This window comes from Pararge aegeria, chromosome 2 (assembly GCF_905163445.1).
Source record: "Pararge aegeria chromosome 2, ilParAegt1.1, whole genome shotgun sequence".
Classification (NCBI taxonomy): Eukaryota; Metazoa; Arthropoda; class Insecta; order Lepidoptera; family Nymphalidae; genus Pararge; species Pararge aegeria.
Window position 1 is genome coordinate 5,528,033 of NC_053181.1, and position 499,101 is coordinate 6,027,133.

At 36.1% G+C, this 499,101-nt stretch overlaps 13 protein-coding genes and 3 non-coding genes across 31 annotated transcripts; 9 read left to right on the plus strand and 7 right to left on the minus strand.

The window, feature by feature from the left end:
• The first annotated feature begins 6,844 nt into the window (after window positions 1-6,844).
• LOC120630225 lies at window positions 6,845-7,381 on the plus strand. The gene has a single exon (XM_039899370.1). The coding sequence runs from the start codon at window positions 6,845-6,847 to the stop codon at window positions 7,379-7,381; it is 537 nt and encodes a 178-aa protein (XP_039755304.1).
• Window positions 7,382-18,569: 11,188 nt separating this feature from the next.
• On the plus strand, window positions 18,570-56,460 carry LOC120634435 (PAS domain-containing serine/threonine-protein kinase). Its single transcript, XM_039905001.1, has 22 exons — window positions 18,570-18,674; window positions 18,885-18,987; window positions 19,229-19,317; window positions 21,037-21,188; window positions 21,507-21,652; window positions 22,414-22,587; window positions 23,167-23,286; window positions 24,484-24,667; window positions 26,846-26,973; window positions 27,447-27,675; window positions 38,984-39,712; window positions 40,004-40,177; window positions 41,003-41,172; window positions 43,398-43,509; window positions 44,150-44,325; window positions 45,056-45,196; window positions 46,139-46,338; window positions 47,362-47,495; window positions 47,836-47,973; window positions 48,928-49,023; window positions 49,213-49,361; window positions 50,101-56,460. Exons 1-22 carry the CDS (start codon window positions 18,643-18,645, stop codon window positions 50,251-50,253), a joined length of 3,729 nt encoding a protein of 1,242 aa, XP_039760935.1. The 5' UTR covers window positions 18,570-18,642; the 3' UTR covers window positions 50,254-56,460.
• Window positions 56,461-60,042: 3,582 nt separating this feature from the next.
• LOC120631990 (prolyl endopeptidase) lies at window positions 60,043-88,202 on the plus strand. Of its 2 annotated transcripts, none has more exons than XM_039901722.1 (16): window positions 60,043-60,201; window positions 63,181-63,288; window positions 69,496-69,719; window positions 71,179-71,366; window positions 72,094-72,176; window positions 74,499-74,641; window positions 77,303-77,462; window positions 80,766-80,885; window positions 81,284-81,364; window positions 82,411-82,596; window positions 83,424-83,537; window positions 84,161-84,309; window positions 84,669-84,881; window positions 85,596-85,735; window positions 86,320-86,510; window positions 87,957-88,202. In XM_039901722.1, exons 1-16 carry the CDS (start codon window positions 60,058-60,060, stop codon window positions 88,020-88,022), a joined length of 2,310 nt encoding a protein of 769 aa, XP_039757656.1. In that variant the 5' UTR covers window positions 60,043-60,057; the 3' UTR covers window positions 88,023-88,202. The 2 variants fall into 2 exon arrangements, with proteins under 2 accessions (XP_039757656.1, XP_039757664.1); XM_039901730.1 differs by lacking the exon at window positions 60,043-60,201 and adding an exon at window positions 61,262-61,370.
• Window positions 88,203-89,437: 1,235 nt separating this feature from the next.
• On the minus strand, window positions 89,438-121,703 carry LOC120635231 (double-stranded RNA-binding protein Staufen homolog 2). Of its 4 annotated transcripts, none has more exons than XM_039906196.1 (19): window positions 121,572-121,703; window positions 121,339-121,484; window positions 113,693-113,855; window positions 113,486-113,584; window positions 112,420-112,552; window positions 111,376-111,435; window positions 107,417-107,661; window positions 106,471-106,572; window positions 105,095-105,221; window positions 102,371-102,569; window positions 101,434-101,561; window positions 100,309-100,436; window positions 99,083-99,283; window positions 98,221-98,506; window positions 97,096-97,223; window positions 96,439-96,547; window positions 95,638-95,807; window positions 94,972-95,129; window positions 89,438-94,027 (listed from the first exon to the last, which is right to left on the minus strand). In XM_039906196.1, exons 2-19 carry the CDS (start codon window positions 121,467-121,469, stop codon window positions 93,967-93,969), a joined length of 2,628 nt encoding a protein of 875 aa, XP_039762130.1. In that variant the 5' UTR covers window positions 121,470-121,484; window positions 121,572-121,703; the 3' UTR covers window positions 89,438-93,966. The 4 variants fall into 4 exon arrangements, with proteins under 4 accessions (XP_039762130.1, XP_039762121.1, XP_039762146.1 ...); XM_039906187.1 differs by having other exon boundaries at window positions 121,321-121,484; XM_039906212.1 differs by lacking the exon at window positions 113,486-113,584 and having other exon boundaries at window positions 121,321-121,484.
• A 1,338-nt stretch (window positions 121,704-123,041) lies between these two features.
• LOC120629307 (nucleoporin Nup188) lies at window positions 123,042-140,066 on the minus strand. Its single transcript, XM_039898217.1, has 16 exons — window positions 139,885-140,066; window positions 139,594-139,804; window positions 136,698-137,302; window positions 136,311-136,431; window positions 135,827-135,940; window positions 134,546-134,845; window positions 133,017-133,522; window positions 132,346-132,526; window positions 130,885-131,149; window positions 129,956-130,248; window positions 128,761-129,069; window positions 127,071-128,495; window positions 126,405-126,535; window positions 125,207-125,423; window positions 124,399-124,620; window positions 123,042-123,698 (listed from the first exon to the last, which is right to left on the minus strand). The coding sequence occupies exons 1-16, from the start codon at window positions 139,902-139,904 to the stop codon at window positions 123,099-123,101; spliced, it is 5,520 nt and encodes a 1,839-aa protein (XP_039754151.1). The 5' UTR covers window positions 139,905-140,066; the 3' UTR covers window positions 123,042-123,098.
• A 563-nt stretch (window positions 140,067-140,629) lies between these two features.
• On the plus strand, window positions 140,630-143,629 carry LOC120633743 (adenylate kinase). Its single transcript, XM_039904077.1, has 4 exons — window positions 140,630-140,730; window positions 140,875-140,980; window positions 141,537-141,773; window positions 142,400-143,629. Exons 2-4 carry the CDS (start codon window positions 140,879-140,881, stop codon window positions 142,784-142,786), a joined length of 726 nt encoding a protein of 241 aa, XP_039760011.1. The 5' UTR covers window positions 140,630-140,730; window positions 140,875-140,878; the 3' UTR covers window positions 142,787-143,629.
• Window positions 143,630-149,788: 6,159 nt separating this feature from the next.
• Window positions 149,789-301,229, minus strand: LOC120632070 (guanine nucleotide exchange factor DBS-like). Of its 4 annotated transcripts, none has more exons than XM_039901848.1 (20): window positions 300,836-301,229; window positions 243,751-243,952; window positions 242,719-242,809; window positions 241,857-242,087; window positions 240,705-240,838; window positions 240,203-240,322; window positions 238,537-238,657; window positions 237,294-237,444; window positions 236,834-236,988; window positions 235,914-236,084; window positions 234,923-235,063; window positions 168,274-168,408; window positions 165,792-165,977; window positions 165,056-165,247; window positions 163,955-164,080; window positions 162,705-162,902; window positions 161,412-161,620; window positions 159,872-160,040; window positions 152,878-153,010; window positions 149,789-151,870 (listed from the first exon to the last, which is right to left on the minus strand). In XM_039901848.1, the coding sequence occupies exons 1-20, from the start codon at window positions 301,005-301,007 to the stop codon at window positions 151,773-151,775; spliced, it is 3,135 nt and encodes a 1,044-aa protein (XP_039757782.1). In that variant the 5' UTR covers window positions 301,008-301,229; the 3' UTR covers window positions 149,789-151,772. The 4 variants fall into 4 exon arrangements, 3 of the variants coding, with proteins under 3 accessions (XP_039757782.1, XP_039757800.1, XP_039757790.1); XM_039901866.1 differs by lacking the exon at window positions 300,836-301,229 and adding an exon at window positions 285,294-285,437; XM_039901856.1 differs by lacking the exon at window positions 300,836-301,229 and adding an exon at window positions 271,063-271,395.
• On the plus strand, window positions 237,695-238,535 carry LOC120632100 (E3 ubiquitin-protein ligase CCNB1IP1-like). The gene has a single exon (XM_039901894.1). The coding sequence runs from the start codon at window positions 237,717-237,719 to the stop codon at window positions 238,494-238,496; it is 780 nt and encodes a 259-aa protein (XP_039757828.1). The 5' UTR covers window positions 237,695-237,716; the 3' UTR covers window positions 238,497-238,535.
• Window positions 292,281-296,349, minus strand: LOC120632090. Its single transcript, XM_039901882.1, has 4 exons — window positions 295,779-296,349; window positions 295,202-295,477; window positions 294,373-294,603; window positions 292,281-293,638 (listed from the first exon to the last, which is right to left on the minus strand). The coding sequence occupies exons 2-4, from the start codon at window positions 295,457-295,459 to the stop codon at window positions 292,388-292,390; spliced, it is 1,740 nt and encodes a 579-aa protein (XP_039757816.1). The 5' UTR covers window positions 295,460-295,477; window positions 295,779-296,349; the 3' UTR covers window positions 292,281-292,387.
• A 269-nt stretch (window positions 301,230-301,498) lies between the features above and the next one.
• LOC120632017 (glycogenin-2-like) lies at window positions 301,499-327,199 on the plus strand. 9 transcript variants are annotated; one of them, XM_039901794.1, is made up of 10 exons: window positions 301,501-301,696; window positions 312,164-312,299; window positions 314,512-314,686; window positions 317,566-317,728; window positions 318,547-318,673; window positions 319,646-319,817; window positions 322,820-323,854; window positions 324,189-325,071; window positions 325,364-325,406; window positions 326,367-326,502. In XM_039901794.1, the coding sequence occupies exons 1-9, from the start codon at window positions 301,690-301,692 to the stop codon at window positions 325,396-325,398; spliced, it is 2,733 nt and encodes a 910-aa protein (XP_039757728.1). In that variant the 5' UTR covers window positions 301,501-301,689; the 3' UTR covers window positions 325,399-325,406; window positions 326,367-326,502. The 9 variants fall into 9 exon arrangements, with proteins under 9 accessions (XP_039757736.1, XP_039757728.1, XP_039757720.1 ...); XM_039901786.1 differs by having other exon boundaries at window positions 301,503-301,696; window positions 326,273-326,509; XM_039901819.1 differs by having other exon boundaries at window positions 301,507-301,696; window positions 324,189-324,723.
• Window positions 327,200-328,854: 1,655 nt separating this feature from the next.
• Window positions 328,855-331,669, plus strand: LOC120631460 (protein ALP1-like). Its single transcript, XM_039901067.1, has 2 exons — window positions 328,855-329,214; window positions 330,577-331,669. The coding sequence occupies exons 1-2, from the start codon at window positions 328,889-328,891 to the stop codon at window positions 331,469-331,471; spliced, it is 1,221 nt and encodes a 406-aa protein (XP_039757001.1). The 5' UTR covers window positions 328,855-328,888; the 3' UTR covers window positions 331,472-331,669.
• On the minus strand, window positions 329,209-331,819 carry LOC120631471. The gene is made up of 2 exons (XM_039901080.1): window positions 331,663-331,819; window positions 329,209-330,452 (listed from the first exon to the last, which is right to left on the minus strand). Exons 1-2 carry the CDS (start codon window positions 331,796-331,798, stop codon window positions 329,563-329,565), a joined length of 1,026 nt encoding a protein of 341 aa, XP_039757014.1. The 5' UTR covers window positions 331,799-331,819; the 3' UTR covers window positions 329,209-329,562.
• Window positions 331,820-334,392: 2,573 nt separating this feature from the next.
• Window positions 334,393-334,464, minus strand: Trnad-guc. The gene has a single exon. It is a non-coding gene; the product is annotated as a tRNA-Asp (tRNA).
• A 402-nt stretch (window positions 334,465-334,866) lies between these two features.
• Window positions 334,867-391,366, plus strand: LOC120634411 (tyrosine-protein kinase Drl-like). Its single transcript, XM_039904949.1, has 6 exons — window positions 334,867-335,254; window positions 381,226-381,353; window positions 386,604-387,290; window positions 388,131-388,444; window positions 389,325-389,621; window positions 390,670-391,366. Exons 1-6 carry the CDS (start codon window positions 335,164-335,166, stop codon window positions 390,779-390,781), a joined length of 1,629 nt encoding a protein of 542 aa, XP_039760883.1. The 5' UTR covers window positions 334,867-335,163; the 3' UTR covers window positions 390,782-391,366.
• A 15,166-nt stretch (window positions 391,367-406,532) lies between these two features.
• On the minus strand, window positions 406,533-406,614 carry Trnas-aga. Its single transcript has one exon. It is a non-coding gene; the product is annotated as a tRNA-Ser (tRNA).
• Window positions 406,615-411,555: 4,941 nt separating this feature from the next.
• Trnat-agu lies at window positions 411,556-411,629 on the plus strand. Its single transcript has one exon. It is a non-coding gene; the product is annotated as a tRNA-Thr (tRNA).
• The last annotated feature ends 87,472 nt before the right edge of the window (window positions 411,630-499,101 follow it).

The following is a 499,101-nucleotide window of genomic DNA, read 5'->3' on the forward strand; positions in this document are numbered from 1 at the left end:
CTTTAGTTGTCTACTTATTGAAGTATTGAAACTGACGTCTTAAAATACTTAAGCTATTAAGTAGATTCTACGTTTCAAAACGTAACATAGTTGTTCATGAAATTAATTACCACATAGTATTTACATCAGACCCCGTTATCAAGCAAATAGTAATTAGCAAGAAGTGCAAAAACTGAGCATACATAATTAATCTGTTTAATATACGTTTTCGACCGGAAGAACCCCGCCTTTTTATCCAAGACGGATGCTAACTGCGTTCCAAACAAACGTATATACATTTCCACATAAGTGTAAGACCTTAACACAAGAACGCTTAGGTACCATTTATTTCAAACTCCTGCCCCACATTAGACACATTCAAACATGCTGTTAAAGCCCATTATCTTAAGCAATAAAGACGACTTTATTTAGGGGATTTATTATTACTCTTATATTTAAGTAAGTATAGTATGTTATAGTATATATTAGTTTGTTATTTTTTATATTTATTATTATTAGTATTTTATGTGTCAAATCCGGATAAGTATTAGTGTGTAATTTTTCGTAAGTATGTATATAATAATAATACACCCCACCAATCGGTTTCCCTTGGTTTTCCTAATCCTAAGGTTGCCTGGAAAATATCGCTAAGTACTAAGTGAAAAGGCCGCCTTTTGTATCATACTTTTTAAGTTTCCTCTTGTTGTGTCCTGTGTGTGTGTATATTGTTTTTTTTTTTAAGTTTTGTTATGTACAAATAAAGTGTATTAACAAAATAAAAATAAATATTCGAAAAAGTCTGACGTTTTGAGTTTCAACCTCATTTCAACATTTTTGCTGGTTATCTGAATTATCCTAGTTTTATGCAGCAACGGAATTTTGCCACACACTGCCATAGACTTGACTAAAAATTTACCAACGGAGTTCGACAGTATCACCTACTTCGACGATAAAGTAAACCATCGTGAGGATAACTCCATGTAGGTATTCCCCATAATGTTCTGAAAGGCACACGCCTTTGAGAATTCTGATCACTCAGACATTCTAAATTCTTCTCTTTGAAGTCTAACAATCCGCACTTGCCCATTGTGGCGGACTGCAGCCTAACTTTTTCTCATGTAATAGTTTGCTAATGATAATTATAATAGCAGAAAACTACTAATTCATGCACAAAGTGAGATGTTGATTTTGAAATTTCTTAACCGGACTCAACGCGTCTGGTAACGGTAACGTTTAACTAGATACACCCGGTTATCTCAATATAAAAATGATTAAGCAACGCAACGAAGATTTCAAAGGATTTCGCTAACACCACTCAATTTATGTTACCAACATTTGATAATGCCCTATTCTTTTAGTTAGCTCATAGGCGATACGAAATACTCGCGAATATGGGAAACTGTTGCCTCATACAAAAACCAGTCAAGTGTGAATGAGAATTAACTGATAGTTTCCGTAGCGTTATAGAGCATATCAACAGGTAATTTGTTCCAGTTGACAAATGGTTAAATGTGTCGCAATCGGCAAAATGTATCCAAGTATCCGCCATCTCCACCCAGTGCCTCTTGCCTCGTGCTTAACGTACTCTCCCAGAGGCACGGGGGGTTGATAACACGAGTTTCCTTACTCCAGGCTAGTATTGAGAATGTTGTTTTCGTCCGCGGCCTATTAATGACCCACAGCTGGGCAAAGGCCTCCTCGCTTATAGGAGAGAATGTTTTAGAGCATAAACCAACCACGCTGCTCCAATGCTGGTTAATATACTTCAACGGCTAATGTCACAAGTTAGTGATAATAACCGAGACTGACGGTAAAACGTATTCTCCGAAGCACGGGGGTTGACACTTCCTAACTCTACGCTGGTATTCAAAATAAAAAAAAAAACACAAAACCTCTTCAAATAAGTTGCGCTTCCTATGTTCAAGCGACTCCTTAGAAAACATTTAATTTGTTTATTTCCTTATTTTATTCCTAAATTTTATCGTTAGCGTTCGTCATTTCCCTTTATGTTTTTACTTATTTTAGTGTATTTATTATGTAATATTATGCACGTAAAATACAACAACACGTTACGTTACATAAAATAATACTTTGAATTTATTCTTTTTCTTACTCCTGGCTACTATCCCAATTCATTTGGAGCTAGACCTCCTAGTATTTCTGCGCCACACTGTGCGGTTGTGAGTTAACTTTATTGTGTATATTTGTGTGTATTTGTGGCCAGGTTATTGCTGGTCGTACACTGCCTCTTTTCCTTCCCGTATATTCATAACTCTTAGTAATATGGTCATCATCTCGCCTCATCACATGACTGTGCCAGCGTAAGTACATACATTTTACATTAATTATATATTTTAATACACATTTCTTTTCTTACAAAATTCTGTGTACACCCATACCCTATAATGCAACTATTAACTTGTCCTTTGCTAAGTTGCCTGGCAGCGATCGCTTTTAAGCGATAAGGCCGCCTATTGTACATATTAATAAATAAATAAATAATAAATATACTACGACAATACACACATCGTCATATAGCCCCGTAAAAAAAAGAAAACAGTAAGCGTAGCTTGAGTTATGGGTACTAAGATGACTAATGAATAATTTTAAGAATAATATATATAAATAATTATAAAAAACATATAAACACCCAGACACTGATGAACATTCATGTTCATCATGATTTTCCAGTTGAGGGAATCGAACCTACAGCCTTGGACTCGGAAAGCAGGGTCGCTGCCCACTGCGCCAATCGGCCGTCAAATATTGTACCGAAATATTGGTTAATTCAAATTCTTTTTATCTATTCTATTATATTTGTCGTGTAAAATTATGTGTATTTTCATTTTATTTACTACTCCGTACTTACTAGTAAATTCTATTTTCCTGCAGAACGCCAAATTCATATTGACTTATTAACAAAAGATATCCGCGCAAGGAAGTACAAACAATGGTTAATATCCGTGGTAATAAGAAAACGATTATTGCCGAATTACTACTAGTTTAATATAACGAAATATGGGACTATTACATGCCCTTCATAATCAAGAATGAAATTATTGTTTCCTTTGTAACATTTTGAGATTTTGGCTTAACACTTTATAACCCCAAACACAAAAATAAAGTGTTGAATATTAGACTGCTTTATCTGCCCTCCATATAAGAGTGTCATGTTTCGTTATTGACCTTTTCTATCTTAGAGGTGTTTGATAAGTTCGATTCCCTTTTCTCTGGTCTGGTCTGGTGGGAGGCTTTGGCCGTAGCTAGTTACCCTAAAGATTAGGGACTACCATACTTCCTGACAGATTAGCCCGCTACTCTTAGACTGTATCATCACTTGCTACTAGGTAGGATTGCAATCTAATTTGCAAATAATATTAACAGGATATAATGCGTACTGGCCGTGTGGTAACGGCAGATCAGAATACACTTGTTATCACTCCACTGCTTTCCCGGGTGTCAAATCAGGTGACTGAGGGAATATAACTGAAAACAGGCAGCAGCGTCCTCTATGCTACTTACTGCCATCTATACTGCCATCATCAACCTATCTGCCCAGCGTGGTGATTATCGGACCTTAGAGAGGCCTTTATTCCATCAGTGGACTGTTATATGTCTAGATACACAATGCCGTATGCCTAGATACCAGCGGGGAAAAAAGGACCTCTGAAGGCAAAAGAACAACTGAAACAAAGCGTGACATTGTAAACATGACCTGACATTTGACACAAACAAAAGGACGGGTCAATTAACGGACGCGTGACAACCATTACATGTCACACATAACAATAGGTAACACACGCTAATAACATTATTTAATATTCGACAGAATTTCACAACCCTAGACGAAGGTTGATTGCGACACCCCATTCACACCCCTGACGGATGAATTTGATCATTGATCGTTTGTCAACTGAGGTCTAATTTTCTTGAAATCCAAGCTGGTATCGACCTTTGTATATTAACGATTTGTAGGGTTGCCACCTTAAATATTTTACCGGTTCCTCAACTTCTGATAAGTTTTCCGTACTTGTTGTTTTGCTACTCTACACAAAACGTCTTGTCAAACTCTTACACTTTAACCGCGGTTAATAAGCTCCTCAATTGGGATAAAAAAAAATTGTTCAAAAACGCTACGCAAGTCAAGCATGTTTTAACTACGTATCGCGAGGTGCTGAATATTACTTAGATTGTATAGATTTGTTATATAGATTCTTTGCACCCTAAGAGTTGGCTACTTGTCTGGGTAAGGCACATTGCTCTTGAATAACAGATAATAATGGTACATATCTCGGAGAACCGATGGACGTTGGGGTGCCAAGTTGCTTGAATGGCGACCTCGACGACCTCAAGGTGCACCGTTGTCATCAAGCGAGTCACAGGAAGCCGACTCAAGCTGCACTAGGACGTCGTATTTGAAACTCCCTACAAAAGACCTATGTGTGATCGTGATTATTATGATAACCCACCAACCCACACTGGAGCAGCGTAGAGGTTCTATGCTCTAAAACACTCTCTGATATGACAAATAAGGCCTATATATAACATTTTGATGGTAATAATCTGAAGATGTTGATTTCGTTGACAACCCTACTAACTTGACTTAAATTCTTAGATATTTCGACATATTCAACAAGATACAAGTTCAATGGCGCATCGCTACATTAACAACAGAGGTCGTGAAATTAAACCCTTGCGTATGCTCCGCGTATCCGAATCGTTTCGCAACCACCAAGTCTAGATAAAGCACATTCCTCTTGTATTACAGACAATAATAGTCGTTAAAGCCCACCAAACCGCACTGGAGCAGCGTGGTGGTTGGGTGGTAGGACTGTAAAACCCTCATTCCTATGAGAGAGGATGCCAATGCAAAGCAATGGGACGTCAATAGTATACTTGAAGGTGATGGTTTCGTTGACAACCCTACTTATACCCTCAGATATTTCGACATATTCAACAAAACACAAGTTCAATGGTGCATCGCTACGTTAACAACAGAGGTCGTGAAATAATACCATTGCGTATGCTCCGCATATCCGAATCGTTTCGCAACCACCAAGGTAATTGGAGTATAAAGAACTGGTATAAAATAACTTAAATGAAGTAATATTGCAATGCCATTTTTCTAGAGAAAGGCAAACACGTACGTTACCCTAGAGGCATGCACTTCATACATGCACAAAAGCATTGCCTAAACTAAAAACTAGTTCGGTTTGGTGGACTCCACACACCTTTGACAACGTTATGTAGAACTCTCAGACATGCTGGTTTCCTCACGATGTTTTTCCTCACCGTTAAAGCAAGTTATATTTAAATTTCTTAAAACGCACATAACTTAAAGAAGATAGAGCTGCGTGCTGGGATACGAACTCGGCTGGAAAGTGAAGTCGAGCTCTTACCCAATGCTATAAGCATTATAAAAGATATATATAAATACTAGCGGAACCCAGCGCCATCTGTCGGGCTGATTTGTGAATCTAAGGGTGCCACCCAAAGGCATACCAAATTATTCATATCGGTCCAGCCGTTTAGGAGGAGTTCAGTGACATACACACGCACACAAGAAATATATATATATATATAAGATTTTATTTTCAAAATAAAAATAAATAACTTAGTGGGCTACGATACAAGCATAAATAAAAATATCACACCACATTTACCACAACCTTCAAACACGGTTATAAAATGTCCGAATTATCATGAAAAAAATATTACTGGTACCGAAATTTAGTCAAATCCGGTCCGCGCAAGACAATGCAGCCAATGTCGTTTCTATCACGAGCACATTCGTTGTTTGTGAACAATACCTACTGAACCAGCGTCGCTCAACGACGATTGACGATGGCAAATCGTTTTACCAAACTTCAGAATTACTGCTATCTGCTACTTTGTATGCTCAGAATCTATGTTTTCTGTTAAATAAACTAGTGTAATGCTAACTAAATAATACCGTCTGCGAACGTTACAGAAATAAATTGGGTTGGTAATATAGGAACATTATGCAATTATTGCTAAGATGGCATTGTTTAGATTTACATCAAGATTAATTAGGAAGAAATTTGATGTAAAACTTGTCTATACAATAATATAATAATAATTAAAACATTTATTCGCAGGAATATTAAATAGTGACAGAAATCAAAGCTTAACTTCAAACATACTAATGTTTGGTTGAATCACTGATACCTAAACAGAGTAAAAACTCGTACTTTACATTGTGTGTTCTATCGACTCTATAATGGAGATTGTTCCGAAGAGTTGTTTGCGTTGATACCTCCTTCCCTGTTCTCTGACCGCACCTCACGCCGTAGAAATAAATTCTACCCTCATCATCTGGATGCCTGGTATTCTTCTACTGATCGAAATACCAGATCATTTCTACCGCGCACTTGCAAATTATGGAACAATCTCCCATCTGATGTGTTTCCTCAAAAATACAATCTAGGGTTATTCAAGGGGCGGATAAACAAATTCCTTAAAACAGTGGCAGCGCATCGGTGGCTCCTCTGGTGCTGCAGATGTTTATGGGCGGCGGTGATCACTTATCATCAGGTGACCCACTTGCTCGTTTGCCCGCTATTAAAATTTAAAAAAAAAAATACTAATTTTTGATACTAAAACTTAGGATACGAAAAGTATATTTTAGTTTGGATAAACAAGAGGATTTAAGTTAAACATGCAACATGCTAAAAACGATTGAAGAAAATCAATGCTCAAGGGGGCGATACAATGTCTTACGTCACGGCCCACGGGTGGGGGCATAAATCTCTAGCGTAACGACAAATGTTAAATTAACTTTCAAGCCTATCGAGGGTGTTGTATCTACAACTGATCCTGATCACGTAACCTCCTGTAGCAAGAGATGACAGGGGGTTTTCAGGGTGCCCGCGACGAAGGCAGCATTATCTTTCACGAGATAACATCATTGGAAGAGAATGGTCTTAGAATCAGCCGAGGAAAAACTGAGCACGTGTCCTGCATATTCGATAGTACAACCGACGACACCCAACTTAAATTCTATATTAATAATACTCGTATTCCCACAGTAAAGCAATTCAAATACCTCGGATCGATAATAAGCAACGATGGTAAAATTGAAAATGACGATGACGTGACTTATCGTACTACAGCTGGCTGGAATAAGTGGAGACAGCTTACAGGCGTAATGTGTGACAGAAGAATACCCCTAAAGATCAAAGGGAAACTATACAAAACTGCAATCCGCCCTGCCATACTGTATGGTACGGAATGCTGGGCCGCTACCAAAAAGCACAGCACAAAGTTACACACCACTGAGATGCGCATGTTACGCTGGTCAGCGGGCGTCACCCGCCTCGACAAAATCAAGAACGAGTATGTTAGAGGTAGTTATGGAATCACCCCCATCGTTCATAAATAGCAGGAAAAACGATTGCGCTGGTACGGACACGTTATAAGACGACCCGCAGACCACATGGTACGAGTAGCCCTGGACATACCGACGACGAAGCGTGGGCGCGCAAGACCCCCCGCCACCTGGTTAACGACGGTCCAAAATGCCCTGAAGCTAAATAACATTAACGCGGAAACTGCTCAAAACCGTCTTGAATGGAGGAAACGGTCAAGGAGAGCCGACCCCAGAAGATGGGAAAAGGCGCAGACAGATGATGACTCTATCTTTCACGACTAACAAGACAATAAAATAAAGAAGTAGTGAAACCTTGAAGCTGTGATAGCCTAGTGGCTTCGGATTACCTTTCGTTAAGACCGAGTTCGAGCCCCGGTGAACCATTGACTTTTCGGAGATGTGCGTTTTTAATTTAAGCAATTTATATATCACTTGCTTTAAACTGTAAAGGAAAACACCTTGAGATATCCCGCATGCCTGGGGGATCTCCATAATATTCTTAACAGCGTGTGAAGTCATACCAGTCCGCGTGGTAGACTACGACCTGAAACCTCTTAGAAAGTAGAGCTTTGTGTAACAGAGCTCATCTGGGGTTGGGCCATCCCCATACGTTATTTCTTCCGCCAAGTAGTATTGCTGTATTTCGATCTGAGAGACGTGATTGCCAATGTAATATGCCGATGCCGAGGCTTAAGGTACATCCACTTCTCAGGTTGATGGACACAGTGTGGTACTTTGTAGGTCGCGTTCTTCGCATGCTTTGGGAAGGGTTGATCTGTTAAATACCATTAAAAAAATCGGTTGTCAGTAAAGTCGGTTTACTGATGATAGTTGAACGTGACAACGTCATAAGAAAATACTGATGGAATGGTTGCATTTTTCAAAAGAAAATTTTAATTTAATGAGAGATAGAGAGACAGATGTCGAACGCTGCCGAACGCGGAGGCTGATTGTGCCTCTTTGTCGCTCGTTCCGCGCTCTCGCTTGCACTTCAAGGCTTAAATGGAACGCCTCAGAGCGAGGTAACGCCGCATGAGTCATGTTTTTTCGTGCGTGCAGCCGGCTCCATCGAATTATAAGACGTTGTCAGGTCAAAAAAGGTTCATAATTTTTCGACAAGTCAAGTGCAACAAGTCTCAAGAAGGACGACTGAAATGTGACAGTTTCGCACTTATATCCAACAAAGTTTTGGGAAAAAAATACAATGAAACCAAAATAGAACAGTCATTAAAATATACAAACAACAAAACGCAACAAACGATTGTAGAAGGATTTTCCATAAGTTCGTTGATCAATAGTACGACAAATGCCAGTCAGTCTACCAACTAAGAATAATGGTTATACATTTAAGTCATGGTTCTGCTCTTAATTCGGTTTTGTAATTGAAAAACACCATTAAAGAGATTGATTAAGTAGATACCTTCGTCATTATTATTAGCCATAGACAAAGGAAACTTCTCAAAACGATTTATTATGTTACACACACTACCATTTATTGATTGGGTACTAGCTTTTTCCCGCGTTCTTTGACCAAATTCATTTTATTTATTTATTTATACTCTTTATTTGAACACCACCACAAGTTGAACAAAAGAAGAATAGAAAAACGAACACAGAAGCAGTACACAAAAGGCTGCCTTATCGCTTAGTAGCGTTCTCTGACAGGCAACCTTATGATTAGGAAAAAATGAGGAAAACAGAATGCAGGTGGAGCAAAATTAAAAAAAAAATACACACGAATAACTACATACTAATACTTTATATAATATAATACTATATTAAGCTTTTTGTTCCCGTGTTCCCGTTCATTTTGCTAGGATAAAAAGTAACCAATATACTCTTCCCCCTTAAAACTAATTCTATGACAAAAATCAAGTCGATACGTAACAAACAAACAAAGAAACAAATACACATTCACATTTATAATATTAATATAGACTAGACTAGATTTATTAAACACTACCGATTTATTAATTTACCTTCTATTCGATTATATTTAAATTTCATTTGAATAACTTATATATCATAGCCGATGTGAGTCTGAGTCAGATCGGCTATGTTAGTACCTACTAACTAACTGCAGGTTATATTTTGACGTTTATGCGGAGCGAGGCTAACCGAATAGTTTCAGAATCTCCCCGACCTTTATGCTAAGGTTATGCCACTTATTAAATTAAACTGTATTTCATAATTAAAATAAATTGATATAGTATCGTAATATGTTCTCCGTGGTTTTAGGTGCATTAATATTGCCGATAAGTCATCATCATCGTCTTTAACAACCTATTATCGGCCGTCTCCAGGACACAGGACTCCTCTCAGAAAAAGAAGTGTTTTTGCCGCTGTCCACCACGCTGGCCCAGTACGGATTGGTAGACTTCACATGCATATGAGAACATAATGGATAACTCTCAGACATGCTGGTTTCCTCATTATGATTTCCGTCACTGTCAAAACATGTGATATGAATTGCTTAGAACGCTCATATCTCCTAAAACGCCGGGGATCTAAATAAGTCCCACGAAAAGGGAGGCCAAGTTTTAACCACCGCTTCCATCCCTAGTAATCCATAATTCAATACAAATATTATAAATGCAAAAAGGTTTGTTATAACCTTATAATTTTCATTTTTGCCTGGCTTAAGAGCTTGAAACGGACATAGGATACACTTTATCCCAGCTTCCGGGGGATATTGAAAAACTAAAACAAACACGGTATTAATAATTTTTATTTATTATTATTAACTATACTGTTATTTAGGTACCAGTATAATATTATTTATTATACTGGTACCTAAATAACAACTGTCCTTTATTCTAACCACTTGCCTAACATTAATTTCTTGCGATCTACATAATCGGCATACGTAAGACTTCTCTTACAATACAATGGTAAGAGTGGACACAACACTGTAATATAAGTAACCGCCATTTAACAAAATAGTTATTGATAACAGTTGTTGCGACTTGGGCGAGTCAAAACTCCTTTCATAACTATTGTGTAACGTTTGCAATGCAGAGCACGGGTTGGTTTTGTACGTGCATTAAACAATTGGGTCAGGCGAACATAAAAGGTAGCGCAAATAAAGGCTAGATTGTTGTCACTTGAGATAATGTTCTGATAATAACCTATGATAACTCAAGGGATATAGAGCCCTGGGAACCACATGGGTGGAAAAAAGGGGGCACACCTCTTTTTACATCGATACCCTCAGTTTTCTCTCGCTACGCGCAAAAAATGCCTCGTTAGTCACAGTAGCAAACGTTTTCAAATGCGGAACACGAAGTTCAAGAATTGCCCGTAATTAGAAGTTTGCCTCAGTCCAACCCCGTTCTTTTTATTTAGAGCACTGCACTAGCCCGCATTGGAGTAGCATTTTAGGGCTAATGTGTATTTGTTTCTTAAGAGGATGAAATATCAAACATCTGTTTAGCAAATTACAGCTGTTTTAGCAGCCCTTTAATAGATCAATCTGATTTTTTACACACTAAATGTCAGTCATATAATACAAACATTAAGGATTGTTTTTCCTAAAAAGAGGAAAGTCCTAAGTTTCGTAAGTTTAAAGAATGTGTTAAAAAACTTTTATTACAGCGAGGTTATTATATAATTGATGAATTTCTTAATGACAAGGTTGCTTGGAAGCATCCGGCTCCACTTTCATCTCTCACAAGATAGAAAAATGAATTTTAAAATGTAAATTGTTGATATTGGAAAAGAGCAACTGCTGAGTTTCTTGCCGGCTTCTTCTCTGTTGATTCTGCCTTCCGAACCAGTGTAAGAGTCACTACACACAGACAGACTTGACGTTTCCAAAATGCTTATATTAGGCCTAATTGAAATAAATGAATTTTAATTTTTTTTTTGAGAGGACATTATAATTTGTTATATAATATATACTTATTTTTTTTCATTAAAATTAAACCTTTCGCATGTTGGCTAGAGAAAAAGTTGAGCGGTTTCTTAATTTAGGATATAAAAAAAACAAATCGCTTTATCATATCTCAAAAAATATAATTATTTTAAAATAAAAAGGCTCTTAATTCGCTTTTATAAGTTTTATAATATTATTAAAGTGCCTTCACCTATAAATGCATATAAATAAAATTCCAGCTGGTTCTTTTAACTTTTTATATGCATTTAAAATGAATATATTCGCTGTTTAAAATAAAATATCCGAATGTGTATATCCATTCGCAACTGGATATTATCACAACAAAGATTATATCATATCCCCCGGAAATTTGCCAACAATTTACTCGTAATTTAAGCAAATTCAGCAATCGAATCTCTTTAAACTGAAACTAGGTTAGTGGTCATGGCTAGCGATCATGCATTTTTTGTAACACAACTATTCACTAAATACCGAAATAAACCAGCGTTCCGTAGGTTACGTATCCTCTTTAAACGAAAGTATTTTCTAACTGAGATACCTCGGTTGTTAAAGCCACAAAAATTAAAAAATATATATATATTACGACCAAACTAAGCCTAGCTTGTGTTATGGGTACTAAGATGGCTTGGATGGATTTTTTATGAATATAATACACATAAATACTTATAATATACAGATAAACACCCAGACACTGAAAAACATTCATGTTCATCACACAAACATGTTCAAGTTATGGGTGTCGAACCCACGACCTTGGACTCAGAAAGCAGGGTCGCTGCCCACTGCTCCACTCGGCCGTCGAAATAATATAACTTAGCAGTTATATTCATCATCATATCAACCCATGACAGGCCCGCTATAAAGCACGGGTCACCTCCAGCAATAAGAAGGGTTTAGGCCGTAGTCCACCACGCCAAGTGTGGATTGGTGGACTGCACACGCCTTTGAGCACATTATAACATTATGGAGAACTCTCAGGAATTATTAAACTCTTTATTTGTATACCACAACATTAACATATTTAAAATATAACAAAAACAGAAACATCGAAAGAAATAGTAATACAAAAGGCGGCCTTATCGCTTAATAGCGATCTCTGCCAGGCAACCTTAGAATTAGGAAAAAAAAGAAGAGGAGAATAGACTGCTGGTGGTACAAATATTAAAATACATACATGCGAATAACTACATGCTAATACATAAACTAGTGTACACAAATAGATAAAAAGTAAATAATATAATAAATAAATAAATATAAAAATAAACTAATATATATAATAACAACACTTACATAATTAAATACTTTAACATACAATAAATGAGTAAGTATATAAATACTATTAAAAGTCGTTAACAATATAATGGGCCTTAACTGCTCTTTTAAATATCGCCAACCAGGAATGCAAGTTTCCTCTCAATGTACCTCCTTCACTGTTGAATGAAGTGAATTTTAATTGCTTTAAACGCGCATAACTTAGAAATAACTTCTCGAAGGTAGGTGCTGGGGTTGAACTCTACTCCTCTGAATATGAAGCAGACGGAAAAAATACACTATCACCGTTTTGTTAAAACTAAGAGGAATCGAACATCATTGGAATAGTCCAAATTAGGCTTTCCTATACATTAGGCTAACACGGTAACACCACGTTAATTAAATTGGTTCACCTATTTTATTATTTGTCCGGTGACCCGGAGTGTTATTCAAGTTTACCTTTAATTGTAGTATTGTTAATAATTTTAATACTACCCAAATATTAAATAGATTTAGGTTCCCATTTCAGAAGGTCATTCGTTCGTACATAAATTTTCTTTTTTCGACACACACCCACAGTTGTAAACTGTTTTATTTATAGGTTCGCTCCTATATAGATATATTATTTTTAACCGAATTACAAAGAAGGAGGAGGTTCTCAATTCGGTTGTATTTTTTTATATCAGTTAGCTCAGAAGTCTTTCATTTATAAACCGATTTAAAAAAATATTTTTTCATTCGAGACGGTATACTTCCCGTGTGGTCCCATTTTCATCAGGTCAAATACTGTTTAAGGGATCCTGGCGAAATGTTGAAAGAGTTCCCTTAACTCTTCAAATAAATACCTATTATAGGGACACCAATACTGATTTTAGTGGTAGATAATAAAGACCACAGATGGTCATAGGAACTAAACAATATCTATTACACTGGTTGATTTCAATTATTGCTTTTGGTAGATGGGCAATTAATGCTCGCCGCAATAAAGGAGCTGATGGTGAAGTGCCGGGAAAACTCTTTAAGCATTACACCCCGGCTTCGGGATAAACATTATTTGTTTAAGTTTATGAGCAGTTGACATTTGACTATTATTACTTAGATATGATTGCAAACCTGCTTACTAAAAAGCGAGATTTTTTTTTTTTTGAAAAAAACGCCGACTTTTTTATAAATCTAAAAAGCAAGAATAAATATTCTCTACAACATTTTTAAGTCGACACTAAAATACCAAAAGAATGAGGTATTAAAAAACACTGAAATTTATTAAAAAGACAGTAATTTAAAAACTATAACAAAAAAAAGTAGTGTTTGTATTATGTCTGTTCAGAGAGAGCTTTTTTATAGTAAAGATTTAAGTAGGTAGGTACTTTATAATTTTAATAGAGTTTCCGCTAAAACGTATACCTAAGTATTGCCACGTGAAAATGATTAACGCTCTACGCTTTTTACAGCTAGGTACTCTTTTTCTACATTTCTTTAACGTTTACAAATATGGATTATGGAAATATTGTAAGAGGTTACTTAACTGAAATATTTTAATAATAATTTGTTTAATTATAGCATACTTACTTATATAAGCATAAAGTATACGTATACGTCATTATTAAAAATTCGAAAAAGCGGAAAATATACTCGTGTGTTTTTGCTGTAATACACGTGACAATACATAGCAAAAGGACAAGTATAATAAATAAAACATGAGAAAGTGCCACTACCTTGGGGATACAACCTGGGACCTCCCAATCTTAAAACCACAACGCTTTGGCAACCGCAATTTGGCAATCTAAGTACCCACAGGGCGCCATTTTGACATCGAAGCGAAATCTCTTGAGCTGAATAGCTGAATCAATTCCCGAGTCTTGTTTAAGATTTTTAAGAAGACTTTATATTAAAGAAGATGAGAATGTATCTACACAAAAAGGAAAGAAATATAATTAAGTAATAATTTTCAGCTTAATTTGTGAACAAATTAACTAAGATCAGTTTCAGTCCTTGGATAACAAAAACACAATGGGTGTTACGAACCGTTGAAACAATCCCAAAATATAAAACATACCTTATATGCCTTATTGTAACAAATTTCGTATGGAAATGGTACGTTTATAGTCTTAATCTCACATACAATAAAAACTCAAATCAAAGGTCAAATTCTTTAAGTGTTAGGTATAGTTAGTGGAAATAACATTGTTATATGCTGACAAGGTCTTATCGTTACGAACGTTCAAAGTACTTATGAAAAAATAGTGTTAACTGCCTCGTTGTTCTACTTGCATTGATAGATTAGCATGTTCGAGTTTGAATCAACAAATTCATAGCAGCAACCTGAGTTAGGAAGCTGGCAGATACTTGATAACCGTGCTAGCGATGATAAGCTTCTGCACCTCGAGTAACGTTAACGCAAGGCCAAATCGCGGCGACCAAGTGCGTTCAAGTTTGCGACCAAACACAATAAAGACGTCCGAGTCAGAGTCAGTCTTATGATTCGTCACAAGTAGGACGCAAACTAGAATGTCACTAAGGATATAGTCCTGAACGCCGTGATATGGTCTTGCCTAATGTGATCCGAGACAAAGATTCGCAATCGCCTACTCCGGTTGGTACCTACTGAGAAATTCTTGACAGAAAAGCCCAATACGGAATACTTAACAGTCTTTGGCTGGCAACGCAGATTGTTGTGTTACCGTCGCTTATTATCTTTAACATTTAATAAAGGCACGTCAAATTTAAAATTCAAAATGAAATGCAAATTCAAAATTCATCTGTATCAAGTAGGCCCAGTTTATAAGTCAGTCTGTTTGTAGTGACTCTACCACCGGTTCGGAAGGCAGATTCCACCGAAAAGAGCCGGCAAGAAACTCAGCAGATTGCTCTTTTTTAACACCACTAACAGTTTACAATTTAAAAAAATATATTTTAATTTTTATATCTTGTGAGTGATGAGAGCGGAGCTTGCTTCAAAGCAGCCTTGTCATTGCCGTTAGTGGTAGGCAAAAGGCGGGTACACTAACGTGTAGAAGGCAGGAAGGGTTCTTAATCGGTAGAAGTAGAAAGAAAAAAAGCAGCCTTGTCAACTGTATTCAAGAGGCGTGATGGGTACAAGATCTAATTCCCTCTCTGTTATATTTGTTATAATAGCCTATAGTTAATGATTTTGCTCAGCATCAGCAGTAGCGCATTAAAAGAGTAAGGTGATGATTACAAGTTAAGCCTTTACAAACTAAGGCGGACTATTTTTTGTGTAGGATATAAGTCCAGTATTGCCTTAATAATCATATTCGCCTGGCTGCTTAACCGCTTATCTGTGCGTGCCTGATGTATCAATGCAAACAATAACTGCTATCAAATTTTGATTATGCTTTTTTATCATCCACCAGAACAAAACTCGTCGGGTATCTATGCGAGGGACACGTTCTGCAATGTGCAGCCCTCATCGGTGGAAAGCCTTATGGGCCTTGATTTGCTGTCTTTTTTAGATTGATAACTACTGCTCTTATGACCCCAATTATATTACTGTCTAGTAGGTACTTATCTATTATATTGTATCCCGAATAATTATTCATGAGTATTTCGAAGTCATAGACACTCTAAACTTTATTAACCTATGTATACTAAGAGACTGTACTACGTCCTACGCAATTAAAATTTAGTTTGAAAATTAATTAAGACCCTGTAGGTCGATACTACAATAAAGTTTGACGGCTTAACGCTTTAAGCTCAATTGAAATCCTTCGTACCGTAACCTATTTCTCAATAAAGCCTTGTATCCGTGATCAGTACCGCCTTACAATCGAAATCAATGTCCGTCCACCTCCGTCATTAACAATAATTAATTATATCTATAGATCAACAATATGGACCGTGTACTGTGGACATTATGTAGGGTTGCCAAATCTCTCCAGAAACTAGAGTGGATAAAAATCTATATCTACTCGTAACTTAAAGTACCTGCCGAATAAGTACTTAACGAAAAGGGTGGTAATTCTACTGCATCCTACTACTACCTACGATAAGCGGTGATAGCGGTTAGGCCTTCCTTGATCTTCTCCCATAGCTTTATCAACCCTGAGCAATGGCGTACAAGTGGGCATGGCGCACGAGAAGCTTACCCCCGCTTATTGTTCTCCTGTTCCCTGTTACCGTGTTTTGGCAGGTGAAAACGTAAACATCTTTCCTTGTCAGGGGATATAATCAAGGGATAAAAATTCCTGCCTATGTTAGTGGCTGCTGTAGTGGGCCATTAATGGGAAATACAGTAGGTTGAAAAATTAGCAGTATAATGATAATCCGAATATTAATCTAGGTAATACACTACTGATGATGTATGTACTGATGTATATCTGCTCTACTATAAACCCGTACTGGAGCAACTTGATTAGTCTAAACTCCGTGTCAAAAGTATTGGTTCCTTATTGTTAACTAGCAGTCCACCACGGCTTCGCACGGCTATTTAACAAAAATTTCAACATTAATTATGATTTTATATAACCTATGTCACCCGGGGATAGTGTAACTTAAGAATTTTTCAAATCGGTTCAGTAGTTTCGGAGCCTATTCGATGCAAACAAACAAACAAACAATTAAATCTTTCCTCATTATAATTTAAATATTAAAATAAAATAATAAATAATATAATATATAAATATAATATTATTATTTATTGCTAGTTTTAGATAATTTTTTTTACACTTTGGGTTATATTATCGGAGTTTTATTGAGGATCCCGAATTTTTTTTTAAATATAGCTAGGATAGTGTAGCTTTCCAACAGCGAAAGAATTTTTCAAATCGGTTCAGTAGTTTTGAAGCCCATTCGATGCAAACAAACAAACAAACATCTTTCCATTTTATAATATTAGCATAGATAAATTGAGCGTATATAAGTGTAACACATTTTTATCTATATACTACTGGTGGCAACCCTAAGCACAAGGCATGCGAATTAAAACCGAGAACTAAGCAAGTTAAGGGTCAGTTTGGTATGTTAAGCATAATAACGTAATGAGGTCCACTTACAGTTGGGTGGGGTGTATAGAAAGGACTATGGAAGGACCTTGGTATTTGAAAGTACACCACAACCGGAACATACTCGTAACACACGAGTGAGTGCATTATTCGTTGTAATCTAATGTTATATGGAACGATCTAATTTCTAAAAGAAATATTATGTTCTTCACATACCATATTATAGCTAAACAACGACTCGACTTGTCGAGTACCAGGAGCATATATCACAGGTTTCGCAATCAACCCACGAGTTGTTATTGAAACCGTACATAATTTAATAGCAATATCTTATAATCTAACATTAACTATAGAAATACATAAAATCAATATTCGTAGTTTTGAAGTATTATTTTAAATGTTAACTAGCGGACCCCAGCGCCGAATACCTACAATATGTAGTTTATTATCGAGTTACACTTGCTGGCTCTACAAAAAGTGCAATCATAGGTTTAAGGCCTCACCGACTTTTATACATAATCAGAAATCAGCCAAATTTAAACGTAGGTATCTATCGCAAATCAGACCACAATATCCAGGGCTCCAGTTTTAGATTTAGGTACTTATCAAAATCCAGAGGTCCAAAAGTCGTCATAACTTTAGGTACCTAGGGAAAGGTTCTCATATAACTGAATTTGAACCTAGTTATTGCACTTATTGCAAGGAGGGAGGAGTTACATATACTTTAGTTCCAAGTTCAGATACAGAGAGAATTTATCTAATCAACTCGGAATACTTTACAAACCTTTACTTGAACATATTTAGTTCTGGAAACAGTTCCTAGATGACGCTGAACAAACGAATTCAACACTAACATTCTTTTAAAAAACTTATCTAAATCAAATACAATACATATTGTATCTTATTGATAACTTGTAAATAATAAATTTATGTTTAAAAATGAATAAATACAGCGTTTGAAATAATTATAATATATTCTATACCTATGCCAAGTTTAAAGAAAGCAGCTTCTCAAAGCAGGAACAAAACGTTTGACAGCTGATTGCGGTTTGTTTTTCGTTTGAAAATTGCAATTTTTTCAAGTAACGGCAAATCTTCGAAATAAGCAAATCGCTGCACGAAAACTTACTATAATTTATAAGAAAGTCTTAAAAACGTTCTAAATAATGGAAATAGCTAAGTTTTCAAATCTAAACAGGTACAGCAGTCTGTAAAATAACTTACGAACTGTAGGAAACAAATTTTGAACTTCCGCGCTGTAGCTTATTGATTTTCTTATAAAAATAACTCAGTAGGATGTAAATAAATCATCGAGCTACAACAGTTTATCGCTCACCTTGTTAGCAGGTGTACAATTTAATTAAGTTTGCTGTGAAAAGGTCTAAAATTGTTATTTTTGTGACTACAGAGGTGCTCCAACGAATACTGACGATCTTACTCCTCAAAAACCTAGATTGGGAAGATTTTTAGATATTTATTCTCCAGAACATCTTAATTTAACTCCAAAACCAGTAAGTCTTCTAACTTTATGTCAATTTACAAAAATAAATCCACCATTTATGTAAAATTTACAATATTATTGCAAATACTGTAAATTTTCTTTTATTTTATCTGTTTTATAGTTAATACTATAAACAAGGAAATTAATTAAATTATATGCAGTCCATAAAAAGAAAATACATGCAATGAATAATAATCAACAGACACTATAGAATAGTGAATCTTATTTGAATTATATTATTCTGTTTACAGAAAGACAAGCTTGCTTTCAAAAAATTAACAAATGATAATCCCAATATTCTTACACCAGAACCATACAGCAACACAAATGACAAATGCAGGTAATTTATTAGTTTATCTAATATAAAAAATAAGTTCAAACTGGCCACTCTTTGCTATAATAGGTCATTCTACTATACAAACACTTGAATTTATAATTTCCAGTTAATCCACAGCAACTTTAAATCATCAACTTTGTGAACACAGGTCAAACTGAGCATATTTCTTTATTGTTTATTAATTTTTATGTTTCCTATCTCCATTACTGAAGAAATTATTTTCAGTTTTGCAAACTACTGTTTCTGGAGTCAGCTATAGGGAGGGCAGCTATCCCAGTATAATAGGAACCAGTTCCCTTTTTCTAGGATTACACAGCTTCCCCAATACATATGTCCCAGGAATAGATATATAGAATACTTCTCAGCTGTAACAAACAAATGGTTCCTGTTGGATGTAAACAAAAACAAACTAGTTCTATCTATCTTGTAATGAGGCCCGCTTCAGCGGATGCAGGATGACCCTCCAGGATCTTTTGTGCTCAGCAACAGCTAGCTAGTTGCTAATGAAACTAAACTGACTGCTCCAAAAATAGTGCTATCCTATTCACAGTGTATTCTCTGTTAAAGAAAAGCAATTATTTTAAACATTTGTTATTCTTATCTTTCCAGTTTTTTTTTTTGCTATTTTTACTTAAGTCTTCTTTGTGTACACATAACAATAATAACCTTGTTAAACTCAAGGTTAGACTGGCAGAAAATGCCATCGTCTGCATAATTTTTTTTTCATGTTATTGTGTTAATAAACAATTAAAGCTACACAAAGAAACAAAGTTGTATTCAGAGATGTGTGTGCAACTGAATTCTATAAAGGAATCATCATCATCACATCAACCCACAATGCTGGCCCAGTGCGGATTGGTGGACTCCACACACCTTTGAGAACATTATGTAGAACTCTCAGGCATGCAGTTTTCCTCACGATGTTTTCTTTCACCGTTAAAGCAAGTGATATTAAAGGCACATAACTTAGAAAGAGGTGGCTGCCGGGCCCCTGAAAGTTAGGTCGAGCTACTACTCAATGTGCTATCACCGCTTCCCTAACCAATTTGCAAATGCAATAAGGAATTAGTTAGTGGCACCTAATTAGTCTTTTAATCATTCTTTATGAAATTACAAAGTAGTTATAGGGTTTCACTTGTTCTTACATTCAATTCTGTTTCATAATTTCTATACAAAGGTAGGTAGAGTTACCTTCTGATGTATATCACTCAACTGTGTTAAAGGTGAGCTTGGTTCACTTACAAATAATTGAATTACTGGGGCAGGCTAAACAAGAATGTTGAAAAATGAAATGCCTCCTGATGTAAAAAATGTTGTTTTTAGAGTTATTTTGTATTTTTTATGAAAGGAAAACAAGTGGTTCGCACAGGATTTGTAATAACCATACACATATAATGTATTCATGTGATAATAATAGTCATAGTTAGTATTGACGGCAGAGTGGCACTGGGCAGCAACCCTGCTTTCTGAGTGTAAGGCTGTGGGTTTTGTTCCCACAACTGGACCATGTTTGAGTGATGAGCATGAAAGTATTTATGTATATTATTCATAAAAATATTCATCCGTCACCTTAATACCCATAAAATAAGCTACGCTTACTTTGGGGCTAGTTAGCAATGTGTGTATTATCATAGTTCAAACATAAACATCTGTAGTATCTTCCATCAGACATTATAGGCAACAGGTGTACAAATCATTTAAAATAGAATTATTTTTTTCTAGGACTGTTAAGGTACAGCATTTTAAAAATGCCTGGAGAAATCGGTCATTTGAGGGCAATCAAAGCTTTCCACGTTTGAAACATAAAGTGAGACCTTTAAGAATGGATCTTGAAACGCCAAGTAAAGTGAAGCCTCCTGTTGATTTAGTAAGAGGTAAGTCTGCCAATAAGATATTTTTGACATTTATTTAACAACGATTTTTATATTGGTGAATATTAATAATACAAAATAAAATCATTATGTAAAGCCAAATAATGTAGCAATGCATGTATACGTATAATAATAAAGTTTTACTATTAGACATCATTTTAATTTGTAGTTTTTTGTCGAGTCATGTGCCTGTCATTACACCAGCATTGCGGTAGAAACAAGCATAGCTGTACTTCCTTGGACAAGCTCTGTCACAAGAAGCTCTGCTACTACTAAAACAAAGTAGTTGTGAACTTTGTACACTTAATATAATCTTTTTAGTTGATGGGCCGAATGGATTACGTTTTAATACAACTTTGGCTGCCGGAGATGCGGCAGGAGCACCAACACAGTCACAAACTGACCGTCTCCAGCAATCCATTAACCCTAGCAAAGCTGTCTTTACCATAGAACCTAACACCTCTAAAGTGAGTATATAAACTAAGAGGAATCGAACATTATTTGAACACAGATGGACGCACAAACACATCACACGCACACACACACGCGCACACACGCACGCACATACACGCACACACAAACCATCGTTTTAATGAGCGTGCTTGAAGTTTCTTTTTTCTCAAGAGCACTAGACTGGCAGAAAGCTAGTAATATCTCAATAATTTAGTCAACGTTGGGAAGGCACTGGCCTCTAGTATACAGGACTTTCTAATTTTAGGGGTTCAGGATTCCAAAGATTTATTGTACTTCAAGCTTTTCTAATGAATGTCATGCTTCTGCGTATGCACTTTGATCCTTCAGAATTTTCCTTTTTCCATCCTTAAACTGTTCAGGATCTACAAACCTAATTAATTTAAATAATAAGTTTAAACATTATTAAGGTAAAGACTATACTTCTATTATCATAGATGTCAAATATGTAATGGGTAATGTAATGTTTTTTTATTAATTTAATGTATTTGCTATACATAATATAAAATTTCTTTATATAAATTATTAGCGTGGAAAATTTCATACCGTAAGCAATTTTCGTAGAAAGGGGTTCAAAGTTCTTACTTCATGTATTAATATATAGATAATTGAAATTTTAAGCATAAAAAACATTTATTTATATTTATGTGCCTCCCTACCTTATGCAATTTTTAGCTATCTGATAAAAAGGGGTGGTATTTAAATAAAATTATTACATGAAAATATTTCATCTTTTATATGATTTTTATAATTACAGATACTAATAGTAAATAGCAAGGCATGCTCGCTGCTTGGGTATTCCTCAGGCGAACTCTGTGACCTACGCTTCTCGGACCTTCTGAGAAAGAGAAGCAGTAAAACTTTCAGCTTACATGAGGCAGAAGACGGGGATATTTCTGAAGATGGCACCATTATTTTACTTAGTGGAAAGGTTAGAATATGATTCCTATGAAATATTTATAATATAATTTCGCACTTTAGTTTTTTCCTAATCCGCTGATTACGTCTAATAATAAAGCTTTGTTTCTTCCATCTAAATGTACCAAAATGACTATCCTTACAAACTACTTAAGTAAGTTCGTGGTTGGTGTGATTTTTTAAAATAAATTCTTAAGTTGTTGTTGTTATTGTTAGTTCTTTTGTCCTTATTATAGATGGATCCCATACAGTACCTAAAAGCCCCCATATATTTTCACTTTTCCGGCTTGGGCAGTTTCCATGCACTCTTTTGCAGCGATGTTGATTATATCGACAGCCTATGCTTTCTTAAGTCTACCTACGATTCCTTTTATAAGCTGGTTCACAACTAAAGCTAAAAACACAACATTTCAAAAGTAGCAACCCAAGAGGTTTGTGGATAGGTACTTTTGCAATTAGGAAAAAAACAAAAGTTTCTTGGGAAATTGTTGTATGTTGCTGTATGGTTTATTCTACTGTATAATATATATATATCATTAAATCTTCTCTTTTATTCTACTGTATAATATATCTATATCATTAAATGTTCCAGGTAGTAGAACTTCTATCAAAAAATGGTGGATCAGTACAGGTGTCTCTTTGGATTAGACAATTGGACAATGATGGTCCATGTTTGGTTGTTGCAGAACCAGTCACATGCAAAAATGTTGTGGTAAGGCACTTTTAGTTAAGTTAAATACTTATTTAATGTTAAAAAATAAAGCATTGTTTAGGAGTGACAGTATTTTAGCATATTTTTTCATTTACTATAAAGCTGAATCTTCATGTCAGTACAGTAATTTGCGATGAATTAATGTTCAGTTCTTGTCTAGCTGTATTTTAAATCGGGCTTAAGAAGAAAAATACTAAATCGGGCAGCTAATAGGTTTGATGGATTGGTGTGATTCCTTTTGAACTACAGATAGGCTAGATTTCAAGTAGGCCTAGTTTATGAGCACTTTTGAAACGTTAAGTCAGTCTGTTTGTAGTGACTCTACCACCGGTTCGTAAGGCAGATTCTACCGAGAAGAACCGGCAAGAAACTCAGCAGATTACTCGGTTTCAACATCATTTTACAGTTTACAATCTTCAGACTTGTTCTATCTTGTGAGAGATGAGAGCGAAGCTTCCTGCTTCCAAGTAGCATTGTTATTAAGAGATTCATCAATCGTATTGCAACCACGATTTATTAAATATATTTTAACACATTGTTTGTTAAAATACATTTTCATTGCTTGTTAAAATACATTTAATAAATCATATTTAAACTTATTTATTTAGCACAGCACCCCGTGAAGACATAACAGTTGGCCAATTCGTCTCCCCGAGGCTATTAAAAAAAATTAACAAAAAGTAATAATTATAAAAAATTAATTTAAAAAAATAAAAATAAGCTATATAAAATTAAGCATTGGTCGATCCAGAATTAGCTTAGGAATCATATTATAAAAGCATATACTCAATCCCACAAATGATTTGTGTACCTCTCACAGACTATATAATAATGCATAAGTTTAAAGAATGTTAAAACACATTTATTACAGCGAGGTTATTATACAATTGATGAGTTTCTTAATGACAAGGTTGCTTGGAAGCATCCGCCTCCGCTTTCATCTCTCACATTTTAAAATGAATGTTAAAATGTAAAATGTAAATTTTTGATGTTGGAAAAGAGCAACTGCTGAGTTTCTTGCCGGCTTCTTCTCGGTAGAATCTGCCTTCCGAACCGGTGGTAGAGTCACTACACACGGACAGACTTGACGTTTCAAAAGTGCTTGTATTAGGCCTACTTGAAATAAATGAATTTTGAATTTTTTGAATTTTATAAGGTATGCTAAAACCCATACATATACATTCTTTAATTTTTCAGCTAACAATAGATGCAGACACAGGTGTTATAGTTTCGTGCGAAGGAGATGACGCAGCTTTGTTGTTCCAAGCGGAGTCCCCGGATAAGCTGATAGGATTACCCGTTGCGTCTCTCATACCTTCGTTACAGCTACCTGCTTATGATGCGCCCATACCGAAGAGTGTCTCCAAGCAGAAGGCTACAGGTGAGTTCGCACCATTACTATTATTTATTTAGTAGTTTGGCATGTTTCTGTAGCGGCGATAGCTCAGTGGTTAGGACTTCGGCTTCATTTTCAGGAGGCCAAGTTCGTATCCCAGCTCGCACATCTAAATTTTGCACGCCTCATAAGCGGAGCGTGAGGTGATGCTCTACTCTCGACATGTCAAAAAACCCAGTCGTTCAAAACTTAAATGATATTTTTTTTATTAGTATAACATTTACAGGATAATATGAGTGCACTAACATCAAGTCAAATAATCTGTCTAGCACATATGATATATATTTTATAAGCAATTATTCTTGTTCAATATAGTAAATAATAATAAAACTAATCATTCTTGAACGCCCGTGTGTCTGTGTTTACGGATTCGTGTATGTGGCAGAGAAATTGGACGTAAAAATTATCTTACCGGATTTTTTTTTTTATTATATAAAGTAATGCACTGTGCTGATTGCTAGTTAATATGGAAAATCAAGATTCGCGCATGCGCTATGTAAATTTTGTCTCAGAAAATCGCGTGAGACATAAAGATATTAATATTATTCCATTTTAAAAAACTTGAGTTTTGTTTTAGTATTTTTTTTTTTAAATGTGTATGACCGCTATTTGGCGTGCACTTTTGGATTTTCCAAATTTTTTCTAAATTATGTGCGTTTTAAGCAATTATAGTATGACTTTCTTTAGCGGTGAGGGAAAACATCGTGAGGAACCCTGCATGCCTGAGAGTTCTCCAGAATGTTCTCGAAGGCGTGTGGAAACCACCAATCCGCAATGGGTCAGCGCGGTGGACAACGGTCTTAACCCTATTGTGGGACGTGCACGTGCCTCGTTGTGGGCCGGCCATGGGTTGATATGATTGCATTTTCTAGAGATAAGCGATGTTTAATAACTACGCTTATTTGTGCCGCTGCTTGGTCGCTCGTTTTACATCACCATGTATAGGGAGATAAAAGTACCTAAGCACGTAAGCGACTGATAACCCCCCAAAATGCTAGAGCAAGACAAAAATGTTATTTACCGATTATATCCATTTACAAGGGATAACATTTATTTATCCACTTGACGAACCATAGCAAGACGGGAAAGAAATAATGTACCCCTTTTTTTACAAGTTGGCCCTTGACTGCAATCTCAATGACGGTAGAGGGCAAACCTGTTAGGGAGTATGTCAGTTAAACCCATTCCCATATTCGGTTTCTACGCGATATCGTACCGGAACGCTAAATCGCTTAGCGGCACGTCATTTCGGTAGATTTGGTAACTAGCCCCTGTTGGACATCAAAAGTATATAGTTTGAATATTATTATGCACCAGTGCATTTATCCACCAACCCATGCTCTTGTTTTTTCATGAGACACTAAATCCGGTATATTAGTATATTTATATCATAATCAGTGGCGTGCATAGAGGGTATGTACAGGGTATGCAGATTACATAAAATGATAAAAATCTCCAGTACGAGTTATATAAAACTTCAGGGTAGGTATTGTAAGAGTTATAAAAAGCCCTTAAGTTTTAAAACTCGTACTGGATTAATATAACTCATTTTATATCATCTGCATACGTTGTTCATACCCTCTATGCACGCCACTGATCATAATGTATTGTTTTAGTTTATTTACCTATTAGCTTGTATGTTTATACACTACCTACCTATACTTCAATATCTCTCTAACCTAAGGGTTGTCTGAAAGAGATAGAGATACTATATACGATTTAAGTTTAATATATTTGTCATGATTATATGTTTCTGTGGTGTATAATAAAGTATTTATACGTCTGGCTTTACGGAATATCAGCGCTGGGTCTTAACAGACACTGCGAGAAATTCTAAGACGACCATTTTGGGATCACAACATACCATACCATAATTGTTATGTAGACAACAAGTTGTATTTTAATTCTAGTGTGTGTATATCGAAATAAAAGTTTTTCTCATATATATATATACTTATATATAACTCTTACTTGAGAAAAACTTTATATATTATATCTATACATACATAATCTTGGAACTTGGACTTGGAATCGAACCCACGACAATGTGATCCGTAGTTGAACATACTAAACATGCTAACATGGCAGTTAAAACACCAAAAAAAGAAAGAAAGAAAGATAGCCGCTGATTTGCTGTACCTATGTATTTTATGATATTTTCAGGACGAACCTTAGACGGATGTTCATTTCCACTGTGCCTTTGGATATCCAAACAAAGCAACATCGAGTCTGCACCGTGGACTTCTATAAAGACTAACAAAGATAAACCAGTGTTTACAGTAAATGTCAGGGTAAGTTAATGGTTATTTCATATATACAAAGTAAATTTTGGAACCTTGTCAATTTTTTAAAATTGGAAAACAAAAACATTATAAGGTACGGTCATTCACCGATAAAAGAATCAATCACTGCATATTTCAAATAAGGTTAGAGTAATTAATAAAAAAATTAACAAACCCCCAACTGCCAATATGTACTGCACATTATTCTGCTAGTCAAGCTTTTTTATTTCACACCCATGTTTAGGAAGTTGTGACAAATATATAACATATGTAATCCGCCATTTTGTGGTGGGGGCCATCTTTGATAGATTTTTATCGCAACCCGACGAATTCACTTTTAAAACATAAAAAAACAGAATCGAAATTTGTTGATCCGTTCGGGAGATAAGATGCTACAAACAGGCAGATACACACACAAACTCGTATTATCCCGTCGTTTTTGCTAAAAGGTTAACTTTAACAACACATCGTTTTAACATCAGGTAACTTACAACGTTAGCGGTCTTCTAGTAGTAGACGAGAGCGGTCTGATAACCGCGTGCAACCAACACTTCGCAATGCTGACGTTCGGCAAAGCGCAGTCGGAAGTTATTGGCCACCATATTGAAGACGTCATACAGAACTTCTGCCGAGAATCCGACCTTGTCAATGTGCTGGACAGGAATAGGAATATGACCCTTTCGCCGGTCAACAATGAGAACGACGATTCAGGTATGACAAATCCCACTTCTGCATTAACCTGAATCGAAGGACTTATAAAAAAATATCAAAAAAATCGGTCATAGACATTGGACTTATAACCAAAAATCTATAAAAAATCACTGTTAGACGTTCTAGTCATAAGGTATGGATATAATAACCATTCACACATCATAAGACTAAAACCTTAATAGCGTATTTACACTCCCTTAAACAGATTGAAACTAGACTGACAAAGTCTTGCATGTTGCTTGAGGAAAAGCCTATCCAGCAATAGGCATTCTTCAGCTGAAACCAAGTTGAGAGATTGGTTAAACAAAATGTGAAAGAGCACCATAATTTTTCATCCATTTTACAGGCTTCGCATATTAAAAATTAGGTTAGCAGCCAGATAATAAAATCATTTCTACATTTTCTAGTAGCAATAATACGTCTTGCCACGAGTTTCTAAATATAATACATAAGTTTAAGCAACGCGTTAAAACCAATCTATTACGGTACATTACAATTCATGAATTTCTTAATACTAAATGCGACAAGGTTGCTTCTTCTTCTTCTTCTTCTTCTGTTCCTGGGCCTTTTCCGCACTTGGTTGGTCTGGGACCGTCCGTTGTACGTATGGCCACTGATGCGGCTCCCCGCTGGATCACTCCAGCCAGCCGAGCTCGCTCCAAAAGCTTAGCAGGCCGCCCAGGTCGCCGAGTGCTTCATGGAGTGTTGCTGAGGAGCCAAGGTGTGCTGCGCGTTGTTCTGCTACTCCGTTGCATTGGAGCATTACGTGTATCGGTGTTTCCTCCGCCTCCATGCATGCTCTGCAGAGAGGGCTGTCAGTTATACCTAAAATGGAAAGGTGTTTGTTTAGTGGGCAGTGCCCTGTTATCATACCTACAACTGTCCTTAGTTTAGGTCGATTCAGTTGTAGTAATTTTGTTGTTAGTCGTGGGTTGAGAACTGGTACGGCCTCCTTCGTGTGTTTGCACTCTTTTGTTTTTGACCATAGTACCGAGTGTGATGTTTGCGTCTGGTTGTGGAGCCATGTTTTGTATTCAGTGAAGGGTATGGGTATGATGGGTTCCGGTCCAGCTACCCTTAGTGATGCTGCCTGACACGCTAATTCGTCGGCTGCGTCGTTTCCTCTGTTTCCGTTGTGACCTCGTATCCATTTTAGGGTTACTCTGTTGGATTTTGATAGGGCTTGTAGGTTCTTGTGACAGTCAAGTATGAGTTTTGATGTTGTTGTGTGTTTGGTTAAGGCTTTTAGTACAGCTTGACTGTCACTGTTTATGTTGATGCTGAAGCCTTTTACCTTTCTGTTTAGCATGGCTATGACTGCTGTTGTTATGCCCACGCACTCCGCTTGGAAGACGGAGTTGTTCTTACCAAGCGGCTGGGCAATGTTTATGTTAAGCTCCGGGCAGTATATCCCCGCTCCAGTGCCTGAGTTTGTTTTTGATCCGTCGGTGTAGACCTCTATTACGACGGTGTCAGCTTTGTCTGTTTTTCCTCCTTCAGCGGCTACTTTATAGTGCCTGTCTAGCACATAGTGTTTCCGCGTCTTGTCACATATCCAGTCTAGTTGTGGGCATTTATTAATTTCTTTTGATAGTATCCTTGTATGTCCTATGTTTGTATCCTTCCACAGCCCGTAAGCCCTCAGTCTAAGGGCTGCAAGTGTGGCTTCCTCTTTAATGTGTAGGTGTAGTGGTGGTATGCATAATATAGCTTCCAGCGCAGTGGTTGGCGTTGTGCTCATGCAGCCTGTGATAGCTAGGCACGCTTGACGTTGGAATTTTTGTAGTTCTAGTTGGGTTGTCGCAAGGAGTGTTCTCGGCCACCATATCAGTGAGGCGTAGTTTAGTGAGCTCCTGACGACTGCTAAGTACAACCATTTCATGATGTATGGTTTAAGCCCCCAGGTTTTTCCTGCCATGCGTTTGCATTGGCTGAGGATGATCGTTGATTTTTGGATTTTTGTATCTATATGTGTCTTCCAGTTTAGTTTGGAGTCCATCGTTACTCCGAGGTACTTTACCTCGGTTGATAGTTTTAGGCTTGTTTTAAACAGTGTTGGTGTTTTTGGAAATTGTGGCTTCCTTTTGTTGGTAAATAATACGAGTTCTGTCTTTTTCGGGTTAACCGTAAGTTCATTTTCCCTGCACCACTGTTCTAGCAGTTTCAGTGCGTTTTGCATTATTGAATTCAGGGTGTTTTCTTGCTTTCCACTTATGAGGATAGTGATGTCATCGGCATATCCTATGGTGAGGAAACCGTTTTTGTTCATTTTTGTTATTAGGTCGTCAACTACCAGGTTCCATAGGATGGGGGAAAGGACCCCTCCTTGTGGGCACCCTTTAGCTACAATACCCTTGGTTGTTCCATTAAAGTCCAGTTGGATGACCCTAAATTCTAGTAGGGCTCTAATCCAAGCTCTTAGTGTGTCCGGTACTTTATGTCTCGCAAGAGCTAAGTCTATGCTCTTGAATGTTGTTTTGTCGAAAGCTCCTTCTATGTCTATAAAAGCCCCGAGAGTCGAGAGTTTGTTTTCCAGGTCGTGTTCTATTTTGCTTACAACAGAGTGCAGAGCTGTTTCTGTTGATTTACCCGTGCAGTAAGCGTGTTGATTTTGGTTTATAGGTATGTGCTTCAGTGTTCCGTCCCGGAGGTATCTATCTCCGAGTCTTTCTAGGGTTTTTAGTAGAAAAGATGTTAGGCTAATAGGTCTGAATGATTTGGGTTGTGTGTAGTCGCTTTTACCTGGTTTGGGTAAGAATACTACTTTTACCTCCCTCCATGTTAGCGGTATGTATCTATGTGCTAAGCATGCTCTAAAGATTTCTGCTAGCCATGGTATGAGTTGTTCTTTGCCCCATTGTAGGAGGGCGGGGAAAATGTGATCTGTACCTGCAGATTTGAAAGGGTGAAAGGATTCGATAGCCCAACAGACCCTTTCATATGTCACAATGTTGTTTGCTATTTCCCAGTCTGCTTTTGTTGGTGTCGTGTTGTTTTCTTCCCACACTGGTTTGTCGACAATCTTACAGCCTGGGAAGTGGGTTTCGATAAGTGTCTCACTCACTTCTTTGTCGTTTTTAGTGTAGTTCCCGTCTTGTTTCTTTAAAGATCCGATGGTGCGGATATTGTCCCTTGACAGGATTTTCCTTATGCGGTTTGCATTATCGTAGTTTTCTATGCTCGTGCAGAAATGTTGCCAGGATTTGACAGTTTTCTGTTGCACAAGTTTTTTGTATTGAGATTGAGCCTCTTTGAACTTGTCCCAATCTGCGTCTTTCCTGGTGTTCTTTGCTCTGTTGAATAGGTGCCTTAACCTTTGTCTTTTTCTCTCCAGGTCGGGGCCCCACCAACTGTGTTTTGGTGCATGTTTTGTTTTTTGTATTCTTAGTGGGCATGCTTTTTCGTAGCATGTTGTTATGTGTTTTGTTATTTGTTCTACATTTTGGTCTATTTGCATCGTTCCCTTTATTTTGGGTTTGTTGTTGTACATTGTGTCTCCCTTTATAAGAGTTTTGTATTTCTCTCTGTTTGTTTTTCTGGGATTTCTCCCAGGAGTTTCTTGCGGTTTAATCAGATCCAGTTCAAAGCTTATTCGCCTATGGTCGGAGAGTGTGAGCTCTTCGCACACGTGCCAGTTTTTTATTTGGTCTGATATGTTGTTTGACGCTAGAGTAAGATCAATAATCGTCTGGTATCTACTTGAAACAAAAGTCGGTTCTGAACCTTTGTTAAGAATGTTTAGGTTAGTGGTTAGCAAGTATGAAACTAGTTGCTCACCTCTTTTGTTGTTTGTTTTACTTCCCCATAGGATGTGGTGTGCGTTGCTGTCGACCGAGATAATCAGATCGGTGTCGTCTTCTTCACATTGTTTTATAAGGTCCATCACCTCTTTTGTAGGTATTTCGCCTTCTATGGGTAGGTACAGCGAAGCCAGGACAAGTGGTCTGGCCGCTGCAACTGTCCCTTGTTTTCTTCCGTTCTGTATTCTTACTGCAGTTAGATCTCTGTAACAGTAATGTGTTAGTAGTGTCGCTGTTAAACAGCGAGGTATGTATATACATGTTCTAGGTTGTTCCTGCAGGCTGTTGTAGTACAACTCACCATTACAGCTGCCGAAACCGCATATGTTTTGGGCCCTTACCCACGGCTCTTGGATTAGGGCGATGGTATCGGTCTCAACCTCCAGCTGTCCTCGTAGTGTGGCCGTTGCTAGTTGTTTGTGCTGGAGGTTGGTTTGTATTATTTTTATGTTGTCGTACGTGGTGTATTATAATGGATTGGAGTTGTTAAAGGTCGGCCTCAGGGGCCCATCCTTTTAGCAACTCTTGTATCCTCGCCTCGTTTGCATTCTCGTCATCGTCAGTCTCAGTCTCGGCCACCCCCTCCCATGGTGTCATGTTTGATGGGTGGTTAGTCCCGGTCTCCATTTCTATCGCGTCGATATCCTCGGAGGCGTTTTCAACGGAGGGTCCGGGCGCAGTGGCTTTGAGGTTTGTTGTCGCTGTGTCGTTTTTCGTTTCTGGCTCCGGGGTCTTCTTAGGCGGTACGTCGCTGAGTCCTTCGCCGTCGAAGAACCGGATATAGATAGATCCGGTGGAGTAAGAGACTCTCCTTCCCTTGGCCAGGATGTCTTCGACCTGCTCCGTGGGTATTCCTAGGACTAGAAACACTCCCGGAGGGTTGCTGTTTGTTCTTTTATATGTGTACAGGGTCCACGACGAGACCTTGTACCAGAGGTTTTGGAGGGACAGCATTTGTTGGAGTATTGCTATCTCCTCCGTGAAGTCAGGCACGTATAGTGCTGACCTAATCCGCACTGGTATGTCGGCCTGCCTTATGAGCGTGAGCCCCGTGCCCTCCCTTGGCGACTTCAATCGAGGTACGATTTCTTGGAGCCAAGAGAGGGCTTTGTCGTCGTAACACCACAGTTTCAGCACTCCTTCGTTGAGAAAAGCTTTCCCTACAAAGGATGGGGCATATGGTGTCGTTCCTGGCGCTGGTTTTCTGAGGCAGATAGCGAGGATCTCTTTTTGGATTTGACCCTGGACGCTATTTGCCTCTGGTTGGGTCATGTCGCTTCTGGGCACTAGGGTGACGGCCACACTTAGGTGTGGTTGGGTCACTCTCGCGTAAGAGTCCCTTGTGCGCGTTGGTCTGTCTGTCCGTGGTCTTTTGTATTCTCCCCGGGGCGAGATGGTGTCGTCAAGCCTATCCCTTTTCAGGGACTGGCTTGTCGACGTTCCGGGGTTCCCGCTCATGTCACCGGTCTCACCACTGCTCCGCCCTCTCCAGTACGCATTCGACCGGTGGGCGACAGGGTGTGGCCGGCGTTGAGCAGGAGTGTTGGTCGATGTTTGTTTTTGGGGCAAGTCACGATTGGATTCCGGTCGGGACACGCCCGCAGATGCGTCCGTGCCCTGTCCAGAGACGACAGTCGCCGCGGGTGGTTGACGGCCTTGATGTGGCTGTCTCCCTTCCCCACTTTGTCCGTACAAGCCTCTAGTCTGGTGGTGGACTTCCGCGTGCGTGTTCCTACCGGGTTCCATCGTCTGCTCGCCAGTCTGCTTGCTTGACAAGGTTGCTTTTCGCATTAAGAAAGCTTCCATCACCCACAATATAGAAAAATGCTAACCAAAAACAGACTTACTTGATGTTTTAAAAGTACTTATGGATAAAAAAATTAATTCAAATAAACAAATTTTGAATTTTATGTTCAATGTGCCAATCCTAAGCTTTTTACTGTATTTAAGTGAATATAGTGAATTAATAATAATAATAATAATAATAATAATAAACTTTATTTAGGCCAAAAATAGTTTGTACGCAGAGTTCTAGATTAAGTATATAAAAAAAAAAAACATTGCGTTTATGATTTATAAAGAAACAATACTTCTTAAAACATTAGATTTGGTTGCTGGTGCCTTCATCAGATTTCACAGTTTTATAAGTACCAGCGACCTTTAAACCAAAAATAATACCTGCTTACATAATAAATGAGGTTAGTAATTGAAAATATATAGGAATGTACAAAATGTTTGTAAGACCAGGTTCCAGTTACGCCAACTCCTGTACTAGTTAAAACTGTATCACAGTGAGTTGCCATTCCTCGTGCCCAAGTACTTAGTATAAGTCTATACGTTTTATTCTATATTATGAATAGGTAAACAATATGTGTGCAGTTTTAAGATAATATAATAATAGTAATAGCGGGTAGGTGGCTAAAATCTTATGAGACACGTTTAACCATCCACCCGCCACTTCACTATTGCTTTGGCAGTATATGGCAAAGTTTAAGAATGTAAGTATTGGTTAGTATGTAATTGGTTAATATGATAATCAGTAATTAATGTGATATTTTACAAGTATCAAAGTATTATCATACTACGATAGTTTGTTACAGTTTTTAATAAAAATGAAGTGCATCTAATTATGATATATTATGGATGGTTTTTTTTTTTTTTTTGTGAGAGTGAGTGCTAGTGCGTGTATTATGTGTGTTTAAATGTGTCTGTGTGTTAAAAATTATGAGTGATGGTGCGTGTATTATGTGTGTTTAAATGTGTCAGTGTGTTAAAAATTATATAATTTTTTCAGAAGATCTTCTACTTCGTTATAATTTTGGGTAATAAGGTATTTAATCAGCTCTGTTTTACATTTATAAGTAGTATAATTTTTTAACGTTAAATTTCTGCTGAGTGCATTATATAATTTAGGACCAAGGTAATAAGCAAATTTTTGCGCAAATACTGTAACTTACTGTAACTTGGGTAAGTTAAAAACTAAATCTTTTCTACGTCTCGTCATGAACGAAGGTCGTTTTTTATGTTGCGCAATAACAACTTGTTTTATAAATAATTTCCTGACTGAGAGTACGGCTAGTTCGGAGTATAACTGCTTTGTAGGGTAAGAGTATGTCTTGAATGCCATTACTTTAAGTATAGAGCGCTGTGCTCTTTCAACTGCTAATAGGGTAGTTTTAGAAGTACCTCCCCAGGCATTAATTCCGTACATAATAATAGATTGGCATAGTGCAAAATATGTCGTAAGGAGTAACGAAGGTGAACATATATGCCTTAGGCATTTAAATATATAAATAAGTTTCCTAATCCTACTGCTTAATTTAATTGTGTGCTCTTTCCAGTTTAGATTCTGATCAATCGTAATACCAAGATATTTAAAAAAGCTTGTTTGTTTAATGCAGTAACATGCGCAGTCTATTAAATCATTGCATGTGTGAGGGTTTATAGACATAGACCCATGCTGAGGTTGAGTTTTGTTATGTATACTGAAAGTCATAAATTTTGTTTTATCTAAATTAAGAGTAAGTAAGTTGTTATCCAACCACGTGGTTACCATTGTGAGACCCTTATTTGCCAAATTATTAATTTCTTGCCAAGACTTTCCACTAAACAGCAGCACCGTATCATCAGCAAAAGTAATGATTTTTCCCTTTAGCAAAGTCATGTTGCATAAATCATTGATGTAAATCAAGAACAAGGTAGGACCAAGAACGCTACCCTGAGGGACACCGAATTGAATACATTCTTCCTGGCTCTCATAATCATTGATTTTTACACGCTGCTGTCTATTGGAAAGATAGTCTGTAATCAATTGGAGAGGTAGTCCACGTATACCAATATATTCAAGCTTCCGTATTAGTATGGGGACAGATACGGTGTCGAACGCCTTGGCTAAATCTAAATAAATTCCTAGAGTTTTGTGCCCATTGTCCAATTGCCCTACCACGAAAGAAGTTAATTCATGTAAGGCATTGTCAGTTGATTTGTTTTCCCTGAACCCAAATTGGTTTTGTGAAAGAAGGTTATTTGACTCTAAGAATTTCTTTAGCCTTACATCAATAATTTTTTCTAATATTTTTGCAAGAACAGATATAAGGGAAATTGGTCTATAGTTCGACACCGCATTTTTGTCTCCAGATTTGTATATGGGAATAATAATAGACTTTTTGAGTAGCTCTGGAAATACACCGTCATCTATACATTTGTTACAAATTATGGCAATAGTTTTCGAGAAAATATTTACCCCTTTTTTAATCAAAGATGTAGGAATTCCATCCGAGCCACATGATCTACTAGATTTCAAGTTTAAAATTATGTGTTTAATTTCATTTTCGTCGGTTGGCAGAAGCAAAAATGAATTTACAGGTGAACCTATGGTTTGAATATTTTGCTTTCGAGTAAGTTCTTGTTCACTTTTTTGTAGTCTAGTCAAAATATTATTAGATAAATCATTTTTGCCGATTTGAATAAAATAATTATTCACGTAGTTGAGTGAGCCGTATGTATAGGCTTTATATGTAATAGCTCTGGAGAACTATTTTCTTTATTATTTAAATTGCACATTGCTTTAATAACATCCCATTTATCTTTCAGGGTTTTCTTTTTATTATTTATTTCATCTCTATAGTAGTTATTTTTAAGTGTCTTAAGTAATTTATTACAAGTGTTACGATAACGTTTGTAAGTTATTTGAATTGTATGATTATCAGGATCTTTACGGAGCTTTTTATGAAGATTATCACGATTGCTCATGCATCGGCATAGTCCCGAAGTTATCCAAGGTTTTAAATTGGTCTTACGTCTAGATAATTTTAAAGTAACTGTATATTTATTCATTGTTTCTTTGATAAGTCCTACAAACATGCTTGTCATCGCATTAGAGTCAAGATTAGAAAGAATTTGTGACCAATCTAATTTACTTAAGTCTTCTAATACGATATTAAAATCAGTTTTTGTACGTTTATTAATATGTTTAGTAGTTTTAATGTTTATTTTACGCATTGATGTCAAAACACAATAGTGGTCCGTTAGTGATGTATTACAAACAACAGTAAGAGTGTCACTTCTCGTTCTAATGAAACTATGATCTAAACAATTATTTTGTCTCGTAGGAAAATTGTGAGCTGATATGAGTCCATGCGATGCTAAAAGGTTTACGTATACTGATGGCTCTTTATTAATTAATTGTTGCTCAGATATATTTATATTCAGATCACCCATTAACAGAACACTTTTGTATCTTCTAAGTTGGAAAAGAATTTTGTAAAAGGAGTCTAAAAATGGTTCTAGGTTTTTAAAACAGGGTAGTCTGTATAAGGAAATTATAGCCAGTTCATTATCTATAGTAACAACCAAACAGTTAGCTTCTTTACAATAATTGGGTTCAATAACAGTACAATTTATATTGTTTTTGATGTAAATGACAACCCCATCGTTTTGATTTAGGTAATTTTTAGTAGAATAAGATAAATAATTATTCATTTTTGGTATAACAGAATTTGTAGTTAGCCAACATTCAGTGAGAATAATAATATCATATGAAATATCGAAATGTTTCAGCAGAACCAGTAGTTCGTCATGATTACAAGATAAACTTCTAATGTTTTGAGTCAAAATGTTAAAAGTACCATTAAACTGATCAAATACTTTCCTACATTGCTCTGGCATATCCACAATCACAGCTTTGCCGACATTGATAGTATCATCAATGTCAGCAACTATCTTTTGTATATTAGCCATGGTCAACGTTACAATAATTAAAAGTAATCATGATATGAACGAAATAAGCTGCGATGCCTTTTGAAAAGCAAATTGTGTTTACCAGGATATTAACGAAGTACGATCTGAAAAAATAATATTCAATTTTTATTCGTATGAGCGTGTGTGATGTCTTGTGTAAATGTGGCATATGAGTGCGTGTATTTTGTGTTTGGAGAAAACTATTACAAAAAATAACATAAGTCGCTAGGTTAGTAAAAAAAAGAAAAACATTGAAAAAACACCAATAATATTTAAATTGTCTATAAAGGATACCATTTTCACTATTACTTGCTGGCTGGTTATATCTCGCAAGTCTAATTGGTAGTCACATAACATTATTGTTAAGGCTAGAAGAATTTTTATCTGAGTCACCAGTTACTAGCTGCTCAATTTGTTTTTGAGATTTTATCGGCAACACCGGATATCCTTCCGATTTTCTTAGAAATATTTTACCTCGAGAAATCCAACAGAATTGATATCCACACGTTTTCTTTGCTTGTCTCCCCAAATAGTATAGTTTTCTTCCGCGTGGAGTCAGTGCTTCCGAAATGAAAATTGGACGCTCTTCACCTGGGAACTGGATCAACTTGGTATTCAATTTGCCCGATTTGTTTGATTTATTATATGTTTTAACAGCCCTTATTACTGCCGAACTGGTTTGTTCTGATTTATATTCTACAATTATGAGACTTTTCTGTTTAGTTATTTTTTGGTTTGGATTTCATGAATCGCATCGAACATGACTGGTACGTTAAGAACTTTGTGTATGTTAGTCACTATTGATTTAAGATCATCATGTTTATTAATGGGCATATTAATTTCAATACGTGATGCAAGCTGCCTTTGGAGAACATTTTCCATTTTAATTTCTAATTCTTCAATCCTCTCCTGAGTATCTTTGTGTTCAAGCATAATATTTTCGAACTTTCGGTTTAGGTCGTTATACATAGTCGTAGAAGTTTCCAGCGCACTTCGCAAATGTGAATTTAGTTTAATTAACTCCTCGTTTTGGTTTTTCGAATCTCTTATCATCTCATTAAGTGACTCAAATTTTTCGTTCTGGTCACGTTTCAAGTCTGTGATGAGAGTCTTAATTTCTGTTTGGAGGTTTCTTAATTCTTGCGAGAAATCATCTTTTGGACTGCGTACTTTGCGTTTCCTGCTCGTAAGTAGATCTCGCTCATCACCTGAGCTCGCTTGTGATGATGTCATAGCCACTTCAAGAGATCGGATCATGTTTTCTCCTTTATTCTTGCATATACTGCCACACACTGCCACACACTATTGCACGGTTTGTACGATTGATTTGACGCGTCCGCACGGTTCGCAGCGGAGCGAGGAATCAAAAATTATAAATCATAAGCCGATTTTAATGTATCTAAGGTACATGGGTGCAAATCAAGTACATATGACAGCGGGTTGGCGCAGTGGGTAGCGACCCTGCTTTCTGAGTCCAAAGCCATGGGTTCGATTCCCACAACTGGAAAATATGTGAACATCAATATTTTTCAGTGTCTGGATGTTCATCTGTATATTATATTCATGAAACTTTTAACCAGCCATCTGAGTACCCACAACACAAGCTACGATTACTTTGGGGCTAGATGGCGATAATGATGTATTGTCGCAGTATATTTATTTATTAATTTAAAAAAAAAACATACCCAGATATACCCTCGTAAATTTTCCAACTTTCACTAGTACTTTAATGTGTATTAAAGCTTTGATCTTTTTCCAAAATACAATAGCTTCAGATACAGACGAAGATTCGTGCGGGGCATTCAACGGAAGCCAAAAATCAGCGTGCATGTCGTTAAACGTGCAACAATCCTTATTGTCAACTACACGAGAAAAGTCATCGAGCGCTCTTTGTCTCGACAAATCCTACAGCTTGGTCACCCACACGCCAACACCTACTCAGGATATGGTCTCGAGTTTGAGTACAACTGAACAGAGAAATGACACGTCAGCCCTCCCTGACATCACCTCTGGAATGTCCGGAATATCTATCGACGAAGAGAACTATTGTCAGAGCAGCATATCAAAGTCAAGGTCAGAAAATATTCTGCGTTCTGAACAGAGTAACTCAATAAAACAAACCCCATCAAAACTAATCGAAAAATCTGACTCAATTTACTATACATCGCAACATTCTCAAGAGGTAACACCTACTGGCAGTTCGTCCAGACTAAGATTAAACGATCCATCTTTGAAATTATCGTTTGATGCCAACAAATGTAAAAATATGAAAGCTAACCTCCAGGGGAAAGATGATAAAAGTAGTATTTCATTAGATTTCTGTGATTCCAACGAAACAAGTGCGGATTTTCTTACGCCCATAAATGAATTGCCTCCTTCGGGTTGTGAAATTGAGGATTTGCCGAAACACAATGGTAACGACGAGAGTATTGATAGTTTGAGTAACGATATCGATTTGGAAACTCAAACCGAATCTGCACCAAGAAGGATTTATGATGGTAAGTTTTATGTCAAGTCACTTGTCACAGACAAGATCATATAAGTGATTTATTATCTTTGAAAAATTGTATCCGATAAGTCTTAAATAACCCATAACCCCCAATGCGCTATCACCGCTTCTATTTATTTTATTTTTATCATCATTAGCTTCCTAATGTCCCAACTACAGGACGCAGGCCACTTCTCTTATAGGAGAAAAGTTTAATAGCATTCGATTCAATTATATTCAGTTCAATTATATTTTCTTTCTTGTGAATCCATTCATTTATTGGCGAGTTTTTATTCTCTAGACGATCCTCCCGAAACTCCATGTGCAAACAAACGCTTACTGCGTGCACACGTGACAACTTCAACTCCACAAAAGAGCCGTAACAGCAAATCCGAACAGTGTGATATCAACGACTGTGGATACAAGAACGGCACCTACCGAGGCGTTGCGCTTCATAAAGATGGCACTGAGCTCAGTGAGTATTTTGCAATATCTAGTTGCTTTATTGTAGCCGCCAAATTGCTGTCGCGTAAGACATTCTGTCTAATCTTTTGCATTATTGATTATTTAGCAATTATAGCCCCCAATTTCCTAGCAACTAGCCGCGGACGATCTGACCTAAAACAAAATCTTACTTGCCCCGCCCTAGACCAGGAGCTGGGTACGCCTATGGCTTAGTGCAAAAGATGGGACAGAGCTAAATAATTATCTTGCAATATCTAGGTGAATTTATACCAGCCTCCAAATTACCGTCCCTTGGTGCTCAGGGCAAATCTCAGTGAGTATTTTGCTATATGTACGTAATGAATTATTGTTGCCGTCAAATTGTCATCTTTTAATGCAAAAGATGGGACAGAGCTCTGTGATTAAAAATAACGAAATGCATTATTATAGTATAGTAACTTAGTCAAAAAGATGGGTGTTTTTGGTAATGAGACGAGCAAATTAGCATTGCATGCATTCGCTTGACAGTTGATCACTAAGTTGGCATACTCATGACTTCGAAGTTGTTTTATAATAGCCTCAAAATTGTCGTGTCTGCATTTGTACAAACGGATGCGGTGTTTTTATAATGCACGTACGCCATATAGTTTGATTACCCGCCCATGCCCCTGTGAAACACTGTTCAGTTTTTGATACTTTATAACCGGACAAAGGAATTTATTCATGATCCTTATGATCATGTTGCACATTGTACATTGTCAATGAAGGTGATCTTATTACCTCAGATTTTTAAAACTTTATATTTTCAACGACAGGGTTTAAATCTACAAAATCTAAGTTGCAACTTTCTCCACAGATGTTGTTTACACTGTTTCGAGTATGCAGCTCGGTACTGGACGCACAGTGCGTTGCGTGTGGCTCGGCATACGCCGCGGTGCGCAACCCGACGCACAGCTTGACTTAGCGCCCAGACACACCACTACGGCCTCCAGCCTCGCATCCACCGCTGACAACTCGCTAGTACTCGTGAGTTGGCAAATGTCATTATTTTACTCTTAGTATAACTTACATCATGTTTGGATCACGAGATCCTAGAATCGGATCCTGGGTCAAGCAAATAATAAAAAATAAAATAATAGTTAAGTGTTGAGTTTTTCAGAGTTTGGAAATTGGTGATGTCTCCCATGCCTTGGAGAACACATTAAGCCGTCGGTCTCTGTTATTATCACTAACTGCACTAACCCAATAACCTGCATTGGAGCAGCGTGGTGGGTTGAAGTTATCATTCTCCCTCTCCCAAGAAAGAGGAGGCTTTTGTCCAGCAGTGAGACATTAATAGGCAGGAGATGATAATAGTGATAAAAGCCTGAAATTTGGAGGGACGAAACATTCTTGACGTCAAACTAAAAAAGACCTAATGCTACTAGTTTTAAAGTAGCAAAATATTTACTTCTGGTTTTTCTTCTATAAACCTTTAGCCAAAAGCGCTACTGTAGAAGTGTGAATCACTTTTAGCTTTTCAGCAAAGTAGATATACTCTAATTTACTCTCGTGTTCGGACCCGACAACATTACAAACGAAGCATTAAAAACAGCACACACAATTTTGGCTACACCATTAGCTGAACTATTCAACTTGATACTGCAAAAATCTGAAACGCCTACACAATGGTCTGAATCTAACATCATTTTATTATATAAGAAAGGCGATCCCAAAGACATAGGCAACTACAGACCCATAAGTTTGCTACCGACTCTATACAAGTTGTTCTCCACGATTATAAACGCTAGAATTAGTCCCACAATTGGAGCTAGACAACCTGTAGAGCAGGCAGGATTCAGGAAGGCTTTCTCTACAATCGACCATATACACACCCTTGAGTTAATTATTGAGAAATACCAGGAACATCAAAGACCCCTATATCTCGCATTTATTGATTACCAAAAAGCGTTCGACACTGTAACACACGCAAGTATCTGGGAAAGCTTAAAGAAACAAGAAGTTAGCGAGGTGTATATAGAGGTCATTAGATGCATATACAAAAATAATACGGCTAAAATAAAGTTAGAAAACCTGGGCCCAAGTTTCCCCATAGAGAGGGGTTTAAGACAGGGTGATCCGCTCTCATCTACAATATTTATAACCATTTTAGAAACAATCTTTAGCAAGTTGGACTGGAACAAACTAGGACTCTATATACATGACGCTTTCTTAAGTCATTTGAGGTTTGCAGATGACATAGTGATATTATCCGAGACAAGCTCACAGCTGCAATATATGATAAAATCTTTACAGTTAGCCAGCGCAGATGTAGGTTTGGAAATCAATCTCACAAAGACTATGACGATGACAAACAGTTGCAAGATACCAATATTAATTAACGGAAGCCCACTAGAATACGCAGAAAAATACATATATTTGGGAAAAACAATTAGTTTTGATAAAACAAATAATGACATAGAGATAGGAAGAAGAGTTCAACAAACGTGGAATAAATATTGGAGCCTGAAAGAAATTTTTAAAAGTAACATGCCTGTAAAAATAAAAACAAAGATCATGAACTCTAGCCTCCTACCTTGCCTGACATACGGCTGCCAGACATGGAAATTTACGGCCAAATCAAAACAAAAAATCAACACCTGCCAGCGAGGACTAGAACGCAGCATGCTCAGCATAAAAAAACTTGATAAAATACTCCATACAAAAATAAGATCCATAACAAAAGCAACAAATGCCTTGAGCTATGCATTAAAACTGAAGTGGAAATGGGCAGGTCATATAGCGAGGCTTACAGACCGGAGGTGGACCGTGAGAGCAACTATGTGGAAAGGCCCGGAAGGCAAAAGAGCCAGAGGGAGACCAGTGACACGGTGGAAGGACGAGATCAAAAAAAAAAAATAGCCGGCCCAAATTGGGCTAAAGTAGCAAAGGATAGAGAAAAATGGACATCGTTGGAGGAGGCCTTTACCCAATCTGGGGTTCTTGTAATAAACTAACATTCATAATAATAAATATTAAGTAAACGAAAAATAAAATACTAACTTTAAACTATCTTAGGTATGTCAATGTAAGTTACAGGAAATAAAAGGCTTTTTTATTTTTTTTATACTCTCGTGTTATTGCTCTGAAATCCGTAAATGAAATTTTCGAATTTTCGAGAGATTTTTGATGTTCTAAACACAAACACGGTCGCCTAGTTAGCAGTTAAGCATTGCTTTGCACATTTTCTTTGATTTAATATCTTGTTACAGGGCAACAAGTCTGTCAGCAGCAGACCGCAATCCATGTCTTTGATGAGCCAGTGTGGTGAAGAACAGATCGCAGGAGAGTATAATAAGCATTACGTCACATTAAAACAAATTGGTAAGATCTTTTTTACCTTAATCATACCGTATATATACTGTTTTAAATAACAATTACAAATATGATTATTACTTCCATGCCGACATATGTTTATTTATTTATATAATTTCATGTCTAAACCAATCGGGACGAAAATTAACTCATTCTTAGTTTGCATTTTGAGATTGTATTTTCAGCCTAGCAAGAGTCTTATCGCGCGAAATTTTTAAAAAGGCGAAACTTATTTTTGCTGCAACCAAACATAAGATTGGTAACCGTTCAGCACTATCTTTTTGGAAAATAAAATAAACATAAATCAGATAATCCGATTACTTTATGCAAAAACCAGAATCCTCATTGAGCCATTATTGTATGTAGTGCATTGGTTTCCAAAAACAATGAGAACGACCCGCGCACCCGCGCACGTCTAACTGTAAAGTCCGCCGAATGTTGCTAAAGTACAATTTTTTCCCATTTTATGCTGCACTTAGAACATACAGGTTAAATAATTACTGACAACTACTAAATGACATGCAGTGCCTAACCGTTAGTTCGAGAAAAAACAATCTAAAGTGGAGTGGTATTTCATGCTTCAATATTAGTCAGGTTTTTCTATGTTCATTTTGTGGCAAAAACAAACGATTTTCCTATTTGTTCACAGGCAAAGGTGCATACGGTTGCGTAAAGATGGCATACCGTCGTTCAGACCGTTTGCTGGCCGTAGCGAAGTTTATTCTGAAAGAGAAAGTAGGCGCCGCGTTTTGGACCGAAGCCCCAGATGGCCGCCGGCTACCCTTGGAACTAAGCTTGCTCATGACCTTGGAACATCCTAACATAGTGAGTGTCCTACGTCACATACCTTGATATTAGCCCACTAACATTCCACCAATTGGAGCAGGACTTCTCTATTATAGGGATGTTTTTAAAGCGCAGACCCACTAAGCTGCTCCAATGCGGGTTTTCGGGTTTTAACTATTAAATTCTCATATCAGTGATAATACCCGAGACCGACAGCTTAACGTGCTCTTCGAGGCCCGCGAGTATACATCGCCTATTTCCGGATTCCTGGCTAGTACTGGTACTGTTTTTTTTTTTTCAAAAACGACAGACTGTATTAAGTGATATATTAACAATGTTAGTATTTCTTCAAGTAAAATTGTTTTTTTTTTTTTCTAAAATGGAACAATAAATCAGTTTTTAAGAACTGTGCGTTTGCATATAAATGATAAAGGTAGTAATAACATAACATGTAACATATCCATGTTCCAAAGCCTTCTTCGAGATGTTGGAAAAGAGCAACTACTGAGTTTCTTGCCGGCTCTTCTCGGCAGAATCTGTTTTCCGAACCGGTGGTAGAGTCACGACGTTCATACATACTTGACGTTTCAAAAGTGCTTATAAAGTAGGCCTACTTGAAATAAATGAATTTTAATTTTTTTTTAGAGAGAATCTTTATCTTTTAGGGTATAGTCAAATGAAAACCGATAACAGATAAAAAAAAAACTTTATCTATTTATGGTAATATCGTTTAAATAAATCGTTTCTAGTTATGGAATTTTCTATGCAGGTTAGGGTAATTGACGTGTTCGAGAATGAAAAATACTTTCAAATGGTAATGGAAAAGCATGGTGCTGGAATGGACTTGTTCGAGTTTATAGAGAGGCGTCCGCGGCTCGACGAACCTCTGCTTAGCTATATCTTTAGACAGGTAAATATAACCGTAATATAAAGTAACTTATGTAGTTTGATTTTATAATTTTTATTAGTGCTTTTACCTACACTTGGATGAGTTAATGGGTTAAAGCGCTCAGGCCGCGATTGCCAGAGAATCGCAGGTTCAAATCTTATTACACTAATTGTAAATGTCCGTCAAGTGAATTCGTCCTTTTAACTAGACTCTTTAAATTTAATTAAAAAACCATCTTCTAAGATTATAAGAATAAACGGAAATAGATACACGATTAATTCATGTGGTTACCTTCACTTTCGTTCCCTACCGTCGATGCCGAAATTAGTATATGCAGGTTCAAATCCTGTCGGTTCGGAAATTTTTATATGCATTTTAAATTTATAAAATTGATAATTCCTCTAAATGTAGGTAAAAACGCTAATAAAAATAATATAAAAGCAATGTGTCATCTCTTGTTTCAAACGTGTCTCATTGTAATATGGACCGAAAATGGTAGATCGAAAACTGCAACGTTTCCTACTAGATGACGCTACAGTCGCTCTAAGACTGATGTGAAAGGCATATACTAATTTCGGCATGGACGTTTTCGGCATTCGAGTTTTGTATTGCCTAGCTCATTCTTGAATGACCTATAGTGGTCTTCTTTTTAATTCCGCTACAAGTTAGGCGTGACTGCAATCTCAACCGGTGGGAAGTTTTGATGCAGTCTAACATGTTAACGGGCTAACATGTTACACTGCATGGTTTCCATTATGGTTTCCACTCGACATCGCACCGGAACAATAAATTGCTTGGCGGGACTTCTTTGTCGGTAAGGTGGTAACGAGACAAAAAACAGACACTAGGTAGATACAATTTGTTGGCCTTATCCGTTACTCCGGTGGCCGTTTTTACAATAGTATACAGACTCGCAGTCAAGTAAGCACTTCTAGGATGGTAAATATTTTTTCAAATTTTCAGATAGGTCAAGCCGTGGAGTATCTCCACTGTCATAACATCTTACATCGAGATATAAAGGACGAGAACGTGATAATTGACAACAAATTTCATGTCAAATTAATCGATTTCGGATCTGCGACATACATGAGCAAGGATACTTTGTTTTCCACCTTCTATGGAACCACAGAGTACTGCAGTCCAGAGGTCTTAGCTGGCAACAAGTGAGGATATCCATTAATATATGTTTAAACGAGATACTTATGGGTAACACTTGCTCCACCACTTTTACTCGGAATCCATGTTTTTAGAGGGATAACTGTACTAAGTTTTTTTTAGCAAAATACGCAGTGACAGCCATAATATCATGTGCTTACATCTAGGTTAAATGATCCTAAATGCACTTATAACAGTCCTTATTTTTCGTTCTAACTGAGCAACCAATCGAATTGATTTTGGCAACTAACTCTTAGTTAAAAGGACGGAGAGTGACACAAGTTACTTGTTATCCCAGGAAAAAAAATATATACTACGACAATACACAAATCGCCATCTTGCCCCAAAGTAACCGTAGCTTGTGTTATATGTACTTAGATGGCTGATGAATATTTTTAATGAATTATATATATGCAAATAAACAACCAGACACTGAAAAACATTCATGTTAATCACACAAACATTTTCCAGTTGTAGGAATCGAACCCGCAGCTTTGACTTAGAAAGTCGGGTCGCTGCTCACTGCGCCAATCGGCCGTCAAACAAACTGTTCCTACGGGATTTGTAAAAAACTTTACTAAAAGCACACGAAGAAGAAAAGAAGAAGAAAATTCTAGTAAAATAAATGAATTCAAAATCTTATTAAAGTAATAAATTGATGATGCCACGTTGCCACACCAGTTTCGTATAATTTCCGTATTGTTGTAGCACGTTTAAACTGTAACCCTCTTTTTAATAAATGGTATAATACTGGAGAAGTTACTCAGGATTTGGTCACACACTCATTTGAAAGGTGCTCTCAGTTAGAAGTGTCACAAAACACTGCGTGAGTAACTATACTGAATGTCGCTGCCTGCCAGCTTTTAATAAATTAACTTTACCAGATTTCCATACCAGAGATTACCAAGAAAAAGAATGAAAATCAAAGCTACGCCACGTTTATTAATAAGATGGTGAAATTGCTATTCTTATAATAGCAATTTTACCATCTGGTTTGCTCACACTGTAAAACATTTCACTTAATTTGACAGATACGCGGGTCCCGAGCTAGAGATGTGGTCGATGGGGATAACCTTGTACGTGCTGACGTTCCTCGTTAACCCCTTCTCCGACATCGAAGATATCATACAGGGGCCGCTTACACTGCCGCAGATCGTGTCAGAAGGTAAAAACTTTTTTTTTTAAATTTTATTTGGACAGAGGTAGTTAGTTTAAATCTTTTTAATATTTTATTTATTTGTATTTTTGATTTTAATTAGCATTTAATTTATTACAATAGACAGCTCTACTAGATATTTACGTGGCGTCACCTGGACTAGGGTTTCAGATGAATATCAGGGCTGCATGCTCTAATGCCTGGCAAGGCATGTAGCACAATGTTGAACTGGAGCCTTTTACTAGGTTGTGCCACACATTAAGTACAAGCTTAATCCTAGCGCTTCTATATAATATATAAAAATTATGATGATGATGTTGATATTCTTGAACGCATTAATCTATTTTAGATTTAGATCAACTTCTTCGTTGGATGCTATGCAAGGACCCAATACACAGATGCTCGGTTGCCCAACTGATGGCACATCCCTGGATCAGGCAACCAGTGGCCATCAACAATTACGTATTTCAGGACATTGTGGATTGCGGTGAGTTTTTTGTATCACTTGTCAAGAGCAGGCATTTTCCAATATAGTACTTTTATATCGCGAAGCGACGCGCCCTTCACTTGAGAGTAACCAAACGCTGTAAATATATGTGTAAGCGCAAGAATTCTCACAAAATCCACCCTAGCGATAACAAGAGAAGGTCTAAACAAATACTTCACGGCCTTTAGGATACACATATACAACCTGTACACAGCGTCTCCGCTTTCTAAAGTCATCGAGACGTGGGCTCAATGCACGGTATCGGAGACGTACGGTAATTAGCGTCCGAATGTTCGACATCTGACAATCCCCGTACCTCTTTGATCCCTAGAGCTCAAAATCACCCTTGCAAAATCTCACTTTAGGATTGTGTGTACGCTACAAAAATTCGAAAAAAGTTTTTCTCAGGTCCGAAATACGGACGTTAGGAATTGTTTTTTGCCATGTACCGTGTTTGTTCACTTGTTTACCAAAAGTAAAGCGCTCGTCGCGTCGCGATAAAGATAAAAAATAATTGAGATCCGTACCGTATTATAGTGATTTTGTCTCATCCGTATACTTTAGAGAATTTACAATACAGAATTTTTATTCTCGTGTCATTTTTGTATCTCTAATACAGTACAGTAATTTGTAACTTTAAATAATCAAGGAATTGTTGATATCGATAAATTTAACTTAATATTAGCTAATATGCTTGTCGTACAACCCCTTTTGTAAACGTATTTTTATTATTATTGTCATAAGTAAACTTTTACGCTAAATTCCAGTCACCGTATTCCATTAAACAGACGCTACTTGTACCTATATCCCGATATTTAGCTTAAATAACTAGTCTATAGGCTTTGAATGTGGAATGTGAAATAAAGTGGAATGGTTTATGTATATCCCTAGATACTTAACTTTGAAATTTAGTTGCTATTTGTAGACCATGTAGCGTTGAGATATTTTTTCTAGATCGCCACGAAGCTAACCCGGAAATGTACTTCAGTGGGAGCTTAGGGTCTCCGAGAAGTGGTTCGCTCGTATCTCTTGCGGATCCGCTCGCTAAAGGTAAACTTTAAATTTTATTACTTTCTAGGTGGAACATAAACATAACTATTTAGTATATTGTAGACAGTGTGATTATCTTGTTATGTAGAATATTTACATACAGCAACTGTTATGCAACATTAATTGTTAAAAATAGATTATATAATAATAGTTAAAAATAGTTACTCAGTTTCCAAAAACGTTTTCCAGAACGTTCGAATCCTTCGGAATTAGTGGTACGCTCTGGCGATAAGAACATTTCGCGCGACGAGCCAAAACGCAGCTCCGTCGCTCTGCACGCACTATCGGGCGATCGGGACGCGCATTCGGACAACTACAGCTTGCGCTCCTCGGCTGATGTAAGTTAAACCAAACAAGAAACATATTTTCAATAACTAAAGCTAATCCCACACCTTTTCAGTTAAATCAAGTTTTAGTATTCTTAAGTTTTTTTCTCTACAAGTTAGCTCTCGTCTGCAATGTATGACGTGGTAAGTTATGACGCAGTCTAAGATGGCTGCGAGTAAATCTGATGAAGTATGGTGGTCCTAATTGGTTTCCACGCAGCGTCGGCATCGCTTGGCGGCACAAATTTGTCAGTCGGGTGGTAACTAGTTACTGCTGAAGCTACTCGTACACCCAAGACTTGTCTAAAGGAAGTTCAGAAATAATAGATTCTCTTATTCCCTGCAATCCCCTCGAACCCGGGAACTTCCACCTACAGCAGCACAGTAGATCGCTCACCATTGCGGTCATCGAGGTCTTCAAAAGTATGCCCAAAAACATGTCTATATTATATTTTTTGATGTTAATGTTAACAAAAGCTGACCTGACCTGTTGTCTAGTTACTGTAGTTAAAACAACTTTACTTTCAAAATACTCATTATTAATTTGACTCAATACTGCGCCAGATGGATTATTGCCATAATGCTTTACAGTACTAAAGGTTTTTTTTTAACTCTTTTCGTTTTTGGGCATATTTTGCCGAAACTTTTAAATTTACATTATTTAAATTTAATATTAATTCTGATTAAGTTATTTAAATTTAATATAAATGCGTAGGAGCGGTAGTAACAAATTATATATAACCTTTTTCAGATATTAGATATATCATCAAAACCCGTATCGGAGGCGGCATTAACGGACATAAGTTCGGATGCAACGGGCCACGCCGCCTGCGATATCGATTACGACTGCGATCCGTACGAATGCGATAGCTGGGACGAGTGCGAGCAGGACAGCTTCTCGTAAACCGCTTGCGAAGAGCGAGACACGATTATATAACGATATCCATGCTTGTTGTATTGCCTATCAATGACTTGTGATATAGTGCATAGAGCGTTTATTATGTATTTATAATAATCAAAAGCGCTCGATTAAGTTGATCGCAGATTGTCGTAAAGCTGCGGAAGCTATTCGAACGCATCGCATTTTTTTAACCGAGTCTATCTGATGCGCCAAGGAAATACGTATTGCTTTATATTTGCGACTCTTGAAATTATTACGGCAATGTGCGATCTACTTTATATTTCGTCCATTATACTGTTTTTTATTTGACACATTGATCTATTTATCAAAACTACGTCATACGCTTTCAATTATTGATGTCAATCTAATCTATGCGATCGATTTGTGAACTACATGTCTTTGAAAATGTTACCATCAAAAATGTTCTCAAAGATTAATATAAAGTTTCACAGTATACATTCCACCAATCTTATTATTGATGTGTTAAGATGACTGACAAGATAAAAGTTGTGCACTGTTTCCTTCATAGTAAGGTTTAAGAATACACCTCCAACAATGAGTTTCAGAGATGTATGATGTAGATGAGATGTATGATTCTAGACATTTTTGTAGATATTTTACGCAAGTCAAGTAATACGATCTTCATAAACGTATGATACGTTTATTAAGTGTCAAATAGAAGATAATGTACGTAGCCTATGTATCTTAAGTTAAACCCATTTGCTAAAGGCACATTAAGAAATTTTGTTCCTATTGCTCCACCCTTGATACCAAGTTTTTGGGCATATTTTGCCGAAACTTTTAAATTTACATTATTTAAATTTAATATTAATTCTGATTAAGTTATTTAAATTTAATATAAATGCGTAGGAGCGGTATACATCAATTTTACACAATTTATTTCACAGTGTACCTTTAGCTTACGGAGGCTTTATTGCTTTATGTATAATAAAATAAATTAAAATTAATTGACCAATTCTTTACAATTATCTATATAAGTAGTGAATGGCTATTTTAAAGTATATTTTCGAGGACGTAAGAACATTTTCTGAAACGAAAAATTAATCTTCAATATTTGACAGAAAATTATTAGAAAACAAACTATAAAATGGTCAAGTTAAAGCTGGAATTTGCTCGATTACCTCAAATATTAAATCATGAGTTTTGACATATTTCTCTGTAATTTCTTGAAAAACAATTTCGTACATAAGTAAGTATTTCATTAGTTTCACTAATAAATATTGTGTACCTTTTGTGCAATTTCCGACTAATTATATTTTTATTTGAAAGATAACTATATCTCGCTGGTAAAAGTTAATTAAGATTGTTTTATGTCTAGGTAGTTAAATAAAATCTTGGAAAAAGCTTGCCAACCAAGCATATTATGGAAAATGTTCTTACATCTTTAATACTACACATGACAATTCAGTATTAGTATTTGTAACTTTTTTATTTATTTCTGTATCTTGAGAAATGATCTCATTACAGCATTTACTAGGAATTGATTCTACACCTTGCCTAACACAGCTTTTAGATATACATACCAGTAGTATAGCATAGTAATAAATTAGTAATCTTCGAATAAACCTTTCCTACAACTTTTATACCTTCACACAAACTCGGCTTAAATAGCATCGTCAATCAAATACAATCTTCACATACTTCTTTTCATAATGTAAACGATAGAAGAATTTTCAACTAAACATTTTTACAATATAAAGTATTAGAAACCTCTTTTCCTGCGATCTCAGATAATAAGTTAACATAAACTATAAGTACTAATCTATGACAATAGCAATTTGAAAATATTACAATATTATAAGCTGATCTCTCTTTACACGTTTGTGTACGAAATTAATCTTTAGTTTACTATTTATAAGGGTTATTTTCGCTTGAGATACTGTCTACGTTTTTTATACCAATTGCTAAAGCGCCGGTCGCCGCAATAGTGTCAACATCAAGAAATTGCACAAGGTTCTTCAATTCGATTTCCTTTGGAAAATAAGTTGCATGCGCGACCGACCCATCGATCACACAGACGCGAATGCAATTATTTAAACGAGCTACTTTTAGTCGTGACGTAGCTCAACCGTTAGTAATTAAAATGACCAACAGTTCCGTTGCATAAATATCTCGATAGTAAATTGACAGGTCTATTGACAGCAATGCTATCCATTCTTCTTGTTAACCGTTACCTAACTATTGTGATGACTACTCTATATATGTAGTATTAAACCAACACTAATAGCCGTCAGAAACAGCACACAGAACTTTTTGTGCTCTCCATTTGGTACCCCCTCACACACTCTATACTTTTAAACAATAATTCAATTCTTAATTCACATGTGACATTAAGTAGAGTTCCTTGTGGAACTGTGCCTTTTAGTATTAAAATTTGCATCAGCTCAATCGTAGAGTCCTTTTTGAATATCGAAACACTATAACGTCAAACTGAAACTGCCCTTATACCATTGGTTTAAGGCAAATAAAGCAAATTAGTGGAAACCTGATTTTGATTTTACAAACGTTTTCTCTAGAAGTGTGCGCGAATTTAAGTTTTAGAACGATGTATACAAGTTCCATTTTACTCTGCCGTTACAGGGATTTGAATTTCGAAAACTACTCTAAATCGATCGCGTAAATCTTAAACTAAGGATACTCGAAACTATTAAGTACTATAGACCTATCAATTTAGTTTAAAGCCATTTAACAACCGAATTAGAAATAATGTTTTGCGAGTCTAAAAGCTAAATTCCACTTTTAAGCCGCAACTAATTAGTAATAAGCTTACATTTGATTCTTAGCATTACCATTGGTCGATAGCCAACTTATTCGAAGTGTGGGAAATCTTAAAAAAACCTATTCTAATTTTTACCTTACATCCCACCCTTTGCAGGACCGTTTTCATTGAAGGCTAGGGTAATCTTTCGGAATGCGGGCGATAACTAAAACGTATTTTAATATTAAATGGCATGCTGGTGTTAATACACTTGCAGTGCAGTAAGCAACTAATTTACTAGGCATTAGCCCACTTGCAGAATTGATATGCTTGGTTCAATCTATCTAGGCTATCGATCAAAGAAAATGCGTTGCTTCGGTCTATTCTGACATATCAGGCTCAGTTTTTCTCCGTTAGTATTTTATAAGTCACAATAAATATATAGTTTGCATGTGGCAAGACACACTTGTATTAGTGCTAATTCTGTTGTACACAGATCTACTAAAAGTAGGGATATCACTTTGAAAATGCTCCCCTTAGTAAAGTATAGCCCTATCTTAGAACTCTCAATTTAGTGTACTTAATGGATTTGTGTAAAACAGAAATGGCACCAAGATCAGTTGGGCCTATCTGAACTTTCAATATTCCGGAGCATGCCATATACGACATTGTGTAAACTCTATAGACTTGAGATGACAATTTCCGAGTTATGATTGAACATAGATAACTAACGGATTTAACATTTTCATCTCGCGCTATCCTTAAATGACCTGAATCTTATATGTTGGTATAAACCACAAATCTTAAGAAATTAACTGATGACATTTTAAAATTTTGTACGTAATAAGTATTAAGTAACTATTAAAAGGAATTTCCAAAGATCTATAGTCTATACCTATTTTACAGGATGATTGCTATAGATTTGCAATTTATGTGGGTAATATTATTATTAAATCGTACATAGGAAGTAGTAATGTTTAATATTAAGAACACCTTTATTCTTATGATTAATATCTAGAAGTTCACGCATTAGGGCAATACTTGTGCAAAGTCGGTTGTGCATAAAAACTTAGCATATTCTCACTCCGAACAGCGCAGCAGTGGAATAGGCCAATTAGATTATGGAAAGATGGCGTGATAATATTATCACTATGTTTCTGTAATCCGATTCTACTCCCGTAAAAAGCGTAAAGGCTTTTTTGAATTTTACACACATGGTTACTTTGGCCTAATGCAATACAGTTTGCTAACCAAGGCCGTAAACAGCTGGGGAGTTTTGAGGATTCGAACCTTCCCCGAAATTCCTTTGATCAACGCATTGTTTAATTTGTAGACACACACGTAATTATTTCAGACTCTTTTTTTGGATCTGTCTGAGTTTCCTCATTGGTTGCCACGATTTTCGACTCGAAGAGAATAGAATTTTCTTTAAATATTGGCTGAAATATATTTTGCTCGTTACTTATTTTCCCTGATCCATTGGGGCCCCAGAATCTTTCTGGCTACAGCCTTGACGCTAACATGTGTACTAAACTATTGGTAGGACTAAGAACATACCGTCCTTTTCTTTAACAAACATTTCGAAAAGAACGGCACTACCTTTTAGTCCTGTCATGAACTGAGGTTTTGTTCACAGCCGAATTAGCACCTGTAATGTTTTCTTACACAATAATAGATTTCTAGTAAAGTCTAAAAAGAACCAAATATAAATTTTAGAGTAGAAAATAAACATTGTAAATATCATTGAAATTTAATGTAATGTAAAACATATCTGTCTTCGTTTAATCTTTATAGGATTCCACATTTAAATAATTAAAATCTGCAAGATTAATCTGTGATGTTACCAAGTGTAAAGTTGACTCGGGTTGACTGTTTGTCTCTTAATGAAGACATTCATTTATTAGATTTGCTCGATTTTTGAAGATCGTTATAAGCGTTCAGTCCAAATTCAAATTTCATTTATTTCAAGTAGGCCTAAATTATTAATCACTTTGGGAACGTCAAGTATAGTAAGCTTGTAGTGACGTCGCGTTTAAAATTGAATGTACCACTATGGTTGCGGAAAGCATAGTGCTAGAGATAATATTGTCGCTCGTTAATCATCACCTAAAAAATCTAGCAAATCTTGCAACTTGAAATCAAATAATTGCTATAAAATATAAATTACGATCACCAAAATTCGTGTGATAGGGGAGGTTGATATGTATTTTTGTTGTAACTTCGACCTCCTCATAAAGCTGAAGGAAAGATTCCTTAAAACCGTACTGGGCTCCTTCCTTTATTAATCTAAATATTATTTTTAGTTTAAACCTACAGAAAAATTGTAAAAAAAAAGTAAAAGCATTGAAAATGATTAGAGATTAAAAAAAGCCAAAACTGCTTTACACTTAATGTTAATCTTGTGCAGTATTTAATATTTATGGTATTAGAATAATATTTGTAATTGTATTGCGTAGCCTGAACCAAGAGCTGATGAAAAGATATTTCTTACCATTTGCCAATTTCGCAAAATAAGTCTTCGGGAAAAAAAATTATTTATTAATTTATCATAAAGTAGACCAAACATTTATTTTTTGTTCAATTCAAATTGCTTATTAGACATAGAGAACCGTGTCGTAATTACAGCTAACTGCACGAGCGCACGTACACAATTCTCATTATCTGTTTCGAGTAATGGACACACTATGACGAGACTTAAATGGTTTTCTTTATTTTGAAGCTTTAGGTTGTGGACCCATTAGGCTGATAGTTTGCTTGAGTTATGTTTTATTTTATATGTCGCGCTATAAACAGCTTATTTCGCTGATTGTGGCCTTTTGCGTGCCGCTCATTCCGTCAGCAGACAATTCGCATTACAATTGGCAGCAATATAGTATTGGCGAATCAAATCTATGGGCGGCAGTCGTATCCAATTTGCAGCTCTAGACTCTGCTAGCCGACAGTCAGCTGCCAAACTATTTGATGGATCCGCAGCCTTAGTTTGTCTTTACTTAACGTCCCGCGCTCCTAGCGGAACTTTTGGGTACTCAAAATTAATACGACCTTAAGTCGAGGGACATTTGGTGCAGTTTACATTGTTTTATAATGTCTTGACACTCGGAAGACCACTTCGATTGTTCAAATCTCGAAAGTATTCAATGAGTGGGTGTCACATACATCATAAAGCTGCATCTTCACGAGGGGCTTATATCGCGTTAAATAGTCAAATAATGGTTTCATCTAAAGGGCATATTGCAGATGTGGTTATTTTTTTGCATCAGCCCTAAAAACAGAGTTGGCGCATGACGCTCCTTATTCTTTGTCTGCTCTTGGTTGAGCACTGGAAATATAGAATTATATTTTTGTAGTGATCGATTATGATTTTTATGTAGTAATTATTTTATTGTCCGACGCGTCCGTTTATCAACTAGTGCCTTACGGCGGACGGCGGGTTACGTTGCTCGTATACGACGTACTTATGACCATTCATCGTAATAAAGTAATTAAAAACACTGATTTTTTTCATTTAATCCATCCTGATTCCCGATACCTTTTAGAAACTGCACAAACTCTGCAAGAAACTTTTCCTGTAGAACAGTTTCACTACTTTCACTACTTCCACTATTTCTACTCTCGACTCCTAACTATATTGGCTTCTAAACTTGAACGTCGATAACGTCCAGTGGTCGTATAAACGCTTGTCTTAGCTCGTAGACAATCGAATTGTTCTAAATTTAAGTTTGTTATTTTGTTAATTCATTTGAAATTTTAAAGAAAATCTGACAAGTCTTTGTTCCATTCTCGATCTTGCTCTCCTGACAGATCGATACAAAATTTTAATGTTTGGTGTGATTTTTATTATCATCGACGATATTGACATATTTTGAAAAATTCCGGCCCTAACGCATATAGGGCGCCATCCTAATTTAATACATTCTGACGACACTTTTTCATATACACGGATGATCCTCCTTACCTCTACCCTCCATATTCTATATGCATACTATGGAGGGTAGAGGTAAGGAGAGTCATCTGTGTATATGAAAAAGTGTCGTCAAAATGTATTAAATTAGGATGGCGCCACATTTGCATCAGGGTAACTCTTAAAAGAAGCGCCAAATATAAATATTGTTAGAGTAGGCTTGAAAAATAAACAAGGAATTAAGGTTATATTTACCACAATATTTTGTACAACGTAAGTTGTTGAAATTCTCAATAATTAACTACTTTAGTCGATAATGACATTAAATTTTTTAACTCGGCATACTTCAATTCATCTACGATTGCTACATTCATACCATACCCTGTGCATCCACCAGCGCCATTGTGGAGGATTTTTGAACTGTTATTTAGCGCATACACTGGACACTTTTTCAACTTTTCTCCCATATAAGATGACTCTCCTTACCTCTACCCTCCATAATGCATACCCTGGACAAAAACCCTGTGTAGACCACTTATCTGGGTTAGTCCTGGTAGTGTTGCCGTAAATTTTATTTGTTTCATCACTTCAAACCACCTAACTGAAGACTAAAAATACGAAGTTAGGAAAATTATCGAATGTTTACCGTTATTAAAAGGTCAACAAGTGGCTGACAAGGAACAACGTCCAAGGAGAAGCAGAGTTACCGCAAGCTCGAAGTCCGGGTTGTTGTGCCTGTATAAACTTAAATTCCCTTCGGTAAGATGTAAAAACCTGATCGGGGTAACTTGGCCTTATACTCGGTTTGGCGACAATAAAAGTACTCGGTTACTCGGCAAGACATGTTCTCATCTCATCTCTCTTCACATCTCTACTTCTTATTATCTCACGATTTCTTGATTTACTGATAAATTTCCCAGTAAATTAAAGTTATCAATAAATCAATATACTAGATTCCCATTTAACTGATAAACCGAAGACGACATTGTACGATAGCAACATATAAAATCAATACAAACGATGCATGTCGAGATGAGAATACGATAACATTTTGCAGTAAATGAAAATCGTGTACAGCACCAATAGTATCTTCCTATGATTCAATTCAATTCAATTCTTGTTTATGGCTTTTGTCTGCGCCAACTGGGCACAAGGTATTTCGCCAATGTCTTGTAGATGAAGAAGGCACGAAGGAGATTGATCGGTGAAACTAATGAAAAGTTAATTTTGAATTTGTACCAAGAAATAGTTGTTATTAGCTAGTTAGCTCTTTAACCTAAGGACACAGACAACACATGCATATATATCTTACACGGATATTTTTTGTACATTATACTTTAATTTTATTACTTACTATATATTTACATAAAAATCTACAATAAGGACTGAAAACAAACATTAAAAAACATTTAACACTCAAAGGACGGGGGACTTTGGGAGGAAGAATGGTGGGATTATGAAGGTTAACTCATGTTTCTTGGGACGTAAACTTTTACAGTTCCACTGTAGCAGGGTTATTGGGCCCATTTTGGAGTAGTTTAAAAAGTTGGCTTAAGTTTTTGGCAACGTTGGGCGGTAAGGGAATTTCACTACATGGAGCGACAATACTAAGTAGAAATTCGGAGATAAACTCAAGCATTTTACCTTGGGAGGGAGGGTTCTCAACATTGTTGTTGAGAGCGCATCCATTAGGAAGGGATGAGGAGTAATCACCGACAATAGTCTGAACAGCTTTTTTATCGTAGCCCTTTGCTAGAGGAGCTCGGGGACGAGGAGAGCGGAAAACTGTTTGCCGGTAGGAGGTTTTGGAGGAAGTTACATTAGTAGGAGTAAACATTTCTTTTGTTATCTCAGCATAGGACCTGCGGACAGGAGGAAACTGAGATGATGCTTCAATGTAAGATTTATTATTCTGAGACATGACCATTTTAATAGATTGCTGCCTGGAGAATTCTGGGCAGTCTTTATCAGTAGCAAAATGACTACCAGAGCAGTGTAAACATGTAGATAATTCCTTGATGACCAAACATGAGTCACCTGTATGGGGCTGAGCACATCTGTAGCATCTGGGCTTAGATCTGCAGATTGTTTTAATGTGGCCAAAACGGCAGCAGTTCTGGCACTGTATTGTTGGAAGTTTATATGTTTCAACTGGCAGTGAGGTGTGGTATGAATATACCTTAGCAGGAAGCATTTGCCCCCTGAAGGTTAGGACAACAGATTGGGTAGGCACCCAAGTGATGACACCCTCTGTGACAGATTTTCTGTTCAGTCGCCTTGATTTCAGAACCTCACCACAGCCAGGCGGGAGCTCTAGCGAATCAACAAGCTCGTCCATCGACCAGTCCACGGGAACTCCTTTCACCAGCCCCATTCTGGTTATGTTGTATGTGGGAATTATAGCTCTATATTTGCATAACTTCAAAACTGGACTAACCAGAAAGTTGTTGGCAGCTTGGGCAGAAGTAAACTCTACAGTAATTTTGTTGCGGCCTATATTTTTGACGCCGTCGTGGATAATTGAACCAATTTTGTGTTTGTGCAAGAATTGACCGAAATTTATAGCCCGTAATGACGCTCCAGAGGATGGGTCCTCCACTTCCCGTGAGACTTGGACGATAAAAGGCCCATTATCATCGTCAGAGTATGACTTGGCGCCTTCGGTGAAGGAAGGATGTATGTAAAGGCTTTGAACGGATGGGTTTACCTGAGTAGGATCAGTTATAGTTTTTTTGGCCGCATATACGTTGGTATCCTCTCCTTGTCGTTTGCGAGACGAGGCTGATGCCCCCGGGTCGGGCGGCTCAGGAGGTGTATCTAGATCCATTTTACTGGAAACACTATAACTACAGACACATAATAAATATTTAACCAACACCAAATACGGTTAGATTTATACGAATATCACCAATAACAACTATTTCTGCTGCTGTGTAAATTCACATAAAACACCGAAATTACACCGGAATCTCACTAACACGTGTGCACAAATTGACAGGCCAAGTTACAGTTCAATATAAACAACACCAAATCCTTTTCAAGACGAGTTTACAGTAAAATCAAAGAAAAATTTGAGAAAACCGCGTCCGCCATGTACGAAGTTTCCCGCCGAAAAAAACATCTTCCTATGATAAAGCCAACTTTTTAAGTTTTGACAGATATTTCACGCTAGCAATCAAAAATTCAAATGTCAAATTGCATGGCGGTGCGTCGCTTTTTGGCTAATCATCGCCGATTTTCCGCGAGTTTTATACTATTTACTGCAAAAAATAATAATATATTACCTTATCTAAATAAAGGACATAAGTGCTACTTTAAGAGACTACAATTGGTAAGAAATTTGTTATAAAAATAGTTACTATTTAGCAATTTTTGAAAAGTTTGGTTGAAACAGTATGAAAGTTAGTAAGTTACGCCCATCAGTTTGATAGCTTTTCGTCGTGGCTTATTATACCGCTATAATAAACAGTTCATCTGTGTATGCGACTGAGTTATGGCTTTAATATCAAACATTAAAGCAGAATTATCCCACCTCATAAGTCACTTTCTACCCCCCCCCAGTATAGGTCATAATAATTATCTGGTAGAACAAAGATACTCAATACAAACGTTAAGAAATATTATATAAAAATAAAATACAACATACATATCTGACCCCTGCTAAATATTAAAGACAGAAGAAAAGATTTACTTTTGCTTTATGTGGATTTTAACGTAAGATTTATGAACATTACTTAAATCTGAACTACTGTGAGCAGTTAACTTTTTGACAGTTTAACACCATTATGCTTTATGCACTCTTGTAGTGGTGGCAGAACTTGCTATAGAAGTTTTTCTTCTGTTCCTATACTTGGGGTGTTCCTTAATTACTACTTGCTAACTACATATAAAAGACAACTCTCTGTGGGATGCAGGTCGAGAAAACATGGATGCATCATGTAGTTTAGAGCACTACAACAAGCATTCATTAGTATATCTAGTAAAAGTCTGATAGCACTCAAATTGGCAAATCCCCTGGTAAATTTGTAGAGTTGAAAAAAATCCTTTCCCCGGCGAGATAATTGTCTCCTACCCATGCTATCCGTGCTGAGGCAATTTACCAATTTTTTATTTCTCAATTTTCTCGTCTAATCTGGTGAGAGGAACTAGACATGTTCAATTACCACTCGCTGACAAACTCAGAACGCAAAACTATTTGGTGTTCCGGTATGATGTAGTGTAGAAACTGATTAGGTTTATTGTAGTGTTAGAGTAAAAGAGTTTAATATAACTATACCCCTAATACGTTAGGCCACCTCCATCTTAGACTGCATCATCACTTATTACCAGATGAGATTGCAGTCAAGTGATCGATACCTTTCAGAATTTGCTCAATTATTGGGCCTGCGCCCACTGCTAGCCTTCATAGGAGACAGGGATAAAGAGCTTAGACCCACCATGTTGCTCCAATGCAGTTTGGCGGGTTTAGCGTTCTGCAACTTAATTAACGATTATTATCAGGTGAGCATGATAATGATTTTGAAATCACAGAATAAACCTTTAAGTCCACCACAAATATATAAGTAATAATATTAGTTTAATTCAGGTTAAACTTATCTCAATATACACGTTAAAAAAGTAGTAAAGTATTTTAGAAGATCTAAAAAATAAGAATAGAATACAATCAATTTCTAGATTTAATGAATTATGATAATAACATTATAAATGTGAACGTGTGTCTCAATGACTTTGAAATCACAGAATAAACCTTTATGTCCACCACAAGCCTATTAAAGGTTAAACCCATCTCAATATACACATTAAAAAAGTAGTAAAGTATTTTAGAAGATTTAAAAAATAAGAATAGAATACAATTAAATTCTAGAATTAATGGATTATGATAATAACATTATGAATGTGAAAGTGTATTACAACCACTGTTCTCAACCAGTATAGATCCTCACAAAATTTTGCCCATGTAGCATCCTGGACACGGACGTAGGCCACCATTTATACCCGGGAATAAAACGGTTCCCGAAATTTAAAAAGAAAACGAAACAATCACGGGCCAAGTTGTTTGTATCATTTTTTTTTTAATTCTCACTACAATTTAACCCTCGTCTGCAATCTCACCTGCCTTTGTCCTCCTGCCGGGGATCGATCTCGGGACCTCCACTCATAAGACCACAGCATCTGCGCCATGGAGGTAGTCAAACAAGGTCACCATTCTTGTTCTAACATAGTTTCCATTCCCTAGTCCTACATAACAGCATCAAAGTAGTAAAAAGGAGATATGGTCCTTTTTTTAATTACTCATTAATTTTGAATATGCTAACATGTGCAAGTCATCTGTATGCAAAATGTATACAAGATAGGTTTAGTTCTGAATATGTGCATTGGTTTGGTAAGAATTTTCTTTAACACCGCGGCCAGCGGCCATGTTTCCCGGATGCTGTTCCTGGATTTCCGGTTACTATCCATCTCCAGGATTCAAGCTACATGTAGTAGTAGTAGTAGAGCTCGTCGTTACCTCCAGGGTAGTACTACCATGTTTATGGCTGCCGCTAAGCAGCAATTTTGCAATGCTGTGTTCGGTTGCCGGTGTACTCGTGAGTCGTAACTACAGACGTTGCAGGACGTGTTCCTGTCATGCCCTGCGAAAGGTTGCTCTGTTTATAGGCAATGGTTTTCCACTTACCATCAGGTAGGCTTTCTGCTTAGTCCGTTAATTATTACAGTAAAAAAAGTGTCTAATATTGTCAAGAAATGTACAGTCGGATACAAGCAGGCGTTACTTTGCGGAAATCCATGATAATATATCATGGAGAATCTGTATGGTGTAATTTATAATTTATTCAATCCTTATACTCCACACCAAACAGATCTTCGGCAATGTACCCGCACGTTTCGCTCCGAAACCGGGGCATCCTCAGGAGATGTTGACTTTACAATGAATAATTACTAAGTCACAATTATAAATAACACCATACAGATTCTCCTGCTTTTCGCGGACTATAGCAAATTAAGCTTAATTTTCTTAATATATAAATGTACAGTACCTAGTTGGGAACAAAAAAAACCTCTGCTTTTTTACTTGGCAGCATACAATTTAGTATAAACCTGTCACAGTTGACAAAAGAATAGACGTCTTGAAACATAGAATTTAAACTAACGTTCCTACATCTATTATACTTTGTGTATAAAAAATCTTGTTCGTTCACTGTTTTTGTTCGATATATACACGGTTGCGAGAATCGCGCTAGTCAGTCGTCAAGCGGCGTACACAATGATCGGTCACAATGTTTTATTGTCTGTTTGCGTGTTGTTTCAGTGCGCGCGGTCAACGTATTCCACGCACGTCACCCACGTTAATATGAACTTCGAGTATCCAGAAGTAAGAAGGGACGAGAGCGTGGTCGACGATTACCATGGAACTAAGGTAATTCTATCTTTATTGCATATTTTTTTGCATAGCTTTATTATCAGCATCTCGATTGCCCGATTGATTGGTGAAACAACCATTTTTTCGGGTCGTGTGTCTATAATTTATCTATTTACCTTAGTTAATGGACATATAATAAAGGCGCGACTTTTAAATATCGTGAGTTGGAGACAAATATTAAATTTTAAGGGTTGAATATGATCCTGTCCGACCGATTCTCCGTTCAAAAGTTATCGGTTATGAATTTTTTTTTTTTTTTTCCTAATCTTAACTGGAAATAGCTCTATCTAAATATTAAAAAAAAAAAAACTCTTGTTAACTAAGACTTAACTAGAGATTTTTTCTATTTATTATATTTTTTTAAGGCAAAATTTAAAGTAACTGCGATTTCTCGCATTTCATAAAATACCAAACAAATATTAAATTTATATTTTCTTTTAATGAAGGTGTGGATAGAAATAAAAATAAGATATACTATAACTTAATATATAATAAAATTATCATCAATAGTAGAATGATCTTCTTTGTCTGGATATGCGCCTGACTTTTGTAAGCATAACTAACTATTTAAAATGCGAATGGTGTTAGCAAAAAAGAGTAAGTACCGCATTGGGTGCGTCCAAGAATTGCACGATGACGGCTCATGCCTTACGGCAGTCTGTGATGATTTATTACCTTAGTAAAACATTTACACTCGCAAAAGTGAAGTCGATTTCAAGCATCGACACATTATACCGTAAATGCAAAATAATTCGTATGTCCTGGTTTTAGTGTCGCTTATTCTGTTCTACAGATTTTAATTTTGCAAACGTTGCTATTGTAGAATTGCGTACTAATTTGAGCTTATAGATATAATATCTACAAGATCTATTTAATTTAATGACTTTCTATGATTTCGATATTAGAAACTACTTTAAATTTGACAAGCGAGCACAGTATCTTGCACTAAGGTTACTGAACTCCGTTGTAGTTTGTTACAAGACGTAACAACCTACCTATTTGTAATTATCATCGATATTGCTTCAATGGCTTGTTAGATAAATCGAACTATTACCATAACAGGGCGGAAAAGACTACTAGTTACTTTCAATGGGTTTTCCTGAAGAACAATCAGCAAATAGGTAAAACTATAGCCATTCATCATCTCTATTTCTTTTATTTTTCCAGCAGGTACATTATTTTATCCGTACACTCTTAGAGCTGATTTTCTTTGAAAATATTTGGGTTTATTTTTTTAAACTAGCCAAACCTTATTTGCTCCCATTATGGAAACGTTTTTAATACGGTCGTAGCGTTAAAACCTTGACTCTAAAACGAAATTTCTACACTTCAAGTCGCTTTAAAAGTTATTGTTTTTCGTAAACCAGCCGTTGAATTGTATCTCCCTTTAATACATTATTTGTAAACCTACTAAAAATAAATGGTGTAGGCCAAATTAATAAGTAATTTTGCGTGTTTCTACAAATTGTTTTGCTTGCTTCTACCAAAAGGCTGGGATAGTATATTTGTGTTGAGAACGAACTTATCAGTCTACATTGAACTCGCTGTGTACAGTTCATACGGATAACGAGTATCGTAATTATTACATCCAGTGATTTCTAAGTGTTCAATGCCATGTTATTATGGTATGTTTATTTCCTGCTCGAGATCTTGCCAAGTGTTTGGTATAAGACTTATTGCGAATTTTATACAGTGCAGCAGGGCTAGTATGGGCGGGCTCTCTCTGACATCCCAACCCTCTCATAGTTGCGGCTTCTCTTTACTTACCCATTCTTAGCGCTACTCTCAACATAAATGAATGTGAGGCCTAAAAATATTCTTCAGGAACCTGACTATCAACCTTTACACATTGTATTCGCCAGCGAAGACGAGGTCCCCGAATTTTGGCGTCAGCCGGAGGTGGGCTTACACCACGGCCTCGGAGGCATACGGACTAATCACCGTCCGAAACACCGTCACTTCAATCGTCTCCTGAGCCGAGGTTCGGCCTCACATTTGGCCCCCTTACGCGGACGATCCCTTCGCTTCTTCGAGCCTTAGACCTCAAACTCTTCGTGGCAGAGCTTCATTCCCAAGCAAGCCAACACGTCCGCGTTACGCTGTTAAAACCATTAGGTTAGGGTAAATCAGCTGTCTAAAACTACTACTTGTCATCGATCGAAGTTTATATTTTTTATGTGCGCATATAAAATAGCGTTGTGTGCCGCTAAGCGATTTAGTGTTCCGGTGCGATGTCGCGTAGAAACCTATTAGGGGTATGTCTAGCATACTCCCTAACAGGTTAGCCCGCTACCAGCTTAGACTACATCATCACTTACCCCCAGGTGTGACTTGAGTCAAGGGCTTACTTGTAGTGAAAATATAAGAATATAGCGACTTATAAAAAAATGTTCATATAAATTACCTATTAAAATAAAAACCGCAGTTGCTCACACGCGTAGGTACCTACTGACATATCCTCTTTAATAATAACTTTGAAGTGCACTTACTTCCTATATGCAATGAATGCGAATCTAATGAGTTATGTTCCTTATAGTGTTATTCAAGCTACCTCGTTGGCATGTTCAACTAAGAATGGAGAGATACGGGGTTTTTTTTGTAAAAAAATCTCTGTAGCAGCTACCAAGTTGCCGTAAAAAGATTAGCCGTAACTACCCTAGTGCCTCGGTGAACACGTTAAGTCGTCGCGCGTCAATGCGGGTTATCGACACTAACATGTGATGCGTTAAAGCCCAACAACCCAAGTAACAGAAGCGCGGTGGGCCTGCATCCGCAACAACCGTGATCATCGCATAAATCAATGGTGTCAATTCTTTTGTTTATATAATCTCTTAGGCAACCCGCACACGTGCCAAGCGTTATTGACAATGATCTGAATATTGTGAATATTGCCAGTTGTTGAAGTATTGACAATAATATTGTCTGTGTGCGGGCAGACTATGAGTAAGGTTATTGGTATCCAAGGGCCAATATTAGTTACGTTATGACCCTTATTAAATGCGGGTAAAACTGCGGGAAATAGCTATCTTAAATAACCCTATCAACTCAACCAGCTAGCATTTTTAGTTTACCTATTAAACTTCTTACTTCATCTTTTTATCAGCATAAAAGCTAAATAATTGACGGTCATATTAATGAAGGCATTTATATTCCACCCAAGCAAAACTTGTTGCCTATTCTCGACGTGTTTGTGTCGGGTCGGTACCACGAGGTAAGGGTTAAAGGCACGTTCACACAAAAACTCGAGATTCAAACCGGCCAAAAGGACCGCTACGTTTTTACGAAAACTCGAATTGTAAATTTCTTTATTTCAATATTAGGTATATTGAAATAAAGAAATTTACAAATATAATTATTACAATTTGTAACGCCGTACGTGCTCATTATGTAAATTACATAAGTGCCATTAGACGCTTTCAATCTTATATCTTTAATCAAGCAATTCTTATCTTTATATATATATTTCTTGTGTGCGTGTGTATGTCACTGAACTCCACCTAAACGGCTGGACCGATTTGAATGATTTTTTTAGTATGCGTGGGTGGCACCCTGGATGGTTTAGATTCACAAATCAGCCCGACAGATGGCGCTGGGGTCCGCTAGTATATATATATATATATAATTGGAATCTCGGAATCGGTTCCAACGATTTTCATGAAATTTAGTATAATTGGGGTTTCGGGGGCGATAAATCGATCTAGCTAGGATTCATTTTTAGAAAATGTCATTTTATTCGTGTTTTCCGGTAATGACCGATTTGGTGCAGACGAAGTTGCACGGGTCTTATCTTTATAAAAGCGGACGAAGATCGAGGGCAACGGCTAGTCATATATATCAAAAGCATTGAATCACGGACTCGTATCGCTTTTCTACAGCTTATGGAAAGCTGGCCTTACTTTGTAGCTTGGCGTATCTAATATATATATAAAAGAGAAAGTGTGTGGGTATGTTCCGTATAGGCTCCGAAACGGCTGGACCGATTTCAATGAAACTTTAAGGGAATCTCCGGATTGACCTGGCGAGTAATCCTGTAAAGTTTGGTGACGATCGGAGCACTCCTATTTTTGAACTGGCAAATACAGCTTTTATTTACTATGATGATATTCTATTGTTGGGTGTATATGGGTGTAGATAATGATCTTCACCCGCTCGAAAAGAGAATAGAAAAGAATGAATACGGAGAGAAATAAATGATTTAATATATTATGAGACTTAAATTAAAAATTTAATGATGTAAGTTTATTGTTTAAATAAAATAAAGCAAAATCTAGCCCGGCGAAGCGTGCTGGGTACGCTAGTAATTCATTAAAAAAAAAAAAACAAATTTGTTTATAATCATTCCGAAACGTGTATCTGTGCACTGACCCCTAGTTACTAAGACGTCTATCGCAAAAACTTGTTTTCATTCCAACTTGTGCTATTCAAGTGGAGTCAGGGTTGGTCACTTTATGTAATGAGCAAACGCTTCGATATCAATTTTCAAATCAATTACATGCCTATTAAAGTTGGCATGCTGAGCAAAGGATCACAAGAACCAAGGTTCAATAGTTTTGTAAAAAAAAAACAGTACCGTGTCTCGGAGGGCACGTTAAGCAATGGGTCCCCGGTTTTGATTATTAACATACTTACACTTACAGTAGCTTCTAGCAATATATTTATAACAATTTAATCTTTGTAAAATAAACTATTATTCTATATAAAAAAAGTGGATATAAACAATCGACTCACTAGAAACGATCATAAATTAGTGATATCAGTATATCGTATTAGGAAAGTACAGAAAACCTTTGTGGGGCTGAGTATATGCTTTTATAACATGCTACCGAAAGTAATATTAGATTTACCATTACATAAGTTTTAAGAATGTATAAAAACACATTTAATACATCGAGGTTACTATACTATTGATGAATTTCTTAATGACAAGGTTGCCTGGAAGCAAGCCGCTCCGCTTTCATCTCACACAAGATGGAACGAAGATTGAAGAAGATGTTGGAAAAGAGCAACTGCTGAGTTTTTATGCCGGCTCCTTCTCGGTAGAATCTGCCTTCCGAACCGGTGGTAGAGTCACTACAAACAGACGCACTTGACATTTCAAAAGTGCTTATATTAGGACTACTTGAAATATATATATATTTTTTTTATTTAACATGTGTGACAATGATCGTTAAAGAATTTGACCCACGAACTCGCATTAGAGTTGCGTGGTGGTTCTTTGCTCTGAGCAGGACGCTAATAGGCTAATACTGAATTTGACATGTTACGTGTTTGACAGATTTTGACATGTTATTTGTTATAACCGTGACTAAAGGCTTAACGTATTTTCCGAAGCATGAAGGTGGGAATTATTGGCAATTCCCAACTGGAATAGTTTGATTAGTAATAGAATTTGAAGGTAGTATGCATTTCTCCAGGTTATTTTAAAAATAATTGTTGGACATATGTCTTAGAGAGTTCTCCTTAGGGGCCAACCAATGCAGCGTTTACGGGTCGCCAGTCCAGCACCTTGACTCCAACATTTATCGGTTCTATCGGTACTCCGCCCATTTCCATTTCAGCTATGAAATGGAAATGGGCGGAGTATGTAGTTATTATGAAGTATATTGAACCTTTATTTGACCTATACCACAATTAAATCATCTTACTCACATCCTGGGGTAGCTGGAAGAGATCTCTTATAGAGATAAGCTTTCCTTTGTACACTTCATGTATCTTATGTTCACAATTACAATTTATGGTACATAAATAATAAATAAATAAATAAGCTACCCATGGAGCTATGACGTTAACTCTAGTTCTTCTGCAGATCGCTTCATGTCTCTTTTGAGCACATATAGATACTCCTCGCTCCGTATCTTTTCAAAAATACATCCAACCACAGAAATAAAATCATACAGAAACCGTGTACACGACTTATATTCAAGCATCAAAAAACCTCCCACTTTAGTATGGCTTCTCGAACAAACGGTTAATCACTACATACCATTTAGCAGTTGACAGTAATTATTTTACCTCTTATGCTCCAAACGTTCACCGTTCAATGGGAATAATTTTGTCAGTTAGCAACATTCCGCGGGCTTAGAGTGAGTGAGTTTCACTGTTTTTAGACACGCACAATGCACTGCATACAATAATCACTGAATGAGGATTCTGAATTTTCTTAAATCAATGGCATAGAACTATAAATCCTTGAATGTTCCACAGATAGCAGACCCATACCGCTGGCTTGAAGACCCGGATTCTGAAGAGACGAAAGCGTTCATAGACGCGGAGAACAACATAACCCGTCCGTTCCTCGACTCGTGTCCGGTGAAGGCGCAAATACACGCGCGCTTCACCGAGCTATGGGACTACACCAAATACTCGTGCCCCTTCCGGAGAGGAGACAAATACTTTTTCATGAAGAACACTGGCTTGCAGAACCAAAAGTATGTTCAAATTCAAATTCAAATTCATTTATTTCAAGTAGGCCTACTTTATAAGCACTTTTGAAACGTCAAGTATGCATGTTTGTGTGACTCTACCACCGGTTCGGAAAGCAGATTCTACCGAGAAGAGCCGGCAAGAAACTCAGTAGTTGCTCTTTTCTTTACTGACTTTATCATTGCATGAACTAGTTACTTGTTTCAGCTTTAATTGTTACAATAAATACAGTTTTTACCACCCCTTCTCTTCCCACGGGTGTCTTAAGGAAATATATATATTTTCTTATTCCACTACAAGTTAGCCCTTGACTGCAATCTCACCTGGTGGTCAGTGATGATGCAGTCTAAGATGACAACGGTCTAACCTGTTAAGGAGTAGTATGCTTGCAGTGACGTGCATAGAGGGTATGCAGATTATATAAAATTATAGAAATCTCAGTACGAGTTATAAAAAACTTAAGGATAACTTAAGGATAACTCTTACGACCCTATCCTTATATAGCCTTATATAAGGTCGTAAGAGTCGTAAGAGTTACAAAAAGCCTACTCTTATGTTTTTATAATTCGTTTTGCATGAATATAACTCATTTTATATCAGCATACCATGTGCATACCCTCTATGCACGCCACTGTATCATGTATGGTAGTCATACCCTTATCAGTTTCTACGCTACATCGCACCGGAACACTAAATCGATTAGCGGCACGTCTTTGTCGGTAGAGTAGTAACTAGCCACGGCTAAAGCCTCTCACGAAATATAAATTCCCCAAATGGCCCCTGTCGGAAATCGAAACCGGGACCTTTATATGTGAGAACGGGCAGCAGTGACCCAGTCCACCAGCTACTGCGATCACCACCAGTCTGCCCAGAGTGGTGATTATGGGCAAATGCATGTTCTTCCTTTGGGAGAAGCTTTAAGTCCAGCAGTGTACTATAAGCTATTGATGAAATGCTTGGCACTGTCAGTTGCGTAGCTAGGCTAGGCAAGCTAGGGTCTTAGGGACTGGACCAGTGCCCCAGGCTCTTTAATTCATAGGGCCCCCTAGCCCTGCTCGAAAGAATAAGAGAAAAGTTTGGTTAAAAATAAGTTACGATATTTGTTATAACTCAAAACAGATCAGAAGTGTATATCTAGGTAATGTTAAAAACAGCGTCCAAATCGACGAAGTAAAAGGGTACAATAGTAAATCAGAAATACGATTACGACCCCCTTTTGAGATTTATATCCCAGCTACAAACCTGAACTACAAAAAACCTTATTGTCGTGTATTTTGCAATAAATGATTATAATTATAATATAAGTAATTCAATTTTTAATGCCGAAGACTGAAATCAAATAGACCTACCTATTTACTGGAGTAAACTGGAAGAAAGAAAATGGTAGCAGTACGCATAAACACACAAACAAACAAAAAACCTCTTACGACATGGGTTATTAACGTTAAAATTACGTCTCCTCAGCGTCCTATACATTCAAGATAGCTTAGACGGCGAAGCTCGCGTTTTCCTAGACCCGAACACTTTGTCCGAGGACGGTACCATCGCCCTATCTGGAAGTCGCTTCACGGAAGATGGCTCTACTTTCGCCTACGCACTCTCAGTGAGTGGATCTGACTGGAACACCATACACTTGAAGGACGTAGAAACGGGTACGTGTCTAGTCTACCACAGTTTCCTTTCATTAAGATGTAAAACTAGGTATAGCAAGTTTTATAATAAATTACGCGGTGACAACCATAATATCAGCTGTATACATTAGGGTCAAATGGGGTCACGGATTAGCGTGGCAATAGAAAATTGGCAATTTTTATATTTTTGTAATATCCAAATGTAGTGTCTGATTTGCTGACTGAGTTGAAGGGCGTTAGCTACATAAGATTAAAAAAAACATAAAACCTACTGTGTTATATACAAGCGACTAATCGTTAAATGTATATTTATATTAAAGTGTTCCATTTTTTTTTGTAATAATATTTACCAAGCAGATGATCTATATAAGTGGCAGCCTATAAACAGAGATCACTTCGCAGGGCATGCAAGGAATACGTCCTTCGAATTGCTATCGTCTGTCCATCGACCAGGGCGTAGGTGTTATGCTTCGTATGTCTGCAATAACAATGGCAATCCTGCCATTTAGACCGCAAAACAGCAATGCTGTTTGGCGGCAGATATGTGCATGGTTACAGTACTTCTCCGAACTACTACTACATAAGCTCATTATCGCTGGATACCGAGACAATCTCGATGAGACAAACTCATATATTTTCTTCTAGTTAGGTTATAAGATAAGTTCATAAACTGCAAGGCCTGGTCAGAGCAAATTTACATGGCAAAAATAGAAAAAGGAAATTGATTTACAACGAATAATGTTTTTAGGTAAGGACTACCCGGAGGTGCTAGAGAAGGTCAAGTTCGCGTCAATGTCGTGGACCAAGGATAACAAAGGCCTATTTTATTCGGTAAGCATTTTAATATTTACGGGTTGAGTAGAGCAAATTATCTCTTGCTTTTGGCACGCATTTCGACAAATGCAGTAATCAGTAATTTGTCCGATGTTTAGTATGTAATCATTAATTTCAACACTATCTTAACATAGTACAAAAAAAGTAGCTCACGCTGTTTGTACGCTTAGATGTTTTAAACTTCGCCACGGAATGCAGTTTTAAGCAATCGATGGAGTTCATTCAAGAGCAAGGTTTATAAATAGCAATTTAATAAGCATGTATTATTATGGTAGAAAAAATCTAATAAATTCAAAGATTTGTAATGGGATGTCGTAAAAAAAATATTTTTGTTTGCATACTTTGCAAACGCTGGCTAAACCTTACGAGATTGTTTTATTTATTGTACAACGAGATTTTATTAATCACTCCAGACCCGACCATTAATATTTACATTGCACCCGTGTTAAACAAGGCCGGGTCGCTAGTATGATGTAATAAAATCTCTAGAGTTTAAGATCATTTTACGCAGATGCGCCTGCGCTTGCTTCTATTTTTACGATAAAACGTACGTTTGTAAAGTTAAGTTAGTAATTTTAATGTAAAAAATATTTTGAGTTACTACATTTTTGCGATTCAATCTCATAGTTAAAAATTTACTTGAATTTAAACAAGTTATACGTTTTATATAACAGAATTAAATTCCTGACCTGGGCCTGAGGTGATACCTGCATCAGAATCGGCTATTGAGTTTTTCAGGCAAAATAAAACTGAATTGTTGCAACCACTTTTGCATACTTGTATTACGTGATAACCAGTGCAAATAAAGTGCATTAGAACTGTCTACCCATTTTATCGGCTTGTCTCTGTTATGTCTGACATCTCTTTTTGAGTCTGGGCTATCTAAGTCATTCAACTCAAAACAACCAATTCATAGCCTTGGCTTTTCTGTATAATCAGCGAAAGAATAGACTATTATTAGGAAACAATAACCATAAATCTTTGTTAATAACTAAAACTTCTTTATTGTCTTTTCTATGGCAGAACATAAAATGTACATATTTACGAGTAGGTATTATTTTAAAGACAATGGCTTGTCATATGTGCAAATTAAAACTCTATTTTCAATACAGCTATATTTCTCACTTCAATACGACATGTTTGTAAGCGGATGTTTGAATATTTATATTTTTTATTTTCTACACTTAATAGGACCGACACACCAACCGTTCGGAAGGCAGATTCTACTGAGAAGACTGTAGGAAACTCAGCAGTTGCTCTTTTACAACGTCATCTTTATAACAATAATTATCTTGTCTCGCGAGAGAAGAAAGCGAAACGTCTTCTTAGCAACCTTGCAATTATCAAATTCTTCAGTTTTAAAGTAACCTCGCTCTAATAGATATGTTTTGACACATAGTTTAAACGTATGCATTGGTAGCTGCAAAATTACCTTGGGAAAGTAATAAACATATCTACTCAGCCCCATAAATGACTTTTGTACATTTCGCCGACGATATCATATCGTTTTCAGAATAAGTATAATGTCCTCTATAAAAGTAATTTATATGCGCATACATTTAAAATGGCCTCAGAATAGAGGATAATGGAATCTTGTGACCCTTGTCATAGCAATATGTGATGTGCATTGTTTCAATGGTCTATATATTTACTATTGGCAAAAAAAAGACTATACCCAGTAGTTACCTACTCATATGGGGTTTCACAGCAGAATATAAAAGAAAAGATTTTGCTCGTCCGCCATTTTGTTTTATCGCTATTTATTAATAGGTTGCTTAATACACTACTAATAAGTTTTATGTGAGGCGGTATCTTCTAAAGTATCAGTTTCCCAAGATACATATAGGTATATAAATAAGGCGGTTTTTAAAAAAACAACTAAATTGACTGGTCTGAATATGGTGCTGCCTTTTTCATGAGGAATATTTGTTTTTAATTTAGCTTAGTTTTGAGGTGTATGCAGAACATAACCTAACCTTTACTTAGGTGTACGCCAAGCTCCATACTAAAATATTCAAACTCCTCTAAAAAGCCAATTAAATGAATAAATAAATAATGCTTGTCCGATTTTGGCTTATAACGTCATTCTTACGCAAACACTCGATAAATCAGACTGCGTATTTGTATTTATATTATCTGGCTCGTCGAATTAGGAGTTTGTATGTTCGACCGCGGTTCATGAAGACTTACGTTAAATTCCCGGTGCTACTAATCCCTAAACGTTTTGGAGCTACTAATCCCTATTTCCTATGCCCAGCTGTGGGATTTTAATAGTATGAGAATAGTGGTGCAAATTCTTTATTTAAAAGTATGTTTCAGAGATACCCGGAGCAGACGGGCAAGACAGACGGTTCAGAGACTGAAGTGAACCGCGATCAAAAGCTGTGCTACCATCGCCTCGACACACCCCAAAGCGAGGATGTCATAGTCGTCGAGTTCCCTGAGGAACCTTTATGGAGAATGTAAGTTTATGCAAAGTAATATATATATATATTTTCTTGTATTATAGTTTTTACCTAAACTTGGAGGAAATTTAAAGTAATATAAATTGAAAATGCGTATAAAAATTTTTATACTTTGTGAGCTAAGACACTGGCGGGTTTTATGACATCCATTTAAGTTTCAGTTCTGTGTTATTTAAACTAAAATTAAATTTATTAATTAATTTATTGGCTGTATGGAATTGTTTTTTCTTATTCGATTCAAGATTTAGCTTAAAAGCTTATTTATTGATTCAAAATGTTACATAGTTTAAAGATTGGGTTTAGGGTTGATATTTCTTTTCACGTCACTCTTGAGTAGGGTATTGAAACTAAAATTAAATTTACGCATTGGCTGTAATGATTTGTTTTTTCTTATTCGTAGCAAGATTTACTTTAAAAGCTTATTTATTTTATTTATTGATGCGAAATATAACATAGCTAAAGATTCTAAAGGGGAAGAAAGTACCTATCTAAAAACTTAACTTACGCTAAAAATAGCAAAGTCTAGTCTAGGATAGGATTACCATCAAATATAATTTAGGCCCGATTTGTATATTTTAGCGCTATGAAGCGATATGGTCGCCAAATAGTATCCGTTGTTTTGTTAAACTTTTCTTTTTTATGTACTCTTTGTGGAGTGCAATAAGAGTATATTAATTAATTAATTTAATTTATGATGCTTTAGATTTTTAGTCTCTCATAAAGTACTTAATAGTACGTAATGCTGCCAGCTGTTGGTATTCAAAATAGGTTTAATTTAATGCATGACTAAAATATAAAATTGGCAGACTAGATATATTAGCTTACACCTTATAAATATTAAGATACAGCAAATTAAGGACTATTGACGGTGTAAATAAAGCCTGTTTCTATCAAAAAATCAAAACTACATTGGATATTAACGCACCCTGGTTCAAGAAGAAGCCCACAATATACTTAGCTGGGTAATCTTTATCGACAGAAACGCCAATACACGTATGCGGAGTCAAGACAATTGCGCGTACGTTAATTATTTAGATATTTTCTTTTTTTACAATTAGTTTGTAACTAGAAGAATTTTCATTATTTTCCATTCTGTTTTGTTGTCAATTTTCTTCACGCCACTCTTGAGTAGGGTTGCCAACCGTACTCTAAAAAATAGCATTGTACTCTATTTCATGCAGGTGTACTTTAGAATCTGTAATACTAACAGAATAGTTAATTTTTTACTAACGCAATTTTTACTTTACTGATCCTGACAGATTGATGTACACTGCTGGACATAGGTATTTTGTGAGTCGAGTTATATGAGTTATTAAAAGTAAAGTATTTCTTATATCCCTAAATGTTTACAGTTTACTATTTTTATGTTAATATCTGTATCAGTAACAGTTTCTGAACGCGCAGCAGTTAAGTAGCATTTAAGATTTAGACAGTTAGGACTCATTAAGTTCCTTGGAAAATTATGTAAAATTGTTCTTTTTAAACACATTTATTTTATAAATGTACTATTTTTATAAGTTTACTCTTTAATTACTCTCTCTGAAATAATCTCTATTCTATTTATTTTAGAAGAGTTGGCAACCCTGCTCGTGAATTGCACGTTGGCTTTAAAGTTATATAAAATAGTTATCAATGTGATAATGTGTGATACTTGGAACAAACGTTTTAGTTAGTGTCTTTTAATATTCATTTGCGTATATTATATTAATGAAAAATGTGAATACACTTACTCATCCCGCGGATATGCCTGCGTTTAATCTGTAGTTTCAGTCTTTAGCTGTAGTTCAGTAGGATATAAAACCTTATTTTATTCTTCTAAGACGTACCAACTAGATATCAAGATACAGTTTGTTCCTAGTAGTTAGTGGAGGAACCACAAATTAGCGTAATTGGTTATAGTTTGCAGTTTATTTGATCCACTCTTTTTTTTTAAGTTATACTTCTTTTGGCGCGTTAGGGAAAAATGATAAAAATATTTTTTTACGATGCGCGCGCACCGTCACAAAAAACCGACACCCTGAAGTTAGCTATAAGGTTTGACAGTGGCTCACTTCCATTTGTCAAAATCTGCGGGCGCATTCGGGTGATTCAATTGATTCAATTGTACATAAATCTCATATTATAATGTTGGTTGTCCGACAATGAGTGTAATAGTATTTATTATGTTTATTAAGTCCATTCCTTTAATTATATAGACATTTTTTTTTGTGGCATTTAAATAAACGTTATTTAACTAACTGATATTGCGTTATTATATAAAGTTAAATGTATTAAATAGCTTTTTCTACAAACGTAGAATAAGGCGAAAGATAACATTTTTGAAAAGATTTTAAATTTTTATCTCGTTACGCCGAAGGAGTATAACTTCTAACGCGTGTACATAAGTAAACAGACGTTTTTTTATTACATTTTTAATGCACTTTACGTAAGATATTTAATAATTTAGGTGACAATATTCAAGTGGTAATATTCAAGGAATAAGGTATATTATTTTAAACCCTTTACCTTCTCTTACCATATTTGACTTAAAGCACCTGAACAGATTTTACTCCATTTCTCGCCATAGTGCCTCTTACCAAATAAAGCCAAGTCCGTTAGTACAATAAGATAAAGATAACTTATTTAAATTAACATCTATTGGAAATAATTATATTACAGTGGAGCAGAAGTATCAGACTGTGGTCGCTACCTGCTCGTCTCCCCGGTCAAGGACTGTCGTGACAATCTGCTGTTCTTCGCGGACTTGTCGAAGACTGATCAAGTCGATGGGAAGCTCCCACTTACGCAGATCGTGCACAAGTTCGAGGCTGACTATGAGGTAATGTTCCACATTTCATTAAAATATTGTAAATTCCGTTAATATGGAGTAGAAACCTATTAAGACTAAAACTGTTAGTAGAAAATTCACACCAGTCCGAATGTCATACTAACTACCATGATTTAAAGACCGATTTTTATTCCACAATGTGTCGACCGAGAGCGTTGGTTGTATAACCCATTTGAATTCAAGTTTTAGTACATGAACTTAAGGTTCATTTTACTGTGCTGTTATCTTTCTTTGATACTTGAAAACCATGAACGATGTCGAGTTCTAGAAACACTAAACTAAGGGTACAGTATAGATTATTTTTATTCACTTAAACTACGCAGAATAAACAGTTGTAGTAAGTACTTAGTATTTATAAATAACAATGGCCCTTTTTTAAATATATAAACGCGTTAGAGAGAAAAAACTATTATCAATTTGTAAGAGTTTATATGTTACCGTTGATTAAAAAGAAAGCGGAACCTTAGGTACATATTAATAAACCAATATCGAGCTATCAACAGGTTCTCAAGTTTTCTTAGTCCGAAGTCGAATTATAAATAAGGACTTTAGACCAGCACGCTTTTTGGACCTTAGTAGTTAGCACACTCACCATAGAAGTACAACCCTAGGATGTTATAGGCTAAATAAAATAACAAAATCTCAATAATAAATTTAATGTCGTAAGCGTCGTCCTTGATATGACCAGAGCTTTCGACCTACTTTGTCACAACGGTCTCATAAGTAAACTGGAATAATACGATATATAAGAGGAAATTGCTTAGAATGGCTGGCAAGTTACCTCAATGGAAGGATGCAATGTGTTGTAATTATGCATACAACAAACTTATATTGCAATACCTACCGTTCTGAATATAAACGCCAGTACCCATACGGTGTACCACAAGGCAGCGTTCGGGGTCCATTATTATTCATTCTTTATATAAATGATCTTCCTGATTCCATTAGACATCAATGTATCGTGTATGCAGATGATACGACTATAATAGTTAAGAGTAACGAGAAATTGACGGTTTAAAATGATATAAATGAAACGCTAATGAATGTTGTTTGCTGGCTACAACTTAACAATTTATCAATAAAAGTGCAGCAAACCAAACTTATCCAATTTATGCCCTATAATAATAACTCTCTGAATCTTAATATTAATCACAAAGGTTCAGTTATTGAACAAGTAACATCTACATCTTTTTTAGGCATCAAAGTTTTTGGCCACTGTAATTGGAAAAATCACGTTGAGGAACATTGGATAGGTATGTTTACGTTCTGAGGCCGCTTCATCATACTTCAAATTTAAAAACGGCCTTAACTGCATATCTAGGATATGTTATGGTATCATCATATGGACGATTTCTGCCCTTAGCAACAAAGTATTTATTAAAAAAAAAAAAAAACTGTCTCAGGGCAGTATGCGGACTGCGATCATTAGAGACTTGTAGACCTTTATTTAAAAAGTATAATGTTCTCCCCCTACCTTGCCTTTATATTTATTGAAAATATCCATGTCTATTTAAAAGATACGAAGAGTTAGAAGAGAAGAGAGCTAGGAGGAAAAATAAGCTGATGAATAAGCAATTGCTATTTTTAGTAGTATTAATATTTTCAGAAAACGCATACTCGTTTTTTGAAAATATTAATTATTGCTAAAATAAATGTTATTATGATATTGCAGCATAATTGAATGATGACTTTGAAAATGTAACTATTTATCTATTTAATTATAATAAATTGTTAAGTACTTCCTTAATTTAATCTCATTACTGTACCATTTTTGATATTGTGAAATATTGGTAGCTTGTACTAACTGGTAGAATGTACTGGATTCATTTAATATTATAAAAACTCCATGTACCTACTTTCTTGTGACTAAATTATTATTATTATTCATAACAATGTACAAAATTTCCTTATATATTGTTTATTTAATCAAGAAAGTTTGAAGTTCAACGTAGGTAGAGAACTACCGCTGCTTCTAACGACTATTTAAACTAGAGACCTATTAACGGGCCAAATCAATAATTTTAACACTGAAATTCTCAGCACCGTATCTAAATGACACGTTATTATCACTTACATGTCAAAACACTGGCCCTCGTAGGGGCTCTAAATCCCTCTGTCTCCCTCTCCCTTTATTAGAAGTTGCCTTTACCCAGCAGTGGGATTAGTTAAATAAAGTAACCGGGTGTACTCACGTCTGTTTTTGCGGCTCCAGAGGCGCGTGCGAGCGCGACAACACGCACGCGACGCGACGCTCGCCGCGGGGACGAGGTCGTGATTCAGACGGGTTCCGGACGCGTTCCAAACTTGTCGGGCGTTCCCGCCAAGACCTGACGTGAGTACAGTCGGTTGCTTTACATGTTACAGGTACACAAGTTAGAAGGGGGTGTGGGGAAAGGGGTACTATGCCGAAGGAGGAGGATTTATGTCATGTTTTCCTGATATTAATACTTATAGAGAAATAACTATACAATGTTGTCTGTTTCATAAAAAAATACACTGTGACAACCATAGCATCAGTCGTTTAAGTCAAATGGGGTCACGTATTTGTATGGGAGCTGACAAAACTTTCAATATCTAAAAAAAATCACACATGTTCAAACGCACACATATATACGTATTAATGTGATTTCAAGTAATTACAAATATAATTAGTTCGAAATTTGGTTATTTTAAAATTGAAACGGAAATATTTGGAACTTTATCTAACAATAACTTAACTCATAGTGGTACTTTTTGTTGGCTGTACCTTTGTGCCCTTTTTCCAATATATCTCGATATAGATGGTCATATAGAAAAATAAACGTTATAACTCGAGGCAACTTATACGCTACGTATTTTATTCCATACAAACTACGCTAAGTATTGCGTTCCAAGTCAAGTGAGCTTTGCGTCTTCATAACAATCAACAACCTTAGAAACTTTGTGCATTAATGGTGAGTTAAACCTAACAACTTTTGTTTTACGACTTTTTTTTAACTCAATAGTTTGTGATATATTAAATATTTTATATATATATATATATATATATAGATATACTTGTGACTACTCTGTAAATGTATCATCGACACCGCGAACTACGCATTTATCGTACGGTTTCTAACTCAACTACGCTTAGTTGTCGAATCGCATCTATTTGGCTTCACAGTTTAATGTCACTTTATTAATTTTCCTGTATGAAAATAAATTGTGCATTCTGGAACTACCAAGACCTTGTGGTATTTATTTTTAAATCTGTAATATTAGTAAGATATTGATAAAGAAGTAATAATTTATAACTTCCCTTCTTGTCCACAGTACGTGACTAATACGGGCGCCGTGTGTATATTCCGCACGAACAAAAACGCGCCCAACTACCGTCTTATCACGATCGACCTCAATAACCCCTCTGAGGAGAACTGGGAAACTCTCATACCTGTAAGTTGATGTATCGTTTTTTTTTTCATTCCAATATAAATCGGCCCATGACTGCAAACTAACCTGCTGGTAAGTCATATAGAGTATATGTATCTTATTTTGGCTATGGTTAACGACTAACGTACGTCGGTATATATTATATTACATGAAACTTACTATTTCATATTTCTCACTGCACTCCACAACTTCAGCTTCCAACAATCGGGATTATACGGCAATGCCTTTTGCCTTTTGTAGTATTTTTATTAAATATTAATTGTCTGATATTAGTGTACGATCTAAAATCAACACACAGAAGTGGGATGAAATTCAACATAATGATCTGTGATAGAACATAACATTAATACCTGTGGAGTGTGTACTGTTGAATACAATAAATTCTAAATATATGTTTTCAGGAACATCCCAAAGACGTATTAGACTGGGCGTCCGCAGTTGACAATGATAAGCTAGTTATACACTACGTCAGAGATGTTAAAGTGAGTACCTATTTTACAATATTATATTTACATTTTAAAATATTATATTTACATTTTACAATATTATATTTACATTTTACAATATTATATTTACATGTTACAGTATTATATTTATGACTATTAACTAATGCTATCTTGTGTTTCTTTGATGCGTGAAATGCATATCGCATCATCTATTCTTGCATTTATGTCTATTACTAGCTGTTGGCCGCGTTTATTACGGGTTTTTATAGATCCCGTGGGAAATGTTTATGGGATAAAAAGTAGACTATGTTACTCTCCGTCCTTAGCAAGAAGAATGGACAAACAAACAGCATTTATAAAATAAGTAAGGACAGTTAAAAAATAATAGTTCAAAGAAACTCGCTTGCTATAAAACACTAAACTTTGGTCTACATTTTGGTTTCGTTTATTTACAAAAGCAATTCTTAGTTTTTCCTAAACTGTTATTTTTATTACCGCAAAATTAATCGGAATCAGAGAAAATCGACTATAGATGAAAATTATATCATCATCTCAACCCATTACCGGCCCACTACAGAGCACGGGTCTCCTCCCATAATGAGAAGGGGTTTAGGCCTTAGTCCACCAAGCTGGCCCAGTGCGGATTGGTGGACTTCACACACCTTTGACAATATTATATAGAACTCTCAGGCATTCAAGTTACCTCACGATGTTTTCCTTCACCGTTGAAGCAAGTGATATTTTAATTACTTAAAACGCACATAACTTAGAAAAGTAAAAGATGGAATTCGTACTCCGTCCCCGAAAGTGAAGTCTAAATCCTACCCAATGCGCAATATTAAGTTATTTGAACTACTTGGAAAACTCAAAATTGCTCACTAAAATCCACTTAACTACCTAATCCAAGAAGGTCGATGCACAAAATGGCGCAGCTGAACTAGATTGTTACTACCACAGACTAAAGATTATCTCCACCGCTGCTAACGACCTTTATTATTATCAATGACTACGAAAGAAGAGTCCCTGTTTCTATAAGAACGTAAGACTTGTCCTCTGAAATAAATATCGTTTGCTGTTTTCAGAGTGTTCTCCAACTACACAATATGAACACTGGCGACTTGATGCAGACGTTCGACTTGGACGTGGGCTCCATTGTAGGCTTCTCGGGCAAGAGAAAGCAGAGCGAAATATTCTACCACTTCATGTCATTCCTATCGCCTGGTATTATATACCATGTCGACTTCAAGAAGGAACCCATAACGCCTACTGTAAGTATTTATCATCATATCAACCACAATCCAATAATGGATAGTATTTTTTTATAATTTTTAATAGTATTTTTACCTACACTTGGAGGAATAATCAATTTGACAGGAACCGACAGGATTTGAACCTGTGACTCTCTGGCAATCGCGGCCTGAGCGCTTTCTCCAATTAAGCTACGGCTCTCCTACCATCGATGCCGAAATTAGTATATGCCTTTCACATCAGTCTTATAGCGACTGTAGGAAACGTTGCAGTTTCGATCTACTTTTTCAAAGGTCTATATTACAATGAGACACGTTTGAAACAAGAAATAAAAAAAAGGATTGTAATGTTTTCAGGTTCCATGCATTATACTCAATTGATTCTTGCTATCTAAATTATGTAAACAATCATTTCAAAAATTTTCATTATAAAATTTAATTTAAAAAAAATATTATTGAACAGTGAGACGGCTTATATTTTTTGTAAATATGAATGTTAGTTTATAATTATATTATGTGTTTCCTAATTGGAATTATATCGAGCCGAAAGAATATGAATTTATTGTTAATTCAAAGTTCATTTATTTCAAGGATAACTATGTTATTTTAGTATACTTTTATACAACAGAAATATAAATTGCTTCCTACAACACAATAAAATAAGCTAGAAAAGTAAAGAAGTAAGATTCAATATGGTTTCTGAATGGCGCCATTTTGGAGTCGTCAATAAAGAAGTGTATTTTTCGGAGCTGTATCTATGTATATGTGTGTATTTGTATGAATGAGTAAATGTACTTATGTACGTGAGTTTGTTTATTTTTAAAGTTAAAAATCATCTGTTTTTGCAGATATTTAGAGAAGTAAAAGTGAAAGGATTTGAGGCGTCGCAGTACGAGGCGAAGCAGATATTCTATTCCAGCAAAGATGGCACCAAAGTTCCTATGTTCATTGTTTCCAAAAAGGTAAGTCCAGCAAAAATTATATTACTGAACTGTATGCGATTAAATATGAAAAACATAGAATAAACAATGTATAATAATAAGACAAATCAATATATCTTTCTCATTTAGAGGAATTTATTTTACCTTGTGCTAAGCTAAAATCACCCTAACAGAGTGCATTACCTTTCATATAACTAAATAAGCAAAAGTAAGAAAACCAAACTAAAAACGTAATTTAGGTGTCAACTTTGCATGTTGTCTGGCTTGATAGAGTTCCCCAACTGCACGAAAGGTCTAGGGAAATAGTTATTAATGTATTTTTTTCTAATTTGTCTCAAAACCTAAAAATCTATTAGTTCGACATTTCTATCGATGTTCTTGAACTTTGTTGTTTTTAAAACATAATTAACACCAAAACATTTTAAATAGAAAGTTTAAATTATGAGGCACTTAAATAATATAATATATATCATAAATATTTCACTCTCGCTCGCGCTCTTTAATGCCTATAGGGAGCAATAACGAGAGAGTTTGTCACAATAGTGATGGGACTCAGATGATAAGCTTTTACATAAAGCGCCATAGTGAGTAACGGTGACGGTGGCACTCTAGTTCACTTGATAGAAGTTTTGGTTTTGTTGCAGGATCTTCCGCGCGATGGCTCCAACCCCACCCTGGTTTACGGCTACGGGGGCTTCAACATAAATGTGCAGCCCAGCTTCAGTGTAAGCCGGCTGATCTTCATGCAGCACTTCAACGGAATTATTGCTATACCTAACATACGCGGTGGAGGGTACGATGTTTTTACATTTAATATGTTTACGCTAGGCTTACATTGAATGACATTTAAAAGTCATTTTAATGACATGTACGTAAACAGTATAAATAAATAAATACTCCACACCAAAACAACTTTAACAATTATTCATTGTAAAGTCAACGTCTGAGGATGTACCGGTTTCGGAGCGAAACGTGCGTAGGGGGTACATTGAAAAAGATCGTTTTGGTGTGGAGTATAAGGATTGAAGAAATTATAAATTATGCCATACAGAATCTCCTGCTTTTCGCGGAATATAGCATATTAAGCTTAATTTTCATAATATATCATGGATTTCCGCAAAGTAACGCCTGCTTCTAACCAATATGTTACAGCGAGTACGGTGAGAGGTGGCACAACGCGGGCCGCTTGCTCAACAAACAGAACGTGTTCGACGACTTCCACGCCGCGGCCGAGTACCTCGTCAACGAGAAGTACACTCGGCCCGGCCTTATTACAGCGCAGGGGGGCTCCAACGGTGGACTCCTGGTGGCGGCGTGCATCAACCAGCGGCCCGCGTTATACGGAGCCGCCATCGTGCAGGTCGGGTCAGTAGCCAATGTACACAGTTTTTTTTTTTTTTCTATTTAGACTAGCATTTGTCTACGCAGATGAAAGTAAGTGAATATGCAGCCTAATTCCACAAATAAAGATAGGTATCTTACTTAGCTTTTTTTTATATAACTATAAGTTAGCTCTTTAATGCAATCTCGGCTGATGGCAGTTAGAGTAAAATTAAAGCAAGTGGCTAGAAAATAGGAAATAGTGTCATGGAAATATAATGTCATTGTCAGCTGCAACGCTTTATTTAAGCCACACCCCCTCAACGGTTTCTACGTGTCGTCGAGTTGGAAAGCTGAATCGCTCGGCGGCACGTCTATGTCGGACACGAAGCCTTCCACCAGCTCCTGAGAAAATTGAGAAATTATGAATTCCCAAATTGCCCCTACCGGAATAGAACCCGGGACCTCTAATTTAAAACCACAGCGCTCACCGCTGTGCCAAAGAGGTTGTCAAATGACCTGCCTCGTTCCGGTACGATGTCGCGTAGACACGGATTAGGGGTTTAATATAACTGCCATACTCCCTAACAGGTTAGCCCGCTGCCATCTTATACTGCATCATCACTTTTTTATTAGATTTAATAGAAAAATAGCGATTCGTTATAATTTAGTGCGTAAAGGAAGTACAAACAAATAAACAAACTTTCGCATTTATAATATTAGTAAAGAAGTAAATATTTAATGAATCCCCTATTGCAGAGTGCTTGACATGCTGCGCTTCCAGAAGTTCACGATCGGGCACGCGTGGGTGTCGGACTACGGCAGCTCCGACAACAAGACGCAGTTCCAATATCTGCTCAAGTACTCACCGCTGCACAACATACAGCCACCTGATAATGGTAAACTTTCACCCATTTCTTCGTTCCCTTCAGCCTATTATTATTGTATTTTTGTTTGCAAAGAAAGTTTCGAGATTGGCTGCGATTTATAACAGTGTTTGAAATGTTATTTTTGTAAGGAAAATATCTGGTAAAGGTACAAAATTATAATCAAAGTTTTCCAGTACCGATTTACAATCACTTTTGTTTAGTGCTATTTTTATTGATAAAATTTGACAACAATCTAATTAGTGACAGTAATAATTAATACCTGTGTCCGGGGCGGAATTGAAATATTGATAAAAATATTGTTAATAATATTGAATGTGTGCGGGCGGAATTAAAATATTGTCAATAATATTGACTCTTCTGACTGACTGTGTGCGGGCAGCCTAACATTTATTGAGCTTAAGTCTCCCATAATGTGATAAAATACTCAGGCAAACATAAAAAAAACCGAATTAAGAACCTCCTCCTTTTTTGAAAAATGATTACGTGCTATAATTTATAATAAACAAATTAGGCTACTTTTCCTATGTACAACGTGTTGTTTTTTATGATTTTTCTTTTCTTCATCAAATAGCAAAGAAATATTAATATTTCAGTGAGCCGCGCGGAATACCCAGCGACATTGGTCCTGACGGCCGACCACGACGACCGCGTGGTACCACTACACTCGCTGAAGTTCATCGCCGCCATTCAGCACGCGGTGCGAGGCTCTGTACAGCGCCGTCCGCTGTTGGCCCGCATCGACACCAAGGCGGGCCACGGGGGAGGAAAGCCCACCGCTAAAATCGTGCGTATAAATTAACGTCTTCGTTACATCCTTGAGCCAAAATGGTCCGTTTATTTATTTTCTTGTTAGTAGTACAGCACCACCACAGCACCAGACCACTTACACTAACTAGATAGAACTACATAATTTATGGATAACTAAGTATAAGACGAACAATTGAAAGATGACATTAAACATTAGAATAGAATAGAATAGAAAAACTTTATTGCAACACAATAGGAAAAACACAAGCCTTATCACTAAAAGCGATCTTTCAAAGGCAAACTGAGCGTACGAAGCCGATAAAAAATATGATAAATAATATAAGAGCCGATAAAGAATATAGATACTATGCGAATAGCAGATTGAAGATTGAAGCAGAATAGAAAATTGAAGTAGAGATCATTCACTATTCTCACAGTACCTATCTCAAATATTCACGGAATTGCCGGGAATATAATATGCTGCTGTATTCTTGATTTATGGCAAATACATGTGACAGACATGAAACCAGGGGGGTTGACGGTATCTGTAGCCTACTACAGAGACCGTTTGAGGGTTTGCGAGATTGCCGGAAACCTCTCCTAAGCACGGGGGCCGACACCACCACCATTTCCTGACTCCAAGGTGGTACTGAAAATTTCTAAACAGAAAACTCAACACCTTACAGTTTTAGCCCGGCCTGGGATTCAAACCCAGGACAGATGAGGATTGGTAGTCGTGCGCGTTAACCACTAACCAAGGCAGTTACTACGTCCAATCTAAATCCTACAAAATATACGCTCTAGTAGAATGTAATTATTATTTTCTTAAATCATTAATCGATTAGATTTTCCCTACGCTCCTACATATAAATACGGCTTTAATTACGTGCTGTAGTCCGTATTTTAGAATATTCTAAACTTCAATCATAACAGAAACATAAAGTTAATTTCCAAATTGTTTTTTTTTTATTGATTTGGTGAGTTACAATTTGGTAAACAGCATGATTGCAAATAGATTTTACGTAATACGTTACTATATTGAGTCCATAGTTGCGGTATTCAAGGTGAATGCTTCAGAGTAGAGGGGAATCTAGTTGGGGCTCAGCAAGGGTTCGTATTATATTCATCTTCATCGATCGTTGAAGAATTGAAGTATTGATAAAGTATTAACGGCCGATTGGTGCAGTGGGCAGCAACCGTGCTTTCTGAGTTCTAGGCCGTGGGTTCGATTCCCACAACTGTGTGATGAACATGATTGTCTTTTTATATTTATAAAAAAAAATATTCAACAGCTCTCTTAGTACCCATAAGCGTACCTACGCTTACTTTGGGGCTAGATGGCGATGTGTGTATTGTCGTAGTATATTTATTTATGTTAATTTAATTATATTATATGGTCAATAATATTGACTGTGAGCCTAAGACGTATAAGTATTAGTAGTATTTTTTAACTCTAACTTTTGTTTCTTGTGCTTTTTTTCAGATCGATGAACACACAGACATTCTGTGTTTCATGGCGCAAACGCTCGGCCTGAAGTTTGAGAAATAATCGATTGCCATACAAGTTAAATAGTATTAATTGCATCTTATATGATTAAAATAGTATTATGTAAATATATACAAACCACACACAGTCCAATTACCTCAGGTCTTCGTCAGGAGGCCGGTGATATTGTTATGCATTGCTACTATTTTTTATTGTATAAACTTTGTTTTTATTTTTATTGTATTTATTTGAGTTTTACTTCCCCTACTTGTGAATTTACAGTTAAAAAACAAATTCACACTCACACTTCGGCACCTGAGGCGTGTAAGCGCTGTTTTTAAAAGTGAGAGGTCCCGGGTTCGAACCTTGGCGGTGGCAATTTGGGAGTTATAATTTCTATAATAATAATAATAATTTATTCACAAGAATGTAGGTACAATGACATTTTATAATATTAAATAGAATCCAGTACATTCTACCAGTCAGTGTATGAACATTTCACAATATCAAAAATATACAGTATTTAGATTAAATTAAGGAAGTACTTAACAATTTATTTTAATTGTAATAGATTCATAATTTATATTTTTGGTGGAAGGCATCGGCTGTAGTTACCACCCTACTGACAAAGCCGTGCCACCAAGCGATTTAGCGTTCCGGTAGATGGCGTGTAAAACTGACTATAGTCGAAAAATTGTAATACGCCCGTTTTGACATTTGTGCCAGACCATAGAATGTAACTTGGAACGAAACTGAAAGCAACAATAAAATAAAAATCAATTACAGTGTTTTAAAAAATACGTAAATTTTTTTTGGACGTTAAATATATCGCAAGTATTCTTTTTGCGCTTAATATAGTACGAACTCTGTTTCAACATGTTGAAAAGTGGACGTACAATCAACAGCCAGTCACGCGAATTGGTTGTGAAGTTAAATATATAGTTTCAACGAACGAACACTTTACAATACATTAGTGAAATTTAAAAAAAACTCCCGATCTTAAGTGTTCTGTGACGGAAATGATACACCAATTCCTTAATTTCTCGTTATGCACAAATTTCACATGCCTAAAACTTCTTACGAATTTCATGTTCGAATTACACCTTCATATGCGTAGAAACATGATAAATAAGATACAAACGTCGATCTGTCAGCGTTTGTATCTTATTTAACATTGTTAGAGGGTAAATAGATAGTCCGGAATTACTAAGTTACACTTTATTGTACCCTCACGATTACCTAGGCATAAAAAGATTCTGCACATACTTTTAACTAATGGAGATATAGTGCAACAAACAATACTATTTGTCGCCATGCAAATTAAAAGATATATACCACACAAATAAGAAGACATAATAAGAAGATATTACACACTAGTCTAGAAAAACATTGCCCTTGAAACTCGCTATACTCCACTACAGGCATTTTAAATATTCTGCATTGGCATCGAGAGAATTGTCACGAAAGAAGAGAGGATCTAGAAGTAAAACAAGTTGTAATATTTTATTATTTTTATTGTTATACAATGCTAACAGCATGAAGTTTGTGTTGGGACTTGCTCCGCCCAATATAATAATATAAAATATTAGTTGCTTAAACAAAATAAATAAACACTTCCTTATGCCGTTATGGCGTTTTAAATCCAATAACAATATTTTCATTTCTTTATGCGTTGTTACTTGTGCAACATTCGACATGAAGAAATATCTACCAATGGCCTCGATTTAAAATGGTCTTTAGTAATAACTAAATGTATAGAGCCGTGGTCGACTATTTAGAGACACATTTTAAGCGTGAATTTACATAAGAGCAAGGGCAATCGATTTGACTTGCAAGAAAAACTATTACCACTAAAGTAATAAAAACAGACCCAATACAATGAAATGTACAATCATTTGCGTACAACATACAACTGATCGGGCGTCGGGTCCCACGAAGCACATTATAATTAAACAAAAATAAAACTAAATTATTGAACTAAAAATAAAAATAATGTTTCCGATCAATTGTATTCTGATTTCTTACACATATACAAACGCTTTCTCCTATAATTAGTCGTCAAACTAGTTGTATATATTAAATGGCTACACATAATGATATTATATTATGATACTAAAATAACAAGCAACCTTATCCTAAACACATTAGGAATACAAAACTACTTCTACTAGTACCGTACTATCGAGATGAAAATCCGTATTACCGTTAACGTGTTCTAAAAGTTTTTATCCAAACGCGGGTAATTAATCAGTGAACATTTACACATAGACCGCGTGTGCAGTGTCTTCTCTTCGCGACTACTGCGCTTCTCTAAATGGTGGAACCACGCTGCAGTAATATGCGCTGTTATGCGACTACGCGGTATTCGCAATAATATATGTTATGTGTGCGAACAGCAAACATTCATGTCATCATTTTGTGCCGGTATGCCGTATATGCCAAATAAGTGATGTTTGCCAATCATGACCGTACTACAAGCCAGCATGCTGCAAGTGATCATGTGAGTGATCGAAGTATGAGCAGTCTACAAAACTCGACGAATCTACCAATCACGCGCACGATACGATACTCTGCCGTTGCACCCGCAACGCAGAGTAGATAGAAATTTTGCTGCTCAAGATGTTTGGCAACTTATATTTTATCAATGCAATTGATCAAACGAGAGGCCGAAATGTGGGATGTCTAAGCGCGTATTAAGCGTATTTGTCTCCTTTGATATGTGTCAAAAAACCGACACACTTCACCGAATGCAGACAAATAAGCCGCATAAAGAATAGAGCACAATAACGCAGTTTGGTTCCGCCTGGATTTAGTCCATGTCAAAAAGAACTCGAAGTTCGATAGAATGGATAATCTAGAAGTCAAAATAATGATAATATGTATTTGATACTGAATTTATAGATGATATTGGGATGTATAACGGCTAGTCCACAGCTGGTTATGGATACCCCTCAACGAACACGTAACGGAAATACTCAAATGTGCCTGACTTATTTACTAAAATTCCACATTTCATAGTTTAGGGTCAGGGAAAACTCTTGAACATACATCTAATCTAAGTAATACATGTTAAAAATCGAGGCCACACGTTAATCGCCACATCCCCCGAAGGTCGCGTCGCAGCGAGGCGGGCGCGTGCGCACTGCAGGCCGAGGGCTGAGGCGATCACTATCCGTTCATTTCACATAGCTGTTCCCTTTTGACGTGTCTATAGCATACCACTATAAACTTATTAACAGAGTTAACGTACTATTTTTTTTCTCCCTTTGGCTTTCATGTGTGCCAAACCAGCACTTTGCAAATTTAACGTGCAATGAAAGAGACACAAACTATTTTTTAGCGCTTGCGAAGAGGCGATCACGAAGTATTAAAAGTAAGTATAAAGAACATTAAACATTAATCGTCGTTGCAAAGAATGTCGCGTTCGCCACAACCCTGCGCTAAATAGTAAAACTCCAAACTAACTGTTCGCGGTATTTTGAATGTATTACTGCGCTAAGTTAAGCAAAATCAGGACAAACCATACAACCCGAATTTTGTATGGGCAAAATTGGACGCTAAACCAATTAAAAAATTATGTGACTAATATTTAGGAAGATATAAATCCAATCGACTTGTCGTTTTCGAAAATTACGTATTAACATTTCGATAGCCAATTTTTTATCCAAGTTATTAATTAGCCAAATATTCAAAACAATGTTTCATGAGTCATATTCCATTTGTGAAATTATCGATATTATTATTATGTATAGGATTTAAATGTATGTTGTATACGTACGTTACTATAATAATGTGTGAAAAGGGACAAGCTATTTGAAACGAACTATAGTCACTACTTACCTAAGATGTCACCATGGCCGCATGATGCAACTTCGGACTCGCGGGCGACCCCCGGCGCGCGGAAACTAACTATCGCTATACGTTACTCTATCTCTATGAGCTTACAAATAATCATATATAACCGCCACTCTTATAGAGCTTCGTCACACCAGGGACTTTTTGTTTCACGACTTCCCCTCTGGCTACAGTGCCCTTATTACCGTTCGTGGTCTCAGGACAATTATTGTCTTATTCTATCCGTTTCTCAAACCAATTCTAATTCGATATCGGTAGTACACAAAAACATTTTCTATAAGAGGAAATACTAATTTTTATAAAAATGACATTTTATTACTATACTATTATTATTATTATTTCTAATCCTGCAGTCCTTAATGTTATTTTTGTCTAGGTCTACTGTCATCTTTTGTACGCAATATACATGCACGCAGAGATCGTTACCGAAAATCTAAGTAATCAGAGAAAAATGGACCTAAATTACCTTCACTAAAAGATTAAGATGGTCCAAACTTCTCCAGCCAGTGCTCTTTATTAGCTAATAATGTAAGACTTCTAAAAGAGGAACTTTGAGGTCCAATTTACTTCACATAATATTTCATACTCGAAACTTTAGGTCGCGAGCATGCATATCTTAAAAAACGACGATACTACACTATTATTTAGATAAAATTTAATCTTTGCTCTTTAAAGAAATAGTTTTTGTTTTGATTTAGAAATCATAGCTACTGAGCGCGTAATAAATTTGTGTGACGCAAAATTCGCCACTTCTTCATGCAAGAATTGTCAAACTTGCCAAAAAATTGCAATAACGAGTGGACGATTCCTACATGTCTGACGTCTTTTAGTTATCTTTTGCATGTAATATTTGTTATTTTAAATGCATTTCTATAAAAAATGCAATTTAATATGTTTTAAATAAAAATAAACGCGAACTAGCAATTATAGCAATAATAGAATAAGCAATTAGCAGTGTGTGTAGCTGAGCTATTTTTATCCCATTTTGTCGTGCAACATGTCCCTAGTGCGATCCTACGCTAAAATATTTCATATCGTTACTTATGACGTCATAAGCGCCGGCAGTCGCCGCATCGATATTGACCGTTTTGGTTTGGCTTCACAGCCTCATGTTACGTTACGTTATAACATAACGGTTCTACATAATTTACCGATACTTTTCTACGCGATCACTAGCTAAATAAATAACGAGATAGCTGTATTTCTGGCGTGTAATTTACTTAATTAATCCTACGTATGACTTATATATTACTTTCTTAAAATAGTCGCAGCTTACTTTTTTTTTTATAATAAATACTTCGCACCTAGGTTGTAAATTTGTGTAAATTTATCGTCAGGAGTCGTTTCGTGTTCAATATAAAATACACTACAGATCGCGAACTATAACAAAAAAAATATACATATTTGTATTTCTAAAACAATAGGAATATATTAAAAAAAAAAAACAAAAGAAACTAAACTTGTTGCATGACCCGAGATCAACTAAATGTCATTGTGAATATGTCATAGCTTGCGGTAAGTACGAAATAAAATTATGGATTGTTTCACAGCTGATGGGTACAATGGAGATTACATAGGGCGTAATTTACTAATTAGATCCATCCACTAGATTGGGATGTGTTAAGAAAGAAGTTATTTTTGGGCAGAACCCTATCGAATAAGAATACAAAAAAATAAATATCATTAACTTCGCAATAAAATAATATCGTTGAATTATTCAATGATTAATGCATCATCTATTATTTATTATAGACAACATTTAAAGTTAGTTTTGTCGGCCCGGACCATCTGAAGAATGGTCTAGCGAAAGCCATCGTATAGATTTATTAAATAAGGTCACCGAACACAACTTATCAATCAAGCAATAAATATACTATAACATATAAAGCATCTTGTAATAGACAAAACTGTATAAGTCTTAAACAAATATGTCACATATAAATGTTTTATGATTTAATTAATCAGTATTCATACTTTTTTGCCATTATTCTATCTGGCATGACTCTGTACCCATTAGCTGTGCAACAAACTATAGCAGTCAAGTATAGAAGACGTTTCGATGGATTTATTTCGCGCCGTGAGATATTCACACGTGTTTAATATTGCGAGGGGGGGTAACCGCTACTGCAGGGGTGGGGGTGTGAGGGAAGGCTTAGTCCCCGCTGCCGGTACTAATCGCACCGGGCTTGCCTGGCCCAGGGCTCTGCTTGTTTCTGCAACACAATTAAAATACACATTACTTGTACACCAAACATTTTATCATTTTTTAAATACTGACACGTGCCCCGTCGATATTTTTTACAACCGACGGGATTCAAAACCCTAGCCTTGATTGCCGCAGTTCATTTGAAAGTCTGTGCCGATTTTATTTCAAGTCATAAATGAATAACTACATAAGGCAACTTACAACTATATAAATCTAGTTTAAAATGGGGAACTATACATACAGGAAAGAGATTATCGTGCAGGATTTCTCTTCAACGGCAGGAGACAAAAATTGTCTCCCCCAGTTGTATTCACTGCCAAGTGATCTAAGAAAATGTTACACTATGCACTCAGTTGTGTTTAAATGAATAAACCAACCCATGGAATCAGATTGTCTAGTGCGAGGGTTACATACCGTTTATAACTATATTCTGATTTGAATTAACTGGAGTAAAATGACAGTTGCTAATGACACTTTACAAAATATGTTGTCACATTTAATTTGATAGTGATATTCTGGCTCAGTAGTGAATCAAACCACTTGCACTAAGCCGATGGGAACATACCTAAGATTAATAATAAAAAATCGAAATATAAATTATAGTAAGGTGTCAAAAGGTTTTAATAAATAATTCCTTGCAATGAAGCGGTGATTGATAGCCTAGGGCTTCGACTTGCATGCCTGAGAGTTCTCCATAATGTTCTCAGAGGCATGCGGAATTCACCAATCCGCACTGGCCCAGCATGGTGGATTACTTCCTTAACCCCTTGTCATTGTGAAACCGTGCCCTGTGGTGGGGGCAGTTATATGATAATAATGATGACGATGAACATGATGAACATGATGATGATGATGATGATGATTCCCTAACAGACATCATCATTTACTACCAGGTGAAATCACAGTCAGGGGCTAACTTGTAGTGGGAAAAAACAGAATATTGATCCGTACCCGATGGCGGGCGCCTCGAGACCCATGAGTGCCAGTGCGCGCAATGCCGCGCGTGCACTCTGCTCGTGCGAGTGCGCGGTGGACGCACCGCCGCCGTGGCACATGACCGGCGGCTCCGTAGACAGAGACACCAGCGACAGGTACTCGCCGTGGTTGCGCTGCCAGACAACACAAGACAGTTAGTACATCGATGTCTACCGGTATTAAGTTGCTAGACCGATTGATGCAGACCATAGCAGTGGTCTAGAAGCAACCGATTCGTGGGTATTTATACCGAAATTGTAACCGATCAACCGATATGAATTTTCAAGAATCAAGGTTCATTCTACATACATACATTTTAAGATTTGCATATACTTTAGTAAATTACTTGAATGTTGTAACTATTTATGTGTATTCTGTGTTTTGTATGCCAAAACTCCAGCGGTATATATACCATAAATATAGACACCATGAATTTTACCAATTTATATTTAGACACGGTCCACAGCGAGTTTCTGCAACATGAAGGATTTAGTTGTCCCTCATACATTTTCGAGAATACTCGAGTTAGAGTTAACTAACTTAAATGACTAAATAAAAGTACTTATTTAGTCTTTGATGGTTTGGATGGTTCGTACATAACATGGGTTATCTTTTATTTGTTTTAAAGTATTCAATCTTTACCTTAGGGAAATCGGAGAACTGAACAGTAAAGCCCAGCAGTTGCGACAGGTACATAAGTTGGTCCTTGGCGCCAGGCGAGAGCGTACCGGGGCCCGCGGCAGCAGTGCCGCTCACACCCAAGGCGCCCACAGATGGCGTCACGCCACCCGTAGCACTCGTCTCGCTCACTCCTAGAACGTATGAATTAATGAATGCATACACTTTTATTGTACACGATATCCCAAAACGTAGTAGTGAAACAGAAGTTTTAAACATGTGTCTCCAAACCTAAATACTATTTTAAATCGTCTTAGCTAAAATACCAACATCAGGGGTTAAAGCCGTAGTCCACTACGCTGGCCCAGTGCGCATTGATGGACTCCACACACCTTTGTGATTATTTGTATTATGAAAAACTCTCAGGCATGCAGGTTTTCTCACGATGTTTTCCTTCACCGTTGAAGCAAGTGATATTTTAATTACTTAAAACGCACATAATTTAGAAAAGTTAGTCACATGCTGGGATTCGAACTTAACCCACTGAAAGTGAAGTTGAGCTCATACCCATTGGGTTATAACCGCTTCCTAACAAAACCGTGCATGTCAAATGAGCATAGTTTTTAGGAGATACGATAGACAGCCCACTTATAATTTTATACAAATATCACATGATAAATGTCTCTATAATAGTAAAAAAGAGCAATTATGATAGATCTGAATTCTGACGGGATTTATAAAAGCAATTGTTGACCATATATTGTACTTTTAAGCTAGAATTGCATGAAGGATAAGGTAATTTTTTTTTATAAAATATTGCCTGACCATTAGGTTGAGAGGGTTGTCCGGTACGTTGATGATAGTCCATCATAAGAACGCCAGGGACCGGTTGTCGGACATCGCTATTGGCTAAACCAGAATTTGCCTCGTTTTCCTGAAAATAAATAAATTGTGTTATTTTTATAAAATCCTTGACATCTGTGCATTGAGAGCGTGTTTTGTAGATCTGGGTGGTTTTGCCTATTACATACAAAGTGTAATCGAATTACGAAATAATGTTGAAGGATGCATTATTTCATAAGGAATCACCCTGTAAAAATATGAAATCAAAAGAAGTATATTTATTTTTTCATACAAACGCTTTCAAGACATTTTAAGTGTTTACTTATGGCAATCCAATTGAAAATAAAAGACCGACACACGCATAGTACCTACTCTACGCGACCGCGTACCCAGTAAAGTGATAGGAGTCACATGATATTAATTTTGCATGTGATATTAGGGCTGTATCTGATATGCTTCAGTAAAAGTTATGCCAGTGGTTTACTCAATAACTATTAGGTTTTCGGTTTCCCAGTTAAGCCTCAGAGAAAGTACATAATGTACCTTTGAAGCCTGTGAAGTATTTTACGGCTTTCATTTACGAGTTACAGATTAACCAAAAAACTACTCGTTTTTTTAAAAACAGTCTGATAAAATTACCTTTCGTTTAACATCAATGTTGTTGGTCTTGTTGGCATCTCCCGTTCCGTTGTTGATAACGTCAGCGTTGTTACTTAACGTTGTCTGATCGCTCGAATTGGTGCCCAACTCCATCGCCAGCAAGACATCTAAATCAAAATGTATTGTCAAATATTGGAAACGCCCATTACACGTGAAATTCGCGCTACAGATATAAAAGAAAGGTGAGCCACGCGTCGAAAGATAGCGAGCTGCGGAAATGATTTATAGCTATTCTCATACAGAGCATTTATTAAGTGTTTAATATAACCTCTTATACAATACATTGTGAACAAGTAAAGTACTCAATTTTCCAGGGATACGGGAGTTACCATATCTCTAATCGTACCTTTAAAGTAATTATAAGTTTGTATACATAATACAATGAAAAAATGGAGTAATGTGGAAGCCCTAATAACTCTATCCTATCTCACTCCTAGGCACTGGCACAGAACCGACCAGACATGGCTTTGCGGCTTTATATTTACAGTAGTACATGAGTATAAACTATTCCAGCGTGTAAAAAAATTTTGTATTTATTATATTTGAGATGCAAGAAATAAATCATCAGTGTACAATTTTGGGTGCGACCAATTATAAAGGTGAGATATTTATATGGCACTATTACGCATGCATGCATAGCGATCCGATTGAGACTTGTTGCCGGCTCGGGTCATTTAGACAGCGTGCACGTATAACGACCTCGCTGGCGCCAACGGTGAGCGCTGTGAATTTAAGTAGGAGGTCCCGGGTTCTTTTACCGGCAGGGGCAAATTGGGTATTTATAATTACTGAATTTTCTATGTTCTGGTCTGGTGAGAGGCTTCGTAGAAGTAACTAGGGTGGTAACTGTGACTAGTTACCACCCTAGTTACTTACAAAGACGTGCCGCTAAGCGATTAGATGCGATATCGCGTAGAAACCGATGGGGTATGACTACGACACTCTCTAACAGGTTAATCCGCTACAATCTTAGATTGCATCATCACTTGCCACCAGTTGAGAATGCAGTCAAGGACTAACTTGTAAAAAAAAAAAAAAAAGTATAATTCCAATAGTGATGGTGCAGACTCATCCAGTGGGACACTAATAGGCTGATGTACTCACTGTGCGCAGCGCGTCGCTTGGCCGCCTTCTTATTGGGCCCCAGTCCTGTAGCGCAGTGCGGGGGCGCCTCACATTGAACTAAGAACTCGCGCCGTCTCGCGGCGCCCCTCTCCTCCAGCACGCGGTACTGCGGCGAGCGAGCGCGGGCCGCGTGCCGGGCGACGGCCAGCCGCGATATAGGGTTGTCAGCGCCGCCGCTCGTGCCGTTAGCTACATTTAAACCCATGACTCCTCCTGTACACGATCCGTTGCCCTCGCTGCCCGAACCCGTGCCCGCCCCGCCCTCCTAAAAATCATTAACATCGTATAAATTTTCATGATGCCGTGCGGTAACGACAGATCACTGCCGCGATTGCAAGCTTCCAAGTCTTATAAACTAAGCGTACAGAATAGTGTTATTCGAAATTTATTTATCAATAGCCACGTTACTGTTTGACTAATCGCAACGGGTGGGTTTGCCCATAATCACCAACGAATGACGCTGCTCCTCCTCGCTGCCCATTCTCCGTTACATTCACCATTTATTAAATTTGAGCTTTAAATCGGTAAGTATGAGATCCATTTTACTCTGATGTTCATGTATTTCTTTACGTTTCAAGCAATTAAAAGATCACTTGCTTCAACGGTGAAGGAAAATATCGTGAGGTAACCTACATGCCTGAGAGTTCTCCATAATGTTCGCAAAGGCGTGTGGAATCCACCAATCCGCACTGGGCGGGGCCTTCTCATTGTGGGAGGAGACCCGCGCCCTGTAGTGGGCCAGCAATGGATTGATATTATGATGATGCTAAATTTAAGCTGTTATTTGTATAGCGACTGCCAGTCTAGTGTTAATAATGGAGGTCAGTGGGCGGAAACCAACCTTGATGAGGTTCCTAGGCTTCTTCTTAGTGGGCGCGTGGCGTCGCCGGTCGGCGGGCGGGCGCGCACGTAACAATGCGGGCGGCCAGCGCCGCCGCATCTCTTCTAACATACGCTCCGCCGCGCGACGTTTGGACACTTTCTTGCCATTGCCCTCGCCCTCTGTCTCCATATCGCCCACCGTGCACGCTGTTATGAATACCTGACCGTATAGATGACATGTTAATTGGAATAGAAGCAGGCGTAACTTTGCGTAAAATTTATAATATACTTTTTATAATAAGTGTTTTTACCTACACTTGGAGGATCATATTAAAGTTCGAAAATTGAAATGCCTAGAAATAATTTTTGAAAACGACAGGATTTGACCATGCGACTCTGCCAAACGCAGCCTTTACATACATTGAATATTTTCCTAATTTATTTGCTGTAATCCCGACAGTCGGACAACAAATAGGTGTAAGCATTTAAAAAAACATTTTGTTGCCAATACTGGGTTTCTGTAACAATGTTTTGCCGCAAATCAACATTGTAGTGAGCCCGGAATTAGTCTATTTACTTCGTTTCGGACATATTCCATTGGTCATGTGTGGTGAATAAATGAATGAATACTCTTTTATTGTACATCACATAAAAATAAAGAAAAAATTGTAAGTAAATTTTTTATACAAAGTATACAATTTGGCCGCCTTATAGCGATCTCTTCCAAGAGACCAATGGCGTAAAACGCAGATCAAAAAGGGGTTTGTGGTGCATTAAAATAAACATATACTATAATATATATATTATATTAAACTTAAACACAATATTATATATACATACTCGTAATTATATACCTATACAATGAATATCAATTAGACATAAATAGATACAATATTCATGTGTGTCTGGTGTGTAGCCGATATGAATAGAATTCTGTGTGGTGTGCGCCACAACGCCAGCACACATAATTATTATCGGACTATCAACGGTATGTCTTTTATTTTCCTTTTATTCTAAGTTAGCCCTTGACTACAATCTCACATGTTAGTAATTAATGATGTAGTCTATCTAGGATGGTAGCGGGCTAACCTGTTATGCGGGCTATGACAAAACATAACCCTAATCAATTATTACGCAGCATCGTACCAGATCGCTAAAGCGCTTGGCGGCACGTCTTTGACGGTGAGCCGGAACCCCTTACCAGACATGTCTGCTATCAGATTGGAAAATAAAAGCGAAACTTACCCTCATGTGCGGTGGTCCTCGCTCGGATTTGACTGTGAACTGCACACTAAGATTTCGTTTCAGCGCTAACTCGTGCACCAACGACACCGGCGATTTGACTTCTGAATTTAGTAGGTCCGATCCCGAGTCTGTTGGTAAATGTGACTACTGTAGTTAATGATAACTACAAAATAATATAGTATAGTTTATCTCTTGATAAGTATATCAAGAGATAAACTATACTTAAGAGGTAAATTATACATATTTAAAACTTATGCATTAGGTTAAAGATAAATTAGTATACTAGATGTAGGGAGAAAATTAGTATACGGTTTGTAGGTAAGAGCGATAGTATGGGAATATCAATAAATGTATATGTTATGTATGAAATATGTTGAATCAAAAATTACGGTTGATTGGTACTCCGTAAGTACACTTAACCTTTAACGTTAGAAACCTAAAAATGCTTGAAGTACGTTCCAACAATCCCGTTGTTGTAACCTTACATAGTCACGCGCGGTTATCAACTTTATGCTTAAGTAATAAGATTATATTTAGCAATGGCAAAAACACCTCATTTACCTACTTATGAAGTCATTTCTCATTAGAGATTCCACCAAACATTTGTGATATTGTGTGAGTGAGCCAAGTTCAGCTAAACTTGGCTCGAGATAATAATCATAATATTGTTTTATAAACAAATTATACTTTTTAAAATCTATTATTATGAAATTGATTTAAACGTGATGTGATGTATGAAACGAATTGTAACCGATTTTTTTAATGAATCAATCTTTTTGTTACTTTGATTTTTATATTCAAATTGTTAAGTAAATAATAAAAACACACCTACATAGAGAAAATATCATTCTATTTTGTTTGTTTCAGTTTATTTTATTGCACATATTTTTTTTTTTTTTTTTTAGTCATCATCATAATTATATCCATCCATCAACGGCCCACTACAGGGCACGGGTCTGATCCAACAATGAGAAGGGTTTAGACCGTAATCCACCACCCTTGTCCAGTGCGTATTGGATTTTAAATCATACTTTACGCTAAAAAGTAACGAAAGGATTGTTAACATCAGTCAGGTCATAAAAAATGGAGTAAGGTCATAAAAAAATCGTGCAAGGTGATAAATACCATTATCACTTTCGTTGCCGCTGGAGGGTCGCATGTCCTGTAGGGCGCGCGCCGCCGCGTCGTGTCGCGCGCCCTGCGGAGTCGCACCCTCGCCGACCCACGACCGACCGCCTACACTCAGGCGCACTCTAAAACAACAGCAGTTCAGAACGTTACATGACATAAATTAAATTAGGCATACTTTTATGAGGCACACTTTTTTATAGTTATAATAAAATGGATGGTGGAAAACCATCGCCAAACATCATCCTTGCCAAAAGTGCCACCTTGCATCAACCAAATAGGCAACAACCAACCAACAAAAACAATAATTACAATCAACCTTTATAAGGCACACTTTTTTATAGCAATACTAGAGTTGATGGACCAAACAAATGGTCCAACTGACATTAAAGTGGAAAACCGTGGCATTAAGCCTCAAGTAACGGTAATTACATTGGTTACTTGGTAACCATTCAGACTGGAACACAGCAATTTTGCCTGATGGCAGATATAGGGCAAGGCGGTAGCTTCTTCTGGATGACCTGTGTCACAAAACTCTGTACCTCTACTTTCTGTGTTGTGCCATTCTCTCTTTTATGGGAAAAGAGACCTGCGCCTAGCAACGGGATGTGAATGAGACTGAGGATGAAGATTCTGTCCCCCTTTTAAATAAACGTGGCGTAACATCAGAATTATTGCGCAGTATTTTCCCTACTACAAGTTAGTTTTTGGCAGCAATTTCACCTAGTTTTACATGATGCTGCAGTCTAAAATATAAATTCTCAATTGCCCTTCCGGGGATCGACATTGGGACCTCCTCTCAGTGCTCACCACTGCGCCATGGAGGTCGTCGTTTTCTCTGGCATTTGAACGTTACTTTCGTCAGGTGAAATGTGACAGTAAATTGTTTGTTATGCCACGTTTAAAAGTAAGGGGTAAGGGTACGTTAGCTCACCTGTATAGTAATGAGCCCGGGTCCAAAACCCTTGGCGTGTGGCCCTGCGTTGCGTGTGGGTACGGCGGCACGAAGGGCGCGGGCAGACGGTAAGGTAGTCGTGGACGGGGTCTCGGAACTGCTGGCACAGACGTGTATATAGCAGGTTGGCACAGCTTCATCGCCAACGCGTTGAGTTCTACTGTTGGCATTACAGCACCTGGAACAAATAGACCAAATATATTAACAAATATATATGAACGCTTCATAGGTGCCTGCGAAAAGCATCAGTGGCGTGCATCTCATAGATGCAAATAAGCAGTGCATACCCTGACCTCAGGGCCTCTCAGACCATAAGGACGATTTAAAATTTAAAGATAAAAAAAAAATTAAACAATTAATAGATAACTATAATAAAAGCGCCATCTAGTTAAAACCGGCCGCACTTCTATGTAAATCAATGGACAAGTCCTGTGTCATGGTTTAGAACTAAAATAGACAAACTGCATAATATTTCGACTATATTTTAATTTTGAGTTGTAAACAGTATCCCTAAATAAAAAGTAACGCTTTAAATATAATTTAAATCTCATAAAATTAGCTGGGGTTTTCACGATTCGAAAGTATCAATTGCCGGGCAAATCATTTATTCGTCGCTCGAATTAATGCGCCGCGCCGCCGCAGTCTCCATAGAAGCACGGCGATTGAATGCATCTGTCGTTACTTGTGTGCACCAGCACACAAGGAAGTTCTGGTGTGTAGTGATATAATCGCGTGCGTGCTTACACAATATTTGGCTCTTTCTATGTGTGCGAGTTTTCCAGGTTTCCAGTATAGGGGTTTCGCTTGTGTGCAAATCTTAAAAGCACTGCTTACGGAAATTTGAAATCCAAATGTATGCTTTGTTTTTTTATAAGCACAAGTAATTTGCTTTGTTGGTTATTGTTTTAAACGGCAATAATTCTTTTTTGTAGTTAAAAAATTTATCAATGTATTTTATTACATTCAAGGTCTTTAGAAATTTATAAGTACCTAATTTGTTCAAAAAGTATATTAAAATAACCAAATTAAAAGTTGCCGAATTATGTTAAATAAATTATTAACGTATAGGTACCAGGTTTAATAGCATTTGTGTACTAAGAAAATATTACGGACATATTTTGACTATGATATTCTCATTATCGCTGGCGATCGCTCAGCGCCATTATTGTTTACCTTTTACCTTCTGTCATAACAACTTATATTCACCGAATTAGAATTAATTACTATTTTTTTCGTTTGCTGTACGGTTGTTTGTAAATAGTTACAATTATTATTGTTAACACTAACCTTTGTGACAGTGTACTGTTTGTAAATGATTGTGAGGAATATTCTTAGTGTAAGAAAGTTCTTATATTCGGCGTGTGATCTGATGGTTCAGTGTGCTTGGAAAATGTAGGTAAGTTTAGATCTAATTCTTAACTAACGTTTAATTGAGATTATTCGTAAAGGAAGGAATGCACCTACAAGGAGCGGCACGTAAAAAGAGCTCTGACTGACTTACAGAAACAGGCGAATAGCAGTGATCAATGTTTTGTTTCATTATTTATTTATAATAATACCTATGTTTGTTTATTGTTTACACTAAAAAACATTATTTAATGTAATTGCCGCAATGGCAGACAATTTTAAAAACTCGCTAGTCGGTCGTCTCAGAGCTTACTATACCTACTGGAAATATGAGATGATGAGAAGATCTACATGGGTATCACAAACAATGTTAGGTTAGGTACCTACTCACAAATAAAATTATACAGTAACATCAAAATAGCATGTTCAGTACCTATTTTTTTTTTATGCATACCCTGACCGAAAACCCTATGCACGCCACTGAAAAGCATATACTCGCTAAGAAATAAAAACAATATTTTAGAAGTGAAACTTCTTTATTTTATAGCAATGTAACGATTTTCTGTTACGCGCCATCCTTCTTTTCGAAGTCACAATTTTCCGTTAAATAATAAAATTTGAAATAGTGATGTCATAGAGAAGTTACACTTCTAAGTGTGTACACTAACACAAACACAATTTTTTCTCACAGTGTCTCAGAGCCAAATTCTTTTTATGTAGTAATAATCCACGGACCAAGCAGATGGCCGCATGGACACCGGCGTCCAAGTATTTTTTTTTCATGAAAAGCTCTACTGCTACTTTCATTGTTTTGTAACTCTCTTTTTTTTATAAGAAACGATATTTAAACGAATGAAACGAGGCCTGTGCCCAGCATTGGAATGTTAAAAGGCAGATTATGAATAATAATAAACGAATATTCAGGCTGTGTGTAGTGATTACCACCGGTTCGGTAGATTGCACCGAGAAGAATTCGGCAAGAAACTCAGCATTTGCTCTTTTCAACATCATTATTTTTACAGTAAATATTCTCTCTTGCTAGAGATAAAAGCGGTGTGGTATGCTTCCAAGCAACCTTGTCATTAAGGAATTCATCAATTATAATCTCATAGAAGTAATTATAATATCATATAATAATAGTATCATTCTAAACTTGTAGTAATAAATGGGTTTTCAACCTTATGCATTCGTAAGAACAAATACTTGGCCCCCCAGATGACTTCTGTACTTTTCGAAGTCGATCTCTGGTAAGTCTACTGTTTAATATGATATGAAGACGCTTACCCCCCTATTAATAAACTTGGGGAAACTTCAGAATTTTTACGCAGTGTTAGGCATCGGACGTTGTGTACGCACCTGCGTGTCGGTGGTGCGAGGCGTGGTGCGCGTGTGAGGGCAGCGCGCGGGGCGGCGGGGGAGGGAATCTCGTCCCTCCCAGCGCCGCACTCGCAGCCGCGTGCTGTGCGCGCTTTATCGACGACCCCTGCACGGAATTAAGCTCTGTATTAATATACCAGTCTCTCTTCTGTCTCTATCACAGGTTATATGGGGTCAGCAGAACATATCTACTAACAAGTCTAAAGTTTAAGTTCAATAATTGTTGTTTTGGTTTTGTCGAATTTTTTTCATCTCACTACCTGTCTGACGTCAACCCTCCTTTGAAATCTCTTCAATGAATAATTAATAAATGTAATAAAATAAAAACCCGCAAAGAATACAACCTCAATAACTTAAACAGCTATTTATGCAACTATTACGTAGCAAATTACTAATTATGTATAGTTGCAAAAAAGATTTTTTCTATGACCAGGAATATAAATTGGTATATAAGTAAAATCAGAATAAAATACAATTACCTATGGATTTTGTTAAGAGACTTCGTTCAATATTAATAAAAATGAAAATTGCAAAGTCATCCCAAAATTGCAGAGTAATTAAGTACCTTCTTAAACAGCATGTCCCATAAATAATGGATCAAGCTAATGCGGAAGATACATCACCCAATTTGATCAGTTTTAAAAAAACCGTAAGTTTACCAAGTTTTACGGTTTTTTTTAGTTTGTAAATTTTTTCTACTCTAAATCAGTTTTTTTAACGCAGTAGCTGTAATAAATAATATTTTTTTTAACTGATTTCTGTTGAATATTGCTGATTAGTTTACCAATATATTTCGAAAACCATTTTTGTAAATAATGTTTTAACTGTTTCGGAAAAAAAAATCGAATAAAATAGTTAAAATGTTCACACATTTTAATTTTTTATTAATGTTGATAATACAGCACCTCTCACCTCGGTTTTTTTTTTTAAACTGATCAAATTGGTTTTAGATAATTGGGTGATTTATCTTCCGCATAAGTTTGATCCATTATTTATGGGACACGCTGTATATTAAAAAAAAAAGTATGTAAAGATAGGCAAGGAAATTAAGCTCATACAACGAAGTCTTCCATTATAATTAAATGTATGATTTTTTATTGCTTATGGTACCAGAGAACCTTTACCTTTTAACTTAATATAAAGATATTTCATCCTGCTATCAAAGAAATGCCAACGCGTTCCGCGTAAAAACCAATTAGGGTTAAACAGGTTATCCCGCTACCATCTTGAGACTGCATCATCACTTAATACCAGGTGAGATGGCAAAGCAGATTGCAGGAGGTAATAAAGACATCTAGTGAAGCTAACTTATATTCTTAAACTAACAAATACTGAATACTTAATACAAAGTTTACCTCAGCCGTGTATTCCTCAGTGTCACCCAATCGGAGTGTAACTGTGAATACTTTCTTGTGAGCGGGTCCCGTTTCTGATGTTAGGCGGTATTGATGCTTAATCTGCGTAAACGAGAAATATATAATAATTAATTAAGACTGAAATGAAAGTGTATTTTTATATTTTAAGTTGTACTATCACAATCTTGTATAGTTGTAAAGTTAGATGTTCCCACAAGTAAGTAGATACATAATTGAAACTTGGTTCACATATTTTTTCATACTTTGATAGCGGTTCCTAGAAAGTACCTTCCTTCTAATTTCTTTTAAGTTAATATATATAGTGAATAATGGACAGGAGAAATAAGAGCTCTATTTTTAGTAACTTGATTCAGGATTGTGTGGTCTTATGGCTTCACTCTCACTTCGTTTAATATTGTAAAGCTTATTGTCTAAAGCACTCCAGCAGGGCTAGGTAGGTAGGAGAAAAAAATTATGTTCTCTGAATAGGGATATCCCTTGTCAGGGGACATAATAACGTCAATTATATCCCTTGTCAGTGAGCACCTGCTATTTTTACACGCACGCGAACATGGAATAGAGTAAGTTCACCCCCGTTTATATTATTTGGATATTATTTCCACTTGTGCGTCAGTGTTCTGTGAGTTGACAAAGCTGTGGGAGAAGATACATTTTTAATCCGTTCCCCTCTTATAGAGGATTCATTATTTCAAGTAGGCCCAGTTTTTAAAAGAACTTCTGAAAGGTTAAGTCAGTCTGTTTGTAAGAACTATACCACCTCTCTACTCCACTCTACTCATGTGGATATTATTAGCAACCACATTCGTGTTTTAATACCGCTTATTAAACAGCAGTTGCATAAATAACAATTATCTAATTTTGTAATTTTTATATGTATCAAATACTGAATTTCCTGATATAAAGATTATTATTATCATTGTTATACCTTATTGTACCTGGCCAGCTCGTTGACCAGGCACATAGGGGTCTTCTCTTTACTGTTGGCCGGTGCGGCGGCGCGCGCCTCGCCCTCGCCCGTCGCCGCGTGTTTCTCTTTCTTGTCCTCCACTTCTGTTGCCGCACCCGCTCCCACCCCCGACCCGCTGGGTATTACTGTCCCGCTCTCCTCTTTTGCGTCTAGAGTGTTGTTTGGCGCGGAGTTTATTGTTTTGGGTGGTGCTGGTGCCGTCACTATTGATAGGTAAAATAAATAAATAAATATTCTACGACAATACACACAAATATATAAAGAAATTCGTGAAAGAATGTATAATATGACCCAAGTCTGCTATTACCATTATATCTCGGAGGTTGATTCAGTGTCGGTACCTCGAATAAGCATTAAACTGTTTATAGACGTTTTTTTTTTAATTTCTTCATATGTAACTTTTGTCATTGATCGTACATTGACACATAATTGTAAGAACATACTAGGGTCTCAGGTATAAAAACTATGCAATTGTACCAACTCTATTGTATGCAAATATCTCAACTTATTGTTATGAAATTTTTCAAAAATTGTCATCATAACCCTTTCGACAAAAAACACAATGAAAGGCATTTTCAGTTTTTAATTAGGTTTAGGTATTTTTGCCCAACAGAATTGACACCTATTTCAAATGCATTAGGTACTTCAAGCTACTCCTATAACTGACTGGCTTACAAACGGTAAGACAATACAATTACAATACATAAAACAATTTAAAGAGTAAACTAGAAGATGAAATAAAATTTCTGATTTCGAGTACCATAAATCAAACTTGCAAATGTAAAAGTAGCGTCCGTATACAGGATTTTATATGTTTGTGTGCTGAGCTTTCCAAGATAGACAAATTTATAACAAATGTCAAATACAAATAGTTTTTTTTCCAGAAAAGGTGAAGCAGAAACTAACACTTAGATTTACAAAGAAAACATGCCAATAATTCCCAAATAGCTCCAGAATTCCAAGATATCTAAAATAACTCCCATTTTATTACAGGATTGATGACCACATTTCTTTTAAGAGACAATAGTAACTAATATGTACAGAAGTAAGTACTGATTATACTTGGCGACTAAATGTTGTCATTCAGACGCTATTGTTATCATTCACATGTATTCAGCATTGTAGACAGCTGCGTGCACTTCATACGCGCGCAAAAGCACTGCCTGCCCTTTAATAAAACACGAATAAAAGGATTTTTCTATTTTGAGCAATATTCTTTTTTTATGGTTAAAAATAAACCCCAGAATTACACTAAGATCGTTGACAATCAGCGCTGTAGGCAGCGTTGATGGCAACAATCTTAGTTTCATTCTGGTCTTAATATGGTAAAGTATATAAATATTACAATAAAACATGAATAAATAAATAACTATGTACCCACTAAACTTAAAAACAACAAATCTTCTTTAAAAAAATCTGAACGTATTGTTTTTTCACTCTTTACTAGTTCAAATTACTGTCAATATAATTCGCCGACCGATGACAGTGACAACAAACGTGTTGAAAAAGCGTAAAGAGTATGTCGTAATTTTGATAACCCAAGTAAACAATTAAGCAATACTGAATAAGATAAGGTTACAATAAACGATTAAACACTACAGTGCAGTAATTACACAACCAACTCTGTACAAACAAAATTATACTCGAATAAATTTTACTGACCAAAGTCTGGCTTTAGTTTTGTTGGCACCGTTAGTTTTGGTGACGGTAGCCTGATCAGACCTAGTTGTAAAAAGAAGTTCACAATTAAGTCTTATAAACAGTACTTCATTATATTTTTGTATACCTTCAGCTATAAGTTAACTCTAGTGCTACAACTACTGAATTGCTCTACATAAAATAAGCATCAGGATAAAGTATAAAAAAGTACCAGTGCGTTATGTTATGTGTCTAATAGAAACAAAAGAGCATACAGCACTGATTTTCAAATGTCAACTATCTTAGTTTAATTACAGTCCTTTATATCACGAAATAAAAAAAACGTGTTTGTACTTATGTACACGCGATAGAGGTTACTCCTTTGGCGTAACGGGATGAAAATTTAAAATCTTTTCAAAAATTTCATCCTTCGCCTTATTCTACGTTTGTAGAAAAAGGTCTTTAATACATTGATAGTTTTAATATAACGTAATATCAGTTAGGTTAATAAAGTTTATTTAAATTTGACAAAAAAAAAGTATGTAATTAAAGAAATCGAAATAATAAACATAATTAAATTTGGCAACCAACAATAAAATTTGAGATTTATGTACAATTGAATCAGTTCAATCACCTTAATGCGCCCGCAGACTTTGACAATTCAAAGTATACACTGTGAAACCTTATAGCAAACTTCAGGGTGTCGGTTTTTTGTGACGGTGTGCGCGCGCATCGTAATAATTTACTCTCATCATTTTTCCAAAAGAAGTATAACTTTAATAAAATATATAATTAAATACTAGAAAACTTTATAAGGTTTACCCTGGTGCTACTAGTACTCTAAATTGCAACATGCTACATAAAAGAAGCGTCAGGATAATTTAGAAGGTTCCAGCGCAGCATTATGGTATCTGTCTAATAGAAATAAAAAACTTAATAACGCTTACCCTGGTGATGCTACTACTAAACTGAATTGCTAAACTCAATGCTACATAAAATAAGCGTCAGGATAATTTAGAAGGTTCCAGCGCAGCATTATCGTATCTGTCTAATAGAAACAAAAAACTTAATAACGCTTACCCTGGTGATACTACTACTAAACTGAATTGCTAAACTCAATGCTACATAAAAGAAGCGTCAGGATAATTTAGAAGGTTCCAGCGCAGAATTATGGCATCTGTCTAATGGTAAAAAAGAACACACAGCTCTGATTTTCAACAATCTAAGTGGCATTCCAGTCCTAATATGACGATAAAATATCCCTACTAATATTATAAATGTCAACGTAAGTTTTTTTGTTACGCTTTCACACAAAAACCACTTAACCGATCCTCAAGAAACTTTTTGCACATATTCTTAGAGTTGTTAGAAGTAATATAAGATACTTTTTATCCCAACATTAAGCTCGGTTCCTTTGGGAGAGGGGACGAAAGTGTTTGACGATTACACCATAACTCCGACAAATTATAAACGATTTAAATAATTATTTTTGAACTATAGAGGTTGTAATATGTGTTTAATTTTGCCCAAACTTTGTGTAGATCTGATGGACGTGGTTGGAGATAGAGGACAGAACTCCTCAGCGGATAGCAGCAAACCCCTCATTTAAGGCTTAGCGATACTGAATACTTTAAATTGTTTTAGAACTACAACTAAATTGAATGCCACATCACAAAACCAAATCAAACACAGACGAAGTCGCGGGCAACAGCTAGTAATGAAATAAAATAGATAACTAGGTACGAAAAAACTTAAGTTAAAGCCCTAAATACATATCCACTTCTATAAAAAAAAATATAAAACTATTTATACACACAAAACTAAACTATAATAAGTTTTACTGACCAAAGTCTGGCTTTAGTTTTGTTGGCACCGTTAGTTTTGGTGATGGTGGCCTGATCAGACCTAATAGTAAAAAGAAGTTAACAATGAAGTACTTATTCTTTTAGGCTGATAGGTTTACCCTAACGATTGCTAATGAACAAAATGCTAAATAACAGAAACGTCGGATAATGTTTATATATTTAGTTCACAATATAAAAAAGCATCCAGTACAGCATTATGCTGTATGTTTTATAGAAACAATTTAATATGCAGCACTGATTTTCAATGCTTATAGTTTCATCCCTTTCCTAATATCAACAAAGAATATAAGAATGACAATGAAATTAAATAGAAATCTGTTCAAAAAATTGGGAACAATAATCCTTTTAATACAAATATACTTCTACAATAACTAAGAGAACACACAAAACTAAATTCTAACAACTTTTACTGACCAAAGTCTGGCTTTAGTTTTGTTGGCACCGTGAGTTTTGGTGACGATGGCCTGGTCAGACCTAGTTGTAAAAAGAAGTTCACAATTATGTACTTATCATAACGTGCAAATCTTAAAAAATATATTATTATAGATTTTGACATTGGAGAGCTCTTGAACATAAAAAAACGATGTGTGCCTAGAAAGGGCTTCCCATATAACAACTTATGTCACTTGAAAGACTTCGTAACGGCGGAAACTTTGTGCGAATGTCTGAGCCTAACTTAACTCAAACTTTTTTCAAATTGGTCTAAACATACTTGAACAATTCATGTATATTTCGTCAAGTTTTGCAATATTTTTCTCTTATAGTATCAGAATGAATTTTTGTACATAATGGTTTAATTTGTCTGTTAAATATTTTGCAGTGCCAAAAACCACCAAGGGTTAGCAGTGCTGGTCATAAAAGATTACATCACCTGTTAGTGTCATGTATTTACAGTACTATCTGCAATCTTCTTAGCCGCACTAACCTAAGCGCAAACTGACTTCAGAACGACAAATAAATATGCAGACTACTCTTTTGGCTTTCCAAACTCTTTTCAATTCAGGACGTTGCCTGAATTAAACGCGAATTCAAATCTAAACGGGCAAAAAGTTAAGAGATTACTGTCAAAACTTTATTCCCGAACTGATCTAGGCGTGCTCTATTAGGTACCGGGGTTGACGAAGCCAACTGTCTAACTTTAGCTTAACGATTAGAATCCTTTACAGAATGATTCCTGAATACGCGACATCGTACCGACAAGCTAAATCAGAACGGCCAAATAGTTTAGAGCCTCGTATTCTATAACGTGTCAGTTATTGTTTTATAAAATATGATAGACTTTAGCTTTTAGCTTATTCAACGTGGTTGTCAACGCCAAGTTTCTTACTTCAGCCAAAGAATTTCTTTGCACATTAAAGCCATACAGAAAATTTGTAGCCGGACCCCTGAAAATTTCTTTAAGGATTGAACAAATTTACAAACTATGTTGCCCGACACATATGGCTGGTTGCAACTCACCATTGTGACTCTGTGGCGTGGTGGTCTGCGGCTGCGGCGGAGGCTGCGCGTATGGCGGCGGCATGGCGTTGGGCACCGAGCTGGAGCCGTAGCCTCCGCCGACTGAGTACGGGCGGCGGAGACGGTTCTGTTGCTGGTACGGTCAATGAAACGATATTAAACCCTCACTGAACATACTTTCAGTATATGTATAATTGACAGTCCAAACAAATGGCCAACATGGTAAAAACTATTTCCTATAAACAGAGCAACACTTCAAAGGCCATGAAAGGAACATGACATGCAACGTGCTCAGGCGTTAAGTCTCATGCACCTGTAAATACACCAGCAGCGTCGCCCTTCAGACTATGCTGCAGTGTGATTACGTATCTCACAACAGGTTTGCGACATGACGTTTGCCAGCAATACTAACGCCTGTCGCAAGCCTGTTGTGAGATACGTAATCAGACTGCAGTAGGCTGTATGGCGGTAGTACTTCTTCGGAGCTCGCATACTATAAAAATCAATTTTCACGATACATCAACTGGGGGAGTATCGACCCAAGTCTCTGACGTTGGTCACCATTGCAGCGCAGCAAATGACCTTTGGACACAGTTGTCAGAGTGGTGTAAAATTTTGCTAAACAATTACGGCTCAAGATAAATTCCAATTTTGAAGTATGCTATTTCACTTAAACCTACGAACCTCATAGATTGTGGCGGGCGCGTGATTTGACAGACTTATTTCTGCCGTTAAGCAGCATTGTAGCAATGATGTGCTCAGGTCTGAAGGGCATGGTTGCCAGTGTAATTACAGGCACAGAATATAAAGTTTTAAGGAGCTTTACTATAAAACTATCCTCTATTGTATGAGTTTACCGGCAGCGCGGAGTGACGGTGTGCACGGGCCAGAAAGGGTGATGCGAGGAGTGCAAAGACTCTTAACACGGCGGGACTGGCATACAACACTTGCCGCACATCTGCCCGTGACCGCCCATGCCAGTAACCTGAGAGGGCCAGCAACACGGGCGGTCATAGGGCAAAAGTATGGTTGCTTCTGTGTAAATCAAGGTGTTGTTTTAATTTACCGTCAGCGCAGTTGGTTGTGACGTAGGCGGGTTGCGCAAGAGCCGGTTAGTTAGCGGCGCGCGCTGCGATGAAGCAGAGCCCATGTCGCCCATCTGCCTCTGAAAGCCCATGCCAGTTCCCTGAGAGGGCCACCCTTGTAGGTGGGACATAGGTAGTTTTCAAACACGCTTTCTATATCTAAATCTAGTTACTACTATATATGTTACCGGCGGCACAGAGTGGTGTTGTGATGACGGGTGGTGCATGGGCCGGATAGGGTGCGGTGGGCGCTGCGTGGGCGCGTGGTGCTGCGGGACTGGCATGGTGCCCATGCCGCCCATTTGCCCGTGACCGCCCATGCCGCTGGCCTGAGAGGGACCCATCGGCACCCTGGAATACAATATGTTTTCATACTAAATTCGTTCTGTTTCACTAATACTAACTCGAAAATGTATAATGACTTTAATCTCTAATGTCATAGCTGTCGAGCTTTAAGCTTAAACTCCTACGTTTGACTATAAGGGCCTTAAATAAACATGGAATGACGACGGAATTATCATCATCACATATACCCATTATAGGTCACGGATCTCCTTCAACAATGAGAAGGGGTAAGGCCGTAGTAAACCACACTGGCCCAGTGCGGATTGGTGGACTCTACACACCTTTGAGAACATTATGTAGAACTTCTCGGGCATGCAGGTTTCCTCACGATGTTTTCCTTCATTGTTGAAGCAAGTGATATTTTAAATACTTAAAACGCACATAACTTAGAAAAGTTAGAGGTGCGTGCTGGGACTCGAACTCGGCCCCCCAAAAGTGAAGTCGAGCTCCTACCCAATGTGCTATCATCGCCTAAAAACGACGGAATACGTTTTATATATTACGTACAACAATTTTTTCGAAACTCAACTGAGAGCTACAAATGTCAGAGAATGTGAAAATACTTAATAACTACTACGACTTTATAAATTTGATATTCCCTCCAAGTGTAGGTACAAAAAACATTAAAATTCTTTCTAATATTATAAATGCCAATATGTGTTTGTTTGTCCTTAATTTTCGCCCTAACCAAACGACTTTATTTTTGGCATAGAGTTAGTTAAGAGGACGGAGAGTAACATAGGCTGTTATATCCCAACAAACGGTTCTAGTAAAATTTAGAAATTTTCTGACGTTTTTTGGACCCTAATAATGCTTAATTCTATGAAACCTGGTGCAAGCTTCACTTATTTAGAGGAAAGTTGTTTGCACTTATTTTAGTCATGATTAAAAATTAAAAACTGAAATCAAACTTATCTCAGTAGGTAGCTCTAGAGACTTATTCAACGGTGGATGAAGTTATAAGGTAAGAGGAAAGCTAGTAGGGTGGGTATATGGATCAGTAAATATATCCAAAAATGGATAATACAACTCGAACGCGTGTCGAATTCCTTGCAGTATTTTCTGTTCATGGATCTTTGAAGTACAAAGTCCCACGAGAATTTCTCGTTAATAACCTCACAGGCTTATTTGAACGATAACACAAACACAAAAATGCGTTTTTAAATCTGTTTGTATCTCGGTGGGTTTTTCAGAACTTGGTAGGCATTTTTGCGCGGTATAAAGTATATACCGCGGAAAGCGAAAATTTATGCTAAGCAATTCCCTGGAAAACGCTACTGCCAACAACTATTTAAAAAAATCCTACTGATAGACACACTCCTCTCGGATAGTAGAGGGTTTCTGGAAATCTACCCACCACGCTTTTCTAATGCGGCTTAACGACTATTATGCACGTGTTAGTGATAATTAAAGGACCCGACGGCTTAAATGTTTTAAGAGGCACGGAGGTGAACACTGCCAATTTCTTAATTCCGGGTCCGGGAACAGAATCCAGGATCTCGTACTCCGTGATTGAACTGTGGAGCAACGAAGCAATTACCATCGTCAACTACCAAATTAAAAGCAAACCACATACTCAGCTATAGTTGGTCCGCCCTCGTTATCAGCCATAATTTTCGTAAACGTGCACTATGAAGAACTCGATTAAATTTTTTTGATCCAATTGAGATAATTTGTCCACTTTTATTAAAACAAGATGATTGATTCCACATTTAGGTAAAATATCGCGAAATTTATTTTAATATGGGTACTAATCGAAGATTTTGAGGTAACGTTCACTAAACACAAAAACTCCAAGAGATTAAGTACAATAAAGACATGACAACACAGCACTAAATTTCTCGCAAGGCCACGTGAGAAAATCGAAAGTCTTTCTAGGGGTGCTTTCATCCAACCGCCTGCTGCAATACTGTTATTCCAACTGCCCGTAACTTCAATAGCCTGTGATATATCGGCCTGTGTTAAGAAAACTTCTTATATTCATCAGTAGATAGCCTCGAATCAAAAGTGCCGTCATATGTTCCATTCACGACCAGTTCCAGTAACAAAGGGAGCCGCAAAGAACCCTCGACATATCAACAAATTACACTGCATTTGCATGTCAATGCAGCCGACTCTGTATAGGCGAGCGAGTAAAACACAGACTTTTATCAAATAAGTGTCAATGTTGAGTGGCCATAAGAATATAAGCTGATCATTCACTATTATTATTATATTAGGCACATTATAATTTAGCACATATGTGGTATGTAAGTTTATTAAAACGGTAATAGACTTCGATCTCAATTTCGATCCCAGGCGTAACTTAAAACGCACCTCGAACTTTGTAAAGTTATGTGCGTTTTAAGTAATCAAATATCACTTGCTTTAATTGTGAAGAAAATTTTCGTGAGGAAACCGACATGCCTTAGTTCTATAGAATGTGCGCAACGGCGTGTGAATTCCACCAATCTGCACTTGGCCAGCGTGGTGGACTACAGCCTTAACCCTTCTGAGAATAGACCCGTGCCCCATAGTGTGTCGGTAATGCATTGATAATGATGTGGTATGAATATGCAGAGCTGGATTGATGTCTATTGCTTTTGGGCTTGTCGAAAACAGCTTTGCATTTCTTAGCCCTTAATCGTTTTAATAGGATTTCAAACATCGATAGTCTGTGAAAATAATGAGAGAACCTTCCAGTAGGTACAATGAGGTGATGCAGAATAATAATTCATATTAGAGAAAAATATTTTGACATTATTTATGTCCTACCAACGCCTTAAAAAAGGTAACAAAATTATTATTTTAAAACACTAACCGTTTGTTACCTATGTACCTATGTCTCAATCAAAACACCCAACTTGATGAAAGGCATGTACGTATAAAGCTTGCATCCTTAAAATATGGACATAGGATACACTTTATCTCACAAAATTTGTCTAGAACCATACCCACAGGATTAAAAATACCTTGTTATTTATGCACGAATTACATCACAACTTATTGCTTGGCGAAATTTAGCAAAGAGCTTGTATCCTTCAGTAACTTCAATCATTTCACTCGGGAAAACAACCAGAACCCGCGTTTTAATAAGAGCGAAACTTATGCGAAGTATATCGGCTAGTTATATTAAAAAGCAGAAACATGTAAAGAAGTTAACATTTGACGTAGTTTATTAATGTCTTTTTGCTATTATTGATGCGAAATCGAAAGATACTCCGCGTACGTTTTAGTTTTTTAGAATCCCGTAGAAGCCTTTATTGTTCCCCAAATCATAAAAAGGATCATGTCCATCTCCAGAATGCAAGCTGTCCAAGTGCCGCAAATTTTATTAAGATCAGGGCGGTCATTATAACCAGAAAAATTATGTTGGAAAAGAAGCAATCTGCCGAGTTTCTTGCTGGCTCTTCTCGGCAGAGTCTACCTTCCGAACCGGTGGTAGAATCACCACAAACAGTCTGACTTGAAATTATAATCATAATCATCATATAAACCCATTGCCGGCCCACTATAATGCACGGACCCCCTCCCACAATGAGAGGTGGTTAAGGCCGTAGTCCACCATGCTGGACCAGAGCGGATCGGTGGACTCCACACGCCTTTGAGAACATTATGGAGAACTCCCAGGCATGCATGTTTTCCTTCACCGTTAAAGCAAGTGATATTTTAATTACTAAAAATGCACGTAAGTTGGAAAAGTTAAGAGGCGAGTGCTGGATTCGAACTCGGCCCTTCGATATGTCAATCTACCTACTGAGCATCATTAAACCGCTTATAAACTAGGCGTAGTACTTAAAATAAATGAATTAAGAATTTTTATATTTTTAATACAAATAAATAAGAATGTTTTGACGGTCGAGTGGCGCAGTGGGCAGCGACCCTGCTTTCTGAGTCAGAGATCGTGGGTTCGATTCCCACAACTGGAAAATGTTTGTGTGATGAGCGTGAATGTTTTTCAGTGTCTGGGTGTTTATCTGTATATTGTAAGTATCTATGTGTATTACATTCAGAAAAAAATATTCATCAGCTATCTTAGTTAGTCGTAGTACCCATAACACAAGCTACGCTTACTTTGGGGCTAGATGGCGATGTGTGTATTGTCGTAGTATATTTATTTATTTATTATTTAATGTACACACACTTTGGCATTTATCATATTAGTGTTGATTTTCTGAAAGCTAGATGGGATCGTATAGCGTGCCGAGATCGCGGGCTCCTTTTGTGAATACCCTTTATTCCTACAACGATGAATGCTTCGGACCTAGGCTACCAGACTGGGGCAATTTTATCTGAATTGTCATATCTGAATGGCATTATAATCAGAATTGTCCCTTGAAATGGACACAAAGAATAAAAAAGTTCCTCTAGACATATTGAAACATGTTCAGACTTTGCAAAATAGTTAAACTCGTCCTTGGCACTTGTGAGTTCATTGGCTTCATTCCCCTCTTTTATCGTAGGCCGCCCCCTTTTGTGTCTGACTCGAGTTTTTTCAGAAATTAGATCAACTTTAATACGACGGATTCATTCACATTCACCATACATTCGAATAGGCACCTAATTTATGCGGAGATCTAAGTTTACTTAACATTCCGAAAACGATTTTCGCCCATCCAATGTGGCCCTCAAGTTTTTTCAGATATTATTGTGGGAGGAGACCTGTGTCCTGTACTGGGACGGTAAAGAGTTGATAAAAATCATCGCCATACTGAGATGGTGGTGAAAATGAATGTTTGTCGGTGTCTGGGTGTTTATTTGTATATTATAAGTATTTATGTATATTATGCATAAAAATATTTAACAGTCATCTTAGTACCCATAACACAAGTTACGTTTTCTTGGGGACTACCCAATGGCTGTGTGCATTGTCGTAGTATGTCTATTAATTTATCTTAGGCCACATCTGCACTTTCCATCGTGTGGTCAAACGCTAGTCTATTACAGTTATAAAATTTAAAAAAACTTTATTATGCGTGAAGAGTTAAAAAAGCGATCATACCCTAGTGGGTGAGACTTACGATTCAATTTAGAGATGCTGAGTTCAAACCCCAGCACGCACCCCTAACTTGTCTATGTTATGAGCGTTTTAAGAATTAAATATCACTGGCGGAAAAGTATTGTAAGGAAACCTGCATGCCTGAGGGTTCTCCAAAATGTTCTCAAAGATATGTGAAGTCCACCAAACCTAACTTTTCAGCTACCCTACCCACCACACACCTGGTGACAACTACCCTTCTTATTGTGGGAGACCCGTGACCGTGGTTGATGATAATGATGTGCAAAGAGTTTATAGTGAGTCAATTCTTATAACCAACAGGGTTAAGAAAGGGTGCAGTATGGAGTAGTGCAGGGTGCGGCGGGATTGAGGAATATAGGGTGGAAGGGTGAGTGCTAAGGGTTGCGGGGTTGACGGGTGCAGGATTGAGGAGTGTGGGGTTGAAGAGTGTAAAATATAGGAGTGCACGGTAGCCCACTGCTTACGACGCTAAAATACTCTCAATGACCACCATAGTAAGAAGTTAAGTTGTTATATGCTCATTACAAAAATGACTACAATTTATAGAGCATGTTGAGCCATCTGCCCTTGTTCACTCATAAATTATTATAATCATTTGTCCATCGACTCACTCTTCGGAGCAGTGTTGAAGGTCTGCAAACTAAAACTGTTCTTTCATAAGAGAGAGGAAATCAGCCTGCAGCAGTGGGACATTAATAGGTTGATGGTGATGATACTTAGTATGCTGACTAGTCAATATTTACCATTCTCAACATATTTAACACATGATATAGGCATCCTTTCTATTCAACTCACCTTATCTTATGCATATGTTTTATACCACTTGAGGTTGTACTCTTCTAAAATGGCTCATTTTAACTAAATTTTCTTTATATATATGTATAGGTTAGGTATATTTTATAGTTATGAGAGTAGGTTGTAAAGTACGGATACTTCATATCGCTAGGTCTAAATACCTAGCAATATGAAATGTGCATACTTTCATTGTCATATGGCAGAACAATGTTTGCCAGGTGAGCTGCTCGTAGTATACTAATAAGAATTGTTGTGTCTCCTTTAAACCAATATCAAGCATGTTAAGTGGATTGTATAGATCTTTTGAATAGCAGACATACTTGAATGTGGTGACCTAAATTATTTTTAACCATTGGCTAACACTTGGCCAACAATTTTCTGCTGAGCTAACAATTGCAATTTTTAGAATATCCTTCTTGTTTTTAGCTTATTAAAATCCCACTTCTCTGGCTTTGTCTTGGCTTAGTCCCACCATAAATCGGGTCTGATAAAAATCCAGCCTTCTACAATTCTAATACTCATTAATATTATAAATGCAAAAGTATGTTTGTTTGCATGTTTGTCCTTCCTTCACACCATAACAATTCGAAAAATAATGTGGAATAAGGAATGTGGGAATCAGCTAGTGAAGAAATAAGTACAGATTGTAATATAATATAACCAAAAATTCAGTACTAAATCTGGATGGCCATGGTGATTTAGTAGTGTAGATATTAAGTGACATTCTTACTACACTCAATAAAAAAACTTCCATCCTAAACTGCTTTTTTTCCTTACTATACAAGTACAAAAACTTATGACAAACGTAATATAGACAATTAACTATACAAAATACACAGAGTAAAATTAATGGTGAATTCAACATCTCGCAGTGCATTGCAAATTGGCAGTAAAAAAATAAGGAATCTTACTAGATTAGAGACATCTAAGAATATACTGTGGTAATTATTGATCACTGAACATTGTTAAATACAAAAGATCCAACACACATTAAAGTGGTTTCAGGACATTTTAGGCCTAACATAATAAAAATTTGGTTCAGAAGTAGCGGTGATAGGGTGAACTGATGGTGATAAGTTAGGGCTTTGGCTGCCTTTTCTGGGGAGTACTTTTCTGAGTTACTTGTTTTTTATTAAAGAAATTAAAATAGCAATTGCTTTAACGGTGAGTTAAAACCTGCATACCTTAGAGCTCTCCATAAAGTTCTCAAACAATTTGTAATATACATATCTTACCTGGTGGACTATAACAGCCTAAACTGTCCACATACTGAGAGGAAACCTGTACACTATGTTGGGCCAGTAACAGGTTGATAATTAAACAAATGTGGCATAACATTGCAATAGTTAATGCAGCGTTTTTTCACATCTGTCATAGTTTGTGCTGGCAGATAATTAAAACAAAACACTGTTAACTAATGCAATATTACACAAAAGTTATTTCTGCGGCTCAAAATATCTCAAAATTAACTTTATGTGGGTTGGATCGTCCAACTTAATCTTTAGTGGAAATGCACCCTTACACAAGTCTAGCCTGCATTTGTAAACTTCTACTTGTATATGAATTTGTAAACTGTGCTTTTTCTCTAGTTATCTGTTCGCGTCTCACTATTAATATGTATAAAGGTGCATGTATCTAATAATATAGCAAAAGAAATAGTAAAAAGCCGGACGTTACCTAGTTAGTGTTACATGCCTGTTCTCTCTGTGCATTTGGTGGGGCGGCATCTGGTGATGCGTCGGCATGCCCTGGTGCCCTGACATGTGCTGCGGCGGCGGCGGGTGTCCGGACATCGGCTGATGATGCATGTTCGGGTGATGCATCATCGTAGCGATCGCAGCCTACACCACAAATTGCCCAATGAACAAACACATCAAACCGACGAGAATAACATGTCGAGAACACAAGATTGCAACCCCAGCTCTTACCGTAAATATGCCTCACAAATTATTCAAGTCTTCGGCTTCACAATCGACATAAATCCGCTCACAATACACGCGAATATTGTTTTATTTGGCAAACAGTAAAGAAAATCGTTTCGTTCAACATGCGGCCATGTTGAAAATGTTGCCAGTATATAAATTGAAAACTTAATACGAGTAAGACGTGACCGCAGATACAAAATTTAAATCGTGTCATTTATACAAAAATGCAAAGAGAATATAATCACTACGTTCTGCAAAATAGATCGTAGTAAATATTATTTCATGATTAGTATTTCATAAATATTATTTTTAATTTTCGTATTGATATATATATATATATATATATATATATATCTAATTGGGCACAATCTAAGCGTTGTCTCTTGACGCTAATGTGATGTTTTAAAAATACCGATGTGGATGTTTTTTGGTTGAGCTAAGGCCGGCACGTTTACATTACTCACACATGCGCAATTTGATTATACGGTACATATACGGTACAAAGAATATGTGGTATACCTACATATGCGTGTTTTAAAAGAAATGTCGATAGATCGCCTAATGACCTCTTGATCAAAGCTTTTGCTAACCTTGGTCACTTTTTACCTCGTGTACTGAAAGCAACTCCTACAGATGACGCTAACGTGTTTTTTGCTAGTGCCTCGGATTTCTTTGATGTTGAAGGTCGTAATCGTGATTTTGAAGCTTTTGGCGGCTAATGGTACTTGCTATAGGTATTAAGAAAAATTCGCTGAGCACTTCTTTTAGAAACTTCAGTCGCCATGCATGGAATTTGAAGTAAATCAAGTTACAGGCTATCAATTCAATTTGAAACATTTAATTTTTAATTCTAAAAAGGAAAGTCACTACATCTTCGCTCGGTGTGAATGTTTGAACACGTACCTAATTGTAATTAAAAAAGAATGTTTTCCAGTAATAATAGTAATCTATGTTACTCTCGTTCCTTCAATGTCTATGCCAAAAATTCAGTCGATTAGTTGCTTGGATAGGGCGCGAAGTTACGACAAACAATCAAACGAAAACACTTTCACATTTATAAAATTAATATATAGTTGATGTAGTGCAGTGAAAGTGTGTTCGTAGTTTATTCGCAATAAGAAAATCGTTAATCGATTCGGTCTAGCAACGCAAGATAGTATAGTATCACTTCATACGTGCTCGAAAGCACTGCCTATTAAAAATTTTTATTATAGAAAAGCAGGATTTTTCCATTTCATCTTCTCGCGTTATGCCTACCCTGATCAAAATACAACTGATTATAATGATTAGTTTATTTTTATCCATTAAACTTTACTTTTTCATTGAATAATCTTTACTCCATTTATGTGGTGGAATGTGTGAACATTTTCTTATCGATAAGAACATTTTCTTGCAGATTGACAAATTATATAGTAAAGATTTTTTTTTAAATCAACTAGTAATAGGGATTTCTTCATCCAATAAAAGTGTACATCTGAAAATAGCAAAATGATTTAATTCATTCTTAAACCTATTATTGTATAATGGAACTCACAATTCTGTTTGGCATATGTAAAGGAATACAATCGACATGAAATGAAAGTAATCCTCATCATTATTTATTTGGACGTCTGTCAAATTGGAATACACCGGTTCTATTTCTTCACACGAGCTGTCGAGAATCTCGTCGCTGTCCGTAGTAGTTTCAGCCCACGACACTCTTTTGGAGCTTCTCGATGTTTCTTTCTTCTTGTCCGATGTCGGGGTAGAATGGGAAACGGGGGAGGGCGGTTCTTTTGTAGGTGTTTGCGCGCATTTGTCTAAATAGTGTTTACGGAGCACGTATTCACGCATTGAATCGTGCGAGGATCTTTTTGGTGGCGGCGGAGGTGGTAAAGCTTTGTCGTCGTCTTCAAAGATGCACGGGTTTTTTTCCTTTCTTGCTATCTCTAGTCTCTTGGCTTCTTCTTCGTTGGGTGTAAGCGGCCATGCCCCGAGTTTGTTCCGGATGAGGTGCGGTCGCGAGTGCGCAGCGCATAGGATGCGTTTGCGCACGAAGTCGTGGTACACGGTCAGTTCAGATCCTAGTTCACGGCGTACGAGCTGTTTGTGTCGCGCTGAGACATTCGGGTCGCGGACGGCCAGCAGTGCCTTTATAAAAATAAAGAATGATATAAAAAACTAGATTATCGGTAAGCTCTTCCGTTGGTAGAGGCCTTTAGGCCAGCTGTGGACTATTCATGATGATGATCAAAAACCGGACCCGGCAGACGTCGTCAGTAGCTCTACTGCCTTTTGCAACATACAAATAAAATTTCATCCAAATCGGTGCAGCCGTTTAGGGGATAGGTGTCAACTCACGTAAAGAAGGATTATGTATGTAAAACGACATAAACGCTAAACTCTTCTAACATAGCTTGTCTTACATACATTTGACATACATTTGAACTTTAAAACAGAATGACTAAAACAAATATATTTAATTTACTTCTTATGCATACTAATTTTATGAAACTAATGAGTAATTTTTAATGTAATACAAAAAAAAAGTCATCAAATTATGTATATATTAATTGAAATCTATAATTGTATCAACTATTTATTGAGGAAAGTTATTAGGCTATGAGATTTTAACTTTTTCGAATTCTATGCCTGTGGAATAGTACACCGCTTGTTTTTATAAAAACAGTCTCTGGGACTAGTTATTTAGTGTTTCCACAAATTAAAACTTCACTTGATTGGACACTCGTATTGCAGCGACACACTTACAGCTCCAAAATGTCATCTATCTATTAGTTACAAGAACAAAGTGACAGTAGCCGAATGTTAAAATAAAGGCAAGTGTCTGTACCTGCGAGGCCAGTAGTGTGATGGTAGCTTCTAGCGCGCCGGCTACTAGTCGCTCGTTGGGTGCGGGCAGAGCACTAGCAGCGGACGAAATACTGCCGGCGGACTCGCTGCGGGCCACTCGCCTTGTTTCGACCGGCCCTCCTGGACTGCCGCAAGAGCATGCCCTTCGGCGACCACGCGGCGAACGCCCACCGCCGCCGCTACCTTCCTCTGAGTGATATGTCTGAAAAGAAATTTAACTACTGCAGTGCTAGCACAGGCAGAAGGCAAATATTTTATCCCCTCCTGACAAGGGATATAATTAACTTGTCCACCTGCTAAAGCACGGGAACATGGATTAGGATCCTGCCCCGGGGAGATAAATCTCTCCTGTCCATGCTAGCACGGCTACGGACATATATCTATCTATTCATATATATATATATATATATATTGTTATTTATACGTTTATGCCTATATTTTTTTAGTTATTACGTAAATATAGTATGTATTTTTATGTAAATTTAAGTTCATTTCCGGGGGCCGAGTTCAAGCCCCGGCACTCACCTCTAACTTTAAGTTAAATATCATAACTAACAAATAAAATAAAAGTTATGTGAGTTTAAGCCAATCAAATATCATTTGCTTTTAACAGTGAAGGAAAACGTGACGAAATCTGCATGTTTGAGAGTTTTTCATAATGTTCCCAAAGGTATGTGACGTCTGCAAATACGGGTTTTCCAACCCTTCTTATTCTTAGAGGATACTCGTGCCCTGAAGTGGGCTGGTAACTCGAATGTGAACAATCAAAATGTATTTCATATACTTACGTGATTTAATGATTTTGTCAGCAAACAAATTGCAGACAGTATAGTTCCAAATGTCAGTTGTGGAAACTGTTCGTAAGTAATTTTTGGGGCGCCAAAACTTAGTTCCACAACCGGTTGCCATCGTTCCAAGTCCAATCGAGGATCCGCCAGCAATGATAGCAAGTCTGGACTAAATGAGAGGAGACATAGCGTTGCCATGTGGAGTATTTCTAGAATTCTGAAATGTAATGAAACTTTAAGTTATCTGGAGCAGTTAAGTTTCATTATAAATAATTAGAGCTCAAAAGTTAAAACTAATGGGGCCGGAGCGAGAAACAAATGTAGTTCAATGCTTCACCCAAAATATTCAAAAATGGTGTCATTTGTATAAAACTTAGTATATTTGGCCATTCCTATTGACAATGTATATACGAAACTTTATAAAAATGTAAATAAAAGTTAAAAAGTACTAGATGTAATTTTTCGATAGAAATTAATGAAATGTATGTATCTCATTAAGCTTTAATCCCAATGTTCCCTGTGGATAAGAATAGCACTATTTTTCGTCTAATCAATTTAGTTTAGTTCAGAGATTTCTGTTAAACAGCAAAGACTTCACTGACACTTCAAGCACAAAGTATACAACGTGTAACAGAATTACTAAATAATATTGAAGGATGCATAAGTATATTACATAAGGAACACCGTGTTAAAATATTAAATCAAAACAAACATATTTATTTTTCCATACAAACGAATTCAAAACATTATAAGTGTTTACTTATGACAACCCTATTGAAGATAAAATATCGAAACACGCATAGTACCTACGCTATGCGACGCGTACCTAACAAAGTGACAGGACTCACATGATTTTAATTTTGCATGTGATGTTAGGGCTTTATCTCTTCAATAAACATTATGGCAGTGGTTTACTCAAAAACTATTAGGTTTTCAGTTTCACATATAAGTTCGAGAGAGAGTAGAGATTGTACATAATGTACTTCTAAAGCCTGTGAAGTATTATATCGGTTTTTATTTACACGTTACAATTTAGCGGCCTGATCGCTACATAGCGATCTCTTCCGGGCAACCAATGGCGTAAAAGACACACAGCTGATAGGGCGTGGCAAATTTATTGACAAGTTGTGTAACAAATAACAAAGGTATAGATGTTAAGATACCCAATATTTATTTGGATCATGCTTTATCACCTTACCTATGCAGAACTGCGGGTTGCGTGGGAGCCGGGCCGAGAGCCATATCATCAGCTTGTGGAGTAAGGTCGGGCGAGCGACGCGCACGTAGAATAAGCATTACACACTGATGCAAGCAAGCACTGGTGCTACGCTGTCGATTCAAAAAATATATGTAAGAATATGAATAACGTATTCATCATCACGCGCGTGATAGCCTAGTAGTTTGGACATCAGCTTCGTTTTTGGGGGGCCGTGTTGGCCTAGTGATTAGAGCTTCGGCTTCTTTTTCGGAGGAACGAGTTCGATACCCAGCATGCACCTCTAACTTTCTCTTCTCTTTTATTTGTACACCATTACCCAGTTAGGAAAATAAAGGAAAAACAAACATACACAATGATTGGAGTAAGATACAAAAGACCGCCTAATGGCTTAGTAGCGCTCTCTGCCACGCAACCTTAGAATCAGGACTTAATTGGTATATTTAATTCTTTAATCTGTGTATCGATTGAAGTGAAGATAGATTAAGTAAACTAGTGTACCTAGTTGGTTGACTTTATTAATGCACCAGAAACGGGCAGCTAAGTTACAAATTTATCAAATTATTAAACTAATAAAAAAGTATGCATACTTAATAAATACCGAAGTGGGAAAACACAATATTCTTTTTATATTAAGGATCAACTTACCATTATTCCGACGAGCGAGTTTATATTCTCCATACGCCATCTCGATTCGAACTTGACCAATTGAACAACGAGATTCAAACTCGAAGCGCATAAATTCAATGCATCAATGTTGTAAACCTGACGCGGTAACAGTACAGCTTCTATTAGATGCTCCAAGTGAACACCCACAAAGGTTATCGCATCACCAGCGAAAAACTGCCCATGCTTCATCACCATCATCGAGATAAAATCCAAACTAAAAGCGTAGACCCGCCACCACTCCTGAGGTTTCCATGCCAACGGATTCTTGGTACTCCCATTAGATTGTGCCTCGAATTTCGGCGGCAATAGGTGCAGCCAGAGAAATTGATCCACGTCACTCATTAGCAAGTCTTTTGAAAAGGGCCCTCGTGCATATGCTGTCAAACACCTCAAAGCCGCCAAAGATGTGTCATAATGTTGTCTACTCTGCAAACTGGCTTGCAGGCAACAGAGGACCTTGTTTATGAATTTCGTAGACTGGAACCAGTGTGATAGACCCGAAAACATGTCATCGTATAAGTCCAAACACTGCTCGAGCATTGCCAGTGATAATACTATTGGCGGGATGTCTTCACTATCGTTGGTTTTAACCTTACATTTCTTATCGTCTCTTATTTCGTCCAACAGTTTCTCAAGTTCCAAACTATTTATATTTGTCACAGACCGTATTATGCTTTGAGCTGTGACACTATTCGCTTTTATTTTATAATCCAAAGTGCTTATTGCTACGGTTCCGATAGAAAGAATGGCGCGTATCGCTCTGGGATATAAGCATTCGTAAACGATTGCTGTATTGGTTAGCAAAGTGTCCACTTGCTTGGCACTTTCCTTATCGAAGCAATCGTCTTTCCAATTAGCCAGCATAATAACATAAAGTTCAGCTAAAATAGCGACAAGCCTTCCATCTTTTAAATCATCTAACTCGTTTAGTAAGGCGTTCATACACGGAGCAACAAGTTTCGCCTTGTGAGCAATATTCAGACTTATAGGGAGGTATTTACAAAAGATGGTGATAAAATCTTTCCAAGAAGTAAGTAAGCCCAACCATACAGGCACTTTATCGACTAATTCGTCCTCGTCTTTTCTGTCCTTGAAAGAGAATATGTAATCTATCCACTTATCCAGGTGTTTTTTGTTCGTGTCGAAGAAAAGTTCTAACATCACTTGGAAATTAGGTTCCAGTTTTCCTCGTGATACAAACAGTTCGATGGCGAGAACGTTGAATATTTGACTGTAAGTTCTCAATTCGGGTTGAATGTCACTAAATAATGGGCTGGTCATATATTCCCAAAATTTATTGTGCTCTCGCAACTTTTTGATAAGTATTTGCATGTTATTTTTCCATAACGCGTGGAATAGGGCCATGATACATCCTAGTAATGGACTGTGGAGTAATTTTGCATCCTGGAAAAAAAACCATTTACCTATAGTCCATTTTTTCTTAAGGGTCCTTTACTATGGAAACGATCTCTTTTAGTGTAAAGATTTTTTTTTAAATATTACAAGGGGAAAAAAGCGAAAATATTTTGAAACGTCCTTTACATTAAAATTAATGAAAATATTCTTTAAAATAAAAGACAGGTTAAAAATAATGGACGATAACAACGTGACAACATCATAGTAGAATTCTTTGCCAGATTCATAGAACAAAAAGTGGTCTAGTACTTACGGATTTCACCGTCCCCAGATACTCAGCCATATATCCCAAGATGCCCTCAAAACTATCGTCCGGTTCCTTTTCTTTCTTAACAACTTCGCCGTTTACTTCACCCTTTTCTTCCGCTTGGACCCTTTCGTGGTTCATCATAAAGAATGCCTCAGTTAGGCCGGGTTGTTTACCGATACAAGTTGTAACAAACTCTAGTATCGCGATCTTCAGCTCAATGGTTTCGTGTTCGTCACGCAATCGATCTAGGAACATGACTCGCACTTGGTAAGCTGTCATGTCTAATGATGCAAACAAAGACATTTGGAAACCCTGAAATTAACGAGTTATTTTATGTTTGGCTTTCTGATTGCTTGTATGTTTGTTTTGCAGTAACATTTAAGGTTAGGAATAAAGGCTGATTCGCTATGTTACTCTTTTTATGCAATTGTTTGAGCTAAATCTCAACTGCATCCCAAGTACACTGCGGAACAAAGATTTCTTGTGTTTTTTAATTTCTTACAAGGACTCTTTGGCAGCGCAGTGTCGTGCAGTTTCAGTGCCTTCTCACCGTTTTCACTAATGACAAACTAGGCAATGTATAAATAAGTAACGCTTAATCTAACCAGATTCCAACGAAAACATCAACGGTTCACCAATAGTTATCAACAATTAAGGCGATTTTATTAACCTGTTTAGTTTCACTGAATTCTCATCATCGTTTATTATCTGCGTCGGGTCAAAAATATTTGTATTAATTAATATATCATTGTGAAAAATAGTTGACCATTCTAAATTTTATGAAGACAATTCTGTTTCTAAGAGCTATTGTGTAAAAAGTGCAGAACATTATATATTCTTGTAATACTAGTAATAAAATTAAAATTCATGTAAGAGAAAAGACCTCAAAACCACCTCTGCAAATTTATGCTAGATCTTTAATTCTGTCAAAAAAGTTACAGCATAACCCCGCTGGTGCTGCAGATGTCCATAGGTTGCAGTAATTTAGTAAAATCATATGACCTTGACTGCTTATTTGCTGGCTATATACTTTAAGTGGACTATATTGGTTGGCTGGAAGAAATAGCAATATAGCGATAAGGCCGCTAAATTGTATGCATTGTGTAAACTAGTTATTTACAACTCTCCTTTATTTTAAAAGTGTACAATTCAAGTGTAGTCATTCATTTATACAAGATATAATTGGATGGATACTTACATCTGCAAACCGCTTTAACAGACGGCAACTGAGTACAGATAAACTTTTATTGAACGCATGATTGATGTAGCTCGTAACTTTTGGGACAACTTTTAGTTCATCTATTTGTTTATTTTGTGCGAATATCAGATGTTCCAACGGCGATACTTCGCTACTTTCACCAACTAAGGATTTTTGTCTTAGGGCAAATATTACCATTGCAAGGCATCGTTGTAAAGTGCACGTATATTTGTAACCGGCACCTGATACCCAGTTTGTGTCATCTTGAATTAGGAGTTCTAGGCGTTCGTTTCCTTGAAAAATTAATATCTATTAATTGATTCTTTTGTATTAGAAATTATTTCGACTGGCGCAGTGGGCAGCGACCCTGCTTTCTAAGTCCTATAGCCGAGGGTTCGATTCCCACGACTGGAAAATGTTTGTGTGATGAACATTGAACATGGTTGTTTTTCAGTATCTGGGTTATCTTACGTATACTATACGTATTTATGTGTATTATATTCATAAAAATATTCAACAGCTATCTTAGTACCCATAACACAAGCTCCGCTTTCTTTGGGGCTAGATGGGCTATATTTATTTATAATTTAAATGAAAGGAAGCGGTGGACTATTGTCCACTCACGAGTGTGAAAAAGACTAATTTATTTAAGAGGTGCCATTTTCTCTAAATCAATGTAGTTGGACAAGGAATGAATTTTAAACAATTGCTTTCTGTGTTCTATTTTAGTCGACATATGCACACTTAAAATAGTCTCACAAACTGAAGAAGCAAAGACGAACTAACAAGCCAAAGCTGTAAGTTTTGAAAATGTAGTCTCCAATATCAAAGAGCGGAATAAGCAATGGAAGATAAGAAAAAATGTATATATATAATGGGGTATTTTTCATTACCATATTGAAAATAAAAGACAGGATAAAGGAACTCACCAAATGATATGATCTTCATTAATTCCAAAGCATTTTCCGTGTGCATAAGGCTGTATACGCACGTTTTCTTCAAAAGCATAAGGTTGGGCTTAGTCCCAGTTTGTTGGAGAACTAGAGTTAGGAACCTCGCACATCGCTGTATCAAGTGCCTGCGTTCATTTGTGTTGCTGTAACGCCACCCGCATACATTCGGGAATACCTCGTGCACTATTAGTACCAAACCGGGGAGTATAATTTCAGTTATTATACGATCATCATCTGAGATCTGGAATATCATTTTTTTTTTAATTTACTCACATTACACTATTCGCTGGTATTTGCCCTTGCGCACTAACCTCCTAGTTTATTAATGTCCAAACTGCAGTATTAAACACGACTAACTAGCCTACACAGTTTCACATTATTACAAAATTGGTACGGATTGGTTTTTAGATATAAATATATCGTATATCATTTGAAAATGGTCGCTAACTATGGGCCTCATACAGACAGCTAAGAAGGCTCAGTCACTAAACGGAAGTGTGAGAGAGCTATGCTCGGAGTATTTCTACGTTATCAAATCAGAAATGTGGAGATCCGTAGAAGAACCAGAGTTATTAACGTAGCTCAACGAGTCGCGAAGCTTAAATGGCAATGGGCGGGGAACATAGTTCGCAGAAAGGATGGACGTTGTGGTCCCAAGGTGCATTGGTCGACCCCCAACGAGGTGGGCAGACAACATTAAGCGCGTCACAGGTAGCCGCTGGATCCAAGCGGCACAGAACCGTTGAATTTGGAACTCCCTACAAAAGACCAATGTCCAGCAGTGGACGTCTATCGGTTGATATGGTGATAATGATGATTATTCCAAAGCTAAATTTAATTTAGTCTGAAGTAATAACATAATTTCGCGAAACGATCTATAAACTAGGAACGTAGTATATAAATAACTATTTGTGACAGAGCTCGTCCGGGAAAGTACTACCGCCAAGCTGCGCTGTTGTGTTCCGGTCTAAAGGGTGTGGTAACCGGTGTTATTACAGACACAAGGAGATAAACACTCCCGCCTCAGGTGGATGGATCCAAGGCGGCTCTCTATAGGACGTGTATCTTCCAAACCCTGCAAAGTGTTGCTCTGTTTATAGGCGATAGTACATACGATTGTACATGCGCAGTGGCGTGCACTCCATACATGCACAAAAGCACTGCATACCCTAACATTGATATATAACTCGTATAAGAGGAGTATTTGTGCCGTTTTATGCAATTTTCCTCGTGTATGCATACCCTGGTAAGAAACCCAGTGCACGCCACTGTACATGCGATTACTATTAAAAATAAAAAAAAAACCGTGCATCAGGAATAAAACATACACCGCGTCGCTCTATTCCTCTGTTGCTGTGTTAAAGGGTAAAAAAAAAAAAAAAAATTAATGATTAATAATTATCAGGAATTTTTGACTGTGTCGATAAAAAAAGTTACCTCGTGGAAAGAGCACAGCATATCAATGTAAGCGCCCAAAAAGCCATAGGATCCATTAGGTTGTTCCATGGTGATCAAATAAGATCCCACTGCTGCGGAATCTAGCGACACACCGTGCGCGTACTCCACATGCGTTAGTTGGTGGTTTATTATACGTGGTAGAAGACCTGTGTTTATTAATCTGGAACATTTTAACATTACATAAATCCCCAAATAGCGAACATTTTTAGGTACTAGGGGTTTATAAGGCGTTCTGGATAGTGCATTCGAAAGTACATCTTTAGTTAACTTAGTTAGGTAATTTGTGTAGCGAAACTTCTTGGGCGGCTTTTAGTTGTTTTTAGACGAGAAATTAGTGTTATTTCAAGGTTCTTTAGAACATTTTATTACGTGGAAGAGACGATAGATATAACGTTTTAGAAAGAGAGAATTCTGTTATACACAAATCTCTAAGCTTCACTAAACTGCTATGTTTAATAGTATTTTTTATACACGAAAATTAATTAATTAGGATATAACTAATTTTAGTCTTTTCTTAGTTTAAATAAGAGATTTTTGTACAAAAGAATTATTGGCATAGTTTTCCGAAAATATGTAAAAGATACAACTGTTCAAGAATGAAGAAATCTGATATAAATACAAAAAAAGTTAGAAATGTCAAGTTCACTAACCTCAAATGGACCTCCTTAGGAAAAATGGGTACTAAAGTCGTACATACACTCAGACATTCCACTAACAGCTGCAATGGCGCCGCGTCTGATCTCATAAACCTTACTAAAATATCGAATACACCTTCACTCGGTGCAACTAGAGTTTTAGGAATTTCCTTTTCTCCTACTAAGGCTTTCAACACGCCTTTTAAAACCTTTGTCCCTTCGTAAACTTTCTCTAAAGTCGTGTTTACGTTTTGATAATTTTGTTTGCGATCCAAAGCTTTTTCCACCTCGCTGTTAAAGATAGTCCAATAGGAATACGGTGTACGGAAATGAATCATGGTTCCTTCTTTTCTTTCCATTATTGTTGCTTTTGAACCTGCTTCTATGCGGTACGATTGGTCTCCAAAAGGATAATAATCGCGACCTACAACCGCGTTGTCCGATTGTATTGACATAAGTGGTACTGAGTTGGGATTGTATATTTCTGTGTACACTGGCAGATTCTTCAATTCTGCTATTAGCTGAAATAGATAATATAACTTAGTGTACTATTTCAATGGAATTTCCGAAGTAAAACTTTGCTTCACAATTAAGAATCAATACACAGAACACGGGTCTCCTTTCTGCATCGAGAAGGGTCTAGGGTTTAGGTCACTGTCCAAGTTCGGATTGGTTGACTTTACACGCCTTTAAAAACATTATAGAGAAATCTCAGGTTTCCTCACGATGTTTCCCTTCACCGTTAGAGAAAGTGATATTTAATAGCTTAAAACGCAGATCGATCGTTCGAAATCGATCCCTCCGAAAGTGAAGCCGAAGTCCTAACCATTAGGCTATTACCAACTTTTTATATTTTTAATATTTTGCTTAATGTTACATGACATCAACTCAGCCAATCTGAGCCAACCTAAGCCAGCCAATCCTTGCGAAGCCACCACTCCTTCTACTGATCGCCTTCAGTAGTAGGGGTGAAGCAATAAAATGCTCTGAGAGCACATTTTTGGGGCTTTTTTGACTAAAGAAAACATTGTGAGCCGAAACTCTGTCCAACTGTGTACAATATAAAATATTATTTTATGCCCACTTTTTCATTACTAAGTTTCAATAGTCAAGTAAGCTATTGTATAAAAGATTAGCAAAGAGTGAAAAAGAGTGACGTTGCAAGTGTGCCAACACATTTAAATGACGACTACAACCGCTCTGACAAGAGCAAACCAACCGAGAAGAATTCTTGAATAGCCTATAACACTGCTGGACTCTTTAGTCCATTTCCATTTTTGGAATTTGCCAATAATCACCATGCTAGACAGACACGTTGGGGATCGCAGTAGATGGTTGTAGTAACACAGAGGACGTTGCTGCGCGGTCTCCTTTATATTCCATTGACCTTGTCCCGCGGGAAGAGGATGGACAGATGAAACCTGTATTCTGATCTGCCGTCACCACACGGTTGTTCCGTCACACAACACAGAATATTATAACATAAAATGAAATTGACTAAACATATAAACAATAAACGGACATAAAAATAAGTATTTACTTACGTTTCGAGCACTATCCTTCCCAGCTTCAGCCAAGCCCGCGGAAATAATCGACAATGCACTAAAATTGTATGGATAATACTCCAAAGCTGTGTGCCAAAGTGACACTAAACCGAATTGCTCTTCCATTTGATGGAACAGCCAAAACTGTTGAGCTATAGCTGGTGTTTTGATTAGATCAGCGCATAATGTCATTATTCCTGGTTGCTGGCTCATGGTACCGTCTCCATCAAAACGGTCGCATAGTTCGTTTAAAAGTCGGAACACCCTTTGACGCATTATGAGAGCACATTTTGAATCGTCCTGTAGATAAAATATTACAACTATTTAACTTACAATATTACAAATTATCTCGACACCAAAGGCAATATATTTATTTAAATTGTATTAACATCGTGTCCCAAAAATTGATCCTTACGTCTGGTGACCCAAGAGCTGGCGCTTATTTAGCCCAACGGCTAAGTTTAGCAATTCAAAGGGGCAATAGCGCCAGCATTTTGCGTACCATGCCCATAAGTGAACAGTTAGACAGCTTATATTTATTGTAAACGTTAATTTTAGTTTGTAATTATTAGTTCCCTAGAAAAATATTATACATAAATAATTTAGTTGGTTCAATAATATACATAAATACTTTTTAGTAAAAATTGTTGCCAAGCTAATAATAGATTTTTTGTTATATTTTCAAGGAAAGAAGATTTCAATGTGAAGCTGATCAAGTTGGTTGAAATCTGTGTTCCATTTATTCTGTCTATTTACTATTACTTAATATATAATCCGATCCGAATCTGTAGTTGTTCCGAGTTATGAGATAAAAAAAAGCTGATTATCATTTTTGTTTTTGCCTGGTTTTTACTGCTTAAAAATTGACTAACAAAAACAAAAATAAAAGATTCTGTAATATGTATTTGATTAAATATTCTGATCATTATAACAGATTGAGTGATGCAGATTCAAAAAGGGGTTCTGAAGTTTTGGATTAGCTTTTTAATAAATATACAGATAATATTTTAATAAGGCCAATTCTTGACTTGGACCTTAAAATAAAATGTCATGAATGGCAACATTTTATTTTATTTCATATGGTGGTGATTCGATTTTACTGTAACTTCAAATAAACTAATATTTTTTTCTTTACACAAAATTGCAGTCTCTGTGAAAGTGTAACCTATATGGCTATGCCAGCCAAAGTATGTCATTAATTCAGCCCAGGCTCTTCATGATATAATATTTTTCAGTTTGAATTTATATAACGCTAAACAGTAAAGTTATAAAGTTACTCACCGAATATACAGAACTATTTAACATCTGTTGTATAAACATAAAAACTTTCATCCGCAAAGCTGTTGCCCCATATTGCTGGTACTGACTCTCAAATAACTTAACATGTGATTCACTCTGAAACAAAAAAATTACACTTTGGATATAACTTATGATGATGATAATAATAAATTAAAATTTTGGTAAACTTTATGTTGAATACAAAATAATTAGGTGCAACTTGTATTTTTTTTAATCATATAATTATGAAATAGGCTAAGAAATAGGAAGCATCAAAAAGTAAAACTGATCTCTAAATATTATTTAAATTTATAATTAATTTAGATTTATTATTTGTAATCAACATTTTCTAATATTGGCAAATGACTGCCACCCGAACTTTGATAACATTTTTCTTAGTTAGATCAATAGCTATTTTCTAAGCCTGTGCTGACTTTAAACTGAGTGTTCTAGGCCACCTTCTGCACTAATATGTGAATTAACATACCTGCAAGGTTAACATCATCCAAACAATCAGCATGAGACTGTGTTCAGCGTGAGGTTCCAATTTTGTTAGCTCAGTTTCTACGATTTCTTTTGTTTTATCAATCCAGGCAGGCACATTTTTGCTAGAATTTCCATTAAAAGCTATATAACAATTTAGATATAAAATACATCACAAACCACAAATAAAAATTTTCACATCCCTTCCACAAATTTTAGTAGGGAATGAAAGCAACGTTTTTCACATGCATGAATTTGGTTAAATTTACATATGTATGGCAATTTCTATTGAGGAAAAATTCATTATACCATTATATCAGTACAGATATTTCGTTAGACTATAATAATATATAACATTTATAAATTTACTATTTGTATTTGATGGACTTACATTTTATGGTATTCTAAAATAACTGTGAAGAGACCAACTTCCATGTACATAACTCTTAAACATGCCTCTCTGTGTTGTTCCTCCAAAAAGTCATTATAACCTTGATTCTTTCCAAAATAATGTTTCTTGAATAATGAAAACAAATCCGTAAACTCAGATTCTGTGAAAGTATATTCATTTGCTATCAGCATAAGTGTTTGTAAAATTACCAATTGTTCTTTCAAGTTTGACTCAGCCCATTCCTGCCTTACAGAATCACTACCAAAATCACTTTGAATTTTTCTTGGCGGTGGAGTTGAAAATATTACTTTTTCAAATTGTGTTATAAGGGAAGTTTTTAGGTTTCCTACTCCAATATCATCTATGATTTTAGTAAATTCCTTGGAATATTTATAGTTTACATCATTCTTGAATTCAATGATATACTGTAACAGTTTCAGGAGGAATAATCTCTCAGAATAGTAAAAACTCCAACAATTGGGCAGAAGGAATGCAGGTCTGGTGTCAACAAATGCAACATTTTTCAATGCATTGGCAGGTGTACCATATGATATATCACACAAATAATGCTTCATGATTTCCCATATTTGAAAACAATCTACATCCTGCAATATATAAGTTAGCATTAAGATAATTTGTGATATATAAATCATTATTTTGGTATAAATTGATATAAGTTACATAGTTTTACAAGTAAGCGCAAGACAGCGAGAAGTTCGCTGAGCTGACGGCCAACCTCCAGTAGTGAAGAGGCACAAAAAGAGAAGAGAGAGACATAGTTTTACAATTATATATGAGTTAAGTAATATATAAGTTAGCATTGAGATAAATCCTCTCATAACATCAAGAACTATATATAGGGTCTTTTCGCCTTTTCGCGTCCGACGCCCAATTCGCGTCCGACGCCCAATTCGCGTCCAAACGACGGTACACTGTTTTACAACAGTGAAAAATAACAATACCGACACACCAATCTAAACAAGAGCGCTTCTATTGATGTTCGGACCTATGACAGGTACTCACACACAAACAAAAGATCTGTGCGTGCAACCCAAATTTAATGAAAAATAAACTAATCTTGCGTGTGCAACCAACAAGTGCTGACGCGCGAATCTGTTGTAAAAAAAATAGTGAGCAGCTGTACTTTTCACGGTAAGTATTTAAGGTGTTTATGTGAAATTTAGAATACTTTGTTAGCCCTAGATCTTAATTGTGAACCACACTATAGGAATAACGATGTTTGTGCTTATATTTTTCTACTGACAGTTTTATATAAGGTGGACGCGAACTGGTACATAAAATTTATAAAAAAAAACACTTTGCGTCCGCTGTGGACGCAGATTACTCTAACTATTTCTCAGTAAGATGTTTAATTAAATACGATAACATGGGAAAAACAATATAAACTTCCTATCAATTTTAACAACATTAACATGCATAATATGATGGCCGATTTGCGTCCATATTATTAGAAATATAAAAAAAGATAATGAATGTCAAAAATCAGACTTGGACGCACAGTTTTCCTACATAAGAAACCCTATAACATTTTCCATCTTTTTATCACACGAAAATAATAGAGTAAAATTTATATAATTTTATTTAAATATACTCTTTATAACCTACCTAACCTAATAATATACAATTATTATACGAAAATTATTTTATGTATTTGCCAATATTTGAATTTTATTCCATTTTTAGGGTTCCTCACCCAAAGGGTAAAAACAGGAACCCAGTACTAAGACTTCGCTGTTCGTCTGTCACCAGGCTGTAGCTCATTAATCGTGATAGTAAGACAGTTGAAATTTTCATGGATGATGTATTTCTATTGCTAAAATAAAACACGGAACGCGCGAGTCCGATTCGCACTTGGCCAATTTTAAAGGCTTTGTACCGAAATGGTAAAATAGAATCGTATAAAGCCATCGACATGATATTCGAAATAATAGTGAATCTATTAATGGAGTTAGTTGGAGGAGAAAAAAAAATATCCTGAAGTGCAATTTATGTTAACTTTTATGATATCAGCAATTAGGTATTAAATAAATGTTTTGATTAAAATCACAAGCTTCCCTTTTTATTTCCTATTTCCCTTCCTAATTATTTCTAAACAGGTCGACGCCAATTGGTCCACAGGCGGACGCAATCTGGATTTTGTGGACGCAAAATGGGAAAATCGCCTATTTCAGCTATTTGTACCTGTGTAGAATAAAACATCAGATGCGTTGTCCAAAACTGTGCATTAAACTTGACAAGACTATATAGGGACTACATTACAACCATATTTGATTAAAAACTACCACACGGACATTTTTTTTTCACCTTGAAACCTAACAACTCCACTTTGTGGACGCAAACAGGCGAAATGATCCTATGATTCTTAAAGTGTGAATTGTTATAAATTACTTAGTTTTATTATTATATTAAAAGTAAATCAATATATATAAGTTAGCATTGAGATAAATCTTCTCATATCATAAAGAATTATATTAATTATTCTTTTTGTATGAATTGTTATAAGTAACTTAGTTAAAAGTGATAATATGAGTTTTTAAGGAACCTTTGCTATAAGTTGGCAAATGAACATTACTATGATGCAAAAAATATGTGAACATTAAATATAATCAAATAACTATATATATATATATAAGTATAAAATCTTGTGTATTCAATCCCACAATCATTTTGCCCAGTTTTCAACATCATTCTTACTGTAATGCAATAGAAAAGAGAACTACAATTACAGTTAGTATTTGAGTCAACATTTTAAAAATTTAGATTCGGCATCTGTAACTGCTGTTGTACACAAATCTCAACTGTCTAAAAGTGTTACTTATTATCCTTTACACAATTTAATGATACGACGAACTTTTGTAATTTAATGATAACTCACTAAATAGTGCTGCAAGGTATGCACCACATTCAATAGCTTTGTCTGATCAGGATATTTTGTTTGCAATTGTGCAAACAATTCTGGTGTCTGAGATTTGTAACTAGCTAGTCCTTGGCGAAGTGCATCCACGACACTTTTGTCTAAAACATTCGCCAACTCCTCTTTTGTAAGGCTTTGAGAGGAAACCCAACGCCATAGCCGCTTCCAGTAACTAGAATATTAGAATATAACCTTTAGTGTTCAATGTATTTTATTAGTTAGCCGTAACACAGGTTAGAAAAATAGACTCACGGAGTGCCAATATTGCTCATTGTAACGATTTTTTCTTTGTAACTTAAATGTATTAAAATTATAACAGTTTACCGGGCTAACATTGTCCTTATTAAAAAAGTAATATTGTATGTTAGAATTCAAAAATAAATAAAAAATAAGAGAAGTAAGAACGCGGCTAAGAGAAGCGGCTTCGGTTCAAATTTCTGACAGTTGATTGACACTAACATTGACATCTTGCGTTCGTCTTTTTTTTTTTTCTTTCCCTGGAAAAGACACGTTCAATTTCTACAAAAGCTTTTTTAGAATAATCTTTTTTGTGTGTAAACTGGTACAAAGTAGTGATACTGCTCTTAAAATTATGTGCGATAGCTCATAGGATCCGGAGTGACGCCGAGAAAAATGTGCCAAAAGCGTGTATTAGCACATCAAAAAATGCAAATGTTTTAAAATTTAATTAAAGATAAAAAAAATGGCATTTCGGTCTTTGCCAATATTTCATAAAATATTAACTGAAACATTAACTGAAATATTAACTGAAATTAAAAAAAAAGATTCGGAAAAAGCAGGAAATTTCCAATAAAAGCTCCCAACTCCCGGAACGGAATCTCTATTTTTTATAACTTTAATTTATAATATTATGGCGTGAGAATATTGTTTATGTACTAGATGTTGTTTAAATAAAACATATTTAATATAATGGTGTCTGATTCTAAACCAAAACTAAAAAGCATTGACACTTTGACAGTGACGCATGTGGACGTCATTGACAGATGACAGAGTGCCAAGTACATCAATTGAATTGAATTGTACTTCAAGTTTTGTTGAGGCAGTGAACGCTTACCGCTTTATTAAATTTTAATTTGGGTTAGTATGCACTTTAAATATATTAGATAATAATTTGATTGGTCACGTGATTTTTTACTCGACTGATTGTATCCGGGCGGTTATTCAGTTATATTACTTTGTACATAGGTACGTTTGTAAATATAATTTTGTTGTACAATCCAGAAGCATGGCCCCAGCAGCAACAGTAGCCAAGCCATCCCCGGCTTATGACGCTATCGGCATAAGAGCAGTGTTGTTAGGTCCCCCGGGCTCAGGGAAGGGCACCCAAGTAAGTATACCTAAAGTTTTTAAATTAATACCTAATCTTTTTGACCTCTACACAAACGTATTTATCAATATTATTGCAACTTGTAGGACATAGTAGGTACATTAGTAGGTACTTTTAATTTTGCATGTTTATGTAATCACATTGATAAATTTTAAGGATAGATTCGCTGCTATTTTACTTACAAAGATAACATTACAAAACCGGCCAAGTATGAGTCGTATTCGCGCACCATGGTTTCTGTGCTTTCTAAAGAAAATTATTATTTATTGGTGGTTAAATGATTAATGACACTAACAGACACAACATAACACTGAGAATATTGAACCATTTAACTAAGATTTTTTGTATCCTAGTTAAATGCAGTTTTCTAAAAAAACTATATAAATGAGTGGTTTTATTATGCCTGTAGTATTTACATAAAATCCTTTTTTACAAACTATAAGAGGATGAAAAGGATTCTTTGTTCTTGTTTAGAGATTTGTGTGCAACAGAATTGACATCATGGGTACAAAGAAATTATTTTTATATATTAATAGATAAGAATTGTTTCTTTTAGGCACCACGTCTTAAGGAAAAGTTTTGTGTATGCCACCTTTCAACTGGAGATATGCTGCGGGCCGAAGTGGCATCCGGTTCGGAGTTAGGCCGCCGTCTCAAGAAAGTCATGGATGATGGCAAACTTGTCTCTGATGAGATGGTTGTGGATATGATTGACAAGAACTTGGATCTACCAGAGTGTAAAAACGGTTTCCTGCTGGATGGGTTTCCGAGGACAGTGCCACAGGCTGAAAAGGTAAATAAAACTATGCTGGGGCAACCCTGTACTGTATTCTAACATACTATGTATAGTAGTAGTAGTTGAGGTATAAAGACAGCTATCACAAGGTATATCAACCTTACTGTGAAACTGTGATCATACATCATGTACACAACAACTGTACATGCAAGGCATTGTTTTTTAATTTACCCATAAATTATCTCATAATACTTTATCAAAATTGAAATCCAGCCATAAGACTAGTAAGTAGTAAGTAAGTAATATTATTTTAAATTAAACTTTAATTAAAATTTCATTAGTCCTATATATATTTCATGGGGCTATGGTGTATACAGTATGCACTGTTAGGTGTTGAACTAAACCAACTTTCTAAAAAAGGGAGTTGTTTTTTAAATATGTTTATTTTAATGTTGCATGCTTCTCATAGTGATTTTTATAAATATACAAACTAAAAACTAATAAAGCAAAAGTTGGGTACATATGTACACAATGGAGATAGATACCAATGTTGCAGTAGAGGCACTATCAAATAAGTTTTAGTAAAATTATTATTAACTTCAAAAAATTAAGGCAAATTAAAATGGAAGCTACCTAGCTTGTAATTTATTTTTTAATAATTATCATAATTTATATTTTTCTAGCTGGATGATTTACTAGCAAAAAGGAAAACTGCCCTTGATGCTGTCATTGAATTCAACATTGAGGACAGCTTGCTAGTTCGGAGGATTACCGGAAGATTGATCCACCCTCCTAGCGGGCGCAGCTACCATGAGGAATTCCATCCTCCCCAGAAGCCAATGACTGATGATGTCACCGGAGAACCACTGATCAAGCGATCAGATGACAATGTTGATGCTCTCAAGAAACGTCTTGCTACATATCATAACCAAACTGTACCTCTTGTTGACTATTACATGAGAAAAGGATTGCATTACCGAGTAGATGCGGCGAAAAAAGCTGATGATGTCTTCAGCAGAATCGATAATATCTTCAAAAATAGGATCTTTGCTAGAGAAAGGTCAGCGTGATAAAGTCTGAAATGGTAGAATACTGGAATGCCACTCAATATTTAAGTACAACTCAGTTATTAAGGGGAAAGTTAGCTTTTCATGTAACAACATTGTTGTTACAATCTATTGTTTTAAGTTAAAATTGTGAATCTACAGTATTGTTGTGTGGGATGGATAGCAGTTTCTAGTATCCATCCTACACAACAATACTGTAGATGCAACATTTACAGAGTAAATTGTACCTACTTTAGAGTGTGGGCCATAATGGATATTAACAATTTTCAATCTACTATTAGTCTAGTGGATAACATGTCCACTAATCACATTTTCTTAGGTTCAACTCCTAGATTGGGCCATGAACTGTTTGTGTTTTTCTACAAGTGCTCTATATGGAAAATTATTGGAGTTACAAGAATGGAGATAGCATGTTAAGACATCTGTACCAGTTATTATCCCTAACATACTGTTAAGAGTACCTCAACCTGCATTAGAGCAACAAGGTGGTTCATTGCTTTTAATGCCTCTCTCCTACAAGGAAGGTCTGCACCCAGCAGTGGGACTTTAAAAGTCTGGGTTTTTGTGTGATAGTAATTGTTCCAATGTAGGAAATACAGTCATATATTATGTATCCTTTAAAATATAAGGTGTGTTTATATTGATGCAATTTCAGTATTCAGTGCTAAGCAAAAGTGATTTTATAAAACTACATAGTTACATTTTTTTTATATCAGTAGATTACTGTCTACTATACACTTTACTATATCTATTATATGTAATAATATTTTGGGAGAAAATGCTGTAATAGTTCAGTCTATTTTGATGACTATTTTTTTGGATAAATACAGCAACTAATCATGGAAATATGTTTTTTTTTTACACTCACGAAATACCTTTTAATATAAACTACTGCATGCAAAATATTTGTATACTTACTAGATTTTTTTTCCAAGGTACATTTTGGGCTTTGACTGACTTTGGGTAGGTATATCTCTTGTTATCTCCTCTTCTTACCTCTCGAAATGCTATTTAATACTAATTAGCTATACCATCATACCCAAGCAGGATTACATACATCGTTAATGTAATCCTGCGTGTCTGTTAGTTTGTTACGTAAGTTTGGCTAAATCCTGATGAAATTTAGATACTGGGAACGGACTTGGGTATTTTATAATTCGGAAAAAGACCGGGAAATCATTGTCACCGTTTTTAAAAACCGACGTAGTAGCTAACCGATAAAGCCGATTTAGACAAAATTTCGCATCTTGCTGCACAATTCAGTAACTTTTTCAACAGCGGTGGCCACCTGTTATCCCGGTACAAAATATCCTGTCAACTAATGCGTTTTGTATGAAGACTACAATTTGTTGCAAAAGTAAAGGAATCGGGCAGCAGCTTAGTAACGAAATAAGATAAGTCCTTTTTTCGCGGGGGTAAATTAAAGGGCGGGATTTTTAAAATATCTATTGTTTGATATGATGGACGCAAACATTGATAAAAAATAAAAAAATAAGCCGGTTTTGTTTTATTTATTATCACTATACTATAGATAGGGTACATCAAAATTCAAATTAGTATTCAAGTCTCACCAATGAAGTAGGTAGGTTATCTAAATAGGTAAGCCTTCGATCAAAAATATACTAGATAGTCAGCGAAAAATAAATTCTCACCCACAAATTGGTAGCCCAATTTAGTAAATTTGCTAGCATGAGTCTAAAAGTTAACTGTAACTTGCAAAGTCTCACGCTAGAAACTGATCTTATTTTAAATAATAACATAATATATTATTATTAATTAAAAATTCAAAAATAAGAAAGTTCATAACATTTTTTCATAACTTTTTGTTGGTTACCCATATGGGGCATGTACTTTTAAAAGGTTTGTCTTTTGACGCCCAGATTTTTTATCAGATTTCATATCTAGTACATTATTGACCGAAGAGGTAAGCTCATAAAAGGCAATAGTCAGGAAGTCCCAGTAAACAAAACTTACCATCACACAAAAAATCGTTATTATCTCACATTTCGACTTTCGAAGGAGAATCTCCTCTTGGCTATATTACGCTCGTTACTGTATTTTTTTCTTCTTCTTTAAGAGCCTTCTAACCGTTTTAATTTTATTAATCTTATAGTTCTAGCTAGTAAATTACCCAAGAATGCCGGTTGGCAATAAGATAAAAGGATTTCTGAATATCATTTACTCTAAAATGTGACTTATTTGTAAACATTAAAATTCCTTTAAACAAGTTATATAAGGTTTTTTAAAACTTCTCAGTCATATAGAGAATTCATATAGAGAACAGTCTATTATACAGATTACACAATATTCTTTCCAATAGTAACTAGTGTGTTTATATTTTTGCTAAGTTTAGAAGAAGAGGGTAGGTTAGGTAAGGAAGTGTAATTAATTAATCTATTTCTTCTTTCGATACTAAAATTGTTTCTTCTTATTTCACAGATTCACAGCCGGTCTATCATAATGTGCATTTTAATTACCCACAATTTTTTTTTAAAAGCTTTTAGGTAAAAACAACATCAAATAATTAACATCTTAGTATTATAGGTAGGTACTATTTAAGTTAAAATGAATATGACGTCATCAGATAAAATAAGACAATCTTCCCTTATTCGTTTCACCGAATTGTAAATAAGCGTTTTATCACTTCACTTCACTCATTTGTAATCTATAGTGTCCCTAAAATTTATTTCTCACGTGATTCTATAAAATTTAACAAATGCATAAACCGGATACAATATCATATCAACCCATTACCGGCCCACTACAGGGCACGGGTCTCCTCCCGCAATGAGAAGGGTTTAAGACCGTAGTCCACCACGCTGGCCCAGTGCGGATTGGTGGACTCCACACACCTTTGAGAACATTATGGAGAACTCTCAGGCATACAGGTTTCCTCAGGATGTTTTCCTTCACCTACCACATATCAACAAGATATAATCTATAAATGTTTCTAAATAAATATCCCTACTGCCATACTAATATAATTTATTGATAGTGTCTATTAGTTTATTTTTGATGATTGCATTGCAATTCATTACTAAAGCGCGCATCTGGAACAGGCAAAGCATTCCTACGTACTTCTTAAATACCTTATGTTACACAAAAAGTGATTGTTGTATAAAAACTAATAAAATGAAATCGATAAGAAAATATTGTCTGATTTTGTCCGACAGGACATAATACTTATAGTCAGGAATCAACGATGATGATATTTTACTTAGTTTTTTTAATTTTAGGGATTATTTTATAACACAAAGAAAACATTAAGTATGATCCTGATTTTGATGAATTTTAACTTAAAAAAAAATTGGAAAATGATCCATTTTTACTTGTAATGTGAAAGGAAAAATAAATAAAACACAAACAAAATGGACAAAATGTGTGTAATTCGTGGCCTGATCTATAATGACGTTTATTTATAAAGTCGAACTTATATCGGATGTAAAAAAATAAGGCCGAAAGCATTTCACGGTCAAATTAACTGTACAATTAAACTAGATGAGTTCTTTTTTTACAAAGGTTCATAGATTTTGGTCCGGAAATCGCACCTTTAAAAGGGGCTTCCGTATTCACATACTTTCCTTACAAGTTACAACGTGTTGCGATGTTTAGTTAATTCGATCATAATATGCATGAAACGCCTCCGGAAGGCCGAGAAACGCGACGCGTGTTTACAATCTAATTAAATATTATAATCTCTATAATCAGAAACACTAAAAAGAGTTCGCAGTATTTTCCTGTCTGTAAAAGAAGTACAAAAAATCAATTTGAGTTGACTCAACACGCGTCAAGTTTCTGGAATAGCTTCTTGCCGGAGCTATAATTCTTTGAATGCAAGGCATTGACAGGTACTTAGGTACATGATGCTCACAAAAGTTAATTTATTTAAAGCCAACTGGTTTTCAAAACTACGTAACATAATGATATTAGTTTTATTCACATGAACGTTTGGGATGATATGCAATGAGATGACATTTGTGATATTTAATAGTTATTACATAACGTTACAATGACATGACAACGATAAACATATATACGTATATATATCTTATACGAGGATATAGAAAAATGGCGACTAGTATTTGTTTAATACTTAAGATAGGCAAAAAGCATGCGTAATCCCAGGGCCACGGCTTCTGTACGTGCAGAGTGCCTCTGTCATAGAATAAGTGTACTTAAAACAGTACAGATGATTGCTCTCATGAAAACTTATACTAAAAAGCCACTCATAGCGATGAATACTTTGCTCGCAAACGCGATGCGTCCCTACTGCGTTATGAATACGTTTGTAAGTTAGCAGATTGTGGACACACTGACAACGCGTGAGTGGTTGTTTGGTACAGGCACGTTGCTGGCACTGCGCCACTCTGGTCTTAAACGTTGTTTTTTTATTAATCCAGTACAGGTTAGCTTTTTTCTGCAATTTCACCTGGTATTACGTATATTGCAGTTCTATTAAACATTAGTTTTTACGCAGCATCGTACCGGAACTCACTCCCACTTGGTATAATTTTTGACACCTGTTAGAAGGAGCTGTCGCTTTTACGAAACGTCCGTGGCCCCGGGTATTAATACGCACCAGCGTTTTTTTTATTACATTATATTTCTGTTAAGATCACGCTTAGCACGCATTTATCAGTTGTTTGTAGACACCAAGATATGATAAATTATATGTAATTAAAATTAAGGTGATTAATTGAATACTTGTAGCGTTATTCATAATCCGAAATTATCTGGTTTAAAACGCTAAAACAAGGACAAGACGGGGTATGCAATCAGTATTCAATAATTATGTATGTGAACTGCCAATGTATCCACATTTTTTTTGATAATTTTCTTGTTCTAGATTTTTGTGCGGGACAACTTTGGTTTTTTTTTATTTTAGATATGTATATCAAATCAGGTTAATTATGGTTACAACAGAATTGACAGCATTATTTTACTTCAATATGATGTTAATAATAAATTAACAAATATCATCTTAGCACAATAATTATTTAAGCTGGACCGTCCAGGCCGCTGGACTAACGGAAATCTTCGTATGAATAAGAAGATTCCTTATTAAAGAGCTGGTTCACGTGTTGAGTAGTTAAATGATAATAACCGTGAGTTTAGCTGCTTATTTTATATTTCATTGCGATTATTTATTTGTTTACATCGATAATTTTCGTCAATTTTGTCACAATTTATATTTAGGTATATTGGTGGTTCACATGCTATGCTAAAAACTGTACGGTAAATATACAAAGTGGATATTGAACACAGAAAATGTCATGGAAAATTGAGACGTATTTAGTAATTTAAACCATCAAAAGCACATCTAATGTCGTAATAAATAATTAAAATTAAAGTAAGAATGATATTTACAGGAAAAATATTACACAGTCACGGCTGCTTCAACAATACTCCAAGAGTTGATGGGGAATTTTGAGAAGGTGCCTGATAAAAGTGAATATTGATTACATACTTCGTACCTCTACCTTACTTAAGTATGGGAACTTGAACCTGCCAGCCGGTTGCAAGCTGACAACTTTAAGTTTTTACTCGCATCAAGCTCCTCCTCATAGTTTCCCACTAGCTCTTCGGCTACAACGTCCTACGCCACTATACAATAGCTTTGGATAATCCGAATCGTAACGATAACGATCTATATCTAACACTAATTTACAATAAAGCTTTTTAGAACAACATTTACATACATTTTAACAATGTTATTAACATCTTTTCAGCTGTAAACAAAACTTTGAATTGGTTTGACAGGACTGAAATAAGTCATCTTTTTTGCGAAGAGGCGATGAGGAGAAAGTATAGGTTCAGTATAGCTTTACCACCCATTTTTTAAATCATAAAATACTAAGCGTTCTCACCTCCACAAAGTATGCTCAAGTCGACTTAAATTAAGACGATTTTGAGTTGACTGATTGACCACAACTCTCAGACTACTTTAAGGTTTGCTTGGGGATTTACTGATACAGTAAAAGTCTAATTATATCAGGAACATCTCAAAAAGATAATTCATTCTCTTACATGAATAATCTTCAAATCTAAATATTTTTCCAACTTTGTTTTGAGAAGTCCCTCAAATGAACCTCGATAATAATGATTGCAGGAAACTTTTAGTTACTTTAAGATAATATCGACTAAGCGAAAATGAGCGAGAAAACTATATTGTAAGTAATTTAATAGGGTTTGTCCTTTCAGTAAATGAAAAGTTTTGTTTACATCAGAATTGACGTGTTTTTTTTATACTAACAGTAACGAGTGGGGTGTTTGGGACGCTACATTACTCCTACTACAATAACTCCACACATATAATCCTTATCAACATTGAAAGATTCTTCGCGAGAAAATGGATAAAAAAAATAACGCGGACACACCGTACCTACACTTGATAAAAGTGAAACTTCTAAAACAACGCGACGTATCCGCGACTCTTCTAAAGCCCTAGATACAGTAGAGGACAATTGAAGCGACATGTTGAGCTATATTCTCAACAACTACGAGAAAACTTATTTCGCCGAACATATTGCCGGCCACACTACTGTTCTTAAAAAAATGTGGCTCGAGGAGGTTCTAAAAATAACTGCTGCGTACGCATTCATTTTCCGAAATAACGGGCATTTTGTGCTCACTCCTACACTTCGCGGCAATTACGCGGCATTGTACATGGCATTTTCGAGCCGCGACATTAGTGCCCGCAACATAATATGTAGTTTTTTAGTGACATGTTGCGCAACATAACGTTCCATATGTCTCCTAGTTTAAGGGGCTTTATTCTATTGCGTTGTTTGAGTGCATACGTCGCGCGATACTCTATTTCGCACCAATCCCGTCAGATTTTTATAAATTTTAATGCATATAAAATTTTCGGCACCGGCAGAATTTGAACCTGCGACTCCCTGGCAATCGCGGCCCGAGCGCTTTCACCAATTAAGCTACAGCTCTCCTACCGTCGATGCCGGTAGTATATGCCTTATAGCGACTGTAGCGTCACCTAGTACGAAACGTTGAAGTTTCGATCTACTTTTTCAAAGGTCCATATTACAATGAGACACGTTTGAAACAAGAATATAATCCCGTCAGAGTACGTACTTACAAATAGAACTTACAATTTCCAGCTCTCTTCCGTCTCTTTGTATTGTATGCACCTAGTCTGTATCGAAATGTTCATGCGTACTAGAATTTTCACCGTCTATTCTTGTTCGAAATATTATGAAAACGCCGCTTAAGAAGTTTCACTTAAAAAAACATGTAATAAAGTAGCTGTTTATGTTAAACAAACTGTTTATGGATAGGCTCGAAACTATAGTCACAAATCTATTAGCATCAGACATGACAAATACAAAAATGAGTACCAATATTTAATTTTACGTTGGTACAAATCACTCAATTATACCAACTGTTACTTGAGACCTAAGCTCGTAAGATGTAAATCCAGGGCGCTCAATTGCATAGCTGGTACACCAGACGCGGCACGTGTTTTTCAAACCATACCGTAATGTAGTGAACCTACAGTATGCTTTTTATATGTGTATGTGTGTATGCTACAGTATGCTTTTTATATGCAACATGTCAATCTAGATTTTACTCAAAACCAGTGTTTATTAATTCATTTGTAAGATAAAAAAAATGCTTCTCATGAATTAACGTTGAATAAGTCAGAAAATTACATTCTCGAAAATCCTATGCCTAAAGTGACCACCTTAGGTACCTATAGGATTTAAAAATACTTGTCTAAATCTTTAGTTTCACCAGTTTAGGCTGTGCGTGTTCCAACGGTAAGTCAGTTAGTCACAATATCGATAGTGTTTCATGTAAGTATAGAAGGGTAACCAGAATCAAAACAAAAATCTGATTAGACATCTAAATGGCTGTATTTCGAGTAGAACATACTAAGGTTGCATTTGATAAACACGCGTCGAGTCGAGGGGTATCAGATATCTGTTATCGGCTTAATCACAAGCACCTATGAAAAAAACAACTGCATAATTACTAAAAAATAAACATTCATACAACAACAGACTCATAAACCATAAATTTACAACCCACAATCAAAAGGCCAAAATGCAATCCAAGTAGCGCACAATAAAACATCGATTTCTAAAAATTTTAACATCGAATTTTCTACACCTAACATCCAAATTGCAAATTCTAAGCCTTCATAAGTCTAAACACATCCATCGCAAGCATTAATTCAACTGTTCTTCCGCATTAGTTGAACAGTTCACACGATTTAATATGATCTGGAAGTGTATCCCAGCTAATATGAACAGTTTAATCGAGTAGGTACACGCTTTCGTCATGACAGTTGAAACTAGTGGTTGTCATTTAGGTATTTGAGGTGCGATTCGCGGGACGCTTTAAGCACGCAACTAGTACCCGTATCCGTAGGTACTAACCCGAGCAGGTAGGTTATAATACTGGCGATTTGAGAGCTTGAAATCATTCTTTATATGACCTCCGACTAGGTGGACAGACGTTATCAAACGAGTCGCAGGGATGAGCAAGACTTGCGAAACAAGACTCCGTACAAGAGACCTATGTCCAGCAGTGGACGCCCATTGGTTGATAAAGCATTTGTTAGTCCTCGCTGAGCAAGAGCAGCTAGTTTGACTCGACACTTCGATGTGGACTGTAGAGCACTCGTTCGTGCTCATCTCCGTCATACGCCTAATTAAGGTGCTTGTGCTGGGCAAAAGCCTCTTGTGATAGGACCTCGCTGATCCAATTATCTCTATAATAGCTCATCCATTCAGTTGGAATAGCTTTGCTTAATTCGCTTAAAACAATTGGATGTCGCATCTAGGCCACACTACTTTTGCATTCATGTGTTCATTATTGCCGAAAGTATACAAATCATGTCTCTGGTGATGCACCCAAAAATCGCTAGGTTATAAGATCCTAACAGACCACTTTTCCAACTTTCGCGACGCGTTAAGTATCGAGCGTTGTGCAAGTAGAATAGTCTCTTAGCGCGAGGGTATCGCGTTCAGTGGTCGTGCAGTCGGTCGTGCGATCGACTCGATGACCGGGAAGTTTTGCGCTGGTCCAAATAAGCCGCCGGTGCCCAACCCTCCCCTTGACCACCTGTAACGTAAAGCATAACTTTATTTGGAGTTTTAAACATTATTGTATGGACTGGCCTGTTTTTGCAAAATTTTTTGTTGCGTGGGCTTATACAACGTGTAATTGAAACCCGAAATAATACTTCAGAGGCGGTACATTTTTTACTATTTCTGAGAATCATCTGTGAAACCGAAAGTCTAATTATTTTTGAGTAAACCATTGCCATAGGTTTTAGTGAGTATCAGACTTATCTGATACTCACTAAAACCTAGGCCCTTAGGCCTAACGCCACATGCAAAAGTAAAATTAAGTGACTCCCGTCACTATATTAGGTACGCGTCGCGTAAGCGTAGGTACTATTCACGTGTCGTTCTTTTATCTTAAATAGAGTTGTCATAAGTAAACACTGTTTAAATTCTTTTTGTATGAAAAAATAAATATGCTTCTTTCATTCATATTTTACGGGGTGATTCCTTATAAAATATACTTGTGCATACTTCAAATTTATTTCACACGTTGTATAGTATCGTGGAAAAACACTTTAATCGAAGACTTTTCTTTTAGGGAGAAAAACAGACAATCTTATTTATATTAAAAAAAAAAATTAATATTGGATGAATTCGCCAAAGTAACGCCTGTCTACTTTGGCGAATTTCATGACATGCATTGAATATTAAGCTCAATTTTCTAAAATCCGCGAGCTTATACTCCATACCAAATACATATTCCAAAATGTTGACTATACAATGAAAACATTAAATCTAAAACAATTAATTTTGAAATTTTCTTTCTACATTTACTTATTCGATCGCGTGAAAGTGAATATTAACTTCGATTATAGAGCGCTAGTTAAAATACCGAGAAACTGCACTGCAAATAGATAGCGCTGCTTCAATACCATATAAGTCTTAGATAAGTTTTACGCCATCGAATAAATAGGTAAACTTAGTGGAAAATCTTACACTAGGCAATCTTATGTGATTGCAGTAGTGGAAAAAAAAATATGTACAAAAAGTATGTCTCCTTACCCGCAAGCCGCACATACCACCAGCCGGCGCAGCCCACCTTCAGTAGATCGGCGTGCTGCCCCTCGCGTAACGAGACCTCGCTCGCGCCCACAGCCGTGTAGTCTGACAGTGCCACCAGCGTACATCCCACCGCCTGCACCACAATGGATTACTCAGTATCACTTGCCTCTGTTATTGTCTATGGACAGGCTGCTGTCACTTTATTTTATTCTCCATTTGATTGACGCCATTTTAGTGCTGTAGCAATACGAGTGTCTAAGAAACTAAACCACTTAATTTTAACTCCAGAGACATTCGTATTTCACATATGGCGCTTCAAATGGGGATAAGTTCCAGCTGTTATTTGTATAGATAGGGACATTCAGTCTAGTGTCTGTGTGTTACTGGACTGGCTTCTGTTACTTTCTTTTTGTCTCTAGTTGATTGACGCTATTTTAGCGTTGTAAGTATGAAGCTTTAATACGAGGCACCAACTATAATGAAGAGTTAATAAAAACACTATAAAATGTTATGCCCCCAGACACTCGTATGTCACAATATGTGGCTCTTCAAATTAGGACAAAATTTTAGCTGTTATTTGGATAGGGTCAGCCAGTCCAGTGTGTTAATAATAGAGGACAGTGCACAGTATCTTTCACGTTTATGTCATATTTAGGTAGAGGGTGTTATAAGGTTGATCGAATTGTATGTTTTGGATATAAGCAGGCGTGAAGTCCATTATGAAAGATGCACATTAGAAAATTATTCGCTATAATCTGCAAACACCGGACAAATCTGAGTGGTGATATATTTATATATATATATGATGAGACTTTACGTACCTTAACGATCATAACGGTAATAATAATAAAAAAGTGCACCAATTAAGCTCGTATCTCAACTCAACGCGTAACGTAGATTGATCGGATATAAGATTTAAAAAACCTATCTTCATAATACTAATGAATCTATATACTTACTTCCTATATTAATCTAAGATATCTAGTAAACATTTTGACGATACCATAGACGCTAACGAGATCTTAAATAGATCATATCTTATCTAGGAATCATTACGTCTAACAAAAAAATTGCAAGAGCGGTAAAAGCTGGCGAGGTATTTGTGCCGCGTTGCTTACTGAATGCAACAGTATTTAAACGGAACTAGGTAAAGACCAATCCTCCAAAATACATCTCGACGCACTTTTCACTACGATACCGATGTATTTTCAAGAGATGTTGACTTTACAAGCAAATAAAATGTGTGTAGTGTACACATATAAGGTCTGGTTATCGTGGATCATAACAGATTGAGCTTAAAATTTTACTGCTCATTGTCTGCCTTTCTGTGTACCTATTCGAATTATGAAATTGGTTGATTGCTAAATTAGTGACTGCGATCAATATAATTCTAACTCCTGAATGTATGGACCTCTCGCTTCAATTGGATACATACTACAATTGAGGAATTTGTAGCTCTGCAACATATAAACCGATTTGAATACGGTTGTTCCGATTAACGACGGTACCAAAAATATTTAGTAAATCATAATTGTGCTTCCGTAAAGAGGACGGTCGCGCAACGAATGCTCGCGCAAGTACAAAGCGAAAGCTCCAGGTGAGTAACATCCTTTACGTACGTATCACTTCAGAGTGACAAGTGTGAGATTTCTAGCTTAATTGATCGATCGCGTGGATGTTAAATACGATTGACCTGATATTCAAAGAGCGCCATCTAGTGACAGTGCGGTTTCCCGGTATTATAATTAAATGAGGCTCGTTCAAAATACAGAAATCGTGGTTAACTTTTACGCGGTCGAATAAGAAAACTTTGGTAGAAAATCTTACACTTTGCACTCAGGTCTTGGATCTTAGTTATAAATAGCTACACAGAAAGCTAAGCGCTGCAACCGTGTTTAAATTGTTTTACTTGACTGTGCGATCAACTTTTAACCTCAACTGTTAAAATATATATCTAATCTTTCTTATAATGTCGCTTGAATGTCATAATAATACAGTCAGTTTATTTTAAACAATAAATATTGTAATAGTATTATGTTGGTATCAATTAAGATGTTAAAATATATCTTATGTTTCGTTTCTTATAGGTAAATATTTAGTGTAAATAAATATGACCTTATACGTCATTGCGTGCTCTTATTTGTGTTAGTATAGGGTACTTTGTATCGTAAGCCGGCACGGAAACATATTAACTAGGACTTGAAACCGGTATCCATGTTCACGTGTTTCGTTATTTCAGTTTCGTTCAAATAAATTGATTTGGGAACGGTATATAAGACTGCTCTTTAACCTTATCTTGGACTGTTATACAGTTTCGAAGTAAGGGGATGGATGCGGGAAATAACGCAAACTGGTAGCGAGTTTGCGTTGTTTCTCTCACCAACTCTGTGCTATTGCTGAATTAGAGATCGAAAACGAGCGGTCAATCAACCAAGTCAATTCTAATAAAAGGTAATCTATCATAAGGTTAATATATTTCGTGTCCTGGTGCCGTTATTAAAATTTGTGCCGTTATTAAAATATCAATGAATTAAAGTGAACTCTTTTACGCACGTACGTGTACCGTTCCAAAATAAATTATTTTTGGAACCTAAAATTATCGATTTTCAAGTCCTGATATTAACAACTCCAGCATTAATTACTTTCACTTTTGACACAATGTATGGATTGAAATATGTCTTAAGAGTGTATGTATTTCCTTTCATCAGTATAATAAAATCCTAAACACATGCACACACATCTTCCAAATTCAAAAAGCAAATAATATCCACACCACCTACAGTTTTGTTAGATAGACATCAATATGCACAGAGCTCATGCATGTAGTTGCGATTGATAATCTTAAGGAAATGAGTTTTTGAGACGGGTATGACAGTTGACAGAAACTGTACATATGAATATATTCACAGAAATTGTCGATTTTTAAACGGTCGTAAGCTGAAGATGACTCCCGTCTCAAAAACTCAACCTTTAACAGAACCCATGATAAACAATATATAGTGCCATAAAACGGTTAAGAATAAGAAAGAAAAAAATCAGCAATGAGAATGATCAAATTACCGTTGTAAAATATTTTTTTCGGTAAATTACAATTGAGAAAAATTAAGACAGTTCGTGGGTAGGTAACTCATGTTTATCATTGGTTTTTATCAATGGTCGCACATTAAACCATTCTGATTTGTTGTGAAATTGAACTTATTCCTATAGCATGCTATATCGCAGTTAGTACAGTTTCCGATATATTAAGCTTTCCTTATTTTATGGTTACCATTTCAACCGTAACAGTTAAAATTATTCAGTACACAACATAGAAAGTGAAATTTGGCAGAAGACTAAAGTGCTTGACTAAAATGTCATATTGTCTGGGAGTGTTTATTTCATCGTCTTCATATGAACCCATTACCGGCTCACTGCAGGGCACGGGTCTCCCATACATGAGAAGGGTCTACTCCTTAGTCCACCACGCTAGCTCAGTGCAGATTGGAGAACTTACGCTTTAAAGATGCCCATGTTAAAAGTGTCAGCAAAGTAAAGTCATTCTTCATTGTAATAGACCTATTAAATATGCTTTTGAAAAGTTGATTAATATCTACGATTGTAGTGGCGATCACCATCAAGTTCAAGAATAGGTCTATGGTATTTTATTTAGTTACAGTTAAAATGATAACTCGTAGGATGTAAAATTACGTATATGGTTAGTTTATGTTTAGTTATTGTTAATTCATATTGATAAAATAACACACACATTTTTTTAAACAGTGCATCGGAAAAGTGATGAAGTAGTTCAATATGCCATATATAAGAATATGAGTAGGTATATTAATTCCATAAATAAGTATAGTTTTTAGACTTAATACATAGATGTACTGAAATAACACTTATAACAATAAAGATAGTTGAAAATAGATTCCTAGCAAGAATGTTTTTTAATTGTTATACATATATAATTGCTTTACAAAGAGGTGTAGATAAGTATTTCTATACACTGTATGGTTTCACTTGCGCCAAATATTGCTACATGTGAAAAATGTTAGTAGGAAAGTACAAAAAAAGCTTATTATCAAAATATATAATCTCGCTTGAATGTCATAAGATTAGGATATTATATAATAATACAGTTAAATAGTAGGTTTAATTTTATTTTAAACAATAAATATTGTCATAGTGTTATGTAGGTATCAATTTAGATAGTGTGAAGAGTATAATAATATAGCAGACAGCACGTCGAAAGCCATGAGGTGAGTGGTGGAAGCTGGAATGCTGTGCTCAGATGTGCCGGGGAAACAATACCATCTTCTGTTCAGAATTCTTCGTTACAATATCAATACATTAGAAGTAGATACGTTAAGTCGTTAAATAGCTTGTAAGGCGTTGGATATAAAATAAATGTATGAATACAGATCGATATAAGTATATTAAATTCCAAACATGATGCAACACTTCTAGATATCTATTCATAAAAATACACACAAATATTTAAAAACGATGCCGTCAATAAACTTACATAACACTTATTCAAAGCGAAGCGCATAATATAATAACAGAATCGGAAAGCACACGACAATGAGTGACATAACAAACAAAAAAAAACATGACTTACACGATAGTTAATGTTCAGCGTATACATGTTCAACTGATTTAGATCCACGTTTACGTCGTTGTCTTTGGTTATTTTATAAACTTTGGATATAAAGAAATCAGTCTCTTTTCATTGTATTTACAGTGCCTCTATGGTTTAGCTAGAGGCGTTTCTATCAGTACTGTGAAACGTAAAACGTGGAGTTGGCTTGTGTGGAGCCCGATACTGAAAAGAACTGTACCATTCTGTGTATGGTACCGTTTAGACCCACGGCCTCCGTCACCTGTTGAACAACACAGCTTAGAGCATAGCGGACATTTTGAAAAGATCACGCACGACAAAATGGCGTCCAAATTCGAGCATCAAACGTCGTGACGCAATTCAAAGTTTCTCCCCCCCCCCCCCAAAAGAGACGAAAGATGTGAAAAAGTGCGTTATTTAAATCTAGATTTAATTACAGTAAACTGGTGCTTAATATCTTCAAAGATTGAATTAGGCACATTCGTATTTTAAGCGATGATAAGTGGTTTGCGAAATCAAATAGGCAGTGACGGCTTGTAAACTAAAGGACTGTGGATGTTATTTTTACAAATTTAATATTCTCCAATAGAAAATTCGTAGTCTTGCTAGACCTAATTGCTAGAACTAATTAATAAACAGAAATAAGTACTACGAATTTTCTCACTAGGTATCACATTTATTAAGACCTTTTAATATTATTATTTCGGGAAGCGTTAAGTGCGTTCGGGTTGCCAGCTTATACATGCGCTACCCTGTGACTAGATAGCCCGCATTCCTTTAAAAATGTATTTAAAACTTACATAGAGAGTGGATTTCACTTCACTCACAACTGTAAACCCAAAATTAGTCGCCATTAACTTATGATACAGTGAGAAATGTTAAGTATCCCAAAACAAAGCACCATTTATTTTATAATTGTTAGTACATTCGACGCCACAAAGTAAAATTATGTGAATACATTGCAGTTTTGACTTTAACTAAGTACAGTTGAATGCGTCCTTTACCACCCTTTAGAGAAGATTTTAATATAAAAAGAGCTTTTGCTTTTGGTAACATTAAAATCGTATCTAGAGAGAACAGTAAGTTATAAAGTATGAATAAGTAAATTCCTTGAAAGTTTGTAGAAATTTTACACAAGAAAAAATAGATAAGGTAACACTTATTAAGAAATAGAGACAAAATTATTGAGCGATTTCTCAATGAGCGTTAGATAGGACTTAATTTTAATGAAGTTGCCAACTTAGTATGTAGCTAAAGTAAGTGGCCTTGGTTTGCACAAACCATAAAAAAAACTAAATAAATAAACTATATAACATCTAGTTATGTATTAAAAAGAAGGAGGCTTTCAATTACACCCATAAGTGCTTATTTGTTTCGTTTTTAGATAATCTTTATTAGTAGGTAAATACAAATATATATATTTTTTTTGTATTTACCAAAAATCCTGCTAGGTATATTATATGTACACACACAACTCAATAAAAGAAAATACATACTGCACTTTCACGTACAGAAAAACATTGCGCCACACCCTATAATAGTTCCATAGTTAGCAACTTCAATAAAATGAATATCAGCACGTGGCAAGATGTATCACGTAAAAAGATCATGAACGGACAACGCAGTGGTAGTTTTTTTAAATGTAATATGAGTGTGATTAAATAAGACGGGAAATACTATCAAACAACTCATCCGTTTTTATTTAAATCTTTCGAACCTAAATAATAAACAGTCCAAATTATGTACGTGACCTGACGAAACGCACATTATTGGTAAGAATGAGATATGACGATTATAACGACGACAGTTGTGAGCCAATAAAAATTATTAGAGTATTATGTGTATCCTCAGAGGATATGTTATGGCAGCACTTCAATTGATATAGTCAAACTTCTAAGTTCTGCTTTGAAATAATCGTGTTTCGATTTTCAAAAGCGAATATATTGTATTGCCCCATTATGAACTGAACCGTTTCTTATTTGTTTTATCAATTTATGACACTCGCATTCATTAGAAGTTATATTATATTATGACAAAGCGAGGCAGTTACAACGACTTAGAGGAAAGCAACCATACTATACACGGTTAAGAGTAAATCTTATACTAAGACCACTTCATAATTTATGTAATGAGTATGTAGTAAGTTTGTACTTTGTATACTCATAGAAAGTACTGGAGCGTAAGCAAACCCGAGCCAAGCTACTTCTGGCGTTGTGGGAGTGAAAGGGGAGTATCTGCGCTTGCCACACCGCACGCACTCGTAACTTTATCTTTAAATCTATGTAGATACATATATGGTCACTTATTGTCCCAGACAGACCGTTCGCGTTCTTTTTACGTGATTTATAGGAAGGTAGGATCGGATTGGGTTGGTAAAGGATGGCGGTCACTCACCGGCGCGTGCTCTGGCTCGTCGTCGTCGTCATCGGAGGGGTCAGTGGACCAGCATGGCTCGTCGTGCGCGTCCACGGACGCAGCTCGCGCCGCAGCCACGGCCGCGCCCACACGCGGATTTCCTCCTCCGCCCGGACCCAGGTCCCACGAACTCGCTTGTATTAGTGTTCTGTGAATTATTTAAAGTGTGAAAAAATTTCACCATGGTAGCCCAAATTAATAACACACTGGGTAACGGTTTCTTCAAAATTCTAAATTGACTTATTTCAAGTAGGCCCAGGTTTTATATATTATGAAAATTAAGCTTAAATTGCTATAATCGGCGAAAAGCAGAAGACTCTGTATCGTGTAATATATAATTTCTTCAATCCTTATACTCCACACCACACCGATCTTCGGCGATGTATCCTCTACGCACGTTTCGTTCCGAAACCGGAGCATCCTCAGGAGATTTTGACTTTGAATAAATAATATAACAATTCAACATTTTATTTTCACAATATATCATGGATTTCCGGAAAGTAACAATTGCTTCCATCCAATTAGCACTTTTGAAACGTAAGTCATTCAGCCTGTTTGTAGTGACTACCACCGGTTCGGATGGCAGGTTCCACCGAGAAGAGCCGGAAAAAACTTAGCAGATTGTTTTTTTTTCTAATGCATTTTACAGTTCACAATGAAAAAAATATATATATAATAAATTATCTGACAGAATGGATATGTTGCTTAGACTTTCGCTGCTCTAACACAGCTTTTGGATACTAAAACTAGTATGACATGCCTGCGTGAGAATCGAGACTTTACTGAACATAGTCTGGAACTTATACCAGTCTTCACTTATGACGAACAAGGCAATGCCTAAGTTAGTAACGCCTAATCGAAAAAAGATTCCTAGGCATACTCGTACATTAAACTTCACCAATCGATATCTTAGGCAACTCATATAAACTAACTTGTCTATGATTATTGCCACAAGGTGTGGTTTTGATTTTTGTATTATCATATTTATTATTTTGCGTATGGATTAAACGTTATTGAAGAAATAAACCGTTCTTTTTAATCTGTCAAGAATCAGTTTAAGAAACATTACTTTACTCGTAACTTTAGATGGCGCCTAACGTCGTTTTCATCATTTAATAGTTGGTTTTACATTTCCTAAGTTCAGACACGGGCGAAGTACCTATCTACTCACAGCACCTACGTGTCATCTATTTATATACATGACACGTTTTTCAATTGTATATTCCTTTTTTTAGGATTCTAGTGCAGGTTCGCGTGATTTCTTACTTACTCAGTACACGTATCATATTGCATAGAAGCAAATTAAGCTTAATTTTCATAACACGTATCATAGTCAAATTAGGTCCATATTGTGTCATTATTATTGTGTCTATCGATGGAATAAATTATAAGAAACTTATAAGACATGCTGTAAAATTGGAATCCGACTTTCATATCCAATAGCAATTGAATCACATTATTTTAAAAGAATATCGTGCCCCGAAACAAAGTGAAGAATCAACTCATGTGAATGACTCACCTGTGGTGTTGTGCGCCATACTGCCTCACTCGTTCGCCCTTGAGCTCATTGAGCTGGTCAAGCAATACTCGCTTGATTCTCTCCACCCACGCGCGTTTCACTTCAACGGTGGGTGCGGTTATCGTGTGCACTTCCGACCTGCCCTGCCGCCATACTTCGAACTTGCGAGGGTCCCCTTTCACGGACTCTGTTAGACCGATTTGTGACATCTGGAAAAAGAAAGCAGGAGTGAGAGATTTCGACGTTATTGCTAAGTATTTCATTAATTATTATCGTTGGTTAATAAAAATTGAGGGTTATCTTATGAGTACTGAGAATTGGGTTGGCTTCATGTTGAAATTAATAATGTTTTAATCTGTTGATGGATTAGATTATAGAACCTTTTCAACTGATGTAAGAATAACCTAAATATTTGAAAATCATTGTCGAAACTGGTAGTATAAAATAAATTATATTTTGATTTTTTAGAAAGGAATATCACGTCACTCAAATAAAGTTTAAACTGTCTTTTTATTATTTAATATAAGCTCACGCTTGAATACAATATAACCTTATGGAAAATGTAGATTTGGCCCACGGATTCTCGTGAATGCATGGACAGTCATGCTTAGAAGATAAGTACTGCACGGCTGGCATAAGCTGGAGGGTAAAAATTATAACCCCTGACAAAGTTTTAAATTAACGTTTCTACCTGCCAAAGTACTGCAACGGGGAATAATAGTTTACCCCCGTGAATTACTACACGTACTTATATTATTTCGATATGTGGGCAGCGACCACTTGCTTTCTGAGTTCAAGGCTGTGAGTCCGTTTCCCACCAATATCTGGGTGTTTATCTGCTTATTATTAGTATTTATGTACATTATTTATTAATATTAATCAGTCATCTTAGCACCCATAACACAAGCTACGCTTACGTTGGGGCTAGATGGCGTTGTAGTTATTAATTTTATTTATTTATTTATTTTTACGCTAATGCTCGGAAGGTTTGATACAGCTGAGGGAGAAGATAAAATTTCACCCGTTCTCTGAGGTGAAAAATGTATCCACCCCTTGATAACCTTGCTAAAAAAGACTAACAAAAGTAAATATTGTTGTAAAGCACCAACACCCAGGTTTAAGATCTGATCATATAAAAAAAAAGACGGCTACATTGTCTGTGCGAGATTGTAGTCTACTGACGGAAAATGGGCACAAACCGGTCTTTTATTTTGTAGGGGGGGGTAACAAGATCGAAAATATTCTGAACATAATCATTATCCTTGTTTTCAAATTGGAGATAGTGAAACTTACTTGAAGATCATGTTTGAAATGATAAGTGGCTTTGTTATGGCTATTCTTTGTTGCTGACTTGCAGAACAGCATGGCCTTCTCGTAGAGGAATATATGTCGCCGTCTCGGCCTTATCCTGAGTCGAAGGTCGCGTTTGTTCTCTGATACCACCATGAATGAACTTTGCAGAAGTAGCTCACCCTGTTGATTTAGGTCCACCTGTGAAAGTTAACAAATAGATACATGTCTATCTCACAGAATTGTCTTCCCACTTATTTATTAATTCTTCTCGTGAAAGTTTTTAATGCAACGAATTTGAGTTTGGACTGATTAGATATCCTTGAAAACATTGATAAACTTGGCATAATTTGACATATTTGACATAGTCAGATATTCCTCAATATTCTCCTTAAACTTAAGAGTCTCTCTCTCTTAAGTTTAAGAACTCTTGCCGGTGTAGCCTTTTCTAACCTTCTCATCCATGACCTCTTTTACCTCTTTATAAGTCCCCAACCCAACTTTTCGTTTGATTTGTCCCACGAAAGCCAGTCTCGAACGTCCTCGTCCCCTCTTTCCATCTACTTTTCTCTCGACTATATTTGTTATAAATTTATCATGTTTTAATAGGTTGCCAATCATTTGCCGATTGGCCGATTGGCGCAGTTTGCAGCGACCCTGCTTTCTGAGCCCAAGGCCGTGGATTCGATTCCCACTACTGGAAAATGTCTGTGTGATGAGCATGAATGTTTTTAAGTGTCTGGGTGTTTATATGTATATTCTAAGTATTTATGTATGTTATTAATAAAAAAATATTCATCAGTCATCTTAGTACCCATAACACAAGCTACGCTTACTGTGTGGCTAGATGGCGATGTGTGTATTGTCGTAGTATATTTATTTATTTATTTTCCCTCTTCTGATTTCTATAGCTCTAATTATATTCCTCAATATAATATCAAAGTAAATGATTTGAAGGGTGTTAAAATAACTGAAATTCCGTGGGTATTATGCGAATCTGAAGGATACAATCTAAGAAAAGAACTAGTTCAGAGGTTAAACTTCCGTATGACCTGGGTACAGAACCGGGTGACACCCAGTTCCTTACGATCACGTTAAATGGAAGGGCAAGGTAAAAATCCCACAAAATCCCACATAAACTGAGGTCGCGTATCTTGAAGAATATTTCCTTTCTTTGAAGAGAGCCTAAAATCCGTCATCCAGGTATACAATATAAACTTTTTTGATATTATGACTGTACAGGAGTCACTTACAGGAACGCCTGTAATAGCAATCTGATGCATGGAGTCGTTCACACACTTCAGGACTACCAGCATGCAGTCCAGCGCTTGCTGCAATCCAGTGCTCATCGAACCGCATTCACTGTAGCGCAGCAAATCCTGAAACAATAATATCTGATAATAAACATCTTCAAATGGACACGGTTAATTAAAATATGACTAAATGTTAGTTTAAATAGAAATATGTGAATGATTAACGCCAAATACATAATATTGACCTTTGCCAAGTGTCGGACTGATTGGAATGAATAAAACTCGATAAAACTAAACTTTGATGCTTTTCATAATATTTAATAAACATGATGGCGATGGCCGATTGGCGCAGTGGGCAGCGACCCTGCTATCTGGGTTCAATTCCCACAACTGGAAAACGTTTGTGTGATGAAAATGAATGTTTTTCAGTGTCTGGGGGATTATCTGTGTGAATTGTCATAATATATATTTTTTAAATAACCTAAGTACCATTGCCATTTTGAAAGGCCAAACTAATTCTTTCTTTCTAATAATTTATAAGAAAATAAGTATTACAGATATTATTAAACATTTGAAACTTGAGATATGGTACATATTATACTAAATATATACTAAATTTTAATTGCTGAGGTGCTAGGGGCTTTCGTACGTTTGATTGATTATAAGTTATCCTGACCGATTTAACCACGGTGGTCAACCTCAACAGGAATTTTCCAACTACAGTGGGAGTTAGTATAGGGCACAAGTTTGTGCGCAAACGCAGGTGCTCCCTCTGTTCCCTTACTAGTCACTCTCATAGGCCAATGGGACGGGAGCTCCGACTCAACCGGAAAGAGATCAGGCGCAGGACCGACAGCTCCTGATCCGGGTTGGTACTAATAAATTCTTGATAGAAAAACCTCGTGAGGAAACCTACATGCCTAAGAGCTACCCATGATAATCTCAAAGGCGTGTGGTGTCCACCAATCGGCGTTCCAGTGTTGGTGGACTACAGCCTAAACTCTTTCTACTATGGGAGGAGACCCGTGCCGGTAATGGATTGATATGATGAAGGGATCTCTAAAGCTGTAATAAAGTTAACGAGCAGCTATTTTAACATACCTTTAGCAAAAGCTGATATTTGGTAATCCTCTGCACGGGCTTGAGAAGGTACGCAGCAAGCGGCAGTTTGTGCCCGAGCCTTTGTTGACAAGCTTGCAGGAAGAGATGTGTGTCCACTAACGTTTCACGCAAGCGCTCTGACCGCGGGATGTTTTGACAGTAGTAGCTGTATAGGCGGAAAAAGGTTTCTCTCTGGGAAAAGAAGAAAATAGATTTTATAAGAGCATACTCTAATCTAGATATTAACAAGAGATGAAATAGATGGATTGCGTAAAATAGGATATATATGCGTTTTAAAGGAGTGGATAATGAGAGGACATGTACCGACCCCACTTAGCGTGGGATAAGTACAACAAGAAGAAGATTCTAGTATAGATATTAACAGGTAGTTTGAGAGTTCAGACATTATTGATGAAAAGAAGAACGTGTTTAACTTAGACCATGACCAACTTTGTTCCATAGGATTATGATGATGAAAATTCAAAAATACTATCCACGATATAAATTTAATGATCTAGGAATGTAAAAAGTGCATATTTGATTGCATGATGACAGAAAATTACATCAACGAGTATGCATTCTAGACGCCTTCTAAAGTTACAATGTAATAAAATGATTAATGAAATAGCTCATCCAATCACGCATCGATTTACGTTAGAATGTGTTAATAGAGTGAAAATTAATATACGAGAAAATAATAGTTTTCAAGTTTCAACATAGGTATTAATTAACTTACCTTTTCAACAAAACACAACGCGACTAGTTCGGTGGCCGAAATAGATCTTTCCAAGTCTTTAAGGAATATGTCTTGGTGGAATGTGAAAAGTTCGTGTAGGTTTCCGAATAACACATCGGTTTGTCCCACTAAAGCTGCTGGTAGAACATGTTGATTTTCAGGTTTCTCTAACTCTTCTTTATAGCCCTGCGAACAAACATTGGTTTCTTATAAAACTACGTGGCATAGAAAACTATCACCGAATAAATAAAATACTACTAATGAATATGCAAATACCGAATTTGCGTTAGTCGAATATTGGCTAATAACATCACACCAATGTTGTAATCTTTTATCGTATTCTTCGTAAATAGATTCCAAGCATTCACATTCAGATGGGGTTAAGCTTCCATTGTCTTTTCTAAATAAACGTTTTAGATTTTGTAATGTCGATGTTTTATTGCTAAACTTTTGATTTCTATTTAAACTTTGTGTTTTCCTTGTGTCGTAACTCTGATATCTTTTATAATTTTGAGTAGCGTACGTATATTTATTATAACTTTTGCCGCAATATTTTGAATTACTGTGACGGTTTTTGTAAGATAATGTAGAATGCAGGCTGCGTGTATAGCTTCCAGTATGGGTTTTCGTGCAAAGAGTAGAACTCTTCTTGGAGTGTGATAATGTGGCATAATGTTTTTTGATCGTATTATTCCATTCTTTCATTATCATTTTGTAATCTTTGGCTATCGTTTTCAGAATATCCCCTGAATCCATGCTGTCCATTGTCTTTCTGAGTTCGGTGCAACTGTTAGAAAGCAATTGAGAATCTTTTGTGGCAGTAGAATCAGTGGAGTATTCTGGGGTTAAAATTTGAATATCCGTTTCACGACATCCGAAGAGAGGGTTTTTAACAAATTCTGGCAAATCAACCACTGTGGGTGCAGTCGTTAAAGATTCAACCGTAAGATCTTCCGAAACAGTAACCACATCGGAATCCGGTAAATACGTTAGCTTTTCTTCCGTTTTCTGTATATCATCGTAGCCTGGCAGCGGTTTGCCGTAAAAGAAATTTCCAGTAAACGGTTCCATGTAAACTGGTTTGATGTTTCGAAGACGGCACTTAACACGATTTTTACCGGCATCACTCACAGCCTTCTTGCACTTTTTGTCCTTTGAAGAGTTTTCTTTTTCAAACAGATTGATCTGATTAGTGTAATCACTGAAGAGCGTAGAGTCCGACGCGGCTCTCGTTAGGCGTTTTGGTTTGCTCTTTGTGGAGTTATTCTTTCTGTAATACCACGAATAGGAAGTGCCGACGCTCAGATTCGCTGAAGACTTGTGGAGATCGTATTTTCCGTGTTTCATGGTGCAGAGCTCCACTAGATGCAACACGCGACCGAGAAGCTGTGGCGGCGAACACTTGGCGAATGTGTAAAATGCATTGCGTTCCGCTTGCTGGCTTCGCGTACTAGTTCGCGTGCTACGTATCGAATGCATCTGATGTGTATGGCTGGCGAGATGTCAGATGGTCCGTGACTGACCGCTCGATGTTCTACCACATTTATAATCTACTAGCTGCGCCCCGCGGTGTTACCCGCGGCGAATACGTCATTTGTTTGCTTACGACATGAAGCAAGGACGATATTTGATGTTGAAAATACGAATGTTCCTGTATACCAATCTGGGTAATGTGTCGTTTTTTCAGGATCAAATGTTACAATTCGTCCTTTTAACTAACTCTCCAAATTAAAAGGCCAAAAATCGAGTCGATTGGTTGCTTAGATAGGGCGATAAGGAAGGACAAACAAACACACAAACACACTTTCGCATTTATAATATTATCGATAGTATGGATGCGCCAGTTGCAGTTCTAATGAATTGGCATATTTAATTTTCAGAGCGCATAACTCATGGGGAGATATCGGGCGAAGAAGCCAGTTAATGGAGTATAACGTAGAGCTACTAGTATTTTTAAAGTAGATACATATTATTTACAAGTATAAACAAATAGATGAGCAGCTAAAATAGCGGATTTGTTGAAATTTCGTATTTAAGTATGAGTAAGTATGTTATATCATGGCTCGGGTCCTAAAATGCTGGAATGCCGGCCTAGCACCGGTAAACGTAACGTTGGTAGACCCCCGACGCGACGTGGTGGACAGATGACATCAAACGAGTCGCAGGTAGCCGCTGGATCCAAGCGGTACCAGACCATGGTTTGGTACTCCCTACAAAAGAGTCCAGCAGTGGGCGTCAATCAATTTTAATGATGATGATGCTGTTAGGTAGTATACTTTTATTCCGTAAAACCTATGAATTTAATAAAATGTGAAACTGAGTTTCAGGGTGTCTGTCTTTCGCACATCGAGTTTCTCATTTCTAAAGTTAGTAGGGAATAGAATTTTTTGATTGAGCTTTTTTCTCACTGCATAATCGAATAGTACGTACTGAAAAAGCCAACAAAGGTTGTAAAAAATAGAACAAAGGTTAGGGTACTAACGTTAAGTATGGAGCCAAGTTCTTGCACATACACTCTCTCAGTCTGCAGCAGTTCGGCAAGAACGTGGCCTCTCCGTGACCGCCGCGCCTCTGCGTCTTCACCACCAGAACTCTCTGACCCTCCTGACGTTTCCATCTGAAAACCATCGGATATTTAGATAAGCAAGAAGACATTACATACGCTTATTCATTTTTCAAAACTCCAAATTATTGGCACCTAGTCTCCACCTAGGATCCACATATACTGCTTTAATCAGTACATGTGGATCCTAGGTAGAGGCTAAGTGCCATGTGGTGATGGAAGATAAGAATACAGTTGTCACCATTCCTCCCCTTTCCGCGATTATCGTAGCTATGCGGCTACTAAAGGAATATTCCGATATATTATAAATATTCCGTTAAGAACGCGCTGCAGCGTACTCTGTACTACTACTACAATCTACTGCGATCACCAAACCGTTTGCCCAGCATTTGGGAGAGTCTGTCCAGTACGACACTGTTATAGGCTATTGATATTGATGTTGTCATCTTGCCAACTTTGTCAGCTCACTGTTCTAGATGACCTCAAAGCAGAGCCTAAGCTTATTGTATACATCAAAAAAGGTCAATAGTTTAATGTAAATAGGTACTATTAATAGTGAACATAAAGAGGAACACATTTTAGTGATTCCTAAGTTAAAACTTATTAAATTTAGTGTTTTTCACCACAAAATAATTGGGAAATATAATAATTTTAGGCGAATTTATTGAATTTCTTGCTACAGAAACATAGGTAGAGTTACGAGTAGGTTTTATTAATATATTTTTGAAGATTTTTTGACATTCCTCAATCGTAAACAACGGACGCGTTCAAGTCCAAGGAAGAAGGTTTTTAGTTTCGTCCCTCTCAGTAAGAAGTTTAACTATTCCTTGTTTGGTTTAATTTTATATTATCATAGGTAAGAAAGCCTGTTATTCTTCTTTTTCAATGTACATTTAACTTTCTTTCTCATTTACCTGGTATTGTATAGACTACAATTTGAGAGAAAGCATACGTGTATCGAATTTTAAATCTCTTTATAACGGATGAGTTTTTTTCGAGTTCGAAACATAAATGAACCCTGCAGTGAATTTTATCAAAGTCACAAGTATTAGTTTAGAAGTAAGCAATAACTTTTTTCTACTACAATTATATTTTAATGTATTATCTCAAAGTGGGTATTAGATGTAATCTTTTTGTTCAAACGCAACCAACAGGGTAGTTCTTGCAACTTTTGTTAGGAAATTAGCAAAGTTCCCGTTGTTAACATAAGATATTGTAATCAATACATTACTTATATTTCTCAGAGAATCACCCTGCTGATAACATATCCCATTTCGTTTCTTGTGAGATATTTTCATATTATTTATATTTTTATTACATTACATAATATATGTTTTTAGTTTTTTACTATAGACCAACCAGATGGCCCACCTAATGGTAAGTGGCAAAGCATCGCATATAAAATTCTTATTCTTAAATCCCGTGAAACCCTCTGTGAAAAATTTAAAGAATTAGGTATCCTTACGGTAGCCTCACAATATATTTATAACAATATAGTATTTGTAAGACAACATAGTAGTCTTTATAAACAAAAAGTGGATATAAACAGTTGACTTACAAGAAATGGTCATATATTAGTGACATCTGCATATTGTCTGCGAAAGGTGCAGAAGTCATTTGTGGGATTGAGTATACGTTTTTATAATATGATTCCTAAGGTAATTTTGGACCTACCAATGCATAAGTTTAAAGAATGTGTTAAAACACATTTATTACAGCGAGGTTATTATACCATTGATGAATTTCTTAATGACAAGGTTACTTGGAAGCATCCGGCTCCGCTTTCATCTCTCACAAGATAGAAAAATGAATTTTAAAATGTAAAATGTAAATTGTTGATATTGGAAAAGAGCAACTGCTGAGTTTCTTGCCGGCTTCTTCCCGGTAGAATCTGCCTTCCGAACCGGTGGTAGAGTCACTACACACGGACAGACTTGACGTTTCAAAAGTGCTTGTATTAGGCCTACTTGAAATAAATGAATTTTGAATTTTGAATTTTTTTGAATTTTGATTCCTAAGGTAATTTTGGACCTACCAATGCATAAGTTTAAAGAATGTGTTAAAACACATTTATTACGAGGTTATTATACCATTGATGAATTTCTTAATGACAAGGTTGCTTGGAAGCATCCGGCTCCGCTTTCATCTCTCACAAGATAGAAAAATGAATTTTAAAATGTAAAATGTAAATTGTTGATATTGGAAAAGAGCAACTGCTGAGTTTCTTGCCGGCTTCTTCTCGGTAGAAACTGCCTTCCGAACCGGTGGTAGAGTCACTACACACAGACAGACTTTACGTTTCAAAAGTGCTTATATTAGGCCTACTTGAAATTAAAAAAAATTGAATTTTTTTGAATTTTAAAAGGTTGGGATTCGAACTTTACCCCCTGAAAGTAAAGCCTAAATCCTAACCACTAGACTAAGCCTTATCTGTAATTAGCAACCTTGCCCTTCAGACAGTATCCCAGCATTGCTAAATGCCTCTCGGTGGCAGAATTTAAAGCGGTAGTACTCGAACTTCCGCGGATGAGCTCTGTCACAAAATGCTATACTAAAACTAATATTACTTCAGGTTCGTTAGATAAGAAGATAAGAATATTGACCAACTATTAGATACAATCTTGAATACGACATTAGTAATATAGTCTAAAGTCTACACTGTAATTGATCACATAATAAGTTAAATAGGATATCGTGTCGAATGGAATATACGCATTAAAGCAGTTTCGATAATCTGTTTCGATAAAAAGTGGTTGTAGTTGAGCGAGATTTGAGTATAATTTCCGTTATTTCACCGTAAGGCTGGGATGTCCGTGTTGCTTAACACATTGTATGCACGCAATGTTTAATGTAAACTGTTTACATATTTGTATATATTTGTGAAGCGACAGCTTCGTTGAATAGATACTAAACTATTCACACGCAGGAATATTATTTAAGACTTACTTTATATTATACAGGTATGTAAGTATATAGGAATTACTGAGCAGTGATAGATTCAATTAAGATGTTAGCATGTTTGTTTAATAAGTGACAAATGTATTGAATTGATATTAAATAATTTACACGCACGCTTAACTTTTAAAAATTAATATACGTAATAATAATATAAGATTGATAGATTTGATCACAATAACAATTATTATTGAAACCAACAAATCTAATTGAAAATTATCACGTAAACGACTTTATTGCTCAGAACCTTTTCTTAAAAGTTGTCTAAAAGTTCATAACATTGGACATTGGTTGAGCTTGAAAATCATGAAAGAACTTTAGTGTAAATATACATAACTTATTTTTGATAAAGATAGCGTCTTCATGGAAAGATCCAGTTTGCACTTATTATATAAGCATAAACATAATAACAAAGCATAAAAATAGCTAATAATTAATTAACACCCCCTTATGTTGTACGTGTGAAAAACTGATGCCCAAACTCATTTATACAGTGCACATAGATTTTTTTTATAACTACTACACTCTTAATTTTGCTACTTACGTTTTTATGCGGCTCAGAAAAGTCCTTAACGATTTTGTAACCTGTTTTCAGTACAACATTTATCGTCTCCATTTTCGACTGATTTTTGCCCCTGATAAAACAGCACATATTTCACGCACACACAAAAACGCAAGTTCCAGGCACGCACATAATTTTACAATACGATTTTAAATCACATAGACAATTGGAGTTTATTATTATACGATTTCTACGTGGATAAATTAAGTATTTTAGCGGGAAACGAAAAGTTGTGGGGCTAGAAGCGGAACTCATGCCGCATGTCTCCAGTTGAGTGTAAGAATAAGGAATTGGTGGCTGGGATGCGAAGGGGGCCCGGGAATACGTTGGTGGTATAAAAAAAGTTGTTGCCTCCACTTAACAGCTGTACAACGACACGTAGGATGCTCTACTTTAACACAAGTAAATAAAATTAAATGTCTGTCTGTGATTTTGAAATTACCTACCTCATAATATTGTTGTTTTTTAAGTCCGAGAGCGGAGGAATAAAAAACTTGTATTTAGGCTGACATTTCAGAACATATTTTAATAATAAATTTATTATTACTGTGTACTTGTTATTACTGTGTGAAACAAATCGTAATTAAAATTTACTGCATATTCTTCATATTATAAAAATTGTTAGTTTTAAATTGTTATGGAGATTTTGCACGCCAATCTTGACAGGGTATGTAGATAATGTTTTATGCATAGCATCTATGTTTATGTAACATTTTCAAGCAAAAAACATAATAAGTAAATAAATATTTTTTTGTCTATTAGTCCGAGATTAAAATGGCAAAACTAATATTGAATGGGCTTTCATAGAGGATTGAACCGGGAAAAATATAGGCTAAAGCGATAGAGAGATAAACAAGATTCTGTTCGTGACTTCGTCTATGTGGGATTTCCGTTTTCTAGCCGGGAAAAAATATGGCAGTATTTTTTATGTTTTTATCAATGAAGTGGTTGTATTTGCGTGCCAAATATAATTTGTTTAGCGGTTTTTACGATTTCATAGGTGTTATATTCTTCTGACGTTATTTTACAGTCGATTTAGTAGCGGTACGTCGTGGTCAAAAGGGTGTTAACTAGCCACGATTAATTAAAATAAATAGATTAATTATTATGATAAAGAATATACATTTATATTTCACTCGTGAATAAAGAAACACATTATCATTTATTGCATTAAACGTACAAGTTATTCTGCTTTCATTTTTTTATAATTACGGTCATTTATTTTTATAATAGAGCATCGTTCAAGTCGCATACATAAAGGGCAGGCAGGCAGTTGCACGTTGTCGGTCGTCTTCACATCCAGCACGTTTTATTAATATGCTTGTGTGTGTGTGTGTGTGCGTGTACACGTGTTATAGTAGAGCACACCTGCCGAGTGTTCTGTATATTGTAGTAAGTGGTTACCAGGGAAAAAGTCCCTTCACGCCACAAAGCCACGTTCGGAATCCTCCTTAGTTTTAAGATAGTTAACGAATGTCAGAATAATATGTATGTTTAAATACGTATTGATACAGGAATAACACATTTATGCATTTGAATTAAAACGGACAATATGTATCTCAGATATCTTCCACTGAATCTGAAATAATTTTTTGAAGTTTTATTCTTTCTTCTTTCTTTTGACCTTCATAGTTCATCAGATCTTCATCAGATGAAGACAGTTGTATAGGAATTTAAAAAAAGCAGTTTCTGTATGAAATAAAGATAATATATACACTTCCTTCTTGAAGTTGGTTTAAAATTATCACTTTAGGAACTGCGAGATTCCGGCCATTTAAGTCTATGAGATCAGACAAGAAAGTATGTTATTTTCTTGTCCCAGAGGGCCAGGCGAAACTACAATTTGGGAAGCACTGGCACAGTAAGGATCCCAACTCTCAACGGATGCACAAATCAGTGTACAATGTGCACTTTTTTTTTGAAACATCTGTGACGTTTTTGTTTAGAACAGGCGGTCGTGAGATAAAGCACGTGCTACGCATTGGTGGGACAAATAGGTTGAAAACAAATGACAGGCAATGGGAACGTTGCGCGTCGGTCATCCGTGGAAAAGATTTGTCTTATGAAGTTATCTTTCCCGTAGTTTCAGATAGTATACGTATTAAATGTGATTTAGATCTTCTACAGCAATTCGCTCGTAGTTTATGTATTCCCTGTTACCTAATATGTTGTTATTAATTTACTTTGATGTTAGTATGTCAATTATTGCGGACGGATGTTTTAGAATGTTTATGGAAGTGCGTCAGTAGATTATCACTTTCATAATATGGATGGATGGTTTAAATTTTTTTTGGTTAACATATTATTACCAAAGGAGGCTTTACCAAAGTTATAAAGCTGGAGGTTAAAAAAAAATATTTTAGTCCACAGTTCCTTTTACGTTCGTATACGTACTATGTGAAACTAGGTACGAGTCTTAATTAGGTTTCTTTAAAATATTTCTTTTTTATTTATATTTCAGGTGTGGTGAATATCTACGAGTCTTTAAAATTATCTTTTGATGTTTTTTTACATTTCAGTTATGGTCGTCTCCTCTTTAGACACTTATTTAACCTTTTACACAGATAAATTATTTAGGAAACCATTACCGCTTACAGAACTATGGTAGGTAGTAGTGACGCAACCAAACAAAGAAAAGTAGCAAAATTAATGCAATTTTGAACCTTATGAAAAAAAACCGTTAATTGTTCGTGTTAAAGCGATTTCTAGCTAAAGTTAGTTTGGTACTTTATTTAGGCCAAGAGTAGTGGGACCGGAGACGGCAGATCGTAAGGGTTACAATTTCAGAATGTCAATCTGTGACGTATTACCTGAAAGGGTTCGATGAGAGGAACATACATACAGATAGAGATTTTGTTATAACAAACATTGATTTAACTTATTAATTGTTAATTTTTTTAATTAGTTGAACGTTATATAGCTATTTCTTAGTTTCTTCTTCTGAATTTGAAGATGTGGTAGGTTCACTGTGGAATGCACTCCCAATAAACATACGACAGTCAAGGTCACAAAAATTTTGTTAAAGCCTTTATTGGTTACCAGATTAGGTTATTTATTCTTACTCATATTTTATTAAAAAAGAAGGAACTTAAATGTTTAATCCGGATAAGTATTAGTGTGTAATTATTCGTCATAATGTATGTAATACAATTTGACGATAAAATTAATCGGCTTCTCATTGTTTTCCTAATCTAAAAATAATAAGGTTGCTTGGAAGAGATCGCTACCAAGCTCTTTTTGTATCTTACTTTCAAAGTTTCCTCTTGCACTGTAAATTTTTTCTTTTTGTGGTGTACAAATAAAGTGTATTAATAAATAAATAGGTTTCTTGTAATAAAGACTGTTTTGATTTGATATAGATTTTCGACATAGGTAGATAAAACTGGAGTCGCAAGGCAGTTATTTATTTCTCACGTGCTGTTGTTACGGCACAATAATCCCTGACCCCATCAGATCGGTGCACTTGAACTGATTGACCATATTATAACTCAATTGCGACAAACGGCTGCATCGCCATCCAACTATGGCAATGTATAATTTTATATCAATTTGCGGATCAACAACTGCACCCATCTTGACGAAACTTGGCACAGAGATAGCTTTCATCTCGGAGAAGGACATATAATACTGTCTATCCTATATTGGTAAGGTCTGTTTTTATAATAGGATGATAACAACTCTTAGCTTTGCGTTGCATGACTGGCATTTTATTCAATATCATTTTTTTTTCTTCATGGCTTATGGTAGCTTGCCTAATAGAGATAGTAGATTAGAGCGCTTTTAAGCGATAAGGCCGCCTTTTAAATTGTGTTCGTTATTACTTTACGTGTGGTGTACAATAAAGTTTATTTTCATTAAAATTTTCAAGCATAAGTTTAAAAAAAACTTTGACTAATTGAGGCAACCCTAAGATTTTCAATGATCAGATCCCGCTAAACCAAGTTTATAGGACAAATTGTATTTTGAAAATTCCTTGTGATGAGACTGTTCCGCAATATGCAAATAAAGGCAAATTACGTGACTTGTTACACTGGTTAGTGTAATTGACACAATGGTTGCGATAATAGCATAGCAAGAACATTATTATACCACGACCTATGAACCAAGAGCAAAGAAAGTCTCGCGAACGTGTAACTGAACCAGATCGCAAAAACGGGAGTGCAGCTTGCGCAAGTGCCACGGAATAGGGACAAGCGCCCGTTAAGGACCGTTGCTGTAGGCTTAGTGCAAGATTTGCACGCTCCTAATCGCGGACTCGTTCTCGCATATCAAACTATCCCGTTAAAGTTAAATGGGCCTAAACCCTTTAGTTTTAGAGTCGCAAATCCTGCACTTCCAATCATCATTAGGTGCCATCCTACGGTGATATGCCGTTTTCTTCAATTGCAATTGCTTGTAAAATGACAATCAGAAGTACCTAACTTCTGATTGTCATTTTACAAGCGCTTGCCAAATGCCCTATCCGAAGGATTATAGGCAAATTTGAGCTTTGATTCACTTTCTGATGTTCAAGTTATAACGATACTCGAAAACGACTGCTCGATTACGAGTGGACAAATCTATACTGTGGTTGACGGCCGACTGGCGCAGTGGGCAGCGACCCTGCTTTCTGAGTCCATGGCCGTGGGTTCGATTCCCACAACTGTAACATGCTTGTGTGATGAACATGAATGTTTTTCAGTGTCTGGGTGTTTATCTGTATATTACAAGTATTTATGTGTATTATTCATAAAAATATCAGTCATCTTAGTACCCATAACACAAGCTACGCTTACTTTGGGACTAGATGGCGATGTGTGTATTGTCGTAGTATATTTATATTTATTTATTTATACTAGAGGAGAAGAATGAAGCTATAAAGGAGAATGTGCGAGTAGCAAGCACATGTCAGCGTCATAATGGTGAGAGGGAAAATTTGCTACAGATTCTTGACTGTTATATAAACACAAAAAGCGACGATAGCCAAGTGGTCAGGACTTTGGCTTCACTTTCGGGGGGCACTATTCAAAGTTTTATGCGTTTGAAGCAATTAAATAATACTTGCTTTAAAGGTGCTTGAATGTCTGAAAGTTCTTTATAATGTTCTCAAATGCATGAAGTCCACCAATCCGGACTTGGCCAGCGTGGTGGACGCATGCCCTATAGTTAACTGGTAATGGCAAAAACCACACAGTGGTTCTTTTTATTATCTAAAATCGACAGCCTCTATAATCTATCTTACCTAAAATATCTCTCAGTAATATGAATTTTTGTAGTTTGTAAATTTGGAAGCAGCTCATCAAAAAAAGTAATTATTCGAATTTAAAACGGGTAATTGTGATCTCAAGTCATTGTACCTATAGTTGTTTAAGTCAATTTTTTACGTTAATCTTTGAAATATATATCACTTAAAATGAAAATAATTTTACTAAACCTAGGTATCTTTTTTTAGTAGCGTCTACTTTGTGTAGGTAGTGCCCAAACTACCTTGATATTTTTATTTAAGTCATACTGGTATTATTATAATACTAATATCTACTATAGGCTGCTTTTCCTGTTTTGTTATTATTTATTTATTTATTAGGTTTACTTACACTAATACAACTGTTTTATAAAATTAAACTACATATTATATTTAAGTGTAATGTTTTCTTAAAAGTAAACACAGCATAAAAAAAATATAAAAAGTTACAGTTATATTATAGACAAGTACAGGTATAGATGAGAACAATGTATAATAACACCAAATAATAAAAAGAAAAGGTACTCAGAACGGGAATATAATAATAAAATATCTCGTACATAATAACAACTAAAACTTGGAAACAGCCAGTTAGGCTTTTAGCGTATTTCTTATCTCGCAGTTTAGAAACTGTATTCCTCAAGGCAGGACATTTTATATGCTCGCAAAGTTTCCATTACTGGCAGGCACAGTTGCAATTCCCTGAGGTCAGTTACTTGATGGCTTTATTTATTGCCAATTTGAGTGTGTTGAGGCATTGATGCTATGGCCAATAGCCAAGCGGACAGCCAACTTCCCTCATTCGACTTTTTTGCAGTTGAAGACTTTTATTGTATTTGCATAAGTAGACTTTGGTCAGTGGATGCTTAGAGGGTATGGACAGGGTAAGAGTTATATAAAACTTAAGGGTAGGCATTGTAAGAGTTAAAAAAGCCCACCTTTAAGTTTTTACAACTCGTACTGGATTAATATAACTCATTTTATATCATCTGAATACGTTGCTCATACCCTCTATGCATGCCCTAAGCCCTCCTTATTCTAAGACCAGTGGCTTGTAATGGGACGGTGATGGGTCCATGATGATGATGATGATGATGATGATGATTAAGAGTAAGACAATCTAAAATTTCAAAGTTTAAGGTTAAGGTAGCACCCTATCACACTAGGGTGTAGATACGTATCCTTATCCCATGATAACTAGAAATATATAATGGGATTAGGTGTGGACAAGATCAGCGTTACACGCAAGTGATGAAATATTGATTTTCCGAAGTATTACATATACTTCTGAAAATCAATATTTCATCACTTGCCTTTGTTTTAAAATGATGTAAGTCCAAACAGTTCTAATACAGTGTTTATATAACTCACTAGTCATAGATAAATATTTCAAATGCCCCAAGTAACAAAGTCATCACACAACAATATAAAATATTACAATTATCGTTAACCCAAATAGCACGTACTTAGCTATGTTAGTTACAAGTTAAACACAATTTAGACAAGGGCGTTAGGTAAATTATAACTAGTGTAAATAGAAACTTACGCAACTTAATTTCCAGGACATCTCCTCAAGAACTTGAGCCCATTTCATATTGCAGCTCCCGTGAGTTAAACAGTTTCCGTAAACAGCTTTTCGTTTCTCCGAGTCTCGTGAATTATTTTGAACGTATCGCTTTCCCATTTTGAAAATTAAGCGTTTCCGCCGCACTATACTGTCACTGTCAGATCCAGATGGACCAGGTCCTGAAGTTATCATTGTTTTAAGTCTTTGACACTTTAATTTATAGCATATTAAGTATCACAAATTTCATATATCCAGAGATTTAATAAAACGAACCGTTTGAACACTATCATTATTCATCACGGACCTAATTACAATAATTAATTGTTTGCATAAAATTGTGACAATAGTTCACATAATGATAGAGTTAAATTGAATTTCGTATAGCAGTGGTCTAACGAGGTCGAAGTTTTCCGGCATCATTCAGTAGATAATGATACGAATCAAGTGACTAGGGTTTCTGAATATTTCGAAATACAGTATCTTATTAAGTCATACTGTTCACACAGACAACAGTGCTTTTTGCTAAGTGACAGTGATCATGATAAACCTGTAGCCTTAGTATAACATTTGCTAACTCGCAATCGAGGATTCGTTTTCGGGTATGGAAGTACTTGAACATCGGAGTAAAATCGATCTTATTTTAGAGGAAATAAAGCTCAAATTATTAGCTTGAACTTTTGGCAGAACGTTTGTAAAACAAAAATCAGAAGTACAGTATTTGCGACTGTAAAACATGTCACATTAGGTCCATTCTACATCGACGATTCAAAGTTTGATACGCGAAAACGACTCCTTCCGATTAAGAGCGAGGAGTCGTTTTCGCATATTTAACTCTATGCCGTCGAAGTAAAATGGACCTAATGTCATTCTCGTTTGAGTAGTAAATCGTTTACTTCTGAATTAAAACAACAAAGTTCTGCCAGACCCTTAGCTGAAGACGTGTAGATAAAATTTAACTTTAAATGGGTATTAACCTAGGCCATGCATATCCGGACCGAGACAGCTAGTGTGTTTATAGTGAAACAGGATTACGTAAACGAATGGGGGTCAGCTACTCGGCAAAACGATGATGGTGGATAAATAAAAGTTACCACGGTGATTTACGTCTTCTTTTAAGTCGTTAGAGTTGCAACATACAGACTTTTAAAATCTAAATTTGGCAATACTTAATGCCGTTTGTGTTATTAATCATGAAGGATGGACTATTTAATATTTTATGGTTGTTTGAAATTATGGTTAGCCAGTTACAGACTTAATTTTCAAACCTCGGTAACATTTTAAATTTAGAAAACAGTATAAACGCACGTCTTTGAATATAACAGAAAATTTAAAATTCATTATAAACTCATTACAAACCTCCCCAAAAATTAATATTTATAAAAAAAAGACAACATACTTTCTTTCGATACATTAAGGTATCTAGCTTTGACAATTAATTTTGCATTTTTGTCCACAGTATTATGTCTTGGAATGAAATCAAAAACATGAAAATTATATCCGGATTATGTTTAAGATAGATTGAAACATCTCTGAAAAAAATACAATTTTTCGTAAGAAAAAACCCCGTAAGTATATATCGGACAGAACGAACTAAAATGTATAATGTAATGGTGCAGTATACTTATCCCGGGAAAAACATAAAAATTGAGAGTTTTGTTTAACACGAATAAGTTTAAAGTGCTTAAATTCCGTATACACCTAACTTTTGATGTTTCTATATAATAGGGCACATATATTTAAATTCATATTCAAATTCATTTATTTCAAGTAGGCCTACTTTATAAGCACTTTTGAACGTCAAGTATGTATGTTTGTAGTGACTCTACCACCGGTTCGGAAAGCAGATTCTACCGAGAAGAGCCGGCAAGAAACTCAGTAGTTGCTCTTTTCCAACATCAACATTTACAATCATTTTACTATCTTGCGGGAGATGAGAGCGAGGCTGGCTGCTTCCAATCTACCTTGTCATTGAGGAATTCATCAAATGTATAATAACCTCGCTGTACTAGATGCGTTTTTACACATTTTTTATATGTATGCATTGGTAGGTCAAGTATTTTCTTAGGAATCATGTTGTAAAAGCGTATACTCAACCCCACAAAGGAGTTCTGCACCTTTCGCAGACGATATGCAGATATTACTAATTTATGTCCGTTTCTGGTAAGTCGATTGTTAATTTCAGCTTTTTGTTTATAAAGAGCAATATTTTGTCTCACAAAGACTATATTATTATAGATATATTGCGAAGCTACTGTAAGAATACCTATTTGTTTAAATTTTTCACGTAGTGATTCGCGTGATCCAAGTTTATATATTGATCGTACGGCTCTTTTCTGTATCTGCAGCTTTTCCCCACAGTAAGATCCCATAGGACATAATACTGTGAAAGTATGCGAAATAAACAAGCCTAGCTGTTTCAAATTATGAAAGAATCGTCTATGGATTATGTTTTCATAATTTATGAAAACATAATCCAAAGACGATTCTTAAATCGTCTGTCTATCTGATTGATTTCCGGGCCTAATTTTATCGAACTTAAACCCAAATTCGAGCAAATAAAGCCTCGTTATAAGCGCTTTTAAAACGTCAAGTCAAGTCAGTCTGTTTCTAGTGACTCTACCGCTGTTTGTCTATGCTTTTAGAGCATATACAATCCACACACCCTCTGTCCAATGAGAGAATTTTTTCTATATATTTTATTTTATATACGAAAAATTTTATACGCAATGCCCGCAACGCGAATGGCTACCGCTAGTTATACAATAATTTAATCTTGTCGAAAAAACTAAGCTGAAATCAGAATATTATATGGTTACGCGCTAACGCACGCTTTCATATCCATACTTATTTTTTAAGAACGTCTCTTTTTAGAAAGAAAGTATACTTTATTGTATATACACCAAGCAGTATATACAATAGTATAATAAGCAACCAACGCATATAAATATGAATAATTATTGTATAATTAGATGTTGCCCGCGTTAGTCACAAATCCCGTGGGAACCGTTTGTTTTCCAGGAATAAATGTTGCTCTCCGTCCTTTTATCTAACTCAATGCCACAAACAAACATTTGCATTTTGAAGCACGCACCACGAGAAATGTATATCTAAGTTTTCCACGTTAAAGTATTCCACGTAGAAATAATTAAAATCACTAAAAAAATCTTTTGTAAAATCATTCAAAAATACAAAAAAAAATTTAAGTAGGTATCAGAATATTCATCCACACAAAGTATCTGGCAACTGCTGGTTTTATTATAAAACACATTATGATGTCAGAAATAATAATTCACTTTTATAAGCACACATTAAAACCACTCTACTTTCTTGTTGATGTTTGGAGACTTTGTTTAGGCTTAATAAAATTTAAATTCACTTTCACCGCGAATATGTTACTGGTTTATGGATTCAAACTTGATATCACATCATATGGTACCAGTGGGTATCTTTAATTTAAATACCGGCTATGTTTTCTGTAGTCTTTATCATAGACCATAGAAATCTTAATAATATTGCAGGTTATCATAATAATCACACAATATAATGTACCTACCAAAAAATTATGATAATGTACCTACCTTTTTGTTTTTCTTTTTTTTATAGTAATAATTGACAGATGGTAATAGGGTAAAACCATATCGCCTATAAACGAAGCAAAACTTCACAGGGCATGCAGGGAGCACGTCCTGCAACATGCCGCCCTGTGACCATCAATTTGAAACGTAGGTGTTAACCTCATGTGCCTGTAATTACGCCGGCACAGCCCTTCAGACTAGAACACAGCATTGCAAAAATGCTGCTGGAGAAATAAGCATGGCGATAGCACTTCCCCGGACGAACTCTGTCACAAAAAGTGTACTACGACTACTTACTAGAAAGGAATGATTGATTCTTGGAATAGATTTTTTAAGCATACTAAAATTAGTTTTGTAATAATACTTAACCGATTTTTATAATTATACTCATACGAGTATTATTATAAAAATCGTTAAATTGGACCCATTCGAACAAACTAACAATGAAATCAAGAATTAAAGCCGGTGCATTTTTTAAATTCTCGATGAATATAATCGATTACGAATTATAATACTATCGGTCACGCCTATGAATATGACGATGAATTTAAAGCATCTAACAGTTTTCTGGTAACTGATTAATACAATGATGATTTTAATCGGCAAAACGGAAGAGAACATATCGGTTCCGAATAACCGAGAATTAATTACTTTGACCCGGATCATTGTAGTTACAACTGGTAGAGACCGCACCGTTTCGCGACGAATTCAACATCGCAACGCCCCTATCTAAATAACCGGTCTGAGTTAGTCAGGAAGTGGGCCAGTAGAAACTTGGAACCCACGTAGGTACTTTATAAGCGACCTTCGAAACAAAGTACCTACTCACAAACAAGTCGCCTGGATTTCGAAACAGACCGAAAATCAATACAATACCCTGTCGCGTTACTTAAGTTAGACTAATAAAATACTGAAACGAATAGATAAGCGGTCCTAATAGCTCAGTGGTAAGGCCTACCTTTCAGAGTTATATGCGATTTACCGTTGTAGATTCTTGGAAATTACCACACTTCAGCGATAATACGTCAGGGGCACAGAGGTGCAACGCCTAGAAATTTCCTAACACGTAAAGCTAGCTAGAAAATGTATGTACACAGAAAAGCTCAATGCATTTTTGGCCGAACCCAGGAAATGAGAACGGTACATCCGGTCATCATCCGTAATCGTAATGTTATCTTTATTATTACGAGGCAAGTTATTAAGACTTACGAGGTATATAACAAATGGATTTGACAATTAGTGTCTAGGTAGGTACTTCCAAATTTACTACAAAACTACTATCTTTTAAGTTGTGAAATGAAGCTCACACACTCTTTATCGAAAGCAATTAGTAGCAATAGTGCAAGGACATTAGAGACGAACAGTTAAAAGGCGCGATAACTTAAAATCAATCAACTCGTTAGGAGCATATCAACTTCACCCGCTGAAGTCATTACAGTGTCCATTACATCATACTGACTGATATGTGTTACTACCACAATTAAAATTACCATAAAATCAACCGTCCGTATAATTACTAATTAGTCTTTATATAACAGTGAAGATAGAGATAATGGATAGAAGTAGGCGTTACTTCGTGGAATTCCATGATAAACAACGAACATTAAGAGTTATTTGCTATACTCCTAGTAAAGCAGGAGAATCTGCACGGGCAATTTATAATTTCTTCAATCTTTATAATCCACACAAAACAACCATCCGCAGTGTACTTTCTACGCACCTTTTGCTCTGACACCGGAGATGTTGACTTTACAGTAATTAATTTCTAAGTTAGCATTGTATTATAATATAGAGGTAGTGTAGGCAATGAGACGGTATTTAGACAATAACTACAATCGTACAGTGGAATTATAGTGGCATAGTTGCCATTATGACAAATCATGTTAAATAGCCTTGGGGCACAGTAAAGGCGATCTTTGTAAGTCACGAGTGGTTGTAATAGTTTTTAGGAATTCAATGGTGAACATTGTACATGCGTAAAAGTCTACGAGGGTCAACTCCTAGCCGTCCAAGTACCACGTGTTGAATCTTGTGATTTTTTGAGTATTGCACTCTTGCTGACTGCAAACAAGTTGCAGGACAATCCAACGTCAAAAGATGAAAAGAGGACGTCAAGGATGAAAAGAGGACGTCAAGGACACTTTATGCTGTAGGTACATATTATTATATAAACTATTTTTTCTAACTTGCCTTATGTAAACAATCATTTCATTACTTTTTAGGAAAAAATGCGTCAAAATAAATATAAACAAATAAAATAAGACGAGATATTCTTTAGGAATGTACCCCTACTACCTATGTTTTTGTTAATATCTAATACTTTAAAATTGATCTTAAAACTAAAAAGTAATTGAAAGATTGTTTACATATTAAGACATGTAAGAAAAAAATGAATGTACAAACAATTATAGTCGCTAGATTTAATACTATTTGAATTACTAACATCACTTTAATATTAGACTTCCACAGGCATTCGTCTGTTATATTTGGAATTTTAAATGGAGCCATTTAAGTTGTTATTTGTGCCACGGAACGACCTCAGGTGTGACATCTTTAAAACACTTTCTCTAGCCAATAGGTCTTTTGTTTACATTGAATTAGCAATTTTGTACCTATGTAACAGATCATTACTATGCAAATATTAATGTTCTGCAAATATAAAAGAGCAGAGTTTATGTGGTTACACAATTAATTATTCAGACTGTATGTATATATTATGTCTGAGTAGACATTATACAATTTTTGGAGTATTGCTACTATCTTAATGGTAAATATTGCTTTTGAGCATTAGTGCGTACTGAGGAAGCTCTGGTATTAGAAAGAAATGTCAGAGAGCGTATTTAAAAAAAATGTGTCGTAGTGTGTAACACAGAAATAGTTGGCTTTGTATTATTAGTTATAAAGCCGTGTTTAGGCAGCCTTTACTACCAAAGACGGCTAGGTCGATCTTCGTTTGTGAACGTTACTCTACTATCGTTTCAGAGATAAAAAGTATTCTGCATCCATCTCTATTATATAAACTATAAATTTTTCAAATCTAATTAAGATCGGTGCAATAGTTGAGCTGAATATAGGTAACAAAAAACAGACATACTTTCACATTAATTATATTTTTAAGTAGGGAAAAATTCATAGGCAACTAAGAAAAGTTTAAATAATACGAAAATACGCTCTGTTCATATTCCATACTAATATTTTAAATTCGAAAGGGTGTCTGTTTTTTTCTTTGTTTGCTTGGTCGTCTGTTTGGCTAAGCCCTTGTACCAATTTTGATGAAATTTGGCACACAATTCAAAACCCGGAGGAAAGTTTGGATTACGACCCAGTAACTAACTAAAATCAAAAGATTTTAAAAATTAACAATGGACACGGATTACAAGAGAATGCAGTTCTAAGAATGACGGCTACAATAAGATCCAATTTTTATGAGGAATGGAGTGATAACATCGCCTCCCACGGTGTAATATTTCATTTTATGGACTGAAGCGCAATCAGAGCAATTTACTACAAAACCGGAACAACTTTTTGCAACAAAAAGTTACTTTTAAGTCTTAATGCGACTAATATAATATGTAATAATCTAATTTGTTTTTTTTATAAGAGACTAGCTATTCCTCGTAGTTTCATTTGCCTTGACTATGGGTCATAACGAAATGTTGTATTGAAGCATATTATTATGAGCTGAGCAAGTACCTTACTTATAGTAAACTCCCCTCACGCGATTCTATGAAAATTAATTTTACATTATCTCCTAACTATGTGTCCTCGCTCTAAAGGGCGAACTTAGTAAATACTTCTTTTTTCATAAGGAATATAGGTACAAAAAATGACGAATGAAAATCAACTTTATCGTTAAAATCGTTTTACTCCGTTATTAGTAAGAGTAAAGTTCCTATTTTATTAGTTTTAGCCACTGTGTACTTCCATGATCACTTTCTATTTTTAACTTTTGGTATCTAGTAGATGCCAGCATTTTTAGTCATGGACTCCACTTGAATACGTTGCAACCATATGTCCTCAGAAAACGTGACCAGCCAACTGTCACTTCTGATAGATTCATCGGTAACGTCGGTTCTTAAGCAAATATCTTTGTTCCGGATTGAATACGTTACGGAAATTTAAAATATTAATTATTAGATGCAACTTGTAATTATTTCGAAGAGAGTAATTTAAGCTCAACCCCTTTGTTTACAAAATACTCCAAAGTTACCCACGGTAGTTACAAAAGTCTGTTCAAAAATGTATGAACCAACTTTTCTCTTCAAAACAAGAGTGCACACACTTTCCGCTTACAAGATACCTACATCAATCACACTACCGCCTTAACTTAGCCCTCTTCCCGTATTTATTTATTCACGACGCGAGGCCAATATTGTTACTGTCAGAGGCCTGATGGATCTTAATAAATATTATAGTGAGGCCGAGCCATGATTCATATCAACGACGAGATGTAATGGATTCCAGATTATGTGAAATATTTGAACACTTAAACAAGATTAGAGGTCTGATTAATGTTATACCTGCTTTCTCATTTTCTACACACTTCCAAAAGGAGGTTATAATAAAGGTGGTACGAGGTATTTTTAGTTAGATTATGATAAAAAAAATGTCAAAACAGCAATGAGTACGTAATAAATTTAAGTTAGTTTTGCTCAATGTTGCCACCTCAGATTAATACCTATTTGGCCTTAGCTGCACACCTTCCTAAGAATAATATCACCATCAATGCGGTAATTAACAATATTATATAAGCAACGACAAAACGCTGAATATCCCCAATAAAAACTTCTACCAGATTTATGAGAACAATTGGTTTTGTGAAATCTAGAATTTAATTAAAGTTGTGAATTAAGTTTACCAAATCTTTTAAAAATTGACTAGAGTACGCCAACTTCGGCGTAGTATTTACTATTTATTGCCATTACTCAATAGAAATCCGGAGGTAACTAGTTTGTCCAAAGTAGCCCTAAATATTGAATTTTTCGCATCTTTTAATTATCAAAGTTGTAGGATATTAATATTTACTGCCTACTTTGTCGCAACTAGATCACGCCACTGCAGTAACGGCTTTGGTACGAGCAGGAGTAAACATTGTAAACCAAATACCGTGAGATCCTCTGTTTAACTTGAAGTAATTAGACACATGTATTGCGTAACGCTTACACATCTCATATTTATTCATTCCTTACATATAATAGCCGAAGAGTTTCTGGGAAATTTTGATGAGGTATTTGATAAAACAGCAAATAACAGATTCCAGATATGTTGCATAAAATACTCCATCTATTGGAAGTAGAAATAATATGGGTTTTTGAATGGTTTTGCAATTAAAAAAATAAAATTTAAACATCCCCTCTTAGTAGAAATACTACTATGTCAACTAAAAGTCAATGTCGTGTCTTTTATGCGTTAATAATGCATGACATGCTATAATGAGCTGAACATCCGGAGCATCAGCCATCAATCTGGAGTCGACGGACATAATTCATCTACATTAAGAGCGTACGACGAATTTGCGGCTCGTGACAACAAAATAGAATATAGGTAATAGGTATACATTCTCCTTCTCTTATACCTTTTGTCCGAATGGTTATGGCGTATATAAATAAAGTTCTCAACACCCCTTCTCTGCCCGCGGGTGTCGTACGAGGCGACTAAGGGAATATAACGCAGCAGCGTCCTCTGTGCTACTAATAACATCTACTGCGATCGCCAATCCGTCTGTCCAGCGTGGTGATTATGGGCAAACTGATATGATGACATATGCTTTGGATGATATATTTTGAGATATTCATGTGCCCCCTTGTCTATCAATATCCAAGCTTAGTTTGAATACCGTTATCGTTGTGTGATTTATATTTTTTTTAATTTAATTTGTAAATAAGCAGTACAATTACTGCTTTCTCGTTGAAAGCTGTAATTTATTTGTCGTTTCCTAGTACTTATTAATTATTAACTAGGCACAATAATAGTACCCACGACTCAAAAACGACGGCGTTTTATAAGTTTCCGTGTGTGTATCTGTCTGTCCCATCATTTTTTCCGAAGGGATGAATTTTGACTATTTTGATATTCTTTTTGTTTGACAAGTGATTAAGTCGGGAGCGTGCTTAGCTGTTTGATGTAAATCGGTCCAACATGGCCGCAACCACAAAATGTGATTTTTTTTCAGAACTCCCTCAACATCGGTATGAAATAACATACATATCATGAAAAAGTACATTACATGGCGTGATACTGATAGTAATATCCAAAATTCAATAAATTTTGAAGGTATATAGTATTGCGACAGTACCTACTTAACACGCAAATCATCAAGTACCTTTGTAATTTCAAAACCAACTCTTGGACTACAAGAAGCATGTTTTGTTGTGTGCTAAGGTGGTATGGTACTCCGAGACATACGCAGGAAAACAATTTAACTTTGCATTAACACAATAGGTAACGGTGCAGTCCTCTGCGCGGTGAACCACAAGCTTTTAGTCCTATTGTTTACGACACGTCACTGTTCGTACGTTGTGAAAGACACGCTCCAATAGACATGCCTTTGTACATGAACTTCCTATAGTAAATAGTGGACGTGGGTAGGACCTCTAAGCGGTGGTTTAAGACGACTTCCCTTGCGCAACTGTGCGCTGTGGTTTTAAGTGGGAGGTCCCGGATTCGATCCCGGGCAGGGTCAATTAAACCTTCCACTAAATAACACAGCATTTCACAGTGATACCCGTCTCAGGAAGTAAATTCCGTCTGGTTGCATTTCTTATGGTAAGATTAAAAATACAGGAAGTAAATCGTTGAAACGATACTCGTACGTTCATTCGAAACTTGCCTATAAGGGAAAAGACAACATCAAAAATGTTAAGGAAAAATAGTAAATGAAAGAAACATGTAACGATATACTTTTAGAAGGCATCAACTTTGTTTAGTGAGGCAGCGCAAAATTGATGAAGGAATTATAATTCTAGCTAGCTAACCACACACAGCGGTTTCTAGCATTTATTAAGGGAAATTTCTTATACTTTCTTTCTTCTCTTTTTTAACATTTTCTCATCTCTCTCTCTTAATTTCTTATTTTCAATATGCAGCATATACTGAAATTAGTTCGTTCAGCATACAAACAAACTTAAATTTTATAATATTACTGCAGTGATAGCGCAGTGGGTAAGAGCTTGACTTTACTTTCGGGGGCAGAGTTCGAATCCCAGCACGCACCTCTAACTTTTCTAAGTTATGTGCGTTTGAAGTAATTAAAGATATCACTTGCTTTAACGGTGAAGGAAAACATCGTTAGGAAACTGCCACCAACCATGCCTGAGAGTTCTACATAATGTTCTCAAAGGTATGTGGAGTCCACCAATCCGCACTGGGCCAGCATGGCGGAATACGGCCTTAACCGCTTCTCATTGTGGGAGGAGACCCGTGCCCTGTAGTGGGCCGGTAATGGGTCGATGTGATGACTGTAGATAAATCATTTAAAATCGATCGGAATGCAGATGCCAGTTCTGCCTAACTAGACGAAAAACACGTACATAATATTCAAACATTCCACTAATTATTTAATATTCTTTATATTAATAGGTATGAAAGGAATAGTACGTCCTACAAAGTGCCGCCCTGTGTCCTTCAACCTGAGGCGTAGGTGTTAAGCCTCATGTGCGTAACATAACATAACATAACTTAACATAACTTAACTTTACCGGCAAACGTAGCCTTGAAAAATTAGAGAAATGCTGCTTAGCGGCAGAAGTAAACATGGCGGCAGTACTTTCCCGGATGGGCTCTGTCACGTAAAGCTCTTCTTCTGCCAATCTTTATTTTTCTCTTCCAATCTCTATATTATAATACCCATAGTTCTTGATCTCGTAATGTTGAAAACGTTGCCGATTAGTGCCAAAATTCCTACGCGATAGTGTACATCCTTACTGATATTAAAAATGCGAAAGTGTGTTTGTTTGTTTGTCCTTCCTTCACGCCCTAACTTAGCAACCAATTTGTTAACTATTTAGTAATTACAAATGGTTTTAAATAAAAGACTATCAAAATAAAACAAATGATTTCCACGCTTTTTGCCTTGCTAAGCTACCGATCGACTTGATGTTTGACATAGTGTTAGTTATGAGAACGGAGAGTAAGTAACAGGCTACTTTTTACCCTAGTAAAAAGGAATAGTTTCCACGGGATTTGTTAAAAAACCGTAATAAACGCGAAAGATCACGGGCATCAGCTAATCCAACTAACCCTACTACTATTATTAATGTGAAAGTGTGGATGTTTGTAACTCAATCACGCAAAAACGGATGAACGGATTTGGATAAAATTTGGCCTGCATGCAGCTTTTGACATGGAAAAACAAAGGCTACCTTTTATCCCGAAATTGAAAATTGTTTACGAGCTAAACCGCGGGCAGACAGCTGTGAAATTTGGTAAGCATGTCACCTATGCTATGGAAAAGGACATGTACTTTCTATACCGATCTCTCAAATAGTTCCCGTATTAAGATTAAAAAAAATTTAACGAACGAAGCTTTAGACCCAATACTAAAGCCCACGCAGACGATGTCGCGGGCAGAAACTAGTAAACTATAGGTAGAAATGCCCTGCGTACCGGATGTTCGATCTTAATATCCAATCGATTACTGCGAAGTTTGAACTTTCCTGTCTAGAACACAAATAGATATCCATTCATCTGTACTTTGAGTACACACCCTAATACGAATTTTAAAAGAGTTTCAGAACGAGATTTGGAATCGATTTCTTTTATATATCCATGCAGAACTCGTAATATGTGCTGTTATCGAGTATTTTACAATTTAAAAAAATAATGAAATAACGTTTTTTTTTTAATTTCTGTTCTCGTTCTCTAGTATATTTCTTTTAGAGGAATCTTTTCTTTTTTAAAATTAGGTAATGTCTACAAATGTATCACGGATTTTATTCTACTACAAATTAACCCTTGACTGCAAGCACCTATACCTTGGTAAGTGATGATGCTGGCTATGATGGTCTTTTTTTTTTAAGTTAGCTCGTGACTGACTACAGATACTACACCATAATTTATGTCATAATTATGATGTAGTTTATTAAACCTATAGGGGTATTACCCTAATCGGTTTCTACCTGACATCGAAACGGAACGCTAAGACATAATTTCGTTCAAACTTTGTAGATATATCGAGGACCGATTACAAATGACAATACACTTATTTGATAAGAGTATTCCATTTTTCAATTTGCAAAATATTATTTTCATCTATAGTCGATAAAGCAGGAATGATGTTAATTTTAATTTCCAGCCATTATCTTCAGCCGATTTCTCTAATATTAACTAATTTTATGGTGAATGTGTTAGGTACCGATTAATTTAGCTCTAATAGAAATAATAGTTTAAGAAAAACTAAGAAAACAAAATTTTATGAATAAACTAAGCCAAAAGGTAGAAATTAGTTTAGTTTTTTATACCAAGCGTGTTTTTTATTTATTACTCTGACGGTATATTATGCCGCGACTCACGAATACCATAGTTTTCGAGATACGTAAGCTCGTACTAGGTGTACCTACTTACTTGTTTATTCGGGCAGAGTCGAGAATGTAGAAAAGCTTTCACTGTGTAGGAGTGTACCTATACCTTATAAAGGTCGCTAGTTCAAAGGAAACTGGCTTTAACCTTTTAGTTTTATGTATCTTAAATAAGCTGTTGTAAATGTTGGAATTTTTGCGAAAAGCTGAGAAAACCACTAATGATCGTTTAAACTTTATAAACGAGTAATTCATGTTTGATTATATTATATTATGTTTTTAAACACACGAGTAATTCATGATTGGTTATATTATATTATGTTTTTAAACACACGAGTAATTCATGATTGGTTATATTATATGCTATGTTATGTGAGCCGGAATTATATAAAATTCAATATAGACGAAAGCTCTCTTGTATAGGATAGGAATTCGAGGAAACTAAAAAGGTCATAGAAATAATGCATAAAGGAAGGTCCCTGATCATCAACCCATTAACGGCCCACTACAGAGCACGGGTCTCCTCCCACAATGAGAAGGGGTTAAGGCCTTAGTTCAACACGCTGGCCCAGTGCGGATTGGTGGACTCCACACACCTTTGAGAACATTATGTAGAACTCTCAGGCATGCACGTTTCCACACGATGTTTTCCTTCATCGTTGAAGCAAGTGATATTTAAATTACTTAAAACGCACATAACTTCGAAAAATTAGAGGTGCGTGCTGGGCTTAGAACTCGGCCCCCGGAAAGTGCAGTCGAGATCCTACCCAATGCGCTACTTCTAAGTTAAATCAACCAGAAACGGCCGTTTATGCATACTTTGACACTAGCAGGGGAATCAAAACTTATGGGTGGTTAAATCGCAATTTCTTTATAAAAAAAAAGAAAGGCAAAAATTTTTAATACGGCGGGTCAGATTCGCACTTCGTCGTGCGCCCTCCAATAATCGTTTTATGAGGTATTTTATTTGAAATCAATTAATCTAATTCAAATTTTAGTGACACTAACTTAAAATATGCAATTGCATTGGACAAAAAGACGACAATGGTCTCGTACGAAGAATGATATGAGCCAGCTCTTCGTTATCCCAAGACAGGCGGGCATTTTAATTTATTTGTTTAGATACAGAGAGAAAGTAACTTGAATTTGAAGTTTCAGAATGGAGTAAATTTCACCGGCCACTTGTTATATAAACCATGCATATGTCAGGTTCAATCTGGCACCTTGCTGATGATCTCGGGGTTTTAAAACATCGTTAGCACAGGTCACTGCCCTACACCTAACATGATTACTACCCGCCTCCCACCTCCCGCCTATCTTAGGCGCAACTTGTTTTAAGACTCAAGTGCCTAGAACATAAACTTATACTGCGGATGTGGTTATAAAGGATGTGGTTACAACATTGGATTTTTTACTACATTTTACATGAGAACTTTAGCGGAGATTCTTACTGAGAAACGCCTTAAAATCGATCTAGTCCTTAATATTTGGATGGCTTTTTCTACTCGTCCGTGTAGGTTAGGTTACAACTACTTAATTTTATCTACCATCAAGTATAAGTTATTTTTACTCTATTTTTTTTAAGGAACCCAAACCGAAAAAAAAAAATTAAAACAAACAAATAAAAACCAGATTAACAATGTTAAATGGACTTTACACTTAACGTTGTAACGAAGAGTTTATTTAAATGTAAGAATAAACAGACTTTAGATATGTCATTTAGCTAATCTAGGCCCTATTCTCTTTGATATAATATTAACAAAGTACGTATGAAAATGCTTTCCGTGACGCAAATTTTTGCATTACTTTATACTTCACAGATTGGTATTTTTAATGTTATAGAGAATAAGGTGATTCGATTATAAAATTGACATATATTCGAATAAACACAAACATAACGATTTGAAATCAATGAATCTAATTCAATTCTATACAGATGAGATGGATAAAACTGTTTAACTACCCAGGATAAAACGTGCTCTACAAAAAGTAGAACAGCGGTCCCCGACTAAACGGGATAAGGCTGAGGCAAGAGTGAGCGGCATTCTAGGGTGAAGTGGGTGGCGTGACTGCTCGAGTGTCGGAGGGGAGGAAGCTAACACCTGTACGGCTGACGACGAGACGTCCGGAAACCAGCACGAAGAAAAAAGGGAAAGTTTTCAAGTGAGCCGGTATGGCCGGTTTATATAAAGCTTACTAAATATTCACACGCTTTGTAAACAAAAACAATAAAAGCGTCGTGTTTTTTATTTTAAGCGTCGTTTCTTAGTTTGATCAAAATAGTCTAGATTTTCTACCGTTGTCACAAGCTTATTCAATACTAGCTGACCGGCGCAACTTCGTCTGCATCAAATCGGTTATTATCGGATTTAATGTATTTTAGCACGTAAATCGTAGGTCCAATTTGAATAACTTAAAGAGGAATTTGCAGGTACATAATCAATTTTAACTATAAAACTATTTATTTGGATAAGGATCTGATACGAACGTCACCATCTAAAGATTGTACCCGTGTTTTGATTGACAAATTATAACAAAAAGCGGTTATTGTGTCTTAACAGTTAGACATTTAGCCTCCCGGACTTTTTGTAGGTAATAATGATTACTTTATCCATGTCCATCCATCCATACATACACCCATCCACTTATACATCCATACTCACAAACTTTCGCATTTATAATATAAGTAGGATGGTACGCATGCATTCGATCGTTGTCCCAGATGCCTTGCGACTCGCTGTTATCTATGATGAATTATGTCCTTTATCTCCGACAATATTTACCAGATCTTCATTAAAATTTCACAATACATGCTTGATAGTATACACTTTCAAATAAAAAAGAATTATTAAAATCGGTTCAAATTTAATGGAGCTATAAAGTTAAATTGATATTTTTTTTATCTCATTTCCCGGGAGAAGCTTATTGTAGATGCCCGGACAGACAGACAGACGGACAAAAATTAAATAAAAAATCTGTTTTGGACTCAGTATCGATTATAAAGCATCCCCCGGTAAAAAAATTCAAAAATATTAAATGTACAGAAATGTAAAGAAAGTGGATTTAGCTGTTTTGTTTATTATGTAGACACAGTGTTTATATTAAAGTGATAAAGGTCTTCACTCCATTAAAATAATATGGTGAAAAAAGGTCTACGTCTAAGCTTACTTTAAAAAATGTTTTTTTAATTATTTAAAATTAGTGGTATACCATTTGATACGAGTGGATACTCTCTCTACCTAGGTTTTTTAAAAGAGAGGCCTATGAAATCACCAACTTTAAGTTTAACTGAAATACAAATGTCGTTTCTTTAAAGTAGGTATCCTTTGCAGGCTCTTTAAAGCTACATGACTGTCTGTAGCAGATGTACCAATTGATTTCAAATGGAGAAACCGACAAGATGACGGTAAGAAACTCAGCAGTTACCTACGCTTTTATAAAATTTACTACTTACCTATAGAATCTAACTTGTGTGCAGATGAAAGCGAAGCCGACTTCCATCGTCTTTGTCATTTACTACTTAAGTAGATAGGTATCTCGGGATAGAGGTCGGAGTAAAAGTTCACAATAATTAGCAAGAACATTTCGCAATGAGATACGTAAATTCTAAATGTTTTCATGACATTTATACATAGAAAGCGGATGTATTAAGACTGCATTGAAGAGGGACTACAAGCTAGAGTTTAACTTTACATGCTGAAGTTTTATATAGTCAATTTCCTTTTATTTATTTTAATAGATATTGATTTATATATGCGTCTATTCCTTGAAATAAGTTAATGAACAGATACGTAAATTATCGTCATCCTCATTACATAACAACCCATCGGCCCGCATCGGTCGGCAGTACCGTATTAGACTACGATCTTAACACTTCTCATTCTGAGCCACGCTATCCAAGTGTGGTAAAAGCGCTCCTCAACACCGAGGGTCAGCGATATTACAAATGACAAAACGTAAACATGACTTTTTCACTAACGAAAGCCAAAAGCTTTTTCAGCCAACAAAAACAAACACATCATACCCCAAACGTATCGTATCGATGTTAATAATAAACAAAGAATTACAAAAGTAAATGACATTTTAATTAACCTTGACCTACCCGAAGTTGTAATTTCGCGCCTGTGATTATAGAGTGCTAGCACACCTCGGCTTCAAAAACCGCAGCGAAGCAGCTGAAGTTCTGCCACGAAATAATATTACATGCGAAATTGAAGCTAAACTGGTTTTTTTTAACACGAATTAGACTATTTCAAAGTCAAAGTCAAAAATATTTTAATTTAAGTATGCCATTAGATGGCACTTTGATGCGTACATAACATGAGAAATGGGTTACACGGTAATGTGATGATGGCTATAACCATATTCGTAAACTCAAAACTAAAGCTACGAGGGTGCTAAACGCGGCCTGGTCTAAGAAGAAGCCCACAACAAACATAACTTATTTTTTGTTATAACCATCTCACATTGTCATTTAAAATTAATAGAAGAGCAACCTGGTTAGAGCAATATTCCACTTGAATTCAAAATTTGTAGTACGATAGGAATTGTCATTATTTGAAAAGTAGGGTAGCCCTGTGATTTGTTGATGTATCGCTGCGATTTTTGATGCCCATTGGCCAAATGATCGCTGCGTTTCATCGGACGACCTCTGAGATGGTCTTTAATTTATGCGCTAGTAAGCAAAATACGCGTACATTATTGAAACAAAGAATGCTCACAGTTTTGGTTACCATTGTTTTGTAGGAAGTGGCAATGTATCACCATTATCGCTGTGTTAATAGGTGTGTTCACAAAAATGCGGTTAGCACCTCAGCGCAGTGGTTCACCTTTATTTGTCTAGAATCTTCCCATTTCGCTTATGGTGTTTTTGACGGGCGTTACATTTTTAAATGACTCTAAGAATCTTACTAAGAGTTTAAAAATTTTACTCTGATATATTAAAAAAACATGATTATACTTATAATGTATACCACAAAAAGTACTTAGGTTAGACTTAAAGAAGTAATATGGTTAAGCAATGTAATATCGTGTTTATCGTAACAAAAATGTTCATCATGAAAACGTATTTTTTTCTCATCCGCTACAGACTAATTATTGTTTTAGCAATATGTGCATATTTCATAATTAAATACTACCGAGATAAGAAGAATTAAGGTCATTGATTTTAATCACGTTCATAAATAGTAATAATAACATCCTGAAACCAGTGATTGGAAAAGGAGCGCAAAGAGTAACTTTGGGTATGGGCAGATGACATAAAATGGAAAATATAATAAAGGTAGTTATGACATTACAACTATCTTTAAACCTTTAATTATTTCCAACATACCTTGTCAACACACCTTAGTCATTACAGTCTTTAAACAAAATGAATGTTTAGGGAAGTCAAATAGGTATTTTTTTTATTTCTACCGTCGCATAAAGCTTCATAGGCACGCATATTTAATGCGGTAACCTAGGAAACTACATGCTCATGCAACGACTACAACAAAAGATAATACATATCAATGTGCAAAGACAACTAGGCAAGACACTATATCGTTTCTACGTCAAAATTCGTAAATCAAAATTATGCAAATATTTATAGATCGGTTTTCAAAGGTATTAAAGGGAAAACAAATGAGTTGATGGTTCTTAAAAGTGGAACAACATGACATAAGGTAAAAATAATTTAAGTTTAGAATTCAATGTCGAATTACAGATATTCCAGTTCGAAGTATCTGATGAGTATCTTCATTAATTTTATGCAGCATTGTCGAATATGTGAATCACAAAAGGCCAATACGGCTGCATACCTCTGAGCTAAATACCACAAAACAAAGTGAAGGTCAATGATTGTAATCACAGCTGGTAATAATTATATACTCGTATATGCTGATTTTATTAAATAACGCGGATATTACGTCACCCTTCACTGCACCAACATAATAAACTCAACAAATGAAAACGATTAAAAAAAGGTAAACAAAATTATCTAATGTAATAAATTAGGGCTGGAATTATGTTGGTTTATGATACCGAATACGATGTAATAATATAAAATATCTAGGCACGACTGCCTAGATAGAAAATGAGGACAACTGGTATATCTCAACTAGCAAACAGTTTTTTAATTTTCGAAGAAATTGGTAAAGTGCCACACGCTGATATGCGAAAGGTTGTTTATAATGAAACTTATTTGATAACCGAACAAATGTTTAACTTGGATTTTAAGGATTAAATTTAAACAGTTTATAAAAGATTGATACCACAAAGCATTGCAAAATAACTGCAATAACTGACGGTATGAAACTGATATTCTCGAGTTCTCGACCCAATTTTGCGGTTTTATAACAATTTCGGATTGTGACATCTCTAAACTTAGTAATCCTTTGAAAAGCTCTAAAGGATGCTTTACCTAGCAATGCTATAGCCTAAACCTATGTGATAAATAAACTTTGCTTTTGAGTCTTTAAAACGAAGTGACACCTACACAGCAAGAGCGTTTTTGCTACTAGATACAATCCTAGAAACATCACTTCTTAAAAAAAAGTTTTATAAAAAAGCCTTTGGATCACTGTCACATAAAGAACTAAATACTTTTACACGCGAAAAAAGGCACTGGAGAATATGCATATAACATAAATCACATCACAGAAAATGATTTTGAGAACATAACATTATATTAACATACGCGCACAACATACGCCAGATCGAGGAAAACTAATGCATAATTATTTATTATTTAAAATATCCAAATCAGCACATTTGCTTTCCTCGTTTTATTTTTGCTTGGCATGACTAATGAAATATCAAGGTAGAGGCTCCTCTAAAAATCATGGTATTTCTGAAATTCTTACAAAGTTGATAACAAAACACACTTGGCCATTTGAAAAATGGGTCAAATGGACTCTATAAATAATAATAACTTCACAATAGTTTTCATCTAAAAGTAGCACACATTATTGTTTTTTCGCGATACTTATATTTATGATCCGCATACAAAAGAGTGAAATTATATGACTATTATCTCATTACGATGATAATGATACTGACTGATAAGTTATTTGATGTTTTTCCATTAAGTTATACTTTAATTTGATAATCTGTACGCAAATTAATGTGAGTTATCCAATCCAACAGTGTGAAAGGCCGGACGACTTATGGTAATATGGTTGTTAGAAATCAAACCATCTCAGCTTTGATTTGAAAGAAATTCTTAAGATTAAGAACATAGTCACTTTAATGAGATGAGGCCTGTTTAATGGGACTTTCGGAACGTCCAGTTTGGGACCCATCCAATGCTTCTAATAACACTAAGCGAGAAAGATACTCGGAAATAGCTTTATTTTGTAAATCACCGTTTTGTTTTTTAACCGTCATTATTTCTGATTGCTTCATAGCAAACTAAACTGTTTCTCAAAACAATTGTCACGTGCTAATAAGTAGCGATATATTATAAAAAATGAAACAAGGAAGCTTTGAATTCAATTAAGAACAAGCCATGTTTGCAAGAGTCAGTCTACCTACGTAATAGGGATATCGATCGCCTCGCCTTTTTTATACGGAGGGGTTAAAAAATAATGAAACTTATAATTGAATGCTAAATGCTTTCTTCCCCCAATCCCCTTTCCAGTCTAGCACTTAATAGCAATTTATAAATTAAAAATGTGCAATTCCAACGATCGACGGCGAAAAAATCAGGGAGTCAAATTGGGTAGTTCTTAGTGGTGGTTTTGGAACTTTCCATCTATTTTAGAAACAGATTATTATGTTGTTATGTCATTTAAATATTCATCGAAATCAGTCTAACAAGCCCAGATTCCATGGGTCCATCGACTGACTCCATCTTCTCCATAAATGCGGTCATCATAGGTGGAGTGGAAGTTAAGGCTAGATTTAAGAGCTAGCCTTAACTTCCACTCCACCTATGATGAACTTAAAGAAGAACTACTAATACATGAACTTAAAGAAGACTATATTATAAGCGAAATAAAAGAAATACGAAAACCTACTTGAAAAATTTATCACAAATTAAGAATAGAAAAGCCATTCAGACAAAAAAGGTATAATAAAAGCTGTAAAAAAATATTTTCGTGGTTATTATTTGATTAGTGATTCAATGAAATATTATCAGTCAATTATTGTTTCCTTTACTACAAAATGTAGAATAAAAGGAAGCACTGAACAGATTGATAACGATCCGTTAAACTAAAGGTCCAACCGTTACGGTCTAGATATCTGAAATTTTGGAGGTTGCTCACCTGAAGATAAAATATATGTACTTTACAAGTTTTGAATTCCATGCAATTATTCTTTGAATTAATTGCCAAGGTGAGGCCTACCTTTTAGAGAGAGATATTTCTACGATTTATACACCTTTACAAGAACAGCATGACTCTAGCTTCAACTAATAAATCTAAATAATTTAACGTTTTCATCGGTTTATTTAATGTATATGATTTAAATAGATCTATTTTAATGTTTTATTTTTTAAATGGATTAACAGCATTAACACATTGGATAAAATGCTGAGACATAATGTTACTGTCGTTGCAAATTGTAATAATCCATGATGTGACTAACACAATTCCCGATTCAACTTCACGTAAACCAACATGTGTTAAGAAAGTAAGAAGACCTATCTACACATTATTTCGTGTAAGTGCGTGCGCATTTTGCTCCAGATTACATTATAGAAAATTTTCAAGGTGGGGTTGAATTATGTTGTTATAAATTATGGAGCATAGTTAAAATAACTTTAGAGTAAACAAACCAATAATAGGTAGTTACGTAGGTTTTTCTAGAGTGAAAGCTCCAACATTATATCAATAAGTTAAAAGAGGGTCGTTATGAGTGATGAGCTCATTGATCTATAAACAATATGACACAAAAGTCTTTCCCATAAGAGATGCGGGTAGAAATTCCGTCGTTACCGGCTTTCAGACAAAGCCGTCGACTAAAGTAAGAAAAAACCCCGTATAAGTTTCACTTTCATTGTGAAACGAGCACTATTGTGTGCGATGCTACATAAAGCGGATGAGGCTAGACGCCATTTTGTGGAGGCTTCCATTTAGGGCGAAAGGGTTGTTCCAAAAACGCAAGGTAACAAAAGTGTGACGATTCTTCCGGAGTTATAGTTTTTTTTTATATCCTGAGTGAGTGAATATCCTGAGCTAAGTGTAAGCGTTAACTCTTATATCAAAAAAATATTTTAAATTCTAGAAAATTGGCACGCTTTTGTTCTACTTTGAGTTTTAGAAACAATGAGAATACCCATGTACTTATCGGAACCAGAAAACTATCCTATAATAATCGCCGAATAATAATAATCTACTACTCTAGATGGTAGGTCGAAATTATAGGAGCATCGCACATCGATAAGCCTCCTATAATGTTTATGGATAAAACCCATATTCGGCTATCTATACTAGAAGACCTAAATAATATTCGTCAGTCGTCTGTCGTCAGTAGTCTGTAATAATCACGTGTCAGTTATAATAATAGTTTTCAGCGAACTAGAGGCTCAAGTGTAGGGAGTTTTATGAATCGATTTTTTTTATTATTATTCATTTTGATACACTCTGCAACAACTTTGTCATTATTTAAAACTAATTAAACTATTAATTTTAACAAAACCTTGCACAGTTGTTGATGTTGAGGTACTTACTTTAAATAATAAACGTTAACTTCAAAATGTTTTTGTAATGTGTTTTGAATTTTTACGAAACTACTCCGTTAATCATTAAAAAATTGAATTAATTTATTCCTAAACTATATTCGTCGTAACCGGAAACATTGCCAAACTACTGTTTTTGTGTGCCATTTCATTGTGGGCAAAGGTATGAAGTAGTGAAAAGAGTAAAAAACTCAAAAGTCCACGTCAAAATTGATAGAAATACAAAATTCTGGGAAACTTTCCAGGTAACCAAAAGCACCAAATTACAGTTAGCAAGTAATCATGTAACATGGCGTGGCTTACATCGATCACTTTTTTTTAACTAAAGCATCACGATTCGAAACTTTCTATTAATTTTACGACATAAACCAACTTACACCGAAGGACACGGAGGCAATGAATGTTTCACGGAGTTTTACAAATGATGCTAAAGTTACGCTATATAATATTTATTTTTGACGTGACAACGTCTTATAAATTGGTTTGCCGGGTGACACTTCAAGAAACTGCGTTACGCTCCGCTCACGTTATGCGCTCACAATGAGAGCGAGTGAGAGGCACGCGTCCCTTCCACTCGGGCATGGTTAGCCCGCCTAAGAGCGAGAGAGACAGACATAAAAAGTGAAAGGCACGCGTCCCTTTGTAGTAAACGCTGTTTCATTGTACGCAAATGTATTGCAAGTTATTGTATGTATATTTGTATATAAATACGTATGTATGTGTAAAGGTAAAAATAAAATTTTGTTAATATGAAATTCAGTGCGAGATTCTTTGTATAAATTAATGTTTTAAATATAATTCTTTGTATAAATAAATGTTTTAAATTGTTACTATTATTTCATCCTTCTTCCTACTATACGAATGAATATTCACATTAAAATTATTTTACCACTCAAAGTCGTTGTCACGTAAAACTTTCGCCCGTATACCGACTTTACAGGCAACCAATTTAAGTCATTTTATTTAATATAATAGTGACCTTTCGCAACTACAGTGGTCACTGAAACAGTATATGACCTTAATCATTTTTAAGACTTTTTAAATGAAGCATTTTTATGATTAACTTACAAAAATATATACCGACCTAACTTTTATATTTCAATATCAAAAAATAAAAAGGCTGGTATTCAATTTATATGATTGCTATTATGCGGCTAACATTGATGGCATTGATTCTAGTCTATAATATTAATTGCTGATTTAATTTTACCACAAACAAGAATGTTTGAGTTTAATTTAAAACCAATCTTAAATAAACTCAATCAACTCATAAAGAATATTCGTATAGAGAGATATTGTATCAAGCCTATACATCTATGATCTAGGGCAAGATTACTTCGGTATCTTACGAACGTGCGGATTTGAGAACCCTGGGAGAGTTCGTGTTTAAGAGCCGTCTTTGACGAAGGGGGAGACACCTATATGTAAAGGTATAACTACAGAAGAAGGACCCCTGAGAAGCTCTGACTAGATGCCCTCAGGGCTTTAGCCTTAGGTATAAAATAAGGCGCTGCGCAAACTTTAGCTTAAGACATATTAAAAAGACAATAAGCAGTGATTATTTTATTCTCACCTACGACGAAACTACGGTATAATATTATGTGTCTGGTCTGTCGTTAAAGGTTACAATCCAAATAAATATTGCTTTTCCTAAATAGGCATATTTTGAACTCCAATGAATTGTTTATACTTTTCAGTGATGTGATTTGAAATCGATTTGAAAAACTTGTGGGTTGATTTAATACGGATTTTAAAATTGTGTTCACGCCAGATTCCTCTTTAGGCAAGACATCTCTACAGGCATGGGTGCAAAACTTTTTTTTTATGAGACACTACTAGGTCAATTTGGATCACGTACCTACACTGTTAACATCTCAAGAGAAATATTTCTTAGAATATATGTTTTTAATAAAACGGAATTACGAAATACTGTTGAAGTGTGCATAAGTTTATTACATTAGGAATCACCCTGTGAAAATATTAAATCCAAAGCAGCATATTTATTTTTCCAAACGAACTAATTCAAAACATTCCAAGTGTTAACTTATGACAATCTATTGAAAATAAAATACCGACACGTGCATAGTACCTACGCTACGCGACGCGACCCGTACCTAATAAAGTGACAGGAGTCACTTGATTTAACTATTTTTACTACGGCTGTATCTGATTTCTTTCAGTAAAAACTATGGCACTGGTTTACTCAAAAACTATTAGCGTTTCGGTTTCACAGATATTACTCTCAGAGACAGTATAAAATGTTCCTGATAATACTCTGAAGTTTTATTTCGGTTTTCATTTAAACGTTGTATAGGCCACTGCCGAAGGGTTTTTTTGAACGTTAATTTGTAGAATTTTAATTGTATTATTATATTTTACGAACCCCAAGTTACAACCCATGCCTTACCTCTTTATAGAGTAAAACTTACTATTTAAAACCATGTTACCCGAGACATGTGTTTTAATAATAAAGGTGAATTCTGATTAGCCATTATAAACTTATTAGGTAAGACTACTTATAACCAAATTCGATATGGGCATGATTTGAGTTAAAGACCATTTATTTTCAAGGTAGAGCTTTGAACTGGAGGCTCATGTATAGCTTTTTATATTTTATTTATCATAAAATCAACACGCAAGTTTTGAAATATTATGTTTTTTTGGTAATTTAATACACCCACGCAGAGGACCACAGAGATGTTAATCTTTATATATAAAATTCTTTTGTGCGTGTGTTCGTAGTTTTTTTTGCTATTAATCTACAGAGTTTGATTGTTTTGCTATAAAGCTTTGTTAAGATCCAGGTCTTAGAAGTAAAGCTAATAAAGGGCAGTTCGACATCTGTTTTAGACAGAAATTTATAGTGAAATTCCTAAGACGCGTCAAGGCTACATTTCGTTACATGAGAGAGAAGAAAGATAGAACATTATACCATATGATAAAGCAAGCGCAGGACCCTTCGGATGAACAGCTAACAAAACAGCGTTGTGTAACTAAATACTACATAATGTTCTTTATTATTGCAAAATAAGCTAATAAATATAGATAAATTTTAAAGTCCCACTGACAATGTTTTTTATCAAAGTTTATTTATAAAGTTTCACTTCTATCACGTTGTCGGAGCTGCACCCGCAATTTTTTTATTCTGTCGACTATTTTTACACCTATTCTCATATACCTAACCCTCAATTGACAGGCTCTCCGAACCTTTTGAAGGTTTTTGTCAGGATAACGTGTGTCTAATGTGTCTGCTAAACTTTTTCTTCTTTTCCTTATCCCATATAACAAAGCCTATATTTCCAAGCTAGTGACATATAGGACATTTTCCTACAAGTCAAGTTTCATCATTTTATCATCACAATAAGCAAGAAATACAATATTTGACAAATTGACGACTTAACATGTTACAATTCAAACATCATAGTAAATAAAGGCTCAGTAAATAGGAGAAAAAAATAACTAGATATACATACAAAATGACTGTAAAGAAAGACAGACGCCTGCAAAAGAAAAAGTAATTAGTAAAGCTATGGTTAGACTGGAACGGATGTGTATTCCATTAGCAGTGGTCGATGTGTTACAAAAAACAAAGCACGCCCATTAGTTTCCACATCACTCACACGGAAGAGCAAAGGTGATTATTATTGAACAGTATCGTGGTAATTGCCAAACGCAAACAAACCAATGAAATTTCAAGATGGTAAGAACTCCTTGCGAAGTTATTATTCAGATATCCAAACCGGTGTTGAAGAATTCATAGGTTTGTGTGTCAGTTATGAAAGGGAAAAGCCTCTTTATTAATTTATTCACGTTAATAAATAACCATATGTGTAAGAGACTACACAGTTCCGTAACATTCCATAAGTTGCTAACGTTGAATAGGTATTTTCTATGCGAGTAAATTCTCGGTAGCTACCATCTATTCAGTAACTTTTCTGACAGAATTGCCAATCTGTCAGGTCTCTGTTATTCTAAACAAAATTTCTATCGCTGTTAAATTATGAGTTTTGTATGTAGACTAGCAATTAGTAACGTGTTGGAAACATTACTGAATGAGCATCTGAGAATTTGTTGTTGAATTTGCTTGATAAGCAGTTTGAGAATTTGGCGTTAGCTTTTGATCCCGGATATTACTACTAGGTGAAATTTGATATGTTAACTAGTAATAATTGGCAGCTGTAAAATCCTTTATTAAAGCATTGCGTCGGAAACGCATGTAAACGGAGAGTGATAATTTTTTTTTATTCCTCTAACAGTTAGCCCTTGACTGTAATCTCAGCTAGTGAAAGTCGATGATACAGTCTAATATAGTAACCAGTGGCGTGCATAGAGGGTATGCTCATGGTATGCAGATGATATCAAATGAAGGAAATCTCCAGTACGAGTTATAAAATCTAAAGGGTAGGCTTTTCATAACTCTTACGTTGGTTTTTTACAATTTTTTTTTCATTATACACTAATGGTGTATTTCACTAATGGTAACAGATTGATCAGTTATAGATACGGCAAGTATAATAACCCCACATCCATAAGCGGTGTCTACGCGGCATCGTACCGGAACATATTTGTATATGGTATATATGTAGGATGGTAACTAGCAAAATCCGATCCCTCACGAGACAGAACTAGTGTATAAACAAATCGAAATAATTTATAACGCCAAAATAAGGAAAACTGAAGGATGTTGCGATCGATGTGAAACATTTGATAAAGGTTAACATTTTGAGAATATCCATCTTTTTTTCGGCCAAAGTATTGAGAAAAATCTGATCACGAAAATCTGATTGTTTTGTTTTATGTACGAACCGATGTATTCTGAACATAACGTGAATAACAGAACCAGAGTGAATTGAATCCGTCTCGTGTTAAGCGAAGCTTGCAAGACGCAATCTTTATGCACGATCATCGGCCATTCAACCAATTTATGATGGATATAAGTGGTCAATAACATCACAGTCAGGCAATGATAGCCAGGTCATGTATTCAATTTAGTAGCGGCTAGATGGAATCATATGTTTTTACTGTTGCGACAGCTGAGTGGCGCAGTGGGCAGTGACCCTGCTTTCTGCGTCCAAGGAACGCAAACATTTTTCCAGTTGTGGGAATCGAACCCACGGATTCCCACAACTGGAAAAATGTTTGTGTGATGAACATGAATGTTTTTCAATGTCTGGGTGTTTATATGTATATTTTAAGTATTAATTTGTATTATATTCATAAAAATATTCATCAGTTATCTTAGTACCCATAACACAAGTTACGCTTACTTTGGGCCTAGATAGCGATGTGTGTCTTGTCGTAGTATATTTATTTATTTATTTATTTACTGTTAAATAGTAGATCTGTACGTCATCGACATGGAATATACGATTTTATCTTTGAAATAATGTTAATGGAAAGCTTAATATAAAGTTGTACCAAACTTGAATATTCCAAGGGAATTTCAAATCTCATCATTATCAGAATCGAACGAATATACTAATGCAGGGATTCCTTCGTAGATAACTTTAGTGAAGATATATCTTTCAATTCTCTTTCAGTTTTTCTTAGTCTTAAAATGTGGATATTTCCGTCGATGATAACAGAGAAAGGTCAACGGACCTTGAATCTAATGGAAGAGTAAATATTTGCCAAAAGTAAATACTTGTGACGTCTTATCAAAGTGTATACAGGATACGATAGCGGGCTTTAGTTCGAAAAACGCATCTTACTTACATAGAATACGGTATTACCTAAGAAGCAGTATTGGTGTTATGTTTTATAAACATTATAAACCATTTTTAAATGGCAAAACCACAATTGGCGCAGCGTCGTCAGGCAATGTATAAACGGTGAAGGCATTTGCTTTTTTATGTATGGTGCGAGGCTTCGGTTGTGGCTAGTCCCCACCCTAACGACGAAAAGTTGCCGCAAAGCGATTTAGCGTTCCGGTACGATGTCGCGTAATAACCGATTAGGAAGTATGGGTTAAACATAACTGCCAAACTTCCTAACAGGGTAGCCATTATCTTAGATCCATATCACTTCTCCCATCACCATTGATTATAACCATCATCACTTCCCACCAGGTGAGATTACAGTCAGGGGCTAACTTGTAATGGAGTAAAAAAATAATTGGTTTACTTGTAGAAATATTTCTTGGCGGTATTTAACGACACATCAAAAAAGTTCAGCATTTACATGAACCAACATAAATAATTTAAATTGCCTAAACTATTTTCTGGTAGGATGTATCTGGTGATGGCGTGTTTAAGATACATGTGAATACATTATATATTTGGTATATATTCGCTTCACAAATACGCCAGGACCAACCATCAAACAAAAACAATATAAAAATATTGCATCTTACCATAATCTTTGTTTTAAAAAAAACTATTTCATCTTCGAGATACTAAGACGTAACTTAAACATCTAATCATGCCAAGCCGTGCTATGATGGTGTGATAAAGAAGTTTCTGTGTATAATGTGTACAAATAATATCTCACGGTTTATACCTTTTCACTACAGACGCAAACGTAGTTAGGGTTGCAGTAAGCGCAGTCGCATTCCGGGCATTCGCTCCAAAAAATTTCGCCGTTGCAGCCCAACCGGCCGCCGGTTTCAACGTCCACCCACGTCGAACGCTTCATGAGTACGACCACAAAACAATGTCCATAGATAATCCTAGATCATCACCAGTACAACCAAAAAAGCACCAATCACATCACCCACTCAACAATAAAAAAAAAGTTTTTAACCTTATTGGTTAATAAAAAATCTAACATAGTCCATTGCTCCAATAAACAAACATTCAAACGGATTAGAAGTACCAGGAGAGCAGGAGATGCATGGAATCGCGACACCGTGTCAGCAGGACCGCCGCGCTACGGCTCATCGGAGAGACTGTTCGCTAGGCACGCCAAACGATCCCGTGGCGTTCACCTATGTGCTCGAATAGGAAGTCCTCAAGAACGCTCAACTCGACACAGAACTCAACTTAAAATCCTCTATTTTAATCGTAAATAAAATTATAAATACACCAAAAAAACAAAGCACAGCAATCTTCCGCTCCGAATAATACGACTCAACAAAGTAAGCGAAACAAAAACAAAGAACTAACCAAGTCGTGTAGGCGAGAATTTTCTGAATCAAAAAGTAACGCTTCTATTACAACATCAAATCCATTACATATTCGTACTTAGAGATGAAAATTTAATTAGTTAATTAACGGTATGTATTTCATGGATGGTAATTTTAAACAGTTTTAATACACTTTTAGAAATGATAGACTGCAAGTACAATAACGTTCAAATACTTACGAGAATAACGGCTTAATATGTAGAATTGAGTTATGCCAACAGCATGTACAGGGTGAAGCCGATTAGTATACAAAGCCGAATATTTTCGTAAAGTGAGATCAAAATTTTTGCTTTTTTGTCCCAAAACTGGTAAACAAGTTACGTCGCCTGATAAACAAAAGTGATCTGCTCGAAAATTAGTCTTTAAGTGCTCTCATACATATTCTATAGCAGCACGTTATATAACGTTACATTTCTTTTTTTATAGCAAAAAAAATAGATTTGGTTGTGCAGATTTCACCATGTACCATGTTTTGATCATCTTGGAAACGAAAATTTACATGAAACTAGTTTAAGCATTGGCTTTGCCCATTTTAATATCAGTGTGTAAATAACCTATCCCTACTGTATGTTATTGATGATAAATTTGCTTGAACAAATAAAACAAACTCCTTTTACATTGATTAGTAGGATTTTGAGATGAAAAATATCCTGTTATTTTCTTAGAACTAAGATTTCCTTACATAAAATTCCACCAAAATCCGTTTTAGACGGATGTTTTATTAATCCCATACGGATCGTGCATTGTTTCGGGATTCCAATATGTCACCTTAGGCCACTGGCGTGACGTGGCATAACGTCGGAATACTTATGAAGTGTCAACTTTTCAAACGTCAGAGTGTGACAATACTGCATAAAGATTCCGAATGCCCTAAACTTGTAGGAGTTTAGGGCATATACTTTATGATGTTTTTCCCCCCGAGATCCCTCGTCCTATAAGTGTTCAATGTCTATTAATCCTTGTGTTTAGTCCGTATGTTAAGATCTTATACAGATTCATTAAACGTAACAACATTAAACTGATATACACTAGTCTATTACATACAGTACATTTTATGCATAACAACACATATATTTTTGGTCTGTAATATAAAAAAATATATATATAAATAAATATATATATATTGTAATGTTTGATATTAACAGTTACTGCTATTGTTTTGCGAACTAAAATAGTCTCAAGACAATTCTATCATCCTCCTTTGTGTTTTCTTCAAGCTACCCACCCGTCATTGGCGAAGTAAACTGTGCCGTGCAGGCATGACTAAAAGCCATTAACTAAAAGAAGAAGAAGAACATTCCGAAGGGCCCTTTAAGTATAAGAGAAAACAAACCAATATAGACACTTGTATTTTCTATTAGAACAGATGAATCAAACAAATGAAAAGCTATATAAGAGCACAGCTGAAACATGGGTGATCGAATGTCTTACAAACTTTTTCATAAGAGTGATTTAATTGCTTGTATAAACACTTTTAAAGACTGCCCTAGTTAATGTACGGTATGATGACTATAAAAGTGGATATTTCAAGCAAATAAAGTTAATCTTTAAAATATTTTTTACTAAGCAAATTGGCTACTATAGTATGAACTATATACAAGTTTTTGGTATGTCTTACAACAACAATAATATAACTGCGGAAACTATAAGAAGTTTATGCTGTATACCTACTTTGTATGATTTAACTGTATTCCATTCTAATTGTAAAATATATGAAGATTTGTCCAAACTTACGCCACAAAATTTCAGTTGTGATGACACTGACTTTTCGAAAAATTATCTTGTGTGTGTTTTGTGTACTTGGCTTTTTAAGTTTTTTTTTTTCAAAGATACTTTAAGCATTAAGAAATATCAGCCTCTCAACCCTGTATATTTAAATCCAGTTATTAAAGTAGCTAACTGTTAAAATCGTAAGCGGGTCTTCTATACTGAGATTTAGCACTTAAGTGTTAAACATCACATGAATGGGAAAAGGTGTAAATAGTGGGCATGTTTTAGTACAGATAAAGTAATTCGAAGTTTAATTATAAACCACGACAGAATATTAACCGTCTATAAAATTTCACGCATTGTTCACTAGTATAATGAAAATAATTATCACTCAGTATTAAATAAACTCTCAAACACAAACTTTGATCGCGTTAATAATATAAGACCAAATGCGATCGAGGCCTACGCATCGGTCAGCTGACAATGAAGATGATGACATAGTAAATACCATTCATTAAACACAACATAATGCTTTGTTGACAAATATTAATAACATACACGCATTCTTCGCTTACTACGAATTGATCTTTACGATAGCCACTAAAGTTGTTGGACTGCTTTCAAATTTATTATTCTCTTTATTATCCACCTTATGCAATGAAGATAAAATAGTAAGAGTACCTGTTTAATACTTTCAAATGAACCTGAAGGAGTGAAGTGAGGAAATTTGAAGAACGAGTATTTTAAAAACAAATTAATAATCAAGTACGTAGTAAATTTTCTAACTTTTTAATTGAAAATAAAAATGAATAAAACACGGTTTGCAGCGCACCCTCATGGCTTTTATCCGTAAAGCATATCTTTTAAGTCAAAAAGTGCTTATCACTTTTTTACATACATGTGTTATGCAAAAAACTTAATCAGAACGACACAGTGGTAAAATGGTAAGAATAAAGAATTACACGACTGAAGCAACCACTTCAGATTATTTTACAGGGAAATAAATGCACAAACATCCTAAAAGACAACCCCTAAATTTTCTCGTTTTCCATTAAGGGTAAAAAGTGATTTATATGGACTTTCTTCACAAATTACTGATTTAAATCAGTTTCTACTCTTGAAAGCAACACTATATTCATTTGAATTTAGGTTAAAATTGTATAGCAGTTGTGTGCGTAGAAATACAGAGCACTTTTTCCGCCATCTGCAACCAAATGGTGCATAATGCTTATTATCATAATGCATCACACGTCGATCATTATTTGTTTTGGAAAGTGTAACAGGTAAGTTCAGATACATGCAGAATACCATTCCTAATGCAGCGCTACATCTTGCAACAGTTCTATAGTAAATACCAGAAGGATATAGCCTAGTTATAATAAGCTTAAATACATTTCTATATTATATCTAAATACATTTTATTAATAAGATAATTTTAATGCATCTGAAAATTACTTTGGCTAGTTGTTAGTATACTGAGGATATCAATAAAAATAAATACTGTCAATTAAATAATGGATTTGTTGTAAAGAATAATGGTTATTCATCTCAGACCGTATTTGTGTGAACTTAATATCCGATTGAAACAATCTGCATTTCAATCAGATATTGTTCTGATTGATCAATGTCTGATTTGAACGAACAAAACATAGTTACAGCTTAAACGAGCATAAATGTATAAAAGTCGGCCAATGTTAAATAATACAAATCGGCGTCCAAAGATTCATAGCACTGCCTTATAAAGTAGATATTAAAACCTAAACTCTACTGAACGGCCTCAGACCATAATTAAAATAATTAAATTCGAAAGGTCGCAACTCGATCCTTATGTCTGACTATTAGTTTTCGTGTCAGTTTACTTACTTGTATGTTACTTAATGATTAAGTCACGATTTTAATAAAGTAGAGTAAAGATATCATACTTAGATATTTTTAATACCCGACCCAGCTTCCAGTCTAATTGAACCCTTAATTCTTGGTCACCCGCCAAAATAAATCAAAGCAAAGTCGAAGTATCAAATTGAGCACACTTTCGTTTCTAAAATAAAAACAGAGAAATCTCGACAGAGTAGGACAATTCCGTGATTCGACGTTAACATTTTCAATAAAATTGGCCACAGAGCGTGTGTGTGGAGTGTTTGGGTCAATTCGTACGTGATATGATTTCCTGTGTATTATGATTCCTTGCACTTAGCGATTTGAATGTTCTTTATGTAATACGCAAACTTTTTTTATCAACAGAATATTCTACAATGATCTATAAAAAAAATCCCGTGCTTGGCTAGCTAATAAATTAATAAAACCTAGCCAGTGGTAAACCTCAAACTACACGGATGATTCGATTGAAATAATAAGATATTTGTCGTATGATCGAGAATGCTATTCGGGACATACTTTGATCATGAGGACTGCTAAATTTAAATACATAGATATTTATCTTAATAGGGAGTTAATCAATGTGTTGCTTTGATTAACTCGTATACCCTAACCTTGATAATTTTATAATTATAGACGTTTTGTTGAGGAATGCGGCACTGAAAGTCAGATGTTATCTAGCGCTTTATATTTTCTAAATATAGAGCTGTTAGATCAGAATGTTCTCGTTGCCGGTTGCACTTGCGCATTATCAGCTTTAATGCAGTGGCGATAACGTCATACCTAATATAAATTCTATAATTTAACGGCCGACCGATTTTCTAATTTGTATAGCTGTTGACGCAATTGAGAGAAATATTAATATTTCTAACACATACAACAAAACAAAACAAAACGTACTCGTTTTTATTTCATATTTTTTTTTTACAAAATATCACCTGATTGAGAAAATGCATTTAAACTTCCATTTTTAAGTTATTCAAACTATTGTATTTAATTGATATACTTTAAGGAGTTATGGCAGCTGGCAGACCTTACGCATTCTACGTATAAACCTTGTTGCATTGTAGAAGTTATATCGTCGAAATTGTCGGCACAAGGTGTTCACACTAATCACTTCGAATTTTTTCAAATTATTATCATAAATGGATCGCAAAATTAAATAGTTTTGTAATGATCTCATTGCCGCGTAAATGTTGAAAGCATTTCACTTTTACTTTGATCAAACGTCTATCTTACGATGTTCGGATGACTCTCAAAAATCAATCGAGCTGTCAAGACGCCACTTATTAATAAAACTTCAGCTTACTGAGACGAGTGGCAATCATGATAATACGCATGCAAACATAGTGTTAGCAGACAAAAGTTTCGGGTCAGTGGTACGTCGTGGGCAGACGCTTTGTGCGGTTTCCGATGGGATATGATGACTGGGCGAAATTGGGCGTGATTTTATATTGCACGCAAATTCATCAGCATAAAACAAAAAATGCATCGCATGTAATTCCGATTTTTCTTGACAGATTTGGATCAGATTTTTTTTTCTATCATTCCTGACTTTTACCCTTAGATTAGGAATTTTCGCCAGTCATGAATAAATGTCCAGACATTTATTCATGGAGATTACTTGTACTTGAAATGCCCAAAACAATTTTTACACTACCCTTTTACTTATTTCATGCTTTATTCACTGTTGTGAATGAATTGACAGCCGATCGGCGCAGTGGGCAGCGACCCTGCCTTCAGAGTCAAAGGCCGTGGGTTCAATTCCCACAACTGGACAATATTTGTGTGATGAACTTGAATGATTTTCAGTGTCTGGGTGTTAATCTATATATTATAAGTATTTATGTATATTATTCATAAAAAATATTCATGCCCATAACACAAGTTATGCTTACTTTGGGACTAGGTGGCGATGTGTGTGTCGTCGTAGTATGTTTATTTTTTTGTTTATGTTTAATTCGGAGGTAAATATTTTAAAACAAATTTGCGAATTTTAGTTCAGCTGGTATTTTCTTAAACCGATAAAATCAGCTCAATAATAACTATTGGTTTGAAACATTTCGCATATTGCTAATTTTGCAACAGTCTGCGGGCCACGGCCACTAATACTACAATAAAATTAACATAATACATCACAAACTGCTTTCGAGTAGAGAAGTTATATCATCGAGTCTATGAGTCTTTACATAAAAACAATTAAGATATTAGATAAATAGAAATTTTTCTTTGGCATTAATTTTTCCTTGCCCTTCCAATCGTTCTCTGTTATATTCCCTTAGTCGCTTCGTACGACACCCGCGTGAAGAGGTGTGGTGACAACTGTATTCTGATGTGCCGTCATAACACGAAACAATTCAGTAAATAAAGCAGTAAATAATTCGTTCCCATTCTGCGCATATGACTAGCATTAAAAGCCAGTTTGTTTTAAATACTCGTAGTGTAAGATTTTTTTGCTACAGCGTTTGGATGGTCCTTGAGTTACTCTTTTCTTTTAAACCGTTGGAAGAAGAGTTAGTAGCAATTTTAACATGACCGACACGTCTTACTATCATCTCCACATTAAATGTATTTGAGTTCAACAAAAGCTGCAAATTAGACAGTAAATATGCAGGTAAAGACCTTTGACTTTAATAAACGTGCTTTATCGTTGGAGTAGTTGCGCAGTTTTTTTCACGTTCTGATATTTTTTTATCAACAATAGGCCAGCGCTTTGTGACAAACATGCCTGTTATAAAGCAATGATGAGGTCTAGGTTGGAGCACTTTGTCCATAGAAAATACTTATTTACTTTTTCCTTGAAGATACTCAAGTAATGAGTGTGGCAGGAAACGTGCGTATTGATTGAATATCAACCAAACCACCGCAGGTCAAGCTGGGAAGCAGGACGTATTTTGTGGAGATCCTGAGCACACTCAACGAAGTATACTATCCTGTAAAAACCGATGAACATTGCATTTGGTACATGCTGTTAGTTGAAATGTGACAAAAAAATTCTAACGTTAAGCTACGATTGTAAATAAAGGGGCTCGAGTTAAATCTGTCCTTAATTAGAGAGATTGTGTTGACTATAATATTTATGTGGTTTTAAAGCTATTTTAACGCATTTTACGCTTGAGGTTTTTCTCAGTATGTTGAATCGTGAATGCACACGCACTGCAGTCTGAAATAAATATGGTCAAAGTGAGATTGCATTTAAATCTATCCCGAGAACGCATAATGGTAATGAGCAAGAGTAAGCACACACTTAAAACATATTATCGCTCGACAAATGTTTTCTGTTTTTGACACCATATTTTGATTTTTAAATTTTATAATGAAGAATCCTTAAGTTATAAATAATGGATGTCTCATTGTAATGAAAAAAGTTCGGGTACATTTACAAATTGTTCTTTTTGTGAGGCTATCCCAGATTTAGCTATCCATTTTGAAATGCTATATAAGTGCTTTGATTTAATGTGTCTTGTGTAATGTACATATCGCTTCCGTTAACGTTTTTTAATTATATTGTAGGCTAATGGTCACAATGGGATGTTGAAATTCCTTTTTTAATCTTATAAAGCATTTTAAATAAGGGGTTTGAAATTTCATAGATATCACGGTGCATTCACCTATATAATGTTGTCCAGGGGGCTTGTTAACATAGTGTGAAGAAGAATTATCTTAGTATTGATGGCGAACTTGTTTCAACATTAAAATCCTTATTTGAGTTAAGTTGAGGTATGTTATATTAAACTGTTATTTGATATAAATTGTTTAAAAGAATACTGGTTTAATCAACAAGCCCCCAGGTTGTTAGTGTTCAACATTTAAAATTAATCGTCTTTATCGTAATAAATAGATTAGAATGTACATAAAGTCTATAATGTGAACTTTAGCTTATTGAATCTGTGCAGCCTACCCGTAACAAAAACTGCCATTAATTAAATGGAATTCAATAAACTGCAGGGAGTATCAACGAATGCAAGAAGCATTTAGAGCGTAAAGCCCAGCTGCATAGCATTCAACCATTTTTAAATTGCATACACCAATTTAATTCCTTATTAATGAATTTTGTCAATAGACTTTTAAAAGGTAGTAAACCCACTGTGAAGATTATATTTTAATAGGTTAAGACCGTCACTTTTTGGGTTAAAAAATACTGCTCCAGAGATAACGTCTTGTCTCTTCAAGAACTATTTCAATTTTGGAAGACCAAAAGCCAGTGCAAAATATTGTTTTTTGGGTAATAATTAAAGTGAAACCTTCTTCCTTCTTCGAAAGTCTTTAGATTAAATGTGATTTGAAAATCTTTTGAGTTTATTTTGGAAAAGTGGCAAATTTTATATGCGCTGTCAAAACTAGGCTATACCATCCTTAATTTAATAATGTAAATCGTTATTTTAATGATTATTAATTAAATATTAATTCTAATTTCAACTTCATACTCGGCAATTGACCCACAACTTTAAGAAATTGCTTCGCTCTTTAATTATAACAGGACTTTTGAATACACTTGGAGCAGTACCGTTTAAAATTATTATGTTAAAAAACTACTTTACTGTAAAATTATACGTTTTAGAATTTAATTTCATAATTGTTAAATGAATAAATAAATTCATATAATTTCATTTCTCGCTTTCGCGTTATTTCGGATTACGAAATAATACTACATCCTAACGAATAGATAGCTTGACTCTTCGCTCTTCTTTCTTATAACACGACCTTCCTAGTTTTGAAAATTTAATTAAAGTCTTCTTATAACACCACCTTCTTACTAAAAGTACTTTGAAAATAAAGATCTTAACGTCAGTAAAGGTTAAGGATGAACATCAATGGCAAAGGTTTAATAATATTATCCAGTGGCCGTTTTATGATCAATCTGACATCTTTTCAAGCCATGACCTTGTATTGACATGATTTGCATCTTATCAATCAATCCATAAATGATACGATCTGACATCTAATTAACGTGTTACCGTAACGTATTACTCAGCCAGTTATTGAGATGCCAGATTTATATTATCAGGTTAAAATACAAGCAACTAGCAAAATAAACACAACTGTTGTTTAACCAGAGGAAAAATGTCAGGAAGGACAAATTGTTCAAAATACATTTTGTTCCGGCTTCTACATTGTACAGTTCCATTAACTATTCAAGCCAAGTTTTTGCAAACATGAGAGTGCTACTCTTTTATGAAATATCAAGGTTTGAGGACCGGACTTTTATTTCACGTACCAGGGTCAACAACGCATTCTGTATTAGGTAAGGATAAGTGGGCGAACCGCATTACAGGCACATATACTTAAACCTCAATATATGACGAGTTTGGATATTACATGTTCCTAAATAGGAAATACAGCGATGACCACATAATATAACATACTTATAGATTTTATACTATTAGATTTAAGAATGAAACTTAACGAAGCATAGATCCCACACATTTAAAATTACGTTTCTATCTAATTTATTTCAGTCGCTAGAGATGTCCGTAAGTATTTAGATTTTAGATGTATCGGAGCAAATCTCTCCACTGAACAAGAGGTGAATGACATGGTGCAGCTATTTTATTAATCCGATGGTCATTTTGATTAATAAAATAGCTCGAATCAGAGGCCGATCGAAAGAGTCGCTGTCAATTTTCTTTTTTGTAAAAGTGGAAGTATGTGAATATTTGGTAGTTAGTTTATAACTCAATAACAGCATGAATTATACAATTTGGGAAACAGACAGACTGGCTAAGACATTGGGGATGGACCATTTAAATTTAACTTTTGCACCAAAAAAATGACGCTATGATAGCTAGCAGTTGTCCTGTCTTCGTATTCATATCGATCCAAAACGCACTTGCACCAATTTCTGCATTATTGAGACAGCTTGAAAAAATAGTTGGTACTTTGATGCAAACAAATATTTGGAACTTTATTTATTTCAATATGCTTTTTTATCATAAAAATAAAAATGTTCTACCCCTTTAGCATGTAACTTAGAGCAAGCGCGGCATGAAACTTGAATATTTTGATTTCAAAAATTCAACCCATAGTTTTACTTTTCCTCTTTGGATAAGTGCCCAGCCTTACCCTTTCCCTAACACATTATGTTTCTTTGCTCGAGTGCATACGTCATGCAGTCACTATAAACAATGAAAAAAAGCTTTCAAATATCTCGAAAGGGGCCTGAGAGCCTACACGATACAGCCTTAGGCTGGCTTTCCATTAGAGATGTTCGAGGATGGTAGCGAGGGGTTCGATTTAACAAATGTTTTATTAGGCGTTACAATCCGGAACAACATTATTATTGTATGCGAGAACACGCAAGAATCGGATAAATATGTTTTGTGTATTACTAGCATACTATACTTTTTGTTATACACAACACCAACGAGGATGTGTCGCGAGGGAATCGATTCAACAAAATTGTTGATAGGTGTTATCGGGGAAGTCCATAATAATCTGTTTGGTATATTTTATAAATTTTTTAACAAATTAACATAGCTGAAAGGCGGGCCTTCGTCTTATTTGACAAACTTCTGCCAAAGGTTCGGAACGATATGATGCTCAGGAAGATTGACCGACTTTGTGATTAAAATTGGATGCGGTTTAAAAGTGGCGGCTATTCCATCATTTGTAAAAATATATGCTAAAATCAAAACTATGGCTTCTAGTTTTAATAAGACATGTTGTGCTGACCTAAACTGACGTTAAACGATTAAGGATGGTTTTAACGTTTCATACGAAAATTCTTCTTCGAAATCGAATAGTCAAAAATTGCCTTGTGATTCAGTCTTTGTTATATATATATTTATCATTGTTAGGTATTTATAGGCACTCGCTTAGCTATTTGTTTCGTTTAGAAATACACAGTATTATGTTAATAACTGAGTATCAGTGAGGACAGTGACAGTGAACTAATTCCCTGTGCATACATTTATTCGATATTATTATTCCAGGGATGGGATAGTAGGATCTCTTTATTATTATTTATTATCTTACCCAGCTTTATTGAAAAAACATACAATTTCCTTTTTAGCTAAATAACAGGCTTTCGCACTGGTTATCTATCTAAAGGCTGCCTCCGATGGGAATAAAAATCTTAGAGCCATGGGGTAAAATCACATTTATTAGACTATATTAGCATTTATTTGGGTTATTTTGGTATAACTCCTAATCATCTTGATTCAAGGGCGGCCATAATTATCCGTCAGCTATGTCAAGACTTTCACAATATCATCGGAAATTAGCTGATTAAGATACTTTGCGTTTCTTATTACTTTACCTATGTTTTTATACATCCAATAGCATGCAACTTATACAATTCAAAAACCAAATGTAAAAGCACAATCAATGCAGAGAGAAGACATAATACGTTAATTTTATAATGATAAAAAAGCGAATCGATGCTGACAAATGTGATGACGAATGACGTTGTATCAAGTATCATAAAAAGCATTTGACCTACCAAAATACGTAAATCCGTTTTTATATGAAACGGTAAGTACCGTAAGCGACGCGATGTAGGTACGTCTAGCCGTACTCAATTACGTGAAATAAATCCCGTTAATAATCTGATGAAAGTATTTAACGCGACCGAATTTTGCAATAAAATGAATCCAGTTTAACTGCACAATTGTTACTTTCGCTCTTACGGTCACAATAATACTGCATCTAAATCTACGCTAGCTTTCTTGGTACGTAGGTATATGCTGTTAAACTTTCGATCGTATTGAGATTGATTGTAAAGAATTAGAAATCCAAGTGAGGTGTTGAGATGTGTTAATAATTGGCCTTGGTCTAGATTGTGTACCGTTGTTGATGATTATGTCCTCCGTTACGCGCCCGTCAATGGCGATACCTTGGCTTCAACGTCTCGAGTTTGCGAACATTTTTTTATAGTATTAACTGTAAACCAAGCAGATACCCACCTGATGGTAAGTTCTGAAAATTAAGCTTAATTTGCTATACTCCACGAAAAGCAGGAGAATCTCTATGGTATTGTATCTTTATATCAACCCATTACCGACCCACAACAGGGCACGGGTCTCCTCCCACATTGAGGAGCGGTTAAGCCCGTAATCTTCACGCTAGCCCAGTATGGAGAACTCTCAGGCATGCAGGTCTCCTCACGAAGTTTTCTTTCACCGTTCAAGCAAATAAATTTTAATTGCATAAAATGCACATTAATTAGAAAAGTTAGAGGAGTATGCTGTCCACACCAAACAGATCTTCGGCAATGTACTCTCTCTTCGCACATTTCGTTAGGTGGAAAACCATCGCCTATAACAGAGCAACACTTCGCAGGACATGTCGGAAATTCTTCCCTGCAACGTGACACCGTGTGCCCATCAACTTGAGGCGTATAGGTGTTAAGCCTCATTTGTCTGTAATTACACCGGCAACCACGTTCTTTACTTTCCCCGGACCAGCTCTATAAAAAAAACTCTTCTACTACTATATGTGCATATGTGTGTACTAGTGACTAACTAACTCAAACTTTCTTTGTAAAGTCACAAAACATACATTTTCAGCAATATTTGCGAGAGATATTCAAGAATTGAATAAGTATTGACAACTTTTACCTATATTCACTATAAATAATATAGGCGAGGTAGGACAGAACCTAACTGATATAGAGCGATGTAATGAAACTAATTATATTTATTTTTTAATTTTCATCTTGGATAGAAGTTATTGTTATTTAGAAGTTATGAAAAAGCGACATGCTTTGGATAGCGATGATATAATGTTATAACTTGCGGTCGGCAAGGATTCAAGAGAACATAGAACAGTCTTCCAACTATGCTTACCTTGAGAATGGAATGCAGCCGACATAAAGCCTTTGGACTAGTTTGAACAATGATAGTTGTTGGTTCGTAAAATACCTTCGTGTTTTTGTTAAGAGACATTTTTTATGCGAGTCAGGTATCCACTTGTAGAGACTTTGTATCATAGATATATAGAGATTTTAGACGACCTCCCTGGCAAAACGGTGAGCGCTGTGGATTTAAGTTCGATATCAAACAGGGGCAATTTGGAAATTTATAATTTCTGAATTTTCACTGGTCTGGCCTCCCAGGCTTTGGCCGTGGCTAGTTACGACCCTACCGTCAAAGGCGTGCCGCTAAGCGATTCAGTGTTCCGGTGCGATGTCGCGTAGAAACCGATCAGGGGCATGACTACCATACTCTTTTTCAGGTAAACCCGAAATCCAACATATATCACGGACGTTACCCTACTCGGTAATATGATACCTTGTATATAGCTTTAGCTTTTAAGTAAATGAACTGACTTAATTTTAAGGCATGTTAGTTTGCTCACAACAAGGGTTCGCAAATTAATTTTCATTTTTAAAAACCTTCGAAACATTGCTAATTCACTAGTAATCCGGAATGTTTACTACGCCTTATGCCAATCAATTACTCTGTACTGTATCAGTTGTTGGGGTGGTATAGTGCTCAATAGTAATGAAATAATTTGTTGTCATAGAAATATGCTAAAAAAAACAATTACGTTACGAAAAAAATCATTAAGAACTCAATAGTCGATCAATTAAGCAATAAAAGGTTCAATAATGGTGTTGAATGTAGATCGCTAACTAATATTAGTTTACAAGTCGCCTTGCATTCCGCTAAGCAGGAAACAATCAAAATTATAATAATAACCATTCATACCTATGTTAATATTAATGAACGCACCAATTACATACTGTATACTGCAATATAGTAATGTGTGATGATTAAAGCAATGATAGATCGTAAAAGTTAACATTATAACGCTATATACCAAAATAGTGATTGGACAGGGGATTCTAGGGTCTTGGTTCTCAAAAAAAAAAAAAAATAAGAACCACAATCACACATCCTTGAAATATAAAAAGTCATAATTTTTGAGTTTCCACATATTGTTGAATATATACAACGTAATTGTAAAAAAATCATTGTAGAGATTTTTTAATATATAGATACGAGTACCTAAATGAAAACCGAAATAATGCTTCACAGGCTTTAGAGGTACATTATAAACTGTCTCTGGGAATTATTTGTGAAACTGAAAACCTAATAGTTTTTGAGTAAACCACTTCCATAACATCATATGCAAAATTAAAATGATGCGACTCCTGTCACTTTATTAGGCGACGCGTAGCATAGGTACTATGCGTGTTTCGGAATATAATCTTCAATAGGGTTGTCATAAGTAAACACTAAGAATGTTTTGAATTCGTTTGTATGGAAAAACAAAAAATACTCTTTTTGATTTAATATTTTTACAAGGTGATTCCTTATGAAATATACTTATACATAATTCAATATTATTTCTTAATTCTGTTAAATAATAAATAAATAAATAAATATACTACGACAATACACACATCGCCATCTAGCCCCAAAGTAAGCGTTAGCTTGAGTTATGGGTACTGAGATGACTGATTAATATTTTTATTATCTAATAATATAAATAAATACTTATAATATACATATAAACACCCAGACACTGAAAAACATTCATGCTCATCACACAAACATTTTCCAGTAGTGGGAATCGAACCCACGGCCTTTGACCCAGAAAGCAGGGTCGCTGCCCACTGCGCCAATCGGCCGTCAAAAGCGTTACATGTTGAAAAGGTGTTTATGAGTACCTCATACGTTTTTTTTATGGGGTGAGCGCTGTGTTTTAATTCGGATGTCCCAGGTTTGATCCCCGAAGGGGCAATTTGTCATTTTATAATTCCTAAATTTTCTGTGGTCAGCCTTGGCACTAGCCACCGGTGGTAACTATACCACCCTACCGATAAAAGCGTGCCCCAAAAGATATAGCGATGCTTAGGGATATGGGGTTACTATCACTGCCATACAGGAGGTATATAACAGGGTACATACCATCTTAGACTGCTTCCCTGCGTAATTTTTTACGAAAACTTTCTACAGATATTTCTGTAAAACTATTGAACTTAGGAAAAAGCCAATAGCGAAAACCGACCATATTCTATTGTTGGTAAAGGTCTACAGTATTTGCTAAAAAAATATTTAAAACTGAAGGTTATGGACACAATAGGTAAGTACCTATGTTTTATTACAATTGTTATCGTTAAGATTATTTGAATGACCTATTCGATATCGTGGGAAGCGTGAATGTAAAAACAAACTTCTCACGTTATTATAAATAATGGGCGACATTGAAATTTTGAGGTTGAGAGAGCTTATCAGGTCGTATAAAAACAACAAAAAGTCATAGGTACTAATATTATTAATGCGAAAGTGTGCTTTTTTGTCCTTCATTCATGCCCTATCTAAGCAACCAATGAACAAAATTTTTGGCTCACATATAGTTGAAGAGAGGGCGAGGAATATAGGATAATTTTTATCCCAGCACGGCTAGAATGGGCAGGAGACAATTATCTCCCGGGGAAGGGATAAAAATGTATTTTCTCCCACAGCTTTGTCAACTCTCAGAGCACTGGTGCACAAGTGGAAATAATATCCAAATAATATATGTGTAATAATAAACGGGGGTAAACTTCTCCTATTCCATATTCCCGTGCTTTAGCAGGTGGGCACGTTATATGTATCCCTTGTAAGCAGATATAATCGGGGGATATAATTTTTGTGAAGTTCCTACTGAAAAACAAAGTGTTCCCACGGGATTTGTAAGAAACCCTAAAACACGCGGACGAAGAACGCTGAGAACAGCTGGTACAGCAATAATTCGATTTGATTATATGATTGATTTATAGTGCTTTTTTAAAGAGACAAACAGTCGTGGCTGGTTACCATTTAATTACTGACTAGAAATAATAATGGTAACCATTTAATTACAATCTAGAAATAGGCGACAAGATTCTCTAGAAGGTTCTGCCGATCAAGCACTCTAATGTCCTTCTTGGAGACCTAGAAGAATTAATAGAGGGAGCCGCGTGCACAGTAAATTATGGGTTGTAAATGAGCAATTTTTTCCCTTCCATAAAGTTCCACGCACGCGTCGGATTTCACTTAAGTTAACTAGACTTAAGACTAACATTTTTTTAACCTAAACTTATACATTAGTTTGTATCTGAGAATTGTATCCACTGACTTATCTTATGTGTTCATACTATAGGAGATACTTATGCCCGTTTTCACTAACGACGGTCAAGGCAATGGCTAAGAAAGTAACGCCTGTCCAAGAAGATCCCTCCCTTTTTATTTGTCAAGTGTCAGTTTACGAGTCCCTTAAACTTTCCGATCCGCCGAATCGGTGTCGTAACTTTCGACGGCGTCTAACGTCGTAAGACATCACGTAAGAGTTCGCCAAACGTTTTTTTTGTTAAATCACCTTAAACACTAGGCATCCGTTAAAAACCAATTCCTAGGTTTGTTGAAAACAGGCATTAGTTCTCGTAATCTTAACACTCTCACTGCTCTGCACTCGCTCAAAAGGTTTGCTCGTTTTCACTAAATTAGGCATTGCCTTTATCGAACGCCTAGTGATTTAAGTCTATAAATAAAAAAAAAAAATAACTCTTAGGGGATAAGTATTGGTGATGTTGTGCTTCGGAAACTCCTTAGTTTCGGCATGACCTTGTTTATCGTTAGTGAAAACGGGCATTAGTCCTTCTGCGTCTTCTCACTATGTCCGTATTGTCGTCGAGCTGAATGGCCTCGATGTTTTCATGATGAAGAAGCCTAAAGCCTCATAAGTTTATTTTTTTAATAACTTTCGTCTACGGAGTCCATTCGAAGATAAAGAAATTAACAATTGATACGCAAAAGTATCATCATCACCTCATCACAATCTCTTCTCATTAGTCAAAACTTCTTGGGTAGTAACAAAACTTTGAACTAAACTAAAGTCATAAATACGTGTGTCTTTGTTGATTTGTACATCTAAGATTACTAGAGCACATGTTAGCGTGTTATTTCGCGTAGAGACAGTTTTCGCACCGTTTTTGGCATAACAAATGTTTTCCGAATTTATGCACGGTCCCCATGAGTTAATTTAAAGCGGCATCCTACATGTAAGTAACTGTCTATGTTAAAGTGGATGAAAGATAAGTGATAAGTCTCGTGGTTAAGAGTTGGGCATCCCTTTAAGGGGACGAGTTTTATTCCCGGCACGCACTTCTAGTTACGGTGTTATGTGCGTTTTAAGCAAAAAATATTATTTGCGGAGGTAAACATCTGCGTGAAAACCTGCACGCCAGAGACTCCTGAGAGTTCTCTATTATTTTGTGTGTTACTATTACTGTGCTAATATCAATCTCTCAATCTGGCTCAATCTGGTTACAGCGCCCTCACAGGATTCCATTTCAAATGTAAACATTAGATTGACATTATTTTTGAAAAATATAATAATTATGTAATCTTTATATATATATATATGACATTGCAATGAATGGACTTGTAATTGAATAAATAAATAAATACTACTACCATCCAGAGAGATCAACAAACCTTTTGCCAGCGTGGTGATTATACGCAAACCCTTAGTTAAACAAATTCAATATGTAACAAAACTATCGACATTAAAAATACAGTATCATAAAGCACGAATAACCATCTGCACTTTTATAATGGCCTCTGCGATACAATTATCGAGTATTTGTTTTACGGATTTTATTTATTTTGTAGGAATTAAAAACACCCAGTTCTATCGATTAGCTCGTGTTTTATTGACAACTGTATGAAACATAACTTTACGATCGTGATAATGAAAAAGCTATGAACAAAATAAATGATTCTCCAACTGTTTGGCTTGCGTTAGAATATGAATGATTTATAGCCTGCTATTTGTTATGTATCATTACGGTACAGTCTGTATGGAGATAGTCGATCCGGCAAATTGACCCCAGCTTTATGCATCAACAGGTTACATTATATTCAATTATGGCTGAGTAACGTTATACGTGTAGGCAGTGTGTGTGAATCTGTTGAATTATTGTCGTCGTTATATTACTTGATGACCACTGTGGTGCTGTGGTGATCACTGTATTACCTTTATTTCTCTCCGTATTCATTCTCTTCTATTCTCTTCTCGAGCGGGTGAAGATCATTACCTAAACCCATGTACACCCAACAATAGAATATCATCATAGTAAATAAAAGCTGTATTTGACAGTTTGACAGTTCAAAAATAGGAGTGCTCCGATCGTCAAACTTTACAGGATTACTCGCCAGATCAATCCGGAGATTCCCTAAAAGTTTCATTGAAATCGGTCCAGCCGTTTCGGAGCCTATACATACACACTTTCTCTTTTATATATATATATATATATATATAAGATAGAAGATATAAACAAATACTGAAATTACACAGATAAACACCTAGACATTAAAAAAACATACATGTTCATCACACAATCGTTTTCCAGCTGTGGGAATCGGCTGTCAAAAATACGGAGGTCCCAAGTCCGATTCCCACCTACGCACCATAACATTCGAAGACATCTTGAACCCATGGCAAAGCGGTGCGTTTAGTTTAAAAGTGGCAGTTGTCTGGTTCTCAGCGGGGAAATTTGGGAGTTTATAATTTCTGAATTCTCTCGTCTGATCTGGTGTGTGGCTTCGGCAGTGGCTGGTTACCACCGTGCCGGTGAAGACCCGCTGCTGCAATCGGTTTTTACACTGATCGCAACGGAATGCTAAATTGCATACCAGTAGCTACGTCTTCAGACCCACAGAGTTCCCCGTCGGGAACCAAAACACTAAAACTTTTAAGCCACACGCATCACTGCGCCATGGGTTCAAGAGGTCTTCGAATGTTATGGTGCGTGCCCACTGACCATGTGCCGTGGCGGATATTGCACGATGCGCCTACTATATGATTATTGTTTACACAACGCACTTTCACTGTCCACGCCATAAATAATAAGCTATCCTTATCGAGCAGGCGGGAAACAAGAGTGTTAATCGTCAGTTGGTATTGTTCACTAAATGATACAGGAACTGTGTATTCATGTTAAGTAATGCTTACTACCATCACATTATGCAGTAACATTTTAATATTGTTTACGTTTTGTTTAAGAATAATGTGCTTACTATCTGTTGTCCGGGTTCTTCGTCCGCGTTTACTTATTACGGTTTTTTTCAAATCCCGTGGGAAATGTTACTCTCCGTCCTTTCAGGTAACTTTATGCCAATATCTAGTTAAATGGTTGCTTAGTTAGAGCGTACAGAACGAATAAACAAACAAACACACTTTCGCATTTATAAAGGAAGGAAGTAAGGCTTTTAGGACAAGAAGATTTTAGTTTAAGATATGTCAAAGAAGCTGTCAGTTTAAAATTAAACGGTGGTATGTACGCACCGAAAATAATAGATACCAAATAATGAATATTTTTTTCTTTCTCAACTACTGAGTTTCTTGCCGGCTTTTCTCGGTAGAATCTGCTTTCCGAACCGGTGGTAGAGTCACTACAAACATACATACTTGACGTTTTAAAAGTGCTTATAAAGTAGGCCTACTTGAAATAAATGAATTTGAATTTGATTTTTTTCTAAATGGAATATTATTAAGGTATAGAGTAGGTATGTGAAAAACTAATCTCACAAAATACGAGTCCGATTACAAAAAAATAATGTTAGATAGATCGCACCGCTAATTAAAAAAACTTTAGGTCACCACTGATATGGTTTATATTGCAATCAAAGCGACTTGCTATTTTAGTCTTTCAGACGTTTTCGACCGAATCGATAGAAATCCTTAAAAAAAACTACTCTTTTCCTTGAGGAAAATTTTTCACGTATTCACAAAAATATCGCGTGCCTACTCGGAGGTCTTAGGAATGGGTAAAATGCAGGCAATTCACCTTTGATTGAATTCCACATACGCGCAAAAGTTAAGTTACATAAGCTTCGATCGGATTATACAAGCATAAAGTAACGTGCGATACCATCGGATGTATATGGGAACTAGTTTTACTGGAAATCTTAACAGTCAAGTTTTTCTCTAGGAAACCATTAAGCAAGCATCCGAATACGTAGCTTCAGTACACTAACATGAACCAATAGGAAATGAATTGAAGGAATTGACATAAGCTCCGATTACTCAGGTAGTAAGTAGCAACTTTAACGTTTCCTTACGTTTTTTTTAATATCAGTAAACGTGAAAGCACTCTCGGTTGTGTAATAATGATATGTTGTCTATGGAAACTTTTCCGAACCCACGGAATGAATCAATTTTAATAATGTTTGTTTGTTTAGATATTGGAAGGACCCTTATAATCTTTGGACCTGAAATAAAAGTGTTTAACGATGCAGATGGGGATGGTGATGAGATGTTTTTACTCGCTCTAACATTTGATAGGTGTTGTGAAGTGTGATAAAACACTTCATAACTATTGCGATCATGCCACATTAATTTGTAATGCACTGACAATAACCGAGTTTTTTTTTAATTCTTTAACCCCCGACGCAAAAACGACGGGTGTTATAAGATTGACGTGTGTTGGTGTGTGTGTTGGCCGATTTAGATTTTTTTAGAGGTCCAATATGGCCACAAAATGGCGGAACCTAATGTTTTTTTTAAACTCGCTCAGTATTGGTAACAAATAAAAGGGCATGACTAGTAGAATACTATACAATACTCCATTTAAGAAAAAAGGCAATACTTACCTTGAACATAACATCAAAATTCTCATCAAATGCCAAGGGTGAGCCCTAACCGATTATTAGAAAGCATATTATGAGCGGTCAAGTCACATATCTCATTAACAATTTATGGCATGAAAGTTTGGCATTTGAGGACGTGAACGAAAGTTATCATAAAGATAGATAATCCTAAAGAATAGAAACCTTAAAGATATAAATAAATAAATAAAAACATTACGACAGTAAACTCGTCGTCACCTAGTCCCAAAGTAAGCGTAGCTTATGTTATAAGTACTATAGTAGTTATAAATACTTATAGTATACAGATAAACAACCAGACAGAAAAAAATTAATGTTCATCACAGAAACATTTGTCCAGTTGTAAGAATCGAACCCACGGCCTTGGATAAAGAAAGCAGGGTCACTGCCCACTACGATAGTGGAATATCGAGTATATGCTATTGTATTTCCGGTATAATAACTGTGTTATATTGGTACTAATCATCGTCATCATACCAACCCACTACCGGTCCACTAATGGGCACGGGTCTCCTCCCACAATGAGAAGGGTTTAAGACCATAGTTTACCACGCTGGCCCAGTGCGGATTGGTGGACTCCACACGCCTTTGAGAACATTATGGAGAACTCTCAGACATGCAGCTTGCTAACGTTGTTATCCTTCACAGTTAAAGCATGTTATAATTTAACTGCTTAAAACGCACATAACTCAGTAAAGTTAGAGGTGCATGCTGGGATTAGAACTAGGTCCCCCTTAAGTACCACTACCACTAGGCTATTGGTACTCATAAGATATTATTTCTAACATCGAGGTTACTGTACAGTTGGTGAATTTCTTAATAACATGGTTGCATGAAAGCAACCGGCTCCTCTTTCATCTCACACAAGATGGCAAAATAATTAATATTGTTGTATTGTAAGCAATTCTTCAGTTTATTGCCTGCATCTGTAAGAAAGGATTTAGATATGTAAAATTTTGATACGCATAATTTACAGAAGCTTGATTCTTATTGACAGGCTACCAAAGATGTTTCAAACAAAGTTTCGAAAAAAGAATTCGGAACTTCGAATATTTTTTTTTTCGGCATAATATTCTACCGAAAAAAAAAAATTGTATTACATAATATATTGAGGAAGGTTTGAGGCCATATAATATCTAAAGACATTTAAAAGAACTTTTTTCGAGTATTACGTGCTCTCGGAAGCACGAGGAAAACAAGGCTGAACCAAACAGATGGAAATCGCCTGAATTTTTTTGACGGCCGTCTGGCGCAATGGGCAGCGACCCAGTGTTTCAGTGTCTGGGTGTTTATCTGTGTATTATAAGTATTTATGTGTATTATATTCATCAAAATATTCAACAGCTATCTTAGTACCCATAACACAAGCTACGCTTACTTTGGGGCTAGATGGCGATGTGTGTATTATCGTAGTATATTTATTTATATTTATTTATTTATTTTTGTATGTTAGGAGGCTTTGGCCGTGGCTAGTTACCACCCTACTGACAAAGACGTGCCGCTAAGCGATTTAGTGTACCGATGCGAAGTCGCGTAGGAACCGGATAGGTTTATGACTACCGTACTCCCTAACAGGTTAGCCCGCTGCCATCTTAGACTGCATCATCACTAACCACCGCGTGAGATTGCAGTCAAGGGCTAAATTGTAGTAAAATAAAAAAAAGAAGCAGAGTAACAGTTCGAAGGGCATGAAACACATCCTAAAATGTGTCATTCTTTGTCCATTAACTTGAGCCTTTAATTAGTTCGGTCCGGAATACATGTTGGCAGAAATAAGCGTGGCGAAAGTATCTCTCCGGAGGGGCTCCTCCAAAGAGAGCTCTACTACTTCATTTCAGTCTGAACAGAACAACCTAATACCTAACACAATTTTTGAACCAAAGTGGGAATCGAACTCTGGACCTTTCGCCTGTTATCGTACATGCTAACCACAAGACCAACGGGGTTGCTATCATTATATTATCTCCATTATGATAATTATGCTAGTATTCAAAATGCGTCGGTAAACGCGTCCACTGTAATGATACCTTACTCGACCTCCACGCTTGCTTTCCCGCACTTTCTATAGCGGCGTTGGTTTTTGCATAATTTCGCACTACCTTGGACATGAACTCGCCCCCATTAACCGTAGTGGCAACTGGCACGTAAACTTGGTAACTTGTTTTTCATAATATTTATTTTTAGTATGGCAGTTGTATTTAACTCATATCCCTAATCGGTTTCTACGCGACATCATACAGGAAGGCTAAATTGCTTAGCGGCACGGATTTGTCGGTAGGGTGGTTACTAGCCACGGCCGAAGGCTGCAGACAAAACTGGGGCATCATTATCATCATCAGTTGTCGATTTTCTTAGCGCAGTGGTGAGCGCTGTGGCTTTATAAGTGGTGGGTTACAGGTTCGATTCCGACAGGGGCAATTTGAGAATTCATCATCAGCAGCCTATTAACGTTCCACTGATGTGCACAGGTCTCGTCTCTATTGGTGAGATGGTTAAGAGCATAGATCCTACAGCTCCAACGCGAGTTGGTGGGCTTTACCTAACGGCTATTACCAATATTAAGTGATAATAACCGGGACCGAAGGCTTTACGTGCTCTCCGAGGCAACGGGGATGAGACACCAGTTTAAAAATCCCACGCTTCTTTAATAGAAAAAAATCGAACCCAAGATCTCGTGATAGTTGAACATGTTGACCACCGGACCACCGAAGCAATTATTTATTAATTAGGAATTAATAACAATAGAAATTCAATTGTCTCTGGTCTAGTCTAAAAGATAAGTTGAATAGTAATGCCAAAATTCATTTCACAAAACTGATCACAAAAAAAGCAGAATATTTGCATATATTTTATCTGTAGCTTGAGAAAGTTCGATAACATAGCTCAGTTCCACGCTGTGCTTGAATGGTTGTCGGTGAGGTTTCGGCCGTGGCTTGTTATCAAATATCCCCTAGTGACAAACATTCTTAGTGTAATTCTGGTTTCTAAATAAACGCAGGGTTATTGACTTACAAAATCATATCAGACTTTCATACGCCGCCGTCGATTGATAGAGCACAATCATTATTACGTATGCACTTCTCGTACACCAGTACAGTCCACACTTGGTATGATAATAATAATAATTTGACGTCGGCGTGTAAAGTTGATCGTACACTGCTGCAAGAGTTCGCAAGAAGCCACAAGAACGAAAATTAGATTGGTTGGGTTGGACGTGATCCCAAAATTGAGTCGCGGTTCGAGCCATTATTAGGTAGATACCTACAAGACTTTAGGAATCTTTGGAAGCGGAAATCGAAATTTAAAAAAAAACAAAAAGTCGTATTACGTCCCGGGGCTGTTTTTAAAAGTAGCCTGATTTCAATTTTGTGTAATTTCAAGCATATCCTGTAGTTAATCAACAGACAACTATATAAATCAAATATAAATAAAGATAAAAGGTCGGCAAATGTGGTTTTCTTCATAAGTCGATAGATGATGATATGCTTTTAAAAGGTGAAAGTTTATTTGCGTTTCAGCGCAAGGTTATTAGGTTCTAGTTCGGACCACTATCGACACTAGAATACTAAACGATATGCGTCCAAGATTATCTGCATTTTTTTATCGACTCCTACTTCACTGTGCTTCGTGTTTGTATTACTAAAATAATATTTGTGTCTTTTGCCGTTCCAATAGCTATTGTAGCAATGTGCGATTAACTAAAGAAAGTAGCAGTCAGCACTGATATAATAACCTTTTCCTTTACCAGTGATTAAGGTAGTTAAGTGTTCAGGAAATAAACGTTTTTCTAAATAATATGGTTACTTAAGCTTATTTTGTTGTTTAGATTGATCGAAGAAATAGGAAAATTGTCCGACTTTAGTTCAGATTTTTTTCTTTCAATACAATTAAATTAGCGCCTATGCAACTAAGTCGATCAAAAATAGACTATTTTATTCATTTTTGGCACAGCTTAAGCTAGACTTGCAAGTTGAATATATACCAAAATTCATTTCAGAAAAAAAACTTTTCACAAGAAAAGCAGAATCTTTGCATCTTTTTATCTGTAGTTTGAGAAATTTCGATAACATATCTCAGTTCCACGCTGAGCTTGAATGGTTGTCGGTCGGTCAGCGGAGAGAGATGCACGCCTTGTCTCTTTTGTATCTTATGTTGTTGTTTCTGTTTCTTCCTCAGACTCCGCCATATTTGAAAGAACTTTATACCTTTTTCGGCGCAGATAACTGGAAACTTTGCTGCACCGGCGGCAAACTACAGGTTACATGCAGTCGTCCGAAAAATTATAGTAACTCTTTTACGGTTAATTGTGTCAGACTCTGGAATTCCCTACCTGCTGACATACGTGTGCCTCCTTGCCTCTTTTAAAAAAGTCGTTTGGAAAACTATTTTTTATGTATGAATGAATACACTTTTATTGTACACCACATAAACATAACAAATTAAAAGTAAAAATTTAACAAAAGGTATACAATTTGGCGGCCTTATCGCTACATAGCGATCTCTTCCAGGCAACCAAAGGCGTTAAAAACAGCTCAAGAAGAGAGGTAGGTGGTGCATTAAACTGTACTGTGTTGCAAATAAACATGCATAAACCTATATATACAAATATAATATGTACATATAACAAACTTACAATAAAATATATAGATAGTGATAATAATTAATATATACCTATATAATTAATATCAATAATAAATAAATATATACAATATTGTCAAACAACAAATAAAACAGAAGGGAATAGGCAAGTTAAAGATCCGCAGATGCAGAAAAAAATGATCTTTGTGTATGTATGTAGCATTATAGTTCGTAGTTTATTATTATTATATGTATGAACAATATGTAATATATATAATAATTATATGTTAAGTATTAGAATTTATAACATGTAGTATATTTTGCAAACTTTTTTTATTAGTTACAAATTTTTTATTGCCGCACCAATATTTCCTTATTAGAACGCGTTTGGAACCCCCGTAGCTTTAGTTTTAAGTTTACGAATGTGGTTATCGCCATCATCTCACTACCGTGTAATTCTTGTGTACGCATCAAAAGTGCCACCTGGCCCACTTGAATAAAGATATTTTTGACTTTGACTTTGACTTTGAACTACTTTCGCCAAAGGTAGAGAGATAGCTTTAGCGATATGACCGCTTTTGCACACTAGTTTTTTTAATTTTATCTATTGTGTTTCCTTTTGTATTTTGTTTTTTTTCATCAGTATCATCGACGACCGATAGACGTCGACTGCTGGGTATAGGTTTTTTGTAGGGAGTTCCATAGAATTTAATAAAACTATATTCAGGCACACTCCGACGAAAATCAACAATAGGTTACGTCACACGTGTTAATAATTTAACACACACATTAATTTTATCCAGTTTAATTATACACTAATAATAATAAATAATAATAATAAATAAATAAATAAATAAATATACTACGACAATACACACATCGCCTTCTAGCCCCAAAGTAAGCGTAGCTTGTGTTATGGGTACTAAGATGACTGATGAATAGTTTTATGAATAATATACATAAATACTTAAAATATACGTATAAATACCCAGACAATGAAAAACATTCATGCTCATCACAATGAACAATAGAAATTGTATTGTTAATAAATGGCGGCCGATCTCATTTGCAGATATATCTCTATTTTACCCAAATAAGTTTGAATTCGCAATGATTAAAGTATTATTTGAATATGTATTATTGTATTAAAAAACAGGAGGAGTATAGCAAATTAAGCTTAATTTCCATAATATATCATGGATTTCCGCAAAGTAACGCCTGCTTCTATCCAATATTTCTCATTAGTTATTGTTTGTTAAAACCCCCAATGCAACGAGAAATTTTACATAAATAGATATCGTAAGCTCCCTGGTGTTATAAATTTGATGTGTCTATGTGTGTGTGTCCGTCAGTCGCATCGTATTTCCCGAACGGATGAACCGACTTTGATGGTGGTTTTTTGTATGAAAGGTGAATTAATCGAGTGTTCTTAGATATGTTTGAAGAAAATTGTTCCAAGATGGCTGCCACCACAAAATGGCGGATATTTTTACACAGCTCTCCCAATTTGGGTATCAAATTAAAGAGCTAGAATACCATACACAATGACCAATTTTAAATCCAAGATGGCCGCCTGCATAAAATGACGACATATATATTTCGAAATCTATCATTTAATGGCATGGCGTAAATATACTAGCACTAACCTTGTTGTTGTTTATGATAGGCAGAGCGGCGCTGTGTGGAGGTACTGACTGCACTGGGCGGGCGGGTTTTGCCGCTGCGCGAACTAGAGACGCTCGCTTCACCGACACCATGAGCCAAACGTCCTCTACTCGTTGGCACACCTGGACAACCACACTAATATTATAATGCTACCCTAGCTATAAGATACCCGATGTATGTTACTACTCTGCAAAACGAAATGTATTTGTTTTAATGGTATAATCCTATCTATATGCTATTGCCTTTCAAATAAACCCGTCTGGTGCACATCAGTTGGACCAGTTGGGATGGTTTCAAAGCCTTTAGAGGATATAAGTAGAACTTTTAGTGTTTTATAAATAAAAATAAAAATAAATGGTGCAGTCTTGGACACCCACGTTTGTAGATTATTCAAAAATTCTTTCAAAACTTATCATGTAAACGTAAAATTGGTGCATTATTGAAGTTGTAAAAAGTAGACTATTCAACTCATGGATAATATTGGATGCCCTTCAACCGTTTACACTTAGGATTTATATTGGCGCCCTTGACGAAGTCATACCATTACCTCCATGTTGAACTATCGCCGGTTTTGTGTTAGACAGCCTGCTAATTGCGCTAGGTTATTTGGTTAAATGTTTATATTTCGTGGCCGCGGGTAGAGTGAAGTTTTTACATACTAATAATATAAATCCGAGCTCACATTGTGTTTGTTTGTTTGCCCCACCGTCACTAAGCAACCAAACAACTAGATTTTTGGCATAGAGTTACTTCAAAATACGAAAGTATCATAGGCTACATTTAGAAGAGTGAAAAGGCATTTTGTATGCAAGCGCGCTGCAACTTAGACCGAATCATTACTTTAGATCAGGCATGATAGTTGTCAAGCGCACAAAAAAAATAAATATATATATATACCAGGAAAACAAACATTACAAATGCGTACGAAGTTCGCGGGCAACAGCTAGTTTATATATAATCTTATTCCAATACCTGTGTGACTAGTGCTCTGGTTTCCTGAGTAGCAGACTGCATGAGCATATCACGGAACTGCTCCGGAGCCGTAAGTCCGAAGCTCTTAGCATCTTCTAGCAGCTTGTCAACGGCTAAGAGACCACCTTCTCCCGCTAAGATCTCAACGCCTGTCGCACACCAGTCGTTTGCCTGTTTTTAAAAGCAAATTAACTTACGGTGTATTTAACCTTATCTTACTAATAAACGTAGCTCACAGTCGGAATACTTGCAGTGTTTTGTCACACTGCAACAGACAGAATTTTTAAAATATAACAGCGCGAGAAAACTATTCCGACGTTATGACGGGCTTTATTATTATTATTATTATTAAAACCCATATTGCGCTTAAACACATTATTTAAATCGAGCCTATTTTAACCCAAGTTATTTGCCTTTGTTGCTTGGAAGCAGGCTGCGTCGTTTTCACCTGACGCAAGATGCAAAAAAAAAAACGTAAAATGTTATTGGGAAAGAGCAACTGCGGAGTTCTTTGCCAGCTTCTTCTCGGTTGAATATTCCGAACCGAAAACTATAACTACAGACTTGACGTTAAAATAACAAGCATACTTAAAAAAAGTGAATTTTGGATACAAATTAAACACTAAACTTAATTTTAACCACAGTATCAAGTTCGGGCAACCTCAGATGAAAATTCAAGTGAGTTCAGGTCTTTAACATAGTAACAATATCTCGTTTACAAACAGTACTAGATAGGTAAATAAATAAATAGGTACCTTCTTGTCTTTCGCTCTTTATTAATTCAAACAAAATCAATTCGCAATTCAAAAAAGTTTATTTTTCTTACTATACTAATTATTATTTTAACCCTAAAAAAATAAAAAAGCTTGACGTGGATGAAATCTAATTTTGAAATTTTAAATAAAGGAAATTGTGTATACCTTATCTATCCTATCCATTAATTCTCTGGCTTTGGTCAGTAGCAAATTTCGCTTTTGTATTTTATCTATAAGTAAGGAACTCGTTCGTCTCAATTCTTCGCATTTTGATTCTATATGGTCAACGGAACTCAACGGATCTTTCATTAATATCTCGCCTGAAAATAAATAAAAGGTTACGGTTATATTATGGTATAAAAAGATGGCGGACAAAAGGAAGCCAGTCTGGACATTTAAATTTAAATACTCTTTGAAATCCCATCACAGTAAAAAAAACTTTACAATAATTATTATGTAAAAAAAATTATGTGCTAAAGTTATAACTTAAACTTATAATTAAGAGCTAAAAGGAATTCATTGTATAAAAGACCGAACTTTAATTTAAAAATCTTAAATGCATGCAAAAAAAAAAAACTGGCGAAGGTATGACATTATTCAGCCAAGACGTAATTTTGGTTTTTACCTTCGTCTATAACTGATGAAGCAGAGTTGAGATCACAGTTGCACAGTTTTTCAAAGTCGTTGGCTTCATCAATAAGGCTTTCAACCCTGTTTGCTGTTTCACCGACTTCCGTCATATCACATGCTGTTTTTAGATGACCATCTAAAGTAGCCTATCAAACAAAATTATAATTTATAATTGTATAATAATATATAGAATCACCTCATCAACATCATTTTATTTATTTTTAAATAATTAAATTAATATTAAAATAAAAAATAGCATTTATTTAATTTTACCATAAAACCTCTATTTCCGATCTCTTTTAAAAAAAAGTCTAGATAAAAAAGTCAAATATTTTGACATATAAGTTGTTGATGTAAACTTAGTATGAAATTATTAAATTGTGTCTAAGTTTGACGAAACCGTTAATTTTTATGTAAAATGGTTTTAGATATGATATGTAACTTTCGTAAATGCAGAAAATCCTTATCCAGCAACGCATGGGTCACTACTTGTTCACATGCCTTTTGCGTCGAACACGGTCAAAGGGAATTCAAGAGGAACTCAGAAAATTCTCTGACATGTCCCGCGTGTGGGAGTGAACTGCGTGATAAATTCGACGTAATCCAAGCGGATCTTAAACCAAGTGAAACATTTAAATCAATTGTATTAGCGGGTTTGAAGCCCGATGCTATCATGGACGTAGCAATGCGAGCGATATCTTTTTGGTCATATCAAGTTGAACAGGAGACCTTATATCAAGAGGGTCTTGCGAAGCACGCAAAGGAAAAACTCAATTGCTTGGAAGAGGTAAACAATCTGAATATACAAAAGCTAAAAGCAGAATTAGAAACGAGCAAACGTAAAATTGCATCCTTACAAGCTGATTTTAACAGGAAAAGGAAACACGCAGAAGAACTCACTGCACGTTTGGAAGAGAAAACGAGACAAATACAGAAGTTAACTTTTCAAGTAGATGCACAGAAAAGAAAAGATTTTCGTTTACCGAATTTCGAAGAAAAAAACGATCTCGATAATCAAGAGAAATGTTTGAATATCACAGATTTGGTAGGTAAACGAGCAGCATCAGAAGCCTTTGTGTTTAAACCTATGAGGGAAAATGAGAACTCGCACCGAATATGTTCACCGAAGACCCCTCTTTTCGACTTTCGACACAAAAGTAAACGGCCAGGCTTTCAGTTCAGGCCCTTTCAATCTTAATATCATAATATAAGCATGCAAGTTATATAATTAAGCGTACCTGCATTTGTTTAAAGTTTAATAAAAATGTTCTAAATTTCAACCAATGATTTAATTTCATTGAATGTTTCTGCCAAAAATTGTCGAATTGTTTTTCAGTCTCATCTAATTGTACAAGTAACCTGCAAAAACAAAATTGTTTTAGTTAATTATATAATTTTTGTACAGCTGACAAAACTCAACTTCTACTTTATGTCCTGCAGGTTCGGCTCTTCTATTAAATAGGAGTTAAAACGCTTCAATGTAGATTAGCTGGATAATATGAACACGAGTCTGTGTCCCAGGCACAAGGCCCTAACTTAAGAGATAGGGACATAGAGTTTAGACCTACAACGCTACTTTAGACCTATCACGTTTCGCCACACGAGGTGTCGGTCTTAGGTAACGTGCTTAAACTCTTAGGTGTTAGCCACGCGCTGACATGCTACAACGTTTTGTCATACAAAATATGAAAATAAGACATAATTTATCCATGGCTTGCTCCCAAATTTACGATTATAGGGACATTTACGACATAGTCAACCTATTATTAGCCCACTACGGGGCACGGGTCTTCTGCCAGAACAAGCAGGGTTTCAGACAAACGCTAGGCTTCACACGAGAACATTATGGAGAACTCTCTGCAGGGCTAGCACAGCCAGGAGATTGTATCCCCTAGCAACGGATGTAATTAACGTGTCCCGCTAAAGCACGGGAACGTGGAATGGGAGAAGTTTACCCCCGTTTATTATTACACATACTAATTCCACTTGTGCGCCAGTGCTCTGTGAATTGATAAAGCTGTGGGAGAAGATAAATTTTTAACCTTTCTTCGGGTATATAATTGTCTCTTGCCCATGCTAGCCATGCAGGTACGCATATGTCATAAGATATTTTCATTCTCCGCTAACGCTAGTGACATTGGCACGCATAACTCTGATAAGTGTGAGGCGTGGGCCAGGGTTTACACGGTACTCCCGCAAGTAAAGCCGACGTCTTTACTTCTAGGCTATTAACGCTTTCTTTCACATACAATCAATTAAATCGAAGTTCGAAGATTAAATTTAGTATTGATAAATGTTTCCCATTTTTTCTTGTTTTTATGTAGCGTACCCAGCCAGCTTCGCCGGGCTAGATTTTGCTTTATTTTATATAAACAATAAACTTACATAATTAAATTTTTAATTTAAGTCTCATAATATATTATATCATTTATTTCTCTCCGTATTCATACTCTTCTATACTCTTCTCGAGCGGGTGAAGATCATTATCTACACCCATGTACACCCGACAATAGAATATCATCTATATATATAGTAAATAAAAGCTGTATTTGACAGTTTGACAGTTCAAAAATAGGAGTGCTCCGATCGTCACCAAACTTTACAGGATTACTCGCCAGGTCAATCCGGAGATTCCCTGAAAGTTTCATTGAAACCGGTCCAGCCGTTTCGGAGCCAATACGGAACATACCCACACACTTTCTCTTTTATATATATAGATAGCTCTTATCACTAACTTGTAGTTCATGAACGAAAAAAAAACCGAGGATAGTGAAGATTGTGGATTAAATAGTTTTTTGAGTTCTCATGAGAATAGTCGAGACTGACGAATCCAAAAAATCGCGCAGTGCGCATAGTATCTAAGTTGTTATTTAGATAGGAAGGTATTAAATAAATAACTATTACCTTTCAACAGCAGCAACATGACTAATAATATTATAAGTAAGATTTGGTTTGCGCACTTGCGACAGCAACTCCTCGCCCTGACTTGTCGCTGACGATAGTTCGGTTTTTAAAGCTTTATATCTGGAAATAACAAAAATCTCTGCTGCAGTTTAAATTTTCAATGGTCAAGTCAAGCGTCAGTCCAGCAGTCACTTAAAGCTCAGTAACTTAAGTTTTTCATTATGGTAATTGACACAAATATTATATAAGTAATGAAAAATAAATAGGTACATTTATCGACTTAATAATTTAGTACCTAATTTACTTTTATTGACATTTGGTTGAAGTAGCCGACGCCCGCCTGTCGGCATGAGCCGGCACGGCGGACGTGTTCAAACTATATTTAAGTAGATATGGATTTTTGTAAAAATATAACAGTTACAATGTAAAGATTCATTTTGTTGTCGGGGTTTAGGTTCAGCAAGTAAACCTTTATGGTCATTATAAAGATTTAATATGTTACCTAGATTCTTGTGTTTCTAATAATTCTTTGGTTTGTGTGGGATCGTTGCCCATATCGCAGTCAACTATTTCTCGCATAAAGTCGTCCAGCTTCCCCGATATCTCCTTCATTAGCGTTGAGAACTTCTCCAGGGCCTGAAAGTAATTGTTTTATGCTTTAACGTTTATCTAAACAATTTTTTTGGGAATATTTGTTCAGCTTTCTCAGCGTTTCGTGTGGCGATCAGCACACCACGAAATTTCATTTTTTATCCACATTAGTGGTTCAGAGCGCAAGGGTGATAAACATCATAGAAAGGCGAAAAGCGTTGGAAGGTCTTAACCTAACCTTCCTCCCAGCAATCTTAATAATATTCATCATCATATCAAAGTCAAAAATATGTTTATTCAAGTAGGCCCATAGGTGGCACTTTTGATGCGTACATAAGAATTACACGTTAGTGACATGATGGCGATAACCACATTCGTAAACTTAAAACTAAAGCTACGAGGGTTCCAAACGCGTCCTGGTCTAAGAAGAAGCCCACAACAAACTTAGCCGGGTGTTTTTTTTTGTTATCACCATCTCACAATGTCATTTTAAATTATTAGAAGATCAACCTGGTTAGAGCAATAATTTACACCAACCCATTAACAGCCTACTACAGGGCTCGACTATGCACCCACAATGGGAAGGGGCTAAGGCCGTAGTCCACCATGCTGGCCCAGTACGGATTGGTGGACTTCACACGCCTTTGAGAACGTTATGGAGCTTGTGTATGTTATGGATGTTGTGTAAAAAAATTCTAGTGTTTTTATTTTGATTTATTTTATATCAGGTTACAAAAACGCACACTTACGTTACATAAATCCTACTTAGTCGATAGCCTTGCGAATTTGTCTAAGGTAACTTAGGTATGATTATCTTAGGTACTATTTACAAGCTCCCTATAGGAAAGAAGTTTCGTTAGCATCCGATTGCGATAGCGATCATTGTTTATTTGAATGGGTTGTCCTTTTGATCCATTGTTTTATGGGAATTTAATGTATGACTCTAACACTAACCATCATATTTTATACTATACCCTAACTTTAGCCACGTTCCTCTAACACAGATAATCAAAATCGACATAGATATATTAAAATCTCATTGCGGAATATTTTCACAACTTACTATTCGCTGCTGTATCCACTCCGAATGCGAATACTGCAGTTCACCGCCCAAGTCCGGCGTCAACTGCGAGCGGTCAAAGTGCTCATACAGTTCCTCCACACACGAGCAAACGAGCACCCTGAACCGGAACTCCTCCTTGAAAAGCTTGCTGCTAACTTCAGATAGCGCTTTCTGGAGAAAGCTCGCCGGCCGCAAAACGTATACCGCGTGGATCATGCCCGGAAAAAACTCCTGGAAAATAAATCTTCTTTCATTAAAACCAGGCTTTAAAAGTAATTACAAAGTTCATAAAAAACCTTGATGACGGGCGGTATAAAACCAAAAAAAGGCGTCAAAATACGTGGACACAGAAAATTGGTATCAACCAGGAAGTTAGCAAACGAAGTTTTTCAGACACGTCAGAGTGGTGACTAGGTGGCACTTTTGTTGTGTAAATTACATACTAAATATGATGGCGATAACTACATTCGTAAACTTAAAACTAAAGTTACGAGCCCTGACCTAAGAAGAAGCCCACAACAAACTTAGCCCGTGCCACGGCGATCGAATTTTATTAACTATAAACGTTTAGCCCACGAACATCTATAGAAGCAGGATAGGCCTCGCACATTATCCATCTCTCATAATATGAGCTGAGGTTAGGTGTGACAAAATGGGGAATTATTAGAAATTAACCTTATGTGCCTGTTACACCTACATCCCCGGACAAGCTCTGACACAAAAAGCTAAGTATACTACTAAAAAATTATCAACATTATCTCACTATAATGTTGTATCTCTCAAAATGTAAAAAATTGTGACATGTGATACATTAACTTTTTGTTTAATTTTATTGTATATACAGTTCCTATAGCTCACTCACCGATATTCTAAGAAGCACAGCTTTAACAGAATTCCATCTATCTTTTCTCCGATCGATTATTATGTGAAAGCCCATCTCAGCTTCTAATAGTCTGAAAGAAAAAATATGAGTTCAATACCGTATGATATGTAGTCTGTATAAAGTACAGTAGGAACTTATTGTATGTAGATCTAACGCCGCCTCTGTAATCTGTTTATTCCACGTAACGGTCTTTCACACCCGCGTGCTAGTTACGTCTATTATGATTGATGCAATTCTGATAGTTTTCCCATTCGTGCGAATTGTTGAACATATAAGCAAAGTTTAACCACCATTTAGCTATTGTATAGCAACAATCATTGATGGTTTCTATTAGTTGCGGTCCGATAAACTCGAGACGAATCGCAACTCACTTAGTTTTATTAGTTGCCATGATTTCACTTGGTATTTCTTTTTAATTAGCTCCAACATCCTACTGGAAAACAAACTACTTTCTTGAGGAAGTTTTATACTTTTTTTTTTTTATTTGATTAAACGTTTCTGGCTTAAGAAGAGTTAGACATTACAATAATTCTCAATAATAAGTTGCATAAAACATTAAAAGAATTTATGAAACAAACAAGAATAACTTAGGCACCATTCTTGCTTTCTAAAGTTTGAGGATTCAGATCAGCAGCAGAATTCTTGAGGAAGTCTATTTAACATAACGCTACGACCTTAAGGAGCAGAGCAAGCGAAATAATAGCGCCGGTGGCCGATGCGTGCCGGAGGGTCAGAGTACATTGCATAGAATTATACTTGCCTGACTAGTGGTTGCCCGCGTTCTCCGTAAGAGTTTATTATGGTTTCTTACAGATCCCCTGGGGATCGTTTGTATAGGTGGATCAAAAAGTAGCCCACGTTACTCACCGTTCGTATGCCCAAAAACAAGTTGATTGCTTGCTTATTTAGTGCGTAAAGCAAGGACAAACAAACACTCTTTGACATACATAATAATATAGATCGTTGATAATAACAGTTGCTTAAACATTGGTACGAAGGGTAGGTACTTACGAGGGCACAGAAGTGAGGTAGAGAAGCAGGCGGCGGTATTCGGCGGCGGTGACCATATGGAAGTTGTTGTTGTCCGGGAAGGTGACCAGCGGGCGGTGGTCACGCGCCAACCCGCCGGTCGCCAGCACGTACTGTGGCAGCAGCAGTTCGCCGACACTGCGTCCCTCCTCGCCATCGCTGCCGCAGCCATCGCATTCTGCTTCTGGAATAGATAATACAGAGTGTTAATACGGGTTCATTCTTCGTTTGTAGTTATTGCAACGTTTTAGTCTTTGACTGCCATCTCAACTGGCAAGCATGAGCAGGAGAAAAAAGGGCACGGGTCTCCTCCCATACTTCGAAGGGGTTCTGGTTCAAGCTATTTATTGTTCCACAAAGGAATTTCCACTTAAATGGAACTTACAGGCTAATTTACAAAAAGAGGGTAATTATATAAAATTGCATCTTCGAACGCACAATAAATAAATTGTAAATTGTAAGTGCGTTGTAATAAATTGTAAAAGTAAATGGTAAGATGGTTTTGAAGCACCATCGCATCAAAATCATATAAGGTTAAGGCCGTAGTCCTCCACTATGGCCCAGTGTGGATGATTGGGCTCGACACACCTTTGAGTACATTATCGAGAACTCTCAGGCGTATCTTATTTGGATATTATTTGTGCAACAATGCGCACAAGAGAAGATACATTTTTATCCTTTCCACGGAGAGGAAGCGGTGATGGGTCAGTGGGTAAAAGCTCGACTTCACTTTCGGATGGCCGAGTTCGAATCCCAGCACGCATCTCTAACTATTCTAGTTTATGTGCGTTTTATGTAATTAAAATATCACTTGCTTCAACGGTGAAGGAAAATATCGTCAGGAAACCTGCATGCCAGATAATTCTGCATCTGCATTCTCAAAAGGCATGTGAAATCCACCAACTCGGATTTTTTTCAAACGTTAAAATACTTATCATTAAATCTTATATGAAACGAAAATAAACTAATTAAGTACAGAATTATCGCTTTATTTGAGGTATATGTAGATAAGACTCCACTTGAATATATTCGGCCATAAACGCCTTGTTGAACAAATTCAATCAGTATGCGACGTTGCGTCTCAAAACTTCCTGAAGTTCTAACGAACGAAATGCGAAAACGGAACTCTATATGATTTCATGAAATATACCAAAGGCTGGCCGTCAACGATTTCTATGCTATTTCTAATGCTTGCTGCACATTTACATTAAATAGATACGACTCCCCAATTTACAAGCTATATATTAATCTCCATGTAGGGCTGCCTGGAGACAGAAATTCTAATTTGTAATTATTCTCATGTAAGTTTTTTGATTTCGTTTTTAATTATTCTGTTATATATAATAGTGTAGATGGGTCTTAGTTCCCAAATAAAGAATTATTATTATATTAACCAAGCCTACCTTTAACAGCCTTTTTTTTGTTTACGGTTGGGAAATCTCCTGGAAGCAAGATACCTTCTTTTAAGATGCTTATTGGGGTGAAATCAGGTTATATGGGATTCCTTCAAACTAAAACACCCCCGGTGGCCGCTCCTAATACAATTTAGAGGCTCCGGGTTCTCCTGAAATTACCGGCTGCCTCCATTTTGCCTTGTCGCGGGGAAAATTGTCTACATGTAAGGTACGGCAGCCTGAGCCACATTAAGCCAACGTCTTCCCGGGGCCACATGTGAGAAGCCAGAACCCCCACTCTGGCCATCCGTGGCACCGAAGTCCCTTTATCCGGGAGGAGTAGATAATAAAGATGCTTGCTATCGCGATAGCAATAAATTCGTAGTGATTTCGCTTGCATTTGCATCCTTACCTATAACAAGCGTTCACAAAAAACAAGTTGCGATCTGTACCGGTAAACTCGATATCAAGCGGCTATAAGCTGTAGGTAAGATATGCGGCTAGCCTAAAGCTAATGTTATTTCGATTCCATTCCAAATAACTCATACGCGACGACCGAGCTCATTCAGTCGTGTTTGGGTAAATATATTTTGTACGTACTTCGACTCGAATTCGGTAAGGACTTCAGAATAGTCTCATGAAATCTTACGTTTTGAAATTGGAATGAAAATTATTTAAAATTAAATCGATATTAATATTATGAACGAGCAGAAGTGTATCTGTTTGCTTATTACTTTACTACCGAAGTTTGGCTTCTCAGGGCCTTTTTTTGAAGGATTTCAAAAACTAAGTTTTAATGTTTATTTCCGGCTACAAAAGCTTGCATTCTGGTGACTGACATAGGATACATTCACCCCGGGAGACCATACTATCTAGGGATAGCTGGAAAAGATATTCACATTTATGGTACATAAATAATAAATAAATTAATAATGTTACAAGATTTTAAATCGAAAACTTGTTTAGTCGTGTCAAGCACTTTTTGGATGAACAAAAACATAGAACTCGCGTCATCGTCACCGCACGCTTCCCATGAGCTATGCTATGTATACAGTGTATATATATATATATATATATATATATATATATATATATATATATACATCAATTTAGTTTTCACTATAACCGATGTGAACGCGGCCCAAATAAAAATTATTAAAGTAATATATCGCCTAATTGGGTCAACAGTGCTTGGTTCGAGAGATTCGTTTAATAAAGGTTAAATGTAATTAGTATGCACGTGTGCCGAGTCCACCTGAAGCTGGAAAGTTGATTGAAATTCAAACGAGAGAGAAAGCTGCCGTTTGTGAGGTTAAAGAGTCAAGAGAGGTTATAACGAACACAAATGTTATTAACACTCAGCTAAGTTATTAAGATCTATGAGAATGAATGAATGAATACAATATGCAGGAAATAGAAAAGCAGTAATAGCTACATAGCAAGCTCTTCCAGGCCACCAATAATGGCGTAAAAGACAAAGCGTCAGGAAATTCGCCTACCCTTTTTTTATTTTGAAAATATTTGTGGCACTTCTTTCACTGCAGACTTATTCAGATTCATCAGCTTTTTATTACATATGAGTAAGTTACTATACATTTCGTTATTTTGTTTCAGCTTATTGTTTATAATATTCGTCACCGCCTCTTTAACAGAAAAACATAAAAATCCGTCAAAGAGGCCTATTATCCCTTTTGAGGTCCCTTCTCTTCCGTTACTTCGCGCCATGTTAAAGATGGAGCTACCAACTCTATTGTCGGTAATATGGAACATATCATTAATGACCGATAAGAAAATTATTTACTTTAAGCAAAGATAGGTGATGAAAAATTCCGTCAATATGTCGACAGTTAATAATAGCAAGCCAAGTCAATAAGGGTTTAGTTGAGCAAGTAAAGAATCGGGAATTAAGTATAGAAAGACTGCGCAAGTGTGAACCTGAAGCCAGAAGATATAATGGATGAAATACAACGTAGCGACAGGCCTAACTCTCCAAACTCATGAAGATTCTCACTGAAAACTGAATCTTAAATTACATTTTCAAAACAGAGCGACCAAATTGAATAACAAGCGGCATCGTCGATAATATACGATTATCTGAATATTCTTTAATGCTGCCATTTTTGTCAAAGGGGTCAATCACAGGGGGTATGCCTTCTTGGAGGAGTTAGAAATTAAAATTATTTCTATTGAGTATGATCCTTTAAAGAAAGGTGAGAAGGACTATATAAATAATGCCATCAAACTATTTCAAAATAGCAAAGTAGGTCAAAAGGGCTTCACTTCAGCACGTACGGAATCCAGAATTCACTGATGCACATGTGCACAAGTGTCCACCTGAAGCCAGACTGAAGATCTAACGAGTCAAATACTCAAAGCACACCTACTTTAGAAGCGGAGGCCTCGAAAACGCTCACATAACCCTGACATTCATAAAATGTTGAACTCAGACGTAAAAAACGTGGCTCAACTTTAATTTGATTAATCTAGCTATGTTTATTACACACGTTATATAAATAAGCATAAACCATTTATACATAAAGCTTATAATTAGATAATATAAAACTATAACCACTTAAACAGGCTATAGATAGGTGGGTGTAACTTTCTTTACTCGTGTAGATACTTGCATGCTGAAATTCATGAAATACTGAACTCAGGCAGCGTTTAAAACCTGATTCTTATAAGACGTGTCGTGTCGTGAACTCGTGATCCAATTTTTGTCAACTCTAAACAATACAATAAGTAATAGAAAACATGTACGATATAAATATGTAAGATCTAAGAAGAGTAATAAAAGGTTTAGATTATTACTCTAACTTTCTAAACACTCGTGTTTTATTATTTCACTATTCTCGCGTAAAGCCGAATCTCGAAAAATTATTAAACGTTTAACGGTGATGTAACTTACTTTGTAATGTAGTATGTATGTTCATGTAAGTTTATTTTTTTTGTAACATACTTTATGCACCATCCACTTTACACTTTTTTATCGGTTTCGTACGCTCAGGTTGCCTTTAAAAGATCACTTTTAGTGATAAAGCCGCCTTTGCAACCTAGCACTAAGTACCTACTATTACTGTTTTATTTGTATTTTTCCTATAGTGTTGTGTTGCAATAAAGTTTTTCTATTCTATTCCATTCTATTCTTACTCTGTCAGATACCCGTTTAATTCTAACATTCGCATCATAATCTTTGCAGATTTTTTTTTTTTTCAGGAAAATGGTATGTTCTCCTTTTAGTATACATATTTGACTAACTGCAGTGTTATTAAATAGCATAGATAGCAGCATTCAGTCTATCCGTTTGAGTGTTATGATTTATTATTATGCGATCAAACTTATCGTTTTCAATTAATTATAATAAAATCAAAGTTTGCAGCACATCATTGACCACAATAATTTATGTGTGGCATCTGTGCGATACAATGGTTTAAATCTTACATTAATTACCTAATTTTGTTATTTAACCTAATATTTTATACGATCCTTTTAATAAAATTAAATCTCATCTATGTTTTAGGAATTACTTCGGCGTACGAAATGAATGTGAAACACGCAACGACGGTCGCTTTTACGAGGCGATTTGAACTTAATGGCTACAATCTACGCAAGTACTTCTAGATTATTCTTTCCCATGATTTTAAATGAACTGAAATTCTCATCGTCATCATCATTATATTAACCCATTACCGGCCCACTGCAGGCAGGGCACGGTAGAAGGGTCTCCCACACATAAGAATGCTTTAGGCAATAATAGTATTCTGAACACTGGTAACTCCTGGTGTAACAGGAGATGTAACAATGCTATAAACGACAGGGCTAAACGACAAAAATCATGACGAGAAATAAACTAAATATAAAAATGTTTATAATACACACTTGAAAAAGACAAGGTTAAAGTAACGCTTCGAGCTTTCTTGCGGTTAGGAAATTCGGAAAATTATTCGGGAATTTAGGAAAGACGGCTTCCTACCTGCAACCAATAACAAAGCTTGCTTTAACCTGCATGTCTTCTTAATTTGAACGCAAACGCGGATGCGGTCGGACGCCTTTATATATGCATTCTTCGATTTAGAAATGTTAGGAAATCAAAGAAGTGTTTAATATTTTAAAACTGAAATTTGCATTTAAATAGAAAAAACAACTATGAAGTTATAACGAATCTCCTTATAAGCTACTTCTTCTTTTCTTTAAATATTTCTACTTGATTGGTGACGCACGCATTGACTTTATATCATAGTTTTAAGAACCTTTAGCTTTCTCAACAATGGGACGCAAAAAAAATATACTAAAATATTCTAAAAGTATTTTCTAGTGTTGAAGATTTCAAACTTCAGATATATTTAATAAACACGTTAGCTTTATATAAGTATTGATATTAGTCTGACGCAAATGCACGCATACGAAATGCCCATTCAGTATCATATAACAAGACCACAAATATTTGGCTCAGATTTTGGGTCAGCCACATCACGACCGCAAAAGCCTACTTTGCGTACCATTTAGCAACATCAAATACGTGCCAAATCATTTTCAATTTACATACACAGAGATTCAGTAATATTCCTCGTTTTGTATACAAAATCGATGGCGCGAGTCAAACGGTCGGTTACAAAAGATTCAATTTCCCGTCATGTCCCTACATTCTACAACCCCGTGGCTATAGGATCTAGAAGCCATAGTTTGAAATACATGGTTCTATTAAGGTTTTATGAAGTTTCAACTTTCATGTTCTGTATACTAAGGCGTGCCATAATTGCTTCAGTGAACACGGCTCAGACATGGTATGATGGGATTTAAAAAAGGAAACAGACTTCCTTGTCTTCTGTTTACTATGTTGTAGCGAGCGATTTGTTATTACCCTTTGAGAATGTACCGTACACAAAAAAAACACCAAGAAAAGACGGATATAAAATATTTTTTTAAGTACGAAGTTTAAAATAAATAAGTAAATAGTATAACAACTAAAACGGGTAACCTGTCTAAAACAAGGTCTAACTTTCTAGACTCAAGTTGAAACTAAATCTCAAATAGTTATAGAACGTTTATCGCCAACAAAGTGACTTCTTATGAAAATTAAACTTAATTTGCTATACTCTAATGAATAATTGTAAGTAACAACAATTTAAGTAACAATTATTCATTCATTATTCTCAGGAGATGTTGACTTTACGTCAACATCTCCTGAGGATGCGCAGGTTTTGGAGCGAAACGTAAAGGGGACATTGCCGAAGATCTGTTTGATGTGGAGTATAAGGATTGAAGAAATTATAAATTACACCATACAGATTCTCCTGCTTTTCGCAGAGTATAGAAAATTAAGCTTAATTTTCATAATATATCATGGATTTCCGCAAAGTAACGCATGCTTCTATCCAATAACATAACATCTCGATATTTTTACCAATGTGACAATCCGACCATCTCTGGTAAATGACCTAATACTAACGAATAATACATCGTAACTGAAGGCTGAAATAATTGTACCAACGAGATTGATCCCCTCATCACAACCTTGTTCAATTCAATTATATATTGCATTCATGTACAGCACACAATACTGTACACTCTGTACTGTTTGTACTGTACAGTGTACACACTTTACTTTGTCTGTGTGTGTTTATTGTTACTACGGTTTATCTAGTTTCCAATGACGATGAAAAGCGTTGGAAGTCGGATCTATAGACGTCGCAATCGGACCGGATGCGAGGTTCCATTTACTGATACAATTCGTAGAGGACAGGTGAATGACGTCACATCTTTTATGTTCCCTATTTGTGTCAGCATCTAGTACCTAGCCACCTATGTAGTTCTGCGTTCTCATGCGAACTTATTTAGTGATGCTACCAGGCATCTGTAATTTTAAACATCGAAAATTATGAACTACTAGCGGACGTCGTGCCCGGTAAAACAGCGGCAACTACCGAGTTGAACATCCAGAGAAACCCAAAGAATAAATTTCACGAAAATCGGTCCAGATTGTTAGGAGGTATTAAAGTGACAAACACACAAACGCAAGAAATATATATTTAACAGTGGTTTTAAGAATTTTTCTCACCGTTTAACCTTTCGTAAGTTAGCCTCATAGGTCCAGCCGTTATCGATTTTTAAATGAGACTAACGGACGGCAATTCATTTTTTAAATATAAAAAAATATCAGAAAGATCTCGGGCTTGTAGTTACTATCATTGAAACTAAAAAGTTGTTGTTGTACTACTTTTTGGAATTCAGTAATAATTTATTTGATACAAAAAAAATGTTGAATTTTTTGGTAGTAGCAGAGCTTTTTGTGACAGCTCGCCCGCTACTTCCATGATTATTTCTGACGCCAAGCATTGTTATTGCAATGCTGTGTTCCATTCTAGGAGAGCGTAGGTGCCGTTGTTTACTATATTGATTCAATCAATTCAATTAATACAAAACTTGATCGGTCGATTAATACAAAAAAAATTAAAAAAATCAATAAATCATGTTATTTCTGTAAAGAGATGTAACACTGCGAATCAAAGCGGTGCGAGCGCGCGAGTCTTGGTTCACGCGCGCCGCTGTTACATTAATTACATAGTATTACCTAGTGGAGTGTCTGTGTAAAATAAGGAATATTTTATATTACCCTTAACCAAAATTGTTTGTAACGCTGTTGGATTACTAATAAATAAATAAATAAATATTACACAATCTATCGAATTAAAAACATCGTAGTCGTAGAACAAAAGTTGTTAGTTTTAATGTAAACAACTGCAGGCTGGGAGCTTTCTGGTATTAAGTAAGGTATTTTTTTATTTAACTCAGATAAATACAGATATATTAAGATGAACAAGAAATTTAATAAATCATTCGTTCGTCCTACGTCAACGTCTCAACTAACGGCTGGTACTGAATTTTTTCAACAATCCCCCTATTCTTGGCCCGATTCAAAAATCGAACCTGGGACCTCGTAATCCGTAGTTGAACATGCGCATGTTGAGTCAATAAAGGCAATAATAAAAGTAAATTAGGGGCCTAAGGATTAGCCCAACTATTTGGTTCCTCCCAACTTCTCCCTACGCCAAGGTCCGAATCTCACAGGAAGCTCCTTAGCGAAGACGATTTCTTGGACCCCTAGATAGCTTAACCTCTGGTCTAGGTTAAAGCTTACTGTGCTCGCGTCAAGAAGTACCAACGTTGCGGCATCCCATTTCGTTGATACCACGTATACCATTTTATTGCTTAATTAATTTACGTACCCGATACCCACGGAAAACAAAACATCAACGAAATAACAACAAAGAAACGAGTTTTGGTGAATCAGCTTCTTGTTCAAATTCAAGTTAGGTATTAATAAGTTATTATTTCAGAGTTCATTCACCTAATTAATACATTAAGAAAAAAAAAGTGTGCGTTAAAGTAAATCAGCAAAATATATTTGTGCCTCTCTATAATGAGCATCGGAAAAAGGTCACAAACTATTATTGATATATATATTTGACTAACTCATTAAGTATGTAAACAATAATTATGACGGCCAGTGCGTGAATATGATATATGAATACCACTGGACGGAACCGAAAGGCTTGCATGAAGGAGACATAACGGTTTCTCCTAACGAGACGATTTCTACCAGGTAAACTACCGCAAACAGCGTTAAAAAACTTCTTTGCAAGAATCACGGGGAACCTATATATAGCTATACCTTCAAAGCAAGTTCTTAAATAACTGTTATGGTTTTAGTTTTAAATTTCAAAATACAGCTCGACCATCGTTTACTTTGTATTGGCGGGGCTTCTGAAAATCTTATAGTCAGTCAAATAAGTAGATACAGTCATACACGTAAAAACAAAGATCAAATGCGTTATGATCTCGGTCATTCAGTATAATGAGCTCAATAAATATCTCCGCCTGAACAATTTCCGAGCGATGTTTATTGCACACGTAATTTGCTGTATCGAGGATCATTGCTACTGTTTCATGAATTACATCTTGCGATATTACGTTTCTATTCGCACTTTTTGTATCTTCAATAGGATTAAATAAAAACCAAACCGAATTCAATTTGTTATGGACTACTTGCGATTGAAATGTAGGTAGGTACCTAAAATTCGTTTTAAAATTGCACAGAGTGCGAGCGATTTTACTTTGTGCATTGAATTATAAATTGAATCAATATATATTATTGTGTATTTTAAAATACATACGATATACGGTGACGAATTTTTCTTAAGTTTTTAAAAAAAATTGGTGTAGATTCGGTCACTGAATTTACTACGGGTAACTCTAGGTTTGAATAAACACTTACCTTAATTATTATATATAAAATCCACCTGTGAAGCTTAGGGTAGGTCATTAAAATCGTCAGATCAAGATAAGATAAGATTCAAATTATTTAAATGTACTATAATTAATGATAAAGATAGGGTTTACAGATAGGTACGATTCAAGTTAACAACCTAAATAGTAAACTTTTATAAGTTCAGGAAACCAGAATTTAAATGTGCATGATATAGAAATCACATCGTTCACCGCACGATTCGCAGCTTCCGTTTCGGAAGAGCTATTGATGCTGGTAATATTAATAAATGACATTTACATGTAACTAAAGTAACACAGCCAACAAATATTGCCAATATCTTCTAGTAAATTTCTAAAAAAATCTAGGTATTATAAAATATCAGTACTATTACTAACTCCTTAGTAAAGAGCTGATAATCCTAAAACGCCTGAACAAAATACAAATCATTAAACATTGACAACTTGCCAAGAAGCGTCGCGATTAAACACTTCTTGCAATACAAAAGGTATTCGTAAAAATCTTAGATAACTCAGACACCCATACATACATATATTCATACATAACGGTCAAACTTGGTTATAACTTATAACACGACTGTTTGCAACGGAGGGAAAGACACTTGTTTTTTGGCTCATTAGAATTTGATTCAGTACTTATATTTAACCGGAAAGAGAGATTACTTATAAAAAAAAACACTACACCAAGCTTCCGCAACATTTTAACCACTTTAAAATTAAATTAAATATGATATTTTTTCTGATTTAGACCTGTGACAATTTTAACTCCAGACACTATTTAATAATTATTTGACTAAACTGTTTTACACTTTATTTATAAGGTTATTGTTTTAAACTTTCTACGCTTATAATAACTCTTTAAACACACTTGCCTAATTTCTGTCTTTTTATAAAGAAGTTGAATCTCATGTGTGCAAGCGCAAGACAATAATGTTTGATTCCGCACATCCCACGCGGCGTTCGCTCCGAACGCTCTGGTACATTTAAACCCATTGAGACTGCATTTGATACGGTTTCTTCACTGACACCTATTTTGCCATCTACAGACGTGGCAACTCTCAGCCCAAACTCACAATCAAAACTAGTAACAATTCACTATTAACGATCATCAACAAAATGAAATCATCTGCATCAATTTCACTTTCTGTCTGATTGAAATCGCTAGTATTAACAAGCATTGAACGGATTTTATTGCTGTTTTCACCTGTTGATAGTGTTAATTAATTAAAATAAAATGGATGTAAGGTACGAACTCTATGAAGTTAGGAAAGGTAGTCGATTCTGTGAAGTAAGTTATGGTTGCGCTAAAGCCACTGCACTGGTCGGTGTTATAGTTATGAAATAGTTCACACCTTCATATTGAACCTTAGATTATCAGTATTACCTATTTTATGTCCTCTTTACTAACTGACAAAATTAAAATGTACTTTAAGCATTCCTATTTTAAAAAACGAAAAGTGTAATCTTGCATATCGGGTTATCGAGTCTACCGGTGATCCTAGAGCGGGCTGTTACCTTGGCCAACGAATTAGTTTGGCCATCCAAAGGGGCAATGCTGCCAGCATCTTAGGAACTGTGCCTCGCTGCGGTGGTTTCTAGGACGTTTTAGATTTTATTTAGTTTTAAATAGTTTATTTTAGGTTATCTTTATAAAACAATCTTGCATAGCTTATTAAATACATTAACAAAAAGTAACTAGCTGACTGCGCTATCTCGATAAGTTCAAAGACAGAAGTCCAAAGTCCCATATCACTATGTCGAAACACGTCGTCAGCCAAATTTTTCACACAAACATAGATCGGTTGGCAAGTCAGCCTGGTTAGAAAGGGCACAGATTAGTTGGCATATCTGTAGATGCTGACTTACGATGTCACGATTATAACCATAACAAATACAGATGTTCCAATATCAAGACTTGAAACTCCGACAATCAAGAACAAACCGTTACATCGTTACTTCATTTTTAAATCTTCGAAAAATTTACGCGATTTCGGTGTGAAATGTGAATCTAAATTGATTTTCCGCATCGTTCACTTTTTAAATTGGTTCTGTTTTGTGGGCGTTTATCTGTAAAGTGAAAAGTGTTCGCTTTCTTGAAGATTAGTATTTCAAGTCACCGTAAAAACAGCCTATTTCTTGTAGAGTAAAATATTTTGAGTGAAGGCAATATTTTACAGTTTTAAATAAATATTATTCTTTGCTCGTTTTAGACTTTCCTTATCAGTTATTTACTATTATTATAATTTGACAACTGTTAGTTAATGTATAGTTTTGATAAATATAATAACATGTAGGATTTTTTAAATTATAATGTATCACTATGTAATGTTTGAAAACTAAGTACAGTATAAAACGGTACTCTTATGATGTATTTTCTGATATATAATTCACATAAGTATAAGATAACATCAAAATGATGACTAACGTTACAGCTTCAACTGTAAAACATCAATTTGGCGACCTCCCGGGCGCAACGGTGTGCGCTTTGAATTTAAGTAGGAGGTCCCGGGTTCTATTACCAGGAAGAGTAATTTGGGAATTTATAATTTTTGGATTTTCTCTTGTCTGGTCTTGTTTGGCTTTAACCTTGGATAGGAGCTCGACTCCACCATGGGGGAGACCGAGTTCGAATCCCAGTACACACCTCAAACTTTTCTGAGTTATGTGCGTTTTAAGTAATTAAAATATAATTTGCTTTAATGGTCGAAGAAAACATCGTGAGGAAACCTGCATGCCTGAGAATTCTACATAATGTTCTCAAAAGTGTGTGGAGCCCACCAATCCGTACTGGGCCAGTGACGTGGACTACGGCCTTATCCCTACTTATTTTGGGAGGAGACCCGTGCTCTGTAGGTTGATGTATTGATAAAGATGTAGCTTCATGTTCGTATGCTCTTAGCTCTAGCAATACGTTTAAATAACAACAAAGATGAACCGAGTGCAAGTCCAAGTATTACTGTAATAACTTATTACCGCGGAATCCAAAGCACTGCATAGTCGAGCGCACGCGGCAGCACACGTTACCAGCCGCAACACTAACACTAACATTATCGCACTCCGACATAACTATGAAATCATACTATAAATCCAGTATTAGGAATCCTTGACATTCGACCTCATGCCAAAACAAACACTCAAACACAACAGTGTAAAGTTCAAAATGCACTATACTACGGGTGCACGCTATGTTCGCCGAAACGCAACTATTCGTCTGAAATTTGAGGCATTTAACGGAAACGTTATCGATGGTTTTGCTTTGCTGTCAGTTGATGAGATAACTGTGGATCAATACGAGATTAGCAGCTGGCTTATACGTCGAGAAAGGCGTAATCTTCTAACAAAATCATAATATAGGCAAGTATGTACACCTACCCAATTTATAAGACAATGTTTTACTGCTCGAACAAAAATACCTTTAATCAATCAATAAGCTCCAAAACTATGCCCTAGTCCGATCGAATCAGTTATATCCCAAATTAAATACACAACAAAGAATGGCATACAAATGTATGTATTAACAACTGTGTATAATAATTATCTCTTTATTTCCGGTAAAGCCCATAGTAATACATTTACAAATTACAAAATTAGAGGAAAGAAAAAGAAAAAAGAAATAATTAACAATATCGAATTAAAATTAAAAATGCAATATAAATTTATTAAAATCTGACATTAGAGACATTGCAATCTGAATTTTGATTAATAGTTTAAAAATAAATGAGGTTTTTTGGGACTAATCCGGGTAGTAAAATAAAAGTGTTTTAGGGAAAAATTTACTCCAAGGTTAACCGTAAAACTAACTGAAGCTTTTCTCTCAGATGAAAACAACTAAAGTAAATGAGAGAAAGAACTAACAATTATTATAATAAAAGACTAGAAAAGAAAAAGAGCACATTGTTTTGTTTGTATGCGGAAAGCCGAATCATTTCCGAAGCTGGGGAAATGAGGCCACTGCGGAATGCTGTAAACAGAATGGAACGGCAGTTATTAAATTCTAAACAACAGGTTCTGATCGACAGCTACAATAATTATTTACTATGGATAAGAAAAGATTAACCTGCAAAAGTAGTTCAAGATTAGTAGTTCTACAAGCAATTCAACCTCATCTTCTGCTCAATTATGCTCCATACCAAAACACAGCCTCCTCCACGCTGCTCCAATGTAAGTTGGCTGATAGCTGTTCTTTAAATATTAATAACACACTTAAACAACCGGGATCGCGAGAGGAGAGGAGATGTGGATACCGACGACACCGGGCTGTTTTTAATTTTTTGCCCAGCTGGTAATCGAACTCGGGAGCTTGTAATCCGTAGTTGAACGTGTAAGCTACTAAGGAGGCATTTGCGATTACATACATCATCAAAATTTTGATCAATTACATTCAATTTAATTACTACCCGGACCTGTCGGTACCTATATTTGTAGTTGTCTGACAGTAACTTATTAGTGTCGATGTATCATCTCCTTTTATACGAAGAGTATAAGTGCGAATACAATTGCGCTGTCAAATTATACGTTTTTTTTATTTTATTTTTATTTTACTACATGGACTGCAATCTCACATGGTCGTAGGCGATGATTCAGTCAATGGTGGTAGAAGGCTTACCCTTCAGGTATATTGGACACTCGTAAATGGTTTTTACGCGAAATCGTACCGGAACGCTAAATCGCTTGGCGGCACGTGTTTGTCAGTCGTTTGGTAACTAGCTACGGATCAAGCCTTCCACCAGACTAAATGCAATCAATAATAAATAATAAATCTACAACACACACATCGCCATCTAGCCCCAAAGTAAGCGTCTCTTGTGTTATGGATACTAAGATGACTGATGAATATTTTTTAATAATATACATTATACATAAATACTTATAATATACAGATCAACACCCAGAAACTGAAAAACATTCATGTTCATCACACAAACATTTTCCAGTTGTGGGAATCGAACGGCCTTGGACCCAGAAAGCAGAAAATGTTTTTGTGATGAACATGAATGTTTTTCAGTGTCTGGGTGTTTATATGCATATTATAAGTATTTATGTATATTATTCATAAAATTATTCATCAGTTATCTTAGTACCCATAACACAAGCTACGCTTACTTTGGGGACTAGATGGCGATGTGTGTATGGTCGTAGTATATTTATTTATTTATTTATTATTTAATGTATGTTGAGAGTAGCAGTTGGCAACATTTGGAAAAGTTACTGAATTGCTAAAAATTATGGGAAGCTGCCATCTTTGATAAATAGAGTGTTCCTATTTTCAAAATGGGCACAAAGCTTTGGTTGACGCTACGCTTAGTAGATCGGGTAAAAACGGTTGTTTTTGTAATCTCGCAGAAAGCAATATGCAATCACAGTCTTTTATTATGAACTTTTAGAAAATTCTACATTACATTATGAAGCTGAAGTCTTGAGCATCTCGCTAAAACTTAATATCATAAAGTCGGGAGTAAACAAGTCGAGCCCCGGCCAACTCTGACCGGCCTAGGCGACCTACATTTGTGCTTTGAAAAATGAACACAACAGCATAATGAATTGGAATTTGGGAAGAGATGTGGGCATGGAAATTAAATTGCAGTATTTCTGGGTGTTTTGTTCACAAATCAAAGCATTGTTTTTCACCTACAACGATTATGCTCTTCTTAGTGAGCGTGACCTTGTGAACAAATATATGCACTGCTTATATACCACAAAAATGCAATGAACTTCAATGACTCTCAGACTCAAATGCCTGAATAATTCATAGTTTTCATTTGATTCAACACAAATACGGATTTCATTATAATTATTATGTATGGCTAAATTTTTATATCAGACATTGTTAGAGATGACATTGACAGTTTATTTATTCATGTAATAGTCTTACAACGTACCTACAATTGTTTGTAGATCCTTATTTTATTTAATCCATTGTAAATTAAATTGACTAAGTACTCGTATTGTTTTTACGCTTGCTGATACCTACATATTTTTTTTAAGTTCCTTCTGTACTACTACTGTGAGTACAGTAGGTATGCGCGTTTACATGGCTGTATAATATTTCCCTGGATATTAATGGGATCTCCTCACATCTCGACTTGTTGGCACTGCAAAATTATCTTCGTACTCGTATATACTGTCAAACAGAACACGTTTTGAGGCAAGACGGCTCTTCAGTATAATCATATCATTAACCCATAACCTTCCCACCATAGGGCACGCGTATCATCTCAGAATGAAAGAATGCCGTATGTCATTTCATGGCCGTATTTCACCACGGTTGCAAAGTGCAGGTTTGTAGACTAAAAACACTTTTAAGACCGTCATGGAGAACTCCCAAATAGGGTGATGATCTATTTAGGTTGTTTTTTTTTTAAGTTTAAAAAGTATCTCAGTTAGTAAAGTTCGAGGTACGTACCAGAATTGTAAACGGTCCCCTTGATATGCCGAGAGCTTAAGCGTAGTCTTTTAGGCTGTAACCGCTATTATCTACATTAACATTTTTTCCCACAAGCTCTTCATTGGCAGTACATAATTTAAACTCCACTACTGCAACACTAAACTGGATATTGGAAGTATATAAAAAATAGACAACTTTATTAAATGTCATTATTCAAAACATGCATAACAAAATGACGTATAAAAGAATTTCAGCATTACCTTACTACTGTTTTTCAGTGCTTACGATAGGTATATGGTTGTCACGCTTCCCCCACATAACAATAGGTATATGGTTGTCACGCTTCCCCCACATAAAAGCCACTGAAGGCAATGTGACAGTGTTTCGTAAATCACGACCCAACTCAATGTATGATAATGCGCGTTATGACAGAATAAATAAATAGGAAACGTCTCAAATCACAAAAAGTTAATAAGTTGAGGTTATATTTTTCAAGGGAATAATCTGAATAAATCGTATCTGGGGAATAACTGTTTAAGAAATTTCTCACAGGAAACAGATATAGGTCTGTCTTGGCCTTATAAATGGTGTAATGCCTGTAGATATAGAGTTACATCATCATATCATTTCATTACCGGCCCACTATAGGGCACAGGTCTCTTCCCACAATGAAAAGGGGTTAAGGCCGTAGTCCAACACGCTGGGCCAGTTCGGATTGGTGGACTCCACACACACCTTGAGAACATTATCGAGATCCCTCAGGCATGCAGGTTTCCTCTCGATGTTTTCCTTCACCGTTGAAGCAAGTGACATTTTAATTACTTTAAACACAAAAACTTTAAAAAGTTAGAGGTGCGTGCTTGGATTAGAACTTGGCCCCCGAAAGTGAAGTCGAGCTCCAACCTACTGGGCTATCACCGCTTCTGAGCAGCAGAGTTACATAACTATAGGAAATCGTAGTCGCATATTACTGCATGCGATCATGGACTTAATTAAATACAAGTAAACAGAAAACTGACTGGTTACTTAGACGAATTTTCAGTGTTGACAGTTTTTTAAACATATATCGTTTTATTAATGTTACTCGTATGTGTACAGCGAAATTGGCACCATTATTATAGAATACAAAAAAGATCAAAATTAACATGGCGTGTGCGTATGTAGCGACCTTGGCGGTAGGTACTTTGCTTTGTCATTTGAGTAGTTGACGCAGCCGGCGCTTGCAGCCATTTGCATTGTTCTTCCAGCCTTGACAGTCAAACTCGGCCGAGATATATATCACCCGCAAAAAAGCATGAGCGGTAAAGAGGAATTTTAAATTTTCTTTTTGGGAGAAATATCACCGTTTCCACATTACACCGACGACAAGTGTCCGTGCGACGACTCAACCAGGCAGAGCCGTGACTATCTATGTACCCCACTTCGGAATACTCCGACTGAACCATGAGTTCCTCTTCGAGCACCTTAAGGCTTCACCGCCTTTGAGCTGCGGTCGCTGATGCGAAAAAGAACTGCCATGCATTCTTACACCGCCATGGCAAACTCCATCCTGACTGGCCTCTAGCGTTTTAACAATACATAGTAGGTGATCAATAGTTACACTCACTGTGTTAGTTGTATAGTTTTAGTTTATCTATGTGTATAGGAAGAAAAGCCCGGTCGATGTAAAAATTGCAGAAGAAGACTGTTCTTTCCCAAAAAATTGCATCGAAAGAAATTAATCATTATAAGCATATGAAATATAACAATGTAAGAAAACTAAAATAAAAAATATGTATATATCATCTTACAATTCTTGTGAAATGAAACTAGATAAAGAAAGATATTAGCTTCAGTGTACGGAATGATCGACGGATCGTTTATCCAAATCGGCTCGGTGTGAGCAACATGAAACTAAAAAGTTCTCAGAGGAAGATACAACATTATTATTAGGATGGAAATTTATATCATAATAGCTAACTTCGTCTGCATCAAATCGTTTTAATATATTAAAAAAACCTAGAAACTTAATTGCAGCGCTATATAATCAAGCTTAATATTTATATTATTTTATTTCTATCGCATTTATAATATTTGTAGGATGGTACGCATTCATTCGATCGCTGTCCTATATGCCGTGCAACTTGCTTTTATCTGTTAAGAGTTATGTCCTTTATTTCTGACAATATTTATCAGATCTTCATTAAAATTAGACAATACATGCTTAATAGTATACACTTTCAAATAAAAAAAGAATTATTAAAATCGATTCAAATTTAACAGAGGCATGAAGATTGGTAAAAAAATTTATCCCATTTCCCGCCCGGAAGAAACTTACTGTTTATCGGGATAAAAAGAATATCAACTGCTACTATACCAAATTTTATTTGAATTCGTTCAGTAGTTTTCACGTGATGCCCGGACAGACAGACAGACAGACAGACAAAAATTAAATAAAAATCTGTTTTGGACTCAGTATCGATTATGAAGCATCCATCGGTCAAAATTTTCAAAATATATTAAATGTACAGAAATCTTCCAGATTTATTATAAGTATAGATTATGAAGAAACATACTTGCCTAACTACATACTTAACTAACTATCCATGTTTTCAAAGGCTTGTGTAGTCTACCAATGAGCACTTGGCCAGCATGGTGGAATACAGTCTAAATCCTTCTAATTCTTAGAGGAGACCTTTGCCCCGTAGTGGGTCGCTAATAGAGTGATATTTATGATGATGCCGGTAAAAAAGTTCACAGAAATGTCGATTTTATGATCGGATGCTCTTTGTCACTGCAACTGTTGTGTCTTGTATTGATGGTTGAATTATGATTGATGATGCGCAAATGTACACGTACAAGAATACGGAACTATATTAAAGCAATGTAAAGATTCCAGATTGCTCTAAATTCTAAAGAGACTATGCCACGGTGATTATTGTTCAACAATTTCCTGTGTAAGTGCACCTTTAGTATGAATAAAAGCGTTGTTTGTATATTTTAGACTGGACTAAACTGCAAAAGCTATTCGTGCATGCGAGCGGCTGTTCAGCGTCGTTTTTAACTTTGTTTGCATACACACGTCCGTGAATACGGTCTCGCCCTCGTTTGTATGTTAACAAAGTTTACCATTTTTCCCAATAGATAGAGAATTTAAATATTTACTTTTACTATTTTACCCGAGCTGCAGTTCTTTGCTATCTACTCTGGTTTGTTATTTGAATAAGTATGAGTGGGTACATAGTACTCTTATAAGTCCATACCAAATATACTACATATTCACGTATTCTATTTTTTAAGTCTTGAAGACGTGTTATGGATAGAAGTGTCAAATAAATTTTATTTCCTCAGAATTATTATATTTAAATTGAGCCACATTTCTGTTTGCCGTGAGTTTACCACCAGATCGGAAGGCAGATATGGAATTAAAAAACTAATAGAATTTAAAGTAACACAAGAATATCGCGAACCTAATGTGGAAATATCCTTTAAATGTGTAATACAACATAAAATAAAACAAAAATAAAAATAAAAATGGTAAATTTAAGTTAATAGAATACTGTCTGCAGAAAGAGAAGAAAGAAGAATCTTCTTAATTGTCACACATTTGTGTAATATTGTAAGATTTGTATTAAATAAAAAAATATTGTGGCATTTTCCCGGAAACCGGAAATAGCGGTAGCGGTACAGAAGCTGTAAAGGTACACGCGACAGATTTGTTCACGTTGCTCTCCACATTGCTGTCAACAGTAATTGCCGAAACATCAAGTTATCTGTAAAGGCGCATGTGACGCTCAGTACTAAATGATTATGACGATGAAACAGAGAAAGAAGTATGTAGTAGTGTGGCTGATAGTTTATATGTCTTTTCCATAAATTAATTTCTCTAAGCAGGGGTACTCGCAAACCCATTTTATGCATGGACGTGTTCTTCTTAGACAAAAGCACACGTGCACGCAACGCAACCAACGTCTCCGCCATTACTGTTTAAACAACACCTGAGTCCTTAATACCTCTAAAATTCGTTTCTATCAAATCTTACTGCGTTGTCACATTTACTTTGTTTTTTATGGTGTAATTAAGACACATATTTGAAATGTGTAGTCGAATAATCGGCCATTATTGTTTGACGGCGTGTGATGTAGCTTAATAATTCGAATTGTTTGAGGTTTGTTTTGTTTTTTGGCGTTGCGTGAGAACTGTTCTGGTTCGTGAAAACAATCAGGAGTTTTTTAATGAGATTCTTGACATTGCAATAACTTACCTTCTAGCTATTACTTGTTATAACGTTGTTGGAAAAGAGCAACTGATGGCTTTTTCTCTAAAGAATCTGCCTTCCTAAACGACAATAGTCATTATTAACAGACAGACTTAACGTTTTCAAAGTAAGAATATATTGCCTACTTGAAATAAAATAAAAAATAAATAAACTAACTATGATAATATACACATCGCCATCTAGCCCCAAAGTAAGCGTAGCTTGTATTCTAAGATGACTGATAGATATTTATAATCTATTTCATCGTCATAATCATTTAGTACTGAGCGTCACATGCGCCTTCACAGATAACTTGATGTTTCGGCAATTACTGATAGATATTTTTATGAATTATAATATACAGATAAACACCTAGTCACTGAAAATGTTTCATGCTCATCACACAAGCATTTTCTAGTTGTGGGAATCGAATCAACAGCCTTGGACTCAGAAAGCAGGGTCGCTGCACTGCGCCAGTCGGCCGGAAATGAAATTTTAATTTGAATTATTCTAATAATATCGAGACTATTTTACATCGAGACTACTTTTATGGTAGTCCTTCTCCGGACGAGCTCTAACACTCTTCTACTGTTACAACCTTTCTAACTTTCCTTTCCTCTACATTTTCGGTTTGTAGTCAGTCATACGTGAAAAAATACTATTTCGATGACCTATTTAATTTATACAGGCTTAGACGTAATCTAGGTGTTATCAATCCAGGTTATCCAGGGCACCATGGCCGCTATCTAGAGCACTCGGGCACAAAAGCTAGACACTCGTAGTTAATGCTTGTGGAAGCGACCAGGCGGCAAGGCACGCACAGCTATTAGATTGATAAAGCACGTTTAGCTTTCGATTTAGCGGTTTTAGTTCGTAACTTGGATACTTTTGGGATTACGTATTATGATTTATTGAAGCGAGAAATACTTTTAGTTCGTATTTGAATACCTCGTTTGTCTAGCAAGTTCGTTTACGCAAAAAAAAAATAAGATCCGTAGGTTTGCTTTGCTATAGATTTAAAAAAATTTAAACTAAGATTTTCGTGGTTAATCAACATTTCTTAAATATAATTCAACGGGTACGTACCACGATAAAATTTTTGGATTGGTAGATATTTCGACCCAGTTGCATGGATCGTGGTTACGACGGAACTGAGTTATCGTGGTATGTACCCGTTGAGCTATAGCTTTTGTCAATGAATTCAGGTTTTTATCGATCCCTCGAAAACAGTAAGTCCTCTTTTCTGGATGAAAGTCCTATGTCCTTTTCTACGAACGAGAATTTAAACTTCACGATGGTTAGTTGAGTACACTGACGTTATTTCATATTAAGTCAGTGGTTGAGTATAAAGGCATATATTATTAGTACATACCAGGACCTCAGTGTATCCCGGATATAATTGACATATAATAGCACGCAAACCGGTATTGCAGCAGCGTTTTGGGTCATAACTCTATAATTAATCTCTTTTCTACGAGAGAGGAACACTGCGCTACGCCCGGCTAACATCGACAGGAGATCAAAATTATATCCCCCCCACAAGGGATAAAATTAAAGTGTCCACCTGCCAAAGCATGGCAAAAGCGTTTTACCCCGTTTAATATTACATATGTATTGTTTCGACCCGTGCGCCAATGCTCGGAGAGTTGATAAGGCTGTAGGAGAAAATAAAATGTTGTTCTTTTCCCGGGTAGGAAAATGTCTCATGCCCATGCCGTCTGCTTGGTCCATCAATTATTACTATTAAAAAACCCTGTTACTAGTTGGGCACTATATAAGCTTATGCCCGTGTTCACTATCACTAACCCTAGTCATTGCCTTAGTCGAAAGCGTAGTGATTTAGGCGATGTTTTAAAAAAAAAATTATCACCAAAGAGGTGATAACTATTGGTGAACGGTTGTTTCATGCCTAGGAATCTCCTTAGAAAAAGCGTTACCTATTCAAATATCAAAATTAAAAATTCGTTTATTTCAAGTAGGCCTAATATAAGCACTTTTGAAACGTCAAGTATGTATGTAGTGACTCTACCATCGGTTCGGAAGGCAGATTCTACCGAGAAGGAGCCGGCAAGAAACTCAGCAGTGGCTCTTTTTCATCAGTTTACAATTTAACAATCTGTCTTGTGTGAAAGCGGAGTGGCTTGCTTCCAGGCAACCTTGCCATTAAGAAATTCATTAATAGTATAAATATAAATAGAATAAAATAAAATACACTATAACAATACACACATCGCCATCTAGCCCCAAAGTAAGCGTAGCTGTTATGGGTACTAAGATAGTTGTTGAATATTTTTATGAATATATTACACATAAATACTTATATTATACAGATAAACACCCAGACACTCAAAAACAATCATGTTCATCACACAAACGAACGAACCCACGGCCTAGGACGCAGAAAGCAGGATCACGACGTCACGACGATGCAACAATACCTAAGGGCACGGTATGGAAAGCCATCTGATATGCTTAAGGTAGAGAAACGTTGAGAAATTAAAAAATAACAAATAAGATCGATTCATATTTCTATCCCGGCGCGGCAGAGCTGAATTCGATTTATCTTATTGGTTGATTTTTGTCTAGCTCACTGTTCGTCCTGCTCGCATATCTCTCGTGGACAGCCCCAATGAATGAAAGACTCAAATTTTTATATAGGTAGCTGTTGTTGCATATTTGGTACGTTATTAGCAGAGTTGTACTCTTCATATAAGCATAAAAGAACTGCCTACCTATATAGAAGCTATGAACTTTATGGTAAAGTTTTTGTTACCGTGTTGGAGCATTATGTTTTATAGCACTATCCTACTCAACTACACTTCGAAACATTTGTAATGTTGCCTGTAAGAGATTGCTTAGCAATAAGCCCGCCTTTGCACGCCCGTAGTTATATTATGTGAAAGAGATTTACTACAGCTAGAAAAGATGTATTAACGTGCCCATCAAGGCTTTGAGTAAAGGAAAAGGCAAAGTCAGGACTTCTAAAGTACCACTACCAATCCCATGCTCATTCAGGTTTTTTACCAACGGAATATCCGTATAGTATCCGTGTTGGGTTCCAACTGGTCTGCTGAAGGCTATGTCACCGCAACGCTTTCACACACAACCAGGTAGGTCCTTGGGTCAACGTTGGTTAACCAGCGCAATCCGCTATCCCCATCCCACACTCTCGGAAAAAGGCCATTCTTTGTGGAAATTGTTTTATCTGCTACACTGTCCCACAGCTGGGCACGGGTCATTACTCTCACAGGAGTTAGAGGTTTGAGATCATCTCACCTTGCTACTGCAATGCTGGTTAGATATTAAGTCATGTTAGTGATATTTATTATATTGTATCCTATTATAATGTTAAGGATTACTTAAACGATAAAAAAGCTTGGCTGTGAATTGCTGTTACTTCATAGCTTAATATTAATTTACTGTGAGATGGTGATAACAAAAAAAAACCCGGCTAAGTTTGTTATGGGCTCTACTTAGACCAGGGCACGTTTGGAACTCTCGTAGCTTTAGGTTTAAGTTGGCGTAAGAAGTTATCACCATACCCTTACAATTATGTAGGCATATATGCATGAACGCTTCATAAGTGCCTATGATTTTTTATAGGCCAAAATAAATAAAGAAATTTTGAATTTAGAATTCATACCAATGCTCTCCAAAGTTGACAGCACAAATTTCTAAACTCCAGGCTAGTTTAGCAAACTTCTTGACATAAAACATCCCAATTATTCCTAGCCCAGATCGTCGTAATATACCTGTAGTAAATCCGAAGTAATATTGCTTAGTCGAACAGAAAAACGGAAGTTTATGGATTATAAAACGAAGGATTTATATTTTTCATACATTATCCGCCGTGGCACGTTTTATGTCCGGTAACACCTGGCATCCGGTACGGCTCCAATTAATAATACTGACGTAGGGTTAGCAGGTGCTGGTACCTATCTACTTATACGGTCGAACATTTCAGTGCCGTTTAAATTTTAAGAAATGTCCCTAACTCTTTTTTACTGTGTTGCCAGCGTTAAAAATCCCTCGACCCAATAAAAATTGTATCAAATTCGGTCCAATCGTTTTGTTTTTAAACTATAATTACTGGAAAAACGTCATACGAAATTGCAATTGCAAATGTTTTCATTATACTTTTAATTGAATTTTAAATATTTTTAACTATGTATAAGTCTATTATTGACTGTTGTTCTTATTGAAATTTTTATTATAAATAATTGTAGATTTATCATAGCGTCCACCAATGCGACTATGCCAGCACGGTAGACTACGACCTAAACCTATCTTATTGTAGGAGGAGACCCATGCCCTGTAGTGGCCCGGTAATGGGTTGTTATGATGTAGATTTCTATATAAATATAGTCTGTTAATTAGGTTTGCACCGTACATTTAAGGGTGATTAAAATAGTTTTTTCTATTGACGCTAGATCTGACCACATGATAACTTACAATCTGAGCTAATAAACTCAAGATTGACAGGCATAGAATAGATACCTTATAACCGGTGAGAAAGCGACTAAACCAAAGAATAAACGCATCGCTGCATCTGAAACTATGAGTAGATGTGTTACTTTAAAAATAGCTCAGAGGTTCAGACATGCAAAAAACCTCTACACATACCTACTTGTCATAATCCTGTACCAGTTATATGGCAAGGATTCATATTCATACAAAAAAATTATAACTAATCTTGTATCAAATGTCTTTCAGAAAAAGGTCAGTTTTTTTTAGCGTTATTACACCATACTACATCGAATCGGATTATTTTATGTTAAAGAGTTTCTGTCTTGTTGATCTAGTGGTCAGCATACGGATCACTAGAGGTCTTGGGTTCGATCCCGGGTTCCCGAAGTCGCGAAGTTTTTAGGTATTGTTTTGTGTATCTTGCAAGAAATTTTTCATTACCAGCCAATGTTAGAAAATGGACGCTGTCAGTTGTAAAATATCTTTCTAGTGATAATTGATGGGCGAAGCAGTTTCTCCACCTAATAGTAAGAGGAAATTCATCGCCTATAAATAGAAGTTAACTTCACAGAATACGCTGACTCAAGGAGTACGTCCTGCAACATGCATGCATGTGTCCATCAATTAGAGGCGTAGGTGTTAAGCGTCATCTGCCTGTAATTACACCGGCACAGCCCTTCAGACCGGCACACAGCATTGTAACAATGCTGCTTAGCGGCAGAAATAAGCATGGCGACTATAGCATACTTCCCCGGACGAGCTATGTCATAAAAAGCTCATCTAGGTACTACTACAAAATTGGAGCAGTAACATCCCTTACTCACATAAAAGAGAAGGCCTTTGGCCACTAATTGGTTAAGCATTAAATTGTATGTAAATTTGAAGATGCTCCTTGCGTACTAACTCTCCCCTGTGCAGTGATGTGTCTGAGGTCTCTGATAAATGAGATGTCCTAAGTTCAAACCCGATCGAATTCTCTCTAGTCTAGTCTAGTCTATTGGTAGGCTTCTGCCGTGGCTAGACATTTACCACCATACCAAGAAACTGATTAGATATATGGGTTTTAAGCTGTACAAGTTAACCCGCAACCATCTTCGCCACTTACCACCAGGTGAGATCGCAGACAAGGGCTAACTTTTAATTGAATAAAAAAAATCAAAAAGCAAAAGTCTCTGTATTTAAAGTTTTTTACTTTGTGTATTGTGTATAATTTTTTAAGGACAATGTGAGATGCAATCACAAAAAGAATGTCAAGTTTGGTGGTGACTTCTTATTAGATTTGGGCGCGCTTGTAATCGTTTACTAATGTAACTTATCGCGATCATCTCAATACAATATAGTATGTGCCTACAATTTTTTTATCTAATATTCGCATAAAAGAAGCCACCTATGGGCAAATTTGAATACAGAAATATTTGAGTTTGACTTCAAGTAGTACCTATATTTTAGCCATTAGTTAGCTAGGTAAATACCTAATTAAAATTATTTAATATCTTGCCATCGTAACCCTAATTACTATACCGACCAGTGAATAATATAAAAAACTGGGTATGGCTATCCATTAAAAAAGGAAAAAAAAAATCACTGTTAATTTGAACTACTTATTTCTCAGACTGGCTGGTCCAGCTTAAATATTCAAGCAGATTATACGTATAAAAACTTGTAGGGGAACTGGTCAGACCAGATATCGGAACGGCATTTTTAAAAAGGACTCCGATCGCTCCTGGTTGACATAGCTTCGTGGAGTAATGACTTTGTTAAATTTCAGAAGGTACTTAGACCTACTATTTTCTGTCTATTTTGACTATTGAAGTGTCTAGAAGTGGTCTAGAACTATTTAAAGCTAGGCAGGTGCCTAACTATGTTTTATCGTTTAATCTTATACAAGTCAAAGAAAGCTGCGTTCTTTTCTTGTCAAAAGCTTTGTCTCCCACAAAGATGCTAATTATAGGAGTTGGTAGGTTGGTATGTGACTGCATCACAAAGCTGTACTGTAAGCAATTGGGTTATGATACTTATTTACTTTTACACTTTAAGTTTATTATACGTTGTCCAATGCTGTGTCATCAATCAAATCATCAAATCACTATTATATATGCGAAGGCTTCTAGGGAATGACGAATAAATGTTTGTTATACTTTAACGCCAAAACTTCTAATCCAAATTTACTCTAATTTGGAACGGCTAATGATTATACCATGGATTAACACATAGGGCATTTTTATCCCGGATATGTCTATCCCGTACGATTTATAAAAAACCAAAAAACGGGGACTTAGCCGCGGGCAACAGCTAATGAAAACGCAGCAAATAACGTGTTTGTTGTTATCTACTTGTTAGCTAGGCTAGAACAATATTAATGTGCTAATAAGATAAGGCTTTACTTTGTTGTTAACTCGTTGTACAAACTAAAACTTTGTCTGTCATAGATATAAAGACGCATATTTCTCTAGTTTAACTGGCAGGTACTTTATTAGGAATATTTTTATTACTATTATATAATTATACAAAAATAAAATACACACTGCTCCCTCCAAAAATGATTTCCAACTTGTTGGGCACTTCAAAACGTATTTTCATATCACTTCCTGTCCCCCTTGCCGAACGCTGGATAACTTGCACCGCCACAATTAAAAATTACCAAATAACTTTTAAGTTGAAAAGATTGATTTTTGATTTATTGAAGTTGATCTTTGCTTCATCCATTTACGTTTATAAGCTACTACAGCTTCAAAAAAATAATACTGATTAGGCTGTTTGCTCTTTGACCTTTGCCTGGCCCATAAAAATAGCACAACAAAACTTCGCGTTGTAATTACAAATTTGAAATTCGAACTCGCGCGTTGACCCGGGCCAAATGGCGCGCATCGGATATACCCACTCTGTGACAACGGAACGCGGACTGAGCGACGCCGCGCCGGCCGTCCGTCCTTCCGTATAGGACGCCAGTCGGCTCCCGCCGCGCCGGCCTATATCCACAGACTATGTGATGTAATCAACATGTGACGAATGATGGTATAGATAACCGAATGATAACATCTAAACAACGTCATAACAATTGATAGGAGTCCGAAGGGTGACCGATTACTGAAACCCGCCTTTCGGTATTTCATGAGCATTGAACATTCATGATCATTATAACCCATTAGCGGCCCTCGGTTTTTAACTTCAAGATTAAAAATTGCAATTTTGCAACGCTTCACATTCTTAAATTCTAATATAAAAGCTGTTTGTTCCATTTTGAAGACCTCCCAGCGCACTTATGAGCGCTATGCGCTATGGTTTATGTCCCAGGTTCTATCACAATGTAGGAATTTAAAATTTCTGATTTTTTTCTGGTCTGATCGGATCCGAAGGATGCTCACCATCAAACGATTTAGCGTTTCGGTACGATGCCAGTTAGGTTAAGGGTAAATTCAAATTTGATTTATTTCAAGTAGGCCTACTTGATAAACACTTTTGAAACGTCAAGTAGTTATGTCTGTTTGTAGTGACTCTACCACCGGTTCGGAAAGCAGATTCTACCGAGAAGTGCCGGTAAGAAACTCAGTAGTTGCTTTTTTCAAACATCAAAATTTACAATCATTTTTTATCTTGCGGGAGATGAGGGCGACCAATCTACCTTGTCATTAAGAAATTCATCAAATGTATAGAAACCTGGCTGTTTTAAATGTGTTTTTACACATTTTTTAAATGTATGCATTGGTAATCCAGAATACCTTAAGAATCATGTTGTACATATTTATATATATATTTCTTGTGTGCGTGTGTATGTCACTGAACTCCTCCTAGACGGCTGGACCGATTTTGATAAAAAAAATTGTGTGAGTTGAAGGGGATTCGAGATTGGTTTAGATTCACAGTTTGGTCCACGGGTCTGCTGGTATACGTTTTAAAAATAAACGTTGGTAAACTGCTTCAATTTCCTGTTGCCATGTTTTGGCAGATGGACACGTTAATTCTATCCCTTGTCAGAGGATTTAATCAGGGGATATAATTGATGTCCAAAGCCAATGCTAACCGTGCGGCTAGCATGGGCAGGAGCCAATTATGTCCCCGGGGAAAGGATACGAATTTAACTTCTCCCACAGCTTTTTAAGCTCTCAGAGCTCTGGAAAGTGGAAATAATGTATGTGTAATAATAAACGGGGGTAAACTTCTCCTATTCCATGTTCCCATACTTTAGCAGGTGGACGCATTAGTTTGTCAGGTGATATAACTTTTGTCTCTTGCCTGTGCTATCCCTGCTGCTGGTATGAGTATCTTATAAATAAGTCCGAGTTTATGAGTTTTGTAATGTTTTTTTCTCGCTGTAAACCTGCAACGAGCAAAGGGCCACAGAATTAACAACATCCTCATTCAACCATTATTGTTTGCAGTGCATTGTGTCATAAAACAGTAAAAACGCCCCGCGCACGTCTCACTTTACACCCGCAGAATGTTGCAATCTCACGAACTTTTTCTCATTTTCCCATTTTATGGTAAACGTTTAGAACATTAGAGGTTAAAAAATAACTTTCAACTGCTAAATGGTATCAAGTGACTAACCGTTTGTTCGAGAAAAAACTCTAAAAAGGAGTGGTTTTTAAGGCTTCAATATAAGTAGTGTACACGGTTTCTGTGTGTTCTTATTTCTGTGAACAGGGCACTATTTATAGCTGCTAGCGGTACAGACGCTGACGGATCCACCCAGTTAGCTGTTATCTAGGAAATGCAGTTGCATTAATTTATGGCGTTACGTTCGTGCTTTGATGACAAACTGCTTTTAAAGTATCACTCTAGCTGTCTAACTCATGTGTTTTGTTTTTTAAATCTAAACTTAGGACGTGTTATGGTCGGTATGTATACAGCCAACTTACTAAAATACATAGGAATATTTATTTATTATTTATTTATTCCCATCTTACATTTTTGTCATTACAGGAAAAAGTTATCCTAATACGACAATGCAGCATGTTATGTAAATTTTAATAATATATATAACTATAGTGTATATGATAAAATAAAAATAAATAAAAAATAAATATATAAAAGTATATCCCTAATTTTAAGTATGCTTAAATTCAAAGGTTGTTATTTTTTGTTCGTGCCGTGCAAAGGTGAAAAAAGGTTAGTTTTTTTTAAATCCAACGGGAACTATTGTCAGTTTTAAAATCTAGTATCCGGTCATCCTTTGCCCGTGTCAAAAATACGAGCTAACTCTGTGCCAAGTTTCATCAAGATTGGCGCAGCTGCTGAGGCGAACAAACAAACAAACAGACAGAAGAAAAATCGCAATTATAAGAATAGATTAATGGCGAGTAATGGCTTTAGATGAAGGCAAAAGAGGTTGAGGACTCCCACTTATCACCTGGACTAGCACCGTTTTCAATGACATGAAAACTCTGTGCCTAACACCAGAAATGACACAAGACCGTATCAAATGGCGGACAAGTATCAGGAGGGCCGACCCCAAATAGGGAAAGCGCCAGGAGAATGATATATAGATTAGAACATTGGATTAACCGATTAATTTTGAAAGTAACTTTGTAAGTAAAGGTCATTTTCATCGTCATATTAGCCTATTACTGGTCCATAAGTGGGCACGGGTCTCCTCTTACAATGAGAAAGGTTTAGGCCGCAGTTCACCACGATGGTCCAGTTATTGCTGGACTTCACACGCCCTTCATAACATTATGGAGAACTCTCAGCGCTCTTATGAAGCGCTCGAGTGCCAGTGCTCCATAAAACATTGGTAGCATTTATAAGCTGTGAAACTCATTATGAAGATAACATTGATAATAGAATGATTGAAAATAATTACAAAAACGGATCAAAATTACTTAACGTTTATAAAATATTGTTTTCAGTTTTTTAATATGTGTATATCAGCGAAATAATTTTTAAGCGTTATGTATGTCGTACTTACTCTAAAACACAGAGTTTATTGTTTATTGTATTAAACATTGTGTAATCATCCATTAAAGGTATAAAATCGCATCAACAATCTTAGTTTTATACTTGGAAAACGTGAATGATTACCAATATCTTTATTGAACTCTGTGTTTTAGATGATTGATGATGATATTATTCCGAAATTTTTTAATTAAATGTCCATAATGTGAAAAATAGTTTTACTTTTACTGCGGTTTTTTAAAACCACACATTTTTCAACATTGTTTTGGCAGAAACATATCTTACACTGAATTACTTTTTACACGCTTTATTTCACATTAGCTTCACTTGTATGTTTGTATGTTTGTGACCGACTTCTTTGGACACTATTTTAAAATGTCAGATTTCGTTCAAACTTTGTAGACATATCGAGGACCGATGACAATTCACAAATTTGAGAAGTTTATTCCAATTTTCAATATAAAAAATAAGATTTTTAATTTGTAAAATAAGATTTTTGTTAATTTATATAATTTTCAGCTATAGTCACTAATGCAGGTATGATGTTCATTTAAATATCCAACCATTATCTTTAACTTCTCTCTTTGATCTCTAATTATCTCTTTGATGGTGAATGGGTTACCGATTAATTTTGCTCTAATAAAAATAATAGATCAAGGAAAACTAAAAATAAGGCTAAGGCTTTTATAAATGAACTAAACTAAAAGCGTTTTTTATACCAAGCGTGTTTTTTAGTTTGTTTGCACTATTTAATTTAATTTACCTTTTGTTTTTCCACCTACCCAAAAGAATAACTTATGCCTCTGCTTATAGTAAACCATTTATGGCTATTGATTAATATTCCAGTCTACATGACTCCGCTATTGTTTTCGCCAAACAATTTGAGCTATCTATTCTGGTCACACGGCTTAATGTATTTATTGTTATGATGCTTTTGTATTTTTCAAGCGGATAATATGGACATAATCGTTCAATCAATCCTATAACAGTCCACTGCTGGCTAAGTCCACCTGTGGACTGTTACGGGCCTCTCAAAATAACCACAATCACCACGATGTGGGAAGACAGGGTGATTGTGGGCATTTGGAGAATCGGTTTCGGTTTCTCTACTATACGATGTCCTACTTATGTTTTCAATATTCATACAATTATTTTTTTTTTTTAAATGGCTGCGTCCAAACTGGGTGTACATACGTTACATTTTATAATTAGATTTATTTTAAATATTGTACTATAAATGTAACATTATGTATTGTGCTGAATAAATTGAAATTGAAAATTGAAATTGATCGCAGTAGATGGTAGTAGTACAAAATATTAAATATGCCCGTTCTCCGTTATATTCCCTTAGTCGTTTCGTATGACACCCGCGAGACGAGGAGCCGGAGACCGAACCACAGAGGAAAAACGGAACAAAAGGCAAAGCTTCATACAAGCGTGCTACGATTGGTACACTGGCGAGGCGCGTGTGTGCGTGAGCACAGGCGTCACGTCGCGTACGGAGAGAAACCGGTTAATACCGGCTCGGCCTGTGCTCAAGCTCAGGCTGCAGTACTTACACGTCACGTTTTATAATACCTAGTGTTTTAATATTAAAGTGTGAATATGGTATTCTGTACAGTGTGTATGAACAATAAAAGAAAGAATAAAAACACATAATTTTTTAGCTATCCCAAATACCTTAATGTTTCAATAAATATTTCTTTCACATCTTGTATTTTCACGCTATTGAAGTGAAAAGTTGTATGTATCACGCGATAGAAACGTTTTTTGTTTATTGTGCGTTGGAATGCCTCACTAGACTCAGGATTCTAATTTCTTAATCAAAACAAAAACAAACTTTGCCATCTTGTTGAACAAATAACTATTGTTTATTAAATTGTATCCTCCTGTGCCAGCCCTACCAAAATAGGTATAAATTTTGCTCGCTTCTTAGAAGCTTTGACTCTGTTCCGTTTCTCCTCTATGACCGAACTACTGAAGGGCTTCCCCAAGATCTCACCACTAGGCTATCACAAATTTTAGTGATAGTATGATAGTATATGCCCATAGCGATAGCTGATAGAATGTCCTTTGGGAACGATGTCGCCCGTTATAAAAGTAGGTGATACGGTTACTATTGTGTCGCTTCTTGCCGTTTGGCTTCCGATCAATTATGTACTAAAACTAGATATACCTATTGTCAGTCGTTTAAAAGTGTTTGTGAAAAATAAAATCTCATATAAGAATTTAGGAACCTATTTTAGTTTGCCAGTGATCCGACCAATGAAAAAATATCTAAATGAACTATTAAGATCTACCAATAGCACCGGATTTTATTTATTGTTGTTCTAGCGGCAATAGGAGTTCTGTAAAAAAATAATCAACTCTCTACATATTTCGGTTATTATTACGGTTCATAAAATACAGCCCGCTGAAAGACAGGCGGACTGGCGGATGAGTGGATGGACATACAGACAGTGGCGCCAGTGTTATATTAATAGCACCCATGAGGTACGGAACCATATAAAGCACTTAAAGCACAGACTTAGTGAAAAAAAAATGTACATAGTTAGAAACTATACATATATATACGTATGTTTAAAAATGTAGGACTCTTTTTCTAGTACATTGTTGTACGATGCGTTTGGCGAAGTTTTTAGCTTTCTAAAATGACTCCGCAAATCCTCTTGGGCGTTGTTCAACCCCTTTGTTATCTTTCTACATAAAAGAACCTACCATACAAACTACATTATGTATAACAGTTTTTTTCAAGTGAATAAAATATTTATCATCTTCTATATTCTTAGAGGTATAAGCTATAAATTTGGTATACGTACCACGCAAGTAAAGCTTGCATTATTTAGAGCTTACTGCCAATCATTTTACACGTGTAGTCTGTGGACACACTATACGCAGCGAACATACAGCGCCGCAGGGCGCTGTATGTTCGCATTGTTCAGTACAACAATGTGCTGAGGGCGGTGTTGAAGAAGCCACGACGCTGCAGCGCGTCAGAGATATTTGCGGATGCGCGGTTAGATGATTTCTCCGCGATCATCCGCAAGTGTGCTTGCTGCGTCAATGATGAGCAGGCTCGTGAGCAGCACCAACACCCTCCTCATTACACTGGCATGCAGGCTGGACAGCTCTCTCTGGAGGTGCAAGGGGATGGAGGGGATGGTGTAGCACGCGCGCTATAGGGGGGGCTACAATGTTTTACTAACACGATATGGACAAATGTCCGAAATAAAGATTATTATTATTATTATATCTCTGTGTGTCCTCTCTCATAGGACCCTTCGACCCTCCACACTGCTGTAATCCCGGTTAGTGAACTAGAAGTCGCTGACGCTTTTACTTAGCAATAAAGGAAGTTCGGGCGTTGAGGTAGAGGTAATATCAAAACGAATATCGGGTTAAGTTAAGCTAAAAGTTTGAAATCCTCGTAGCTTTCAATATTGAAACGAAATGTACCTATGAATGAACGCCTTAGAGTGCCTGTAGTGCAATATCCAGATAGTACAATATTTTAATGAAGATTTGTTGATTTCTTATCTTTTATCAAAAATAAATGTGATTCTTTCGATAATGACAATCATTGTGTCTAAGCAATTTTATTTAACTACTAGCTGCTACTTAAAAGCGGCTGAGTTCCAATCCCAGCACGCACCTAACTTTTCTAAGTTATGTGCGTTTCAAGTATTTAAAATAACACTCGCTTCAACGGTGAAGGAAAACATCGTGAGGAAACCTGCATGCCTTAGAGTTCTTCACAATGTTCTCAAAGGTGTATGGAGTCCACCAATCCGCACTACGGCCTTAACCCTTTCTCACTGTGGGAGGAGACCCGTGCACATTAGTGGGCCGGTAATGGGTCGATGTGACGACGATGATGACTAGCTAAGGTCCGCGTTCTTCACAAAAATCAAGTTTATTGGCTTCTTTGGCGTGAAGGAAGGGCAAACAAACAAACACACTTTCATTATCATTGTCAACATCATATCAACCCATTATCGGCCCACTACAGGGCACGGGTCTCCTCCCACAATGAGAAGGGGTTATGGCCGTCCACCTCGCTGGCCGAGTGCAAACTTTAGCATTCATAATATTAGTAAGGAGTAACGATATTTATTGGCTCACTGAGAATCCCGGGCCTTGGGACGAAAGTCTTAGCCGGCAAATGTGACTCGCACTGTAGTAGCAAACTTTCTTCAGGCGCTATAGGTTAGATATAACTAGAATAGGCAATTGCTTCAGGCTGATTTTTCGGATGAACTGTAGCTAATACCACCACCATAAGGGATGTAACAGATCGCCAGGAGTTTGGCCCTAGGGCTCGACGACGCCTCGCATGAGTCTTAGACCCTAGGATGACATTAAGACAGTTTGAGTTTGTTGGACTACGGTTATTTTGTACGATGACGTGAGCGTGGATAGGACCCACGACTATGACGTCAGATATCGAGGACCAAACAATACGCAGGTATTCAGTAAAAGTAGGAACCGGAGGAAGGACATGACAATGTGGCCGGCAAACAAAAGCCGGTGGGCCGTGCCTCGCATAGCAATCAGCGAACTCGGCAGTCGGCCGTTGCGTCTTCAACCTCTGTTCACGGACTATCCGAAAATATAGACGGTAACCGGGCAGGATATATATATATAGGAGAACCAGCGTTACCGTCATAACGGAACACGGTTCGGAGGTAAAATGGCAATGGTCGGCGCAAGTAAAATTTAAAATTAATTTATTTTATGTAGGCCTACTTTATAAGTACTCTAAAAACATCAAGTATGTTATGTTTGTATGTCTCTACCTACGGTTTGGAAGTCAGATTCTACCAAAACGAAGCTGCGAAGAAACTCAGCGGTGACTCTTTTCCAACATTAACATATTAAAATCAATTTGTATTTGATCAAAAATGAAAGCGGAGCTGACTGCTTTCAAGAAACCTTGTCGTTAAAACCGTAGCACGGAAAACCACTGGACGTCCCAGGGAACACAATGAGAGTGACGATTTCACACTGCAAAACTGCAATGCAGAACTTAACTTTAACAAAAAGTTGGCTCACTCCGTCTATATTACTTCTATAAGTCTGTGGTAATGTACAATAAAACTTAACTGAGTATATTCGACTCTTGATTTTACAACATTAAACGAAGCCAGGCCAAAGTTCGTTTGATCATTGACGTGATATTAAGTATTATGATAATAGCCAATATTAAAGTGCCGCTTAGGTCAAACCTATGTGTAATATAACAAATAATGAATTTAAAACTCACGATATCGACGTAAGTCTTTGGATATGATGATATATTTGACAAATAATAACTAACTATCTTATTATAATACTCCGCACTGCGTATAGAAAATTCTGTGCGAATAGAATGTTGTCCGCCGATCAAAATTAGACAATAGTAGTTAGATAGGTAAATACTACCAAAGTTAATCAAATAACAATAAAATTGATTTCGACCTTGGGTCTAATTTATAGTTAATGAATCGTTGTCATTTGTCTGACGGCCGATTGGCGCAGTGGGCAGCGACCCTGCTTTCGGAGTCCAAGGCCGTGGGTTCGATTCCCACAACTGGACAATATTTGTGTGATGAACATGAATGTTTTTCAGTGTCTGGGTGTTTATCTGTATATTATAAGTATTTATGTATATTATTCATTGAAAAATATTCATCAGTTATCTTAGTACCCATAACACAAGCTACGCTTACTTTGGGACTAGATGGTGATGTGTATATTGTCGTAGTATATTTATTTATTTATTGTTTTACAGTTTGTGACCATTATGATGGCTGCTAACTACCTCGTTGGTATGGCGGTTTGCATGTTGGGATCATGACGTCCTAGATTCGTTGCCGAACCAAAAGTAACAAGGGTTTCGATCGATGGGTAAAAAAAGCATCTTATCTACCCATTACCGGCTCACTACAGGGCACGGGTATCCTACAACAACGAGAAGGCGTTAAGGCCGTAGTCCACCACGCCGGCCCAGTGCGGATTAGTGGACCTTTATCTTTAGGCGATAAAAAAAATGCCGAGCCAATTTTTTAGGTATTGATCTATATAAATAAGCCATAATGCTTTTTAGCTGTTCAAGGGGAACATACAGTACTATTTCACATGAGAGTAATGCCGTTATTTTATGTCACATAAACCAATGAAGTTTCCACAACTTAGTCTTAACTAACGTCGAAAAAGATAAAAAATGAATTGTTGCTTTTCAATTATCATTATAAAGCATACTCTATTGCGTTATTTGGACGAAAAGTTTTGAAAGTTGAAAAGTATGAGTTACCAAAAATTTTAAGAAGTTTGTATTGTTGAAAATGGGAATATGTTACGAACCTTAGAGTGAAGCCTGTGAAACAGCTATTAGGAAAATAAATGAGCGCGGACGTGGTCGCGAGTAAATGTTAGTCTTAAAAAAACTGATGTAATTTCCCAAGGTTTTCCTCACTGATTAGTCAATCGGTAACCGTCCCGTTTGCAAAGTGATTTATATGTTCGACTACTGATCACTAGTTCCTGGGTTTGATTTCAGAGTTTTTTTTGTAGGAATGTTCCTACTTCATTTCCCAATTGGGGTTATGTTTGGGTTATGGTTGTTATGTTTTTTTTTTTTAAATATTTTATGTTATTTTAACTTTTATTTCCTTAGCATATAACTTGCTTTCTGGAGACAGGCATAGGCGCCGTGAGCCGTCTCAATCTGGCCCGCCCGCTCTGTTACTTCGTTTGCTCAGCTCTTGGTTGTAGTGTGAGTGAGTGCCTTTGAGAATTGGGTTATCAAATGCAAAAAGATTTTTCTCATCCAACTGGTAGGTAGGTACGTGATTAGTAATTACAGGAGATTTGCGCGTTTGTACAGAAAAAAAGCTCTTCAGGTTTATTATTATTAGAAGATGTAACGATGGATTCCGTAATCAATCATTAAATGTTTATATTTTCTTTTAAAATTGCTGCCATTTCATTGAAAATAAAATCATGTTATTAATATTAATAAAAGGCCAATGCCCTTTCCAAACTCAACCCTTTATGACAATCGAGTCTGGCCTTGCACTAATAAAACCCCACTTACGAGTTACGACTGGGCAACTACTTACAGTGTGTTTTGTCAATTTTCATAAACACAAATTGAAAACAACGTTGGAAGAGTACAAATGCGAATTGTATATTGTGTTGGTGACGGCACCGTTTCATATTTCTCACTCAGACTAAGGAAAAAATGGGAGAATTAAAAGTAAAAGTCATCTTGAGAAATTTAGATGTAGATACGCTCTTAGTGATCCCTATAAACTGGAGTGTGGAGTGAGGCAAGGGGGTTGATGTCACCCAGTTTGTTTAATCAATATGTGAACCGACCAAACATCAATTGGTGAGGTAACGATTAAATAACTTTAGCTGCGCGGATGCTTGATGTTGATGATGATGATGATGATGTTTATGTTCTCAGTCGGTGGGCTTAGAAAATTCTTAAGGATATATGAACTCATATCCATCTCTAAAAAGAGTGTCTTTATTGTTTTGGGGTGTAAAAAGAAGCCACCTGTAACATTACACCTGTGTGGGACGCCTCTAAAACAAGTTGCTTAGTTGAAGTACCTCGGATATATTTTAACGGAACTCCTGGAGGACGACATCGACATTAAACAAGAATGCAGAGCAATATTTTTATTCGCAGATTGCACGTACAACACCATAAGTAAAATTAACCTTGTTCAGGGCATACTGGCAAGCAATCATGGTCTAGCGCACAGCGTCAATGATGGACAGGCTTTTGAGAAGCTCCAACACCCTTTTCTGCAAGTTGGACAGCCCTCTCTAGAGGAGCTGGATTGGTGTGCACATCAGCTCCAAGGCATATCGCAAAGGCCCAGGCCATGATGTAGATACAGACAAGGAATAACATAGAATAAGTAATTGTTACTAACACACTAAGTTTTTGCACATACAACATAGTTTAGTAAGTAAATTGTTACTAACAAAATATTTATGGACCACGGGGTCTGAAATAAATTGTTAATTGTTCTTATTTATTTTATTATACTTCCTCGGACGAGCTCTGCCACGAAAATCTCTCATATCACTAACTTCACTTTTTAAACACGTTGTTTGCGAGGGCTTCGTCTATATTCTCTATAATCTTTGATTTCTTATTAGCCAGCTTAGTATCATTTAACTGTGGAGTTGTGGACCTAGTAACCAGCGGCCAACGCTTTTATGTCGTTGAAGACAGGACAATAGGTTTAATAACACGTTGCACGGCATTTGTTCCTTAATCGTAGCTCGCTCGTTCATTTAGTGGACACAATAGGCTTAGGTATGCGAGCATACCAAAAACATTAGTTGTTTAAAATTATATTAAACTAGCTGTTGCCCGCGGCTCTGCCCTCTGTGTCTGTTAATTAAGGTTTATTACATATCTCGCGGGAACCGTCAGTTTTCCCGTGGATTTTTTTGGAGACCGTAATAAGTAAAAATAATAACAAGTAATTTAACCATGTAGTCAGCGAACAAAAAGACATAGTTGGTGGGAGTAGTTTGTGAAGTGTGGCTGGTCCTATGCTGTATGACATCCAGTAGAACCAATCATGTATTTTGCAATCACATTAATGGTGCGTGCCAATGGAGCTATATCGAATGATATAAGTAGGTATAGGTTCTTCTATTAGGACTTCTATGTTTATTCGTTCGCTGCATGTAGTACATAACTTTTATGTATCATCAAGTTTTTTCAGTGCCTATGTTACTTTGTGATCATTTAGCTTTTTATTAGCTATGGTTGAAATCTTTTTCGAAACAACAAAAATATCTTTCCTCTTTATGATATTAGTATAGACATGGTGATAGCCTAGTAGTTCTTCGGCTTCACTTTCGGAGAGCCGAGTACGAATAGCAGCACGCACCTCTTACTTTTATAAGTTACGTGCGTTTTAAGTAATTAAAATATCGCTTCAACGGTGAATGAAAACATCGTGAGGGAACCTCTAGCCTGAGAAATCTCTCAAATGCACTGGGACAGGGCGGTGGACTGTGGCCTAAACCCTTCCCATTGCGAAGAACTCTCAGACATGCAGGTTTCCTCACGACTTTTTTCTTCACCATTGAGGCAAGTGATATTTAAATTACTTAAAATATTATAACACATTACTTATAAAAGTTAGAGGTGCGTGCTGGGATTCGAACTCGGCCCCCCCAAGTGATTTCGCCACCCACTGGGCTATCACCGCTTCTTCTCTCTTAAATTACTCTTATGTTAAACATAACAGGATTATTATTTGTTATAAAGTAGGAAAACCCTTGTACTAAAAAAGTGACTTCATTATATTAACAACCAAAAAAGTTAGAGGTGATCAAGTAAATGACTACTTTTTATCAATCACTTTTTAAATTTTGTAGCTTTTAATAACTATTTATTACTGCATAAGTAAGTTCCTACCAAAAAGACGTTTTAGATGCTGCTAATAGCTCTTTTTAGCTCTTTTCTAGAGATTGACCATTACCTATAATACCGTTATCTAACGACGACGTTTAACTTTTTTTATTGTATTGAAAGTTGAGGTTAGTGAATTTTTGATAGGTAGGTAGGTACCTCCAACTAACACAAATTTCTAATAACAGTTTTCGCTTATCATAATCAAATAGCAATACTTATTTCTCGATTAAATAAAAACATAATATGTTAAGAGATGATCCCGACACAAGATTTTTGTAGAAAGTTTATTTTTGAAGCATATAAACATGTCAAGCCTACTTCTTTAACAGTTCAAACAGCAATCGCGACTTTTATATTTTATCCGAGACGTCCTCCGGATGATGCCAGTTTCTGCGGTAAAATACCTAATCGCGAAAACTCTTTGCAAAATCCTCTTTCTATCCAGGAAACTAAAAATTCCGTACATCGTTAGTCTTCCTAGAACCTATTTCAAAATCTTATATTTATGTAATATTAGTGAAACTATTTATAAATATATTTTTATTGTATACGAATATATATACAAATCTACCTTACAGTAAAAGTGTCATTAAAATAGGTATCGTAGTCACAGATTAAACCTGACGAACAGATAACCACACAACAACATTACACTAGCTTTTAACCCCGGCTTTGCTCGCGTGGTTATTTAAAAAACTGCCTAGAGTAATAAATCGTAGACCATGAATACAGAAAGTACTACAGTATTTAACGACGCTTGTGTAAACAGTGCTTTGTGTTCTTCCATTGACCTGTTGTAGCATATGTAACTCTCCGACCTTTTATCAAAATGTATGCCAAAAACCAAGTTTAGACTACTTAGTTAGGGCGACAAAAAACTTTGCACATTAAATATTAGTTTGCGTAAGATTAGGGCCACTTGAAATAATATCTTTAAAATACCACTTTATTAATAGATACCAAGGAGGGTTGATTTTAGACTTGCGGTCGATCTTATAAAAATATGGCCAAACTCAAACAAAAGTATTCAAGTTTGCAGAAGTCATGTTGTTCCGATCCCTTATAATGTGGGATAAGGGCAGGAACAAGATAATAATCCTTGCTAATATTAGTACAAAAGTGTGTTAGTTTGTCCCTTCTTCACGACCCAACTAAGCGACCTATCAACTTAATTTTGGCAACAAGTTTGTTGAAAGGACTGAGAGGACTACTTTTTATCCCGGAAAAACAAAAAGTCATTCAATCAAAGGATTTGTAAATAAAAACTATTTTTTTTTTTTTTTATAAATTCACAAGAACCCTAGCTTCTGTGGTCTTTATTTTAAAAGTTGGGTTTCAATTATAGACGAATAACAAACTATAGGTACCAAAATTGGAACAACTGATCAATTGCCAATCATAAATGAATTTACCATCGGTAAGACTTACGCGCGGTGGCAGTGCGGCGCTCCCGCCTACTTCTGCACTTCCAAAACTTCATGTCGTCAGCGTCCAAGCGTCGATGTGAAGGTCAACGGGTGGGGAACAAAGATGACACCGCGCGCGCTCACCAAGCCAAGTAGCCATCGTCTAACTGACCGATTGGGGACGAAACAATGACTTTTGTTTACAAATTGACGCGGAGAATTTAATCACAAAGACTAATGGCAAGCATAGACGGCGGGCCGCTCCCCGCGCCGCGTATGAATAACGGATTATCGGGTTTCATAAAGTAAATGCATATATTATAAATTATTATTTAAGTATAGACTAGCGACCCGCCCCGGTATCGCACGAGTGCAAGATATGTAAGTGTATATATGTGTGTGTATAATGTCGCGCCTGCTACCCGCTTTTAAAATCTCTGGTCTCTATCAAGATATTCATATTAATGATATTATGCTGTAAAGGAAAATTTTGATTCACATGAAATGCATAACATATTTAATTGGATAAGGATTAATACTGTATTGTTTAAAATAGTTATGTAAATAACCCATTTTTTTTTTTAATTAAAAAGATTAAATTGTTTTCTGTTGGAGATAAGCATTGCGGGCTTTTTGTAAATTTTTTTAAGGTAAACAATACTGTACTAGAACATTATTTTTATTTTTTCTCGTAGAGTTAAGCCGGCGTATGAAATTAGGCGCAAAAAAATGAGATTATTTACGTTGTACAATGTTTCTCTATTATATTATGCTAAGCGTACTATTGTCAGTGTGGCGGACAAACACAATCTCCGGTTGCAACTTACGTTGCATTGAGGAAGGCGTGGGTTACGATCCAGATCAGGTCAGTCAGGACCTCAGACTAGCCAACCCACTAACAATATTCGCAAATAAAGCAACGATTTATCGACAACATTAATGTTTTGAAATAAATTATTCTATTCTATTGTACCTATATTAATGTATACTTTGATAATCACTATGTTAAACGTAGGTGTCTATTGGAAAAGGTATAGGTTACACAATATGTGATAAAGTTCGATACCCAAATAAATAAAATCGATCCATTTTGTGTGATAACATAATCAAGGTAGGTACCTAACAAATTTAAGAAAAGGCATACAATGTCCAAAATTTAGTCATGTTAAAGGTTATTAAAAAAAAACATGTATAGCGTAAAAAAGGTTTATTTTCTATCACATCTTCCTACTTCAAAAATTATGGAACTTAGATGCCCAACATCATGCTAAGAGCAATCACTACAATTCGAAGCAAGTCTGAGATATACGTTTTTCATCATTATAAAAATATAGATTTCATTTTACCATCAAAAGTATAAGCCCGAGTTTCGGCAGTGACTCCTAAACCGTTTTTATTGAAACAATTTGAAACATTTTGTGAACCACATTGTCCAAATTTTTAAGTTTACCGCAACACAGTGTGCAAGTTATATTTATCAACTTATTTCGACAGTTAATTAAAACATTATAATGTTTAATTAACTGTCGAAATCAGTTGAGACTCTCGAGATGTTTACCATTATTTGCATGGAACTGGGTGATGCAATACTGGCGAGAATTATAACACTTGGCCTTTCTTTTCAAATGAAAACACATGAGGCCCTGCAATACGTCATTTCAGCCGGGCCTCAAATGTTTTCACTCACAGATAATTGGAATAAATATCAATAAAAACAAAACGTGTGTAACATTCACGCTACCGGATCTCGGGCTACAAGGCTAATTTAAAAATCATAGGTACGACAGCAATGCTTACTCTAAGTTTATTCCAATTGTATAAATGAATCAATATAGCGAGTTGTAGCACATCATATTTAAAGTTATTTTTTTCAAAGACAAAGTTACCTTAGGGTCATTTTTAATTGGCCGATACACCGCAGGTGGAATGTCTGGTGAATTTACCAGCCGATACATATCACGCAGGGGATTCCCACAGGAATAAGGATGAATAAAAAATTCACTGGTTGATTTAAAAGTTTTACAAATCTCCCATACTTAGAATGCGTGAAACAATGTATCGATCAACAAAAATATGACCCTAACACTGATTAAGTGACTAATACAAAGTCATATTCATTGACGTTAAACATCTTATATTTCCGGCGTGAGAACTTGAGCAGGGGTGCCTGATTTTAGTAATTGTGGGTCCAGAACCAGTGTGTCATACTTTCCCCAAGTATGACACACTGGGTTAGGGGAATTTAAAACTTTATCATGGAACATTTGGCCCTCCAAAATTACCCACAGCCTCTTTGCCTTTATTAATAACAAATAAATTTAGGGTTATTATACTTATATCTTACAATAAAATTTTGTTAAATAATTTTCACATGTTTGACAAAGGTTGATAAATATTTTAGATTTTTATTTATTATATTAAATGTGCTTTATTATTTGTTTCGAAAGCAGCTAACCCTTGGCTTTCAATATTTCCAAGGTTTCCATCATCTTTTGTTATATTTTAATTAAAGGCTATGGAAAAAGTATATATGTACCAATTGCTGAAATAAATACAAAGTAGAAAAGCATATGAAAAAATCTCATAGAGCATCAGGTTTCCAAAATATAAGCTTCCAAATTTTTACTGGTAGCACCATCAGTTAACTAAATTATTCTTAAGGTGAGTTGGCTCACTACTTTTATTGTGCTATCAATCTAATCAATATGCGTCAGATGGCAATTTAGTAGTGCTATCCTTTTCCTATTCTTCCCTTTAGATAAGGGCAGCACTACTGAATTCAATCTGATGGTTACCTACAGGCACTATGAGTAGGATTACAATGTTTCAAAGCCAATTGTTACGTTTGCTCACTGAAGACCACCAGTATAACTTTGATTGCTCATCCTCAAAAACCTAACAAAGTTTTTTTTTTTGATATCTTAGAACTTGCCTCAAACCTATCAAACAGGACCGAGGAAAGCAATAAACATGTTCATTGACCACATTTTTGTAGAGGGACAGAGGCATTTCTCGTTACCGCATTTCAACTGGATGCAGCAGTTGAAGTGTTAATGCAGTTGACATAAATGCATACATGCATGGAGTGTGATTTTCTACCTACATTTAGTTTTTGTTCGAGTAAAACTAAGATTTATATGGTCAGTATCAATACATGGAAACAGTACCGTCACTAGTTGATACCTTTAAAGTCGTCGTTAATTTTTGCGAGATCGAATGAGTAAACGTAGGAAGAAATTCCCAAACTTGTTACTCTAAATCGGCATGCATTCCTAGTAGTATGCTTGCACGCCGCAACCTAGTTAACTGCTAAACTAATTATCAGTTATGCCAACTGCAATAAAACACATTTTGCAGTTAAAATTAAATTTGCAACAGCATGAAGACACTTAGACTTTATGACTATACTGCATTTTAACTGTAAGTTTTAATTTACAATCATTCGAAATAATACCAATTCTTTGTCAAATTTTAATATTGGCATTAGTTTTTCATATATTTTAAATTTAGTTTGTCACGCGTTTCGAATCCAAGCCCCAGAAACACCACCAATAGACCTTTTTGCTTATTTTTCTGTGCTTGTTTGCCCAGTATAGTAAGACTAGATAGAATTAAAACTTGTGGCATGCGTAAGCAATGATGGCTGTGCATGATATACGCCTATTTTGTGCTCAGTTAATTATTTGTTACATTTAATTGCCTTTTATTAACTTTGGCCTTAACTTTCATAAAAAGCTATTCGCCGTTTTGTTCTATCTTTAAATAAATTACATGATATTATTATTTTAAAAGTATAAAACAATTTTCATTGCTCTCCTGGCTTATTGCACTATTAAAATACATGTTAAGCATAATATGTTCTAGGCACGATTCTGTACTTTCTATTATAATTATATCGATTACACACTTACACTTACCTTAAACGCAAAATACAATTGAGATTTCATTAATCTTTCAACGCTATAAATTTTTGTATAAAACGTTCCTACAGTACGAAAATAAGTCCTTTGAAAATGCCCAATCTGTTACATTTTTATCATGAGTTTTGGATTATAATACATACAAAACTCAAGAGGGTGTATCGAAAACTAACTAGTTATCTATGGTACAGTTAGTTATATAACAAATCGGTAAGGCTGCATCCTTCAACATGTGTAGCATTATTACTTTAAAACAATAATTACACAGTATATATAGTTTCTTGGCGCGTTAAGAACTAAAGTACATATTATGTAACGTAATTTACATCTTCTCTATGAAGTCGCAGATGAACCAGGGTAAAAATAGCCTCCAATTAGGACTGTGCTACCCGGGATAACTATGTGCACGTAATTTAAGTTTACATACATCAATATACCTACAAATAACTGATGCCAACCAGTCAAGATTATACTCTCCTACATCTCAAAGTAACAAAAATTGTACTGTGTTATATAACAAGTTAGTGGACAAAAATTAGAAAAAAAAAACAATTAATGAATGCAGTTCTGTTCTAGCTCAGTATTTAGACAATTTTCTGCTCAAAAATCATTCTCTGTAAGATATACAGAGTGATTTGTTTTCTTTTTTCAGTTTTGTTGCTCAATTCGATATTACGTAACGCAGTCCAATTGGTGGTCCCAACTTGATGCTCTAGAATTGAAAGCTAAGCTAAAACAAAGCTTTATCCTGTATGTGGATTCAAATAACACTACACATAATCCATAATGGACAGCAGCCTTACCTTTCAGTTTATTATAGAAACAAAATCTCTTTGAAACTAATGCAGCATGAAAAGTAAACAACAAGGATAATAGATTATATTTAAATAAGGGCCTGAAATATAAGTGATGTTTAATAAAAAATGTCCGAATATCGATCATAAGGATCAGCATAAATCACTTTCAAGTAATTTCGCTTCATTTAACTTTTTATGGAAAAGAGATACCGGTTCTAATATAAATCACAACAATCCGTTTATTGCATTTTGTCTTATATAATAGGCATTAGTTACACACCTCTGTTACTAATAAACATTTGTAAAGCAGTTGTATTACTATGCAACGTTTTGTCTTTTGTTCTTCCAAATATCAAAGTACTGATGAGAGAAAGAGAGAAATCATATAAATAATCACCAGCTATACAAATTTTATTAGTAAAGCCTCTACAGTACCAGCCGTTTTGATAGACCACTCGACAGCTGTAACTAATATTGAAGTTTAGTCTTACCCCTTATGAATTAAGCTTACAACATAGCATTGGAATTGTTCTGTCTTCTTCTTTCGAATGTAGAATTACGGACGATAGAAAGAGAGAATTGAGTATTCAATTCACATGAGTTTTTAACGGCTCACTGATGCTTTATTAAAACTGTTTGTTAAACTATTACAATCCCTGAAACAATTGTTTTATTGCAGAAATTAGTTGCCATTTGTTAAAACGTATCAGCAAATGGTCTATTAAAATAGCTGAACTCTCAGATAATTATAAAGTATACCTAATACTTAGCAGATAAAGTTAATATTTTTGTTTAAACATCACAAGATTTGCATAAAAATTTGCAGACTCACGACACACCTTATCCATTGCTAACACTCAAACTGCACAGTGCATAGGAAACTATCAAGTTCAGTAGAACTCGAAAAGTAGCTATATTTCTACAACGACCTTGATATGTATTATAATACAAAATGTAGTTAATTTTTTCTTATCTGTCTTAAATTGTAAACAATTTTTTCATCAATTACTTGTGAAAAATATATTTTCACAATTTTAAAAGGAAAAAAAACTTACCTCTTCATATTTTATTTATAATCCTCATTTTTTTTTTAAAACCTACACATCACTAAAGTTTTTGAAAGATTGTCTACATGCTAAGAAAAATAAGAAAAAATTAATACCTAATTAATTTGATTGAACGCAATAATAATCCTCGAGAATACTATCAGTACACTTTAAAACACTCTCAGAAACAAACACCCATCATATCGGAGAATTACGAATCCACACCATAATACGAAGGCACTGCTTTTTTTTTGATAAATATTTTTTTTATTGATTATTTGTGATGAGCAATTTATAATATAAATAAAATATTAAAAATAAACGAGTTCACACACAAGCAAAACCATAGACAATCCTATACTCCTACAACACTATCTGAGAGCAAGCTTTTATATGCCCTTTATATTCTGTTATCCAACCCGATATAATTTAAATTTTTTTATCACATTGATAGTTGCATATTTAATTGATCTATTTTCTGATATTCAAACTGTTGGCGCAAATCAAGTAATTTTACTACTCAAGTAGTAAATTATTATTTAATATTGTTCAATATTGAATATTATATTGGTGGATAACATAATAGCTTAAAGTCAAGAAAACTTTTCTTCAGTTTTAAAAACTTCATTAAAAAACCAATCAAATAATTCCAATAATTATTGCAAATATACACATTAAAACAAACTAAGGATTTATATTACGATATTCACTAATTTAACTGCCCATTTTTCTCATTGCAAACCACAAAATAAAATAAAATAAAATAAACTACATAGCTAGCGCTAATTTAATTGTGTAAATACGATTAATTATATACTTATGAATATTAAAGTTGTTATTTAAAATCAGTTACTAAAACCAATACTGAAAAGGTGTAAACCTAAGTATCTTCGCTAACTTATTGCCAAAGTTACAAATGGCCTTACATAATTAACTTACTTATTACTCAATTACGTTAATAGTTGGAACTTCACTTGAATAGTTCAGTCATAACAAGGAGCTTGTGCGGAAGTTTTCAAATAAAAAAACTCATGTCTGAAATTAGGTTACCAATTTTTTGGATGGAGATGGCAAATCTCAGCCAACTCAAGTGTATTGCTACTCAAAGAACAGATCCCTGGCTAGTTTTGAAATAAAGAAACATTACATTGGGGTTGGCACAAATCTGTCATAAAATGAACACATCTCCACTATCATGTTTTTATCTCGAAAACTCAAGGCTCAGATTTGCACTTAAACACTGACAGTAATTAAACGATTTTTAATAGAAAACTTTCATCAACAGGTGGTACATCAAAGTTATGCCCACCTTCTGTTCTGCATATTTAAAAAATTTGGAGACAATGTACGTTGTCAATGCCTGTACCAAGCTCCTTGGACCCTTGTTTGGAAGTGCGAGACAGGTGTTACGAGGTATGCTTGTTGAGGTTGTTGTACCACAGCCAAGGGTATAACTTGTTGGGCCATTTCTACTGGCTGGCCGTTATCCTCGGAAACGCCAAGTGGTTGCAAGTGCTGCTGTGATACCTGTTGTACACCACCAACTTGTTGGGTGAGAACTTGCTGGTGCTGACTGACTTGCGGCACCAGCATCTGCTGCTGCATTTGCTGTTGCTGCTGCGGTTGCTGCTGATGTATAACCACATGAGGCTGGTTCTGCATTTGTTGATGCTGTTGTACTTGAACTTGTTGTACTTGCTGCTGTTGTTGCTGTTGTTGCTGCTGTTGTTGTTGTTGTTGTTGCTGCTGCTGCTGTTGTTGTTGTTGTTGCTGTTGTTGCACTTGTTGCTGCTGCTGAGCCTGCTGCTGCGCTTGCTGTTCTCTTTCGTGCTCTTCTTTCTTCTTCTGCTCCATTGCTGCCTTTTTTGCGTCTGCCTTTTCTTTCTCCTGTTGTATCCTAATAGGATCTTTATTTTTGTCGTATGTCATGCATTTACCGCTACGGAATGGCACCATGTCTTTTGGTAATTCTTGTTTTTTGGTCGCAAATTTGACATGAGGAAACTGGTCTTTCATGAAAGCCCGGAATGTGGAGTATCCCATTAGTTTTACTCCAGGCTCCAATATTTCCCCATATTCTTTATACGCTTCGAATAAGTGCTTTCTAGAGTCCCCTTGGATGATAACAGTCTTACTGGCCTTTTTACCCTCTCCTGAAGGTTGAACATCTTTCGGCGAGCTAGCGTGCTGCTTGAGATACTCCTTCAGGAAATTCGTAGCATGTTTGTAGATGTCCAGTGTGAAAGTGTTGTATGGTTTCTTACCAACATTGCCGTGTATCCGCGGCGCGACCCCGTGTGTCATTACATGCTGCCTGATTCTCTTTAGCTGATAATGTGTCACATTCTCTAAGTATAGAAAAGCTTCTAAACAAACCTTTCTCCCTTGATAGACATAGCAAGCTCTCAATCTCCTCCTGACTTTGTGCCGTGAAGTTTCCGCCGGGTTCGCCAAACTCGCCATGGTGATACCCATCAAGTACATGTCATGTTCACTTTTAGTCAGTTCTGCAATGTTGAGCCTGTGGCGGTATACAGCTTCAGGATTGAGTCCTCGATAACAATTGTCTTTGCAATCACAGCCCCTGCGTAACCTCTCTTTAACCTGAAAGGTAAGCACAAATTGTTAAAATCTCGAGCTAATATTTAATACAGATAATAACTTCTTATATAAATAAAAACAATATATTAATTTTAAAAATTTAAAATAATAAGATTGATAAATCTATAAATGTTGTAGATGGTGTGAACTTAGTGAGTCCTATGATTTTGGCTGTAACAATTATTACGTACTTAAACATAGTTGGCATATTATCTAGCTTCTTATCTTTGTTCACCATCATCAACGGCATATTACAGTACAATGCTGAAGGTTGGGAGAGTTCAATGCTGGACTCTTCTAACAGGAGGGTTTGATCAGAATTTTCACACTGGCAGATGAGTTGGTGATTAAAACAGATGGTAGCACTGAGGATGCTGCTGCCCATTATGCACAATTATTATTACTATTACTATAATTATGCCTATTAAATAATATGCATAATGTGAATGTAAGCAAGGATGAGTATTTTGAATTCACAAAAGAGGTTTATTGATTGTTCTAAACTCTTTTAGGACATAAAATCATATGCTCGCTATCCCTAACTATGAATGTTATAGGAATTTGTTGTTTCTAGTCAATGTCATTGTAATTTATCTAACCTAAAAATCCAGTCTTATCTCAAGTTACCTAACTGAGTTAATAGTTAATTGATTTAGCTTTCCTCACAGTGGTTCTAGGCTCAACTAGAATATCAAAATATAGAAAATTTATAGAACTTATACTATAATTATATTCACCTGAGCTGGATTATCTTCAAGTTTGTTATCTAGAACTTCCTCATCGCTATCAGACTCTGCCGCCTTTTTCTTTCTCTTAGCACCTGCTTTCTTTTCCACATTGGGCTTAGTTTCAACATCCAAGTCCCCAGTGTCAACGTTGGTTTCAAACTCAATACTGTATGTGCCTTGCATGGCCTGCAAGTTCCCATCCCCATTCTCAACTTGGATTGTATGCCCTTGCCAAAGAACCTGGAATGTTAAATAATAGAAGTAAAGAGTGTTTTGGAAAACAAAGGACTGTCATGATAACATTGCATTCATACAATTTTGTGCATATTAAGCAAAAAACTTTAGGGCATAATTATAAACAAAGGCTATTCATTCCAATTTAATTTGCTTGCAAAGCCACTTTGAAGCAGAGTTGTGCAGAGTCAAGTACTGTGTTTCTCTCACAGCCATGAGCTGTTACGATACTGTGATACTGATGAAATTTGAATTATACACAGTATTATAAACTTGTGTAATTAAAGTAAAGTGGTTGTCAGTATATCAATACTGACAATCATAATCATAAATAATAAATCAAAGTTTTTAAGTAAAGACTAAGTTCAATTACAATCTAAAGAGGATATCTTTGTTGCTCGTCAAAAAATTTGCATTTGATGATGTTCTCTTTATAAACAATAATATGTTTTGTTAATTATAACCTCCAAATTAAGGAGTTTTTCTCATATCATAGTTTATAATAGCTTTGTTCATCTCTGCTTTTTTAGTATCCCTAAGTAGCTGTACATTAGAATAACTTAACTATTAGGGTATTGATTAGTATGTAGGAAATGAGGAATACCTGTTCTTGATGTCCATTATAGTTGTGCTGCTGCATATTCTGGGCAGCACCCAGTTCAAAAACCGAATGCTGGCCCATCACAGGAGTGTGCCACTGGGCACTCTCGCCATAGTCACCGCCATTCTGGTCCGCCGGTATAGCCACAATTATAGTCTCCTTGCTGTCCACACTGCGTCGCTCCACCGACAGGAGGGAGTGTAATACCTCACTCGCTTCCTTCTCGGCGGGGTTCACCACTTCCATCTTTTCATAGGACATATTTCCTTCGTCGCTACGCTATAATGCAAGTCAACATTCATGTCAAATCACATGTACCTACTTACATACGTGTAGTATGGTATGTACAATGGGCATTGAGCGTCACGGCAAACCCGCCCTGAACGCTCACACAAGCTGCAACCCCACGATTCTGCCCAGAAAACCGCGATAACTTTTCAAATCCATGTAAATAAACATAACAAAAACCGTGCAATTATTAACCTTAATCGCGTTTTTTAAGTTTCATTATCGCATAGCGGATCGAACTCCCGTGGAATATTGGGCCATATAGTCATAGCAGAGAAAGATTCAAACTCACCTTTTTCGCGTTATATGCACAACCGAGACACTTATATGTATACTCTTCCAGTTACTATTATAATGTGGATTGTATTAGTTCACTTGATATCGATATTACAGTCATAATTGAGGAGAAATGCACAAATATTTCACATAATTCACGGAAGCAATATGGCGATACACTTTCCGTGAATAAAATCGGAGGACGCCGTAGAACTCGTCGTTAGTACAGTGCGCCGCCACTACGCGTCGCTCCTAAATCTGTTTCCGTATCGACGCTCCCCGCTTATTTCGTACCGCGCCAACTTTAAATGGTAAGAGCATTTTGGTATTTGTGTAATGATTGCGTGTAGAAAAGGATTCATTACCCATAATAAGATTAGATTTGTTTCTAGTCTTTTTTTCAGGTAAACGCGAATCTAGTAGGTTTTTATAGGCAGACTTATGCAAGTTGTAATTTTTAAGCTTCGAAAATCTTAGAGATATATTTTTGAAATAATTCAATAGGTAATTACTGTTACTGTTGCATAGCTGGCCCAATACCCACTAGATGTGTAAAGGATAACTGCAAAATGAACAAAAAGTAGCCATTCCCCAGTAATACAACTTTTCCGTTCAAAAAGTGGCACGCTTCGCATTTTTCAGGTTAAACTTTAATCGAACTACCTAACACAAAATCAAAACCTATCGGTTAAAACCTTCTCTCTTGTTTATAAGGAAAATATATGGATATTTACCCATGTTAGAAAGAGAATGAATACTTTTACATGTATAGATTGTCTAGCTTCTATTTAAACCTTAAGCTGTAATGTTTCGCATGTAAGGATTCCCTTGCGTAGGTTATATTATCTCGTAGGTACAGCTGAATTAGATGCCAACTGTACTTCGATCGATTTACCTACAGTTCACTTATTTCATCGGCCTTTTGTGAGTATATGTGTGGGCGATGTTTGAGCTTAAGATGTGATTGGGGCTTATACCTATAGGGCCATACGAATAAACGTGGCATACATTTATCTCATTTAATAGGTAACGAAGAATTTATTGTTTCAACGAAGGATTTGTTAACGATTGTAGGTACAAGTATACAATTAAAGTGAATATCCTTTCACTCATAGCTCCTTAAGGTTAGTTGGAGCATAATAATTATTATTAGTATTCTAAAATGATAAGTAGGTACTGTGTAAAACATTTAAACAATTATCATTTAATTGTTTAAAAAATCTTATTTTGTTTAAAACTAAAAATCTTGACGTTCAATCAAGACCTCGAATGATAGAAAAATGTATCAGGTGTTACATTACATAGACTTAAAATGTGTAGGGAGTAATGAAGAAGGGTCCGCACTGGCGTGGAACAAAACGGAGCGTTCAACCGCCAGCGGCTGGGGAGAAACATATTTCATATTGTACAATATAAGTACATATCACGCTGATGACATACAATAACCCAGGGGATATATATTATTTCCGTTTCCTCACCACCCTACGTCCGCATCTACTCGTACTCACAATCTAGAATGTAGCTACTGTAGTAGTAACATAATGTAATACTTAAAATGTACTCCAATAAAGTGGCGGGAAGAATCTGGTGGAATACGGCCATGGGCTAATTTATATAAATAAATGATGATGATGAATAAATTTATATCAAAAAAATATTTTATCGCGCTCTCTCTATAGCTTGATGGTGCGATGGGTTCAATAACATGCTAAAACTTCAGCTTAACATATACCTAGTATTTTAATTTTTTTACAGGTTATACTTGGGCACGTGTGGTTAGGAACGTCTTGTTCATTTTTTATCATTCTACCATAGAACAACAAGAAAATGTGAGCTGCTGCATTTTATATACATTTGTGTAATTTATTGTTGACATCCATTCGAAGAACAGCTATCAAAGCTGAAGAATAATTTAAATCTATTCAACGCCTTAGTGTAAAATCCAACCTAAAGGTAGTGAAGCCTTATCTAAAGGATTATGGATGGAATACCTAAAGGAAATTCCATCTTGGATAACGGAGAGATTATCTATTTGATTTGTAAAAGTATGCGTCTCCGAGGAATATAATATCTTACCAGCAAGTGCAAACCTTAAAAAAGGGTCTGTCGTCTTATTTTTAGCAAAATTGTTCTACTTCAAGCAATGAAGGAGGAGAGCAAAGAAGAAAGCAAAGAAGTTGATGTTTTTATTATATATCACAAAATTGAGCGACTTAGTTCGACAATCTATATAACTTACAAGTATTTTGGTTCTACTAATTAACTATCTGTTAAGTAAAATACCGCCCTGGTACGTCACAGCTCGAGGGAATACGTTAAATTGTAACAAAATGTTGTAGATTTGGAGCTCCTAATAAATTAAATAAAAAATAAAAAGAAGTTAATAAAAAAAACGCAGAGTTAGATGTTACATGTTTCCGTAAATGCAACGTAACAATAGAATAAAACTTAACACAATACAGTATAACGCTATTTTCAAACTTATCAATTTAGTTCAGAATATCTATTTGTGTATACCTAAGTAAGTTTTAGAGAACGCCAAACCTAAACCGGTAAGCAAAGAAGCTCGAAATTTTGCAAAAGGGTTCCTAAATGTAGGTTAGCAAATCCACGCTAAAATGGGGGATGAAAGCTTGTGTCTAATACAGCTCAAGACTATTCAGACGGAAAAAAAAAATAATTTCGCTATGCTTCAATGCGCATAGTGCCGTGTTGTTACGCGTCTCATGTTTACAGTAAATTCTATCAATAGTGAAAGTGTTCATCCCGATTATACAAACAATTATTGTGTAGCTACATATTATAACATTTGGTTTAAACAAATATGACTTCACTGTTATTACTTTCGGATTTATCTATTACTAAAATATTTCTAGGCTGAAGAGTTCGTATGTATTGAAAAAACAGTATTGTGTTTGATATAATTTTTAGCAAGCAATATGTATAGTCCTGATAAAGTACGTAGTGACAGTTTCTTGAAAGCCAGCAATTATGTATGTAAAATACAATTGTTAAAAGTTCTTGCGTTACTCGTCAAAAATGTGTCATATAGCTATGAGTAAGTTAGTATAGTTGTCGGTACACAATATATGTAGGTATGAGAAGTAGAGTGGAAGTAGAAGTTTCTGATAAAGAAGTTAGATTATCTAAATATACATCAAGGATCCACTTACACACTTCAATATACCTAATCGAAAATTTTGCCACCTGCCGCATCCGTTATAACACTTTCGTGACGATGCGAGACCATAATGCTATGAAAATAACATTTACCTGCATTTTCTGAACATATTCTACTTTAAAGAATATGTTCCAAAAAATTATAATGTAATCGTGTAACTCTGCTGAAACAAAAAATAATTCTAGCAAATTATTATCAAATACAGGCTTAATTTTAGAGCCAGATTAGTACACTGATTTAGTTATTGTTTTTTTTAAATATAGACGAGCGCTTGAACGCAATCACCTGATGGTAATTTATGATGCAGCCTCAGGTGGAGCGCGCTTGCCTAGAAGATGCCTATTTTCTCTTGATTTGAAGATACTCATATTGTAGGTACTGGGGAAAATGAAATCTGGAAGAGCATTTATCCTTGCGGTATGAATCAGAAACGAAGATGCAAAGTGTTTCGTACGCGTCCATGGTATGTCCACGCAGGGATGCATATCCTTATAGGTATTTCTGGCGGCCATAAAAAATTAAATTGTTTCATTTTTCTTTTTATTAAGTTGCAGTTTATAAGTACCCACTTTATGTATAAATGCTTATTAGTAATAAATAGGTATTTTATTCTCATTTTAAAACTGCATTAGGTATATGACGATAAAATATTTTTGAATGGAGCACGAGCCTGAATTAAAGCTTCATTCATTCCTTCTTTATGACTTCTTCGGATGTGTATTGTTTCTAGTTTCTAGTTCGTACCCTACTTATCACGATCTCTAAACATAGTATGTATTTCATTGTTTGTCTGACTTAATTAAAATCATAACGATAATATTATGTCTTAAGAGTAATAAAGTAGATTAAAGTCATAAAGATGGAATTTAAGTCCACGCCATGATACCTATTTGATCGTAAAATGTGAGTTGAATAGACAATTAGCATAAAATTTAAGGGTAGGTATGCCTGCCGCTTACTATTTACGAATTTTTGAACGAATTAGCATCTTAAAAACATGTGTTTTTAATTTGGCTATTTGTAAGTCCAAGCGACTTTTTAACACAGGAAACAAGGAACCGATTCGACGAAAAAATTTACGTTAGTACTTGGCAAAGGAGGGAAATTAAAAAAAATTGAATTAATTGCAAACAAAGTAAAAATAAAAAGACCGGCATAGGTACATACTGTAATCCACCATAGTAATATTAATTAGAATTTACTATGATTCGCTATCTGATTGAGTAAAAAGAGCAACCATAATACCTAACTCATTTCCGTTTTTTTCTTTTTATAAATAATTGTAAATTTTAAATAAAACATGTTTTACTCATTTTACTGCTGTTATAATTTCATTTCATTAAAAATAACTAGGTAATACTCGTTGCTTTACCAGTGTTAATTTCTTTTCTTTTTATTACAATGAAAACGGATTTCTGTTTATTTTAAAAAAAGCTAGTCCACTTTTATTACAAGAGGCCATGGCGCAAATCCTTGACCTGTCAAGTCAACATAATTTCTTCAGGTCCTACCTATTTTTAATTTGCTTTTTACTAAGTAGCCATAGGAAATAAAAAGAAAAATATAGTTAGAATCGTAGGTAACTGGATGCAAGCAATAGTATAGTATATAGTATATACATTTTGCAGTTTTATTTTATTTGTGCGTACCTACCTAGTAAGAAAACAAAAATTACTTATTTTTAATAAAAATATTTGCTAATTTTTAACTAATCGTTAAGTTTTCAAGTGATCGAAGCATAGGTAGGAACGTAGTGTATTAAGTAGTAAGTATTTATGTTTCTAAAAATATAAAAATACCAAATTTTCCGTAGATGTAAGTAACCAAACCTAGTAAATATTGTAGTTATTACAAGATAAATAATAGTTCTGCATCCAAGCATGCGTACTTACCACCCGATGAAGAATCCAGAGTGAAGCAGCTGCTGCGCGATTTCACCATGGAACCTGGAGACGGGCCGTCAGGCCACTCCATCCTTTCTTCCATCGCCTTAGAGGCACTTCTTTTGAATTGTTCTAAGAAGCTATCTATTTGTGTCTCAATACTCGTCGGAGAGCTGGCCATCGTTACCACCGAAACACCGAAAACAAACACAAAACCGTATTCACCTCCAATATTTCACATGTGAATCTCAAATATTTTGCTTGTTGAGATGCGAATAAATTTAGTGTTCCCGAAAAATTTACACATTGCGTCATTATACGTCATTGTCGCGCCGAATTCGCCCATCAATACGAATCTCCGTATAATTTTGTCGAAGAAATTCTGATTCTCCGCAAGCATCAAAGGTCCGTAGACACTGAAATGATTGTACTACGGATACCGTTATGCTATACGGCATCGAAAATAAAGCGACACCCACCGACATCTATCGATCGTCACGAACAGCTGTTCTACCGGGGTTGCCATAATCATAGTTGCTTTAAAGTTACGAAAAATTGCTGAAAAATACCATTGCTTTATTTCTCTTATTGCTTTTGATTCAGAAATATTTGCTGCTTTATATATTTGCTACTGCTTTTATATAATTATAAACAATACGATACGGCACACATTGGTGAAATATATATGTGTTCGTTCATGTAGTTGTCGAAGTGTGTGTTGGAAGCCGGCGGCGCGCCGTGAGGGGACCACGGTCGTTGTGAGTAAGCATTTGTTAGTGCTGCGCGGAGAACGTGTACAAGTAGTTCGTGAAATTTTATAGGTGACTGCAACTGTCACCCACGAGACTACACCCGGCCCCAAAATGTCAAGTAAGTTCACAATATTTTTTATAATTATTTATAAATTTAATAATTCTGTTATTAATATTATTTGCTGTATCGAATTGACATCTAATACTGCAATTTTTAGATGCATCTATCTAGAGATTATCGTTGTAAGAACACGAATTAGGGTAGTTGCAAATAAAATAGGAAGTCTGAATATAGCTATATTAATTTAATTAATTTAACGTTCTCTCTTAGCATTTATGAAATGTTTAAAAAATATATACCTATGCAACTTTTTATATGTAACAGTATTTTTTTGTTTTGAATTAAGCATTTTATTTGAATTTTGTAAGTACCTACCTGCATACAAGTTTATAATTTAACGGACATTTTTAGATAATCTACCATATTGCAAATTTGTAAAAGTCTATAAATAGATTATTAGAACTTTTAGTACCTACTAATTAGTAACTTGTGTCTATCCATCCCATCACATAATTTCCATATTTAAAACTTAATTTATTTTAACACTATCGTCGGTCAAAGTAATATTGACGTTCTGTTTCAGAATTTTAATCCTTATTTTGAGAACTTCAAGATATGTCAAATAAACTATTGTTTCGAAATACAGTTTCACCGATGGCTAGAAGACCCCTGTTTGTTTTTTAAACGGGCAACGTGTATTGCTTACTTATCTACAGAACCATCTGTCTAACATTAAACTGTCCCAAATGTAACCGAAACCATTCCCATTCTCCTCAAAAGTAAATTTTAGCTTATGAACAATAAAAAAACTGTGTCCAGGACACAATTTTTCATAAATGCATGATTAATTGGACTCCATCCACGGCAACCTTGAGACTTATTCGATTCAGATTCCATCTGTATTGAATTCTTGGACATCTATTAGTCTATTAGCTTACGTCCGGTCTCGTCTGCATTCATTTTGATCACGATTATGAATTGAAATGTCACACAACACAAGCGCACTAACCTACACACTACATATTTGTGTTATCAGATAACATTCTCTACTATTGTAAACATATCAGTATCAGTTCATGCCTATAAACATAGAACATGCTGCATATCAACGGTGATGCGTTATCAACGTCGCGTTGTGTTGCTCTTGACCATGAGCTTCCAATTGTAGCATAACAAGAGTAAAGTCGAGTTAGATTAGCAACAGTTAAAATATTAATTCAAGATAGTTCTCTCATAATATATAACTGTGGAGATAATACGTTATTTTGCTTAACTCATCGCCTGATATATGCTTTAAGGCATTGCGGTTGGATAGGAACTCGATCCCTGCCGCAAAAGTTTATTTGACCTTATTGTGGCTTTATGAGAAGACAATACTCTTATTACAAACTTTTATTAATCTCTCGTCTTTCGTATGTAATATTATGAAGCTACAAGTTTCAGATTGAGCTGAAACTTTACCGTTATGTGTCGTTTAGATGCCAATAGATCATTATAAATGTGAGTGGTGAACACTGAAACTCTCCAATGTCATAACATAGTACGACCGGCATGTTTGGATTTATTTGGTTCAATGCACGAGTCGATAAGAGTTCAGTGATTAAAAATCTTGTTATTATGAAAGTTTTCCAATTATAAAGATGCTTATTTAATTGGAGATATCTGAAAAACATATGCGCTATATATTGTTGGTACATGAATCAACAGATTTTAATTTATATTTCTGGGCTTAATTGGTTTGTGTCTTAAGTAAAAACAAAAAAAAAGCAAAATAAATACATTATTAACATATTATTGTTTTCTATTTTTAAACCAGCTATAATATTTCACTGATTTTGATTAACATTTGATGAAAGATTATGATTATGAGAATTGATATTAAAAGTCTGTACTGCACCTAGGGATAAAGAATTATGACACTCTTTGTAGGTTTGTATATTGGTGCATCTAAACCCCTCCTTTTTTTTTAGTTAGCCAGATTTTTAGAAATCTTGTCGTTGACTTCGTCTTAGCGTTCTTCGTATACAATTTTTTTTGAGGTTAAGTATGACAAATTTGAAACAGTGAATAACAAAGCTGATACAGTAAGTGAGTAAAATAAAATGTACATATTTGTCTCATTGCTGAAAATACATCATTTGCTGATAATAATATTTTTGCCTTTACAAATTTATGCAGGACCAATAAAACTGTTATCTTTGGTACTATTTATATATAGTAGATAATAAAATTGGGGTTGCGTTTTCGATTTTATCACGTAAGTTGAATCCTTCACCAACTTCTATTTAAAACAAATGTCTAGTAATCGCAATATTAAACCATTTTGTTAAAATTCAGGATCTGAACGTCCTTCCCCGGATTTTTATTTTTTAACTGGTTGCTATTTAAAATCGCGTGATGTATTATTGTAATTGTATACATAGAAAGTTTAGCTTCGATTTTAATCTCTTGTTAAATCTTTGCATGAATGAAGTTGCATGCTGTTTTCTTTTCAACGATTTTCGTGTGGACATTTTGAACGGAATGCATTATTACTACATTCCTTTAGCTAAGCATCTGAGTGCTCGCATGGTCCCTGCCAGACCGGCCGCACCTAAATAGAAACCACAGGGACATTGCTCCCGGCCATACCGTCTGATCCTGCGCCGCCATTGAAATCTAATGTGCCTTATTGGGGTTCTATGAAGTCCTGTTAGCGTTTTAAGGTAATCTATTTAAATCAACTGTGCTCTCGAACTCCAAATTTACAAAAACTGTCTTACTTTTGAAAAAAAGATTGTTAATATACCTAAATTCTTTGCGCTATGTAGGAATATCCATAATCTTATTTATAAAAATCCCCAAGGTTTCAATAAGAATTTATATAAAAAATACGATGATCTAATTTTTTAAGACTTTAAAATTTAAAGTTATTTTTTATTATTTTTTTAATATGTATTCCCACCTCCTTGTCATTGAGTATCACTACAGACTAAAAATTGTCTTATCAATCCGAGATAAAACATGAAACTTTAAAATCTATTTTCCCACGGCATAACTTCTTTTTATCAATATTCTCAACATTATTTTGATATTATTTTATACTAATCTCTTGTTTTATCTTCGAGTTTTATTACTCTGAATTTGAATACTATAATTACAAGGTTATTAAGTTATTTAATCGAGTAGGAATACAAATATCATATGTATTTGCATGGCTTAATATCATTCATAATTGTGTATTTTATGTAAGCAAAATTGCGCTTATATGCCACATAGCTTACATTATTTTTTCTCAAAAATAAATTAAAATTTACAAGATATGGTTTTATTACTTTTCGACCTTTCCATTCTGCTTACTTATTTGAAAATCATATTTTTCTATAAAATTTTGGGCTTTATTATATAGCTTTCAATCAAAATTTTGCGATTTTTAATAAGTAACATGCGCAAGTTTTCTTGATCCATTAATGTATGTCATAAAATAATTATTAGCATAAAAGGAAAAAAGTATAAGTCAAATTGCTAACGAACCAACTCTTTTCTGCTTTGCATATTTCTGAAGCTCCTGTATTTTTTGAACGAAGGTATTCGCTGTCTAATCATTTAATTGGCAGCTGCTTTATCACCTATTAACCTACAGTTGAGCAGTGATAAACACTTTGTTGTACATCTTGAAGTTCAAATAGCTCTTTAATTACCCATCAGACAGGAGACGTTACCACACGAAAAGTCTGCGGTTTTAATACAACGACTTATAATTGAATTGATTTATTTAGTTGTGAAATAATTATGAACTTGGTATACGAGTAAAAATTTTATAATTAAAATACCGATAGTTTTGATATAATTTTTTTTATTTATTTACTAAGTGATTCTGTGGTCATTGGCGTCATCATAGGTTCAGCTTCTTAGCTAAGAACAAGTTATTAAGTTCTGTGCACATACCTAATAGATTGACCGATACTTGAGAACCTGTACTTACTCTATGTCGGAATTTCGCTTACGAGGGCTGGTTAAAACGGTTGTTAGCAACAACTGTTTTACCTAAAATTTAAAAATAATAATTATAGTCACCCGATCTAACCTTAGTCTGATCCGGCAACCTGCTTTTCACAATTATTCTGCCCTACCTACTTACTTGGATCAGTGGGATCTGAGAGGTGTCGATCTGAAATTTTATTACTTTAAAAAAAATCTAAAAATTAAATTAGTAAAATTTGTAGGTATGTAAAATAATTATATCAATAATGTAGAAATAGGCGTAGGAAATGGATATTGTTAAGTGTCGCGTCACCAAAAACAGATAAAAAAGAGTGATTGTCGTGTTAATTGTGGAATGCATAGGCGTCGCGTCGGGCTCCGGCACCAAATATCTGACGCTATCGAGTTGTTTTATTTTCCATTTTATTTGTGTCGCGCTATTTTGGACCAGCAGACGAGCAACGTGCGGCACTTGTCTATTGCATAGAGCTGCTACGCTATGTGATGGCCCACGCGGGATGAACGTTATATACAATTTGAGGAGAATGTATCATGGCACATTTGCATTGCTTACATGTTATGTCGTAGATATTTTAAGAATACCCGTATAAAAATTAGCAAACTGGCTCAACTATTTTTCTAATCGTTTTGATACGTTCCAACATATACAAAGTATACCAAGCTCTGTGAAATACCATTACCAAAGAACTGTAAATTTTTCCGCATAGAATATTTTCCGGATCTACGCACCTATTTTGGTATGTCTCCCCATCTATATACCATGTTAGGCTTATGATAACTTCCTATAGCGAAAAGTACCTACCCGGATCACATACCCGAAGCCAAATTCTTATTTACCTAATTGATATTTAAGCGTCATTTAAAGGTATATTAAAAAGTAAATTCAAACTTGTAGGCATACCTACCAATCAATTTTTTGGTAAAGTATAACTTATGTTTTATTACGTTTATGAGGTAATACAAAATTTTCATTTTGCTGTTTTCGTATTTTGCTTCTTTTCGTCTGTTATATCCATGATCATCCTATAAATGCCCCACTGCTGGGCACATTAACATGCCTCGAAATCTCGCAGAAAATGTATGAACTCTCTTAAAAATGTATGGCGGTCAAGATATAGATAAGACAGAAAAAAAATACAGTTTTGGCTTCAGTATTGAATATAAAGGGACCACAATTTTTTTTTTTTCATAAAACAGCCGTGGACGATCTGACCTAAAAAAAATCACTTGCCCCCACTAGACCAGAAGCTGGGTATGTCCATGCACATGTATTTGATCTCACAGGAGAAACAGTTTAGAGCATAGATCCTCAATTAGTTTGATGGGTTATGTTTATAATGGACGTTATATCAATCTGAAAAGGGGCTTAAAATCGGTTATAGTACTCGGAATTTTGCATTGGTTCGTCAGCTTTGACAACTCTGAAAATATTTGCATCCTTGTAAATAAGCAATACTTTAGAATAATCGTTAGACCTGTTTTTTTTTTTCACTGGAATTTGCATCATTATTACCATAAACTGAAATTCACTACTGATAGGTCTAAAATAAGAAACTCCCTTCAATTTACATAGATAAGAAAATAAGTGTAATATGTATCATTGTTTAAGTAAACATTATTGTTTAATTTAAGTTTTTATCGGCCCAGTGTATAAAAATACAGTGTTTTTCATTTAATCAGGACAGCTGTACAATTTCGGCTTTATACAAATTTATAAACTGAGTCTAATTCTACTGTCTAATTTAGAAGGACTACAAGTAGGTAGGTACTATCTTCAGAACCAGAGGTTTTGGAGCAAACTAAATTAGTTAGTTTAATATTATTAATAACCCTACATTTCGAGATTTCACCTATGCGTAATGACAACATTACAAGCACCACAGATTATAAACGTAGAATTAATATTATTATTATTAAAAGTGATCTTTAATCTTTTGATAAAAGATCACAAATTGGAAACACAAAATTCTACCTATATAATTTACATAGGTCGCACTTCCATAATGCAAACTTCATTTTTGCAATATTGAAAGTCCACAACGCAAAGTGCATTAGAAGAGAAGCTTAGTTAAGTAGGTACCCGTACACCTCACATTTTAGTATTGACATATGCGCCTTTGTTTGACTCATTCGAGAAACTTTCTGCGAGATGGTCGCAACATAAGCGGTAAACCTGCATGAAAGCTGCAGGTTGCATGTTTAAATGGAGATTTAATTTATGCTGTGTAAGTGAAATCCCACAAAATCAAAATGCACGTTTCCTGTAGTAGTAGTGCACATCCAGAATTGCAGCCGGATGAACTGAGACTCTGATTTGCAATAAGCGCGTTCGAACTGGCATAAGCTGCTGCATTAGCATTTGCGTTAGCTTACAGCGTTAGCCGTGTTTCCTGAATCAACCTGAGCTTTATTTTCATCGCTTGGTTCTTTATTTTTTAACAAAAATGTATTATCGTGTCCCGAATTAACTTCACTTGCAGACTTTTCATGCTAACCTGTTATTATTTTCCCAGTATGTCCATCTTGCTCATTTGTTGGATGCTTATTATCCAACGGATATGAAGCGTAGTTCTGTTATTAATTTATTTAAGTCTTCATGCTAAAAAAGCTAAACGCATTTTCATACATATATTCAGGTAGGCTCATGTTCCGTCTACCTAAGACCTTGAAAAACTTAGCTGAAGTCATCGAGTGAGGCATACTTAAAGTGAGGAGGTTCCTACCTGGCCAGGAAGCGCTAGTATAGGTACTAGGAAAATAGGCTTAAAAAAACTTTAGAATTGCAATTTCGTGAGCTGAAGCATAGATAGGGTATATAAAGATACTTATATCGACTTCTCTGAATACTTACAAAGCGATAGTCGCGTATCTTTCATCATGTTATACGAGAACAATTATAAAGGGAACGCCAATCTAAATGACAAGACAGTACACACGTGCCCGATGCCAGTATATTTAGTACCGTGTAAATACACCGACACTAAGTCTTAGTCACTAAAATATCTATACTGCGCATATCTTAGAACTTGTTCAAATCATACATCGAAATGACGGAAATCCAACAGATATTTGTGCGTCGTTAAAGTCATTTCCAGTTTATTTAAATATTTTACGTCTTTGGCACATGTATAATATATATTTAGCGTACACAACTTTGTAAATAATTAACTAGTTATATTAATTATAATTACTAGTTTCTTCAGGTAGAATTTTCTATAAATAGATATCTTGATACGTATATTTTACATGAAATTTATGATCCAGATAACTGCGTCGTTTTGTCGAATCACTATAGATAATAACAGAAGCTGCTACGAAGATAGGTATGTAAATAAACCTACGCGACAGTTTCTTTCTGGTTTTCATTGTTCTGGTAGGTATGCAACTGCCTGGATCTGTCTTCGAAAACCAAGCCCCTCAACGAAATTGCGGGCAACAGAAGTAATACTTACTTAGTAATACAACGTTAAGTCTGTCCCTCACGACTATTTAAGATGGAAACAATAATGTTTTCATTTATTTCATTGCAAAGTCGTTATTTCAAAGGCTCTTATCCGGATCAAAGATAAGTCCGGATATGTTTGAAAATTGTGTGCTAGGAATTATGTTAAATAAAAAAAAGCTTCATGACAAAGCTGTCGCTGTCGGCTTTTTTAAGAATATAAAAAAAAAATTGGAGTTGTATTTACTTACTTAAAGAAGTAAGTACCCACTTAAGCCAAAGTCATGTACCGCAGTTATCGTGTTGCAAGCTTTCAAATTCATTGCCGTCAAAAGATGAATGGTAATTCCTCGACCTACCTTTCCCTGCTGGTACAAGATGGCACTACAATATCATGGTAACCTCAGAATTACAGCACTGAGGGTTATGTGCTTTTGAAGGAAAATGCTATGTCCGACGGGGTTCAGTTGCGTTCGCAATCTGAATTTTGAAAGTGAACAATAATTTTTACATTGCCTTGTTTTTTACATTGCATCCTTGTTACTTGCATAACTATGAAACAAAGTGATTCGCCGTGGTCATTGATGTACGACACCGGTTACCGTTGAATTATGTCTAAGGGTCAGAACCGGCACACTAGATCTCGTGCAAATATCGGATAGCCTTTCTTTTTATTAGCTTCACTTGTATATATGTTTGTATGTTTGTATGTTTGTAACCGATTTCTGGATGCGATTTTGACCCACTTTGATTCAAACTTTGTAGACATATCATGGACCGATGACAATACACTAATCTGAGAAGATTATTCCAATTTTCAATATAAAAAATAAGATTTTTTTTGTGTTAATTTTTACATAAATATGTAGACATAAAACAATATAGACTACATCAGGCATACATATCACAACATTCTACTATTTGCTCATTTTATTTGTTTACCTACCTACTTCTTAACAAATTATACCCACTTTGTCATAAAATAAATATCCAATAGAAGATTTTTAAGGATCCCGCAGAAATTCTTTGCTTCTTTTTATGCATATAGATGAGCGCTTGACTGCAATCACATCTTATGGTAGGTGATGATGCAGTCTTAGGTGGAGCGCGCTTACCTAGAAGATGAATGAATGAAATGAAATACATTTTATTGTACACCAAACTAAAAAAATCAATAAAAATAAAGGAGAAATGGACAATAGGCGCCCTTATCGCTTAAAAGCTATATGCCTATTCACTCTTGATTTGTATCTTTCATAAGTCCACAATTCTAGCCCGTGGGAACGTATACCAAGGATTGTTTAATGGATAATAAATCCTGTAAAATAACATACGTATTGATTTATTTACCTTTTGATACTTTTTTATTAATTGCTAATTACTAATTGGTGATGCCAGGGTGCCTTTACAAAAAACTAATTACTTAGTTTCTAAGATACAATAATTTATAGATTATTCATTAGCTAATGAATAATTCTTCTCTGCTATAGTAAAGAGGGATTTAGAGCTAAGACACCACAGAGCTTTTAGTAGTTATTGTATGGTCACGCCTCAAATGGCAACATATTTCTTGTCAGAGCGTGAAAAAAACACTGCATAGCTATTCCGATGGTATGCCACGTTTATTAAAAAGGCGTCATATAATAATAATAATAAAGCCCTTTGTTACTGAAAAAAAAAACTTAATTGTTAAAAAAACATAAATATTCAAACTATTATTTAAAACAAAATCTTCCTTATTCTATATTTATATAACTATCTTTCGCCAGTCTCTGCCATGTTGCTCCCATCATTTTGACAAAATCATCGCTCCACCTAATTCTCTGTCGTCCTCTAGATCGCTTCCCTTCCCTCGGATACCATTCTGTAACTCTTTTTGCCCACCTGTCTTGCTTTTGCCTGCACACATGTCCCGCCCATTTGGGCCAAATGGGCGGGACATGTGTGCAGCGTCTTTGATTAGTTACTCCCAAAGCCTAATACGGCTTGCATGTTAGTGATACTTGCATGTTAGTGATAATCTCCGGGACCAACGGTATAATGTGCCCTCCGAGGCGCGGTTAGGAAAACCGTATACCGGCCTGGATTCAGAATTTACTGTCAAGAAATGGTACGTCCAGAACGTTATGATCCGTACTAACTCGAACATGCTAACTATTAGACCAGATCACCAGACGAAGCAGTCCTCTAGTATTCTTACACGCTTTTTATTAGATTCTTCTGTATGTTTGTTTATATGTTTGTAAGCGACTCTTGGACTTGATTTTGATCATCTTTACGGTCTGATTCCGTTCAAACTTTGTAGATAAATCGAGGACCATTGACAATACACTAAATATATTAGAATATTCCCTTTTTAAATAAGATTTTTGTTAATTTATATAAATTTCATGTATTAAGTCTTTAAGACAGGAATAATGTTCATTTTAATTTCCAAGCATTATCTTTAGCCGGTTTTTCTTAAAAATTTGATGGTGAATGAAACAGATATATTTTGCGTAGGTAGCTCTATTAGTTTTTTTTAACTATTTGAATTATTTTAGTTAGATTTTAGGAAGTTAATTTAAACCCATATCCCATCGGTTACTACACGACATGGTACCGGAACGCTTAACCGCTTGGTGGCACAAATGGTACTAATTAGCCATGGCCGAAGCCTCCCACGAGATCACCCCAAAAAAATCACCACCCGAATTACTCCTGACGGGGATCCAATCAGGGGCCTCTCACTTGTGACATCATAGCGGTCAACACTGGTCGCTATAATATAATTGTTATTTACCAATTATCAATGATGAAGATATCATATAAGTAAACCCATTACCGACTCACTTTAGGGCAGGTAGGTATCCTCCCACAATCAGAAGCCCGTAAACTACCACGCCGAACGCTGGCCCGGTCAGGATTGGTGGACTCCACGTGCCTTTGAGAACATTATGTATTCTCACGTAGCTCACCTTTTCCTTCAACGTTTAGCAAATGACATTATAAAGTGAGACGTGCGTGCTCGGATTGGAATTCAGCCCCTAGAAAGTAAAGTCGAAGTCCTACCCACTGGGCTTTAACAATAAATAAGTAATTATTATTTATCTTTATAGATCGAGCATGGGTAACGCTTGCTACAAACGACTCCTACGGTCTTGGCGCGCTGGTGGTGGCGCACTCTCTGCGTCGCTCCGGCTCAGTTTACCCTGCCGTGGTGCTAATTACACCCTCCGTAACTGATGCTATGAGGTAAATATTTATCTGAGAAAACACGCTGCAAATTATAATGCATACCATGATGGAATCCTATGTTCTTAATGTACCTTTGGGGGTGAGTTTACCCTGCTACGCTGATTATTGCCACGCGCGTCACAGAGGCTATTAGGGTAATGTTAGTGCTATAAATAGACTTGCTATAACTGTTACTTTTCCTTTAGCCTAAATAAACGTACTCCAGTTTTTATTTATTCCACTACAAGTAAAAAAAAAAAACGAATTGTTATATTTATGTTTTTTGTTTTATTTTCCTTTTTCTTTTTTGTTCTGGTTTTAATCTGTATAGTTTAATCTACTATATATCTAATTGGTGTAATTGCTGTTAACCGTACTAATTGAATTAAAATATATAAATTAAAAGTTAGTCCTTTACTGCAATCTCACCTGGTGTGGTAAGTAAGTGGTGCAGTCTAAGATGGTAGCGGACTAACCCTACCTAGTAGTCATATCCCTAATCGGTTTCTACGCGACATCGTACAGGAACGCTAAATCGCTTAGCGGCACCACTTTAGTGGTAACTAGCGACGGCCGAAGCCACCAGACCAGACTAGAGAAAATTGTGAAATTATAAATATTCAAATTGTTGCCGGGAATCGAACCCTCGGGACCTCCACCTTAAATTCCCAGCGCTCACCGCTGCGCCAGGGAGGTAGTCAAAAGGGGTTTTGGAGCTTACACATATAGAAAGGGGTTGCGGATATATAGTACACCATTCTGTGGCGGCGGCATCTTGAACCGATTTTCATGTAACATAGCTAAGAACACTTCTTACTAATTCAACTTTGAAAGTTGAATAATCCATAACTCTTAATTGGTTTCTACGCCTGATCGTACCGGAACGCTAAATCGCGACGCTAAAAAGTCTTTGTCGGTTGGGTGGTAACTAGCCGCAGCCGAAGTCTCCCACCAGACAGAAAGACCAGAAAAAATATGTATTAAATTTGAGGAAGTTTGTCTTAAAATAGAACAAACATACGTCGAATTTTGCACGAGGAAAAAGTGATAAAAGAGCGTTTATTTTATAAATTCGACCCTGTATTATATTGATTTTGAAATCCGCTTCCCGAACATTCCTATTTTATTACTTTTTAATTATAATTGAACCAATCGCGGATGTCAGTGAAAATTCCAAGATAAATATATCATGGCCTGTGTTTCAGTTGATGCTAATGTTATAACGGTATATTTCGGTTCCTACACGCCTTCAAGTTCTGACGCCATGTTTCATGACGTTGCTGGACAAGTGTGCGAGTCTGATTTAGCACAGGAAAATTACGCAATCTTTTATTTTTGATTTTCCTTCAACACTTCCTATATGAGTTTGCCGACAAATTTACTACGGTATAATCGTGAATTTACTTGATTGTGTCCTAAAATATATGAAATGTAGTTGAAATGCTTATTCGGTTTGGAACCGCAGAGATGCAGTTACTAGAATTATAAATATTAAAAAAAATGTGTTCGAATATTACAACTCGTACTTCTACTCGGTTTTTGTAGTATTAGAGCTTTTTGTGACAGAGCTCGTCCGGAGAAGTAGTATCGCCATGCTTGTTTCTGCCGCTAAACAGCATTGTTGCAATGCTGTGTCCCGGTCAGGGTGTTGTTGCCGGATCTTATTACAGGCACATGTTTATTCACACCTATGCCTTAAATAATGGACACATGGTGGCATGTTGCAGGACGTGCTAATTGAATGAACTGTGAACTGTTGCTCTGTTTATAGCTGAAAAAACCACGACATCGTATCAGAATAGTCTTGCTTTTATAAGTACGGTTGTAAATAGCCACAGTCGAAGGTCTTTGCCAGAAAAGGTCTGCACCAAGCCGGCTGTCACTCTGAGACTTGACCTTGTGTTAGCTCGGACTTTTTCGGAGTTCGGGATTCGGATTATTATCTTCTATTGAATCGAATCTATGAATTTCCAAATATTTCATCATCATGACTATCAATTCATTACCGGGCCACTGGCCACATGCCTCCTTAAGTCGTAGACCACCACGCTGGCCAAGTGCTGATGTTTTCTTTCAACGGCAATCGGAAAAATAAAAATGTAATTGTCTAAACAAAAAAGGTTACGAGGTAGGTATGTGTCGAGGATTGAACTCGGTTGACATTGAAAATACTATAACCGCTGCTAAAATGTTACAATATTTATTTATTTGACTTATGTCATGTTCTCAGGGAACGTCTTCGCGCAGTATTTGCTGAAGTGGTGGTAGTAGACGTTTTGGACTCGAAGGACGCCGCCCACCTCGCACTACTACAGCGGCCAGAGCTCGGCATCACCTTCACAAAGATCCACTGCTGGAATCTAACTCAGTATGAGAAGTGCGTCTTCTTGGACGCTGATACACTGGTGAGCTTCTACGTAACAAAAATTAACATGCCTGAAAAGTTTGGAACATGGGATCCAAAAGGCAGGAAGTGCAATTTACCGGTAGAAGTTTAGATAATAATTACACCGGGCTAGAGAGAATGGCGTACTCGCTCCAACTTCCGCTTCGTCTCGACTTTTTTGTAAGAAATCTAAGAGAGACAGGCTTGATTAGGTATGGTTTACTGTATGACTTGGAGAATAACGATCGGCTAAAGCTTCCGTAGCTGGTAGCTACGGAAGCTTTAGCCGATCGTTTCCGTAACCGTGTACATCTAACTTGCCGATACAGCGTAATTTTCGGACTATCTCCATATTTTAATCTAAAGGCACTGTATTATCTTTAGCTATTTGGTTATGATAACGAGGAATATTGAATTCAAAAGTAATCATAGGTGCGTTTGATAAATGTAAATGACCTAAGGGATAAGTAGATACTGTCTAGCCTTATAATACGTTATGTAAATTAAAAGAGATGCTCACATTGTATTCAAATGGTAAAAGCAAATGCATAATGATCCGGTTGTTCTCTGCATGCCAGTAGACAGTTGAACCCGTATTTAAACACGGCGAATGCCGTCGTCTATAAGTACTTATTGTCTTGTAAATTTATGAATGGGCAGAAACTAACAGATCGTTAAGTGTAACAGTCGTCAACTTAGCATTAAATCGTATTGTTGGTATACCTATTAGGTGCAATATCGGAAGATTAATGCTGAAGTCGCTAAGTATATTTCTAATACTTCGAGTATTTGTCAGATAAGAATTGAATTAACAAATTTATGGTGCGAACCTATGTATTCAGCAAGACCTGGTTAGAATGATACAAGCAAATTGTTATCATCTTTAACTTTTTATTATCATCATAATATTCATATCAACCCATTACCGGCCCACTACAGGGCACGGGTCCATTCCCACAATGAGAAGGGGTCAAAGCCGTAGTCGACCACGCTGGCCCAGTGCGGATTGGTGGACTGCACACACCATTGATAACATTATGTAGAACTCTCAGGCAGGCATGAATGTTTCCTCACGATGTTTTCCTTCACCGTTAAAGCAAGTTATATTTTAATTACTTAAAACGCACATAACTTAGAAAATTTGGAGGTGCGTGCTGTGATACTAACTCGTCCCCCCGGAAATGAAATCGAGCTTCTACCCACTGGGCTATCACCGCTTCACACTTAACGTTTTAGATATTTGTTATCTTTGAAACTAAGGTTATCACCAAATTAGGTCAAGGCAACAGAAGGAACTAACGTAACTTAGTAGCTCTCTTTGTCTAGCCTTATCCCATTTCGAGTCTCCCCATCATGTGGATTGTTTGTAAGACTTTCTGTGCTCTTCTTGAGGATTGTTCGTTCGATCCTGGGTTGTGAGCATATATATGTATGGAGATTCTTTACATGTGAAGTTAACGTTTAGCACCTTTCTCATAACGCGAGTGTCTCTCTTCCAAGTCACATGTCAACCGATGATTAATTGATCTATGAAAGTGCCCGGACGGATCTATGGGTAGTTCGTAATTTATGTATCAAGCAGTGGAAGAAGACGTTACAATAATTAATTCTATTTCTAATCGAATTGTTTATGAGATAAGAAAGTCAATGTTGCCGGACGCGGTCGTTAGCGCAGTAACACGAGATGACGAGACGCAACCGTGGCCCAAATACTTGCTCCCGACAATTTTGGAACTCTTCCAAATCCATAATACACTTTCTTTCGAACATAACACGATGACATGAAAGCGGAATCACGACAGCGTTTGAAAAAAATGTCAGCAGAGCAAGCGTTCCTAATACGTAGGTGCTTATATCATTACACCTACTACGTTAAACATAATTAGCATTGCAGTCATTGACTATTAAAGATTCTTAACGTAGGTATTGTTCATTCATATTTATAGGGCGACATTCGCTCGGAATATTTCTGTGAAGAGAGCCGATAATATGTTTATGAGCCTATTACAACTTCATAACAACAATAATAATAAATTAAATCTTTATATTAAACTGAATTAATTGAAAGTAATGAATTAAATTTGAAAGACAATTTCATTGGATCACTATTATGTAGGTACCTAGTTACCTACAGAGATTTTTTATCGCAGGTTAGGTTAGGTTAAATGAAACTCAGATAAAACTATTCGATAAATAATGTTTGATCACGCGTATGGTGCCGTGGAATGCAGTTGAACGTACTTTATCTCATAAGTTATTTCAGATTTTCACGATAAACAGTAATGGCAGAAACATGTCAAGTTGTTTGTTTCATAATATTTGTACTACTTATTATAATAATTAGATTACAGAGTATCCTAAATGATATTTTATTTCACTTTATCGTGTTTTTGTAACAATTTAAACTATAAATAGCTGTCTATTTTTATTTTCGGTAGCAATGGGGCATATTTTTTGTCAATTAGTTCTTTGTACCTCTCAAAATTATTAAATATTATTGGTTTGATCAGTGCTACACGGTACACAACACTATACTGACTTTACATGTTTTCTTCATTACAATTATTATTACAATTATTTTCTTCATTATAATTATTAAATAAACTTATATATTTGGCTTTCTTTACAATTGTCTTCATTAGAATCGGTTAGGAGTATGTAATTTGCATTCGTGATGCAATTTGTGAATTTCTGAATTAAAAAAGTTGCTTGAAAGCATGTCGGGAAGCTTTAATCTTTCGCAAGTCAGAATGATGATTAAAAGAGCATCTGATGAGTGTCTAGTCTTCGTCTTCTCGGTAAAGTTTGCCTTCCGAACTAGTGGTGGAGTCAGAAACAGACAGAGTTGACGCTTAAAACTCGAAATAAAATAACTTTTTTTTCTTACTTTCTTTTTAGATTGTCCAAAATTGCGATGAGCTGTTCGAGCGTGAGGAACTCTCCGCAGCACCCGATGTTGGCTGGCCCGACTGCTTCAATTCCGGAGTTTTTGTGTTCACTCCCTCCGCCGAGACCTTCAATAATCTCATCAAATTCGCCTCGGAGCGTGGCAGCTTCGATGGTAATAAATTAAGTATTTTGGAAAGAAGCAGGCTTTGAAATTCTGAAATACCAATTAACATTTAGTTTTTGCTATAATCCGCTTCAACTATACAAACTAATAAAAAGTATAGTGATCGAAGCAAATGATGTAAAAAATACGGATTTTTTAAAAATTTACTTTACAAAAAAAGATTTCAGTTCGGTTCCAGTTTTGTTGTTTATGTTGCTTACCTTTAAAATCCATCATTTATTACCAAATTTGGGAAATTTTTTTTTCAATTGAAAAATATAGTTTGAAAATAAATGGTCTAATACCAATTTTATCAAAATCGGTTCAGAAGTTTGGTTTTTAAATCACCCTAAAGGTTGTGACACTTCTTTGTAAGAGGTCAATTTTAAGCACCTCAATGGGGGATTTTTAGGTGAAATTATTTTCTGCTGATAGCCTAGCCCTAGCTCTAAGTGTCAAAACAAAAATTAAAAATGAGCAATATTAGTCTTTTAATCCTTAGAACCTTGGCGCATAATGAATGAGCGTAGCTAAAGACATCTTTGTGGTGGGCACTGTAGTCTTATTAATGGGAGCCCCGAATCGTGTTCTGAATCATTCAGTTTTTTAACGCATTTTACGGGGCCTACGGGGCTTATGTGCAAGTCGTACAATATACCTGTGTCAAGCATATTTCATTTAAGGTGATGATGAAGAGGCATTTATTTTGAAATCAAAGAGTTCAAAATAAAAGCCTCTTCATTAAGAGACTCTTAATTATTTTAAAGTCTTACTTCAAAGATTCGGGTTACAAATCGGGTTTTAAAAAAAAAATCCTCTACCAACAGGTGGAGATCAGGGTCTGCTAAACTCGTACTTCTCGGATTGGGCGCAGGGTGATATCAACAAGCATCTTCCATTCCTTTACAATGTTACATCCGCTGCCTTCTATTCTTACATACCCGCCTTAAAACAGTAAGTATCAGAGTTCCATGTTGTAGATCCTACTTTTTTCGTATGCTTATTTCCTGACAATCTGTGTGTTGTGTTACTGACAATAATGCTTTTACCTCAAGGCAGGGTTGCACTAGGCAGTATTCAGTCCCGCAAGAACCGCAGAATGTGCACGTTTCCGCTCAGTGCATTTTCGGTTCCTAAAATTGAATTAACGAGCACTATTTGGTCACATCAGATACGTCAAGGTCATCCGTATTTTTTTGTGAGGTATCATCGTTATCAGTAACGCCTCTTGCGGTTCTTGCGGTTTTCAGTTGTCTTGCTTTAATGCATTGAACCTTGGAAACTCGTTTTGGAAATTTTTGCCCCTTTCTGCTAGTAAACAAAGCAAACAATCTTAGGTAGCTTAACCATAATTATCATCGGGCTCTTTTAAACTGGCTCCTTTCTAGAGCACAAGAGCATTTGGGACAAAGAATCTCCATTATATTTTAAACGTCTTTAGTCTCATCTCAATAGCTGCAGTGTCTACAAAAATAAATTACCAAATTTAGTGGAATGCTGTCTTAACTTGCTGCTGATTCCGGTTTGATGTCTAATTGATCTTAGAAATCCGATGTCCTATGGATGCAATACTAAATGCTGGTCTATTGGTTTGGTTTGCATTTTGCAAGACTAAAAATAGTTACGTATTGAGTTTTTATGTTAAATGTTTGTCAGTACCAGCCCGGAATTAGGAAATACCATTTTTTGATGTTTACTCCACCGTCACTTGTAGCACTTTAAGGCATCTTTCTTTCTTATAATCACTAACATATTGTGATTATGATTGTAAACTCCGCTAACTCGCATTGGAGCATTACGGAAGATTTAAGCTCTTAATCTCTAACTACTTTTGAGAGAGGAGACCGATGCCCCATTAGCCTGGCATGTATGCCTTTAATGCTGAGGATGATGACAGACATAATGCTCATACTTATTTAATTGCAGTTACGGTCAAAATTTAAAGATAATCCACTTCATCGGGGCCGCGAAGCCATGGCTACAACAATTCAACTGGCAGACGCGCTCCGTAGACGCGCCGGAACATTTGCGCGAATTCTTGCAGCTCTGGTGGGACCTGTTTGTTGGTCAGGTCCACTCACAGCTGGACACTGCCATGGTAAGTTACTGGTATATCAACTACCTAAGATTTCTAAAGATAAGCCTATATAGAACCTTGGAATTCCTTTGACGTGACCATGCCGTGATCTGCGTTCCTAGTACAAATTTCTAATTCAACTAAGTTAATTTGAAAATTGTGAACGCGAATGAGTTTAATTGTGTGCCATCTTGTATGGATTACATTGTGTCGTTATTTGATAACTTCATGCAAATGATTGAGAGAAGTCTCACAATCATACCAATTACACGTTAATTTGTAAATTTAATAATGAAGCTGATATAAAATATAGACATTTGACTGTTTATACAGAACTACAGATTTAGATTTCAATGAATCTAAAGACGTGATGAGTATACCAGAGAAGGATTTATAATATAGAACTATCAGCGGGGTAGAGTCCAGTTGAGTGCAAAATCTTAGCATTAGGTACATGAGTTGTTACAAGCTCAGGTATAATATTTTGGATAATGTGATATTGGTCAACGTCACGCGGCCGTCGCGCCAAATTTCGCGGCGTTTAAGTTTGCTTTACGCGATCGACCAATAACAACTCTTGGTTAAACGCGATTCTTATCATTGGCCACTTCGCTCGTAGTTTTGCCTTGCCATAAAATATTGTGATTGATATATGTATTAGTAAATTTTAGTAAACTATTCGACCATATTAAATTTTATTAAATCGATGCCCATAAACATATCATATACAATCATACAACATAGGAATATCTTTTACCGTTGAAGTTATAATTATAGTTTTAGGACACAGGAATAAATCTAGTCAACAATATAATAAATCAATAATATAAATGAAGTGAACGCGTCGTTCTGAAACCTTAATAATGTGCAGTGTTTCATATTGCATCTTAGTACGAAACATATTCGTGTTTTTTTTAATCATCCTAAACCATTTAGTCGATAGATCATTTCCTGGTCAAGTCTCCGGAACTGCGGGGTTTTATATTGTACAAAACATTTTTTGCTAATTAGGATGGCGGTAAAACTTAAACTAAAATTTTGACATCGGCCACTACGGTTAAGAAAACTCAGTTTCTGCGAGAAAGCAAATATTCGGCTAAAACTACTATCTATTATTACTTAACAAATGCAGGCTCGTTTTCTTGATTTTTAGTCTGACAATTTAGTTAAAGTTTTATTAACCTACCTAGATGAAAATTCTTACATTCCCAATTAACAAACTAGAGCTATTCTTAAAAACATATCAGTATATAGGATGTGTACAAAACAAAATATTATAATATTTCGAAATAACAGTTTTTGTAGGTTTTTGTTGGTAGTAACGAATTCGCACAATATCAAATTGTGTACCTATATTGTTAATTGAATTAGATAAGACAATTCCAAAAGACCATAACAGCTTAAAACCCTACATAAGACCCAGCTTTGGACTTCATTGGTTGATATGAAGATGGTAATGAAATTAAATAAGTAACTAAAATAAGATTAGACGGCCGACTGGCGCAGTGGGTAGCGACCGTCTGAGTCCATGGCCGTGGGTTCGAATCCCACAACTGGAACATGTTCGTGTGATGAACATGAATATTTTTCAGTGTCTGGCTGTTTTTCTTTATATTAAAAGTATTTATGTATATCATTCATAAAAATATTCATCAGTCACCTTAGTACCCATAACACAAGCTATGCTTACCTTGGGGCTAGATGGCGATGTGTGTATTGTCGTAGTATATTTATTCTTATTAGATCGCTTGACTGGATTTTTAAAGGGTAACGCAATTACTTCCACATTAAGTACGCTGCCCCATAATGAAGGACTTTTAAAATTTTGTCTTATTGAAGAAGCCAAATTTTTAATCCGCCTTTTTGGAAATACATTGTTACAATGTGGCAGAACATTGTTATACTTCCACAGCTGATACATTCTTGCCAAATTCGTTAAATGCCAATTTTTTTTTCTACACCTGCATGGTTTCCACATGCAGGTGTAGCAAACAAAAATACAGCTACAACTGAGTTTCACGTTTAAATAAATAAATTTATATTACAAGTAGTACCAGAACTAAGTATTAAACTATACAATTTAATCATGATGTAAAATTACATTTATTAAAAGTGTGGCGCCGTTACTTGATATAACTCAAGTTAACCATACAACATGTATAGAATGTAGTCGCATTGGTAAGTTATTAGATCCAATATCAATTACCACAATGGGATCAAATGCAATACGGCTTCTAGGATTTCACGGTTCACGACCGCAGATACTTAGCGGTACCCTTCATAAAGTCCAGTAAGTCAATCCATTCTCATATAAGCGTGCGATCTGACCAGTACAACATGTGTTCTAAGCAAACTCCCGAGGAGTCTAATATCGAGGAGGTGAGGCAGTGGAAATTAATTCGTTTAATTCAATTAGTGTCTGTTATTTTCTATTTTTAGCTTTAAATGTTAATTCTTTTATTATTCAAACTTTTTCTTTGTCTATAGGTTTCGTTAAAAATTTTCGTGATATTTGTTTCTTGCTATAAAATACTGTTTCACGTAGAGTGTTTCTTACAAAACTAATGCTTGCCCCCCTTTAAGCTTATGCATCGTATATTCTCGCACCCTTTGAAGTGTTAATGCTAGTGCGCCAGCAAACTCAATGTTTCTCCAAAATACTAACATTTTCTAACATGACCAAAATTTTATCATTGCTTGTTTTATTTTGGTTAAGGTTTGCAGTATGGGCTTTTGGATTAGATGGTGTTGGTATTTTGGTGAAATGAACTCCGGCTATATAAACATACAAATATAATTCTATTGTTTTTTTTAAATTTTGCTCTACTTCATTATTTAGTCGTGAATTGGACCCCGAATAATATTTTGTATGTTTATCTAAAAGAGTTGTGTGTATAGTTAACAATGCTTGAACAAAGCCATGCACAGTATTGCCTACATATAACTTTTGATTGTGTGAAGCTTTTTTCAAGTCTACTCTTGCATGCGTAACTACTGAGCTGTTTTATCGCTTCAACCGATAGGGTGAGGTCGAAGAAGAACTTCTGGCGATTCTTCAAGAAGAAACAGTCGATTTTAATAACCCAACTGTGGAATTTAGTTACTATGAACCAACTTTGGATTCAGACTCGGAATTTCCGTGGCATCATCCCGAAAATCAAGTCGCAGATCCCGAAATCAATGTGCCAGAGATAAATATGAGCGAATTTCATAATCCGTGGGATATTTATGTAGGAAATATTCCAGCTAGTAAAGAGGATTTCAATCAAAACGAAAAAAAGGCAGATTATTATCAGGAAATAAGAAGACATGCTTGGGATTATATCCATCCTGATCAAACTGAATGTCACAATTACCAAACAACATTTAACAGTAGTGATAATTATACCTCTGAACATAAAGAAGAAGTTTGGCAATCCAATTTTGAATCTAGTCCTAATAATAATCAAACGCATCTACACTTACACGTACCTCTTAATGATCATTATTATCAACAACATGAAACATATCCCCAATCACAAGACCATACCAATATACCACAACACATTTCAGAGCCACTTCACATGCACAACAACCACTACAATGATTTTAGTAGACCTGATGATAATAACAAAATTATTAATCAATCATATAACAAAGAATCTCAACCTGATGGTCATGTATGCTATACGCATAGTCTTCTGGATCACGATCTCAACGTAGGTAAGAAGTTAAAGAATTTCTCTTCACAAATCCATAAACAAAATAGACCTCAAATATACAGCGTAATGATGGATCACGTAAGAGTCAAACATCATGAACCAGAAGAGAAATTGAACGGATATGCGTCTGGCGCCGATATTGATCTTTATGAGGAAATAACACCGCGGCATCCATATGATGGGTTTTACATGAGGCACAGAATGACTATTGATCCACGTGGGCGTAAAATCTGCAGTCACGAAATACCATTCCGACCTCCATCTCCATTGTCAGACAGTTCAGAAGAATTTGAAGATGCAATGGAGGCATTCGCTGAGGAAATAACGAATAAGGCATTAAATGGGGAGGATAGTCAAGTAAGTTGTTATTTTGCTCCGTATATCCTACACAATAAATAGGTCCAGTGTACAAAAATAAGGTTTATTTTAAAAAATATCAGGTAAAACTGAAAAATAAATATCCTATTTTTATGTACCTTTATTATATCAAAAGCTTGTGTGTATTTTTGCATGTAGTTAATTATTGTATACAAACTTAATCGCACGAATTGTATTAACAAAGCTATTTTTCCTAATAACTGACATTTTAACATTGTGTATTGACATTTTAACATTGTGTAAATCTATACCCCATTTAAAATATTCTGAAGTAAGAAGAACTTAAAAATAATATAAAGTTACTATATTACAGACTGGTGTAGCGGGTAACTTAGCACGTGTAGTACCGGGAGCACCCCTGCAACAAGAGGCCGTTGACGAACTGGCCAGGAGACAAGGTTGGGAAGCTGGAAACATTGATTACATGGGTGCAGATTCCTTTGACAACATCTGGGCAAAGATATCGCAGACATTGAGCCAGCCGCCAAATTCCGAACACCCAGAGCCCCCTAAAGAAGAGGCGCAGCCTGTAGCAATGGCTGATCCACCAAGCGCGTCTGCACTAGTTGATACTGTTTCCGAGCCAGCACCAGTGGCAGTTCAGGCAGTAGATGTACCCAAGCAAGAAGAAGAGGCTTCTAAAGAAAAAAAAGTTGACGTTATCCCTAGTGAGGCAGTTCCCGTTGAAGTTCCTGCGCCAGTAGAATCAGAAACGGTAGAAAACACCTCCGAAGCAGAAGCCGTGGCTCCAGCGGAGGTTGCCGCAGTCGTGGAGCCTATTCCAGTTGAAGTTCCAGTTCCAGCCGATGAGGCTCCGACTCCAGCAAGTGATACCACTGAAGCACCAGGTAAACCAGAAGAAATTATTCCTGTTCCAGTTGAAGCTGCGGCTGTTGAGCTCGCTGAATCAGCCCCGGCTGAAGTGAGTGGAGAGGCTGAACCAGACGCCACTGAAATACCAGTGGTTGCCTTGGAAGCATTAAAAATTGATGAAGCGCCATCAGCCGCAGTAGGCGAAGCTACAAAAGAGCAAGTAGCGCCAGCGCCCACACCTTCTGTTCCTGAATCCCCTTTAACTCCGTCACAAGAAACAACACCTATAGAACCGGTGGAAGAGCTAGAGGCTACCTCAGACAGCCCGCCTCTAGCTAACACTCCGTCCAAGGAAGAAATTCCTGGAGCACCCGCTGCTAAATGTGAGTAACAAATAGAATAGATCGCGCCGAATTCGGCTAACCGAACGGCTTTGCACTCAAATCTCACCGAGTTCATTTTGCAGTTTCATATTCTTATACTAATACTTTTGTACATTAGTGTCCATCTTTAAGGGAGTCGTTTTTTTGTACTTCTTTGATTGTAGTGCAGAAAAATTAATGGCTGCCGTAAAGTGGTGACACAGGTGTTATACTTTTGTGCAGTTTTGTGTTTTTGGTTTTTATTTTTTACTGATTTTATGTACGTTTCAAAATCCGTTGTTATTTCACCCAGCTACCGAGGAAGCAGCGCAAGAGACGCGGCTATGATAGAACAGGTAATAACCAAATGACACTTGGACTCAAAACAACTGCTCCTTTTCGAATCTCTGAAGCTAAAGATTCAATTAAATGTCACTTCTTTTATATTTCAATTGCTTTGACTTTCAATACCTACCTATATCATCCTGATCATTTAATTTAAGATACGTGTAAATTGCGCACTCTGTATGTAAATTCTTTAAATACATTTTTATTGCTAGATGTTGGGTTGCGTCCAAGTGTAAAATACGTAGGGACGTTTGGTTAACGTCATCATTTCAGGGCACTATTTCTGGGGTACTAACGGATCTGGGACTGGGATGATCATTGCCGCTCTTACGATGACTTATGATGACTCTGCCACATTTGCAGAACTTTGCTAATTATACCACCGTAGTCAATTACGACTAACAAATTTACGATCTTGAATAAATGATTGCCAAATGTAGCGAGTATTCACATGTGCATCTCTTAGGACCATCTATGAACATGCAGACTTTCTCTTATGGTTTATTTGCTTCTCCATAATCGATCACTCATTGCAAGGAACGTTATTATCCATCATTACCTATCATAATAAACACGATATCATACGTATTCAAACCCGAAGCACTACCTCCGAATATACCTAATTTAAATAATATTTTTCCACGATACTGAAATCAATAGTTATTAATATGTAATAATGCTCAAACCTAATTAAGTATAATGGTTTTATAGCAATAGTTATAGTTCATTGAGAATATGTTACGCTATATACGATATCAAATAATCGTCCTTGTAATGTATCTGCTATACTTCGCTAATCTGACCTTGTTCTAACTTTCCGCTTGCATCGTTTTGACTTAACCGTGAAGCACTGTTTTCCCTAACTTTGTTCCAGGCCCTAACCGAGCTTGCTCTCTAATGTGACTGCCCTACTAACGCCACACCTAACCGAAAGAGAGAATAAAGGAGGGAATAACTTGGTTGTGTAGCGGAGGAGCGGCGCAAGCCGGCGGGCAAGTTGCAGCTTAGGCCGCCGCTCGCCGCCGACCCTGCGCTCACGCCCGACAGCGAAGCAGAGGACGCCGCTGCGCTTGCGCAGTCCATCATCGCTAGCGAGTTGCGTACGCCCACCGTCACCGGGCCCACGCCGCCCGCGCTCTCCCCCTCTCCCGCGTCGCCGTCCGCAGACTCGCGCCTCTCCGTCCAGGAGCCCACAGTGCCAACCCCGCCCGTCGGCGCCGTCTCGCTCTCACAGATCGGCATCAAGTCCAAGCCTAGCACCGCCGCCCAAATAGAGTCCTCAGTGAAGACAGACTCCGCACCTTCTACGCCCGAGTCGCCCAAGACTGCTGACCCACCTAAAAAGAAGGTAGTTAAAAAAATTGTCAAAAAGGACAAGGAGGGGACGAGCGGCGAGGCGCCCGTGCCGCCACCGCGTAAGAAGGAAAAGAAGCCCAAAGAGAAATGAGCGTCAGCGCTTCGCCTCCGAAAAGTTCCTCTGTGCCATAATTGTAGCTTCACCTTTATGTTACTATTTAATTTTCGAATTCGCTTTAGTGTATGTGTAACCGTTTTTATATTTTATACTATTAATTAATGATATTAATACTCGCACTTCACACGTCCATTTGGAGAAATAGATTTATGTACTATGTAATTTTTTATATTACCTAATTATCGAATCGACGTGTTATTTTAAACAGTGATGTATTTGGTTTTAAATATTGATACTATCCTACATGATTACCAAAGCATGACACGTATTTATTAAGAAAGAAATGTTATTCAAATATTTGTATTAAAAGTATATTTTGAATTAAAATTTATTTCATTATTAACCATAATATTATATGTTCTATTATAGCTCATTTGCTGAAGGTTTCCTTGTTCTTAGCTTTAAATATATCTTCCCCCTTGAATATGTAAAATAAAAATGTTGCAAGAAGGTTGATGTTACTTATTTAGGGATTGCCTTGTTCATCGCGCGTCTTTAGTGAAAACGGCTATAAAAGAGGCAAACGTCTGGCAATCGGTGCCAGATTTTATGTCAAAAATGGAAAATACAGGTTGCAATTTTGAAACACACATTCGTTCAAAAAGTTTATTGAAAACAAGTCGGCAAAATTATCGCCCTGATTATCGAATCTTCGCAAAGTCCGACGTAGCGGAATACCTTAAGATATCCAGCTACTACGAGGTAAGACTTCAGCACGGATAGCATTAGCACGAGACAAAAATTATATCCCCCGATTGTATCCTCTGACAAGGGATAAAATGCCCACCAACAGGAAACAGGAGAAGTTTACCCTTATTTATTATTATTGCACTTATATTATATTGCCACTTATGTGCCAATGCTCGGAGAGTAGTTAATCTGTGAGAGATAATGCCATTTTGTCCTTTCCTTGGGGAGAGAAATGTCTCTGAATGAAGGAGAAATGGCTCAGCTAAATGAGAAACGTGGGCGCTAACTATGGGCCTCATAAGAAGGCTCAGAGTCACTCTGCGAGCGATGGAAAGAACTAAGTGAGAAGTACTGGACGTTTTTCGATTATTCCCTGTTTCGTCGTTGTACGACACATGGGGGAAGAGGAAGGGTCGTGCCATCTGTACTCTGATCTGCTGTCACTATCGATTTATAACTTCTGTCCTAGAGCAATAATTCAATCAAATGGTAGTAGTAGTAGTATGATACAGTTTAAGATGGTAGCATGCTAACCTATTAGGGTTATGGCAGTTCTATAAACCCCCTATCGGTTTTTATGTCGCACCGTACAGGCGGGGCCACGCCGCGCGCCTTCAGCGCCTGTGTGCGAATTCCGTGAAGCGTCTGTTATACGGGAATATTCATGTATTATTTTTTTATTTTAGATTTTTTGTGATTATATTTTTTCTAATTTTAAATATGTGATTTAAATATCTCTAAACAAATGTGAAAGTTATATAAACTATATTAAAATGTAGATAAATATTATTTTTATATTGTTTTAGTATGGTAATATGTTATAATGGTACCGACTTACTTATCGATACTCCAATACAAATAATATGTTGTTGTTAGTGCCGGATAAGGCAAGCGCGGGGCAGTCTGTCTGTCTGTCTGTCTGTCTGTCCTCTGTCCTCTGTGATTCGGCACTGGTTGTTGTGTAAGTGTAACAAAAACTATTTTTCGCTGGAGGCGCCGCACACTTCACACACAGGGGCGGCCCTGCGTACACGAACGCTAAATCGCGCACGTCTCTGTAAATAGGGAAGTAAATAGGCACGGCTGAACCCTTCCACCTGACAAATTCGGTACATAGGTATAATCAATAGCCTATAAGGCTCAACTCACACTGGCGCAGAGTCGAAGCGACGCGACGCGTCATGTTTTGCACGGTGACGCGCGCCTTCGCGAGGCGACGCGCGTCTTCGCGAGGCGACGCGCGATTGTGCGCGACGGCGCGTAGTGACGGAACCAGTTCAGAGACTTTCGAACATTCGTGAATGGTGCTCGCTCGACAGTATTATAATGGTTGATATCGATCTTATCATGATTGCTCTAATATCAGAAGCTGAAGAGGAAGAAAGTGAATTTACATCAGCAGCTGAGGATAGAAAAATAAAACGAAAATTTTGGGTTCACGAGTTATGGAAGAAAAGACATATACTTGGCGAATTCAGAACACTCTGTAGTAATGATTTAAGTCTGGACCCAAGATATTTTTATGATTATTATAAAATGGGTTTAGATAAGTTTGAAAATTTGGTAAATATTTTGAGGCCTCACATCCAAAAGCAAGAAACAAATTTAAGAATACCTATTTCCGTTGAAGAGCGGATATCAATATGCTTGAGGTAAGTACATTTTTAAGCTAGCTTAGATTTCCATTCTATTCTATTCTAAAGCATTAAAATAAAAATAAAAAATGTAAATTGATTAGGAAGAGTCAAAAGCATTTATTTTAATTTACATAGATTTATTTATCTTTAATTTTACGCGCATTATTAAGTACACAAGGACAGTTCTTCGAAAACTGATACCATGCATATCTACCTATCACATAATTTTAAGCTAAAATCTACATCACATTATTTCCGGAAAGTACAGGCGTAGGTATGACAAAAAATAAGTATTTATAATTTTTTGGAGAACCGTCCCTTATACCGTAAATCATGGCATTAAATCAGTCATACATAACGTCATTAACTGTAGTCATTATCACCATCCCTTTGTTGCCGCGTCGTCGTCCCAATCGGCAATGGTATGTATGGTGAAGGTGGCAGGTCGAGATCTTCCATACGATCTTCCACACGATATCTCGAAGAAGTGCTATTTTCGAACTGATTAGGGATTATGCTGTTGCTACTGGATGACGTTTTTGACTGCATTGAGTATGTGTTAGAAGGAGTATAAATGGTTGGTAGCTGTGTTGTATAATACCCGGTATTTGGCTGCATTTTATAAGTGTTGGAATTAGAAATACAGTTAGTGGAATTAGATTGTAGCTGAAGACTTTCTGATTCGGTTCGTAGTTCTGTTGTATAGCCGATGGATGAAGAAGTATTTGCTTGCGTTGAGTTGATATTAGTTGTTTCAGGTTGAAAGGTGCACATTTCATTCGAAGCAACTTTTATTTCCGCGTCAGTTACTAAAAGCAATATCTGTCGTTTCAGTAGCACTTGCATTTGTATTGGCATCCGTTTAACCGTTTTGGACATAGAGAGAAAAAAAGTGTCCGTTGGATCTTCTTCTGTTTTCTTATTTTCCAAATATTGTGCGAATAACATTTGTGATAGTGGTTGTGACTTCTTTCGAGTAGTATCGGAATGACTGGATAATTGTGATTCGGGTCGAGATGGCGACGCAACGGACAAGTTTGTGTCGGTATCAGTGTTTACGTCATTTTCTTCGGAGCTCTCTAAGTTAGACGTCTGTGGTTTGTTCTGCAAGTATGGTTTTAAAAACTCCAATTCTTTTTCAAATCTTATTGGCTTATCATTTGATCTAGCAGAACCACTCTTAAACTGTCTTAGCCTAATTGCTTTCTTGTAACAATCTCGAATTCTTTTCCACCGCTTTTGACACTCTGCCTCTGAAAAAGGAACACAAAATAATTTTTAGGAACACAAAACAATTATCGTAACACAAAACAATTGTAACTCTTATTTTAATTCAATAAAATGTATTATTATATGTGTATTTTTTAATTGTTACAGATTTATGACTACAGCAATTAGCTTTCAAGCCTTAGCTCAAAGTTATCGAGTTGGATACAGCACTGTTTTAACAATTGTACATGAAGTTTCCGCAGCAATATGGAAACATTTACAGCCAATTGTCATGCCGAAGCCAACACAAGAATTATGGACTAAAATAGAGGAGGAGTTCAGAACCATATGGAATTTTCCTAATTGTATAGGGGCAATTGACGGTAAACACGTCAATATAAGAGCTCCCTGGAATAGCGGCAGTTTGTACTTCAATTACAAAAAATATTTTAGTACTGTCTTGTTAGCTGTTGTTGACGCAAAGTACAAATTCATTATTGTTGACATCGGAGCATATGGACGTAACAGCGATAGTGGCATATTAAACAATTCTAAATTTGGACAACGATTACAAAATAATACGATTGGTATACCGCCTAATAAAAGGTTGCCAGGTATGATAGAGGAAATGCCACTTGTTTTTGTAGGAGACGAAGCATTTCCCTTGTCCGAACACATCATGAGACCATATCCTGGAAATCAGGTGTCTGACAATCATGATAAGAAAATTTTTAATTATCGCTTAAGCCGAGCAAGGCGCTTAGTAGAAAGTGCTTTCGGAATTCTGACACAAAAATTTGAGGTTTTTCAAAAAAAAATAAAAATGCAACCAATGCATCTTGATTCTATGATTCTTGCATGCACATGTTTGCATAATTACGTAAGAGAAAATTACGAACTCGAAAACTTGGAATTGCCAAGTGATAGTATATTACAAGATATACGGTCAGTCGATTACCATACTATGACAAATGCCATGGTGATCAGAGAGACATTCAAATCTTATTTTATATCCGAGCATGGGGCAGTACCATGGCAAACTGAAATGATCAGACGATGTTAAAGAAGTGATCATAATGTTACGTAAATATAACTGTGTGTGTTTTGTACAGACAACAGCACGTCAAGTGTAACACTTGCACTACGAAAGCCGCCATTAGCACGAACGGAATAAATACGAGCTCAAGGTCAAACTGTTACGTTTGACGTGCTGTCGTCTGTACCTAAATGTAATAATAATTATATAGTACTTACCAGAAATTTGCATTTCACCGCTTACTTTTTGCCAGGCATTTTTCCTACAATTTTTATCACTGTAGGTTTTCGCCTTGACGTTAAACAGACAATCATACTTCTGTACTAAATAAATTAATTTTTCATCTTCGTCCATTGTCGTCGTAGTTCAGCACTGTCGTCCGTCCGTTGTGGTCGGCGTCTGACGCGTCACTGCGCCTGAGTACGCGCGGCGACTCGCGAATCCGCTCGACTCCAGCCGAGCGTCGGAGCGCGAATGCGCGCGTCAACGCGCGTCGACGCGCGCTTCCATATTTACATAGCACAAATTTGTACTTAAATAGTAGAACAATAAAGGTGAATATGCTTTAGGCGGAGAAATATGACGCGTCGCGTCGCTTCGACTCTGCGCCAGTGTGAGTTGAGCCTAACAGTCCACTCCTGGACTAAAGGCCTCCCAAAAGGACAATTTGCCCAGCACCACGCTCTGCAGACAGGTTTCGCAGTATCAGATCGCAGTAGTTGGTGGTAGTAGCACAGAAGAAGCTGCTGCCCATTCTCCGTTATATTCCCTTAGTCGCCTCATACGACAACCGCGGGAAGAGAAGTGATAACAACTTTATTCTGATCTGCCGTCACCACAGCACGGCACGAGGAGAAAGGTACAGGTACATAATATTATAATCCCTACGAAGCGTGGGATTTAGTAATAAGATATCCCTTGCATCCAGTGGCGTGCATAGAGGGTATGCAACGGGTATGCAGATGATATAAAATGAAGAAAAAATCCAGTACAAGTTATAAAACACTTAAGGATAGGCATTGTAAGAGTTATTTAATGCCTACCCTCAAGTATTTATAACTCAGTTGTTATCACTTCCCGCGGTTGTCGTACGAGGCGACTAAGGGAATATAATGCCACTTGTTGCATCCTGGGAGATGATAAGTACAAATACCAAAAAAACAATCTGCCTCCGCGACATTAAAAATCGAAATAAACGCGGATGAAGTCGCGGGATAGGTAGTAAAAGTAGTAGAATAAATAAATAAATATACTACGACAAAACACACATCGCCATCTAGCCCAAAAGTAAGCGTAGCTTGTGTTGTGGGTACTAAGATGACTGATGAATATTTTTATGAATAATATACATAAATACTTAGAATATACATACCCAGACACTAAGAAGACAAGAATAAGAGTAAGAAGAAAAGAATCTAAGAAACATAGCTTATACTACGATTGCTTCATGGTTTCACGGAAGCCCACCTATAATCAGACTTAAAGCCTCGTTGAAATGAACGAGTACACAAAGTACCTACATAAATAAATTGGGTTACATAAAATCATTATCCTGTTAAAAAAATTAAGGTTGCCCGTGTTGCAGTTCTCAAACTACACAGTTCACAATCTATAGGTACAGTTTTAATGATAAACTTCGCCTTATTAATACTAGGTATAAATGCGAAAGTGTGTTTGTTCGTTTGTCCTTCCTGCACACCCTAACTAAGATGCCAATCAACTTGATTTTTGGCATAGAGTTAGTTGAAAGGATGGAGTAACATAGGCTTTCTTAGATAAACGGTTCCCACTGTATTACTTGTTAAACCGTAATAGAAAACTACGTACTATAAATATACTACGAAAATACACACATCGCCACCTAGCCCCAAGTTAAGCGTAGCCGCCACCTAGCCCCAAGTTCAGCGTAGCTTGTGTTATGGGTACTAAGATAGCTGATGAATATTGTCATAAATATTATTATGAATATTATACCCATAAATACTAATAATATACAAATAAACCCGAATGCTCATCACACAAACGTTTTCCAATTTTGGGAATCGAACCCACGGCCTTGGACTCCGAAAACAAGGCAGCTGCCGACTGCGCCAACCTGCTGTCCAAGTAAAAGCGGAAAAAGAAAGCCGGCAACTACTAGCTCAAGAATAGAATAAGGACCTTCCTCATCTTTTTAGCATCGAACAGCGAGGCGTGGTTCGGATCTACACCGTTAGGTAGGTACCTATTTACCTAATTGAAAGTTGTGTCCTTGTAACGCATAAGTGGCAAAGATCTCGTGTGCCCTTCCGTTTTACCTACCACTTACAAGAAAGATAATAAAAATATGTAAAAAATGCTAAGTAAGCTGCACATTTATATGTGATTGGTGACGATATTACCGAAAATATCGCGTATAAACAATAATAATTGGATTGTTTTTCGATAATTTACAACGGCGTAAGCTTACTGCAACGTTATCATCGCTAAATATTGCGCATTTTAGTGTGCAACCAGCCCCCGTAGCTTCGTTGTCGCCGAATCCCCGCGACTAAACAATAAAAAAAGGACAATAACACATAATGTAGAAACATTTTGTTGAATGTTGTAGGTATATAAACAAACGGAAGTTGCGCACATTAACACAAAACTTAATTACCGATGAAGGACATCATCAAAAACAAAATGTAACAAATGAAATTTTGGGGTATATACTATGTAATAATAATAAAAATAGTAATTAAACCACAATCAAAAGAATAAAAAATTAGAAAGATAAGTAGGTTTAGTTTCGTTTATAATTATAAAAGTAGGTAGGTACCTACTATTATAATTATAAACGAAATCAAAAGCTACGAAAACTAAAAAATAAAATAATATGTGTCCATATTGTACATAAAAGAAAAAGTTTGTCGAACAGATTTTTCAAAATATTATAAAAATAATAAAATTTGAGAAATAAAAAAGAACTCCCCGGCGGGGAATCGAACCCCGGTCTCCCGCGTGACAGGCGGGGATACTTACCACTATACTACCGAGGATGATGCTTAAAGTAACAAAATTATCAAAGGGTATGATGTAACTTTACGTTGAAATCACGATAATATGGAAATTTAAAACTAGTTAACATTACTGAATATGATTTACTCTATATATATACCCTCATTATTTTAAATCTGTATTCTAAAATATATGAGCAGAATACCTATGACTCAATAATTTTGAAAAACATGTCCTAGGCTGCCATCTAGTATTTCATGCGAGTATTTCTTAGCGAAAGGTTTGCCTTTTTGCCTCAGGGTTACAGCGAGTCCCGCTAGATGTCGCTTAATTTAATGCCTTTCGTACTGCAACGGGAAGGTGAACTGGCGACAGCTGGCAACCCACAAATGAACAAAAGTCAAACTCCAAAACCAGTTTAGTTTAGCGGTGATAACGTGACAGTGAGCTTGTGCTGTTGTAAATTATCGAAAAACAATCCAATTATTATTGTTTATACGCGATATTTTCGGTAATATCGTCACCAATCACATATACATGAATAAAGATAAAGATTTTTGTTTAGTTTCGATCTCAAACTGTGTAGTTAACGTGTTTTTCTTGTGAATTTATACATTTTATCCGAATGTGTAATCTCGCTTCGACTTAACGTTGGACGGTGGTTGAAAATGTGAGTTAAATGTTGTTCTGGTGAACATTTTTGGTAAAGAACCTTTATTTTTTGAAGAACTCGTGTAAAAATGAAGTGGTTAACGTTTCTCATATTGTTGCCGGCGTGTTTTGGACATCTGAATGTTTATTTGAGTAGCGCTGAAGTATGGAGACTATTGGGTGAGTGAAGTTATTTAAACCTATCTTTTACATTTACAATATGTTGATCTAATCCTATTTATAATTTTACCTTTGCTCCGTTCTGCTTTATAATTTTACCTTTGCCTCGTTCTCTTATCCACATTAACTTTCGAGTATCGCTTTATAACCTTTAAAATACTGACTAGGTATCTAAAGCAAAGTATTAAAAAAATCATAGCTAAGACGGACTACCTAGATCAGTGATAGATTCTCAGATAAACTGCAATCGTACCTGTAAATAAGATCTTAAATCCTGGGTTTGCTAAGTTCAAACATAGATACAAACTCTTCAGTATTTTCAGTTTACCAGCTCTGTGGTTACACAGACCTTTTTCATTGCTTTCGATTAGGTACCTAGCGTTAGTTACAATTGTAATCAAGATCAATATTTAAAAAAACCGGCTACGTGCAAGTTGGACTTGCATAGGGTTCTGTACCAAGGTGCAATATGGAACACTATTGTTATAACTACAATAATATAATAAAATTTCATATCTCTTCCTATTGCGGTTCATGAGATACAGCCCGCTGACGGAATTACGGACATCGGAGGCTAAGGAATTGGGTTCCCTTTGGAAATTTACGGAATCCTTGGAACGCCTTCCTCAAGGCTTGGCGTTTCCTAAAAATAAATTAAAATTAAGTAGGTAGGTATTATTCACTCAAGCACTTGGGATTAGTTATTAAAATTTGAAATACCTACCTAGGTAGGTCAGTTCTGTGTACTGGGTGACGGATAAAGTCTACCTAGATAACTTAGGAGGTTATCGTGACATTATTACCTACTTGTGAACTACCTATGAACAGATAAATAGGTATGAACACATAATGGTTTGTAAAAAAGTTAACCGTTTTAAAGATATTTGAATTTAGAGATTTTATCAAAAAATAAAACTTTCTTTGCGAAGAATATCTAAAATAAAATAAAAGAACATCCAGGTTGCATTTTTTTGCTGATTTTACATAGAGGATACGAATGACAGTTAATAAAATAAACATCATCAATAAAAGGAAACGAAATACATAACCGCAAAGAGATGTTACAGTATAATTTGTAGGTATGTATCATGCAAATATTCAGTTGTATTTTCAGCTAAATTTACGATAAACAAACAGAAACATAACAAGCCATTCGTAGCATCAACAGCCTGTCTATCCCGTTAGGAAAGGTCCTACCGTATGGAAAGGTCTGCACTGGGCAGACGGGTTGGTGGCTTCCAAAATATTAATTTAGTCTCCCCGCAGGAAGAGGACGGCAGGTGACACCTGGCAATTCCTATAAATATAACCTTGATATAATTAATATCAATTAAAAAATAAGCTAAGACTTTTTTTATCAGTCACTAATTGTAAAGTCAACAAATATCCTGAAGACGATCGGTGTTGTAGTGAAATGTGCGTGGTGTAAACATTGGAAGGTTGATGAATGAATTGCACCATAAAGATTATCCTAAGGATAAAAATTTATCGTCCCCCACAGCTTTATCAACTCTCAGAGCATTGTCGCACAAGTGGAAATAATATCCAAATCCCTACTAATATTATATACCTATGTCAATGTAAGTTTGTTTGTTACGCTTTCACGCAAAAACTACTAAACCGAGCCTCATGAAACTTTGTACACATATTCTTGGAAGTTTTAGAAGTAAAATAGGATACTTTTTATCCCGACATTAAGCTCGGTTCCTTTGGGAGAGGGGAGGAGTGTATGACGATTTTACACCATAACTCCGACAAATTATAACCGATTTAAATAATTATTTTTGTACTATAGAGGTAATAATATGTGTTTAATTTTGCCTAAACTGTGGTTTGAGATAGAGGACAGAACTCCTCAGCGGACAGCAGCAAACCCCTGATTTAAGGCTTAGCGATACTACATACTTTATTTTTTTTTAGATCTACAACTAAATTTAATGCCACATCATAAAACAAAATCAAACGCAGACGAAGTCGCGGGTAACAGCTAGTAATATACATATGTGTAATATTAAGCGGGGGTAAACTTCTCCTATTCCGTGTTCCCGCGCTTTAGCAGGTGGACACGTTAATTATAATCGGAGGATATAATTTTTGTCTCCTACCTGTGCTAGCCCTTCTGGCGTTTTTGAGTGACAAACATCCATCCAAACTTTCGTATTTATATTTGTATATATATTAGTAGATATGTTATAGTATCTTGATACGAATACCAATGCAGTTCCTATCAGTGATTAAGGTGATAAGGATTTTTATCTGTATTGTTGATAATAATGTCATTTGAAAGGCTCATAATAATCTTCCGTGTTGATTAGGTACGTAATCTACCTACTGTTTATATAAATAGGTACACAGACACAAAACACGTACCCAAACACATGTACGCTATATAAATTTATCAAAACGTATTAAGTAAGGTAGATATTACCTAACCTACATATCTATTTCCCTTTATCTATTGGGCCGGTGGGTACCAAAAAAGTCGCAGCAGTTGATTGTCGTTAGCTAACGATTATCAGACGCCAACTTTCCCAATCATATATTCTAAAAATCCGAAACATCGTTTTAGCAGAGTTATTTATAAAAGGAAATTTAAATATCATTGTATTTATTCTTTAATTACACCTAAATTAATAACATTTTTATAAAACCATCCAAGCACTATTGCAGATTAAATATCTATTGAAAACCTTAATCTGTATTACCTCCAATACAATACCATGTCTCCTAATCCCATTTCACGGCAATTTCCAAATCCATAAACATAAAACATCGGCTGCGTTATCTTCGATCTGCCTCGAGGTTTTATTGTGGCGAGGTGACAATCCGGCTTTCCAGAAATATGTCCCGTGGTGTGTACCACGCGACAATAACCATTATTCAGACCCAATTTGTATTTTGGGACTTTTAAAGATTTTACGTGCAAGATAATAAAGTTTGAAGGGTTTTACCTCACCAACTTTACTTAGAATATGCACGCTATGAACACTTGAGTGACTTTTTATTTATCTATCTCTCAATTTCATATAAGTTAACTTTATCTTCGCACGCACTTGCTACTATGTCCCCTTAATTTTTCCATTAAATATGTTAATAAATATGTTAAAATATTATCAGTTTAAATTGGCCGCACCATCGGCCGCGCATAATTTCATACAAGTAAATTAATAAGAACTAACTTTTAAAAAAAAAAAAAAAAGTTTTTTAAAAAACCTTCTAAAGCGAAAGTATCTTTATATTTTTTTACTTTAATCTATTAATTTTAGATTATTGCAGATTTTTAATTTCTTGACATTCAAATACCGGTAAACAATACTTTCATACAATCAACGTTAAATTGCTCGATCTATTTCCTAGAATTTAAACATAAGAGGCAGTTTATTTTCAAGTTATTATAGTGCCTTGCTACAATTACAGCATTGTCAGATTTAAAGGGTCCCCTTTAAGATGCGTCTGCGCAGGTAATGCCGCTCGCAAAAGCATGTCTTTGTCCACGCCCATTGTACCGACCTGCGGGCGTGGAGTGCAATCTATCTTTGTCAACGACAAAACCATCTTTGTTCTTTGTTCTTGGTCAAAAAATTAGAATAACTATCTTCAAGGAGTGAAACGGGACTTCGTCCTTGTGGTTTGGATATATATATAACTAACGCGCACATATAAGTTAATGTTGAAATAAACCTGTACAGTTAATCATCAGCCTTCGGATATCCACTGTTAAAAATAGGCTTTTCCCGAAAAGCGCCAAAACACCCAGTCCTCAGCCTTCCTCATCCATCCTTCCACTCCCCGTCACTTTCTTTACGTTGTCGGTCCATCGTGTTGGAGGGCGTTCCACACGACGCTTGTTCGTGATCTCTACTCTAGAACTTTTCTGATCCAACGGCCATCGCACCTAAGCTACGACAAGATAGCCTGCCGATATACGATTAATATGGTAATCAGCTAATAACTAGGTACATTCTTAACTTTAAAACAAGCCACGTGGGTAGTAATTCTTTTGTAAAGTTATTCGACCTAAGTTAATATATAGTTTTAGTTCAAGAATGTTTATTCCTCGTCTTAGTTTAAGATTGTAGTCCTACCTATAAGCTTGTAATAATCAGTTATACGCCCTGATAGTCTGTTGATAGTAGTGCTATCCTTCCTGTCGATAAGGAAGGCATTACTAAATTAAATCCTATTTTGTATTCGAAGTCTCATTTAAGATTTGAATAGAATAACTTCATCCACGCTAGTAGCCCAGCATAGCCCTGCCAAATACCCTTACTACTTCATCATAATATCAACCCATTACCGGCCCACTATATGATAAGGATCTCCTCCCACAATCAGTAGGAGTTACGGCAGTTGTCCACCACGCTGGCCCAGTGCGGATTAGTGGACTCCGCATACCTCTCAGAATATTTTGGAGAACTCTCAGGTGGACAGGTTTCCTCCCGATGTTTTCCTTCACCGTTGAAGCAAGTGATATTTTTGTTGCAAATAACTTAGCAAAGGGCGTGCGTGAAGGTGCAGAAGGAACTCCTATCCACTGAGCTATCACCGCTACACTCCTACTACTCAGCAAATTGTATTTAGGTTATCCGTTGTAAGAAGTGGATCTAAGCTGTTCCGAATGTTAAAAGAAACACAGATATAAATTTAAAAAACATCATCTCGTTCTAAATCTAAATCAAATGCTCGATAATAGGCCGTTATTTAAAAAACTCAACCGTCTGAAGATTGTACAATTAAATTTTATATATCTATCTATAAATATAGATGTATAGATAAACAAACGCATGTTTTAACGGAATACCAAAAGTTTACCTCAGCAGGGTATAGTTTATTACAATAAGAATTATTAACATATCTCGTATCTTTATGCTCAAATCTGGTAGAGTCTACTGGCGAGTCCGTGAGATCTCATACCAACCGACAGCGAGTGGGTAATTTATTTCGGATGACATTTATTGGCAATTCAATAAGCTCGACGCCTAAAATGCTTTTCCTGACACTGTCGAACATGAACATTATCTTCATGCGGCTACAAGGTTATGGGTGGGATAAGAATACAATTTTTAGCTTAAATTTTACATATATAAGTCCGCCAAACGCCACCCAGATTGGTTGATCTAAACTTTAGAATTGCAAAAATATTTTCGTACATACCAAATAACTTTACAGACATTATTTGTATAAATACAAGGAAAGTAAATACAAGGAAAGCAGAAACATGAAGAAAGTTGGTAAAAAGATCTCTGCTATCCAAGTTTAATCAACTGAGCACATGCTTTCTCTCTCATATAAGAGAATTGGGACTCTTCACGCTGCTAGATTTTAGTTTGGCGAACTTCACCGATTGTAATCAGAACTTCTGAATAATCGTTAATGTTGACGAGTTCTGCGTAGATTGATAACATCGACATCCTAACTCCGGCTTGGTACTAAGAATTTATTGAAAGAAAAATACCAAAATCTAACCGAATTGTATCCAGGATCCCGTATTCCTTAGTCGAACATGCTTACTAAGTACTAGAACAACTAGCAACAAAGCCTTTGTATTAGAAAAACATGAAAACAAACAGGTGCATAATTATTGCGATGACATCTGCGCAACGACATCGTTGTAACTTAAAAAAGTTGTATTACTTTACTCGTTGTTATCAGATCGTTACTACTAGTAGCAATGTGTAAGATCTTAACTTTGCAGATGATTGTTTTCTCTACCTTTATTATATGCATTAAAGCTTTGGCTGATAAAGTCTAGATGCATTATGAGGTGCTATCGTGGGACAGGATGGTTTATGGGCGTTTGTTATCGCTCATCTTGGCTATTTACTACTTGGCGTTGCTAAAATAGCTTGGGAGCCGGTGGCAGGTAATAATAAATCATCATTGTGTTTTGCAGAAGTAGAAACTTGTTATGGCTTTACTATCTCGCATCTCAAGTAAGCATCAGTATTTCCAATAATTCCTTGTAAATAATACTTACCAAAATTTATAAAATATCAATTTTATACATTTTGGTAAGTATTCAAATAAACACTTTTATTAATTTCCACGTTTTCCATGCATTCCCAATTAATGCCTTTATTAAAGGAAACAAATATGGCAGCACTTGTTTGTTTTGAAAACTTTTGTTTCGAACTATCAATGGCCGTGTCACCTTTTTTACCTGTTCACCTTCCGACCTTTAATGATCTAGTACTTATCATTGCCATTTATCCCTAGATTCCTTTCGCACAGCACTGCCCGGCATGAAAAACATTATTAGCATCATCAATCGTGCGACGCTCTAGTCATATACCGAAAGTGCAACCAGCTGTCTAGCTATTAAGCAATCGCTGTTCATTTCACAATAAAGCATTATAAGTAGTGTCTACTTAAATCATGAAATATTAGTGCTCCGAGAAGTGAAATGTAGTTAATTCCACAGATTATAAACCAAAGCTGATTTTATTGTTGTTTGAAAGTACCTACTCAGTAAATTAGTTCTTACAGAATTATATTGAAGTAGAATTACACTCATGTTTAGTAATAGATTATAGATAATGTTCATTATCATCCTTATTGCGGTCAGCCTGATTAGGGTTCCAAAGCTGGGCACAGCGGGAATGCTTTGCTAAGGAAGGCAAAGAAGTAAATTGTATAATTGTATGAAAGCCCAATGCCACTACTTAATATGGGAAATTCTTCAAAACGATTCAAATTAATCACACTTTTTTACGAAAAGCAAAGTTACTTTACCAGTAAGCGAATTTTTTAGAATATAAATATAATAGATATCGTTTCAAAAGGTGATACATGAACCCGAAACAATTAAAGATATAAATAACTAGCAGGCTGCAAGTACTAACAAAATTCACGAGGGCTTTATAAGGGTACAACAGTCTAGTAACAATAACATTATTCCTCTTAAGGTAATTTAATTTTTACCGGGAAAAAATGACCACGCAACCCATCTGGTGTGTAAGGGGATATTTTACCTTGAGTTTTGGGTTTCTTGTTACTAGCATTGGTGGATGAGAAATAATAAAAAGCGAAGATTGTAACTTGATACGCCCGAATGCTATAAGGTTTCGTCTAGCCCACGTCTACATGCGTTTAAAAAAACAATTAGTCCATTGTTTATAGTTTCTTCGTTTGTTTCTTGATACTCGATTGTGATTATGTATGACTTTATAACTTACTAGATGTTGCCCGCATTTATTTTTGTTTCAAAATCATCCCGTTGGAACAGTTTATTTGTGAGGCATTCAATTTTTATGTCTGTAAGTGACAGAAGAAAATAACTTTATTTATTTTTTGTAAAAATATTCGTCTTTATAATAAAAAGTATCCTATGTTACTTCTCATACCTTCAAGAGTATGTGTACAGAGTTTCATGACGACTGGTTGAGAAGCGTTTGCGTGAAAGCATAACAAATATCCCTACATTCACATTTTTATAATGTTAGTAAGATGTAAAAGCAATCTGTTATGAGACTTATTAAGAGCGTAAAATCTAATGTTGGCAATAGGACGATACTGTGCTACCCATCTTTATCATTTCTAGTTATTAAAGCACACGAAGCCAAAATCTTGAATGTGAAAGTAAGGGTAAAAAAATTGAGAGGAAAGTTAAAAGGACCTTTCTTAATTTAGGTAGGCAAAATACGAAATAACTCTACCCTTCCTACTTCCTACTAATAGGATAAATGCGAAAGTTTATTTGGATGGATGAATGGATGTTTGTTACTCCTTCACGCAAAAACTACTGAAGCAATCTGACTGAATCTTGAATGATGAATGGAGATAAATTTTATCTTGGATATCACATAGGCTGCTTTTATATCCCAGGAAAATGTACGTTTCCCGGATCCTGTAGCAGGAAACACCAAAAAACCGCGGACCAAGCCGCGGGCAACAGCTGGTATGATTATATTATCGTTCCAAGAAACCATACTTTACTCAGTGTACCGTGTACGTGCCTAAAAGATTATAATGCTAAAATGTTTATTTGACAAAAGGTTCGTTTCCGTTGGGTTATCTACGAACGTTATCAGAAGGTTCTTAATTTTTTTACCGACCTATACCAACATTATCAGGACCAAGTCACGTCATCTACCTACGTGTAAATCGTCCAGTTCCGTGGCTTATCTTTCTAAGTTCACCAGAGCCCTTTTTTCAGAGTACCTTTTATTCCCTAACGTATTTAACTACTGGTAACTAGCAGATAAAACGTTTAGAACGTTCCAAAAAGATATTGTTATTATAATAAATACTATTAATACCTTATTCAGAGGCCGTCACTCTGCTGCCGTTCCCCTCCTAAACGAAGTTGTCGCTTAGAGAATTAACAATGAAATATTTCAATAAACATCTAGCGTCGACACTAAATAAATATGAGCTTGCGTCCTTCTCGAAAATATTCTTTATGTAAATAATGTTGACACGCGGGATGATGTGGAGTGAGGTTTAAATAAATTTAATTTCACGGCTGCTTCGAGCGGAGTTTTTAATCCGGTCGAGTGTAATATGTCATCCAAGGCAGGTGTGGCTTAGGCAAAAACACGATCCCTCTTACGTGATGAGAATAAAAGTGCTTAATTAAAATTCTATTTCGTGGCCAATTTGGTTGAGATTTGGGTTTGTTTTCATTTGAGGATTTGGGTTATTTTCGATTGAGCACAAAGACCGCTTTGTTAATTTTGAAACAGCAACTCTATATGAGCTTATGTGTAGGGATGTCTGCAGAAATGGCTTTGCTTATATTTAATGCATTTTTATATCTTAACTAAAATTTAATGTTATGGCTACAGGCAGTCTGTAATTAAAAAAAACAAAAACAGTTATTTCATGTTGAAATAACCAAGTTTAACTTTACATGTTCTGAAGGTTTTCTTAACAATCATCTTGAGTCTCTTGTGTATATAAAAGTTTTGCCATTGTCCTTACCACGTTATTCATATTACTTTAATCAGATAAAAACAGACTAGTTATTAATTTATTTTATTACCGTAGCATTTAGGTACATTTGCTCTGAATTACTTTTATCATTAAAAATTTAGTTTTCTAACAATATTAGGTGCATTGTAAGATATTAATTGAAATTTCAGACGTTCTGTTTTTGTATTACCTACTATATTATAGCAAAGGATTCTCTTTTTGTAGGCATTGCAAGACGATACGAATACTTATCGACTTTCATAAAACTCGATCTCATATTATGGTTATTCCCTCATCGATTGAATCCAGTTACATAGTACAGACTTAAATTGTAAAATTGCATTGGACTTACTATGTTTTTTTGCTAGCGGTGGTGGCATTCCTATTGATACTGGATATGCAATCATCAGTAGTTGATTTGGTGTGGAATCCATTAAGGTGATAATTGGGTAGGCGTTTCTCTTGAGCCATAAATGGATGCCGTAATGTACGTGTACTTATTAACCAACCACTTTACTATATTTTGGTTCAATTTGACCAAATATTACCTGCTGTTTGTCTTCTCATTTATTCATCAGCCTCATGAAAGGTAAAATTTAATATTTAAAGCACTTTTCAAACGTCAAGTATGTCTGTTTGTAGTGACTCTACCAACGGTTTGGAAGGCAACCGAGAAGAACCCGGCAAAAACTCAGCAGTTGCTCTTTTCCAACATCATTTTATATACTTCCTTTAAACTTATGTAAAGGTAAATCTAATATTAACTTTTGTATTATGTTAGTATTTTTGTTCCACTACAAGTTAGCCCACGACTGCAAGCTCACCTGCTGGTATTTCGCTGCTCTTATAGCATTTTAAAATCCAACTGAATCAGTTCAGGTATCAGTTCTATAGGATTAGTATAAGTTTTGACCGCTCAAAAACGAGGAGTCGTAAAGCCTAATGTCACGTGTTTTAGAGTCTTATATACTCTACTTCTGATTTTCATTTTCATTTTATAAACGCTCTTGAGCGCTTTGAGCTTTAACACAATTTATTAACATCGATTTTACTTTGACGTTCTATGAAATCCTTATTCGAAATTGACTCTTCGATTGCGAGCGAGCAAATCTTGTAGTAAGGGCACTGATTTAATAAATTCTATATCATACTAAAACACCGTCTCTTCACAATATTAGTGAAGCTTAAGTAGCCATAGATTTCTCCCAGTATACGTCAAATACATAGTTTAATATCAACATTCATTTAATTGTTTGGAAGCAGAAATGATTAAAGATATATCTGTTGCAAAACAAACAGACGCGACATTCCCGCATCCAGGTCAGAAATAAAGCTCAGCTGAATAAATAGATCTTTATAAATAACGTGAAACCGACCGCCGTCCAATGATCGCCGTTCACCTTCCAAGCGGCTAATTTGTATACAAAAGTTCTTCGCTACGGGATCATTTTGTGTCTTACGATGACTTGATGAGACTAATTAAAGCACAGATCGTAAATCTGTGAACTAAAAAAAACAATCTTATCCAATTAATAATTAATATGAATAGGATTACCTTGGCGGTGCTTAATTAGCATTAGTTTTGAGTGCTTTTGAGTCAATGTTTTCAGCTCTCCGTAATAGGTACGAATGAGAGCAAAACCGTAGTGTGAGATGAGTTTTTCTATGACTAAACAAATATTATTTTAACCGCAATGGTTTATTTAAATATCTGGATTACACCAGGAAACGAAATTAGTGTGTCTGTGTAATTTACTTTTTATTAGCATCACCAAAGGAGAAGGAAACAAATGACTCAAGATTTTGAAAATTCCTAAGTCTAATAATTTCTAAACAAAGGGTATGTTTAGAAATTTACGTCTTAAACTTAAATACAAGGTCCATAGAAGGAATCAACAAGTGACACTAGGTAGTAGTTTTAGAAGAAGTAGAGCTATTTATGACAGCCCGCCAAGCAGTATTGCTGTGTTTCTGTCTGAAAGACGTGGTTTCCGGTGTAATTAGAGGAACATGAGGCCCAAAACCTACGTCTCAGGTTGAGGGAAACAGGGCGGCACTGTAGAACATGTACCTAGCATGCCCTGTAGTAAGCTGTTGCTCTGTATATTTTTGATGTATCATCTAGCTCCGTCAATTATTACTATACAAAAAAAAAATCGTAGAAGTTCCCACCTTTGTTCAACAGCAGTAGAGGTCTATAAGTTAAGACGGTCCACGTAGGCGGCTACAAATATTGTTTTTTTACATACGATAATTTACTAGGGACCGAGTAAAGTAACATGTAACCGATACATCAAAAGGCCCACACAAAATAACGCTTAAAATTAGTTTCTCGGTAATGTAACCAGTGATCGATAGTCGGGTTCATTCAAAATAATGGCGCGAAGCACTACGCTCAATCACGACAAGGGTTTTGTGTTAGCCTTGTGGCAATTTGCTCCTAAATAAATGGAGACGTCAACGCGACAAAAAGCTTCGATCGATCAGAGGCTGCGCGCACGCATGTTGCGTATGTCACGTCGCACTCGCGTGTGTGGACGAGCTTTACAATCGTGCCGGAGCTATTGCTGCGGTAATGCATTTTATGTTTAGAGACGGATTTTTTATTCTGTACATGAAATGGAACGCTTAATTTTATGGTGAAAAGTGGTTCAAGCTAATGAACTGAAAAAAACTATAAAAATCACGACTTAAATGCCCTTTAGTGGACGATAACAAAGAACGTCAAAAGTGATACCCAAAGTAATGCAAAACATCGCATTGGTTCAGTCGTTTTGAGAAGTTTAGTAACAGACATAACACAAACAAAACATTTAGGGTTAGTAACAAATACTATAATGAAAACGTTTACGGCCGTCGACCGTAGAAAAAATGCATGGTTATTCATCAAAAAGGTAGTAGTGTTGTTAATAGAAAGTACCATTGATTTACGTTCCACAGTAAAAAATATTATTCATCTCACCTTAACTGACACAGACGTATATTGCCAAAAATCGCATCTGTCCATTAGTTGTGGGAACTATAGTAAGAGGCATAACACAAATAAAAACATTTAGGGTTATAAAAAAAGGAATAATGTAATTATAGCGTTTACGGCCGTCGACCGAAGAAAAAATACATGGCTATCCATCAAAATAGAAATCACTATTGATTTACGTTCCACAGTAAAAATTATTATCATAAGGATAGATTTGACCCCAACTGACAAAGAGGTTAGAACGATCACCGGAGAACGGCCAGGTACAGTCGACGGTTTAGCAAGTTGTGGCGGACGCAGAGGCGAGAGCCGTCACGACGTGTCCATCACTGCCACCGTTGACGAGCCAGTGAAGACCCCGAACCCGCTTCAAGCTCAGTTTAAAATCTGACAGCTCCCCAACCATGATCGATGATGCTCGACCAAATCCGAAACTAAAATAAATTGGGATTTTTTATGTATTTGTTCTAAGAACAATTCTCTTCGTTCTTTCAACACAAACAAATCCTTCTCTTATCAAAACTTTTTGGAGCACAAGGATTGTCGGTTTCCAGATGAGGAAATCATTTTATCTATATTGATATAGGTTTATTTTTTGTTAAGAAAGAAAAATGGAGCTTAAACAGTTCAGAATAAATAGTTTAACGAACGGTGGAATCTAAAGTAAATAAATATATAGAACGACATGTGCTAAGTTTCCAGAACAAAAGAAATACAAATATTCAAAGTTTGAGGTTTGTGATGTATAAAGAATTAGAATTAATAGATTCTTTAAGCCTTATGAAAATGTCGCTTTCTTTAACGGTGAAGGAAAACATCGTGAGGAAACCTGCATGCCTGAGAGATCTCCATAATGTTCTCAAAGGTGTATGGAGTCCACCAATCCGCACTGGGCCAGCGTGCTGGACTACGACCTTAACCCCGTTTCGTTGTGGGAGGAGACCCATGCCATCTAGTGGGCCGGTAATGGGTTGATATGATGTTGATGAAATAGATACGACCAATTTAAATGGTTATTTTTATTTTGATACGACTACAAAAGAACCAGCGCTGAAAAAAAGTCTATTTTTCGTATATATAGTAGTACTCATATATATGTATATATATATATAGCAGAAATAAATGAGGCATTATGCATACTACTACGTCACACGTATTAAACACATTTTCATCTTACGCTGGAACACCGATTTATACTATGAGATTGCTATCGATATCAAACTAGTCGTCAAACAAGAATATCAAGTCAATCATTACAACAACAGAGTGGCTGTTTGACCAATTAATTAATGCTACCTTTGTTTTTCTTAATCAGCACCCAGCAGAGATCAGATCTATATAGCGAGTCTCACGGTCTTAATAATTACAGTCGGTTTTAATAATCCATGAAGTGCTTACGTCTCAGCGTGACACCGCACCAAGCATAATATTTGAACTCCTGTTGTGATGCCACACGACCGCTATTTTATTTACCGCCAATGTTTATTCAATGCTCAAATGTGTCCAAAGAGCAATGTGTCTCTCCACTCTTGGGGGAGACGATATACAAAACTTTCATCTTTGCCAAAACATGAGTCCATTGGGTCCAACCACTTACATTTAAATAAACGTAAACGTGAATAATTATTGCAAGATTGGCCAATACATATAACCAATCATCATGTCAGTATCCTTGAAGATGCACAGAACAGTATTACATATACGCAAGAGTGTATCTCAAGCAATCTAATTCTTATATATGGTTTTGTACGAAATAAATTTATTTATTGACTTCCGAATGAATTAACTTTGGTTTTGCAAAATAACGCCTAATTTATTTGACAGCAAGTTAGCGTTCGACTCGTTCGTTTTTTAGTGTTCACACTTTATGTGAAGATGGAGTATAAGAAATATTAAATTAGTTTTATGGTATATTACCAAAATACAAGGTTTACTCTATTTCACTATTTCGTCAAAGTCTTTTCCGCATCAATTTTCTGAAGTATTCTGCTTGATTTAATTTATATTCGTGCATTTTGTATTTGATTACGAGACTGCTCTGCACTATATTAACTCTTCAGCTCGTCGCTTGATGAATATTCCCCATTAGAGAAGGGTTCGACTAAAATTCTTTAGTGTGAATCGTAATTGAATAGGCGGATGGGAAGAGACACGCGACGCGACCCCTAAATAGTTATTACGGTTATTGCAGAAATAAATGTGCGCCGAACTATTGTGTTCGACCGAAGCGGATTATTTAACAATTCAAAGCATTTATTTACCAGCGGGCTAAAAATTACTTTCATAACTCATATTAAAGTGTGCTGTTTAACCGCTTTCCTAAAAATATGGATTTTTTTTTAGATTCAGTGTGGTTTTTTCTACCCAAACTAAAGGGATATCTCGCATAGGTTTCACTAGAAATTTTGTTAACTTTCAGGCAATGTGAAAGTTTTGAGTCCAATTTTCTATAATTGTTGAACAATATGCGTAATGTCATCTAATCCAAATTGGTTTCTTGAACATAATTTGTTTCGTCATCATGAATAAGTGCTTTATATTCCACAGAATTTACAATCATGTCTTGAGTTTTTTTAATTTATTTGTTAAAAGAATATGGTTTTTGTTAAATGGAGATATCTTTTATTATTTAAAGTAATATAATCGTTACCTTTATTTACAATAAAGTAAAGATCTTCGCTGTAGAACTTGGTACAGTGTAGGTGGAGAGTGCGGACCACACACATGCCCCACTAACTCCCCCTACGCAAATACACGCACGAGGCGTCAGCGTTAACCATGCTTATGGATCCCTTCTACTATCTATACTTGTGTACATAATCACTTAGCACCAATGGGGCTAATCAGTATGATACACGCTCTACCACTATCAATACAAGATTCCTTTCTTTCTCTTGTTAACATTTCGATAACCTTAAGTACTTTTATGCATCAAGAACTTTTGTTTACTCCTCTCAACGACGTAACTAGTTTTAGTTCTTTGATAAATCGAATAAATAGACTTACATTAGAAAGTACGGCTTTCCATAATAAATATCACGATGGTCAATCCTAAGGGATTCAATGTTGTCACAAATTAAGGACCGTGAAATATGAGACACATTGCAACATCACGACAATACAGTATTTAGGGACAAGGACCAAAAATAAACAAACACGGCACAATTGGAAAAATAAAATACGCCGGCACAATGCATGGGCCCAACCAGCACGTCATAATAAGGTAGTGGCTTTTGTGCCATGGGTTGTAAATCATATAGTTCTTTGAGGAGAATGGCGTATCATAAATAACGTCCCCGATATTCGACTGGCCTGTTCTCTACTAGGACGTTTTTGGTCGACGCGAAGAGAATTTTTACGGCAGAACAAATTAATCAATGAGATCGCAGCTAAACTTTTTTGTCGCTGTAAAGGGACTGGTGCAATAAACAATTTCTAAGGAGACATCTTTTCGAGATAACGACTAAAAGACGTCTTAACTATTAACAATTACTATTGTGTGCATTTTATTATAATGCACTTGGATACGGGTAATCTAAATATAACAACGTATATAGTGCTACGATTTAAATCATTCCAATTTAATAACGTTACGGTTTAAATTAAGCCGAACTGTTGTTAAATATTGAACTGCAGCCACTCACAATTTTTATGGGTTCTCAAGAAAGCAATTAAACTTGAGCATTATGATAGTATCGAAGTATTTAACGTGGTCGATGTTGTTACGAGCTTAATGGTTCAGTGCACCCCTGAATAAACATGCCTATTCGTAGTTAAATTTGCTTACACCGGATATAGACGCCACTCGAACAAATCCATCATGTATATATATATATCTTGAAATGAAGACTTGGGTGATCTGAAGTAGCTACTAAACCTTGGATAACGCTTCGGACAAAGAAATCATTTTCACTAGTTGAGAGGATGTGATTGACCTGACTATTTTATGACCAGTAAATCACGCCGTTATGAGTTTCTAAATAATAACATTTTATTGGCCGCTGTCGCTGCAGAGCTGACGAATGCCTACTTACCCACAGTTTATTGTTGATGCAAGCTTCTCGAGATTTATGCGTTTCCCTTGGGTTTATTGCTAATGCAATGTGACTTGAAATGGATTTCAGATTCCTTAGTAGACTGGCATGTGCATACGTATGTACTTCTTTTGAAATATACATATATGACCTTCTGTCGGATCAACAGTACGGCTTTCGTCGTAATAGATCGACGGGGGATCTTTTAGTGTATGCCACTCACATCTGGGGCGAGGCCATTGACAAACATGGTGAAGCGCTAGCCGTTTCCCTTGACGTGTCAAAGGCTTTTGACCGGGTCTGGCATGAAGGCCTTTTAAATAGGTTACCTAGCTACGGGATACCCACTAGTCTCATCAACTGGATATCTGATTTCCTGAGTGGTCGATCTTTTCGAGTTGTCTTAGATGGCTCCTCGTCAGATCAAATGGCAATCAATGCCGGTGTCCCTCAGGGGTCTGTTCTCTCCGCTACACTTTTTCTGCTTCACATTAATGATCTGTTGAAACCCGGTATCTTTGGGTACGCAGATGATAGCACTGTAACGGAGAGATATATGCCCGGTCCCCGTGCTAGTGGTGCTGAAATTTTAGGACACAGAGAGGCTTTGGTGGAACGCATTAATCTGACCTTAAATGAGGTGTCTGATTGGGGAGACGCCAATTTGGTCAAATTTAATGCTACCAAAACGCAAGCGTGTTTATTTACTACCAAACGGAGTCCATTTCCCCTGACTCCGACTTTCCGAGGTATATCTTTGCCTATTACCGACAGTTTAGAGCTTCTAGGTGTCAATATTTCATCCAACCTCAACTTTGGACAATACATCGAATCCAGGGCAAAAACAGCTGGCAAGAAACTTGGCATCCTCAATAAGGTCAAGCGGTACTTCACGCCTGAACAGCTTCTTACCTTGTACCAAGCTCAAGTTCGATCGTGCATGGAGTACTGTTCCCATTTATGGGATGGCTCTGCCAAGTATCAGCTTGATGCCCTGGATTCGGTTGATCGCCGTGCTAGAAGGCTCATCGGTGACCTAGCCAATAAAAAACTTAAGAGTTTGGAACATCGTCGCAAGGTTGCCTGCCTTTCGGTATTCTATAGGATATATTTCGGAGAGTGTGCTCAAGAACTATTTGATCTAGTTCCCCCCTCGCCTTTTTACCATCGAACCGCGAGGCACCGGAAGGATCTGCATCCCTACGTGGTCGATATACCGCGGACGCGTACGAAGCGCTTCGCATCTTCGTTTCTAATTCGCACCGCTAGGATCTGGAATGCTCTTCCAGCTTCCATTTTCCCCAGTTCTTACAACATTAGTACCTTCAAATCAAGAGTGAATAGGCATCTTCTAGGCAAGCGCGCTCCACCTTAGGCTGCATCATCGCTTACCATCAGGTGTGATTGCAGTCAAGCGCTCGTCTATAAATATAAAAAAAAAAAAAAAAAAAATATCTAATATACAAAATTCTCGGGTCATTTTTTGGTGACAAACTCCTCCGATACGGCACGACTGCCGATTCTTATATATTTTTTTTTGCATATTCGCTAGGTCTGAGAATCGGTCGCAATGAAAATGAAAAAATAGTTTCAACCCCTAAATGATAAGGGTGTTTTTTTTTTATATTTAGACAATTCTGTTTTTTATTATTATATGATTTAGCAGCACAAGATATTTGTAAAAAAGCAAAAAAAGCGTGGAGGAAGTCGCGGGCAACAACCAGTATATTAACACTTACATTTGTACTTATTTCCATTTCATCAAATAACTACGTGGGGGTCTTCAATAGATAAATCTTTGGGGACCACCTCGCAGCTATCTTCACAGCGGGTACATTTTAAATCCCAAAAAGTTTTTGGTTACAGAAGATAGAAAAGAACAAAGTAAAGATACAAAATACACAAAATGTTTACACAAAACAAAATAAAAATGGCTTCCTTCCAGCAACTGACAAAACAACGAATAGATTGATTGATAAAACCTTTATTAAGCAAACATCGTTCAAAGTGAATTCGCATGTCTCGCAGCATGGAGCACGGATGGGTCGGGTCGGGGTCGCAGCGACTCCTATGCCTCCTGCGGCGTCTAAGCCGGCATGCCTCTAAATTTACATTTTGGATTTAAAATAACCTTGTGGCTTATTGACAGGCCTCAGCTTATAGCATCCTCTTAAAATGCATTTTAATTGTTTCAAAGATAAGGTTTACAAAGGTAAGGACTTTAGTGGACTTTTTTAGTTTTTTCAAGTGTAAGAAGATAGAAACGTTAGCTTTAATTTTGCCTTTAATATTGCATTCTTTCCTATAATGCTGACATTGACATTTTTGAGTACAAAATTCTTACTCAACTTTAAATCAACGTTGGAAATCGTTTCTGAATAAACATTGATACTATTTGAGAAACCCTCGCGTTGAACAGTAGATAGAAGTTGTTGAATGGGAAAATATACTTTTGGGAAGCAGTTGTTCAATACAAATATTGGTTGAATCCGTTCTTAGGTGCGCGTGGACTAATATTTGCTTAAATATATATATATATTTCGTTATTACTGCCTAAAGCTGGGTCCGATATGGAGATATTTTCATTAAAACATCTTAAATGATCTTTGTTATAGCCATGATTCGTAAGGACGTTACGAATCGTTTTCCCGCGATCGGTTTTAGCTTTATTTATGGATCGGCTACATAACTAAGGTTCGTATCAATAGAATTAATGGGTAGAACCGTTTATTTAACCGCTCGTAACTCTACTTGTTACGACTGTGTGTGGATTTTTGAGCTATTACAAACGACCGTACTTATCAGTGCTTTTATTTCTTCCAGTACGATGCATCATTTTTGATTGTCTGTCTTTTAAGTTAATTTTATAAAGAAGTACAATGTAAACGTAGAGATTTTAAATCCTTTTAATTGCAGTGTTCTAGCATGATCAAAATTTGATCAACTCTCTCACGATGTCCCTATTTGTGTTTAAATTATGTCCTAACTAAAAAGTCCATGGTAGGAGGAAATTAAATAATACATTAGACTAGACAAATAACTCTGAATTTTTTGTGCCAAAAGTCGATTAAGTTTTCCTTTTGTACAGTAAAAGAGCTAGATGTAATTCTGTTGGTAGTTCCAATAAAAGAAATATTCGAGGTTTCTAATATAAGCAGCCATACGTGTGTTGCACAGTAGCTAAGCCCTATCGACATTCGTGATCTGGCAAAATACGCCGCTGTGGGATGAAGTCACGTTTTCAAGAACAAAAGGACAAGCAAAGATGTTAATGCAAATAATGTGCCATATATCTCCAACATGGATTGACTTTTGCAGCTGCAATTTTCCAGTAAACTTTACTGGAAAATTAAGTTAAGATATTTGAAACATATTTTTGTTATACGATATTATACTTAAGTGAAAATTCGGTCGAGAGTGAGAGACATAATAGCAACTTCTTTATTTATTATGCTAACGCTGTATTAGTAAAAAAATTTTACAATTGTTATGTTCAAATTTGGCTCCTAACGTATGTTACTCGTTCTTTTTGGCATTGTAATTTGTATGTACAGAAAGATCGTATACTTATGAGACCTCTTTTCCGCTCATTTTAAATCTGTGGTTTTATTTAGTTTTTATTGGATACGGTCGTTTCTTATTGGACGTTTATTTTCGTCTGTAACACGCTTTCTTGTTAGTCTTTTTCCAAAGCTACCGGTAAACTGGTAGAAATCATTGGGTATAGTTTAGCAAGTCGTGGTCGCCGTAGGAATTTTATTTAGTTTCTTTAGCAATGTCGTGACTTACAGGGCGGGAAGAAAATAAAAGGTAGTAGGCACATCGTGCGGGCTGCTCTTTATCTAAATCCTATAAGACTCGCTCATCCTTAATTATAACGAAAAGCTCGGCAGTAGCTTGAATCGCTGGAAGGCTCATTATAGAGGCGGTTCTGTTTGTTTTAGAATCAACTTTAATTACCACCAAAAGAAGCTCTAATGCCAGTTATACATTCTGATTTATGGTCACCACATGTTGTTATTATGAAGCATTAGTAATGTATATCAAGATTGCGTTCTCCTTTGGGTATGTAGGCTATAATTTCAATTAACTCATTCCTTTGAAAAATAAAACGTTGTTTAGTTATAAAGATAAGAGATTTCGCGGAGTTCTTGGGTTTATAACGAGCTATTGTGAATATATCTGACATCTTACACAGTAACGACTAAAGTAAATTACTCGTAGCAGATGTTCCATCTGTGATATGAGGGAGTACGCATGGCAAAATAAGAAATTATACTTGTTTATTCTTTTATGTTTGGAAACGAGATTGGTGCTTGGTTGAGGAGAAGGTGACTTGGACTGATTGAGGGCAATTCAAATTCAAGCGGTTACTCGAAGATGCTTGTTGGGATAATACGAGCAATCTATCTCGCGGTAGTCGGAGCTCCATGATGGATCGCTGATGGACTCACGACTCGTTTAGTTGTTGTTTTGCTCTATTGATAATACGCGTTCACCCGCTTGTTCAATCTTATTAGTGCCTTGTTACGTTCCAGTGTTTTTTGTGCAGCTAACAAGATTGAATGTTGCTTTGAATATTGAGAAATATCTAAACGGTTTATTTATTCTTCTACTCACTCAGAATTATTCGACGAAACGAATGTTACAAGTTATACAATTTATAAGAACAGTCTATATTGTTTTAAAGTTTGAAACTTTTATTACCTTATATAAATATATAATATTTCCGCAGTTTAATAGATAACTTTTTATAATAAACGTTAAATATATGATGAGAGTTAATAGTTAATAGATGTTATCGCGGTATTCTAACGATGCATGATGTTCTCTATTGACATTCGAAACTTTGTATTACGAGATATCGCGTGCGTAGGCTTCGAACGTGTAGATAATATCTCGTACGGGGTGTCTTTTCCAGCTTTCACCGACGCGTCAGCGGATGCCCAATGGGCGCTGTTGTGACAGCCTCCCACGATAAACTTCATGTTTATGCGCGCGCGCAGCCCGCCATGTTTGTTTTATCTCGATCCACCGTCCGGCCGTGTTAATAAATGTCTTGTATTGGAAAAAAGGTTTATCATCCCTTTTTATTTTTATGCCCGCCGTATGTTTTATTTAGACATTGGTTATTAATAATAATGGATTCTTCAGGGACATTAGATCAAAATTTAAGATCTCCTACGTGTAGTTTTTGTGTGTTTTGTTTTTTGTGAACGTCAGTTGTGTGGGTCCTTTTATTGGCTTACGGAGGGACGTGCCGGATCGTGTTGGTGTTTTATATTCAAAACAGATGCCAGTTGGAGGATGACTGGAAATTAATTTAATTTGTTTTTGTTTGTTATGAATTGTGCTCATGTTTAAACATTCCCACATTACAATTTATCGTCATTGCCGTGAGATCTTTCAATTTCTGTTCGTCATTTGATAGAAATCGACTTCTATTCAAACGTAACGTTTATGAAAAAAATTGCTATCTAATTTAAAAACGTGAGTTTTAAACAAAGTTCATTTTTTTTAACGTCACAGTAATAAAAAATATAATAGGCTAAGTGTTTACATGCTCGAATGTTAAATTTTACAAAATATGAAAACCCAAATTAAGTTAATTAACTGAAGTGGGGTTTAACTTGTAAACTTCTACCTGTCGCTCTCGGAGTCTCAGTTCTGGTCTAGTGGGCACTACGCCTTGTTAGCGCGGTGCGACGAATCGTCCCCGGGCACGGTTCCGCTCCGGTACCATTACGTCGCGGTAATTTGTTGAAAACCGTGTAATTATCTAATCACACCTATCCTCTACTACACCTCTTCTTTTTGTTAAAAATTTATTAACTACGTGGTTAGGGAATATAGTACGTAAACAGGTTTTAGTTGTAAATTGTTTTTTTGTGCGATGCTTTTAGTTAGTTTTTAATTAACTCTATGAGTATGAGCCTGTTGGCCGCTACAAGTAGACATTTAATATTTACTACTTTTCATATTATATATCTTTACGCTTATTATAACTTACCGAAAAATCGATCGAGTAAATCTATTTTGACTTGCAATGTTTTAAGTGCAAGTGGAGATAAATTTCTATTATTTTTAGCTTTCATTTAGTTCCTCATATCCTGGTAGCTGTATGTCTGCCTGTTATCAAATCTGAACGAATATGATGGTTGAGCTGGGTGTGTTTCATTTAAGCCATACCAGTTTTTAATATTATTATGTATCGATACCTTTTGCTATAATTTTTTAGTTAACATTAAAATAAACTAGATAAAAGCTTGTTTTAGAAATATATAAAATAGTTGTATTGATTAACAATTGTTTTCTACTCCGCTGCGCAACCTTTGCCTACTATTCCAAATGATAATAGAAAAAAATTCAAATGAATGCCAACATTCCAGCAGTCCAACATTTAAATTAAAGTGTCGCATGAAGATTTGAATAACAGTGTCGCTTGATATTTACTGATAAAATATGCATTTCTTACTGTTTACATTTTAAAAATAATTTACAGAATATCAGGAATAAAAAGCAGGTGAGGTCAAATATATTATTTGATCATCCACTTTCCATTTGAGATACCGAGGGTACAACGTGGGCGCGACGGGCGGTACCCGGCGGGCATAGCACTCTTTTGCCTTTTGCTCTTTTTGCCCATTGTTTACTTTACGGCCGATGTTAAATTTTTATGATTTCCATCGTAACTGATGGCGGCGTAAATTATTTTCTGAACGGCTGCCAACTCGATAATTCTCGGTTGTGCATGCGATGCCTTGCGATTGCTCATATTTATGGGGCAGGTCGTTAGGGTGTTCGATAACAAGATTAATTTCTGTGCGGTTCTGTAACATGACTCATTTATACCTTGGTTCTCGTATTTCGTGTTTGCGAATTGTACAATCGCCATCCGCTAATAGACGCGAAAAAGATCTACTGAAACAGAGTGATTGTACTTTGTATGATACAACTAAACGGACCACAACGTTATAATCTCAACATTATTCCTTCTATCTACTGATTAAAAAAGGTAGATTAAGTAGTCAACTCCCTGGAATCTGGAATATGTATCGCGTTTTACACTTTCTGGGTTATAATATACCTTAAAGACGACGCTTTGTAGCTCTTGTTTTCAAGAACTGTCTACAACGAATCATTTATTCATGACCAAAGAAGAGTTACTATTTGTTTGTGTATAAAGACTTTTCTGATCTTGATTCTTCCTGCCTTTTCCTATTGGGTAATGCTCAAAATTATACGCCAAGACGTTCTCTCCAGAATGTCTTTTATTTAATAATACTCAACACTCGCGATGTTATTATACCGTGTTATCTTATAATGTACCAAGGCCAGACGAGAATTTGAGCATTTAAATGTGCTTGGAGGGTAGGTGTTAACCAGATATAAACAGGCAAGTTAAGCTGGGTGCCGTCGACGTGAAGGGCCCTTCAGAACTCTTCTCGGGCTGCTCTGCTGTGAACGAGCGATTTAAAATCCCTTCACATTTTTATTTTATTTTAAAATTCAATTGCATTTCCGTGGCTCGAATAAAATGCAGGATGTGATTTTTGGTGCGAGCATACCCTTAGGTTTTTGTGTCGTCGATTTGATTGGTATTGATTTCAGTATTTAAAAACTTTATTTGACCGTTCCATTCCATTAAAGCTGATGAGTTTACTTTTCTGTGGACACTTTGTTGCAATAGACGTGTACACGTAACACGTAATCAAAATAAAGATTCCTATTTTTAACCAAACGTGTAACGAGAGCCAGAGTACAGAGAAGACAAAAGACACAATAGCTCTCAAGAACGAAAAATAATAAATTTAAGGATTATGATTTCACAATTGGTGTTATTTCACCACCATCGTCATGTTAACCAATGGATGCCCATTGACATATGTCTTATGTAGGCAGTTCCAAATATCACGGTCCAGCAGCTCCCTTTGACTCGCTTGATGTCATCCATCCATCTCGTCGGGAGTCTACAAAGGCTGCGTTAAAACACTTAAAATTATCTTGGAAGAATCTATGATTTTTGCAAAGCCAAACTGTTAACGAGAGCCATAGTGAGCCCAGACCAAAGGGCACAATAGCTCTTAATAACGGAAAATAATAAAATTATGGTTATGTTTGTTTTCACATTTGATTTTCTTTAAAATATCGTTTTTTTTTCTAATTTGTTACTACACATCCTCATAACCTCCGTAAGTTGGAGAGAAAATATCATCCTGTAGCTCCTGTGATTTCACTCGTTGGTACAAATCCGTCGACGCGACGTAATGCATAATGGTGTAAACACCTTGCGATTTATGTTTTCCTGATTGATTCTACGAGGTGTTTTAGCGTATCTATGTACATTAGTTTATGAACGTTTCTCTGAATAACCAATAATCCCTTTTTTGTATTACGTTATATATGAACAGGTTCTTAGATCACATGTATTGATTGCTAATTGTGCTCTTGTGTTTTACATTACACAGTTTTTATCCCAGAGCAGGTTCTTACATGATGGGTAAGTGATAACTGATAGTTATGTTTTCTAATTGAATGCTTTGTGTTATCATATTGGATAGAGCTTCGGCTTTCATTACACAGTTTTCATCCCAGAGCAGGTTCTTACATGATGGGTAAGTGATAACTGATAGTTATGTTTTCTAATTGAATGCTTTGTGTTATCATATTGGATAGAGCTTCGGCTTTCCTTGCGGGGAACCCAGTTCATCTCCCGGCCCGTACGCATAACTTTTGAGAGTCAAATTTGTTTTTAAATTACTCAATTAAAATATCACTTAGTTTAACGGTGAAGGAAAACGTCGAGAGGTAACCCGCATGCCTGAGAGTTCTCGATGATGCTCTCAAAGGTATATGAAGTACAAAACCGCACTTGCCCAGCATGCGGGGCTGGGACCTAAACCCCTCAAAATGAAAGTAGAAGTCGATTAGGGGTACGGGTTAAATATAACGGTTACCATAATTATTTTTCATCAGTGACTGATGATGAAAAAGGATAAAAGCTTGTTTTTAAAACTTTTAATCCCTTCCATACCTCATCGCCGCGGCGTTTTTAACAGTGAACAATATTTATTTACGAGCGTGTAATAAACTTCAGTAGCCGGGCCGATAATAATCCGAATACATGTCTTATCAATACTGATATATAGGTCGAAAATAAATCTCGTATCGTTTAACATGCTTCTGTGATAACGAGGCTGATTTTACACGGAGGGCTACCGTGCGATAACCTCTGTCTGGATCTTCGTAATCCCTCTGATAACGATACGGTGAGTACGAAGTGTAATGGTCATACAAGCGACTTTATTTTTCAAAGCTTTTCGTTTTGTCTCCCGCGGTTTCTCCTGTCTTCCTGATTCATAATAACTCTGCGTCATGCAACTGGTTTGGAAAAAAGTTATGAAATATATATACTACGACAATACACACATCGCTATCTAGCCCTAAAGTAAGCGTAGCTTATGTTATAGGTAATAAGATACCTGATGGATTTTTTATGGATTATATACATAAATACTTAAAAAATACAGATAAACACCCAGACACTGAAAAACAATCATGTTCATCACACAAACATTTTCCACAGGACTCAGAAAGCAGGGTTGCTACCCACTGCGCCATTCAGCAGTCAAACACTTGATATAAAAAAGAAAACATTTTGTCGAGTGATGATATATTATGGAGATTTAGTATTTAGGGTTAGTTGTTGCACGTGGGTCGACTTAATAATTGGGCTCAAGGTACAACACACAAATTCATGTTGTTTGCCGAGGGTTGGATTTAATCTTGTTGGAATCCCAATCACGAAACGCTTGTTTTGTCTGTCACTTAACTCTTGGGTAGGTGAGTGAAATAATAAAAAACATTAAAAATAGTCTCTCGTGACTTCTTGAGCCGTATTTGAGTATAATAACTAAGGCAGAACAATAATAACCTTGTTTAAATGAAAAGGATGGCTTTTGCTCAACATTATAGCACTAATTTAGAATGTTACAGAATTAAAAAAAAAAAATTAAAAAATGCTGTGAAGCAAACGTACCAAATCGTCCATTATAACGCGTTTTATGTATCCAAATGAGAGTGAAAGTGTTAATTAAATTCCAAAACAGTGAAATTCAATACCAAATTGCGCCTGAATAATTAAGCTCGGCTCGATTCACAGTGTTCGTATACATTAACGGTTTCGTTTACATCCTGGGGATCCAACACACTTTTTTAAAATTTTGCAGATTGAAAAATGGAATAATCTTATCAAATTTGTATAGTATTGTCATATTCGGGATTCGGTGTAACATGTTGGCACGTAGATTTGGTAAATGTAGCAAGGAAGTCAAAATAACTTTATTTAACGCCTACTTTCAGTGCTTCTACACCTGCCAGCTCTGGACAAATTTTTTCAAAAAGTCATTTTCTGCCATAAGAGTGCAATACAACGATGCTTTCCGAATACTCATGGGCCTACCGCGGTATTGCAGCGCTTCAACAATGTTCGCCGAATCGGGAGTGCCTTACTTTTATTGTATTGTTAGAGCTCGTGTAGCATCCTTTTGGGAAAGAATTAGGAACTCTAACAATGGAATACTTAGGGTCGTCTGTGAGGGGATGCCGAGTCCTATTTCAGACTATTGGCTGTCTGTTCATCGGGACTGGAACAAAAAATAAAATAAGAACCTATGACATCTGAAATAAGTTTATTAACTATTTCAGTTAGATGTAAGTTTTAATGTATACATTTAATTATAGATTTCTTTGTATATAAAAGCTGATATATACGGATACGGAAGATAGCATGGCATATAAACCCATTATATGCCTTTAAATAAAAACTTTATTATTATTATTATTATATTTCCTCGATATATCTACGAAGTTTGGACCAAATCAGACTGTTTGAAGAGAGTCAAAATCAAGCCCAAAGGCGACAACAGGAGACGGTTACAAACAAACATACAGGCGAAGCTAATAAGAAGCGTGTAAAAAGAAACAATTGTCTTACTTGGCCCTACTCAGGAACTTTAAAACCCCGCGTTTAGCCCATAAGGATCCTTTTATAACATTCCTTAGTATGGATTCTGTAAATATATGCCGGCCGATTGGCGCAGTTTGCAGCCCCTGCTTTCTGAGCCCAAGGCCGTGGGTTCGATTGGAAACTGTTTACTGGAAAATGTGTTGTGTGATAAGCATGAATGTTTTTCAGTGTCTGTGTTTATATGTATATTCTAAGTATTTATGTTATTCATAAAAATATTCATCAGTCATCTTAGTACCCATAACACAAGCTACGCTTACTTTGGGGCTAGATGACGATGTGTGTATTGTCGTAGTATATTTATTTATTTATTTATTTTGTTTATTTATATCTCCTCAGGAAACTGGCTATCTAAGGTCAAAAAAAATGAACAGTAGTTCCTGAGTTAAGCGAGCATTATAATATTCAAAGTATCGATTGAACAATAAAATGTCTGGATAGCCAATAAGCACCACACCTTATACTAACTAAGACAAATAAAGGGTAGAGAGAAAAAGAATCTTAATGTCACAGTATTGACTCCAATTTGGCCAGCCTTACCCCCTTTAGCAGGCTTTATGTTATCTTGTATCGAGCTGGCATCTTTAATGTTACGCATAAACATAACAATTAATGCGAAGCGAGTTTGTTTTGATAGGCTCCCTCGCTCTATAAAATGAGAGTTTTGCTTACAGTTTATGGAATTCTAGGGTGACCGTTAATTAATATGAATAAGGACAGTTATTATACGCAATGAGTTCTAGTTACCCGCGCTAGTAGGTGTTTTGTGTCAGCGCATCCTCTGGCCAAAGTCGCCTAGAACACTCTTCATAACCTAACTGAGAATCCGGCAGCATCGGTTACACTCCTTTGAGAACATTATGGAGAACTCTCAGGCATGCAGTTTTCCCCACAGTGTTTTCCTTCACCGTTGAAGCAAGTGATATTTTTATTGTTTAAAACGCACATAACTCCTAAAAATCAGAGGTGTGTGCTAGGATTTGAACCTGGCCCCCTGAAAGTGAAGCCTAACCACTAGACTATCACCGCTCAGACTGCATCATTAACAGGTAAGATTGTAGTCAGTGGTAAAAAAGGGTTTAAGTCCTGAAACAGCATTACGACTCGCACACCCATCCCGGTGTTTATTCATTTGCGAAACTGTTCAGCGACAGGTGGATAATGTTTAGTAATAAAGGAACACTTGCCTTAGATATAAATCCGTCGGCACGGTACTCTATGTACGGAGGAGCTTAAATAGGCCGTGTTTATTTTATTACAAACATTTCGTTAAGTCTGCGATAACAGTGTTCAATTATAGCTTTTCGTTGATTATCCCGTAATTTATCGCGTCCCGGCGTGATAGGGTACGGGTATGTTTTTGTTGCCGTAATGTTCTGCTGAAGCGTTTCGATAAATTTTTAATATGGGCGATTAAAATTGATTGTTGTTTCGTATAACAACGTGTTGCCTACCATCAATAATATGCCTACTAACTAGATTTTGCCCGCTAATTAGTCCGCAATTGTTTCGGCTTTTTGAAAATCCCGCAATAATGTTTAGCTCTCCAGGGATAAAACGGTTGGGGTATAACAATACTTTGGTTCCTTAAACTCTTCAGATCGTTTCGATCTACTCGTTTCTCAGAGTAATTTTCTACTGACTTCGCGATTATTTGAGCCTGAGTATTTTACCCTGTCTTACTTACGGCTTTGAAACTTGGTCTCTAAATCTAAATCATAGAACAAAACTAGTAACTTGCCAAAGAGCAATGGAAAGAAGCATGATAGGAGTGAAGATAAAAGACCGATATAGTACCCACAACATTAGAAATCAAACTAGAGTCATTGATATTCTAAATAAGATTGACATACAAAAATGGAGATGGGCAGGACATTCACAAAGAGATAGACAGGAAAAATGGAGCAAAGTCGTCACAAACTGGTACCCACGAGATGGAAAGAGAAATAGAGGCCGACCATATAGGAGGTGGGAAGACGACATTAAACAGACCGCGGGACCTAACTGGCGCAGAGTAGCGCACGACAGGAAGCAGTGGCGAGAGCTAGAGGAGGCCTTTGCCAACAGGCAATCCGAAACTCGTGACATAATTAATTAATAATTTAAGTACATAAGTTAATTCAATATTATTGTAAAACCATACCTAACCTAACAATTCAATATATTAATGTTTATTAAATTTAAAAGTATAAATGTGTATTAGTGTGTATGAAATGACGTTTTGGAATTAAAGGCTATTTTATTTTATTTATTTATTTATTTATTTATAAGAGAATAAAACCTACACTGATTTCTATAGACATTCTTTAAGTAACCAATTAATAACGTACGCGTATTTAATATAAAAATGTTATATAGACTCAAGTTAGTTCGACAACGGATCACGATGTCTTGGATTCGATTCCTAATACGGGACAATCTTTGCTGAGTTTATTATCATCCTTGAATTGGCAGGTTCGTATCGTGTAATCCAGCGTCCCGAAGAGCATTTAAGACCGTTGGTCCTGGGTTTTGCGCCTTTCATGTAAAGGTATGATAAAAGTCGTTATATAAATATTAAAACTTATAAAAAAATTACTATACAAAATTGTCATACATTTATGTAAGTTGGTCGACCTCTAAGGTTGTGGACAGACGACATCAAATGGGTAGCTGGCATTGAGAGCTGCAGGAAATAAGCAGCCTAGGATAGTGAATTTTGGAACGCTCTGAAAAAGACCTATGAAAATTTCCACACGGAGTCGAAAAGATCGAAAACACGTTATACATGTGTAACACACGATGTGATTTGAAATCAGAAGGTACAGTTAGGTCTTTTAAATTTACATGAACGTTTCTTTATATGAAAACTAGAACATGTTATTTAATAATCATTTCTCTGAATCGATGGTGTCCCAGTATATTTATCAATAGCATTAAATACCTAGGTGTACGTACGATTACGTTACGATACATGTTACGAGTACGTAGTAGGTACGATTTCTTGCCACACAACATTACCACTTTCCATCAGTGATATTGTGGTCAAGCGCATATATACTTCTACGGAATAAAAAATGTATAGCATACAAGCTACTCGTATTCCTCTTAAATAATTAAGTATTAAACGAAGCGACAGTTCTCGTTTCGGTGCCCATAATTAAGGTTAGGGAATTCAATGAACATCTGTGTTCGGTGGGCGCAAAAAATCAGGAAAAGATTCCAACTGTCAAACTTAATTCGATGGGATTAGTGCGACCGCGTGGCCACTGGGAACGCGCACAAAAACGCGCATCCATCAACACTGAACACGGTGCGTGGAGATATTTTGGAACCAATGACCGGATTCGATAATTACCTAAACGTCTTTCTTTGCTCATGTTTTGAAGAAACAAAGAAACTTTTATTTGGTTATAGGCAAAAATTAATAAAGTTAAAAACGATTTTTAATTAATAGATGCACGACGACTATCATATTTTAGTGGTTTAGTGGACGCTGATTTTTTACATGAAGTTAAGCGACACTCACACTACGACGACATTTGGACGTAAGGCACTAACAGGGAACGAGTCTCCTCCCACAATGAGAGGTTAATGAGAAGGCTGTAATCTATAACGGATCCCAGTGCGGATTGGTGGACTCCACACGCCTTTGAGAACATCTCACGCGTTTGAGAACATTATGGAGAACTCCCAGGCCTGGTTTCCCCGCGATGTTTTCCTTCACCGTTGAAGCAAGTGATATTTAAATTTTAAATTGATCAAAACACACATAACTTAGAAAAGTTAGAGGTGCTGGGATTCGAGCTTCTAACCACTGGGGCGGGCTATCACCGCTTCTGTTTCATATTACCTACTTAATTTCCTAAAAACCTTAACTAATATCTTTTATTGGCGTAAAAGATATTAATTAAGGGAAATATGGATTAAATTAGACAAAAAAGTTCGTATTCTGTATTGACACAAAATCCTTTTTATACTTTGCGGACGGCATCTTAAACACAAAATTTACTTAATTTAGGGGATTATGGGGTTTTAACTACAATTTTCGACATAGTTGTGTTGAAGTGTTTTTCTTTAGATTTTTTTTTTATATAATCTGAATAAAAAATTGTATGGTACCTACTTATCTATATGCTTTCCTGGTAATTATTACAATCATCCCAAATAGACCAGCTCCTCAGGACACTTTCCACGTGTATTCCATTAAGCTGCCGTTGTTCAAAATAATTATTCCCTTATTTCACCATTGTTGATTTAAGTGTCGTGTTCCAAATGTACGTAAAGAAGAGTTAAATTGCGTAATTTAGTCGGGGAATGTACTTGTAATTTCATTGCTGTAATTAATAAGGAGGGGTGGCGGAAGACGGTGAGGGATGGCGGTGATCATTACACGCATTACACACCCTAAGATTTTCCTCTTGCACAGTCTTTTAATATATTAAGTTCTTACACCCATTGAGATATTTACACCCATTTTATTTCTTTGAATGAACGAATATTAGTTATTATTCCTGACGAATTGGCGAAGTGTACCAGCAGTGGCGTGCATAGAGGGTATGCAGATGATATAAAATTAAGAAAGTTTCCAGACGTTCTGGAAACTTTCTTGGATATAATTCGTTGAGTTCAGAAAATCGTTGGGAAAATTCAGAAATTGCCCAGACCTTGGATTGAACTCGGGACCTATCACGTATCATTGCGCCAGAGAGTCGGCAAAATTTACATTAAGTGGAAATCCCGAATATCAGGAATGTAATATACTGCTCTACTTAAAGTCAGTTGAACTTTTAATCACATACAGTTTACGCGTCACAAACACGCCGAATACTAAATAAATCATATACATTATTAAACACTACTCACAAATTGATATAATTAAAACGATTACGCTATCGGTTGTTATGTACGTCAGTTAATTTATTAATAATGCGGTAATAAATAGTTACGAGCTCGGTTATCTTTGTTGAGCTTTGTACGAGTACATCCATAGTTAACAACGCTTTAATATCGTTTGGTCTATGGCAACGACCTAGTAATTTTAATATATAAACTAAATCCCAAACGTTCATCAATAAATAAATATTCTACGACAACGCACACATCGCCATCATGGTCCCAAAGTAAGCGTAGCTTGTGTTATGGGTACTAAGATGAATTATGAATATTTTTATGTAAAATATACATAATGACTTATAATATACAGATGAACATCCAGACCCTGAAAAACATTCGTATTCTTCAAACAAACATTATACAGCTGAGGGAACCCAGTGCCTTGGACTCCGTCCACTGCGCCTATCGGCAATCTAATATCTTACTTTTTTTTTTTTTTTTTCTACTACGAGTTAGCTTTTGACTGCAATCTCGCCTGGTCGTAAGTGAAGATGCAGTCTAAGATGGTAGCGGGCTAGCCTGTTACGGAGTATAGTAGTCATACCATGATACGTAAAAACAATTAGAGGTATGTGAGTAGTATAACGTTACCCCTAACGGGTAAGCCATCTAACCATCTTAGACCACTAGGCGAAATTGAAATCAAGGGCCAACTTGTAGTGGAATCCTATCTAATATTATAAAAGCGAAAGTGTTTTTGGCCTTCCTTCAAGCCCTATAGAAGCAACCAATCGATTTTACTTCAATGGCGCAACGGTGAGCGCTGCGATTTTGAGTAGGAGGTTCTGGCTTCGATTCCCGGCGGGAGCAATTTGGGAATGAATAATTTTGGAATTTTCTCTGGTCATAAAAAAGAAAATCTATCTGATTTTTGGCATAGAGATGGTTAAAAAGACGAAGAGTAACATTGGCTCTGAAAAATCATCAAATTCCTAACTGTTATTTACAATATTCGTATTTTTACAAGAATGGGTGGTGTTACCCGCGTTGAATATGTGTGCGCTTATGATAATTTTATTAATTGCAATTGAGTGTAAATACATATTTACCACGGGGCGCAGCTAGTAAAAAAATAAAACATTTCGTATTTACAATGATACTAGCGTACCCAGCCCGCTTCGCCGGGCTAGATTTTGCTTTATTTTATTTAAACAATAAACTTACATCATTAAATTTTTAATTTAAGTCTCATTAAATATTAAATCATTTATTTCTCTCCGTATTTATTCTCTTCATGAGCGGGTGAAGATCATTATCTACACCCATGTACACCCAACAATAGAATATCATCATAGTAAATAAAAGCTGTATTTGACAGTTCAAAATTAAGAATGCTCCGATCGTCACCAAACTTTACAGGATTACTCGCCAGGTCAATCCGGAGATTCCCTGAAAGTTTCATTGAAATCGGTGCAGCCATTTCGGAGCCTATACGGAAAATACCCACACACTTTTTCTTTTATATATATAGATTAGTACTTACAAATAAAAAAATCCCATGATCAAAAAGGACTTTGCTTTGCTTTGGAATTTCATATGAGATTGTAGAGCACTATAAAGTTGTCTACAAAACAATAAACTACAAGTTAGTATTCTAAGCACCTCCATTCATTGAAGGTTTTATAGGGGCTTGGCAGCAGGCAGGCTTCGAACGTGGGGCGAATCTTGTTAAGGACAAAAACAGATCGCATTACCTCGGTACCAGTTTACAGGCGAGTTGTTCCCGACACTGCGTTAAGTTATACGCTTGGATAAATAGAAATTCTAAAGTAGTGCACAAATGCCGCTTTGGTGTGGTTAGCAAGTTGGACTACGGATCACGAGTACCTGGGTTCTATTCCGGGTCGATTCAGGGCTTGGGGATTTATATAACCGGCTCGGTGTTACGAAATTTGTGGTTTCCATCCTCGAAGGGCACATAAACTTGTCGCGGGTCCCGGCTTTTAGAACTAACATGTTTTATGTAATCCATCATACTAATATTATAAATGCTAAAGTGTGTTTGTTTGTTTGTCCTTACTTTCCGCCCGAACTAAGCTACCGATTGACTTGATTATAGCATAGAGTTAGCTGAAAGGAGTTTTTACGGTAATTATGTATCATAAAATAGCATGCAGTTTAGATGAAGCTCCCGCCTAAAAATCCAGGAGTAATTGAATTAATAATTTAGTGTGAAGTTTTCTTAAGCGTCGGTACGATTAATAAACAAATATGACAAAGATAATGACAAGGTTGCTGGGAAGCAAGCGGCTTCGCTTTCATCTCACAGAAGATACAACAAAGATTGTTAAATTGTAAATGATATCGGAAAAGAGCAACTGCTGAGTTTCCTGCCGGCTTCTTCTTGGTAGAATCTGCCTTCCGAACCGGTGGTAGAGTAACTACAAACAGACATACTTGACATTTCAAAAATGTTTATATTAGGCGTACTTGAAATAAATGTATTTAAGTAACAAAATATTATCTTAACACTCAACATAACCCACTCACACATGCTGTTGTGAATATCGTAATTTATTGTTTTGTATATGTTGTACTTGCACCTATTGCTTAATTGTCACAGTTAAGATTTGCAATCTAGATCTGGCCTTATTTTAGTAATAAGATGAACCCTTAACCAAAATAATTTGTAACGCTGTTGGATTACTAATAAATAAATAAATATATCACGACCAAATAAGCCCAAACTCGACACATCTGCTGTCATATTTCCATGAGTTGGGTAGATCACAGACTATCTTGGGCGTGATGTCTAAGCCCTGTGAAAACTGCTGAACAAAACTGTCCCGCTTATAGATACGATTTCAAAAATACCCTCAGCGGTAATCAGTTAAAAAAGCATTACCTGCAAGGTTCCGGGAGAGTTGTTTTCAATGTTTTACTTACACACCTGACTACATTTGTCCGTTAACAAGGAGATAAACGATTTTACGGTCGGATAGACGCGAACAAATAACTACAAATCGATTTTTGTATTTAACAGTTTTTACGTTTCCCTCAAAATATGACATGTCGACTTTCTAAAACGAGAGAGACCTTCTCACATCTACTTTATGGATGAAACAGTTTTGAGGTCTGTTAATCTAGTTTTATTTTGTAGATTTGTTTGATTTTATAGATTAGCTTTCAGAAAGGCTCAGCAGTGAACGCTTGCGGATGATAATTATTCAATAATGACAACATTTATTGTGGCATCTCTTACAACTTTCTGACAGGAAAAAGTTGTATATTTTAGTACCGAAGTACCTAACTTCCAAAATGAAACCATACTGTCATAGCCATTTTTTTAGTATGATAAATCAAAGGTTCATTGGTAGTAGGTATAACACACAATATGTTCTGTTCTTGCTAACTCCGGTTACGATATTTCCCGCGTAACTATTATTTGCTTATTATATTCATTTTTCAACCAACTATTGGTCTTTTTCCGAAGAATTCTTTTTTTTAATTTTAATTAGGTTTTCTTATAATTTTTCCCATTTCCTTTTTTTTTTTATTTCTCTACAAGTTAGCCCTTGACTGCAATCCCACCTGGTGGCAAGTGATGATGCAGTCTAAGATGGTAGCGGGAAAACCTTCTAGGCAGTATGGTAGTCTTACCCCTAATCAGTTTCAACGCGACATCGCACCGGAACACTTTATCGCTTAGCGGCACATTTTTGTCTGTAGGGTGCTAACTAGGCACGGCGTTAGCCTCCCAGTCAGACCCGATAAAATTCAGAAATTTTAATTCACAAATTGTTATGCCGGGAATCGAACCCTGGACCCTCCTACTTAAAGTGACAGCGCTCACCGTTGCGCCAGGGAGGCGTCAAAATTCCACTCTGATAAAGATTTTTGTAGCACGGCAAATATCAACAGTAAATCATTGTAAAAGTTACGTTAGTAGGGAAGCTCTATAGTTTTAACCATTTCCATTAAATAATTTGGTTTAGATTATTTTTAAAATTCCATTACTATTATTTATTTTGTTGCACACTGAGTGAACTCACAAATATAGCAATTTGGATTTTATCATATACATTATAGTTATATATATTATTAAAATTTACATAACATGCTGCATTGTCTTATTAGGATAACTTTTTCCTGTAATGTCAAAAATGTAAGATGGGAATAAATAAATAATAAATAATTACTACGTAATTGACGAACCGAAATCTATTTTAATAAAAGCGCGCAATCGACAAAATTGCTTCGCATTATGTTTGAATTGGACTAAAGAATTTGCGGTTGCAGAATTTGGATTACAAAAGAATATTATTACACAACCTTGTAAAATAATTCTTTTGATAGATTATTTTATTCTATTCCACATATCTATAGCTATATGAAGTTCAGTTCTAAGAAATCTTAGCAGATAGAAAGGTTAACTGGATTAAAACATCATGTTCTATGTATCCCTGGAAATTGTTTTATTCTAATACATTTTATTATAAGAAAATTCTAGCCGACGAGATCTCAGACAGAAACAAGAATAGAAAAAACCATACTATGACATAATCTGGATTTTATTAAGAATTGCAAATACAATGTAAAAATATTATTTGCAGTTAGTCCTATTTTCCAGCACTTTACATTAGTTCTGGAAAACGAGACGCAATGCAATTTGGCAATAGTGTTAATATTTCCGCCGTTCTAAAAACAAAAATTTTTGGACACTTGCCGAATAAAGGCGCAGGCAGCATTACGCAAATGTGTGATGATATTATCGTTTTAGTTCCTTTTGAAACGATAGTTTCATTATTTTAATTTACACGGGTTGGTTTCATTTGAATTTATTAAAACATTTTTTCTTAGAATTAAAATCTCTATTCTACGATACTTATTTATAAATCTACTTAACTATTATTACTAATATTTTTCTCTCTATTCTACATAAAAATGCATGTAGCATTGTTATGTAGAATAGAGAGTAAGAACAATTATAGAAATTATAGAAAAAAAGACGCTCAACAAACGAAAGCCAAAAAAACCATTTGGTTTACCAGAACGCGGGACTGCTCAAGTATTATTTATTTATAATAAACAAATTTTATATATATGAATACAAAATATTATAAACCATATTATATATGGCATACACTGCATAGAGAATAAATACAAATAGGTATACAAACAATTAAATATAAATATAACACATTGAGTACATGCCAATATACAACAACAAAAACATGTGATCCCATTAGGTTACATTCGTTTATTTATTTGGCATACTTTAGGAATCGTGGCGCAATTTTATTATTATGTTTAATTTAATAATAACATGCATTTCAACGAATTTATATATAAACCGGTTTCCTGCTATAAAATACTGATGGCAGCCGTTGAACTCCAAATAAACAATTTGTTAATTCGACGCTCTGTTCCACGCCTCACAACATTACGGCGATGTGTTCCGGTATCGACCAATAAAACTGTCGCCATTGCGACACGTAGCGCCTCAATACGCGTTTTTATGCATTCCCGAACATTTACGGGAGATCCAATGCTATTCTTAGTCCGCTGTTCTCATCATCTTCCCATTTACTCTGGGCAGCCGACCACCATCTTTTTTTTCGAGCTGATTAACCCTAATTTTTTTACACCCGTAACGCGGGCTTATTGGCGAGCCTCGGAATGAGGATCTGTTAGGAAGAGTTTGAACCTTAGTTTAAACTCTTCCTCTCGAAGAAGCGAAGGTATCGTCCGCTTGAGGGTGCCACATGTTAGACCGTACCTCGGCTCAGGCGAAGATTGGAGTGACGGGGCTTCGGACTGTGATTAGTTCGCACGCTTCCGAGGCCGTGGTGTAAGCCTACGTCCAGATGACGTCAGAAGTCGCGGAAATCGTCTTCAGAGGCGAACACGCTGTGCAGAGGTTGACTGTGTATCCTGATTGCATAAGAATTGTCAGTAGTATTCGTTAGGGTCGTGAAGGATATGTTTAGTCCTGCTCTTATTGAGAGTAGCGCTTAGGTTGGGTGAGACAAAAGAAGGCGCAACTATGAGAGACAGAGAACCACCATCTCGATGGCGCAACGATATAAAGAAAATAGCGGGAAAAGTTAGATAAAGATCTTTAAGAACAGAAGCAGATTGCATGTCTAGATGGCTTATTCCAGCTGCGGCCTGACGACGGCGATGATGCTTTCTCGTTTATTATAAGTGGAAATTCTTCTCCGCTAGAATTGTTATTCCAACAATCCAAGTTAGTTTCAGAAGCCTCGGAGTCCGCTTAGGTGGCCTGAGACTTCTGCTACGCCAGTGATTTTCAGTACATGCATTTGAATCTTGACTGCAAGTCTGCAGGAAGGATCTATAATTAATGGAAGGGTTTAATGAGTCCCATCGCCTTCTTGAGTTTATAAATCTATGCAAACGGAGTAGATTGTTAGGAAGTCGGACCAGGGAATACTTTCTTAATGCCTGCAGTCAATTCATTGTTGGCGCCTTGAGCGCAGTATTCATTTTATGATAACTATTAGCACACCAGTTTATATAGGATGTGGTCTACGGTGGAGTTGTAAAATGTTGAACAGTTGTTTGTTTAGCGGTTTCCCGGTGCACTCGAACCGCTGGTTTATTGTGCATTCTCAGTCTATCGTGGAATATCTGGCGCGCATTATGCGGCTGCGGTGTGGGAGAAATAATAAACGACAGCAGTTTTTTCGTCCCCTCCGCAAACCCTCGGGGACTGAAGTGCATAACTCCGCACACCTTTATTTACCGTCACCTCTGCACTTTGTTTTATTTTCTTGCACGTCCGCATAATTCCACAATAATGCCCCAAAATCCGCGACGTCTCCGCCGATGGGGGAGGATGCTTTCTTTAGGAAAGATCGCCTATTGTGTCCCCGGTCTATTTAGTTCGTTCTTTATTATTAAACGGTTTTTGTGTGGATGTAATGAATGCTTTATGCGTAGGTGCGAGCGGTTGAATGGCGGATATATCTCGCGGGCGTTATATTGAAAACATAATGGAATTTCGCCATTCAATATTTTATCGCAAAGCTTTTTTATGCGCGATAAGGCAGGTATGTTTGAGCGCGCAAGTGGCGGTCGCTGGGTTAAAAATTAGATTGTTTTAGCGGAAAAAACTTGGCGCCACCGGGTAGCTGGTGTTATCTCATGTTATTTGTCGTATCAAGTGTTTCGTTTCTTTTTGCCGCCGCCGTATCAAAGGCGCCGCACACAGTAGCAGCCTCCCGTATCCATCCACTTCTGCTTATTACGGAATGTTTTTATGTATAACTATTAACTTAACTATAGTACATGGAGCAACTCGCTCGAGAGTATGACTACTTCAAGGTATATCCAGCGGTCTATTTGTTTCAATTCACTCTCGCTTCTTAGGTATAAAAGGCTATTTTAGTTGGATGTGTTTGATAAGTTTCCTTATCATACGACTACATTTATATAGAAATGAATTTTAGCATACCTTGGATAATTTCCTACTTATACTTTTGAATTTTAAAGTTTGTCGCTTGGGGTTTTGTAGGAATTTGGATAGGTACTAAAATAAATGTAATTAAATTACTTAATTCTATACTCATCATCGTCATATCAACCAATAGAGGTAGACTGCTGTTTTAATGTGATTCGAATCCTTTGAATCGCAAAATGTCATTTGTCCGCCTGTGAAAAATATGGCTTCAAATCTACAGAATCTCATGGGGTCCAATTACAATTCAATATAATGAATGAAATGTCACCAAGATAAATTAGAATACAACATGAAAAACTTCATGCATTTCAATAAGAAAAAAAATTTAGACCAAATGGTCGCTTACGTTGTTAGAGGACAACGAAGCTTCTCAATTTTGTCCGCAAGGGCCACTTTACTTCTTGTTCTTGCGTCATCAAGCTGTAGGTGAGCCTCGAAACACGCATTAGGGGTTTCTCGAGGCCATTAAAATTTCTAAGTTGATTTGGATTTAGATTTCGAAGAAGCAATTTATTATCAAGTTCGAGTTACCTTCCTTCTCCTGCGACATCTGATAAAGATTTTATCGTGACTCTAGCCGGTTATACAGCTATGTGTTCGTTATATTAATTTTTATCTGAACATCTATATCCTGATACCTACAGAAATAAACAAAATTAAAATGTCTATCTGTGATTATAAAATAACAGCCTGTCATTAAATATTATGTCTAATAATTAATAATTACTTATTATTTGAAATATGCGCGATGAGCGTAGACTCGGAAGAGGTGGGCACAATAACTTGGTATTTGGAACTCGCTACTAAAGACCTACGAGTATGTCCAGCAGTGGACGTCTATTGGTTGACATGATTTGAAAGATGAAATAAAACACACTTTTCGAAACATTTTTTTGCTTATCTGGGAAACGACTGACCGATCATGAGGGGACTTTCTTAGGACTCTACTTTGGGCTACCGCACATGGTAGGAGAAAGGACAAAATGTTATCCTGGTATAAGCGAGGTACCAATTCAGCCACTGTCCTTTGCTAACTCTGCCACGGTTGCCCTGCGCGCCAATGCTGAAATTGCAATATGCATTTTAACAGTACCTAGTCTGTTGTATAACGAAGCCGACATATTTTGCTCGTAGGGCAAAAGTTGTGTAATCAATTTGTTAAAAGGCGGTCTCTACACGGTTCGGTCGTTTTGCATACTAACTACCTCTTCGGTAATAACGTCACACCTCTCACCCGTAAACGCCTAATCGCCCTTATCGTGTTCAGAATAAACAAATAACTATTAATGGTGTTAAATTTATAAATTGCCCGGCCTCATTTGCATGTGTCGAGACCTTGCATTAGGGTTGTCAGCTGGTGGCACGGAATTTTTACTTTGGCGATAGCCTCTTTCCCCCATCCTCATCCTCATCCGATTTCTATGGGGTGAAATATCAGCACGGCTAGCATGGGCAGGAGACAATTATATAAAACAAGCTACTAATTGGGGCTAGATGGCGATGTGTGTATTGTCGTAGTATATTCATTCATTTATTTATTTATTTCATCGCAGGCACACGAACTGTGCACAAGCTACTGTAACATATTCCTAAGAGCCAAAAGTGTTGGCAACCCTAGACTTAATTCTACGAACTTCTTTAGAGAGGACATCCATAATTTATTGATATAACTTTAATAATGCGCCATAACCCAGAGGACGATGCTGAACCGGTAATGATCAAAACCGGTTACTTTTTAATGCGACTATTTTGTATAAAGTATATAAAATACGTTTTACAGTTATATTATAAGAAAATGTTATTCGTTAATAGTTCATTGAAAACATTCTTGAACCAACATATTTTTATAGTTCGTAAGTACAGGTGATATTATTGTATTGTTTATAATTTTTATTGTGGTAGTTGGTATGTTCTGTGAATTGGTCGTAAAAATTTAAAGTTATTTTGTTTAATGACTTAGCAATTCTTAGGGTTGTCAACATTAAAAAAAAGAAAATATCAGACGTATACTTCAGATAGGGTGCATAAAAAGTACCTTTGCTGTAAATAAAAACTAAGTTTTATTTATTCATAATCAATAATCAATTTTTAGCTTCCTATATAAAATTAAACGTGATCATAACCATCCCTAAATTTATAGATATTCTTGTATTTTATTCTAAAATTTAATGAATAACTAAGAAAAACTGACTGCGCGTTAAAGATAACTACAACATTTTTGTCTGCCTAAAAAACCAGTGCTAAAAAACCTTTACTTAATCGTGTACAGCGTAATACCATTTACCCCAGAGTATATACAGGGTAGACCTGTCGATAGTTCTACTATCATTACTTGATCGGAAGATTTTGAATGACATTTTTTATTGTTCACTGTCAGAAATATGGTCAAGAATAACATGACCATTTCTCGGAGTGGAAAACTTCATAGATTTAATAACAAAATACATAGTAGGTGTAGAACCGTGCTCTTCTTCCCTCTACCTCTACCTTTAATGAGCAGAGACTTCAGTGTAAGCACGTAACTCGGAAAGGTAGGTAGCTATGTTTTTTTTATACAGTTTTAATGATGCAACCAGATAGCATCATAACATGGCACGCTCGTAATCCGACTTCAGTGGCTTCACAGAAATACTGTCGTATCTGATTATGTTTTGGGCCAACGTCTGTGACAGGTACACTAATTTGAGGATTCTGTGAACTCACGTCATATTAGCCTACTACTTGTTGCTTGCGACTTCATTCGCTTCGGATTGTGTTGTGTATTCCTATGTTGTTCTCTGCCCCCTGAACTACGGTTATGCAAAACACATGTCAATCTCTGGCTCAGTGAAAAACAAATCTATTCCACTTGAACCCTATTTTTTTCTGAGATAAAGTAACCTATGTATCTATAGCAATTTCAGATTCTATCTAAATTTCATGTTAATTGAGTAAAAAACATCCGTCTATACAAACTATTATGATATTCATCATCATCATGTCTACCGATTACAACAAATACGGGTTACACGAAATAAGAAATATTGTAGGCAGTGCTTTTGGCATATATGGAGTGCACGCCAAGCCAGTAAACAACCTGTAAGATTTCTTTATAATATTCCCATAAAATACCTGCAGCCGGCGTTACCTATTATGCATATGTAGTGACAGAAGTCTATTCTTAGTTTGAATCACTATATCCTGACAAGTAGCTTTTTGCTATCTTTGATAGTTATATCAATTAAGTGATATAAAAGATATAGTTTACGTTTGATAGAATTCGTTTTTATTTTTTATTGCCGCTACTTTTAGTTCAAGTTCGTTTAAATTAATAATGACATCTTCATCATTCAACAAAATTCATCCCTAAGCTGTGCTTTGACAATAATGATCTGAGCTGATTTTACCAGTATCCAACCGAGAACACGATCGCGTCGCCCGTTGTGATATCTTTTCGCACTATTTTTTTACAATTAATTAGAAATATTAATTGAGAAACAAAAAAAAATTAAGAAAACAAAAAATAAAAATAAAGAAACCTGTTTTTAAGATAACCTTTTTCCGGTCACTAATCCGGCAATGGTCATATCGTTGGGTAGTTACATTGTTTTTAAATGATAAAAAGTTTCGGAAGCTATGTAAATATTTGTATGTTCTAGAGATAAATCGTTTGTCGTTTAATTCAAAGTCGGCCGCGGATTTACCATATCTTTATATTATGTATTCAAACAAAGACTTCAGGTAAAACGCAGACGAGACGGCAAACGCGGCAAATAAATGCAGGTTTTAAGAAGCTGACTTACGTGCACCGCTATATTTGCTTTCTAGTCCGCTTTCAACTGACTTCCAAATTTATTACATTGAAAGGATTAACCATCTTATTAACTTGTTTAACTGTCATGAAACAGAATATCTTTGTGCATAGAGTTCGTATTCCTCAACGGACAAAAGCCAATCATTAACCGATAAATATTAGTTTGCTTTGCAAGGATCTACAATAAATAGCGTTTGTACTTAGTTATTCACTTGTATGGCCATTTCAACAAGAAATAATATATATTTATACTCTTTATTTGCACATAAAGAAATAGAAAAAAATGTATAAAAAAAACACAGACAGAAGCAGTAGGTATACAAAAGGCGGCCTTATCGCTTAGTAGAAATCTCTGGCAGCCTATATAAGGAAAACATGAGGATAACAGACTCATAATTAACAAAAATCATACGATAACTACATACTAATACTTGAACTAGCTAACACAAATAAAGTTATACATAATATAAAATTAGTAAAAAAAATAATAAACTAAATACAACATATCATAAATACATAAAAAACAGTAAATACTATAACAAGCCGTCTTTATTGTAAACTATAGTGATTTTTGACAGCTTGTTTAAATATAGCAAGTGATTTAGACTGCTGTATGTCTATTCAATAATAGACATAGTAGTAGGGTATAATAATAGTTAAAGAGTAGTTCGTTGTAAGAACACATGTTTAGAAAGGTGACCACTTAGTAGCACCATCATTTTTTTCATCATTGAGTAGCATTATCATTGTTTTCATCATTGGTATCACCATTCTATTAACATCCCACTTCTAGGCACAAGCTTCCCCTCTTATTCCTCTCAACAAACATCTAATGCGGGATGATCATCATATTTAGTATTACAATATAAAATTTGTACTCCCTTATTAGGTTTTGCCAAAGCTTAAATTTGCGTAACGATATTGCAATTAAACGATTTATCCCATTGTATATCCGTTTTAAGTGCACTGAATTTTCTTGAAAATTGGCAACGGAGGCATACCAATACTATTGCAAGCACGACAGTAATGTTTGTTTGGGCTCTGTTCTTTATTTAGCTTAGTCTGAGACTCAATATATGAATTTAAAGAAGTTTTTCGGTTCCCATGATTTGTGGACAGGTGGCGTGGCGGTCGGCCCTTTGTGCTTTGATCGCGCCGCCATAGAACGCGTGCGATCCGATCTTATTGTCGGATATTTTATGTTATTGATGCGTATTGGTTTAATGCCAGTTGTACTTCAATAGATTTGGTTTCGTCTTACTCCGGTTCCGCTTTTTGATGCTACTTTAATTTTTTTAATACTGGTATAGTGGGTTTGTTGGCTTTTCCTGTGCTTTATAATACGAAACACGCGAAAATAACTCGTACCTAACCATCAGTGTACCTAACCACCGACCTTATTCATATTGCGTCAGTGTACCTAACTTATTAAAATTCAAAATGCAAATTAGAATGATTCAAATCAGATCTTGGAAGTTCTTCCAGGCTATATCAACTATAGGTTTCTCCATGCCTCTGCCTTGTTAGTCTTTTAGTTACGAAATACAGCGGATCACTAGGTAGGTCCAAGATCGATTCCCGGCTCACGCCATGAATTCTGTATTGGGATTTTCTGTTAAAAATCTCAATACCCGGATATAGCCTGTAGTTAAAGTGCATGGTGGGTCTATGCTCCGTAATCATAATTCCTAAGAGTGAGGAACGCCGTGTACAGCCGTGGGATTTTAATAGGCTGATAGTGATGAGTTCCAACTGACCCCAAGGACTACGTCCAACAATGCTATTAAACTAGAATAGTTTAATAGCATTTTTCGTAAAGTAGGTAGGTAAAAACTGTTATAAAAAAAAAAAAAAAAGTCATACAAGTTCCAACGATGGGCGTAGTATCCAAGAAACTTGAGTCATAACTGTAGAAACATAAAAAATTGCCACATAAGCTACAGCTTGGCAGTAATCCACTACACTCTCACCTTGAAGTTTTATAATAGTACTAATTGCTGGACGATGCAGATGACCCACCTGATCATACTTCCTCGGATTTAGCTGTAATAACAAGCTCTACTGCTTCTAGGTACCTAAGGTATCATTATCATATTCATTAACAACCCATTATCGGCCCCCTACAAGGCCACGGGTATCCTCTCAGAATGAGAAGGCAGTAGTCAACCACGCTGGCCAAGTGCGGATTGGTAGACTTCACACGCCATTGAGAACGTTATGAACTCTCGGGCATGCAGGTTTCCTCACGTTGTTTTGCTTCACCGTTTAAAAATGTACATAACTCTGAATAGATTGGTGCGTGCCGGGGCTCGAACTCGGTCTCCACGTAAAGAAAGCCGAAGCCTTACCCACTAGGCTATCACCGCTTCATCTACGGTACACGCGACAGGAAACAGATGCCGGAAGGCCATTCCTCGCCTTATAGCGATTCGTATCAGAGGCGGGGAGAAAAACGCTTCGTGTCAGTTTATTTGATGTTACCACATAAGGATGCAACCCGCTTACGGCGAGAAAGCGTTCTTAGGTATAGTGGAGCAGGGAAACGATAATGTGAAGAGATCGAGATGATAAGAGATATAAACTGTTTAATTCGAGTCAATCAAAAAGTTGGGAGACCGGGAAACCAAAATATAAATTTATTTGTAGCAGTATGATGAAGCTTTATTAGATGCTATCTGTAAAAGCTCGTTCGCGAGCTTAGTTTAGACTTTTCACCGTGCATTATGAAGTCAAAATCTCCTGAGCCATGTTTTGGTTTCAAAACGAAACGTGCGTGGAGCGTCAATTTAGGGTCGTATATAAAAAAATTACGCACGACTTCGTCTGCGTTTATTTTTACACATGTATAAATGCCGAGGAAGTTTTGCTTTTCCGGGCAAAAAATGGTAACAATAAATGATTAATAATTGTATCTTTGTTTGCAGGTCTAACCGCAGAACTGTTTTACGTGCGTGACGGACAGGTCAACTTCTACGCGCTAAACTTCGTTGTGCCTGTCCCAGCGACCATAGGGGAGCTGCATTTCACATGGCAGAGCCTTACCAGGAGACCAGTAAGTTTAAAAAAAAAAATTAAAATACTACTTTTTGGAGAACCGATCATTATATCAAACGTATGCGAAATTTTAATACTCACGTCCTCACCCAAACCGCCAGGATCCATTAGCTGCAAACAATGGATTATATTTCATTCGCTACCGCTAATACTTAACAATGAGCTAACGGTAGATGAATTCCTAATGTATTCCAATAAAACTATCGTTTAGGAATAAATTATGTCGTAACAAAAATAGCAAGGCGCTGGCGCCATCTTCTAAACAATAGATTTGGTGACAATTGACGTGCTGTTATAGTTACTATGAGATCGGATATTCTCGGATATGTTCGGTTTGGAGCCATCACCACTGTATAGGCAAAACTGAGCACGGTATTTTTTTTAGTTTTAAAGGTCTTCACGAAGATGAGCTTCCTAAGTTGGAGGTCCTAGGTTCGATTCCCGGCAGAGGGAAATTGGGAATATGTCATTTCAGAATATTCTCTGGTCTGGTCTAGTTATCATACTACCGAAAAATAAGTGTCGTTAAGCGATTAACGATAAAAGGTATGCGTTTAATATAACTGCCATACTCCCTAACAGGTTAGCCTTCTTCCATCTTAGACTGTATCATCACTTACCTACCACCTTCGGAATCATATTATGTACACATGTTAAAGAGTATACCTACTTAACGTCCTGTACATCAGGTCATTAGATGATATAAGTACATATAAATATTATACGTTTGTGACATCTCTTTGTTGTTCCCCTGTGCAAACTCGTTCAAGGTTTAATCGTGTTTTTTGTAGAGAACCAAAGGTACCATTAAGTCGGGAAAAGTTTGTATTTCCAACTCGGATGCAGCCGCGTTTGTCACTAACAGCTATTGTTATGGAAATAGGTCTTACTTGAATATATGTATATAGCTCGTTATTTAGTTCCCATAAGACTTATCTTGTTTGTTGTTATACTAACATAAAGACTTGTAATCTCCGTTTTCCGTGCTTTGATTTTCTTTAAACAGATAAATAACATAGTCGCGGAACGAGACTAGGTAGAAATCTTTGCCGTAAAAATACATACTAAATATGTTTTTACTGCGATACTGTTAATCAGAACTATAAAATCAATCCTTGTATTTTTGCGAGGAAGGATTCACCTGTTATATGTAAAAATATCAGGTTTTTTCAGGAAATCGAGCCGCGAATTTTTTTACAGAATAAAACAGACGTACTCGTTATATCGTCCTTACGTAACGTAGTTGTATTTAACAACAAAAGTAAATATTAAATCCGTGTATTGGAGGGTAAGAAAACACGATTATTTTCCAAATGACAAGTGGAGTTGTGGTTTCATTTTAAAATCAGTTCCATATGTTTTGAGTTGTTTGTTATGTCAAAAGTCCTACAACGGCTGTTATGCAAATTCTGCATATGCGGATCTCGAGACAGACAGGAGTTATTAACATGAATTGTGAACCAAATTTTATGTGCATGTATTTCTTTGAATTCAATGCAAGAATAATGCCCTCTTATCCGCCAATCGGAAATCTTGTACATTCAGCATCCGTTACCCAAAAACACAATCGTATAATTTACGGAAAATCGAGACAAAACGTGCAACAGAAAAATACACTAAAGTCGCTTTGGCTTTGTCAGTTTTATCGATATGTCAGTGAGTGTCAATGTCAAAAAATACACTGGTCATTGTGATTTCTCACTGCAAGTTATGGTGAAACTATTATGACTGACAATTTTGTTTTAAACCAATTGAATCGTTTTGAATAATTCTTTTAAAATACTTCATCCAGTACAAGAAATATGCTTATGCACGTGTGCTCCCAAATGATCCTTCGAACATAAATAATGTGGGTATTACAGCAATACTGTTTCTTTTAAGTAGTTAATGATTTTCACTGAACTACATACCTTATGAATAGGCCGCAATAACGCATTTCATTTAGAGAATGCAAAGTTTAATTTTAATAATACATTTTATAATGACGACTTTTAATTTGGGATACCTTCCATTTACGGAGTATTGAAAATACCATACCCACGTTGTAGATGGATTTTCTAGCTTTTATGCTAAGATATCTATGTTCTGAATAACTTTATTTTATTAAATCTGACATAAGAAGATCAATGGAAGAACCAGAGTAACCGACAGAAGATGTTTCAACGCGCAAATACAACACCCAGCGCATAACGTTGAAGTTTGAACGTGTCTGACCCCTGTTCTGTCGTGGGTGAAAAGTACGAGTTAAGTTCAAGTATCACTCGTGTAACGAGTGTTCCGTACTCTAGAAGAAAAAGAATTTAAGTAAAACTGCAATAATATATGCGTTTATGTAACTGTAAAATTTATTAAAAACTTCGCCATCTGTAAGTCAGTATGTTATAATATTAATTCAATTAAATAACAGAATTAAAACATTATGTAACTGTAAATAACTGAAGGGCCTATTTCCTAATAAACCGCGAATAGATTTCGCTCAAATTTCAAATGCAAGTAAAATATATTTTATTTGAATTTTGTTAGGCCACCATGATATATAACTATTCCAAATTTTATGCCAATACGGTTCATGTTGTTAATTAAATAATCGGCTGTCCCAGACGGACGAACGGACTCCATAAAAAAGCCCTTTCGGTGCGTAAGGGCTTTTTTATGGAGACGCTGCGTGCTGTCAAGTCAAACATATTATTAGAGTGTTTTTGCACGCACGCGCCACGCACTGAGTTTCAATGAACAGTCCTAAGGCTTTTTACCATAGTAGTACAAATGTACTATTGTTGTTCCGTATTGTTATGTAAAAATTACATCACAATTCGGAACCCTAAAAAGTTAGATCTGTAGCTGTAGGCGCTGTGGCCCTCGGCGCTATCTCGTTCGTAACTTCGTACACCGCGGAATATCTACCGATCTAAGATGATAATTGTATTCGGTTGGCTCTTTGTTGTTTGTCGGCGCCCTTTGACTAGCGGGCAAATATTTAGAGAACGGTAACTTGCAGCTATGAACCGACCCGCCATTGTCTGTGGCCGCCGAGAGCCGACTCCCGACTACGAGTGATAATATTTAATTAGAGGCAACGCTGTCGCACCTCCGTTTACGAGCCTACGCATGCCTGATGGAGGCAAAGGGCCCGCGGCCAAACTGTTTGCCAGTTTGTTTTGCTAGCAAGGGAGCTGGTGGCCATTTTGGTTTACACACGGCTACATTATTATCAGCCTAAACTGGAGGCTCCTTTAATTTTTCCTATCTAAAAAGCACAGCTAAGCAGTAAATATATATTAAGAAAATCTTTATTATATTTAATTTTAAAATGGAATGTTATTAGGGAAATCTTATTTATATAAGAAACAACAGCGATTGTGCAAGTTAAACTGCGCAATAGCTTATATCGTCCACTTCGGGTAAAACCATACGCAATTTATGCCTATAGATGTACACAGGCTGCCTCGTGTCTCCAGTTTGCTCGTCGACGAGCTTACTCGTCACATTTGCATGTCGCATGTCGGTGACGCGAACCATTTTCGTGCCTTTTCCTTTGACAAAGATCGCTCACCGCCGCCAAAAAAAACGTTTTCACTTTATTCCCTTTAAAACAAGCTAAAGTTATAAATAGGACTATTCCGTGGGTTGAGTTATAGATGTACATAATTCTACCCTGTTCATTCCAAATTCTATGCAACCCTAACAGGTTAGCAAGATACCATCTTAGGTGAGATTACAGTCAATGGGAAACTTTTAGCAAAATAAAACAGCCTAAATCGCCTAAAGGCATAGAAGATAGACGGAGGCCTACCATGGAGAGTGCACTCCTTACCTAGCATGGCCAGTAGACAATTTTCTTCCCGGTGATAAAAATTATCTTCTCTCGCAGCTTTTTCGACTCTCCGAGCATTGTCACTTAAAATAATATCAAAATTAAATACTTGTATGGGGGTAAATTTCTCGTATTCTGTTACCGTGTTTCCTCAGGTGGTCACGTTAATTTTATCCCTTATGGGATATAGTTTAATGGGATATAATTTTTGTCTTCTACCTGTGCTAGCCCTGCAGTAACTATTTGAATATTTCTCCCACCGGCTCCTAGACTATGTACCATTCATGTGCCGCGCGATGATTAGTCAGATTGTAACGAGGGTGTTGAGCATAAATTTATGGGGCTCGTTACGTTTAAATTAGTGCTCTTTTTTATGATTTCAGACTTTCGCATTAATTATGTTTGCATTCGAATTCAACGAAGTTAGTATACTTATGGCGTTACTAGCTCTAAAAGCGGCTTCGCCGGTTGCCCGTGTGCATTTCACCGCAGAAAAGTTGTTATTTATAACAACCATCTGAAAAAATTAATTAAAATTGAAGTGTCTGTTTGTAATGTCAAAATGACAGCCAATTGTTAATTTTTATCACTATGGATTTTTTGATTAACAGTGATTTAACTATTTATTTGTCTGGTAATTTATATACTTATTTAATTTAAAACCTATTTATAACAAAAAAAAATACTTTATAAATTTTCATGTGTTTATCGGTCTGTCTGTTTGTTCCGGCTAATCTCCAAACGACTGAATCGATTCGGCGGAATTTTCATAAGACTTTCAGACCATTATTGTTAACATTAAGATCGCTGTAGCCTATAAGTAATATATAAGAGTATTTCACGGACATTTGATCCGCTTGACATGAGTTCGGGTCGCCTACCCGTTTAGGTTCGCCCGCGAGCCGTCCTTCAATTTTAACGATACAGTTACTTCGTGATATGGTTGAGCCGTTAGATATGCACGATTATTTATGCCAGCTATTTAAGGCGGAGATGCTATTAAAGCTTTCGAATATATATTACTGGTTTAAGTAAATTAGCTTTTTTAAGTAAATGCCAGTAACTTAACAAAAAAAAACAATACTAGATTGCACAACGAGTGCATGAAATAAACTATTTCATAATAAACTCCAGCCGAAAAGCAAGGGTGGATATTTGAGTCGAAAATAACTTGGATATAATGTCCAAATTAAAGAGGGCTTTATACTTCGAATACAAGAAAATGAAACAGTAATGTCTTGATAATTATTAAAAAATAGGGAGTAGGAGATCATTACATGTCAAATATGGAAAATGTTAAAACTTTTAATAGTTTACTAAGAATATGTTGCACTTAAAATACTTAATGTACAAGAGCATAAAAAGCATGTGTACACTTAAACTTACTATAAAAAAGAACTTATATAACTAAAAAAATGTTATTTTTTGTTGCAGTTGCCGTATACGTTACACGTGGATGTAGTATCAAACAAGGAGGCATTACACACACCGACATTCAATATATCAAGCGAGGGCTACGTGCCTACCGAACCGCAAACATGGCGTGTGGATTTGCCTTGTACGCGCACAGTCGCAGCCGAAGTCGGCGTCACCATCTCCCTTAACGTGTCGAACGGTTCCTCGTCCACCGTTCTACATTTCCGTAGGAGGAAAATTTGTCTTCTGGAAGCACCTCGGCCAGCTGTTAGGGTGGATAACGTGCCCCATTCAGCAACGTCTGCGGATATATTCTACGCTGGAGCTGGTTGCGCTGGTGGTGCATTATTAATAGCTGCTGTCGCCGCCGTCGCCTGTAGGGCCCGAGCGCGGAAACTTCGGAGGACACGCAGCGATGAACAAGACGCTCACGCATTCTTACCCGATTCCTCGTGCAAATCTGCCGCAAGTTACACAAGCTACCGTCGACCTAACTCCGTCCCAGCCGCAGTCGCTGAGGACAGGGCTAGAGATTTGCAGCAAAGAATAGCGGAGTTAACGATACAGAGGTGTAGAGTGCGATTGCGATCGGTGGCGATGGAAGGGACTTTCGGCAGAGTTTACAGAGGAACGTATGCGGATGAAGATGGCAGGGAACAAGAAGTTCTTGTGAAGACAGTTGCAGAACACGCGTCTCAAGTTCAGGTACATTATTAACCTACTATTGTCTATTATGCTCGTTGTTTTCCTAGGCGGTCTATTAATAATTAGAATTTTTCACCATAGTAATTTCTATCCGCGAGGCTTTGGCCGCGACTAAAGTGCCGCCAAACAATTTAGCGTTTCGGTATGATGTCGCGTAGGAATTGGTTGAATGTAAGACTGCATAATCTGTCAATACCAGGTGGTGGTATTGCTCTCTAAGTGGAAAAAGAAAAAGAAAATTTAAATGATGAAGTTCAGGATTCGGTATAACTGTTAGGTAGTTGGCTTCGTTCTTCCGAGAAAATCTTGCTACCAATCTGGGGTTAAAAAAAACGGATTGACTTCCCCTTGCGCCTCGGGGAATATGTTGTCGGTCCCGATTAATATAACTGACATTTATTTAATTGCACTGACAATGCTGAGCTGGCAACTTTTTTCTAGGTTGTGTCACACATAACATATGTGGTGTTGTGAATATTGTAATGTGTGGCGCAATGTAAAAACTAAATTTTTCTTTCTTTCTAATTGTAGTCGTAAAATACGTCTCGCGTTGGTTCACTATGAGGTGTCTAAAGTTTAAATCTGTGTCCGTGCCGATTAAAATTTGAGTACAGACTTTAAACTTGTAGTGCATCTGCGAAAGGAGCTCCTATGTATCTTTTTTATCTATGTCTTTCAGTTTTCGACCTCCGAAAAGAAGGAGCAAGATACCTAAGTAGACCTCGTTTTATTCCTGAAGAGACAAAATTTCAGTTTTAACAAAACATCACCGTTGTCATTTTCATAAGCATACTCAGAATACTCTCTTCTAAAATGACACTTATTTTTTTTTTGGCATAGGTTTCGCTTCTTCTCCAAGAAGGCTGCATGCTTTATGGACTGCACCACGAGCGCGTTCTATCAGTGCTCGGCGTCAGTATCGAGGATCAGACATCACCATTCATCTTGTACCCGTGGAGTACAACTTGGAGGAACCTGAAACAGTTTCTGCTGGCATGCCGAGGAGTGAATCTTGGAGTAGCGCCCGGTGGTCCGCCTCCCCCGCCTCTGACCACCCAGCATGTCGTGAGAATGGCATTGCACGCCTTAGACGGCTTGGCGTATTTACACTCGCAGCACGTACTGCATAAGGATATCGCTGCGAGAAATTGCATGTAAGTATTGATATAGGCACGATGGAGAAAAGTTGTTATTGAATCATTCGATACTCTTAAAGTATTATGTCATGCAATTTCAAATTGACGGCCGACTGGCGCAGTGGGCAGCGACCCTGCTTTCTGAGTCCAAGGCCGTGGGTTCGATTCCCACAACTGGAAAATGTTTGTGTGATGAACATGATTGTTTTTCAGTGTCTGGGTGTTTATATGTATTTTCTAAGTATTTATGTATATATAATTCATAAAAATATTCATCAGTCATCTTAGTACCCATAACACAAGCTACGCTTACTTTGGGGCTAGGTGGCGATGTGTGTATTGTCGTAAAAAAAAAAAAAGTATTATATAAAAGCAAACGTGTGCAATAGTTTATCTGTATCATAAAAGTGTCTGTTGACAACAGTTTGGATATTGCAAACCACCCAATGCCCCCATAATAATAAGGGATTTACCAAGCTGGCCCAGTGCGGATTGGTGGACTCCACACTGTTGTAAACATTATGGAGAACTCCGTAATCTCCTCAAAGTGGCATTTATCAATGGATAACCTCAATAAAAGTACCTTTTTTGACAGTTACAAATAGGTGGAGATCTGTCAGATCTAAATACGAAATTTGCGATGAGTTTGCATCTGTGGCTATCAAATTATGAAAGTAACCGCTGGGTTACCCGTTGAATAAATTACTGAGTCTACGTTTCTTTAGGTTTTTTTAAATACCAATCCATAAGAAAATAAAAAAAAGAAAATAAGTTCATTGTTAGTTGTTACATTGGTAAAAGACAAGATTCATTACTTTACACAACGTAATAGGCAGTCATTAATGAAACAAAAATAATTAATAAAAAAATTATATCTTACTTCTTTCTTTCTTAACAGAGTCGATGAAAACCTCCGAGTAATGATCGCGGATAACGCGCTATCCCGAGATCTGTTTCCTGGGGACTACCATTGTTTGGGCGACAATGAAAATAGGCCAATCAAATGGCTGGCCTTGGAAGCTTTGTCAAAGAAACAGTTCAGTCCATCAGCTGACGTATGGGCGTTGGGCGTTCTTTTGTGGGAGCTGACAACGTTGGCCCACCAACCCTACGCCGAGGTGGACCCCTTCGAGATCGGCGCGTATTTGAGAGACGGGTACAGGTTGCAGCAGCCAGCGAACTGTCCTGATGAATTGTGAGTATAATCTAATCAAATAAATAGAATTGAGTGAATTAACCTTATGACTATATGAATGATAAAATAAATTAAACACATTTTCATAAAAATGTTGAAGTTATATACATACAAAACTGTTATTGTTTATTAACAGTTTATTTAAAAACGAGCCAGAAGTTTGTGAATAGAGAATTAAAGTTTGCGTAAGCAATTTTAAATATGAACTAAGTAGAGATATATATATAATAAGATAAAGATTTTTACGTTATTGTCAACTTTACTGTTAGAAGTCCGTGTACAAAAAATTGGACTTGAATGACGACTTATTAAAACCTTGAAGTCATTTCCTGTCATTCCCATCATCAGTCAAACAAACAGTAATTTCACTGAACACAGTGCGCCGAGGTTATCTAACCCTATACTTTGCTGAGAAACGTGTTATACAATCTATTCCATATCCCTTATATGGAAATCTATTCGATTCATTTGCACATCTTGTTTACGAATTTCTCTCCAGAAATGCAGTTTTGTTTCTATAGGTGTTATTTATGTGGAGGAAATCCGTTGGATTTTTTTTATATTTTTTATTTTACTACAAGTTAGCCCTCGACTGCAATGGTGACAGTAAGATGGTAGCGGGCTAACCTGTTGAGTATGGTTATTATATTTAACTAATATCCCTAATCGGTTTTTACGCGACCTCGTACCGGAACGCTAAATCGCTTAGTGGAACGTCTTTGTCGGTAAGGTGGTAAGCAACAGAACATTATAGAGAATTCTCAGGCATTCAGGTTTCCTCGCGATGTTTATTGTTTCTTAAGCTTCACCTTTGAAGCAAGTGATATTTTAATTGATTTAAGCGCACATTACTTAGAAATGTTAGCCCTATTTTTTTTGTTGGTAAGTTGTGACAGTAATTACACCGGCAACCACGCCATTCACCTGAACACAGTATTGCAATAATGCTGCTTAGCGGCAGAAATAATCATTGTGGTAGTACTTCCCCGGACGAGCTCTGTCACAAAAAGCCCTACTACTTCTAAAATGTATATTGTATTTTACCTAGGTTCGCAGTGATGGCTTACTGTTGGGCAATGTCGCCCGACGACAGACCAACGTTGCCTCAACTCCAGATCTTCCTACGAGACTTCCACACGCAACTAACGCGGTTCGTTTAAGACATTCCTACTAACAAAAGACAATCCAAAGACGACAATAAATTCATAGATTCTATTAGTGAATTAGTGGAATAAAACAAGTGAAAACTAGTGCACGATCCAGAGGCCTTATGACGTGAAATAAGTTTCCTTAAAGAAGTCACAGATCTTAACGCAAATGTAGATATCATGTTTGGAGAACCTGTAATATATTATGTATTATATTGTAGTGTGATAAAAAGCGGGGCACATGTCTGCTATTGTAATTATGTCGATCAATAACAAAGAGTAGATAGTAATAAAATAAAAAACCTGAGAAACGTTTATTATTACGTGGAAGAAATAGTGTTTTTGCAGCATGTATTCGATCAGCATTGCACGCCTAAATCTTTCGTTTTAAGTAAAATAACTTAATCTTACAGTACAGGTTTGCCTAGTGTTGGTGCTAGTTCTATTTATTGTCAAATGGATTAATATTTTAACAATCATCATCAATAGCCTATAACGGTCAAGTGCAGGACCAAATGCTTCTCCTAACGGGATACTGTGCCTATAAACAATATGTTGACGGCCGATTGGCGCAGTGGGCAGCGACCCGGCTTTCTGGGTCTAAGGCCGTGGGTTCGATTCCCACAACTTGAAAATGTTTGTGGGTTGAACATGACTGCTTTTCTGTGTCTGGGTGTTTATATGTATATTATAAGTATTTATGTATATTTTTCATAAAAATATGGATCAGTCATCTTAGTACCCATAACACAAGCTACGCTTACTTTGGGGCTAGATGGCGATGTATTGTCGTAGTATATTTATTTATTTTTTATTTTTTAAACACCACGCGTGGCAGTCGGGTTGGTGATCGCGGAAGATGATAGTATTCTCAGTTAGTCCTCTGCTACATTCGCGGGTCTTGTTAGAGGCGATTAAGAATAGCCTTTCACGACACCCGCGTGTGAAGTTTCAATTCTCCAGTCCAGACTGGACTGCCTGCACAATAATAATAAACGTTTTTTAATTCAGTTTTTCTTTCAATATTACCTACATACAATAGCTATAGCAGACTTGGTGTCAGATTCACAATACAGTGTCTTTTTTGTCGTGATACATTAGGTTATAGCGGTGATCGGATCCGATGACACAAAACGACACTGATGTTAATCTGGCTTTATTTGACATGTGACGGCCAGCTTGACAGTTCTCGTATGAACAGGTGAAAAGTTTGACTACATAAAATGCATTTCGCGCTTATCTACGATTTCAATGACAGAAAATCGTGGCTCAAGTTTGAGCAGTCATGACGATAGATGTGTGACTTCCATTAGTGACATTTTTGTGACGAGAAGATACGGTGAGCAGTTTTCGGACGAGTATTATAATGAGGCGGCTATATAAAGAGACTGATTTTAATAAAAGTGTTTATTGAATTGTAAATTATAGATGTTTATATTATATTAACTTGGTCGCCGCATATTTTGTGTGTTTTCTATTTTGTTCAAGGTTTCACAAATTCTTGATTCTAAACGGTGTAGCATTACCATCTCAACGTTCTCGGAGAGCAGGACAAAACTGTTAATACTAGCAGAAAACAGTTGATACATGTAAAACACGTTGTTTTATTTCAATAATAAGTTATCATTTGGCTGGATGTTCACCTAAGTGGACGATAAACTAAACCTAGTCCATCATGAGCAGGCTTCTAGATGGAACCACGCTGATGTAGCGATGAAAATGAGGATTTGACAGTTACTTCATGACAGCTATTTATAGTTTCTAATGTTATTTCATATCGAAGTACAAAATAAACCTACTCGGGCTTCCTTGGTGGAAGGCTTCCTTGGTGGAAGGCTTCCTTGGTGATACATTCTAGCAGGTTTCTTTTTCCGGTCCGAGGCTACGCTATAGTTTGGGATGAATCCCAAACTATCCCTAATCAAAAGGTGGGAACGGAGACAGACGATTGTTTATCTTAGAAAATCGTCTTGTTTAGTAGTTAATTTAAACTTAAATATGTCTATATATAGAAATTTTATTATTGACACAGACTGTTTTAATATTAGGTCATGTCCTGCAAACCAGAAATTGTTGGTAACATTACTAAAGCTTTCACAATATGCAATGTTTTCTGCCGCGGAAAAATAAATCTGTTTTACGATCTCTTTCGATGTTCGTTAGAAGTTTCAAAATGTTGCATAGTGTTTGAGCTTTGGGATACTTTGTGTTCATTAGTAGGTAGCAACGTTGTCCCTATTGCTATACTGCCGTGCTATTCTCAAGGCGAAATTAACAACCATCCAAGATTGAAATAAATCTTATCTGTAGATCGATTGAATATTTTCTGGGAGCTGAGTTCGAATCCTAGCACGCATCTCTTAACTTTTCTAAGTTATGTGCATTTCATATTTTACACCAAACAGTTGACATCAGCATTCTTGATTTAATCTTCGATCTAGAGATGAATTTTATTTTCGGATTAAGTTCGTTTTATTTAAATAGAAGTGTCGGCATGCCGCTGCGAAAGCGTTGATTGCGAAACTGTTTTTAAAGAATTGTACTGCTTCATAATGTTCTTACGCCCTGTTTAAACTCTACTGTTCAAATTTACATGCTTAAGGTACCGAGGAATTTACAGGAGTCGATCAACACAAGAGCTTCTTAAATGTATTGCTAACATAGTACAGAACAATATTAAAAAAAAATGTGATGTGAAATACTGCTACTGTCTGACCTGGGTTTTTACGCTCTATGCACTGGAATTTCAATTTTACACTTAATGTATTCTGTGACATAAATTTCATGCAAGTACTCTATTTTTAACTCACAAAGTAGTAAGTTAAAGTTATAATGTAATCCTATTACAATGATGTCCTCATCAGCTCACAGTAACGATAATGTAGCTTAATTACTAAAATTATAAACAAGATCTTTACAATTCTTGATATGTGTGCAATTCGTCTTTCATCAACCTCTACAGATTGTTGATCGACTCGCGTAAATACTCGAGATTGTACACTAGCGTTTTAACGCTTTATGTAAATAGAACATTATCACCAAAAATAGACACAAAATTATGCGTCGATTATAAGGTAATAATGTAATTATTTGAAACCTCAGTACTGCCATATTAGAAATAAAAGAGTATATGTAAATATTGATAGAATATACCGTATTGAATGTGCCTCAGATTTTATGAAAATTTTAGATGTTTATATGTGCATCTGTACGCGGTCGTATTTTCACGCGCATTTCTACTGCGTTAAACGCAACTAAAATCAGCTGCACACCTCTAGTTATTGAGTTAAAAGGTCATAACACCTACTTCCTAAATATATTTATAACCGAATCGATGTCACAAATTTTCTGTAATAAGAACTGCCTAAAATCGGTTGTACAGTAGACCTAGTAGAATAGCTAGTATGCACTCAAAAATGAAAATAATTTAGTTTAGGACATGTGCAAACGTATACAAGGCAAGGTATTTATTTTGTATCCATTCTGTGAAAACTGCGCGTGAAAACATAATCGTCTGCAAAGGCCCTAAATTCTTCGTTTGAATTATTAACGTATAATAAAGACTGGATTCATCAATTTGAATGATTATTGTATAACAGTATGTTTATGAAAAACATACTGTTATGATTGTAATACGATATTATCTAGAGAATATTAAAAAAATAATTTTACAAGTCACGGGCTTTTGTCCAGTAAGTTCCATACGACACGATTCGTCTTAAACATAATAATTTATTTTTATTAATTTTAAATTGTGCCAAATTGTGATTTTAAATTTTTAAGTGCCAATCATCAGATATAATGCAAAAGTAATCTTATTATTTTCTATTGATTCCAAAGTTATTTGATTTGTTTTTTGGTAATTATAACGAATAGCTGATTAGAACGATGAAAATTTAAGTTTTAATAGCATTGACATGTTTTTTAATTTCACTTATGAGTCTTATGCCCGTTTTCATTAACGACGAAAAAGGCAATGCTAAATAAGTAGAGCCTAAGGAGATCACTAGGCCTACATCAACTGTTCACAAATAGTTATCACCTAAGAGTTGGTGAAACGTTTTTTTTTCTATGACATTATTAAATTTAATTCATTACGCATTCGGTTTAGGTGATGCCTAGGTTTAGATGAAAACGGGCATTTGTCTCAATTTATAAGTTCTTTGTATACAGTACACAACAATTCATTGTTTTCATTGAAGAGGAAAGTTTATTTTAAATAATGATTATGTACCCATAAGTCGTAGTGCATTTAGTGTGAAATGACCTTTTGTGTAAATGTTTTTTATATTACTACTTATTGAAGTATTGTAAATATTTTAAGGCAACTATCATAATGATTGTAAATGTGTAAATAATATAAACACGTGTCAATATATGAGTGAATATGGAAACAATTGTTTTTATTGATTCCTTTTAAAATGCTTTATTTAAACGACCACGAAAAACTACTATATTTTTGTAGGTTTTGATAGGTCCGTGTGACGCTACAATATTGTAAAATGTAAATAATAACTTTGAAAACCCAGCAAAATAGAAGATTCTGAACTTACATCCTCCACGCTGCAGGATGTAAGTACAGAATCTTCCATTTTCTTCGAGCCTTCCTATGAGAGGAAGCTTGTGAAAATTCAAATTCAAATTCATTTATTTCAAGTAGGCCTGCTTTATAAGCACTTTTGAAACATAAACTATGTATGTTTGTAGTGTACACTACCACCGGTTCGGAAAGTAGATTCTACCGAGAAGAGCCGGCAAGAAACTCAGTGTAAACAGTGGGACAGTAAGTAGAAGTGATGAGGATGTAGTAGAATGAATAATGAATGTGAGATTTTTGTTAAATCAATCCTTGTAATGGACGCTCGCTCGTTTCAATTTTTTGTCAGTTAAGTCACTCCTGAAAGTGCGTTGTTATGCTACGCTTTAAAAACAGAATAAAAAATTTTGGTCACCAATTTTATACCCGACTTGTGCGTATAACATTGTGCTCACTTTATGTGAAATTATAACCTTGCTGAAAATTCAATTTCAAGTTCTGTATAGCGCGCTCGTCGGCGAACATTTAATGTACCTGAGTCTAGTGCTATGTATTTAGGTTAATGAGGCCAGGAGGCAACACAAAGAAGGTAACTTTTCCAGTTATTGCGTGAATATACAAATGTTTGTACTAGTTTTTAAATCCCAGTGGTTCTCAAACATCGCAATCCATCATCCGCACTAACACCTTAGTGGGCGACGCTTAGCGGTGCGACTGGCATTGCGGGAGTGCGGGTACAAGTTATAATAAATCTCGTACAGCTTTATAGATGGCTGGGCAAATTGATTAAAGCAAGGATGATGGATCACCGCACCTGCTGCGGCCGCGCGATCCATCACCCGACCGAGACACACCTCGGAGTTCTTTAAACATCATTAACAACTGCAAATAGATTTAGTTCCGATAGGATCGTTATTTATGTTTAATTTTTGGCACTATATATCATCTGTTAGTTATGGAAGTAAGTACAGTTATAAGGCATATCAAGAATTAGAATTCAAAAGAGCATTAGATGGAAGCAGGCGTTAATTTGCGGAAATCCATAATATATTATGAAAATAAGCTTAATTTGCTATACTCCGCAAACAGCAGGAGAATCTGTATGGTATAATTTATAATTTATTCAATCCTTATACTCCACACAAAACAGATCTTCGACAATGTACCCTCTACGCACGTTTCGCTTCGATCATCCAAGCATCCTCAGGAGATGTTGACTTTACAATGAATAATTGTTAAGAATTTTTCTTTTTAACAATTAATCATTGTAAAGTCACCATCTCATAATACTCTTCTAATATTATATATTTTATTTAGTCATTTTATTGCACAATAAAAAACGGTAGACGATAAAACAAAAGGCGAACTTAATGCTAAAGCATTTTCTGATATTACAAATTTATGAGTAAACTTGGGTAAAATAATGTAGAATTTTTGACAAAGTTCAAATTGTATGTAAAGCTTTCCAATAACCCTTTTCTTAATGCGAATATTCAGGGGCATAGAGGGCACATGGGAACATTTATTATGCAAACTTGAAGGGATGCTTACTGAAAGGGCCCGGTGAAGAGAAAATGAAGTGTCACCACTAAAGCCGAACAAATGTGGGCTGAAAATGGATGAACATAAAAGAAAATACTCGGTTGAATCACATTTTGCTCTCGTATTATAAGTTTCAAGAGGTTATAATAATTTTAAAAAGGTTACAACTTAAAATAGTGCATTATTTTTCGTCGAGGAGGGAATTTTTTACTGCCTGTATTGATTAAGCTTTCACTTAGTTTTCCGTTAGTGAAGTTTTTACGGCAGCAGTTTTTGGAGCTATTCGCGTTTTTAATTTGGGTAATTAAAACATTACGTAAGTTATATTGTAATTTAAAATGCAGTCAAAGGTAGAGGGCTAACCTTTTGGGGGTATGGCAGTTATATTAAACCTATACCGCTAGTCGGTTTTTACGCGACATCGTACCGGAACGCAACCATCGTAATTTCCTGAATTGTTCCTTCCAGGGTTCGAACCCGGGATATAAGGATATAAGGATTGAATAAATTATAAATTACACTATACAGATTCTCCTGGTTTTCGCAGAGTATAGCAAATTAAGCTTAATTTACATAATAAATCATAGATTTCCGCAAAGTAACGCCTGCTTCCATCTAATGCTCTTTTGAATTCTAATTCTTGATATGCCTTATAACTGTACTTACTTCCATAACTGACAGATGATATATAGTGCCAAAAATTAAACATAAATAACGATCCTATCGGAACTAAATCTATTTGCAGTTGTTAATGATGTTTAAAGAACTCCGAGGTGTGTCTCGGTCGGGTGATGGATCGCGCGGCCGCAGCAGGTGCGGTGATCCATCATCCTTGCTTTAATCAATTTGCCCAGCCATCTATAAAGCTGTACGAGATTTATTATAACTTGTACCCGCACTCCCGCAATGCCAGTCGCACCGCTAAGCGTCGCCCACTAAGGTGTTAGTGCGGATGATGGATTGCGATGTTTGAGAACCACTGGGATTTAAAAACTAGTACAAACATTTGTATATTCACGCAAACTATTTCTTCTCTTCCTCCTGGGCTTTTCTTCGTACTTGGTTGGCGGGAAATCGTTCGGCGTCGACTTCCCGCCAACCAAGTACGGAGAAAAGCCCACGGCGACGGCGTTCGTGGCGGCTGGTGCGGCTTCCAGCAGGATTAATTAAACTAGCCAAGCTCGCTCTAGTATCTTAAAAGGCAGCTCGAATACTTCATGGAGGCTGAGGAGTCAAGGTGTGCTGCGCGTGGTTCTGTTAATCAATTGCATTGCAGCATTACGAGTATCAGTGTTTCATCTCTCTCCATGCATGCTCTGCACAGATGACTGTCGGTTATTGCATAAATAGAAAGGTGTTTGTGTATATTGCAGAGCTACAGTATCATGCCTACAACAGTCTGTCAACTGAAAAGGGTTTAAGGCCGTAGTATCAGGCATGCAGGTTTCCTCACGATGTGTGTTCCTTCACCGTTGAAGTGATATTTTAATTACTTAAACCGCACATAACTTAAAGAAGTTAGAGGTGCGTGCTGGGATTCGAACTCGGCCCCGCAAAGTGAAGTCGAGCTCCTACCCACTGGGCTATCTCCGCATTATCGATACACTTACGGTGTCGTAGTCGTTATCACTATTCATTTGTGGGTACGTAAATAAATTAGAGACATTTGACGCCGTAACTACCTCTTGTCCAATTAGCTTCTACGCAACACATTTTTAACTTAGTCTCCTGACAAAACAACAAAAGCAAGGTGATCCCTGTGTTTGTTCCACCCAGGTTTAGCTTGAGTGACAGATGGTTTGCGTCGTGAACGCAATTTGACATATATTGAAGTGCAATCCGAACTGATCACGTGAAAGTAACTCTTAAATAGCCTAAGGACATTAAATAAAAAACGTGGTGAAGTGAAACGTGATATTTCGTACCTCCGCGTTGGTTGTAAAGAAGCTGTGACGTTGAATAGCTTGTGTGAGCTGTGGCAGGTGAGTCCCATCCTCATTTTTAGTCTCCATAACAGAACAGCAAGCAGCGTCCTCTGTGCTACTAGTACCATCTACTGCAATCACAAATCACTCTTAGCGATTATGGATAAACCCTTCCGTTTGGTAGAGACCTTTAGTCCACACAGTTAGGGGACTGTTATAGGCTATTGATGACTTTTTATTTTCAATAGACACCAGTTTTATTTATCCTCGGGGGGATCACGCCTCTGATCATCTCTATAATTCCTAACATGTGATATCTACACATTTATAGACCATCAATATTTTAGTTGGACACAGGCCTCCTTGCTAATTATGACATTTTATTTTTTGGAGGATACTTAAATAAATTACGAACCGAAGAAACCAAAATATCGTGAGTTTGATAGAAGCAGGCGTTACTTTGCGGAAATCCATAATATATTATGAAAATTAACCTTAATTATTAACAATTATACATTGTAATGTCAACATCTCCTGAGGATGCTCCGGTTTCGGAGCAAAACGTACGTAGAGGATACATTGCCGAGGATCTGTTTGGAGTGGAGTATACGCATTGAAGAAATTATAAATTACACCATTCAGATTCTCCTGCTGTTCGCGGAGTATAGCAAATTAGCTTATTTTTCATAATATAACGTGTGTTCTTTTTTAAATCAGTCTAAACAGCACATTGAGTCGTGACACATATTTCTTCAAGACTGTTATACTTCAAGTTAAGGCACATCCGGCTTCGGCCGGCGGTCGATAGTTTGAAGAGCTTCCTTTGCGTGTTTTGTAGGACGAGGCTTAACGAGTAGCCTGACTCAGAATCTTTGTCGTGAAAGAAGTGTTGGAAACTGGGACATTTTACTTTGAATGGGCGGAAAATATTTTTTAAATAGACTTTGTTGGAAGTCCTATTAGCTCTCTGCTACAGTTGATACGCTAAAAGTCGGCTAACATTCAAAAATTAAGATTAGCATCGTATCAGTAAAAAAACATGTTTTTATATGAATAACTAGTACTAGTAGAATAGATAAAATAAATAAATAAATATACGACAATACACTCATCGCCACCTAGCCCTAAAGTAAGCGTAGCTTGTGTTATGGGTACTAAGATGACTGAAGAATGTTTATATGAATAATATACATAAAAACTTAAAATATACATATAAGCACCCAGACGCTGAAAAACATTCATGCTCATCACACAAACATTTTCCAGTTGTTGGAACCGAACCCACGGCCCTCGGGGCTTGGGCTCAGAAAGCAGGGTCGCTGCAAACTGCGCCAATCGACCGTCAATAATTACTCAATTAAAATAACGTCTCATGATACTTATCACCTACGCCTCCGGTTCATAGACACTAGCAGGCACTTTGTGAGATGTTTTCCTAGCATGCCCTGTGCTCTATATATAGGCAATGTTTTTGCAGTCACTATAAAAAAACAACGATGCAAATTATGATGTGTTGTTGAGTTTAGGAATGATTGTATAATAGCCTCTTTAGAAATAAAATGATAAGCCTAACGTTTAATGCTGAAAGATTAAATTTTCCCGAAATGTAAGGAGAGATTAGAAGATACGAGTATAATCCCACGACATATTGTGAGGGAATGCCGAACCGTTTTTACCGTATCATGTAACGAGCAGCCGCCATCCATCACCCGCGACGACAGATTATGCAACCCTCCAACGTCCGTTAAATATGAGAAAATTTCACAAAATACCGCCTCTTTCGTCTTTATTGTTTTTTCCCTCATAACCCAGTGCTGGAGCGTGTGTCAGTAATGGTAGCTACTACACGCAGCCAGATATGCGATGCTAAGAGTATTTTATGAATTAAATAAAAGACAAAAAATCATTATAATGTTGTAATAATAATTTCTTACTATTAATAATATTATGTAAAAGAATCTTAGTAATATTATGTAAAAGTCTCCTCTACGGCGTAGGCCTCTCCATAAGTATAACAATAGTAGATTGTGATACAATAATGTCTGCTATATTAGAAATCACACACCAGGCTGCAGGTATGCGATATATTTGTTTTATTTATATTTTACACCACACTTGTCAGGTACGTTTTCAGAATATGGCTGAGTGTTTTTGCTGTTATTTACTGTATGAAATTGGTTAAGACGCTTGCTAGATTTTGGTGGTAAAAGGCAATCAACTATTTTCTTTAATTTGTATTTTTATTAATAACTGTTTTTTCTACTAATTACATCTAACATCACACTCAAACACTGCAGGTTTAAAATCAACCTTCGAACCAGGTTTTCGTATTTCTTCCAGAAAAGCCTTCGATTTAAAAATTAAAAACAATAACCCGCAAATTACTATCAGGTACCCACCACGCTACGTCCCTGGCTAGACCGTTGAACTGGTATGATTTATAGTTAAAAAAGTGCGCTGAACAATTGCTGCTTTCTTAAACAATTTTTTTATTTGCACTCTCATTAAAACATCGGAAAATAACGAGGATCTTAAAATATTTTAAAGATATTCATTTACGCATAACAAATAGGTCCTTGGCTGGTCTCTTGAAGTATTTATTAAGTAGACAAACAGATATATTATGATTCCATTGTCAGGTTTCTAGGTCCTTTCCAAAAAAAATACTATGAACGTTCTAGAGTTCTGAAATAAACAAAATAATCGTGGAGGAAGTCTATAAACTAAGTATTTTATTCTAAAATTTAAAATTCTATCTGTATTTGCACACAAGTATATGTTATACAACGCATATTTTATTTATTAAATTGCTTAGCGAATTGCATTGTATATTTAACATCTTAAAATGAGAGAGAGTTCCTTTTTGTGGATCTGTGTGGTGTATAAAGATTAAAGAAATTATGAGAAACTTGTATATTTTGTTAACCTGTTTTTGCGGATCATCCCCAGAATAACGATTTCGTTACGTTTCACGTTTCAGCTCCACTTTGTTACAAGAGAGATTAAGTTTTAAGATCCTGGATCCTAGCGCCTGCTATGATGCCAAGAAAAGGTATATATAGGTCTGATCCTAGCTTCAAAAGACATCGTGTTCATAAAATTTGGTAGCCCATAAAAAGCGACGACCTCCCTGGCAGGGGTGCGCGCTGTCTGTCTGAAGGTTCCGGCTTCGATTTCCCGTTAGGGCGATTTGGGAATTTATTATTTCCGAACTTTCTCTGGTCTCTTTAGGGATTCTTTGGCCGTGGCTAATTACCACCCTACTGACAAAGACGTGCCGCCCAGCGTTCCGTTACGATTTCGCGTAGTTGACTGGGATTACACAAAAAGAGTTAGCCCGCTACCATCTTGCTTCATCACTTAGTCAAGGGCTAACGTGTAGTAGAATAAAAAAAATCACGGACGTTCACTCCATCCAATATCACGTTTAGCTAAAACATAGCCCCTTGTGTAGCACACAGGCTCACTCCGCCTTCAAGACAATTTCCAAAAGAGATTACTGGCAGTTTAATTCCAATTCATTTGTTTTGTTAGACAGCGGCAGGCCGGCGGTGTCGACTGCTACGTGTAGCCCGAATCCCCAGGGGCTATGCGAGCCCCACGCTACAACACCCGGGATTTCCTTCGACTTTCCATTAATTCTGGAATCTCGAGATTAAAATGCGATTGGAGTGCACTGTGCGGAGTTAATTTTATGTGTACACTTGGTTTGTTCACCTTTATTTACCTAGATTAAAACACGAAGCTATTAATTTACCTATGACATGTCATAATCAGAGCGGATCTTTTGCAGAGTTCCAAATTCTATGTAATTAATAATTATATTTTAGAGTCATGACTTCATGCCATTATTGCTACGTTTAATAAGGTCATACAACATAATATATCCTAGACTTAAATCGGACCTTCAAAGTAGTTAACCCATCCCACGAAGTTGTGTCAACATTTCCCCCTATAAAGGAGGCGTGATGCCGAGAATGACGGGTGTGACAACGACAGATCAGAATACAGTTGTCACTCCGCTGTAGGTACGAGGTGAGCGGCCTTTGCGCTACTAGTGCCAATAACACGTTTGCCCAGTGGACAAAATTCAAAAGCCTCCCGACCCGCTAAAAAGGGCTTACAGTTTGCCATTTCAAGCGTGCATTATTATTTAAGTAATATTTCAATTACTTAAATTAAAAACGCAAATAACTCTGAAAAGTTTGAGATGCAACGACGGCCGATTGGCGCAGTTTGCAGCGACCCTGCTTTCAGAGCCCATGGCCGTGGGTTCGATTCCCACTACTGGAAAATGTTTGTGTGATGAGCATGAATGTTTTTAAGTGTCTGGGTGTTTATAACTTGATATGTACATTCTAAGTATTTATGTATATTATTCATAAAAATATTCATCAGTCATCTTAGTACCCATAGCACAAGCTACGCTTTCTTTTGGGGCTAGATGGCGATGTGTGTATTGTCGTCAAATTAAAAAAAAAAAAAAGATGCGTACCTGGGTTCGAACTGGGTACCCCCGAAAGGTAGCCAAAGCTCTAATCACTAGGCTATCATTGCTTTGACATAACTTAATACAGAACAATCAACATAATTCTGCCACAAACAAATAAAATCTAGGATCTTATCGGCACCGTTATCTGACGTACTCGTATAACAAAGCCACGTAAGCTACCAGTTCTCATTAAATCTCACCCCAGGCATGCCGTATCTCCCTACAAAGAATCCGATCAGTAATTACTATACTACCCCACTTCAATGGAGGACATAACTAAAACTTCATTGAATGACCACTCCATGAATTTTCTCCGTTTTCCGTGCGTTAGACGGGCTTATAGCCCTTGCCTATATTGCATCTTGCTGGCAACTATATATAATTCAGCAATATAAGGCTTGTGACATGTAAGAAATGAGTGGGCTACTATTTGTGGGCAACACAAATGCAGTTATAAATTGACCAATATTTTTCAGATTGATCCCACGATATGTGGGCACGGCACAACCGCCTTTTATCCATTCCCTTTACATGAATATCTAGAAGAAGACAAACCTTTATACCCAAAGAAGACGGATTGTTCTAAATGAACATAATTTATTTCATGCTACTCATATTTTGTATTTTTCTGTGAATCTTGCTCTTTGCCCTTTCAAAAGACAACTGCTAAAGTCCATATGGCTTCACAATAAAATGCACACGCCCGAAACTAGCCCGTTTATGGTCGCCTTTTATTATAAACCAAATTGTAAGAATCATTTCTTATCAGAATCTCGAATTGTGCGAAGTCAGAAAAGGATGACTCCACTGTATAAAAATACAACAATGCAGGAAATAATTGAGGTAAGTTTAATTATTCAGATTTTCTTCATCTTGGAAACAACATGAATAGATGAATGTTAGAATTATTGAATGAATTAATACATTTTTATTGTACACAAGAGAAAATAAGAATGCATAGATTGCGTTAGATAGAGGATACAATTTACGGCTACCAAGTAGGACATGGGATGCGAACTGAAAAACTGCGCAACTTTTAGGTACTATAAAGGAAATTTCAGAAACAACTCGTACTTATTATTATTATTATTATTTTCATTCATTCATTCATTCATATATAGTGAGCCAAAACAATAAAAGTAAACTTTGTTAGATACATAGAGATTAATACACCTAAATATACATTACATAAATACATATTTGCACCGGTAAGAGATTACTTAAGGCCATCTTTACATGTCTACCTTGGTTACTGTTTCTTTCCCTGTATTTTATACGTGCAATAAAGATTGCTTAAGGCCGTCTTTACATGTCTACCTTGGTTACTGTTTCTTTCCCTGTATTTTATACGTGCAATAAAGTGTTTCTTCTTCTTCTTTTTATTGCCAAATTTATTTGGTAATCGAATCAGATACCCTAGAGGGATTTTAATAAACAGAGGTATTTATAATTAATAGTTAATGGAATTTAATTAATCATTGTATATCAATTACATCATTTATACGTACGTATACGGAGAAGGAGAAATGAAAATGAAAGTAGCCTAAAGAAGTCGTTCTGACACCCTTCGACTGACACCATGTCAGAGGATAACTGGGTGCGAAGCAAAAAAAAAAGAACTCAGGACGCTCACGAAAACTTCCGTAGCATAGATATAACTTCGCGGTCGCATTATGCTTTTTATTTACGAGTTACAGCCGATATCCCGAGCGCGGGCAATAATTAATTTTTCCAATTAACACAAAGCCGTATAATGAAATGAATGGCAAAGTAAAACGGGGAAATTGATCGCCCATTAATGTTATTTGTTGTTGGACAAAATGCTAGGGCTACAGGTACGCATAATAACGACGCTTGTTCCCGATAATTTATTTTTATTTTTAATTTCACGTACAAACATAAGGGATCCCCCCTAATGGGAACATTTTTTTAATAGATTTACACAGTTTTATAGTCGTAATAGCTTTTGGCCGCGGCTTCGCTAAGTTTAATTTTTGATTTGGTAAATTTTAACTACAAAGACTAAGTATTAATAGAAAAATATGAACTAAGAAACTTCTTTATAGACAATATTCTTTACCGATCTATTGGTAGGCGCCAAAACTACCAGGCTACTGGGTGAGCTTACGCGTGAGCAAGCCCATGTGCCCACCCACACCCAAAATTCAAAATTCAAAATTCATTTATTTCAAGTAGGCCTAGTATAAGCACTTTTGAAACGTCAAGTCTGTCTGTGGGTAGTGACTCTACCACCGGTTCGGAAGGCAGATTATAGCGAGAAGAAGCCGGCAAGAAACTCAGCAATTGGAGTACCGAGCAGTGTGGTGGGTACTGGGTCTATGCTGTAAAGCCTTCTGTGCTATGAGAGAAGAGGCCTAAAATAAAATTAAATATGGATAAAAATCACATATTTATTTGAAAGATTTGATGCTCAAGTCCCACTTGTTAAGGTTTTGGATTCCCCCAACCAAAATTCGGGTCACCCCAATTTTTTGTCATGTGTAGAAAATGGTTGGGTCTGTCCCATTTACAGAGTAGTCTATCATGAATTTGTAGAGAGTTGTTACTACTATCAGTATATTTTTTACTGTTACATGAATAACCGAAAAAAGAACCAAATTACAATATTATATCATGGTAACTTAATCTAATTACTGCATTCGAATACATAATTTACGTTTGAAAATATTTTAATTTCTATAATTAGATATTAATAATAATTTAACTGAAACTATGGTAAAATAATCAATTATAACTTTGCAACTAACTTTTATTGACAATTTTAAGTAGATACCTATGTATCTACTTTGAAATGACCCCGCCGATCATGCAATGTAGTATTTTTTCTTCTATAATATGTGTACTTGGATCAACGGTATATGATATAAACATTAATAAACAGGTAATATAAAATTACCGCAAGAGAGTTAATGTTATTTCTTCTTCTCGACGTACACTTAAATACTTCCATTATTAATAACTAATAAATTGTTAACAAAATTATTGGCGAATAAATAAAATTATTAACTTAATAAATTATATTGTTCTCTAAGCATTTATTACTCTGTATAACTTTATGGGAATATATCAAAACGATGGGGCATTGAAAATAGCGTAGGTAGGTACTCAAATATTGGCACTACGAGCAATAAAAAACCTCCTTTATCTATGACTGGGTTATGGGCACCATAAAAAGATATTCGAGAACATAAATATCGTGACATACGGCTATAAATGTTTATAGGAAAATTGAAAATAAAAAAAATCCGCAGTCGGTAGGATTCGAACCTACGCTCCCAGAGGGAATCTGATTTCTAGTCAGACGCCTTAACCGCTCGGCCACGACTGCTGCGAAGAATTTGTCGAAATAATGAATCTCAAAACATGAGTGGTAACGATATTAAAAAATTATTCATAGATTAAAATACATATTATTATTAGAACATAGATCAGTGAACGCGTCCAGTGTTCTTGTCTATTCAAGGTTCCATCGCATATAAAAACGTTTCCAGCGCTTTCACAAAAATGTGTAACGATGTATTTTTAGATACTTTACATCTCAAAAGCTTTACGTTAATTTTATATCATTTTAGTTATATGCCGACTGTATTTAAACATTAAATAGTTATATTATATAATTCACTTGGGCCACATAGAAATAATATTCTTATATTGTTCTTAACAGGTTCTTAAATGGATCGGTAATTTATATCCATCCAACGCGAGTTCTTATAGGTTTACCTTTGGGCGAACTGCTTGTGAACTAGATATATAGATAACTAGGTTAGAAACGTTACTTTAACATATCATATGAGATCTACATTCACTTTTATAATACTATCGGCTTCAAAGTTAAGCCAACAACCATATTAACAGTAATAAAGTTATGATGAAGATTTTAAAATATCTTTAAAAACGATAATCGCCGAAACTACAAGTCAGATTAAAAAAAAATATTCTTTCGTTAAATAGATACCTAGCTTATTATTTAATAATATGTACTAAAAATAAATGAAAAGGTTTCTTGACATATATTTTGCAATCAGAAATAAAATCCTTAAGAAATGACACAAAAACATTTAAAATAATTGAAAACGGCTGATATATCAGTTTACAGCAACATAAGCTATCATCAAAAGTCCTTACGGGATTAAAAATGTATACAATGTCCAGATGCAATCTTTGTTATTCCCAAAATTTCATCAAAATAAATGCATTGATTGAGCCGCACATCTTATACTAATATATAAATCTGAAAAGTTTTTTTGTGTGTTAACTTGAACATCGCGTTCAATCTCAGATTTCAGGAACTAGTAGTCTGATTTAAAAAAAAAAAATCAGTGTTGCATAACCCACATAACACACATAACACAGATATCAAGGAAGTCAATATATCATCACGCTAAGACCAAGAGGCTCGTAGAACCAAAGAAGAATCTTACAAAATCGGGGGTTTTTTGAGGATTTTCGCTGCGTGTACTGCATAAACAGTTAAAGTTTCGATAAAGTCATATTTGATATTGTTGTTACCCTTTAAAAGTTTTAAAAAGCGATATCATAAGTCTATCTTGACTTATATGCGAACGAAGTTGTGAGAGACCGCTAGTAGCTAATAAACAAAGTGAGTTACTTTTGCAATTATAATATGAGAATTTGTAGATATAACTTAATTATTAAGATATGACATGTTTATAAGACTCTATCTATGATATATGAATTATGGGCTCGTTACGAAAACTACTTACCCAATCATCAACTGGCTTAGTAGTTTTAATCCAGCCATTAAAATTTACATTTTAGTTTTATCGTAACGTTATCATTAGTCTGATTATACGATTTGTGATAACATTGATGCATATCCATATTGAACACAATTATTTTTATTGTCTCTGCCCCTTAATAGTAATAAATAAATATACTACGACAATTATATTATGAAAATTAAGCTTAATTTGCTATAGTCCGTGAAAAGCAGGAGAATCTGTATGGTGTAATTGATAATTTGTTCAATCCCTATACTCCACACCAAACAGATCTTCGGCAATGTACCCTATAAGCACGTTTCGCTCCAAAACCGACTTTACAATGAATAATTGTTACGTTATATTACGACAATGCACACATCGCCATATAGCCCCAAAGTAAGCGTAGCTTGTGTTATGGGTAGGTACTAAGATGGCAAACATGATAAATACTTATAATATTACACCCAGACACTGAAAAAACATTCATGTTCATCACACAAACATTTTCCAGATGCGGTAATCGAACCCACAGCCTTGGACTCAGAAAGCAGGAACGTTGCCCACTGTGCCAATCGGCTGTCTAAAAAACTTCATTAAAAGATACCCCTCCTTCCTTGGTTTTCTTTTCAATGCTATTAGTTGGCGGACCACGCAAAAGGACCACGTGATAAAAAAGCCTGAAAGGAAAACCGTAGCCTATAAACAGGCAAGCATTTCGCTGGTCGTTTTTTTTTTTTATTTGGTTTACCAAAAGCTTTACATTTCAAAAAAACAATTTAAATTAGCTTATACTGTATGAAGACAAAATGTAAATCTACTTACAGGTAAACACCGCATGCAATAAATAGCGTTAAAGTAGCTTACAACTACACAAACAAGATGGAAGTGTATACAACTACACAAACAAGATGGAAGTGTATACAGTGTAGGAAGGAAAAAATAAATTAAATTATTATACTTTACTTAAAGTTAATTCGATTGATCTCCGGAATTCGGCCAGAGAACCACAATGTACTCGTATGTCTACAATATTGAACTTGTTATAAAGTTGACATAACCTATAGTTGGCACCCATAATTGTTGAACGGCGAGGGAAAGTTAAGAGGGTTTTAATAGGGTACCTCTGATATCTCATGGGAACTTTGTAACTAAAGCTCTGTAATAGAGAAGAACAATTAATTTTGTTACTCAGAATGTTTAATAAAAAAACGAGATCTACTTTACTTCTAAGTATATCCAATGATTCCATATTAAAAAACTTTAGACGATCTTTGTAACTTTTCAGTCTTCGGGCCTTACCAGTCCCAAAAGTAAGATGCCAAAGAAAGCGCTTTTGAACCCGCTCAATCCTTAGCATATGCGTAACACAACTTGCTACGTGGTAGGTGTTAAGCCCCGTGTGCCAGTAATTACACCGGCAACCAGTCCCTGCAAACCGGAACACAACATTGCAACAATACTGCTTTGCGGTAGCAATAAGCATGGTTGTAGTACTTCCTATAAAGACGTGTTAATGATACACCAGCGTTAGGCATGTACTGTATTTATTCTTATTACTATACACCTCATACGATATTTATTATTATATATTTATAATTAACAATTTATAATTAATTAAATTAAAAAACAATCAAATAATAATTTCATCGCAAAATGCATTCGAGATTAATTAGGTTTTAAGATGTTAAAGACAAATTTACTTTACGTAAAAACTTTTGCAATAATATTCTAGTGTAAAAATACAAAATCAATAAACACATGCAATAACCTTATTTTAATCCATGAATTTAAACTCAATACTGAACTTATATCAATTTTACCACATAATAATATTTTACTGCACATTTTCGCCGTAAAGCTCCTTATTCCGAGCAAGCCCGGGATTTTTACCACAACACTAGCGGTAGTCACCATCAGTACTAATAGGGAGACGCAAGGATATACGTAGAAAATTATTCGTTAATGGGTTCGAAGACCGTTCTAGGTGGATAGGTAGAGCATTGGTAGAGCTTTTTGCGACCAGCTTCGGCCGACCAGACTTGACCAGTGAAAATTTAGAAATTGGAAACTGTTTGTTTATGCAAAATCGCAAAACACAATACACGCACCAAAAAAAAAATACACAACAACAACAATACACTACAACTACAATACATAGCAATAGCGATACCCAACAACAAAAATACACAAGAACAACAACAATACACACAACGACAATATATATATCAATAACAATACAACAATACAGAAGAACAACAACATTTTATAGGTAACTTACGTCTTCACACTATAGGGACCCGATACCATAAGCCAACAGGGCTCACCAATGCACCATAGGCGTCGTCAAAAGGGTTTCCATTACAACGATGGCATTGCGCCGACTAGTGACTGTTCTGAAAAAGTCACTCGCCGACACAACCATGTCAAAGTACCCATCGTCACTATCCTCACACGTGCTATCTTTATTTACATAACTACCTGAAGGTACAATTTGGCAATTAGGTGTGGTAAGCACACCTATTATCGTCACCCCACCAATAGTAGATAATAGTTAGTGGTGTAGTAGTTTCATTCTGAAAATTAGTCTCGTATTGTTATATTATTAGTCTCATATTTGACGGCCGATTGGCGCAGTTTGCAGCGACCCTGCTTTCTGAGCCCAACGCCGTGGGTTCGGTTCCCACAACTGGAAAATCTTTGTGTGATGAGCATGAATGTTTTTCAGTGCTTGGGTGTTATACGTATATTCTAAGTTTATGTATATTATTCATAAAAAAATATTCATCAGTCATCTTAGTACCCGTAACACAAGCACTACGCTTACTTTGGGGCTAGGTGGCGATGTGTGAATTGTCTTAGTATAATTATTTATTTATTTATTTATCTACTATTTTATAGTAAAATCATTTTTAGTAGTATAATAATAAAAGTAAGAACTTATGAAAGTTAATAAGTTTGACATCATGTCCATACATTTATTACCAACCTACTAGAGTCAATAACTCAGCCTTTAGGTGGCTCTTCTGAGTTTATTAAAAAAATTAAAGACTATTCTATTTTATCCTATACATTTATGAAAACTGGCCATGGCAACACTTCTAAAGTGCAAATAATTTGGTGTTTTACCCTATGCCAGAACTGCGTATGAAAATTACTCGCAAAGCCCATATTAGTTTTAAAAATCCCGTCGCACGCATTGAAACTGGCCGGCTGTATTGAACCCCCTTGTAAAAGATTTTGGTCTTGTTTTTTCAAAAGAATCAAGTACTACTCGATGAGTACTATTAACGAAAAGTTTATTCTCTTAGGGATCTAAGCATAAAGGCTAAAACCTAAATCAGCAGATAAGCATTTTTAAAGTTTATGAAAAGTACGTCGAATTAACGAGAACCCACTTCTCGCAAATGTTTAAATAATATTATCTTGTAAATTTGTGTGCACCTCATCAAATAATTCTACCTTGATTTTTATCTTTGATAGTAATATTGTTTTAATGTTTTTAGCCTTGGTAAGTTTTGCTCAACTATTTCGTCACTTTGCATCAAGGCGCCGTGGCTTAGTTGGTTAAAGCGCCTGTCTAGTAAACAGGAGATCGTGAGTTCGAATCTCGCCGGGGCCTTTAAGTGGTTGTTCTTTTTTAAATTTTAATATATTTCTCATTAATTTGTATATAAAAAAAAATTTAATATAGGAAGGATTTTATGTAAAAACTTATTTTCTTATCCCCCTAGAGCTATAATATATGAAATAATATATTTTAATAGAGATTTCTGTGAATTATTTTAGTACGAACTAGACAAAGGATTGAACCATAACAATGTTTCAAAGTCAAAGTCAAAGTCAAATATTTATTTATTCAAGTTGCACATAGATGGCACTTTTGATGCGTTCATAACATACAAAATATGTACATAGTATTGATTAGTGATAGCGACACCTACATTCGTACACCTAAAACTAAAGCTACGAGGGTACCAAACGCGCCCTGGTCTAAGAAGAAGCATACTACAAACTTCCGTGTGTTCTTTTTGTTACCACCATCTCACATTTTCATTTGTTAAATATTTAAGAAGTAACCGTGTTAGAGCAATAATTCACACCCAAGCTTTTATACCGTTTATGTTATCGTTTATACTATAATATGACTTTTCTATAAGCTTTCGCAATTGCTTTCATCTTACACAAGATGGAAATGTGAAATTATGAAATGTTAGTATGATGTTAAACTTTGCTGAGTTTTTTTCCGGTTTCTTATCATTAGAATTTCCTTTTCTAATCCGGTGGTAGTGTCAATATAAATATGCAGATTTAAGGTTTCAAAAGTTCTATCGAGACGTTGAAAAAAATGCATTTCAAATAATAAAATCATATTTAGAAATGACGGACATATAAAATATTAGGCCAGACGCACATATGAATAGGTACTCACACGCATAAAGAATTTAATTAAAATATTAACTATTTCACCGTTTTTGTATGTGATATTAGCATCGCGGACCAAAACATCGATCGTTCACGTGTGCATTGATACATTATCCTCAGTGCGACCGCAGTTTCATCCGTAATCCACAAAGCACGGGGGATTTCAGTCGAATTTCCACCAATTGCCATGGAATCCGCATCGGATTAAGCGTAGATTAGGTAGCGATCGCGACCCCACTTTGACCCGAATGCAAAGATATTAAACTATAGTAGAGAGTAACTATATTAGTATTGTATTTGGTTTATATACCTCTATATAGATAGCCAACGCGTATTTAAACAGCGTGTACGAAGGCGTTATATTCATTAAGTACTTCTAAGTGTACAGCTTGTTTAAAAATAGAAAAAAAAACAAAAGAATAATGTTAAAAAAAGAGACGTATGTTTTTATATTGCTTTCTAATATTTAAAAAAAAAACTTTGAACTAAAAAGTAAATAAAAGATTGTTACAGAGAGATACTTCCAACGTAGCTCTCTCCATCGCCCGCTGAGTGACTCTGAGTCTTTCTATGAGGCCCATAGATAATGATAGATATATGTATGGCCAATACGATGCACAAACATACCTACGTAGAGCTATGTGTATGTGTACAAAGATTATGTCATACTTAACGGCTTAGCTCTGAGTACCTACAAGTAGCTTGCAACGTGGATCGCTGTAATTTCCTGAAACCTAACTCCGTAAGCTAACACTTAAGCTTTTGTCTAATGCAGAGGCCGTGTCCTGCCTCAGTGAAGTAGGTAGGTACCTACTTCTCATTAATGATGGGAATAGGATCGCTACAAATTCAAACTCAAAATTCTTCTAATTCATGTTGGTCATTAGGCCATATGCATTAGGACATAAGCACTTTTGGAACGTCAAATCTGTCTGTTTGTAGTGACTCTACCTTCTGTTCGTTATGCAGATTCTACCGAGAAGAAGCCGGCAAGAAATTCGGTAGTTTCCTTTTTCACCATCAATATTTAACAACAATTATTCTGACTTTTGAGAGATACAAGCTGATTCTTCCAAGCAACCTTGTCAGTAAGGAATTTATCAATTGTATAATAACCTCGCTGTAATAAATGTATTTTGACACATTGTTTGATCGTATGAATTTGTAGGTCCAAATGACCTTGAGAATCAAGTTATAAAAACCTTACTTAACCCTAATAAATGACTACTGTCCTTTCGCAGACGATATGCAGTCTTCACTGGTTTATGACCGTTTCTAGTTAGTCGATTGTTTATATCCGCTTTTTGTTTATAATGTTAACCTATGTTTTGTCTTACTAGTAGGTACTATACTATTGTGTATATTGTGACGCTACTGTGAGTATTCCTATTTTTTTAAATTTATCTACTAACTACTAGATAGCGGTGACAGGTAGGACTTCAACTTCTCTTTTGAGGGTCAAGTTCGAATCCCAGCACGCACCACTCACTTCTCTAAGTAAAGTGCGGTCTAAGTAATTAAAATATCACGCTTCTACCTTCATGCTTAGGATTTCTCCATAATGTTCTCAAAAGGGGTCTGGAGTTCCGCACTGGCCAGCGTGGTGGACTACGGCCTTAACCCCTTCTCACTGTGTTAGGATATCCGTGCCCTGTAGTATGCCTGTAATGGGTTAACATGGTGTTGATGATAAAGACTAACTTCACTCTTTTTATCTTTTTGCTCTGTCTGATAAATGAATGCGAATAATCGACAGATGTGTGCGCAGTAACAGCATCATATATAAGTCGATTGTGCTGGGTGAGCGACGTTGTTTACGTATAAATAGATCGGTTATAAACTTTGGAGTTTTGAAAAATAATTTGGCATCCATCATTCTCAGTTCTAAAAGGAACAGAGAACAAGGAATTGTAATCCATAAACTAAGAGTCGAGATTAAAAAAAAAATAACATTTTATTTTAGGTCGGGGACCCATACGGGGACAAAATTGAGAGGTTAACACAAAATAAATATAAAAGACAGAATTTAAAAATAAATAAATAAAGAAAAGAAAAAAACAGTAATTAGATTATATTACCGCTTATTTCCTTATCTGAAGTTATATAATTAAAGCTCTATCTATTGAGACGAATTGTTTTCACAATATAAACAAAGCATATTAATTAATCACCCCTTCCGTTACAATAACGTAGGCCTGTTGTTTTCATCGGGAGCCATGCTAAATTAGCTCTCTTCAAGGCTGATAGCCGTGAAGGATACACCGTAAGGTTAGTTATACGAGAGTCAATTCACACTAATCTGTGTTACTAACCATCAGATGAGGTTTCAGTCAAAGGCTAATTTGTATGAATTAAAAAAAAAAAGTTACTGCTAGTTTCACCTAATTACAGATTTATTAAACATTAAAGCTATTTTAACGCAAAATGTCACGTTTGCAGACCCACCGGTTTAAGGTTTGAAATACATATCTATACCGGACTTCAAAATGCGCGTAGGTTCAAACATTTCTTGTTGTGCTTTTGAACCCGTTATCTCAGTTCCACGGAACACCAGGTATTAAATGTTGAAAGCAACTCAGATCGAAATTCCGTTCGAGTGAAACTAGCCAGTAGTTGTAAAAAAAGTAATTAAGTGTACAAATCGGAAAAATGGAATGGCTAACACCGATTAAATGTATTCATTCCCTCGGGAAATGTTAACAAAGTACATAGTCAAGGGTTAAAACGCGAATATTAAACAGGGGCCGCTTATCGGCAGTGATGAGAATCCAAATTAAACGTAATTTGTGGTTTTTAGCTTCCCGACCGAAAATTGCTTCAAATTAAATTAAATATAATTTTACGCTTAGATTTTCTGCGGTGAATATGCTAATTTTGTTTGGATGCTCTCGTTGATTGTGGGTGTATACAGCAGGGTGGTTTTATATCTCTTTAGGCTTTATACAAGATGTTTTAATTAAGAAGTAGATATTTTGGATACCTACGAAAGTAAAGAATATGTTTGTAAAGCAAAGATTTCATACGCGATCTGTATTATGTCACTAAGTAGGCCTTCATCTATTTAAAGCACAAAATGATGCGACAAAAATCCACTGCCGGTTAAACGTAGTGCTTTTTGACACAAGTGATTGATAATGAATATGATATATAATATAATATAAGAATAAATAAATAAATAACATCACCGCTTTGAATCTCACTTCTGCGAAATTTCTGTTGAAAGCACAAAATATTGTTACTGATGACGCTGATTTTCTGTTCAGAGTTCCCTGTTGACCCTCATCATCATCAACATCATCATATCAACCCATAACCGGCCCACGAAAGTTTATGGTAGGGTCTCCTCCCACAATGAGAAGGGTTTAGGTCGTAGTCCACCACGCTGGTCAAGTGCGGCTTGGTGGACGCCACAAGCCTTTGAGAACATTATAGGGTATTCTCAGGCATCCAGGTTTTCTCACGATGTTTTCCTCAACCGTTTAAGCAAGTTTAATTGGTTAAAACGCACATCAAGTCAGAAAAGTTAGTCCTGTTACAGTTGACCAAATAAAACTGTGATATTTATTTAGTACCGTGAATTAAAATAAAAAACCCCTTACTACAAAGATTCGAGAACACCAGCGATGATTCATCTCTCGTGAAACAAACAGTGCTCATAATTCATAATAATTTTCAATGCCACCACCCTTCCCACTTAGCGACCGCTAACTCGAGGATTACTTAAGATAATAAATTGGTGTCAAAAATACCACTAACATGTCACTGACCCCTAGTACTTCATACTCGGTAATGGGCACGCAATTAGTTTAATCACCTCCTGCGAGTGCCCGCCTAAGCGAGCGACCATAGAGCCTAGCTCTATTATAATGTCCGATACTCCATCGTGTAACGTTTTCACGACGATACGATATATTTTTTAAGACTTCTATTAGACAAGACGGCCCATTTTTTGGTTTTTTAAGTACTCTTATCATTAAATTGAAAATAAATACTAAATTTTTAAATTAGACTAATAAAAAAACAACTCTAAAAACTAACAAAAATTGATTACATTTAATTACCCACCTTCGAAATCTAAACCTTAAATCTAAAATGGTTATCTAAGAATAACTAAGCCAAGAATACTCTGGTTAAAATTATTAATGACACAAAAAAAACTAAACGAAAATCGGTTCATAGGCTTGGGTGCCACAGAAAGATACACAAACTTATAACTCCACTCTCTCTTTTCGAGTCAGCTTTAAAAATGAACGTCTTAATAAAAAAAGTCACCATGATCACAAATAGGTTTTTTAGCGGCCGTTTTGCAAAATACAAATTGGCATAAAAATTTACGTATATCTAAGTAAATCTATAATTGGATTTCGACGGCGCGCGGCGGCGGAAAACAATACTAGAACAAATACATACTACATTCATAAACTTCAGAATATTTAACGCCGATGTGTGCTTTTTTTTCAAATACCGCGATTTCGCAAGACTAGTTCTACATATTAAGAGCATTGACTTAGTCGTATAGGAATTTATTAGAAATTATTAGTACGTTTCGTGCATTCTAATTCAGCGATTGCTTATATTATACAAACCTACTAAGCTAAGCAAGCCTGCGGTCGACAATAATTTAATTTTACGTGGTTAGGGGTCTAAGATTCGGATTTCTGTAAAATAAAAGCCCTTAATCAATAATAATAAATAAAAAAAGATTTGGAATAAAAACACAATAAAACTACTATCTTTAATTGTGTTCTCATTCTAAAAACGTATTGAGCACATAAAACCTACCAAAAAAGTACAGGATTAAATTTGTTGTTTTGAGCATCTTTACAAACCGTAAAGGGTCATATCATACATAGTTATTTGAAGAAATTACCACCTATACACTGAATAGGGCATATGAACTTGTATGTAGTTATATTAGTGAATGTAAAGAGATATCGTTCACAAGAATCGTTAAAATATCGTTGAAACAAAACACACCTCTCTGCCCACAACTAGCAACTATTGTCAGTGGATGAAAGACTGTCATTTGTTCGTGAACTAACTCTTTTATCCGAACTTCCGAAGCTTCATACATAAGTAATTAACTGTGGGTTTCGCTTTGTCCTCACTCTTCGGTAACATTGTCCTCTTGTATTTATATTTCACAGTCCGTAGGTTGTCTGGTGATTAGTTTGGAATCTTTATCCATTGCGTCTTCACAAATAGAGGTTTGAGTGGGCGAATTCAACAAGCGTCTTCAATTTTATTTATTACTCTCCTTTCAACTTTATGCCAAAAATCAAGTTGATTTTTTGCTTATTTAGAACATTAAGGAAGAACAAACAAACAAAGAAATCCCTTTTGCATATACAATATTATATATTTTTTAAATTTTTATAAGTGTTTTTACACTTGGAGGAATACTATATATAATATATAATAGGAAATTTTCTGCCATCGCGGCCTGAGCGTTATAACCAATTAAGCTACGGCACTCCTACCGCCGATGCCGAAATAAGTATATATTCCTTTTACATCAGTCTTAAGAAGAAGAAGAAGAAGAAATACTTTATTGTACACAAACATCAAAATATACATAATGCAGGCATGCAAAGGCGGACTTTTTTCTGTAAGCAGTCTTCAAGCGACTGTACCGAAAATTTTTATATGCATTTAAAATTTATAAAAAAAGGATAATATTAATTAAATAAGTGATGATGCAAATAAAAGACAGAACCGTTCGTTATTGTTACGAGTGGTCAGTAGCTGATATCAACCTTGGTGCCGTATAGTGACAGCAGATCAGAATACAGGTGTTGCCAACATAACCTCTTCTCGCTTGTGTCGAACTAGGTGTCTAAGAGTATATAACGGAGAGGGCAGCAGCGTCCACTATGCTACAAGTGGCGTTCCTAGTTCTTTAATTTGAGCAAGCCAAGTTCTAAGCAACACTCGGAATTAACAGCACTTTTTTAAGCAGCGAATAAGTTATTGATATCATAATAATCAGCCGCGTTCCAAACATTGTACTGTACAATCTACTAACCTAATTTATTAAAATCCAGGAGTATCCAACAATCCAACGAGTTTTTTATAACGATATATTAAATTGTCTTCTATGGTTTTTACTACTTTGAGAAGTACACGAGTCTGGCGTAAGTTTCGGTAGTTATCAGCGGTTCGCCACACAAAGTTAAAGACCTTTCCAATTCAATTCGTTTATTTGCAGATTGGTTTTACATTGTTGGTTGATAAAATATAAGGACAAATAATCCGCCTTAGATGGCATGCTTTTTTTGAATACACCTTCTCTCTCACTCGCCACAAGAAACAATTTCCACACAATTTGAGCACATCCCTATCCCTATCCCTACTAATATTATAAATGACAATGTAAGTTTATTTGTTACGCTTTCACGCGCTTGTTTTTTTTTTGTATGAAGCATTCAATTTAGTTTTTGTTCTAAAAAATTTAAAGTATTCAGTATCGCTAAGCCTTAAATGAGGGGTTTGCTGCTGCCCGCTGAGGAGTTCTGTCCTCTATCTCCTACCACAGTTTGGGCAAAGTTAAACAAATATTATTACCTCTATAGTACAAAAAAAAAAATTTAAATCGGTTATAATTGGTCGGAGTTATGGTGTAAAATCGTCAAACACTTTCATCCCCTCTCCCAAAGGAACCGAGCTTAATGTCGGGATAAAAAGTATTCTATATATCCTACTAATACTTCCAAGAATATGTGTACAAAGTTTCATCAGGATCAGTTAAGTCGTTTTTGCGTGCAAGCGTAACAAACAAACTTACATTGACATTCATAATATTAGTGGGGATAGGGATAGGGATAGGGATAGGGATAACATAAGTATAGAACTTATGCTTGGTAAAAGCTATATTTTGCCGTCCCCGAAATATCAATCGCCTCCGAGTTTTATATAACTTCATCTTGGAATCCACTTAGCAGTCTGCTCACGTCGCCGATATCGAGCGACCTACAACCGACAGATAAGCGCACCTTACTTCCACCATCTTATACATTGACTAGCGGTGGCCCGTGACTTGTTTCGTGCAACTTCTGTTAAGTAAATGTTTTGCAATTAGTATACCAATTCTTGAGGAACCTGGAACACAGGTAGGTGTTTTGCCGCGATGATGGATGATGGTGTTTTCTTTATTTGGGAGAATCGTCAGAAGTCATAGGTGGAGTCGACAGAAAGACTGGCTCATTTTTTACGCGAAGAATCAGCCTGGCTGTTCAGCGCGAAAATGCAGCAAACATTCTCGGCACTATTCCAAGCTGGTTTTACCTCTACAGTAATTAGTTTAGTTGTAAGTTTTATTTTAACACTAGCGGACCCGTGCGTCTTTGTCCGCGAATGACTCGACTTAAAAAATAGTCGTATGTTGTCGCGGACTGTTTTATAGAACTTTATAGAAACAACAATTTCAACTATTTCGATATACTTACTACATACTTCCATCGTTTGGCGTAACGTTTACCGTTCACGCATCGCACGCATCAGAATCTCTCAAAAAGGATATTCTTTGCAGTTTTTGCAACATTTCTTATTAATGATAGTAGCCATTAACTGTAACGTGATGTTATGTTATATAGCCATAATTGTAACTACCAACCCAAAAAAATATATAAAAATCGAAACAGCATTTTCTGAGATTAGCGCGTTTAACCAAACAAAATTTAAAAACTTTTTAATATTTTAATTATGTGTATCCAAAAAACCACGTCAATAAAACTCCGTTGCGCGGATTTTGAAAATCAAATGCGGAAAAAATAGCGATCCTGTTGGAGCTGTTTGCTTTTCCGGCATAAAAAGAAGCCTATGAGCTATTCCAGACTATATTGTAGGTATCTCTGCCAAATTTTAGCCAAATCGGTTCATACGTTGTGGCGTTAAAGTGTAACAAACATCCATCCATCTATCCATACATACATCTATCCATCCATACATCTATTCTCACAAACTTTCGCATTTATAATATTAGTAGGATGGTAGGTACGCATGCATTCGATCGTTGTCCCTTAAGTCTTGCGACCTGCTGTTATCTGTGATGAATTATATCCCTGATCTTTGACAATATTCATCAGATCTTCATTAAAATTAGACAATACACGCTTGGTAGTACACACTGTTAAATAAAAAAAGAATTATTAAAATCTGTGTAAATTTAACGGAGCTATGAAGTAAAATTGATGAAAGTTTTCATCCCATTTCCCGGAGGAAACTTATTGTTTATCGGAATAAAAAGTATCCTATATGTAGACCCGGGATATCAGCTACCACTATACCAAATTGTATTTAAATCCGTTCAGTAGTTTTCACGTGATGCCCGGACAGACAGACAGACAAAAATTAAATAAAAATCTGTTTTGGACTCAGTATCGATTAAAAAGCATGCATCAGGTCCATCCAAAGCAAGCAAGCAAGCAGGTTAAAAATTTCAAAATATACAAAATGTACAGAAATCTTCCAGTTACAGTTTTATTATTATAAGTATAGATTATCAATAAATGTAAAGAATATGCTTATATCTAGTATCTATATCCCCTGACAAGGGATTTAATTAACGTGTCTACCTGCTAAAGCACGGGGACAGAACAGTAGGAGAAGCTTTCTTAAGTTTATTTTTATACATACATTAATTGGATCTCTGAGAAATCTCTGAGAGTTGATACATAAAGCTGTGGAAGAAGATACATTTTTATTCCTTCCCCGGGGTAATGTTGACATGGAATGAAAATATGTCTACTTTATTGGATATTATTATACTTATCTTAAATCTATTATAGTAAATGTAAGTTTGTTTGTTACGCTTTCGCGCGAAAAATACTAAACCGATCCGATAGTAGTTATTAAAAAAATATATATATTTATTACGAAGGATAAAATTTTTTTTGTCAAAAATCTCATGTATTAGGTACTATAGGCGTAGACTATGTAGCAGTACGCTGCGTCGCGAAATTTATTTTTATTCCATATCAACATTTCATATTAAGCTTAGTCCATTAAATTGCATATTGAGGCTTTAATTAATACATACAGCAGCTCGTCAGTCTCATCTATATTCAAATTGGAGGCGAATGCATGTCCCGCCTGCCAGAAGCAACTAGCAAATAATATATTCGATTACATTCGCGCAGTACAACACATCGATCGTTAGTGGTATTATAGAACGTGAAAATTCAAAGTGCGTTTATTTCATCGTAGCGGAACGCTTTATTGTCCTTGTTGGTAGGGTTGTGCCACGGCCAAAGCCATCAAAGGCACCAGACCAGACCAGAAATAATTCAGAAGCCACGAAGCGATTTGCATCTTGTTTTCTTATATACGTGTGGCTGGGGTTTGGTTATGACAACCGCGTTAAGAGAAGGATATAAAAAAAACAAAATTCATTTATTTAAAGTAGGCCGATAATCTTCAGTTCGTAGTGGCTCTACCACCGGTTCGGAAGGCCGATTCTACCGAGAAGAAGCCGGTAGGAAACTCAGCAGTCGTTCTTCTCCGATATCATTTTACAATTTAACAATCATTCTATCTTCATTCTATCTTGTATGAGAAAGTCGATTGTCTTGCTTCCAAGCAAACTGTCATTAAGAAATTCATCAATGGTATAGTAACGTCGATGTATTCAAGGTTTTTTGATATATTCTTTAAACTTGTGCAAAGGTAAGTCTAATATAACTTACGGTATTATGTTATAAAAGACTACTACCTGCCTAAAACCTACTCAGCTCCACAAAGTCCTTATTGTATAAGGCTATAATGTTGTGCATCGACTATCGCGCGTAGGTTTGTTATGTATGAAGTAAGCACCTACGTAGTTGCAGTACAGCACAGTGCAGTGCTGGCATCTGTGGATGCACGCACCCGACGAGACGCTTCGCTTATCTACTATTCGCGCAAAATCTGCCACTATTTCCATTCCACTCGTCCGATATACCCAATAACCGGCACTTTTCTAAGGCTGCTGTGCATACCGATGATTGGCTATAAGTGTTCAAAGCTACGTGTAGGTACCTACTTACGTATGATCGGGGAAGGTTTTTTTTATTAGTATTGAGCAACAGATCCAACGGATGGCACACCTGATATTGAGTGAAAATCCCTCTCCCTATCCCTACTAATATTATAAATATCAATGTAAGTTTGTTTGTTACGCTTTCACGCAAAAACTACTGAACCGATCATCATAAAACTTTTGAAACATATTCTTGAAGGTAATATAAGTAATATAGGATACTCTTTATTCCGAAATTATGCTCAGTTCCTTTGGGATAGGCGATGAAAACGTTTGACGATTTTACACAACGACTGAACAAACAATGTTGGAAATGTTCTTCGTTAACCTTTAGAATATAAATCAACTAACAATGCGATTTCGATTCGACCTTTAACGATTACTATTTTTTATAAGTGATAGGAGGAGCTGAGACTGTTCAGACAGTTCTTTTCAGATATTGTTTATGAGAATAGTTTTTTTTTTATTATAAGAATACACAACTTAAAAATTTCAGTACAACTACACCTAAATTTAATGTACATGTGTTTCAAAAACAAAAACAAACGCAGACGAAGTCGCGGTGACGATTTGACGGTGGTAACTAGCCAAAGCCTCCAGAAACAAATCCCAATTTTCCCGTCAAGGATCAAACCTAAATGGTCGTATAACAATGGAACTGCACCGTTATAGTTATAGTTACAATAGGGTTCGTTACAGCAGCGCGCTAGATTTACGATGGCCAGCGGAACAATGCGACTTGTTATCGCCAGCAAAAATATTTATTTTATTCCACTGATTCTGCAGGTATTTCAACCCGTTGGGCGCCCACTGAAGTCTGAACACGGTTGTTCAGTGGGCGAATGGATGGGATATTTTGCTCTGAGTGTGATCGCAAAATGCAATTCTCTACGTTCTTAATTCTGCAAACTCAGACATTATTGCATGCAGTACATTGTATCCAAAAACAAAGACACGGGGCACGTCTCACTTCACACCTGCGGAATGTTGCTACTTGGACGAAATATCAGTATGAACTATATAATAAATTAAATAAATTTTAAACATACTGAGTATTACCTCAATACTATATATTTATAGAGTAGCTTTTATGTCATCCCACATTTTACCCAGCATTATAATTTTTGTAAATAATTAAGAATAACGTACTCCGAACTTTCGTGAGAGGTAACTTTGTAATCTTTTCTATCAATAATCTATATATATAAATATATTAAAATGTTATGTCGGTTTGTGTACGCTTGAAAAACTCAAAAAGTTCTGCACCGATCGAGCTGAAAATTTGGCATGATATGTAATACGCACCAAGGATTGTTTTTATTTATTTTTCTGAACCATTCAATCACAATGTGCCACAGCGAAGCGTGGCAGGGTACAGCTAGTATCTTATAAACGCACAACCGTTTAGTCTAATACATTTTTTTAAACCGTGAACCGTTTTAATAATAGTTTAAGTCAATCCTGTTTAGTAGCACTCAACACCTTAAAATTCGTAGGTCTGACAGCCAATACATGCAATTTTTTGCTCTGTATTTTATTACACATCTAGCTTCAGTTGAGCGCTTGAGCTATTTAGTTTCAACGGTGATATCGGGCGATTTCACCGTTGAAACTAACCGACCAAGCAAGCGTGTCTCAGTTTTACTTATTTTTTATCTCAGTTTACCCTCAAACTTTGGTTCAGGACTGCATTTTAAATATTTTGGGCCAATAACCGTGCTAATTAGAAACAAATATTAATAAAACCACGTTTTGCTATAGGAACTTTCAGACGTTCAAACTGTAGCCCAGAACATAGTTCAACGCGTAAACTGAGTTTCGCCTGCGTTATCGCGTTTAGCTTGCATTATCGTGTTTAGTTATAATAGTCATAACCTTAAGCTTGTAGCAAAACGTGTTTTTTTTGGTTTCCACAGCGTACGGTGAAATCAGCTATTAAATGTTCAATCTATTGACGTCAAGAAGATTTGATTGTAACATTTTCTTATTCATCATTATCTGCAACCATTGCTAATGAACCGATGTTGAGCACAGGCCTCGAGGCATTCTTTTTCTTGGAGAAAGATAGTGTGAGCTAAGACCCACCATGCTGCCAAAATTCAATTTCTATTTTGTTGTGTTATTATTATTTTACGTTTTGCGTGCAAAAAAATGTTTCTTTTTTTCGGCTTTCACTATTTTAGCAATTGATATAGATATTTTTAATATTCTGATAAACAATTGATATAGAAATTATTAAAGAGTCAAAATTCTAGAGAGCGTTTTCATCAAAAGCTAGATTTATTTCACTATTTATTCAAATACTTAAGCTTTACTACATTAAGTACTTAATTGAAATGAAATAGGTATAATATCGATTCAACGGTGAAAGAAAATATCGTGAGGAAACCTGCATGTCAGAGAGTTCTACACAACGTTCTCAAAGGTATGTGGAGTCCACCAATCCGCACTGAGCCAGCGTGGTGGACTACGGCTTCTTCTTTCTCACCGGCCCGCTAGTCACGGGTCTCCCGTGCTCTGTAGTGGGCCGGTAATGAGTTCATGTTATTATGTTAAAATTTGCCAAGCAATAACTAAGTACTCAAAACATTTTAAAGCACTCAACCCGTATAACGGCAAATTTAATTACTGGGGTATGAAATGTTGAACATAATCAAATTTTCCGACCCCGCGCACGCGTCCAAGTACAAACTAACTCAAAATTACTTGAATGTACTTCGAGAGATTCATAATTTGATTTTAACCCGATAAAAGAGTGGCTCTAACTCGATAAATAACATGAACCGGGCTTTGTTTGCGCCGAATAATGTGATTCGAGCCCATCCGATTGCAATTTGTAATAATTTTAATGTGCGGCGCAATTTATTAAGCATACAGTTGAGCTACGAGCTTTCCCTCCTCTTCCAACGGCTAAAGGATTATAAGGAAAGGGGCAGCAGCGTCCTCTGTATCCCTACTACCATCTAAATAAAAAAAAATGTACTCTCCTGCTTTGTATTTATATCTCTGTAACTACTTTTTTTTCTTTGGTGTACAATAAAAGTGTATTCAGTCATTCATTCATTCATCTACTGCGATCACCAACCCGTCTGGCAAAGCGTGGTGATTATGGGCAGCCACCAGTATTGACTAAAGTATTTATGCAAATACCAATGAATTTATTACAGCGATAACTGTCGAACGTCACTTTTGCACACAATAAAATCACAAAAGTGACGTTTGACAGCAGTGTACGCGGAAATTACGCGGTAAACTTGTCGCGAGATACGGAATCACCCTGCCGTTTCCTGTAGTGGGTGGTTGGTGATGGGTTGATAATTATAGAGAGAGCTTTTGTTACTGTTAGGCCGTCGGATATCATAATATTTTGATTGTGGTACGGTGTGTCCCTATAGTAGTTGCAGAGACCTGGAGCTTTTCCCAGCTGTTATATTGCTAAACTGTGGCACAAGTTTAGTAATGGTTGTGGGACACGCATTGTATTGTGTCCACAGCACGCCCCTGGTACACCGATTGTACTCCAGTGTAACTATAATTGCGAAGTTATTTATTGGCACTCCGCGGGAGATAATCTACATGTACGTGGAATTCAAACGCTGCAATAAATTCATTGATCAATTGTATTTACGTAGGTACTTTAGCTTAGACTGGCGGTTACACGAGACTTAGTCAGAAAACCAGGTTATAAAATGGGAACATGGTATAAAATGGTAAATTTTTTTAAAAGTATCCGCACCCTATTTCAGTTACTACAGGATGGATTTCCGGAATTAAAATTAGCATTTATAGCACTGTATAGTAATGTTCCATCACACTGTGGAAGTAATATCAGAGTTAGTAAAACTATTACCAAGATTAATCCTGATGCTGACAAACAAGAATGAATACTTACTGACAAACACGTATAAGTGTATGATGTCGTTCATATAATCATATCGACGGTGATAAGCAGTGAGCTTACAAAGTAATATATTAAATCAAAGGTGGAAATAAATTCTAATTGATACTTTTTATATTAGAGTATTTATTAAACTAAATTTTGTAAAACGTAAGTCGAAATCACAGTCTGAAACTAAAATTTCATAATTCCATGAATTAAATCTAGACTTTTCAATCTTCAGAAATACTAATTTGTCTATAAAATATATGTCTAATATCTTATCTTATCTTATCTTATCTTATCTTAATATATATATAAATCTCCTGTCACGATGTTTGTCCGCGATAGACTCCTAAACTACTTAACCGATTTTGAATTAAATTGGCACACCGTGAGCAGTCTGGTCCAACTTAAGAGATAGGATAGCTTAATTCTTTAATTATAGTCGCAATGTTATTTTATTGCAAATTATTTGTCTATAATTATTTGACAGTCACATGTTATACATATATATATATATACTACTATACTCATTTAAGGCTTAGCGATACTGAATACTTTAAAAACAAAATCAAACGCAGACGAAGTCGCGGGCAACAGCTAGTATAATATATTTATAATCTTATTGAGTGATTTGAATGCGGGTTTTCTTTAAATTTTATAAATAAAACTATAACTATAACAACAGGCAACTCATGATTAAATTAAGATAGTTATATAACTAGGCAACTAGATGTGTCTGTTTTGTTTATGTCTAAAATTTATTGGCTTGCGAACCACTTTACAATTTAAATGTTCACACAGTACTTACTAGTTAATTACCTTTGTTGTAAAAACATAATATAAATTACTTATGCCACCTTTTAATTTATCGTGAGAATTAAACAGACTTTTATTTTGTACACATGTGAAGCAGGCTATTATAAATGTCCACATAATTGCTACGAAATATTCTCTAGCTATGCGTCGGTTATGCTTTCACTCATATTTATAGCTTCATAGCGAACGGATATAGATGCGCCATTATTTTTAATCAAACTGTCCTATTAACTTTGGCGCATACAACATATTTTATTTTTTAACCCGAAAAAAAAATTAAATTTGCTTTTCTACTCAATATAACCCGCCCCCCCACAATGCATCGACCACGCGATTTATTTTCGCGTTTGTTCGGCTCCAAGATGCTAAATAATCCAAAACCTTACTGAAGAACTAGGCTATCAAATGTATGAAAGATTATTCAAATCCGCCTGCTAGTTTCAGAGATGAGCGCGTTCAAACAAACAAACAAAAATATACTCTTCAAGCAGCTTCACTTTAAGTATAGAACGCTAAGTCGCTTGACGGCATGTCTTTGTCGGTAAGGCGGTAACTAGCTAAGGCCGAAGCCTCCCAACAGACCAGACCAGAGTAAATACAGATATTATTCATTCTTACAAAAAGTCCGTAATTGCCTCGCTCGGGATCGAACCCGGGACCTCCATTTAAAAGACTAAAGCGCTTACCACTGCGCCAGAGATGTAAGTAGTAATAGTTTTGTTTTAACTATATAGTTTAAACTTTAATGGGCATATTTAAATTCAGATATTACTCTTTCTTACGAAAATTTCGTGATTGCCTCGCTCGGGATCGAACCCGGGACCTCCATTTATAAGACTAAAGCGCTTACCACTGCGCCAGAGAGGTAACTAGTTATAGTTATGTTCTTACTATATAGTTTAAACTGTAATGGGCATATTATGAAATATCGCAGAGTAAATAAATATTCTTAAACTTTTTGGCATTATATCCCCGCCGTTGGCACGAAATGCCAGCAACATTTAAACTGCATTAACATCAAATATATCACTCGTAATGGCTTAACGCCTCGTCTATGAATATCAATTTCTGCACTGAAAGACTATTTGTATTGAATTCGTTAAGCGATCGCAAAAATCGCGATTTGCTTAGCATAAACTCAACCCTTGCTGGTTCGGCTTAAATCAGAAATTATAGGCAAAGAGTCGGCGACTTTTAGATCATGCGTTCTACATTAATTTACGTATATTGAAAACTAGAAGTAGCACTTGTCGTATCTTATGTTTTCCAATATAAACTTTCCTATCCCCTATCCTCTATTCACGCCCTTATTAAGTAACTTAAATTTAAATCATTTTACTTTTAAACGTAGGACTTTCATGCAACTTTCTTATCCCCATAAATAGTTGCTAATGTCACCAGCAGAGCTAGCACAGGCATGAGACAAAAATTATATCCCCCGATTATATCCCCTGACAGGGGATGAAATTAACGTGTCCACCTGCTAAAGCACGGGAATTTTATTTGGATATTATTTCCACTTGTGCGCCAATGCTCTGAGAGTTGATAAAGCTGTGAGAGAAGATAAATCTTTATCCCGGGGAGATAACTATCTCCTGCCCTTGCTAGCCGTGCAGGGTGTGTGTATATAATCTTCGACGTGTGGGAAAGTCATATTAAAACGGTATAGACGTTCCAAAGATGAACCTATGCAAACAGACAGAAAAAAGACTGTTCTTTGGGTCATGCAAGTTATCGTTTAAGTTATCTTCTGAGCTTAATAATAGGTAGTCATAAGTTATCGTATATCCGTAATTTATATAGAGGTCAAAACAACAAGAATTGTCATCGTTGTAACATTACTTCAAACACATTCGTCTTGCGTATTGACACCTATAGCTATTTTAATAGAAGTTTGTTTGATGGTATTTTTTTTTATTAATAGGCATATTTTTAAAATTCAATTGTATGTTGATCTGTATCTACCTTAAAGGGCAGTGACAACTTAGTCTAAGATTAAAGCACGCTAACCTAGATAGGATGGCAAGGTCTGGCTTTTAATACCTGCAACTTACCTGCAACTTACCTGCAACCTCCCACTAATTAAACCAAAGCTTTCCGCCGCTCTTATCATCCTCATGTATTTGGGTTACAATATGATGAGCATTTGTTAACACAGATGATTTAGCAACTGAAATGTTGACAGATAAGAATACGTTTGAATCACGGCGTATCCTACAGCTTCGTGACACAAACCTTCTGAACAAAAGTAGCATATAACTCCAAAATAAATAAATAAGCAGTGTTTTGTCACATTTTAACCGTAAGCACCTTTAAAATAGCTCAGCAAGAAAATAAATTTAATAAATATTCGGACATTATACTACTTTTAAGATTAAAAAATAGTTAAAATTGAAAAAATTAAGTATAATGTCTGACAAAATAGTTATTTTTTAATGTTAGAAGTATAATGTAATGAGTTATGTGCTACTTTTGTTAAGTTGTTTTGTGTCACGATGCTGTAGGGTACGCCGCGCGCCGTGATTCCTGATCGTGTTCAAACGAATTATATTGAACTGTCACCAGCTCTTCGCCCGCATTTATTTCGCTTGTTATGTGTGAAATATCTGCGAATGTGTTCGCGTCAAATTCGATCTTTCAATTGTCCCTCGTTAATCCTCTATTAATGCGAGCGGCTTTGTCACGCTCGCCATATGGCGTCTTACAACTGGCCGACAAAGACCGAGCTGTCGTCAAAGATTTAACGCACAATAGCGGATTCTACTGCATTTGACGATGTGTTTAATTTCGTAGGGACCTTAAATAATAGTGTGAAATCGCAAAAAATAACGTTTACACTAACACCCGTAGGCTTAAACAATATAGTGTATTGTCGAATCGTTACCTCTTTGTGGAATACGATTCTATCGATTCTTGAATAGCGATTTACGTGTAATGGAAATATTCAATTCAATACACTTTGGTGTGATATTGTGTAGAATATCGCATTAAATAATTCATTATTGAAAATGTGGGGTTTATTACAACTGTAACTTTTTTGAGGGTCATTATCAAACTGTGATAGTTTTTCTCCTTTCATTATTATTTCAAAATATTCATTAAACTAACGGTTACTGCGAGATTAATAAAATACCGAAAAGAACGTGGACAAGTTTGAGGGCTATAGCTAGTTAATACTAATATATCTTCTTTTATAAATTGTTACAACTACTCTCGTCCACATATTATAATTGCTATTTGTTCAATACTTGAACAATAAAACATTTAAGTATCGATCCAGTTACTAATAACATCTTTGTTCATAATCATCCCAGTTGGTGTAAAGATCTATGGCGTTTTATTAGTTTTACTTATTTTGTTTTGTCAATGTTTTTTGCTCTCTTGTCTACGGGAATAAAAAAGTACTGTAGCAAAAATTATGTTTGTTACAAATAAAAATAAACGGATGTGAATTGTGAATTTGGCTCAAAAAATTCAAATTCAAATTCATTTATTTCAAGTAGGCCTACTTTATAAGCACTTTTGAAATGTCAAGTATGTATGTTTGTGTGACTCTACCACCGGTTCGGAAAGCAGATTCTTCCGAGAAGAGCCGGCAAGAAACTCAGTAGTTGCTCTATAAGTTATTTCAATATATCCACAACCTAACACTATTTACTCAGCATGACAGTTGAATACCCAAAACTCCTTACAAATATATCTTCTTCTTTAGGTGCCTCTCCAACTAGTGAAGGTTGACCGTCAGTTTTTGATAATTCGCCTTTTCTCTCGCGAGGCTAAACAGCTGGGCGGCACTCGCGATTCCAGTCCACTGCGTGCGTCTCTTTCCAGCAACTTTGCCCATCATTACCAGTTGCCTGTAGCGTAGATAAGCAACTATATTCTTTTTGACGGTCTTCCAAAGCTGACAACCAACTCGTCGCAAAACTTCCTTGTTAACCTTTTGAGTCCAACTGATTGTAGCACATCTCGTATGCTTCTAGACGTTTCCTGAGATCTTCTTTGCTGTTAGAAATACATAGTAAGATTAAATCATTTATGCAACATACTTATACAGCAAAGACCGAGCCAAACTTCACATTTTCCAGTAACTAATTCTAACAAAGCAAAAACTCCAGATAATAATATATTGCACTAGCGAAATAAATAAAAAATGGTGCCTAAAATGCCCCAATTTGAATAAAACCCCTTATCCGACCCCCTAGTAATAAATAGAGGTAGATCTGAGGGTAGATCGAGGGCAGGTTTGACTGACTTTGCACTATATCTTGTATATTACCAGTTATATGTCAGCAATTTACGTAAGTGCCGACCGAACCCATATCAGAAATAAATGACCTCTTTACAGCTTCGTGTGGTAGTTTTATTATACAACTTTTTTCATTAATATTAGCATCTAGCAAGAATGGTATGCAGTTTGCAGTATTACTTCCATCTTTTGAAAAACGTCGGTAAAGTAATATACACACATATATTTTTTTCATCAATACTAACCCCACTTCAGGGAACGGGTTTCTTGTCAAAACGATAATTTGAAGCGGTGATAGCGCAGTGGGTAGGAGCTCGACTTCACTTTCGGGTAGCTAAGTTCGAATCCCAGCACGCACCTCTAACTTTTCTAAGTTATGTGCGTTTTAAGTAATTAAAAATATCACTTGCTTCGACGGCGAACGAGAACATCGTGAGGAAACATGCATGCCTGAGAGTTCTACATAATGTTCTCCAAGGTATGTGAAGTCCACCAATCCGCACTGGGCCAGCGTGGTGGACCCGTGCCTTGTAGTAGGCCGGTAATGGGTCGATATGATGATGATGATGATGATGATGATATATTTACTTACTGTGAATTAATACTAATATATCTTCTACGGCCTTAGTTTACCATAGCCAAGTGTAGATTGGTAGACTTCACACACCCTTTCGGACATTCGGACATTATTGAGAACTCCAGAGGCATTCCGATCCTCACGATGTTTTTCTTTACTGTTAAAAGTTAAGAGGCTCGTGCCGGGGTTCGAACTGGCGAAAAAAAAGTAGCCCTGAAAGTGACGCTGAAGTCACACTAGGCTATGACCACTTTATTTTTTTACGGTGGCAAGTAAAATTGTCGACTTCTTTTCGAAAGGACAAAGTGACCGTATTTTCTCATTTCGTAATTTTGTTATTTATTGAGCTGAGAAGACGCGAAAATGTCAGAACTCCGCCGTGAAATGCGCCACAATAAATCACAAGAGGGGTCCTTAATTGTGAAAAATATTATTTTTCCGCCGAAAGCGTGCTAAGCGACTTAAAATTTAGCTGTGAAAGGAATTTCTAATACATTTAATGAACTCAGGGGAAGTTATAAAAACGTGTTTTTTGCTGATTAATTGATGATAATATCCTTAATATTAACTCAGAAGTATTCGTAGAGAGTTATGACGAAAGTACGAATACCTAGGTGGAGTTAAATAAGGGGATTTTTTTAAAAGGATATCTAAATATCTACGCTTTTAAGTATTTAAGATTTATCGTTATGTACGTTGTTTGATATTTCCTCTAAGTAGGTAAGGTTAAGATAAATCCCTTTATAAAACTAGTATAAACTAGTGTATTTCATAAGGAATCGCCCTGTAAAAATGTTAAATCAAAAGAAGCATTTTTATCTTTACATACAAACTATACATTCTAAGTGTTTACTTATGACAACCTTGTTGAAAATATACGACCGACACGCATAGTACCTACGTAATAAAGTGTCATGAGTCACTCGATTTTAATTATGCATGTGATGTTAGGGCTGTATCCGATTAATTTCAGTAAAAGCTATGGTAGTGCTTAAAACTCTTAGGTTTACGGTTTCACAGATAAGTCTCAGAGACAGTACATAATGTAATTCAAAATCCTATGAAGTATTATTTCGGTTTTCATATACACGTTATATTGCACTACAAGTTAGCCCTTGACTGCAAGCGAGCTAACCGGGATATGGGAGTAAAACAAAGAAACCCCTTTTCGGTTTCCGCGCGGCTTCGTACGAAAATGCTAAAACGTTTGGCGGCGCGTCTTTGTTAGTAGGGTGCTGTAATTGCTACCTGGGTGTTACGGGAGGCTAGTAGATAAGGAAATCACTATTAAATCTAATCTGACATCTCAATATTTTGGGTTGCTATAACTTCAAGCGATAGCGTACGTGACATCTTTATCGCCACTTCGGTGTAATTTGCCTATTGAAGACAAAGGTAAGTTCGTAAGTTTTTTTTTGTCCGATCGTGTAAAACGGAATAACGATTTTTTTTATATCGGAAGAGCACCATCCTTGTCAGTACGGTTTCCCGGCGTTCCTATCCAATCGAATAAGTAAACGTTGGTAGAAAAACTCACACTTGGTCCTCAGATATGTATATACCTTTAATCCGCGTTAATGCTTTTCAATAACAGAGTAATTTTATGTATGTCGACCTCATTGGCGCAACGGTGAGCGCTGTGAATTTAAGTAGGAAGTTCCTAGTTCGATTCCCGTCAGGGGAATTTTGGGAATTTACAAGTTCGACGTAGTCGTGCCGCTAAGCGATTTAGTGTTCGTGCGAAGTCGCGTAGAAACCGATTAGGGGTATGACTACCAACACCCTCTCTCCCTAACAGGTTAGCCCTCTACCATAACTTACTACCAGGTGAGATTGCAGTCAAGGGTCTAACTTGTAGAGGAATAAAAAAATAACAAAACTTGTGCAGTGTCAGGGCATCTTCGTATATCTAGCCTACAAGTTTTTGATTTTTCGAGTCACACGAAATTAAACTTTCTATACTACAGATGAGGTATTTCTTGAACTGCAACTTTGTGTGGTTCACCGCCTTAAGATAATCGCTTAAAGTGGTAACACACGCTCCGTGAAATATTTTGTACTGAAGTATATATTTGATACTATTTAGGAACTCCCTACAAAAGACCTATGTCCAGTAGTGCACGTTAATCGGTGACGCTATGATAATGATGATATATAATGTACTAATTCCCCCTGCGGTTCGAAATGACTCTCTAGAGCCACTTGGCTCTGCAGCGAAATGGGTTTGTAATTCTTCAGCAAGGTATCATAACCGTTTTTGAAGAACTGTACCGTGGTGGTACTGTACTTCTGTGATGATAGAAGATTCTCATAGTTATATGATGGTGAAAGAATGATATATCAACGATACATTAACCTTTCGTCTTGAAATTTATTTCTGATGTGACACTTAATATCTATATCCATCTACGCCTAGTACCTACTAGCATCTGAAAATTTTATCCCGAGAAAATAAACAGTTCCCGCGGGTTAATAAAACCCCCTTAAAAACGCAGATAAAGGCGCAGGCAAGATAGATATTTAACTAGCTTCTGCGCGCAACTTCGTCTGCGTGGACTTCAGAATTGGGTATAAAGCTTCGCTCGTTATTTTTTTTTAATTTTCCCTCTAGATCTACTAAAGGAATCGGGATTACCTATTGTAACGAATAAGACGTCAGCCATTGCACCGACCACATATTATAGATAGACAATTTGTCAAAGCCAAGCCGCCATGTTGTCGTACCTCACCGCCATGCCAAAAATTCCGCCATTATGGTTTGGTACGTCAATCTAGCCAAAGCCCACCATTTTTTTGAAAAGTATTAACATATTATGTTGTACTAATATTGTTTTTATTTGCGTATCCTTTACACTATGTTCTTTCCATGTCAAAGACGCATGCCAAATTTCATCCATATCCGTTCAGCCGTTTTTGCGTGATTCAGTAACAAACATCCACACTTTCACATTTATAATATTAGTTGGATAGTAGGATTCGTAGGATAGTAAGATGATATTTTAGCGTCTCTCTGTCTTATAAATTTGACTAGACTAGACAATCAGTTACTAGGCTATCGCTTTTGCTTTAAAACCAATATCGCGCGCTAAGAAAGGTACGTGTGATAGAGCCTTAATCCGCGTGGTATGGGCCGAAGCCTCGACGGGTGGTGGTATCTTATTTGCATAAGTTTTGTTTTTAACTCCAAATCAAACATGCTCTAAGAATAAACGACTGCATAGCGGATCAATAAAATTTGATTCTTAGCTGTAAATTAAACGTACATATAATGATAAATTAGTGTTATTTATCATACGAGCAATAATATTTCATTCCTACACTATTTATAATGAATGTTCATGTTTCTTAGGGCAATTTTTTTTAATAACCAAAATACTTAGATTTCGCATAAATAAATGTGATTCTTTTATTAAATTTTTATAAACTGGCAGAATCCCTAAGGTCATCATTAATTAACGTGTCATAGGCAGTGGCGTGCCTAGAGGGTATGCACAGGGTATGCTGTTTGCAGATGATATAAAATGAAGAAAATCTCCATTACGAGTTATAAAAAACTTAAGGATAGGCATTGTAAGCGTTTAAAATAAATGAATTTTGAATTTTGAATTTTATTAAAAGCGTACCCTTAATTATTTATAACTAATTAATTATTGAATTATTTTAATTTTTTTAATTTTCCAAGTTTTATTTAATTATCTATAACGAATTAGTTTGGCCATCCAAAGGGGCAATGCTGCCAGCATCTTAGGAACTGTGCCTCGCTGCGGTGGTTTTGAGGACGTTTTAGATTTTATTTAGTTTTAAATAGTTTATTTTAGGTTATATTAATAAAAATACAGTTCTCTTTATAACTCGTACTGGAGATTTTCTTCATTTTATATCATCTGCATACCCTGTGCATACCCTGTATGAACGCCACTGGTCATAGGGTGGAAATAGTAAAGCAGTGTTTTTTTACGCTCTGACGTTATGAAAGGTCAGTTCAGTTCAATTATTTTTTAATATGTTCATTTGGAAGTTATAGTAGACTCACCAAGTAGGTGATATCATTATATTTATCATTTTTATTATAAGAAATTTAATTTATAAATAAAACTGTAGAAATAAAAAAGTCACCACCTTCTATATGTTTATATAAAAGGCATGGTATCTGTAAAATAAATAACAATAAGGGATAGACAAATGAAACACAAATTGATAAAAAAGGTCTCCGACTAACATATCGGAGGTATTAATTAATAAAAATAAAAAAAAAACCTTCATCCTGAATAGGGAGGCGTGGTGACAACAGTACTCTGATTTGCCGTCGTCTCATGAGTCTGTAATTACACTGGCCACAGCCTGCTGCATGCTTCCTGGTGGAGGAATAACCATGGAGGTAGTCCTCAGGCGGATGAGCTCTGTCAGAAAAATCTCCACTACTACGTACTTGTATTAATCAAACTTAGATGCAACCAAACATATCGGGGAGCTTGAATAACAATGCAAAAGATAACACAAGCTAGTCTCTGTATTTTCAAACAACAAGCAGTCTAGTATATTTTCATTTTAAATTGCGCCGGGCACAAAATAATAATGTTTTCTTTACGGGTCTCGTGCTCCGCGTTAAATATTATGAGGAGAAAAATAAAATGCATGGTATTATATTTGTTTCAAGTGGCGTTGTATTTCATTGTGACTCGAATTGTATTGTGAGAGTAAACATTTGAGCTTGAAACGTTTGAAGCTTGGGACTTCAACCGGCGTAGGCGAGTGAAATAGCTACAGATAGTATGTTTCTTAAAGTTCATTATTTTAGACGTTTTAAGAGACAAAACTACAACATAGTAAAAATTATTACTTATCTATGTAATTGAGTAGTATGTAAGTTTATAATAGCATAAATATATATCACATATATCTATCATAGTATATATAAATTTATGTTAGTATTTGTGTAATTAATATGTAAATGTAGTATGTATGTTCATGTAAGTTTATATTACATTTCTTTTTTTTGTTTTTTTTTTTTTTGTAACTTACTTTATGCACCATCCATTTTCCACTATTTTATCGGCTTCGTACGCTCAGGTTGCCTTTAAAAGATCACTTTTAGTGATAAGGCCGCCTTTGCACCCAAGCACTAAGTACTATTACTGTTTTCCTTGTATTTTCCTTTTTTTGTTGTGTTGCAATAAAGTTTTTCTATTCTATTCTATTCTATAGTGACATATTAAGCGGTGATAGTACAGTTTTAGGACCTCTGCTTAACTTTTCGGGGGCCGATATCGAATCCAAGCACGCACCTCCACCAAGTAACGTGCGTACAATTAAAGTAGGTATCACTTGCTTTAACGGCAAAATAAAACATCGTTAGGAAACCTGCATGACTGAGAGTTCTCCATAATATTCTCTCTCGCCGTGGACTTCGGTTTAAACCCTTCTCATTGTGGGGGGGATACGTGCTCTGTAGTGGGCTGGTAATAGGTTGTTAAGTAGATAAGATGAGAAGATTTTAACTTTAATCTCCTCATACCTAGGCCTATACTTTCTAAGGTTGCTCAGATAAAACGTAATAGGTACTTTTAAATCGTAGTGGATAGTAGGTAGACGGGCCGATTGGCGCAGTGGGCAGCGACCCGACTCTCTGAGTCCAAGGCCGTGGGTTCGATTCCCACAACTGGAAAATGTTTGTGATTGAACATGAATGTTTTTCAGTGTCTGTGTATTTATCTGTATTTATGTGTGTATATTATTAATTAAAATATTAATCAGTCATCTTAGTGCCCATAACACAAGCTACGATTACTTTGGGGTCGTAGTATATTTTTTTATATAATTATGTTATTTTTAAGAACTTTTGAGAAGTGAGATTGTTATCAACTGTTGTAGCACGAGGATGTTTGGATGTACCTAATAAGCAATTAAGTATTAAAAATTTACTGGTAACTGCCTTTCAAAGACAAAAGACTTAAAATCCAGAGCTATACATTCTGCTAGCACACTAAATATATTGGTCCCTGTCTTTGCCTGAACAGAAATATATGGGAATTCTCACTAGAACGCTTAACCACAGATGTATTGGCCCCTAAAATTCCCTTCCAACCATCCGCACATTATATTATACGGGAACGATATTTATGTGCGAACCGTGCTATTATCTTTTAAATTACCTATCTTTTATAAGTGAGAAAATACAATATACGATGGTGTACGAATTCTTCATTAATTTGGCGTTTATCCGGCGTTCTTTTTCATTTTCTAACTTTTTTACTGGCATTATTTTTATTATAGCTTGTATATGCCACTAAAAATATTCGGTAAACCCTTGCCAGAACGCTTGATATGTTCAGTTAAGTTAATCGTATAAATACACGGTAATCCTGTGTGCTCTCTTGGTGCTCTTTTAACTTTTTAGCACCAAGAAGTTGGTGCTATTTTGTTTGTTCAATGAACCTGTCCATCGAAATATTTTATCAAATAAATTCTCAATTGATCCGGGAATGTGATGCATGCTGTCTACTAGAGCAACGAGGCAGTTTTGATTGTCAAAATATACTGCTATATTCGTGATCCTGTCATTTATAACTATTTAAATTGTACTTGTACGTTGTACTCATATACAAGCCAAGCCAAGGATAAAGCTGATTTTGAACCTAAAATATTTTTTTAAACTTTTTTTATTTTTTACTTCACTACAAGTTAGCCCTTGACTGCAATCTCATCTGGTGGTCAATCTCAAGTGATGATGCAGTATAAGATGGTAGCGGGGTAACCTGTTAAGGAGTATGGTAGTTTTACACCGAATAGGTTTCTTCGCGACATCGCATCGGAACACTAAATCGTGTAGCGGCACGTCTTTGTCAGTAGGGTAACTAGCCACGGCCAAAGCCTCCCGACTAAACCAGAGAAAAATTTAGAAATTATAAATTTCGGGACCTCCTACTTAAATTTACAGCGCTCACCGCAGAAACTTAAAAACTTTGTTACATAATATGTACATTGCAATCAGAGCTCCCAACTTGAATTATAACCTTCGTCACTATATTAAGCTTGTTAATGATCGATTTAGGTGTGAAGCAGATCATAGGCTGTTTTTTTAACTATCCGCAGTAAAGTTTCCAAAGTAGCTTTTCCGGGACAAAAAGCTACATAAGACTTGTGCAGTGGTTGCAGAAAGAACATAGTCTAGAAATAAATAAACAAAGTCAAAGTCAAAGTCAAATATTTCTTTATTCAAATAGGCACATAGATGGCACTTTTGATGCGTACATTACCTACATGCAAAATATGTCGTAGAAGTGAGTTGATGGCGATAACTAAATTCGTCAACTTAAAACTAAAGCTACGATGGTCCCAAACGCGCCCTGGTCTAAGAAGAAGCCCACAACCAACTCAACCGGTTATTTTTTTTGTTATCACCATCTCACGTTGTCATTGTCAAGAAATAGTTGCCTATTATTATTTGTTTATCGTTTGTAACCTACATTCTGATTTAACACCGTACGTATCTTGGTGAAATTTGAAACAATAATAGGTACCTAGTTTGCATTCTGGAGACGGAAGGACATAAGATACTTTCTACTGTGAAAGTGAACAAGCTTCGTTAGCACGGAGTGTTAAAAAATAAACTTCAGCACTTGACAAAGTTTCGCAAACAGATAACTCAATCCGAAAACAGATAATAAATACTTTTTAGCCCGGGAACAGACACGGTTGAACATTGTCGCGACCAGAGCAAGTTTTTAATATTAGTATATACGGGGTAGGCACCTACATAATATTTCTTTGCGGTGTCACAAAATATCTCAATGATTGATGTCTCGTGGCTTAGCTGTGTCGTGGCGAGTGACAAGATCAGCGCGGTGCGGTTATACGCCATGTTGTCTTTTTGTAAATGTTGTAATGACAGACTTTCTCAGCCAGATGTCGGTTCTGATTTATATCAGTGTGAATTTTAATTTCGTTTGGAATAATTAATTTAGTGAGTTAAGCTACTGTTCATTAAATTTTGATTTCTACTAAACTTATTTTTTTTAATTACAGTACTTTAGGTATGTGGTGCAAGTCATTATAAAAGAATCATTTAATATCTTCTATCTACTTTTAATAGCAAAGTAAGCTTTACTGGACTTCCTTTTCAATCATTTATTCCGTCTGGTGGGAGGCTTCGGCCGTGTCTAGTTACCACCCTACCAAAAAAGTAAACCAAGAAGGTATGCCCTACCGCAGTTCGCAGTCGACAGAAAAATGTATTAATGTAACCTATAAATCCCTATCCCTATCCCTACTTCCCTATCCCTACTAATATTATAAATTTGAATGTAAGTTTGATTGTTACGCTATCACGCAAAAACAACTTAACCGATCCTCATGAAACTTTGTACACATATTCTTGGAAGTGTTAGAAGTAATATAGGATATTCTATCCCGACATTAAGCTCGGTTCCTTTGGGAGAGGGGTGAGTGTTTGACGATTTTACACCATAACTCCGACGAATTATAACCGATTTAAATAATTGTTTTTGTACTATATAGATTATGTGTTTCATTTTGCCCAAACTGTGGTTGAAGATATAGGACAGAACTCCTCAGCGGACAGCAGCAAACCCCTCATACTTACTGAATACTGCTTAGCGATACTGAATACTTTATTTTTTTAATGCCACATCAATAAACAAAATCAAACGCAGACGAAGTGGCGGGCAATAGTAGTTAATAATAAATAAATATACTACGACAATAACACACACCGCTATCTACCCCCAAAGTAAGCGTAGCTTGTGTTATGGGTACTAAGATAGCTGATGAATATTTTTATGAATAAAATACATAAATAATTATAATAAACAGATAAACACCCAGACAATGAGAAACATTAATGTTCATCACACAAACATTTTCCAGTTGTGGGAATCGATCCTACGGCCTTTTACTCAGAAAGCAGGGTCGCTGCCCACAGCGCACTGTAGGTACCCATACGTTTGGAAGCCGTACAAAAAGTCTATGGCGAGAGTGAGGAAGGGCAACAAATGTAAATAGCATCGGAAACTGTAACGTGAGCGCAGACACATTTACAGGTCGCCGGCGATCAACGCGACGAGAGAGTGATTGCCTGACGACAACGCGTACGGAAATCGCGCACACCGGCGACTGATTTACACGGTAACATTACAACGACTTCAACTAGTCATACTAACTATAATAGGTTTAGCAGAATGAAATGAAAGAGTGGATCTTTTATTTTATTCATCATCATCATCAGATGAACCGAGTGACGTCCACTGCTGGAAATAGGTCTTTTGTAGTGAGTTTCAAAATCCATGGTCCGGGCCGATTGTTTCAACAACTCTCAGCTACTCGTTTGATGTTGTCTGTCCACCTCGTTGGACGCTGCGTTAACCAGTGTGGGATCGCTTTTCCGGCACTTTGGGACCCCAAAGTCCATTGTTTCTTCGAGCTATGTGCCCCACCCACCGCCACTTTATCGTAGCGCCTCATTGAGTTATGTCGGTATTTCTATTTCTTTTACCGAACGTACCTCCTCATTTCTGATGTGGTTACGTAGAGATACCTACCTCGAGCGGCGCTCTCTCCATCGCCCACTGACTTAGAGCCTTCTTATAAGGCCCAAAGTAGTAATAAAAGTAGGTCTTAGACTAAGTATATTATTGTACAAATTTACTGAATAATGTAGCGAAAAAATCTGCTGTTTTAATTCTTCTTAATAAATTATTAATCGGCACGAATCTCATGATTTAACAACAAAATAACGATAATATGGAAGCGAATTTTATGAGAATATTGTTTGTTGAGGATCCATTGTACGAATAGCGTACGTGTGCAAATTGCTCTATTCTTCAATAAATATATTTACCAGTGGAATCTCGTGATGAATTATTTATTCCGTATGAATAAATAAAATGTTCTCCAGAGAGCATTAAATAAAATATTGAATCATTCGTAATCGTTGTATATAATGTTAAGACAGAAAAAAGTTTGTTTGCTTACACTCTAAGCGCGATATTAGGAATCGTTGCAGGAGATTACATTTCTCTAGTATTCTCTAGTATCGTATAGATTTCTCTAGTATCTCTCTATATATATTCACTGTATATCATCTATTCTTTAGTATCCAGTAGTAGATTTTTTGACGTGACAACGTCTTATAATTCGATGGAGCCGGCTGCACGCACTAAAAAACATGACGTATGCGGCGTTACCTCGCTCTGAGGCGTTCAAAGAGGCCCAGTCGGCCTCCGCGCTCGACATCTGTCTCTCTCCTATTTGAGTGAGCGATGCGTCCGTGTGGACAGCTTCTATACAATAATACATTTACATGTTTTCGGCAAGGATGAAGTGCAGTGAAAAGTGAATGTGGCGTCAATTGTTTATAGCAACGATAATATCTATCAAACAAATAAAATTAAAATTTTCTTTTGAAAAATGCAACCATTCCATCAGTATTTTCTTACGACGTTGTCACGTTCAACTATCGTCAGTAAGCCGACTTTACAGACAACCAATTTTTTTGTGACGGAGCTCTTCCTGTGAGTTACTACTATCATTCTTATTCCTGCCTAAAAAGCATTGCTGTGTTCCGGTTTGAAGTGCATGGTTGCCGGTTTCATCAGGCACATGAGGCTTATCATCTACACTTCAGGTTGATGGATAAAGATCAGCACTTTTTAGGACGTGTTCCTTGTGAAAGCTCAGAAGGATAATTTGGAATGATACGCTGCTAAAATTTCAATAAATCATTTTATTATTTGTCCTCCATTTATTACAAATTAATCACAATAATTATTCACAGTATTATATTTTATGGCCACGTCCGAACATGACCACTGCCGATAATAGACTGCCGTCCGCCTCAATCATTCAATCTGGATCTGGAGGATCTGTTTGGTATGGAGTATACGGATTATAGAAATTATAAATTACACCATACAGATTCTCCTGCTGTTCGCGGAGTACAGCAAATGAAGCTTAATTTTCATAACACTGTTGACAGTTATTATTTTACGTCTAGCTTTCTAAACGATTACCATAAAATGGGGAAAATGGGAATTAGTTTGTGTGTCAGTAACATTCCGCGAGCGTTTTCACTGTTTTTGGAAACAATGCACTACATGCAAAAATAGCTGAATGAGGGTTTTGTGTGTTCTCAATTCTGTGTTTATAACATGTTTACACAGTTGGAAACTTGTATAAAATCTGATCTTTAACAACAGTAGTATTATATTGCATGAGCAATAAAAGGAACATTAATCGTATTAAACGCGGAAGAAGTCGAGGAAGTTTGTTCAAAATAAAAATAGGATAGGAAATCTGCATGCTTACTCTTGAAAGTAATTCCTTGGAAACTACGATCTCAATCTGACTGAAAATACAAATGAAGACTCTTGAAATAAATGGATAGATCGAAAAACTATTCATGTATATATACACGTAATTTATACGTACAACGGACGGTCCCAGACCAACGAAGTGCGGAAAAGGCCCAGGAACAGATATACACGTATTTCGTGTCGTGTGTAGATTTAAAGATACTTGAGGATTTTCAGGTGGTTTATGGTTACAATTCTTTTATAATCTCGTATATAATTGCATTGGGTGATATAACTAGCACTTATAATTTAGTCAGAATTGTCAATACGATTTCCAATACTATGAAATCAACATTTAAAAAAAAACTTAAAAGCAAGGAATTAATATTTTCTACAACATTTTTATGCCGGTAATTTTCTACATTTTACTGTTCGTCACGCTTTTTAGTATCTGTATTTGCTGTAATCTAAATTTTAATAGCCAAATATCAACTACTCGTAATCTTTTACAAAATATTTCATGTCACGAATCTGGGGTTTTAATGGTTATAGAGTTTTCTCGCCACTTCACCGTCAGCAGCTTTTCTGTGACAAGCATAAAATGATGAGACCACATGGGAATTTTATCATATACAAAAACAAAAACGTGTGTGACTTATAAACGCGTTAGACATTATACTTCTTTGGCGTACAGGATAAAAATCTTTTCAAAAATTTTATCTCTCCCCTTATTCTGCGTTTGTAAAAAAAACTACTCTAACAAAAGAAAAAGGTATTTAATACATTGAAAGATTTATTATAACGCATTATCTAGTTATCTCATTATAGGAAAACAAAAGTTTCATGATTAAAATTTGAGATTTTTGTTTGTACAATTGAATGAATTAAATCACCGGAATGAGTCCGCAGACTGACAATTCAAGGTGTTCAGTGTCAAACCTTTTATTGAAAAACAAAATTGTTGACTATAGTTAACTTCAGGGTGTCGGTTTTTCATGACGGTGTGCGCGCGCATCGCAAAAATTTATTATCATAATTTTTCCCTAACGCGCCAAAAGAAGTATAACTTCAAAAATTCAAATCGGTAACCCAAGTTCTGACGTACAGTTAACATAACCTAATCTAACTTTTATATTGTTGCAGTATTTCTTTCTCTATTTTAGTATTATTCAATTACTTTACATGAATTTTATAAAAAAGTTTTTATTGAGATAGGAACCAGGAGTTTATTAAAAAATATTTATCAGATGAAGCCTCGTAGGTACAGTCTACGCTTATAATGTAGTGAAAATTATTACGATTTACAAAGTAAGATGACCTAACGCTTATTTCCTGTCTGCTAATATTGCGTTATAAATGTCAGTTCAACTGATAGCGTTAGAGGCTCAGTAACCTAATTCCTTCGAAAGAAATGCCATTATTTATGGCGGAGTGGAACTAATGTACCGCTCGTCCAATTTTCTTTTGGGTCACCGAGTTTCCGAGTCTAATTCGCTCGGGGATTTGTTATAGAGGGATGGAGTGAGGAAATGGATGTAACAAGTATTTTATTTTGCGGAAGAAGTATGTTTAGGTTTATAAGCAATGTTGAATTTAATTGCTTCATTTCAAGAGATCTGAGGCATTTATTTATTTTTTAAACCCCCACGCTTAAACGACTGGTTATTATGAGATTAACGTGTCTGCGTATGTGTTTGTGTGTAGCATCGTATTTCCGGAACGGATGAACCAGTTAGGATTATGGTTTTTTAAGGATGAATTAGTCGAGAGTGTTTTGGTTATGTTTGATGAAAATCGGTCCAAGATGGCCGCCGCCACAAAAATTCAGTTTTCATTTTTTTACATATCCCTCAATATGGGTATCAAATGAAAGAGCTTGTCAAGTAGAATAATATACGTTACGTTAATCGAAAGTCAGAGGTTTCATAAATTTCTAATTAATTAAAGTAAGTATTCAATGAGATCATTGTATTTAAAAGTAGGTATCCTCTCGTAAAGTTTTTAGTGAATTTTCATTACGACATTACATTAAAACGGAATGTTTTCCTATTCTTACCAGGCTGTGAAATAAGATAATCTGAAAAGCGGGTTGCGTTAAAACTGTCAATTTGATGATCGACGTGTGGCGACGGCAGATCAGAATGCAGTTGTCATCACCCCTATTCTTCTCGTGGGTGTCGTATGAGGCGAAACCTAGACCGATGTTGCCTCTTAAGACACCCGGGTTAGATCACTCGCCTGTGATCTGCCCAGCGTGGTGATTCTAGAAAAATCCTCTAGTTGGTAGACACCTTTAGTCCAGCAGTGGACTTTAATAGGCTGTTGATGATGATGAATGTTAGTTAGTTTGGTCAAGTGGTCAATCTTCCTCTGACATAAATATAAATAAATAAATAAATAAATATACTACGACAATACACACATTGCCATTTAGTCACAAAGTAAGCGTAGCTTGTGTTATGCTGATGAATAATTTTTAGGAATAAATAGCGTACCCAGCCCGCTTCGCAGGGCTAGATTTTGCTTTACTTACATCATTAAATTTTTAATTTAAGTCTCATAATATATTGAATCATTTATTTCTCTCCGTATTCATTCTCTTCTATTCTCTTCTCGAGCGGGTGAAGATCATTATCTACACCCATGTAAACCCAACAATAGAATATCATCATAGTAAATAAAAGCTGTATTTGACATTTTAAAAATAGGAGTGCTCGTCGTCGTTACCAAACTTTACAGGAGTAATGCTGTAAAGTTTGGTGACGATCGGAACACCAGGTGGAGCAGCAGATGAAGAGGGTGATTGATGTACTCTTTCCTAGCTTCCGAGAAAACCCATTGACCTTGAAAGCACCACTTGATCACGCTGATTGGTCTGAGGAGTTTGAAGTGTCGGAGGATGAGCTAAAACGAGCCGTTAAACGTCTCGCAAACAGGAACACCGCACCGGGGCCGGACGGTATACCGGGCCGCGCATGGGTGCTTGCTGTGGAGGCTTTGGGAAATAGGCTACGGCGCCTTTTCAGCAGTTGCCTCCATTTAGGTGTATTCCCATCCGGCTGGAAAAAATCCAGGTTGGTACTTTTAAAGAAGGATGGCAAGGCTGCTGATTGCCCTTCCGCTTATCGTCCAATATGCTTGCTGGATGAGGTAGGCAAGCTGTTTGAGCGCATTATTGCTTCCCGCCTTAGCGACCATCTAACCCATGTGGGTCCTGACTTATCAGAAAGTCAGTTCGGTTTTCGACAGGGCCGCTCGACAGTGGATGCGATCCTCCGCGTTCGCACTATATCACAACGAGTTGTTCGTGAGGGTGGAGTGGCGTTGGCGGTGAGTTTAGATATTGTGAACGCCTTTAACTCGCTACCCTGGATGCCTATCAAGGAAGCCCTAACTCACCACAACGTGCCTTCATACCTGCGCAACATAGTAGCAGCCTACTTGCATGACAGGTCCATACAGTACATAGGGCGGGATGGCCTTACGCAAATAAGGGAAGTCAGTTGCGGAGTTCCACAGGGCTCCGTACTGGGGCCACTTTTGTGGAATTTAGCATACGATGCGGTGCTTCGCGTAAGTCTCCTACCTGGTGCCCATATAGTGTGCTACGCTGACGATACTGTAGTGCTTGCTGAAGGAGACTCCTTCCAGTCAACCTCAAGGCTCGCAGAAATAAGCGTGGCAAATGTAGTTGCCAAAATTCAGGAGCTGGGCCTCAGGGTAGCGCCTAAGAAAACCCAGGCACTATGGTTCCATAAGCTTCCCAGGCGGCTGGAACCACCCTGCTCGACGATTCGGGTTGGCGATGCTGATGTGCAGGTTGGCAGGCACCTGAGGTACTTGGGCCTGACCCTGGACAGCCGATGGGGCTTCGAGGAACACTTCGAGTGCCTGGTCCCCCGAATTCAAAAAGTAGCAGGTGCAATGCACGGTTTGCTGCCCAATCTCGGGGGACCTCAGGAAGAAGTCCGCCGCCTTTACGCAGGTGTTGTGCGATCAATAGCCCTTTATGGGGCACCTGTTTGGTCGCAAAGGCTATTAAGAGTAAAGCGACTCAGAGCGAAGCTCAACAGCATGCAACGCAAGATCGCCATTAGGGTTGCGAGAGGATATCGCACAATATCCTTTGAGGCGGCTACCATTTTGGCCCGCTGTCTGCCTTTTGACATATTGGCGGAGGTGGACGCCAATATATATGAAAGAAGAAGAGAAATGGACGTAGAACCCGAAGCGCTGAGGCAACTAGCGCACCGACAAGCCCTTATTCTTTGGCGTACGCGTCTTGAAGAGGAGAAAAACGTACGCCAACGCGCTGTTGGTGCCATACTACCAAACCTCGAGGCCTGGTTGTCAAGGAAAAGTGGAAGTGTAACCTTTAGACTGACTCAGGTACTCACCGGGCATGGTTGTTTCGGGGAGTACTTGTGTCGGATTGGTCGTGAGGCGACACCAAAATGCCACCATTGCGGAGGAGACCGGGACACCGCGCAGCATACACTCGAAGAGTGCCCGGCCTGGGACCAGGAGCGCCATCTACTGATCAGCCACGTTGGAAGAGATCTTTCTCCTGCAGCAGTGATAGCAGCAATGCTCGCGGAGGATAGAGCGTGGAAGGCGGTAGTCTCCTTCTGCGAAACTGTACTAGTCAAGAAGGAGGCTGCTGAGCGAGATCGAGAGCGAGCCAATCCTGCTCGTAGAAGACAGCGCCCTACAGGTAATCGGGAATCATAAATCTTCCCGGGACGAGCTATAAGCGTTGTGCAAGGGAGGCACCGGTGCGTTCCTAGGAGATCCCGGAGCCTTCCATTATGTACTGAGGCTGGCAACCGAGGGGGTTTTAGTGGGTAGAAATCCCACATAACCCAAATTCTCCCACAGAGAATTGGGCATCTTTTGAGAAGATTTCCCCCCCGTCAACAAAAAAAAAAAAAAAAAAAAGGTGGAGCAGCAGGGATCGCCAGGTCAATCCGGAGATTCCCTGAAAGTTTCATTGAAATCGGTCCAGCCGTTTCGGAGCCTATACGGAACATACCCACACTCTTTCTCTTTTATATATTTAAAGATATACATAAATACTTACAATATATAGATAAGCACCCAGACACTAAAAAACATTCATGTTTATCACACAAATATTGTCCAGTTGTGGGAATCGAACCCACGGCCTTGGACTCAGAAAGCAGGGTCGCTGCCCACTGCGCCAATCGGCCGCCAAACGTCGCCATGAGTTTACGATATCCTCTAAGTACTAGAAACCCTGCCTTGAAAGGCTTTTAGAGGTGTCATCAACCGGTTTTCCAGTACGATGGCGCATAGAAACCCATGGTCAAACCTTTATACTGGTGTCGTTTTAGGCTGTATCGCCACTTATCATAGATTAACCCTATTATAACATTAAGGATTATTTAAACGATAAAAAAGCTTGGGTGTGAATTGCTCTAGCTTCATAGCTTAATTTAAATTTACTGGAAGATGGTGATAACAAAAAAATAAATTTACCCGGCTAAGTTTGTTGTGTGCTCTTCTTAGACCAGGGCGCGTTTGGAACCCTCGTAGCTTTAGATTTAAGATGGCGAACGAAGTTATCACCATCCCGTTACAATTATGTAAACAATTATGTATGAACGCTTCATAAGTGCGTGTCATAGGCCTACATGAATAAAGAAATTTTGAATTTGAATTTATCATTAAATGACAGAATCAGAAGCTAGTAATAACTGATTAATAAAATAAAAAGTGGTGTGTTTTGTGGTGACGGCAGATAGTAATACTGCCGTCACCAGCCAATCTCTTCTCCCGCTTGTCGTACAAAGGGAATATTATGGAGGGTAGAGGTAAGGAGAGTCATCTTATATGGGAGAAAAGTTGAAAAAGTGTCCAGTGTATGCGCTAAATAACAGTTCAAAAATCCTCCACAATGGCGCTGGTGGATGCACAGGGTACGGTATGAATGTAGCAATCGTAGATGAATTGAAGTATGCCGAGTTAAAAAATTTAATGTCATTATCGACTAAAGTAGTTAATTATTGAGAATTTCAACAACTTACGTTGTACAAAATATTGTGATAAATATAACCTTACTTCCTTGTATCTCCATACTTCCTTGTTTATTTTTCAAGCCTACTCTAACAATATTTATATTTGGCGCTTCTTTTAAGAGTTACCCTGATGCAAATGTGGCGCCATCCTAATTTAATACATTTTGACGACACTTTTTCATATACACAGATGACTCTCCTTACCTCTACCCTCCATAGGGAATATAAAGGAGAGCGGGCAACAGCGAGCTTGTATACTAGTATCAACTCCTACTTTAGCCTAGCAGTGGATGAAAGGCTGTTGATAAATAAAAGAAACTCTAAGTAGTTCATATAAGTATATAAGTACATTACCTGACATACACACTACATTCAGTACTTTAAAGTACATTTTGTTAAAGTTTGTTTTGGGGCAGCACCCACTTTAAGTTATGTGCGTTTTAAGTATCGTGAGGAAACCTGTATGCCTGAGAGTTCTTCATAATGTTCTCAAAGGTATGTGGAGTCCAGTGGCGTGCATAGAGGGTATGCACAGGGTATGCAGATGATATAAAATGAAGAAAATATCCCGTACGTGTTATAAATACCTAACGGTAGGCTTTTTATAACTCTTACAATGCCTATCCCTAAGTTTTTCATATCTCATACTGGAGATTTTCTTCATTTTATATCATCTGCATAACCTGTGCATACCCTCTATGCACGCCACTGGTGGAGTCCACCAATCCGCACAAGGCCAGTGTTGTGGACTACTGCCTTAATCCTTGTTTGTTTGTTTGTTTAAAGTCTTTATGGCACACAACGTTTTATACAAATTAAACACAAATACAGAAGAAACTTAGAAAATAAAATAGAGCGTGCAAAGGTGGTCTTATCGCAAAAGCGATCTCTTCCAGACAACCTTTGACGTTAGGGAAAACGAAGGAACGGATTGGTGCAGCAATTTAAGTTTAAAAATATATATGTATATATATACAAAATAATCCTTCTCATTGTGGAAAGAGACCCGTGCCTTTGAGTGGGACGGTAATAGTTGATATGATGATGATGATGACGTGATAAACTTAACTTACTTTACTTAAGAAACTAGGGAATAATAAAATAAAAGAAGCTTTAGCAAATCTCGGATTTCGAAACCGAGTAAAGCTCTTGGCAAGGATTAGTGTTACTTATTTCGGCACTTTCATAATAAATGAAGCAAATGATTTCCAAACGCTCTAAGATAATCTTAATAACCAAACGAGCATATCATTCATTCAAACGCTCATTTACGTCTTATCTTGTCCTGAAAAGCCAAGATTATACGCAATACCATGATAAAATTGAATCCCCCCCAAATGCGTAATGGGGGAAATATGAGGGTATCCTTGGGTAGGGTAGCCAACTATTTGCAAACGCAATGTTAAAAGTGATGTATGAGACGTGACTGTGTTTGGTATAGTCATCAAATTTAATGGAAGGGCGAAAAACTACAAGTAGGACATTTTAGCATCATAAGATGACAGTTTACAAATATGGAATAAGTTCTACAAAGATGTATGTATAATGTAATGTAAAACATAATAAATATGTGCTCTACTGGGATCGCACGATTATCACTGACAGGTATATTACAGCTAATAGATATAGTGCTAGTCGATCGATCAGTGCGCAGTGCAATAATTGTTGACATTACTATTCCACATGACGATAATCTGGTGAAAGCTGCAAAGGAAAAAGTATCTAAATACTTGGACCTTGCTCACGAGATTACCGCCATGTGGAATGTTGAGTCGACCGTTGTTGTTCCGATCGCCGTTTCAGTCAATGGTCTTCTCGCGAAAAGCTTCGACCAACATCTTAAGAAGCTTTCGCTTGGTTGTTGGATCAAGGGTCGGATACAGAAGGCAGTAGTCCTTGAAACGGCGCGTATTGTGAGGAGGTTCCTCACTCTGGAGCCCTGACCTGAAAGTTTTTTTTTTTTATAAATTTTTAATAGTGTTTTTTAATTTATTTTTAAGCATTGCTAATAATTTAAAAAAAAAGAAAAATAATAAATGATAGTTTATATGTAACAAAATTATTAAGTTTTTCTATTTCTTCATTATGTAAAACACGCGATAGCCGAGTAGTGGGCCGAGTTCAATTCCCAGCACGCATTTCTGACTTTACTAAGCTATGTGCTTTTTAAGCAATTAAAATACCACTTTCTTAAACGGTGAAGGAAAACATCTTGAGGAAACCTGCATACCTGACAGTTCTCCATAATATTCTCAAAAACATGTGGAGTCCACCAATCCGCACTGGACCAGCGTGATGGACTGCCTAGACCCGTGCCTTGTATGGAGCCTTTAAATGGTGGTAACTAGTTAGAGCCGAAGCCTCCCACCAAACCACACAAGAGAAAATTGAGAAATAATTTCCTAGGATTTGTCCGAGAATTTTGATACAGTTGTAAACCCTAATTTTGGGTTTGGCTATCGCGGCCTAGTACCCAATGCACCGACAAATAGCCGGATTATGCTAAACTCTAACATAACCTCACCGGACTTTAACATTCATAGAATTAAATTATATTCATGCCATACCGTATTACAAAGATTGTTTAATCTCCTTTTGTGCAAAGTATGTTTACAGAGTAATGATCACGGCCCCGTCGTGACCACGATCCATGCAATTGGATCGAATATCGACAAATTCAATATAAACAATATATAATATTATCGTCGTATGTACCCGTTAAACTATGTTTAAGTTATATTAAAGGCCACCAACCCGCATGGTAGAACTATGTCCTCTCCCATAGGAGAGTACTGTCCCCAGCAGTAGGATGATAATCTGCGTATGATGACCAAGTCCTTAAAACATCACAAAAAAGGAAAAAAGATGTACGAGTAAGCAACTGTCATTAATTTATTTTCATTTTATTTTTTTATTTATTTTAATATCACGAGCATTTACTTATAGCTTTGTTGAATACATTTCTAAGGTAGGTTTAAGTCTGATATTCGACCCGAAGCGATTAAGTGTCAGAAGGCTTTCGTTTAATAATACCAAAATATTGTACTTCTCTACTATGCCTGAGAGACGAAAAAAAAGTTATCCGATAAGTGATATTATAGACTAATAGACCTTACCCCTTAAAGTTTTGACAGCGTGATAAAACTCTATACCTAATCTTTGATCTTTCAAAATAGACTCTGTAGCGATTTTTTAAGAACGTATTTACGGAGATCTGTAATTTTTTACCTACACCGGCATTTATTTAATATGCTACTAACGTAACCGGAATAAAAAGTGCTAAATTTTCATCAACAGTGGGCATAAACAACAATAAAACCTCATAAACTTAATTAACCCTATGTGGGTTACACGTTGTAAATTAATATAATAATTACTAACCCATTGTTTACACATGAAGCCATAAATCCACTGGTAATGGGAACAACTTCCCCATCATTCCCCCCTTCGGAACCACACGACACCATATCCGTTTTGACACCATTGTAATTATCGTGAGAGTTCCTACTATAAACTCAAAAGTGAATGAATTATGGATGAATGTATCTCACTCTTTCTTATGGAGTTTTTACTGGGAGGAAAGGAAATGGATATATATAGTTCTGTGGGACGTGTGTAAAGTATTATTGATGGGACAGTGGCTATAATAAATAGTTGGTCAAGCTAGGACGTTGTTATAGAATAAAGATATTTGGAGGAGGCACTTTTGTTTCAGTAATACTTTCAGTTTAAGTATCCACCACTACGCCAGTAATCATTGTTTGACAATACTTGTAGAAGTTGACTGACGTCTCCTGTAGATTGCAAACTTTACTACAAGATTTCTAAATTCGCAACAGCAGACTTGTTTTAGAGTATCTGAATATAGCATAATTGGTGCCAATTATTCTGTTGTACACGAATCCTACTATTAATAAGAACGCGAAAGTTTGTGAGTAATAACGGGAAACCATAGGTTTTCTGAATTACGGCGTAACCAACGTAAATTACCTAACCTGGGCGGTCTATCTAACTTACAAATATCATAATCATAATCAAACAACCACTGGACTTTCTGTGCTTGACACAGAAAGTCCAGTGGTTTTTTTAAACCTTTTGGAAATACCTCAGTTCCTGAAGACTTTGAACAGTGCGTGTTGCCAGTAATGACTTAGGGCTCACAAACTTGGTCTCTTACTACGGGCCTCATAAGCCCTGAGTCATTCAGCGGGCAACAGAGAGAGTTATAGTAAAAAAAAAAAGTGTGGTGTCGTTGGATAGGAACGAAGTTCGTTGTGACATAAGTATTAATTTCAAGTTCTAGTTGAGGTAAAAAGATAATTATTAATTATATTAGTCAATACTGATCAGATGGTTACACTTTTGACAACCAGAAGGTCTAATTATCGAACGATATAATAATAATAGTAAACTGCAATAATTATAACACTCATCACGTAAACTATACATTTGACACTGTATACCAAACACATCAGCTATACATCAAAATCTGGCATTTTCGTTCCGGATGTTTTGTACCCGTCCGCATCGCCCCATAAGAAACTTCGTTTCAGTATGCCGTATCCAATTTTATTTTATCTTCACCACTCTTGAAAGTGATGATAGAATGATTAACAACAATTTATAGTGTCAGCGCACAACAACGCTCTCTGATAGCCGAATAATGAACCGTTCATAATTACGTTATTGATGTTCAATCAAATATTGAACTGTTCATAATCAACATTGAAACGCGTTAATTTGTAAGGAGTGACAAGTACTTCCTCACTGTTTTAGTGTTTATTGTGTTACGCTATCGCACGAGGTTTGGGGGTTTGATATCTCGTTCGGTCGAGTCAATAAATTTTAGATATTGGGGTTTTATGTTACGATATTATTTATATCAATCTGGCATCATCATCATAATTATTATTAGCTTATTAACGTCCCACTACTGGGCTTGACCTCCTCACTTATAGAAGAGAGGGTTCTTGAGCATACAGCTACCACGCTGCCCAAATGCAGGCTGTTGGGCTTTGAAGATTACTATCGTATATATTTATGGAATGGGATCTGATGTAGATACGGAGTACTCTGGTAGGGTGAGTATATAAACTAATAAGTCAAACTTCTATATATAGCACAAGTACAAAACTATATGTCTTTCAACTAACGTCTGCCAGGGCTAATCTACAAAATGTTTAAACTGATGATAATTCATGTTAATTTTTCCTATGAAAAAACTTTTAAGACGGACTTTTTTGTACCTAGTGAAAGAGTAAAACAAAAATCTGTACATAATAAGTCGATGGCTGAGATATATTTACAGAGCATTTTTTGACTTTAGTCAGTCCAATATTGACAGCCAAGTGCTCGTTACCTATACTTACCTTTACTAGATTGTCTTCTCCATTTTCCTGGCAATTCCTCATACGTTAATCTGGCGTAGGTGAGTATTTGTAGCTGGCAGAAAGATATATGAATCTCCGTCTGCCGAGGCTAAGCTAGGCATGCTTTTTTGTTAGTATGAAATTGACAGATCTTTTTACTTTAACCTAAACAAACCTCTTTCGAAAATCGATATCGTATGCTAGTTAAAGCAAACAGGATCCACGACTAATTTCCTAACTGTGATCTAGGAAATTTGTGGTGTGGTAAAATTTAAAAAAAAATCTTGCCCAGCCTCAGGAACTGAACCCAAGAACACGGTAGTCAAATATGTTACTAAAAACCAACACGACAGATATTTAGTATCTCCACGTGACTAGTTCTTTTTCCCAAGAGAATACAATAATTTCGAAACCTTAAAAAATTAAAATAATTATATACGACGTACATTTTCTTTCACTGCCTTTAAGTTTTACTCTTGTTTAAATTATGATACACAGCCTCTTTCTAGGTCCAATGTTTAGGGCTAAGCGTAATTCAGTTAGTCAGTGAGTAAATCAGACATTTCTGCGTACCTAAGCAAATTTTTATGATTAAACGTGTTTCATAGCCATCAACTAAGTTTGACAAGCAATTATGTCAAACAAAAAAACGAGTAAAGTGTTTACGGTCCATTATGTTAGTAATGATGTGTGAATACACTTCGCGGCAATTACACGGTTAAACTAAACGGATAGATGTGGGGCCCATGAATTCTTCCAAGCCCTTCCCAAGCCCTTCATGGACGCCGAAACACGAAAGGTTGTATTGTTGTTTTGATGGCCGATAGCGCAGTGGGCGGCGACCCTGCTTTCTGAGTCCAAGGCAGTGAGTACGATTCCCACAACTGAAAATCATTGTGTGATTTACATGAATGTATTGATGTAAAAATCTACAGGCAAGGGGATACATGCCGTTGCAACGCATCACCACGCTATATGTACTATACGTAGTCCATACGCAGTAGTGTGTATAGTGTATACAGTATTGCTTACTACGTTACACATGTCAGGATAGGCTTTTAACTATTTTTAACAGCAAAATATGTCTTGACTTTTATTACACTTTAGCCCTCAACTGTAATCTCACCTGGTAGCAAGTGATGATGCCGTCTGAGATGGTAGCAGGCTGACTTGTTAGGGAGTATGGTAGTCATACCCCTAATCGGTTTCAACGCGACATCGCACCGGAACACTAAATCGCTTAGCGGCACGTCTTTGTCGGTAGGGTGGTAACTAGCCACGGCCAAAGCCTCCCACCAGACAATTCAGGAAGTGTAAGTGTGCAGCCTCCGATAAACAAAGCAAAATCACTTTCATTATACCACATCTGACATCTACTGTTGTAATAAGGTCTTTTATTTCTTATACAAAACAATTTCAATGTTCCTCATCGGCCACAAATTTTTTCAGCCTCTGGGTGTTTACATGTATATTAAAAGTATTCAAATAAATAAATACACCACGACACTACACACATCGCCATGTAGCCCCAAAGTAAGCGTAGCGTGTTATGGGTACTAAGATAGCTGATAAATATTTATATGAATATAATACACATAAATACTTATAATATACAGATAAACACTCAGACACTGAAAAACAATCATGTTCATCACACAAGCATTTTCCAGTTGTGGGAATCGAACCCACGGCCTTTGACTCAAAAAAGCAGTCAGAAAGCAGATTTACGTATATTATTCAAAAAAATATTTCATCAGTCATCTCAGTACCCATATCACAAGCTACGCTTACTTTGGGATTCGGAAAATATATGTGTGAAAACCCGTTACGTTAAAGTATTTCTGCTCAATACAGTCATAAGTACAAGGATTAGGAAAACTATGGAACCCATCATAAATTTAAAGATGCAAAACATCTGCATTTGAAACGTGGGTTAGCGGCAAAGGCGGGCGAGATTAAAAACGGTCGGGGCGCCATAACGACCGTCCTTTAAATTTAAACCTATACATTTAAAGCCATACATTTAAAGCCATAGATTTAGAGAATCATCTGTCACGAACATTACGCATTCGCACTTTACTAAAGGTTTAATCCTGCACTTGAAATATGTTTGGGGTGGGGCGTCGGGAATCGAATACGGGACAGTTCAATGGCTAGTGAAAGATTAGAGCGTTTTGTTGGGGTCGCACAAAACTAGATTGGACTGTGGGGTATGTTTTTGATTTTGCTAAGAATTCTGATGTGAAACTTTCTTAGGTTAGAAGGTTATATTATTTTTTTATTACTCTACAATTCAGTCCTGTATTGACTAACCTTCCCTACTGAGTAGTGATGCTGCGGTTAAAGATAGGAATGGGTGAACCTGCTAGCGGTATGGCAGTTATATAATGCAAATACCCCTAATTACTCGTAGTTAAAATCGCTTGGCGTCTCTTTCGGTAGGACTGTAACTAGCCTCAGTTGAAACCTCTGACAGATCAACATTCAAAAACTATAAATTCGAGGATCGAAGCCGGAACCACTTATAGCTGCAGTGTCACTAATAAGCATTACAAATGCGAAAGTATGTTTCTTTTATCCTATTTCACGCAAAAAAGAACAATGCATTTGTTTTAATGTGATCATGCACCGAAATTAAAGGAATATAATTAGGATCCTAGAAGGTCCTATGCTACCTAGTTTTTCTATGAATCACTAAATTTAATACAAGAAATAAATGTTGGTTTCACTCGCGTGTGTAATGCTCCGAGTAAATATATTGGTTAAACGGAAAAGCGTAAAAATGATACCGTCTGAATGATACATCGAGGCGTTCTCAGTTTTTATGGCTATAGGCCACTAGGGGCTCTGCGGAAATTGTTTTACGCTGTGGTTTTTATAAAATTTTCAAATGAATTTTAGTAGGTTATTTTCACATCACATAGTACTTTCACATTATTTACATAGATAGATAGATAAATTCTTTATTGCACACAATTAAGGGATAATATTGGAAACAGTAATGCAAGAAAAATAAAAAATCGCAAAGGCGGTTTTCTCGGTTTAAGCGATATTTATTTAGGTATATGTATAGTCAGTACTTAGCGTAAAGTAAAATATAATGGCGTGTATCCCACAGCAGGTGGTGTGGTGTATATTTATTTAGGAAAACCTGAGCTAAGACATTTTTTCATGTCCAAGTTTCTACGTTGTGAGCTAAGTAAATGTTCAGCTTATTACAGGTTTTCACAACGTTTACAAATAATTTCAAAATTAATTACATTTTAAATATAACTGCATTACAAAATAAATATCTAAAAATAAAAATGTTGTTTATAAATGAAAATAGTTTCTTCTTAAACATTTCTCTTGCTGTCGCCCATTGATTAAAATATACACAAAGCTATTGTTGTATATATACGATCGAGTCACTTTAAAATAAAATTAAATAAATAAATAATAAATATACTACGACAATACACACATCACCATCTAGCCCCAAAGTAAGCGTAGCTTGTGTTATGATGGGTACTAAGATAGCTGTTGAATATTTTTATGAATATAATACATATAAATACTTATAATATACAGATAAATACCCAGACACTGAAAAACAATCATGTTCATCACACAAACATTTTCCAGTTCTGGGAATCGAACCCACGGCCTAGGACTCAGAAAGCAGGGTCTGCGCCAGTCGGCAGTCAATTGTGAGTGTCAAAGTTGTAACAGCTCTGGGAACGGCAGCCGGTCCCCACAGGCCGGGTTACGAAAATCAGACCCCAGAGAGCACGCTGCATCCAACCTGCATATGTGCATAGAATGGTCCGCACTATGCCTTACTGAACATAGAATAAAATGTACGTATTATAACAACTATTTTTCGGTGTGGTAACAGAACGCAATATAGTTGTCACCACCCGTTCTCTTCCCGCGGGTGTCGACGAACGTGTGAACGAGCAGCAGCTTGCTCTGTTCTACTAAATAAATAAATATACTACGACAATCTACCCATCGCCATCTAGTCCCAAAGTGAGCGTAGCTTGTGTTATGGGTACTAAGATAACTGATGAATAATTTTTATGAATATATATATACATAAATACTTATTATATATAGATAAACACCCAGACACTGAAAAACATTCATGTTCATCACACAAATATTGTACAGTTGTGGGAATCGAACCCACGGCCTTGGACTCAGAAAGCAGGGTCGCTGCCCACTGCAATTTAAATGAAACCGAAATATAAAACAGACCATCTTTTTAGCGCTTTGAAAAAACAGATACAAATATAATATAAAAGCTTTTGCCCAAAGCTTCACTCGCGTGAAATTGGACGGATTTTGAACAAAGTAAGAGCAATACTTAATTATAACTTTTTCTTTTGATATATTTTTGTCTTTTAAACTGCTACATTTTCTTCTAAAACCGTCCTGAGGTTATTTAGCGATGCATGAAGACAACTAATAAAATATTATTGTTAAGACTGTTTTTATATGAAAACGGTATTTCTTTAATTTTTATTGTTAGATTTTAGGAATAGAAAAAAATGTGTGGTGAAATAAAATATAAAAAATGTATTTTAATATTATTAAACCAGCTTTACAGTCATATGTTATGAAAAGATTTTTTACAAAATAAGACACGTAAGAAAATAAATTACAAATCAAAAGTTGCAATTTACGCTTGCTCCTGTTTTAACCCATCCTGTCTCGCACCGGAGCCTGCAATGAAGTTATCAAGATATTTGGGGGCCCGCACGACGGGGGCCGTACAAAAAAGCTAACTCGTCGCAGAATTGCGTTACGTTTGTTAGGGGAGATCATAAAGCAAAAAGCCGGGGAGTAGACATATGCGCCATCATCTACCGCTAAATGTGCCAGTGGTTGCCGTTGTGTAGAAGTGTTAAAATGAGTTCGCTTCAACTCTATACACCATTATGCTACATACTACATGCTTCAGGAAATATTATATTTTATTAGTACATTTTATTTTGGGTTATCAAGCAAGATGTTTTAATAACTTCCACAAAAAAAATGACTCATTTTTCGCTATTCTCCTCCAGAAAACAGTGAAGTAGGTAGCAATAGCATGCTTCTGTATTAACATCGAATAAATGAGCAAGAAAAGCGTTTTTTACCCAAACGCTTCTCCAACCCAATCCTTTGAAATACGTTTGTATTTCAGAGGATTTCTTTTGACGTTTACGAGTAACTTAGTGCGCGAAAACCTAGACCAAATAATTGTAGCCCTCCGTTGTGGATTAGCCAGCAAGTCCATCACTCATTGAAAAACTTTACGAAGAAATCAAGATATCAACAAACAACATGTTCAGGAGTGGTAAATGCACATGATAAAATTATAATTCAATTCATATTATAAGTTTTACCTACGATCAGTGGCGTGCATTGAGTTTCTTACCAGGGTATGCATACTGCAGGAAAATTTAATAAAACGGCTAAAATTCTCCTCTCATACGAGTTATATATCAATTTTAGGGTAGGAAGTGCTTTTGTGCATGTATGAAGTGCACGCCACTGCCTACGATGCATCTGTAGAAAGTCCGACGACAAATTGGCAATTAACATAAACAGCTTCATTTAATTACTTAAACTTAGTGGTCCGATACTTTGCAGAGGAATATTACATGTATAGTCTCCCCCGCGAGTTAGGAGCCCACTACTTTTTAGGGGAGATCTGCAAATAGTGAATAATGTATAACTGTCTTATTCACACTAAAAGTTTAAACTCCCTCTATTGACAGAACAATCGCTGGGTGCGAATGATGGATGCTCGAAACAGTTAGGTTTATTGTCTTCGAATTCATAATGTACACTACCCCAAGTATTTATTAATGCTATTTGTGTAAGAACACTGGCAAGGCTTAATTCAAATTCAAAATTTCTTGATTCATGTAGGCCTATCACAGGCACTTATAAAGCGTTCATACTCGTACATATGTTTAAATAATTTTAAGAGGATAATAACTTCGTTCGCCAACTTAAACCTAGAGCTCCGAGAGTTCCAAACGCGCTCTGTTCTAAGAAGAGCCCACAACAAAGTAAGCTGGGTATTTTTTTTTTGTTATCACCATCTTACAGTACCTAAGCTAGATCTCTAGATATAGGAATGTATATGTCACTATCATAGAATGGTGAAGGCATTTAAGGTCTACAGTTCTGAGTAAGCAATTTTAAATAATTTAAAGTTTTTATTTAATTTTTATTAAATATTATGCAGATAACATAACTGATAATTTAATAAGTATTAAATCCTCTACCCACCTAACCACGGCCGAAGCCTAGAACAGCCCAGAAAAATTCTGATATTATGAATTCTATAACTGCTCTAGCAAGGGCTCGAATCCGGAAACTCCACTTAAAAGATAACATCGCTCACCACTGCGCCAAAGACGAGGTCGCGGTTGAAATCGCGGGCAAATGTTACCTTAAAATGTTAATATGAACTAGTACAATTCTTATCGAAAGCTAACAACTTTTCTTTTATAATGAGTGATACTTTCAATTACACGATAAATAACCTTAGTCGCTACGAAATAAAGCCTGATTTACCATATTCGATAGAAAGTCTAGATTAAGGAAAAGCCTCAATGGGACACGCTGATGACTTCTGCTCCAGATCCCACTCATTAGCTGCGGAGACAATACTGCTCTTACCCACTCATCGATGCCTGTTTGTGCTTTGAATCGGTGTGTTAGCTTTTCCGTTCTGTCCCTTAATTAACTTTTATAGTAGCTTTTCTGATTGTTCAAATTCAAAAATTCCAAATTTAAATAAAATTTTAATAAGTAATTTAATTTTAATAAGTAAGTCCAGTTTGTAAGCACTTTTAAAACCGTCAAGTCAGTCTGTTTGTAGTGATTCAACCACTGGTTCGGAAGGCAGATTCATCAGAACCTCAGATTATAGCTCAGTAAATATACAATATTTGTATTTGTTTTTTTGTGAAGGTTGCCTTAAAGACTATTAAATTTACCGGTAGAAAACGTATCTTATAATCTCATTCAAATCCTCGGGATGCAAGCTATGACTTTCTTTGCTAAATTTTGTTAAGATAGCGCTTACTGCTTCCCACAAAAGGAACATTTCTTTGTATAGAATCCCTCGGGACCATCCCTTGGTGATTTCTCGGATAAAAATAAACTAATATTATACTTAATATACAATATCAATTTCAACGAGGCCGATCTTAGTGCCACACATAATCAGATTCGGTGCTGTGGTTGCACCGAGCATACGTAACATACAAACAAACAGACACATTTGCATGAAGTATAAGTAGATATAAATCATCATCATCATATAAACTCATTACCGGCCGAATACAGGTCACGGGTCTCTTCCCACAATGAGAAAGGGTTACGGAAGGTCGTGGTCCACCACGCTCGCCCAGTGCGGATTGGTGGAATCACCTTTCAGAACATTATAGAGAACTCTCAGGTATGCAGGTTTACTCACGATGTTTCCCTTCACCATTGAAATGTGATGTTTTAATTGATGAAAACGCTAATAACTTAGAAATGTGAAGTCAAAGTCGTTCCCACTGGGCTATCACCGCGTAGATATGCATAAAGGAACTCATTTGGGGGCCACTTCGATGTCTATATGTACGTCCGATCATAGGCAAGCCGTTTAAAGAAGGTCTCTAAACTGCCTATTAAGTTAAATCTCATACAGAATAAATATACTACGAAAAAACACACATCGCAATCTAGCCCCAAAGTAAACGTTAGCTTGTGTTATGGGTACTAAAATGACTGATGACTGATATACATAAATACTTATAATATACATATAACACCCAGACACAGACAATCATTCATGTTCAAAAAGACGAATCATTATTTATTTATTTCCCGTAATGCGTTATATGCAATTCTAAGGATTTAAAAAAACTTAATCACGTACGTGTTAGCACGTATTTAAAGTAATAACTTTCCCAATGTGCACTCGATATTTACCTACTGCATTTTCGTATACCGATTTATAGTTTTCAATCTGCATTATAATTACGATTGTTTGATGAAAACGCTGCGGCGTTCGAATTAAATGTTTAATACATATTACCTGCGGTTTAATGCCTACGCTGATCTAAGGCTGGCAGTAGGAAAAAAAACTATTATTAATACTCATTTCAGAAAAGTTTAATAGAGAACCTTTATGTATAATCCAAATTAAAAAAAAACAATTCAAATTAATTCACGCTCAATCAAAAATCTTGAAATTGAGAAACAAGCAATCAACCAAAGGAAATCATTGTGATTGGCAGTCCCAACTTTTTACACATGTTTGTTATTCAATAAATGAATAATGGTAAATGTGGTTAAACATAGTAGATACGTTTTATAGCCAAAGTTCACTTTGGCAATACCAGTTCAGTCATTATGCAGTCTTAGATCTAACGTGCTTCACAAAATAGGTACAATTCGGTATCTATTTCTTGAAATTGGCACTCCACTTAAGGTGTTCTAAATGCTGTTTATTTGTATTTCAGGTGTTACGCAACTTTCCAATACGCCCATCAGTAGATGCGCGTGTGAGCGATTTAGTTTCTTCGGACGAAACAATACTATTTTCCTATCATCTGACTGAGTGATAGTAGCTTTTACAGGCATTTAGAAAAAAAACCCCATTCTATAAAAAAATTATTGAGTTACTTTACAGAAGATAGTGCACGGGATTTCCTTCTTACTGATTAATAGTTTCATAGTAATTTTATACAGGAGTATCAACCCTATTACGTTAAATTCGTACAGAGCTTTAGCGTATAACTGTATTAAAATTTATTTTGCGTAACAAATAAAAACTTAGTGCAGTCAACTCTGCACAGACTAAAAATTGGAAATAAAAGTCAGATGTGTGAATTTTAAATATGCATACGAATCTGGAATGGTAACCTAAAAAAATGCAGATTGCGTTAGTAAAACATAAAATGTAAATTTCTCTATAATATCACTGAGATTCGAGTTTTTTATTTAACTCGAGAAAATGATTAATTATTTTTACATCAAATAGAAAGGCAAGAAAATCTTACTATCTCCCCGGAGTAAGGAAATTTGGTATTCCTTCGTGCCTTGGTTGTAATGTTATGGAATCCCAAAAAGAACGAACCTGCTCGTATCCAATGATTAAAAGAACCATTAACACGGAATAAATTCGTTTACTTTACTTGGCCATACATGCAAATTTAATAGCTGATTCTTGAATAGTCTGGTAAGAACGCTTACCATTTCTTCGAATGTATTTGCTTCAAACTTAACTTTAGTACAGTAAGAACACAGAGCGAGTTTTCTTTCTGTCTTTATAACGCTCAAAGCCCAAAGTATTTTACATTCGAGACGGTGTTCATATATTTTTGCCTACGTATTTTAAACGTGCCTAGTCTACGCTTTATATGGGCCAGCTCATTTCCTGTCTAGGGCATGGGAATAAAATAAAAAAGTTGACGCCTAACAAAGGCGGCTATGAACCGAGGTATTTGCACTCGGCTTTAATCAATGAAGTTCTGAAACGATCGCTCTCCACAAAGGCAATAAATGAAGTCCTATGAAATGTAGAACGTTGTGGAAGACTTTGTTAAAGCACTTGTATATGACTTTTGTTGTATGTTACTAGTTTTGTGTAGTGTTTGTAGTTACTTTTATCACAGTTAATATGGAAATGCATCATCAACATCCTATAAAACCTCCTTCCTCAGAGGAAAGAGGATTATATATCATGAACCCACCATTATGGGGAGCGAGTAGGGTACTGGGAGTTTTTAAACGAAAACTCAGTATGTACCTAAGAAATTTTGGCCAGATTCTGGGTCGATTGCCGGCAATCGACCCAGAACTTCATAATTCTTAGTTGACTATGTTTATCACTAGGCCATGAGGTAGTTCTATGCATACCTATTCCTCATAATCATGGACGTACATGGAATAATGGACGTCCACTGCAGGCCGACGTATAAGCTGTGCACTTCAGGACATATAAGCTGTGCACTGCAGGACATATAAGCTGTGCACTGCAGGACATATAAGCAGTGCACTGCAGGACATATAAGCGCAGTGGGTAGGAGCTCGACTTCACTTTCGGGGGGCCGAGTTTGAATCTCAGCACGCACCTCTAACTTTTCTAAGTTATGTATAAGTAATTAAAAATATCACTTGCTTCTACGGTGACAAATATCGTGAGGAAACCTTCATGCCTAAAAGTTCTACCTAATGTTCTTAAAGGTATGTGGAGTCCACTAATCCGCACTCGGCCAGCGGTGGACTACGGCCTTAATCCCTTCTCATTGTAGGAGGAGACCCGTGCCCTGTAGTGAGCCGATAATGGGTCGATATGATGACTGCTAGACAAAGGTCTTTTGAAGGAAGTTCCAAATACCACGGTCTTGAGCCGCTTGGGTCCAGAGGCTTGACATATCTCCAAACGCTGCGTTTACCGCTACGAGATCGCCGTTCCAGCTACTTGAGACGCCAAACGTCCATCGGTTCTCCGAGCCCCGCCCACTGCCGCTTTAGATTCGCGACTCTTTAAGCTTGGTCCGTAGCTCTGGTTCTTCTTTTAATAAGTAGGATAAAAATATCATCTACCTTCAATAATATGCTGCAATTAAAGTTTTTTTACCACTTGTATGTAACTTATGAAAAAAAACCTGTGATTACTGCTGCACCTCTCTTCATATTAAAATCTAATGTCCTTTCACATCCTTAATCTACTTATGTAAGAAAAACTGAGTAAATTACCTATTGCATAGCTTTATGACTTCATCACGAAGGGAATAAAACAAAAAGAAAACTCTCTTATATTCATCTCATCACAAAATCTACTTAAAGTACATTGAGGAAAACAGACATTTCTACAAAGTTTGAGATAACTTGTCAGTTATAAAAGTCCATAAAATAAAAGAGGAGCTCGTCGTTCAGGGAAATGAAACCAACTTTTTCCCGACAACTTGAATTTGATCGTCGGTCGCTCAACATTCATAAACATGATCGTAATCCAGTGACCCAGTTTGTATTAAGTTTGATTTGCTTATTTTTTAGGCCTCTATGTAAATATTTTCAATAGAATTTTCCTTCCAACACTTTTTTATATGGCTTTAAATAACTTCGGGTATAAAAAAGTTACAACGCTACATTTTTCATTACATTATGGTAGTACCTATTAATGTATGGTTTCATTTTATTGACAAAGTTTTGAATTATTTTTTTAGTTTGTTGTGTTTTTTTTATTTCCGAAACGTTATAAAATGCTTTAGAAATGTTATACGTATATGGCATATAACTGTAGAAACGGAGGAAGTAAAAACGTGAAAATATTTATTTATTAAACTTTTATTTATTCTCTTTTTATAACTTCTTGTACGTATAACTGAGGATGCAGTTTGATTCTGTACAAATTTTCTATACACTGCCTTTTATATTTCTTTAAGCATCTAATTATACCTAGCACGTCACAAAAACCGATGGAGTGTAATTGTCCTTACAAAATAACTAGGGACGTATTATAGATAAATAGCATTGAATATGTCCATATATGAACGCCTATCGTTTGTAACGACGATGACAAAGCTCTACTAGACCGCGTACTGAGTGCAGCCGTGTATCTTATTTTTCTATGTCCGAAAAGAGCAACTGCTAAGTTTATTTCCGGCTTCCTCTCGGTAGTATCTGCCTTCCGAACCGGTGGTAGAATCTCTACAAAAATACGAGTAAGTACATACTCTACGTGAAAAAGTGCTTCTTACATCAAGGCCTGCAACCAATAAAATAGTTTTGATTATTTTTCCGACCCAAATATCGACCAATAGAATTGCACCATTCGACGTCACGTGGTACAACCTACATGGTATTATACTGATAATTTTTTGAAAATTTTCTCTGGTAGTTGCTATATATATTTTGCTATATTTATTCATTATGAAATTCTTATTTGTTAACTGTACATTTCGTCTCATGGTGCAATTCTATTGGCCGACATTTGGGACGGAAAATTATCGGGAAATACCCGATAATTTTGAAGCTCTTGTGGTATTATAAGTGAATATTGGATAGAAGCAGGCGTTACTTTACGGAAATCCATGATATATTATGAAAATTAAGCTTAATTTGCTATAGTCCGCGAAAAGCAGGAGAATCTCTATGGTGTAATTGATTGAAGAAAGTATAAATTACACCAAACAGATTCTCTTGCTTTTCGCGGACTATAGCAAATTAAGCTTAAGTTTCATAAAATAGTTTTGAATTGAATATGAATGAATTGAATGATGAACGAATGATGAGAAATTTCATGATGTCAAATAAGTGAGTTCACTCATTTCGCGATAAAAATGGCCTATAACGGTCCACTCCTGTACTAAAGGCTTCTCCCTAGGAGAGAGTTTTACCCCTTATCGCCACGCTGCGCAAACGGATTGGTGATCGCAGTATGTATATGGTACTAGAACAGGGGACGCTGCTGCCCGTTCTCTGTTAGTCTGAAAGTGAAAGCGTATCTAACAAAACTCAAAATGAACAAAATTCATTTATTTCAAGGAGGCCATATAAGCACTTTTGAAACGTCCTGTCTGTTTTTTTGTATTACTCTGCCACCGGTTCGGAAGGCAGATTCTATCGAAAAGTCAAGAAAATCAGCAGTTGCTCTTTCCCAACATCAACAATTTAAATTTAAACGTTATTTTTTTTCTGTGAAAGGTGAAAGCGGAGCCGGATTCATTAAGAAATTCATCAATTGTACTCGCTGTAACAAATGTGATTTAACATATTCTTTAAAGTTATACTTTATATTATAAATCGTATACACAATCCCACATTTGACCTTTGTACCTAACAATTTTATAATCCGACTACCCTGCATTTGCCAATTGCAATTCAATCGATAATACTTCAATAATTATGTTGTAATCCAGAGGTGTTGGGGTGAGCCCCGAGCATTTGTCCCCGTGGCTCGTTAGTTGTTAGAATCTCTTGTGCAGTCGCGATCCGCTGCAGCAGCCCTCGGAATGCGTAGTCACGTACGAGTATTATAACGAGGCAAGCCCATATCCAGTAGGTAAGGAATATGAGCAAAAAGGTAGGCACCATATTGGTTTCTGATAGTATCACCGCATAATTATAATATGAAATAATAACGTCCGTGTTACTTAAATACCTCTTACATATATTTTTTAGAAAAGTTTGTACTAGAATCGAAAGAAAGAATGAAAATACATTTACTAAAGTTAAGTGTTACAAACAGTACATCTTGTATGAATATAGCAAAAGAGTATGTCGGTCTGTAACACCAGCCAGAAAGGGTGTACAGCTCGGCATTTGCCATGCATTACATGCATGACGATGAATAAATGAAATATAAAAGTAAAACAAAAATAAAATAAAATAAATTGAAACTGGTAATTTCCACTAAAGTGATAGATAATCATCGGATTAACTACAACAAAAATGTTAAATAATAGCTTTACGATTTCTTGCATTTCTCTATTTCCTGTAGCGCGATAAAGAGAAATGACTATATTTGATTTAAATAGCGTACAAGAATCAGCAGTAATAATAGCCTAGTGGTTATTACATCCACCTTTATCGAATTCGATTGATGCCTCAGATTTTTTTAAATATTCTCAAAAGCGTGGTAAACTAGGGCCTAAAACCTTCGCTTTACCCGCCCACTACAATGAAAAAATCGTGCCGGTAGTGGTTTGATATTGATGAAGCGAAAGCACGTAAAGCATGACCTTGCAAACATACTATATGTCTTCCTTTTAGATCCGGCATTCTGTGGTTTTACTTAAGTTTTGCCGTATTATGAAAATTAAGCTTAAATTGTTATACTCCGCGAAAAGCAGAAGAATCTGTTTGGTGTAATTTATAATTTCTTCAATCCTTATACTCCACACCAAACGGATTATTGTCAATGTACCCTCTACGAACGTTTCGCTCCGAAACTGGAGCATCCTCGGGAGATGTTAACTTTACCATGAATAATTGTTAAGTTTTCATAATATATCATGGATTTCCGTAAAGTAACTGCTCCTATCCAATACGTAAGTTTTGCCTTGAATACTTTAGTAAGCGGGAACTAAGAATAGTTTAGTTAAAAATCCCTCAAAGCATATGCTTACATTAGTGGCCAAAGGGACAAATCTTAAGTCATGTCGCATTTTAAGTCATGTCGCATAAATTTTACAGATGTGCTCTAAGGTTTATTATGAAACGGTTCCAATAACAAAAGAATTGTCATTCTGTCATTTGTAAATAACAAATGACAGAATGACAATTTACCTCGCTCCGGTCCAAGTCCGGTCATTTTAACTGTGCCATTGTAGAAGCAGATTGTAAGGCGATAATCGCAAGGGTGGCTCACCCCTGACCCGGTGACTCGGAGGGATTGAGACACCTCGTTAAGGGCTTCATATCGACAGCTCCTAATAAGCGTCCAGTGACAATTTATTTTAGGGGAGCTACTGGCTTGAGGGTTATTAGTAGTTACGACCAATGCGTAACCATATATACTTGTTTCGCTGTAACGTAAGTATGTACTGACCCTACACCTTAACTTTATTTAATGAACTGATTGCCACGTAAATATCAAAATAGTCAAGCATAATACTAAGAACAGCAAAACTTGATAAAATAATGAAAGGATTGAAATGTTTAAAGACACTTATTCTCAAAAGAAACAGTTTCAAATAATTATAAATTAAAGTTAACATAAAAAGGTTACACAGAAGATAGTATATAATACTAGTAGCTTAAACTAATAACAGCTTTTAGTAGTAAAATAATATAAAACGTGGCGCGTTTATAAAAATTTAAACAATTACTTTGCGGAAATCCATAATATATTATGAAAATCAAACTTAATTTGCTATACTCCGCGAACAGCAGGAGCAGGAACCAAACAGATTTTCGCTCCGAAATCTTCAACATCTTGTTGACTTTACAATAAATAATTGTTAAGTACTTAACTATTATTCATTGTTAAGTCAATTTAGACTCTACAGTCAACATCTCCTGAAGATGCTTCGGATTCGAACCACGTGCGTAGAGGTTATATTGCCGAAGATCTTTTTGATAAGGATTGAAGAAATTATAAATTACAGCATACAGATTCTCCTGCTGTTCGCGGAGTATAGCAAATTAAGCTTAATTTTCATAATAGATTAATGCATAATATAGCGTCCTCTGTGCTACTAGTACCATATACTGGGATCACAAACCCCTAGCGTGGTGATTATGGGCAAACCCTCCCGTCACGAGAGCCTTTAGTTCCAGCAGTGGACAGCTGTCTTGGCTATGTATTTATGGATTCTAATCGTCGTCTCTCAGACGAGCCAGTTCTGACGTTCTTTGCCACAAAAAGCTATACTAATTATTCAACATTCAAAATTTCATTTAATTCTAGTAGGCCACCCAATAAGCACCTTTGAAACATAAAGTGTGTATGTTGGTAGTGACTCTACCACCGGTTCGGAAATATTTGCTCTTTTTTACATCAACATTTACAATCTTTTTCTATCTTGCGGGAGATGAGAGCGAAGATGACTGCTTACAAACTACCTTGTCATTAAGAAATTCAAATACATAGTAACCTCGCTGTATTAGATGTATTTTATACATTGATTAAATATATGCATTGCAATTAAGCAAATATTACCTTTCATGCGCTAACAAGCATTCTTTTTTTACAAGATACATTCTTAACTTGCTTATAGGCTAGTCCATTTGTTATGACTTTGTTCTGTTTGAAATTTTCATATTTTTGAAAACCTCCCTGGCGCAGCATGGAGCTCTATGGTTTTATGTATGAGGTCCCGGGTTCAGTTCCCGATGGGGGCAATATGGGAATTTATAATTTCGGAATTTTCTCTGGTCTGGTCTAGTGGGAGGCTTTAGCCGTGGCTAGTTACCAGCTACGAGTAAGTTATTCAGCGTTCCAGCACCATGTCGTGTAAAAACCGAATGGGTTGGGTCGGTCAATAAAACTGCCATACTCTCTAACAGGTTAGGCCCTCGACCATCGAGGACTGGATATCTTACCACCAGGTGAGATTGCAGTCAAGGGCTTGTATGTGTATGGAGTTTAAATAAAATAAGTTTTCTTTCTTTCGCCAACCCTGGAATCTCAAGTGTTCTGTGTAGTTAAGCCGTTGGCGTCCACAAAGCACACAGGGATGTTCCCGATGGTTGCCAATAATGAGAAGCAATAACACAATAACACGGCCCCCAATAATGAGGGTTGCCTGCATTAGCAGCACGTGATGCCGCATGCCTGATTGGTTTCCGAGCCGTCTATAAATAACTGTAGACATTATTGCTTTTGTCGGAATTCCTAATGCTTGCACAGTTATTGTGGACCTGGTTTGTTGATGCGGGTTGTTGCATTTATTACCTTTGTCTTGCTATTGTGTAGTTTTCAAATAGATGATTCGTTTTTTCTTGCTCGCCAGGTCACTTACAAAACACGACATAAGAATAAACCAAACGTTGCCCGCGACTTCGTCCGCTTTTTCATCGTTTTTGAACATACCCGCTGGATCCGATACATTCATCGTGATAAAAAGTACCTATACAAAATTTAGTTAAGTATATGTATTTTTCACAAAGGCTAAATTTTAAGTAGGCACTTCAACATTATGCTTTTTCGGAATAAATAGTATCCTGTAAAATACGAATATAATTATTCCAAGTATTAGAACCTATTGGTTTGGCGCGAAGCGATGGCAAGAGACCTGATGGTATGACGCTCATACCTTGGAGGCTTGGAAGGTCACTTCTGTGGGATGCAACTTGTGTTGATACCCTAGCTGCATCACACATCCAGGCCACCTCGTCAATGGTAGGTGCGGCTGCTACCAGTGCCGAGCAGGCCAAGAGGCGTAAATATGAAAACCTGGATAGCAGCTTCATTTTTGTGCCTTTTGGAGTAGAGACTTTGGGACCGTGGGGTCCGGAGGCAAGAGCCCTTTTCAAAGAATTATCGAAAAGGGTTATCGAGTCTACCGGTGATCCTAGAGCGGGCAGTTACCTTGGCCAACGAATTAGTTTGGCCATCCAAAGGGGCAATGCTGCCAGCATCTTAGGAACTGTGCCTCGCTGCGGTGGTTTCGAGGACGTTTTAGATTTTATTTAGTTTTAAATAGTTTATTTTAGGTTATATTTATAAAACAATTATTTTAAAGTATAGGTTAAATCAATCAAATCAAATGAAAATATAATAGTTAATTTATTTATGTAAAAAATAATAATAACAACGCATACTAAAATCAAATGCGGTCATGTCGCGATCTTAATATATTCCACCATCCACCAATCCATAGCAGAACCTTAAAAAATGTTAAAACGTAAAACATCGACAAGTTTATAAAGCTTATAATGTTGTTGATCGTAAATAAAACAGCTTACATAGGTACCTACTCTGTTATTTGTCGAAAGATATTTACGCAAATGGCCTACCACGACACTAAAGTTTTAAATACATTATAAGCTGTTGAAATGCATAAGTAATTTATAATAATGTAGAAACAATTTAGCGCCATTGTGAGAGTGAAAGATCTTTATTACGGTTTCGCGCGTGTTAATAATGAAGTCGCATTTGTCTTGCGCCGGCGCCTGGCGTTAACAAGACGATGCGCGGACGCATACTGCGCACGCCACTGAAACCGCTATACAGGATGTCCAGAATTTGAGATTTTAAATAAACCTCTCAAGAGAAAGAAAATGTAGGAGTAGGTTGGTGTCAAGATGCTGCTCTGCAATCCGTTGCGTGTCATGGGAGTTGGAAGTTTTAATTCAAAGTTTGAAACGCCTGCACCTGGCGGTAAAAAGAGCCGCTCCGCGTGGACTCATATTGTGCACGCCACGTAAACTGCTATATAGGCTCTGAGATTTAAACCAATTATTTTAGAGATTCCGTGAAGAACAAGTTACTTAGTCTTTCCCCTTTAAATGACCACGAGGCTTAACAACAAGTATTTCTTTAAGTTGGAAGAAGAAATTTAATGCCAATACGAACTTAACGTGTGATAAGAGCAAGAAGAAGTAATGATTAATGGGTTTATTCTTATTTATTTTTATGTTATACAATTATTATATTTTTATTTACAAGTTTTCTTTATGTTTATGTGGTGTATAACGTAAAGGTTGTTGATTCATTCATTCATGCAATGTTTGGAAAATGGAAAATGTTTGTGTGAAGAACAATGCTTTTCAGTATCTGCGTCTTTAGTATATTATTCATAATAATATTCATCAGCTATCTTAGTAGGTACCTATAACACAAGCTACGCTTACTTTGGGGCTAGATGGCGATGTGTGTATTGTCGTAGTAGGGTTTATTTATTATTTATTCATTCATTCAATCTTAAACAATGTATGAATAAAGAATATACATAAGAAGTTATTCTTTCTTATTTACTTTTAAAAACTGTACACATGAATGGAGAAGTAATCGATCACATTTTTGTTAGCAATGTTTTTTTATATGCGACACGACGTCTCTCTGATTGTGTATAGGACAGAAAGCGTACACCCTGTGTGTCTGTGTATCAATACAAGTTCAGCGACTGGCCCGGCCCGATGCAGTATGCAAAGTTGATTTGCTCTCGGAAATACTGAGCGTACTTGTTGCAGAGCAGTCTTTGTCACGGATAAATGATATTGTCGCAGCGAGATGTATGCGTCTGCGAACGAGACACGATAGGGGGCGATGAAATAAATAATTGGGTGGCATTACACTTACGAAGATTTCTTGGTTCAAATATGTCGGTGGTTTAAATATATCGCACTTGACACAGTGGATTTTAATAAATACTGACATAGCTCAACGAGTCGCGTAGTTGAAGTGGGTGCATAGCTTGGAGAACCGATGGACGTTGGGGCCCCAAGGTGCTAGAATGGCGATCCCGCACGAAAACGTAGCGTTGGTTGTCCTCTAACAAGGTGGACAGACGACATTAAGCGTGTCGCTGGGAGCGTGTTGAAGCAAGCTGGTCAGAAGCGTGTATTTTGGAACGGCTTACAAATGACCTATATCCAGCAGTTGACGTCAATCGATTGAAGTGATGATGATTACGACGATAACTGTAATAAACGGGGGTAAACTTCTACTCCCTGTTGTCGTCGCAGGTGAAAACATAAATTTAACCATTGACAGGGTCAATCCAAACAATCGGGGTATATCAATTTTATTTCCTGTCTATGCTAACGGTGGTAAGTAAGTGGAAAACTATCGCCTATAAATAGAGCAACACATTTATTTCAAGTAGGCCTAATATAAGCACTTTTGAAACGTCAAGTCTGTCTGTCTGTTTTGACTCTACCACCGGTTCGGAAGGCAGATTCTACCGAGAAGAAGCCGGCAAGAAACTCAGCAGTTGCTCTTTTCCAACATCAACAATTTACATTTTACATTTTAACATTCATTTTTCTATCTTGTGATATGCCCGTTATTACATCGGCCACCACGCCCTTCAGATCGGAACACAGCATTACAACAGAAATAGGAATTTTGAGGCAAAAAATAGGCATGGCGTTAGTACTTCCCCGGACGAGCTTTGACATAAAAGCTCAACCAATTCTAAACTTTACTTTTTAGTGACCTAAAAGTGCAATCTCACCTGGGTATATTGTTAACCACTAGGCTATCACCGCTCTTAATACCTAATGATTCTTGTATTTTGAATTAGGTCAGCGTAATTACCATAAGAATCATATAAACTACATAGGTACTTGACAACTCTAAGCAAGTACACATAAAGAAATAACGAGCAATCTGGAATAAGTGAGTTGAAGTTTCTAATTATGGCTGCCTATTAGTTACCGGCTCGTAAGGCGAGTGTCGCAGTCTACATTTCATATTATATTATATAAGGTAAAGTATACCGTATGTCGGAATAAGGTTAGAGCCAGTACACATTGGGCGTTAGCGTGTAGGTACTAAAAAGTATTTTGACAAAGCATAAGACACGATCGCAAAAGATATAAAATTTAAAATGTTTCAAGATTTTTTCCCGTGCGATCATTTGCGATACGTGTCCAACCAATATTTTTGTTAGTTTTGCGGTCGCAGTTCGATAGTGGACAAACTCACAAAAAGTGAAACGAGCAATCGAAACGATGAATTAGCAGAGCTTAAAGGGATTTTTGCTACATAATTTGTGGTAATATAGATGAGGATAAGTGCATAGAACATGAAGAAGACGAGAGATGACAGATAAGAGATGAGAGATGAATTTTAAAACGAAGTATAACCGGACGACTACTATTTAAGTACATTTAGTAAAAATTCTATTTATATTAATTTTATTTCAAAGAAAAGAATTATACCGAAATGCAAATAATTTTCGCAACATTTTCTTAGATATTTTCATCTATCAGCCTATATATGTTTGATTTTTTATAACGTCTTAAAATGTATAAACACTAATACGATGGCATCTTATTTATCGAAGTTCAATGAAAACTATGGAAACAGATTCGACGATCCCGGCATGTGTGCGAATCTATATTTCTGAATCAACAGCGTCAGTTAGAAGGCAATTTACAATACGCCCGGCTGAACGTTTTAATTGCGCGCCGTTTAACTGAATTCGTATTTAAATGGAATACATCCATTTGTCAAAATGAAGCAGACTTCAAACTTTATCGTGGTGACACGAATTTCCAAAATTATTCAGCTTGAGCTTTATTGCTAAGCGGTTTTTGCTTAAAATTAGTATTTTCTCTTGAGGAAATTTACTCTCTAGGACTTCTTTTACTCGATAGTTAGATTTTCAAGAAGTATCCATCTGGTTCTGTTTGCAAGCGTATAATTTGGCAGCGACAGATATAGTAGTTGAAGATGATAAGATGCATGGATAGTAAATGTCAGTAAAGTTAAAAGAAGAAGGCGTGTGGAGTCCACAAATCCGCACTGGGCCAGCGTGGTGGACTGCGGCCCAAATCCAATTCATTTGGCCGGTAATGGTTGAAATTTGTTTATTTATTTGACTTCTAGTCAGGTATAATAGATACTTGAAATTACAAGGATTGTAGGAAAAAAAATTAAAAAGTATATTCTTCTCTAAGAAAGTGAAGATTTTTTTTTATTCCACATGTTAACCCTTGACTGCTACCTCACCTGGTGCTAAGTGGTGATGCAGCTTGAGATGGTAGAAGGCTAATCTGTAAGGGAGTATGGCAGTTTAATTATACCCATACCCTTAATCGATAGATCGATGCAACATCGTACCGGAACGCTAAATCGCTTAGCGGCAAGTGTTTTTAAGTAGGGTGGTAACGAGCAACGGCCGAAGCCCAACCAGACCAGACCAGATAAAACTGAAATTATAAATTCCCAAATTGTCCATGCCGGGAATCTAACCTGGGACTTCCAACTTAAAACCACAGCGCTCACTACTGCACCAGGGAGGTCGACAAGACATATAAAAAAAATAGAGCAAGACATCGACGCCATTATTGGAAGGTAGACAGCTCACATGCATCACATTTATGAGGCCATTTTTCAGGATCAGTTTACATTTCCTAGGGTGGAAAGCGGTATCAAAGCGGTACAACATTGACACGCACCCCTGGTAGGTTTCAATTTAGTCCAACAGTTTTGTATGATAATAAAAAAGAACTAACTGACTATAGCTCGAGACAGTTTTAACCACACGCACACAGTCAGTGTGTGCACCAGTTATTAATACTCAAAAACTCGTAAGGTTTAGCCCGTACTTGCAAAGTAAGCGTACAAAATGTATGTTTAGACATCACAGTACAAATAATTACATATATGTGTATAAATATATGTTCTACGAAAATAAACACATATCATATACTTTCTAGAAGTAAGCTTAGCTTGTGTTATTGGTGCTAAGATGACTTTTGTATATTTTTATGAATAATATATTTAGATACTTATAATATACATTATAAGTAATAATATATAATATATATTTCTTGTGTGCGTGTGTATGTCACTGAACTCCTCCTACGGCTGGACCAAAACACCAAACAAGACATTGGCGAAGTAGTAAGTAGAGTTTTTCTGTGATAGTTCGTCCGGGGGAGTACTATTTTACACCATGCTTATTGCGTGCCGCTAATGTCGTGGATGCCGGTGTACTTCATGAGAGGCACATGAGCCTTCACATAAACGTCTCAGGTTGATGGACACAGAGCAACACTGTGTAGGATGTGTTGCTTGCATGCCCTGCGAAGTGTTGCTGTGAAGTGAACTGTTTATCGGCGATGGTTTTCCACTTACTATCTCCTTTGTCTTAGGAAAATTGTTGACCGAAAGGCCATCCCTGCAACTTCCCGCTAATTCCATACTTATTTTGTTCTACTGAATTTATTACATAGTTTTTGAGCTCTTCGAGCTCGAAAGTCTGATAGATATTTTGTTAATTCTCGAATTGCTATAACTTTTGAACGAATCATACGATTTTCACGTGGTTGGCGGCATTCGACGCAGCTTATTGAGTCCTGTGAGTAAAACAAAAATAATTCAGACGAAATTTTCAAAATTACTCTAAAAACATTTTTTTCGGAATTTTTCGTTTTAGATATCTCTCAAACGGATCAACCGATTTTGACCGGACCGGCGGCGATCGAAGGGGTTTATCAAGATTAAGAGCTGAATAGTTTTTGGGATCGATCGGTATAGCCATTTAAAAGTTACTCTAAAAAAACAGTTTTTCAAAATTTCATTTTTGTAATCTATCGGTCTTTTTTTCCATCTATTGTTGGACGGGTAGCTAGTACGAGCGAAAATGAATGATTCATAAAGGTATCGTGTTTGCTAAATAAAACTGAGTAAAATACTAGGTGAACTACTAATTCATGTATTGGGGCGACTTCAATGTTGAAACCAGTCCCTATTAAATACCCAATAAAACCTAATAGACACATGCACTTATCTAAACTTATGTTCTAACTTAACCTAAGTTAAGCTAACTTAAGATATAAGTAGTAATATAAGAACTCCTAGATATCACAAGATGATGTCTGATGATTGAGACACCATCTTGTGATGATGTTGTTAACGCTATTCCATCTATTGTTGGACGGGTAGCTAGTACGAGCGAAAATGAATGATTCATAAAGGTATCGTGTTTGCTAAATAAAACTGAGTAAAATACTAGGTGAACTACTAATTCATGTATTGGGGCGACTTCAATGTTGAAACCAGTCCCTATTAAATACCCAATAAAACCTAATAGACACATGCACTTATCTAAACTTATGTTCTAACTTAACCTAAGTTAAGCTAACTTAAGATATAAGTAGTAATATAAGAACTCCTAGATATCACAAGATGATGTCTGATGATTGAGACACCATCTTGTGATGATGTTGTTAACGCTATTAAAGCAAATTTTTTTATGCTTTATAATAAATATGTAGAAACATATCGAGAGACGAAGATTGTCACGACTCGCGACCTTACAGGAAAACCACTATCTAAAATCACGATGACACGTCAGTTTAGCATAAATACATAAATAGCATTCAATTTCAAATCCGATGAAACGGATGTCGGGCCGTTTGATTTTAGAGGAACGAATTTGAATTTTTAAAGTTATGCTAAAGCTGCTTATGTACAGGCCACAGTTTTTATTTTTATTTTGTTTTTTTATAAAATTATTTTCTTTAGAAAAAAGGAAGAGGTTCAAAAGCTATAACACAAAATCGCAAAATGTAGCTTAGTTATTGATAAAGAAAACTGTATTTTGGATAAATAATATAAAGTTAGTATTTGTAATGTTTTCACCATTATGGATCGAATAAATTTATTATTATTAGTCTAAAACAAAATAGTAACAAAATAGTATGTGCGATTAGTGCGACGTTGTCGCACTTGTCGCACATACTATTTTGTATTACAAATGCGGCGATATATGTGGGCACAAAGTCTTTACAAGCAAATAACAAGTTTGAAAAGAAGAAAAAAATATATTTTGAACAATAAATAAAAATTAATTAATATTAATAAACAAAAAATATTTTTTTTTGAATTTTTTAAAAGGGCGAAGCCTTCTCAGACCAGAAATAATAGCTGAAAAATTAGGCATTCAAAAAAGTATCAATTAATTACAAATGAGGATAAATTTATTTGATCAGAACAACAAATAACAAGAACAACAACAGCAACTTAAATAAATTACTTTTTTTCAGTGTCATTTATTAAATTAAACTGTCAGACGCGTCAACCTCAATTCAGTTTTAATATGTCGATTGTGTTTTTTTTTGTTATTATTTTATTTATTTTAGCAATTTTATCTAAATATGCGTGTGCCAAGAATAATTTGAGTGCGACAAGTAAACTTGTCGCACTCAAATAACAGTTTTATTTATGAAAAATCTCACGCGTAATATTAAAATGGGCAAACGGTTCTTTTTCAACCGCAACAGCGAGCGTCAAGATACTACTTTCCCCGCATGAGTAATACAAATATACTTTTTAATTTTGTTCACCACTTTACGTTTTTTAACAAATTCCGTGAGAACCGTTTCTTGTCCTATCAAACTAACTCTATGCAAAACATGAAATTGATTGGTTGCTTAGTGAGGGCGTAAAGAAATTACAAACAAACAAACACAATTAATATTAGTTAGGTTGTGTCTCGAACAAACGTTTTGGTCACTTCATACCAATTAGCAGCAAAATTACTATTTCACCTCTTATGTTCCAAACGTTTACCATAGAATGGGAAAATGAGAAAAAGTTTGTGAGCTTGAAACATTCCGCGGGTGTAAAGTGAGAGGTGCGCGGGGCGTTTTTACTGTTTTTGGACACAATGAACTGCATACAATAAAGGTTGATTATGGATTCCGTGTGTTCCTAATCCTGTGATTAATAAGTCCTACGCGGAGCGTAAGTGGTCAGTGTAATGACAGGTATATGAGGCTTAACACCTACGTCCCATGTTTATAGTAACAGGTCGGCACTTTGTAGGACATCATCGTTGCATGGCCTGATAAGTGTTCTACTATTAAGAGGCGATGGTTCTTCACTTACAATCAAGTGAGCCATCTGCATCGGTCCATTATTACTATTAAAAACCACTATTCGATTTATAAAAAAACAAATTTGATGTTGCGTTCAACGATTACTACAGTCAAGATACTTTTTTGATATGCGATCCGTGTATATATAACGTTAGTAGGATTCCCAAATCAATAACATTGGATGCGTGGGCGCAGGAAGGGCATTGTATGCACATATATACATGATGATCGCCATAAAACTGTGACAACTCACATAAAACAAACAGTACCACTTCTTACGGAATTTTTCTTATTTATTTGGAGCTAATATACAAATCTACAGTTACACGTTTTCTTTAATGGTAAAAGATTAACGCGTGATATATTTTTTAAGAAATGTTGATTGACCACGAAAATCTTAGTTTATAATCTTTAGTTATAAAATATTGGATAGAAGCAGGCGTTACTTTGCGGAAATCTTAATTTGCTATACTCCATATACAATGAATAATTGTTAAGTAAATTAACAATTATTCATTGTAAAGTCAACATCTCCCGAGGATGCTCCGGTTTCGGAGCGAAACGTGCGTAGAGGGTATATTGCCGAAGATCTGTTTGGTGTGGAGTATAAGGATTGAAGAAATTATAAATTACACCACGCAGATTCTCCTGCTTTTCGCGGAGTATAGCAAATTAAGCTTAATTTTGATAATATAAAATATTGGTACAAATTATAATTAAAATGATATTTCGAATATAGAATAAATATAATAAAAGTGTAACTGGAAGATTTCTGTAAATTTAATATATTATGAAAATTTTAACCGGGGGATGCTTTATAATCGATACTGAGTCCAAAACAGATTTTGAACAGATAAAGCTCTAACCACTAGGCTATCAAAGTATAGGTGCATGAAATGAAATATTCTATTACCATTAATGTTTAATCTAATCTATTAAATTTTAAAACCAAATGACTGACCGCGATCCAAGTAATCAGAGTATTGAAATTCTTAATGGATTCCAAACAGTCGGTCAAATCGTAAATTTTTATGGAAACCATAACCAACACTATTCCGTAAGTGTCGCATTAACGCTTTCATCGTTTCGAAGTATTACTCGAAGAATAAATATCATTAAACTGATTGCTTTTCTTTATTCTTTCATACGTAATGTTCTACGGATTGAATTTCTAAAATGCCAAAGGCATTAGACCCGAAATGTAAAACTATCTTTTAAGAACCGTGTGCTGTTGGAGTTTTCCTTGTTTCTGCCGTGCGTCTCTGATGTTTGCTAAAGCTTGAATCGATGATTCCTACGGATTTGTTTTCGCTCCCAAACCGGAGCATCCTCAGGACATGTTACAATGAATAATTGTTAGATTCATTGACTTAACAATTATTCATTGTAAAGTCAACATCTCGGAGCGAAACGCGCGTAGAGGGTGCATTGCCGAAGAACTGTTTAGTGTGGAGTATAAGGATTGAAGAAATTATAAATTACACAATACAGACTCTGCCGCTTTTCGCGGACTACAGCCAATTAAGCTTAATTTGCATAATATATCATGGATTTCCGCAAAGTAACGACTGCTTCTATCCAATATGAATTGAGCAGAATCAGTGATGTTTAGAATGAAAGGAAACTCGAACGGTATTCTAAAAATGCTTACCTGTTCAGTACTGGGTGGGTCGCCCTGGGTGGCCTACTAGGCTTCTGGAGTCAGCTCGGATGACTGCAGTGACCTAGAGGGAAGCCGTACCACGTACTACGTACAACAGAATGTCCTGGCCAAATAAGTACGTAGACAATGGTATGCGTTGTTTTTTCACTGTTAATTGAAAATTATGCCAAATTACGTATTAATAATTTATAATGGGAGTTACTGCCATTTTGTTTAAGCCTACTGATTTGGAATTACTTTTTTTCAATATTCTTAAAATCATACGTAAGTTTTTGCTTCATTAGTACGTTTAAAACAGCTACAAACGGAAACCTATTAGTGATATAAAAGCACATCAATGCGAAACGAATACCACATTGTTTGTTAAGTTCCTAACAACAGTCCCACAGTCCCATAATCGAATACTTTACCAATTATGTAAAGTATTGACGAAACACAGACTCAGACTATATACAAACATAAAAGTTCAACGGGAATATGATCCTTAATTCAAGCATTATGAATATCAATTTTGTGTGGACATTACGTTCAATTTAATGAAGTGTCCGATTGTACATGTCTTGCAAGGGTTGAAGACGGATGTGTCTCATGCATTATGCAGTAAGTATGCAGGATAATCGCGTTCGATACTGTTTGTTAGTCAAATAAGCTATTGTACATGCTACATCTGATATCGACAGATTGGGACTTCGAAACTTGTAGGGAAAGTTGTGGGTAAACTTTGTCGGTCTCCTTTGAGTTTTGACTCTCAGTTGCCTTCTGATTTGGAAAGGTTTTCGATTATTTTATCATAACTCCTTTCAGCTGCCGTTATATTTAGTGATGTTTGTTTACTGTCTGGAAATTTAAGAAGATGGAAAGAACCATGAATAAGATAGAACTCAAGCTCAATTAAGCACAATTTTGTTTTCGTTTATTTATTTTTACCTGGCTTCAAAAAAGCGGAGGTTTTCAATTCAGATGTGTATGTTTTTATGTAGTGAAGTTCGGACTTAGCTCCGTCATAAGATAAAGACGTATTTGTGAAACATGTTTACGGTTCGAAAGTGGTTTATCACGAAATGATGAAATGATGATATTGAAATTTCATATAAAGTCTGTCAAGTACCGAAAATTATTACAGCCAATTAACGAAGATCATGTTGATTTAATAAGTTCGTCAATGGGATAGACACAGTTTTTAACACGCTTTTAATAGCTTCATCTGTATGTATGTTTATATGTAACGGACCCCTTTTTATATACACGAATCAAATTGCGAACCTTTATTTTAAAGTAGCGGACGATCGAGGAGGTTCTTTTTTCAGTAAAATTTCTTATGATAGTTACCTCAGAACTCCGTAAGAAAATGTATAATTTTTTTAAAAAAATTATGAATTCTTTAAAAAAAATGTATGACGACCAAGATACAGACGACATACAAAAAATGAAAAAAAAAAAATGTTTTCAGTTATACGTGTAAAACATCCGTATTTTCTGAAAAAAAGTTAGTAGGTAAATAAAGTAAATTACTTAAGTGTGTGGTCGAAGCAATGAGATGAAAACTGAAAAAAGTTATAAGCTCAATAAAGTAACTAAGTAAAAAAGTAACTAAGTAAAAAAGTGTGTGGTTAAAATCAATTAAATGAAAATGATATGTTTTTAATAGGGTTTCTAATACGTTTTATTACCACTATGGAAAATGTTTTACTATCTATTGATGCTAGTTAATGTTCTTTATATTTGGTAATCAAAACAATAGGGAATAAAAATTATATTGCGTACACGTGCCTACACGGTTAACCATTCCCTCATACGTCATGGCGTTGTGTAAGTGGTTGGAATTATAATTAGTTTCTGTATTGGCTGAGAAACGTCGTTCTCTTTTTCAACTCCCAAAATATCGGTATCAAATAAAAGGGCTTGACTAGTAGGATACTTTACACTACGACAAAATTCAAATCCAAGATGGCTTGTACCACAAATTTTAAACTAAGTACATTTTTTTTTCCATCAATAGGTATGGGTATCAAATGAAAGGCTTTGACTAGTAGAGTAATGTACGCTATATTGAAAGTCATGGATATTATAAATTTTAATTTACATTTCACCTTTATTTAACTTAGTAATAACCCAAAAAAACTGGGCAAGTGCGAGGCGGACTCGCGAAAGAAGGGCCATTATAAAAAAAGGTTAAAAACCTGTTGTATGGGAGCCCGCTTGAATATTTTTGTATTCTGTTTTTCAAAACTTACTATATTCTCTGGGTCGATCCCCAGTTTCCCTAAAGGCTGATATCCTAAACACTATGTTTCACCGCTAAGGAGGTTTGGTTATCACAGCGTATTTTTAATGACACTTTTGTTAGTTGTCAAGTTAAAAGTATTGATTGAAGGGAAAAGTAGTACAACATAATGTTGTCATTATTACGAATACTGCAAATGATTCAATTAAAGAGATTTCCTTTATGTATGTTTTTATTATTTTCGTAGTAGTTTGAAAATAAAAAAGGAAAAAAAGATTGTTTACACAAGTAAGAAAATATACGCTGTAATAGTTATTCATCAGTAATTTGACTGGCTTCACATTCATATTATTGACAAATAATACATATAGGTACGTCTTTGCAGTGGTCCAGTCATATAGACTGATGTAAACAGCCTTTATTTCTGTAAATTGTTTAATTACTTAAAATCTGGTCAACTTTGGTATAAGTAAATGGTTTCGAAGAAGTAATTATGCAGACTGGGAGAACATTTTGAAAACACATCGTTGGCTCATGATCCCATACTCGGCTTAATAGCTTCCGTATTTGAGTATCATAAATTTAAGGAGGCCTCTTACAGTTTCCAAATTACGAATTCCGTGGAGTCATTAGGGCTGAATTAATCAAAGGGCAGATAGCCCTTGCCAAATCCACAAGGTTCCCTACAAACCCCTTAAATTGTATTGTCAAACCAACACACAGTCGTTAGTGAAATAGCTTTTCTAATCGCCATGTGTTGTATTGTAGGCCAAAGACAAATCTAATGTCACAGACTAATAATATCCCCTTGTAAAGTTACCAACTACGTGCAGTGTAACCGAAATTCCAAAGGACGATTTATCCAGACGTGTAGCTCTAAATTTATCCAAAGCACTCGAACAGGGACTGATTCCAAAATGGACCATTGCTATCACGTAATTAAGTACCCAGTCCCGATGTTCAGCCGACCGTAAGAGGGCAGTTTCCTGAAATAGTTAAGGAGTTAAATAAACTAAAAGCGTTCATTAGAATATGCACTCTAACACCTAAGTAGTAAAGTAGATAACAAATAGAGGATGAATTAAGCGGTGCAGTGGGCAAATAGGGTAATGGGATTCCATATAAAGTAGTTTTCTTTCGGCGAAAAATTTATATTCAGTTAACAGATCCCATGCTCTAGAAGTTTCTATATAAAGTTGCAAAATAATTATAAAATGCTCAGGAAAATGCATTTTGGAAAAAATACAATTTCGTTTAAGCCTAATACCTATTATGAAAAATGCGAAAATTATTTGTTGGCACATTATTTTTATTACCAAAATATAAAAGCGGGTAAAATTTGGATATTAATCAAACAAAAAGCTTTTAAAATCTAATAAAAACGAATTAAATTTTTGATGTTATAACGTTCAACTCATATTCCCTTTCTCCCCTTTCTACGTAGTAGGTTATCAGATTTCCCATCAAGTTTGGTTTCCTAGTTAAAGAAAAAAGAGTAGTGAATATTTTCAGTATTTGGTAACAGAATTCCTCACAAGCCATCAAACATTAAAAACTCTGTTCTATGATCAAAATTGCACAGATACACATAATTAAATATCTACTTATGAATTCAGCCTTATAATTAAAATGTATGTGTTAAATTGAGTATTAAATATATTAGTTTTAAAGTCGTAGAACTCTGTTAATCGGAATTTTCGCGTCGTCCCACTTTCGTCCCATGTGGGCAAGTTCACCAAATCAAGTAAACTCGAAAATTCGGATACAAGGCAATCACATAGAATCCCAACGTAAATCGCTTTCGGAACATTCATATATACTTTGTCAACCAAATTAAGACCTCTATCCTTTATATCACAAACCCCTGAATCGCCTGTAAATAAGAGTTTGGGGGAAGCAGGGTAGGTTTATGATAGTAGTCGATCACAGCCACGAAGGGATTGCGCGTATCACGTTTGCGTCAAACCGATCGCTCTAGAGATTATGTATGATGGTGATAAAGCTTAGGCGAGGAAACTACATACCTCGTACAATATATGGAATAGTATTCAGTACAACATATCCATAATTAATAAATTTATTAAAGAAAATTAAAGAAAATCTTAAAAAGCTTTCTTACGCTTCACCCTCGTACTGAAGACATACTGAGTCTTATTATGCATAATCCGTAGCATGTACAAATATAATATACACCCATGGATTCAATACCATTCGCATACACTAACAAAAGCACACAGACACACAGATACAGAGATATACAAATTTTTTTTTAGTTGATAGGAGGATGTAGGAAGTGCTTCTAACACATTATTTAAGATTCTTGGAAGAACAGTTACTTATTACACGCAATCCTCTGTTTTACAACCTGTACTAGAACAGAGGGTGGCGAATCATTTTTGCAAGTCGTCATTACTTTATTATTATTATAATATAATGTAATAGTCCTAATATAAAATCGGTACATAGGAGAACGTTTATAGTACGTAAACGTAAAGTCAAGTCTATAAACGTAAAGTCTATTATTTCTAACTTGTCTTAAATGTAAGCAATTTTTTAATTACTTTTTAGTGTAATTCACTTGAGTATGCTTGTCGAAATTCACCGTTGCAGTAAAGAAAACTCAAAGCTCCATTCTTGTTTTTGAGCGATTTTTAAGTGATTTGTGCCTATTTTTGTTATCTTCTAGGTTAGGGATAATCGTCCTGAAGCCGCTTGCCAAAACTTTGCAGCCATTAGTTTTATTTGTTAATTTGTTATGGAGCTCCACTTGCGGGAAATCGCCAAGGTTTATGGTTGCGGGATTTGAGGACCCGAAGTTTTCTCGTTAAGCTTAACTTGAATGGCTTGCTTTCAAGGGGTTAAACGTAACTACTGTTCTGTAAACATAATCCTACAGATTACAAAAAATCCGAATAGGCTAATGACAGACGTTCGATACCTCTATTCTTCGTATATGAAAATGTGTGTCCACCTGATTGTGTGTACTAAAGGCTGTGGACCGAAATGTCCACACGTACACAGATGTATTTGCTTTAATCAACATTGTAGTCAACGCAAGCATTGATTTCAATGTTACAACTAGGTCAGAGCTAAATCTGTCACGTTCTGAAATCTATAATATTTATTTGCTTTTTTCCTCTGTTTTATAATGTTTACAAATTTACTTCAATACTAATATGTTAGGGAGAAAAAAATTTGTTTATGTGTAATCCCTATCCCTATCCCTACTAATATTATAAATGTGAATGTAAGTTTGTTTGTTACGCTTTCACGCGAAAACTACTGAACTGATCTTCATGAAACCTTTTAAACATATTCTTGGAGGTATTAGAAATAATATAGTATACTTTTCATTGAAAAAAAAATTACGTAAGATAAAAAAATGTTTGTGAAAAAATCTCATATATGACTATAGGTGTAGAGCCTGATACAAATCATTATTATAGACTAGACTTTATGATTATAGACTAAAATTTAACATAGTACATCAGTTTACAAAATTAACATAAATGCAATTCAAATAAATTTGGAAAGATACATGTCAAAAGAAAATTAATTAAAAATTCAATTAAATAAAATCCAAATAAACCAAATCAAAATTAAAATTAAATCTATGAACTTTTTATCCACTGGATCGATAATTCGTTTACCGTAAGATTATTATTTTATCCAAAAGTAACAAACGCTGTTAATTTTAGTACACGATTTCAGTATTATAAAATCGCTATTGCCTTGCTTTATTCGTAACTAATGAATAAATAGTATGAAACTACTTCAATATATTGGTGTTCAGTAGTTCTAAAAGATTCCCCAAATATTATACTTATCCTTTATAAACCAGCCACAGTAACTTTTTTTACGTTCATAATAATGTAACAAGTGTTTTACGGTTCCACAGGAACGGGTATTGAGTTGTAGACAACCCAAGTTAAACGTGGCCCGGTACAAAGAGTTCAATCAGTCTATCATAATGGTTGAATTGAAACTGTTATGTGTAAATTTTGTGATAACGACTAAGACAACGGGATGCTTCTTTGCGTCGTCGTATCTTGGCCGTCAATTATTACTATAATAAATCCAAGATTTACGTTTTAATATCTAACTTTTCTACACAAGTTAGTGGTGAAACTTATTCGACTGTATTATAGTTATAGCCTTAGTACAAGATTTTCTCGCTTGCAATAGTGAACCGTTGTCTGTTTCGTCTCTGTAAAATGAACATAATGCTTCTTGTTTTAGAGTCGCAAATCCTGTACTTCAGTTTTTTTTTACATACCCGAGCCCAATCTAAACAATTTTATGCTCATTTGAGTCAATTAGATCCATATTACTCAGATGTTCAAGTATTCTACTCTAGAAAACGGCTTCTCGATTACGAGCGAGGACTACTACTAAGGTTAAGTAATGGACTAAAAAGTTTGCTGGTGTCATCTGCGTCAATGCAACATGGCCGTTAATTTCTGTTTCGAAGCGCTCGTACTTATTTAACAGAGTTTATTCTTATTCCAAGTCGTGCAAAAGTTGGACTTTAAAAAATAATGTTCTGAATCTTAAGTCACTGTTCCATAATATTACATACTCCTGAGAAAACTCACTTTCTCCGAAATTAAACCTCAAGTATCGTCCCACTTTTGAAACTAATTCATTTGCTAACTGCGCGGGTAACTCAATTTGCACTCGCTAATGTAAACAACTTTCTTCTTTAATAGAATTAAATGTTCGAGCATACGAAGAGTTCGGAATTGGAAATCTGGTCGTAACTTATGTGAACGGTCTTAAAACAAAAGCGAGGCGACAAATCGACTAATAAATGCCCCATTATTGCGTGAAAAACGTATCATTCCCACGATATTGGATCCAACATGCCGCAACAAAATAAATACTCAAAATAAATTATCCGTTTCCAATAAAACAACGCTCTTCCTATATTCAATGAAACACTAGTAACAACCCGTTAAGAAACCTCAACTCTATGTCTTCAGAATTAAGTTTGATAATAAATTTTACGGCGAAAAGGGCTTTGCCACGTGGCATGTTAGATCGGGGTGTTGGTATATTTTTCAAACCCATCCTCCGCGCTTAATCGAGCGGTGGTAAACATTGTATTTTTCGCCTCGCGGAAAATATCGATAGGGTAAGTGCGCATTGTGTCTGATCTCGACGAAAAGATGGGGTTCCCACGAACAAATATGTTTCAGGAGACTGCGCCCATTAATCATGCATTGAGTGCTGGCACAATACGCCTAATGGCGCGTTTTGCCGAATGAACCGCGCCTGAACGGTCTGTATATTACTAAACGTACGATAGAAAGGTGAGCAAACAGTGCGCATTGTCTCAGACAGGCTACAATTTATCATATTTCCACCAGATCTTATAAAATGTAATTAATGGTAAGTTTGATTGAACCCGCTACTTGAGTTACCCGTCCGTTAATATAAATAACTTTCTGTTTGTAAACGTGTTGTTATTGATAACATAACATTTACCGTTTTCTGACATAAGGCGATAAGGAAATATTTCGGAGTTTTCTCAACTGAATAAGGCCCTGTTTCGCCTGGTGTAGGGCTTTTAAAAGTACGTTTTTAATAAGTGGAATAGAAGTACAACGTATAACGGAAATATTAAAAATGGTCTGAGACGATCAATCAAATGACATCGACGGCGATACGCAGCGATTCTTGTTTGCATAACGAATACTGTCTGGAAGAATATTCCCTACTGTGGAGTATGTGTACACGATTATTTTTCCGATTATTTTATTTATCTATACAAAATAAATAAAACGTTAGTCTATTTGCAATGTAACCGACTAGGGGTATGACTACCATACTCCCTAACAGGCTAGCCCGCTACCATCTTAGACTGCATCATCACTTACCACCAGGTGCGATTTATGTCAAGGGATAACTTGTAGTAAATAAAAGTAAAAAAGTTATTAATTTTATATAATTTTCTCCGTATTTCTTTTTTTATATTGTTAGGTGCATTCCGTCCAATCCCGCAACATGTATTGCCTTATATTCTTGGGTAAGCGGCATGAGGAAGTTGTTCTAATCCTGCCTTGCTTGGCAGAGATCGCTTCTAAGCGATAAGGCCGCCTTTTGTATTCTACTCCAGTCTTTTTGTTTCTTCCTTTATTTTTCTAACTGTGTAGTGATGTACGAATAAAGAGTTTAAATTAAAGAAATGAGGTATTAGGTATATATGCAGTTTGCAGCATTCCACTACATCCGTGTATCTACTTGAAGATCAATCAAGGAAATTAATTAACTAAAACGACACTCCTCTGCTTTCCCTGTGATTTCACGGCCCGGTACGTTCTGGAAGATTGATCGAGCTTCGAAGCGACACAAATTGCTCATTTCAATATTAGATGCTGACTAGCACCCACTCGTGTTTTGCAATTTTGAGATATTATCTTACTTTCTTCTTAATTTGTTGGAAGTGGCTGGCTAGTGTGGCTAGGACTATGACTATAATAATAATTTTTCAAATTCTTCTGTATTAGAATGTAGAATCTTGTTAATATTTAGATATATTGCATATTTTTAGTAGTTATCACTTAGTATATTGTACTTTTATTTGACTAACTTGACACAATAAAATCATCTTACTCACATCCTGTGGTAGCTGGAAGAGATCTCTTATAGAGATACGCTTTCCTTCGTACATTTCATGTACCATTTGTTCTAATTCACAATTTATGGTACATAGATAATAAATAAATTAATAAATAAATATGAGTGCTTTCCATAGATCTAATATCGATTAGTTTAATCAATATGATAAAGTCAAATAATCGTGGGTGTTCATACTGTATAAATATATACAGTTATTTTAACTGATTGTATACGAGTAAACGCACAGAGAAATAACCATTGCATTTGAATGAATTTCAATTTCATCTGAATTTATATTTTGATACTCTGTGGACATTACATTCTTCCCAATGTATCTATCTATAAAATATGAACTATTTCAAGTTTTTAAGTAAAAGGCAATGAGTGTTTTAATTAAACAAAACTGGCCCTGCCGTACTAACGAGATGTAAAATAAATAAATAATCACTTAACACCAGGTGAGATTGCAGTCAAGGTATAACTTGTAGTGGAATAAAAAAAAAATCCGATTTATAATATTACTTCGCCGGAGTTAAAGGATATAAATATAGAATATAGATAGTTAAATAAATAATAAATATAGGTCTCAAATGATTGAAAGAAAAACAAGAAACCGATGCAAGTTAAACGGGATACAAAGTAATATTTCTTGGATGATGGATGGTGTCGATAATATAGTGGCTATCAAATTGAATTCTGTGTTTGTTGACTTGTGGGCATCGTATCGCACCGGCGCAGGCGTTTGGTGAACACATCGCCTAATTGATCGGTTGGACGACATATTACAAACATCTTTAACTACAGCTTACATTCTACTTTCAACTTTATTCTGATAACAATTAAGACTATTTTAAGGAATTCGAAGTTTATAAATCTACAATGTGCGCGTTACCTATACAACATTATCCTTGCCAGTTCTAAATTATGAGAACGCAATGTACAGTCTTATGTCTATTAGAATAAAGTTTATGTTGCTACGGAACTAATTTCGGTAATGTTATAACGGTAATGTTCTTATTTATATTCAAATGAGGCCTATACAAACTATTAATTCAAACATATCCGTTTACTGTTAGCACGATAAAAATAATTAGGTGGGTATTAACTTTCTGTACCTCGTGCTGTTATGTACTTTACCTTCTTGCACCTATCGGAAGCTTAAAAATTCTACTGAATATTATCTCTTTAGGTAGGTAAACATTGAAGTGATGGGTAGATGAATGTTAAAAGACGGGTGGATTTTGTCGACATCCCGGAGCCAGGGATTTCCATATACATACAGTGTTACTCATATAAGAGGAAGAAGAAGAGCAGCAATTTTTTATTTTTTATTTATTATTCCACTACTAGTTAGCCCTTGACTGCAATCTCACCTAGTGGTAAGTGATGATGCAGACTAAGATGCTAGCGGGCTAACCTGTTTGGGAGTATGGTAGTCATACCCCTAATTGGGTTTCGGAACACTAAATCGCTTAGCGGAATTCTTTGTCGGTTGGGTGCCACCAGAAAAATTCAGAAATTATAATTTCCTAAATTGCCCCTACCGGGAAGAGAACCCGGGGCTTCCTACTTAAGTTCAGAGTACCCACCGTTGTGCCAGGGAGGTCGAATTTGGGAATTAACAATTGCTGAATTGTCTCTGTTCTGATCTGAATTTTTAGGACTCTACCTCTTGATCGTATTTTAGTTACTTCAGCGTTCCAAAAAAGTTTTCAAGTTATTTTTAGAAGGTAAAAGGACAACGACGTTAGTAGTAGGCCCAAAAGCAGGTACACTAACGTTTAGGAGGCAGTAGGGGTTTTTAGCCGGTAGGAGTCCGGCACTATACAGACATAGGGATGTCTATGACGATTTTCCCCTCCAAACAATAAAAAAAAAAAGTTATTCTACGGAACTTATTATTTCTGGTGTTATCACGCATACTAACTATAATCTCATCGCACTAACTATAGTATATAATGTAATCTTTCTACATCACCAGCTGATTATATCTGAAGGATATTCCCCTCCTATTATAAAAAAGTCATTTTTATAAGAAAATAAATGCCTTTCAACCGTCAGTAGACTGCTTTTATTCTACGGATCTCATTATTTCTGGTTTTATCACACAGACTAACTATAAGCTAACTCTATCTCTCTCTAATCGCACTAACTATAATATATAATGTCATTTTTCTACATCACCAGTTGAGTATATCTGAATTTTCTTATCAGCCTTCCCTAGTCTTAAATCATGGATAAAATCAAGAATGACGGCCGATTGGCGCAGTGGACAGCAACCCTGCTTTCTGAGTCCAAGGCCGTGGGTTCGATTCCCGCAACTGGACAATATTTGTGTGATGACCACGAATGTTTTTCAGTGTCTGGGTGTTTATTTATATATTATAAGTATTTATGTATACTATTCATATAAATTATTAATCAGTTATCTTGGTACCCATAACACAAGCTTTGCTTAATTTGGGACTAGATGGCGATGTGTGTACTGTCGTAGTATATTTATATTTATTTATTTATAAGTGATTACTAGACATTCCAAACTCCATATACTTAGACGATATCCTTTAGAAATTATTTTTTATCTGTGTGTATTTTTTTTGCTGTGTTCCATCAAAATAAGTTAAACTAGTTTTTTGCGGTGACATGCGGTTGGAAATAAAGCCGAGGTTTAGTTATTTGTCGAGTGTCGACGGGCCAGTCTAAACACGTCTGTCTGCGTTTGTTTGTTTGTTCTAGTGCTATTTGTTTACACAGTTGTCCCGCGGTTAAACTTAATAATAGATTTTGCCTCCATTAATGTTTCCAATTCAAGAGTTTGAATCGAATGTTCATTTGAGATTTCAATATACTTATTTATTTTTTTAACCTCTTTATTTGTACAGCATAATGATGTTAGGGAAATAAAATAAGAATACAAAGAAGGAAGTAGAAACCAAAGGTAGCCTTATCGCTTAGTAACGTCATCGCTTAGCGATAAGGTCAGGTAACCTTAGAATGAGGACATCATAAGCGGGAACAAACAGGTGGTATAAAATTATTAAAAAACTACACTCTAATACCTAAATACGATAACAAAAACAACATTTTAAGAAAATTATACAGAACTCTCATGCATGCAGGTTTCTTCTAAATGCTTTCCTTCACCTTTGAAGCAAGTGATATTTTAATTGCTTAAAAGACACCTAAGTTATAAAAGTTAGAGGTTCGAACCGGTGCGCTCGGATTCGAACTCGGCCCCCGAAAGTGTAGTCGAAGTCCTACCCACTGGGCTATCACCGCTTCCTTATGTAATTTTAATAATTTTTTTAAATTATAATATAACCTATTACTTAAATCGCATACAACCGACAGATATCTTTTTTTTTCTTAAATCAATATATACCTAACGCAATATGCTATCAAGATATGCCACATAATATTTTGTTACCATGTAACCGAAGCCGAAATGAGGGTAAGCGAAGCTTTTTGTAACAAAAATGTCGCGTCATACAAGCTGGGGTGCGAAACAATACAAACGTCACTCTGTTGTGCGTAATCCATTTTTATATGTAGGAACTTGCAACACATACGGTTAAAAAAACGTGTTTTAGGGTTCACCATTGTTCAAAATTGGTGTTTGTATAACGATTATACTCACATAAAAAAAACAAGTTCCATATAATAAGCTTTGATAACAAGTTAGAGTATGAAGAAATATTTACTCTGGACTGGACATAATGATATGCTGCCGAAGGCCTAATTTGTTATGGTAGAAAATTGCCTTGTAAATACGAAACGATGATAATTGTAGGGACCGGTATTGAGAGGTAATCAATGGTACGTAGTACCATAACTTCTTAAACATACGCTGGGGAACAATTTTAATGGGAGGCAAAAAATTCTGGCCTTCTGGTATTTGTTATTAAGAATGTGGTCGTTGCACACAATTTGGTTCAAACTCCATTTACTGGAAGTCCATTTTACTGTGAAATTATTAAATATATATTAAATAAATATATTACGACAACGCACACATCGCCATCTAGCCCCAAAGTAAGCGTAGCTTGTGTTATGGGTACTAAGATGACTGATGAATATTTTTATGAATAACATACATAAATACTTAGAATATAAACACCGAGACACTGAAAAACATTCGTACTCATCACACAAACATTTTCCAGTTGTGGGAATCGAACCCACGGCCTTGGGCTCAGAAAGCAGGGGCGCTGCAAACTGCGCCAATCGGCCGTGAAATATTGTATATATATTGATGTGAGTATTGTTCCTTCTTCCCCGTTCCACCACAGAACAGCGAGACACTCGAGCGGTGGCATCCGTGTTGGTTCCATCAACACGCACGAAATGTTTTTTATTTATATATTTATTTATTATTTATATACCATAAATTGTGATTGTGAACATAAGATACATGAAGTGTACGAAGGAAACTTATCTCTATAAGAGGTCTCTTTCAGCTACCAGGATGTGAGTAAGTTGATTTAATAGTGGAACAATATACTAAATAATAACTACTAAAGATATGCAATATATCTAAATATTAACAAGATTCTACACACTTAATAATTTGAGTACCTTCAAGGCAATATAGAATAGGCTTTTTCTAGGCAAGTGTGCTCCAGACCTCATCAGTGCTTTCTAACGGGCATGATTGTCGTCAAGCGCTGGCCTATCGTTAACAAAAAAAAAAAAACACGTCCCGCACACAGGCAATATGCAGATAATTGTAAATAATATTGGCGTGTGAGCGGGGTGCCCTAGAATGACAAATCACAAAAAAATCTTCTGGTCTGTAGAACCTCAAAAAGAACTAGAAAAAAACAACTAAAAAGTGAATACTAGAACCCGAGCCGCCTCTGACTTATACTATAGACTTCAAGACGAATCTGATAATCGAAAAATCGATGGGGTTGTGTCGTTAGATCACAAAGTTCCCATGGCTGCTTTGCGTCACCATCATCAGATCAGCTTTATGTCGGAATAATATTGCATTGTCATCCGATTGAGCTGTAACTTTGCATGCATTTATAATGTATGCAAAGGTTTCTAATCTGAAACCCTGTGCTTTGGAAGCTTGCTTGGTAATTTAACTTTCGTGGTTTGATTATAGTCAGACAAAGAGGAAGTAAGCTTGTTAATATTTTTTTTTTCATAATAAAAAATGCCGTTTTTTTTTATTAAAAGCATTCAGGTGTTTCTTAGTAGCTACCAGTATTAATTTATTAACGTCTAAGCATAATCTCGAACAATGTTCCCCATTCCTTATTCGCTATTAAGGGAGTAAAAATATTTTCAGAGGTTAATATATTCTTATTGCACCATATTTTTTCTCCCTAAATTGTGATTTGAATTTACGATTACGGCTTAGATGCGCAGCTTATAATAGGGTAGGAGAGAAAATTGTATGCTAAGTTTTCACTTGTTCATGTCTTCGATAAAAGGTAAGAAGGTTTGAGTTTAGTCTTAGAATAATTCATTGCATCTACACGGAAAAAAAACATAATACATAAAAGCAGAATAAAAGCTACAAAGTTGTGTGAAAAAAATCTCTTAGAGATAACCCTTGGACAACACAAACTGAAGTGAGAGAGTTAAAAGTAATGAAAATAAGAATATAAATATATGTTTATAACAAATAAATACGAAATTTTACATACTATAGATATCATAAACATATAATAATAATTAAAGGATTAAGAAATGTATATAAAATAAATAAATACCTTATTAATAAATCTAAATTTATACCTACCTTGATAATATTGTTATAATATTTATATACTATACTATAATAGTATATTAATTAATTCATTCATTTATCATATCTATACATATAATAAAACTGTAACTGGAAGATTTCTGTACATTCAATATATTTTGAATGTACAGTAATCTTATAGAATATATTTTGGGGGGCGGTATCAATTCTATCAATTGGGATCGTTAAACCGCTGTCAATTTTCTAAATACAGAAATTAATCTTAAAATTTCTATAAACTTCAATTATTTTGAATATTGCAGAACAGATAGTTCTTTGGATAAAATCATTTAATTTTAGTTTTAGTACCTATGTCATACCAAGAACTGGTTTCTTTTTAATTTAAAATACGCGTCGTTAAAAATTTATTACCAAAATGTCCGTGGCTTACGTACTAAAACTCACAATCTTTTCACCCAAATTAGCTGTAATAATTATGATATTGTTATACTTGTAGAAACTTGGCTCAATAGCAACATATTGTCGCATGAATTGTTTGATAACAGATATACAGTTTATAGAAGAGATAGAGAAAGTGTTGGATTTCAAAACAAAAAGGATGGTGGTGGTGTTTTAATAGCTGTCTATAATAAATACATATCTAAACGTATGAGTATCTGGGAAAGTGATTGCGAAGATGTTTGGGTAACGCTTGAGATTTGCTCTAAAAAGTCTGGCAAGTTCTTAAAACATAATATTGCTTTTTGTGCTGTATATCTGCCTCCTCCAGTCAGTCGGAGTTCGTTAGAAAGCTACCTTGATAATAGTAATGCTGTCTGCGAACAGAACTTATATACTTGTATATTAGGAGATTTTAACATGAGTTATATCAATTGGCCATTACTGAAGGACAATAATGACGGTTACATTATTCCCGGACTTGGATCTCACTTGTTGGACTTTATGTATTTACATAAACTTAGTCAAGCTAATGTTATTCCTAATAAATCTAATAAAATTTTAGATTTAGTATTAACAAACATTACATGTAAAGTATATGAATCCAGTAATGCACTAACTGCTATTGACTTATTGCACCCACCTTTGGAAGTGGTTTTGTCCGTAACTGATGATATAAAACTCCCTTTCAAAATCGATATGCCTAAGCCAAACTATCGTAGAGCAGATTATGATGCTATCTGTAAATACCTGCAACAGCAAAATTGGGAAGACATTTTTAAAGAAATTGCTGATGTTGATTCCATGCTCAAAATCTTTTATGACATTTTAAATATTGCCATTCAAAAATTTGTCCCATTTACTATCAAGCATAAACAAAATAAGTCCCCTCCTTGGTTTGATCGGAATCTGAAAAGAATTTTAAATGAAAAAAACGCTATAAGGTGGCGGTATAAGTTATACCAAAACCCCATGGACGAAATTGCTCTAAAATTAGTCAGTGATCGAGCTACTCGACTAGCTTCTGTAAAATATAATCGATATGTTAAAGATCTTGAAGTTGGAATTACTAACAATCCTAAATTATTCTGGTCATTCATAAAGGCTAAGAAAGGAGGAAAAGGAGTGTACCCTGCTCACATGAGTAATGGTGATATTGACACAAGTGATGGCACGGAAATATGCAACTTATTTGCTAAACAATTTTCTTATAACTCTAATGACAGAAGTTCGGCAGAAGATTCCTCTAAATACTTGGGTCATATACGCAATAATGGGCAATTACTAACTATACCAACAATAACTTCTGAGAGTGTTTTAGCTTCCATAAAGAGTATCGATCGCACAAAAAGGCGCAGGACCAGATGGCATCCCACCGTCGTTTATATTATCTTGCGCGTCTTCCCTGGCTTTGCCATTGAGTGTAATCTTTAATAAATCATTAGTTACGGGAACGTTTCCAAGGGTGTGGAAATCGGCTATGGTAGTGCCTGTACATAAGTCTGGAACAGCTACTCTGGTCCAGAACTATAGGCCAATCTCAATACTATCTACATTTGCAAAGATATTTGAATGCATGGTTTGTCCTCTGATAAAAAATTACATAAAGCAAAATCTTACCGACGAGCAGCATGGATTTGTGGGGTCTAGGTCCACTTGCACTAACCTAGTAACTTTTACCGAAACCCTTGTTAGCGCAGTGGACAAAAATAAGCAAATTGACGTCATATACACGGACTTCAGTAAGGCGTTTGATAGTATTCCTCGTGACATTCTTGTCTCTAAAATGCAGGCGTACGGTTTTACTGGACCCCTCTTAGACTGGTTAAGCTCATACTTAATGGATCGTTTATTTTTTGTTGTGGTTAATGGGTATCAGTCGGACGTATGCAAAATAACGTCTGGTGTACCCCAGGGCTCACACCTTGGCCCTATTTTATTTAATATTTTCATAAATGATGTCTCCAGCTGCTTTAAGTTTTCCTCGGTATTTATGTACGCTGATGATTTAAAGTTTTGCAGAAAGATTGAATCCTACGATGATTGCGCGCTATTACAAGATCTCAATAATTTGATTCTTTGGTGTGAAAATAACCAAATGTCATTAAATAAGAAAAAATGTTTTTATGTCAAATTTACAAGAAAATTAAAATCTCTTAGCTACGACTACCATATAAACAAGCACGTATTGGAAAAACTAGAGACAGTTAGAGATCTAGGGGTAATATATGATCAGAAGTTAACATTTATCCCTCATATAGAAAATGTTGCAAAGCGATCTTCTAGAATGCTAGGTTTTGTTATGCGAAATGCAAAAGTTTTTAAAAGTATTAAAACCAAGAAGCTTCTTTATAACAGTTTGGTAAGAAGTGTTATAGAATATTGTTGTGTGGTATGGCGGCCGCATTACGCAACGCACATATTAAGAATAGAACGTATCCAAAAGAGGTTTCTCTGGCATTTGGCTGCAAGTATTGGAAATGGTGACAGAAAATTTTCATACAAGGAAAGGCTAGCATACTTTAAAATGCACTCTTTAGAAAAACGCATGGAACTTCTAGACCTGCAGTTTGTTTATAAGATTCTAAACGCTAAAATTGACTGTCCTCAATTACTATCCAGTTTTAGATTTAGGGTACCTGTTAATTATCCCCGTAAACCTATAACTCCACTCTGTCCCCCGTTGCGTAGAACTGTTCTTGGTGCCAATTCCCCTGTTCCAAGATTATGTAAGACCCTAAACCACATTAGCACTGAA

Coding starts and splice junctions, on each gene's coding strand:
- LOC120630225 (XM_039899370.1), top strand. CDS start 6,845: ATGACAGGGGGTTTTCAGGGTGCCCGCGACGAAGGCAGCATTATCTTT.
- LOC120634435 (XM_039905001.1), top strand. CDS start 18,643: ATGGAAATAGCTAAGTTTTCAAATCTAAACAG. Junction 21,653..22,413: donor TAGAACCTAACACCTCTAAA/GTGAGTATATAA, acceptor TTATAATTACAG/ATACTAATAGTAAATAGCAA. Junction 23,287..24,483: donor TCACATGCAAAAATGTTGTG/GTAAGGCACTTT, acceptor TTAATTTTTCAG/CTAACAATAGATGCAGACAC.
- LOC120631990 (XM_039901722.1), top strand. CDS start 60,058: ATGTCAAATTGCATGGCGGTGCGTCGCTTTTTGGCTAATCATCGCCGA. Junction 84,310..84,668: donor CCTAACATACGCGGTGGAGG/GTACGATGTTTT, acceptor AATATGTTACAG/CGAGTACGGTGAGAGGTGGC. Junction 86,511..87,956: donor GAAAGCCCACCGCTAAAATC/GTGCGTATAAAT, acceptor GCTTTTTTTCAG/ATCGATGAACACACAGACAT.
- LOC120635231 (XM_039906187.1), bottom strand. CDS start 121,469: ATGATGCATCACCCGAACATGCATCATCAGCCGATGTCCGGACACCCG. Junction 95,808..96,438: donor ACAACCCTCTCAACCTAATG/GTCAGGCAATAT, acceptor CATACGTTCTAG/GAGTGAGCGAGACGAGTGCT. Junction 95,130..95,637: donor AGTTCTCCGATTTCCCTAAG/GTAAAGATTGAA, acceptor GTTGTCTGGCAG/CGCAACCACGGCGAGTACCT.
- LOC120629307 (XM_039898217.1), bottom strand. CDS start 139,904: ATGAGCAATATTGGCACTCC. Junction 132,527..133,016: donor CCTAAGGAGGTCCATTTGAG/GTTAGTGAACTT, acceptor AAAATGTTCCAG/ATTAATAAACACAGGTCTTC. Junction 131,150..132,345: donor TGCTGTGCTCTTTCCACGAG/GTAACTTTTTTT, acceptor ATGATATTCCAG/ATCTCAGATGATGATCGTAT.
- LOC120633743 (XM_039904077.1), top strand. CDS start 140,879: ATGGCCCCAGCAGCAACAGTAGCCAAGCCATCCCCGGCTTATGACGCT. Junction 140,981..141,536: donor GCTCAGGGAAGGGCACCCAA/GTAAGTATACCT, acceptor TGTTTCTTTTAG/GCACCACGTCTTAAGGAAAA. Junction 141,774..142,399: donor CAGTGCCACAGGCTGAAAAG/GTAAATAAAACT, acceptor ATATTTTTCTAG/CTGGATGATTTACTAGCAAA.
- LOC120632100 (XM_039901894.1), top strand. CDS start 237,717: ATGGTTTTAGATATGATATGTAACTTTCGTAAATGCAGAAAATCCTTA.
- LOC120632090 (XM_039901882.1), bottom strand. CDS start 295,459: ATGTCCTATGAAAAGATGGAAGTGGTGAACCCCGCCGAGAAGGAAGCG. Junction 294,604..295,201: donor ATAATGGACATCAAGAACAG/GTATTCCTCATT, acceptor TTAACATTCCAG/GTTCTTTGGCAAGGGCATAC. Junction 293,639..294,372: donor TTGAAGATAATCCAGCTCAG/GTGAATATAATT, acceptor CTTACCTTTCAG/GTTAAAGAGAGGTTACGCAG.
- LOC120632070 (XM_039901848.1), bottom strand. CDS start 301,007: ATGGCCAGCTCTCCGACGAGTATTGAGACACAAATAGATAGCTTCTTA. Junction 236,085..236,833: donor TAATGGATAGGATAGATAAG/GTATACACAATT, acceptor TTTTAAAAACAG/GCAAACGACTGGTGTGCGAC. Junction 168,409..234,922: donor CTATCATAAACAACAACAAG/GTTAGTGCTAGT, acceptor GATGGTTTTCAG/ATGGAAACGTCAGGAGGGTC.
- LOC120632017 (XM_039901769.1), top strand. Junction 314,687..317,565: donor TCTTGGACGCTGATACACTG/GTGAGCTTCTAC, acceptor CTTTCTTTTTAG/ATTGTCCAAAATTGCGATGA. Junction 323,855..324,188: donor TAAATGGGGAGGATAGTCAA/GTAAGTTGTTAT, acceptor ACTATATTACAG/ACTGGTGTAGCGGGTAACTT.
- LOC120631460 (XM_039901067.1), top strand. CDS start 328,889: ATGGTTGATATCGATCTTATCATGATTGCTCTAATATCAGAAGCTGAA. Junction 329,215..330,576: donor CGGATATCAATATGCTTGAG/GTAAGTACATTT, acceptor TAATTGTTACAG/ATTTATGACTACAGCAATTA.
- LOC120631471 (XM_039901080.1), bottom strand. CDS start 331,798: ATGGACGAAGATGAAAAATTAATTTATTTAGTACAGAAGTATGATTGT. Junction 330,453..331,662: donor CGGTGAAATGCAAATTTCTG/GTAAGTACTATA, acceptor TTCCTTTTTCAG/AGGCAGAGTGTCAAAAGCGG.
- LOC120634411 (XM_039904949.1), top strand. CDS start 335,164: ATGAAGTGGTTAACGTTTCTCATATTGTTGCCGGCGTGTTTTGGACAT. Junction 387,291..388,130: donor AACACGCGTCTCAAGTTCAG/GTACATTATTAA, acceptor TTTTTGGCATAG/GTTTCGCTTCTTCTCCAAGA. Junction 389,622..390,669: donor GCGAACTGTCCTGATGAATT/GTGAGTATAATC, acceptor TATTTTACCTAG/GTTCGCAGTGATGGCTTACT.